Raw genomic sequence first — 462,625 nt, 5'->3', positions numbered from 1 at the left:
CATGGATTTATGAAGGGGAAATCATGCTTGACTAATTTTCTGGAATTTTGTGAGGATGTAAGAAGTAGAATGGATAAGGGAGAGCAAGTGGATGTGGTGTCAAGGTCCCACACAAGAGATTAGTGGAAGGTAAGACCTCCCTGGTGGAATAAAACTGGGTGAAAAGTAGGTCTTAATCTTCCACTACCTGCAACCTCTGGCAACCACCTTCAACTAGCATCACAACCGGCTTCGACTAAAAAATTACCGATTTTTAAAACGGCAACCTATTTTGAATTTTTTGAAATAGTCGCCGGAACATAAAAGAAGCGGAAACACCTTTCGACCATTAGGGAGACTGACAAAAACCTCCGGGAACCGCACGGAAACCTTGGGTGGGACGCAAAGTCTCCAGAGGTTTCCGTTCAGCTTTCCTATGTGGGACAGGGGCATAAGATTTAGCTTTTAGGGCAAACAGAATCAAGGGATCTGGGGAAAAAGCAGGAACGGGGTACTGATTGTAGACGATCAGCCATGATTACATTGAAACGCGGTGCTGGCTCGAAGGGCCGAATGGCTAACTCCAGCACCTATTTTTCCATGTTTCTATGGAAATGTCAAGAGTACAGGAAACCTGTAGCAAAGGCTGGAGTTACTCTCCAGGATAGGCATAGCTGATGAGAGAAAAACAAGATGAATATTTCAGTTTTAATATTAGAGATACAACGCGGTAACAGGCCCTTTGGCCCACAGAGTCCACGCCGACCAGCGACCCCTGCACATTAACACTGCACACACTAGGGACAATTTGCATTTAATCCAAGCCAATTAACCTGCATAACTGTACATCTTTGGAGTGTGGGAGGAAAGCGAAGATCTCGGAGGAAACCCACGCAGTCACGGGGAGAACATGCAAACACTGCACTGACAGCACCTGTAGTCGTGATCGAACCTGGCGCTGTTAGGGCTGTAAGGCAGCAACTCTACAGCTGCGCCAGCGTTCGTTGACATCTATTCATGGGATGCTGCCTCACCAGAGAATGCTTCCAACAAACTCTGTGTTGTCCTCTGATATCTTGTCATGAGGTTCAGAGTGAAATTCTGTCAGGCAATGTTCCTGTGAAATACTTGGGATGGTATATTATGCTGAAGGTGCAGCATACGTACTAAATGTGATTCTGGTGCATTGCACTCCATATTTTGACGACCTAGGAGATTGAAATTACAATCCTCATGCCAATATACATTTGTTCTTCATTCAGTGACAGTAATTCAAAATACTCCAGTAAAATCCCACTCCCAAAATGTATATTCTGTAATCAGGCACTTTATATTTTATTTATTTTATTTGAAACTGCATTTCATTTCAAGACAACTGAATAATGAATCAGCTCAATGCATTTTTCCACACTAAAAATTGATTTTAACTGCAGGAAAGAAGGCATCTTATTAATTTGTTTCTTCAGGCATAGCACCTTATTCATAAGCAATATGTCAGCGATTTGCGTTATGGTTAAAGGGATTTTTGCCAATCCAAGTAATTCTTTATGAAAATGACTGATTCACACTTAACTAATGAGGTTTTAGTTTTCAAAACCAAAATATAAAATCTGTCACATTTACTGATAAGAAAAATCTAAAATTCAATGAGTCTAATGCCCACACCTCGTGTTTGATTATTTTCACACAGGGAAAATAATTATCAGCATGAGATTGGGACAGGTTCATTCTCAGGAGATCAGTGCCAGGTATAGGTTCATCTCAGAGGCATAGAGCTATATTTCTATATCGTCCCAAAGTACATTGTAAACTTATTTGTTTGCCATTTCTTCCCCTATAATTCTTTGCTTCTCAGCCACATGTGAGGCTGCTAAAGAAGATGAGAGCCCATGGTATCAAAGAGGCAGATACTAGCATGGATATCAGGTTGGCTGGATGGCACAGGCAAAGAGTGGTAATAAAGGGTTTTTTGTCTGGTTGGCTGCCAGTGGAGTTCCACAGAGAAAGCAGGGACTCTGCAGATGGACTTGGATAGGTTGGGAGAGTGGGCAGGGAAGTGGCAAAGTGTAGCAAAGTGTAGAGTCATGCATTTTGGTAGTAGGAATAAAAGCATGGACTATTTTCTAAATGGGGAGAGAATTGGAGGAAATCGGAGGTGCAAAGGGACTTGGGAGTGCTGGTGCAGTATTCACAAAAAGTTCATCTGCAAGTTGAATCGGTAGTAAAGAAAGCAAACGCAATGCTAGCATTTATTTCGAGAGGGCTTGTCTACAAAAACAGGGATGTAATGTTGAGGCTCTATAAGGTGCTGGTCAGGCTGCATTTGGAATGTTCAATGGTTCAATGGTTCTAAGGGTTATTTTATTGTCACATACACCCAGGTGTAGTGAAATGCTTGTTGCCAATGCAGCACATAAAGAAAGAATACAGACATAACAGTAATAAAGACATTTAAACATAAAAACATCCCCCCACAATGGTTCCCATTATGAGGGAAGGCACAGATTCCAGTCCCCATCCCCATGTCCACCCATAGTCGGGCCTATTGAGGCCTCCGCAGTTCCCTCTACAGAGGCCCGATGTTCCAGGCCGTTCTCACCGGGTGATGTTGCCCCGGCATCGGGAGAGTCCTCTCAGCGGCTTGGGAACCCTGGAATGGCCGCTTCCGTACTGGAGGCCGCGGCTTCCGAAGCCGACAAGGCCGCGCCGTTTGGAGCTCCACTACTGGCAATCTCATCGCGAGATCCCAGGCTCCCGATGTACAGTTCAGCGCCGCCGCCCGCAGCTGGTCGCTCCTCAGACCCGCAGCTCCGCGATGTTTTTTCGCCAGTCCAGCTCACCGGAGCTCCAGCGCGGCGACCCGGGTAAGGCATCGCCCGCTCCGCGATAGCGCTCCAGCGCTGTGCCGCCGCCGAAGCCGTGGTTCTGGGCGGTCCCCGACAGGAAACGCGGCTCCAGGCCCGCTGGTAGGCCACGAGGACGGGTCGAAGCTGCAACCCGGAGAAAAGCTGCCTCTCCGACCAGGTATGGACCCTGAAAGGCAGTTTCCCCCTTCCCCCCCCCACACAAAAAAGTCTAGAACTCCAAACAAAACACTTTAACTAACTAAAAATAAAAATAAAACGGTGAAAAGACAGACAACTGCTGGCTGGGCAGCCGCGCACAGGTCAGCGCCCCCAAAAGGGTCCATTTCTGGTCAGGACCCTTCTTCAGAATATTGTGAGCAATATTGGGCACCATATCTGAGGAAGCATGTGCTGGCTGAGAGGGTCCAGAGGAGGTTACAAGAATGATCCCAGGAATTAGTAGGTTAACATATGATGAGCATTTGTCGGCACCGGGCCTGTACTCGCTGGAGTTTAGAAGAATGAGGGGGGACCTCATTGAAACATACAGAATAGTGAAAGGCTTGGATAGAGTGGCTGTGGAGAGGATGTTTCCACTAGTGGGAGAGTCTAGGACCAGAGGTGTTCTTTTAGGAAGGAGATGAGGAATAATTTATTTAGTCAGGGGGTGGCGACTTCTTCGCCACAGATGGCTGTGGAGGCAATGTCAGTGGATCGATGGGACGATGGTGGAGAGGGTCAATAACTTTAAATTCCTGGGCGTGCATATTTCCGAAGATCTTTCCTGGACCCAGCACACCGATGCAATTATAAAGAAGGCACATCAGCGACTCTACTTCCCGAGAAGCTTACGGAGATTCGGCATTCTCCTAAACTTCTACAGGTGCACGGTAGAGAGCATTCTGACTGGTTGCATCGTGGCCTGGTTCGGCAACTTGAACATCCAGGAGCGAAAAAGACTACAAAAAGTTGTGACCGCTGCCCAGTTCATCACCGACTTTGACCTCCGCACCGTCGAAGGGATCTATCGTAGTCGCTGCCTCAAAAAGGCAACCAAAGTCATCAAGGAACCACACCATCCTGACCACACACTTATCTCACCACTGCCATCAGGAAGAAAGTACAGGAGCTTGAAAACTGTAACGTCCAGGTTCAGGAACCTCTACTTCCCTACAGCCATCAGCCTATTAAACACAACAACGAATAAGCTCTGAGCTCTGAACTGCAAAAGACTTTCCTTCGCTCCATAGATGCTGCTGCACCCGCTGAGTTTCTCCAGCACTTTTGTCTACCTGCAAAAGACTATATTATTATTGAACTATATTTGTTATCCGTTCTAAATGGCTTACTCCTTATTCTTAAACTGTGGCCCCTGGTTCTGGACTCCCACAACATCGGGAACATGTTTCCTGCCTCTAGTGTGTCCAAGCCCTCAACAATCTTATATGTCTTTGAGTCATAGATTCATACAGTGTGGCCACAGGCCCTTCAGCCCAAGTTACCCACTCCAGCAAATGTTTCCCAGCTACATGCGTCCCACCTGCCTGCATTTGGCCCATATCCCTCCAAACCTGTCCTATCCATGTACCTGTCTAACAGTTTCTTAAATGTTGGGATAGTCCCTGCTTCAACTACCTCCTCTGGCAGCTTGTTCCATTCACCCACCACACGTTGTGTGAAAAAGATACCCCTCAAGATTCCTATTAAATCTTTTCCCCTTCACCTTAAACCTATGTCCTCCGGTCCTCGATTCTCTGGTCCTCATTGCCTCTCAAGAACTAGGAATGACGAAAACTCATGAGAACTCTGTTTGAGCAGAAATGTTGCTTCCATTAATTTCAGCCAAACTGCAGCAAGAACCTTAACTTCCAACCCACTAGGGACAGGGGGAGTGACAATTTGAATGGATAATCCATTACATGATAAAAAAATTATTCATTGTACACTGACTCGCATTTTCATTCTGATGAAGGAACCCATACCTGAAACATTAACTGTTATTTTTCCACAGTTTCTGCTCGACCTAATGAATGTTTCTTCTGTTATCGCTTTTCATCTCAGGTTTCCAACACCTGCAGTTATTTAAAACTGTTGTTCTGTTTCTTTGAGAGGACGGGTTCTCCTCCTGAACTCTTGTCCACGGTCAAAGGGGCATGCAATCACGGGCAATGAGCAGGGCTGCTAAATGAATGAGACTTAGTGTAACAGGTCATCTGTGCAGTGGAGTTGAAGAGGGATATGGGGAAAAACCAGGAACGGGGAACTGATTTTGGATGATCAGTCATATTGAATGGTGGTGCTGACTCGAAGGGCCGAATGGCCTACTGCTGCACCTGTTTTCAATGTTTCTCTGCTTCTGTGTTTCTAGTTTAAATTGAGTTGGATTTTGGGACAACTGAAAATTGCAGGATCATGGTTAAGTCAGGTTTAACAATTACTCTCGTGGAACTGGAGTATATGTGACAGACAGTAAAGTATATTCTGTGAGGGTAGGGTAATGTAAAAGTGTGCTCCACATTTTTGGATCAAGTGAAACAATTAGTGTTTAGTGGACGTAGATAATTTGAATTCGGCTGAATTGTTATGGAAACGCTCCAGGCCTCCACAACGTTGCAGATACGCCCATTGACTCTACTAACCTGAATGGGCAAGCCCAAATTAGAAGTTCAGCAAAATAATTCAATCTAGTTATTAACAATTTTTCTGATTAAATCTCCATCTCTTAAAAACTGCAGACATCTTCAAAACCTGCGGCAAGTTTGCGAATCATCTGTTTTCAATTCATAATTTAGAACATGTGCAAAAAGGAACTGCAGATGCTGGTTTAAACCAAAGATAGACGACAAAAGCTAGAGTAACTCAGCGGGACAGAAACATAGAAAACAGGTGCAGCAGTAGGCCATTCGGCCCTTCGAGTCAGCACCGCCATTCAATATGACTGATCATCCAAAATCAGTTCCCCGTTCCTGTTTTTTCCTGTTATTTACTGCATTTCGTTGTCTCTGTACTGTACACTGCACAATGACAATTAAAGTTGAATCTGAATCTGAATCTGAATCTGACAGGCAGCATCTCTGGAGAGAAGGAATGGGCGACGTTTCGGGTCGAGACCCTTCTACAGACTGGTTAGAGATAAGGGAAACAAGAGATATAGACGGTGATTTAGAACATGGTTGTTTCCTTCCATTTGCCAATATTTTCTTTATCATTGACATTCTGCATCCGAACCTCATGGGTTCATGTCCTCAACAACTGTGTGGTCAAAACTGAAATCAAAGCTGGAGTTTAGAAGAATGAGGGGGGACCTCATTGAATTTTACAGAATAGTGAAAGGCTTGGATAGAGTGGATGTGTAGAGGATGTTTCCACTAGTGGGAGAGTCTAGGACCAGAGCTCTCAGAATCTAAGGACATTCCTTTAGGAAGGATATGAGGAGGAATTTATTTACTCAGATGGTGGTGAATCTGTGGAATTCATTGCCACAGAAGGCTGTAGAGGTTGTCAATAGATATTTTTAAGGCAGAGATGGATAGATTCTTGATTATTAAGGGTGTCTGGGGCTATGGAAGGTGGGATAATGCGGTTAGGAGGGAGAGATAGATCTGCCATGATTGAATGGCGGAGTGGACTTGATGGGCCGAATGACCTATTTCTGCTCCTATCACTTATGATGTTATGACCTAATGACTATCATTTTGTTAATCCCTTGCAGATATAGAAACTGTATTATTAAATCTGGCAGACAATAAAGCACATCATAACTACATGATTGTAATGCAGATCAAAATTAAAATCCATGGGAACCTTAATGGACCATCAAGGAAATCTAGCAGAAGCATCAAATGATTTGGCGATCGAAAGTCTCCAGCAATCAAATGAGTACCTTTTACACTCACTGATTAATTTATCGAACATTTTTTAAACCAAATCTTATTTATATTGATAATAATCCAGGGCTGCACAGTGGTGTAGCCTTACGGTGCCAGAGATCACGGTTCAACCCCGACAACGGGCGTTTGTACGGAGTTTGTACATTCTCTCTGTAACCATGTGGATTTTCTTAGAGATCTTTGGTTTCCTCCCACACTCCAAAGACGTACAGGTTTGTAGGTTAAAAGGCTTGGTATAAGTGTAAATTGTCTCTAGTGTGTGAAGGATAGTGTTGGTGTTCGGGGATCGCTGGTCAGTGAGGACTCGGTGTGCCGAAAGGCCTGTTTCTGTGCTGTATCTCTAATCTAAACTGTTTGTTGCCGCAGAGGTATTGCACTGAATTATATTAAATCATTGCATTGGCTGTGCTTTGAATAATTCAGTACCTGTTTGGGTGTTGCTGTACATAAGTGCCTTGAGTATTAGAAAGGCGCTACATAAATCCCATCCATTATTATATTATGTGATTGCAGATATTCGCTGTAGGTCTTGCTGATTACTGTGATATTTCCTCTCTCAGCCACTATTGCAGATATTGCTAATTATTGCAAATATTACTGATTGCTGCAGTATTTCCTATGTCAACAGTTACTCTGAATATTACTGCTAATGGCATCAACTATTACTGCAAATATTACTGATCACTGTAATATTTTCTCTGTCACCAGTTTCTACAGATATTGCTGCGTATTATGCGTAGGAAAGAACTGCAGATGCTGGTTTACACTGCCGAAAGACACAAAATGCTTGAGTAACTCAGCGGGTCAGGCAACATCTCCGGAAAAAAGGAACAGGTGATGTTTCAGGTCGAGACCCTTCTTCAGAATGAGAGTCAGAGGAGAGGGAAACAAGAGATATGGAAGGTACATGAGAAAAAATGAATGCAAGTTATGCAAAAATAAATGATGATCAAGGAAAGGTGGAGCCCACAATGGTCTATTGTTGGCTGTGGGGTAGGTGACAGCGTTATACAGATCGTGAAACTCAATAGGATGACAGTGAAACTAGTACAATGGATAGGGTGGGGGAGGGAAGTAGAGAGAGGGATGCAAGGATTACTTGAGGTTAGAGAAAACAATATTCATACTGTTGGGTTGTCACCTACCCCATGACCAACAATGGACCATTGTGGGCTCCACCTTTCCTTGATCAGCATATCTTTTTGCATAATTTGCATTCATTTGTCATATGTACCTTCTATATCTCTTGTTTTCCATGTGCTTGAAGTCTGAAGAAGGGTTGTCGACCTGAAACGTCCAATCCTCCTTTTCTCCAGAGATGCTGCCTGACCCACTGAGTTACTCCAGCGCTTTGTGTCTGACTTGCTGCGTGTTAGGATGTTACCTGTATCATTATGGTTACTGGGGGAAATGACTGGGCGATCTTTTTCTACAAATGTTTGAACTTGTATTTGTGGTTAACTTTCAGTTACTTGCCGGATTACGACTGAACAAGTAGACCACAGGAAGTCCGATGGGTAAGTGGAGCCAATCTTTGTCAGATGTGCAGGTGACAAGCCTCAGGAAGATATGATTATCTCCAGATAGGAGAGGAAAACATTCTGCCTGGAATTTTAATCTGCCCGCACAGTAGCAGATTTTCCACATTTTCTTCCCTTTCATTTGTACATCGGTGATGCCTGTGGGTCTGCAACCCTGTAGCTAATTCTTCACCTACCATGCTTTCCGTTTGTGAATTCAGGTCAATTGTTCTTCTAGCTCATCGAGCTTCCGCAGTTGAGCCTGTTACTAGAAGCACTCTCATTTTCAGTGGCTGGATGTTAAGTACACCCTAGGGACCAATATCAAGGGAACTGAATCTTCAATATTCTAGTTTGCCAAAGGCTAGGTCAAGTTACACTAAATTATAGATGGAGTTGGACTGTAAGCTGACTCAGTAAGAATGAACTCCATGGTATGTTGGATATTATTTAGCCCTGGTATTTTGGGTGTATTGCTCCAATTTTGTAAACTAAAAAAATGTTTTATTTTTATACAAATGACCCTTGCAAGTGTCCTGTGCGGTTTAAACTCCCCACTTTCCTTAATTCAACCAGAATGGGTGCATCACATAGAAACATATAAAATAGGTGCAGGAGTAGGCCATTCGGCCCTTCGAGCCTCAATATGATCATGGCTGATCATCCAACTCAGTATCCTGTACCTGCCTTCTCTCCATACCTACTGATCCCTTTAGCCACAAGGGCCACATCTAACTCCCTCTTAAATATAGCCAATGAACTGGCCTCGACTACCTTCTGTGGCAGAGAATTCCACAGATTCACCACTCTCTGTGTAAAAAATGTTTTTCTCATCTCAGTCATAAAATATTTCCCCTTTATCCTTAAACTGTGACCCCTTGTTCTGGACTTCCCCAACATCGGGAACAATCTTCCTGCATCTAGCCTGTCCAACCCCTTAAGAATTTAGTATTTGTACTCACAAATGTATTTTAGTTCAGTTTAGTTTGGTTTAGAAATACAGCGCAGAAACAGGCGCTTCGGCCCACCGAGTTCGCGCTGACCAGTGATCCCCGCACATTAACATTATCCTACTACACTTATGCCAAGCCAATTAACCTACAAACCTGTACGTCTATGGAGTGTGGGAGGAAACTGAAAATCTTGGCAAAAACCCACGCGCCCTTGGGGAGAATGTATAAATACCGTACAGACAGCACCCGCAGTCGGGATCGAACCCGGGTTCCCAGTGCTGCAAGGTAGGGCAACTCTACCGCTGGGCCACTGTGCCACCCCATTTTCCCAATAGTCTTTAGCAAAGTATGTCATATGAATAAGAAATAATGTCCAATTTAAGAGCAGGGGATACTGAGGATAATATTTTTGAAGACGCTGTGTTTTGTTTGTAGTTTGTGTTTGCTAATCATTTTATTTTGCGGTTGGCTTGGTATTTGATGCCAAAAATGAGTTGAAAGGGTCTCCTTCTGCATTTATGCAAATGTGAGTGAAGAATAGTTAAGTATGAGTTAGGTCCAATCTGTCAACTATCAGGTGTTCAGACACTAACCTTGTTTGACAGGAACTAATCAACTATCTTCACTATGCCAGACTACAATGGTTTAATGTTGCTTCATTTGTTACATCTACAAATGCACAGTGAAATTATTTTTGCATATTTTGCGCGCGGTCGCCATCATGTTTTGGAGCCATGATCCAAAGTCCCGCGCGCTCTATGTACTGGATCAGTTCCCGTGAACCGACGTCCCACTCCTCTCCTCGCCTGGCCATCTTTGTGCCCGGGGGTTGCCTTCTGCAGCCCACCTTGAAGGCGCTGGAGGCATTACTCCGGTTCATCCTCCTACCGCCCCTTGCTCCTCGCGTCCGATGTCTCCAGCTCCCTTCCGGTTACACTGTGGGTGGGCCATTACACCTTGCGTGGGTCACTTCGGGTGGGTCTTGCCGACAGATGAGCCTTTGGGTGGGTTCGCGGTCCCGTTGATAAACTGTAACATCAAAACATAAGAAACCAGAGTAGAGTAAGGCCATTTAACTCCTTGAGATGATACTGATCTGATATTAGCCTCAGCTCCATAACTCTCGACTCCCTTGAAACTCTGTCAATCTCAGCTTTGAATATTTTCACTAATTCAGCTTCTGTAACTCTCGGGAGTAGAGAATTCAAAAGACACCCAAGGTAGAAGAAATCCCTCCTTTAACTCTGTTTTAAGTGATCATCAGGCTTTGTTGCAGATCCATCCTTCACCAACTACCTTTCCAACCTCATCAATATTCTAGATTACATTTCCTCCCAACTACAAATAACATTAACCCAAACTGTACACCATCAAGACGCTGCGTACGACGTCAACACGCTGTGTCCGCCGTCGAGACGCTGCGTACGCCCTCAATGCGCCTGCGGGCCGACAGGCCGTTGGCGCGCGAAGATTTCGGACAGTGCGGGATTTTCGGAGCCCCGCGCGATGTCGGGACCAGCCCCGCACAACTCCATACGCCTCCGCGCTTGGAAGTGGGCTCGGCCCCGCACGGCCGTACGCCTCAAGCGACCACGTTTGGTCGCGCTAGACGCATGCAATCGCATGCTGGTGGGACAGGCCCTTTACTATAAGTGCAGTTTAACTTTCTACGTCTCGTGTCGAATGGATCAACTGGGCTTATATTCACTAATTAAAGGATCGACTGGAGTTATATTCACTGGAATTTAGAAGGATGAGAGGTGATTTTATAGAATCATATAAAATTCTTAAGGGGTTGGGGCAGGCTAGATGCAGGAAAAAAAAAGAACCAGGGGTCACAGTTTGAGAATAAGGGGTCGGCCATTTAGGACTGAGATGAGGAAAAAGTTTTTTCAGCCAGAGAGTTGAGAATCTGTGGAATTCTCTGCCACAGAAGGCAGTGGAGGCCAATTCACTGGAAGTTTTCAAGAGCGAGTTAAATATAGCTCTTAGGGCTAATGGAATCAAGGGAAATGAGAAGAAAGCAGGAACGGGGTACTGATTCTGGATGGCCTACACCTGCACCTACTTTCTATGTTACTATATTTCTATGTCCCATGCATAGTCTTTTTGTTGACTGCATAGCACGCAAGGGGCCTTCCCGAGTAGCTCGCGGCAGAGGGCTTCCCGAGGTGCCTGCCCGGAAGGTTCATCGGTCGGCAGGACCTCACTCAAAGGTTCGGCAGTCGACGAGACTGGGAACCTGCCCGAAGTCTCGCCAGTCAACCGTACTGGTAACCCAACTGAAGGCTCATTGGTTGGCAGGAATGGGAACACACCCAAAGGCTCGTCGGGGCCTGCCGGAAAACTCGTATGTCGGCGGGACCGGGATCTCGCCTAAAGGCTCGTCGGACAGCGTAACCGGAGGGAGCTGCGGAGATCAGCTGTGGAGGCCAAGTCAGTGGATACTTTTAAGGCAGAGATGGATAGATTCTTGATCAGTGCAGGTGTCAGAGGTTATGGGGAGAAGGCAGGAGAATGGGGCCAGGAGGAAGAGATAGATCAGCCATGATCGAATGGCAGAGTAGACTTGATGGGCCGAATGGCCTAATTCTACTCCTATCCCTTATGACCATCTGACCTTTCAAAGAAGGAAATCTTTTTTTTTACTCAATCATCGAAGTTATTTGTAATCGTGTGCAAACTTGTTGCATCCTCCTCATCGTCCCACCACTGGCAGCGATGTTTGCAGATTTTTTGAAACATTATTCCATTGATCACGGGTTTCCAATCATATCAAGAACCCACCACCAGCCAATTGCCAGGTGTATTTTGGATCAGATTTGCCAACTTGCCCTGCAACCCATGGGATCAAAGGTTTTGGGGTAGCCATTGTTAAAGGCTTTAATGAACTCTGCATAGACTATATCAACTGCATCAACTTCACATTGTGTTACCTTGAGAAATTTCATCAAATTAGCTGGACAGCATCTCCCCGAACAAAACGATGTTGACAATCTTTCCTGCCTTTCCAAATGCAGATTTTGCACTGCTGTACCTTTCACCATTGTGTGAATGTTGACCCTGAACACTCATTGTTTCATTTTCGAATGACTCCCACTTGTCTGATGTAGATGCAGGAACACACAACACAGAAGCACAAACAGACTAACACAACCAGGCTTCAACCCCTTTTCTGTACCAGATCCCCATAAACCTCTCCATCCCCCCTTCCCTCCCTCCCTTCCTCCTTCCCTCTCACTTTGACTCCCACATAATATTCAGCCATTCTCTCATTCTCTCTCTTCAGAAGGGCGATACAGTGGTGTGCTGGTATAACTGCTACCTCTCAGCACCAGAGACCCAGGTGGGCCAAAGGGCCTGTTTCCACACTGTACCTCTGAACTCTAAACTAAACACTCTTCTAGAGCAACGTTTTGCACATTAAATGTCAGCATACAGAGTTCAGTGACTGAATAAAGATGCATGCATGTTAACAATGCATAATGCAGTTGTGTGATCACTCTGGAAGCCCCCAACATGGATGCAAGTGGAAAGATGAACACTATGAACATGATTCCCATATAAGATCTACAGCATTACTTTTTGTATTTTGATATGCAAAAATCAGCCTTTTTTCCAGGATATGTTTATTGGTATAATGCAAAGTTTCTAAACAAATGAGTTGTGATATATTTGTGAAATTGAGATAAAGAGGTGAACATTGTGTTTTTGATTTTCTGTTTTTGGATTGAATTCTGTTTTTAATTTGTGTCTCTGTGATGTCTTTATTACTTGTTATATTCCGATTATATGTTATTCCGATTACTATGTAAGGTGTCCTTGAGATGGCTGAAAGGCGCCCATTAAATAAAATTTATTATTATTATTATTAACAAGAGTGGTTAACCCTCAAAGGTTTTTTTTGTAAAATTAAAATGGTCTACCTATTCATTACCACTTTAAAATTGTGGAATAAATGTCAACTTATTCTTCTTTCTCACTAGGATGAGACAGCATAAGTTGTACAACCTGGTAAGGTGCAGAGATAAATATGTTGAAACAAAGAACAGCAGATGCTAGTTTGTACCAAAGATCGATACAAAATGCTGGAGTAACTCAGCAGTCAGGCAACATCTCTGGAGATGAAGGATGGGTGACGTTTCGGGTCGGGACCGTTCTTCAGACTCAGACTGAAGAAGGGTCCCAACCCGAAATGTCACCCAACCTTTTTCTCCAGAAATGCTGCCTCAGACATTAACACTCGCACAGTAAACACTATCCTACACACACTAGGGACAATTAATACATATATACCAAGCCAATTAACCTATAAACCTGTACGTCTTTGGAGTGTGGGAGGAAACCGAAGATCTCAGAGTAAACGAGCAGGGAGGTTCTACTGCAGTTGTACAGGGTCTTGGTGAGACCACACCTGAAGTATTGCGTACAGTTTTGGTCTCCAAATCTGAGGAAAGACATTCTTGCCATAGAGGGAGTACAGAGAAGGTTCACCAGACTGATTCCTGGGATGTCATGACTTCCATATGAAGAAAGACTGGATAGACTCGGCTTGAACTCGCTAGAATTTAGAAGTTTGAGGGGGGGATCTTATAGAAACTTACAAAATTCTTAAGGGGTTGGACAGGCTAGATGCAGGAAGATTGTTCCCGATGTTGGGGAAGTCCAGAACAAGGGGTCACAGTTTAACGATAAGGGGGAAATCTGTTGGGACCGAGATGAGAAAAACATTTTTCACACAGAGAGTGGTGAATCTCTGGAATTCTCTGCCACAGAAGGTAGTTGAGGCCAGTTCATTGGCTATATGTAAGATGGAGTTAGCTGTGGCCCTTGTGGCTAAAGGGATCAGGGGGTATGGAGAGAAGGCAGGTACAGGATACTGAGTTGGATGATCAGCCATGATCATATTGAATGGCGGTGCAGGCTTGAAGGGCCGAATGGCCTACTCCTGCACCTATTTTCTATGTTTCTATGTAACAGTCATAAAACACAACTAGGTACTGGAAAAATGAAATTAAAGTGAGGAGTGAATGTCCAGGATTGGGGATGTGCAGAGATTGTTTCTATGTTTTGAAACCCGTGCAGATCACGGTGAGAATGTACAAACTCTGTACAGACAAGCACCTGTAGTCAGGATCAGACCCGGGTCTCTGGCGTTGTAAGGCAGTAGCTCTACAGCCATGTCACCGTGCCACCCTGCTACGTAGTTTCAGGTAGAGTGGGAGTAGGAAATATAGCAAAGCAAAATAATATACCACAGAGCAAAAGGGAACAGGGTCACAACGGGTTCAGAGGTACAAACTGAACCAACAGCGATGCATTTCGACTGAGTTGAAAGTGTGCTTTGTTATAATTTTCTACTTGGATTTCCTTCAGAATGCATTCCATTGTAGCAGAAATCTGAACCTGAATGCGAATAGAGCAGAATGTTTGGACCTGTTTCAAGATTTAATTTGCATCACAAATTCTCGATAAAGGTTTCAGTGGAGGGAATCTGGATGTGAATTTGATGGATTTTGTGGCTGAGTAATTGGAACCAGCTGAATAGATGAACCAAGGTTATCCAAGCAATGCCTTGGATATTAGAAATACCCTGTAGGTGACGGGGGGAGCTGTGTGCAATTTCAATTTACTTTCAAGATTGTATTTCATGCTTTATCGTCCCTCCATATTTTCACACCTTTGTGGTTCCCATTATTCATGTAGGGGGGGTGCAATATTGGTGGCAAGTCGAGCATTGATTTCTGAAGCTTTAATGCCATTAAGAAGATGATAGTAGCTGCCTGCTTGAACTGTTTCACTCTCACAGTAATCTCGCAAAGCTGGTAGATAGAGACTTCTGTGATATGGATCCATTGATAATGAATAATGCATAAACAGACACATATTTACTCTTGGATGTTGTGTGCTTTGATGTGGAAATGGTGTTGGACATGGAACCTCCCCTCACCCTACAACCCTATGCTATCTCTATGTTCCTTCAGTACAAAATCCAGGGACATATTCCTTCATATTACTATCTAGACTGGCCACAAGCTTTTGAATTCCATTTGTGAAGCTCGGCAGCTCTTTCCCCCATCCTTTACTTATTTGACCAAGGCATTTGTTCACTTTGTCTTTGCTTTGCCGTTGTAAATAATGAATATTCCTATGAAGTACGTTAGTATGTGTTGGTGCATTTTTCATACGTTCATAAGTGACAGGAAAAGAATTAGACCATTCGGCCCATCAAGTCTACTCTGCCGATCATGGTCGATCTATTTTCCTCCTAACCCCATGCTCCTGCCTTCTCCCCATCAACCTTGACCCATATTAATCAGGAATGCATCTATCTCTGCATTAAAAATATCCATTGACTTGGCCTCCACAGCCTACTGTGGCAATGAATTCCGCAGATTCACCACACTCTGACTCATCTTCGAAAGGAACGTCCTTTAATTCTGAGGCTATGACCTCTGGTTCAATCTCCCACGAGTGGAAACGTCCTCTCCACGTCCACTCTATCCTTGCCTTGCACTATTTAGTAAGTTTCAATGAGGTTCCCACTCATCCTTCTGTGCATTGATGGAAATACGCATAAATAATACAAAAAACTGTGATTATGGATAATGAATTGTGATGCTTACTTAAGCCCCTGTCCCACGTAGGAAATCTGAACCGAAACCTCTGGAGACATTGTGCCCCACCCAAGGTTTCCGTGCGGTTCCCGGAGGTTGCAGGTGGTTGCCGGAGGTTGCAGGTAGTGGAAGCAGGTAGGGAGACTGACAAATACCTCCGGGAACCTCCGGGAACCGCACAGAAACCTTGGGTGGGGCGCAAAGTCTCCAGAGGTTTCCGTTCAGGTTTCCTAAGTGGGACAGGGGCTTTTAGATGTTTGTTTATGAGTGCTTATTGGTGCTAACATTTAAAGAAAATCTGTTCTTTCATTGCTTACTATCATCATTATGAAAGCAATGATGGAAGGGTATGGCTTTCTTTATCCAATGTACAATCATGTTGCAGTTAATGTCTAGTTTAGTTTAGAGATACAGCGGGGAAACAGGCCCTTTGTTCCACCGAGCCCGCGCCGACCAGCGATCCCCGCACACTAACACTATCCAACACACACTAGGGACAATTTACAATTTTACCAATTTTACGTCTTCGGACTGTGGGTGGAAGTCGGAGATCCCGGGGGAAACCCACGCAGGTCACAGGAAGAACGTACAAACGAAATGTTGAGGAGAGGATAGGTGGACTGTTTTGGCTCTGGTGCTGCTCAGTTAAGTCCACAAGATACAGAAGAAGTATGAAGGAAGCAGAGTGTGTCCTCTTTGCCTGGTGCAAAGCACTTTGCTCGGAGATCCTTTTCCTAGTTTCATTTGGTTCCTGTATGTTTGTGACAAAAATAAAAACTTGAGATTCTCAGTATTAGCCCAAATGCTCATTCTCCATTTTGACTAATCTCAGGTTGTGCTGGTGTTGGAGAGGGTCCAGAGGAAGTTTACGAGGATGGTCCCAGGATGATTGGGTCAACAAATGAGGAGCGTTTGATGCCTCTGGGCTTGTACTTGCTGGAGTTTAGGAGGGGGAATCTCATTCAAATATAGCAACTAATGAAAGGCCTAGATGGAGTGAATGTGGTGAGGATGTTTCCACTGGTGGTTCAGTAGAGGACCAGAGGGCATAGCCTCAGAATAAAAGGACGTACCTTTAGAATGGAGATGAGGAGGAATTACTTTAGCCAGAGGCTGGTAAATCTGTGGAGTTCTCTGCCACAGTAGGCTATGGAGGCTAAGTCAATAGGTATTTTTAACACGGAGATTGGTTGTCAAAGATTACAGGGAGAAGGCAGGAGAATGGGATTGAGAGGGTAAATAGATCAGCCCGATCTACTGGCGGAGCGGATGTGATGAGCTAAACGGCCTAATTCTGCACTTATGTCTTATGGTTCAGCAAATCCCATGGTATTGAGGATGTTTCATTTATTTCAAGGCTTTAAAGACATATGATACATTTCCTCCATCCTCTTTCCATCTCATACCAAGTCTGTGCTTGGAGTTGACTATCTGTTTTAGGAGTCCAGTGACTGGCATGCAAATATTGCTCTTCACCCATGGGAATAATTTGAGTTTAATTAGGGCTTCTGAGCAGGAGAAATTGGCTTGAGTGGGGACGCTGGTGATGTTTTCCTTGCTTATTCTACCAGTGGTTTTGAATGTAGAAACAAGGAACTGCAGATGTTTAAGAAGGAACTGCAGATGCTGGAAAATCGAAGGTAGACAAATGTGCTGGAGAAACTCAGCGGGTGCGGCAGCATCTATGGAGTGAAGGAAATAGGCAACGTTTCGGGCCGAAACGTTGCCTATTTCCTTCGCTCCATAGATGCTGCCGCACCCGCTGAGTTTCTCCAGCACTTTTGTCGGCCAAGGAACTGCAGATACTGGTTAATACACAAAAGGACAAAGTGCTGGAGTAACTCAGCGGGCCAGGCGGCATCTCTGGAGAACATGGATAGGTGACGTTTTGGATTAACAGCCTACGTCTGAAGAAGGTTGAACAAGTTAGGGCTTTATTCTTTGGAGCGCAGAAGGTTAAGGGGGGACTTGATAGAGGTTTTTAAAATGATGAGAGGGATAGACAGAGTTGACGTGGAAAAGCTTTTCCCACTGAGAGTAGGGAAGATTCAAACAAGGGGACATGACTTGAGAATTAAGGGACTGAAGTTTAGGGGTAACATGAGGGGGAACTTCTTTACTCAGAGAGTGGTAGCTGTGTGGAATGAGCTTCCAGTGAAGGTGGTGGAGGCAGGTTCGTTTTTATCATTTAAAAATAAATTGGATAGTTATATGGATGGGAAAGGAATGGAGGGTTATGGTCTGAGCGCAGGTATATGGGACTAGGGGAGATTATGTGTTCGGCACGGACTAGAAGGGTCGAGATGGCCTGTTTCCGTGCTGTAATTGTTATATGGTTATATGGTTATAAGGGTCTCGACCCGAAACGTCACCCATTCCTTCTCTCCAGAGATGCTGCCCGTCCAGCTGAGCTACTCCAGCATTTTGTTTCTATTCCCCAGAGATGCTCCTTGACCCGTTGAGTTACTCCAGTACTTTGTGTGTGTCCTATAGTAGACTTGGATGATTTTGTTGAGATAGCACACGCATTATCTCTCCAGTGTGAAGTGCCAGTTATAGATAACCCATAAAAATGCACAAGGATCACTACAGTCATGAAGACCACAAAATCAATTCTTGTTTGTGATTTTGATCGTCAAATGCACTTTTCTGCAGACAGCCAAAGGCTGTGCTAGATCATGAGAGGTATTGATTATCTGGATTCTCACTGTGGAGCGGTATTGTTGGTTGCTGGTGAACAATTGGACTTGTTGAGCGTGAGATCTGTTGGGTAAAGCAACAAAGGAAAATGGAGCAAAGGCTGAAAGTAAAATTAAGTTTCCGATCAGATGTGGTCTCATTGACAATAGAAACATGGAAACATAGAAACATAGAAAATAGGAGCAGGAGTAGGCCATTCGGCCCTTCGAGCCTGCACCGCCATTTAATATGATCATCCAACTCAGTATCCTGTACCTGCCTTCTCTCCATACCCCCTGATCCCTTTAGCCACAAGGGCCACATCTAACTCCCTCTTAAATATAGCCAATGAACTGGCCTCAACTACCTTCTGTGGCAGAGAATTCCACAGATTCACCACTCTCTGTGTGAAAAATGTTTTTCTCATCTCGGTCCAAAGATTTCCCTCTTATCCTTAAACTGTGACCCCTTGTTCTGGACTTCCCCAACATCGGGAACAATCTTCCTGCATCTAGCCTGTCCAATCCCTTAAGAATTTTGTAAGTTTCTATTAGATCCCCCTCAATCTTCTAAATTCTAGTGAGTACAAGCCGAGTCTATCCAGTCTTTCTTCATATGAAAGTCCTGACATCCCAGGAATCAGTCTGGGATGTCAGACAAGGAGCACAAGCATGTGGAGTTGAGTGAACTGTTTTTATTTACTCGTTTATAGTATGTGGATGCCGCCAGCAATACTGTATCTTTCCTTATTTGCACCCAAAATTGAGGTCACATTTAAGAGTCAACAAGAATGGGTACGGAATCACAAATAGGCCAGAAGAGGCTTATACGTTTCCTTCTTTAAAAATAAGAGGTCATGTTGCAGTTGTATAAGATGTTGGTGAGATGGCATTTGTAATATTGTGTTCAGTTCTGAGCACCATGTTATAGGAAAGATATTGTCAAATTTGAAAGGGTTCAGAGGAGATTTATGAGGATTGTGCCAGGACTAGAGGGTGCGAGCTATCGGGAGAGGATGAGTAGGCTGGGTCTCTATTCCATGGAGTGCAGGAGGATAAGGAGAGATCTTATAGAGGTGTATAAAATCATGAGAGGAATAGATCGGGTAGATGCACAGAATCTCTTGCCCAGAGTTGGGGAATCGAGGACCAGAGGGCATAGGTTCAAGGTAAAGGAAAAAAGATTTAATAGGAATCTGAGGAGTAACTTTTTCACACAAAGTGTGGTGGGTGTATGGGACAAGCTGCCAGAGGAGGTAGTTGCGGCTGGGACTATCCCAACATTTATGAAACAGTTAGACACGTTCATGGATAGGACAGGTTTGGAGGAATATAGACCGAGCGCAGGCAGGTGGGACTAGTGTAGCTGGGACATGTTGGCCAGTGTGGGCAAGTTGAGCCGAAGGGCCTTTTTCCACAGTGTATCACTCTAAGACTATATGACACGATAATTCAATAATACAGATGGGGTTTGTGATAATGTGGCAGTTTTATGGTCACCATTGCTGAGACTTACTGTTAAAAAATAATCTCATGATTTATTTTAATGACTTAAATTTGTCTTTAGTGTTGCACAAGTCATAGATTAAATATAGCACGGAACAGGCCCTTCATCCAAAGCTCTCCATGCTGACCAAAATGCCCTTCAGCTAATCTAATTTGCCTCTTTCCTTGCCAGTTGACACTTCCTTGTACCTGTCCAAATGTCTTTGAAATGTTTTTCTTGTACCTGCTTCGACCATTTCCTCTGGTACCCTTCTACCCAACAAATTGTTGCCGCTCAGGTTTTTATTAAATCTTTCCTCTCCATTATTAAACCTATGTCCTTCGGTCTGAAGAAGGGTCTGACCCGAAACGTCAACCATTCCTTCTCTCCAGAGATGCTGCCTGTCCCGCTGAGTTACTCCAGCATTTTGTGTCCATCTTCAGTTTAAACCAGCAACTGCAGTTCCTTCTTACACATTTCATCTGCTCCTTTAGTTCTTGATTCCCGTGGGGAAAAAACTCTGTGCATGCAACCATTCTATTCCCCAGATGATTCGATACATTTCCATAAGATCATCCCTTAGAAGTGGGTGAAGCTGCCAAAATCCACGGAGGCCCCTGCCATTTCCTATATTTTGGCCTCTCTTTATGAATGGTGTGTAACATACCAATAATGCTGTCGGCTTGGGATTAGCAAGAACATTGCTGAAATATTTTCCTGATTGCATCCTATCTGGAGCATACGGCATGGATGGTTCACTTTCTGTTCAGTTTAGATAATTGTCACGTGTACCGAGGTACAGTGAAAAGCTTTAAGGGCCTGTCCCACCAGCATGCAACAGCATGCGTCTAGCGCGACCAAACGTGGTCGCTTGAGACGTTTGGCCTCGCGGGGCCGGTCCCAATTCGATCGGTGGAGGCGTATGGAGTTGTGCGGGGCTGGTCCCGACATCGCGCGGGGCTCCAAAAATCTTGCACTGTCTGAAAATCCCGCGCGCCAACGGCCTATCGGCCCGTAGGCGCATTGAGGGCTTACGCAGTGTCTCAACGGGCGTACACAGCGTCTCAACGTCGTACACAGCTCTTGACGTTGGCGTTGCGCTATGACGTCACCGCCCAGCGTGCCGTTGCACAATGACGTCACCGCCCGACGCCGTGCGACGTCTAAATTCATTCGGCCCGCCTCCTGTCCAGCTGATTGGTGAGTTTGACGTAAATTGCGTCACGTGCGAACTTTGTGTGTACTTACCGTGCACTTAGCGCGTATCTAAGCGCGTGCACTTAGCGCGTATCTACAGTGAACTTATTTCCTTCCGAGGGATTCTTCAATATTTAGGCCCATTGGCATCCATGTAAATTCTGTAGCTCTTCCTGCAGAGCAGTGTGGGGATCAGCATTGGGTGCGTTTCCCTCTCTTCACAGTCAATTCACAATTCACAATCAGTTTGTGGAGCTGGGGTGCAGTGAGAGTGTGGTCAGTGTTAAGCAACGGAGAGATCCACATGCAATGCCATCTGCTGCACGCTATCAGTTTCAAAGGAATGCTGAAATGATTGGGAATGGAGCAGTGAACCTAAGCAAAGATGAAGGGGCTATTTGATCTGTGGAGGTTTACTACTGAGCAACTTGTGCGGATTCCAGCTGTTCTGCCACTCCATTCAAATTCGGAGATGGTCATTGATGAATTTTCTCTTAATCTTTATTGCAACAAGTTTCAGATTTCCTTCGAGTCATAGTCATAGTCGTACAAGATAGAAGCAGACCCCTTAGTCTCGTCCATGCTAGCCAAGATACCCCATCTCAACTAATGTGTGGGACGGAACTGTGGATGCTGGTTTATACCAAAGATCGATACAAAATGCTGGGGTAACTCAGTGGGACAGGCAGCACCTCTGGAGAGAAGGAATGGTTGATGTTTCAGGTCGAGACCCTTCTTCAGACCCACCGCGTTCGTGACGACCAGCGATCCCCATACATCAACAATATCCTACATGCACTTGGGACAATTTTACCAAGCCAATTAGCCTGTAAACGTATATGACTTTGGAGTGTGGGAGGAAACGAGAGCACCCGGAAAAAAACCCACGCAGGTCACAGGGAAAATGTACAAATTCCATACAGACAGCACCTGCAGTCAGAATCGAACCTGGGTCTCTGGCGCTGTTAGATGGCAACTCTACCATTGCACCACTGTGCCGTCCGTGTCGAGTTATTCAATAATTTCCATTCAACTGCACTTTCTCCAATGTCCTGACATTTTCTGAAAATTACTATTGCCTCTTTCCATGTAGGTTCCTGCCATTATCTATGGTTTAGCCTCACCTCTTATTACATTGTATTTCATTTCAGTGATACCGTAGGATCAAATGTTAACAGATACATTGCTAAAACCTAATTACTACAGAAACATAGAAACATAGAAAATAGGTGCAGGAGTAGGCCATTCAGCCCTTCGAGCCTGCACCGCCATTCAATATGATCATGGCTGATCATCCAACTTAGTATCCTGTACCTGCCTTCTCTCCATACCCCCTGATCCCTTTAGCCACAAGGGCCACATCTAATTCCCTCTTAAATATAGCCAATGAACTGGCCTCAACTACCTTCTGTGGCAGAGAGTTCCAGAGATTCACCACTCTCTGTGTGAAAAAAGTTTTTCTCATCTCGGTCCTAAAGGATTTCCCCTTTATCCTTAAACTGTGACCCCTTGTCCTGGACTTCCCCAACATCTAGCCTGTCCAACCCCTTAAGAATTTTGTACGTTTCTATAAGATCCCTCCTCAATCTCCTAAATTCTAGCGAGTACAAGCCGAGTCTATCCAGTCTTTCTTCATATGAAAGTCCTGACATCCCAGAAATCAGTCTGGTGAACCTTCTCTGCACTCCCTCTATGGCAATAATGTCCTTCCTCAGATTAGGAGACCAAAACTGTACGCAATACTCCAGGTGTGGTATCACCAAGACCCTGTACAACTGCAGTAGAACCTCCCTGCTCCTATACTCAAATCCTTTTGCTATGAATGCTAACATACCATTCGCTTTCTTCACTGCCTGCTGCACCTGCATGCCCACTTTCAATGACTGGTGTACCATGACACCCAGGTCTCGTTGCATCTCCCTTTTTTCTAATCGGCCACCTTATAACTTATGTGGAGCTCCCAGAGCATAGGTGGGTGAGTTCCATGCCTTGGTCCATGTATTCCATGTTATAATCATAGGTTAGTCACCGACTATTTAGTTGAACCAGTTTCTGTTTTCCACCAGAATTCCTCATGATTTTAACATGTGTATTAAAGTTGCCATTAAACCTGCTTTGTGGAAAGCATTGCAAGCTCTTCAGAAGTTGATAAACCTTCTGGAAATGTGGTGCTTTTGTTTTTTTCACTGTATTTCTGCTTAGGGTGTTAACGTTTATGGGGGGGGAAAGGCAGGAGAATTGGGTTGAGAGGGACAAATAGATCAACCATGATTGAATGGCGGAGTAGACTCGATGGGCCGAACAGCCTAATTCTGCTCCTTAGTCTTAGGTCTCAATGGTCTATGATGGCATTTTATTAAAGTATAGTTACACTTCAGGTGGTAACATTTTTCTGACTTGGCAATTTGTCAGAATGTCCTCCCTTACGGACATGAGCATAAACTCAGGACAGAGGAAGTGACAACGTTGATTGATAAAGATTAGGCAGTTGTCTACATGGACAAGTTCCTGCAGCCTCTACTATCTGATTGATTGATGAGACCGCTACCACTGAGCACATACTTCACCACATTTAGTTTCATTGACAACGCAACCTGCACGCATAGAGATTCCCACGGCTCCATATATCATACTTCCTGAAAAGGAACACAACAATCCATCAAAGGATAGACACAAAAAGCTGGAATAACTCGGGGACAGGCAGCATCTCTAGAGAGATGGAATTGGCGACGTTTCGGAACCATAGAAACATAGAAAATAGGTGCAGGAGTAGGCCATTCGGCCTTTCGAGCCTGCACCGCCGTTCAATATGATCATGGCTGATCATCCAACTCAGTAACCTGTACCTGCCTTCTCTCCCTACCTCCTGATCCCTTTAGCCACAAGGGCCACATCTAACTCCCTCTTAAATATAGCCAATGAACTTGCCTCAACTACCTTCTGTGGCAGAGAATTCCAGAGATTCACCACTCTCTGTGTAAAAAATGTTTTTCTCATCTCGGTACTAAAATATTTCCCCTTTATCCTTAAACTGTGACCCCTTGTCCTGGACTTCCCCAACATCGGGAACAATCTTCCTGCATCTAGCCTGTCCAACCCCTTAAGAATTTTGTAAGACATCTTCAGACATCTCGACCTGAAACATCACCCATTCCTTCGCTCCAAAGATGCTGCCTGTCCCGCTGAGTTATTCCAGCTTTTTGTAACGATCTTTGGTAAAAACCAGCATCTGCAGTTCCTTTTTTTTGCTCACATTTCCAGCATTTGAGATCTCTTGTGTCTCAATGTAGGCATAATGCATAATGTTGGTTGGCATGGAAAATGGGCGGAAAGGCCTGTTTCCATGCCATATGTCTCTCTCTGATAAAGACAATATCTCAATGATATAGAAAATTGTCTTCAGGTGCTCTTGTAACAATAACAATATTAGAAATGCATACTGCATCAAAGGAGGAGACATTAATTAGGCAACCCTCAAAGGAGGGTCATGGAAAGTAAGGAGAACCCCAAAGGAACAGGTTAGGAGGGGAATCCAGGGCATGAGGCATAGACAGCTGACATCGTCATAGTTTGAGTATAGGAGCAAGGAGATCCTACTGCAGTTGTACAGTGCCCTGGTGAGACCACACCTGGAGTATTGTGTGCAATTTCGGTCTTCTAATTTGAGGAAGGACATTCTTGCTATTGAGGAAGTGCAACGTAGGTTCACCAGGTTAATTCACGGGATGGCGGGACTGACATATGATGAAAGAATGGATCGACTGGGCTTATAGTCACTGGAATTTAGAAGGATGAGAGGGGTTCTGATAGAACCATCTACTATTATTAAGGGATTGGACAGGGTAGATGCAGGAACAAATATTTCCGGTGTTGCGGGAGTCCAGAACCAGGGGTCACAGTTTAAGAATAAGGGGTGGGCCATTTAGGACTGAGATGAGGAAAAACGTTTTCACCCAGAGAATTGTGAATTGTGGAATTCTCAGCCACAGAAGGCAGTGGAGGCCAATTCACCGGATGCTTTCAAAAGAGAGTTAGATATAGCTCTTGGGGCTAATGGAATCAAGGGATATGGGGAGAAAGCAGGAATGGGGTACTGAATTATGATGATCAGCCACAATCATATTGAATGCCGGTGCTGGCTCGAAGGGCCGAATGGCCTACTCCTGCACCTATTTTCTATGTTTCTATCAAAGCCGACAATAGTAAGGTAAAGGCAATGTGTGTTGTTTGCAAGGGTAGAAACAATGGAGTGCATAGATCACAATAGGTTTCTTGGCATTACAGATGGGCAGATACAGTATGTGCATGAAAGGATTTCAAATCAAGAATGGGAATAATAAATTGGAGGCATTGAAGGTCCAGGAAACCAGTAGGTCTGTGAGTGCAAAATCAATAGAAAAAGGGTCTCAATCAGAAACGTCACCCATTCCTTCTCTCCAGAGATGCTGCCTGTCCCGTTGAGTTACTCCAATGTTTTTCACCAGCATCTGCAGTTCCTTCCTACACAGAAGAACTCTCTTGCTGTGCTACGTGGCATGGGCAAGAGAATGAATGAATGAATGAATGAATAAGTTTATTGCCCAAGTATTCACATACAAGGAATTTGCCTTGGTGCTCCGCACGCAAGTGACAACATGAAATACAGTGACGGTTAGGAATGACACATAAAACATTAAGCATTAATGATAAAACATTATCGATTAAACATGTGAATTAAATAAAATACCAGAGCAAAAGGAGGCTACAGGTTTTTGGTTATTGAGTAGAGCTACTATTTGTGGAAAAAAGCTGTTTTTATGTCTGGCTGTGGCGGCTTTGACAGACCGGAGTCGCCTTCCAGAGGGAAGTGATTCAAAGAGTTTGTGTCCAGGGTGAGAGGGGTCAGAGATGATCTCCAACCCCACCCCACCATCCAGAGAAATCGTGTTGAGCTGGTTTGCATAGGGAAGAAGTTATGAATAAACTGCAGGCAAGCCCACGGATTTTACACTCTGCCCCAGTGTGTTATCTGCACGCATCAGTTTTGCAAAATTCCATTTGGTTTAATAATATAAAGGAGTAACTTCACAAAATCCCAAACCTTCAAAGAACACACACTGGCTTAGAGAGCCGGCTTGAATTCATTATGAACAGGTTTTATACCATCTGTTTCTTTGCATTCTATGTTTCTATGTAATCGTGCCTACCCTTTTAAAAAGCACTCTATTGCCTGTAACGTCTGATGGAATGGTCTTTCAGAGCTGCTTCATAATCATGTCTTTTTTCCTATGTTTCAGCATCCATCACTGCAGCAAGCCTCCTCAATTTAGGTGATCATAAAAGTTAATTATTTACTTATTCTGACACAGAAAGAGGCTATTCAGCCCATTAGGTCCATGCTGGCTCCCATTGTCCCTTGGTCACTTCAGTTCACCGGGAAATTTACCTGTATTGTTCAGGTGTAGCTAAATTTACCTTTACTTAACTGAAAAGCTAAAGAGTTTTGAAGATTCCCACTTTCAATAGTTCCTTAGAATTAAGGAATCCTGATACAAACTAAATGTCTTAAAATTATTAATTCCATTTTAGGATGTATTATCTGTCATAGAAACATAGAAAATAGATGCTGGAGTAGGCCATTCGGCCCTTCAAGCCAGCACCGCCATTCAATATGTTCATGACTGCTCATCCAAAATCAGTACCCCGTTCCTGCTGTCTCCCCATTACCCTTGATTCCTTTAGCCTTATGAGCTAAATCTAACTCTCTCTTGAAAACATCCAGTGAATTGGCCTCCACTGCCTTCTGTGTCAGAGAATTCCACAGATTGAACATTAATTTTCCTTCCTCCCCTAAAAACTTGTTATACATGTGAAATAACAGACTGTTCAGAAAAAAAGAACAATGTCGAACCATAGTAGAAAATAGCAGATGTTAAAACAAAACATGCCTAAAAACAATCTTGCATTTGGAGAATATTTTATCCATCTGTAATAGACAAACTCAAAGTTAGTTCAATCGCATTTTTTAAACCGGCTTAAATATATTTTTTAAAAATAAAGATTTTTCAGGGATCTTGGTCAAGAGGCATCACGAGTGCATCAGGCTTAATGGCCTTGAAAATGATAAGCTTCTAGAACTGGGCCATTCTGTTCATTCAGTAAACATGGTGTTGCCTGAAGATACATCTGCTCAGCTGGGGTGATAGTGGGAGCAGACACGATAGTGTCTTTAAGAGGGTTTCAGATAGGAACATGAATATACAGGGAATTATCTGTGGAATTCTCTGCCACAGAGGGTGGTTGAGGCCAGTTCATTGGCTATATTTAAGAGGGGGTTAGATGTGGCCCTTGTGGCTAAAGGGATCAGGGGGTATGGAGAGAAGGCAGGTACAGGATACTGAGTTGGATGATCAGCCATGATCATATTGAATGGCGGTGCAGGCTCGAAGGGCCGAATGGCCTACTCCTGCACCTATTTTCTATGTTTCTATGAATGGAGAGATTAGAAGGGATAGTTTAATTTGACACAATCTGATTGGCACAGGTATTGTGGGCCGCATGACATGTTCTAATGCTGTCGTTTTCTATGTTTTATGTCGAGGACAAGTAACCAAGAAACAGACATTTCTCTAAGATGCCGCCTTTCTGTCACGCTATTTTGCAAGCAACACAACAGCCTCTAGTCAAATAACAATTCTGAATTTATTTTGCCAAAAGAAGCACAACTTTTGTTGTTGTTTACAATGGGTTTTACAGAATATTATGTTTGCATATCTGTTGTGATGCTGTAGGTACAAATTTGATTTCTCCATTTCAGGACATATGACAATTGATCCTCTCTTGATCCTTGACTTTCAAAACCTCCATCTAATATAACTGATCACAAAAAAATCCTGGATTTCAAATTCAGTCATAGAGTCATAGAGTGATACAGTGTGGAAACAGGCCCTTCAGCCCAACTTGCCCACACTGGCCAATATGTCCCAGCTACATCAGTCCCACCTGCCAGCATTTGGTCCATATCCCACCAAACCTGTCCTATCTACCTGTCTAACTGCTTCTTAAATGTTGGGATAGCCCCAGCCTCAACTACCGCCTCTGGCTGCTTGTTCCATACACCCACCGCCCTTTGTGTGAAAAAGTTACCGCTGTGAGAAAAAAAAAAGTCTCTAAACTAATCAGCACAAAGTTGCAGCTGTTCAGCAAAATTTCAAAGCATTTTTATCGATTTTCTGAATCAAACTGAATCTTTGATGCCTTTAGATTCCGGTCAGAATGACAATGCTAATCACCAAGCAGAAGTAATGGCGTAAATGATGTTGAATTAAGTGGAGGAATTCCTCAAACTGTGCAACTTGCCTGAATGGTTTTCCCAAAGGACTAGGCTAACAGAATGGTAGATCAAAGAGCACAATGTCATTCTTTATCTCTGATACTGTACAAACGGACTTTCATGTCTCCCGAGTTTGGCTCTGCTCCAAGGCTTTGACCGGCAGTAGTCAGCTGACTTATCTAATGGATCTGAACATTATTTACAATCTGCCTGAATAAACTTGCTTCACTTGACCTTTCTTCATCCCAAGTGAAAAAAACATCTTGATGAATTCCTAGGACGGTCCCAAAGGAATTTTTGCTCTTGCCTGTGTTTTTGAAAACTTTTGCACATGTGAGGGGATAATATCAACATTCCTTTTAGCTCATTAAATGACCATAAAGGGTCAGGTCAATGGGCTGTTCAGACAGGTGCAACACACTGTGAAGTCTTAGCTTAAGCACTTACATTGACTCCCAACAACATCTGTGCTATGATTGAGGAATTGAAACACAACTGTGCTCCATCAGGTCACATATGCCCATGGGAAACATGGCAAGTGATCTGCGGCCCCCATTTTACACTGGGCATGACAGGTTAAACTTGTAATCCCCTTTCCTGTGTCTTACATGAGTCGCTTCCCATTGTAAGGAGGACTGTAGACACATGCGCTCGTTCAAAGCACGTTAAAAGGGCTGGAACTTTCAATCGTCATAAAATCAATCATGGTGCAATGGAAACAAGGATTTAATCCTTCCTTCTGGCAATGCAGGTGCATTAAGACAGTCAGACATAGACATAAAATGCTGGAGTAACTCAGCGGGACAGGCAGCATCTTTACAGAGATGGAATGGGTGACGTTATGGATCGAGACCCTTCTTCAGACTGCTCCACTGAGTTACTCCAGCATTTTGTGTCTATCTTCAGTGTAAACCAGCATCTGCAGTTCCATCCTATGCATTAAGAAAGTGATGCTCCTGAACTGCATTCTTTCTCTGCTGAAATCAATGTGTTGAGGGTGTGGTCTTAATGCCATCATGAATGCGATGTGATGGCACTGGGGTTGTTTGTCTCAATCAGGTTGTCAAGTGAATTAGAGGGGAAAGTGGAGGTGATTTCCAAGCACATAATCCAGAGCCTGGATGGAGTGCTACATAGTTGAAGGTGCTGTCTTTAGCCTGCAATCTGTAGGACTCAAGCTGTTTGCTCCCTTTCCCACATTACAACTGCAAATACACTTGCTTTGGAATATCCTATGGTTAGCAGGCAGTGAAGAAAGCGAATGGTGTGTTAGCATTCATAGTAAAAGGATTTGAGTATAGGAGCAGGGAGGTTCTACTGCAGTTGTACAGGGTCTTGGTGAGACCACACCTAGAGTATTACGTACAGTTTTGGTCTCCTAATCTGAGGAAAGACATTCTTGCCATAGAGGGAGTACAGAGAAGGTTCACCAGACTGATTCCTGGGATGTCAGGACTTTCATATGAAGAAAGACTGGATAGACTCGGCTTGTACTCGCTAGAATTTAGAAGATTGAGGGGGGATCTTATAGAAACTTACAAAATTCTTAAGGGGTTGGACAGGTTAGATGCAGGAAGATTGTTCCCGATGTTGGGGAAGTCCAGAACAAGGGGTCACAGTTTAAGGATAAACATTTTTCATACAGAGAGTGGTGAATCTCTGGAATTCTCTGCCACAGAAGGTAGTTGAGGCCAGTTCATTGGCTATATTTAAGAGGGAGTTAGATGTGGCCCTTGTGGCTAAAGGGATCAGGGGGTATGGCGAGAAGGCAGGTACGGGATACTGAGTTGGATGATCAGCCATGATCATATTGAATGGCGGTGCAGGCTTGAAGGGCTGAATGGCCTACTCCTGCACCTATTTTCTATGTTTCTATGTTTCTATGTTATAAAAGGCACAATGAAATGGCACAGTTTTCGTTTCGATCCACTGCACTAAGGTGAATGTCGCTCTTGTGAAAGAATTCATTAAAAGACTCAGTGTTGGAGTAATGTAGTGAGTCAGTCAGCATCTCTGGAGAGCATGGATAGGTGATTATCACGTATCCATGTGCTCCAGAGATATTGCCTGACCCGCTGAGATACTCCAACACTTTGTATCTTTTTTGTAAACCGGCATCTGCAGTTCCTTGTTTCCCCAAAGAAATAATGACTTCATTTTATCAACAATATAAACCTTGAGGGTCACTATTCAATGTTTAAAAATTGTCCTCCCTTCTTTCATTGTGGGCCAGACTTGAACAATACCATGAAGTGATCAGCATCATTTCCTAAGGGGATTTAAGGAAATAAAACAATTGAAGAGGTTTGTAGGTGGGGACGATTGCTTGCATGATCAGAGAACCTTAAGGGCCTGTCCCATGAGCATGTGACTCCATGCGGCAAGCGCGACCTAACGTGGTTGCTTGAGCCGTACGGCCTCGCGGGGCCGGTCCCACTTAGATCGGCGGAGCAGTATGGAGTTGTGCGGAGCTGGTCCCGACATCCGAAAAACTGACCGAGTTAAAAAATTCCGCGCAGCAACGGCCTGCCGGCCCGCAGCCGCCTCGATGCCATATGCATCGCCTCGACGGGCGTGTGCAGCATCTCGACGCCGTACGCAACGTCTTGACGCCATATGTCAAGCGCGAACTTCCTGCAGACTTCGCTCGAACTTCACGTCACTCACTCGACCTCCGCGCGGTTCCTGCTTCCGGTTTGGTCGCGCTCGCCGCATGCAGGCACCTGCTGGTGGGACCGGCCCTGTACGGGGATCACTCGACCTCCGCGCAGCCCCCGCTTCCGATTTGGTCGCGCTTGCCGCATGCAGGTCGCATGCTCGTTAGACTGGCCCTTTAACTCTCTGTGGCACAGCTGGTAGAGCCGCTTCCTCACAATGCTAGAGACCCAGGTTCAATCCTGACCTCCGGTGCTGTCTGTGTGGAGTTTGCACCTTCTACCTGTGACTGCGTGGGTTCCCTCCGTGTGCTCTGGTTTCCACCCACATCCCAGACATGCGGGTTTGTTTGTTAATTGGCTCTGTAAATTACTTGTAATGTGCAGGGAGTGAATGGGAAAATGGGATAATAAAACTAGTGATCAATGGTCGGAGTGGACACGTTGGGCCAAAGGGCCTGTTTCCATGCTGTATCCCTGAAACTCCCTGGATAGGATGATTTACAGTACGTTTTCTATCAGCACTCAGATACAATCTGGATTCAGTTGTGACTTTGAAGACCACAAACACACTAAAACAGTGAATACGTAAATCACCTCTCAAAGTCCGTGAAATTTTATCTGCACCAACATTACTTGTCCATAAATTGCTCAGATCCATTCAATGTGTCTGATGGATGTTTTCTTTGATTCTTCCCTCCACCACCCACAGAGCTATTCCTTCATTCTTGCAGAATGGTCTCTATCTAATGAGCATTCACAATTCTGACATGTTAAGTGACCTGTGAACACAGGTCATTGGATTTGGAAGGGACCAAAAGCTGTGGAGCCACATCTAAGGCTGGGAGGTTTGCAAAAGGATTCCTGTCACGTCAGATGCAAAGCACCTTGAAGGAATATAGCCATTAAGGACTCTTTTGACATTCTTTGTTTGAAAGGATGTTTAATGCAGTTTGATGTGAATTTGAATGATATCAATAGACTTTTGATTTTTATTTCCAAGTTGAGAGATTGCGACATGGAGGTATGGTGGATTAACTCAGCGGGTCAGGCAGCATCTCTGGAGCCTTCTATATTTCACATTAATAGAAATCAACTTCATCCCAACAGCCATTAGGCTATTAAACACTACAACCCCAAGTAAGCTCTGAACTACATAGACTACTATTATTATTATTGCACTATTATTGTTTGTTTGTTTTTTATGTATACAATAGACAATAGACAATAGGTGCAGGAGTAGGCCATTCGGCCCTTCGAGCCAGCACCACCATTCAATGTGATCATGGCTGATCATCCCCAATCAGTACCCCGTTCCTGCCTTCTCCCCATATCCCCTGACTCCGCTATTTTTAAGAGCCCTATCTAGCTCTCTCTTGAAAGCATCCAGAGAACCTGCCTCCACCGCCCTCTGAGGCAGAGAATTCCACAGACTTGTACAGAGGCAAACTTTTAATTTCTCATTTATTATATTACTTACAGTATACTATGTTTACATTTTCTGTTGTGCTGCTTCAAGTAAGAATTTCATTATTCTATCTGGGACACACAATAATAAAACACTCTTGACTCTTGAAGTCCGAAGAAGGGTCTTGACCCGAAACGTCACCCATTCCTACTCTCCAGAGATGCTGTAGCCTGTCCCACTGAGTTACTCCAGCTTTTTGTGTCTATCTTGACTCTCGAGGTTGTGGGTCGAGGAAGAAGCCTCTTAGAGGCACCACAGCATATGTGCCCGTGGCAGGGGGAGGGAAGGGTTAGACTTCTGAATGAGCTGGTGATCAATCAGTTATTTTTGTCCTGGATTATGTGGATGAATTTGAATGTTGTTGAAGCTGTCCTGGTCCAGGCAAGTGGGGGGCATTCCATCGCCATCCTGACTTTATGTTTTGTGGCTCTGGAAAAGAATCAACGATTCGCAACCTGATCCACTCACTGCCAAATACCTGCCTTCCATCATGTGCTTTTAGCTCTAGCTTTATACTGTACATCTATCTGTCTGAGATAACCCCAAGGTTTGGCGGTGGGTAATTTGACACCAGTAGTTACTGTACATTGAATGGAATGGAGAAATAGTTTGATTCCTTCATTCCAGGAGGTGGTCATTACTTGATGCTTGTATACTGTAGATGTTACTTGCACTTATGTAGCAGCCTGTGGTCCAGATCTCATTGCTTTTCAGGTCTGGGCTGGTTCATTACCTGAGGAAATAATAACAGAAACAGTCAGCAGGATAGGGAACAACTTCGGAAAAAAATATATTGTTTCGGATTGAGGAACCCTTATCAGAACTAGAAAAAATATATAATGACTACCTCCTGGAATGAAGGAATCAAACTATTTCTCCATTCCATTCAATGGACAGTAACTACTGTTGTAAACCCATTATCTGTTACTAACCCATTATCTGTTATTTGCACTTTATCAGTTTATTTATTCATGTGTGTATATATTTATACAATGGTATATGGACACACTGATCTGTTTTGTAGTAAATGCCTACTATGTTCTGTGTGCTGAAGCAAAGCAAGAATTTCATTGTCCTACACAGGGACACATGACAATAAACTCTCTTGAATCTTGAATCTTGAATTTAAATGGTGTAAAGTTGTAGGGAACATGGAGGGAAGGGTGGAGTGGACAAAGGGAATGTACGTGCGTGAAAGTGTGAAGGATTGGTTGCCATGGAGATCAGTCATCTGGGCAAGTGGCTCAATGGGGGCAGTTAGATGATTTCTATGCTTCTTTGTGTGTGTTATGTGTTCCCGATACATGGGCTGTGGGACATACCTTGCTGGTTAGACTGTGTTAATGAGAGAGAACATCTAAATTGGCTAATTTGCAGCAGAATAATAACCCACTAGCAATACTAATTGATGTTCTGATATGTAGAGAGAAAGTGAGTTACCAGAAGTAAAGAGAGTTTGATATTGAATCTGGAAAACTGCAGACATCAGATGAGGTTGCAAATACGTCTGTTAAGCCTTGTTGGATCAGTGGGGGAGCCATAAGCAGATAGGTCAGAGTGGGATTAGGATGGTGAATTAAAATAGCAGGTAGAATGGGGAGCTTTAACTAGAACACAACTGTGCAATCAACAGTGAAACATGGTGGTGAATCTGTGGAATTCATTGCCATGGACGGCTGTGGAGGCCATCAATGGATATTGTTAAGGTGGAGATTGACAGATTCTTGATTGGTAAGGGCATCAGGGGTTATGGGGCGAGGACAGGAGTATGGGGATGATAGGGAATGATAAATCAGCCATGATTGAATGACGGAGTAGACTTGATGGGCTGAATTACCTAATTCTGCTCCTCAAACCTATATACAATACAATACAATACAATACAATTTATTTGTTGTCATTTGAACTTCATTGAACTTTGTTTGAGGTTCAAACGAAATTTGGTTTCTGCAGTCATACACACAAGAAGATGAACCAAGACACAACACAATTTACACAAACATCCATCACAGTGAATCTCCTCCTCGCTGTGATGGAAGGCAAAGTCTTATCTCTCCCCTGCACTCCCCATTCTCCTCCCGATGTCAGAGTCAAAGCCCCCGGCGGGCGATGGTAAGTAAGTCCCGCGGCCATTAAAGCTGCGACGGGCGATGCAAGGCCGCGCTCCGGGTCTTGGTGTTGGAGCCCCCGGCGGGCGCTAGCAAGTCCCGCGGCCATTTAAAGCCGTGCCAGTCGATGTAAGGCCCCGCTCCAGGTAATTTTCAACCACACAACTCGGGCGGGAGAAGTCACCGTTGCGGAAGCCCTGAAAAGCGGTCTCCCAGCAGGGACCCACGGGCTCCCGGTGTCACTGTCCACCAGACCTGCGGTTGGAGCCTCCGAATCTCCAGGGTCGGGTCGCAGTCGCAGTCGCGCGCCACCACAGCTCCACCCGCTCCGAACTCGGCCAGCTCCACGATGGTAAGTAGGTCCGCAGCTCCGCGACTGGAGCCCCAGGTCATTCTGGTTGGAGGTCACTCCACGGTGCTAGGCCCCAATGACAACGGAGACCCGACAGAGAAAAGGTCAGGTTCTCCTTACAGGGAAGAGATTTTAAAAGTTTCCCCACCCCCCGCCCCCCACACTCATACCCAGTTAATATGGATGGATATATAATGGGAGAAGCTCTTTGTTAAAACCAGTAGCAGATAGTTGGGCCGAAGATACTGTCCCATCAGAGTGATGTCCTTGGATTGAGATGATCAGCCTTCAACAACAACAGCTGAGGGACGGCGGTAGGTGATAATCTAAACCTACATTTTCTAAACCTACCTGATCTCCCAGTTGCTAAACATTTCAACTCCCCCTCCCATTCCCACACTGACCTTTCTGTCCTGGGTCTCCTCCATTGTCAGAGCGAGGCCCAGCACAAATTGGAGGAACATCACCTCATATTTCGCTTGGGCAGCTTACAACCCAGCAGTATGAACATTGACCTCCCTATTTTCAAGTAACCCTTGCTTTCCCTCTCTCTCCATCCCTCCCCCTTCCCAGTTCTCCAACCAGTCTTCCTGTCCACGACTACATTTTATCTCTGTTTGCTTTGTTGTTACCTTCTCCCAGCTAACTATGATCTGTACAGTTTCCTTGAACTCCATTCCCTTTGTCCCGTTTTCACACCTTACACTTCCTTATCTATGTATCTCCCTCTCCCCTGACATCAGTCTGAAGAAGGGTCTCGATCCGAACCGTCACCCATTCCTCCTCTCCTGAGATGCTGCCTGTCCCGCTGAGTTACTCTGGCATTTTGAGCCTATCTTCGGTGATAATCACCCTTGAAGTTCACTGGCTTTTACAGTATATGCTTATCTGTTATCATTGCACAGTGTTAACCCTGGGATAATGAAGGTGGAATATGAAACACTGGCTGGAAAGTGTCTGAAGAAAGGTCTCAACCCAAAATGTCACATATTCACGCTCTCCAGTGACACTGCCTAACCTACTGAGTTAATCCAGCACTTTGTGTCCTTTTGCGTATTAACTAGCAACTGACTGCAGTTCTTTGTTTCTACACTTCTTTCACTTTCAGACTGTTCTGTGATTAGCTTCCGAGTCTACACTCCCAATTTAGTCTACACTCCGCACTGATAGTTTGGAATAGTTTAGTTTAGTTTAAAGACACAGCGTGGAAAAAGGCCCTTTGGCCCACTGAGTCCACACTGACGAGTGATCCCCGCATATCAACACTATCCTACACACACCGGGGACAATTTACACTTATACCGAGCCAATTAATCTACAAACCTGTACATCCTTAGAGAAAACCCACTCGGTCACAGGGAGAATGTACAAACTCCAAACAGACAAGCACCCGTGGTAGGGATTGAACCCGGGTCTCTGACGCTGCAAGCGCTGTGAGGCAGCAACTCTACCTCTGTGCCACCGTGTGCTGCCCTAGATTTGCATGGAATATGTTTGCATGGTTAATTGAATTGAGTGCAGCTTTGTTCATTATTATTATTATTATTATTATTATTATTATTATTATTATTTTTATTGGAACAGTTAATCACATTGTCATGAGACTGGAGTAACAAATAACCCTGACTAGGTGAAGGTGTCATTGTTTTTCAGGAAATAAATTAAGTAAACCAGAAGAATGTTGTGACATACTAGTAGTCTCCCTGTCACATTACTGATAGAAATAAAGGGCCTGTCCCACTTTCACGACCTTTACAGGCGACTGCTGGCACCCGTGATAAGTCGCTGAAATTTTCAGTGTGTTGAAAATTCAGCGGCGACCAGAAAAACTCTGGAGACCTCTCATGACCAATGGAGACCTCTCACGACCATACAGGCTGTCGCCAGGGGTCGCCTGTATGGTCGTGAGAGGTCTCCTATGGTTGTGAGAGGTCTCCAAAGTGTTGTAGCGTCTTTCTGGTCGCCGCTGATTTTTCAACATGTTGAAAATTTCGGTGACCTACCACGGGTGCCGGCAGTCGCTTGTAAAAGTTGCGTAAGTGCGACAGGCCCTTAACTATTCAAAACTTAGCTAAATAGCTGAATTGCCAGTTTTAATTCCCATTTTTTAGTTTAGTTTTGTTTAGTTTGGAGATACAGCGTGGAAATAGGCCCACTGTGTTCGCGTTGACCAGCGATCGCCCGTACACTAACACTATCCTACACACTAGGGACAGTTAAGGGCCTGTCCCACTTACGCGACCTTGGCTCACAAATTACGTGACCTCGTGGTCGCTTGAGGTGTACGGGCACCATATGGCCGCGCACCGCTGGTCCCACTAGAAGCGCGGAGTTGTGCGGGGCTGGTCCCAAGATCGCGCGGGGCTCCGAAATTCTGGCAGTGGCCGAACTCTTTGTGCACCAATCTGTCGGCACGCAGGCGCATTGCAGTCGTACGCAGCGTCTTGACAGCGTATGCAGTGACTTGACAGCATACGCCTGGCGCATGGCGTTGCGCCATGATGTCACCGCCCGGCGTGGCTTTGCGTGATGACGTCACCGCCCGACGCTGTGCGACGCCCAAATTTAGTCGGCCCGCCTCCTGCCCAGCTGATTGGTCAGCATGATGCAAATGACGTCACGCGCGAACTTAGCGCGTACTTAGCTCAAACTTCGCGCGAACTCCGCTTCCGTTTGGTCGCGCTAAACGCACGCAATCGCATGCAAGTGGGACAGGCCCTTTACGATAACCTATACCAAAGTTTTTTCCTGCACACAAGGGACAATTTATGGAAGCCAATTAACCTACAAACCTGTACAGTACGTCTTTGGGATGTGGGGGCGGAAACCGGAGCACGCAGAGAAAACCCATGTGGTCACAGGGATAATAGTAAGATTAAACGAGAACTTACCAGTTTGAAGTTTGATCTGTATTTTATGAGGAGTTACGATGAGGGATTACGTGAAGAACCCGCTCAGTGCGCAGGCGCGGCATACTTCCAAGCAGCGGTGTGGAATCACAGATAGACACAGTTATTTTGAAGTAAACATAGTAAAGATAAGGAGACATCAATTTATTAGTTTGATCCATATAATGAGGGTGGGAGCGGAGGGCACGTAATCCCTCATCGTAACTCCTCATAAAATACAGATCAAACTTCAAACTGGTAAGTTCTTGTTTAATCTTACTATTTTACTTCGGAGTCATGTGAGTGACTACGTGAAGATTTCAAAGCTCTGTGATTTCAAACCATGTAACAGTTTCATTTCACTCACTGCCGAAGTTCTTGAGGGAGGAAGTGTTATCGTAATGAACCAATGAGTCTATTTGTAGAAAAACACAATGGTATTTTTTAAACAATAACAACAAAGAATTAAGTTGCTCCCCTGGGCTTAAATTAAATATTTGCAGTTCGTAAATCTTTACTGTAAATAAACCAGGTTTTGCCAACGGCTTATTATAAAATTTCTGAACGGTCTTTTCCCTTCCCACCATCCTGCTGTAGCCAGGATGTGGTGTATAGGCATGTCCATTCTTTAGCCGTCGACATGGATGCTGCCCTGGTGGAATAAAATTTGTACATGTTAGTGTTTATCCCAGCAGTTTCTAGCACCTGCTTGAGCCATCTCGCAATGGTTTGGCTCGTACCCCACCATAAGGTTTTTGTGACTGACCCACAAGGCTTTTCATCTCCCTCGAATATTCTGGTTGTGTCTATGTAGGATAGTAGGTAGGTCATGGCACATAACCGTGGTTCTGGTGGGTAAGCCATGACTGGATTAGGTGTTCCTGGTCTGCTCTGTTTGACCAGTCGCTGGATAACGACAGATCTGGTCTGGAGCTGTGATCATGTTGTCCAGTCGCAATAGGTGTAGTGACTGGACCCTCTGACCGGATACAAGTGCCATCAACCTAAGCGTCTTTAGTGTAGCTTGCTCGAGGCCGGGGGATCTGGCTGGTGGCCATTCCCTGAGATATGTCAGGACCACACTGATATCCCAAATATGGGTATACCTGGGCTTAGGGCTTGATATTGTAAATGCCCTTCATCAGTTTTACCACCAGTGGATGGGATCCCATCGCCTGTTGTCCTGCCGCTGGTTTGAGATAAGCAGAAAGAGCACTCTGCGCTGTGTTGATGGCACTGTAGCTGATCCCTACATCGTGGTGTAGATAGGCCAGGAACTCCAGTATGTTGGTGGCTGTAGCTGTTGCGTATGTTGTCCATGTTTCCTGGCAGTACTTCTCCCTTTTTTGATGCTGGTTAAGTACTGCCTCTTGGTGGATGTTCGAAGGGATGCCGACATGGTGGTGATGGTTTGTTTGGACAATCCCAGTTCCAGGTAAGGTCTGTTCAAACTTGCAACCCAGACGTTTAATTTTCTCATGGCATGGGTGTTTAGCTTACCTGGTAGGTAAGTAGCTGATAGCCAAATATGTCTTTCGACATACCATTGCCAAATCATGTTGACCAATTTGTCGCATGATAATGATTTTATGCCACCCATATGGTTAATATAAGCCATCACCGTAGTATTTATCAATTTGTAACCGAACATGCAAGTGCTGCATATTAGATACATATGCTTTTAAACCATAAAAGGCGCCCAACATCTCTAGATAGTTAATGCCCAGTGTAAGTAGTAATGATGACTCTAGTTTAGTCCATCTACCACTTGTGCTGGATATGGAGTTAGTCGCTCCCCAGCCTTGAGCACTGGCATCTGTTTGAATAACTAAAGTAGGGTTAGTGATAAAGATAGGGCTGAAACTATGCCAAACGTTTTCTGCCCACCACTGTAGCTCTGATATTGCTTCAGTGGGTAAGTTCATGACACGATCATAGTGACCTGTATGTCGTTTTATTGCCCGTACCTTTGCTCTCTGTAAATCTTTTGATAGTGCAAAGGTCCGAATTGTGTAGCCGGAAATGCTGCTACCATTTCCCCAATTACTCTTGCTACTTGTCGAATAGTTGGTCGCTCGTTGACCATTAATTTGTTGCATGATTGTGCTAATTCAACCATTTTTGCCTTTGGCAAGGTAACAGTCATATGGACTGAGTTAATTGTGAAGCCCAGGTAGTCCATGATAGTGGATGGCTTCAACTTAGATTTATCTGGATGTAGGACGAACCCCAGAGTTTCGAGGAGCTGTTTTGTAGCTGATACTGCTGCCACAGCCAATTCCATCGTTTTCCCTACTATGAGAATATCCTCCAGATATGCCATGACAATATGTTTTTGTTTTCTTAGTATTGCCATGGCTGGGTTCAATATTTTGGTGAATAATCTTGGGCTGAAGTTCGCCCATAGGGCAATGCTTTGTACCATCCAGATAAATTTTAGGTATCTGCGATGATCCTTGTATATGGGTACTAGATAGTAAGCATCTTTAAGATAAATGCTTGCCATGAAGTGTCCTTTGGAATTCAGTTGTTTGGCAGTAACATATGTCTCCATTTTGAAATGTATATACTTAACAAATTTGTTTAGTGATGTTAAGTCAATGATGTTGCGACAGACACCATCTTTTTTGGTTTTAGTGAATATATTCGATACAATTTCCAAAGGTTCATGTTTGGTCTTTTCGATGACCCCCTTTGTGATAAGTCTCACCAGTTCAGCTTGTCCCTCACGTTTCTCTTTGACGGAGGGAGAAATAACCTTTGGGGCCATTGTTGAACTGGCGGCGTTTTTTCTGACATGAATTGTATTTTATATCCTGTAATGTTGTTGAGTATATACTTGTCACTCGTGACCATACCCCATGCTTCTTTAAACAAGTGTAATCTCCCCCTTGTTAATAAAGCACCCTTATTCTCTATATGCTGGTAGCGACCAGACCCACCTACCTCCATGGTTATTGGCGATTCTGTTTCTTCATTTTCCTGAAGATTTTGTTCTGACATGCTGGCGATGTTGGGGGGAGGCGCATTTTCCAGAGGGTCCGCTGCGGGCCCTGATCTGAAAGATCTTTGGGGATAATGTGCGGACCCCAAGCGTTCACCAGTCCCATATTGCGGACGTCGACTGGTGGATGCCGTGGGGTGCTGCCACTTGGGTATCGGAGGTCTTGGTTTGCTCGTCCCGGGGCCTGCCCTCATTAGGCCGAAGGTTTTTGATGCTTCCTGCATCTCCTTCAGTTTTTATTGAAATCTTTCCCAAATAGCAGCACGTCCGTCTCCGCAGCTGGGGCTTTACACAAGCCAGAAAATTTGGGATTGAGGGCAGGTCTTATGTTTCCCTCCGTAGATTGTTGATCTCAAATTGTGTGGTACACATTAATGCCAGCACATCCTGCTGGCAGGTATCCATCTCCGTGGTCTCCACGGAACGAGCAAAGGCTGTGATGGCTGACGTCAGGAGCCTTAAAGGGCCTTTTCACGGGGCGAGTTGACGCAAGATGTCACCAGAGTGAAGAGGTCGTGGTCCAGCACGAGTCTCGCACGATATAACGGCAGTAGATAAAGAGTTCCCACGGTACTCGGCATTTATGTTATTCGTGCGAGTGACTTCGCCGTTTCCCGAGCTGTCGCGTTAAATCTTGAATGAACATCGTGAACTACACGTGACACAAATGAATAATTTGGGACCTCTGCTGAAGAAGACTGACACTGTAATGAGAAAAGCACTGGAACCAGGGTTGCGCATAGCAATCACCCTCCGCTACTTGGCCTCAGGCGATTCTTATACTGCGACTTTTTTACTTTGCAGCTGCAGGGCAGACAGACAGACTTATAAGAGAAATTTAAGTTAACTGCAAACACAGCACTTTTACATCAATAGCAATGTATGTTTTTAAATCTTGGATAACATTAAATGGTTCTCCTCTTGATGAACTTATATATCGTTATATAAACTCACATGAGCACTCGGGAAACTCGGCAGCCTTCGTCTCCAGCAGGTTCCTTTTTCTCTCCCTGTTTCTATAATCCTCTCTGGATTTATCGTACAGAATCTCGTTAAATTGGAACCATTCTACAAGTTCCCCCTCTTGTTCCCTGGTGAAGTTATATGACTTTACCTTCTGCCATCTTCCCTTTACGTCTGTAGAGGCTATTCCTACAACGGCTACTGGGGAGGCAATCTGAATTGCACCTTGCTCACCCTCTCCCTGCTCCAAGGAGCCCACAGGCAGTGTTATCTGTGGCATCTCCTGTTGCATCTCCACCTGTCTCTCTTGCTGCGTCTCCTCCTCATTCTCCTGCATGGCAAAAACATCTCTGACCCGCTTTACCCCCTTCCTTTGAGATTTTCTGGGAGCCATCTCTGCAAGTGTTCCTGTCAAAAAGATTATCCAACAATGACAATTAGGTGGGACGTCCTCGAAGGACACATGTTCCCATGTGTCCTTTTGAGACCACCTTTTTTAGTCACCCTCTGTCCCCTCTGTCCAGCTTCCGGATTTACCGTTCGCAGGAGTTCCCACGCGCTATATCTCTAAAATCTGAAGTTATGTAATGTCTAAAGGAACTGCAGACGCTGGTTAATGCTGGTTAATATGCACAGAAGGACACAAAATGTTGGTGTAACTCAGCAGGTAAGTCAGATCTGGGAAGAAAAGCATAAAAAGCTGGAGTAAGTCAGCGGGTCAGGCATCATCTCTGGAGAAAAAGAATAGGTGACGATTCGAATCGGAGCCCTTCTTCAGACATCCTAATCGGAATTGAGTCTGAAGATGTGTCTCGTCCCGAAACATCAGCTTTTTTTCTCCAGAGATGCTGCTTGACTCGCTGAGTTACTCCAGCTTTTTGTGTCTGTCTTCGGTTTAAACCAGCATGTGCAGTTCACTCCTTACACGGGTCTCTGCACAACATTGATTGGTAGCGTTCCGGACCCCTGGACCCGAGGACTCCGACCTGTATCTCTCAAAGAAGTACATATGAAAAATATCTCACGGACCATAAAAATGCGTAACCTTTCAGTAAAGTCCCTTTTAAAGTCCCTTTTAAAGATTATAGTTATTTTCTTGAATCTCATTAACATAACTCATGAATAAGTTGATGTCCATATGCGGATGTAAATCTTTATTTTTATTTATTTTTTAAATTCAATCCCACTGAAGATAATTTGTAATCACCTTCTGTCCCCTCTGTCCAGCTTCCGGGTTCACCGTTCGCAGGAGTTCCCACGGTACCCGCAAGAGTTATTACGGATATCGCACGGATATCGCACTGGCCACTACGTTCATATAATGTTGCAATACTCAACCACAAGTGTACAAGTCACTCTTGGAGAAATTCAAATTTTCTTTAATTTTCTCCCGAGTGACCAAGTTACACGATGACCTGCCGTTAGCGCTACGGTGGTCCACGAATGCCGCACTGTTATCGCACGAGGTTCCCACGATGTTGAACTCTGGTTAACTCTTGCGTCAAGTCGCCCCGTGTAAAGGTGCCATTAGGATCCGCTGTAGCTTGAGTTCTTGGGTCTGGATGTGTGACCCACATGCCCCCAGATTTGGCTGTTGACACTTTTTACTTTGAGGGCCTCACCGTTTTCTGGTGCTGTGTTGTTTCAGCACCTCAGCGAGCACCTTTTCCAGTAATGGTTGATGCTGGCCGCCATTCTTGGTTCCAGCGATGCTCCAGCCCGTGAGGTTGCTACAAGCGGTCCATCACACCCAACAGCTCTTCATGTTCCTGCACCCCTGGCATACTCCCGAATTCGTCCGCCTGCCCCTGTTCCAGACCAGCCCAGCCCTGGTCACCAATGCTAGCCTCCAGTAATGAGGGAGCAGAGGGCAGTGCGTGAGGCACTGTGGAGGGGGTGCCTGACCTCCCTCCGCGAGAGCGCTCTTTCTGCGCATCTCGCTGGAGCTGCTCCAATTGCTGTTGGATGCAGCTCAGGCGGCTGTCTCTCCTCCATTTAGGTGGAGACATGTCCCCGTCCGACGAATCGGACGCCACCGGCCGGATGCCTGTTCGGATGGCTAGACATCCAGCCCGCAGTTCAGGCACTAGCGGGACTGGGCTCGGCGCGGTGATGGGGATAGCGGGGCGACCGGTTGTTCCTACCGCCTGTTGCTGCCCCCCCTGCAATGGAACGCTCCTCCGCTGGAGTCGAGTGGGGGACAGGTTCTTCTGGAGCTTTTGCCTTGTAGATGCGAGAGCGCCCCTCAAGCAGCGCGTCTCGCAGGCATCTGCTCCGTGAGCCGCTCCAGCGGCTCAGGCGGCTCTCTCTCCCCCCGTGCGGGTGGAGAGACGTCCCGTCCGACATCGGGAAACACCTGCCGGATGCCTCTCGAGTGGCTATGCGTCCAGCCCGCTGCTTCAGGTACTAGCGGGCTGGCCTCGGCACGGTGTCGGGGAATTACGGAACACCGGGTCGCTCCTACCGCCGTTGCTGCCCCCCTCCCCGACGGGAAAACGGGGGACAGTTTTGTTCCAGAGCCTTTTTCTCTGCCTGTAAAAAACACAAGCAGAAAAAGGCTCACCTGTAAAGAAAACCCGACCTCAGGGTACTCACCTGACGGTCCGGTTCATGCTGTAACGAGAGTGCCTAACTCCCGTTGCAAGCCGCTGTTGCACTGCTGGCGTAATGCCGCGCCTGCGCACTGAGCGGGTTCTTCACGTAGTCACTCACGTGACTCCGAAGTAAAATGTACAAACTCCGTACAGACAACACCTGTAGTTTGGATCGAGCCCCAGGCTCTGGTGCTGTAAGGCAGCAACTCTACCGCTGATTCACTGTGTCACCCTGGTTTTGAAATATTGGTGCAGTGACAATGCAGTTTTATTGTGCCCTTAATTTGCTGGTCAGAATTAATTAACAACAGATTAGTTTCCAGTCAGTAAGGCTGCCTCTGCCTGCCTTCCCAAGGTTCCAGGTAATTCCTCAGGGTCCAGTAACTGGATTGTATTTGAAGCTAAAAGCTGTCGAGAACCTTGCTGCAGAAGAAGGGGCTGGCAAACTTTGGATCTGGTTTTCTATCATCACACCTTCAGACTTTAGACTTTGGAGATACGGCATGAAAACAGCACCTTCAGCCCATCAGGCCCACTCAGACCTGTGTTCACCCAGTACACTAGCACTATCCTCCTACACACTAGGGACAATTTTACAATTTTATCGAAGCCAATGAACCTACAAACCTTCTCAGCTTTGGAGTGTGGGAGGAAAGCAGAGCACCCGGAGTCACAGGGAGAACGTACACACTCCGTACAGACAAACACCCATAGTGAGGATTGAACCTGGTTCTCTGGCACTGTAAGGCAGCATCTCCTGACTGATGAAGACCTTCTTGACCACCCTATCTACCTGTGACGCCACGTTCAAGGAAATATCATGAGAGCACGGACGGGGTTGTTAGGGAGGTCTGGCTGCCATGTGGATAGTGAGTTTGCTTGATGAAAGAAATTTACATTTGGCACTGTGAAATAGCCCCAACCTTTAGATGTCTTATCTTACACAAAGGGTAATAGGTTTATGGAACAAGCTGCCAGAGAAGGTTAAGGTATCTTAAGGGCGGCACAGTGGCGCAGCGGTATTGCTGCCTAATGCCCCTGTCCCACTTAGGAAACCTGAACGGAAACCTCTGGAGACTTTGCGCCCCACCCAAGGTTTCCGTGCGGTTTCCGGAGGTTGCAGGTGGTTGCCGGAGGTTGCAGGTAGTGGAAGCAGGTAGGTAGGGAGACTGACAAAAAACCCCCGGGAACCGCACGGAAACCTTGGGTGGGGCGCAAAGTCTCCAGAGGTTTCTGTTCAGGTTTCCTAAGTGGGACAGGGGCATTACAGCGCTTGAGATCCGGGTTCGATCCTGACTATGGGTGCTGCCCGTATGGAGTTTGCATGTTCTCCCAATGACCATATTGAGTTTTTTTCAGGTGCTCCGGTTTCCTCCCACATTCCAAAGACGTGCAGGTTGTCAGGTTAATTGGCCTCTGTAAATTGTCCCTAGTGTGTACGATCGAACTTGTCCGTGTATGGTGTAACAAAACTAGTGCTGTCGGCCTGAACTCGGTGGGATGAAGGGCTTGTTTCGACGCTGTATCTCTAAACTAAACTACACTGGACTTCTATTAAATGTTGCACAGCCTTCACAAATTGCGTACACTAGACATGAAGCTATGGGATTTAACCTTGCCGTTGTTTTTCTGTACAGGGGGTGGAGTTTTTTAGTCCAGTGTGTGGGAAATGAAAGATTAACACTTGCAGCTTTCACAAACAGTCTGAGAGAAGACTCAGCTTGTGTGTATGATGGCAAGATTTGAACGGAGGAGTACACCCTGCATCGTGACAGCACAGCAGGGTCTGTTTTGTTTTGATTATAACGAATAAATTGCAACAACTGTTTGCGATAAACCGAAGCACGCACTGCTGGAGAATTGTATTTTCCAATAAAGTAACATTGTTTTCATACAAATATTTCTTCTGTGATTATTGGCTCAGTCTTCTCATAACCACTGACTGAGGTCCCCACCTGCTATAAAATCACATTCCGAATACTGGCGCCCGACAAGAGCAAAATGAGATTCAAGATTCAAGATTCAAGAGAGTTTATTGTCATGTGTCCCTGATAGGACAATTAAATTCTTGCTTTGACATTCCTCAATGACTAGGAAATTGCTTTGAGAAGTTGGTTCTGACATATCAACTTCTGCCTTAGTTAGGATCTGGACCCAGTCCAATTCATCGACTGCCACAAAAGGTCGACAGTTGTCCATTCTGTGCTGGACAATGTGGACAACAAGAGGGCATACGTCAAGCTGCTGTTCATCAACAACACCATCATCGCCTCTCAATCTATCGTCAAATCTAGGAAATCAGGTCTCTGCTTGTGACTGGATCCTCGACTTCCTCCATAGCAGACCTCAATCAGTAAAAATTGGCAACAACACTTCCTCCTCGTGACTGACCATCAGCACAGGGGCCACCTAAAACCTCCGTACTCAGTCCCCTCTCTACGCTCTCTGCACCTATGACTGTGTGGCCAGATACAGCTCCAATAATTTTTAATTTGATGAAGATACCACCGCTGTTGGATGAAACGCACAAAATGATGAGTCACAGGGAGAATGATAACATTAAATGGTGCCAGAACAACAATCTTGATCGAAGCGTTAGCATGACTAATGAGCTGATTGTTAACTTAAGGTGCAGTTGTACAGGGTCTTGGTGAGACCACACCTGGAGTATTGCGTACAGTTTTGGTCTCCTAGTCTGAGGAAGGACATTCTTGCCATAGAGGGAGTACAGAGAAGGTTCACCAGACTGATTCCTGGGATGTCAGGACTTTCATATGAAGAAAGACTGGATAGACTCGGCTTGTACTCGCTAAGATTTAGAAGATTGAGGGGGGATCTTATAAAAACTTACAAAATTCTTAAGGGGTTGGACAGGCTAGATGCAGGAAGATTGTTCCCGATGTTGGGGGAGTCCTGAACAAGGGGTCACAGTTTAAGGATAAAGGGGAAGTCTTTTAGGACTGAGATGAGAAAAACATTTTTTACACAGAGAGTGGTGAATCTCTGGAATTCTCTGCCACAGAAGGTAGTTGAGGCCGGTTCATTGGCTTTCTTTAAGAGGGAGTTAGATGTGGCCCTTGCGGCTAAAGGGATCAGGGGGTATGGAGAGAAGGCAGGTACAGGATACTGAGTTGGATGATCAGCCATGATCATATTGAATGGCGGTGCAGGCTCGAAGGGCCGAATGGCTTACTCCTGCACCTATTTTCTATGTTTCTATGTTTCTATGTTAAGGAAGGGAAAGCCAAGGGACCATGGACCTGTCTTCATTGGCACAGCGGTGAGAAGGGTCAACAGCTTCAAGTTCAGAGGTGTGGAAATAACTGATCTGTCCGGGGCTCAGCATGTTGACTTTCCCACCATTGATGGGATCTCCCAGAGCTGCTGCCTGAAGTTAGCATCTAAAATCATCTAAGGCCCACAGCTTTTATCTTGATGCTACTATCGGGAAGAATGAAAAGGAACCTGAGAACCCTTACCTGTTGATTCAAGAATAGTTTTTTTTCTCTGTAACCAGCAGGTTCTTGCACACCCCAACCTCAGCACCAAACTGTTATGGGCTTTGTAAGAAATGTTGCGCTAAAAACGTCCACTCGCACTGTTATCGGCGGCTAACCTCGTATGTTGGGGGAGTCCAGAACCAGGGGTCACAGTTCAAGAATAAGGGGTAGGCCATTTAGGACTGAGATGAGGAAAAACCTCTTCACCCAGAGATTCAGATTCACATTTATTGTCACATGCGCCAATTAAGGTTCAGTGATATTTGAGTTACCATGCAGCCATGCAATTAAAAGCACACAACACAATTAAAGAATGATAGAATTTTACATAAACATCCACCACAGTACTCACAGTGATGGAAGACAATAATGTTCAGTCAGTCTTCCTCCTTTTGTTCACCCGTGTTTGGGGCCTTGACCCTCCGCAGTCATCGCTACGGACGGTCCAATTGCACAAGCCCTCTCGTCGGGATGATCGAAGCTCCAAAGTTGAGATGGATGAAACACACTTGGGGTGCCCGAATCGGCCACTTTCTTTCCGGAGAGTTGTGAATCTGTGGAATTCTCTGCCACACAAGGCCAATTCTCTGAATGTTTTCAAGAAAGAGTAAAGGGCCTGTCCCACTTGGGCGTCATTTGCGCAACACGCAGGTGGCGCACGAAGATTTCGTGAATCCCAAAATCCTGGGGCGCTGCGCGCGACCTCGCGTCACTGCCTACGTCACCACGCACCATGCACGCGTAACGCACGCCATGCGCGCATCATGTGCGCGTCGTGACATGTAAATGATGTCGCGTAAATGACGCGCAAATGGCGCCCAAGTGAGACAGGCCGTTTAGATGTACAGTAGCTCTTAGGGCTAAAATAATGAAGCGATATGGGGAATAGCAGGAACGGGGTACTGATTTTAGATGATCAGCCATGATCATATTGAATGGTGGTGCTGGCTCGAAGGGCCGAATGGCCTACTCCTGCACCTATTTTTCTATGTTTCTATGTAAGTATAACTGATAATTTCTGATAAGTAATTTCTGGTAAGTATACCTGATTGAATTTGTTGTTTATTATATATTTATTTGTTGTGTTGTAGCTTTAATGAGGCTGTGAAAGTTGCAGCTGGTAAGAATGTCCATGATAGAGTCATAGAGTGATCCAGCATGATAAACAGGCCCATCAGCCCAACTTGTCCACACTGGCCAACATGTCCCATCTACACTAGTCCCAACTGCCTGCATTTGGCCCATATCCCTCCAAACCTGTCCTATCCACGTACCTGTCGAACAGTATCTTAAACGTTGGGATAGTCCCTGTCATCTACCTCCTTGGCAGCCCCTTCCATACACCCAACACCCTTTGTGTGGAAAGTCACCCCTCAGGTTCGGTATTAAATCTTTCCACCCTCACCTTAAACCAATATCCTCCAGTTCTCGATTCCCCTAATCGGAGCAAGAGACTCTGTGCGTCTACCCGATCTATTCCTCTCATGCTTTTTTATAACAGATAATTTATTGAATTAAAGTTTATTGTATATCTAGTTTTTACGTAAATTGTGTTTTTTTTTAATGAGCCCATGAAAGTTGCAGCAAGTGTGAATGTAATTGTTCTGTTTCCAGGATTCATGAGAATGAAACCCTCTTCACTCTACACTAATAATCTAAGAGATTGATAAAGATAAGGCAAGCAGCTGTTAATTTCTCATTGAGTCTTTGTTTCTCAAATTCCTTTTTGTTTAGTTTTTTCTATTCCACAAATGGTTTACACCCACCCCATTCACTCTAATTCCTCTGATCCGCTGATTACCTGAGGCTGGAAGTAAGCATTAATGAGGGCTGAGACCTTTTCTTGTGGCTTATATGGAATTGCATAGCCCAAAGGATCATCACACAGGAACAATGAGAGAAGAGAGATCTAAAGGTGCCGCCAAGCTGTCTGACTTTTGCACAATCAAATAAGAAATTCTGGAGGAAGGAACTGCAGATGTGCAGGAAAGAACTGCAGATGCTGGTATAAATCAAAGGTAGACACAAAATGCTGGAGTAACTCAGCGGGACAGGCAGCATCTCTTGAGAGAAGGAATGGGTGACGTTTCAGATCTGAAAAAGGGTCTCGACCCGAATTGTCACCCATTCCTTCTCTCCAGAGATGCTGCCTGTCCTGCTGAGTTACTCCAGCATTTTGTGTCTACCAAGGAACTGCCGATGCTGGTTTAAACCGAAGGTAGACACAATATGCTGGAGTAACTCAACGGGTCAGACAGCATTACTGGGGACAAGGAATAGGTGACGTTTTCGGGACCAGACCTTTCACTCTACCCGAAACGTCACCCATTTCTTTTCTCCAGAGATGCTGTCTGACCCGTTGAGTTACTTAACGTATTGTGTCTATCTTTGGAAATTGTAGAGATTGCTTCAAAAAGATGATCGTAAAAGAAGAGGTATGGCAGAGGGGCCAACCAGGAGACTCTGCCATTGAGCAGAATGACACCCAATTGGTGGGTTGAAGGAGCCTGCGGAGTCCTGACAAAAGGGAGATAGAAAAAAAATAAGGGTGAAATGTTAAAGTTCCTGCGTGTTGTGCGATGGGAACTGTGGTGAGCACTGGTGACGTGGGCTTGTGGAGTAGGGTGCTCTTAGCAGTTTGCAATGTTTGAGGATGACTGAGGAGGGTATTATATGGGAGAGATGGCAGATGAAAGAGATTGTGTGAACACGCACACCTCCAGATTCTTCCCAGCTGTTATCAGGTAACTGATTCATCCTACTACAACCAGAGAGCAGTCCTGAACAACTATCTACCTCATCGGTGAATCTTGGACTATCCTTGATCAGACTTTGCTGGCTTTACCTAGCACTAAACGTTATTGCCAGATGGCCCTGTCCCACTGTTCATTCAAGTACTTTCCCCGAGTTTAAAAAAAATCAAACTCATGGTAAGCACATGGAATGAACGTAGCGGGTACGTCGGAGCTCGGGGACATAGAAACATGGAAACATAGAAAATAGGTGCAGGAGTAGGCTATTCGGCCCTTCGAGCCTGCACCACCATTCAGTATGATCATGGCTGATCATCCAACTCAGTATCCTGTACCTGCCTTCTCTCCATACCCCCTGATACCTTTAGCCACAAGGGCCACATCTAACTCCCTCTTAAATATAGCCAATGAACTGGCCTCAACTACCTTCTGTGGCAGAGAATTCCAGAGATTCACCACTCTCTGTGTGAAAAATGTTTTTCTCATCTCGGTCCAAATAGATTTCCCCCTTATCCTTAAACTGTGACCCCTTGTTCTGGACTTCCCCAACATCGGGAACAATCTTTCTGCATCTAGCCTGTCCAACCTTAAGAATTTTGTAGGTTTCTATAAAATCCCCCCTCAATCTTCTAAATTCTAGCGAGTACAAGCTGCGTCTATCCAGTCTTTCTTCATATGGAAGTCCTGACATCCCAGGGACGTCTCTTAGCGGCTCATAACGCTAACAGCAGGTACTCGGAAAGACTCGCTAACGACAGGTAAGCTCAGGAAGACTCGTGAAGATTTTTCAACATGCTGAAAAATGTTCACGAGAGCCCCGAGTACCTACGAGCGGCCATTACCGTAAATCTCCGAGTTCGAATCAGGGCAAACTCGGGGAGAACTTGTACAGTGACGCAGGGCTTTTAGTGTATATCTATAGGCTGTGAGTGGCTTGATTGTAATCATGTATGGTCTTGCCTCTGACTGGTTAACACGCAACAAAAGCTTTTCACTGTACGTCGGAACACGTGACAATAAACTAAACTAAACTTTGCTAATTGTTTATTTCCTGTTACTACCGCCAGACTGGGATCAGGGTGTTTGTCTCCAACACTGCGGATCACTGGAGCAAAGATGGATTTACCTGTCTGGCTCGTTTTGTTGCATTTGTCCTAATCTCTACATGTGCTGACTCGATTGTTGCTGGCTTCATCTGAAGACCAAACTACGATAAAGTGTGTAAATGAATTGGTGGGAAAATTAAACCTGAAGGCTACATTTCCCTAGATTACGTGAATCAACAAAAATCCCAAGGTTTCTCCTGAATGTTGTTTAGAACAGGTCAGACTGTTCGTATTTTGGAACAATTTAATTTTAGTTTCGTTGGCAATGTTTCTCCACATCAAACCATGAATTAGGCCATATCAAATCATCAAGGAAGCTTCGGAAAGTACAGTGCAGGAAGGAACTGCAGATGCTGGTTTAAACCGAAGATAGACATCAAATGCTGAAGTAAATCAGCGGGACAGGCAGCATCTCTGGGGAGAAGGAACGGGTGATGTTTTGCGTCCAGACTCTTCTTCGAGTATGAAGCCACTTCTTCAAGTCACCCATTCATAGAAACATAGAAACATAGAAAATAAGTAGGCCATTCGGCCCTTTGAGCCTGCACCGCCATTCAATATGATCATAGCTGATCATCCAACTCAGTATTCCGTACCTGCCTTCTCTCCATTACCCCTGATCCCCTTAGCCACAAGCGTAGATTTTAATGGCTGGCTCAGTGGTAGAGTGCTCGGCTCATATCCGCAAGGTCGCGAGTTTGCGCCTTGATCCTGGCAGTTACTCGGTCGCGAGTTTGAGTCTTCAATGTAGTTTTTTCTTGCAGAATAAATGTTTGTATGAAATGCAGTGTAGGAGAGGTGTACTGACTGTGTGGGCAGAACTTTGGAAGTGATTGCCCACCAGTATAAAAAGCCGCTGTGTCTCCCTGTCCCTGGGATAGCAGGGGGCGATCAAATAGCACAATACCCCCCTCCCCCTCCAACTCCAGAGGAATCCGCTCCCCGATGGGCCGCTACAGCGACAAGTGGCAGTTTGCCCACAGCCCGAGCTGCGCCCCCTCATCCGCCACCCCAAGAACAAGACGTACCTTGCACACCATCAGCTTCTGCCCCTACGTGTTCCTCTGGAGTTGGAGCGGGGCTGGGCTGGAGTTGCTGCTGGCTGTAGGTCTCTGGGATCTCCGTGCTTGCAGTGGGCCTGGGGGTCGGTGTCCCGTTGGTCCTGACGTCTCCGGCCACCCCCCTGGACAGGAGCTGAGACTGGGAACTGTACCACCCTTGCCCCCTCCCTCTGCAACTGCAAACAACCCCACTCTCCTGCAAGGGCGGTACAGTTCCCGGAGGATGGCAGGTGGCCGGAGACGTCAAGACCAACAGGAACCCGCTCCCCGATGGGCCCCTACGATGCACCGAGCTGCGCCCCGTCATCCGCAACCCAGGTTCCTCTGTAGTTGGAACCAAAGAGCTTTGGTTGGAACGGGGCTGGGCTGCTGCTGGCTGTGGGTCTCTGGGATCTCCGTGCTTGCAGTGGGCCTGGGGGTCGGTGTCCCGTTGGTCCTGACGTCTCCGGTGACTGGCACGGTCCTGCTGCAATCGCCGACGTGAAGACAGTGCAAAGCCCCCACGCCGGTGCAATGGGGGGGGAGCTGGAGAGGGGAGGGAAGGGGTCACACACATGGCCGGGAAGCAGAGGGGTGTAGGTGGGGTGAAACTGAAGGGAGCGAAAATCTGCTGCTGCCTGCCCCGCTGAGTTAAAAAGTTCCCACGCAAGACTCACGATACACTGTGTATCGTGAGTCTACCGTGGGAACTTTTTAACTCAGCGGGCAGGCAGCAGCATATTGTCAATTATTAACCCTCCCGCGCAATATAGCCTCACCTTCACTTTTATGAATGGGGATTTAGTTCCCCTTTCTTCGAGGACCGACCGGAGGTTCCGCTGTCACCTCTGCGGGCCGCCCTCGGTGAACGTCTTCAAGGACCTTTCTTCAAGGACCGAAAAAATGGCCGCTATTCGGAGGTTTTCGTTATTTGGATCTTCGGATAAAAGGTTGTGCACCTGTATAGCCAATGAACTGGCCTCAACTACCTTCTGTGGCAGAGAATTCCAGAGATTCACCACTCTCTGTGTGAAAAATGTTTTCCTCATCTCGGTCCTAAAAGACTTCCCCCTTATCCTTAAACTGTGACCCCTTGTTCTGGACTTCCCCAACATCGGGAACAATCTTCCTGCATCTAGCCTGTCCAACCCCTTAAGAATTTTGTAAGTTTCTATAAGATCCCCCCTCAATCTTCTAAATTCTCGCGAGTACAAACCGAGTCTATCCAGTCTTTCTTCATATGAAAGTCCTGACATCCCAGGAATCAGTCTGGTGAACCTTCTCTGTACTCCCTCTTTGGCAAGAATGTCTTTCCTCAGATTAGGAGACCAAAACTATACGCAATACTCCAGGTGTGGTCTCACCAAGACCCTGTACAACTGCAGTAGAACCTCCCTGCTCCTATACTCAAATCCTTTTGCTATGAATGCTAACATACCATTTGCTTTCTTCACTGCCTGCTGCACCTGCATGCCTACTTTCAATGACTGGTGTACCATGACACCCAGGTCTCGTTGCATCTCCCCTTTTCCTAATCGGCCTAATTACCTAATTACCTGATAATATTCCTTCTCTCCAGAGATGCTGCCTGTCCTGCTGAGTTACTCCAGTATTTTGTGTCTACAGTGAAGTACAGAACAGAACTAAAGTCTCCCTAATATCGTAAAGGGATCCTTGTCAGGTCAAAGACATGGCTGCTGTTTGACCTACTGCATTACCAGGATGAATGGAGCCACGATTTAGCATGAAACTCACATGATCTTTTGCCAATAGGTCATACAAACATTAAATTGGAGCAGGAGAAAGGTCATGTGGTTCCCAAAGTCTGTTGTAACATTTATTAAGATCAATGCCACTGAAGGATCATCAGATGCAATATGGTTATAGGTGGTTGCTATGACACGTGCCTAAAGGGAAAGCAACCAATTGCAAAACTGATCATTACCCTAATTCAGGATCAACTGCTCAGGCAGCAAAGTGGTGCAGTGGTAAAACTGCTGCTTCACTGCGCCGGAGGCACGGGTTCAATCCTGACTAAGGGTGCTGTCTTTACAGGGTTTGTACGCCCGCCCTGTGACTACGTGGGTTTTCTCTGGGTGCTTCGGCTTCCTCCCACATTCCACAGACGGGCAGGTTTCTATGTTAATTGGCTTCTGTAAATTGTTCCTAGTGTATAGGATGCAAAAGTGGGATAACAGAACTAGTGTACAGGTTATCGATGGTCATTGTGGACTTGGTGGGCCTAAGGGCCTGTTTCCATACTGTATTTTAAAAGTAAGCTAATCTAAACTATTACAGATATAATGGACCTCCTGTATTTCATCCTGAGTAACTTTTGTCTCCCTTCTTCAGCCTTCAGTGCTGGCCTGCTAAAATGTGGTTATCTGGTCGGCAGTTTGGACCAGGCTTCCATACCTGCACACTTTGTGGCCAGTTCAACAAATGTTCAGTTGCCACATAAACCTTTCCCTAGACTTTGATTCCATCTCTTTTCCTGGTCACTACATGAGGTGGGGCAAAAGCCTGGTTATCTGATTGAAACATTTGGCCTTCTATCTGCTGACATTAACTCTTCCCTTATTTGCCAATGTTACATCAACCTCAGTTTATTGGCTGTTATAAATTCATAGACTCATAGAGCATGGAAACAGGTCCTTCGGCCCAACTTGCCTGTGCTGATGAAGACTTCCCCATCTGATCAAAATACTGCTACAGATTTTGATGACCATTTTTGCTATCTGCAATAACATCCAATGTAGTGTAATCTGCAAACTTACTAATCATGCTTTGTACACTCTCATCCAAATTGTTGATATAAACCACAAACAGGCAGGGGCCGAACACCGATCCCTGAGGCACAACACAAGTCACAGGCCTCCAGTCTGAAAAATAACCATCCTCCATCTCCCTCTGCTTCCTTTCACAAAGCCAATTCTTTCCCCAGACACCTTAGCTCTCCCTGAATCCAATTTCCAGAGAAGCCTACCATGTGGAACCTTATCAAATGCCTTGCTGAAATCCATGTAGACAATGTCTACGGCACTGCCCTCATCAACTGATGACCATTGAAATCATCATTCACCCAGTCCTGATAATTCCAGTGCTTTTCTGTTTGTCTTTCACCACTTTGTGAACAAGCTCATTTCGAACTCTACTGACAGCATCCAAGGTCACACCAAGCCCCACCTACCCCATGCCAGGGTGTTCTCTGACCTACGCTGCATCCTGATTAAAAAACGCCTCACTGATGACATTCTCATGTTTGCATTCAGGTCAATCCATGGCCTCTCCCTCCCTGTGACCAGCAGACTGTGTGTGCTCTTCCACTTCTGGCCTCTGACACATCTTTCACTTCCATTGCTCCACATCGGTGTCTGTACTTTCAGCTCTTTAGCTCTAAGCTGTGGAATTTCCTCCCTGAACTCGTCCACCTCTTAACAAGCTTCTTAACCCCCCCCCCCCCCCCCCCCTCTCTCTCTCTCTCTCTCTCGTTTGATCAGTTTTGGTCACTTGTCCTATTGTCTACTTGTTCCGTTTGATGCCAAATTTTGCAAATTAAAATCTTGCAAAGAGCCTTGTGAGGTTTTGTTTTACAACCTTAAAGGCTGATCTAAATGCAAGTTACTGAATGTCTCCCTGTTTATTTTAAATACTGAGTAACGTGGGCTGCAGCCAAGTTTCCCTGCAAGCATCTCCACTTGTCTGGCTACGTAGACTACGATTCCTATTGTGTGGCAAGGATGAGACTTGCTTCCTGCTGGGCAAGGTTGCATGAAGTGCTTAGCATTTTTGAGAATAAGGGGAGGAAGTTACATCAGTATGCATAATGAGAGAGCCCAGGAGTGCTGGGGTTGGTTCAACAAACTCCCAGTCTCATATTTTCCTCTCAGCACCGTTCAACAGCAGCCTTGGTGGATTAGTTGTTGTTCTCTTTAAAGTAGGGAGTGTTTATGTTCTGCTGTGTGGGAAAACATTGTTTTGTTTTTAAAGAGAAGGACACCAGGGAAATGACAGGGGATTTTCTGCAAATGGAACTGAGAAGGACACTGGCGAAGAGCATGTTGTGGATTTTATGTTGTTTGGCATTAGGTGCTGAACCTGTTTAACATGACTCACAGATCGACAGCGGCAAAGACTAGAAGTGATAACCATTTGAGCATAAAGGTAGGTGAAATAATAATAGACGACAAAGGCAAGCAAAAGCAAACTTGAAAGTAAAACTGCAAGAGTTTGCTATTCTTATTATCATTCTCTCAACTGCAGGAGATAAAAAGTTTGTTAATTTTACAAAGTATTTATTCCCCTCAGTTGCTTTTGATAATGCGGTGGTAGCCTTTAGCAAAAGTAAAACATTTTTAATTACATTCTTGTGATCAATATTGTAGACCTCATAACTTCTCTGCCTCTTTCAAGCATTGGTTGGTTCACACTTGTACTGGCTCACAGTGTACAAACCCATCACAGTCCCGTAAGTAGATTGACTGGTTAGTTGCACAACTTGCTGATCTAATGAAACTTGTGTCAAGATGATGTTTGTTTCAAAGTTTTCAATTTTTTTTCTCTTTTGAAAGAGAAACGTTTTAAAGACTGGTGTTTCTCGTTTTTGTATGATTTGTTTCTGCTACTTTGGAATGAAATGCAGCAAGAGCTGAAGTAATTTGTGAATGTCTGGAGTAATTGGACGGTGTTAAGCGAGGGAATGGCTGTGTTTGTATTTGGCAGCGAGATGCCTTTCCCCAGTGAATTGTGTGTGACCAGGGAGCTGCACTGAAAGAATTCCTGGAGCACTCAAGCCCAACTCCTCCACACAAATTAACTTAAAGTAAAACAGGCCAAAGTTCACGTATCAGCCAGAGTAGGGCACTAATTATATTTCGTGCAGAAACGAACATAAATAAAGTGGGAGTTATGTCAAAGACAGAAATATGCTGTCTTGTAGATTTGTCTTCTCTGCAGATAGTTAACCTGCTCCTTGCTCCCTGTAAACTATGATCTGTGCATTCATTCTGATGCTGGCTGGAGTTTAATGCTGGTTCCACAGCTTTAGAATCAACAGCTGATCCACCCCCCCCTGCTGTTTTTGTAACAAGCACGGAACTATATAGTAATATGTTTTATATTTGAAAGTAGTAGAATGCTTTATTGTACTTCACGTGTGAATTATCAAACTAAAGCTCGTACCGACCGAGCCGCATAATAAGCCATAAAGGCAAAAGCGTACTCAACCTGGTTGATTTTAAGAAACTCCTTTAAAGTGAAATGAGATGCAGAGCTGCAGAGCACTTTAGAGGGGGGGGGGGTTCCAAAAGACAAGAGAATTTTATTGTTGTATGTCTCAGATAGAACAATTACATTCTCACACAACAGAATATGTAAACATGGTACAGTGTAAACAATTATAATAAACAAGAACATACGCGCGCACGCACACACACCCACACACGCGTACACATAAAAAACAATCAAATATGGTATTTCTTCCTGTGCCCATGTACATCTCACATGACAGGCTGCAGGAGGAAATAATCACTAAAAGCCCTGCCCCACGGTACGAGTTCATTCCAAGAGTTCTCCCGAGTTTGCCCTGATTCGAACTCGGAGATTTACGGTAATGGCCACTCGTCGGTACTCGGGGCTCTCGGGGGGGGGGGGGGGGGGGGGGGAACAAGGCTATGCCAGAATTTGAACATGAAGTTGAGAGTTTTAAGATCACGCATTTACAGTCTTGGCATTCAAAAGAGATAAGTGACCGTCTGTTGGATTGGTAAATGTGGCTTTTACAAGGAGGCAGATCTATGGAACAACCCAGTTGATAGAAGATGGAAGGTGGTACCTTGGCCATGAGTGGTACATGGGATATAGAACAGTACAGCACAGGAACAGGCCCCTCTGGCCCACAATGTCTGTGCCAACATGAAGCCTGATTAGACTAATCTCTGCCTGCAAGTGATCCATATCCCTCCATTCTCTGATATCCATGAAGCTATCTAAAGGCCTCTTGTATGTTATGGAAAAATCATGTTTTCAGGGAATGGCAACTATTTCATTGCTCTGGTGGAATAGCTGTTCATATATGTTCCAGTCCATCACAGAACTCAAATAGTCAAAACTAGACTTGTACATATAGACTTGAACATCCACATGGGTGTTACATAGGAACTGGAGGGGGTTATTTGATTTGTTACATATATACTGCATAAGGTCTAATCTTTCATAAATTCATAAATTATAAGAGAAGAATTAGGCTATTCGGCCCATTAAGTCTACTTTGCCATTCAATCGTGGCAGAGCTATCTTTCCCTCTCAACCCCATTACCCCTGACACCTCAAGTAATTACATAGAATATTCATTACGATGAACTTGTAATGTAGACAAATGGCAAAGCTATCCATTCCCAGGACTGTTGCAAATGTATCGTAATGGCCCTGTCCCACGGTACATGTTCATTCCAAGAGCTCTCCCGAGTTTAAAAAAATCAAACTCGTGGTAAGCACGGAGAATGAACGTAGTGGGTACATCGGAGCTCGGGGATGTCTCTTAGCGGCTTGTAACGCTAACGGCAGGTACTCGGTAACGGCAGGTAAGCACGGGAAGATTTGTGAAGATTTTTCAACATGTTGAAAAATGTCCACGAGAGCCCCGAGTACCGACGAGTGGCCATTACTGTAAATCTCCGAGTTCGAATCAGGGCAAACTCGGGAGAACTCTTGGAACGAACTCGTACCGTGGGACAGGGCCTTTAGTGATTATTTCCTCCTGCAGCCTGTCATGTGAGATGTACATGGGCACAGGAAGAAACTTTGTCCACTTGTCTTCTATAGGCACAATAGGAAAGGCTCAGACTTGATACATAGGAAGGGAAGTGGGGCATTCATCGACTTTTATTAAACATAGGGACATAAGAAAGATGTTTGGCTCGATTGTAGCTCGTGTTTAGTGATCCCCGCCTGTTGCACAGATATAGAAACATAGAAACATAGAAAATAGGTGCAGGAGTAGGCCATTCGGCCCTTCGAGCCTGCACCGCCATTCATTATGATCATGGCTGATAACCATATAACCATATAACAATTACAGCACGGAAACAGGCCATCTCGATCCTTCTAGTCCGTGCCGAACACGTATTCTCCCCAAGTCCCATATAGCTTCACGCAGACCATAACCCTCCATTCCTTTCCCGTCCATATAACTATCCAATTTATTTTTAAATGATAAAAACGAACCTGCCTCCACCACCTTCACTGGAAGCTCATTCCACACAGCCACCACTCTCTGAGTAAAGAAGTTCCCCCTCATGTTACCCCTAAACTTCTGTCCCTTAATTCTCAAGTCATGTCCCCTTGTTTGAATCTTCCCTACTCTCAGTGGGAAAAGCTTTTCCACGTCAACTCTGTCTATCCCTCTCATCATTTTAAAGACCTCTATCAAGTCCCCCCTTAACCTTCTGCGCTCCAAAGAATAAAGCCCTAACTTGTTCAACCTCTCTCTGTAACTTAGTTGCTGAAACCCAGGCAACATTCTAGTAAATCTCCTCTGTACTCTCTCTATTTTGATCATCCTGATCAACTGATCATCCTGATCAACTGATCATCCAACTCAGTATCCTGTACCTGCCTTCTCTCCATACCCCCTGATCCCTTTAGCCACAAGGGCCACATCTAACTCCCTCTTAAATATAGCCAATGAACTGGCCTCAACTACCTTCGGTGGCAGAGTTCCAGAGATTCACCACTCTCTGTGTGAATAATGTTTTTCTCATCTCGATCCTAAAGGATTTCCCCTTTATCCTTAAGCTGTGACCCCTTGTCCTGGACTTCCCCAATATGAAATGAACCATTCAGATGTACAAACATATGCATGTACTAGGAAAAAAGCGTCATGTCCTCGGGCTATTCCTTCTGAGGGGAACAATTTTGTCCCTCCACTTCATTACCTAGGGACTTAATTCCTCAGGTTTGGAACAATATAAAGGAGAAATTGGTCAACTCCTTAATCCAGATGCAGAGATCTCAGTAATCTCAATTAAACTGAATTAATCTGTACCGCCTGCTATTTCATAGTTTTTGTAATAAATTCGACTAAGGATACAATAAGTTCTGACCTAGACTGTAATGAAGGTTGCTTGCCTTTTCATTTATTTTACATTTTTTAATGGTTTTATTTTGGGATTTGTCTTTAGAGATTTTGGTTTAGGGCAGTGCAGCGGTAGCATTGCTGATCTACAGCACTTGCAGCGCCAGAGACCCGGGTTTGATCCCGACTACAGGTGCTGTCAGTGTGGAGTTTGTACCTTCTCACCATGACCATGTGGGTTTTCGCCAAGATCTTTGGTTTCCTCCCACACTCCAAAGACATACAGGTTTGTAGGTTAAACGGCTTGGTATAAGTGTAAATTGTAGGATAGTGTTAATGTGCGGGGATTGCTGGTCGGTGGGGATTTGGTGGGCCGAAGGGCCTGTTTCCGTGCTGTATATCTCTAAAGAACGGCCAAAACGTCACCTATTCCTTTTGCCTGACCCACCGAGTTACTCCCAGCTTTTTGTGTCTATTTTCAGTTTAAACCAGCATCTGCAGTTCCTTCCTGCACCACCTGAAATCTATCTGTGTGTACATGTTTAATCATTTTTAGTTGCAGTTAAATGTTTGTTTCTGGCGACTGAAAGCTGCTAGGATAAAATCCGTAAAGACGAGATACAAGGAACTGCGGATGCTGGTTTACAAGAAAAGATACAAAGTGCTGGAGAAACTCAATGGGTTGGGCAGCATCTGTGGAGAACATAGATAGATGACTTTTGGTGCTGTCACCCTTCTTCGGACTTTCCCTACAATCAGAAAGACACAAAATGTTGGGGTAACTCAGCAGGACAAGTCAGCAACTCTGGAGAGAAGGAATGCGTGACGTTTTGAGTCTTCAGACCACAATTCCTTCCAATCAGTCTGACCCGAAACGTCATCTATCCATGCGCTCCAGAGATGCTGCCTGACCCATTGTGTTACTTCAGTCTGAAGAAGGATCATGACCCGAAACATCACCCATTCCTTCTCTCCAGAGATGCTGCCTGACCCGTTGAGTTACTCCAGCACTTTGTGTCCTCTTCTGTATTGGACAGGTGTGTGAAATCTGAGGGAGAAAATGCTATGTGTTATTGTGGATACAGGTCTTGGCTCATTTAGTTCAGGTTGTTGTCATGTGTGGCAGAATGGCAAATGAACTTCTTCCCCAGCAAGAATGATCTCTTTACATAGACACCATGACCTTCGGTGTATGGCTAAGAGTTTGTAATCAAGGTTAAATGTTTGTACATTGCAAAGTTTTTCACCCTCTGACTTCCACGTCCTCTTTCTCAGATGTGTTCTACACATCGTGTTTACTGTGTTGAATCCAGTATGTTTGGATAAGGTTCAATTGGTGCCACAAACTGTAGCAGGCTCGATTTGATGTAAATGATCTCTTTGAAGTTTGTCTTCCCTGCTGACCAAATTTTCAACACAGGAATGCTGCGGCATTGTTCTGCATTCTTTGTCTAAACAGACTGAAGTTTCTTTCAATTTGCTGTTTGGTAAGGTGTTTTAAATTTAACACTTGTTCAATTCACATTCAGATTTGCGGTGTCTGTGGGTTCCTTTATGTTGCTGCTCACACAGACAAGCAAATAGACAGAGGTAAAGCTAGAAACCGAACAGCCTTATTGAAGGCAAGAACTCTCGTCTAAATATGAATGTCTGAACATAACAATGTATCAAAGTCAGTTCACACAAATGAGTTCTGAAAGGCACCCTACACATACATAAACAACAGCATCAATTTAAAAGCTTTTAACTCAATGTTGTCACTGGGATTTATGTGAACAGTGGATATGAGGGAAGTAGTTCCTTTGAGAATGACTTAATTAACAGCAATATTTTGCTGTGGCCTGTTGGGGAGATGGCGCCCGCATAGCGGACAAAAACAGACTGGACAAGCTAATCAGGAAGGCCGGCTCAGTGGTCGGGGCTGAGCAACGGACGGTCCAGCAGGTGGCAGAGGCCAGAACTCTGAACAAACTGGGTTCAATAATGACCAACCCCACTCACCCACTCCATGCCCTGAAGGTGATCAAGAGCAGCATCTTCAGTCAGAGGCTGATTGCACCAATGTGCAAAACTGAGAGACATAGGAAGTCCTGTTTACCAGCTGCTATAAGGTTATATAATGCGCATAAATAACTGCACTTTTTAAAAATTAATTGTATTTTAACTTGTATTTTAACTTGTATTTTAACTTGTTAAGTATGGAAGCCATTTGAGGAAATGTGTGGTGTTATGTCTGTCTTGAAGCTGTCGTGGCACTGTAATTTCCTGTAAAGGATTATTAAAGGTATAATCAATCAATCAATCAATCAATATATAAAATACCGAAAAAAAAATTGTCATTGTAATCTGATTATCCTGATTAAGGGGAAGGATATTACCAGTTTACTAGGTAGTCAATTAATATACATTGGACTTGGACCCAACCATCTAAACAGGTAGCAAGTTGTAAGACTGATATGCAATAACGTTTGATTTATCTGTGTGTGAGATTGCAAGGAAATTGTTTATGAAAGAGATGTGTGTTTTTTCATATCTCTTGTGGATGATAATAATCAGGAGAACAAGGCAACCACTTTCAGAACGATGGTGATTGCAAAATAGAGGGGAGCTTGGGGAAAGTTTGGGAATGGCATCATTGCTTCTGACTTAAGGCAAAGGAAGGAAAAAATAATCACTGATTCCAGTGGATGTGCAAAGGCTCACGTTCAGAAGACATTGTGGCTTAATTGTTCAGCATCCTGTGGCGGTGGATGTGTTCATACCATCTGCTCGCTTGCAACCAGGAAGCTGGAAATATCTTTCACAGCATTTGCTTCCTATTTCTTTATTTATTTATCCATCTATTTACCCATCTATATATTTATTTATTTATTTATTTATTTATTTATTAATCTGATAGAAACATATAAAATTCTTAAGGGATCGGATGCAGGAAAAATGTTCCCAATGTTGGAGGAGTCCAGAACCAGGGGTCTCAGTTTAAGAATAAGGGGTATTACTATGCCATTTAGGACTGAGATGAAGAAAATCTTTTTCACCCAGAGAGTTTTGAGTCTGTGGAATTCTCTGCAACAGAAGGCAGTGGAGGCTAATTCACTGGATGTTTTCAAGAGAGTTAGATATAGCTCTTAGAGCTAACGGAATCAAGTGATATGGGGAGAAAGTAGGAACGGGGTACTGATTTTGGATGATCAGCCATGATCATACAGAATGGCGGTGCTGGCTCAAAGGGGCCGAATGGCCTACTTCTGCAGCTATGTTCTAATGTTTATATATTTCTATGTTTCTCTTAATATGGAATTAGCTGCCAGAGGAGGTAATTGAGGGCAGCTACAATAACAACATTTAAAATAATTTTGCACAGGTACATGGATGGAGAAGATTGAGAGGGATTAGGAGCAGATCCAGGCTTGGATAGAGTGGATATGGAGAGGATGTTTCCTCGAGTGGGAGAGTCGAGGACTAGAGGTCATAGCCTCAGAATTAAAGGATGTTCATTTAGGAAGGAGATAAGGAGATATTTCTTTAGTCAGAGGGTGGTGAATCTGCGGAATTCTTTGCCACACAGGCTTCAGAGGCCAAGTCAGTGGATACTTTTAAGGCTGAGATAGATAGATTTTTGATTAGTACAAGTGACAGATGTTATGGGGAGAAGGCTGGAGAATGGGGTTAGGAGGGAGAGATAGATCAGCCATGATTGAATGGCGGAGTAGACTTGATGGACCAAATGGCCTAATTCTACTCCTATCACTTACGGCATTATGACCTGAAGTGGAATTTGCTGAAAGGATCAGCGGGGGAATATTCCACAAGAATATTTGATTGCGCCATGTTTTACTTCAGAAACAAATCAATAAAAATGTACTAATTGTGATTCGGCATGCAAACTGGCAGTCTGTTCCCAGATCAACCGAAGAATCTTAAACACCCCTACCTTCATTACCTTTGTGATGGCACTTCAAGTACAGAAGGTGTGATATTTGTTGCATTATTGTTTGAATCTAGACCATACTGAGTTCATGATTAAAACTCAGATGATGCAGGGTGAGGATAAGAAGCACTTTTCACAACAGGTAATGAAAACACTGAACTCTCCTTTCATCTCTGGCTTCCCACAAGTTCTGAGGATGCACTTTGTCATTTCCTGGGATTGTATCCACCTTAAAGAGCGTTAAAACCGCCAATACATCTTCTTCGGTAATTCATATATAGTCCAAGGTATCATGACAAATATGTCCCAATTTTTAAAAGTCCCCTTGGCACCAGCTGTTCCATGAAATGGACTGGAGGATTAGGGTGTGGGTTACGGAATATTGGGTCGTGAGAAATAAATGGTGTCACATCTAGTGAACAGAGGCTAGGGTTTGGGGAACAGCAGTGGCCGGAAGGTAGGTCAACAATATCCTGATCACGTTGAATGGCGGTGCTGATTTGAAGGGCCGAATGGCATACTTCTGTACCTATTGTCTATTGCCTATTGTCTATTGTCTGAAGTTGGGGAAAATTGTGGGCGTAGTGACAGAGAAATTGGGAGTTGTAGAACTTCCCTCTCTTTAACATGTTGAGTCTTGCCAGGCGAGGTTGATATTAAATCACGCTGGTATCGAAAACAATGGCAATGATATTTTATTATCGTTGAACACCCGGCACTCCTTCGAAAAATATGACTTGGTTGTCCCAACAAAGAACAAAGGAGGGTGAAATGGTTTCATCAGGTGCTCATCTGACGTAGAGACTACACCTACAGTATGAGAATGTTGAACATCCAGATGCTAGTTGGGATTCCAGAATGTTGTGATCTGTCAGGGAAGTTATTATGGTTACATACAATGAAAGTCGAAAAAGTGTACTGACTGATGCTGAAAATGTGAAGCAGGAACAGAAAATGTCAGAAACGCTAGGTAGATTAGGCAGCATCTGTAGAAGGATAACAAGTACATTAAAACCAAGTTATCAAGCCGTAATGTATGAATTTAGCATTAGCGAGACTAATGTACATTCGGTTTTAGATACAGTGAGGAAACAGGCCCTTCGGCCTACTGGATCTGCACAGACCAGCACATTAATACTATCCCACACACACTAGGGATAATTTTACATTTATACCAAGCTAACTAACCTACAAACCTGTACGTCTTTGGAGTGTGGGAGGAAACCGAAGATCTCGGAGAAAACCCACGCAGGTCACAGGGAGAACGTACCAACTCCGTACAGACAAGCACCTGTAGTCAGGATCAAACCCAGGTCTCTGGAGCTATCATATGAGGAAAGATTGAAAAGACTAGGCTTGTATTCACTGGAGTTTAGAAGCATGAGGGGGGATCTTATAGAAACATATACAATTATAAAAGGACTGGACAAGCTAGATGCAGGAAAATTGTTCCCAATGTTGGGCGAGTCCAGAACCAGGGGCCACAGTCTTATGCCCCTGTCACACTTAGGAAACCTGAACAGAAACCTCTGGAGACTTTGCGCCCCACCCAAGGTTTCCGTGCGGTTCCGGAGGTTGCCGGAGGTTGTAGGTGGTTGCCGGAGGTTGCAGGCAGTGGAAGCAGGTAGGGAGACTGACAAAAACCTCCGGGAACCTCCGGGAACCGCATGGAAACCTTGGGTGGGGCGCAAAATCTCCAGAGGTTTCCGTTCAGGTTTCCTAAGTGGGACAGGGACTTTAGAATAAAGGGGAGGGCATTTAAGGCTGAGGTGAGAAAATACTTTTTCACCCAGAGAGTCGTGAATTTGTGGAATTCCCTGCCACAGAGGGCAGTGGAGGCCAAATCACTGGATGGATTTAAGAGAGAGTTAGATAGAGCTCTAGGGGCTAGTGGAATCAGGGATATGGGGAGAAGGCAGGCACGGGTTATTGATTGGGGACGATCAGCCATGATCACAATGAATGGTGGTGCTGGCTCGAAGGGCCGAATGGCCTCCTCCTGCACCTATTTTCTATGTTTCTATTTTTCTATGTCACAGTGCCGCCCGCACTAACTCCCTCAATAAGCACCAGATCCAGCTGATTTCAGAAAGATGTTTTATCATTGCCACGACCCTGAGAAGTGAACACTGTTGCCGACAAGGGAGGAAGCCTCTACTGCCTGGGTGTGGGAATGTCAAATATTTAGACTGTTCTTGTTTACATTGGCCATTAGTGTGGCCTGTTAGAGATAACTGCTTCCACTACATCCCGACAAGTTGAAACTTGCGAAGAATTGAGCTGACTGCAAATAGTATAATATGTGCTCTCAGAAGCTATTGTGTTTTCTTTAAAAAGAGACTTGCAACTTCAATGCTCAAAACTTGATTGAGTACTCTGAGAGAAAACTGTCAGTATCTGTCAGAAAGCAAGATGGCGGCAAACTATTCAAGTCTTGCCTTATTTATTTATTTTATTTATTTATTTATTTATTCCGAACAAGTAAAGATATTAAAGACATTAATATTAACAAAATCGAAATTATCAAACAATTGGACATTACAATCAATATTTACAAAGCAATGAGAAGAACAAAATCAAAGTTCCAATGTCCAACTGTGTGTCTGTACAAGCTCGAAAAGGAGTGAGAAGAAGAATAACTTATTAAATCTCACCCCTTTTCCCCAACACTTCTACCATATTTAAAAATCAATTCATTACTAATAATAATTCTACCCTAGGCAATTTCCCATAATACCTACAGACATATATATACATACAACTATTATGTACATACAAACTTCATATCTGAAGTACCCAAACATAAGTAAACAATAGTAAAGCAATAGATAAACACTAACCCCCACTTGTCAACCATCCCCTCCATCCCTGTACCCCTTGAGAATTATTTTTTTATATATCATTTTAAAATGATTCATGTTTGTGCATTGCTTCAATTCCCCGTTCAATTTATTCCACACTCCTACTCCACAAACCGAAATACAAAAGGTTTTTCTAGTCGTACGGACTTTTTGTTTCTTAAAGTTAAATATTCCTCTTAAATTGTAACCCCCCACACGCTCGTTAAATAATTTTTGAATGTTTCCAGGTAAATTTTTATTTTTGGCCCTAAACATTATCTGAGCTGTTTTGAATGTAACCAAATCTTCTAATTTTAATAATTTTGACTCTAAAAATAATGGATTCGTATGACCCAGATACTTAGCATTATGGATAATACGAATTGCTCTTTTTTGCATCATGGTTAATGAGTGTATCGAATTTTTATAGTTATTACCCCAGACTTCTGCACAATAATTTAAGTAGGGTAAAATCAATGAACAATAAAGAATACGGAGTGATTTGTAATCCAGAGCTTGCTTGGCTTTGTATAATACAGAGATACTTTTTGACAATTTTAATTTTACATGTTTAATATGTGATTTCCAGCTTATTTTATCGTCAATTATAACCCCAAGAAATTTATTTTCATGCACTCTTTCAACTTCCACCCCATTTATCTTTATACTTACTAGTGTATTTATTCTACAATTACCAAATAACATTATTTTAGTTTTACTCAGATTTAATGAAATTTTATTCCTATCAAACCATATTTTCAATTTACCCATTTCTTTTATTATTTTATCCAATAGCTGTTTTAAATTTTCCCCAGAACAAAAAATATTTGTATCATCTGCAAACAAAACCAGCCTCAAGACAAGCCTTTAGAATAATTTGGTCTCTGTGCCCATGATAAAAAAAATGGAAATGCCCATTGATGTTCCCTGCTGGATTTCCAATCACCTGAGTTTAGATAGGCTGCTTCCCACTGAATGTAAGCAGCTCATACTATTCCATTTTACTGCTTCACTGTGAAATCTCCTCAAAGTATGACCACTTTGAAGAGGTTCTCCTCCTTTCCCGGGCAGGAGTTCTGTGAGACTTTCTCTCTCTCAAGGGCCTGTCCCACGAGCATGTGACTGCATGCGGAAAGCGCGACCTAACGTGGTCGCTTGAGCCTTACGGCCTCGCGGGGCCGGTCCCACTTTGATCGCCGGAGCTGTATGGAGTTGTGCGGAGCTGGTCCCGACATCGCACGGGGCTCCGTGTTCAAAAATTCCGCGCAGCAAAGGCCTGCCGGCCCGCAGCCACATTGAGGCCCTACGCACCGCCTCGACAGGCATACGCAGCGTCTCGACGCCATACGCAGCATCTTGACACCGTACGCAGCGTCTTGACGGCGTGCGCCTTCGCTCCAACTTCACGTCCACTCGTACGGGATCACTCAACCTCCGCGCGGCCCCCGCTTCCGGTTTGGTCGCGCTCGCCGCATGCAGTCGCATGCTCGTGGGACAGGCACTTCACTGCTCCCCCTCTGTGATTCCTGCTGCCTTCCTGCCCTTCCACCATGTTCCACCTATCACTCGCCAGACACTCGTCACCTGTTTTTCAGCTTTCTTCCGCCGCCCCCCCCCCCCACCGACTATAGCCTAAAACGTTGCTTATCCATTTCCTCTACAGATGCTGCCTGACTTGTTGAGCTTACACTCTGGCATTTTGTGCTTGGCTTGTAAAACTTTGGTTGCAATGAGGGCCAATCGAGTGCAAAAAATAGGTTAGTTGACGTTAATCACCAAAATAGCGAATCGTCTCTAAAGAGTGGTATGTTTGGCAGATCGTTACGGACCACTTTGCTAGTTTCGTAATACAAGAATTGGATGGGAGGAACAAAGGATCAGGATTAGACTTTGGTGAACATCGTGCACTTTTCACTGGACTTCCCGAAGGCTTTTCAGTGCCCCAGTCACCCTTAGCCACAGCGTCTATAGTGTACATTAAGCTATCAATGTCAGAATCCAATGATTTCCGCTTCTTGCCACTTTTTTAAAATGTCTGTTTATCAACTTTGGTAGATTCGAGTTTAACTTTCTTCTTTTTCTTCTTCTTCTTCTTCATTTTTTCCCCTTTGTTAAGACTCGTCACAGAATTGCCAGTTAGCAAAGACAAGGGTTTGTCATTGGTGATCCACTCCTTGGGCCCAGCTTCATCATCACTCTGTGTACCGAGGGCCGGATTGCCAGACGGGATCTCAGACTGACACTGCTCCTCCTCCATCTCTGTCCCAGGCTCATTCTTCACTCCCTCTGTAATCAGCCGATCCGAGCACATCTCTGCTAACTGAAACAATGCTGAATTCCCACACGGTCTTGTCGACTCCACAACCCCTGGCTGTACCGTGCCGGAGGAAATCTCCTTGGCCGTTAAGGCATGTTCTCCTGCTAAGAGCAGCATGCTGAGTCCTCCCATTTGAGTGGGATCTGCCATGGCAAAGTTGATTTGTGGCATTTCCTCAGTATTCACCACCCGCTTGATAATGGGAAAGTCCTTTGTGGGGTCTGTTGGAAAGGTCCACAGCTTCTTTCTCGTGGTGACGGTGGGCGAGTGTGGAATGAGCTTCCAGTGGAAGTGGTAGCGGCAGGTTCGTTGGTATCATTTAAAAATAAATTGGATAGGCATATGGATGAGAAGGGAATGGAGGGTTATGGTATGAGTGCAGGCAGGTGGGACTAAGGGAAAAAAGTTGTTCGGCACGGACTTGTAGGGCCGAGATGGCCTGTTTCCGTGCTGTAATTGTTATATGGTTATATGGTTATCATATAACTACATGAGGATGATAATTAGAGAAATCCAACAATTCCGGGTTATAGTTTTCGGACTGATAGTTTAGTTTGGAGATACAGTGCGGAAACAGGCCCTTCGTCCCACCGAGCCCGCACCGACCAGTGGTCCCCGCACACTAACACTATCCTACACACACTAGGGACAATTTACACTTATACCATTCCAATTAACCTACAAACCTGTACGTCTTTGGAATATCAGAGGAAATTGAAGATCGTGGAGAAAACCCACGCGGTCACGAGGGGAACGTAAAAAACTCTGAACATAAGGCAGCAACTCTACCGCTGCGCCACCGTGCCACCCCTGTTGTCATCACAATGCTATGATCAGGTAGCTCTTACTTTCTACATAGTCTATTGATAGTGAGTCGTAGTTGTCCTTCTCTCTGAGAAATTCCCTGTCTGTATTTACTGACAGGAACAACTCTTCATGCGCCTGTAAGCCTTCTTCAGCTGGTCTTGTCTGCAGTGACCAGAGCAGACCAGCTGGTGGGAACAGCTGTAGTTCAATGGTCTGCACAGGCACTGACAAATAGTGGTGTCCTCGGAAGTTGGATCGCACATCGCCCAGGAGAGAACAAAAGCCATATGGTGCAGTGTCACATTTATATCAAGGTCAGGGAGATGTGAGAAAAGCAGGAATCGTTGCAGATACTCAGTTGGCCAGGCAACGGCTCTGTAGAGAGAAAAACATTATTTTGGATCAGTGGCCTTTTCTCAGATTAAAGTTATCGATCTGAAATGTTGGTAGACAAAAAAGCTGGAGAAACTCAGCAGGTTAGGCAGCATATATGGAGCAAAGGAATAGGCGACGTTTCGGCTCGAGATCCTTCTTCAGACTGATGTCGGAGGGGGGGTGGCGGGAAAAAGAAAGGACGAGGCAGAGACAGTAGGCTGTTGGAGAGCTGGGAAGGGGGAGGGGAAAGAGGGAGAGAGTAAGGACTATCTGAAATTGGAGAAGTCAATGTTCATACCGCTGGGGTGTAAACTACCCAAGCGAAATATGAGGTGCTGCTCCTCCAATTTGCGGTGGGACTCACTCTGGTCATGGAGGAGGCCCTGGACAGAAAAGTTTGATTTGGAGTGGAAGTGGGAGGGGGAGTTGAAGTGCTGAGCCACCGGGAGATCAGGTTGGTTATTGGCATCAGAGCGAGGTCCTGCTGGCGCCAGAGTAGACCGCAGGGCACGGAAGAAGAACTGCCGTATAAAGAAGAAGGGTTTCGACCTGAAACGTCTGAAGAAGGGTCTCGACCCGAAACGTTGCCTATTTCCTTTGCTCCATAGATGCTGCCTCACCCGCTGAGTTTCTCCAGCATTTTTGTCTACCTGCAGCAGATAGCTTGTCGGAATCTATAGTCCGGGTTGGGACCGAACTGAGAGGTAGGGAACCGGAGCTGGAAACCACGAGGTACAAGATGGAGGTGCAGGCACGTCTCGAGAAAGCAAACGTGGCTGTGGTAACCGGTCTGGGTTAAGACGTGACCGTAGAGTTGGAGGGATGGAGGAATCACAGAGGGGGGTGGGGGGCAGAGAGAGGGGAAAAGTTAAGAGGAATCTGAAATGTTAACACTTTCACTCTCCACAGATACCGCCTGGCCTGCTGAGAATCTTTCATTTTTTTAATTTTCCGTTTCTAGCATATGCAGATTTTTTGGGAAAATTAGATGCTTTTCTGCTGGAAACTTTCCAAGTAGTTCGAATCTTACATCAGTTGGAATCTTATGTAGGAGGACATAGGTTTAAGGTGAAATGACAATATCTGAATGACAATAAAGTTTTCATTCATTCATTCATTCAATCATTCATTCATTCATTCATTCATTCATTCATTCATTCATTCATTCATTCATTCATTCATTCATTCAATCATTCATTTAAAGGGGAAATATTTTATTGGAACCTGTGGGGCAACTTTTTCACACACATGCTGGTGGGTATATGGAACGAGCTACCAGAGGAGATAGTTAAGGCAGATACCATAACGACATTTAAAAGATATTTGGACAGCTACATGGACGGGGAATGTTTAGAGGGATATGAGCAGGGCAGGTGGAACTAATGTAGTTGAGGCAGCTTGGTTGGCATGGGCAAGGTGGGCCGAAGGGATTTTTCTCCGTGATGTATGACTCTATGATTTACAACTTTATAAAGAGTCATTTCCAATGTAAATTTCACATTAATCCTGTAAAAATAAAATTATAGCACATCCAGGTAAAGGCCCTTTTAGTCAAATCAACTTTGCGTACCTGTAAGCCAGTTGTAAAAACATTTCTTTAGTTTAGTTTAGTTTAGTTTATTGTCACGTGTACCGAGATACAATGAAAAACTTTTGATGCGTGCCATCCAGTCAGCGGAAAGACTGTACGTGATTACAATCGAGCCATCTACAGTGTACAGATACATGATAAAGGGAATAACGTTTAGTGCAAGATACAGTCCAATCAAGATACAGTACAGTTCAATTACCTGATAACTGCTGGGAAGAAACTGTCCTGAACTGTACCATGTGGCAATTGAGGAAAATAAGTTGAATTTTTGTAGCATCTTTTGTGACCACAGAATGTCCCAATGAATTACAACCAATGAAGTGATGTAATGGAGAGATAATGTCAGCCAAATTGTGCCAAGTAAAGTCCTCAAAATTGCAAAGTGATAATAACTAGATCATTTGTTCTGGAGATGTTGATCGGGAGTCATCATTGTCATCGGTGAGTATGACTGTCCTCTCATGGAGGACGCCTGTGCGTGACTTTGTTTAACGTGGGGAGACTGGTGCACAGACAGCCACCACACGGTCCTTGACAGATCTGGGTCAGGATCCAGTGGCACGGAGTCCAAGACGACCGGAGACCCTTTCCTGCTGCAGCCTTCATCCGCCTTCCCAGCCGTTGTGACGCTCCACTAAAGTCAGCCATCATCCTCCCGCCTGTTCCACCGTTGAGGTCTTGGTTGGATTGCTCTTTGCCAGAGACCTCCCCCTCGACCTTACTGCCATGGGTGACTCTATCAGGAGCATAGCTCCAGACGGCATCGCTCTCAGGATCTCAGGACCACACAAGCTGCTCCACCATGACAACGTGGCAATCCACGGTGAATAATTGTGAAAAAATAAGATCATAAGACCATATGACATAGCAGCAGAATTAGGCCATTCGGCCCATCGGGCTATTCTGCCATTCAATCTTCACTGATCTATCTTTCCCTCACAACCCCATTCTCCTGCCTTCTCCCCACAACCTTTGACACCCTTGGTAGTCAACAACCTATCAATATCAACTTTAAACATACCCAATGTCTTGCCCTCCACACCCATCTGAGGCAATAAGTTCCAGAGATTCATCACCACTCCTTCTTCTCCCCTCTCCCATCGGGCAAAAGGTATAGCAGTTTGAAAACGCCCATGTCCAGATTCAGGAGCAGGTTCTTCATAGCTGTTATCAGGCAACAGAACAATCCCTCCCGACTGGACTACTGCAACTCACTTCTCCTTGGCATCAGCTCCACCTACATCAACCGACTCCAATTGGTCCAGAACGCAGCCACCTGACTCATCACCCACACCAAATCCTGGCATCACATCACTCCAGTCCTCAAACAACTTCACTGGCTTCCCATCTCCCACCGGATCAACTACAAAATCCTGATCCTCACCTACAAAGCCCTCCACCATCTGCCCCCCCCCATATCACACTGACCTCCTCTCCCCCTACCAACCCTCACGGTCCCTCAGATCCACATCAGCCGGTCTCCTCTCCATCCACAAGTCCAACCTCCGCAGTTTTGGGGACAGAGCCTTCTCCAGGGCAGCTCCCAGGCTCTGGAACTCCCTCCCCCAACTGATCCGCAATTCCGTGTCCCTCACCATCTTCCAGTCCCGCCTCAAGACCCATCTCTTCACCTCTGCCTATCCTTAGCCCCACGTCCCCCTCCCTTTTCATCTGTGCATTAATCGCCTCATATTGTGTTTTGTATTCAATTCTGTCTTTACTTTGTGTACTAGTCATGTCTCTACTATTTATTTCATTCCCCTTACATGTTTTTCCTCTACCTGCTAAATTTTTGTAATGTGTCCTTGAGACTCTTGAAAGTCGCCCATAAATAAAATTTATTATTATTATTATTAATTCTATCACAATGAGAGAGCAGTGATGAACTACAATCTACCTCATTGGTGACCCTTGCACTATTTCAGGAGAGAGTTAAGGGGCTGCCCCACTTGGGTGACCTAATTGGCGAGTTAGGAAGAGTTTAGGAGAGTTTAAAAAAATGACATGTTGAAGACTTCCTTCGACTATGTAGAAGACCTCCTTCGACCTCCTTCAACTTTGTTGAAGACTAGCTACGACTAACTTCGGGAAAATTGGATACTGAATAGTGGTGAGTGAAGGCAACCTCCTTCGATCTCCTTCGACCTCCCTTCGACTATGATGAAGACTATCTATGACTACCTTTAACTACCCTTGATTACCTACGACTAAAATGCCGATCTACTACGACCTACTACGACTAAACCTACGAGTAAAAAAAGTATCCATTTTTTCCATGGCGACTTTTTTTACTCTCGGGCATTTTTTAACATATTGAAAAAACGCCGCGACCTAGCTGAGGCCTCGAGTATGCGGAGACCACTCTCGAGCAAGAAGGAGAGTTACGAAGACCTCCTACGACGTTGTGTCGACCATGCTGCAAGTATGAATCAAGGGCAAACTCGCCAGAACTCGAGGATTAGGTCGCCCAAGTGGGACAGGCCCTTTAGATTTAACTCCTTGAGCTAACGGAATCAAGGTATATGAGAAAAAGGAGGAACGGGGTACTGATTTGGATGATCAGCCATGATCATATTGAATGGCGATGCTGGCTTGAAGGGCGGATTGGCCTACTCCTGCACCTATTTTTCTACGTTTCTATCCTTGATCGGAGTTTGCTGACTTTACCTTGCACAAAACATCATTCCCTTACTATGTGTCTAAGAACTGCAACTAGATCGATTGTAATCCTGTATTGTCTTTCTGCTGACCAGTTAGCACAAAACAAAAGCTTTATACCTCGGTACGAGTGACAATAAACTAAACTAAAGATAGACACAAAAAGCTGGAGTAACACAGTGGATCAGACAGCAGCTCTGGTGAAAACAAATAGGTGATTTTCAGGTCGAGACTCTTCTTTAGTCCGAACCGAAACGTCACCTATTCTTTTTCTCCAGAGATGCTGTCTGACCCGCTGAGCTACTCCAGCTTTTTGTGTCTATCTTCGCTATAAATCAACCAGAAAGGTCGGATTCGGATTGGGAGGGGGAGTTGAAGTGCTGAGTCACCGGGAGATCAGGTTGGTTATTGTGAACAGGTGTTGGCAGAGGTTCACCTACACCTCCTCCAACCTCATCTATTGCATCCGCTGCTCTAGATGTCAGATGCTCTTCATCGGTGAGACTAAGTGTAGGCTTGCCGATCTCTTCGCCCAACACCTCCGCTCAGTTCGCAATAACCTACCTGATCTCCCTGTGGCTCAGCACTTCAACTCCCCCTCCCATTCCAATTCCGACCTTTCTGTCCTGGGCCTCCTCCATGGCCAGAGTGAGGCCCACCGTAAATTGGAGGAGCAGCACCTCATATTTCGCTTGGGTAGTTTACACCCCAGCGGTATGAACATTGATTTCTCCAATTTCAGGTAACAGAAACATCGAAACATTGAAAATAGGTGCAGGAGGAGGGCATTCGGCCCTTCGAGCCAGCACCGCCATTCATTGTGATCATGGTTGATCGTCGCAAATCAATAACCCGTGCCTGCTTTCTCTTCCCCTTCCCAGCTCTCCCTCAGCCCATTGTCTCCGCCTTTTCCTTTCTTCTTCCTGCCCACCCCCCCCACCCACACATCAGTCTGAAGAAGGGTCTTGACCCGAAACGTCGCCTATTTCCTTCGCTCCATAGATGCTTCCTCACCTGCTGAGTTTCTCCAACACTTTTGTCTTCCTTTGATTTTCCAGCATCTGCAGTTCCTTCTTAAACATGTTTTCAAGAGAAAGTTAGATTTAGCTCTTCGGGCTAAAGGAATCGAGGGATATGGGGAAAAAGCAGGAATGGGGTACTGATTTTAGGTGATCAGCCATGATTATATTGAATGGCGGTGCAGGCTCGAAGGGCCAAATGTCCTACTCCTGCACCTATTTTCTATGTTTCTATGTTTCTGCATTGTACATTTGTGTACACTACATCATTCAGCAGTGGCTTCTAAGGATGTTAACTCAAGTTTCCTCCCCTCTCGTATGACTTGACGTGGAAAATGTTAGTTTAGTTTAGTTTAGAGATACAGCGCGGAAACAGGCCCTTCAGCCCACCGGGTCTACGCCAACCAACGATCCCCGCACATTAACACTGTCTTACAACCACTAGGGACAATTTTTACATTCACCAAGCCAATTAACCTACAAACCTGTACGTCTTTGGAGCGCGGGAGGAAACCGAAGATCTCAGCGAAAACCCACGCAGATCACCAGGAGAACGTGCAAACTCATTACAGACAGCACCCGTGGTCAGGATAAAACTGCCGCTGCATTCGCTGTAAGGCAGCAACACTACTGCTGCGCCACCGTGATCACCCAAAAATGAGATCAGTGTTTTGTTTTCACTTTTTCTGGTTGCCAATACCCTGCAGAATCATTGGTTTACTTTTTAGTTGCACAAGTCCGCTTGCACAAGACCTGTGCTCTTAGAACAATTACTGTATGATTAGCTTTTTAATCACCCTCCCTTCTCTGTACCTGTGGCTGTCTATGGCAAAACAATAGAACAATAACTGCATTTGTGCCGTAAGTAGCACTGACTGCTTGCAAAACCAATTAAATGACCACTTGGGAGAACAGCTTTTAGGTTCTATTGTCATTACAAAATAAAAGGCTGAACTGAAATGTATTAAATGAACACCAATTTAGAGGTTGAATTATCTTGCGTCATCATGAAGTCTCATTAACTAGGACTGATTCCTGGGATGTCAGGACTGTCTTATGAAGAAAGACTGGATAGACTTGGTTTATACTCTCTAGAATTTAGGAGATTGAGAGAGGATCTTATAGAAACTTACAAAATTCTTAAGGGGTTGGACAGGCTAGATGCAGGAAGATTGTTCCCGATGTTGGGGAAGTCCAGGACAAGGGGTCACAGCTTAAGGATAAGGGGGAAATCCTTTAAAACCGAGATGAGAAGAACTTTTTTCACACAGAGAGTGGTGAATCTCTGGAACTCTCTGCCACAGAGGGTAGTCGAGGCCAGTTCATTGGCTATATTTAAGAGGGAGTTAGATGTGGCCCTTGTGGCTAAAGGGATCAGGGGGTATGGTGAGAAGGCAGGTACGGGATACTGAGTTGGATGATCAGCCATGATCATATTGAATGGCGGTGCAGGCTCGAAGGGCCGAATGGCCTACTCCTGCACCTACTTTCTATGTTTCTATGTTTCTATGTTTCTAAAATCCATTCAAAGCCACGAGACTCCTCATTTTTGTCATTTGATGTTTTAATGTGCACAAAGGACACAACTCCATGTGGAGAGAAAAGCAATACTGCAGGTGTTGGAACACTCTGCAACAAAAGCAGAAGTTGCTGCAAATGCTCAGTGGATCAGGCAGCATTTGTGGGGTGAGAAACACAGTTAATGACTTAGGTCAGTGGTCTGTAGATACACCCTGAGCTGTTGTGTGGTACCAGCATTGTGCTTTTATATCACATTGGCTGGACCTTTGGAAATTGAGGTGTTTAATACCCCAAAAAATCGGCCAACAATAATATTGACGCAGAGAATTTTGAGAATTTTCAGCTGTAACATTGTGTCTTTTGACTGTTTGCAATAGACGTGCAAAAAAATACAAATTAAATACAGGTAGACAAAAATGCTGGAGAAACTCAGCGGGTGAGGCAGCATCTATGGAGCGAAGGAAATAGGCGATGTTACGGGTCGAGACCCTTCTTCAGACTGATGTGGGGGTGGGGGGGGGGAGGGCGGGAAGAAGAAAGTAAAAGGCGAAGACAGTGGGCCGTGGGAGATCTGGGAAGGGGAGGGGAAAGAAGGAGAAAGCAAGGACTACCTTGAAAAGACTAGGCTTGTATTCACTGGAGTTTAGAAGGATGAGGGGGAATCTTATAGAGACATATAAAATTATTAAAGGACTGGACAAGCTAGATGCAGGGCGAGTCCAGAACCAGGGGCCACAGTCTTAGAATAAAGGGGAGGTCATTTAAGACTGAGGTGAGAAAAAACTTTTTCACCCAGAGAGTGGTGAATTTGTGGAATTCCCTGTCACAATGGAGGCCAAATCACTGGATGGATTTAAGAGAGAGTTAGATAGAGCTCTAGGGGCTAGTGGAGTCAAGGGAGATGGGCAGAAGGCAGGCACAATGTTATTGATTTGGGATGATCAGCAATGATCACAATGAATGGCAGTGCTGGCTCGAAGGGCTGAATGACCTCCTCCTGCATCTATTTTCTATGTTTCTATGTTTCTGTTACCTGAAATTGGAGAAGTCAATGCTCATGTCACTGGGGTGTAAACTACCCAAGCAAATATGAGGTGCTGCTCCTCCAATTTACGGTGGGCCTCACTCTGGCCATGGATGAGGCTCAGGACAGAAAAGGTCGGATTCGGAATGGGAGGGAAAGTTGAAGTGCTGAGCCACCGGGAGATCAGGTTGGTTATTGCGAACCGAGCGGAGGTGTTGGGCGAATTGTTCGCCAAGCCTACGCTTGGTCTCACCGATGTAGATCAGCTGACATCTAGTGCCGCGGATGCAATAGATGAGGTTGGAGGAGGTGCAGGTGAACTTCTGTCGCACCTGGAAAGACTGTTTGGGTCCTTGGATGGAGTCAAGGGGGGAGGTAAAGCGACAAGTGTAGCATTTCCTGCGGTTGTAAGGGAAAGTACCAGGAGAGGGGGTGGTTTGGGTGGGATAGGACAAATTGACCAGGGAGTTACCGAGGGAGCGGTCCCTACGGAAAGCCGAAAGGGGAGTAGATGGGCAGATGTGGTCAGTGCAGGGATTCCGTTGGAGGTGGATTAAATTGGGGGGGGGGGGGGGGGGGCTGTTATTAAACTGAAGGTAGACAAAAATGCTGGAGAAATTCAGCGGGTGAGGCAGCATCTATGTATCTATACAACTGAAGGAACAGCTTTCAGGCTCATGTACCTTCTTCCCGACTGTAGTAGTGAGCGTGGTATGGGTCTTTGATATTAGGTGCCCCCTTGAGCCAGTGCTTCCCAAAGATATTTGGTGCTCTCTGTAGATTCATTTGATCTTGGAGAGGTCAATACTCACAATAGGCATTTCCTTGAATACAGACCAATCTATGTCTTCTCTCAACCTGGTCATGTCTCAGGCTCTTTAGCTCCATAGAAAATAAGTTTATCCAAACTCTCTTCATAACCTATTGCCTCAAACCTAGGCAATATCCTGGTGAAGGTACACAAAATTGCTGGAGGAACTCAGCGGGTGCAGCAGCATCTATGGAGCGAAGGAAATAGGCGACGTTTCGGGCCGAAACCCTTCTTCAGACTGATGGGGGGTGGGGAAAGAAAGAAGGAAAAAGGGAGGAGGAGGAGCCCGAGGGCGGGCGGATGGGAGGGTGGGAGGAGACAGCTAGAGGGTGAAGGAAGGGGAGGGGACAGCACAGACTAGCCAAATTGGGGGAATTCAATGTTGATGCCATAAGGGCGCAAGGACCCCAGACGGAATATGAGGTGCTGTTCCTCCAATTTCCGCTGTTGCTCACTCTGGCAATGGAGGAGACCCAGGACAGAGAGGTCGGATTGGGAATGGGAGGGGGAGTTGAAGTGCTGAGCCACCGGGAGGTCAGGTAGGTTAAGGCGGACTGAGCGGAGGTGTTCGGCGAAACGGTCGCCCAACCTGCGCTTGGTCTCACCGATGTAAATTAGCTGACATCTAGAGCAGCGGATGCAGTAGATGAGGTTGGAGGAGATACAGGTGAACCTTTGTCGCACCTGGAACGACTGCTTGGGACCTACTCTTTTGCACTCTCTCCAACACAATTGCACCCTTGGTTTTATTCCACTTAAAAAAAGCCGAGGTCCTTTTTTAACACTATCTGTCAGGGTTTGGACGTTTTACATTGAAAGCATTCTATAAATTAATTTATACCACATAGTAATGAATAGGTTACTATTGAAGGCTTCCCGATGGGCCACGGCTGTGGATCCGGGAGATGCGGCCGGAGGTGGTGTGGTCTCGATGCCTCCCAGATCGGGGGCCTCGCGGGTCGGAGTTTGGGTCGGCGGAGCGGCCGACAGAGCCTGTGGCTGGGGCCTGGATCGGCCTGGTGGGGCATCGACAGCGGCAGAGGTGAAGCCTCGCGACGGTGGGCCTCGGCGGTGGTGAAGCCTCGCGTCAGCAGCGATGCCTCGTGGGTCGACCCGCAGTCGACGGTCTGGGTGCGTGGATAACCTCCGTGAGGGAGATGGAGGAACAATGGACACGGGGGGGGGGGGGAACAAAGGACAATGGGGACCCGCCGTTGGGGGGTGTGAGGGACAAAGGGGGGAGTTGCCGTTTCTTTGTAACTTTGTCAGCACCGTAGGTGGCTGCTATTTGTATATATTGTGCGTGCAAGTAAAGAATCTCACAGTGCCTAGTCACATGTAACATTAAAGTATTCCTTCCTATTCCTAGACTGGGCAATGTTCACCATTATTTGAAGCCTCCTTTGTTCTTCAGCCATTGAATTATGGAACCAGATCCGTGATCCAACCAGTCAATGTCACCATGCACATTTAGAAGTTTGATAAAGTAGCAAGTGTTGGTGATCTTTCTTTATCATGGCATCAATGCGTTGGACCCAGGACAGATCATCAGAGATGTGTTTGCCCAGGATCTTGAAGCTATCGATTCTCTCCACTACCGTCCTGCCAATAAAGATCGGTGCATGGTCCCCCAGTTTTCCCTTTCCAACCTCCTAGTTCTTGATCACGCTGAGAACAAGATGCTGATGTGGATCTGACACCGTTCAAACCGATTATCTATCTCCCCCCTTTACTTTGACTCGTCATGAACCATTATTCGTCCAACGACAGTAGTTTAATTGGCAGATTTAAAGATGTCATTGAAGCTTCGCCTCAGTAGTTTCTTTATTTCAATGTTTCATTAGACTTAGCTCTTAGGTCTAACGGAATCAAGGGATATGGGGAAAAAGCAGGAACGGGGTGCTGTTTCTGGATGATCAGCCAGGATCATATTGAATGGCGGTACTGGCTCGAAGGGCCAAATGGCCCACTCCTGCACCTACTTTCCATGTTTCTATGTGTTATTGTCACGTGAACCAGGTACAGTGAAATACACGTTTTGCAAACAGCTCAGCAAGACTATCCCCGTACATAAACACAATCATCCCGGTCAGTACAGAATGCACAGAACAACCCACTGAGTCCATATGCAAGAGGTGCCACTTTGGTGCCATTTCACAGTCCCAGCTTAAGTTGGCCACGAAGGCCCGTTGCAGCCATTGCCTCCAGTATGGTCATCCCACGATACGATGTCCCTCTCCACGTCTGGCCCTCTTCAGCCCTTGCAGCTGACCTTCTAGTTGCCCTTGCTTTAACTAGTCACACTGCTGCATCCTAGTTGTCCCTGTTTTTCTCCCTGGCTACTAAACAGTTACAGGTATAGAGTAGAGCATGGGAATAAACACACAGGCTTGAGATGCTCCTGTGCTGATGGTCGGGAGGAGGAATTGTTAAAAGATTGTACTGATTACTATCTACGGATCCAGTTGCAACTCTGATCCAGTTACCTGTGTTTGATGTCGCACTTGGATGGGATGATTGTGATAAACAACTGCCTTGTGCACTTGTTCCTGTTGTCCAAGTGATCCAGCCAGTGAGATCGCATCGGCTGTTGACATGTTGTGGTAGTAGGTGAAATATAGTGGATCCAGATCATTACTAAGGCAGGAGTTGATTTGCATTCCAACCAGCCACTTGAAGCTTTCCATCACAATGGATGATAGTGGTTCACCTTCATGCTATGGCCAAGTGTCTCTTGAGAGAAGTAATGTGATCGAAGAAAGGTTTTGCCACTCCTTGAATTAGCCAATTCACTGAGGCTTAGCACAGCCACAGTGCAGAACAGCTCAGTAAATGAGAGATAATGGGCAGAGCTAGATACTTCAAACAAAAGGCGTATAAACAGGAGCTCTGACAAAAATTAGCTATTGTGGATACTGTGCCGCTGAGGTTAGAACTTGAAGCAGGCTATTGATGTAGAGGAGATGTTTTGGCTCCAGTCAGACACCAATCAGAATGGGGTGTATTTGGAAATGGATGTTACAAAAGATCTGAGGGGCAATGTTTTACACAGGGGGAGATGCACATATGGAACGAGGTGATCTGCCAGAGGATGTGGTAGTGGCAGGTGCTATTGCCAGAAGTTTAAATCCACTTGGGCAAATTCATGCATCGGAAAGGTTTGGTGGAATATGGGCCCAGGCACAAGCATTTGGGTCTAGCTCAGTTAGGCAACTTAGTCTGGTCAGCATAGAAACATCGAAAATAGGAGCAGGATTAGGCCATTCGGCCCTTTGAGCCTGCACCGCCATTCAATATGATCATGGCTGATCATCCAACTCAGTATCCTGTACCTGCCTTCTCTCCATACCCCCTGATACCTTTTAGCCACAAGGGCCACATCTAACTCCCTCTTAAATATAGCCAATGAACTGGCCTCAACTACCTTCTGTGGCAGAGAGTTCCAGAGATTCACCACTCTCTGTGTGAAAAATGTTTTTCTCATCTCGGTCCAAAAAGATTTCCCCCTTATCCTTAAACTGTGACCCCTTGTTCTGGACTTCCCCAACATCGGGAACAATCTTCCTGCATCTAGCCTCTCCAACCCTTTAAGAATTTTGTAAGTTTCTATAAGATCCCCCCTCAATCTTCTAAATTCTAGCGAGTACAAACCGAGTCTATCCAGTCTTTCTTCATATGAAAGTCCTGACATCCCAGCGATCAGCATGGATGAGTTGGGCTAAAAGACCCATTTCCCTTTTGTATTGTTCTTTGACTCTTAAGTTAGGATTGGGCATCTCAGGGGTGAAATTGCTGCAAACACTGAATTGGCATCTGTTTTCGTAGAATCTCAAGTAATGTAAAAAACAAATGAGACCTGTCGTAAGGGAATAATAATAATAATGGATGGGATTTATATAGCGCCTTTCTAATACTCAAGGCGCTTGACATTGCATTATTCATTCACTCCTCAGTCACACTCGGTGGTGGTAAGCTACTTCTGTAGCCACAGCTGCCCTGGGGCAGACTGATGGAAGCGTGGCTGCCAATCTGCGCCTACGGCCCCTCCGACCACCACCAATCACTCACACACATTCACACACATTCACACACAGGCAAAGGTGGGTGAAGTGTCTTGCCCAAGGACACAACGACAGTATGCACTCCAAGCGGGATTCGAACCGGCTACCTTCCGGTTGCCAGCCGAACACTTAGCCCATTGCGCCATATGTCGTCCCAAAGACCTCATAGCCATAGGAAATAGTATTACGATAATCTCAGAGAATATTTACTTCATTTTGTTTACCACGCAGTAACTCACAGACCTGTACATCTTTGGAGTGTGGGAGGAAACCGAAGATCACGGATAAAACCCAGGCAGTTCACGGGGAGTAGGTACAAACTCTGTACTGACAAGTACCCGTAGTCTGCATTGAACCCGGGTCTCTGGCGCTTGTACTGCAGTAACTCTACCGCTGCGCCACCGTGCCACACTGACAATTGACAATCTTAAACTTAAACGGTAAATCCAACATTTTCTCGGATGAAGTCATTCAAGTCATAATCCAATGCATTTCCATGGGGAAAATAGTCAGTGATTGGTGGTGTAATAAATAATAATAATGGATGGGATTTATATAGCGCCTTTCTAATACTCAAGGCGCTTTACATCGCATTATTCATTCACTCCTCAGTCACACTCGATGGTGGTAAGCTACTTCTGTAGCCACAGCTGCCCTGGGGCAGACTGACGGAAGCGTGGCTGCCAATCTGCGCCTACGGCCCCTCCGACCACCACCAATCACTCACACACATTCACACACATTCACACACAAGCAAAGGTGGGTGAAGTCTCTTGCCCAAGGACACAACGACAGTATGCACTCCAAGCGGGATTCGAACCGGCTACCTTCCGGTCGCCAGCCGAACACTTAGCCCATTGTGCCATCTGTCGTCCCAACGTAGCGGTGTAGCGGTAGGGTTGATGCCTTACAGTGCCAGAGACCCATGTTTGATCCTGACTATGGGTGCTGCTGTATGCGGTTTGTACATTCTCCCCGTGACCTGCATGGGTTTTCCCCGGGGGCTCCCACACCCCAAAGATGTACAGGTTTGCAGGCTAATTGGCTTAGTAAAATTGTAAATTGTCCCTAGTGTGTGTTGGATAGTGTTAATGTGCTGGGATCGCTGGTCGGTGCGGACCCGGTGGGCCGAATGGCCTGTTTCTGCCTTGTATCTCTAAACTAAATCGTTGGGTGTGATAATGGGAATACCGCAATCCACATCATCAGATATCACAACTTTGGGATCACCAAGTGAAACATCTAAATTGTCACAAGTGGAACAAGTAAATCGATACGTTGTTGTTCAGTGCGTGCGTGTGTAGTCCTGTTTCTTTTTGGTGTGACGTGTATACTCTGCAAAGTTCTTAGATGATTAGAGATTGCTTTGGGAGACCATAAGATCATTAAAGATGACTTCTAAATGCAAGTATTTTTAAAAGTTCTACTGTGTTGAGCTTAAATGTTTACACTTTAAATGCTGTTTGAACAAACAGTACATTGGGCTCTGTGCCTTCTTCAGTTGAATGTAGAGTGCAGAGTGTGTGCTGGATAGGTTAGAAATGTGCCGCTCCCTCTGGTTGCTGGCAGTTTCATGAATTCATGTGAAAATACCATGGTGATAAGAATTGCTTGTGCATTTTTCGGTCTGCTAAAGGTCTACTTAAAGATTGTAAAGTTCACTTCATTATGGCTCTGCTCGTACAAAAGGCCGTTCTGAAAGCGATGCACTGTCAAGCAATGGGTAGATAGATGCTTCTGATTTACATTTTTTCTGGCTGTATTGGAGTCGGGCCAAGCTGAAGCGTTTCGATCAGATTATATAGAGTTCTGGTGAAACCGGGCTTGAACCATTGTCAACAGATCTGGTGTACTTAGCTTTGAAAGCATACACATGTGATAGAGGGAATGTATCTAAACAACACATGGCTCCTTCCAGTGAGGAGCTACAAGGGACATCAAACGTAATTTCTAACTTCCGATTCCACTTCTATCCCGTCCAAACCTGTCGCCTATCCTCCTCTTTCATTTTAGCTCCCTGTTTCTAGTTATCCACAACTATTCCTGGGACAGGCTATGTTTTGTGCAGCAATTGCTATGTAATGCAACCCGAACCTTCAATTAGACAGCTGCTGATAAAACGCACTCTTGCAGTAATATGAGTTACAGATTTACTTGTACCTGAGTGCATGTTTTATTTAAGCATCTCCGTTTGACCCAGATTTTTTTACTTGTAGCATCAATAATAAAGCGCCAAAGGAGTCAACATTCACATTATTATTTTTTAAACCTTGTATTTAAATTTAGTTAATCTGTGGAACTCATTGTCACAAAGGGCTGTGGAGGCCAAGTCAGTGGAATATTTTTAAGGCAGAGATAGACAAATTCTTGATTAGAATGAGTGTCAAGGGTTATGGGGAGAAGGCAGGAAAATGGGATAGGAGGCAGAGATCAGCCATGATTGAATGGCAGAGTAGGCTAGATGGGCTGAATGGCCTAATTCTACTATAACCTGTGAACTTGTGAAGTTCCATTATAGTGTTGCCCTCTCTATCACTGCAAACTCCCACAGGCTTTTAAGATCACGGTGTTCCCCTAACTGGCCTTGTGTCTGATACTTTCACTATATCAAAGGCAATCTTACAACCCAACCCTGCTGCCTCTTTAACTTAGTCTCTTCTTTAAGCAACAGCTCAAGGCAGCTCTTTGAAGGACGACTCTACTGCCTGAAATGCTATCTCTACGACGAGACATGAAACCAAGGACTCGTCTATTCAAGAGATCCTACGGAATAAATGTACAGATGAATAGAACAGCTATCTCTGATCGTGATCTCATGATCTCAGCTGTTTTTGGGGATGTAAACAGAAAATGTTGGAAAACTCAGCAGGTCAGGCAGCATCTGTGGAAATAAACGTCGGAACTGAGCTTTTAGTTTTGTTTAGTTTAGTTTAGAGATACAGTGCGGAAACAGGCCCTTCATCCCACCGAGTCCGCGCTGACCAAAGATCCCCGCACATTAACGCTACCCTACACACTCTATACTACACACACATCAAGCCAATTAACCTACAAACCTGTACGTCTTCGGAGTGTGGGAAGTAACCGAAGATCTCGGAGAAAACCCACGTGGTCACGGGGAGAACATACAAACTCTGTACAGACAGACATCCCGTTGTCAGGATCATACCCGGGTCTCCGGTGCCGCAAGCGCTGTAAGGCAGCAACTCTACCGCTGCGCCACTGTGCCACTCTCCTGCTTTTCATCAGCTATGTTTTTGTGAGCTTGCTTTTCTGGAACTGCCTGCCATGTTTCATGCAGTACAATTGCAACCGTAGGCTTTGGGCTTGCTTACTCCATTCACTCTGGCATGTGGATAATAACCGGGCTACAATTGTGTTCTTTACTTTTCCTTAATCATAGGCAATCTCAGTCGCAGGTAACACAACATACAGCCTCCATGCGTCATCCAGAGGTATCTCTGCATTACACAAAGTAGGTTCTCAATACAATTGCCAGTAGGAACCAAAATTAATATAGGACAAGGCTGACTCACAAAAATCTTATACAAAAGCAACAGCAATACAATTATACAATGCATAGTTGTATAACAATAACTATAGCAACAACAATACAGTATAATAATCAAACAAAAATGCAATACAATGAAGCAAGAGTACACAATGATGACACTCGCCTGACTAAATAATTTGTGACATTATAAATGGAACATGAATAAATCAATGCAAGTCTTCATTATAAACGTTTGGTCAAACATCCTGAGATTTCCTTGTGGATTAAGGATACATTTTGTTGCATATCACTCCATTGCAGCATTTATATTAAAATGCGCTGTGAATGAATATCATATTGTATCTTCAAAACAATTGGAAGCCCCAGGCTTGCATGCCAAACATTGCTTGCAGATGCAATGGGTGTTTTCTCCTTGCTCAAATGTCATGTATATTCTTCTGAGGGGTCAGATGAACCGAGGATCAGCATCCCTCTGATGAGATGGCTGTGCGGGATTCCCACAATGCAGAACAGATGTTTGTGATTGAGGTTCTTGAAATGGGAGTAGAACCCACAACTACAGACCTGGGGCAGACTCATCCTTGTGTTGAGGTATTAAGTAGGTTATACAGATCAGTTCTCTGTTTTTTTTAAATCAATTTGAAGTGAGTCAATGTTTTCCCCAGAAAAGAGATGTGCAATTGAAGGGAACCTTGGATGACCAGTTTCAGGAATAGCTATTTCCCCACAGCAATCAGGCTATTAAACTTGGCTCGGACAAAACTCTGAACATTAATAACCCATTATCTGTTATTTGCACTTTATCAGTTTATTTATTTATGTGTGTATATATTTATATAATGGTATATGGACACACTGATCTGTTTTGTAGTCAATGCCTACTATGTTCTGTTGTGCTGAAGCAAAGCAAGAATTTCATTGTCCTATCAGGGACACATGACAATACACTCACTTGAACTTGGACTTGAACTTGAACTTGGACAGTATCTTCCAGAAAGGGTGGCACAGTGGCGCAGTGGTAGAGTTGCCTCCTTACAGTGCTGGGACGCAGATCTTGTCGATGGGTGCTGTCTGTACCTTCTCCCTGTGACCAGATGGGCTTTCTCCGGGTGCTCTGGTTTCCTCCCACACTACAAAGATGCACAGGTTTGTAGGTTAATTGGCTTCTGTAAATTGTAAATTGCCCCTAGTGTGTAAGATGCTGCTAGTGTACAGGGTGATTGCTGGTCAGTGCGGACTCGGTGAACTGAAGGGCCTGTTTGGACGCTGTATCTCAAAAGTCTTAAGTAAAATCAGAGGGAAGTGAATGTGCGGAATTCATTGGGACGACAGATGGCACAATGGGCTAAATGTTCGGCTGGCAACCGGAAGGTAGCCGGTTCGAATCCCGCTTGGAGTGCATACTGTCGTTGTGTCCTTGGGCAAGACACTTCACCCACCTTTGCCTGTGTGTGAATGTGTGTGAATGTGTGTGAGTGATTGGTGGTGGTCGGAGGGGCCGTAGGCGCAGATTGGCAGCCACGCTTCCGTCAGTCTGCCCCAGGGCAGCTGTGGCTACAGAAGTAGCTTACCACCACCGAGTGTGACTGAGGAGTGAATGAATAATGCGATGTAAAGCACCTTGAGTATTAGAAAGGCGCTATATAAATCCCATCCATTATTATTATTATTATTATTCCCACAGGATGCTGTGGAGGCCAAGTCAATGGATATCTTTATGGCAGAGATTGACAGATTCTTGATTAGTGCGAGTGTCAGGGGTTATGGGGAGAAGGCAGGAGAATGGGGTTGAGAGGGAAAGATAGATCAGCCACGATTGAATGGCGGAGTAGACTCAGTGGGCCGAATGGCCTAATTCTGCTCCTATAACTTATGAACTCATGAACTTCTAAAGTCTGAAGTCTACCGCTTCAATTTTGATTTAGTTGGCTTTTCAAAAATGACAGTGGAAATGGTTGAGCAGCTTTAATCATGAAGGAAACTTGCGTCTGTTAATGATCAAACATTTTAGAATGGATCAAGGAGCATGCATGGTCCATTGGTCAGAGTTGAGACCCGCCGGTGGGCATTCTATGTGAATGCACACTCAGTAAACAGCCCCTGAGGTCAGGTTGGCACATGTTGTTCCTAGAGCCATTTGATCTTGCAGGTGTGCTGCCAACTGATGCTTAAAACTGCTGTGTTTCAACTTGCAAATCACCATATCTGCATCTAGAAATTAAGATAGTTTCGGGTTGAGATAAGGTTGAGGCTAACACCTGGTTTTTCAGCTTCACCAAAATGGGTATGTTCGGAAACTGCAAGGATCTTGTTCCTTTCAAATTTTTAGTTGAAGACCCGGTTAACAAAATTGTCCTTAGCACAGTACTTCTCATCGTAATCAAATTGTCCCCAGTATGTGGGATAGAACTAGTGTATGGGCGATTAATGTTCAGCGCAGACTCTGTGGGCCGAAGGGGCTACTTCTACGCTGTATCTCAAAACTAAACTAAACTTTACCAAAAAAAATTCAGATGAAGCTTACAATTTTACCTTGCTGGAGATTAATGAACAAGGTATTGAGATTCTACATCAGTGTAAAGGGCCTGTCCCACGAGCATGCGACTGCATGCGGCAAGCGCGACCTAACGTGGCCGCTTGAGCCGTACGGCCTCGCGGGGCCGGTCCCACTTCGATCGCCGGAGCCGTATGGAGTTATGCGGAGCTGGTCCCGACATCGCACGGGGCTCCGAAAAACTAACCGGGTTCAAACATTCCGCGCGGCAACGGCCTGCTGGCCCGCAGACGCATTGAAGCCGTACGCACCGCCTCGACGGGCGTGCGCAGCATCTCGACGCCGTACGCAGTGTCTTGACGGCGTATGCCTTCGCTCGAACTTCACGTCAACTCGTACGGGATCACTCGACCTCCGCGCTGCCCCCGCTTCCGGTTTGGTCGCGCTTGCCGCATGCAGTCGCATGCTGGTGGTACAGGCCCTGTGCGGGGATCACTCGACCTCTGTGTGGCCCCCCGCTTCCGGTTTGGTCGCGCTTGCCGCATGCAGTCGCATGCTCGTGGGACAGGCCCTTAATGGGCACTGCATGGAATGCAAGTATCTAATGGAAAATTGCATGCAACAGTTAATGTAAATTTAATGAAATTGTTTGAGAGATAAATGCCGACCAGAAACCAGAGTGTGGGAGGAGGGAGGGATCTCCCTTGCTTTTCTTTAAATGTTGCGATGGGATCTTGCACATCGCTGGGGAGCGGAGATCAGGGCCGGCTTTAGGAGGTGTGGTGCCCAATTGGGAACAATTTTGGTGAGCCCCAGGTTCCCAGCCAAGGTCTGTAGAATCATAGAAATATAAATATATAATTATAAATGAGTCGTATTCAGGCACGTGCCGTGAGTAATTACTCAGGGTAGGCAGTCAGTCGACTTTTTAAAAATCTTAAACTGCGCATGCGCAGATTGTTCTCCTCTCCATAAAAATAAAAAATAAAAATAAAGAAAGTAGCAATTCAATTTGCCCAAGGCTTCCAAATCTTCTTCAGTCTGAATTGCCGAATGGGTGGGGGGTGGAGGGTGACGGCAGGTGGAGAGATGGTGGGAAAAACGGGAGCACACCGGGACAAGTTGAATCAGTTGTGATCTTATTGAACGACGATACTAGTTCAAGGAACCAATTTGGGGGAGAGTTTGTTTCACAGCGTGTGGGGAGTCTGGCCAGGGGTAAAGTTGCGGGGAGGGCAGGAGCGTTGAGAAGGATGATCATGCCAGTAACCCACTCACTCACAGCTGCCGCGGTGCCCCAGATGTGGAGCAACCACATTGTGGCTGGGGATGGAAGTAGCTCGCGTGGCTATGAGCGGAACCGACCGCCATCTCAGCACCGCGGCGCGGTGGAGCTTACTCCTGTGTCAGCGCGAACAAGGGACCAAATTGAGTTTACTCACACTGACACATGGAGTAAGCTCCACCTCCCGCTGTCCTGTTATCCATTGCCTGTGAATTTTATTCAAAGGAATGCGGCGTCATTAATACTGGGTCAAAACACAATTACATTTACTGATGAATGTGGATCGATGTATTGATGACACATTGTATACTATGTGTTAACAACTGGCTGTTAACAAGTGCTAAGAGTGGTAGTTAACAAATCGTTTATGTCTCATGGCCGGTGCAGTGGTGACTCATAATGATTATCCATGTTCGTTTAAAAAAAAATCCATATTTAACAACGCAAATTCGTATTTCTGTATTCGTATTGCATTTCCGTACGAAATACGGAAAATTAGCGCGGAGCCCCCTTAGGCGCGGGGCCCAATTGGGAGCAATTGTTCCAATTGGCTTAAGGCCGGCCCTGGTGGAGATGCAGCTTTGATGAAAGTATCAGTGAGATTACTTTCTCAGTACTGCACTGAACTGGCAGTTTGAGTTATGTGCTCACACACTAAAATGAAGCTTGTCTTTGGGCTTAGAGTGAGAATCCAGTTGTATGAGCCAAAACAATCTCAATATTTACTTTTTTTAGTATTTGCTGGATGTATGCAAACATTGCCGTTAAAAGTGGCTCTCCAGTTAGCATTCATGATTCCTTTACATTGAATAGCCTGCTAGATCATTTCAAAGCACCATTGAGAATCATACACATTGGTGGATTTGAGGTCAGATTCAGTGAGGCCAGACTTATTGCTTCAAAGATGGCGCCCAACACAGGCGACTATTTGTGCGCTAGCACCAGAAGCAGATCTACAATCACATATTACAATCGCTCCACACTTTTAAATCTCTACTCCCTACAGCAACATTTCTAAACGTTATTTCCTTATCATGCATCTATGCACTGTAAATGTGTCGATTGTAATCATGTATTGTCTTTCCGCTGACTGGTTAGCACGCAACTAAAGGTTTTCACTGTACCTCGGTACACGTGACAACAAACTAAACTGAACTGAGGTGAGAATGGCAGATTTATTTTCCTGAAGGACATTTGTGAACCAGAGAGGTTTGTATTTATAACACTCTAATGTCATGATCACCATTAACACCTTTATATTCCAGTGATGTAATTATTAAATTAAGTAATCTTATTCATTTGATGTAATCACGTCAATCATATTCTACAGCTACTGTGGTGAGTTTGAAACTGGGGTCTCTCGGGAAATAGTTCAAGCTTCAGTAACGTAACCACTGTGCTTCCACAGAAACACTCTAATAATCCACACTACCGAAACTCACCAGGATTCTGTACCCCCACTCACCTTAAACTCACAGGGGCCATGTTTAATGCACTATCTTTACCTGGCCAATGTATCATATTATTGTGTAATATTACAGAAGGTTGTGAACACAACCCAGCCCATAAGATCATGAGATATGGGAGCAGAATTAGGCCATTCAGCCCATTGAGTGTGCTCTGCCATTCGATCATGGCAGATCAATTTTTCCCTCTGAACTCCAATGCCCTGCCTACTCCCGTAACTTTGATGTCTTTAGTAATCAAGAACTTATCAATCTCCGCTTAAAAAATATCCAATGACTTGGCCTCCACAGTCATCTGTGGCAATGAATTACACAGATTCACCACTCTCTGGCTAAAGGAATTCTTCCTCAGCTATTGCAACATTTAAGAAACATTTAGACAGGTACGTGGATAGGACAGGTTTAAAGGGATATGGGCCAAACGCAGGCAGGTGGGACTAGTATAGATGGGACATGTTGGCTGGTACGTCCTTTTATTCTGAGCCTGTGCTCTTGGGTCCTAGACTCACCCGCTAGTGGAAACATCCTCTACACATCCTTGGGTTTCAATGAGAACCCCCACCCTCTCCCCATCCTTCTAAACAACAGAGAGTACAGGCCTGGTCATCAAACGCTCCTCATACGTTAATCCCTTGGGATCATTCTCATAAACCTCCTCTGGAACCTCTCCAACGCCAGCACATCTCCCCTCGGATATGAGGCCCAACATTTCTCGCAATATTCCAAATGTAGTCAGACCCGTCCTGCAAACGACCTTCTCCTCCAGCCCCCATTGACTCCCTCTCTGGTTCATGCTGCCTTGGGGAAGCAGCCAACATAATCAAGGACCACTCACACCCCGGTCATTCTCTCTTCTCCCTTTCCTGTCAGGCAGAAGTTACATAAGCTTGTAAGTACATATCGCCGGATTCAAGAACAGCTTCTTCCCCATTGTTATCAAATGCTTCAATGGATTTCAGACTCTAAAGATATATTCCCGATCTTCCATTGTACCTTGTTGCAACCCTGGTACATTTTCTCTGTAGCTGGAACACTATATTCTGTATTCCGTTACCTTGTGCTACCTTGATGTACATACGCATGGCATGATGTGCCTGAATAGCATGCAAAGCAAAGCTTTTCACTGTCTCTCCGTACAAGTGCCTATAATAAACCGATATATCGATAAAGGAAAGTGAATTAACTGTGCATTGGGATATTGAAGGAACAACATTCAATAGTTCTGAAAATCTGCCATTTTGGCCCACCAAAGTCCCAAGTCTTTTGCATGTAGCTTTTAAAGTAAAATGTTGTCATTTTAAGATTAGTTGTCTCAGTCCTGTGATGGTTATCATGGCTACAAATTGGTTGTATTTTTGATTATAATGTCCTAATTTGTATGAATATAATCATAGTCATAGAGTCTTACAGCATGGAAACAGGCCCTTTGGCCTAACTTACCCACACCAGCCAACATGTCCCATCTATACAAGTCCCATCTGCCTACATTTGGCCCATGTCCCTCTAAACCTGTCCTATCCACGTACCTGTCTAAATGTTTCTTAAAACGTTGCAATAGTGAATTTATATAAACCTCCCAGGACTTATCAGATATATCCAAGGACACTGTGGGAAGCCAGAGAATAAATTGGAAGTGCCCTGAGTGAGATATATGTATCCTTGTTAGACACAGGCGAGGTGCTGGAAGACTGGAGGGCGACTAATGTTGTGCCTCTATTTAAGTTGGACTTTCAAAAAAATGGGAACAAAAAAATCAGAAAGTCTCATGGTTTTTAGTATGGGAGTATTGTCATAGGAAGGAGCTGTGATGCTGGTTTAAACCAAAGATAGACACAAAATGCTGGAGTAACTCTTCGGACCAAGCAGCATCTCTGGATATAAGGAGGGTCTGAAGAAGGGTGTCGACCCAAAACATCACCCATTCCTTCTATCCAGAGATGCTTCATGTCCCGCTAAGTTACTCCAGCATTTTGTGCCTATTTTTAGTATGGGAGATTGTGTCTCACAAATCCGGTTGAGTTTTTTATGAAAGTTATCTATGAGATTGATGAGAGCATGACGTAGATATGGTCTATATGGACATCCTAATCTTAATCCCTTGAATTGAGATTTGCATGATGGACTCGGCTTCCCCTCAGTTGTGTTTTATACTAACCCTCTTTTGTAAAATTTTGGTCCACAAAGTTGCGTTTTGATACTGGATACTGAGTTGTGATACAAAGGATACTGAGTTGGATGATCAGCCATGAATGGCGGTGCAGGCTCGAAGGGCCGAATGGCCTACTCCTGCACCTATTTTCTATGTTTCTATGTTTCTATGAGAATGAAATGGTGGGAATGTCTGGAGCCAAAACAGCACAGTATCATGGTGTGAGTGTCAAAGTTTAAAGGAGATGTGTGGGACATGTTTTATTTACACTGGGGGTTGTCAGTGCTAGGAATACACTGCCGGAGGTGGTGGTGGAGGCAGATACGATAGGGGTCATAGTCATAGAGTCATAGAGTGATACAATGTGGAAACAGGCCCTTCGGCCCAACTTGCCAACACCGCCAACATGTCCCAGCTACACTAGTCCCACTTGCCTGAGCTTGGTCCATATCCCTCCAAACTTGTCCTATCCATGTATCTGTCTAACTGTCTAAACAACGGGATAGTCCCAGCTTCAACTATCTCCTCTGGCAGCTTGTTCCATACACCCACCACCCTTTGTGTGAAAAAGTTACCCCTCGGATTCCTATTAAATCTTTTCCCATGCATCTACCTGATCTATTCCTCTCATGATTTTGTATACCTGTCTAAGATCTCCCCTCATCATCCTGCGCTCCATGGAATAGAGATCCAGCCGACTCAACCTCTCCCTATAGCTCACACCCTCTAGTCCTGGCAACATCCTTGTACATCTTTTCTGAACCCTTTCAAGCTTGACAATATCTTTCCTATAACATGGTGCCCAGAACTGAACACAATATTCTAAATGCAGTCTCACCAACGTCTTATACAACTGCAACATGACCTCCCAACATCTATACTCAATGCTCTGACTGATGAAGGCCAATGTGCCAAAAGCCTTTTTGACCACCTTATCTACCTGTGACTCGACATTCAAGGAACCATGCACCTGTACTCCTAGATCCCTCTGCTCTACAACACTACCCAGAGGCCTACCATTTACTGTGTCGGTCCTGCCCTTGTTTGACGTCCCAAAATGCAACACCTTACACTTCTCTGTATTAAATTCCATCAAAAATTCCTCCGCCCACCTGGCCAATCGATCCAGATCCTGCTGCAATCTTTCACAACCATCTTCACTATCTGCAAAACCACTCACTTTTGTATTGTCAGCAAACTTGCTAATCTTGCCCTGTATGTTCTCATCCAAATACTTGATGTAGATGACAAACAGTAACGGGCCAGCACTGAACCCTGAGGCACACCGCTAGTCACAGGCCTCCAGTCCATGAAGCAACCTTCCACCATCACCCTCTGCTTCCTTCCATGGAGCCAATTTGCTATCCATTCAGCTATCTCTCCTTGGATCCCATGCGATCTAACCTTCCAGAGCAGCTTACCATGCGGAACCTTGTCGAATGCATTACTGAAGCCCAACTACACAACATCTACAACTCTGCCCCAATCAATCTTTTTGGTCACGCCTTCAAAAAAATCAATCAGATTTGTGAGACACGGCCTTCCACACACAAAAACCATGCTGACTGTCCCTAATCAGCCCTTGCCCATCCAAATGCCCGTACATCCTATCCCTCAGAATACTCTCCAGTAACTTACCAACCACAGATGCTAAGCTCACCGGCCTTTAGTTCCCAGCATTTTCCCTGCAGCCCTTTTTGAAAAGAGGCACAACATTTGCCATCCTCCAGTCTTCTGGCACCTCTCCTGTAATTAAGGACGACTCGTAAATTTCAACCAGGGCTCCCGCTATTTCCACTCTAGTTTCCCGCAATGTCCTCGGATATATCTGCCCAGGCCCTGGAGATTTGTCTACCTTCAAATTGTTGAAGAAACGTTTAAATGGGCACCGATGTTGGGGAAGTCCAGAACAAGGGGTCACAGTTTAAGGATAAGGGGGAAATCTTTTAGGACCGAGATGAGAAAAACATTTTCCACACAGGGAGTGGTGAATCTCTGGAATTCTTTGCCACAGAAGGTAGTTGAGGCCAGTTCATTGGCTATATTTAAGAGGGAGTTAGATGTGGCCCTTGTGGCTAAAGGGATCAGGGGGTATGGAGAGAAGGCAGGTACAGGATACTGAGTTGGATGATCAGCCATGATCATATTGAATGGCGGTGCAGGCTCTAAGGGCCGAATGGCCTACTCCTGCACCTGTTTTCTATGTTTCTATTTTACATGGATATGCAGGGAATGGAGGGATAAGGATCACATGCAGGCAGAGGAGATTTGTTTAACTTGGCATCATGTTCGGCACAGACATTGTGGGCTGAAGGACCCAGTCTTGTGTTGTACAGCTTTATGCTCTAAAGTGAGGTAAGGTGAAGGTACAATATACATTACTGTACATTTCATTTATTTGGTGCATTGCAGCACATTTGCACTTAATGCACATGGGACAAAAATTCAAACCTATATTAAGATTTTAAACAATTTGTTAAATTATATATTGGTTAATACATTTTGTGCCCTGGTTCGGGTATCATTAGGCTAAACTGATATAAAATAAATTGGAAGCTATAACCACAAGGGACATTCCCTAATGTTTTTAGTGTCACAGACAGATAGATACAATTAGTTTTATTTTTGTTTGAGAATTGTTAATAAAATGGTGACTTTGGATGTACAGCGAACAGCCTTTTATTTTGCAACGATCTGTGCAATTGATTTTGTGAATGACACGGTGAAATGTTGCGGTGGAAACAACAAACTAATAACCTTCACTTAAAGATTAGTTGGTAGCAAATTCCAAAGAGTTGATGAATGTGAAGTGTAGAGATTGTCACCAGTGCCATTACTGCAAAAGGTTTATGGCTTAATATTATAAGTGAAGCGTGTAAGAAAAATACCCGCAGCAAACGTTTGTTCAAAAGATCAATAACAAAGATTGATCATCTGTTTGAGGCTTCAGTTGCTACCTATTTTTTTTTTTAAATGTACAATTTCTACAGTGAATCTGAAGAAACACATAACAGGAAATACTGAGCGTAAAGCAAACTGCAGGAGGAACTCAGGCAGCATAGGGAATGGACAGATGACATTTCGGGTCGGGACCTTTCTTCAGACTGATGGATCGGAGAGAGGATAGCTTGGAGAAAGAAGTGAGAGCAGAATGATTGGCAAGTGATAGATGAATCGGGTAAGGAGGGGGTTGATTGGCAGATACGTCAGATGGGGGAAGGCGAGTGTGAGGCTAGGAACTAATGTTAAGAGGATAAACTGTGTAGGAAAGAACTGCAGGTGCTGGTTTGAACCGAAGATAGACACAAAATGCTGGAGTAACTCAGCGGGAGTGGCAGCATCCCTGGAGAGAAGGAATGGGTGACGTTTCGGGTCGAGACCCTTCTTCAGACTGAAGAACGTCACCCATTCCTTCTCTCCAGAGTTGCTGCCTGTCCGGCTGGGTTACTCCAGCTTTGAGAGGTTATACTGTCAGTTGTACTGTCCTTTCATAGAAACATAGAAACATAGAAAATAGGTGCAGGAGTAGGCCATTCGGCCCTTTAAACCTGCACCGCCATTCAATATGATCATGGCTGATCATCCAACTCAGTATCCATACCCCCTGATCCCTTAAGCCACAAGGGCCACATCTAACTCCCTCTTAAATATAGCCAATTAACTGGCCTCAACTACCTTCTGTGGCAGAGAATTCCAGAGATTCACCACTCTCTGTGTGAAAAATGTTTTTCTCATCTCGGTCCTAAAAGACTTCCCCCTTATCCTTAAACTGTGACCCTTTGTTCTGGACTTCCCCAACATCGGGAACAATCTTCCTGCATCTAGCCTGTCCAACCCCTTAAGAATTTTGTAAGTTTCTATAAGATCCCCCCTCAATCCTCTAAAATCTAGCGAGTACAAGCCGAGTCTATCCAGTCTTTCTTCATATGAAAGTCCTGACATCCCAGAATCAGTCTGATGAGCCTTCTTTGTACTCCCTCTATGGCAAGAATGTCTTTCCTCAGATTAGGAGACCAAAACTGTACGCAATACTCCAGGTGTGGTCTCACCAAGACCCTGTACAACTGCAGTAAAACCTTGCTGGTCCTATACTCAAATCATTCAGAAGAGTTGACACTATACTTTCATTCAGAAGAGTTGACACCAGCCAGGGGAATGTAATGTTTTGTGAAACAGCTTGTTAATTTTGCACCAATGTAGTGTCAGTTTACCCAGGGATAACAAGACTGGCAGTAGAGAGGCAGGGGAGGAGAGTATGCGTGGGAAGGCAATGGCTTGGTTTATGTTACATGATTTCAGAGAAAGAGACAAATGGAGAGAGGCGCTGACAAAGGACAGGAAATGGCAAGAAATTGTGGACTCTCAAACGGGATTGAGCAGGTGCAGGCAGAACCAGACAACAACATGCAGGTAAATAAAAATACCAAACACAGGTTGCAGACAGTTGGAAAGACTTGTCTTCCTGTTCCCACAACAAGCATACTTTTGTTCCTCAATTTGTGCAGATCCAGCAAAGGCTAATAAACTCCTGATGTGTGTTCCCACCTGCTTGCCTTGCCTCAGTCGCACGTGTCCACAGTGAAGGCCAAATAACAACAGAGGTTCTGAAATGTGGAAGCACATTGGCTGCCCAGCAATAGCTTTCTTATCAAGGGGAAATTGGGGTCTAGAAGGGAACCTCCCTCACCCACACAAAAGTAATCACCCAATACAAAAATCATATAACGTGAGTTTATGGATGCTTGCACGAGTTTGCCCCATTGCATTGGGATGTGTGTGTTCTTCCATAATCTGTCAAATTTAATTTCCTGCCTCTGCCCCCAAGGTGTCCAGAATATCAATGCAAATTTTCTTTTTAAACTGCAGATACTGAAAATGTGTTACTTTAGACTTTACTTAAGAATTTAGAGATACAGCGTGGGAACAGGCACTTCAGCTCGCCGAGTCTGTGCCGACCAGCGATCACCCTGTACACTGGCACTAATCCTACACATGCGGGACCATTTACAATTTACCGAAACCAATTAATCTACAAACCTGCATGTCCTTGGGGTGTGGGAGGAAACCGGAGCACCTGGAGAAAACCCACGCTGTCACAAGGGGAATATACAAACTCTGTATAGAAAGCACCCATAGTCAGCATTGAACCCGGCCGGGTCCATGGCGCTGTAAGGCAGCAACTCTACCGCTGCGCCACTGAGCAGCCCCATGTGCCACAGTGCCGCACCGTGTTGTCGAATACTAATCCCCTACTGTAGAGGGGATTACAATTTTGGATTATTCATAAGGAGATTCATAGCAAAAGGATTTGAGTATAGGAGCAGGGAGGCTCTACTGCAGTTGTACAGGGTCTTGGTGAGACCACACGTGGAGTATTGCGTACAGTTTTGGTCTCCTAATCTGAGGAAAGACATTCTTGCCATAGAGGGAGTACAGAGAAGGTTCATCAGACTGATTCCTGGGATGGCAGGACTTTCATATGAAGAAAGACTGGATAGACTCGGCTTGTACTCGCTAGAATTTAGAAGATTGAGGGGGGATCTTATAGAAACTTACAAAATTCTTAAGGGGTTGGGCAGGCTTGATGCAGGAAGATTGTTCCCGATGTTGGGGAAGTCCAGAACAAGGGGTCACAGTTTAAGGATAAGGGGGAAATCTTTCAGGACCGAGATGAGAAAAACATTTTTCACACAGAGAGTGGTGAATCTCTGGAATTTTACTTCGGAGTCACGTGAGTGACTACGTGAAGAACCCCGCCAGGACGCATGCGTGTCATATCGCTACACGCATTGCAACGAGTCACAGCAGGGGGAACGACGTTCCCCTTAGCGGCAGAATTTGAAAGCCGGGAACAGCAGGTGAGGAGACTCTGCGTTCCTTCCACTTACCTTACAGGTGGAGGCATAGACCAGATCCACGAAGGCTGCGAAAAAGCTGGCGGGGGAGAACCGCGGAGTTGCGGGCAGCCAGCAGCAGCAGCCAACGGCACGCCAATCTCCCGTAATGGGAACAGCTGTGCCCGACTTCGCTCCCCCACCGGCCACGGCCGGGCGGTAGAGCGAAGCAAAAAACTAACAGATTCGTTGACTCCGATGAGTCCGACTTTGAACAGCCGCGAGCGGCCAGTGCCCGTGAGCATTGGGGCCGGTTGGAGCGGCTTCAGGAGCAGCCGCGAGCGGCCAGTGCCCGTGAGCATTGGAGCCGGTTGGAGCGGCTGGGGGGGGGGAACAAGAGCAGCCGCGAGCGGCCAGTGCCCGTGACTAGTCACAGTGGGCAGCTAGTAAGTCCTACATCAGTACCTCTTGTAGGGCTGCACAGTGTTTCTCCCTCATCAGAGGGGAATACAGGGGGTCAATTCTGGGCTGACCCTGAAGAGGGGTGCAGAACATACCCCTAGTGCGCATGGGGTGCAAGGAAACCTATTGGATATGGTGTCCCAGTTTATTCAACCCGACCAAACTGGCCAAAACCTGGAACCTAAAATAGCTGTAACTACTTGTCATTCAACCAGCTATAAGGACAGGCATTATCGGACACCACAGCAAGACACTTACCACCAGGGAACTGCAAAACACTGAATGTTCCCAGTGTCAACCAGTGTATTTGAAAATATGTCGGAGCCTCAATCAGAGCCAGGGACTTGAAACTACAGAAAGTTCTGAAAGTCCTAACAGCGGGAATTACGGTTTTCGCCCGCACAATTAACGTAAAAGACATGACACAAGATCACCAGGATGCACTGGCTTTATTTTGCAACTACCAATATGAGTAAAACAGCATTAGGAAGAGTGCCATCCAACCAGCTTTAGACCCTAATTTGCAGGCCTGTGCAAACCTGGAACGTCCAAACCACCAATATTACTATTTGGAGGCAACTTATCAAAACAGGTAAAATAACTTGACGAAGAGGGTAAAACCCTGGGGCTCATTAAAGCAACGTCTAAAAACTACTTCGGCCAGAAACAGCACCCCTACGCACCACCAGTCGGCCAAGACAAACTGGTGAAAGCTCGAAGGCCAGGAACACTCAACATCGGTCTTTTTTAGGCCATGGCCCAGACCGGCCTTCCTGGGGAATGCGCTAACCCTCAACACCGACCCAACTACAGATCCAGACACCGGCGCCTCAACGTCCACGGAGGATGCCGAAAAAGTAACAAACCTACCAATAGTAACCATGGAGGTAGGTGGGTCTGGTTCCTTACGAATTAAAGGGAGCATGGAGGTTGGTGGGAGGTTACAATTCTATCTGGATGCATGGAATAAATTAACTACCGACACTTATATTTTCAGAAGTATAGGGTTATACCATAGAATTTATACAAAAACATAACCCTCCAGTTCAGCATGTATCGAACCGAATGTTCGTGCTTACAGGCAAAGAAAAATCAAAAGCGCATGCTGAACTACAGTGGCCTTATAAAAAAGGAGTAATTGAGAAAACCCAACATGAAGCACAGGAATTCGTGTCCAAAATCTTTATCATAAACAAGATGGTGGTTGCCACATCATCATGGATTTGACTAATTTGAATACTTTCGTACTATATATTCATTACTAGATAGAAACCTTTGTTACTGCTATGCAATTGATTTCCTAAGGTTACTACATGGCAAGCATCGATTTAAAAGATGCTTACTTTTGTAGGGGGCGCTGCTCTGGCAGCAGCCGTGTCTGCAGCGCGTCAGTTTTTTCAACTTTTTAATTTTTTTTTAGTATGTTTTAAAGTACGTGTTTAATGTTCCTTTGTGTGTTCTGTGTGGGGGTGGGTGTGGGGGAAACCGCTTCGATCACCTCCTCCATGGAGAGGCGACTTTTTCCAGGTCGCCTCCCCCGTGGCCTAACAACAAGGATCGGCGCGGCCATTCCCGGAGACGCGCTCGGGGCTCCAGCGGCGGGTGCAGCGTGGACTCTCGTTGTGGAGCGGGTGAGCCCTCGCTGGAGGGGAGCGCTCCATTTCGCTGGTCCGGAGCAGCTGGCAGCCTGAAGTCGCGGTCTGCAGAGCTCCAGATGGTGCGGCGTCTACAGCCCGGGATCCCTCGTGGGGGACCCGGGGGAAGAAGAAGCCATCACTGCCGGCCCGTGGCCAACTTCTACCGCGGGGCCGGCATGGACTTACCATCACCCCTGGAGGGGAGCTTCGACCGCCGGCCCTGCAGTCTACGGTGCTTCTGACTGCGGCGGAGACTTTAAATCTCGACCGCCGGCCTGCGGCCTACAACAACTTAAAGCCGCGGTCTCCGGTGAGAAAGAGCCGATCCTGGACTGACTCTGGACTCTCGTCCTGTCCACGGGGGGGAAATGGAGGAGGACTGGCCAAATTTTGTGCCTTCCACCACAGTAATGAATGCTGTGGTGGATGTTTGTGTTACATTTTGTGTGTTCCTTATTATTGTATCGCTGCTGACAACCCAAATTCCACCGACCCTGGTTGTGTGGTAATAAATTCTACTATTCTATTCTATACAGTACCCATTAGAGGTGACCACAGATGTTATTTAACACAATGGATCATCTGGGGTTCACCCTTAACTCAGTTCACATGTCAGTGACTTTGCCGAAAGAAAAGGTTACAGTCTTGATGGAGGCTTGCAGCAAAATCATTGACATCACAAAACCATCCATCAGACTGGTAGCAAGAATAATTGGCATTATAGTGGACCTTTACATTATCAAAAATTACAGAGGGCTAAAATACGAGCACTCAAAAATCATGGTGGTCATTTTGACAGACCAATAAAGCTACCAACAGAGGCCATAATGGAACTAAAATGGTGGAAAGATAACATTAGGCATTGTTCCAATCCAATCATTATCAGCAACCCGTCTATGATACTACAAACTGATGCCAGTGCACTTGGTTGGGGTGCTACCAATTCCATCTCCAGCTGTGGGGGAGATGGAATGCACAGGAGGCATCATTATTACAAACACTAGGCATAAACAACCTGGGAATGTTAAGTGCATTCCATGGCCTTAAGTCATATTGTTCTGGGTTATATCACCAGCATGTTAGACTACAAATTGACAACACCACCGTGGTAGCATATATCAACCATATGGGTGGAAACAAATCGACATCATGTGACAATCTGGCCAACACAATTTGGCAATAGTGTATCCAGAGAGATATTTGGATATCAGCTACCTACTTACCAGGTAAACTAAATTTAGTGGCAGACACCAGGTCACGCAAATTCAATGAAAACAAATGTATTTGCTGAAATTACAGCACAGTATGGAACACCAGATATCGACCTATTCGCATCCAGGCTCACACCAGTTATCGAATTATGTTCATGGGAACCAGAACCTGGGGCAGCGGCAACAGATGCATTTTCGCTGCATTGGGGGATATTGTTTATTTATGCATTCCCTCCTTTCTGCCTCATCAGTCGGGTATTAAGGAAAATACAGCAAGACTCCGCGTCTGGTATTTTGATAGTACCCGATTGGCCTACTCAACCATGGGTCCCGGTGATACTCGACATGGTGTTAGAACCATGCATCACCATCCATCATAGACCTAATTTACTGGTTCATCCCGCAACAAGGGGAAGTTACCCATGTCATAATTATATTAACCTATTAATTTGTAGAGTTTGAAAGCACCTCTACTACACCTGGGACTGACGGACCGAACAGTGGATATTATTTCAGCGGCCCACAGACAGTCCACCAAAAAACAGTACTGGGAAAAAAAAGAAATGGGAAAAGTACTGTCACAACAATAACATCACCCACAGATCTATGAACATCCAGTCTGTTCTGGAATTCCTGGCAAGCCTCCATTACGATGAGAGGCTCAGTCATAGTGCCATCAACTGCACCAGAAGTGCTCTGTCAACATACCTGTGGCAAGGAACAGAGCGGCATTCTGTTGGGACACACCCCCTGGTAACCAAACTCATGAGGGGCATTTTTAATGCTAATCCCCCAAGAACCAGGTACTCCCAAATATGGGATGTGAGCATTGTACTGACCATGTTAAGAAACTGGTCTCCAGCTACAGCTCTGTCCCTACAGAAACTGACTATGAAAACAGTCATGCTGATGGCCTTGGTCACGGCACAAAGGGTCCAGTCGCTACAGAAACTAAGGCTGGACAACATGACTATTTCATCTGGAAATTTAACTTTTCACATCAATGAATTAGTCAAACAGAACAGACAGGGGTCAGCAGGCCTAAAAACAGAATTCAGGGCCTACCCGACAGATGATCGTCTCTGTATTGTAACACACTTACTATTATATATGGAGTATACTAAGATCATCAGAGGGAAAGAAATGTCACTTTTAATCAGCTACAAACAGCCACTCAAAACAGTGACAGTCCAGACCATCTCTAGATGGCTAAAACAGGTCCTAATAAAGGCTGGAGTAGACACTAGCATTTTAAAATCTCACTCCACCAGGGCTGCAGCTACATCGGCAGCTATGAAGTTGGATGTTCCTATGGACCAAATCCTCAAGACAGCAGGATCGAGTAAAACGTACATGGTCGACGCCAGTTTGACATAGTCGAAGGAGGTCGAAGGAGGTCTTCTTCATAGTCGAGGGAGGTCTTCAACATAGTCGTAGGAGGCCATACACATAGTCGTGGAAGGTCGTAGGAGGTCATAGGTCACCGCGATCTTGATTTTAAAAAAAAAGGTTGCTTAAGGTCACCAGAGATCGCGGTGGAGGTCTCCTATGTGGTTCAGGGGCTTTAGGAAGGAGATGAGGAGGAATTTCTTTCGTCAGAGGGAGATGAATCTGTGGAATTAATTTTCACAGTAGGCTGTGGAATAGAAATCAGTGGATATTTTGAAGGCAGAGATAGATACATTCTTGCTTAGAATGGGTGTCAGAGGTTATGGGGGTGGGGGGGGGGGAGCAAGAGAATGGGGTTAAGAGATCTGGCGTGATTGAATATTGGAATAGACTTGATGGTCGAATGGCCTAATTCTGATCCAATCACTTATGAACCTGTGGTGAATCTGTGGAATTCTCTGCCACAGAAGGTAGTTGAGGCCAGTTCATTGGCTATATTTAAGAGGGAGTTAGATGTGGCCCTTGTGGCTAAAGGGATCAGAGGGTATGGAGAGAAGGCAGGGATGGGATACTGAGTTGGATGATCAGCCATGATCATATTGAATGGCGGTGCAGGCTCGAAGGGCCGAATGGCCTACTCCTGCACCTATTTTCTATTTTCTATGTCTCTATGAACTTATTCTCATTGGTTTTCATGGAGGTTTGCATAAAATGGGTGTTGTGTTAGTGACTCTGCAACTGTGACTCCAAACTGCCACGAAGAAGGGTCTCGGCACAAAATGTCACCCATTCGTTTCTCTCCAGAGATGCTGCCGGTCCCACTGAGTTACTCCAGCATTTTGTGTCTACCTTATGATGCGTTCAGCTTGGTGACTGCATTCCAGCATCAATCAGGGTGTGGATGATCTATGGCCTGTCTCTGTGCTTCTTTCCACAAAGAATATGCTTGGCCTGGTTTGACAGCAAAGACGTCATTATGTTGAGGATTAGATTTATTATTGTCACGTGTACAGTGAAAAGCTCTGTTTTACAGGCTATCTCAACAGACCAGATAATACTACATGTCCTTCCGCAGTTGTACAGAGCCCCAGTGAGACCACACCTGGAGTATGCGCAGATTTGGTCTCCAAATTTGAGAAAAGACATTCCTGCTATTGAGGGAGTGCAGCGTAGGTTTACAAGGTTAATTCCCGGGATGGCGGGACTGTCATATGCTGAGAGAATGGAGCAGCTGGGCTTGTACACTCTGGAGTTTAGAAGGATGAGAGGCAATCTCATTGAAACATATAAGATTGTTAAGGGCTTGGACACGCTAGAGGCAGGAAACATGTGCCCGATGTTGGGGGAGTCTAGAACCAGGGGCCACAGTTTAAGAATAAGGAGTATGCCATTTAGAACGGAGACGAGGAATCACTTTTTCAGAGGGCGGTGGAGGCAGGTTTTCTGGATGCTTTCAAGAGAGAGCTATATAGGGCTCTTAAAAATAGCGGAGTCAGGGGATATGGAGGAGAAGGCAGGAACGGGGTACTGATTGGGGATGATCAGCCATGATCACATTGAATGGCGGTGCTGGCTCGAAGGGCCAAATGGCCTACTCCTGCACCTATTGTCTATTGTCTATTGTCTATTGTAAATACGATCAAGTCAAACTCAAGCACAATAGAGCAAAGAGGAAGATCCAGAGTGCAGAACATAGTTCTCAGTATTGTAGCACTTGCGTTCCTTAGACACGAAGGCCAGTACCCTAGATTATGTAAGATCATCAGAAGCCTGACAACAGAGGGGAAGAAGCTGTTCCTGAATCTGGCATTATGTCTCTCTCTGCGTGATGCTGATTTAATAAAGATATTCTTTAAACTCACTGATGTGAGTTGCATTGTAGTATTAATCTGTCCTTTTCGATAGAGTGCAAGACTAAATATATTTCTGATTGCAGATCACAAAATACAGTTTCGTTTTGCCATATTTTTCTTGAGGGGTTAGGGTGAGGCACGTTATTAAAATAGTTTTGAGACACTTAAAAATAATTACCTCAAACATGGCGTTGAGAGCGCTGAGTGACATGGGATTACTTTACAGTTGGGAGTTGTTGGGAAGAAACGACAGAGAGAGAGAGAGAGAGAGAGCACCAATTAGCCCATTGATATGTCTGAAATTAAAACTGTCCCAGTTTCAGTTGGTTGAGCAGACCCTTGCCTACATGAATGAAACTCTTGTTTCCATCAATACTTGGTCTAAAACATTAAGCCTTTATCATTAACCTGTGTTGGACAATCTATCAGACATTCATGCATCCCCCTGGATTTAGATCAAATGGTTAAGGAAACAATACTGCTTTGTTTGCTTACAGGTTAGATATTAGGACAGAAACTATCTCTGTTTATCGTCCTGCATTGATTTTGGTACTGCTCCAATAAATAATTTTCGGGTATCAAATATATCTGGGAAATCTAAAAAACATGGAGGGTTGTCGTTAGCCAGAAGACACAATGTTACAGTAGTTGTGATCAAGGCAAAAATGGTACCATGTTTTGTATAAATGATGTAACCTTGGCCGTCAGAAACTGTGATATTTTGTTGATGCAAGCTAATTCTTAACCAACCAGGCAACCGGTTGTGTTTTAAACATATCACGGATTACTCATTTTGTATTATTTATCTGTTGAATGTGTCCATCGTTAATGGTTACTTCTGATAAACTCAGCAATCTTCGTTTAGGAACAACACTATTTCAATATTTCAATCAACCAAGGCGGTTACTATTATGGTGGCTGCTTTGTGGTTCAATGTCCCTATGCTGAAATTCAAGATGTGGGCTAAAAGGGCCTGTCCCACTTACGCGACTTTTTCGGCGACTGCCGGCACCCGTCATAGGTCGTTACAGGCCACCAAAAATGTTCAACATGTTGAAAATCCAACGGCGATCAGAACAAGGTACGACTCTTTGGGCGACTACTGCTGAATGGACCATACAACCTTCACCCCGCGACATGTCACCAGGGTGTCGCCTGTATGGTCGTGAGTCGTCTCCTCAGTCCTCCAAAGAGTCATAGCATCTTTCTGGTCACCGCTGAATTTTCAACATGCTGAAATTTTTTGCCGACCTGCAACGACCTATGACAGGTGCCGTCAGTCACCGAAAAAGTCGCGTAAGTGGGACAGTCCCATTAAGATGTCAAAGTCAAATGCTAGCTGGCCAGTCTAGACAACTTCAGAGAATGACAGTGGATATTTTCCATTCAGCAGTAGTCAAGGCTTGGCTCAATTTGAACTGCTATTTACACCAGTGACTGGATTTGATCCCTAAAAAATCAATGATTTGTAAAATTGAATAAATTCCAAGGAAATTTCCATTACCAAGACAGTCGATTTACTTTTCTCTCCAAAGCTTTGAGTGTTCCTGCGTCATAATATCTGCTAAATCTTTCATCCATATCTTCATTATTCCTAGACTATCCTGATGCTCTTTCCTCTCCTGTCCTTTGTAAACTTAAAACCTATCCAACCATTTGACTCCCATTCTGAATGGCAGCAAGTCTATTAATCTATTACCTCTGTGCTTGGTGACCTATGTACAGTAGGTCTTGGTGGAATAAATCCTTGGTTTTTAAAGTTCAATCATTGTTTTGCGGTTCCTACTGCTTCCTATCTTTTTAAAGTTCTTCCAGCTTGATACCCATTGAAGTTTTCCTCTTGGGATCATGCCATCCCAAGCCAGCAATCGGCTTATGTGAACCACCCTAGCTGGTGTCATCTATTGCCATTCGGGATTTGTTTAGTTTAGTTTACTTTAGAGATGCAGCGTGGAAACAGGCCCATCGACCCACCAAGGCCATGCCGATCAGTGATCCCCGTGCACTATTCAATTCAATTCAATCTCAATTCAATTCAATTCAATTCAACTTTAATGTCATTGCACAAATACTGAGTATGGGTACAACGAAATGCAGTTTTGCGTCAGTCCGTAGTAGTAGTGCATATAGAAATTAAAAAAAAAGAAGATACAGAATAATCAAAAATACAGAATAATTAAACAATGGGGACGGAGGGGCTGGAGAAATCTATCGGCGGGACTCCGAGTTCAGCAATGTGATGGTATAATTGTAGAAGCTGTTCCTCATCCTACTGGTACGAGACCTGAGGCTCCTGTACCGCCTCCCTGATGGGAGGAGGGCAAACAGTCCATGGTTGGTGTGGGAGGGGTCTTTAATGATCTTCCCAGCCCGTCTCAGACACCGTTTTCGGTGGAGGGCATCCATGGCAGGGAGCGGGGCACCGATGATGTGCTGCGCGGTTTTCACCACCCGTTGTAGTGCCTTCCTGTCCGCAACAGTGCAGCTGCTGTACCATACTGTGAAGCAGGTGGTCAGGATGCTCTCGATGGTACAGCGGTAGAAGTTGGTCAGGATCTGGGGGGACAGGTGGGCTTTCTTGAGCCTCCTCAGGAAGTAAAGGCGCTGCTGTGCCTTTTTGATCAGCTTGGAGGTGTTGAGGGACCAGGACAAATCCTCCGAGATATGTACCCCGAGGAATTTGTAGTTGGAGACGCGCTCCACCTCAGTCCCGTTTATATGGATGGGGGTATGTCTGCCTCCTCTGACCTTCCTGAAGTCGACAATAATTTCCTTCGTCTTCTTGGAGTTGAGGACGAGGTTATTGTTGGCACACCAGGTTGTCAGGTGCTGGACCTCATCCCTGTAGGCTGACTCATCGTTGTCACTGATCAGTCCTATCACCGTGGTGTCGTCAGCAAACTTAATGTCCTCGTAGTGTCCTAGTAGTGTCCTCCACACACTAGGGACAATTTACATTTATGCCAAGCTAATTAACCTACAAAACTGTACATCTTTGGAGTGTGGGAGTAAACCGGAGATCCCGTAGAAATCCCATGTAGGTGACAGGGAGAAAGTACAAATCCCGTACAGAAAAGCACTCATAGTTAGGATCGAACTCGGGTTTCTGGGATTGTAATGCCCCTGTCCCACTTAGGAAACCTGAACGGAAACCTCTGGAGACTGCGCCCCACCCAAGGTTTCCATGCGGTCCCGGAGGTTCCCGGAGGTTTTTGTCAGTCTCCCTACCTGCTTCCACTACCTGCAACCTCCGGCAACCTCCGGGAACCGCACGGAAACCTTGGGTGGGGTGCAAAGTCTCCAGAGGTTTCCGTTTCAGGTTTCCAAAGTGGGACAGGGGCATAAGGCAGCAATTTCTACTGCTGCGCCACTGTGCCGCCCCCAGTCTTTTCTTGCTTCCAGTTCCAACTCCTCCCCCCCCCCCCCACACACACACATTGTCTGAAGAAGGGTTCAGAACCAAAATATCACCTATCCATTTTATACATAGATGCTGCGGAACCCGCTGGTTACTCCAATATTAATGTCTACCCATTCAAGATATTGGCTTCAGGCTTCTTCCCCATCTCCAATATCAATTGCTCAATCCTTGGCAGATTTCCTTGGTCTTGAATTCTAGAATTTCCTTCTTAAGACTCTCTGGCCTGTATTCACTGGAATTTAGAAGGATGAGAGGCAATCTTATAGAAATATATAACATTTTTAAGGGATTGGACAACCTAGATGCAGGAAAAATGTTCCCGATGTTAGGGAAGTCTAGAACCAAGGGCCACAGTTTAAGAATAAAAGGTAGGCCATTTAGGACTGAGATGAGGAAAAACCTTTTTCACCCAGAGAGGTGTGAATCCCACAAAAGGCAGTTGAGGCTAATTCACTGGATGTTTTCAAGAGAGGCGAGTGTTCGAGATGAAATAGGATCACTCCGCAACGTCACAATGTTTTCAAGAGAGTTAGATTTAGCTCTTAGGGCTAACGGAATCAAGGGATATCAGGAGAAGGCAGGAACAGGGTACTGATTTTGGATGATCAGCCATGATCATATTGAATGGCTCATTCAATGGCTCATGGTAACATAGAAATCTAGGTGCAGGAGTAGGCTATTCGGCCTTCGAGCCAGCACCGCCATTCAATACGATGATGATTGATCGTCTCGAAGGGCTGAATGGCCTACTCCTGCACCTACTTTCTATGTTTCTATGTTTCTATGTCTCACTACCACATTTTCCCCTTCTTAAAATTAATCAATTTGAACAACCTTTCGGACTTCAACCGTAATATTTTCTTCTGTGGCTTGGTGTCAAAATGTATATGATAGTGTGATAACACTTCTGTGGAGCGTGAGGGAACATTTGATCATGTTCATGGTGCAGTATAAATCAATTTGTTACTTTCATTAAAATCTTTGTTTGCCGGGCTGCAACTCCAATTAACTGTTACAGCCAACTTTTTATGTCGAATCAAAGAGACTAAATATTTTTTCCCCTCCCCGCCCCCCCCCCCCACCTCCCCAAAAAAAATTGATATCTTTAAAAGCGAGTTAGAATCGAGGACAGATCTAATGAGTTGGAATTCGTTGGGAGGGGTTGGAAGTGCAGGTTACTCAATTTCATTCCGTGAAGTAGAAAACAAATGGAAAACGTATGTGAGTTCTCTTTGAAATGCCGTGACTTTTGAAGCTCCACTCTTTGATTTCACCAGCAAGCCACTCAGGGCAGCCAGCTCGATTCTGGCAGATGCGTGTCGACTATGAGCTGCAGTTGCTATGGCTGGCAAACTCGAGGATCTATATAGAAACCAGGTGGTAATTCCAATTGCTAGCTCCTGCCCGAGCAGGTGTGAGTGCAGACAGGAATCGACGCAGACAGTCGGCAGCAGGTAGGGTGGAGTGGTGGTGAGGAGAATTCCGAGCCAGACACGGCTTAGTCAATCTGATTTATCTTGTTGCAATGGGAAGTGAGCTGCCCTTCCAGAATGTCAGCATTATCTTGGCTAGGTTTGAAAGTGAAGCTGGTGGAAATGGTTGATGATTTGCTCTCTTTAGCTTCAATGGCTTGGATCTAGATCAGAACTCGCAGTACATTCCCATCTGTTCCGCACCTTTCAGGTGCATGCTGAAATGGCACGTTGTTGTTGAAGCCTGTAGCGTAATCTCTTGATATGTCCCATCTTCAAATGAACCCCTGCCTCTTTGATTTTGTTTCTGCCACCCTTGGTGTCCTTTGTGACATGACATTCTGCGTATGAGTGAGGCTTGGCTTTATACACGCCAAGCATGGAGTGGATCAAAGTGACCAAAAAGCTCCAGGCTTTACCTCTCTATCCCAATCCCCTGAATGGTAGTTTTGCAGATCTCAAGCTCCCTTTTGTCTTCCCTGCTTCCTTGGTGCAGTGACGTCGTCACGAGGACACTGTGTATACCATTGTTGTCATAGTGGTTATGCTTTCATATTTGGAACGACAAAATCTGGTGTGCGGTGGTCCATTTGAAACTATAGTGGCAGTGATTGCAACAGGTATCCTTCCTACACATTTCATCTGCTCGACTGTGAAATCTCGTCAAGGTGTGTTTACTTTGAAGAGGTTCTCCTCCTCGCTCCGACGAGAGTTCTGCAACACCCTCTCTCGCTGCTCCCCCTCTGTGATTCCTCCTGCTCTCTGACTCTCTACATCGTTGTCCATATCTCTTGTTTCCCTTTCCTCAGACTGAAGAAGAGTCTCGACCGGAAACGTTACCCATTCCTTCTCTCCAGAGATGATGCCTGTCCCGCTGAGTAAAGGGCCTGTCCCACGAGCATGCGACTGCATGCGGCAAGCGCAACCAAATCGGAAGCGGGGGCCGCGCGGGGGTCGCGCGGAGGTCGAGTGATCCCCGTACAGGGCCGGTCCCACCAGCATGCGCCTGCATGCGGCGAGCGCGACCAAACCGGAAGCGGGAGCCACGCGGACGTCGAGTGAGTGACGTGAATTTCGAGCGAAGTCCGCGGGAAGATCGCGCGTGCCGTACGCCAACAAGACGCTGCGTATGCCCGTCGAGGCGATGCGTACGGAATCGAGGCGGCTGCGGGCCAGCAGGCCGTTGCCGCGCGGACTTTTTGAACTGTCAGTTTTCCGGAGCCCGGCACGATGTCCGGACCAGCTCCGCACAACTTCATACGGCTCCGGCGATCGAAGTGGGACCGACCCCGCGAGGCCGTACGGCTCAAGCGACTACGTTAGTTCGCACTTGCCGCATGCAGCGCATGCTCGTGGGACAGGCCCCTTTACTCCAGCAATTTGTGTCTATACCTTTACACATGCTAGTCATATTCAGAGAATCATAAAGAGAGGAAACAGGCCCAACTTTGCAGACCAACATGTCCCATCTACGCTGGTTCCACCTGCCTGCATTTGGCCCATATCAATCTAAACCTATTCTATCCATGTACCAGTCTAAATATTTCTTAAATGCTGTGATAGTACCTGCCTCAATTACCTCCTCCAGCAGCTCATCCCATACACCCACCACCCTTTGCATAAAAAAGTTACACGTCAAGTTCCTATTAAATCTTTCACCCCCCCCCCCCCCTCTCCCCCTCACCTTAAAGCTATATCCTCTGGTTCTCAATTTCCCAACTCTGGGCAAAAGCCTTTGTGCATTTACCCGATCTATTCCTCTCATGATTTTGTACCACCTCTGTAAGATCACCTCATGCTGGATAGACACATGAGGTTTAGTTTAGTTTATTTTCAGTTTAGAGATACAGCGCAGAAACGGGCCGTTGGGCCCATCGGGTCCACACCGACCAGCGATCTCCGCTTATTAACACTATCTTACACCCGCTCGGGCCAACTTTTACACACACCAAGCCAAGTAATCTACAAACCTGTACGTCTTTGGAGTGTCGGAGGAAACCGAAGATCTCGGAGGAAACCCACGTAGGTCACGGGGAGAACGTACAAACTCCGTACAGACAGCACCCGTAGTCGGGATTGAACACAGGTCTCCCAGTGCTGCATTCGCTGTAAGGCAGCAACTCTACCACTGTGCCACTGTGCCATATAAGCTCTTTATCATTTTTAAATGGGTGTGTGGGTCAATAGAGTAGTGCCAGATGATACTTCCTTCCCCAATTCTTTTTTCTCTTAGTTCACTTGGTTTCATATTCACTGGTTCTTTTCAGTCCCCACCTTTTATCATTCCTTTCCTGATTCCCACTTCCTTTCCTGCCCCCCCGCCCCCCTCATTTAACTTTGTTCATTCCCTGCTTCCTCCCCTCACTCCACCTTTCCCAGCCCCACTTTTCTCCCTACCTCCTGCTTCCCTCCAAGTATGCCCCAGATTCCACCTCCGCTTCCTCTGCTCAGTATGATGTGAATCCAAAAAGTATGGACTAATATGTGTAGGAAGGAACTGCAGGTGATGGTTTAAGGGCCTGTCCCACTTGGCGATCTTTTCGGCGACAAAAAAATGTTGCGGCACTTGAAAAAACACCTCGCGTCATATGCCATCACACCGCATCTAGATGCAGGAAGATTATACCCGATGTTGGGGAGGTCCAGAACAAGGGGTCACAGTTTAAGGATAAGGGGGATGTTTTTTAGGACCGAGATGAGAAAATCATTTTTTACACAGAATTTGTTGAATTCTCTGCCACAGAAGGTAGTTGAGGCCAGTTCATTGGCTATATTTAAGAGGGAGTTAGATGTGGCCCTTGTGGCTAAAGGGATCAGGGGGTATGGAGTGAAGGCAGGTACAGGATACTGAGTTGGATGATCAGCCATGATCATATTGAATGGCGGTGCAGGCTCGAAGGGCCGAATGGCCTACTCCTGCACCTAATTTCTATGTTTCTATGTTTCTACGTCATCGCCGCATCACACCGTATATCTTTCGGTGACCTGATACGTCAGTCAATGATGCCGGCAGTCACCAAAAAAATCGCCAAGTGGGACAGGCCCTTTACGCCGAAGATAGACACAAAATGCCGGAGTAACTCAGCATCTCCGGAGAAAAGGAATAGGTGTTGTTTCGGGCCGAGACCCTTCTTCTGAATCCTTCATGTGACTAATAGTCTGGAGAATCCAAGTTCAATTTGTAACTTGGCAAAACAAAATCCCGAAATAATCTGGTGTCAGTGAAAGTGTCAATGAGCTGTTGGATTGTAACAAATACCCACAGTTAGTTCACTCATGTCCTCAGGGGAAGGATACGTCCTGTCTTTATTTGACGGAGCCAAGATATAGTTTCTGTCTCACACTGATGCAGTTGACTTTGAATTGCCCTCAGTTGTAGTTGCTCGCTTCTTTTACATGTCAATTTGGATTTCTGCACTTCAAAAACAGCAAGTCTTTGCAAGGTAAACAGAGGGATCTGGGCGTCTTTTTATTGCGCTGAAACTTACAGCCATCAGAGCACCGACTGCAGCCTCCTATTGCCACGTGTTTGCCTCCGTTCCTCCCAGACACGACGTATGCGATTGATTTTGGTCATCAAAAATTACCACAGGCTCTTTCTTGATCAGCTGGGCAAGTGGGCTGAGGAATGGCTAATGGAGTTTCATGCAGATAAGTGCGGGGTGTTACATTTTGGGAAGTCACACCAGAGCAGGACCCTCGCAGTGAATGGTAGGACCCTGGGGAGTTGGGCAAAGGGATCAAGGGGTGTAGGTACATAGTTCCATGAAAGATTAGTCAAGAAGGCCTGTGGTGCATTGGCCATCATCAGGCAGGATACTGAATACATAGGATGAATGCACTGTGCCCTATTCCCAGAATAGAGGTCGCAAAAACCAGAGGACATTGGTGAGAGGGGCAATAATTATTAGGAATCTGAGGGGCAACTTATTTAGTGTAAGAAGGAACTGCGGATGCTGGTTGAAACCGAAGATAGACACAAAAAGCTGGAGTAACTCAGCGGGACAGGCAGCATCTCTGGAGTGAAGGAATGGGTGACGTTTCGGGTCGAGAAAGAGTCACCCATTCCTTCTCTCCAGAGATGCTGCCTGTCCCGCTGAGTTACTCCTGCTATTTGTGTCTATCTTCAGGCAACTTATTCACTCAGACAGAGGGTGAGTCTGTTCCTGTGGAGGTGTGGTTGAGGCAGGTACTACAACATCATTTAAAATTCGTTCCAGGTGCAACAGAGGTTCACCTGTATCTCCTCCAACCTCATCTATTGCATCCGCTGCTCTAGATGTCAGCTGATCTACATCGGTGAGACCAAGCGGAGGCTGGGCGATCGCTTCGCCGAACACCTCCGCTCGGTCCGCAATAACCAACCTGACCTCCCGGTGGCTCAGCACTTCAACTCCTCCTCCCATTCCCAATCCGACCTCGCTGTCCTGGGCCTCCTCCATGGCCAGAGCGAGCAACACCAGAAATTGGAGGAACAGCACCTCATATTCCGCTTGGGGAGTCTGCATCCTGCGGGCATGAACATCGAATTCTCCCAATTTTGTTAGCCCTTGCTGTCTCCTCCCCTTCCTCAGCCCTCGGGCTGTCTCCTCCCATCCCTCAGCCCTCGGGCACCTCCTCCTTTTTCCTTTCTTCTCCCCGCCACCCTCCATCAGACTGAAGAAGGGTTTCGGCCCGAAACGTCGCCTATTTCCTTCGCTCCATAGATGCTGCTGCACCCGCTGAGTTTCTCCAGCATTTTTGTGTACCTATAATTTAAAAGACACCTGGACAGGTACGTGGATAGGGAAGGCTTGGAGTGATCTGGGCCAAATGTGGGCAAATGGGACTAGTTTAGATGGGTCATCTTGGTTGCCATTGATTAGTTGGGCCAAAGGGTCTGTTTCTGTGCTGTTTGGCTCCATAATTCTACGACTGTATGACCTATAGCATGGAATTTTGAGGTTGTTTTCTCCCCATTACATGCACACCATCTCCTCATCCTACCCTATGCTTTCTTAGCTGTGAGGTGCTACAATGCCAAAGTGTTTTCCTCCTGGTGCAACGTTCTGCTGACATTTCTTTAGGACTTTCTCCATGACTGTTGAGGTTGGCTGTGAAGTTAATGGTGTGGAGAATAGAGTTCAGCATTCTCCCTGTATTTCGCCTGCTCATTTCGCCTGTTGAATCCATTGTAGCCTTTTGCACTTTACACACTCTCATTTCATATCTGATATTGATATTGATTTGAAGCAAATGTTCATCAGAACTCCACAAGTGAATCCCATCATCACTTTCTTGGATTCTTGACATTCCCCATGGTCCACAGATTCTACTTTCATCCCCGACTGATTTCAATTATAACATAAAATACGTCTATTTAAAAAAAAAAACTCTCCTTGCCCCAGGCTGATGTTAGAGGATGTGTTTCACATTAATTACCAACGAAACAACTCAAAATATGCGCTCAAGTGGGACATTCTATTAAAAGCTAGAGATTGAGAAATATTTGACATTGGATCTGTAATACACTACCTTCCACCTTTTTCCCCAAAGGCCCAGTATTTGCCCCAAGATCACTGCTAATGTGTGAGATTAAAGTGTAGGGCACATCAGTCAGGCCTAATCTTGTCTCAACCCGTCATTCATTTGCACGTGCATTTTCAGGAGCGGTACTAACATTCGGGAGCATGAAGAAGACTTCCATTTACAGTATAAAGTACAATTTATATTCTCAAGTCACCCCACCAAGTATCTTTTGATTTGAAAGATTGATTGATACTTTATTATCACGTGTGACGTCAAAGGTCAAGGTTGTTTTTGCCAGCCTTAGTACACAAGGTATGCAAAGATTCGCCACGTATAGGGTTCCCACAAAGTATCCACTATTGTCCAAAATGGCCCCTCATTGTTTTCGGCGCCCCCCCTTCATGCCGGGTCCCTCTTTGTTCTAGGTGGCCCCCCCTTTCACGCCCGGTCTCTCTTTGTTCTCTCGGCAGCCGCTCCCAACCTGGCTCCTTGTACTCTCCGAGGCCTCCACCCCCCACAATGCCGGGTCCCTCTTTCTTCTTGATGCCCCCCCCCCTCTTTCTTCTTGATGCCCCCCCCATGCCAGGACCCTCATTGTTGTTGATGGTGCGTCCATGACCAATCTCCGGCACCCACCGCCGGCCCTTCCGACCATACTGCCCATGCAGTTCGCCGTTGCAAAGTGGGACAACGGCAGCAGTCACTTTTAATACAGCGAGATCGCAAACGGAATTGTGATAAGTCATCCAATTCAATAGTCAATAGTCAATAGTCAGATTTATTCGACACATACACAATGTAGTGCAGTGAAATTGAAAAGACTAGGCTTGTATTCACTGGAGTTTAGAAGGATGAGGGGGTATCTTATAGAAACATATACAATTATAAAAGGACTGGACAAGCTAGATGCAGGAAAAATGTTCCCAATGTTGGGCGAGCCCAGAACCAGGAGGCCACAGTCTTAGAATAAAGGGGAGGTCATTTAAGACTGAGGTGAGAAAAAATGTTTTCACCCAGAGAGTTGTGAATTTATGGAATTCCCTGCCACAGAGGGCAGTGGAGGCCAAGTCACTGGATGGATTTAAGAGAGAGTTAGATAGTGCTCTAGGGGCTAGTGGAGTCAAGGGATATGGGGAGAAGGCAGGCACGGGTTATTGATAGGGGACGATCAGCCATGATCACAATGAAGGGCCGAATGGCCTCCTCCTGCACCTAGTTTCTATGTTTCTATGTTTCTATGTTAAATTAATTGTCAGTGTTGAGGAGTCATTATTGATGGGGTAATCAGGAGTATCTTGCGCACTCTTTGAAAAATATTTGTCACAGGAGTCCTTCACTTATCGGGCCAAGGCTGCCTTCTTGTAGTTCCCTCTTTCACTAGATTCAGTGAAAGGTCGGTTCAGTGGATCGAGTATAAAGTGATGTTTTCTGCAGTAACAGCTGCCTTGCAGTTACAGCATTCTTCTCATTTTGTCTATTGCCATTTTCAAAGGTGACGGGAATCCTGAATCAGTGCCTTTGCTGCAGTTGGAGGGACTTCATACTGATGTTTGGACAGCTGCGATCATGATCGAGGGACTTCATACAGATGTTTGGACAGCTGCGATCATGATCGAGGGACTTCATTAATGTTCTGGAAATTTCTGGTCATTCATTACCCGTGGAGACATTTGTTATAAAGATATTCTTAAATAGAGCTAGAGACAATGGGTGTTGACATTTTGGCCCTGTGCTAATAGACAATAGATGCAGGAGTAGGCCATTCGGCCCCTCGATCCTGCACCGCCATTCAATGTGATCATGTCAGTTCATAATAGCCTCGGGTTTACATGACTGCTTTATCCCATTTATTTTTGTCTTAACAAAAGAAACAACTTTTGAATGTAGATTTCCCATTGACTCTCTGGGTGACGTGTCCGGTGGTGTCCAGGCACATTGACTGCGAGTTGCCAAGTCACGGACTTCAGAATTAAAGGGCGCTCTTTTAGAAAGGAGGTGAGGAGGAACTTCTTTAGTCAGGGCGCCTGCTTCCTACCGTGCTGTATAAACCCATGACTCTAAGCACCATCCAGCACACCACCACCTTCTTACTGTGGGTTGCGTAGGCACCAATTGGTGGCAATTGGTGGCAATTGGGACGACAGATGGCACAATGGGCTAAGTGTTCGGCTGGCTACCGGAAGGTAGCCGGTTCGAATCCCGCTTGGAGTGCATACTGTCGTTGTGTCCTTGGGCAAGACACTTCACCCACCTTTGCCTGTGTGTGAATGTGTGTGAATGTGTGTGAGTGATTGGTGGTGGTCGGAGGGGCCGTAGGCGCAGATTGGCAGCCACGCTTCCGTCAGTCTGCCCCAGGGCAGCTGTGGCTACAGAAGTAGCTTACCACCACCGAGTGTGACTGAGGAGTGAATGAATAATGCGATGTAAAGCGCCTTGAGTATTAGAAAGGCGCTATATAAATCCCATCCATCATTATTATTACTATTGGCAAGATTAAAAGACCGACCATTGTGGAATTGATTCAGGACCAACTGACCACAGCTGTTGGCTTATACCATGTAAAGGGACTGTCCCAATTAGGCGTCATTTGCACGTCATGCAGGTTGACTGAATCCCAAAATCCTGGGGCACTGCGCACGACTGCGCATCACTGCCTACGTCACCACGTACCATGCATGCGTAATGCACGCTATCGTGACGCGTAAATGATGTTCCGTAAATGACACGCAAATGCCGCCCAAGTGGGACAGGCCTTTAAGGCTTCTCTGGCATACACAAGGGTAAAGGGATTAATACTTCCTTGTATGCCCATGTTAAAGTCACCAAGAAAAAAGAATAGAGCTTACATTTAACATTAAAAAAAAAGAAACTGCTGGAAACGGCAATCAGGTCGGGGCAGCATCTGTGAAAAAAGAATGGTTAATGGTTCAGTTCTGGGATCCTTCGTCAGAGATGGGATAGTGAGAAAATAAGTTGGTTTTCAGTAGCAGGGAAATATAACAGGGAAGTAGCAGTAACAGTATGTGACTTATAAGATCATAAGTGATAGGAGTATAATTAGGCCAATCGGCACATCAAGTCTACTCTGCCATTCAATCATGGCTGATCAATGTCTCCATCCTAACCCCATTCTCCTGCCTTCTCCCCATAACCCCTGACACCCATACTAATCAAGAATATGGCCAAGTACAAAACAGTTCTCCCACCCAAGGCATTTGTTTCTCTCTTGTTTATCTTGTTGCTTCATTGCTTGTGGTTTTAGATTTGGAAAATCAGCTTCGATTTCTGCTTTTCTTCACAATCCAGTGACTTGTGTTGAGCTGAAAAAACTGCAGATGCTGGAGTCTTGAGCAAAAATAACTAAGTGCGAGAGTAACTCAGCGGGTCAGGGAGGGAAAGGACAGTCAACGATTCGAGGTGGGACCCTTTGTACGATTGGTGGAGAAGTGGGGGTGGGGAAGGGAGACAAAGCTGGAAAATAGAGATGGGCGTTGGGAAAAGCCTGGTGAGTGATAGGTGGATACAAGTGAAGGTGGAGGGGTGATTAGCAGATGGGTTGAGTTAGTGACAAAGGTTAGAGGTGATTGGTCTTGCTGATGTAGAGGAGTATGTTCAGCTGAAAGATTCAATTAAGTTATGTTCGATTAGTAAAGCAATTGGGGTAGGAGATTGGATCCTTCCCGTGGTCCGCCCTGTTTCGATGAATGCAATCAACCTGGCGTGCACAATCAAATAAGACCAAATGGAACAAGTTGTCCTACAACTTTAGACTGTGTGCGCCATACGTAGAAGTGAAAGTAGTAAATCAATAGTCGCAGTCTACTCTCACACTTGAGGCTATGAGCTAATCTGTAATCTAAGGTAATGCTTGTAATTATTATTTCCATAACACATTCACAGGTCAGGTCGGGGGTAGTTCCCCCCGCCACAGGTACCCGTGCTCCATGGTCCAATAGTTGGCGACTAAACCGTCTCCCCCACCTGGTTTGAGGAGAGGCTGTGGACCCCCAGCAGGACCAAAAACAAGACCTGTCAAAGGGCGGATGAGCTTCTAGCGAGCCAATGGCCATCCACACTTCAGTAGAAGTTGTGATCACTGTCATACATTGCATTGTAAGGAATGATGATAAAACACACACACCTAAATCCTATACTTCCAGTGGCGGAAGTCCGCAGGAACTGGAGGACAGAGATGTGTGGTGCGTCCGTCACCGTTCCCGTTGGAAACCAGCACCACTGCGTCGCTAATGTTTTCAACGATGATGAATGAATGAATGAATTAACACAGGACAGTTAACATATTAAATTGTCACACAGTACTTCATTCAACAACCTACGATGTAGAGGCAGGAGTCAGCTAGATGGTCAAGAGTCTACTCCCATCATGCACGATAGTCACAGCTGAAATAATATTGGCTTAAAAGCCAAGTTCCTGTTTCCTGAAAATGTGTCAATTTTCACCTGAATATATTCAGTGCTTCAGTTGTTCATAGGTTCATATGTGATGGGAGCAGAATCAGGCCTTTCGGCCCATCAAGTCTACTCCGCCATGCAATCATGGCTGGTCTATCTCTCCCTCCTAACCCCATTCTCCTGCCTTCTCTCCATAACCCCTAACACCCGTACATAGAAACATAGAAACATAGAAGGTAGGAGAATACCTTGCGGAAGACACCCATACTAATATTGACTTGGTCTCCACAGCGTTCTGTGGCAATGAATTCCACAGATTCGCCACCCTCTGACTAAAGAAATTCCTCCTCAGCTCATTCCTAAAGGAACGTCCTTTAATTCTGAGGTTATGACCTCTAGTCCTAGGCTCTGCCTCGAGTGGAAACATCCTCTCCACATCCACTCTATCCAGGCCTTTCACTATTTGTTGTTATGGCTCCATGGGAAAGCAAATTCCACCATCTTCCTGGAGAAGAGCTTGCTTCTTTTACCTAGTATTCATGGATAGGAACGGTTAGAGAGATAGGGGCAAAATATAAGCAGGTGGGATTAGCATAGATGGGTCATCTTGGTTGGCATGGGCAAATTGGGTCGAAGGGGCTGTTTCCATGCTTTTAAGATTCTAAATAGGTGATTGCTTTTTCTCAAACATCTAGGTTTTCCCTGAAGGGAACCAGGCTGTCAGGACCCCCTCCCAGAATCTTAAATGTTTAGAGGAGTACTATTAGTCAGAGTTTAATACTAACGTGAATGGCGGCACAGTGGTACAGCCTGAGACCTGGGTTCGATTCTGACCTTGGGTGCTGTCTGTGTGGAGTTTGCATGTTCTCCCTGTGACCATGTCGTTTCCTTCGGGTGCTCCGGTTTCTTCTCACACTCCCAAAACGTGAGGGCTTGTAACTCTATAATTACTCTCAGTGTGGAAGGAGTGGATGAAGAAGTGGGTTAACATAGAACTAGTGTGAACAAGTAATCGTCAGCTGATGGACTCTGTGGGCTGAAGGGCTTGCTTTCACGTTCTGACATTCAATTCATTGCAATCAAACCTTCTTGCGAATTAGGACAGGGAACTGAAAACTAGGTCAAAGGGAATGTTATGATGCATGCCATGAAAAAGAAAGCTTGAGGGTGAGATAAATGAAAGGTTTAAGGGCCTGTCCCACTTACGCGATTTTTTTCGGAGACTTGCCGGCTCCCGTCATAGTCGCAGCAGGTCGCCAAAAATGTTCAACATGTTCAAAATCCAGCGAAAAGGTACGACTCTTTGGGCGACTACTCTCAATGACGTAGGTCGTTTGGCCAATTGGCCTCTGTAAATTACCTCGAGTGCGTGGGTGAGTGGTGAGAAATATGATTGGTGGAAGGGGGTTGTTCATGGGATTGTGGAGACTATAAAATGGAATTCATCCAAAAGGGTGCTTGAAGATCTGTGTGGAATTGGTGGCTGAAGCAATGAATGTGCTGTATAGCCTTGTAACTCTATGACAGATGATGGAGGGGGGCTGAAGGTGAACAAAAAGGGGTGTAAAAAGAACCAATACAAATAAAAGCATGCTTGGGTCTGAAGAAGGGTCTCAACCCGAAACGTCACCCATTCCCGCGGAAAAGACTCCTGCTATCTAAAAGCATGCTTGGCCGCATCTTGTCTGCCTAGTGTCCGTGGAAACCAATTGTGTTCAGCTTGCTGAGGTGGAATGGAAAGGATTCAGTTATGGTAAATATAATATGCGACCAGAATGCAGCCGACAGCTATCAAAATAAGTTCCTATTATGTTTTCTTCAGTGCCAGCTGAAGAGATAGGTAGATAGGCAGGGAACCGCACCTGGTCTAGACATTGTTTTACAAAGGAATTTAGCCCAGTATGACAACAGGGTTTTTAAATTACAGGATATAGTTTAAAGCAAAAGTAACACAGTACAGTATTACGGAAGCAGCTGGCTGTATGACTGTTTATCAAGTGAATTTTACTGCATTTCCTTGACAAATAATTGGTTGTTTTGCTGATGGAAAATATAACACTTTTATGTTGCAGATTGTCTCAAAGGTTACAGCTCATGAACATGTTTATTGCACATTTTCTTTTATCCTGTAGCTCCAGTTTTACCAATCTCATCAAAATGTAGCAATTTCTAAGTAGGCCATGCAGCCCTTTCAATCTGCTCCATTCTAGTGAGCATACTATCTCTCTTTGGAGTTTACGATGAGGGGTGGGGGACGTGGGGGAGATCTCATTGAAACCTGCCGGATAATTAAAGGGCCTGTCCCACGAGCATGCGACCTGCATGCGGCAAGCGCGACCAAACCGGAAGCGGGGGCCGCGCGGAGGTCGAATGATCCCCGTACAGGGCCGGTCCCACCAGCATGCGCCTGCATGCGGCGAGCACGACCAAACCGGAAGCGGGGACCGCACATAGGTCGAGTGAGTGACGTGAAGTTTGAGCGAAGTCCGCGGGAAGTTCGCGCATGACGTACGGCGTCAAAACGCTGCGTATGCCCATCGAGGCGGTGCGTACGGCGTCGAGGCGGTGCGTACGGCGTCGAGGCAGCTGCGGGCCGGCAGGCCGTTGCCGCGTGGAATTTTTGAACACGGTCAGTTTTTCGGAGCCCTGCGTGATGTCGGGACCAACTCCGCACAACTCCATACGGCTCCGACGATCAGTGGGACCAGCCCCGCGAGGCCGTACAGCTCAAGTGACCACGTTAGGTCGCGCTTGCCGCATGCAGTCGCATGTTGGTGGGACAGGCCCTTAAAGGACTAGATAGAGTGGACTTGCACGGAGTGTTTCCAATAATGGGAGTCTAGTACCAGAGGGCACAGCCTCAGAATAAAAGGACATATTGGAGTGGAGATGAGGAGGAATTAATTTTGTTAGAGAGTGGGGAATCTGTGGAATTCATTGTCACAGACAGCTGTGGAGACCAGATCATTGGGTAATTTAAACCAGAGAACAATAGAGTCTTGATTCGGAAGGTTACGGGCAGAAGGCAGGAAAGGGGTTATGCTGGAAAAATAGATCGGCCATAATTAATGTTGGAGTAGACTCGATGGACTGATTGGCCTAATTCTGCTCTTATGTCTTATGGCCTCTTCTTTATCTCAATTCTTGGCCATTCCTTGATCAGCAGAACTGTGCTGGGGCCTCTGTTTGTGATATAGAATCATACTGCATGGAAACAGGCCTTCAGCCCAACTTGTCCATGTTGATGATGATGCCACACCTATGCTCATCCTACCAGCCTACATTTAGCCCATATATCTCTCTAAACCTTTCCTATCCATTTCCAAATATATTTGAAATGTTGTTCTAATACATGGCTACACAGTGGCGCATCGGTAGAGTTGCTGCCTTACATTGCTTGCAGCGCCGGAGACCCGGGTTCCATCCCGACTATGACCCCCGTGAGTCTTCTCCGAGATCTTCGGTTTCCTTCCACACTCCAAAGAAGTACAGGTATGTAGGTTAATTGGCTTTGTGTATGTGTAAATTGTTCCTAGTGTGTGTAGGATAGCGTTAATGTGCAGAGATCGCTGGTCAGTGCGGACTCGGTGGGCCGATGGGCCTGTTTCCATGCTGTATTTCTAAACTAAAAACTAAACCTGCCTCAACTACCTCACCTGGCAGCTCATTCCATTTATCCACTATCCACTGTGTGAAAAAGTAGCCCCTCAGATTCTTATTACATTTTTTCCTTCTCACATTATACTTATGTCCTCTGGTTCTTGAATCCCCTAATCTGGGTTGAATACTCTGTACATCTACCCTATCTATTCACCTCTTTTATTTATTTTTTAATTTATTTTATTTTATTTTTTAATCAAAAATATTTATTCAAATATTAAAATAATATTGACAATACAATAAAACAAAACACCACCATATTACAAGACAAACAAATATGCTAAGCAACTGCTAAACAACTATATTGCAATCCTTGTCCAGGATACATTCAACCCCCCTCGGTGCCCAGCGGTCCCGGAACTCCCTCAGGGTGCCCGTAGACAGGGCGTATTCCCTTTCCATCCGCACCCGGGCACGGACGTATCCCTGGAAAAGGGGCAGGCAGCCGGCTCGGGTAGAGCCCTCCAACGTCTGGTGCCTTGACTCACGGATGGCCAGCTTGGCCAGGCCCAGGAGCAACCCAACCAGCACATCTTCAGCCCTACCCTCTCCCCTACGCACAGGGTGTCCAAAGATGAGGATGGTGGGTGAAAAATGCAGCCAGAAGGCAAGGAGCAGCCCCTTTAGGTATTGAAACAGTGGCTGCAGCCTCACACACTCCATGTACACGTGGTACACAGACTCTTCCAGCCCGCAGCAGTGGCAGGCGGCTGGCGAGTCTGTGAACCGCGAGAGAAACAGGTTGCAGGGAACACCTCGATGCAGTACCCTCCACCCCAGGTCCCCAATGTAGAGGGGGAGAATCCCTGCGTAGAGGGACCCCCACCGGGGGCCCTCTATTCACCTCATGATTGTATACATATCTATAAGATCACCGCTCAGTCTATTCCACTCCAATGACTAAAATCCTAGCCTGCTCAACCTCTCCCGATGGCTCAGGGCCTGAAGTCATGGCAACATCCTCGTAAATATTCTCCGCACCCTTTCCAACTTAATGTCATCCTTTCCATAGCAGCGTGACCAAAGCCAAACACAATATAGGTGATAGAGTGGAGGTCTTTGAAATCATCAACGTAGGAACTAAGGGAGGGTGGGGTTAGTCGGTGATGAGAAGGGTGGAGGGAGGACACGATCATCTTTATTCTTAATGAGAGCTCATGTATCAAGAAATCCATGTTGCCAACAGGCCGGCTCAGTTCATGGCCCTCCCCAATTATGGACCTTGAATGTAGAAATAACTTTTTTCAGTTAACTTCAGAACATGCGTTGCTTGCCCTTGATGTCCCTCTACTGGATCTGCAACTTCCCTACTGCGTGAGAGGACTGGAAACCTATTTTAACAATAGTGCAACATTGCACTGTTGAGTTAAGGTATCAGATGAAATGCAAAAACAAACACAAACGCGGATCAGGCAGCACCCCTGGAAAACATGGATAGGTGACATTTTGGGTCGGGACCCTTCTGAAATGTCACCAATCTGTGCACTCCAGGGCTCCAGCACTTTGTGTCTTTTTTTTTATAAACCAGCATTTGCAGTTCCTTGTTTCTACTTCTTCAGATGAAATAAATTTGCTTTGCAATAATTACTTGTGTTTGGTGGAAGAATTTTCTCTCTGTTGCCTTTTGGGTTGGTCAAGAGTGTTGTATTGTCATATGTCCCAGATAGAACAATGAAATTCTTACTTGCAACAGCACAACAGACTATGTTAACATAGAATATTAATGCATTAATGCATAGCCACTCCGTTTTTTGCAGTGATCCTCCAGCCTTTTCACGTCTTTGAAGGAAATGTGTGCCCTTGTGAAAAGCTGTTGGCAGCTGGTGTGCAGGGCTGTGTCACGTCCATTATTGAGCTGAGTTATTCTGAGTGGGAGGAAGCATTGCAATGAGGAATTGGAAAGCCCCGTGGGAACTTTAACCTAGTGACAGCTCCTACTTTATAGTCTGGGAGTGAAGAGAGGCGAGTGCTCGAGATGAAATAGGATCACTCTGCAATGTCACAAAGTTTTCAAGAGAGAGATTTTGCTCTAGTTAGGTCTAGAGTTAGGGCTAACGGAATCAAGGGATATAGGGGAAGAAAGCAGGAACAGGATACTGATTTTGGATCATTCACGTCTTTGAAGGAAAGATGTGCATAATCAGCCATGATCATATTGAATGGTGGTGCTGGCTCAAAGCTGAACCTGCACCTATTCCTATGCACCTACCCCTGCACCTATTTTCTATGTTTTTATGTTTCTATGTTAACTAGTTCAGCAAAGTTTAGGGGTTGTGACCATCAGCAGAGATGCTTGGTCGCTGCTAGTTATTGAAGCTTCAGATGAGGCACACCAAGATGAATAAAGCCTGTACCAATTTCAGACTCAGACTTGTATGTGCAGTTGTTTTAGTCAGAACTTAGAAAAATAGAGAAACGTCCTTTAAATATTGTAATTGTACCTGCCTCAACAACTTAGTCAACAAATCATCCACCATAAAACAGGCCCTTCATCCCAACTAATCCATGCCAACCAATATTTTGCCATCTAAGTTAGTCCCATTTGCCCGCATATGGCCCATATTCTTCAAAACACCTGGCAGCTTGTTCCATCATACCCCTACGTTACCCCTCGAGTTCCTATTAAATCTTGCCCCCCCCACCCCCACACCTTAAACCTCCATCCTCTGGTTCTTGACTCCACTACTCTTAAGTCTCTAAGACTCTGTGCATTTACCCTATGGGCAGCAAGTCTTCAGAATGTGGGAGGAAACCAGAGCACCCCAGAGAAAACTCACGCGATCACAGGGAGAGTGTACAAACTCTGTACCGACAGCACTAGTAGTCCGGATCGAACCCAAGTCTCTGGTGCTGTAAGGCAGCAACTCTATCTCTGCACCACTGTGCTGCCATTTGTATTCCTGTCATGTTTCTGGGATGCAATTTCAATCCTATGCAAACCTACCAAACCCCACCCTTGCTGAAAGACCTGGAGGGATTGGGATTCACACTTTGAGAGTCATTGTGACTCCTCATTGAATGGCTGTTTGGAAGTACATTTTTTAAGGATGTATACATTTGTGTTATTAAACTGTTTTGCTTGAGAGAGTTTGGATTACATTAAAACATAAACTCATTTCCACTTTTAGGAAGCATCGCATTAAGCAAATTAATTATAATCTTTGCTTTAAAATGATTAAAAATATTTAACAAATCTTAAAAACTTGAAAAATTAAGTATGGAAATCATTTGGTAAGTAAAATGATGGAATTAATAACAGAAATGTTAAAAGAAAAAGCAGTTCAACCATGTAACAGCATTTTAACATTAACTAGATGTCCATTACACTCATAATCTGCGAAGGGTGAATTCCTGATCTTCCAATCTACCTCGTTGCGCCTCTTGCACTTGAATGTTCATAGTTTTACTTATTTTATCTTCCAAAGTCTTTGTAAACGCTTCTCTTTGCCAGGGATTAAATACTTCAAGGCGAATTTACAATAGTAAATTATATGCAGTCTAGAAGACCCTTATAAGCTTGAAATGTTGCTATGTTTATATGGGCAAGAGACAGCAGATGAGAGAAGTAAGTGAATTTTAAATAGCAGTGGAGCATGCCTTAGTTTAAGCTTTATAATCCAGGTAATCGTTGTTGATAGATGCTCTAACTTACAGTGCATGTTTGCTTCTAATATTACTGTGGGAGGATAATAAACGAGAACTCTGTCTTCAATAAAGCTTCAGAAATCCTTATTTTATGAGGTAATTGAAGAAACATAGCATGATATTAATATCTTCTTAAGTAGCAGATTTACAACTGTGCATTGCACTGAGGTTGAGCTAAAGATTACATTTGACATCTTCATCTAGTTAACATTGCTGAGATACTGGTGATCTGGTCAGACTGGTCTAAAGTCTTCAGGAATTACAATCTAATCTCAAGGATTCTGTTGCAGGCATCCAGGAGATAAATCATAGCAAGGAGAAGGATCATTAAAAATCATAAAATATCGGTTGAATAATTTTGTTTAGCTGTTGCAAAAATAATGCACTGTATGTTGGAAGGGGAGGGTAACCTTCTGATCGATGGAGGGTATTTTAGTTTGGTTAAGTGTAGTCTATTCACTCTCCTTTTGGCATGGGATAATGGTGCACCATGGTAGTGGGTATATTGGACAATCAATAGTAGACCCTAAGCATTGGACAGTTAGAAGCAGAAGGGATATCAGCGATCAATTTGAATGTTTGCAATATCTGTGTCATTAGATTCTCAAGGTAAGCTTTGGATCACAAAGTTATGTCAATCTTAAATTAATCTCCTGGTTGCCAAACAATTTAACTCCCCTTCCCATTCCCATACTGACTTTTCTGTCCTGGGCCTTGTCAGAGCGAGGCATAGGGAGAGGTTGAGCAAGCCAGGACTCTATTCCTTGGAGCACAAGAAGATGAGGGATGATCTTGAAGAGGTGTATATGAGAGGATTAGATCGGGTAGATGCACAGAGTCCCTTGCCCAGAGTATGGGGAATTGAGAACCAGAGGACATAGATTTAAGGTGAAGGGGGACAGATTTAATAAGGATCTGAGGGATAACTTTTTCACGCAGAGTGGTGGGTGTATGGAACGAACTGCTGGAGGAGGTAGTTGAGGCTGGTATTATTGCAACATTTAAGGAACATTTAGACAGGTACATGGATAGGGGAGGTTTAGAGGGATATGGGTCAACTGCAAGTAGATGGGACTACTGTAGATGGGGCATTGGCTGGTAAATTGGGCCAAAGAGCCTGTTTCATGCTGTAACACTCTATGACTCCATGACTCTATGAGTGGGTGCAAAAATGGAATAACATAGAACTAGTGTGATTGGTTGATTGATGATTGGTGTGGACTCGATGGGCTGAAGGGCCTGTTTCCGTGCTCTATCTCTAAACTAAAAGCTAAACTAAGTTTTTTGCCTCATGTTCAGAACAGCATTTAAAAAACATTTGAGCAGACACATGGATAGGAAAGGTTCAGAGGGATTTGGGACGAAGGTGGACAGGTGGGAGTCGCTTGGATTGGAGATGTTGGTCAGTGTGGACTAATTGAGCTGTGGAGTCTGTTTCTCGGCTGTATGACTCTATTAATAAATAACTAAACTGATCAAAGTGGGACTATGGAACGATCGGATGTTAATAATGCTGTGGAGGTCAAGAGGACAGTGGTAAACTTCTCCCAATCCTGTGTGACTATGGTGCAGAATTTACAAAGTATCCTTTGAAAGGACGAGGTGATGGGCTGAATGGCCTGCCTTGTTTGCTTTCATCAATCTCTTCTTTAAAGACGATTCCCTTAAGGCATAACCAGATTAAAATTGGTTTCATTTCATTTTCAGAATGACAGATGAAGTGAAAAGTGTTTAAATGTAATTATCAGACAAAACAAGCATTGCAGTAACTTATTGAGAATTCCAAGTGCACATCCTGCCATATGGATAATTCACATTTGGCAGGAAATAGTGTTGGATAGACTGATGGGACTGAAGGCTGATTAATCCCCAGGGCCTGATGGTCTGCATCCCAGGGTACTTAAGGAAGTGGCTCTAGAAATTGTGGATACATTGATGACCATTTTCCAATGTTCTATAGATTCAGGATCAGTTCCTGTGGATTGGAGGGTAGCTAATGTTATCCCACTTTTTAAGAAAGGCGGGAGAGAGAAAACAGGGAATGAAAGACCAATTAGCCTGACATCGGTGGTGGGGAAGATGCTGGAGTCAATTCTAAAAGATGAAATAGTGGCATATTTGGATAGCAGTAACAAGATCGGTCCGAGTCAGCATGGATTTACAAAGGGGGAATCATGCTTGACTAATAATCTTCTGGAATTTTTTGAGGATGTAACAAGGAAAATGGACATGGGAGAGCCAGTGGATGGAGTGTACCTGGACTTTCAGAAAGCATTTTATAAGGTCCCACATAAGAGATTAGTGGGCAAAATTAGAGCACATGGTATTAAGGGTAGGGTACTGACATGGATAGAGAAGTGGTTGGCAGACAGGAAACAGAGTAGGGATTAATGGGTCCCTTTCAGAATGGCAGGCAGTGACTAGTGGGGTGCCGCAAGGCTCGGTGCAGGGACCGCAGCTCTTTAAAATATACATTAATGATTCAGATGAAGGGATTAAAAGTAACATTAGCAAATTTGCAGATGGCACAAAGATGGGTGGCATTGTGAACTGTGAGGAGGATGTTACGAGGATGCTGGGTGACTTAGACAGGTTTGGTGAGTGGGCAGATACATGGCAGATGCAGTTTTATGTGGATAAATGTGAGGTTATCCACTTTGGTGGCAAAAACAGGAAGGCAGATTATAATCTGAATGGTGCCAAATTGGGAAAAGGGGAAGTACAACGGGATCTGGGAGTCCTTGTTCATCAGTCATTGAAAGTAAGCATGCAGGTACAGCAGGCAGTGAAGAAAGCGAATGGCATGTTGGCCTTCATAATAAGAGGAGTTGAGTATAGGAGCAAAGACATCCTTCTGCAGTTGTACCGGGCCCGAATGAGACCATAACTGGAGTATTGTGTGCAGTTTTGGTATCCAAATTTGAGAAAGGACATTTTTGCTATTGAGGGAGTGCAGCGTAGGTTCACAAGGTTAATTCCCGGCATGACAGGACTGTCATATGATGATAGAATGGAGCGGCTGGGCTTGTATACTCTGGAATCTAGAAGGATGAGCGGGAATCTTATTGAAACATAAGATTATTGAAGGTTTGGGCACGCTAGAGGCAGGAAATATGTTCCCGATGTTGGTGGAGTCCAGACCCAGGGGCCACAGTTTAACAATAAGGGGTAAGCCATTTAGAATGGAGATGAGGAAAACCTTTTTCACACAGAGGGTTGTGAATCTGTGGAATTCCCTGCCTCAGAAGGCTGTGGAGGCCAATCCTCTGGATGCTTTCAAGAGAGAGTTAGATATAGCTCTTAAGGATAGCGGAGTCAGGGGATATGAGGAGAAGGCAGGAACAGGGTACTGATTGTGGATGATCAGCCATGAACACTGGCTCGAAGGGCCGAATTGGCCTACTCCTGCAGCTATTGTCTATTGTCTATTAACTGTGCAGCACAAAAGGTTCACACGAATCATCGAGATAGAGAGATATTTAAAAGGAAGGAGATCAAATCTCTCCCACTAACAGCAACCATCCCACTTTCCACCCCCGCTCCCTGCTTCCATCACAAGTTTAGCCATTTATTAAGCGCATGGAGAGAATTTGGACTCTTGGGAGAATAAAGGTCAGAGTATTTGACAGATGCAAGCATTAAAACAGGGCTCTCCTTCCCAGCATACGTACTTGGTAGCACTGCAGGCCAGGGAAGTATCTAACAGAAACAAGCGGCATGGAATAGAATATCCTGTCAAATACAGGAAGAACGGATGGAGTTATGCTAGGATGCAAAGAAGCCAAGAATCTGATTTGGCTGAGTAATAGCCTTGCAAGAATGGCTAGTTTTCATTTTGTTTTCACATAAGATTGTTACTGGATAAATAGCGTAAAAATGGGGCTGAGCGTGGTCATCGTGGTCTTGGTGGGACAAAATGGCCTGTTTCTGTGATCCATGTTTCTATGATTTCTAAAAAAATTATATCATCTTGGTTTTTATATATACATTAGATATTAATCATTTATTGAGCAACATTTTCGGGCACATTGTAGGCACTCACCATAGTTTGTGTTTCAATAAAAGTTGCGGTCTCCTCTTAGAAACATAGTTCATAGAAAAATAGGTGCAGGAGTAGTCCATTCGGCCCTTTGAGCCAGCACCGCCATTCAATATGATCAGGGCTGATCATCTAATTCAGTACCCCGTTACTGCTTATTCCCCATATCCCTTGATTCCTTAAGCCCTAAGAGCTAAATCTAACTCTCTCTTGAAAACATCCAGTGAATTGGCCTCCACTGCCTTCTGTGGCAGAGAATTCCACAGATTCACAACTCTCTTGGTGAAAAGGTTTTTCCTCATCTCAGTCATAAATGGCCTGACCCTTATACTTAAACTGTGACATGGATAGAGAAGTGGTTGGCAGACAGGAAACAAAGAGTAGGGATTAATGGGTCCCTTTCAGAATGGCAGGCAGTGACTAGTGGGGTACCGCAAGGCTCGGTGCTGGGACCGCAGCTATTTACAATATGCATCAATGATTTAGATGAAGGGATTCAAAGTAACATTAGCACATTTGCAGATTGCACAAAGCTGGGTGGCAGTGTGAACTGTGAGGAGGATGCTATGAGAATGCAGGGTGACTTGGACAGGTTGGGGGAGTGGGCAGATGCATGGCAGATGCAGTTTAATGCGGATAAATGTGAGGTTATCTACTTTGGTAGCAAAAACAGGAAGGCAGATTATTATCTAAATGGTGTCAAGTTGGGAAAAGGGGAAGTACAACGGGATCTGGGAGTCCTTGTTCATCAGTCAATGAAAGTAAGCATGCAGTTACAGCAGGCAGTGAAGAATATGAATGGCATGTTGGCCTTTATAACAAGAGGAGTTGAGTATAGGGGCAAAGAGTTCCTTCTGCAGTTGTATAGGCCCCTAGTGAGACCACACCTGGAGTATTGTGTGCAGTTTTGGTCCCCTAATTTGAGGAATGACATTCTTGCTATTGAGGGAGTGCAGCATAGGTTCACAAGGTTGATTCCCGGGATGGCGGGACTATCAAATGCTGAGAGAATGGAACTGCTGGGCTTGTATACTCTGGAGTTTAGAAGGATAAGAGGGGATCTTATTGAAGATTATTAAGGATTTGGACACGCTAAAGACAGGAAACATGTTCCCGATGTTGGGGAATACAGAACCAGGGGCCACAGTTTAAGAATAAGGGGTAAGCCATTTAGAACAGAGACGAGGTAACACTTTTTCTCACAGAGAGGTGTGTAGGGCCTGTCCCACTGTACGAGGTAATTTGAGAGTTCTCCCGCGTTTACCCCTGATTCGAACTCGGAGAATGTCCGTAGCGGGTACGTAGGAGTTTGTGGATGTCTCATAGCGGCTCGTACGAGTAAAAAGTAACCATTTTTTTCATCACGAGTACTTTTCTACTCGTGGACATTTTTTCACAGTGTTGAGAAAATGTCACAAGTTTACCGGATTTCCCGAGTACCTACCGTTACTCGTACGAGCCGCTACGAGACATCCACAAACTCCTACGGACCCGCTATGGACATTCTCCGAGTTCGAATCAGAGGAAAGCTCGGGAGATCTCTTGAATTACCTCGTACAGTGAGACAGGCCTTTGAGTCTGTGGAATTCTCTGCCTCAGAGGGCGGTGGAGGCAGGTTCTCTGGATACTTTCAAGAGAGAGCTAGATAGGGCTATTAAAAATAGCAGAGTCAGGGGATATGGGGAGAAGGCAGGAACGGGGTACTGATTTGGGATGATCAGCCATGATCACATTGAATGGCGGTGCTGGCTCGAAGTGGCGAATGGCCTACTCCTGCAGCTGTTGTCTATTGTATATTGTATATTGCCTCCCGTGGCCCACCCTACTGCACAGGTGCATCCACTTGTCACGCCCAGCCTTTGTGAATATCTCTACCCTTCTCTCCCCAACCTGACTCATCTACCAATTGACTCCTTCCTGAATTGTATCCACCTATAACTTAGACATAATATGCTGGAGTAACCAGGCAGGACAAGCAGCATTTCTGGAGACAAGGAATGGGTGACGTTTCGGGTCAAGACCTCGGCGTGATATTTGACTTAGCATTGAAATTTGACAAACAAGTCAATGCCGTGGTAAAAGCTAGCTTCTTCCAGCTTCGGACGATAGCTAAGATAAAACAATTCCTCCAGTTTGATGACCTCGAAAAGATCATCCACACATTCATCTCGTCCCGCCTCGATTACTGCAACTCCCTTTACACTGGCATCAGCCAATCTTCCCTGTCCTGCCTGCAATTGGTCCAAAAAGCTGCAGCGAGACTTCTTACGGGCACCCGAAAAAGGGACCACATCACCCCGATCCTGGCCTCTATCCACTGGCTCCCTGTGCAGTTCCGAATAAATTTCAAGATCCTTCTTTATGTTTACAAAGCCCTCAATGGGCTTGCCCCCACCTATATTAAAAGTCTTCTCACCCACCACACTACCTCCAGGTCCCTCAGATCGGCCGACTTGGGGCTGCTGAATATCCCACGGTCTAGGCATAAGCTCAGGGCCGACCGCGCCTTTGCGGTTGCAGCTCCTAGACTGTGGAACAGCATCCCCCTTCCCATCAGAACTGCCCCCTCCATCGACTCCTTTAAGTCTCGACTTAAAACTCATCTTTACTCTCAAGCCTTTCTTGACGTCCTCTGAGGAAGGGCTACATGTATGTATTTATGTATGTACTTAATCTATGAACCAATGTTCTATAACATCAGTACCTCCACCAATGTAAAGCACTTTAGTCAACAAGAGTTGTTTTTTAAATGTGCTTTAGAAATAAAATTGACTTGACTTGACTTGACTTACCTCTTGTCAGCTCTTGCCCCCATTCCCCCTCACCTCTTTCTGCCAGTCTGAAAAGAGGTCCTGACCTGAAATGTCTCCTATCCATTCCCATCACAGATGCTGACTAACCCCGGAAGTGGCGGCGCTGTTAACAGCTGCGGCTCGCCTGCTGTCCGTCTGTCTTTACTTTTTTCTGTTGTTTTTTTTGTCTTGTTTTGGTTAAGTTTTAGTTTGTTGGGTTGTGTTAGAGGGGGTGAAACATGTTCTCTGTCTCTTCCTTCGGCGGAATGCGACTTTTTCGTGTTGTATCCCCCTTCTCTGCCTCCGTCTGCGCTGAGGCCTAATCGCGGAGCTGGCGGCCTCCAACCTGCGACCGACCCCAAGGCTCCAGAGGCAGAGCCAGCCAGGACTTACCAACGAGAGGCTGGCCGTCTTCGGGGCTAAGGCAGCGGTGGCCCGACTTGCTGGTGCGGCGTTCTGGCTTTCGGCGGCGGCCTGGAGCTGATGTAGCGGGGCTCGGAGCTGAGACTGCGGGACCCGGAGCTGGGGCAGCGGCCTGGAGCTGGGGCAGCGGCCTGGAGCTGGGGCGGCTGCCCGGAGCTGGGGCGGCGGCCCGGAGTGGAGACTGCGGGACCTGGAACGGTGACTGCGGGAACCGGAGCTGGGGCGGCGGCCCGGAGCTGGGGCAGCGGGGCTCAGAGCGGAGACTGCGGGACCCGGAGCTGGGGCAGCGGCCTGGAGCTGGGGCGGCGGCCTGGAGCTGGGGCAGTGGCCCGGAGCGGAGACTGCGGGACCCGGAGCTGGGGCAGCGGCCCGGAACGGAGACTGCGGGACCCGGAGCTGGGGCAGCGGCCCGGAGCGGAGACTGCGGGACCTGGAGCTGGGGCGGCTGCCCGGAGCTGATGCTGTGGCGGTCCGTCTCGGAGCGGAGACGGCGTTCCGGCTTTCGGCGGTGGCGACATCACCACGGAGGTCCGCTGGACTGGAGAGCAGCATCTTCGGCCTGGATCGATCGCCTCAGCACAGAGGGAGAACAAGGAGGGAAGAGACGGAGACGAAGACTTTGCCTCCATCACAGTGAGGATGTGCTTGGTGAACTCACTGTGGTGGATGTTTAATTTGTGTTTATTGTATGTTTTGTTATTATTGATTCTGTGTATGACTGCAGGCAACATAATTTCGTTCAGACCGAAAGGTCTGAATGACAATAAAGGATCTATCTATCTAGCACTGAGTTACCCCAGCATTTTGTGTTTTGCCTGAGAGTCCAGCATCTGCAGTTCCTTTTATCTCCTCTCTACTCCGGTTTTCATTTCAATTCACTTCAGTTTAGTTTATTGTCACGTGTACCGAAGTACAGTGAAAAGCTTGTTGCGTGCTAACCAGTTAGCAGAAAGACAATACATATTTACATCGAGCCATTTATCGATGCATGATAAAGGAATAACGTTTAGTGCAAGGTAAAGGCAGTAAAGTGGGACCAAAGATAGTCCAAGGATCACCAATGAGGTAGATAGTTCAGGACTGCTCTCTGGTTGTGGGAGGAGGATTCAGTTGCCTGATTTTCTTATCGAGTCTAAACACAAGATTAGAAGTTGTTCAGCCAGAGCTGAACACACTTCTCGACATCTGCATTCAATGGGGTCTGTGTTGTCGCTTCTTGTGCTTCTTGTGCTTCTTGTGCGTGGGGGTGGAAAGATTGGTGGAAACAGGGCTGCGACGTGAATGCTCTTTCCTTCACCCCTGTTGCCTGATAACAGCTGGGATGGAACTGTTCCTGAATCTGGATTTTCACACTTCTATACCTTTTGCCCAAAGGGAGAGGGGTGAAGAGGGAGTGGCCAGGGTGCGACTCGTCCTTGATTATGCTGCTGGCCTTGCCGAGGCAGCGTAAGGTATAAATGGTGTCAATGGAAGGGAGGTTGGTTTGTGCAATGGTCTGGGCTGCAGACCATGGGTTGGGGAAGTCCAGATCAAGGGGTCACAGTTTAAGGATAAGGGGGAAGTCTTTTAGGATCGAGATGAGAAAATCATTTTTTACACAGAGAGTGGTGAATCTGTGGAATTCTCTGCCACAGAAGGTAGTTGAGGCCAGTTCATTGGCTATATTTAAGGGGGAGTTATGTGTGGCCCTTGTGGCTAAAGGGATCAGGGGGTATGGAGAGAAGGCAGGTACAGGATACTGAGTTGGATGATCAGCCATGATCATATTGAATGGCGGTGCAGGCTCGAAGGGCCGAATGGCCTACTCCTGCACCTATTTTCTATGTTTCTGTGTTTCTATCCACAATATTGGTCTAGAGGAAGGACCCCAGCCTGAAATGCTATTCCCTCCACAAATGCTGCCTGACCCACTGAGCTCCCCTACAGTTAGTCCCCTACTCAAGAGTTAATATTAGGCTGGTCTGTAGATATTTACCAATATTTTTATGTTAATAGGCTTCAGTCAGTAGAATGCTTTTGTCGGCTATGGTTGATTGGGCATTCATCTCAGGCATAGCTACTGCCTCCTGGAATGGTATCGGATATCATCTGTTTGACATAAGGATTAAACAATGTGAGGCAACTAATACCTGACTTCACTAAACTGACGAAAGCACAACTGTTGAAAAAACACGCATTGTTTGCAATGTCTTAATGGTAAAAGACAATTTCCATGAACAGTAGTTCCTCCTGAGCTTGCCTTGAAAGGAAACAATTAAAATTGACCAGCACACCCTAAGCCAGCTGGCTTTGGCAGCACCCAGATTACCTGAACTAACAGATGTGTTGATCAATTTATGAAACGTAACCTCAGTCTCAAAAGCACTACCTGCGGGATGGGTTTAGCTGGTGGGCGGGTCATATGTGCAGCTGCGTTTTGTTTAGCCCACCCGCAAACTGGAGTTGGAGCAGGCGCTCAAGAAGATTCATGTTCTAACTTAGCTTTTAATGCTGGCTACTTTTCAAATTTCCTCCGTGGCTCCACATGTGGGTGATAGACCCACAGTGTACAAATGCCCGGTGGGCAAAGGATCAGGAAACTGCTGTAGTTGTTGGCACTGTACCAGTTCTTCGGTTCAAACCAAAGATAGACACAAAATGTTAACTCAGTAACTCAGCGGGACAGGCAGCATCTCAGGAGAGATGCGGTGCTGGCTCGAAGGGCCGAATGGCCTCCTCCTGCACCTAGTTTCTATGTTTCTTTGAGAGAAGGACTGGGTGATGTTTTGAGTTGAGACTGAGTTTGAAGAAGAGTCTCGATCCGAAACGTCACCCATTCCTTCTCTCCAGGGTAAACAGGTACGCAAACATGTCCTAGGCCCAGGTGTTACAATCACAATAGTTCTGCCAGCAAAGAAAGTTTGAATAGTACTTTATTAACACGTGAAATTGTGTATTTTGCATACCATATAGGAAGTATTGCAAAGTCGGCACATATAAAGTAGCAAAATGTTCAATGTAGTCTTAATGGTCCCTCTTTGTTTTCAGTGCCCCCCCCCCCCCACACTGGGTCCTCTTTGTTCTCTCCGCAGCTCCCACCAGGCCGGGTCCCCCTTTATTCTTGGCACCCATCCCCCCCACACTGGGTCCGTCCTTGTTCTCAGCCTCGCGTTCTCGACTGACCTCCGGCACCCACTGTGGGTCCGTCTGATCTCTGGCACGCACAGTCTGAAGAAGGGTCCCGACCCCAAACGTCGTCTGTCAATTTCCCTCCTCAGGTGCTGCCTTGCCTGCTGAGTTCCTCCCGCAGTCCTGTTCATTGGTGGGATACAGTCCACTTTTAAGAGATTGGCGCGTCCTCCAGCCCCGTTGATCACTTCACATTTTATGTGCTGTGCACTTTATCATTGACGGCTGGAGTGATCGTCTATTCGGGTCATTTGGCTGGACAACTGCATTCAGTGCAAGTCGCTTTCTTGTGTTGAGCTGAGTTATTGTCAGCCAAAGAAACGATGAATATCTTTCCTGCTACAGTGCAGATGTTTGGATTCACAAAATGTCCGTGAGCCAAGTTCATCGGAAGAAAATGAACTCATTTCTGGTTGAATGTAGAGAAGAAAAGGAGATTTTATATCGGATGAAAATGAAGTCAAATAGCAATGTGCATAATCAATGAAGGGCTTGCAACTGCTCATTGTGCATGGAGTTTGCTGCTGAACATTGTGATTCACCTGGGTTGTGTGCAATTAAATAAGCAAACAACTCTCCCTTTCTTTGTTGACACATTCAAGAGTCAAGAGTCAAGTGTCAAGAGAATTTTATTGTCGTATGTCCCAGATAGAACAATGAAATTCTTACTTGCTGCAGCACAACCGTATATTTAAACATAATGAAGAATATAACAAAAACGCAGGAAAAAAAGAACAAACAATAACAGTGCAATAATAATAATCCAGTGTAGTCCATAGCTTATGAGGTTGTAGTGTTTAATAGCCTGAAGGCTGTAGGGAAGTAGCTATTCCTGAACAACCGACTGGGAATATTTCCTCTGTTCATTGTTTCCTGTCGAACCAGTGACAATAGCAACTTGCACATCCCATGAGTGTACAAAGTTCAAGGCTGAAGAAAGCGCACTTTTCAAAGTGCAATAAATGATGGTCATTTGATGCAACCTTCCCATATTCATTCACAATCATGAATGGCAAAAATATCAGATTTATCAATTAATGAACTACAACGTTATGTCCAAGGGCAGCAAGGGATGTCCGAAGGCCAATGGGATGATCCAATGGGATGTCCAAGGGTGGCATGGTGGCATAGTGGTAGAGCTGGGTTCGATCCTGACTACGGGTGTTTAACGGACACTGGTGTGGCGGCGCCTAACGGCAGCGGCTCGACTGCATGAGCGTGCATGTGCCTGTCTTTTTAAAAATATATATTTTTGTCTGGTTAAATGTATGTTTGATTCTAGTTTTATTATTTTTTTAGCTGTGTATGTGGGGGGAGGGTGGGGGAAACCGTTTAAAATCTCTTCCCTGTTCAGGGACCTGACTTTTTCCCTGTCAGGTCCCCGATGTTGTTGGGCCTAACATCGCGGAGCCGGCGGTGGCCTCCAACCTGAGGGCTCCAGTCGCGGAGCCTGTGGACCTGCCATCGCGGAGCTGGCCGTCTTCGGAGTGGGAGGAGCTGTGATGGCGCGCAGCTGTGACCCGACTTCGGAGCTTCGGAGGCTCCAGCAACAGGCCCGGTGGATGGTAACATCGGGAGCTCGCAGGTCCCTGGTGGGAGACCGCTTTTTGGAGCTCCCGCAACGGCAACTTCCCCCGCTGGAATCGCGGGGTTTGAAGGACTCGGAGCGGGGCATAACATCGCCCGGTGCGGCTTTAACGGCCACAGGACTTACCATCGCCCACCGGGGGCTTTAACATCGGGAGCTCCAGTTCACCTCGACGTTGCAGTTCAACTGCTGGACCATGGGAGAAGAACAAGGGAAGAGATAAGACTTTTGCCTTCCATCACTGTGAGGAGGTGTTGGATATTCACTGTGATGGATGTTTGTGCAAAGTGTGTAAAGTGTGTTAAGTGTGTGTCTTGGTTTTTTTTGTAATTGTTAAGACTGTAGAAAATGCAATTTTGTTCAATCCAAGCTGTTTGAATGACAATAAAAGGCATTCTATTCCATTCTATTCTATTATCTGTACCGAGTTTGTACGTTCTCCCCATGATCTGTCTAGGTTTTCTGCGAGATCTTCGGTTTCCTCCCACACTCCAAAGGTTTGTAGGTTAATTGGCTTGGTATAAATGTACAAAATTGTACCGAGTGTGTGTAGTATAGTGTTAGTGTGCGGGGATCGCTGGTCGGTGCGGACTTGGTGGGCCAAAGGGCCTGTTGCTGCACAGTATCTCTAAACTCAACTCAACAAAACTAATGAGGGTTAAACCAGGAGTCAGTCACAATAAGGGAACATTGGCTAAGATGCCTGAAGATTGCTTATGTTTTGCAATGATTAACACTGAGAAACAGAGCAAGAAAATCATTTATCATCATAGTGCTTTTGCCAACAATATACCTAAATGCTATTATTTGGAAATTTAATCAAAAGACAATATTTTATTTAATGTTAAGCAATTGCAAATTCACTTCTTTATCCAGGATTAAACAAGATATTTATTATTTTGGACATTTTTTTAGAAAAGAAAACATAGAAAAATAGGTGCAAGTAGGCCATTCGGTCTGTCGAGCCAGCACCGCCATTCATAGAAACATAGAAACATAGAAATTAGGTGCAGGAGTAGGCCATTCGGCCCTTCGAGCCTGCACCGCCATTCAATATGATCATGGCTGATCATCCAACTCAGTATCCCGTACCTGCCTTCTCTCCATACCCTCTGATCCCCTTAGCCACAAGGGCCACATCTAACTCCCTCTTAAATATAGCCAATGAACTGGCCTCGACTACCCTCTGTGGCAGAGAGTTCCAGAGATGCACCACTCTCTGTGTGAAAAAAGTTCTTCTCATCTCGGTTTTAAAGGATTTCCCCCTTATCCTTAAGCTGTGACCCCTTGTCCTGGACACAGCTTCAATATGATCATGGCTGATCGTCTAAAATCAGTACCCCGTTACTGCTTTTTCCCCATATCCCTCGATTGCTTTAGACCAAAGAGCTAATTCGAACTCTCTCTTGAAACGAGTTGTGCCAAATCTGGCCACAACCAGCCGACAATCACTTCTGCACCTCTGTGATTAAATCTGGCCACTTCTAAACATCAGTCACCCTCGAACCTCCAGTGGGTTTTCAATGATGGGATTCACAAAATGATGTCCTTCTCCATTTAATGCTGCTTCTGGGGTACTGCAGGAAGCTTGAACTGGTTACTCCAGTGCAGTGCTGGACCCAGACCAATATCTGGTATGTAATTACTTTTGTTCATCCTTCAATCCACCCTTTTTTCATCAAACTGCCATTCTGTTGATCCCTGAGTACAATGATCCCTGACGTCCAAGGTTATTATGACCACGAGCAACTTCCTCTGTTCCTCTGATGCACGTGGCACTTTGTTGCTTGGGTCGCCCGAAGTGTCCTTTCAGCTTGGTTCTCTCAGCCTATAACTGCTCACCTTTCCATAACTTGGATCCGAAGAAAAGTGTTATTCATTAAATGCAAGGATTTCTCCTTGATTCTGTTACCATTGGTGAAAGCGGATACATTGAAGATGGACGTAACTGCGATCGGCTGCTGTAGACATGATATTACTAAGACAGCCAGCGGAGAATCTGTTGTTTAGGTCATGCTTTTAACATTAGGGTCGGCGCGGTGGAGCAGTTGTTAGAGTTGTTGCCTCACGGCACCAGAGACCTGGGTTCCATCCCGACCTTGGGAGCTCTCTGTGTGGGTTTCCTGTGGGCGCTCTGCTTTCCTTTCACATGCCAAAGACGTGCGGGTTTGTGGGTTAATTGGCCTCTGTCAATTGCCTCCACAGTTTGTAGGGAGTGGATGTGAATGTGGGATAACATATACCTAGTGTGAATGGGTGATCGATGGTCGGCATGGACTGGGTGGGCTGAAGGGTCTGTTTCCATGCTGTATTTTTCAATTAATTAATAGTTTTTGACCAGGCGTAATGTGTAGGAAAGAACTGCAGATGCTGGTTTAAATTGAAGGTAGACACAAAATGCTGGAGTAACTCAGCGGGTCAGGTAGCATCTTGACCAGGCTGCCATTTGGTGGTGCACCATAAAGAAATGAAAATGATACATGTACCTGACCACAGGCCTTGGATTCGGCTTCCATTGAGTAAATTGACTCAATTCCAGAGTAAATTCCTTAGAGGGTTAGGAAGTTCTGCATGTCCCCTACAACTCTCCCCAACGTCTACAGATGCACCATAGAAAGCATTTTATCAGGATGCATCACAGCTTGGTTTGGGAACAACTCCATCCAAGACGGCAAGAAATTGCAGCGAATTGTGGACGCAGCCCAGACCATCACACAAACCAACCTCCCTTCTAGTGAATCCATATATACTTCACGCTGGCTTGGCAAGGCCAACAGCATAATCAAGGATGAGTTGCACCCTGGCCACTTCCTCTCCTCCCCTCTCCCATCAGGCAAAAGGTATAGAAGTGTGAAAACGCACACCTCCAGATTCAGGGACTGTTTCTTCCCAGCTGTTATCAGGCAACTGAATCATCCTACCACAACCAGAGAGCAGTGCTGAACTGCTATCAACCTCTTTAGTGACCCTCGGACTATCCTTGATCGGACTTTGTTGACTTTACCTTGCACTAAACGTTATTCCCTTATCAGATCCGATTCAGATTCAACTTTAATTGTCATTGTCAGTGGACAGTACAGAGACAACGAAATGCAGTACATGTATCTATACACTGTAAATGGCTCGATTGTAATAATATATTGTCTTTCCACTGACTGGATAGCATGCAGCAAATGTTTTTCACTGTACCTCTGTACACATGACAATAAACTAAACTGAACTGAATCATTCCTTCTTGAACACTTAGTCAATTGTGTTTTTCTGCAAGGTCTTTTGCTGTAGTTTATACAACTTGCTCAGACGAAGAAAGCATTAATATCTGGCAATGTACATGGTTAAAGCATCATTGTTAAAATCAGGTAGAGGGTTTAGTTCTTTCTCTTTTGAATGCTTAAATGTATTTTGTTCCCATTGTGGGCGGAAATTAAGTATCAAGCTACAGGGGGGAGTGAATAAAAGCTGCTCCACCACCGTGCTTTGACTAGCCTGCAGCATTCATGCCGAACAATCCGTCTAGTTTGTAGAGTTCAGATCAAAGGAAGGTTTAGCCAAGTGTGTCAGTGTCATGTCTGCACAGATTCAGGTAACATCTGACATGAAAAGCCTGCGATCATTTGGAAATCTATTTCCCCTGTGTCTTTACAAAAGCTGAAGGTGTCTATTCCTGACCACGCCAGGTGGAGTCTTGTAAAGCGCAGACAGGTATTTTAATCTAATTGATTTTGTGGAGCATAAGTGATCGGTGAGGTGTGGAGATAAATTATGTGTGCTCTTGGCCGTTTTATACTTCCCTGTATATCATTCTAAGCGAAGCAGGTAATAAGTTCCCGATGCGATCCAACAGCCCCTGAGAAAATGTACCCGACTGTTCAATCTCATTTGAAGAGAAAAATACAAATGTCGGCTCTGTCGGATGGTAAAATATCCAAGAAACCTTGTTGGCCTTTCATTAAGCAGGTGGATGCGTTTCAATGAAGTTAATAACTAATCTTAGGAGTCAGTCATTTAAAATCATTCTCCAAGAGAATCAGGCATGATGAGAAGACGCTCACATGGTGAGGAGATCTTGTTTCTTTACATCATTTCGAGAGCTTTTGTCTTTCCAAACTGAAGTCGACAGAGTGGTAAAGAAGGCATTTGGTGTGCTTGTCTTCATCGGTGAGGACATTGAGTACAAGAAAACCTGTTGTAACCTGTTGCTAATGCTGCATTTGTAATATTGTGTGCTGTTCTGGTCACCCTATTACGGGGTGTACGTCGAGGCTTTGAAGAGGTTAACCAGCATGCTATCTGGATTTATTGTTTCACCATTGCATAAAGGTTCCTTGCAGCTGACTGTGTCTTTAGCACAGGCTATGTTACGTCACAGGTGGATAGTGTGGCAAAGGGAGGGAGGGGGGGAGGGTTGTTCAGCTAAAATTGGAGAATTCAACATTCATACCACTAGGTTGTAAGCTACCCCAGCAAAATATGAGGTACTGTTCCTCCAGATTGCATGTGGACTCACTCCTGACAGCGGAGGAGGCCCAGGGTCAGTATGGGAGTGGGAAGGCCATTAAAATGGGCAGCAACCAGGAGATCCATCAGGTCTTGGCGGACTGAGTGCAAGTGTTTGGTGAAACTGTCGCCTAATCGATGCTTGGTCTCACGGCTGTAAAAGAGGCCACATCCTGAGTACAGAATGCCATAGATGAGGTGATAGTTGGGGGTTGTTGGCAGCGTACGTTTGGTACAAGGACTGTTCGGCATAACCAACAAAAAGGCAGGCATAACTGGGGCCCACGAGTACCCATGGCTGCACATTTGACTTGAACAAAGTGAGAGGAATCAAAAGAGAAGTTGTTGATGGTGAAGAGACGTTCCACCAGGCAGAGGAAAATGTTAGGAGAGGGGAACCAATTGGGTTGTTGTTCAATGAATGGGCCTTGAGAGCTTCCTGGTGGGGAATGGAGGTGTAAAGGGACTAGATGTCCATGGTACTTGGGCAATGGGGGTTAGGAATTGTACAGAATTGAAGGCCATGTGAGGTGCCTATATTGCTGTTAGATCTCCTGAAGCAGAGCTTCACACTCCTGCTATGTAGTTCCTTCACAACATCCAGTAGAAGTTTGCCATAGTCCTGATTTGTGTACAAATTGTACCAAATGCTTAAGAATACACAATAGACAATAGGTGCAGGAGTAGGCCATTCGACCTTTCGAGCCAGCACCGCCATTCAATGTGATCATGGCTGATCATCCCCAATCAGTATCCCGTTCCGCCCTTCTCCCAATGTCCCATGACTCCGCTATTTTTAAGAGCCCTATCTAGCTCTCTCTTGAAAGCATCCAGAGAACGTCCTCACTGTCCTCTGAGGCAGAGAATTCCACAGACTCACAACTCTCTGTCTGAAAATATGTTTCCTCATCTCTTTCTAAATGGCTTACGCCTTATTCCTAAACAGTGGCCCCTGGTTCTGGACTCCCCCAACATCGGGAATATGTTTCCTGCCTCTAGTGTGTCCAAAAACCTTAATAATCTTAATACATTTGAGTTTTGAGTCAATTGTATTGTAATTGTGGACACAAAATGCTGGAGTAACTCAACGGATGACGTCTCGGTCTGACGTTTCAGCCAATCTGTACAAGGGTCTCAACCCGAAACATCACCCATTCCTTCTCTCCAGAGATGCTGCCTGTCCCGCTGAGTTACTCCAGAATTTTGTGTCTATCTATGGTGTAGCCCAGCATCTGCACTTTCTCCCTAGACAGTAATTGTGTGTTGACAGAAGGCTTCAGGTGAAGAGCAACATAACTATGACTCAAAAAGAAAGAAAGATGACCATTTGTAAAAACTCTTTGTGTGATCTCCAGTTGAGCCGAAGTGCTTTATAGAAAGCCACTCTGCAAAACCACTTGATTATGTTAGGTCTTAGGGCTAACGGAATCAAGAGACATGGGAAGAAGGCAGGAATGGGGTACTGATTTTGGATGATCAACCATGATCACATTGAATGGTGGCGCTGGCTCGAAGGGCTGAATGGCCTACTCCTGCACCTATTTTCTATGTTTCGATATGGCCTAAAGTAGGGAAGCAGCAGTCATTAGTGGATTGCAGCGTTCCAAAATTAGCAACGTGATAAAATAACAACTCGTCTGCCTGATAGTGATGATTACAGAATAAATGTTGGTTGCCATTCCTGAAGAATGGCCTTGACCTTTTTTGAAACAGTATCGTGGGATTGTTTATATCTTCATTTAATGTATCTTTTAAAAAGCGCACCACTGACTGAATAAACATTCTCTCAGCACGGGTGTCAGCTAAGATTATCTGCGGACATAGACAAAAATGCTGGAGAAACTCAGCGGGTGAGGCAGCATCTAGGGAGAGAAGGAATAGGCGACGTTTCGGGTTGAGACCCTTCTTCAGACTGATGTCGAGGAGGGGGCGGGAAAAATACAGGAAGAGACCGAGACAGTGGTCTTGTGGGAGAGCTGGGAAGAGGGAGGGGTAGGAGGGAAGAAGCAAGGACTATCTGAAATTAGAAAAGTCAATGTTCGTACCGCTGGGGTGTAAACTACCCAAGCAAAATATGAGGTGCTGTTCCTCCCATTTGCACTGGGCATCACTCTGACAATGGAGGAGGCCCAGGACAGAAAGGTCATATTTGGAATAGGTGGAGGGAGTTGAAGTGCTGAGCCACCAGGAGATCAGGTTAGTTAGTGCGGACTGTGCAGAGGTGTTCAGTGAAGCGATCGCCAAGCCTGTGCTTGGACTCGCCGATGTAGAGAAGCTGACACCTGGAGACACATGGGGGAGCCGTCCTGTATGGTATGGCTGCCCAGCCTGCAGCTGTCTGTTTTTTTTCTCTTTTTAAACATTTTTTAGTTAGTTTAGTTTTTTGTTCTGGAGTTCTAGCCTTTTTTATGTGGGGGGAGGGGGGGAGGAAGGGGGAAACTACCTTTCAGGGTTCCTACCTGGTCGGAGAGGTAGCTTTTCTCCGGGCTGCACCGTCGACCCGTCCTCCCAGCCTACCAGCGGGCCTGGAGCGGCGTTTCCTGTCGGGGACCGCCCAGTACCACGGCTTCGGCAGCGGCACAGCGCTGGAGCGCTATCGCGGAGCGGGCGATGCCTTGCCCGGGTCACCGCGCTGGAACTCCGGTGAGCTGAGACCGCAGATAAAAACATCGCGGAGCTGCGGGTCTGAGGAGCGGCCAGACGCGGGTGGCGGCGCTGACTTTAACATCGGGAGCCTGGGATCTCGCGACGAGATCGCCAGTTGTGGAGCTCCATCCGGCGCGGCCTTGTTGGCTTCGGAAGCCGCGGCCTCCAGTACGGAAGCGGCCGTTCCAGGTGTCCCAAGCCGCTGTGAGGATTCTCCCGACGCCGGAGCACCATCACCTGGCGAGAACGGCCACATCGAGCCTCCGTGGAGGTAACTGTGGAGGCCTCAATAGGCCCGACTATGGGTGAACTGGGGATGGGGACTGGACTTTGTGCCTTCCCCCATAATGGGAACCATTGTGGGGGGAAGTTTTTATGTTTAAATGTCTTTATTACTGTTATGTTTGTATTCTTTCTTTATGTGCTGCATTGGCAACAAGCATTTCACTACACCTAGGTGTATGTGACCAATAAAATAACCTTTGAACCTTTGAACCTTTGAGTGGATGCAATAGATGAGGTTGGAGGAGGTGCAGGTGAACCTCTTCCTCACCTGGAAAGACTATTTGGATCCTTGAATGGAGTCAAGAGGGGAGGTGAAGTGACAAGTGTAGCATTTCCTGCAGTTGCAAGGGAAAGCACCAGTGGAGGGGATGGTTTGGGTGGGAAGGGACGAATTGACCAGGGAGTTACAGAGGGAACGGTCTCTGCAGAAAGCAGGAGATGGGAAGATGTGGCTAGTCGTGCGATCCCGTTGGAGGTGGCGAAAATGCCAGATGATTATATGTTGTATGCAACGGCTGATGGGGTGGAAGGTGAGGACAAGGGGGACTTTGTCCTTGTTAGGGGGAGGGGGAGTGAGAGCGGAGCTGCGGGATATAGAGGAGACCCTGGTGAGAGCCTCATCTGTAATAACAGAGGGGAACCCCCATTCCCTAAAGAATGAGGACATCTCCGATGCCCTGGTCTGGAACACCTCATCCTGGGCGCAGATGCGGTGTAGATGGAGGAATTGGGAGGAGGGGATAGAGTCCTTATAGGAAGCAGGGTGCGAAGAAGTGTAGTCTAGATAGCCATGGGAGTCAGTGGGTTTGTAGTAGATGTCGGTCAGTAGTCTGTTACCTGCAATGGAGATAGTGAGGTCTGGAAACGGTAGGGAGATGTCGGAAATGGTCCAGGTGAATGTGAGTGTTGGATGGGAATTAGTGGTGAAATGGATGAAGTCAGTGAGTTCTGCATGGGCAGTTGTCAATGTAGCGGAGGTAGAGTTTGGGAATAGGGCCACGGTATGCCTCGAACAAGGATTGTTTGACGTACCCTACAAAGAGGCAGGCATAGCTGGGGCCCATGCGCATGTCCATGGCTACGCCTTGTATTTGGAGGAAATAGGAGGAAGCAAACGAAAAGTTGTTGAGGGTAAGGACCAGCTCTGCTAGGCGGAGGAGAGTATTAGTAGACGGGAATTGGTTGGTTCTGCGGTCGAGGAAGAAACAGAGGGCTTTAAGACCTTCCTGGTGGGGGATGGAGGTGAAGAGTGACTGGACATCCATTGGGGATGAGGGAATGGGGGCCTGGTAAACGGAAGTCATGGAGGAAACGAAGAGCGTGTGAGGTGTCTTGGGCTTAGATGGGGAGGGATTGGACCAGGGGGGATAGGATGGAGTCGAAGTATGTGGAAATAAGTTTGGTGGGACAAGAACAAGCAGAAACAATGGGTCTGCCAGGACAGTCAGGTTTGTGGATTTTGGGGAAAAGATAAAATCGGGACGTGCGGGGCTGGGGAACAATGAGGTTGGAGATTTGGGAGGGCAGGGAGCCGGAAGCGATGAAACCAGTAATGGTGTGTGATATTAAGGCCTGGAGCTTGTCTGTGGGGTCATGGTCCAAGGATAACTAGGAGGAGGTGTCTGAGAGCTGGTGCCTGGCCTCAGACCAGTAGAGATCAGCGCGCCAGACTACCACGGCACCTCCCTTGTTGGCAGGTTTGATTAGCCAGTCGGGGTTGTTGCAGAGTGAGCGGAGGGCTGTACGTTCAGGGGGGGGGCGGTTAGAGTGAGTAAGGGGAGTGGAAAAGGTTGATGTCCTGCCAGCAGCTTAAAATGAAAAGGTCTAAAGAAGGTATATGGCCATAAGGGGGAGTCCAAGAGGAAGGAAGGGGTTTGCAAAGTGAATCCTTGCTTTCTCCCTCCTTCCCCTCCCCCTTCCCAGCTCTCCCACAAGCCTACTGTCTCCGCCTCTTCCTTTCTCCCGCCACCCGACATCAGTCTGAAGAAGAGTCTCAGCCAGAAACGTCGCCTATTCCTTCTCTCCAATTGCGGCCATGACTTCATCTGCGGACATATAGCGCTTGAATCTATCACCTTCTAGTTCGGGTGCAAAGTGTAATAGAAAGCATTCCCTCATGGAAAAAATGGTCATCAGGTGTGAGGTACTCTCGGGGCTACTGTACTTGGCACAAGTGTGGCCTGTCCCTCCCTCCTACACCACAGGGATTACCTGGGCCGTCTTCCAGTTCATCTGGGGGTCGAGGATGGACCGGGTGCGACGGGCCACAATGCACAAGTCGGCAGACAATGGGGTAACAGCATGCCCAACGTCACCCTCACCTTGATGGCCACCTTCGTGTGTGGCTGCATCAGGTGGAGCGTAGAGCCAAGGCACGTGGGCACCAAGTGTTACTACCTGGTGAGGTTCTACCTGAGTTCCCTGGTGTTGCGAAGGATGGGCCTGGCGCAGATGTCACGCAATGTGTCAGTCAGTTGACATTGCCGCACCATCTGTCGTTCATGGAAAGGTTCTTCCGGACCAACACCTTTGACCGCAGGTCCATTGGGCAGTGGTCAACACGGAACGTCCTGCAGGCACTGCAGGGAAAGGACTCGATGGATCCGGTGGCGTGGTTCCCAGAGCAGACTGCCCAGCTTGCCTGGCGAAATGCCTCATCGCCAGAACTCACCAACAAGCACCAAGACCTGGCTTGGCTGGCGATGAGGGGAGCCGTCTCAGTCAGATCCTTACTGCACCGTTGGAACCTCACTACCAGCGCACGCTGCCCTCGGGACGACTGCTATGAAGAGGTGACGGTCGCCCACCTCTTTGCAGAGTGTGGATTTGCAAAGCGAGGCTGCAAAGGTCCTTGAAACGATTTATTCAGAACAGCTCCATCACAGAGGACTCTGTAATTTACGGACTGTTCCCAGGGACACATTCAGAGGCTGACATCGAGTGCTGCTGGAAGGTCATCAACTCGGTGAAAGACGCTCTTTGGTCTGCCCGAGCTTTGTTGACCGCCCAGATGTCCGTCGGGGAATGTTGCCGACTGGCCCGCTGCAGACTGCAGGAGTACGTGGTGGGGGACGCACTGAAGCTCGGTGCAGCCAATGCCAAGGCTCGGTGGGGGAGGACCACAGTCTAAGGTCCTTCCGCTGCTGGACATGGGGGGCAGGGTGTGATGGAGATGCCTCTCAAAATAAGGGAAGGGATTCCACGCCAGTGGGCCACATGAGTGGCAGGGGTGGAGGATAAATTTGTGAAATTTGAGCAATGTGTGTAAACAGTATTGAAAGTTTGTATAGCCTCCGAAAATGGCTGATGAATTTTTTGCACGGTTCATGTATTATATATATTTATTACCTGAATAAAGTCTATTTTGACATATAAAAAAAAGAAGCAGTGAGCCTTTCCATTACACTGCACCATGTCAGAATAGTGAATTGTACGTATTGGTACATTGTTTCTACCAGCTCAAGATTAAACATCTAATCAATGAATGGAATTGAATGTTATGGGATGTACAATGTGGGATCGGAAAATATTAAACAATCACGCAGTAGAATTTACCCTGCAGACATTTATTGTTGACACAAAGGAATCTTTAGATAGACAGAACATGCTGGAATAACTCAGCGGGCCAGGCAGCATCTCTGGAGAGAAGGAATGGGTATGCTTCAGAACCTTTAGGACTCTTCGTCTGAAGGTCACCCATTCCTTCTGATTATTCCCGATGTTGGGGAAGTCCAGAACAAGGGGTCACAGTTTAAGGATAAGAGGGAAGTCTTTTAGGATCAAGATGAGAAAATCATTTTTTACACAGAGAGTGGTGAATCTGTGAAATTCTCTGCCACAGAAGGTAGTTGAGGCCAGTTCATTGGCTAGATTTAAGAGGGAGTTAGATGTGGCCCTTGTGGCTAAAGGGATCAGGGGGTATGGAGAGAAGGCAGGATACTGAGTTGAATGATCAGCCATGATCATATTGAATGGCGGTGCAGGCTCTAAGGGCCGAATGGCCTACTCCTGCACCTATTTTCTATGTTTCTATGTTCTCTCCAGAGATGCTGCCTGTCCTGCTGAGTTACTCCAGCATTTTGTGTCTATCTTCGGTTTAAACTAGCATTTGCAGCTCCTTCCTCGAGAAAGGAATCTTTAATTGCTCTTGGAAGAAACAAATGAACTAAAGGGCAACCTCCACAATTTGAATTCAATTGCTTCTTTTCCTGCTGCCAATGGCGAGCCTTTCCCACCAGATTTTATCGGGACAATGCCAGGCTGCATGAATATTTTCATGCCACTGAATAGCAATGCTTTGTCACCGGCTCTCTCATGCCTTGCCAAGGGTCTTGGAGTCGAAGGTTCAACGACACTCATTTTCCATGCCCACTGGGAAATGCTGGAAAATAAATTGTTTCCTTTTGTTGCAAAATCATGAACCTTATGACTAAAAACATTGCTTAAAACTGTGTATCTTTGTTGCTTGTGGATCTGTACGGAAAGTGTATAGAAAAGTGTATAGAAAAATACCACTGAAGTGAAATATGCCCTTTGGCGCAACTGCCCTGTGTTTCAAAAGGCTTCTCCCTTCAGCACACCCTAATTCATCAGGGGAAGCTATTATTCCTTTTTCAATTCGTTACTTCCCAGCTTCCTCTCACTATACTATTAACTTCAACGGATCCTGGTGACTGGAAGTTACAGTAGGTAAAACAATATTCCCCAGTTTGCTTGCCAATGTCCTCCAATACTTTATCGTTTTATCTGTACTTGCATACTTTATCTTCTTTATCATTCATTAGCAAAAGTCCAATCCCGTAGTTTGGTTTATTATTGTCAAGTGTTTTGAGGAACAGTGAATAGCTTTTGTTGCGTGCTTCAAATTGTATTTCTTCCACAATGTTCGGGTATCAGGGGTTAGGGGGAGAAGGCGGGAGAATGGGGTTAAGAGGGCGAGATAGATCGGACATGATTGAATGGCGGAGTAGACTCTATGGGCCGAATGGCCTAATCACTTCCTATCACTTATGAACTTATGAACTTGTGTGTCTTCATATTTTATCTTTGGGACATCTTCATACTTTTAAAGATCTCTACGTTACTTTGTGAGGAAAGAAAATAGAATAACATAGAACATAACATAGCAGTTGTACAGGGTCTTGGTGAGACCACACCTGGAGTATTGCGGACAGTTTTGGTCTCCTAATCTGAGGAAAGACATTCTTGCCATAGAGGGAGTACAGAGAAGGTTCACCAGACTGATTCCTGGGATGTCAGGACTTTCATATGAAGAAAGACTGGATAGACTTGGCTTGTACTCGCTAGAATTTAGAAGATTGAGGGGGGATCTTATAGAAACTTACAAAATTCTTAAGGGGTTGGACAGGCTAGATGCAGGAAGATTGTTCCCGATGTTGGGGAAGTCCAGAACAAGGGGTCACAGTTTAAGGATAAGGGGGAAATCTTTTGAATCGAATTGAATTGAATTGAATCCTTTATTTGTCATTCAGACCTTTCGGTCTGAACGAAATGCTGTTGCCTGCAGCCATACATGTAATAATAACAAAACACAATAAACACAAATTAACATCCACCACAGTGAGTTCACCAAACACCTCCTCACTGTGATGGAGGCAAAAGTCTTAGAGTTACTGTCTCTTCCCTCCTCTTCTCCCTCTGCGCCGAGGCGATACCCCACCGGGCGATGGTAAGTCAGTCCCGCGGTTCAAGCTCCGCGGCCCGGGGGGTGGTCGAAGCTGCCCGCAGCTGTTGCAACGGGTGCTCCGGAAAACAGGCACCAGCCTGTGACCTGCGAGCTCCCGACATTGTCCTCCATTGGCCCGCGGCCGAGCCCCGGATCCAGGTTGCCGCCGCCAGAACGCCGCCTCAGCCGCCGTAGCACCGTCTCCGCTCCGCACCGGGCCGCCCACAAGGCAGCGTCTCAGCCCCGCACCGGGCTGCCCCCACGGAAGCACCTTCCAGCCGGGAGCCGGTCCGCCCACACGGCAGCGTCTCAGCCCCGCACCGGGCTGCTCACACGGGAGCGCCTTCCAGCCGGTAGCCGTGCCGGCCGCACAGGAGTGTCTCAGCCCCGCGCCGTCCGCCCTCACCGGAGCGCCGAGTCGTGCCGCTGCCCGGACGTCGCCACAGCTCGAAGACGGCCAGCCTCGCGTTGGTGAGTCCTGGCTGGCTCTACCTCCGGACCCTCGAGGTCGGTCGCAGGTTGGAGGCCGCCAGCTCCGCCATTAGGCCTCAGCGCAGATGGGGGAAGAGAAGGGGGATACGACAAAAAGTCGCATTCCCCCGAAGGGAGAGACAGAAAGCTCCGTTTCACCCTCCCCCCACACACATAACACCACCTAATAACCAAAAAAATTACTAAACTAGACAAAAAAAACCAACATAAAAAGTAAAAACAGACAGACTGCAGGCGAGCCGCAGCTGTATCACAGCGCCGCCACTTCCGGACCGAGATGAGAAAAACATTTTTCACACAGAGAGTGGTGAATCTGTGGAATTCTCTGCCACAGAAGGTAGTTGAGGCCAGTTCATTGGCTATATTTAAGAGGGAGTTAGATGTGGCCCTTGTGGCTAAAGGGATCAGGGGGAATGGAGAGAAGACAGGTACAGGATACTGAGTTGGATGATCAGCCATGATCATATTGAATGGCGGTGCAGGCTCGAAGGGCCGAATGGCCTACTCCTGCACCTAATTTCTATGTTTCTATGTTTCTATCCATGTGCTTATTCAAAGCCTCTTAAAATGTATCCAATGACTGCTAGTAGTTCAGAGATCTGTGGAGGGAATTGACAGGCAGTGTTTCAGGTTGGGATGCTTCTTCGGTTCCTCCAGTACTTTGTGTTTTTCACTAGATTACAGTATCTGCGGTTCCTTGTGTCTCCAGTAGTCCAGATCTTTTCAACTCTACTCCGCCATTAGTACTTGGGGAAGTCCAAACGAATCAAGGAAAATGCTGGAAATATTCAGCAGCTCAGGCTGTATCTGTGGGAAGGGAACATTTCAGATTGAAGATCATTTGTGAAGCAACATTGTCAGTTACTGTTCTGTTGAAAGATCTCTGGCATGAAACATTGGCTCTTTTTAGTTTTAGATTTCCAGCATTTGCTTTTCTTTTGGATTTTCACTTACTGTGAGGAAGTGTTAACATTCCCAAATGGGAGGTGAAACCGCCCATTTTTATCATTCTATCTTAATGAGCACTGATTTCATCCTGTTAAAGTCATAGTGATACAGTGTGGAAACAAGCCTTTCGGCCCTTCTTGCCAACACCGACCAATATGTCCCATCTACACTAATCCCACCTGCCTGCGTTTGGCCCATATCCCTCTAAATCCTCTCCATGTAGCTGTCTGATTATTTCTTAAATGTTGCAATAGTCCTTGCCTCAACTGTTACATAGAAACATAGAAACATAGAAAATAGGTGCAGGAGGAGGCCATTAGTCCCTTCGAGCCTGCACCGCCATTCATTGTGATCATGGCTGATCGTCCCCTATCAATAACTCGTGCCTGCCTTATCCCCATATCTCTTGATTCCACTAGCCCTTAGAGCTCTATCTAACTCTCTCTTAAATCCATCCAGTGACTTGGCCTCCACTGCCCTCTCTGGATGAAAAAGTTTGTTCTCACCTCAGTCTTAAATGACCTCCCCTTTATTCTAAGACTGTGGCCCCTGATCTGGACTCGCCCAACATTGGGAACATTTTTCCTGTAGCCCCAGTTAAATACTAATGAAAATGTTGGGATACAAGTTACTGCTGATGCGGGTTTATAAATAAAAACACAAAGTGCTGGAGTAATTCAACAGGCCAGGCAGCATCTCTGGAGAACATGTCCTCTCGAGATGCTACCTGAGCAACTGAGTTACACCAACACTTTGTATTTTTTTAATTACAAAGTTGTTCCTCATATTTGGAAGCTGCATGTGATCAAATTAGCTGCTTGACTTCACATCACAACAGTGTCAATGCATCCGACATTTCTGAGTGGCTGCAAAATGCTTCGGTGAGTTTGTGAAGTCCTCCATTCTATTTCCCGCAAATTAAGACACGGTGCAGGTGGTTTCACTTTGCCACAGAATATTGTAGAGACCAAGTCAGTGGATATTTTTGAGGCAGAGATTGATAGATTCCTGATTACTAAGGGTGTCAGAGGTTATGGGGAGAATGGGGTTGAGAGGGAAAGATAGATCAGCCATGATTGGATGACGGAGTAGACTCGATGGGCCGAATGGCCTAATTCTGTTCTTGTGACTTATGAACTTTTAGTTTTTTAGTTTAGTTTAGAGATACAGCACGGAAACAGGCCCTTCGTCCCACCGAGTCCGTGCCGACCAGCGATCGTCCCGTACATTAGCACCATCCTACACACTAGGGACAATTTACAATTATATCAAGCCAATTAACCTACAAAACTGTCGTCTTTTGGTGTGTGGGAGGAAAGGGGAGATCCCGGAGGGAACCCACGCAAGTCGCTGGATACAGACAAGCACCCGTAGACGGGATTGAATACGGGTCTCTGGCGTTGTAAAGCAGCAAATCTACCGTGCCGCACCTTATTAACTTATGAACTTTCAAATCCCTGTTTAAAAGCGGTAATGGAACGAGAAGAGAGGTTCACATGTGCTTTTGTTTGTTCCTCCTGTAGGATTCGGAATCCTTTGACACCTACATACAGAACACACTTTCAGCTCTTTACCCGCCATTCGAAGTCACTGCAGCCACTGTCCTGTGGCAGCTGTTCCACGTGGTGGAGAAGTCGTATCAAGGGGACGGACTCCGTTGCCTAATCGACTTCCTGGTTCCCGCCAAGAGGATCCTTCAGCGCATTCAGCAGGACACATGTGTAAGTAGAGGCTCACCGCTGGATACAACGGCCTTCATTGTTGGTGGCTTAAGGATCGGGGATTAGACAGCAAGAAGTCCTGGTCTGGCTCGAATAAAGTGGACTTAGGCTTGTTAAATATGGCCGCTCATGTGTGACGGTGAAAGTAATACTTAAGCAAGTCTTTGATTTCAAATGGCGATCTTCAAAATACAGTATAAACAAACAAATCGTTATGTTGCTAACAGAAAATAATCCTGAGGATTTTATGTGCTGGGGGAATGTGATGGTGGATCAGAAATGATGATTTTGAGAGGCATTTGCTAGAATGCAACAAAAAAGACGCCACAATGGATTACTTCTATATTTGGTCACGGATTTGAATCCCACTCCAAATCGCTAAAGCTAGACTGATTTTTTCACGCGTCAGTGAGGAAGAAGCAGTCTTTCAAATTAATTTTAAAAAGAGCATTGAAGTTCCACTGGGGTATCAGGCTGTACTAATAGAAAACATAGACAATAGGTGCAGGAGGAGGCCATTTGGCCCTTCGAGCCAGCACCGCCATTCATTGTGATCATGGCTGATCATCCACAATCAGTAACTCGTGCCTGTCATCTCCCCATATCCCTTGATCCGGCTAGTCCCTAGAGCTTTATCTAACTCTCTTTTAAATTCATCCAGTGAATTGGCCTCTGTGGCAGGGAATTCCATAAATTTACAACTCTCTGGGTGAAAAGTTTTCTCTCACCTCAGTCTTAAATGGCCTCCCCTTTATTCTTAGACTGTGGCCCCCTGGTTTTGGACTCCCCCAACATTGGGAACATTTTTCCTGCATCAGACCTTATACAATTGTGTACGTTTCTACAAGATCCTCTCTCATCCTTCTAAATTCCAGTGAACACAAGTCCAGTCTTTCCAATCTTTCCCCAAATAACAGTCCCGCCATCCCGGGGATTAATCTCATGAACCTACACTGCACCCCCTCAATAGCAAGGAAGTCCTTCCTCAAATTAGGAAACCAAAATTGCACACAATACTCCAGATGTGGTCTCACCAGGGCCCTGCAAAAGGACCTCTTTACACAAATCCTCTCATTATGAAGGCTGATATGCCATTAGCTTTCTTCACTGCCTGCTGTATCTGCATGTTTACTTTCATTGACTGGTGTACAAGGACACCCAGGTCTCGTTGCACTTCCCTTTTTCCTAATTTGACACCATTGAGATAATAATCTGCCTTCTTGTTCTTGCCGCCAAAGTGGTTATCCTCACATTTATTTACATTATACTGCATCTGCCATGCATCTGCCCACTCACTCAACCTGTCCATGTCACCCTGCAACCTCCTAGCATCCTCTTCGCAGTTCACACTGCCACCCAGCTTTGTGTCATCTGCAAATTTGCCAGTGTTACTTTTAATCCCATCATCTAAATCGGTGATTGGAGGAGGGAGACGTGCCAAAACACTCTCGGCAGCCCTGGACACAGACCTGCACCTCATCCGCAGCCAGGATCGATCCCGGCTCTCTGGCGCTGCAATCACTGCCGAACCGCCACTGGACCATCCCCGTCTCCACCCGAGTGCCCCTCACCCTCCCCCCCCCCCCACGCCCGGGGGTGGCCAGAGGCGTTGGGAGTCAGGCTGGACCGGTGCCCCCAGGCCCACAGCCAGCGCAGAGAAGCAGCGCTAAACCCTGCTCAACTCTGCCTGTCCCGCCAGGTTAACCTACAGCCCTGCCTGGACTTACGGGAACGACAGCCGAAGTTTACAGCCAGCGCGAAGAAGCTGCGCTAGCTCCACGACTCCAGGCTGGTATCCCGCCCGTCCAGGCAGGGCTGTAGGTTAACCTGGCAAGAGAGGCAGAGTTTAGCTGCATTTAGTGCTGGATTGAGATGTAATTACCTTTCACAGGGCCCACTGCTGAAGCCTCCTTAGCCTCGCGTGTGTGCGTGAGTGTTGGCATGCGCGCGCGGCCGCCAATAAATTGTGTCCCCCCCTGTCCCCCGGTCCCCCCCATATTTTGATAGCAATTTCCATGCCTGCGCTGTAAGGCAGCTTTAACACTGCACCACTGTGCAGCCCAAATTATCTGATATCCAATTAAATCAAGAGAATCCAATTAAATGAAGAAGGGTCTGTAGCCGAAACTTTGCCTATTTCCTTCGCTCCGTAGATGCTGCCTCACCCGCTGAGTTACTCCAGCTTTTTGTGTACTTCGATTTTCTAACATCTGCCGTTACTTTTTTAAAAACTTTTTTTTAAATTTAATTTATTTTTATTGGAGGAAAGAAATGTTTCCAGTACATCTGACGTATGGCATTACATTTCCCTCCATTTTGTTTTTTATAAATAATAGCAAAATTACCCTAACCCACCCTCCCTAAACACCCCTTGGCAGCTAATGTTTTCACAATTCAAATATATCACTAAATCAAATGCACATTTTAACAATAATAAAGTAACAAAACAGAATAAAGGCGACTCCCCACTTACTGTCAAGTGCCCTCAGTCAATAGGTAGAAACATAGAAATTAGGTGCAGGAGTAGGCCATTCGGCCCTTCGAGCCTGCACCGCCATTCAATATGATCATGGCTGATCATCCAACTCAGTATCCCGTACCTGCCTTCTCTCCATACCCTCTGATCCCCTTAGCCACAAGGGCCACATCTAACTCCCTCTTAAATATAGCCAATGAACTGGCCTCGACTACCCTCTGTGGCAGGGAGTTCCAGAGATTCACCACTCTCTGTGTGAAAAAAGTTCTTCTCATCTCGGTTTTAAAAGATTTCCCCCTTATCCTTAAGCTGTGACCCCTTGTCCTGGACTTCCCCAACATTGGGAGCATCTAGCCTGTCCAACCCCTTAAGAATTTTGTAAGTTTCTATAAGATCCCCTCTCAATCTCCTAAATTCTAGAGAGTATAAACCAAGTCTATCCAGTCTTTCTTCATAAGGCAGTCCTGACATCCCAGGAATCAGTCTGGTGAACCATCTCTGCACTCCCTCTATGGCAATAATGTCCTTCCTCAGATTTGGAGACCAAAACTGTACGCAATACTCCAGGTGTGGTCTCACCAAGACCCTTTACAACTGCAGTATAACCTCCCTGCTCCTATACTCAAATCCTTTTGCTATGAAAGCTAACATACCATTCGCTTTCTTCACTGCCTGCTGCACCTGCATGCCCACTTTCAATGACTGGTGTACCATGACACCCAGGTCTCGCTGCATCTCCCCTTTTCCTAGTCGGCCACCATTTAGATAATATGGTAGTTCCTTTAGACCCTCAAAGTATGATAAATAGGGTTCCCATTTCAAATAAATCTTTTTCACAGACCCCCTCAATGTGAATTTAATCTTTTCTAGCCTTAAAAAAAACGTGATGCAGTTCCTTCTTAAACATGAAGTTTCATTTAGTCATTTGGGGAATTAGCTTCAGTATCTCTGAGATTTTCTGCTGCTGATCATTATTCGTTTTTTGCTGCCAGTGAATGCAAATATGTGTATTTGAGGTGTGTTTTAATCTCCTCATGTATTGATGCATGTATTGTTGCATAGCCCATTTCCACATACTGCCTGGGGCAACACATAAACAATGGCCTCAAGATGCACAGAGATACACAGAGTCTCTTGCCCAGAGCAGGAGAATTGAGGAACAGAGGACACAGGTTTAAGGTGAAGGGGAAAAGATTTAATAGGATTCTGAGGGGTAGCTTTTTCACACAAATGGTGGTGGGTGTATGGATCAAGCTGCCAGAGGAGGTAGTTGATACAGGGATGATCACCACATTTAAGAAGCAGTTAGACAGGTACATGAATAGGACAGGTTTGGAGCGATATGGGCCAAATGCTGGTAGGTGGGACTAGTGTAGCTGGGACATGTTGGCCGGTGTGGGCAAGTTGGACCGAAGGGCCTGTTTCCACACTGATTCACTCTATGACTCTATGTTATTTGGATGTTTGGTATCTAAATCATCTTTGAGAATGAACAAAAGTGTGACAAGTATGACAAATGAGATTCGAATAGTCCTTCGCAATCTTGCCCCGTTCATATTCTTCTTCTTCTTCTTGCGTATGGCGTGCACAGCCTGAAGTTGTAGGACAACTTGTTCTGTTTGATCTTACTTGATTGTGCACGCCAGGTTGATTGCATTCGTCGAAACAGGGCGAACCACGTGAAGGTTGCCATCTCCTACCCCCCTTTCATAGTAACTTGGTAGAACCCCATACAATGGGCAAAAAACCTAAATTGAATTTCTGCTGAAAAACTATTTTTTTTTCAAGGGGAATTTGATGGTCTGCAGAATTTTACAAATAGCAGACAAGTCCAGGTCCAATGACTGATTCAAGGTGATAAAAAGAATGCAAACAAATAAAACGAGGTTTATTGAGAAATTGTGATCATCACTTCAAGCCAGCACCGCCATTCTATATGATCATGATTGATCATCCAAAATCAGTACCCCGTTCCTGCTTTTTCCACATACCTCTTAATTCCGTTAGCCCTAAGAACTAAGATCAATATCCCTCCTGTGATAAATAAAGTTATCTCGTATCGTACCGTATCGTAAAAGGCAAACAGACTGAACAAACTGTTGTCGGCATGAAACAGGAGCAACCATGGCTCTGAATTCTGTATCATACAAGCCATGCAATTACTCCCAGCTGCCAGCCAAACTTTATCCTGCGGAGATTGATAGCTACCAAAATGTTTCACTGGTTTGCTTTGCATGATTGATAAAAGATTTGTAACGGCTAAGTTATGTCTAACAGCTAATTGAATTGTTTGAGGAGTTAAGTAAAGGTTTAGTTAAAGGTGTGTCTGACATATACATGCACTCATGAATTAGTGCAGATGAGATCAGAACCGAGAAAATGTGTGTAAACTTAAGCCCCTGTCCCACTTAGGAAACCTGAACGGAAACCTCTGGAGACTTCATGCCCCACCCAAGGTTTCCGTGCGGTTCCCGGAGGTTTATGTCCTGCTTCCACTACCTGCAACCTCCGGCAACCACCTGCAACCTCCGGGAACGGCACGGAAACCTTGGGTGGGGCGCAAAGTCTCCAGAGGTTTCCGTTCAGGTTTACTAAGTGGGACAGGGGCATAAGACTGAGATGTGTGTGTGAGCAGCCAAAGCTGTGGAGTTCCGAATGAGGAAGTGTGGGGGTTCCTGCTTTGGGACCTATTGAAGGAAGATGCCAATCTATTCTAATGAGCAGGTATCAAGTAAATGTGGGGGAAAAAAAGAAATTTAGGGATCAAAGTATTGATATTACAAAGAATCATAGAAGCACAGAGCACAGAAAGAGGCACTTTGTAAGCTGGCTCTGAAGGCTGAGGGAGGGCGGGTTACAAGTATACAAAATTATGAGGGTCATAGACAGGTGAGAAACCTTCCCTTTAGCTGAGGGGAATATAATTATAGGTTATAGATAGGTTTAAGGTAAGGGTCAAATTTAGAAGTTTAGATTCATTGTCTCATTTGATAGGCTAGACAGTGAAAACCTTTTTCCCAGGATGGGAAAAAAAAATCAAATATTAGAGGGCGTAGCTTTAATGTTAGAGGGGCACAATTGAAGGTGACGTGCGGGGCAACCTTTTTACACAGAGAGTGGTGGGTGCCTGGAACTTGCTGCCGGGGGTAGTGGTTGAGGCAGATATGATAGTGGCATTTATGTTCATAAGTGATAGGAGCAGAATTAGGCCATTCGGCCCATCCAGTCTACTGCTGTCTAAAGAGGAGTGTCTAAAGAGGACTGTCTAAAGAATATTCTGAGGGATAGGTTATACAGGCATTTGCATGGGTAAGGGCTGATTAGGGATAGTCAGCATGGTTTTGTACATGGGAGGTCATGTCTCTCAAATCTGATAGAGTTTTTTGAAGAGGTGACCAAAAAGGTCGATGAGGGCAGAGCTGTAGATGTTGTGTACATGGATTTCAGTAAGCATTCAACAAGGTTCCACATGGTAGGCTGCGCAGGAAGGTTAGATCGCATGGGATCCAAGGAGAGATAGCTGAATGGATAGCAAATTGGCTCAATGGAAGGAAGCAGAGGGTGATGGTGGAAGGTTGCTTCTCAGACTGGATGCCTGTGACTAGTGGTGTGCCTCAGGGTTCGGTGCTGGGCCCGTTACTGTTTGTCATCTTCATCAATGATTTGGATGAGAACATACAGGGCAAGATTAGCAAGTTTGCTGATGATACAAAAGTGGGTGATTTTGCAGATAGTGAAGATAGTTGTGAAATACTGCAGCAGGATCTGCATCGATTGGCCAGTTGGATGGAGGAATGGTTGATGGAATTTAATATAGAGAAGTGTAAGATGTGGCATTTTGGGATGTCTAACAAGGGCAGGACATACACAGTGAATGGTAGGCCTCTGGGGAGTAGTGTGCAGCTGAGGGATCTAGGAGTACAGGTGCATGGTTCCTTGAAGGTCAAGTCGCAGGTGGATAAGGTGGTCAAAAAGGTGGCACATTGGCCTTCATCAGTCAGAATATAGAAGTTGGGAGGTCATGTTGCAGTTGTATTAGACGTTGGTGAGACTGCATTTAGAATATTGTATTCAGATCTGGGCACCATATTATAGGACAGATATTGTCAAGCTTGAAAGGGTTCAGAGAAGATTTTCCTGCATCTAGCCTGTCCAAACACTTAAGAATGATATATGTTTCTATAAGATGCTTCTAAATTCCAGTGAATATAGAAACATAGAAACATAGAAACATAGAAATTAGGTGCAGCAGTAGGCCATTCGGCCCTTCGAGCCTGCACCGCCATTCAATATGATCATGGCTGATCATCCAACTCAGTATCCCGTACCTGCCTTCTCTCCATACATATATATCAAATATAAGCCCAGTTGATCCATTCTTTCATCATATGACGGTCCCACCATCCCGGGAATTAACCTGGTGAACCGACATGGCACTCCCTTCAATAACAAGAAACATATAAAATTCTGAAGTGTTTGGACAGGCTAGATGCAGGAAAAATGGTCCCAATGTTGGGGGAGTCCGGAACCTGGGGCCACAGTTTAGGAATAAGTGGTAAGCAGGCCATTTAGGACTGAGATGAGGAAAATATTTTTCACCCAGAGCAGGCAGTGGAGGCCAATTCACTGAATGTATTCAAGAGAGAGGTAGAATATAGCTCTTTGGGCTAACGGAATCAAGGGATATGGGGAGAAAGCAGGAACGGGGCATTGATTTTGGATGATCAGCCACAATCATATTGAATGGCCGTGCTGGCTCTAGGGGCCGAATGGCCTACTCCTGCTCCTGTTTCCTATGTTTCTATCTTTCTATGTTCTAATGGCATGCAGATTGTGGGTTGATTGGCCTTTGTAAATTGAACCTAGTTGCCCTAGAGTGTAGGATGTGAAACTGGGGTACGATAGAACTAGTACATGGGTGATCGTTGGGTGGGAGCCAACTTGGTGGGCCTCAGGGCCTGTTACTCAAAAATAAATTTAAGAGCTAAAATGGATGGACTTTTTAAGCGAAATACTGGAATGGAGTTTGAAACACATTATAGCAATGATCTAAATGAATAGCAGAACAGGCGGAAAAGCCTTGAGAGCCATCTGCAAATGACCTGGGATGTTGGCCTTCAAACAAGTTATTTGAAACGATTTCCTATAGAACCGTGTCATATATTGAATTTCTGAAAACTAAGTCTGTAGTTACGTGGGCTCAAAGCACCTCGAGCTCTGAGGCTGCAGGATTGGCATTTAATCAATTTTAAAAGGACCAATAAAGGCCATGCTCAGGATTGATCAGAATCCCCAGTGGAAAAAAACAGATTACAGGGAGCTAAAATCGTTAGTACATACTCATGCTGTTCTTATCTTAGACTTCTGTCAAATGCTGATCTTGCTTCAGTTTTAGTTTTGGAGATATAGCACCGAGTCCACACCAATCATCGATCACCCGTACACTAGTTCTATCCTAGGGACCAGGGACAATTTACAGAAGCCAATTAACCTACAAACCTGCACTTTTGGAGAAAACCCACGTGGTCACATGGAGAATGTACAAACAGCACCCGTAGTCAGGATCAAATATGGGACTCTGGTGCTGTAAGGCACCAACTGTACTGCTGCGTTACTGTGAATTATGCTTTGAATGATGTTATAACATCTTGAGATCATACACTGAAATGTTACAAAAGGAGGCAGAATTGTATGGGAATATGTATGTTGAGGATTGATGACCTAATTGTCACATAATTTCATCTTTGTAAATCTGTTTCATTCCTTTTTAAAGAAAGACACAAAATGCTGGAGTAACTCAGCAGGTCAGGTATGATCCCTGGAAAAAAGGAATAGGTGATGTTTTGGGTCGAGACCCTTCTTCAGATCTTCAGATCACCTATTCCTTTTCTCCAGCGATGCTGCCTGACCCGCTGAGTTACTCCAGAATTTGGTGTCTATCTTCGGTGTAAACCAGCATCTGCAGTTCCTTCCTGCTCATTCCATCTGGCATTGATGAATGTAAATTTGATTAAAAGGCTGTTTTTTAGGTAGAAATAAGGAAATGCAGAAACTTGTCCACATAAAAAGCTACAAAGTGCTGGAGTAACTCAGTGGGTCAGACAGCATCTCTGGAGAAAACGGATAAGTTACTTTTTAAGTTGGGACTCTTCTTCAGACTCAACTTGTTTTAAGGTCACAGCCTGGGACAATAGTACTGACCAACTCAGGAAATAGATGACTGGATGGTTTTGACTAATCTGGCGTTGATAAGCACTGATTTAGGTGCCAGGTTGCTTTAAAGTATAATACATGTGTAATAATAGTTTAAGCCTAAGTGAAAGGCTGGGATAGAGTGGATGTGGAGAGGATGTTTTCACTAGTGGGAGAGTCTAGGACTCGATGTCATAGCCTCAGAATTAAAGAACATTCCTTTAATTTTAGAATTAGAATTAGATCCTTTATTTGTCAATCAGACCTTACGGTCTGAACGAAATGTCGTTACCTGCAGCCATACATATAATAATAAACAACAGAACAGACAGTAAACACAAATTACCATCCACCACAGTGAGTCCACCAAACACCTCCTCACTGTGATGGAGGCAAATATCTTAGGGCTGCTGTCTCTTCCTACCTCTTCTCTCTCTGCGCTGAGGCGATACCCCACCGGGCGATGGTAAGTCAGTCCCGCGGCTCACCGAGCTCCGCGAACGGGCCGATTCAAACACCGCGGCCCGGGGTGGTCGAAGCTGCCGCCCTCTAGTCCAGCGGACGCAGCTGTTGACAATGTCGTCCACTGGCCCGCGGCCGCCGCAGCCAGAACGCCGTCTCAGCCACCGGAGCACCATTCCAGCCCCGAGCCGGGTCGCCCTCACGTGAGCGCCGTTCCACCCTCGAGCCAGGCCGCCCTCACGGGAGCATCTCAGCCCCACGCCAGGCCGCCCTCACGGGAGCATCTCAGCCCCGCACCAGGCCGCCCTCACGGGAGCGCCGTTACCCTCGAGCTGGGCCACCCTCACGGGAGCGCCGTTACCCTCGAGCCAGGCCGCCCTCACGTGAGCGCCGTTCCACCCTCGAGCCAGGCCGCCCTCACGGGAGCGCCGTTACCCTCGAGCCAGGCCGCCCTCACGGGAGCGTCTCAGCCCATCACGGGAGCGCCGTTCCAACCCCAAGCCGGGCCGCCCTCATGGGAGCGAGCCCAGGGTGAGTCCTGACAGGCTCTGCCTCCAGAGCCTCGAGGTCGCCTGCTCCGCCATTAGGCCTCAGCGCAGATGGAGGCAGAGAAGGGATACGACAAGAAAGTCGCATTCCCCCGAAGGGAGAGACAGAAAGCCCTGTTTCAACCCCCCCCCCACACATAACACAAACCTAAAAACCAAAAACTTAACTAAACAAGACGAAAAAATAACACAAAAAAGTAAAAACAAACGGACTGCAGGCGAGCCGCAGCCGTTCACCAGCACCGCCACTTCCGCGATGAGGAGGAGGAATTTCTTTAGTCAGAGGGTGGTGAATCTGATGGAATTGATTGCCACAGAAGGCGGTGGTGCCTGTCAATGGATATGTTTAAGGCAGCGATAGATAGATTCTTGATTAGTATGGGGTTATGGGGAGAAGGCAGGAGAATGGGGTTTGAGGGAGAGATAGATCAGCCATGATTGAATAGCGGAGTAGACTTAATTCTTCCTCAGTCTGAAGAAGGGTTTCGGCCCGAAACGTCGCCTATTTCCTTCGCTCCATAGATGCTGCTGCACCCGCTGAGTTTCTCCAGCATTTTTGTGTACCAGCGGAGTAGACTTGATGGGCCGAATGGCCTTAATATCACTTATATCACGTGCCTGGAAGGTCATGTTTGACTAATCTTCTTGAATTTTTTGAAGAGGTTACTAGGGAAATTGACGAGGGTAAAGCAGTGGATGTTGTCTATATGGACTTTAGTAAGGCCTTTGACAAGGTTCCTCATGGAAGGTTGGTTAAGAAGGTTAAACTGTTGGGTATAAATGCAGGAATAGCAAGATGGATTCAGCAGTGGCTGAATGGGAGAGGCCAGAGGGTAATGGTGGATGGCTGTTTGTCGGGTTGGAGGCAGGTGACTAGTGGGGTGCCCCAGGGATCTGTGTTGGGTCCTTTGTTGTTTGTCATGTACATCAATGATCTGGATGAAGGGGTGGTAAATTGGATTAGTAAGTATGCAGATGATACCAAGATAGGGGGTGTTGTGGATAATGAAGAGGATTTCCAAAGTCTACAGAGTGATTTAGGCCATTTGGAAAAATGGGCTGAAAGATGGCAGATGGAGTTTAATGCTGATAAATGTGAGGTGTTACACCTTGGCAGGACAAATCAAAATAGGGCGTACATGATAAATGGTAGGGAATTGAAGAATACAGTTGAACAGAGGGATCTGGGAATAACCGTGCATAGTTCCTTGAAGGTGGAATCTCATATAGATAGGGTGGTAAAGAAAGCTTTTGGTATGCTAGCCTTTATAAATCAGAGCATTGAGTATAGAAGCTGGGATGTAATGTTAAAATTGTACAAGGCATTGGTGAGACCAAATCTGGAGTATGGTGTACAATTTTGGTCGTCCAATTATAGGTAGGATGTCAACAAAATAGAGAGAGTACAGAGGAGATTTACTAGAATGTTGCCTGGGTTTCAACAACTAAGTTACAGAGATAGGTTGAATAAGTTAGGTCTTTATTCTCTGGAGCGCAGAAGGTTAAGGGGGGACTTGATAGAGGTCTTTAAAATGATGAGAGGGATAGACAGAGTTGATGTGATCAAGCTTTTCCCTTTGAGAATAGGGAAGATTCAAACAAGAGGACATGACTTCAGAATTAAGGGACAGAAGTTTAGGGGTAACATGAGGGGGAACTTCTTTACTCAGAGAGTGGTAGCGGTGTGGAATGAGCTTCCAGGGGAAGTGGTGGCGGCAGGTTCGTTGGTATCATTTAAGAATAAATTGGATAGGCATATGGATGAGAAGGGAATGGAGGGTTATGGTATGAGTGCAGGCAGGTGGGACTAAGGGAAAAAAAATTGTTCGGCGCGGACTTGTAGGGCCGAGATGGCCTGTTTCCGTGCTGTAATTGTTATATGGTTATATGGTTATATGGTTATGACCTGATGATCTTATGATCTTATGACAAAGTGGGATATTTAATTGTCGAGAAATGATAGACTTGTTGACAAATAACATGGATCATAACATTTTTGAAAGGCAACTATGGATTGTGCTATAAATGCAGAAAGTGCAGGAAATATATGTAGGTCAGGCAGCATCTGTGAATAGAGAAACGTCTTGAATATTTTGCGTTGGTGGCCCCTAATCAGCATTGGGGACAGTTTGGTAAAGCAAGTTTTAGAATGCAGTTAAATATTGGGAGCAAGGTTCAGGGGAGTGGTTGTCGTGGAGAACAGAATGATGTGGTAGAATGGAGGGCAGTGGATTGCATGACTAATTGTACAGAGTGAGAGAAGGTGATATTAGGGAACAGAAGATCAGGGTGCATTGGAAGGGGTGCAAATGCATAGTGAACATGTGTAATGAGCAGTGTAACGTGGAGCGACTGGTGGATAACTGAAATAAAGTGCCAGAAATGCAGAACGTTGTTTCAGGAAGATCGCAGTACGCCCAGTTTCCTTCACCCCCCCCCCCCCCCCCCCCACCCTTCTTTGAGAACCTCCAGCGAGATTAACAATACATGTCAGCATCTACCCACTCAAAACTATATACTCTGCAGTGAGATATCCTTCTGTTTTACATTCCCGGAAAACTGCTGCCTTTCCTCCAGGGAAGTATATCCATTTTCAGCTGTGGAGATCGAGACGATGTACACTGCTCAAAATCTTTTTTTTAAAGTTGATGCTGGAAATTTAGAATATGAAACGGAAACTTGTCCACTGAGTATTTTAACACTTACAGTGAATATTATGCATGGTTGGGTTCACTATTGTTCTCCCAACATGCGGACATCCATGTAAAACCTACAGATTGGGGAGGCCTGCTCTATGAATTTACCAAAGGTACACAAAATTGCTGGGGAAACTCAGCGGGTGCAGCAGCATCTATGGAGCGAAGGAAATAGGCGACGTTTCGGGCCGAAACCCTTCTTCAGAATTTACCAGTTGTGTGCAAAACAAAGCCATTCACTGTACCCATGTACACGTGACAATAAAGTATTATTGAATCATTTATACAGTATATAAGAAACATGGAATATAGAAAAGCTGAGAATAAATACAGGCACTTTGTCTCAACATGTCTACGCCAAACATGATGCCAAGACCATTTCTTACCTCCCTGCACAAAACCCATATCCCTGTATTCCCTGCATATCCCTATGCTCATCTGAAAGTCTATTAAATGCAACATGTCTGCTTAAACCCCCCCCCCCCCCCCCCACAGCATTCTGTCAGTTTTCCTACTTAATTGCGCTTCCTGCATGATGTTGTGAATCACAAACTCGAACACTGGGATTCTTCTGCGTGTCAGAGTTCTGCAACGCTTCACTATCTTTATTGCTCTAAATGTGGTCTCGTCAAAGATCCCTACTTTTCCCCTTGCATTAAACAATAACAATTATATAACTGAAGTGAACTTCTAAACTGAACCAACTACTTATCTTTAAATCACATGTTGCACGTAAATATTTTTGATTGTATTCAAGTATTGATGTTTTAATATGGATAGAATGTGAAACAAAGTTTTGTTTTACTGCAGAATTAGTTAACCAATGCCAATCGTAGTGTTTTATATATGTTACCGGGATCATTCCAGAATCTAGGAAATTTGGAAGGCCTCATTATTGTATCCAGACTAAACTGCTTCCCCTTAGTGGTAGTTAGCAGATGGTGTTATGGCATACGTGCATGGATAAACAATAATGACCTTGTTTACGGAAGTGCATTGTCTAAACTGCTGCATGTATTCCATGTGGATAGGGGGTCAGCCACACTGTCTATGTCCTCAGGATTACACATTACCTTGAACTTAGTTATGTGTGCACTGCACATTTTCCAGATCAGAAGAGATATAAAGGGCAGAATGTGAGATGCATCTCAAGCCCTTAAGGGAAGACAATCAGCAACCACAACCTTTGACAGCATCTGCAGTTTTCCAGCATCTGCAGTTCTCTCTTAAACAACCTTTGACAATGTCTTTGTTTGTCGGAGATCGTGAAGCATTCTAAATTGCCATCAATTTTATCAGACTAATCTATTCAGGAGATCTTGGGGATGCTGAGATTAATAGTGCTGTCAAATAAGCAGATATTTTTTCTAATGTAGATGTGGAGTTGATGTTTCCCTGGCTATGGTGTGTGTAGAACCAGGAGTCCAAGTTTCAAAATAAAGGTTTGAAGCAGGGTTCCGACCCGAAACGTCACCTATTCCTTTCCCCAGAGATGTTGCCTGACCCTGCTGAGTTACGGCCGCATTTGGTTGCTATTATTAGAATAAGGGATTGTCCATTTAGGACAAAGATGAGAAGAAACTGGAATTTAGACTGATGACAGGGGATCTTACAGAAACATATTAAATGCTTAAGGGATTGAACAGGCTAGATGCAGGAAAATTGTTCCCCATGTTTGAGGAGTCCAAAACTAGGAATCGCAGTTAAAGGTATCTATTCCAGCATTATTATTAAGCATAATAATGGTTAGGCCATTTAGGATTGAGATGAGAAAATCGTTTTCACCCAGAGATGTGAATCTTTGGAATTTTCTGCCACAGAAGGCAGTGGAGGCCAATTCACTGGATATTTTCAAGATAGTTAGATATAGCTCTAAGGGCTTATAGGCTCAAGGGATTTGGGGAGAAAGCAGGAACGGGGTACTGATTTTGGATGATCAGCCGTGATCATATTGAATGGCCGAATGGCCTACGGCTTGAGGGGCCGAATGGCCTACTCCTGCACCTATTGTCTATGTTTCTATGTAAATGTCTTCACCCAGAGAATAGAGAATGTCTGGAATTCAGGTTTGTGGGATTCCCTCACTGAGTACACCCAATAAAATAAGATTGTAAGGCAATTAAGAAATATTTGGCTGGTGCACAATACTGGCTCAGAGGTAACAGACCAGCTGTGATCGAATTGGACCCTTGGTTAAATCCTGCTGATGTTTCTTACGTTCTTACATCTTTAACAAATTTTGGTCATCTGCCTAATTCCTTTTTATGTAGTTTAGGATCATTTTTTGTTTGATGACATTTGTATGAAGTAGTCATTGTGTCACACACCAAGTACTCGCTAGAATTTAGAAGATTGAGCAGGGACCTTATAGAAACTTACAAAATTCTTAAGGGGTTGGACAGGCTAGATGCAGGAAGATTGTTCCCGGTGTTGGGAAAGTCCAGAACAAGGGGTCACAGTTTAAGGATAAGGGGGAAATCTTTTAGGACCGAGATGAGGAAAACATTTTTCACACAGAGAGTGGTGAATCTGTGGAATTCTCTGCCACAGAAGGTAGTTGAGGCCAGTTCATTGGCTAGATTTAAGAGGGAGTTAGATGTGGCCCTTGTGGCTTAAGGGATCAGGGGGTATGGAGAGAAGGCAGGTACAGGATACTGAGTTGGATGATCAGCCATGATCATATTGAATGGCGGTGCAGGCTCGAAGGGCCGAATGGCCTACTCCTGCACCTATTTTCTATGTTTCTATGTTTCTATGTAAACCAGCCCTTCATGTTGACCAAAATGCCCCATCAAAGCAAGTCTCATTTACCCGCCCTCGGCCCACATCCCCCCAAACACCATCCGGAGATGCCGCCCTGTCAGATGCCAGGGCTGGAGCCTCGTGGGCCGGAGCTTCGCAAGTTGGAGGTGGAGCCTCGCCGGTCAATGAAGGCCCCTGGGCCTGCAGAGCCCATGGTTGGGGCCTGGGTCGACGCCACGGAGGTGTCCAGAGAGGTCCCTGCAGCGTTAGCGGAGAGGTCAGTGCGATAGGTGGCTGATAATGGCACCGACCGACGGACGAGGATGGACACGTGGAAGTGAGGACGCCGCTGCTGGGGGAAGGAACAAAGGAGGGCCTGACGTGGGGGGACTGCTGTGAGGGAGGGGGAGGAACAATGGGCAATAGAGGACCCAGCTTGGGTAGACCTCTGTGAAGGAGGGGTGGGGTGGGGGGGGGAGAAGATTCAAGAGTCAAGATTCAAGTGAGTTTATTGTCATGTGTCCCTGATAGGACAATGAAATTCTTGCTTTGCTTCAGCACACAGAATATAGTAGGCATTGACTACAGAACAGACCAGTGTGTCCATGTACCATTATCTAAATATATACACACACAACAAAGGGGGACCTGTAACTTTGTCAGCTCCCTTTATGGGCGACTATTTGCATACCTTGTGTATGCAAGCAAAGAATGTCACTGTGACTTGCCCCATGTGACAATAAAGTATGCAATTCAATTCATACCTTACGTATCCATGTACGTACATGTCCAAATGTTGTTCAGATGTTGTTATTGTACTTGCTGCAACTTCTTCCTCTGGTGGCTCGTTCCATTTACCCACCACCTTCTGTGTGGAAAAAGCTGCCCCTCAATTGTTCCTATTAAATCTTTCCCCTCTCGCCTTAAGTACATTGGGAGATTTTACGATGGGAAATCACTCTATAACTGGAATCTCCTGTTGACTGATGCTAGACCTGATGCATCCGCTATGCTAATAAGTTTGGGTTTATATTGACACTGTTGAGCAGCATTCATCCCAAACATTGAAATGCAGCTGCAACAAATACTTTGGGCCATCGGGGAGATAGTCCATAACCATATAACCATATAACCATATAACAATTACAGCACGGAAACAGGCCATCTCGGCCCTACAAGTCCGTGCCGAACATCTTTTTTCCCTTAGTCCCACCTGCCTGCACTCATACCATAACCCTCCATTCCCTTCTCATCCATATGCCTATCCAATTTATTTTTAAATGATACCAACGAACCTGCCGCCACCACTTCCACTGGAAGCTCATTCCACACCGCTACCACTCTCTGAGTAAAGAAGTTCCCCCTCATGTTACCCCTAAACTTCTGTCCCTTAATTCTGAAGTCATGTCCTTTTGTTTGAATCTTCCCTATTCTCAAAGGGAAAAGCTGATCCACATCAACTCTGTCTATCCCTCTCATCATTTTAAAGACCTCTATCAAGTCCCCCCTTAACCTTCTGCGCTCCAGAGAATAAAGACCTAATCCTTCCAGGGCTAAATATTAACTGGTGAAAATGGACAAGATTGATGAGCAATGATAACATTCCACCGGGTGCCCCCATTACCTTGTCGTCTCATCTCTGTAAGCAGCCAGCATGCCAGGTAAATGAGGTGGAAATCAATGGTAGAGGCAAGAGTAGTACCCGTGCCTTGTTGAAATATTTTAAACATCATAATGTTGGGGCAGCACGGTGGCGCAGCGGCAGAGTTGCTGCCTTACAGCGCCAGAGACCCGGGTTCGATCCTGACTGCGGGTGCTGTCTGTAAGGAGTTTGTACCTTCTCCCCGTGACCTGCGGGGGTTTTCTCTGGTTTCTTTCACACTCCAAAGCCGTAAACATAGAAACATAGAAACATAGAAAATAGGTGCAGCAGTAGGCCATTCGGCCCTTCGAGCCTGCACCGCCATTCATTATGATCATGGCTGATCATCCAACTCAGTATCCTGTACCTGCCTTCTCTCCATACCCCCTGATCCCTTTAGCCACAAGGGCCACATCTAACTCCCTCTTAAATATAGCCAATGAACTGGCCTCAACTACCTTCTGTGGCAGATAATTCCAGAGATTCACCACTCTCTGTGTGAAAAATGTTTTCCTCATCTCAGTCCTAAAAGATTTCCCCCTTATCCTTAATCTGTGACCTTAAAAGGTTTGTAGGTTAATTGTCTACGGTAAAAATTGTAAATTATCCGTGTAGGATACAGTCAGTGTTAGCGTTTGTGGGGATCGCTGGTCGGCGTGGACCCGTTGGGCCAAAGGTGCTGGTTCCGCGCTGTATCTCTAAAGTAAACTAAATGGTGTTTAACATCTGAGTGAAAGCAAAGGTTCTGTCAATTCCTGGCAGATCTATTTTCCAGCCGCTTCGAGGGGCAGAAAGCTGACGTGACTGAGGCCACAATGAAAGCTGTCAGTGAGTGATTGAACATTGAAACCGTGGCTTTCCATTCCCTCCTCTCTGCTTGCTGGAGTCACTGGGCTGGAACACTTCATTGTTCCACTCCAGTCTCTGGTGAGCTTGAAACTGCTGGAGCCTGACAGGTTGTTTTAACCCAGTTGTGATTAGTTTGGTTTCATGAGAACCCTTAATCACCCCAGTTATTCCCACTGGAGTTGATCCGTTTGCTAAACACTTCCCTGTGCTGGGTGCTCAGCCGAGGAAAGACCCACATTGGGTCATTTGTTTGCATTGACAAAGATGGCTGGGTAGTTTAGAAAGACAGTGTGGAAACAGGCCATTCGATCTAACGAGTCCACACTGATATTTAAACAGCCGTTCACACTAGTTCTATGTTATCCCACGAATGCATTCACTTCCTATGCACTGGGGGCAATTCACGGATAAGCCTGAACATCTTTGGATATGGTAGGAAACCGGAGTACAGGGAGGAAACGACATGGTCACAGGGAGTACATGCAAACTTCACTCAGACAGCACCCGAGGTCAGAATCGAACCTGGGGCTTAGGCGCTGTAAAGGGCCTGTCCCACTTTGGCGTCATTTGGGCGACATTTAGGCGACAGCCTAAAAAGAGGTTGTCGCATCGTGATGCGGGCGTGACGCATGGTGTGGCGTGGTGACGCATGCAGTGACGAGCGGTGGTTCCCATGTCACCCCAGGATTTTGAAATGTTCAAAATCCTGAGGCGACATTTGGGGGTTTCATCATCTCGTGCGCACTGTCACACGCTGACGTATGCTGTCCTGTGGGTGACGTCCGGTAAGGGTTAGGGTTAGGGTTGGGGTTAGGGACCACAGATGGGCTGTAAAATATTCTTCCTTCAATACATGGATTTTAAACATTGATATCTTAAATTTAATACAATAAAATAGTAAGATTAAACGAGAACTTACCAGTTTGAAGTTTGATCGTTATTTTATGAGGAGTAACGTTGAGGGAATACGTGAAGAACCCCGCCAGGACGCATGCGTGTCATTCTTCAAAGCAGCGGTGTGAAATCACAGATAACTGTAATGACTAAACACAGTAAGATTAGAGAAGAGATACCAGTTCAGGATATGATCAAGGGTGGGAGCGGCGGGCACGTATTCCCTCAACGTTACTCCTCATAAAATAACGATCAAACTTCAAACTGGTAAATTCTCGTTTAATCTTACTATTTTACTTCGGAGTCACGTGAGTGACTACGTGAAGATTTTAAAGCTCTGTGATTTCATGCCGTGGAAACGAGTCCATGCATCACATCTGCCTTGATTTATGGGGAGAATAGAGTTAACATCATTAGACATCAATACGATATTGAAACCCAACGATAAATATATTAACACCAATTATTGCCCCTATTTATGGGGTAAATTATATTGCAGAACTTAAATTTGTTTCTGCAAATGTTCCAGGTTCAATGACTGGTTTGTTATAAAGTCGTTGGAAAGTTTCCTCCGTTGACCATCCTGCTGTCTTGAGGATTTGGTCCATAGGAACGTCCAACTTCATAGCTGCCGATGTAGCTGCAGCCCTGGTGGAGTGAGATTTAAAATGCTAGTGTCTACTCCAGCCTTTATTAGGACCTGTTTTAGCCATCTAGAGATGGTCTGGACTGTCACTGTTTTGAGTGGCTGTTTGTAGCTGATTAAAGTGACATTTCTTTCCCTCTGATGATCTTAGTATACTCCATATATAATAGTAAGTGTGTTACAATACAGAGACGACCATCTGTCGGGTAGGCCCTGAATTCTGTTTTTAGGCCTGCTGACCCCTGTCTGTTCTGTTTGACTATTTCATTGATGTGAAAAGTTAAATTTCCAGATGAAATAATCATGTTGTCCAACCTTAGTTTCTGTAGTGACTGGACCATTTGTGCCGTGACCAAGGCCATCAGCATGACTGTTTTCATAGTCAGTTTCTGTAGGGACAGAGCTGTAGCTGGAGACCAGTTTCTTAACATGGTCAGTATAATGCTCACATCCCATATTTGGGAGTACCTGGTTCTTGGGGGATTAACATTAAAATACCCCTCATGAATTTGGTTACCAGGGTGTGTCCCAACAGAATGCCGCTCTGTTCCTTGCCACAAGTATGTTGACAGAGCACTTCTGGCGCAGTTGATGGCACTATGACTGAGCCTCTCATCGTAATGGAGGCTTGCCAGGAATTCTAGAACAGACGGGATGTTCATAGATCTGTGGGTGATGTTTATTGTTGTGACAGTACTTCCCATTTCTTCAAGACACCAAGTACTGTTTTTTGGTCGACTATCTGTGGGCCGCTGAAATAATATCCACTGTTCGGTCCGTCAGTCCCAGGTGTAGTAGAGGTGCTTTCAACTCTATAAATTAATAGGTTTTATATAATTATGACATGGGTAACTACCCCTTGTGTGGGAAGAACCAGTAAATTAGGTCTATGATGGATGGTGATGCATGGTTCTAAAACCATGTCGTGTATCACCGGGACCCATGGTTGAGTAGGCCAATCGGGTACTATCAAAATATCAGACGCGGAGTCTACTGTATATTCCTAAATACCCGACTGATGAGGCAGAAGGTGGGAATGCATAAATAAATAATCCCCCAATGCAGCGAAAATGCATCTGTAGCCGCTGCCCCAGGTTCTGGTTCCCATGAACATAATTCGATAACTGGTGAGAGCATGGATGCGAATAGGTCGATATCTGGTGTTCCATACCGTGCTGTAATTTCAGCAATACATTTTTTATCCAACATCCATTCAGTGTTTTTCATAGAATTAGCATGACCTGTTGTCTGCCACTAAATTCAGTTTACCTGGTAAGTAGGTAGCTGATATCCAAATATCTCTCTGGATACACTATTGCCAAATTGTGTTGGCCAGATTGTGTTGCCAAATTGTGTTGGCCAGATTGTCACATGATGTCGATTTGTTTCCACCCATATGGTTGATATATGCTACCACGGTGGTGTTGTCAATTTGTAGTCTAACATGCTGGTGATATAACCCAGAACAATATGACTTAAAGCCATGGAATGCACTCAACATTCCCTGGTAGTTTATGCCCAGTGTTTGTAATAATGATGCCTCCTGTGCATTCCATCTCCCCCACAGCTGGAGATGGAATTGGTAGCATCCCATCCAAGTGCACTGGCATCAGTATGTAGTTCCATAGACGGGTAGCTGATAATGTTTGGATCGGAACAATGCCTAATGTTATGTTTCCACCATTTTAGTTCCATTGTGGCCTCTGTTGGTAGCTTCATTGGTCTGTCAGAATGACCCCCATAATTTTTGAGTGCACGAATGTTTGCCCTCTGTAATTTTTGATAATGTAAAGGTCCGATTTGTGTGGCTGGAAACGCAGCCACTATAATGCCAATTATTCTTGATACCAGTCTGATGGATGGTTTTGTTTTGCTGCAAGCCTCCATTTAGGCTGTAACCTTTTCTTTCGGCAAGTCACTTACATGTGAACTGTGTTAAAGGTGAACCGCAGATGATCCATTGTGGTAAATAACATCTGTGGTCACCTCTAATGGGTACTGTATAATAAGCATTTTTTAATACGATGCTTGCCATGTAGTAACCTAGGAATCAATTGCTTAGCAGTAACAAAGGTTCCCATCTAGTAATGAATATAAAATACGAAAGTATTCAAATTAGTCAAATCCATGATGATGTGGCAACCACCATCTATTTTATGATAAAGATTTTGGACACGGATTCCTGTGATTCGTGTTGGATATCCTCCATTACTCCTTTTTTATATGGGCACTGTAGTTCAGTATGCGCTTTTGATTTTTTTTCTTTTTTTTTTTCTTTGCCTGTAAGCACGAACATTCGGTTCGGTACTTGCTGAACTGGAGGATTGTGTTTTGTATAAATTCTATGGTATAACCCTATACTTCTGAAATTATAAGTGTCGGTAGTTAATTTATTTCATGCATCCAGATAGAATTGTAATCTCCCACCAACCTCGTAAGGAACCAGACCCACCTTCCTGCATGGTTACTATTAGTAGGTTTGTTACTTTTTCGGCATCCTCCGTGGACGTTGAGGTGCCAGTGTCTGGATCTGTAGTTGGGTCGGTGTTGAGGATTAGCACATTCCCCAGGAAGTAGTTTTTAGACGTTGCTTTAATGAGCCCCAGGGTTTTACCCTCTTTGTCAAGTTCTTTTACCTGTTTTGATAAGTTGCCTCCAAATAGTAATATTGGTGGTTTGGAGGTTCCAGGTTTGCATAGGCCTGCAAATTAGGGTCTAAAGCCGGTTGGATGGCACTTCTTCCTAATGCTGTTTACTCGTATTGGTAGTTGCAAAATAAAGCCAGTGCATCCTGGTGATCTTGTGTCATGTCTTATTAGTTTATTGTGCGGGCGAAACCCGTAATTCCCGCTGTTAGGACTTTCAGAACTTTCTGTTGTTTCAAGTCCCTGGCCCTGCCATGTTTTCAAATACACTGGTTAATACTGGGAACATTCAGTGTTTTGCAGTTCCCTGATGGTAAGTGTCTTCCAATAGGTTTTCTTGCACCCCATGTGCACTAGGGGTATGCTCTGCACCCCTGTTCAGGTTCAGCCCAGAATTGACCCCCTATACTCCCCTCTGATGAGGGAGAAACACTGTGCAGCCCTACAAGATGTACTGCTGTAGGACTTACTAGCTGCCCCCTGTGACTAGTCTCCATCTCCCGGAGCCTGCCACTTACCTGCTCCAACAGCCGCTCCAGCTGGCTCCGATGCTCTCGGGCACTGGCCACCTCATGGTCACTGGCCGTCGCGGCTGCTCCTGAAGCCGCTACTCCTGAAGCCGCTCCTGCTCCAGTTCCTGCAGTCAGCCCAGGATTGACCCTCCGTGCTCCCCTCTGATGAGGGAGAACACTGTGCAGCCCCACAAGAGGTACTGCTGTGGGGCTTACTAACTGCCCACTGTGGCTAGCCTCCATCTCCCGGAGCCTGCCACTTTGGAGTATTTCCTCCAGCAGCCGCTCCAACCGGCTCCAATGCTCACGGGCACTGGCCGTCGTGGCTGCTTGAAGCTGTTCCTCCTGCAGCCGCTCCAACCGGCTCCAATGCTCATGGGCACTGGCCGTCGCGGCTGCTTTGTTCCCCGCTCCCAGCCGCTACAACCGGCCCCAATGCTCACGGGCACTGGCCGCTCGCGGCTATTCAGAGTCGGACTCATCGGAGTCAACGACTCTGTTAGTTTTTTGCTTCGCTTTACCGCCCGGCCGTGGCCGGTGCGGGATCGAAGTCGGGCACAGCTGTTCCCATTACGGGAGTTTGGCGTGCCGTTGGCTGCTGCTGCCGGCCGCCCGCAACTCCGCGATTCTCCCCCGCCAGCTTTTCCGCAGCCTTTGTGGATCTGGTCCATGTCTCCACCTGTAAGGTAAGTGGAAGGAACGCAGAGTCTCCTTACCTGCTGTTCCCGACTTTCAATTTTTGCCGCTAAGGGGAACGTCGTTCCCCCTGCTGTGACTTGTTGCAATGCGTGTAGCGATATGACACGCATGCGTCCTGGCGGGGTTCTTCACGTAGTCACTCACGTGACTCCGAAGTAAAATCAATTGTGCAAATGAAAAGATGTCTGAGTCGTTCAGTTTTATTTATAGATATATTGGTCCGCTTCCAGATCCGATCACCGTCTCTATAACTTTTCACAGGGATGGATTAAATGAGTGTAGACTGAACTCCCCTCTCCCCTCTTCCCCTCTCCTGTCTCCATCCCTCCTTCTCCACTCCCCCCTACCCCTCTCCCCTCCCCTCTCCCCCCACTTCCTCCCTTCCCCCCCCTCTTCCTCCCTTCTCCTTGCTCCACTCTTTTCCCCCTTATCCACTCCCCCCCTCCCCTCACATCCCCTTCTCCCCCTCTCCCTCCCTTCTCCCATTCTCCCCCCTCCCCCCTCCCCCCACTTTCCCCGATGCCCCCCCATTTGTGGACCCAGTCTGCGACCAGCGATCCCCCGCACACTATCCCACACACGCCACGGACAATTTATACAAACCTGTGCGCCTTTGGAGTGTGGGAGGAAACCCAAACCCTAACCATAACCCTAACCCTAATCCTAACCCTAACCCTAGTCCTGACCCAAGCTTCTGCCGGCTCCTCATGGGAACTAAACTGTTGGCCACGGGTTGTTAAGTGGGATTCAGCTGTCACAGGCTGGGTCCACAAATGGGGGGCGTTCCCCTCTCCTCCCTTCTTCATGCTCCACTCTTCTCCCCCTTATCCACTACCCCTCCCCTCACATCCCCTTCTCCCACTCTCCCTCCCTTCTCCCATTCTCCAACCCCCCCCCCCCCACTTTCCCCGACGCCCCCCATTTGTGTACCCAGCCTGCGACAGCTAGATCCCACCAATAGTACTGCACAAAGGCCACATCATCTGTTTTAGTAACATTGACTATGGGATAAATGCAGACTTTGGGAACAACCTCCCCATCTACCCCCCCCCGCCCCCTCGCCTTACTTCAACATGGGTGGTGGGCATTTAGACTCAGTGGCCGGAGCAGGTGGGTGGCACTGGTACATTGACAACATTGCCGTACGCTGTTGAAAAGTCCGCTGCCTCTGGGGGTTTGGAGAGACCATTGGGAGAGAGATCTGCCTCTGGGACAACTCGTGGCCAACAGTTTAGTTCCCATGAGGAGTAGGCAGAGCATTGGGGGTTCGAGTCCAACCCCTGGGGCCCCTATGTCACATTTAGTTCAGAGATACAGTGCCCTCCGGACCACCGAGTCCGCACCGACCAGCGATCCCACACACTATCCCACACATACTAGGGACAATTTATACTTATACCAAGCCTATCAACCTAGAGTTAGGGTTATGGTTAGGGTTAGGTTTAGGGCTAGGGTTAAGGTTGGGCTTAGGTTTAGGGTTAGGGCTAGGGCAAGGGTTAGGGTTAGGGTTTGAGTTTCCTCCCGCACTCTAAAGACGCACAGGTTTGTACAAATTGTCCCTAGAGTGTGTGGGATAGTGTGCGGGGGAACGCTAGTCACAGGCTGGGTCCACAAATGGGGGGGGGGGGTGGTTGGGGAAAGTGGGGGGGATTGGAGAATGGGAGAAGGGAGGGAGAGGGGGAGAAGGGAATGTGAGGGGAGGGTGTAGTGGATAAGGGGGAGAAGAGTGGAGCGGGAGAAGGGAGGAAGAGGGAGAAAGGGAAGAAGCGGGGTGGAGGGGAGGGGAGAAGGATAGGGAGAGTGGAGAAGGAGGGATGGGGGCTGGAGGGGGGAAGAGGGGAGAGGGGAGTTCAGTCCACACTCACTGAATCCATCCCTGTGAAAAGACGGTGATCGGATCTGGAAGCGGACCAATACATCTATAAATAAAACTGAACGACGCAGACATCTTTTCATTTGCACAATTGATTTTATTGTATTAAATTTAATTTATTAATGTTTAAAATCCATGCATTGAAGGAAGAATATTTTACAGCCTCACCCCTAACCGGGCATCACCCGCATGGCAGCATACGTCAGCGTGTATGTCACGCAACTTGACGGTTTTACGGGGAGTCAGTCACTGACGCTCTGCAGTCGCGCAAATGTCTCCCAAGTGGGACAGGCCCTACCAGCTGCACCACGTAAAATAAATATGGAATTGTCTTGAGGTAAAATGAACCTTGTCGTAGACTAGAGGTAATCGCCGCAGAATTAAAGCACGTTCTTTTAGGAAGGAGATGAGGAGAAATTTCTTTAGTCAGAGGGTGGTGAATCTTTGCCACGGAGAAGGCTGTGGAGGCCAAGTCAGTGGATATTTTTAAGACCGAGATAGATAGATTTTTGATTAGTACAGGTGTTGGAGGTTATGGAGAGAAGGCAGGATAATTTGGTTAGGAGGGAGAGATAGATCAGACATAATAGAATGGCAGAGTGGACTTGATGGGCCGAATGGCCTAATTCTACTCCTATCACTTATGAGTTTGTTGTTTTGGAAAAAAAAAGGAACTCTGTACTCCCTCTATGGCAAGAATGTCTTTAAGTAAATGTGTTTGTCACCACTTTTAACCACTCAAGCATGCTTTCACCCATCCAACTTGCTTCACAAGATGAAAGTAACAGCAATAGGTTTCAGGCGGAGTAAACCCACTATTGCTTGAGGGGAATATAAACTATCAAATTACCAAAATATCTGCAGGATTATCTGAATGGTTTTCTGAAATTGGAGTTTACAAAAAACAAATTGTTGGCTATGATTCATTGTTGGGTAGGCTGTCGTTGGGTTGGCAGAGTGGCACAGCTGGTAGCGTGCTGTCTCACAGTGCCAGAGACCCGGGTTCGATCCTGATCTCTGGTGCTGTCGGTACAGAAAATGATTTTTTTTTAAACTGGATATCTCTTTTTCTTGAGAGCGAGGAAGGTTTGATGTTATTTTTATTTTTGTTTATTTACCGATTCAACAGTGAACTGCTTGACACAATTTATTGCACTGTATAATTTCTGGTAAACATTATCCCCTCCCCCGCATTGTTGTATTTTCCCCGCACATTTCACAAACACAAAACCCATTTGAGAATCCTGCCTTTGTTTGCTCATGTTAGCTCGGTGACATTTCAAGCCACTTTGTGCCCTTATGGTTTTCTGGTCACTTCACAAAGTGGAATATTCCCTTGCTGCCTTGGAGATAGCCGAGAGAAAATGCATGGTGTCAGATGTAGGTGACCCCTCTCCTTTTTTCTCCTTCCCTGTGGAAATAAAGACTAACTATTCTGCTAACTGCAATGACCCAGCTGGCGCCTGGAGAATCACACAAATAGCTAGAGTGCAGTGAGTTTGCATGCAATGATTGTTATTCTCCATCTTTCTGTTGACATGTTAAACCAAACTTCCTTCATCCCCCCTCAGTCAAAGGGTCAATTGGCAATGCCCCCAGAACTGGAAAATTAATCTTTATACATCATTAAAAAGAAAGCAATGCATTTCTTTTCGCATAGCTCAACGCATATCTCTCATTTCCCTTATCCCTAACCAGTCTGAAGAACGGTCTCGACCCGAAACGTCATCCATTCCTTCTCTCCAGAGATGCTGCCTATCCCGCTGAGTTACTCCAGCTTTTTGTGTCTATCTAACTTATTTCCCCTTCTCGCTTCTTGATGTAGGTCATTTGGCTATTTTCTTTCCTACATGACATCAATGATTGCACCTTAAGAAGCATTAATGATCATAAGGTAATTTGAAGCATCCTGAAGTCATCGAATAAATAGACTTTCCTTTGGTTTGCGCTTTATTGTATTCCCCTACAAATATTTGCCATTTGCTCAGGACACCATGATATTATAGATAGACACTTTTTCAAGAATAATAAGCAACTTTTGTAGACTAAAGTTAAGGAAGGATAGACAATAATTAAAAAAACATAAAGTGTGGTGGGTCAGTCGGCATCTTAGGAGGGAATGCATAGATGACGTTTTAGTTTTCAGGTAGGCTGCTGGAGGTAAGGTTGCCAACTGTTCCCTAATAAGCCGAGACATCCCGTATATTGGGCTAAATTGGTTTGTCCCATACGGGACCGCCCTTGTCCCGTATTTGACTGCTAGTACTTGGGTCGAGGGGACTGTCGGGTCGGAGCGCCACATCCGACCCCGCCTCACCCGTCCCGAGCCGAAACATTACCGATTCCTTTCCTCCAGAGATGCTGCCTGACCCGCTGAGTTACTCCAGCATTTTGTGTCTATCTTCAGTGTAAAACAGCATCTGCAGTTCCTTGTTGCTCCTCTCCTAATGGTTCTTGATTCCTGGGAATCCAGCCTAGTCAGTGTTAGTTATAAGAACAATCTGCATTCAACTTGTTTCTGTGCCACAAACCAATCTCAAGTGCAGTTGAAATGTCTTATATATAATAATTTATCTTATGCTCAAGTTCATGTCTATTCCAGTTCCAATTCATTCATCTGCTATCGTTAAGAAAAGAGTTATGTTTTCATGACTTTAGGATATCACAAATCACTTTACTACTTGTGATGTTTGTCAGAATTGTAATGCAGGAATTATTGCATTAAATTTGTCACAGTCCCAATGCTCATTTAGATTATTCACATCAAAGCTATTCGACATTATGGATGAATATCTGAAATCTTGATCAGAATGGAAATGATTGGATAGTTCACTCATCAATCATCTGGGACTTTCATTTTGGGCACCATATCTGAGGAAGGATGTGCTGGCTCTGGAGAGAGTCCAGAGGAGGTTTACACCAATGATCCTAGGAATAAGTAGCTCAACCTATGATGAGCGTTTGTCAGCACTGGGCCTGTACTCGCTGGAGTTTAGAAGAATGAGGGGGGATCTCATTGAAGCATGCAGAATAGTGAAAGGCTTGGATAGAGTGGATGTGGAGAGGATGTTTCCACTAGTGGGAGAGTCTAGGACTAAAGGTCATAGTCTTAGAATTCAAGGGCATTCTTTTAGGAAGGAGATGAGGAGAAATTTCTTTAGTCAGAGGGTAGTGAATTTGTGGAATTCTTTGCCACAGAAGGCTGTAAAGGCCAAGTCAGTGGATATTTTTAAGGCAGAGATAGATCTGTCCTTGATTATTACAAGTGTCAGAGGTTATGGGGAGAAGGCAGGAGAATGGGGTTAGGAGGGAGCGATGGATCAGCCATGATTGAATGGTGGAGTAGACTTGATGGGCCGAGTGGCCTAATTCTATTCCTATCGCTTATGACCTTATGACCTTAAGTAATCACTTTTCAGTTCCTTCATTCTGTTGAAGTGATAATTCTACTGCACTGGGTAAATAAGAGGTGAAGGAACATTTTCTGGGATATAAAACGTGAAAGGCCTGGATAGACTGGATTTGGAGTGGATGTTTCCACGAGTGGGGGAGTCTAAGACCAGAGGTCATAACCTCAGAATTAAAGGACGTTGCTTTAGGAAGGAGATGAGGAGGAATTTAATTAGTTAGAGGATGGTGAATATGGGGAATTCCTTTGCACAGAAGGCTGTGGAGGCCAAGTCAGTGTATATTTTTAAGGCTGAGATAGATAGATTCTTGATTAGTATGGGTGTCAGGGATTATGGGGAGAAGGCAAGGGAATGGGGTTAAGAGCAAAAGGTAGCTCAACCATGATTGAATGGTGGAGTAGATTTGATGTGATGAATAAAGTAAGCATGCAGGTACTGCAGGCAATGAAGAAAGCCACTGGCATGTTGGCCTTCGTTGCAAGAGGATTTGAGTTTAGGACAGGGCCCTGGTGAGACTGCATGTGGAGTATTGAGTGCAATTTTGGTCTCCTAATTAGAGGAAGGACATTATTGTTATTGAGGGAGTGTAGCAGGTTCACCAGGTTAATTCCCGGGATGGTGGGACTGACATATGATGAAAGAATGGGTCAACTAGGCTTGTATTCTCTGGAATTTAGAAGGATGAGAGGGATTCTTATAAAAACATATAACATTTTTGGAGGATTGGACAGGGTAGATGCAGGAAAAAAGTCCCTGATGTTCGGGGAGTCCAGAAGCAGGGGCCTAATTTAAGAATAAGGGGTAGGCCATTTAGGACTGAGATGAGGAAAAACCTTTTCACCCAGAGAGTTGTGAATCTGTGGAATTCTCTGCCACAGAAGGCAGTGGAGGCCAATTCACTGGATGTGTTCAAGCGAGAGTTAGATTTAGCTCTTAGGGCTTAGGGAATCAAGGGATATGGGGAAAAAGCCAGAATGGGGTACTTATTTTAGATGATCAGCCATGATCATATTGAATGGCAGTGCTGGCTCGGGCCGAATGGCATACTCCTGCAACTATTTTCTATGTTTCTATGAATAGCCTCATTTTGCTTCTATCACTTTTGAATTTATGAGCTTATGAACAAATCGAAAGTATTTGGCTTTATGCCCATTAACATTGATTTCCTTTTGTTTGTAGGCCAGGTATGCAGGCGTCATCTTCCGTCATGAAGGCTGGCCATTGTGTGTCCATGAAAAGGTGGTGGTGCAGTTAACATCTCTCCATAAGGTCCCTCTCAAGGCTGGAGACTTTTACATTCAGGTAGCACCACAGGGGAACCAATCCGCAAAACTGGTGCTGAAATGCCTTTCCGCAAATGGGCAGTCAGTGGAAGAGGTCCTTGTTCCCGAGGATGTCTATGCAAAGCTCTTCACCGCGGAGTTTCTGGAGAATGTGAGCCGTGAGCGTGAGTTTTCCCTGCACAGCTGCCTTTTAACGAGCGGCACGCTTGTCCTCCGCGTGCGCTGGGAGAACGTCATTAACCCTGTGTTTGTCAACAGGCCCAAAACCGAGCCGGCCAACTCACATTCCGGCACAAACCGCCGCGACCAGATCGCGGCTGCCACGGAGAAGATGCCGCAAATGACAAAAAGCAACAACCTGCCGGATCACTGCAGTCCCACTGAAGCAGTGGTTCCAATGGAAAAAACAGCAATTTCGGAGGGTAACATGGACTGTGGGATCCACCTGTCCGAGAACATGCAACCTTTTGGAACTTGCATCAAACAGGAAGCTGCCAAGGGGTTGAATGAAGGAGACAACTCATTGTTTTGCCCAAGTTTTGACAGCACTGACATAATCCCTTTACTGAATTTAGCTCAACCCACTCCACTTCCTGATGAGGCCCCGACAGTTAACAATGAAGTGTTGGTGGTTCCCAGCCCTGAGACCAGGGTTACTACGAAAGTTTTAACCTTTGCCACAGACTTGAGCAGCCCTTGTCAAAAGAGGAAGCAGCGGCGAGATTCAATGTACCTCGAAACAAGACGCTTGTTTAGGAAATCGTACATGGAGGCTTTACAGAATCCGATGCAACTGGGCTTCAACTCCGAGGGGTCCATAGCTGAGGAGGTGTTGGAGCATAAAACTGAGGTGATCAGTAATGGAAACTTAAGGATATTTACCAAGAGACACAGTGAAAAGATGAACCAAAAGCAGGATCCACATGTCAGCGGCTCGGAAAGTAAAGTAGAGACCGAAGGGGATAAAAGCACCCAGATCTGCCAAGACCCATTTGGGCCTGTCACGTTGCAAGATCAATCCTCCACTCCCAGCAGTCGAATATGTCGCAGAAGATCCAAGTCTTTGGACATGGCATATAAGAGCTTTCAGGATAAAGCTTTAAAGACGCGATTCTCTTCCGGTGATTCCTCAAGAAAAAAGGTATCAAATGGCCATGCAGTAGAAATGGATAAGTTGTCTTCTGACTCGTATCTTACCGATGGTGGAAGCATCCCCAAGACTCCAGGTAAGGATAGAAATTCAGATCAGCTATTTGACTTCTGCTAATTTAAATCAACATTAAATCTTAATAGTGCAACAAGGAAAGAGAAGTTATTTTCCAAATGAGATCCTACATTTCTTTAATGTGAAGCCGGTAAATCTGTGGAATTCATTGCCGCAGATGACTGAGGTGACCAGTCAGTGAGTACTTTTAAAGTGGAGATTGCAGGTTATTGATTAGTAAGGGTGTCAAAGATTAGGGGGAGAAGGCAGGACAATGAAGTTGGGAGGGAAAGATAGATTAGCCATGACTGAATGGCAGAGTAGAGGCGATGGGCCGAATGGCCTAATTCTGTTCCTATGACTAATGAAGTTATGAATATGTCTGAATGTGTCAAAGTGCTACTGTACTTAGGACCTACTTGTGTGAGTTGAAATCCTACAATTGTTAGTGCAGCAATGAGCTGATGATCTGTTTATAGTTAATAGTTGATGGATAAATATTGATAATTTGGAAAAACTACTTCAGAACTTCAAACTTCAAAATATTGCAATCTTTCAAAATCTTTCACATTCCTTTGAGAGAACAGGCGGAACTTTGGTTCTCTCCATCAGTCTGAAAAAAATTCTTAAGGGGTTGGACAGCCTAGATGCAGGAAGATTGTTCCCGATGTTGGGGAAGTCCAGGACAAGGGGTCACAGTTTAAGGATAAAATGGGAAATCGTTTAGTACCGAGATGAGAAAACCATTTTTCACACAGAGAGTGGTGAATCTCTGGAACTCTCTGCCACAGAAGGTAGTTGAGGCCAGTTCATAGGCAATATTTAAGAGGGAGTTAGATGTGGCCCTTGTGGCTAAAGGGATCAGGGGGTATGGAGAGAAGGCAGGTACAGGATACTGAGTTGGATGATCAGCCATGATCATATTGAATGGTAGTGCAGGCTCGAAGGGCCGAATGCCCTACTCCTGCACCTATTTTCTATGTTTCTATGTTTCTATGAAGAAGAGTTTCGGGCCGAAACGTTGCCTGTTTCCTTCGCTCCATAGATGCTGCTGCACCCGCTGAGTTTCACCAGCACTTTTGTCTACCGTCGATTTCCCAGCATCTGCAGTTCCTTCTTAAGAACTTTGGTTAACTCTGACCTTAAATATTACATCTTCATCGATGTTGTCTATATTGCTTCTTGAGAATCATAGAGTCATAGAGTCATTGAGTGATACAGTGTGGAAACAGGTCCTTCAGCCCAACTTGCCCATACCGGCCAACATGTCCCAGCTACACTAGTCCCACCTGCCTGCGCTTGGTCCATAATCCTGTCTAACTGTTTCTTTAATGTTGGGATAGTCCCTGCCTCAACCACCGCCTCTGGCAGGTTGTTCCATACACTCACCACACTTTGTGTGAAAAAGCTACCCCTCAAAATCCTATTAAATATATTCCCCTTCACCTTAAACCTATGTCCTCTGGTCCTCGATTCACCTACTCTGGGCAAGCGACTCGGTGCATCTACCTGACCTATTCCTCTCATGAATTTGTGGGATTCTTTGCCACAGAAGGCTGAGGAGGCCAAGTCAGTGGATATTTTAAAGGCAGCGATAGATTAATTTTTTGATTAGTACAGGTGTCAGAGGTTATGGAGAGAAGGCAGGAGAATGGGGTTAACATAGAAACATAGAAATTAGGTGCAGGAGTAGGCCATTCGGCCCTTCGAGCCTGCACCGCCATTCAATATGATCATGGCTGATCATCCAACTCAGTATCCTGTACCTGCCTTCTCTCCATACCCTCTGATCCCCTTAGCCACAAGGGCCACATCTAACTCCCTCTTAAATATAGCCAATGAACTGGCCTCGACTACCCTCTGTGGCAGAGAGTTCCAGAGATTCACCACTCTCTGTGTGAAAAAAGTTCTTCTCATCTCGGTTTTAAAGGATTTCCCCCTTATCCTTAAGCTGTGACCCCTTGTCCTGGACTTCCCCAACATCGGGAGCAATCTTCCTGCATCTAGCCTGTCCAACCCCTTAAGAATTTTATAAGTTTCTATAAGATCCCCTCTCAATCTCCTAAATTCTAGAGAGTATAAACCAAGTCTATCCAGACTTTCTTCATAAGACAGTCCTGACATCCCAGGAATCAGTCTGGTGAACCTTCTCTGCACTCCCTCTAGGGTTAGGAGGGAGAGAATAGATCAGCCATGATTGAATGGTGGTGTCGGCTTGATGGGCCAAATGGTTTAATTCTACTCCTATCCCTTGACTTTATGACCTAATCGTGGCTTTGTCTTGGGTTGTAGAATGGACTAGGATCCGTGATCTTTTTGCCTCAGCAACTTAAGGGCCTGTCCCACTTGGGCGTCATTTGAGGGTCACGTAGGTGGCGCGCGAAGATTTTGCGAATCCTAAAATCCTGGGGCGCCGCACGCGACCGCGCATCACTGCCTACGCCACCACGCCTCACCACGTGCCATGCGCACGTAATACACGCCATGCGCACATCACCTGCGCGTCGTGCATCGTGACGCGTAGTTTATGTCACGTAAATGACGCGCAAATGATACCCAAGTGGGATAGGCGCGTTAAGCACTGCTAAGTGAGTGACGATTAGATTTGACAAGCCAAAGGACAAGCTTTTTGCCTGAGGATAGTGCAGCCAACCATGTGAAAGACCGCAGGCGGGCTGAGAATAACGAGATATCTTAGATTACTTTTTGTCACAATAATTACTTTGATTGGAGGCATTTTATTGCTTTGGCAAAGGAATATAATCAGATTAGAGGGATCTGTACAAAGTGTTCCGTGGAAAATGGGTACGAGTTTGGGAGGCTTCATTCAAACAGCAACATTTAATAATAGATCTTAAGGCAATATGTCTTTCCCATAAATTTACATCAGACAGATTGTGATCTGGGTAGTTTCCCCTGAACAAACAAAGTTCTCTCGTAGAGTGATGAATACTGATAGGCCTCTAGGCCTCCACATTAAATGAGTTCAACCACTAAACTTGTGTTCGCCTGGGTGGCTATTTGAAATTATCTGTCTTGATCCAAAGAAGAGCCGACAATTTCAACAAAGGAATCTTTTGAAAAAGAGAGAAAAGCATGCTATCTCAAAAACAACCTAACTGGAGTGAAGCATATAATCTTTTATTCCTTAAAAAGTTTAAAGGCTTCATCCATCAGTATACATTTTAAATATTGCCATTCATGCAAAAACAATCCCAAAACTGCTGGAAGGCTCTGAGGATTTGTGGCTAAATACCTGATGTGTAAAATTGGGTCAGGCATCTTAATCTGTGAAGACTGAGTGAAATCTCTTGATACGAAGAAACAGCATTAATCCGTGTTAAACAATAGCCATTGGTGAATCAACACAACTGGGAGAGTAACATGGAGGAATGTTTCTTCCTGTGTGTTCATTTTAGCAACGGGAAGTGTTTTTTGTACTTAGTGATAATGTTATTTTACCAAAAAAAGCTATATAGGTTCAAATGTTGCTCATAAATCGCAGCAGTTCTGTGACAAAATATAAACATTTCCCCCATTAAAAGACTTTGATGCATTTGCAACCCAATGTGCCATCCCAAATTTTCGGGTGGATTCCAGCACGCTGGTAACTTTGTGAAGAGTGTTTATGAATCCTGCATTACGCTCGGCTGTGGCACAGAGAGAGCTTGAGGCAGGAGATTGTGGATATGTAGCATAGTGTAGCTCAGAGAGTATCCTGGACATTATTGTCTAGGTTTAGGTGCATAATGGTCCAGATTCTGCAGATCCCAAACTGCTTGGAACAAACATTTTGGAATAATAATTAGGGTGTCAGGGTTGGAGGAGGGGGTGGAAGGGTGATGTTTCATTATGTTCCCAATGTATCCATATTTGCAGGTAGAACAAAAACAAGGAGATAGGCTGCCAAGCTGGGCTGCAGCTGGCTTCCATTGCAAATGTCCCTGTTATGACATTGGAATGACATGAGTAGGTCTTTTTTTTAGTTTAGTTCAAAGATACAGCATGGAAGCAGGTTTTCGGCCCACTGAGTCAGCACTGACCTGCGATCCCCGCACATCAACACTATCCTGCAACACTAGGGACAATTTACACTTATACCAAGCCAATTTTCCCGCGGGCAGTGAGGCCAGAAAGCTTCCAGACGGACCGTGGCTGTGGACAGGGATGCTTCCCGGATTACTTGATGCCTCCCGGATCACTGCATGGAAGTCCGGGTCGGGGACCGGTACAGTGGTGCAAGTAGGGATGCATAGGTAACATGATGCAACATCAGTCTGAGGAAGGGTCTCGACCCGAAACGTCACCTATTCCCTTTGTCCAGAGATGATGCCTGACCCTCCTCCCCCTTAGTTACTCCAGCATTTTAGACAATAGACAATAGACAATAGGTGCAGGAGTAGGCCATTTGGCCCTTCGAGCCAGCACCGCCATTCATTGTGATCATGGCTGATCATCCCCAATCAGTACCCCGTTCCTGCCTTCTCCCCATATCCCCTGACTCCGCTATTTTTAAGAGCCCTATCTAGCTCTCTCTTGAAAGCATCCAGAGAAACTGCCTCCACCGCCCTCTGAGGCAGAGAATTCCTCAGATTCACCACTCTCTGTGAGAAAAAGTGTTTCCTCGTCTCCGTTCTAAATGGCTTACTCCTTATTCTTAAACTGTGGCCCCTAGTTCTGGACTCCCCCAACATCGGGAACATGTTTCCTTCCTCTAGCGTGTCCAAGTCCTTAACAATCTTATATGTTTCAATGAGATAACCTCTCATCCTTCTAAACTCCAGAGTGTACAAGGCCCAGCTGCTCCTTTCTCTCAGCATATGACAGTCCTGCCATCCCGGGAATTAACCTTGTAAACCTACGCTGCACTCCCTCAATAGCAAGAATTTTGTGTTAATCTTTCTTTAATCTTGCTCAGTTGGCTGCATTATATATGGCAAAACTGTCTAACAGCTTTAAAGAAAGTGATTTAAAAGTGAGCCAGGGTTTTATAATTAGAAATACCATCCAAATGTCTGGAAAATCTACCTGTCCGGCAGCACCAAAATCCTGAGCACATTGGATTATCAGAGATTTATTGTACAATAATAAAAATGTCCAGTGCTGTCAGAGGTGCTGCATCTCTTAAAAGAAACCCATCAAGTTAAGGCCCCACCAGCTTCTAATGAACACAAGATATCTTACGGCATGCCCGGACAATGTTCATATTTCAGCTACCTCCACCTGAAAAGCAGAACTAGCACTTTTCCCATTGTTGTAGGGCAGTCATGTTTTCCAATAAGTGCAGACTAAGACTACAATCTAGAAACAATGTTTGACTATGAAGTGTATTAAGGTGTCCTGAGCACACACAATGGCATTTATGGAGGATCCAGCCGTTTGCTTTGTTAGCTCAGGCTTTAGCCATGATTCCTACATGTGACCTTACTATGAAGAGTTGCTGTACAACATATAGGCCAGCTTCCCTTCCTGAAATTATGTTTTATCATAATTTCTAAACGATATTTGTGCCAGAATTTACCATGAATGCCATGTAAGGGTGTTCATGGTAATGAGGAGAAAGCAGAAGAATGGGGTTGACAGGGAAAGGTAGATCAGCCACGATTGAATGGCGCACTAGACTTAGAAACATAGAAACATAGAAAATAGGTGCAGGAGGAGGTCATTCGGCCCTTCGAGCCAGCACCGCCATTCACTGTGATCATGGCTGATCGTCCCTTATCAATAACCCGTGCCTGCCTTCTCCCCATATCCCTTGACTACACTAGCCCCTAGAGCTCTATCTAACTCTCTTTTAAATCCATCCAGTGACTTGGCCTCCACTGCCCTCTGTGGCAGGGAATTCCATAAATTCACAACTCTCTGGGTGAAAAAGTTTTTTCTCACCTCAGTCTTAAATGACCTCCCCTTTATCCTAAGACTGTGGCCCCTGGTTCTGGACTCGCCCAACATTGGGAACATTTTTCCTGCATCTAGCTTGTCCAGTCCTTTTATAATTTTATATGTTTCTATAAGATATCCCCTTATCCTTCTAAACTCCAGTGAATACAAGCCTAGTCTTTTCAATCTTTCCTCATATGACAGTCCCGCCATCCCAGGGATCAATCTCGTGAACCTACGCTGCACTGCTTCAATCACAAGGATTTCCTTCCTCAAATTAGGAGACCAAAACTGTACACAATACTCCAGATGTGGTTTCGCCAGAGCCCTATACAAGGCTCTGGGCCATGTTGATGGGCCAAATGACCTAATTCTGCACCTAGAATTTATGAATGTGTGAACTTATGAATACTAACTAATGGTGAGATTAATTTTTGTGGTCATATTCTTGGCATATCCAATAATGGATAGAATGAATCAGTTTGTGGAATTGTATCTCATTAAAATAACAATAGATTAACAGTATAGACATGACCAAGAGATTATTAGGTGAATAGATATTCACAACCTGAAGGGGTTACAGTTTAGTGATCAACTTGAGTGGTAAGGAAATTGTATCTGACTGATATTTAAATTTATGATTGTAAAAATTTGGTTTGGGGAATAGCAAATTGTGATGTTTAGTTTAGAGATACAGTGCGGAAACAGGCCCTTCGGTTGAACAGGCCCTCCGCACCAACCAGCGATCCCAGCACATTAACATTATCCTACACACTAGGGACAATTTACACATACACCAAGCCAATTAACTTACATACCTGTACGTCTTTGGAGTGTGGGAGGAAACGGGAGATCTCGGAGAAAACCCACGCAGTCACGGGGAGAACGTTCAAGCTCCGTACAGACAGTACCCGTAGTCGGGATCGAACCCGGTTCTCCGGCGCTGCAAGCGCTGTAAAGCAGCAACTCTACTACTGCGCCACCGTGGCTGCCCAAAGTGGATGTGCATCCACTTTCAAATGATCCTAATTACGCACATGGACCAGAAATATCCGGAAGTGGCGGCGCTGTTAACAGCTGCGGCTCGCCTGCAGTCCGTCTGTCTTTATTTTTTTCTGTTGTTTTTTTTGTCTTGTTTTGGTTAAGTTTTAGTTTGTTGGGTTGTGTTAGAGGGGGGGTGAAACATGTTCTCTGTCTCTTCCTTCGGGGGAATGCGACTTTTTCGTGTCATATCCCCCTTCTCTGCCTCCGTCTGCGCTGAGGCCTAATGGCGGAGCTGGCGGCCTCCAACCTGCGACCGACCCCGAGGCTCCGGAGGCAGAGCCAGCCAGGACTTACCAACGAGAGGATGGCCATCTTCGGGGCTGAGGCAGCGGTGGCCCGACTTGCTGGTGCGGCGTTCTGGCTTTCGGCGGCGGCCTGGAGCTGATGCAGCGGGGCTCGGAGCTGAGACTGCGGGACCCGGAGCTGGGGCAGCGGCCTGGAGCTGGGGCGGCTGCCCGGAGCTGGGGCGGCGGTCCGGAGCGGAGACTGCGGGACCTGGAGCGGAGACTGCGGGACCCGGAGCTGGGGCAGCGGCCCGGAGCGGAGACTGCGGGACCCGGAGCTGAGGCAGCGGTCCGGAGCGGAGACTGCGGGACCTGGAGCTGGGGCGGCTGCCCGGAGCTGATGCAGAGACGGCGTTCCGGCTTTCGGCAGCGGCGACATCACCACGGAGGTCCGCTGGTCTGGAGGGCGGCATCTCCGGCCTGAATCGATCGCCTCAGCACAGAGGGAGAACAAGGAGGGAAGAGACAGAGACTAATACTTTGCCTCCATCACAGTGAGGATGTGTTTGGTGAACTCACTGTGGTGGATGTTTAATTTGTGTTTATTGTATGTTTTGTTATTATTGATTCTGTGTATGACTGCAGGCAACATAATTTCGTTCAGACCGAAAGGTCTGAATGACAATAAAGGATCTATCTATCTATCTATCTAACTGAGCCTGCCCTGTATTGTACAGATTTCAACTGGTTCTAGCTCCAGGCAGAATTTAACATAACAATAATAACAAGATTCTTACGAGCATATTTTGCAATTCAGCATTAGTGATAGGGAGAGGGAGAATCTGCTGGAGGAATTCAATGGTTACACTGACCCATTCAAGGTGGAATTCCTTTAGGACCGAGGTAAGGAAAACATTTTTCACACAGAGAGTGGTGAATCTGTGGAATTCTCTGCCACAGAAGGTAGTTGAGGCCAGTTCATTGGCTATATTTAAAAGGGAGTTAGATGTGGCCCTTGTGGCTAAAGGGATCAGGGGGTATGGAGAGAAGGCAGGTACAGGATACTGAGTTGAATGATCAGCTATGATCATATTGAATGGCGGTGCAGGCTCGAAGGGCCGAATGGCCTACTCCTACACCTATTTTCTATGTTTCTATGTTTCTGTGGAGGGATCGTCAGTCTGTATCCCTCCACAGATGCTGTCTGACTTTCTGAGCTCCACCAGCAGTCTGTTCTTTTTCTTAAAAGCCCCAATAATTGTTCAATGTAGTTGCCAGAAAATGTATGTGTAGGAAGGAACTGCAGATGCTGGTTTAAACCAAAGATAGACAAAAAATGATGGAGTAACTCAGCGGGACAGGCAGCATTTCTGGGGAGAAGGAATGGGTGATGTTTCAGACTGATGTCAGAGAAGACGGAGATACATAGATAAGTGTAAGGTGTGAAAACGGGTCAAAGGGAATGGAGTTCAAGGAAAATGTAGAATAGATAACTGTTAGCTGGGAGAAGGTAACAACAAAGCAAACAGAGATAAAATGTAGTCGGAGACAGTAAGACTAGTCGGAAAACTGGGAAGGGGGAGGGATGAAGAAAGCCAGAAAGTTTATGTTAAGTCAATCTTACAAAGTATGTTTTAATCTCACAATGCCTTCAAAAATACTTTCCAAATATGTGTTGTTGCTAAGGATTGTGTGCGTGGGCAGGGGAAATAGAGATCTCATGTAGAGAAATGAGAACTTTAACATCTTGGGCACTTTGCCCGGTGACTTATTTATCAGAGGACAAATTTTATAATTTTGTCATCTCGTAAAATGTGGAGAAGAATCATTCTGCATATAGCCCGTGATTTAATTCAGTGCAGTTTGTGAGTCCGTTCTTGTTGGAGTGTTTTAGGGCATGGTAGGATTACATAATGAGGGTGATGTTGGGCGAGTCCAGAACCAGGGGTCACAGTTTAAGAATAAGGGGGAGGCCATTTAGGACTGAGATGAGGAGAAACCTTTTCACCCAGAGAGTTGTGATTCTGTGGAATTCTCTGCCACAGAAGGCAGTGGAGTCAATTCACTGGATGTTTTCAAGAGAGAGTTATATTTAACTCCCAGGGTTAAAGGAGTTGTCACTAGAGAGGGAACATGCGGTGTCCACGGGGACTGTGGAGGCCTTCCATGAACGCTGGTCACCGCAAGAGGTCGAATGTATTATTGATAAAAATGTTAATATTTTAATTTGATAACTTCTTTGTAAAATGCCAATATAGGCATTCTTTGATCGTGTTACTACATTGTGTACTTTGATCGTGTTGTATTTTTGTTTTGTTCTGAATAAAAGCATTTTGTACGGAAAAAAAAGGCTAAAGGAGTCAAGGGATTTGGGGAGAAAGCAGGAACGGGGTACTGATTTTAGATGATCAGCCATGATCATATTAAATGGCGGTGCAGGCTCGAAGGTCTGAATGGCCTACTCCTGCACCTATTTTTCTATGTTTCTATGTTTCTACGATTTGCATTCAGCAGGTTGCTCTCAGAGCGGTGTGGCTGGGACAGACAGGAGGGGCAGCTGCCACACGGATTTAACCCAGACGCTGGAGTCCACAGAGACCACCCCCTCACCAGCGTGCCCTCAAACCACAGTGCAGTTCCAACGCAACGCCCAAGTCTGCAGCAGCCTCCCTGCCACGGCTGCAGAGGTGAACCTGGACCTGTTGCATTCGGGGATCGCTCAGTTACCAGGTTGGTGCCTTCGACTGACAGAAAATGGCTTCAGTGACTTACAGGTGAAAACGAGTTTCAGTCAAATTATCAGGTAGATCCTCAGCCGTGGCTGAGCAGGAAACATCGAAGGGGGTAATATTGTACACTCCGGGTAAATATACACTACTCAGAAATATATTAAAATAAAATCACTTTTGTTTCCATCTGAGCAGATGTCGTGCAATTAAGGACATAAGGAATAGGAGTAGAATTAGGCCATCAAGTCTACTCCGACATTCAATCATGACAATTGGAGGCTGCTTTGTCCTTATCATTCATTTGAAAGAATGGACTAGTGAACCGTCCTCTCTGCTCTTTGCTTGTTATTCTCTACAATTTTTCAGATTGAACAGTGGTCTTTAGAAAGACCTTTCCAGTGTTTTTCTGTTGTCATTTCCGATGCGCAGGTCCTGCAGTTGCTTGGTCTTTTTGCTCATGGAGAGAGTGGCTGCTTGGGTCTCATTTGTGGCAGATGGGGAAAATTACATTGATAATGTTCATGGCATAAATATGCAAGTACTGGAGGTCATGCACTCCTGAAGTTTAGCTGTTACTGATTTGATGGTATTTAATAGCAAAACATGATCAAGCTTGCAGAACTGAATGGATATGTCCACAAAATGAGCTCCAAATATTCAACTGGACTCCCCGGGGTTAAAGAGACTGGCCCATGAGGTCTGGCCATTTCTGTCCTCCTTCTCTGATCTTCATTCCACACATTTTCCATTGCAGCCATTGTTTGCCAGTTTGGCCATTGGTTTTACACCCAGTTAGGAGTTATAGACTCTCTCAACACTGAAACAGGCTCTTCAGCCCTCCAAATCCATTCCAACCCTAATTACAGTTATTCTACACTAATCCCATTTTATTCTTCCCACATTTCCAAAAATACCCCCAGAATTTTACCATGTTCATCAGTTCTAGGAGCAGAACTAGGCCATTCGGCCCATCAAGTCTACTCCGCCGTTCAATCATGGCTGATCTATCTTACCCTCTCAATCCCGTCCTCCTGCCTTGGCCCCATAACCCCTGACACCTATATCTGAGAGGCAATTTATATTGTCTAATTCAACTACAAACCTGCATGTCTTAGGGTATGCGAGGAAATCGAAATTCAAACCGTGCACTCTCAGAAACTCAACAAGTAACCCTTCATCGACAATGCCCGAGGTCAGGATTGAACCTGAGCTGCTGGATCTGTACGACAGCAGCTTTACTCTCTGCGCCTCTGTGCCATGTCCACCATTTTCATTGAAAATCAGTGTAAGCTCAAGAAATAACACTTAACTTTCCTGCTAGCCATAGAAACATAGAAAATAGGTGCAGGAGTAGGCCATTCGGCCCTTCGAGCCTGCACCGCCATTCAATATGATCATGGCTGATCATCCAACTCAGTATCCCGTACCTGCCTTCTCTCCATACCCCCTGATCCATCTAGCCACAAGGGCCACATCTAACTCCCTCTTAAATATAGCCAATGAACTGGCCTCAACTACCTTCTGTGGCAGAGAGTTCCAGAGATTCACCACTCTCTGCATGAAAAATGTTCTTCTCATCTCGGTTCTAAAGGATTTCCCCCTTATCCTTAAGCTGTGACCCCTTGTCCTGGACTTCCCCAACATCGGGACCAATCTTCCTGCATCTAGCCTGTCCAACCCCTTAAGAATTTTGTACGTTTCTATAAGATCCCCCCTCAATCTCCTATATTCTAGCGAGTACAATCCGAGTCTATCCAGTCTTTCTTCATAAGAAAGTCCTGACATCCCAGGAATCAGTCTGGTGAACCTTCTCTGCACTCCCTCTATTGCAATAATGTCCTTACTCAGATTTGGAGACCAAAACTGTATGCAATACTCCAGGTGTGGTCTCACCAAGACCCTGTACAACTGCAGCAGAACCTCCCTGCTCCTATACTCAAATCCTTTTGCTATGAATGCCATATTGCTATCTTCTGGACTCAAGACCAAATTCAACAACTTTGCTTAGTTTTTTGGTTTAGAGAGACAGCGCAAAAACCATGCGGCCACAGGGAGAACGTACATACTCCGTACAGACAGCACACGAGTCTCTCGTGCTATAAGGCAGCAACTCTACTGTTGTCCCACTGTGCCACTCTGCGCAAACACTTTATGCCTTTGCTTACTGATGTCAGTATGAGACAAATCAATCCGAAATGTCTGCTGAGTTCTACCTTTCAGATTTTTTTCTTCTTTTGCCAAACTCTTTTGGCCTAAGCAAATTAAATAAAGTAGGATACAAAGATAATGGTTTTACAAACCCAGTGAGAAGAAAGGAAGGGGGGGGGGCTTTGAAAGTATTTAGAAACTTCTTTAAAGATTGTTCAAAAACAAAACAAAATAGCAGCTGTGCAAGTTAGTGAAGAATTATTTCAGTACCACCTGGCTGACGCATGAGGTAATGATAGGAAACTATTTGGCCATATGTACATGTGTACATGGGTTTGTGACTTTACACTTCCGTTAGATTAGTAAACAAGTTAAATCAAGCTCCCAGACATGATTTATCAATCCAAGACTTATCTGTAGCAAGCAGACCAATGTTATAAATCTGTAGGAAGTCACTGATGTAAAGTTTTCGTTTTGATATTTCTCCACTGGCCCAAAAATAGCTAACTCTGTTAATAAATCCATCAGTCACAGTGAAAACTCAGTGATAAACACTGACTGCTTGACACACAATTACCTCATTTGCAATCCCATCTTTAGTGTAGTTTAGCGATACAGCATGAAAACAGGCCCCTTGGCTCCCAGATCCCGTGCTGACCAACAATCACCGGTACACTACTTCTATGTTATCCCAGTTTTTCGCATCCTACACAGTAGGGACAATTTACAGAAGCCAAGTAACCTACAAATCCACAAGTCTCTGGAGTGTGGGAGGAAACCGGAGCATTCGGGGGAAATCCATCCAGGGAGACAGCATAACCATATAACCATATACCCATATAACAATTACAGCACGGAAACAGGCCATCTCGACTCTTCTAGTCCGTGCCGAACACATAATCTCCCCTAGTCCCATATACCTGCGCTCAGACCATAACCCTCCATTCCTTTCCCGTCCATATAACTATCCAATTTATTTTTAAATGATAAAAACGAACCTGTCTCCACCACCTTCACTGGAAGCTCATTCCACACAGCCATCACTCTCTGAGTAAAGAAGTTCCCCCTCATGTTACCCCTAACCTTCTGTCCCTTAATTCTCAAGTCATGTCCCCTTGTTTGAATCTTCCCTACTCTCAGTGGGAAAAGCTTATCCACGTCAACTCTGTCTATCCCTCTCATCATTTTAAAGACCTCTATCAAGTCCCCCCTTAACCTTCTGCGCTCCAAAGAATAAAGCCCTAACTTGTTCAACCTTTCTCTGTAACTTAGTTGCTGAAACCCAGGCAACATTCCAGTAAATCTAAGCTCTGTAGAGACAGCACCCATAGTCAGTATCGAACCTGGGTCTTTGACATTGTAAGGCAGCAATGTCCTATTCTCTTTTCTCTCTATTATTGATGGCGGGAGTCTTTGATTGCCTTGATCCTATTCCTGAGAAACTCCTCCTCAGTTCCCTCTCCCTCTCTTCCTTGACTCTTGTTTCATAACTGAACCAAGCTTTAGTGATCATTCCTTGACAATCCCTGATATGTCTCGTCATTTACTTATTTACCTTGGCCCACTCTGCCCAACCTCTGTGGAGCATAGCCAAGCATTTTCTAACTTATCATTACGCTGGTCAACGTGATGCACATTTCCAATAGAAATGGGAATAGGTTTTTTTTTGTTTGAAAAAAAAAATAGATGGTGAAGAATGAGCTCTTGGCCTTATTATTTGTGATTCATCTTGCAGGGAACAGAGACAAAGTTGGCCGAGCTGTAATCCAGATCTGGACACACAACATAATCTGGTTGAATCAAAATTATCCCAGCATAGAACTGACCAATCTACTGGGGTATTACTTCACCATTCCCAGGTAAGGAAACTGTGGGGGATTTTATTTTTCACCCAGATTGTTTTTATTATGAGTAGAGCTCCTCAATTAGCCTCGAACTCAGTTGCTTGCTAGACCATTTCAGAAAGGAGGACTACCTTTCCTGAAGCATGGGTTTTGAATGAACCTGACAGAGACACAATAGATGGAATAGACTAGCACAAAACAGGACTGGCAACAGATTACCTAATTGTCGGCTGGGGAAGATGTGCTAACGACACGGATATGAGGATGTGAACAGTGGAACTAGTAGAAACATAGAAAATAGGTGCAGGAGTAGGCCATTCGACCCTTCGAGCCTGCACCGCCATTCAATAAGATCATGGCTGATCATCCAACTCAGTATCCTGTACCTGCCTTCTCTCCATACCCCCTGATCCCTTTAGCCACAAGGGCCACATCTAACTCCCTCTTCAATATATCCAATGAACTGGCCTCAACTACCTTCTGTGGCAGAGAATTCCAGAGATTCACCACTCTCTGTGTAAATTTTTTTTTCTTATCTCAGTCCTAAAAGATTTCCCCTTTATCCTTAAACTGTGACCTCTTGTTCTGGGCTTCCCCAACATCGGGAACAATCTTCCTGCATCTAGCCTGTCCAACCCCTTAAGAATTTTGTAAGTTTCTATAAGATCCCCCCTCAATCTTCTAAATTCTAGCGAGTACAAGCCGAGTCTATCCAGTCTTTCTTCATATGAAAGTCCTGACATCCCAGGAATCAGTCTGGTGAACCTTCTCTGTACTCCCTCTATGGCAAGAATGTCCTTCCTCAGATTAGTAGAACGACTAGGGTAGGGAGGGGAGGAAAGTAATGCAGGAGTTATTTGAAATTAGAGAAATCATCGTTCATAACATTGGGTTGTAAGCTGCCCAAGCAAAATATGTGGTGCTGTTCCTGCAATTTGCATTGGGCAGTGGAGGAGGCCCAGGACAGAAAGGTCAGTGTGGGATTGGGAAGGGGAGTTAAAATTGTTTGGCAACCGGGAGATCGCGTAGGCCAAGGCGTGCTTAGCGTAAGTGTTCAGCAGATGGAATTTTCTGACAGTGCAATCGTTTCTTAATCTTTTATTTCCACTGGCATCTCTCGTTGCATGAAAATGCACTTATGGTATATATAGAGTAGAGGGAAAAAATCGTTAATTTCTTCTCTCCTTTGCTTTTGAATTAATGACGATATAGAGCGGAGAAGAACTTCCATTATCGGAGTTTACAAAAAACGATAAAATGCGATAGGGAGTTCCATTGGCTTATTTCCTTAAAAATACAATCACACTAACAGTGCTGTTGTGCTTTAGATGAGACGTGCAGATGTGCTGGCTCAGTCAACCATTGACGTTAATTAGTTTTGTCCTAAGTGGCCACCTTGGAAACATCTGTGACTTTGAATCCTTTTTCAGCTTGGAAAACAAAGGGAGTAAATGAAACAAAAAGCACTTACGTGGAAATCAAGGGGGAGAAAGCAAGTAATATAATAGTGTATTGGGCAGCAAATGATTGAGGGGACAGTTGTTAACAAGTGGGAAGCATCAAAGTATGTTCACTGAATCAAAGCTGGGTCAGATCTGCCCGTATTTAACCAGGCCAGACTTGGAGACCCAATAATGGTGACCAGGCACGCGGGAGGTCTTAAACAGCTGTAAGCCCTCAAGTAGTGCGCTACAGAGCTACAATACTGGACTGTTGGGACTGGGTGTGACAGTAGCAAAACTGGGCAGAATCTCCAGCTGATGCTATCATTAGGATGTATAGATTTGATATTCATGGACATTTAAGAACTACTAGAATGATATCAAAAAGATTTAAAACATAATCAAAAACCTTTAATTAACCCAATGTTTCATAAGGAATAGGAGCAGAACTAGGGCATTTGGCCCATCAAGTCTACTCTGCCATTCAATCATGGCTGATCTATCCCTCCCTCCTAACCCCATTCCCCTGCCTTCTCCACATAACCTCTGACGCCCTAATTAAGAATCTATCTATCGATGCCTTGACCTCCACAGCCTTCTGTGGCAAAGAATTCCACAAATTCACCACCCTCTGACTAAATATATGTCTTCTCATTTCCTTCCTAAAAGAACGTCCTTTAATTCTGAGGCTATGACCTCTAGTCCTAGCCGCTCCAACTAGTGGAAACATCCTCTACACATCCACTCTATCCAATCCTTTCATTATTCTGCATGTTTCAATGAGGTCCCCCCTCATTCTCCAGCGAGCACAGGTCCAGTGCCGACAAACGCTCATCATAGGTAAACCTACTCATTCCTGGGGTCATTCTTGTAAACCTCCTCTGGACCCTCTCCGGAGCCAGTACATCCTTCCTCAGATATGGTTTCCTATGTTCCCCGCATGGGAAAACCTTAGACATTTCCATTGTAACAAATTAGTGCTCCGATCCTGTTCCATGCCAAGTTTTAGTGTATTAGAACGTAGAACAGTACTGCATAAGAACAGGCACTTCGGCCCACAATGTCTGTGCCAAACACGATGCCATGACTAACTCTTATCTCCTTGCACCTAAGCCATATCTCTCCATTCTGTGCATATCTATATGCCTATCCAAAATCTCTTAAGTGCCACCATCATATCTGCGTCAAACACCAACCCCTGCAGCATGTTCCAGGCACTTACCACCCTCTGTGTAAAAAAGTTGCCCCAAACAATTCCTTTACTCCTTGCCCCTCTCACCTTAAATCTATGGCCTCTAATATTTGATTTTTCCTTCTTGAAAAACTGTCAGAGGCAGAGTGCCAATTCAATGCATAAAGTCATCAAATTGACGACTTATCATCTGTGTCTCAGAATTCTTGTCGGACGGATAAATGTCGCATTTAGTGAAAAATAAAATCACCTCAGGTTCCCTTTGGTATCTTTTGCACTTTTAACTAGGACATACATCAGTGACAGTTCATCGTTGTGAGAACAAAAACATTAAATAAAAACTTTTCTTTTGAAGCAAATCAAATACAAAACAACCCCTGTGTTGACGTGAACTTTGTAAATCCGAAAAGAAGAATGTATTTCATATTTACTCTGACAAGGTATTTCAAGATTTTGGAATATATTTTCCGGAGGAATAATCTCTTTAAATTGGAGATGAAGGTGCTAAGACACACAAAGCAAAGTATACCCGAGAACAGCAAGTTCAAAGAATGAACAAATTATTTCCTCTGAACATATCAAAATGGATTTAGTTCCTTCAGCAGGCTCAAAACAAGAAGGATGTGTGTTTGTCCACAGCCCCTGCAAATGTTTTTTTGGCATGCACTAAACTTTTCCTATAAAACCTGGCACAGTCAGCTCAGGATGTGTGTCGATACATTATTATAGATTGTGAGGGGAAGGTGAACGATTTCTTTCCTATTCCTTTTCCCTCCTTTGCTAGCGTGTCCGCAGAGTGCAGGAGACTGCTTGGGCGTACCGAGGGCCAGCTACATCATCAGGATTACCTTCTTTGGTCTGAGATGTTAAATTGAATCTGTCTGCATTCCCGAACAGACATGAAAGATCTCCTGATATGTTGTCCATGATTTATTGTTCAGCCAACATCATTAAATAAGACAGGCCAACAGAACCGTTATCACATTTGCTGCTTTGCACCTTTGCTGGTGTGCACGTTGCCATGCTTTTAATTAGTTTAGTTTAGTTTAGACGTACAGCATGAAAACAGGCCCATTGGCCCACTGACGCAGCAACCAACCATCACCCGTACACCAGTTCTTTGCTATCCCACTTTTGCATCCTATATTCTTTGGAGCGCAGAAGGTTAAGGGGGGACTTGATAGAGGTCTTTAAAATGATGAGAGGGATAGACAGAGTTGACGTGGATAAGCTGTTTCCATTGAGAATAGGGAAGATTCAAACAAGAGGACATGATTTGAGAATTAAGGGACAAAAGTGTAAGGGTAACATGAGGGGGAACTTCTTTACTCAGAGAGTGGTAGCTGTGTGGAATGAGCTTCCAGTGGAAGTGGTGGAGGCAGGTTCGATTTTATCATTTAAAATAAATTGGATAGGTATATGGACGGGAAAGAAATGGAGGGTTATGGTCTGAGTGCAGGTAGATGGGACTAGGTGAGAGTAAGTGTTCGGCACGGACTAGAAGGGCCGAGATGGCCTGTTTCCGTGCAGTAATTGTTATATGGTTATATCCTGCAAACTATAGGCAATTTACAGAAGCCAATTAACCTACAAACCTGCACGTCTTTGGAATATGGTGCTGCGAATATATTACAATAATGAATAAAGCTCAGAAAGTAACTTGTTGGCCGTGATGAGTTTTTGGAGATTCGTGGTTTTGCACAGAAACCGGTCCTTCGGCCCAACGTCCCTCCCCACCACTTTGCCTAACTGAGTTAGTCCCATTTGCCTGCACTTGGCCCATATTCCTCCAATTCATTCTCATCCATGTATCTATCCAAATGTCTTTTAAATATTGTAGTTGTACATGCCTCCAGTTTCATCTGGCAGCTTGTTCTGTATACCCATCACCTTGTGCGTGAAAAGATTGTCCTTTGGGTCACATTTAAATCTTTTCCCTCTCACCTTAAACCTACGTCCTCTCTTTTTAGATTCCCCTACTCTGCGACATAGACGGTGACCATCTTCTCATGATTTACCTCTATAAGGTAATCAATAAGGTCATTAAATCTACTTCTACTTCCTAAGTGCAGGACAAAATGCCCCAATCTCTCCAGTCTCTCCTTTATAACTCAAGTCCCACTTTACCTAAGATCTTCTCTTTCCCATTTGGTTTTGGTATTTGTATTGTTGGTTTGGCTTGTTATTGGCATGCGGAGAAAAGCAGTGAAAGACGTTGTTTGCGGGCTAGCCAGTCAAATCCGACCATCCAGTACAATCAAGCCATACATAAGTACAGCAGGTTTCAAAGAGAAAACCAGAGTGGAAAACAAAGTGTTTCAGTATCACAGACACAGAGAAAATGCAGATTAATCAAAGTGCATGAGGTCGTTTGGGAGTTCGGGAACACATCCTTAGCTTGTGAGTGGTCCGATAAGGAATCTGATACTAGTGCTGAAGGAGTTGTTCCTGAATCTGATGGTATGTTTTAAATTTTATTTACTAATACTGCCCAATGGGAGAAGGGAGAAGAGAAAATAACTGGGGTGTGAGTGATGATTCTTGATTAAGTTGGTTGCTTTCCCGATGTAACATGAAGTGTAGATGGAATCAATGGCGTGGGGGAATGTTAATCCTTCACTCTTAAACCCCCAACATAATGCTGGACAGTGGCCAACATTGCCTTTGAAAGGGATCCGTCACACAAAGAATTCTCGTACACAATAGTTGGTTGGCTCCAATGGAGCAGAACGTGGGTGGGTGAAAGCCAAACCTGGCTAGGAGTCTTATCTGTCCACACATCATATTATTATCCTATTCTTTCTATTTGAGTCGAGGGAGGCCATCTGAGCCCAACTTCAAAGATGCAGTTCAGGCTCCCAACGGTGTTGTTGGGAGTTGACGGCACTATTAATCAATAAAGATGCCAGGAAGAAATGTCAGACGTTAAAGAGGGCCTAGCAAAGCAAGTCTTCACCCTTTTTACATGCCTCGGTGAGCCAGGAGGAGCATGAACATCTATTGAGCGTGTAGAGGTATATATTGTCAAGACCTTGCAGTTCTTTCTCTTTGCCAGGACCTGCCAACAACCCTTAATTGAGAATCACTTGATTACCAAGGACTTTAAGCTTACTTGATATATTTTGCCAGCATGGCCATTAAATTCATTTCTTACACACCGTTCCCCCCTTCCCGTATATTTTGGCACCTTCAGGCTGTATAAAATAAAGCCTTATGGGGGAATCAATAAAATCACAATATATGATTCCACAATGCAATGAGAACTGAATTGAATTATACAGCTTTTGATAGATGAATGACAAGGTTGCTGGACTGAGTATGAGGGTGCAACATGGTGATTTCAATCAATCTCATGGCCTTTGTTGCTTTAGTAAATTATGATCCTGAATCAAAACCCCATATATCAAAATATTGTTCAGCTTGACTGAAATCCTGTGGGAGGTTCAACTGCAACCTTACTTTAGTTTCCAAGTGATGTCATCATCGTACTGACCTTTATGCCAAACAGAGAATAAACAACAAAGTTCTTCCTTTATGAATGTTTTGCCTTTGGCTCTGGTTTTATTAGTCATCCCATGCCTAAACTGAAATGCAACAATAACCTTGCTGAGATCTATGAAGTGCAAGCATTTTGTCAGGATCTTTGTGTCTTCTCATCGCTGTCTTTAGCTTACAGATTCACGTTGCTTTACAACCATTTAAGGTGTAGACTGAGGGGATCGTAGGTGTTGGAAAATGCAACAAACAATCTGTTAGAGGATAGACACAAAAAGCTGGAGTAACTCAGTGGGACAGGCAGAATCTCTGGAGAGAAGGAATGGGTGACGTTTCGGGTCGAGACCCTTCTTCAGACTGAAGTCTGGGTCCCGATCTGAAATATCAGCCATTCCTTCTCTCCAGTGATGCTGCCTGTCCTGCTGAGTTACTCCAGCTTTTTAGTGGCTATCTTTGGTTTAAACCAGCATCTGCTGTTCCTTCTTACACATTTAATCTGCTGGAGGAACAGCAGGTTGGGCAGGGATGGGGTGGGGGTGAGAGTGTTGGATTTTTTGGATCGAAACTCAAAAGGACATTTCTACCACACCCGATAACAACCAATAAGGAAATAATAAAATGAAGGTGATTAACACAAAAAGCTGGAGCAACTCAGCGGGACAGGCAGCATCTCTGGAGAGAAGGAATGGGTGACGTTTCAGGTCCAGACCCTTCTGAGAGAGTCTGAAGAAGGGTCTTGACCCGACAGGCACCCATTCCTTCTCTCCAGAGATGCTGCCTGTCCCGTTGTGTTACTCTTGCTTTTTGTGTCTATCTTTGATTTCAACCAGCAACTGGATGGATTTAAGAGAGAGTTAGATAGAGCTCTAGGGCCTAGTGGAATCAAGGGATATGGGAGAAAGCAGGCACGGGTTATTGATTGGGGATGATCAGCCATGATCACAATGAAAGGCGGTGCTGGCTCAAAGGGCTGAATGGCCTCTTCCTGCACCTATTCTCTATGTTTCTATGTTTCTAACTGCAGTTCCTTCTTATACATGAAGGTGATTAAAATGGTCTTCCGTAATTGCCTGTAAATTATCCAGATATCAATCAACATAAACACTGTCTGAGGAGATGCAGTTGAAATGACTAAAGGTTACTTGACTGTGCATTGCTCCAACTTTGTATCTGGGATGTCACTGGGATGGTTCAAAAATAAAGTGGACAAACCACGAGTCTCAGAAACATCTTGAAATATACACTTGCGGGGACGAGCAAAATAAAAGTGTAGGTGGAAATCTGAAATCATAAGTGATTATAAGATCATAAGAGATAGGAGCAAAATTAAGGCCATTCGGCCCATCGTCTACTATGTTATTCAATTTTATCATCTCGGTCTTAAATGATTTCCCCCTTATCCTTAAACTGTGACCCCTTGTTCTGGATCCCCAGCATGGGAACAATCTTCCTGCATCTAGCCTGTCCAACCCCTTAAGAATTTTGTAAGTTTCTATAAGATCCCCCCTCAATCTTCTAAATTCCAGCGAGTACAAGCCGAGTCTATCCAGTCTTTCTTCATATGAAAGTCCTGACATCCCAGGAATCAGTCTGGTGAACCTTCTCTATACTCCCTCTATGGCAAGAATGTCTTTCCTCAGATTAGGAGACCGAAACTGTATGCAATACTCCAGGTGTGGTTTCACTAAGGCCCTGTACAACTGCAGTAGAACCTCCCTGCTCCTATACTCAAATCTGTTTGCTATTAACTTTATGAAGTTATGAATATATGGTTAGTTTAACCTCTTAATCATGTAGTCTGTTTGTTGCAGGAAGGATGTGCGGGAACTTGGACTGACCATATTAGTAGATGCTCGCAGATGTCCACCCGCACCCACCCTCTTCAAAGCTTTTACTGCACTCCAGGTGAGATGTTAGTGTCAAACTAACAAGAGCAGGAAGTGACTTTATGTTTATTGTTAACAATGCTTTTTATTTGGATCTGCAGAACAAAAATCATCGGCAGCGGGAGCCCGCGGGTCCCTGCTGGGTGACCGCTTTTCGGGGCTTCCGCAACGGCAACTTCTCCCACCCGAGTTGCGGGGTTGAAGAGCGCCTGGAGCGGCGCCTTACAGCACCGCCCCGCGCGGCTTGGAATGGCGGCGGGACTCTGCGAGCGCGCACCGGGGGCTCTAACACCAAGACCCGGTGCGCGAACTTGCATTACCCGGCGTGGTTTAATGGCCACGGGACAATTCGCCATCGCCCGCCGGGGGCTTTGACTTTGACTCTGACATCGAGGGGGAGAGTGCAGTGGAGAGAGAAGTTTTTTTGGCCTTCCATCACAGCAATGTGATGGATGTTTATGTAAAATATGTTGTGTCTTGGGTCTATTTGTTGTAATGTATGGCTGCAGAAACGGCATTTCGTTTGGACCTCACGGGGTCCAAATGACAATAAATTGAATTGTATTGTATTGTATTGTATTTTTCCCCCCCAAAATACTGCCGTATTTTGTGTTTTACAATTTTTGCATAATATTTCTATCTTCTCTCCTGTGGTTGTCCTTCTATTTATATTACAAGTTGTGATTTACAAGCCTCATATTTATATAATGGTATATGGACACACTGATCTGTTTTGTAGTCAATGCTTATGATGTTCTGTTGTGCTGATGCAAAGCAAGAATGTCATTGTCCTATCAGGGACACATGACAATAAACTCTCTTGAATCTCTTGAATCTTGAATCTTGAATCTCACCACACTCCCTGTTAGTCTGGACCACTACCACTGATGTCATTCAGCCTTTCTTGGTTTAGTTTAGTTTAGAGATGCAGTGTGGAAACAAGCCTTTCAGCCCACCAAGTTCTCTCCGACCAGCGATCACCCCGTACACGAACGCTAATCTACACACGCTAGGGACAATTTTACAATTATACCAAGCCAATCAACCTACAAACCTGTACGTCTTTGGAGAATGGGTGGAAACTGGAGTACCTGGAGAAAACCCACCCGGTCACAGGGAGAACGGACAAACTTCCGTACAGCACCCGTAGTCAGGATTGAACCTGGGTCTCCGGCGCTGTAAGGCAGCAACTCTACCCCTGCGCCAGTATGCCGCCCTATATCTAGCTTGGTCTTTGCCCAACCTCCACCCCTCCCCTTCTCAGCAACTGTGTGTGTGCTTGATTACTAACTTTTCACTGCCCTGATGAGAAATCCTTGACCTAAACCATCAACTCTGTATCACTCTCCACAGATACTGCTGGACCTCTAGAATATTTTAATCAATGTTTGTTTCTGTTTGTGAAGTTGAGTTTTCAGTGGGAATTCAGTGCAGAGGGTGGTGGGAGATCAATGAATACATTAAATTAGCTCAAAATTAACTATGGGAATTGATGATATGAGACACCGATTGAAAACAGGGTTAGACAGAGATGGTGACAAGGGAATGACGTGTCAGCAATAGATGGGAATTGTAGACAGCCATCAATGAACAGGCCCATGGCAACCACAGTATGTGCTTGTAACTGATGGGATTTAAGTTCCGTGTTTAGAGCTGAGGTTTTGAGTAAAATAATGTGATACATCAGGGAAATAGAGAATTAACTGGATAAATATTTGGACCCAAGAGGAATGGGTGAGATCTATACCCCTCAACTGGTGTAGTTATTAGTAGATAGATAGATAGATAGATAGATAGATAGATAGATAGATAGATAGATAGATAGATAGATAGATAGATAGATAGATAGATAGATAGATAGATAGATAGATAGATAGATAGATAGATAGATAGATAGATAGATAGATAGATAGATAGATAGATAGATAGATAGATAGATAGATAGATAGATAGATAGAAAGTGCTGAAGTAACTCTGCAGGTCAGGCAGCATCTCTGGAGAATAAAGATGGGTGATGTTTCGGGTTGGGACCCTTCTTCAGACTGAATGTAGAGGGGAGGGAACTGGAGGTAAGAAAAGGCCAGAACAAAGCAGGACCGGCAACAGATGACTACGGAAGGGCGAAGCCCATAATGTAAAACATGGTTGAAGAGCTAATGAGCAGTAGGAATTACAAAGGGGGGGCAGTAGTCAGGGTCAGTCATTGGAAATGCTGTGGAGAAAAAGCCACAGCCTTTGATATTGTCTAACAATGTGCCTCAGAATTTAAGGCAGATTCATTTACGCTTGCTTCCTTTCACCACTGTCTTGCAACCAAGCTTGCTCTACACATTAACCTCTTGTTCAGCAAAATAAAGTTTCCACAAATTATTTTCAGTTGAGCCCCCTCCTTATTGTCCTGTCACGACCTCAGGCTCTTCTGCATTGGATAAGATGCTATTGGATAAGATGGTTATTAAATAGCCTGCAAACCCTCATCAACACTTACGCGTATTTTCACAGTTATGCCCCTGTCCCACTTAGGAAACCTGAACGGAAACCACTGGAGACTTTGCACCCCACCTCCGCTTCTTCTATGTTCTGCCGATTATTTAAAAAAATTAAAAACAGGCCGCAACTAAAAATAGGTTGCCGTTTTAAAATTCGGTAATTTTTTAGTCGAAGCCGGTTGCGATGCTAGTTGAAGGTGGTTGCCGGAGGTTGCAGGTGGTTGCCGGAGGTTGCAGGTAGTGGAAGGTAAGACCTGCAACATTAATAACCCATTATCTGTTTATTTGCACTTTATCAGTTTATTTATTCATGTGTGTATATATTTATACAATGGTATATGGACACACTGATCTGTTCTGTATTTGTGCCGACTATGTTCTGGTGTGCTAAAGCAAAGCAAGAATTTCATTGTCCTATCTGGGATACATGACAATAAACTCTCTTGAACTATTTCACACAAAGGGTGGTGGGTTTATGGAACAAGCTGCCAGAGGAGGTAGTTGAGGCTGGGACTATCCCATCGTTTGAGAAACTGTTAGACAGGTACATGGATAGGACAGGTTTGGAGGGATATGGACCAAGCGCAGGCAAGTGGGACTAGGGTAGCTGGGACATTGTTGGCGGGTGTGGGCAAGTCGGGCCGAAGGGCCTGTTTCCACACTGTATCACTCTATGACTATAACTCTATGAGACAGAGGTCCAAGTTCACCTCTTCCGACTTTGGTTGCTGCATTTGGAGCTCCCCTTCCCCACCCCGCACCAACCTTTGTGTCCTTGGCTTCCACTGTTGACACACACCAGCTGAAGAACACCTCATGTTCTGTTTGGGCAGCCTTCATCGGAAACTGGGAACTGGGGCTCCCTCTAATGGCGGATTTGTGTAGTACTGACAAGGGCCAGCTTTGATTCCATGTTGCAAAACACAAAATGCTGGAGGAACTCAGCAGATCAGGCAGCATCTCTGATGGGAATGGACAGACCATTCTTCGGATTATTGGAGTCTGGAGGGAGAAAGCTGGAAAAGAACGGTTGCGGCGTAATGGGTGGCTACAGGTGAGGGGGAAGCTGGACTGGCAATCGGGTGGAGTAAGTGAATAGGACTAGATGTGAAAAGGGGACAAAAGGAGTGAAACTTTGCAAATAGATGGTGAAATGTAAAACCGGAGGGAGGGAGTAACGGGATGGAAATAAACAGGAAATGCATGGGACGCGGGAATGGGAGATGCGCGTACAAAGGAGGAGTAAGGAGCAGAGTGATCGGGGGGTTGTGAGATGGTAGAGGAAATTTGTGCATCACCATTCACATTAGTTCTATGTTATTGCACTTGCTCATCTAATTCTTGTACACAAGAGGTAACCTACAAAGGCCAATTAAACCTACAAAGCCAAGATTTGCTCCAGATTCCATCATCTGCAGTTTCTTGGTTGTATTTTTGTATGGTATAGTAAATCAGAAGCAACCTTCCCCCACCCTCACTTCACCATAGTCATAGAGTGATGCAGTGTGGAAACAGGCCATTCGGCCCATTTTGCCCACACCGGCCAACTGCCCACCTGCCTGCGTTTGGTCCATATCTCTCCAACCCTGTCATAGAAACATAGAAACATTGAAAATAGGTGCATTTCGAACCAACACCGCCACCTTCATTGTGATCATGGCTGATCATCCACAATTAGTAACCCATGCCTGCCTTCTCCCATGTCCATTGATTCCACTAGCCCCTAGAGCTCTATCTAACTCTCTTTTAAATTCATCCAGTGATAGGCCTCCACCGCCTTCTGTGGCAGAGAATTGCACAAATTCATAACTCTCTGGGTGAATTTTTTTTCCTCATCTCAGTTTTAAATGGCCTCCCCTTTATTCTGAGACTGTGGCCCCTGGTTCTGGATTCCCCCAACATTGGGACCACTTCTCCTGCATCTAGCTTGTTCAGTCATTTAATAACTTTATATGTCGCTATAAGATCTCCTCTCATCCTTCTAAATTCAAGTGAATACAAGCCCAGTCTTTTCAATCTTTCTTCATATGACAGTCCCGCCATCCCAGGGATCAATCTCGTGAACCTACACTGCACTGCTTCAAGAGCAAGGATGTCCTTCCTCAAATTAGGAGACTAAAACTGCACACAATACTCCAGATGTGGTCTCACCAGGGCCCTGTACAACTGCAGAAGGATCTGTTATGTTCAATATATCTTTTTTTACATATTAGAAAATCAGGAAGTTATTGTTTTCTTTGGCAATCCTATTTGTTTTTAGATAACAATTGTTGGAGCATTTTATTGCTCTCCAATAAATGTGCAGTAATGGTTATGATAAGGCTTTCGGTTGAAAACATTGAAAGAATTTATGCGGATGTTGAATTACATTCTGGTAACGATTTGCAAAAAGGAATGCACTGTATCAATGAGGTTGATCTTTACAGCCTAAATACCTTTGTGAGTAATTGTAACATTAGATCAAAGGCACCTAGATAACATAAATTGGGGAAAACCCGGATTCAGGGCGGCCATGGTGGCAGTAGAGCTACTGCCTTACAGCGCCAGAGACCCGGGTTCGATCCCGACTATGGGTGCTGCTGTACGGAGTTTGTACGTTCTCCCCGTGACCCCATTGATTTTCTCAGAGATCTTTGGTTTCTTCCCACAATGCAAAGACACACAGGTATGTAGGTTTATTGGCTTGGTGTATGTGTAAAATTGTCCCTAGTGCGTGTAGGATAGTGTTAATGTGCGAGGATCGCTGGTCAGTGCGGACTCTGTGGGCCGAAGGGCCTGTTTCCATGCTGTATCTCTAAATTAAACTAGACTTAATCTCCCCTCTCTCCAACATTGAAATGGGAGCAGTGTTTCTATGCTGCAGCGTGATTGAAAGCAACTTAGATTATCTGGGATTTCTGCTTTCCCTTCATTGGAATGGATTGGACACCTAGCAACACATTTAATGGGGAGTGTGATGAAATATTAGCACACTTGCACACCAGACTTACACATAGACTGAAGCCTCAGTAACAACCTTTGGGTTGCCCATTGATGTTGTAAGGAATGAAAATACCCCCTTTGCTCTGCCCAACCGCATTTACATTGACCACCAGGAAAGCTTCATTGAGTCTGGACATAAACATGGGGGAGGGAGCATGTTAATTTCCAATTCTCTGTGTTTAAAGCTGGGACAATGGACTTTCCCATCTGTAATTAGTAAGACCGTGAAAAACCTGAATATCTGGACTGTGCAGTAGAATTGCAGACATTTCATCTTGCCGGTTTCTCTTTTCTCCAATATTTGGGAATTCTGTATGTTCTAATGAGAACTGACATCTTTCCCAACTTTAAGTAATTCAAGAGTGCTTTACAACCAGTGGCACTAGTTTTGTGGTGAATCCTACCATTCAAGGCGGTTGTAGTGTCATTGACCACTGTAAATTGCCCTCGAGTGTGTGGGGGAGGGGATGATAAAGGTACACACGGGAGATCGATGGTTTGTGTGGACTCGGTGGACCGAAGGGCTTGTTTCCATGCTATACTTTTCAATGATTCACTGGTTCTCTTGGTCGATTAACCAGGATTCCAGGGAAATAATTCAGATATGTCCAAGGACCATGGCACTTGGTAAGTCAATTTGAGAAGAAGAGATGTTGCTAATAACTCAATGTTTTAAGCAAGAGATGGCAGTATAACGCTTTGTTTTTCCCTGCATTAGATTTCCACCTTCAATCTGCAGGTGAAGCAAGGAACATTAAGTTATGTGACGTTTAGGTTGAACAAACTAAACAATGTGATACCATCCACCTTTGGATTGAAATGTTTCTCACTTCTAATAATATATGTGACTCTGTCTCTAATTGTCCACAGATTGCCGTGCCAAATTCCATCAATTCAGTCTTGGTTTTAGTGGAACGAGAATCGACGTTCAGACCCGAAAGAGATCCACTTGTTCAGGTAAATCAGTGTGCCAGTGAAGAGAGTGCAAAGTGGGATCAAGTGGAGGGTGAGTTGAAGGAGGGGGAGAGAGACGTAAGCAATGGACTGGGACTTTGCTCCAGAGTGCAGCGTGTCTGCATGCATGGGTGTGTACGTTGACAGATATGCATGCATGGATCCAAGTGTGTATGAAAGTTAAGGGGCTGTCCCACTTGGGCGACCTAATCCGCGAGTTCTTGCGAGCTTGCCCTCGACTCATACTCGCAGCATGGTCAACACGAGGTCGTAGGAGGTCTTTGTAACTCTCCTTCATGCTCGAGAGTGGTCCCCGTGTACTCGAGGCCTCAGCTAGGTCGCCGCATATTTTTCAACATGTTGAAAAATGCCCGCGAGTAAAAAAAGGTCGCCATGGAAAAAATCGATACATTTTTTACTCGTAGGTTTAGTCGTAGTAGGTCGTAGTAGGTCGGCATGTTAGTCGTAGGTAATCGAGGGTAGTCGAAGATAATCGAAGGTAGTCGAAGGTAGTCGAAGATAGTCGTAGAGTCTTCTTCATAGTCGAAGAGAGGTCGAAGGAGGTCGTCTTCACTCTCCACTATTCGGTGTCCAATTCTCCCGAAGTTAGTCATAGCTAGTCGTAGCTCGTTGAAGCTGGTCTTCAACATAGTCAAAGGAGGTCGAAGGAGGTCTTCTACATGGTCGAAGGAGGTCTTCAACATGACATTTTTTCAAACTTTCCTAAACCCGCCATTTAGGTCACCCGTGGGACAGCCCCTTTACTTTCTATACCACAGAGTCTGGTATCCAGTCATACTAGACCTACTTGCTTCTCGATCATGACCTTGAGCAGTGTGGTAACTGGTGTGCAGTGGCTTTTCCCATGTTAAAAAAATACATAGGCACAGGTGAAATCCACTCCCTCCGTATGAACATTGCGATGTTACCGTCGCTTGTGAATTCAGATGGTAAGCCATTGACTTAGCCGTACCAACTGAAACATGACAGACTGTAGATGACCACCTCAATCAACAAGGTGTGTAGGAAGGAACTGCAGATGCTGGTTTAAACTGAAGATAGACTCAAAAAGCTGGAGTAACTCAGCGGGTCAGACAGCATCTTAGGAGAAAAGGAATAGGTGACCTGTCTGAAGAAGGGTTTCGGCCCAAAACGTTGCCTATTTCCTTCGCTCCATAGATGCTGCTGCACCCGCTGAGTTTCTCCAGCATTTTTGTGTACCTTCAATTTTCCAGCTTCTGCAGTTCCTTCTTAAACAACATGCTGACTGACCCGCTGAGTTACTCCAGCTTTTTTTGTCTACAATGAACAAGGCGATGGGGACACCACTAAAGGTAAACTGGAAGAGGAAAACCACCCTCATGGAGTGTATTTTGCTTTTAAGAATAAGATATAGCATCAACTCAGCCACTCTCGTTTGATCAGCGTGATCCTCGTCTCACTTCACCATGTGACGAGCATTCCAGTATCATCAACAAATTGCCAAATATTCAAAGGTGCAGATCCTTCTTCTTATTGAGTCCACACACAATATCAGAGGTTGTTCAGCCAGAGCTGAACACACTTGTCGGCATCTGCACACAATGGTGTCTGTCTTGTACTTCATGTGCGTGGTGGTGGAAAGATTGGTGGAAACAGGGTCGTGACGTGAACGCTCTTTCCTTGACCCCAAAGGTGCAGATGAGACTTCAACTCTTGACTCTGGATCACCCTTGCCCTGCTTCCCTTACTGAGATGATCTGATAGTAGTTGGTTACCACAATACCACAAACAGAAAGGGTGTGAGCCTTTGGAAAGGTGCAATTAAAAAAAAAAAAATCTCAGTACACACGAGAATACATTTTAATGCATAACATCTTTAAATCAACGGTCCTGATAGAAATGTGCTTTTTTGTGCAGTGATGTCTCCACGACAAAGGTTCATGACGAAATCCTGAAAAACATACATTCCATTCATGAAGGGATGCAGCTGAATAAAATTGAAAATAGATGATGAAATTCACCACCACCTTGAGTGTGCCAGTTCAACCTCACACCTTTTACTCTGTGCGGGAAAGAGAGTTCAATTATCAAGATTCTTTACACCTCTTAAAATGACCTAGCATGCCACTCAGTGCAAGGGAAATTAGCAATGGGTACTAGGTGCTGGCCTTGCCACGTCCCATGAAAGAATCCCATAGCATTCCGAGGTCTGTAAATTCCTCCAGTTTCCTTCGCTCCGGCATTGTTTTCTCCAGACAAATGCTTCCTTGTGCATTTTTCTAGATGAAGTTAGAAAAGTACAGCATTTCCCCCTTTTGCCCAGAACTTTGGGCCAAACATGAAGCCACGACCAGCACTATAGAAGATAGAACAGTACAGCACAGGAAGAAGTCCTTCAGCACACAACGCCTGTGCCGAACATGATGATTGAATGAATAAGTTTATTGGCCAAGTATGACGATGATCGCTTAATTGAGCACATGCTCTATCTGAATGAATGAATTAATTAATAAGTTTATTGGCCAAGTATGTTCACATACAAGGAATTTGCCTTGGTGCTCCGCTCGCAAGCAACAACATGACATACAGTAAATACAGCAAATACATACAGTAAATACTTACAGTAAATACATACAGTTGCCAAGAGCAACGCTTTCCAACATAGAACAATTCTCTGCCATTCTCTGGAAATCTCTGCCACAGAAGGTAGTTGAGGCCAGTTCATTGGCTATATTTAAGAGGGAGTTAGATGTGGCCCTTGTGGCTAAAGGGATCAGGGGGTATGGAGAGAAGGCAGGTACAGGATACTGAGTTGGATAATCAGCCATGATTATATTGAATGGAGGTGCAGGCTCGAAGGGCCGAATGGCCTACTCCTGCACCTATTTTCTATGTTTCTAATAGAGCACAGTATTCAGTTGCTCAATGTATCCAGTTTGTTGAGGGGCTACTTCTTCATCCTCTGAGTCCGTTTTTATATGTTGCCCTCTTGCCCCCACTCCTATATTTAATATTAGGTCCAGTATTCCGAGTTCATCGTTGTCACACCACTTTCTAGCTGATATAGCAGTCAGTGTACTTAATGTCGAATGACCCAGCCATACTCACGAACATGGTACAACAGTATTTATTGAAAAGCACATATATCACACTACAGCTTGTTGCTTCTGCTGTGTAGCAGCATGGATTGCCAACACAAGTTGGGTTGCAATAATATGAACAGTGTAGTTGGTGGAGCTTCTGATAATAAAGCACTACATTGGTTAGCTAGTGAAGTAAACGATCTACACTTAATAAATTTCAGTTTGAGTTACGAGACAGAAAAGTGTATCGCTTTTTGGAAAATATAACCATGCATAGAAAATGTATTGTGATTTAAATGTTAAAATGAAATTAAAGCACTGTTAATATTTAAATAATGTCGCACTGTTCAGTGTGAATTTCAACTTAATCCTGGCTTTTAATCACATGGATGACACAGGAGGTATCACATGTATTTGGCTCTCTTGCTGAGAAGCTTGTGTACAGGGTTCTTCAGACAGGGAAATAGAGTCATAGAGTGATACAGTGTGGAAATGGGCCTTTTGGCCCACCTTGCCTACACTGGCCAACATGTTCCATCTACACTAGTCCCACCTACCAGCGTTTGGCCCATATCCCTCTAAACACGTCCTATCCATGCACCTGTCTAAATGTTTCGATAGTAGCTGCCTCAACTACCTCCTCTGGCAGCTCATTCCATACACCTACCACCCTTTGTGTGAAAAAAGTTATCCCTATTAAAAGTTATCCTATTAACTCTTTCCCCCCTCACCTTAAACCTATGTCCTCTGGTTCTCGATTCCCCTACTCTGGGCAAGAGAATCTGTGTGTCTGCCCGATCTATTCCTCTCATGACATTATATACCTCTATAAAATCACCCGTCATCCTCCTGCACTCCAAGGAATAGAGTCCTTGTCTGATGCTGATAAATGTTGATAATGATCATGGCTCAGTTAACCTGCATCACCTTGCATTGGATTATTTGTAGGTGCATGTTGTGACTGTTTATTAAAATTTCTGTCTCATTCCTCATTCACAGCATGAAGTAGTGACGTCACTGAAGGCTCTACACAGACACATCGATGGCTGTCAACTGACACAGGAGTTTTCGGGCACCTTTCCTTACGATCACAATGACTGGATCCGTTTCCACATGGTTTGTATATTCTGCCTGAAGCAGTGAAATAGTCTCCTGTGTAAATGTTTGCTTTCAAATATATCCTTGCACTGCACTGTTTGGTAAGCACCTGCCAACATTACTTTGAAAAACTTTCAGTCAAATCCAACAGTAAGTGCCATTAAATTGAAATGTTCTTGGAGCTGAATATTTTGATAGCATTAAAGAAATGGTGGGTTGGTTTCATGTTGATTAATGGTGAACAAAAGGAATATCCAATTTTCAGCCCCTGACTTCAATGATAACAGGTAGGAGCTGGAATTGCATAGAACAAAGAATAGTGCGGCAGAGAGACAGAGCCTTTGTACCACAACACCGAACATGATAGCAAGCAAGTTCAACTCAAAATGCTGGAGTAACTCAGCGGGTCAGGCAGCATCTCTGGAGAGAAGGAATGGGTGGCATTTCGGGTCTAGACTCCTGAAACATCACCTATTCCTTCTCTCCAGAGATGCTCCCTATCCCGCTGAGTTAACATAGAAACATAGAAAGTAGGTGCAGGAGTAGGCCCTTCGAGCCTGCACCGCCATTCAATATGATCATGGCTGATCATCCAACTCAGTATCCTGTACCTGCCTTCTCTCCATACCCCCTGATCCCTTTAGCCACAAGGGCCACATCTAACTCCCTCTTAAAAATAGCCAATTAACTGGCCTCAACTACTTTCTGTGGCAGAGAATTCCACAGATTCACCACTCTCTGTGTGAATTTTTTTTTCTCATCTCAGTCCTAAAAGACTCCCCCCTTATACTTAAACTGTAACCCCTTGTTCTGGACTTCCCCAACATTGGGAACAACCTTCCTGCATCTAGCCTGTCCAACCCCTTAAGAATTTTGTGAGTTTCCATAAGATCCCCCCCAAATCTTCTAAATTCCAGCGAGTACAAGCCGAGTCTATCCAGTCTTTCATCATATCAAAGTCCTGCCATCCCAGGAATCTGTCTGGTGAACCTTCTCTGTACTCCCTCTATGGCAAGAATGCCTTTCCTCAGATTAGGAGACCAAAACTCTCCAGCATTTTGTATCCATCTTCGGTTTAAACCAGCATCTGCAGTTCCTTCCTACACAAGCAAGTTGAACTAATCTCTTCCGCTTGCATGTGGTCCATATTCCTTCATTTCCATGTGCCTATCTAAAAGCCACTTAAACGCCGCAATTGTTTCTTCCTCCACCACCTCCCCCAGCAACGTGTTCCAGGCACCCACCACTCAAGATAGAAGATACATTTATTTGTCACATGTGCCAGTTGGCACAGTGCAATGTGTATTCACCATATGGCCATACAATAAAATAAAGGTCACAACACACGATAGAGTCCAACATCCCCAGACAGCCGAATCAAGGTTTCCCACTGTGAGGGAAGACACCAAAGTCAGTCATCTTCCTCTGTTGTTCTTAATGTTCACCCATGATCGGGTGACCACCACTGTCTGTGTAAAAAAAATACTAGCCCCACACAACTCCTTTAAACTCTGCCCTTCTCACCTTGAACCTACGCTCTCCAGTCTTTGACATTTCCACCCTGGGGAAATGGTTCTGGCTCTCTACCCTCTCTACGTTTTTCATCACGTCTTCCCTCAGCCTCTGATACTGCAGAGAAAACAATCCAAGTTTGTCCAACCACAATAAAGACAGGCATAGCTGGGGCCCTCTTGCTTGTGAACTTCATCTGTATTCACAATTGAAATACATGAATCTTTAAAGGGGTTTTCCTGTTGTGGGCAGTGTTGGGCGTGGCTGATAGGACAGACGGATATTGGGTTCAATGTCCACTCTTTATCTAGTTAACTGAGTTCAAGCTTGCATGGTACTGGCATCTCATACCTTGGCTGATAAGTCAATGGTTCTTTATTGGAAAGTTGTGAATATCAGCAAACAAGACCACGCACACAAAATGCAAAATTGCTTAAGAATGCAGAATTGTACAAAATATTAGCATAGTCCATAGAAATTGTATCTGAATGAAATTGAATTCTATTGTGATTTATTCCAATTGTGCTTTCAACAATGTCCATTTGAAGCCATGCGACAAAGGAATGCACATCCCAAACCGTGGCGGACTGGGTCTAAAAATATTGGTTGCCAGGAGACAAAGGGGGCCCACCCACAACTACAATGCTATCATTTAACAGGGGCCCACTTGCCATCACTTGCTATCACTTCATCAGGGGCACACTTGCCATCGGGCAAGCTGACACCCTAGCCAGTCCGCCACTGATCCCAAAAGCAGGCTCCTTATTTGTGCATTCTCCCAATGATAATTGCATTCTGTTCTGCTCCCCATTTCATTCAATTTATTTCCCCCTTAAATTTAACAGTACTATCTGGACCTTTGTCATTCTTTACCCATTCTTTCCATTGTGCAAATACATTTTTCCTGAATTGTTTTGTTCATATTTTGTGAGCTAACGTACATTTAATCAACTTTATTCCAGACTCATAAACAAGACGACCGCTATTGCCATATCAATGAACCATTTTATAGACTTAGAGATATGAAAGTGCATGTATTTGTTTAAAGTTATAACACAAAATTGTTCTTTAATATACAATAAATGAAAGGAACAATAAAAATCCTTTTTCTGTTTACATGAGTGCTGTAAAGATTTATAATCTTGTTTAGATCTTCTCCTCTTTTCTGGCGAGAAGGGCCTCAAGCCCAGTTGCATCTAATATCTAATTGTCAATCATTTTAACTCTCCTTCCCATATCAATCTTTCAGTCCTTGGCCTCCTCCATTACCAAAATGATGCAACATGCAAACTGGAAGAACAGCACTTCTTATTCCACTTGGGTAACATAGTGTGAAAATCGAATTTTCAATTTTCAAATAATAACTCCACCACCCTTCCTCCCTTGCCCCAGTCTCTCCACCCAAGCATGCACACATTTCTCCAACTATCTTCCACCATTCCTCTCCTTCTTACACACATTTCTCAATCACTGAGTACTCCTTTAATCCTCCCTCTTTTCTGTCCCTGTCCACACATCACTAAGGGCGGCACAGTGGTAGTGTTGCTGCCTTATGCCCCTGTCCCACTTAGGAAACCTGGACGAAAACCTCTGGAGACTTTGCGCCCCACCCAAGGTTTCCGTGCGGTTCCCGGAGGTTTTTGTCAGTCTCCCTACCTGCTTCCACTACCTGCAACCTCCGGCAACCACCTGCAACCTCCGGGAACCGCATGGAAACCTTGGGTGGGGCGTAAAGTCTCCAGAGGTTTTGTTCAGGTTTTCTAAGTGGGACAGGGGCATTACAGAGCCAGAGCCCCGGGTCCCGGGTTCGATCCCGACTACGGTTGTTGTCTGTACGGAGTTTGTACATTCGCCCCATGACCTGCGTGGGTTTTCTCCGAGATCTTCGATTTCCGCCCACGTTTGTAGGTTAATTGGCTTGGTATAGATGTAAATTGTCCTTGGTGTGTGTAGGGTAGCGTTAATGTTTGGGGAATCGCTGGACTGTGCGGACTCGGTGGACAGAAGGACCTGTTTCCGCGCTGTATCTCTAAAAACTTTAAAACAAACTAATCACTCCCTTCTGCTTCACATCACACTCCTCTTCTTTCCTTACCTGCCACTCTGTTGATCTCCTTATCATCTCTAGCCACCACTTTAGCCCACTCATCTGCCAACTACCCCTCTCAACTGTATCCACATATCACTTGCCAGGTTTCGAGCTGCCTCCAGCTCTCTTGTTCTAATTTTCTCCCCCAACTCCAATCAGTCTGAAGAAGTGACCCAAGTCAACCCAAAACGCCGTCTGTCCATTCCCTCCGCAGATGCTATCTGACCTGCAGAGTTCCGCCGGCACTTTTTTCTTGTTCAAGGTTCCAGTATCTGCAGCTTCTTGATCTCCATGGTTATTGCTGCTGTGTACTCATAGTAATGGAGTGCGCAAGGTGAAAAGCCTGTCAGGAGAGCATTGAACTAATTACCTCTTCTCATGTTCAACTTTGAGAGGGCACTTATCTGTGGAGAGATAAATCTGAGTTTAACCATGCGTTTGTTGTTTTAGAAGTTGGAGCCATTCATGAAAAGTTGCCGCGGGGCGCTAATCTACTTGAAGAATTCCATCAACTCTCTGAACATCAGCAGAATGCCGACCACAGCACAGGTACGTTGAGAACACTAACTGCCTTACTTGATCAGTCATTTTCCAGCTCACCAATTTTTCTCACTCCCATTAGTCATACACTTATACCGCACAGTGACAGGCCTTTTTACACCCACGGGATTATGGGTTTTGATTTTGCTGGAGGCGCCAAAGTCAATGTGCTGAATTCAAATGCACAAGGTCTATTGTTGCGCGACTTTTTTCAATCCACAAAGCTTAGTCGTAGAGCCATGGAGTTGTGCAGCATGGATACAAGCCCTTTGGTCCAACTTACCCATGCCGACCGAGATGTTCTATCTTTTCTAGTCTCACTTGCCCGTGTTTGGTCCATTTTTCTATAAACCTTTCCTATCCATGTACCTGTTCAGATGCCCTTTAAAATGTTGTTGCAGTACCTGCCTCAACTACCTTCCCTGGCAGCGCGTTCCATATACCTATCACCTTCTGCGCATCTTTAGTGGATTTGGTGAATCATGGATATGGGCAAGTATCCAAAGACACTGCAGAGTCCATCTTGAAATTATTGTCTTTGTGTACACAGTATTCATCATTGATAAAAAAAAGGTTAAAAAGCTCATGTGATAGGAGCAGAATTAGGCCATTCGGCCCATCAAATCTACTCCGCCATTCAAACAAGGTTGATCTATCTCTTCTGCCTAACCCCATTCTCCTGACTTCTCCCCATAGCCTCTGACACCCGTACTAATCACTTACAAAACTTACCAGAGTTCTTTGAAGTTGAACCAAGTAAAGTCAAGAGAAAACTATCCAGTCTTTCATATGAAGAAAGACTGGATAGACTTGGTTTGTACTCGTTAGAATTTAGAAGATTGAGGGGGGATCTTATAGAAACTTACAAAATTCTTAAGGGGTTGGACAGCCTAGATGCAGGAAGATTGTTCCCGATGTTGGGGAAGTCCAGGACAAGGGGTCACAGTTTAAGGAAAAAGGGGAAATCCTTTAGGACCGAGATGAGAAAAAAAATTTTCACACAGAGAGTGGTGAATCTCTGGAATTCTCTGCCACAGAAGGTAGTTGAGGCCAGTTCATTGACTATATTTAAGAAGGAATTAGATGTGGCCCTTGTGGCTAAAGGGATCAAGGGGTATGGAGAGAAGGCAGGTACGGGATACTGAGTTGGGTGATCAGCCATGATCATATTGAATGGCGGTGCAGGCTCGAAGGGCCGAATGGCCTACTCCTGCACCTATTTTCAATGTTTCTATTTTCCAAGAAGGAAAACTATAGATCGGGTGTTTTTGGATTTCCAGAAGGCATCACATTGCTGCCACATAAGGTTAATGCACACATTTTTATAGCTCATGGTACTGAGGGAAGTGTGCTAATGAATATTGAAGACCATTTATCCTACAGAGGATTGGAATAGCTGGGCTGTTCTAAGACTGGGAATACAGAACTGGAGTGTTTCAAGGAACATTCTTTGACCTTCAACTAGCCTATCAATGACTTGGAGGAGGGGGACAGAGTGTAAGATATCCAACATTAGCTGATGAAATACTGAAATATAGGTGGGAGGATATGCTGAGGACATTTGTGCTCTGTGACACGATACTGACAGGTTGAATGAATGGACATAAACCTGGGAAAAAGAGTTTAATGCAGGAACGTGTGAGGCCATGGACTTTGGTAGGAGCCATCAAAAGATGGATGGGAAGAGACTGCTAATGACAATGGCATAGAAAAACTGAGATTTTTGTGCATGAAACACACAACATTAGTGTGCAGATGACACAAGTAATTAAGAAGGCTAATGGCATGTTGGTCTTTATTGTTGGTGGTTGGAGCTTCAAAATAGATATTATTGCAACTGTACAGGGACTGGGGTGAGGCCTCACCTGCGGTAATGTGGACAGTTTTGTTCTCCTTAATTAAGAAAGCATATATAAGCTTTAGAAGCAGTTCAAATGAGATTTATTGGGCTAATTTTCAGGATGAGAGGGCTATTATATCTAAAATGGCTAAAATGCACCTGCATTCTTTGAATTGGAGCTGATCTTATTGAAGGGGAGATTACGGGAAAGGGGCTGAGATATTTAGACTGAAAGCTACTCTACCGCTGCGCCACTGTGCCACACAACTTGTAAGGGTTTATTAGTCTGATTATAGTGAAATGATTGTCCATTAGATTCCAAGCAATCAATAACTTAGAGAAGTAGTTTTATTTTGTTGATCTTATCATGCTCCTTCATGACGATTAGGCAAAATATATCAGAGTGTTTGAATAAGTCATTGTTTATAACGTGATGAGAAGTGCAAGTAGAAATTGTTTGTAATATCACTCATCAAATACCTGGAAAGACCTAATTTGAGGAAGGACATCCTTGTGATTGAGGCAGTGCAGCATAGGTTCACGAGATTGATCCCTGGGATGGCGGGACTGTCATATGAGGAACGATTTAAAAGACTAGGCTTGTATTCACTGGAGTTTAGAAGGATGAGGGGGTTTCTTATAGAACATATAAAATTATAAAAGGACTGGACAAGCTAGATGCAGGAAAAATGTTCCCAATGTTGGGCGAGTCCAGAACCAGAGGCCACAGTCTTAGAATAAAGGGGAGGTCATTTAAGACTGAGGTGAGAAAAAACATTTTCACCCAGAGAGTTGTGAATTTGTGGAATTCCCTGCCACAGAGGGCAGTGGAGGCCAAGTCACTGGATGGATTTAAGAGAGAGTTAGATAGAGCTCTAGGGGCTAGTGGAGTCAAGGGATATGGGGAGAAGGCAGGCACGGGTTATTGATAGGGGACGATCAGCCATGATCACAATGAATGGCGGTGCTGGCTCGAAGGGCCGAATGTCCTCCTCCTGCACCGATTTTCTAAGTTTCTATGTTTCTATGTTTCTAAGTCCATCATGCCTGTTCTGGGCCTCTATACAATGAGTCCTTGTTCAGCTTTTATTACATGGATCTGTAAATACCATTCTGTTTTATGCTCATGCTCAATTACACTTTGAAGCCGATAACTAAAACTGCTTCTAGCACACCCTTACATAATCATAATGTTGTTAATACTGCATCAGGCTGCATCTATTGTTAAATCTCTTGGAAAAGTGATGCTTAATTGTGGATGGTGGCAAGAGGTTCTGCCGAAGATTGGAGTTATATAAAGAACTCAAATTAAATCCGGATTCTTCATTCCATAGGAAGTCATTGAGCTCCTCAACCAGCACACAAGGATAATGAAATGTGTGCTGGAAGACTCCCGGCTAGTAGGATTGCGCCTGGAAGGTGGGACCGTCCTTGCCAGGATTCGAAAAGATGAATTCTGTGACACTGATGATTACAGGTATGCTGATAAATAACTTCAGTGTTCAGTATAGACAAGCAATGTTACAAATACTATACTTGGCAAAGAGACTCTCTTTGCAGATCACAAGCCAAATAGTTAGCGTGACTGAGCATGCAAACCAGAACTGTCTCAACTCAATCCAACTAACCCTAACCCTAATTAATTAATGGCATATAAAGTGCATTTCAAAGTACGCTTCAAAAAATTGCAAAACCTTTCATGGACAAGGGTTGTGCAATCGTGTGAGAAAAGACTATGTATTGTACTTTTGTTATGCACATCTACTGATGCCATAACTTCTGTCAATCCTTGGTCCATGGATTCTGTTGAATGCATTTTGCTGTTCAAAGTAGATATTGCAAAAGTATTATATGACTATATACGGTGTCTACTGTGGCTGAGCAAGTATCTGATGGAGTTTAATGCAGATAAGTGTGAGGAGTTGTATTTTGGGAAGTTGAATGGTGGGGCCCTGGGTTGTGTAGTGGAGAGCAGAGGGACCTCGGTGTACAGGTTCATAGTTCTTTGAAAGTGGCATCAAAGGTAGATAGGATGGTATTGGAGACTATTTGTACATTGGCCTTCATCAGTCAGAATATTGAGAATAGGTGTTTAAGAAGAAACTGCAGATGTTGGAAAATCGAAGGTAGACAAAAGTGCTGGAGAAACTCAGCGGGTGCAGCAGCATCTATGGAGCGAAGGAAATAGGCAATGTTTCAGGCCTAAACCCTTCTTCAGACTGATGTAGGGGGGGGAGGGGGGGCGGGGAGAAGAAAGGAAAAAGGAAGAGGAGGAGCCCGAGGGCTGAGGGAGAGCTGAGAAGGGGAGAAGACACCGGAAATTGGGGAATTCAAAGTTTATGCCGCTAGGGTGCAGACTGCCCAAGCGGAATATGAGGTGCTGCTCCTCCAATTTCCGGTGGTGCTCACTCTGGCCATGGAGGAGGCCCAGGACAGAGAGGTCGGATTCGGAATGGGAGGGGGAGTTGAAGTGCTGAGCGCCTGGGAGATCAGGTTGGTTAATGCGGACCAAGCGGAGGTGTTCGGCGAAACGATCGCCAAGCCTACACTTGGTCTCACCGATGTAGATCAGCTGACATCTAGAGCAGCGGATGCAATATATGAGGTCGTAGGAGGTGCAGGTAAACCTCTGTTGCACCTGGAACGACCGCTTGGGTCCTTGAATGGAGTCGAGGGGGGAGGTAAAGTGACAAGTGTAGAATCTCTTGTGGTTGCAAGGGAAAGTGCCCGGGGAGGGGGTTGCGCGGGAGGGAAGGGAAGAATTGACCAGGGAGTTACGGAGGGAGCGGTCTTTGCGGAAAGCAGACATGGGGGGAGATGGGAAGATGTGGCCGGTGGTGGGGTCACGTTGGAGGTGGCGAAACTGACGGAGGACTATTTGTTGTATGTGACGGCTAGTGGGGTGAAAGGTGAGGACTAGGGGGACTCTGCCCTTGTTACGAGTGGGGGGATGGGGAGAGAAAGCAATGTTACGGGGTATGGAAGAGACCCTGGTGAGAGCCTCATCTATAGTAGCGGAGAATTCCACTATAAACCCACTGACACCCATGGCTATCTAGATTACTCTTCTTCCCACCCTGCTTCCTGTAAGGATTCCATCCCCTACTCCCAATTCCTCCGTCTACACCGCATCTGCTCCCAGGATGAGGTGTTCCACACCAGGGCATCGGAAATGTCCTCATTCTTCAGGGAACGGGGATTCCCCTCCCCTACTATAGGTGAGGCTCTCACCAGGGTCTCTTCCATACCCCGTAACACTGCTCTCTCACCCCATCCCCCCACTCGTAACAAGGGCAGAGTCTCCATAGACGCTGCCTCACCCACTGAGTTTCTCCAGCATTTTTGTCTACCTTCGATTTTGCAGCATCTGCAGTTCCTTCATAAACAGGTTAATATTTTCAATCATTAAGGTTTCATTAGAATCTCTCATTAATATCTTTGTTTCCTAAAATGTTCTGTTCTTCATTTTGCTGCTACCCTTTTCATGCTTCTTGCTCAGTGAACCAAAGATCTTATGCTCTAAGATCTTTGCTCTGAACCCAGCGGCTTGGCTGCTGCTTAAAGCTGACGCTACAGGGAACTTCAAGACAAAATAACAACTGCTGAAATTCATTGTTGGTAGCTTGCCATTGACAGTGGTATGGGACAGGAGGCTATCGAGTGGCCACAAATTAAGCACTCTGCACACTTTTCCATTAAATTGACTTCTGGCTATTCGGCTACCATCTTTTTTTATCATCTTGCCAAAGCTAAATTATCCCCTTAATGTGCTTTTGGGCAAGTTTCCAATGTTCAGATGTTGGCAGATCAATGCATTCCTCGTTCATTTTCTATTTTTCACATGCTGGTTAACAATTAGAAACAAGTGCCAGGTGTGTTTCCATGTTCATTGCTAACTAAACTCTCATCCCTAAGCTGAGGAATACAATCAATGTATATGCCATTAATTAATTAGGGTTAGGGTTAGTTGGATTGAGTTGAGACAGTTCTGGTTTGCATGCTCAGTCACGCTAACTATTTGGCTTGCGATCTGCAAAGAGAGTCTCTTTGCCAAGTATAGTATTTGTAACATTGCTTGTCTATAAGAAATCCCCCCCCCCCCCCCCCCCCCCCCCCCACTCCCCAAATTCATAGCTATTGTTCTTCATTCCCTTACCCACCTGTTTCCAGTTATAATTGTTAGAATATTTCCGAAAGCCAGTCACTTGAACTGCTAAATTGGGAGCAATACCCCAAAAAACAGTCATTTACATAAGGATTTTGTAAAACTTTCAAAGTAAAATTAAATCCTTGGTGGCGCAGTGGTAGAGGTGCTGACTTACAGTGCTTGCAGTGCTGGAGACCAAGGTTCACTCCCGACTACAGGTGCTGTATGGAGTTTGTACGTTCTCCCCGTGACCGCGTGGGTTTTCTCCAAGATCTTCGGTTAACTCCCACGTTCCAAAGACGTACAGGTTTGTAAGTTAATTGGCTTGGTGTATGTGTAAAATTGTCCCTAGTGTATGTAGGGTAGTGTTAATGTGCGGGGATCGCTGGTTAGTGCGGACTCAGTGGGCTGAAGGGCCTGTTTCCGCGCTGTATCTCTAAACTAAACAAAATAACCTGGCTTTCCTATAAAAATAGGTTTTATGTTCTGAAGATTGTGACTCACCTCATTGCAATTCAAGTGTTATATTTAGAGTCGCCAGTCCAAAACAGCCAGGTTGCTGAATATTAAATTAATTTTGAACGACTACATAAATCCTGTTGGTGAATATTGAAATTCATTCTCCTCTTGTTTGCAGGAATGCTATGGACACTGTCACAATGCTCTACAATCAGGTGGATGAAGAAGTCCATAGATTGGTCAAACTCTCCAATGAGTGCTTGCAGCACCTACAAATCCATTTGGGGCTGAAAAAGATAGAGGAAGGAAGTACGAAGGTAAAAGAAAAGTTATTGACATACGAAGATAAGAAGTAGCAGCAAAGTCAAGTCAAGTCAAGTCAAGTTTATTCGTCACATACACATACGAGATGTGCAATGAAATGAAAAGTGGCAATGCTCGCGGACTTTGTGCAAAAATACAAACAAACAAACAGAATGGAACAGAATCACATCATCTTTTACATATTAAATATTGTGGGCGGAAGGAAAAAGGGAAAAAAAACAGCAATTTAAAAAAAAAAGCAGTAGAGTGGTTCAGTAAAGTTAGTCCCTGGTGAGATAGGAGTTTACAGTCCTAATGGCCTCTGGGAAGAAACTCCTTCTCATCCTCTCCGTTCTCACAGCATGGCGGCATTTGTCTGACCGTAGCAGCTGGAACAGTCCGTTGCTGGGGTGGAAGGGGTCTCCCATGATTTTATTGGCTCTGGAGTTGCACCACCTGATGTATAGTTCCTGCAGGGGGGCGAGTGAAGTTCCCATAGTGCGTTCGGCCGAACGCACTACTCTCTGCAGAGCCTTCTTGTCCTGGGGAGAGCAATTCCCAAACCAGATTGTAATATTTCCGGACAAGATGCTTTCCACAGCCGCTGAGTAGAAGCACTGGAGGATCCTCGGAGACACTCTGAATTTCCTCAATTGCCTGAGGTGGTAAAGGCGCTGCCTTGCCTTACTTTTAGGTTACACAACATCTTGAGTTTGAGCCACAATTCAATGAAAAAGGGAGGGGCTCTCAAAATTCTTTCACAATCCTCATATCACTTGATTTTCTGTGTGGCCAAAATCCTTATCCATTTCACCCTTAGATTGGCTCAACAACAGCTCTTTGGGGAGAAACTTCCAACAATTTGCTATCCTTTGAATAAACACATTTCTCCACACCTTTAGTCAGGAATTGCTTATCATTTATGTTGAGTTGTTTGCTGCCTGGACTTTGGTCCTCCAGCCAGTGAAAAAAAGTGCATCTCAACATCAACATTGACAATCTCAATCAGAATCACCTCACAGAAATTACCTCGGAGTCTTCCAAATTTAAGTGGGGGGTTTGCAGATCCATTCTACTCGGTCTTTTAGTTTAGTTTAGTTTAGTTTATTGTCAAGTGTACTGAGGTACAGTGAAAAGCTTTTTGTTGCATGCAATCTATCCAGTCTATATAATTACCATAGAGCCGCCCAGTGTACAGATACAGTATAAAGGGAATAATGGTCCTTCCTCATAGAACAAGCCCTTGGTCCCAGGAGTCATCTTCACTGTAGAACACCCAAAGCATGTTCAGCCTGCTTATGGTACTGATTCTAAAACTTAACATAGAACGGCAGGTCTTACCAAAACCATATACGTTTTATCAGCATCAGCTTCACCTCCAATGATATAATCCTCCAAATGCTCTGCTCCGGCCATATAAACGTAAGTTGACTGATCTGAAAACGCACGGCATGTGGCGCAGCGGTAGAGTTGCTGCCTTACAGCACTTTCAGCTCCAGAGACCCGGGTTCGATCCCGACTACGGGTGCTGTCCGTAAGGAGTTTGTACATTCTCCTCGTGAATGCGTGGGTTTTCTCCGAATTCTTCAGATTCCTCCCACACACCAAAGCATTGCAGGTTTGTAGGCTAATTGGCTTTGTATAAATGTAAATTGTTCCTAGAGTGTGCGTGGGATGGTGTTAAAATGCGGGGATCGCTGGTCAGCGTGGGCTCGGTGGGCTGAACGGCCTGTTCCCGAGCTGTATCTCTAAACTCTAAACTAAAAAAATAGTTTTGGTATACGAATTAGGAAGACATTGGGCTACTGTGTTGTTGTTTTTTGCTGTTTCAATATAAATTCTGCTGACATCAGCAGAGCCAATTTGAGCAGCTTCAGAGTTCACTGCAGGAAAGGTTTCCACTCTCTCACTGCGCAGCTTGAGGTGGATGATGAGAAGTATTTTCTTACATCCTGACGAACAACACATTGTTGAACTTTTGCAACAGAAAGCATTGCCCAGAGGCACAAGTCCATGGATACCAAAGTCAATGCTGTAAGCTCTCCAACCACAGGTGCTGAATTCAATAGCAACAAGGGCCAGACATGAGGGAGGATATAAGTTGAAAGGGTTTCTTGGTGAGACTTTCTTGCCTGCATCAGTCCAGGCTGCCCTGCTGTCAATCACCAGGTAGATGTAGATACTTCATCATTGTCTGCTTCTGCTGGACTATCTGACAAACTGAACGCAATGGTGTCAGAGAAATCCCAGAGCCTTGAGGCAGAGTTTGTTGAGGAGTAGCAGCAACAAAGAAAGTAAGGCTTCCAGGCTGAATAATTCACAGCTCCATACGGGTCAGGCTCATGCAGCACAGAAACAGGCCCATCAGCCCAACTTGCCCATGCTGACCAAGATGCCCTATCTACACTAGTCCCACCTGCCCACATTTGTTTAGATCCTTCTAAACATTTCCTATCCATGTACTTGTCCAAATGCCTTTTAAATGTTGTTATAATAGATGCCTCAACTACCTCCTCCCACAGCTCGTTCCAGATAGCCACTATCAGCTGTGTGTAAAGGTTTCCCCTCAGGTTCCTATTATATCTTCCCCCTCTCATTTTAAACCTATGTCCTCTGGTACTTGATTCCTCTACTCTGGGTAAAGGACTCTGTGCATTCACCCTATCTATTCCCCTTATGATCTTGTACACCTCTTTGAGATCAATGCTCAAACTCCTGTACCCCAAGGAATAAAGTCTTAATGTCTTAAGGGCCTGTTCCACGAGCATGTGACTCCACGCGGCAAGCGCGACCTAACGTAGTCGCATGAGCCATACGGCCACGCGGGGCCGGTCCCACTTCGATGGCCGGACCCTTATGGAGTTGTGCGGAGCTAGTCGCAACATCGCGCGTGGGCTCTGAAAAACTGACCGTGTTCAAAAATTCCGCGCGGCAACGGCCTGCCGGCCCGCAGCCGCCTCTACGACGTACGCACCGCCTCGACGCCGTAAATCACGCGCGAACTTCCCGCTGACATCGCTCGAACTTCATGTCACCCACTCGACCTCCACGCGGCCCCCGCTTCTGGTTTGGTCGCGCTTGACGCATGCAGGCGCATGCTCGTGGGACGTGGCCCTTTTAGGTCGCGCTTGCCGCATGGAGTCGCATGCTCGTGGGACAGGCCCTTAACAACCTCTCCCTATAGCTCAGGCACTCAATTCCTGGCAGCATTATAGCTGGGAAAGTTTAAAGAAGATGCACATGCAAGTTTTTTACCCAAGGGGTGATGGGTGCCCGGAATGCACTGCCAGGGGCAATGATGGAGGCAGATATGACAGTGGCACTTACAAAGCTTTTGGAATGGGACATGGACATGCAGGGAATGGAAGGATATTGATCATGTGCAGGTAGATGACAGTAATTTACCTTGGCATTGTGTTCAGCACACACATTGTGGGCTGAAGGGCCTGTTCCTGTGCTGTACTGTTTTATGTTCTATGTCCCAGCTGAGTAGAGGAGGAGGATATTGTTGGTACTGGCATAAAGAGACTTGCTGACTGAGAGATAGCATCTCCTAGGTTGCCTGCACAGATATAGGCCTCAATGCAAACCAGGTAACCCTCTAGGCATACCAATCATTAAGACAAACATAATATAGGTGGGAAAATTTAGTCTAGTTTAGAGACACACTGCAGAAACAGGCCCTTCTGCCCACCGAGTCGACACCGACCAGCGATCCCCACACATTAACACACCCTACACACTAGGGACAATTTTACATTTATACCGCCAACTAACCTTCAAACCTGTGCATCTTTGGAGTGTGGGAGAAAACCGAAGATCTCGGAGAAAACCCACGCAGGTCATGGTGTGAATGTGCAAACTCCGTACAGACAGCACCCGTAGTCAGGATCGAACCCGGGTCTCTCGTGCTGTAAGACAGTAGCTCTCACGCTACGCCACCGTGCCGCCCAAAAATTCCGAGATAATAGACAATAGACATAAGACAATAGACAATAGGTGCAGGAGTAGGCCATTCGGCCCTTCGAGCCAGCACCGCCATACAATGTGATCATGGCTGATCATCCCCAATCAGTACCCCGTTTCTGCCTTCTCCCCATATTGCCTGACTCCACTATTTTTAAGAGCCCTATCTAGCTCTCTCTTGAAAGCATCCAGAGAACTGGCCTCCACCGCCCTCTGAGGCAGAGAATTCCACAGATTCACCATTCTCTGTGAGAAAAAGTGTTTCCTCGTCTCCGTTCTAAATGGCTTTCTCCTTATTCTTAAACTGTGGCCCCTGGACTCCCCCAACATCGGGAACATGTTTCCTGCCTCTAGCGTGTCCAAACCCTTAACAATCGTATATGTTTCAATGAGATCCCCTCTCATCATTCTAAACTCCAGAGTGTACAAGCCCAGCCGCTCCATTCTCTCAGCATATGACAGTCCCGCCATCCCGGGAATTAACCTTGTAAACCTACGCTGCACTCCCTCAATAGCAAGAATGTCCTTCCTCAAATAATATTCGCCATCTGCACTGATCATAAAATGAGTATGTATACTTGGTCCAATTACTTAAATTACTTGTATTTGTTGATGAGAGGGGCCTTAGTAAAAAAAAATCAGGTTGATGACTAAAATACATGTGTTATGAGCACCACCAAACTGCAGTCATAAACAATGACATGCAGTACAAGAGAGTCAACAGTGTATTATTGTCGTATGTCCCGAAACGGAACAATGCAATTCTTACTTGCAGCAGCACAACTGATATATAACCTGATATGAACATTGACTTCTCTAATTTTAGATATCCCTTGCTTTCCCCCTCCTTCCCCTCCCCTTCCCCTGTTCTCCCACTTCCCTCTGTCTATGCCTACTTTCTTTTTTTTTCTCGCCACATCAGTCTGAAGAAGGGTCTCGACGTGAAACGTCGCCTACACCTGCTGAGTTTCTCCAGCATTTTTTGTCTACGTACAACTGATATGTAAACCTAGTAATCTGTAAACACCATAATAAACAACAAAATAGTTCAGTATATAAGAATAGTGCAACGCCAAAACAAAGCCCCACGTCTGTGTAGTTTGGGGTTTAGTTGGAGATTGCTGTGATAGCCTGATGTTTGTTGGGAAGAAGCTGCTCCAGACGTCACAGACATGACACACTTTTGTAAGACATAGACTTTCTTTCAACATTTCTTCATTATGTGTGGATTCTCACTCCTGGGTGTGTCTGTTGTCAGTTTTCTGCTAGTTTATTAATATGGGGGATTTCTATTCACACCCACTCCCCACTCCCTCCCTCATGTATTGGATCTTGTGGTGTTTCCCTCATTAATCAAGACCTGCCAGTCCCCTTCGGTGAATGTGGGAGCTGCCTGTCTTTCCACTGCGTATGTCTCCTCATCAACTGACCTTTGTGTTGTTGTTGCTTGGATGTCATGGGGTGTGTGTCTTTGAGGGACTGTGCGAAAGTGGATGCGATCCCATTGAAAATAATGCAAGTTCTGCTTTAGACCTTGTTTCTGTGCGTAAGGGAGCATATTTGCCCATTCAAAAGTCTTTCTTAATTTTGTCATCTTTGTTTCTGCCCGGATTAATTTAACTTTAGCACTAAACACAACCATTCCATTTCCTGGCTGTTTTTAAGACTATGGTGGTGGCCTGTATGTCAATAGATTCATTTTTCCACGATGCAATGCGACTTGTCTGGATCTCGTGCCGAATTGTGACAGGAAAATAAATAATTATGAGAGATCTTTTGAAATCTTGCCTAATGCCCCTGTCCCACTTAGGAAACCTGAACGGAAACCACTGGAGACTTTGCGCCCCACCCAAGGTTTCCGTGCAGTTCCCGGAGGTTCCCGGAGGTTTTTGACAGTCTCCCTGCCTGCTTCCACTACCTGCAACCTCCGGCAACCACCTGCAACCTCCGGGAACTGCACGGAAACCTTGGGTGGGGCGCAAAGTCTCCAGAGGTTTCCGTTCAGGTTTCCTAAGTGGGACAGGGGCATTATTACAACCTAACACAACACAACTTTAAAAAAGGCCAATTCAATATAACAGATAGCATGTATCATGTAATATTTTATTCTGCATCCACTACGCTAATCACTCACTTTACAATCCTATTGTTTGGTGGTCACTGCACTGTGGACAGTTTGAGTTGCAATGAATGGATACTTAATGTGCATCCTAATGAACTTTTATTACCTGTAGATACAACATTGGGCTGAGAGTGAGGGAAAAAAGCATTTTGATCAAATAGATTGTTTGCCACATTCTCTGGAAGCATTGAAACAAAAGCAGGAGGAATATAATACCTTCTACATCCTGGCTGTGGTAAGTGTTGTACTTATTTACTATTCATAAAGTTGTAAGTGATAGGAGCCGAATTAGGCCATTCAACTCTGCCATTCAATCATGGCAGATCGATCTCTCCCTCCTAACCCCATTCTCCCGACTTCTCCCCATAACCCGTGACACCCGTACTAATCAAGAATCTATCCATCAATGCTTTAAAAATATTCAGTGAGTTGGCCTCCACAGCCCTCTCTGGCAAAGATTTCCACAGATTCACCACCCTCTGACTAAAGAAATTCCTCCTCATCTCCTTCTTAAAAGAACGTCCTTTAATTTTGGGTAGACAAAAGTGCTGGAGAAACTCAGCGGGTGCAGCAGCATCTATGGAGTAAAGGAAATAGGCAACGTTTCGGGCCGAAACCCTTCTTCAGAAGAAACATTGCCTATTTCCTTCGCTCCATAGATGCTGCTGCACCCGCTGAGTTCTCCAGCACTTTTGTCTACCTTCGATTTTCCAGCATCTGCAGTTCCTTCTTAAAGTCCTTTAATTTTGAGGCTATGATCTCTAGTCCTTGACTATCCTATTGATATTATAAATATCTTATGTGATATTAAGCAGACAGAATATATTTATTTAAAATTCAGGTCACTTGTCTCTGATGAAAGTACAGACAACTGTGCCCTTTTGTTCATTGTTCAGTGTTCAATGTATCTGATTCTGGATGGAATGATTATCTGCAACTTGCAATAGTTTCAGAAAACCATTTGTAGTGGAGCAGAGGGAACTTCAAGATACAATAGATAAACCTGATCTGTGGTGAAGTTGACAAGGAAGCACAAATAGCAAGTAAAAACAAGGAAGCACAAATAGTTCCCAAAACTGAAAAATCTTTATATTCAGTCAATTGGTACAATAATGTCATATTACACCACCAAAGTGTAAATATTTGAATGGGATTGAAGAATTGAATAATAAAACATCTCCTTATTTACCATTTTACCTATTCTAACCTTGTGATAGTTGAATGCACTTCAACAAAGAATTTTCAAATGATACATGGCATACATGATAAAAATGAGGAATAATATTATTGTATCTCCCAGTGTTATGCGCCTGTCCCACTTAGGCCATTTTTCAGGTGACTGCCGTTGACTGTCAACTTGCCGGCAGTCGCCTGAAAAACCGGCAACTGGAACGGCGACTGTCAGAGTGGAACATACACACACACACACACACACACACACACACACACACACACACACACACACACACACACACACACACACACACACACACACACACACACACACACACACACACATATCACTTCCTTCCCCAGCCCGTTATGCAGGCGGGGGACAGGGCAAGCGGGGGGAGCGCTGTCTGAGTGAAATTCACACGGTGCAAAGCCAATGTGATACAGACACACACCACGATGAACAGGAAGGTAATTAAGAAGCTAAAAAGCACAGTGTACGGTAGGTCCTTTATACGTAAGATGGGGGGGGGGGGGGGGGGGGGGGGAAGCCAGAAGCCAGAGATACACGGCTGTGAAGCTCGGCGGACATTAACATTCAAATAACATTCAACATTCGGTCGGTTATCCTTGGTTCTGAAAACTACTGCTTACGTGTTTTTTCCCCAATGAGCCATTGAAATTCCCCAGTCAGCACCCGCTACAACCTACAAGAATCTAAGAGAAGCTTCAACCTCCTGGCAACCCACTAGGACTTCCTGGCGACACACCTACGGCTCGAGAATTCTCGCTACTCTCCATGGCGGCTTCATTCTAGTCGCCGATTAGTTCCCAGAATGCGGGAGACTCATGAAGGAGACTCCCCGGCAACCACCCGCGAACATGTGGCGACTGCATAGTCTCCTGCAGTCGCCTAAAAAGTTGCCTAAGTGGGACAGGTCCATTACACTATCCAGCAGAGATCAAGAGGTTTTAAGTCTCCAGAATGACCCAGGAACTAAATGGCTCAGTGACAAGACTTACAGGTGCAGATTGTTTTAATGTTGCATTTCCTTATTTATCTGTAACACCTGTAAACGGCTACATTACAGCTTCAGATAGATAATCGGAGGCTTTACAAACGTGACGTGGGTTCAGCCATCTTTATTCAGGATCCATTTTGTGCGCTGCGCCACAGATGGCGTTATTCCCATAACACAGATCTGTCACCAGAATTTGATATCTTTTCCACTGTTTTCATGTAACTATGCTAGTAGTTCAGGGCTACTCGTGACAGAGTGGACCTTAATGCATTAGTGATGCATCAGATAGTGTGGAGCTAATGTTCTGCTCAGGAAAGCTGCAAAACTTCACCAACCAAATTTTCGATGCTCAACCAAACTGAGGAACACGCAGCCTTACTTCTTCCCACCTTTTGGCTACCCTGTTTTTTGGATTTACCTTAGTGAAGAATTACCTCTGGGGTGGAAATAATAAGTAAACGTTGACTTGACCCGAGTGTAATTTTTAGACATTTTGTCAGGCAAAGTGGATCTTGGTCTGACGATCACAAGTGGTGTGAGTTGGCAAACGTTGAATCTAACTTTGTTGTTTATAGCAACATTACAAAAGAGGAATGCAGCTGATTAAAGATGCTGGCCATCTGAACAATCAGTCACACAACGAGTTGCTGCATTTGGAAGAAATAATTAAGGAATTCAAGCAATTTCTGAGTAACTTCATCAGCAAACTAGAAAGGCAGAGAACGGATATGGACAACATAGTTAATTTGTATGAATTTTATGAGACGGTAAGTGGCTTACGATGTTCCTCCTACTTGATGTCGATTTCCATTATGCACGCTGGTTTCCTCTATTTTATTGGCAATTAGTTCTAGTATATTGGTGGTTTCCACTATTTACTTCATGCCATATATTTTGTTGCTGCTTTGCTAAAAATGTGTCCCAGAGCCACTCTGGATAAAAATATTTTTCCTCAAATTTCCTCTAAATCTCCTATTTAATAAAGATCTATGCCATGGGGAAAAGGGGAAAAGATTCTTGCACTCTCACTTGTCCATTTCTCCCATAATTCCAGATATCAATCTGGTTCCCCTTCAGCCTTCTCTGCTCAGAGAAAATAAACCCAGACCATCCAGTCTCTCTTCATAACTGGCATACTCCATCCAAGGCAATAACTTGGTAAATCTTCTTTGCACTCTATTTTGAAAAAAACAAACTTCCTTTAGCATGATGACCAGAACCAGGCACAGAACTCTAGCTGTGCCCTAACTGGTGATTTATTAGCTTCTCGACCCGAAACGTCACCCATTCATTCTCTCTAGAGATGCTGCCTATTCCGCTGACTTACTCTAGCATTTTGTGTCTATCTTCGGTTTAAACCAGCACCTGCAGTTTTTTTCCTGCACATAATGGTTTATATAGCTGTGCTATGATCTTCCTGCTCGTTTATTCTGTTCTCCATTAAATGAAGGTAACTATCCCACCTCTCTCTAAATTACCTTATCTACCAATCTTGGGATATATGTGCCAAGATTATGCACTTCATACATGAGTTCAGTTTAGTTTATTGTCACGTGTACCAAAAGGATTTGAGTATAGGAGCAGGGAGGTTCTACTGCAGTTGTACAGGGTCTTGGTGAGACCACACCTGGAGTATTGCGTACAGTTTTGGTCTCCTAATCTGACGAAAGACATTCTTGCCATAGAGGGAGTGCAGAGAAGGTTCACCAGACTGATTCCTGGGATGTCAGGACTTTCATATGAAGAAAGACTGGATAGACTCGACTTATACACGCTAGAATTTAGAAGATTGAGGGGGGATTAAGGGACAGAAGTTTAGGGGTAACATGAGGGGGAACTTCTTTACTCAGAGAGTGGTAGCGGTGTGGAATGAGCTTCCAGTGGAAGTGGTGGCGGCAGGTTCGTTGGTATCATTTAAGAATAAATTGGATAGGCATATGGATGAGAAGGGAATGGAGGGTTATGGTATGAGTGCAGGCAGGTGGGACTAAGGGAAAAAAATTGTTCGGCGCGGACTTGTAGGGCCGAGATGGCCTGTTTCCGTGCTGTAATTGTTATATGGTTATATGGTTATATGGGGATCTTATAGAAACTTACACAATTCTTAAGGGGTTGGACAGGCTAGATGCAGGAAGATTGTTCCCGATGTTGGGGAAGTCCAGAACAAGGGATCACAGTTTAAGAATAAGGGGGAAGTCTTTTAGGACCGAGATGAGAAAATCATTTTTTTACACAGAGAGTGGTGAATCTGTGGAATTCTCTGCCACAGAATGTAGTTGAGGCCAGTTCATTGGCTATATTTAAGAGGGAGTTAGATGTGGCCCTTGTGGCTAAAGGGATCAGGGGGTATGGAAAGAAGGCAGGTACAGGATACTGAGTTGGATGATCAGCCATGATCATATTGAATGGCGGTGCAGGCTCGAAGAGCCGAATGGCCTACTCCTGCACCTATTTTCTATGTTTCTATGATTACAATCGAGCCATCCACAGTGTACAGATACATGATTAAGGGAATAACGTGAGAAACATTTAGTGCAAGGAAAAGTTCAGTCAAGTCCAATTAAAGATGGTCCCAGGGTCTCCAACGAGGATGTGATTTGATGATTGTTACTAAAATCCGTTTTAATCCTGATGTTTTCAACTTTCTCTTCAGGCTGATCAGTGGATCTTGCACTGCAGTGATTATCTAAGGCAACTGAAAGTAAGTGAGCAAAGCACTTTGTTGGACACCACCACTATGGTCCAAAATCTGGAAAGATATCACCAAGAGGCCACCAAATTCAATGCAGAAAACTTTGAGACATTGAATGAGATGGTTCATGCCCTTGGTAGTGCTCGGGAGCTGAAGCAGTGGAACGTGCAGTGGATGAAGTGCCAACAGACCAGGCACCTTTTAGAGGAGGTGCTGGCTGCAGCACTCAGAGTCCAGGAGAGCCAGAGCAGCAACCTAGGCCCCACAGTACACTCGGAGGATGAAGGGCCCAGGACAAGTGGTGAATTTGACACGGAAGGATCAGATGAACTCGGAGATTCTCCAAGCCAGAAAAGCACCGAGACTTTACAGAACGGGGTTTGGCCTGATGGCACGATGCAACTGCAAAAAGAGGGTCAGGATTTAATGGCAGTGAACGGCTCCATAACATCAGGCTATAAAGAGCTCGGCCAAAATGGTGACCCTCCGTATACGTGCAGCACGTCCCCTCCCTCCTCGGCCCCGGCTTGCAGTCGGACCCAAGGGAGTGAGTTCTACTTCAAAGACATTGACAGCTGTACGGAGACCTCCTCTGCCATGTCCTGTCACTCTGAGCCCCCTAGCTCACCGGGGCCCCGACACAAAAAGCATCCGTTGAAAAAGATCATGAGGAAGACTCAAAGCACTGAGCTGTGGCAGCGAGAGATTAGCCCGAGCGAGGCGGGCCGGCACGGCAACACCGGCGTTTACATCAAGGGGCTGGAGGTGGTCAGCAGCGTGGTCGCTGACAAAAATCGAATTCCCAGGTCAGAGCTGAAAAGCCCGGCGTTGATCAGGAGGCACAGCTTATCAGAATCTTCCAGGATCCATCATTCCCAGACGCAGGATTCCAAGAACACGACCAGGTAATGATTGCAACAGCCATCATAAGTCTGAATTTCTGTCCTGATGAAAACAATTATGATTCATGTATTGATGCAGGAATAGTACCGTCATCCTGGAGTAGATGGTTGAATGTCTTCCATAATGCAACTCGATATTTGCTGTTCCCGCTCGCAATTCCGCATAATCTCATTTGCGAGCAATGAGAAAGGGTTTAACTAAAAATCTTGTGGTTTTGGTAGGTTTAAGGAAGGGTGGTAGGAGTTTAGCTTAAAGACAAGCATGGAAACAGACTCTTCAGCTGACCATTCATCACCCGCGCACACCAGTTCTATGTTATCTCACGTTCTCATCCGCTCCCTACACCTGAGGGTCAATTTAACAGATGCCAAATTAGACATTGACATAGAAAATAGATGCAGGAGTAGGCCATTCGGCCCTTCGAGCCTGCACCGCCATTCAATATGATCATGGCTGATCATCCAACTCCGTATCCTGTACCTACCTTCTCTCCATACCCCCTGATCCTTTTAGCCACAAGGGCCACATCTAACTCCCTCTTAAATATAGCCAATGAACTGGCCTCAACCACCTTCTGTGGCAGAGAATTCCAGAGATTCACCACTCTCTGTGTGAAAAATGTTTTTCTCATCTCGGTCCTAAAAGATTTCCCCCTTATCCTTAAACTGTGACCCCTTGTCCTGGACTTCCCCAACATCGGGAACAATCTTCCTGCATCTAGCCTGTTCAACCCTTTAAGAATTTTGTAAGTTTCTATAAGATCCGCCCTCAATCTTCTAAATTCTAGCGAGTACAAGCCAAGTATATCCAGTCTTTCTTCATATGAAAGTCCTGACATCCCAGGAGTCAGTCTGGTGAACCTTCTCTGTACTCCCTCTATGGCAAGAATGTCTTTCCTCAGATTAGGAGACCAAAACTGTACGCAATACTCCAGGTGTGGTCTCACCAAGACCCAGTACAACTGCAGTAGAACCTCCCTGCTCCTATACTCAAATCCTTTTGCTATGAATGCTAACATACCATTCGCTTTCTTCATTGTCTGCTGCACCTGCATGCCTACTTTCAATGACAAGTTTACCATGATGCCCACGTCTCGTTGCATCTCCCCTTTTCCTAATCGGCAACCATTCAGATAATAGTCTACTTTCCTGTTTTTGCCACCAAAGTGGATAACCTCACATTTATCCACATTATACTGCATCTGCCATGCATTTGCCCACTCACCCATCCTATCCAAGTCACCTTGCAGCCGACAAATGACATCCTCCATGGATGCTGGACAGTGTCTTCCTGCCCAGAGTAATCCGTTTGGACATTTCTTGCCGATTTTGCCTTGGCCTTGCCTGAACTCGGGGTTGCCAAGCTGCTCCCTCTCGGAGCTGAAGCGGAGGTTGCTGTGCAGGCAGTGCTGGCCAGCGTCTCCGAGATAGAAACGGAAGGCCGTCGGCTTTTCCCATTGCCGCGGCTTCTGCCGCTGATGATTCAGCAGCCCATTGCCCATTTCCCTTTTGCTTTAGGTTTCTCCATCCTGAAACCTAATCCAACGTCGAAATTCGTTCTTTTCCCCTGTACTTACCTCCTCGGCTTTTAAACCCTTACCGCTGGGAAGACCGAGGTTCATCCCCAACCGAACCTCGCGCCATGCGTCGACGTATTGACGCGCCTGCGGGCTGGCGGCTTCTTCACGTAGTCTCATCACGAGACTTCGATATAAAATTAGATAATATCTCGCCATTTACAAAAAATTGCAGTGAAATTTGGAAGCAACATGAGTTTAGGCCGTGGATGTACAAATATACATGTACTTCAATCTCTAATCGATGTTGAAATGGCTCTGCCTAAAGCACAGACTGATACGAATGAACAGATCATGCATTAGTACCCCAGCACTCTTTGGTAAAAGGTCAAAGTTGCATGGTGAGTGTAAACAGTGCTTTATTTGTGACAGTACAAATTGCTACTGCATACCTGCATCTCTAATATGTTAAACATCGTTAATTCATCTCTGGCCACCTGGGAAGTATGTTTGTTAATCGTGCATCTTTTTGTCAATAAAGCACGTGGTAAGATTTGAAATCAGGAACGCCTAACTATTATTATTTTTGATGAGTGAAACTATCTATTCAGGAATTTGTTAGATGTTTCTCTTCATAATCTCTGCATCGAGGGATTTTAATGTTGGGGCACAATTTCAATTACTTCATCTGGCAGATCGTTCCATATATCCATATATATGTGAAAAGAGTTAGGAGGAACTGCAGATGCTGGATTAAACTGAAGATAGACACAAAAAACTGGAATAACTCAGCGGGACAGGCAGCATCTCTGGAGAGAAGGAATGGGTGACGTTTCAGACTGAAGGTGGGTCTCGACCCGAAACATTACCCATTCCTTCTCTCCAGAGATGCTGCCTGTCCCGCTGAGTTACTCCAGCTTTTTGTGTCTAACTGTATGTGAAAAGATGCTCCTCAGGTTCCCGTTAAATCTTTACCCTCCCATCTTAAACCTATGGCATCTTGTACTTGACATCCCTTCCCAGTGGAAAAGACACTGTGCATTTACCCTCTCTATTTCCTTCATGATTTTATACATCTCTTTTCAAATCACCCCTCAGCCTCCTGCATTCCAAGGAATAGCCCTAGCCTGTCCAATTTCTCCATACAGCTCATGCACTATGGCATCTTTCCTCTAGCGGGGTAGCCAAAACTGAACACAACACTCCTCCAAGTGCAGCCTCACCAATGTCTTGAATAACTAAATATAGGGTACCAACTACTGTACTCAATTCCATAAATGATGAAGGCCAGCATGCTAAAAGCCTTCTTGATCACTCTATCTACCTGTGGCACCACTCCGCACTTTAAAAAAAAACTCTCCAGGGCCCTACTGTTCACTCTGAAGGTCTTGCCCTGGTGTGACTTCCCAAAATGCAAAACCTCACATTATCTGAATTTAACTTCAGCTGATCAAGAGTCTGCTGTAATTCTAGATAAACAACTTCACTATCACAAAACCTACTGTAGTGCCATCTGCAATCTTACTAATCATGCCTTGTACATTGTCATCTGAATCCCAAAGCGTAGGGCATGTTCTAGACAATAGACAATAGACAATAGACACTAGGTGCAGGAGTAGGCCATTCGGCCCTTCGAGTTTGCTCCGCCATTCAATGTGATCATGGCTGATCATCCCCAATCAGTACCCCGTTCCTGCCTACTCCCCATATCCCCTGACTCTGCTATTTTTAAGAGCCCTATCTAGCTCTCTCTTGAAAGAATCCAGAGAACCTGCCTCCACCGCCCTCTGAGGCAGAGAATTCCACAGACTCACCACTCTCTGTGAGAAAAAGTGTTTCCTCGTCTCCGTTCTAAATGGCTTACTCCTTATTCTTAAACTGTGGACCCTGGTTCTGGACTCCCCCAACATCGGGACCATGTTTCCTGCCTCTAGCGTGTCCAAACCCTTAACAATCTTATATGTTTCAATGAGATACCCTCTCATCCTTCTAAACTCCAGAGTGTACAAGCCCAGCCGCTCCATTCTCTCAGCATATGACAGTCCCGCCATCCCGGGAATTAACCTTGTAAACCTACGCTGCACTCCCTCAATAGCAAGAATGTCCTTCCTCAAATTAGGGGACCAAAACTGCACACAATACTCCAGGTGTGGTCTCACTAGGGCTCTGTACAACTGTAGAAGGAATCTTTGCTCCTATATTCGATTCCTCTTGTTATAAAGGCCAACATGCCATTCGCTTTCTTCACTGCCTGCTGTACCTGCATGCTTACTTTCATAAACTGATGTGCAAGGACACCCAGATCCCATTGTACTTCCCCTTTTCCCAACTTGACGCCATTTAGATTCTGCCCTCCCCCTTTTCAGGCCCTCTACATATTGCCTGAGGAAACTTTGCTGAACACAATTGACAAATTCTACTCCGTCCAAATTTTAGGATATGCACTGGTTGAGTTGCAGTATGTCCGTGTCTCCTGTATATTCTGCACTGTGTAATCGGGAGCACAGGGGAAAGGTACGATTGGTATGAAACGTAGTAAATGTGTCCGCATCCTATTTTGAGGTCAAATAGCATAAATCTAGCAATTCACCAGTGCATTCATCTAAGCAAGTTTGCAATAGTTTGTCCTGGAATTGCTGACGCTAAGAAATGTTGCAAATGGTTGTCCTTTACTTACCTGTAGCAAGTTGCAACACATCATGGAAGAAATGATTGGCACAGAGAGGGAGTACGCCAAGTCCCTTGGATACATCATAGATCAATACTTCCCGGAGATGGAGAGAATCGACCTGCCTCAAGATCTGCGCGGAAAGCGTAACACCATATTTGGGAATTTGGAAAAGCTGTATGATTTTCACTGTCAGCACTTTCTGAAGGAACTCGAACACTGTACAAACAGTCCTCTTCGAGTCAGCCACTGTTTCCTCAGACACGTAAGTTCTGTTATTTTCACCTTATCACAAATGTAATTAGTTTTGCTTAAGGTAAATCACGAAGCATACATAGACAATCAGTTGGCAAGTGCTATTGAGCATATTGCAAAAAGGAACATTGCTTTGTTGACCACAGTGTTCTGGGAATTTTTAGATTAGATTAGATTAGATAGCCTTTATTGTCATTCAGACCGAAGTCTGAACGAAATTGCAGCAGTCATACATAGAATACAATACAATAAAAAAAAACAATAAACACATATCAACATCCACCACAGTGAGTCCACCCAGCATCTCCTCACTGTGATGGAGGCAAAAGTCTTAGGTCTGCAGAATGGCAAATAAATTAGTCTTTAATCTGTTGCACCGGGCCAGGCATCACCACGGCAAGGCAATAGAATTGTAATCATATCACCACAATAGATTCTATTGGAAGCAAACAGGAGATACAAATTTCAGATGTAGATATAAGGGACTGCAAATGCTGGTTTACAAAACCAAAGGACACAAAGTGCTGCAATAACTCAGCAGGTCAGGCAGCATCTCTGGAGGAGTGGGGAGGCAATGCTTCCGATCAGGACCTTCTTCAGTCTCAAGTCTGAAGAAAGGCCCCAACCCGAAACGTCGCCTGTTCATGTTTAGTTCAGTTTGGTTTAGAGATACAGTGCGTAAACAGGCCCTTTGGCCTACAGAGTCCACAACGACCAGCGATCCCTGCACACTTACACTATCCTTCACACTTTAGGGGCAATTTACAATTATACCAAGCCAATTAGCTGACAAACCTCCACGTCTTTGGAGTGTGGGAGGAAACCGGAGATCCCGGAGAAAACGCACGCAGGTCAGAGGGAGAACGTACAAACTCTGTCCAGACAAGCACCCATAGTCAGGATCAAACCTAGGTCTCTGATGCTGTGAGGCAGCAACTGTACCACTGCGCCACCACAGTAAGCCATGTCACCATGTCCTCCAGAGTTGCAGCCTGACTCGCTGAGGAACAAATTTAACTTGGTCCAGGATTTGGGTGCTTATATTAAAGTAATGACCAGTCAAAAACAACCGCGCCCATGAAGTATTTGTGCCAGGATCTTTTAACAAGTATTATTCTTGCATCTGATTCTAGCAGTTGGGAATACCCAACATTCCTGTCCTCCTCCACTCACAGACAAAAGCAAAATCCATGGCCTAAAGCCTTGACAAGATTCCAGCACTATGACTAGGCCCTAACATAAAATTGTCAGAGGCCCATTTAACACCAATGCTGCCAGTGGCAATTGCCTGAAGCAATTTTATAGTTGGAAGATGGCATATTATAGAAAATTCCTAAGGGAAGATCCTTACACAGTGGATGATTAGGTGTTTGTGATTGTGGACCAGAAATGGCTGGATGTTGGAAATGTTAATGTTCTGCCTTTTTTTCTAATTCACCTCTGTATCTGCTGTTAGGAAAAATGGAGGAGTGGGAAAGAACATGCAGCCTTTCTACTCTTAGGAGATTAGTTCAATATGTTCTCGAAGCTTTTTGATTTAACCTAAGGAATTTACAGTGAATAGCTTATTTTTCCAGGTCTGAGCAAACCTGTCAGCTGAAGTGAAGGAAAGCCAAAAGGGAGAAGGTAACTTCATGTGTTGAGTCACTTACAGGTCAGGAGGTAAAAGGAACTGCAGATACTGGAATCTTGAGCAAAACACAAACTGCTGGAGTAACTCAACAGGTCAGGCATTCAATCTAAAAACGATGCTGCCTGATGCTGCCTGACCTGCTGAATTACTGCAGCACTTTATGCTTTGTTATTGGTCAGCAGGAATGTTTCCCACTAACCTTTTTCAAACTGCCCACTGTTTGAGCCTGCCATTTAAAACTATACTGCCAGTGGGATTGTGGTTTAGCACGTGCCTATGGGATCAGATCATACCCACTGGTGTCAGGGATTGAATTTTCACTCCAGCTCCTGACCTGCAACCTACCTAAGTGAAAGACAATCACGCAGAATCACATGGGGCGGCAAGGTGGTGCAGCGGTAGAGTTGCTGTCTTAAGCCCCTGTCCCACTTAGGCAACCTGAACGGAAACCTCTGGTGACCTTGCGCCCCACCTAAGGTTTCCGTGAGGTTTCCGTGAGGTTCCCGGAGGTTTTGGTCACTCTCCCTAATGGTCGAAAGTGGTTTCCACATAGTTGAGGCTTTTTCTATGTTCCTGCGATTATTTCAACAAATTCAAAACCGGCCTCGACTAAAAATAGGTTGCCGTTTGGTCGAAGCCTGTGGAGTGGGGTTGTTATTCACTTGCAGGCAGTCGAAGGCCATCTCCTTCGCTGACCGGCCATTTTGATTGGCATTGGAATTTTCAACAAAGATCCTGTACGATCTTTGGTTTTCAGGACCTAGAAGATCCGCCGGAAGGTAAAATGCCCGCTAACTTTATTAAACTTCTTAAAACTGTCTCCACTCCTTCTCCCCCCCCCCCTTCTCTTCCCCTTCTCTTCCCCTTCTCTTCCTCTTCTCTCTCCCCTTCCCTGTCCTTCTCTCCCCTTCTTTCCCCTTCTCTCCCTTTCTAAAGAACATCGTGCTCTATGGCAGCCGTTTACCTTCCTCTTCATCACGCAGACAGCGCTCCTCCGCTGTCCCTGGCCCCCACCTTGTGTTTGTGTGTGTGTGTGTGTGTGTGTGTGTGTGTGTGTGTGTGTGTGTGTGTGTGTGTGTGTGTGTGTGTGTGTGCGCGTGCGCGTGTGCGTGTGCGTGTGCGTGTGCGTGTGCGTGGGCGTGGGCGTGGGCGTGGGCGTGGGCGTGTGTGTGTTAGCAAAGATCCTTTTTGGATCTTTGATCAGTAGATGCAGCTCACGCTTCGGTCGAGGCTTTCCAGGCAAGTGACCAAAACCTCTGGCGACTCATGGAAACCTTGGGTGGGGCGCAAGGTCACCAGAGGGTTCCGTTCAGGTTTCCTAAGTCGGACAGGGGCATAACAGCACCAGAGACCCGGGTTCGATCCTGACCAGGGGTGCTGTCTGTATGAAGTTTGTATGATCTTCCCGTGAACTGCGTGGGTTTTCTCCGGGTGTTCTGGCTTCCTTCCACAATCCAAAGACGTACAGTTTGTAGGTTAATTGGCTTGGTAAAATTGTGAATTGTCACTCGTGTGTGTAGGATAGTGTTAGTGTGCGTGGATTACTGGTCGGCGCGGACTCGGTGGGTCGAAGGACCTGTTTCCGCGCTGTGCCTTCAAACTAAGCTAAACTAAGAAGGGAGAGGAGATGAGTAGGTATCCCAGAGTGGGAAAGCCGGTCGATGATCGGAGCCACCTCCCGCCCATGGAACCTTCTCTTGTCACCAAAGCCCAGCTTGATCTCTCCACCCAATTTTAAGCCAGTAAAAACCTTGCCGTTTTACTCTGGCCTTGTCCCCTTAGCCATACGGCTTCCACATGGGGAACCATCAGAGTCTAAAGCTAAATGTACAGGAACACTGGATTTCAGACTTTTAGACTTTAGAGATGCAGCACGGAAACGGACTCTTCGACCCAGCGAGTCCGCACAGACCATCAATATCTAGCACGGGCGCTATCGTCCACACTGGGGACAATTTATAATATTACCGAAGCCAAATAACCTACCAACTTGAACGCCATTGGAGTGTGGAAGGAAACCAGAGTACCTGGAGAAAACCCATGCAGTCACATGGAGAACGTACAAACTCCCTACAGATAGGATTGAACCCGGGTCTTTGACACTATAAGGCAGGAACACTACCACCGTCCCAAATGTGCCGCCCTGCCCTCTGAAATTCCTTACAGAATTTAACAAGTTACTTCCACATCACCTCCCTCCCTCCCTCCCTCCCTCCCTCCCTTCTTTTTACAACTTATTCCTACTAAATATCAAGTTGATGATTTGAAAAAGGAGTCCTACCCTGCTGAGAGGAGCAGATGTGGCCCTTGTGACCACCAAGGGTGCCAAACGATTGGCAGCCCTGCCAACAGTCTGTTTGTTTTTTTGGCATTTTTTAAATTCTTAGTGCATTTTATAAGTTTGTGTAAATGTTCTCTGGCTTGTTTTATGTGGGGTGGGGGGAGGGGGAAACTTTTTTCCCGTTTCTTTCCTTGCCGGAGACGCGATGTTTCCGGGCCGCGTCTCCGGTCACTCTGCGGCCTAACATCGATGGAGCTCTTCCTTGGGCCCCACCGCGGGGTGCGCGGACTTAATATCAGAGCCGATCCCTTGCCCGGGATCGCTCGAAACGTGGCCTGCGGACTTACCATCAAGAGTTCGCAGTCGGGAGAGGCTAATCGCGAGCTCAGACGAACGCAGAGGCTGGACCAGCCCCGACGCGGGGGTTCGATCGCCCGGCACGGGGGAGCTGACATCCCCCTGATGCAGGAGCTGCGTCGCCCCGACACGGAGGGCCCAAAATGCCACCGGCTACGGGAGCCAAGATCGTCCGGTCAATGGATGTCTCGAGGTCCCCGAACGCGGGAGACCAAAAGGAAGGGATTGAACTTTTTTTTGCCTTTCATCACAGTGAGGAATGTGGAGGAGTCACTGTGCTGGATGTTTATGTTAAAGTGTGTTTTGTGTGTTCTGTTGTTTATTTGCATGACTGACTTGGCAAATGAAATTCCTCTTATGTTGCAAAACATATTTGGCTAAATAAAGTATTATTGTGATTTTGATTGTGATCGTGATTGTGTGGTGATTTTCATATCCTGTTGATGGTCTGGAGAGGGCAAACAGCAGGCTCTGTCAGTATTAAATCTAAGACTCTAAGATTAGGAACTTGTGGTATTGGCATTGTTCCTGGCATTGTGATTTTGACTGCACCATGCAGTCTCGATCTTCAGATGTAAAAAGTTTTCATTCAGTGGAAAAATCTCTTTGAACTCCAGGCAGTACTTTTTAAATACAAATATAACAACCGTTGATTAAATACAATGTCAATCGGTACAATTGGATAGTAAAAGATGGCCTGAAGAAGGGTTCCAATGTGAAGCATCACATATTCACATTCTCCCGGGATGCTGCCTGACCCGCTGAGTTACTCCAATATTTTGTGTCTTTCATTTGGATAGTTCACTTTGATTATTTAGGCATGGACAAGTTCCATGGAATTACACGTTTAAAATGGGAACACATCTTAATTGACACAGCCAACTCTGTCTATTTAAACATCTTTGCTTTAGCGTGTCAATGATAGTCTAAAGGCTTCAGTCCAAAACGTCCTTTCCTTTCCATGGTACTGTGTGGGATGGGTCTCTAGATACATAAACATCTTTGTCTGGCAGAAGCAATATGATCATGACAACGTTTGATGACCTTCTTGATCTCTTTCTGGGGGTTCACATGTAGTCCGTTTAACATATGCCTGTTGTTTGTACATTTGGCCAATGTCTCACCATCCTGTCAGTTGCCAGAGCATATTTATTAAATGGCTTCATGCTGTGAGCTGGTAGCTTGCTGTCTTCATAGACAGCGATATACCATTATGCAGCTGATCTTGTCATTTCAACACCAATTACCGCTTGTAGGTTTCGTCCGAACAGTTTGAGGCCTGGTTCTCTTTTGTATCGGTGATTACTGCACCATGACCTCTGATTATTGCTGTTGCTTCTTGTGTATGCAAGCAAAGAATTTCACTGTGCCTTGTCACATGTGACAATAAAGTACTCCATCCATTCCATTCTCCTCATCACCTGGTAAATGGTGGAAAATGATAATGCAAACCTTGCATTGTCAGATCACTGAACGAGAACAAGAGATGAAATTGCCGGAGACCTGGCTGAGATACCTGAATCATCATTAGACAGGATATTCGACAGTGGGTAATGTTGCGCCTCTTTTTAAAGGGAGCTGCAAAGAAAAACCTGGGAATGAGAAACCATTAAGCCTAACATCTGTGGTAGGAAAGTTACTGGAGAGCAATTTGAGGGATACAACAGACAGGCATTTGGAAAGACAGGGGTTCATTAGGCATAGTCAGCATGGTTTTGAACAAGGAAGATTTAAATGAATTTTTTGAAGAAGTAATCAATAAAGTTGACAATAAGACAGTAGAAGCAGACTGTATGGACCATAGAAGCAGTCCATATGGACTTCAGGAAGGTCTTTAAGGTTCTGCCTGGTACGCTGCTCTGGAGGGTTAAAATTGCATGGGATCCAGATACAGCGAGTTAACTAGATACAGAATTGGCTTCATGGTAGGGAGCAGAGGTTGGTGAGGGAAGTTTGTTTGCTAGACTTCTTCTTCTTGCGTAGACTTCTTCTACTTGCACAGCCTAAAGTTGTAAGTCAACTTGTCCTATTTGATGGTACACAAAAAAGCTGGAGAAACTCAGCGGGTGCAGCAGCATCTATGGAGCGAAGGAAATAGGCAACGTTTCAGGCCGAAACCCAATGTCCTATTTGATATTGTTTGTGCACGTCGGGTTGATTGCATTAGTTGAAACGGGGTGGACCACGTGAAGGTTGCAATCTCCCACCCTTTTGCTCGGCTGAAGTTGTGAAACTTGTGTTTCTCGGAGATTGGTGCTGGGCTCATTGCTTCTTGTCAATTCACTCAAAGATTTGGATGATAAAGCACAATGCATTATCTGTAAGTTTGAAACTAAAATTACCATATATAATGAAGATACTGGAATAATCAAGAATTACAGCAGGTTCTTGATCAGCTAGACAAGTGGGTTGAGGAATGAAGAACAGAGTTTCATTCAGATATAGATAGAAACATAGAAAATAGGTATAGGTGTAGGCTATTCGGACCTTCGAGCCAGCACCGCTATTCATTTTGATCATGGCTGATCGTTCATAGCAAAAGGATTTGAGTATAGGAGCAGGGAGGTTCTACTGCAGTTGTACAGGGTCTTGGTGAGACCACACCTGGAGTATTGCGTACAGTTTTGGTCTCCTAATCTGAGGAAGGACATTCTTGCCATAGAGGGAGTACAGAGAAGGTTCACCAGACTGATTCCTGGGATGTCAGGACTTTCATATGAAGAAAGACTGGATAGACTTGGTTTGTACTCGCTAGAATTTAGAAGTTTGAGGGGGGATCTTATAGGAATTTACAAAATTCTTAAGGGGTTGGACAGGCTAGATGCAGGAAGTTTGTTCCCGATGTTGGGGAAGTCCAGAACAAGGGGTCACATTTTAAGTATAAGGGGGAAATCTTTTAGGACCGAGATGAGTAAAACATTTTTCACACAGAGAGTGGTGAATCTCTGGAATTCTCTGCCACAGAAGGTAGTTGAGACCAGTTCATTGGCTATATTTAAGAGGGAGTTAGATGTGGCCCTTGTGGCTAAAGGGATCATGGGGTATGGAGAGAAGGCAGGTACAGGATACTGAGTTGGATGATCAGCCATGATCATATTGGATGGCGGTGCAGGCTCGAAGGGCCGAATGGCCTACTCCTGCACCTATTTTCTATGTTTCTATGTTTCTATGTCCCCTATCAATAACCCGTGCCTGCCTTCTCCCCATATCCCTTGACTCCACTAGCCCCTAGAGCTCTATCTAACTCTCTCTTAAATCCAACCAGTGACTTGGCCTCCACTGCCCTCTGTGGCAGGGAATTCCATAAATTCACAACTATCTGGGTTAAAAAGTTTTTTCTCACCTCAGTCTTAAATGACCTCCCCTTTATTCTAAGACTGTGGACCCTGGTCCTGGACTCGCCCAACATTGGGAACATTTTTCCTGCATCTAGCTTGTCCAGTCCTTTTATAATTGTAGATGTTTCTATAAGAGCCCCCTCATCCTTCTAAACTCCAGTGAATACAAGCCTAGTTTTTTCAATCTTTCCTCATATGACAGTCCCACCATCCCAGTTGTGATAAATGACTATATGTAGATAAATGAGAGATATTGCATTTTTGGAAGTTAAACCAGGCAGGACCTTCACAACGAACAGTCGGTCCCTGCAGAGAGTTGTGGAGCAGAGGGATCAAGGCTTACAACTTTATAGTTCTTTGAAAGTGGCGTTGCAGGTAGATGGTGAGGTGAAGAAGAGTTTTGGCACATTAGCATTCATTTGTCAATTAAGTGAGTATTATGCTTGGAGTATTATGTTCAGCTTTCGTCAGCCTGCTGTAGGAAAGATGCCATTAAGCTCGAAGGGGTGTAGAGAAGATTTATGATGATGTTACTAGTAATTGAGGGTCTGAGATATAGGGAGAGATTGGGCAGGGTATGATGTTATTCCTTGGAATGCAGGAGGCTAAGGGATAAGGGAGGCTAAGCGATGATCTTATAGAGGTGTATATTATCATGAGGGGAATAGATAGGGAGAAGGCACAAGCCATTTTCCCAGGGTTAGGGAATCTGGAACTAGAACAGCTTTTTCCCTTCTGTTAGCTCAGGAACAGCTTCTTCCCCTCTGTTATCAGGCTTCTGATCAGTCCTTGCATAAGGATAGTGTCCGATACACCTCTACCCCATTGTGGACATGGCCTTTGTCTATGAAAATGATGTGCTACAATGCTGAGAACCGTATACTGCTCAGTATATCTTCCCTTTTAAGTCTATCTATTTGTCCTTAAGTTTGACGATCGTATTTATATATAATAATAATAATAATAATAATATTAATATAATAATAATAATAATAATAATATAATAATAAAAAACTTTATTACGGACTCGAGGTCCAGACAAGGGGAAACATTTAGAATTATAGAATTATCAGATCAGATTAGGTTGCATTCAAAATAAAGCTTTTCGCTCTACCTCGGTACATGTGACAACTATAAACCTAAACCCAGAGGGCAGGTTTAATGGAAGTGGGAAAAGATTTAAAAGGAACTCGAGAGGTGATCTTTACATACAGAGGGTGCTGGGTATGTGGAATGAGCAGCCAGAGGAAATAGTTGAGGCAGGTAGTATTACAATATTTAAAATACATTTGGACATGGATAGGAAAGGTTCAGCGGCAGATGGGTCAAACACAGCCAGATAATAGTTTGGATAGGGCATATTGGTTGGTATGGATGAGTTGGGCCAAAGGGCCTGTTTCCATGCTGAATGATTCCATGACTATAACTACCATTTAAAAATATAAAAGTCCTAACATTTATCTAAGGTAGTACCTATGGAAGTCTGAACCAAGTTCCAGCAATTGGTGTTCATTATATATTCTTAGAGTGATACAGTGTGGAAACAGGCCCTTCGGCCCAACTTGCCCACACCGGCCAACAATGTCCCAGCTACACTAGTCCCACCTGCCTGCATTTGGAACATATCCCTCCAAACCTGTCCTATCCATGTACAACCTGTATAACTGGTTCTTAAACGTTGGGATAGTCCCAGCCTCAACTACCTCAACTTGTGAAAAAGTTACCCCTCAGATTCCTATTACATCTTTTCCCCTTCACCTTAAACCTGTGTCCTCTGGTCCTCAATTCACCTACACTTGGCAAGAGATTCTGTGCATCTACCTGATCTATTCCTCTCATGATTTTATACACCGCTATAAGATCACCCGTCCTCCTCCTGCGCTCCAGGTGATATATTAATCACCCGTGTATTCTGTGACTTTTGTCAATTTAGTTCCTGTTTTTTTTACCTGGAAAACAGGAGTTACGGAATTGCATTAACCCCGTATCTCACTTAAATCCTGTGAGTACAAGCAGATGGTCCCACTCATCAGCAATCTCTGCTACGCTACTTGCCTACGTTCTGCCTCCTGGCTTCCCAATGGCAGAGTGAGCAGCAGACACAGGGCAGGTCCTTTGGGAGATTGCTCGCATAAGCCTGCAGCCAGCAGAACCATAGCGGAAGGGCAGCAGGACGTAAACATGGCACGTACTTCCTCAAGCTTGCCAGAATTGCAGTGTCCTCTGTGAGTTTACAGTCCTGTCACACCCGCTGCTTGGGGTGATCAAGCTCTCAGCGCTCCCTTGGGCTCCAATCTCTGCATCCCGGGAGCTGAGCATACTACATAGTCTGATTCAAATTGTGCTGGGACAGGAGTGAGACAGGTCAAGCCTAACTTGCCTGTTTTTTCTGTCTATCCTAGCACACGTGCACTTCCATCCCCAAGGGTTAGAAGGGGTGAAAGCTAATGGACTTTCTCCTGCCTTGTCTTGCTGATGCTGCAGCTGGGATATTTATCTTTCTCCGTCAGACACTTTAGATGAAGACTTTCAGCTTAGTTTTAATTTTCCGCCTTTGCAATTCTCAAGTTTCCAGGGAGATTCCAACCGTCTCCTACACCACTGTCAGAGATTTAGCTGTGTTTGACCCATCTGCCTCTGAACCTTTCCTATCCATGTCCAAATGTCTTTTAAATATTGTAATTCTACCTGCCTCAACTATTTCCTCTGGCTGCTCATTCCACATACCCAGCACCCTCTGCATGTAAAGATCACCTCTCGAGTTCCTATTAAATCTTTTCCCATTTCCATTAAACCTCTGCCCTCTGGGTTTAGGTTTATTTTTGTCACATGACTACTGTAGATGGGGTGTCTTGGTCAGCATGGGCAAGTTGTCCACAAAAGAACTTGTCGTTGACTTCAGGAGGAAGAGGAGAGAGGAACCTGCTCCCTTATACATCAAAGGAGACATGGTGGAGAGAGTCAACGACTTTAGGTTCCTGGAATAAACATCTCTCAGGACCTCAAATGGCAAATGAACACCGTCACTCTCTTGAAGAAGCCTCATCAGCGGCTGTATTTCCTGAGGTCTCTACGGAGAGCTAACGTCTCACAGCCGCTGCTGCTGTCCTTCTATCGATGCGCCGTGGAAGGTATCCTCACCTACGGAATCCTGGTGTGGTTTGCCAGTTGTACTGTGGCTGAGAGGAGGGCGCTGCAGGGAGTTATAAAAACTGCGCAGCGCATTACAAACGCTAACCTGCCCTCCTTGGATGACATATACAAGGCCCGATGCTTGCGCAGGGCCATAAATATCAAGAAGGACACATCCCACCCTGCCAACCACCTTTTTACTCTGCTACCCTCGGGGAGGCGACTCAGGTCTCTGCAGGCTCGCACCGGTAGACTAAAAAATAGTTTCTACCCATGTGCGGTAAAAGAGCTTAACTCCAATAGTGAACACTGGGAAGCAAGAAGTAACTTCGAGGAATACCGCTAAATTCTTTTAAACTTTTTAAAAAATGTATCTATTATTTTACTATTAACTGTACATATGTGTATTGGTTGGTACACAAAATTGCTGGGGAAACTCAGCGGGTGCAGCAGCATCTATGGAGCGAAGGAAATAGGCGACGTTTCGGGCCGAAACCCTTCTTCAGACTGATGGGGGGTGGGGAAAGAAAGAAGGAAAAAGGGAGGAGGAGGAGGAGCCCGAGGGCGGGCAGATGGGAGGGTGGGAGGAGACAGCTAGAGGGTGAAGGAAGGGGAGGAGACAGCACGGGCTAGCCAAATTGGGAGAATTCAATGTTGATGCCATAAGGACGCAAGGACCCCAGACGGAATATGAGGTGCTGTTCCTCCAATTTCCGCTGTTGCTCACTCTGGCAATGGAGGAGACCCAGGACAGAGAGGTCGGATTGGGAATGGGAGGGGGAGTTGAAGTGCTGAGCCACCGGGAGGTCAGGTAGGTTATTGCGGACTGAGCGGAGGTGTTCGGCGAAACGGTCGCCCAACCTACGCTTGGTCTCACCGATGTAAATCAGCTGACATCTAGAGCAGCGGATGCAGTAGATGAGGTTGGAGGAGATACAGGTGAACCTTTGTCGCACCTGGAACGACTGCTTGGGACCTTGAATGGAGTCGAGGGGGGAGGTGAAGGGACAGGTGTTGCATTTCTTGCGGTTGCAACAGAAAGTGCCCGGGGAGGGGGTGGTGCGGGAGGGAAGGGAAGAATTGACGAGGGAGTTGCGGAGGGAGCGGTCTTTGCGGAAGGCAGACATGGGGGGAGATGGGAAGATGTGGCGAGTGGTGGGGTCACGTTGGAGGTGGCGGAAATGGCGGTGGATTATGTGTTGTATTTGCCGGCTGGTGGGGTGAAAGGTGAGGACCAGAGGGACTCTACCCTTGTTGCGTGTGCGGGGATGGGGAGAGAGAGCAGTGTTACGGGGTATGGATGAGACCCTGGTGTGAGCCTCATCTATGGTGGCGGAGGGGAATCCCCGTTCCCTGAAGAACGAGGACATTTCCGATGCCCTGGTATGAAATGTCTCATCCTGGGAACAGATGCGGCGTAGGCGGAGGAATTGGGAGTAGGGGATGGAGTCTTTACAGGGGGCAGGGTGGGAAGACGTGTAGTCCAGATAGCCATGTGAGTCAGTGGGTTTGTAATGTATGTCGGTCAGGAGTCTGTCCCCTGCGATGGAGATGGTGAGGTCAAGGAATGGTAGGGAAGTGTCGGAAATCGTCCAGGTGTATTGGAGTGCCGGATGGAAGTTGGTGGTGAAGTGGATGAAGTCAGTCAGTTGTGTGTGGGTGCAGGAGGTGGCACCAAAGCAGTCGTCAATGTAGCGGAGGTAGAGGTCGGGGATGGGGCCCTGGTACGCATCGAACAAGGATTGTTCAACGTACCCGACAAAGAGGCAGGCGTAGCTGGGGCCCATGCGTGTGCCCATAGCTACGCCTTGTGTTTGGAGGAAATGGGAGGAGTCAAATGTAAAGTTATTGAGGGTGAGGACCAACTCCGCTAAGCGGAGGAGAGTGTCAGTGGCTGGGTATAGGTTGCTCCTCTGGTCGAGGAAGAACCGGAGGGCTCTGAGGCCATCCTGGTGGGGGATGGAGGTGTAGAGTGACCGGACATCCATGGTGAAGATGAGGGGGTGAGGGCCCAGAGAGTGGAATGCGTGGAGGCGGCGGAGAGTGTCTGAGGTGTCTAGAACATAGGTGGGGAGGGATTTGACCAAGGGGGATAGGATGGAGTCAAGGTATGTGGAGATGAGTTCGGTGGGGCACGAACACGCAGAGACAATGGGTCTGCCGGGAGAGCCGGGTTTGTGGATTTTGGGGAGAAGGTAAAAACGGGCCGTGCGGGGCTGGGGAACGATGAGTTTGGAGGCTTGGTCAGGTAGGGCGTGGGAATTGATGAAGTCGGTGATGGTGTTAGAAATGGTGGCCTGGTGCTCGTCAGTGGGGTCATGGTCCAAGGGTAAGTAGGAGGAGGTGTCCGAGAGTTGGCGCGTGGCCTCAGCTTTGTAGAGATCGACGCGCCAGACTACCACGGCACCTCCCTTGTCGGCTGGTTTGATGACCCAATCTGGGTTTTTGCGGAGTGATTCGATGGCAGTGCGTTCAGAGGGGGAAAGATTGGAGTGAGACAGGGGAGTGGAGAAGTTGAGGCGGTTGACGTCGCGGCGGCAGTTCTGAATGAAGAGTTCCAGAGCCGGGACTTTCTGAGGGGGGTTCCACGAGGAGGGGGTGCGTTGGAGACGGGAAAAGGGGTCATAATTAGGGGGCGAGGACTCCTTCCCATGGAAGTGCGCTGTGTATTGGTTGTTGTGTTGTATTTCTTTTAATGGAGGAGAAGCAAATGGAATTTCGTTGCTCAGTTTTCTGCAATGACAATAAACATATTCTATTCTATTCTATTCTATTGGGCCGAAGGGCCTATTTCTATGCTGTATGACTCTATGATTCTCTATGCTTTATGGATCACTAAAATCACACTAATGGGCCTTGTGTACATGAATTCAGCCTTGTATATATGACTTTAGCACCTCAAGCAGTATCAATAGCCATAATCTTGTAGGTGTAAAAATAAATGTCTGCATGATCATTAACTGTCGTTAAATAAAATTGGGAATATTGATGAGCAGAAATCAAAGCACTCTCTTCTCTATTTAGCACAATAAATGTTGTGAGTTGTTGGTCATTGAAACGGAACATATAATAAAGATGACCACACAATGCTGGAGCAACACTTGTAGGAAGGAACTGCAGATGCTGGTTTAAATCGAAGATAGACGCAAAAAGATGGAGTAACTCAGCGGGACAGGCAACATCTCTGAAGAGAAGGAATGGGTGACGTTTCGGGTCGAGACAGGTCTGAAGAAGGCTCTCTACTCGAAACGCCACCCATTACATCTCTTCAGAGATGCTGCCTGGCCCAGCTTTTTGTGTCAATGCTAGAGTAACTCAGCAGGTCAGGCAGCATCTATGGAGGATGTCATTTCAGGTCGGGGTCCTTCTTCATATCACGACATATAATGGTTTTGAATCTTTATTTAGAAGATTTGGTTCAATTCCTGAGTTTGATGAGTAGGTAGCATGTCTGTGAATGTGCTTTGACCATGGGTTTGTTCAATATGCTTGGAGCCATGTAGCAATAACTGTTTATGTTAACTAACATTAACATTAACAACATTTTACTTGTTTACTCCTCTAGGAAGAGCAATTTCGGATGTATGCACTATACAGCATGAACAAACCACGGTCTGACAGTCTGCTCGCGAGTCACGGAAACACTTTCTTTAAAGTAGGTAGTTCGCATATTTTGAAAATAACAAATTATTTTTGTTTCAATCTGTGGAGAATTAAATCGACAAAAGTGTTTTTACATGTCCTTACGTATGATCGCTTTGGAATAAAATGTGGGATTGGCATCAGATGCTGTATGAAACACGTCAGCTTTTATAACACTCTTGTCTCTGAGGTAAAATATTGTAGATGCAGGATTGATCGATACTTTATTGGTCGATTGATACTTTATTGTCACATGTTTAGGCAGAGGGTGTGGAATCTGTGGAATTCTTTGCCACTGAAGGCTGCGGAGGCCAAGTCAATTGATATTTTTAAGGCAGAGATTGATAGACTCTTGATTAGTACGGGTGTCAGGGGTTATGGGGAGAAGGCAGGAGAATGGGGTTAGGAGGGAGAGATAGATCAGCCATGATTGAATGGCAGAGTAGACTTGATGGGTCAAACGGCCTAATTCTACTCCTAGTTTAAATTCCATTTGGAATATTTTGGAGGACCAAGAAACCAAGAACCAACCAAGAACTATAACCCATAATACCTTATGTACTTGGTACAGTGAAATTAATTGTTTTGCATACAATAGACAAGTATGCAAAGAACCGGCATGTATTGGGTGTCGACCAAGTTAGAAAAGTACTTAGAACTTAGAAAAGTACTTAATTAGAACCCTACACCTGGAAAGAATCAGACTTGTCTTAATGGACAAACAAGAACTTTTTGTTAGAATATGGTCTCCATTTATTGACTATTTCAAGGGGTAGATCGGTTCAGCACGGGAACCTAACTGAAGCTTGAACTCAGGATTAGATGAAAAGTGATACTTTATAATCTATGAACCTATCTCCAATGATGTATTATTAGTAAATCATTCCATTCTTTTTTTTATCTTGACATTTGTGGGGTTTTTTTTCTCTTTCTTTCTTAAAACATTAAAAAATTAAAAAAAATTAAAAAAGTACACAATATAATTCTGATGGCCCCTCTTGCTACTCGCCGCCACCACCCCCCCCCCCCCCCCCCCCCCCCCCTCCCCCGTCATGTCACTCTTTGTTCTCAGCGATGTACTTCAAGGAGTTGGACGCATATTCCAGATTGATATTCTAATGCATTACCGGGTGAATGCTGAATCTTTGGAGCCGCTGTGTTGTCAATCCAATACAAATCCCAACTGCCCTCTCAGATGGTTAGCAAATGAAGCCATGACTATATTTTGCAAAGTAGACCAAAGTAGACCATACAATGTATACTTCCCAGCACCATGGCTGCTTGCTTGAGTATTGCTAGGCACAATAAATAAATAGAAAGATAGATAGATAGATAGATAGATAGATATAATTTATTGCCACACAGCCAGGCTGGTGGAAATTTGGGTTGTCTGCAGCGATACAATAATAAAGAACACACAATAAAACTGTAACACAAACATCCACCATAGCATTCATTACTGTGGTGGAAGGCACAAAAATTTGGCCAGTCCTCCTCCATTTCCCCCCCCTTGGTCAGGACCAGAGTCCAGAGTCAGTCCAGGATCGGCTCTTCCTCACCGGAGACCGCGGCTTTAAGTTGTTGTAGGCCGCAGGCCGGCGGTCAAGATTTAAAGTCCCCGCGGCAGCCAGAAGCACCGTAGACTGCAGGGCCGGCGGTCGAAGCTCCCCTCCAGGGGTGATGGTAAGTCCATGCCGGACCCGCGGTAGAAGTCGGCCGCGGGCCGGCAGTGATGGCTTCTTCTTCCCCCGGGTCCCCAACGTGAGATCCCGGGCTGTAGACGCCGCACCAGCTGGAGCTCTGCAGACCGCGGCTTCAGGCTGCGACTTCAGGCTGCCGGCTGCCCCGGGCCAGCGAAACGGAGCGCTCCCCTCCAGCGAGCCCCAGCGAGGGCTCACCTGCTCCACGCCGAGAGTCCACGCTGCGCCCGCCGCTGAAGCCCCGGGCACGTCTCCGGGAAAGGCCGTGCCGATCCTTGATGTTAGGCCACGGGGGAGGCGACCTGGAAAAACTCGCCTCTCCGTGGAGGAGGCGACCGAAGCGGTTTCCCCCTTACCCCCCCCACACCACCCCCCACACAAAACACACAAAGAAACATTAAATACAGACTTTAAAACATACTAAAAAAATAAAAAAAAGTTGAAAAACTGACGAGCTGCATGACATGGCTGCTGCCAGAGCAGCGCCCCCTCAAGACAAAGTGTGAGGCATAGATAGGTAGATAGTCAGAACCATTTTTTCAGGGTGGAAATGTCAAAGACTAGATGGCATAGGTGAGCGAGTTTAAAGGAGATGTGCGGGGTAAGATTTTTTTACTGAGAATGGTGTGTACCTGGGATACACTACCTGCGAGGGGTAGTGGTGGAGGCAGATATAACAGTTACGTTTAAGAATCATAGATCTGCAGGGAATGGAAGGTTATAAATCAGGTGCAGGTGGACGAGATTAGATTGGTACTGGAACAACATTCGAAATATATTTGGACAGTTATATGGAGAGGAAAGGATAAATGGGGGATGGGCCAAATGCTGGCAAATGGGGCTAATTTAGATGGGATTACCTTAGATGGGACATCTTTGTTGACATGGACAAGTTGGACTGATGGGCTTGTTTCCATACACTGATTCTAGGACTCTATGAGTTGACCTTGGTATCTTGTTAGGCATGGACATTGTGGGGCCGAAGGGTCTGTTTCTGTGCTGTACTGTTCTATGTTCTACTGTATGTGCTTTAAGTTGCCTCTCCTTTCTCAGGCAGAGTACTCATGTGCAAGTTTCCATAGGGATGTTCTGGGGTTGTGAAGGTTTTAAATTTTTCAAATAAACTCTTATATGAGAAACACTAAGAAGTTAGCAGAAACAAATAGTAGGAACAGAGGGTGAGAGGGGTCATTTGTTCCCGATGGCCTGTTATACAATGTATTAAGATCAAAGGGCTCTGAGTCCTAACTCCACTTGCCTACCTTCCCCTCTTATTTCTGTTTGTACAGTAAAAACCCTTCAATTTTCAAATTAGTAATTGATCTAGCATCAGTTTCCGAAGTGAAATCCGAGACTCTGCTGAAAATCAAATTATTTTTTGAAGTGGTGAGGGAAGATGAAAGAATATAAGAAATAAGAACAGGTACAATTTATCCATGAGCCTGCTGCACTATCCACTACTGTAATGATTGAGATGTCCTAAAACCCAGCAGTATCAGTCTCAAATACACTTAATTACTTTGTCCCTCTGAAGAGATCATTTCAAAGATTCATAACCTTTATGAAAAAAAAAAATCCTTCCCTGAGACCATGTGTCCAATTTTTAGCATTTCTTCCCAGAGAAACATTCTCACAACTTGGACATGTTGTTCCATAAGATCTGGGTTACTCATGCAAATCACACTTTACATTAGTACAACCAAACCGTACACATGTACAGCAGATGTTGGAGAGAGAAAAATACCAGAGAGCGGAATATACTGTTCGAGGGTTACAGTTACAGTTACATTTACAGAGAAAATGCAGATTTTTAAAAGTGCATGGGTCACAATGAAGGGAGACAAAAATGCTGGAGAAACTCAGCGGGTGAGGCAGCATCTATGGAGCGAAGGAAATAGGCAAAGTTTCGGGTCAAGATCCTTCGTCACAATGAGAGAGGTTTGGAGATTTGGACTACACCCGAAATTTATGAGAGGCCTGTTCAGGAGTCTAATTACAGCAGGGGTTATGCTGTTCTTGAGTCTGATGGTACATGCCTTTAAGCGTTTGTATCTTCTGCCCAATAAGGAAAGGAGCGACTGGGGTATAAATGATCCTTGAATATGCTGACTGTTTTCGCAAAGCAGCATGAAATGTAGATGGAGTCTGTTCAGTAAAATTGACTGGGCAAAATCCACAACCATCTGTAATTTCTTACCATCTTGGGCAGAGATGTTGCAAAACCAAGCCATGATACGTCACCAAAGGATGCTTTCTACAATGCTTCTGTGGAAGTTGGTTAGTCGTCGGTGACATGCTGAACTTCCTTGGTCTTCTGAGGAAGTAGAGATGGTGGTGTGCTTTCTTGGATGTAGCTTTAATGTGGTTGGTCCTGGATTGGCCCGCAGTGCCCTTAAACCAATGACAATGCACTGCAACACCCTGGAAGTGGTGACCAGGCACATATGGTCAACTGTTATCGAGTCATAGAGTGATACAGTGTGGAAACAGGGCCCACGGCCCAACTTGCCCACACATGTCCCAGTCACACTAGTCCCATCTGCCTGCGTTTGGTCCATATCCCTCCAAACGTGTCCTACCCATACACCCTTCTAACTGTCGCTTAAACGTTGGGATAGTCCCAGCCTCAACTACCTCCTCTGGCAGCTTGTTCCATACACCCACCAACCTTTGTGTGAAAAAGTTACCCCTCAGAATCCTGTTAAATCTTTTCCCTTCACCTTGAACCTATGTCATCTGGTCCTCAAATCCCCTACTCTGGGCAAGAGATTCTGTGCATCTACCCAATTTATACCTCTCATGATTTTATACACCTCTATAAGATCACCCCTCATCCTCCTGTGCTCCAAGGAATAGAGACCCAACCTACTCAATCCCTCCCTATAGCTCAGACCCTCTAGTCCTGTCAACAACCTTGTAAATCTCCACTGAACCCTTTCAAGCTTGACAATATCTTTCCTATAACATGGTGCCCAGAACTGCACACAATACTGGTCTCACCAACGTCTTATACAATTGCAAAACGACCTCCCAACTTCTATTCTCAATATTCTGACTGATGAAGGCCAATGTGCCAAAAGTCTTTTTGACCAAACCTTGGTCTTTCCATGCATGAGTATGGCATATGTCCTGTGGATCCAGCAAGAATACTGGAAGCTTTGTTAATAATTCAGCAATTAATGTGATAGAATTTTACTTGAAAACCAATCATGCAGCAAGCATAAATGATAAGCTCGGTGATTGAAATTCCAGGATTGAGAGTTTTTGGAATCCTTTACTCTTTTATTTCAGAGAACTGTAGATGCTCGCTTGTTGATCATGGTCTAATTGACCATGAAGAGGTTTTTGGAAATGAGGGGACTCAATGCATATAGTGAATATCAGTTCAGTTTCACTTCAGTTTAGTTTATAACTGAATATAGATGTGTTATATCTGGACTTTCAGAAGGCTTTCGACAAGGTCCCACATAAGAGATTAGTATACAAACTTAAAGTACACGGAATTGGGGGTTTAGTATTGATGTGGATAGAGAACTGGCTGGCAAACAGGAAGCAAAGAGTAGGAGTAAACGGGACCTTTTCACAATATATATTAATGATTTGGATGAGGGAATTGAATGCAACATCTCCAAGTTTGCGGATGACACTAAGCTGGGGGGCAGTGTTAGCTGTGAGGAGGATGCTAGGAGGCTGCAAGGTGACTTGGATAGGCTTGGTGAGTGGGCAAATGTATGGCAGATGCAGTATAATGTGGATAAATGTGAGGTTATCCACTTTGGTGGCAAAAACAGGAAAGCAGACTATTATCTAAATGGTGGCCGATTAGGTAAAGGGGAGATGCAACGAGACCTGGGCATCATGGTACACCAGTCATTGAAAGTAGGCATGCAGGTGCAGCAGGCAGTGAAGAAAGCAAATGGAATGTTAGCATTCATAGCAAAAGGATTTGAGTATAGGAGCAGGGAGGTTCTACTGCAGGTACACAAAATTGCTGGAGGAACTCAGCGGGTGCAGCAGCATCTATGGAGCGAAGGAAATAGGCGACGTTTCGGGCCGAAACCCTTCTTCAGACTGATAGGGGGTGGGGAAAGAAAGAAGGACAAAGGGAGGAGGAGGAGGAGCCCGAGGGCGGGCGGATGGGAGGAGACAGCTAGAGGGTGAAGGAAGGGGAGGGGGGAGGGGACAGCACGGGCTAGCCAAATTGGGAGAATTCAATGTTGATGCCAAGGGACTGCAGTTGTACAGGGTCATGGCGAGACCACACCTGGAGTATTGCGTAGAGTTTTGGTCTCCAAATCTGAGGAAGGACATTATTGCCATAGAGGGAGTACAGAGAAGGTTCACCAGACTGATTCCTGGGATGTCAGGACCTTCATATGAAGAAAGACTGGATAGACTCGGCGTGTACTCGCTAGAATTTTGGAGATTGAGGGGGGATCTTATAAAGACTTACAAAATTCTTAAGGGGTTGGACAGGCTAGATGCAGGAAGATTGTTCCCGATGTTGGGGAAGTCCAGAACAAGGGGTGACAGTTTAAGGATAAGGGGGAAATCTTTTAGGACTGAGATGAGAAAATCATCTTTTACACAGAGAGTGGTGAATATGTGGAATTCTCTGCCACAGAAGGTAGTTGAGGCCAGTTCATTGGCTATATTTAAGAGGGAGTTAGATGTGACCCTTGTGGCTAAAGGGATCAGGGAGTATGGAGAGAAGGCTGGGATGGGATACTGAGTTGGATGATCAGCCATGATCATATTGAATGGCGGTGCAGGCTCGAAGGGCCGAATGACCTACTCCTGCACCTATTTTCTATGTTTCTATGTTTCTATCCATCTTTAGAACATAATATAGATAGATGATTTGGGGTGATCAGACATGATTTTATTAAATGCCTAGAACATAGAACACTACACTAAGTATTGAACATGATGCCAAGTCTATCACTTATCTACCTGCAGATCATCCATATCAACCATTCTCGGCATGTCCATATGCCCATCCAAAAGACTTTTAAATGTCATTAACATAGTTGCTTCAACTATCATCCCTGGCAGCACATTCCAGGCATTCATCACCCTCTGTGTAAAAATAAACTTGCCCCATACCTCTCCTTTAAACTTTGCCCCTCTCACCTTAATTCTAATACTTAAATTTCCCATCCTGGGATAAAGATTCTGTCTTTCTACCCTATCCACTCCTCTCGTGATTTTATATACTTCTATGAGGTCCCTCCACAACCTCTGTCATGCCAGAGAAAATGATCCAAGGCTGTACAACCTCCCCCTGTGGCTAATGCACCTTAATTTAGGCATCATTTGGGTAAATCTGCTCTGCATCCTTTCCAAAGCCCCCACATCCCTTCTCTAAAGAAAGACAAAGTGCTGGAGTAACTCGGTGGGTCGTGCATCGTCCCCGGAGAACATGGATAGGCAACGTTTCATGTTGGAATCCTTCTTCAGACTTTTTCAGTCTGATGAAGGGTTCTGACCTGAAATATCGCCGATCCATGTTCTCCAGGGATGCTGCCTGGCCCGATGAGTTACTCTAGCATTTTGTGTATTTATTTGGTATAAACCAGTATCTGCTCATTACACCCTTCTGCTAATAGGGTGACTAAACCTGCACACAATACTCCAAATGCGACATAACTAAACTCCTATAAAGTTGCAGCATCACAATGGTGGAGACTGCAGTAGGCTGAAAAGCCTGCGGCCTTTCTTAAGGTCATAAGGTCATAAGTGATAGGAGCGGAATTGGGTCATTCGGTTCATCATGTCTACTCTGGGGTGGGAGATTGCAACCTTCATGTGGTCCGCCCTGTTTCGGCAAATGCAATCAACCCAGCATGCTCAATCAAATAAGATCAAATAGAACAAGTTGTCCGACAACTTTAGGCTGTGCATGCCATAGGCAAGAAGAAGAAGAAGAAGTAGTCTACTCTACGATTCAATCATGGCTGATCCATCGCTCCCTCCTAACCCCATTCTCCTGCCTTCTCCCCATAACCCCTGATGCCTTTATTGTTGTTTCTAACAGTATGTTAATAGTATGTTGACTTGTTTATGACACCCGTCTTCTTGTTTTTGTTGACTGTTCATATATTTGCTGAGCTTTTTTCTGTGCGATATATTTCTGCAGAATAAGCAGCTGGCACTTGGCGACAAGATGGACCTGGCCTCCTACCTACTGAAGCCCGTCCAGCGGATGAGCAAGTACGCACTGCTGCTGAAAGACATGATCAAACACTGCAGCAAAACACAGGAGCAGGAGTTCAACGATCTCCAAGCAGCTGAGGAGATGGTGAAGTTTCAGCTCCGTCATGGGAATGACCTGCTGGCGATGGATGCCATTCGTGGATGCGATGTAAGGGAAACCATAAGCTAAACATATACCGGAAATAATACCGTCAGCTTTTCAGAGCCACCCTGAGGATCAGAGTTGATAATTTTTCCGCAGTGCATCCCCTTGTTTTTTTCCTCTCTCTATGCTTAGCTCTATGGGGAGTGTAGTCAGTGCTGGGACCTCTGCCTTTGCTGTTCTTTGAGTGGTCGTCAGGTGGGTTAAGGTAGCTGTCTTCCCCGTAAATATATTTCCCTGCTTCTACACCGCCCCATTTATCTTTCAGCCAGCCTCACGAGGAGTGATTATAAGCTTGCACATCTTGTTGCTGAGTCTGTGCCATTTAGCTGCACACAAGCTGACTGCTCACAGAGTGGACTTCAAACAGTACCATGGAGCATAAGGCTGTGGAAGGTGCTCGCAAATTGCAGGCTCATTGCCATCACTTTTAATAATTGCTATTATGATCAAAGCTACCTGAACTTGGGGTCTGAAAGCTAGAAAGACACTAAGCACAGGGTCCTTTGATTTACTCTCAATGGGTGAATAGGACTCCACTCATCAACTGGATGGAGTCCAATTACCAGTCTGCCGCACATGGCCTAAATATCACAATAAAAAAGAACAAGGACCTGGATTATTCGCCTTATCCAGGTCAACAAAACTTTGCAGAACAAGGCAATTTTATTGCCCTGATTATTTTGATCCGGAGAAAGAATAGAAGGTTCAAAAGATTTGCATTCGGGAAGTGATCCGAGCTGTAGCCTGAAAATAGAGAGGTCTTATCCTGTCCCCTTATTCAATTCCCACAATACATGGTGCAAAAATGTCCTTAAGACATTAACGAGATTTCAAGAAGGCACAAAGAACTGCAGATGCTAGTTTAACAAAAAAAGACCCAAAGTGCTGGAGTAACTCAGTTAAGTCAATGCAACATCTAGAGGACTTGTGGGAATGGATAGGTGACAAAAGGCCATGAAATGGTTCGGAATTGGTTTAACCATTGTAACTCTCCCTCCCATTGCCATACTGACCTTTCTGTCCTGGTACTCCTCCATTGCCAGAGTAAGGCCACACACTGGAGGAACAGCACCTCATATTCCACCTGGGTAGCATACAACCCAATGTTGCGAACATTGAATGCTCCAACTATAGGTAATAAACCACCCCCACTTTCCTCTTCCCTTCCCTGTGCTCCACCCAGAAGCATATTCCTTTCTCCCACTATTCCGCCCTCCCTTCCCGCCCCCCTCCCATTCTCTTCCACCTATATCCTTTCCTCTGGCTTCACAATTTGCTCCTCATCCCCCCTTATCTCACAGCCTTTGGTCTTATTTTCATCTCTCACATGTGTCCACTGTTAAAGGAAACTTTAAAACACAACACAGAGATCGGATTAGACAATCAAGACTTTATTCAAGAGCGCCAAATACAGTGATCACTGGGAGAAATCTAGGAGATTGCTCAACGAACAAAGATTCATCTGCTCTTCATTTACAGAGTTTCCCTTTGTTTATCGCAGGGCACTTTAGCACTTTTCCTTCTTCCAAATGGTCTTATAACAAATATACAGCGTGCACCTCTGAAATACACAGCAGCGTCAACACAGCCCAATTCCACACCATTACAGATTAGCAAATGGCCTGTTACACTTTCAACCTTATTTTATTGTTTTGCGATTGCCATTTGTCCTTTGATTAAAAGTTAGATAGAGCTCTTAAATAGTTAGATAGAGCTCTTAGAAACATAGAAACTTAGAAAATAGGTGCAGGAGTAGGCCATTCGGCCCTACGAGCCTGCACCACCATTCAATATGATCATGGCTGATCGTCCAACTCAGTATCCTGTACCTGCCTTCTCTCCATACCCCATGATCCCTTTAGCCCCAAGGGCCACATTTAACTTCCTCTTAAATATAGCCAAAGTACTGGCCTCAACTACCTTCTGTGACAGAGAATTTCAGAGATTCACCACTCTCTGTGTGAAAAATGTTTTCCTCGTCTCGGTCCTAAAAGATTTCCCCCTTATCCTTAAACTGTGACCCCTTGTTCTGGACTTCCCCAACCTCGGGAACAATCTTCCTGCATCTAGCTCTTAAGATAGCGGAGTCAAGGGATATGCGGAGAATGCAGGAACGGAGGAGTACTGATTGTGGATGATCAGCCATGATCACAGTGAATGGTGGTGCTGGCTCGGAGGGCCATATGGCCTACTCCTGCACTTATTGTCTATTGTCTGTTACAGAGAACAGAATCTGACTAAAGTAGACTGCAGTGAGTGCCAGCTACGCATGCTCAGTGTCAACCTTCTTTAAAGCACAGATTTGTTATAACACATGAAGAGGACTTTAAACTATTCTTAAACACTCTACCTATCCCTATCCCTTGCAATTCTTGAAGCGTTACAATTTATCTTTCATACCACCCACCTGCCAATAAAACAGCCACCCTCGTCTGTATCCACCCATCACTTGCCAGGCCTCGTCCTCCCCTCTCCCCAACACCTCATCTAGCTTTCTTTCCCCCCCACCCACCCCCTCACTACTAGTCTGAAGAAAGATTCTGATGCCAAAACATCGCCTATCCATATCTTCCAGAGATGCTGCCTGCACGTTGAGTTACTCCAGCTCTTTTTTTTTTTAAATTCAAGAAGCCGCAGGGAGAGGTCTGTAGCCAAAATAAGGGAATGAAATATGTGATGTTCCCAATGTTAACTGGAGGGAGATTTCAACTCATCCTATTCTATGATAATGTAGAGACTATGGAGAGGCTGAGAGAGGTGTTGGTGAGTGGGGCTGGATTTCTTCAGTGTTGATGTTAGTAATGACACTCAGGTTTTTGATGATGTTACCATGGGACTTCTAAGCTGATTATAATTCGAATTGTTTCAAAGGTACATCCTTTGGGAATATCAAAGACACAATATTGGGAAAATGACTTATTGTAGATGATTTTCTGATTCCGGCTGAATAAAATAGCAGAGCAGATGTGGTGGTGAGCCATGTCGAACGTTCCATGGAGGCCTTGAACAACGAGAGGCCAAATAATTCCCTTTGTCCCAGTCACCTAAACTATCGTGTGTAACTTTGGTAAGTTTTGCTTCATGATTGTGCTGGAATGGAAGCCTGAATGGTGGGTATCAAGCATGAAGCTCCAATAAAGATAGGCAAAGACCACAAGCATCTATCAACATTCAAGCAAAGATGGACAATGAAGAGAAATCTTCTCATTGGCAAAGGTCAAGAACAAAGTGGTGTTGCATGAAGCTGATTAAAACAAAATACACTAAAGCATCTCAAATGTTATAATGGTGGCAGATTCAATTGTAGTATCCAGAGGAGAACTGAATAATTGAAAGGGAAGCATTTCTGGAGTTACAAAGTGAGTGTAGGTGAGTAGCTGAATTGTTCCTACATAGAGCCAGTGGGCTCTTAAGAGTACTTAATGGGCTGAATGCCCCCTTCAATTGTATAACTATTCAGCAACTCTTCTAAATAGTGTCACAGATCAATAATTACCAATCATAGAGTCTTAGCAGGCCCTTTAGCGTAACTTGCCTTCATCGACCAGCGTTTCCCATCTACACTTGCCTGCATTTAGCCCATATCCCTCTAAACCTGTCCTATCCATGTACCTGTCTAATTGTTTATTAAACGTTGTCATAGTCCTTGCGTCAACTACCTCCCCTGGCCGCTCGCTTCATATTGCACACTACCCATTGAGCGAAAATGTTAGCCTTCAGATTCCTATCAGAGGGATATGGGCCAAATGCAGGCAAGTGTAGATGGGACGTTGGCCGATGAAGGCAAGTTAGGCTAAAGGGCCTGCTAAGACACTTATTATTGGAAATTATTGATCTGTGACTACAGGCCTGTCGCACTGACCTCTGTAGTCATGAAGACACTCGAAAGGCTTGTGATGGCCAAGCTGAAAAAAATCCCCCTGCTGGATCCTATGCAGTTTGCATATCGGGCCAATAGATCTGTGGATGATGCAGTCAACCTGGGCCTGCACTTTATCCTACAGCACCTAGACTGCCAGGGGACCTATGCGAGGATCCTGTTTGTTGATTTTAGCTCTGCATTCAACACCATTGTGCCAGAGCTACTACACTCCAAACTTTCCGAGTGCCTGAACATACGCTCAGCATAGGAGCACCGCAAGGCTGCATACTCTCTCCTCTCCTCTACTCTCTCTACACCAACAACTGCACCTCCACAGACACTTCTGTCAAGCTTCTCAAGTCTGCGGATGACACAACCCTGATTGGACTGATCCAGGATGGGGAGGAATCGGCCTACAGACAGGAATTGTCACAGCTGGTGTCCTGGTCCCATCGCAACAACCTGGAGCTCAATGCTCTTAAGACAGTGGAATTGATTGTAGACTTTAGGAGAGCTCCCCCTCCCCTCACCCCACTCACCATCAACAACACCACAGTCACATCTGTGGAGTCTTTTAAGTTCCTGGGAACTATCATGTCCAAGGGCCTTAAGTGGGGGACCACCATCGACTCCACAGTCAAAAAGGCACAACAGAGGATGTACTTTCTACGGCAGCTGAGGAAGCACAATCTGCCACAGGCAATGATGGTCCAATTCTACACGGCCATCGTAGAGTCTGTTCTCACCTTCTCCATCATGGTCTGGTTTGGCTCAGCCACCAAGCACGACACCTGGAGGCTGCAGCGAATCGTCCGATCAGCAGAGAAGATTATTGGCTGCAACCTTCCCTCCATTGATGAACTGTACACTGCAAGGGCCAGGAAGCGAGCGGGCAAGATCATCTCTGACCCCTCTCAACCCTCTCACCCTGGCCACAAACTCTTTGAATCACTTCCCTCTGGAAGGCGACTCTGGACAGTTAAAGCTGCCACAGCCAGACATAACAACAGATTTTATCCACGAGTAGTTGCTCTACTCAACAGCCAAAAATCTGTAGCCTCCCTTTGATCTGGTGTTTTGGTGGTTCACATGCTTGATCAATGGTGTTTTATCATTAATGTTTTATTATTATTTCTGAGTCAATCGTACCTGTCACTGTATGTCATGTTGTTACTTGCGGGCGGAGCACCAAGGCAAATTCCTTGTATGTGAATACTTGGCCAATAAACTTACTTACTTACTATAAAATCTTTTCCCCTTCATCTTAAACCAATGTCCACTGGTTCTCAATCCCCTTACTCTTGAGCAAGAGATTCTGTGCGTCCACCCGATATATTCATCTCATGATTTTATACAAGAGAGTGAGGGTGGCCTTAGATTAATGTTAGCTTGAAAGATGGATATTTTTATTTTATCCCGGTTTGGTTTCCCTTCAGGTGAATCTTAAAGAGCAAGGACAGCTTATGTGTCAGGAAGAATTCGTCATATGGTGCGGGCGCAAAAAATATCTGCGGCACATCTTCCTCTTTGAGGACCTTATTCTCTTCAGTAAAACAAAAAAGATCGAAGGAGGATACGACGTCTATGTTTACAAACTGTCATTTAAGGTAATTGATAAATTATTCATTTTGAAATGTTTTGACTTATACAGCAAAGACATGCTTCCATACAATATTGTTTGCCTAATAAATCCGGCAGAAACACTTTCAAACAAAATGATTTGTTTCTAAGGCACAGATATTAGCACATCTTGCTGTGAAATACACATCTGAAGAAATATTTTAAACAGGAGCGAGAAGTTGATTAATATTAATCTGAAAGATGGATATTATTATTAACAGTTTGCTTTCCCTGTATAAAAGATCAGGGAAAGCTTACGTTAGGAGGAATTTGTCAATTGGTATGAACGTAAAAAAAAAAAACTGAGACACATCTTCCTCTTTGAGGATGTCTTCTATTTTGTTCTTTAAAAAAAAAAGTTTAGTTTATTCTCATGTGTGTCAAGGTACAGTGAAAAGCTTTTAGTGCGTGTGCTAACCAGTCAGCAGAAAGACAATACATAATTACAATCAAGCCGTCCACAGTGTACAGGTATATGGTAAAGGGTTATTGTATGGTAAAGTCTGATTAAAGATGATAAAAAGGATTGCAGATTGCTGGAAAGAGTACAGAGAAGATTTATGAAGATGTTGCCAGGACGTGAGGGCCTGAGCTACAGGGAGAGGTTGGGCAGGCTAGGACTTTATTCCCTGGAGCGCAGGAGGCTAAAGGGTGATCCTATAACAGCATTTAAAAGACTGGTACATGGATCGGAAAGGTATAGAGGGGTAAGCAAATAGGTCTAGCATAGATGGGGTATCTTGTTAGGCATGGACAAGTTAGGCCGAAGGGTCTGTTTTAGATGCAATGTAATTCTTTGACTGAAGATGGGCAAGGTAATCTTTGAGAAAAATTGCAGTACCTGAGCTCAGCAGATGAAAGCATGATTGCCAGTACTAGTATGTTGAAAAGTGGGGATGCGAGGCAGGCTCAGGTGGCCAGAACATTGGATTTGTTATAGAGCTGGAGGTTACCACTGGGCAGAAGAAGATGCCTAGAAGAATTTTAAAACTAAGGTGGTGCAGCGGTAGATTTGCTGCCTTGCAGCACTTGCAGTGGCTGATACCCGGGTTCAATCTCGACTAGAGGTGCTGTCTGTACGGAGTTTGTACGTTCTTCCCATAACCGCACGAGTTTTCTCCGAGATCTTTGGTATCCTCCCACACTCCAAAGACGTGTAGGTCAATTGGCTCGGTATAATTGTAAATTGTCCTTTATGTGTGTTTGAATAGTGTTAATGCGTGGGGATCACTAGTCGGGGCGGACTTGATGGGCCGAAGGGCTTGTATCAGCCCTGTTTCTCTAAACTAAAGAAAACCGAGACTAAATATTGAAGCATTGCTCAACAAAAGTTCAACCATGAGAAGGCACAAAGCAAGATTTGAGTATAGGAGCAGGGAGGTTCTACTGCAGTTGTACAGGGTCTTGGTGAGACCACACCTGGAGTATTGCGTACAGTTTTGGTCTCCTAATCTGAGGAAAGACATTATTGCCATAGAGGGAGTGCAGAGAAGGTTCACCAGACTGATTCCTGGGATGTCAGGACTTTCATATGAAGAAAGACTGGATAGACTTGGCTTGTACTCGCTAGAATTTAGGAGATTGAGGGGGGATCTTGTAGAAACGTACAAAATTCTTAAGGGGTTGGACAGGCTAGATGCAGGAAGATTGTTCCCGATGTTGGGGAAGTCCAGGACAAGGGGTCACAGCTTAAGGATAGAGGGGAAATCCTTTAGGACCGAGATGAGAAAAACATTTTTCACACAGAGAGTGGTGAATCTCTGGAACACTCTGCCACAAAAGGTAGTTGAGGCCAGTTCATTGGCTATATTTAAGAGGGAGTTAGATGTGGTCCTTGTGGCTAAAGGGATCAGGGGGTATGGAGAGAAGGCAGGTACAGGATACTGAGTTGGATGATCAGCCATGATCATATTGGATGGCGGTGCAGTCTCGAAGGGCCGAATGGCCTACTCCTGCACCTAGTTTCTATGTTTCTATGTTTCTAAGATGAGATTTTACTGCAAATCTAATCACAAGATTGTATCTTGCATTTCAAAAAAGACTTCCTCAGCTATACTTTAAGTGATGCATGGTAACAATTGGCAAGAGTTTTTCTGCACTCACTGGGTTATTGGCTTATTTCAGACGGCCGAGATTGGAATGACCGAGAACGTTGGAGAAAGTGGGCTGCGTTTTGAGATCTGGTTCAGGAGAAGGAAATCTCAGGACCTTTATATCTTTCAGGCCAGCTCTGCTGAGGTTAAGTTAACCTGGACGAATGTCATAGGAAAAATCCTGTGGCGCCAAGCCCTCAGAAACCGAGGTACGTCAGTAAAATTCAAGTCTTTTTTTTAGTTTAGTTTAGAAATACAGCGAGGAAACAGGCCCTTCGGCCCACCGGGTCCATGTCGACCAGCGATCCCCACACATTAACACAATCCTACACGCACTAGGGACAATTTGTACATTTACTGGGAATGTTACAATAATTTTGAGATTTTAAATATCAAGCCTGTTATTTATCCCATCAGATAAAGCATAAAAATAACTTTAATTTGATATCTAATTCATTTTCATATCTTCAGTATTAAAAAACGTTATGGCCATTTTCATACTCTGAAATTAGCATCTTGTTCCCTATTGCTTTTCCATTGACAACACTAAAGCTGTGATCGCGTACCGTCAAAAGCCCATAACTTTCTTAAAGATTAAGAGAACTGAATGAAATTTTCAGTTATTATAGATTGAAGCATTCTGAAACAAATATAAAACAATGTAGCGTGTGTCTTGGAATAAAGCACGGAGTCGTGTTTAGAGAGAGACACCTTTTATTCTGATCCTCCCGGTTGTAGGGAAGACCAAACGAGAGAAAGATGGCACCCAAACCCCACCCTTTAAAGCCTCCGGCTAAGGGCCGCCTCCGGACTGAACCACTCCTGTGCCGAGGGGTTCGACACTAAGGTGGCACGACCCTTGGGAGCCGCCACAGGACCCCCCCCCAGAACCAGAGGCACGAAACGCACCGGCGGGCGAACGACCCGGCCGGCCCGTGTGCGGAAGTTAGCCGCTCGTGGGGCTTGCGGAGGCATAGGTGGAGGGACAGGACGAGGGACCGGCGGGAGGACAGGTGGAGTGACAGGCGGAGGGAGCCGTGAAGGGGGGCGCCCTCGGGGCCGAGGTTGGGCAACCAGCACCGGCTGGTCAATGTCCAGGTGTGCCGGCTTCAACCGGTCGATCGACACTGCCTCCGGCCGGCCCCCCATGTCCAGGACAAAAGTCGACTGCCCGTGTTCCAGCACTCGGAACGGACCCTCGTACGGCCTCTGGAGTGGAGTCCGGTGGGCATCACGGCGCAGGAAGACGTACGGGCAGTCCCTGAGGGCTGATGGCACGTGTGGGCGAAATGTCCCATGGCGGGACGTCGGGACGGGTGCGAGCCTGCCAACTTGCTCGCGAAGGCGCTGTAGGGTGGATGAGGGCGTTCCCTGCTGCCCCGGCGCCGACGGCACGAACTCCCCGGGCACCGTGAGTGGCGACCCGTAAACGAGCTCCGCCGATGATGAGCCCAAGTCCTCTTTGGGAGCAGTCCGGATGCCCAGCATGACCCACGGCAACTCGTCCATCCAGTCCGGGCCGGAGAGTCGTGCCTTCAGTGCTGCCTTCAGCTGCCGGTGGAATCTCTCCACCAGACCGTTAGCTTGCGGGTGGTAAGCCGTGGTGTGGTGTAGCCGCACCCCCAGCAAGTGAGCCATGGCTGACCACAGCTCGGAGGTGAACTGTGGCCCCCGGTCTGAGGAGATGTGCGCCGGCACCCCGAAGCGAGCAATCCAGTGCGCGGACAACGCACGAGCACACGTAGCCGTTGAGGTATCGGTCAACGGAATGGCCTCCGGCCACCGCGTGAAGCGGTCCACCATTGTAAGCAGGTGGGTGATGCCCCGGGACGGCGGGAGAGGCCCTACAATGTCTATGTGGATATGGTCGAACCGCCGGTGAGGTAGACCAAACTCCTGGAGCGGCGCACGGACATGGCGCTGGATTTTTGCCGTCTGGCACGGAATGCAGGTGCGAGCCCAATGGCCAACCTGCTTGCGCAGACCGTGCCACATGAAACGAGCAGCCACTAGTGCCGTTGTCGCCCGGATTGATGGGTGAGCCAGTCCGTGGATCACCTCGAACACCCTCCGGCGCCAGGTGGCAGGGACGATGGGGCGCGGCTGACCGGACGACACATCGCACAGGATTGTTTCTCCCCCAGGACCGAGAGGGACATCCTCAAGGCGGAGGCCGGAGATGGTAGTCCGGTAGGCGGGCACCTCATCGTCCGCGAGCTGTGCCGCCGCCAGAGCAGAATAGTCCATTCCGGGCGCCACCTCGAACACGGCGTTGATAGCGGGCCGGAACAATGCGTCGGCCACCCGGTTGTCTTTCCCCTTGATGTAGCAGATAGATGTAGTGTACTCCGATATATAGGCCAATTGCCGCTGCTGACGTGCGGACCAGGGATCGGAAACTTTCTGCAGGGCGAAAGTGAGCGGCTTATGGTCGGTGTAGGCGGTGAACGGGCGGCCCTCCAGGAAGTAACGAAAATGGCGCACAGCCAGGTACAGAGCCAGGAGCTCACGATCGAACGCGCTGTACTTGGTCTGCGCACGGTTGAGGTGCCGACTGAAGAAGGCCAGGGGCCGCCAACCTCCGCCCGTCAGCTGCTCCAGCACAGCACCAACCGCCGACTCCGAGGCGTCCACCGTGAGAGCAGTCTGGGCATCTCCCCGCGGGTGTACCAGCAGTACGGCCCGAGCAAGGGCCTCCTTCGCGCCGTCGAAAGCTGCCTCCGCCTCGTGGGTCCACTCAACGCTTTTGTGCTGCCCACCCGCCAGAAGTTGATACAGGGGCCGCATGATGTGGGCCGCGGATGGCACGAACCGATGATAAAACGCCACCATGCCGACAAATTCCTGCAGGCCACGCACCGTGCGTGGGCGGGGAAACCGGCGGATGGCGTCGACCCTGTCAGGCAGGGGAACCGCGCCTTGCGCAGTCACGCGGTGGCCGAGGAAGTCAATTTCATTCACCCCAAAACGGCACTTGTCCAGGTTGATGGCCAAACCATGCTCGCTGAGCCGCTGACAGAGCTGTCGAAGGTGAGCACAGTGTTCCTGTTGCGAGCGGCTGGCCACCAGGATGTCGTCCAGGTACACGAACACGAAATCGAGGCCGCGACAAACCCCGTCCATGAGGCGCTGAAAGGCCTGTGCTGCGTTTTTGAGGCCGAACGGCATCCGAGTAAACTCGAAAAGCCCGAATGGCGTGATGATCGCCGTCTTCGGCACGTCATCCGGGTGAACTGGGATCTGATTATAACCCCGTACCAAATCCACTTTGGAAAAAATCGTGGCCCCAGCCAAATGGGCCGTGAAGTCCTGGATGTGGGGTACGGGGTATCGATCCGCTGTTGTTGTCGCGTTCAACCGTCGGTAATCCCCACATGGCCGCCAGCCCCCGCTTGACTTGGGGACCATGTGGAGTGGGGACGCCCAAGGGCTGCTTGAAGGGCGGACGATGCCCAAGGCCTCCATCGTGCGGAATTCCCGCCGTGCCAGACGCAGTTTATCTGGCGGCAGTCGCCGTGCTCGTGCATGGAGTGGTGGGCCGGTAGTCGGGATATAATGCAACACTCCGTGGCTGGGGGTTGCTGATTGAAACTGCGGAGTGAGAATGTCCGGGAACGCAGCCAAGATACGTGCAAATCGGGAGTCCACGGACGCCAGTGGCCGTCCCACCGGTTGATCCACACGCAACGTGATCGGCTCCATCGTGGTGGCGTTGATCAAACGCTGACGTCCGACGTCCACCATGAGGGAATGCGCCCGGAGGAAATCGGCCCCGAGCAATGGTTGGGAGACGTCGGCAATGGTGAAGCTCCATGAGAAATGGCAGGAGCCGAGCACGATGGGAACCATCCGCAGTCCATATGTGCAGATGGGGCTGCCGTTCGCCGCGGTGAGGACGGGCCCCCGCTTACCGGAACGAATGTCGGCCAGCGAAGGGGGCAGGACGCTGAGCTCCGCTCCTGTATCCACGAGGAAGCGGGTCCCGGAGCGCCGATCCCAGGCAAAAAGGCGATGAATTTGGCCGGCCGCCGCGGGGACTATTGGCAGCCGGCCCAGGCGTTTCCCGGGAATGTGCATGGCTGGCGGCATTGTTGTGCTGCAGCACCCCAGCGTTGATGGTAGTAGCACCAACGTCTCCTGTTGGAGTCACTTGGAGCTTGCCTGCTCCTGCTGGTGGTGCCTGCAGCTTGCTGGCGCTGGGCTGCAGGTGCAGTACCCCTCACTGCCGCTGGGGGCGATCGTACGGGCCGTCGGGCTGGAGCTGTCACTCCTTCCACATCTCCCCCGCCCCACCGGGGGAATTCGGGAGCTGCTGGGGTGACATCATCGGCGTACCTGCTGACGGCGAGCGCGTTGACGTCATCAGGGCGCGTCGACCTCAGCGCGACCCCGTCTCTGCTGACGCCCAGCGCGCTGACGTCATCAGGGCGCGCCATCCACAGGGCGTCGGCGCGCCTTCCGAGGGCCCGAAGGTCGGCAAACGAGACGTCGGTGAGCTGCAGACGAATGTAGGCCGGCAGCAGATGCAGGTAGGTGTACTCAAACATCAGGCACGGCGTGTGCCCGTCTAGTAGAGCCACCATCTCCTTTAGGAGGCTAGATGGCCGTCTGTCGCCTAGGCACTGCATATGCACGAGTCTTCCTGCCCGCTCCATTCTACTCAGTCCGTAAATCTGGAGCAGGAGCTCCTTAAGGCCGAGGTATTTATCATTGTCCGGGGGGTCTGCGAGGAAGTCCGTGACCTCTTCAGCCGCATCCTGGTCGAGGGCCCCCACCAGGTAGTAGAAACGGGTGGCATCGACCGTGATGCCCCGCAGGTTGAACTGGGCCTCCGCCTGCTGGAACCAGATGAGCGGCCGGGTGGTCCAGAACTTGGGCAGTTTAACGGAGACCGCGTCCAGAGACAGGGCCAGGCCGGCCTGTGAGGAGGTAGGGCTTTCTCTTCTCTCCATCATGACGCCAATGGAGCGTCGGGGTCACCAATGTAGCGTGTGTCTTGGAATAAAGCACGGAGTCGTGTTTAGAGAGAGACACCTTTTATTCTGATCCTCCCGGTTGTAGGGAAGACCAAACGAGAGAAAGATGGCACCCAAACCCCACCCTTTAAAGCCTCCGGCTAAGGGCCGCCTCCGGACTGAACCACTCCTGTGCCGAGGGGTTCGACACTAAGGTGGCACGACCCTTGGGAGCCGCCACAACAACTTACTTAGATAACCTGAAATTAAAGCATATAATTAGTTAGTTGCCTAATTGTAGCTAATTACAAAATTGGCTGTTGTGACGGAAATAGTAATAAACACCCAGACTGCCTTGAAAATTCAAAAATGTGATATTCTCAAGATCAGAACTTTAATATTATTGTATTATATGCTGTAAGTCCATAACAGATAGGTAAATGAATTACAATTTCTAGCAATAGACCAAGTCTTTATGGAGAAGATCAGTTGCTAGCTGGTACATTGGCATATCATAATCAGTAGCATCATCATATTCCTCAGATTGTAACCAATAAGCAACTCTGTACACCTTGTTTTTCCTCAACCTTTCAATTTTGGCATTGTAAACTACAGGTTTTTGCTCTTCAAACCACGCATGACATGCCTTTCTGCCCACTACTTCCCCATTACGAATGTCATGTAGATCATCACATTTGGAGTAGTCCAAATTCGGCTAATCTCTGCGAATGCTGTCTTAATCAGTTTCTTTTGCAGGGCATTTGGATTGACAATTTTGCATTTATTCTACGGAGACTGTTTAAAATGTAAAGAAAAAAAACCACTCACCATCATTTACAGAAACAAGTTCTTATTTGCAGTTTTAGAAAAAAGGTAGAAATTATAAAGTTAAATGCTAAACCAAATAGTAAATACCCAACAAAAAATTCATATTTATCATTCATCAAATCAATTAAATTCATCTAAATTCAATTATTAGATATAAACATCTATCCATTTCTTAAGAAAAGGCTAACATTTTTAAATAGCCTAAGTATCCAAATAACAAATAACAAACTGATCCCATTCACACAAGAATTCACAATATAACATGATTTTTAAATCTCACTGTCATGAACTTATATGCCAAATGGAAGGAATTTAATGTTTAATTCCCATAAATTAATCCACAAACATCCACAATTTAATCAAAATTATTATTTTTTGTGCAATCCATGTGACTAAAACTGTTGTGGATATTTAGTATGAAAATATTAATCATGGATAGACAATAACACAAAATATAGATGATTTAGATGTTCTTATGACATGATTGTGCAAAAAAATAATGAATTTATTTATCTTGAGAGAGGGTGCTTCTGGATTGTGATCGATTGGAACGTTGCCGCTGCCGTAAATTTTAAGCCCATATCGGCAGGCAAGACACGGCCGATTCGTATGTGGGCCTAAATAACATTTTCGCATCATAAGATTAGACTAAAGCCACCCCAAGAAGCAAGAGTATTGGTGAAATAAATGACATATCTTTTGTTTTGTCCTGATATTGCGATCCATGTTGTTGAAGGCGTTAGAAGTCGCTTTTTACCTTAATCAAGCGATTAAATGGTCCAGCAATTTAAAAAATAAATAAACTGGGAACAGAAGTCTGATCGATTTTTCTTCATCAGCTAGCAGCCCGAGAAAATCCCTCTCCGACAAGCAATACAAACCTGCATTTTAATCCCGCCTCCCCCGCAATCCAAGCCCCCCCCCCTCCCCCAAAGGCTCCAGAGTCGTGCACACAGCCAGTGGCAGATCTGGAGCGCCGCTGATGGTAGGTCTTGTAACATCGCTACATTTACCAAGCCAATTTATCTAAATACCTGTATGTCTTTGGAGTGTGGGAGGAAACCGAAGATCTTGGAGAAAACCCACACAGGTCACAGGGCGAAAGTACAGACAAGCACCCGTTGTCAGGAACGAACCGGGTTCTCCGGCGCTGCAAACGCTGTAAGGCAGCAACTCTACTGCTGCGCCACCATGCCATCTTCTGATTTATTGTGGTGTGAATTGAGAAGAAGGGGTGTGTTTCTTGTCAATGCTGTTAGATTGTTTACTACATGGGGGGCAATGATTCACATTCCCAGTGTCACTGTTTAGGATTGTCCCCTCTAAGGAGCTGGATTGAGTTGATGGTATTGCTTGTTTCAAATGCATGAATGCTGAACTTTTCTTACAAAGCTCGAACGAGGATTATTGCTCTGTCTGGGCTGTGGTTCTAAGCTGGTTAATGTTTGGAGACTTTGGATCACAATCCTTTTATATTCTTGCATCAGTCTGACAGCAGAAGTGCAGCAACTTCCCCACTCAGGTCTGAATTAAAATACTCAGGTGGTCAAATCATGGAATGGTCACAGCAGTATGAAGAAGGCTATCCCAGCTCCACTCAAGAACAATACAAACCATTCACCTTTTCTGCTGGAGGACCTCTGTGGGCCAGGCAGCATCTGTGAAGGGAAATGGACAGATAAAGACTGAAAGATTGTCCGCCCTTTTCCCACTGCGGATGCTGCTCGCCCCATTGTGTTACTCCAGCACTTCATCAACCTAGCTACCTGCCACGCTTAGTCCTGCCTCTCCCCCATTCCAGCTTTCTCCCCCCCTACAATCAGTCAGAAGAAGGGTTTCAACCCTAATCGTCACCTAGCTATGTTCTCCAGAGATGCTACATGACCTGCTGAGTTACTCTGGCCCTTTGTGCCCTTTCTCTTCACTATCTTCTCGCAATGTGCAGATCCTCCAATGAGCGTTGCCTCAGGGGACAATTGGCACCAGGGATTCAAAGATTCACCTGTCAAATAAGAATTGAAGTATTGACGGTTCGAGGGATAGAGGGGAAATCCTTTAGGACCGAGATGAGATAAACATTTTTCACACAGAGAGTGGTGAATCTCTGGAACTCTCTGCCACAGAAGGTAGTTGAGGCCAGTTCATTGGCTATATTTAAGAGGGAGTTAGATGTGGCCCTTGTGGTTAACGGGATCAGGGGGTATGGAGAGAAGGCAGGTACGGGATACTGAGTTGGATGATCAGCCATGATCACATTGAATGGCGGTGCAGGCTCGAAGGGCTGAATGGCCTACTCCTGCACCTATTTTCTACGTTTCTATGTTTCTATGCTTCTATCTGATAATGTATAGTTTAGTAATCCTTCAGAGATTAACCAGCACATGATTTGTTACAGAGTTGAGGATGCAAGAGATGGTATCCATGGGGATCGGTAATAAACCATTTATGGACATCAAGCCCAGTGAGGCTGCCATCAGCGATCATGCAATTGATTACATCATGAAGGGTACAGGTATGTCAAACTAAATAATCAGCGAAAACATTTCAACATTTAATTGTCTGGCACTTTGAAACTTCTGCATCTAGATTCTTTTTGAATGCACAATAAATGGGGAAGGGACATTCACAAATTAAGAAGAATATTCAGGGACTCAATTTACTTCCTGGACATCACCTTTCAAATCTACTCATTCACAAATGTTCTATTCCCTCCTGATGTTATTTTTCAATACTGTAATATTTGGACCCATTGCTCTTGTTATAGTCAATGTTACTATAGACCCTTATTACTAATTTCTACTACAAAAAATAGTAAACACTGCCCAGTCCATCATCTGCAACAACCAGGAATAGCTACTTCCCCACAGCCATCAGGCTATTAAACCTGGCTCGGCCAAAACTCTGATTATTATGAACCCATTTTCTGTTATTTGCACTTTATCAGTTTATTTATTCATGTGTGTATATATTTATATCATGGTATATGGACACACTTATCTGTTTTGTAGTAAATGCCTACTATGTTCTGTGTGCTGAAGCAAAGCAAGAATTTCATTGTCCTATACAGGGACACATGACAATAAACTCACTTGAACTTGAACTTGAACTATAGACCCGATAGACTAAAAAATAGTTTCTACCCATGTGCGGTAAAATAACTTAATTCTAACAGAGAAAACTGGGGAAGCACAATATAATTTGGGGTGCAAGATAATACGCAATTTTCTTTTAAAATATTTTTAATATCTATTTATTTATTTTTTTTTACTGATTTGTGTATATGTGAGTCAAAATGGCTGTTGTGTTTTGTTCTTTTTAAACCAAAGGAGATGCAATGGAATTTCGTTGCACTGTGTTGTGCAATGACAATAAACGTATTCTATTTTACTTCGGAGTCACGTGAGTGACTACGTGAAGAACCCGCTTACGACGCATGCGTGCCATATCGCTACACGCATTCGAACTCGTCATCGCTGGAGGAAGGACGTTCCTCCAAATCGGCAGGGGTTGAACCTGCAACAGGAACGTAAGGGAACTTCGTTTTTCTTTACTTACCCTTTTTTATCTAGAAGGCTGATGAAGCTGGCTGGGGAGAGTCTGCAGATTTGCAGGCAGCCAGCAGCGGCCGGGGCCCGTTAATTGCTTTTAAACAGGAACGGAGCCGACTTTAGCGCTAGGACAACGGTCGCTGGAGCAGGGGTTCCGCAGGTCTAAAAATAGCGGCGAGCGGTCAGTGCCTGAGTACACGTTGGACCCGCTGGACCGCGCTGGAGCACCGCAGAGGCAGGGGGGGGGGACAGACAGCAGCAACAGGCTGAACTCCCGTAATGGGAATAGCTGTGCCAGACTTACCCCCCCCCCCCGACTTTTGCTCCCGTTTTTTCGCGCCCGACTTTTGCTCCCGACTTTCCCTCCCGATTTTTGCTCCCAACTTCGCTCCCGCGCCGGCCCCGGCTGGTCGGGAGAGGTAGGCATAATCAGAGTCGTTGACTTCGAGGAGTCCGACTCTGAATAGCCGCGAGCGACCAGTGCCCGTGCGCACTGGGGGTCGGTTGGAGGGGTTTTAGGAGCAGCCACGAGCGGACAGAGCAGCAGGGAGCGAGAGGCACAGTCTCCCAATAAGGGAGCGAGTGCAAATCACACCAAAACGGGTGGAAGAAAGAAAGAATCAGCACCACCATCTCCCGAAAGGGGAGTGAGTGCAAATCACACCAAAACGGGTGGAAGAAAGAAAGAATCAGCACCACCATCTCCCGAAAGGGAGCGAGTGCAAATCACACCAAAACGGCTGGAGGAGCTCCTCCATGGTGGCAGTCCCAGAAATATGGAGGCTAGCCACGGTGGGCAAAAGATAAGTCCCACAGCGGTACCCCGTGTGGGGCCGCAAGATATCTCTTACTCCTCGGAGGAGAGTGGGCAGGACCAAATTTGGTCAGACCCTGACCAAGGCACAGGTTTACATAACCCTGAAGGAGGGGAGAAAGTGGACTCTGCATTTCACCCTGTGTAGGAAATGGACAGAGCAACGCGTAGAAAGGCTGTAAAGAAGCTGCAGGACGTCAGTGGCGAAGGTGCCGGGGACCTGCAGCAGCAGCCGCCGGCACAGGCAACTTGTATGGAGACATCAGCTGTGCCGGATTTAAACCCCGCTCCGGGAAAATCAAATCCTAGACTGGGCGGGAAGGCAAAGCGCAAAGTACATCACTGCGAAAGTGATGTGGAGAAACAGCCTCCGGATAATACTTACCGATACCGAAGTAAGGATGAGCAGCTGCAGGATATAGCGCAGCCAGCAGTGGCCACTTTCGCGGAGCTGGGAAAACGGTACGAGTGGCTGCAGCATGTTCGGCCGTCAGCGACAGGTGCCGGGGAGTACCGGGACTGCGAGCAACGGCACAATTATATGGGGCGGCCGGGAGCGACCAGTGCCCGTAGGCATGGGGACCGGCTGCGGCAAAAAACGCGTGCAACTAGTGCCCGAGAGCACGAAGGTCGGCAGGAGCGGTTGGATAAAAGTACATGTCTACACATCACCTGCAAGCCAATACCTTTGCTGAGGTGTTGGCAAGACATTTACCTCCAGGAAATTGTGGGGCTCTGAATGTGGCCAGTGTTAACTGAAGTATTTGGAGACACGTTGGTCAGGATGCTGGCTTCAAATCTGACCAGTTAGCCTTACTCACAGGTGTGCTTTTGTTCCCCTGAAACAGACATTATTGGAACAGACATTACTGTGTAATCCTGAGATGGGAATGCTATCTATCAGGAATTGTATTGGACTGCTGGATCCTTTAGTCTTAGCAGTAACCAAAAACATAACAGGACAAGGTATTGAACCGAAAGAAAGTTCTAAAGTCCTATCAGCGGGATATTAACGGCCGCACTATTAGAAATAAACATGACACTACTTCACCAGGATGCACTGGCCTTATATGCAAACCTGGAACCTCCCAAACCACTGATATAGAATGTGGAGGTATTCATTACTTGCTCCTTAGTTCAGCATGTACTGAACTGAACGTCATTCAGACAAAGAAGCAACAAATTGAAGCATATAATATCAGACATTATCTAATTCTGAACGCAGGCACGCGTCATTCAAACAATTTATGGGTCATTCTGACAGGCTAATGAAGTAACCGACTGACGCCACTATGGCGCTAGAGGTGGGTACATTTGTTAGGCATGGTCATAACCTAACATTAACAGTGACCAGTTTTATGGACACCGGGAGTAGTATGTCAACTATGGGTAGAAACTTACCGACACCACGTGACTATCTGGCCAACTCTATTTGTAACTTGAATTGAATTCTTATTTTATTCAGACATTTAGGTCTGAACGAAATGATATTGCCTGCAGCCATATAAGATTATAAACAACGGTGGTAGAAGGCAGAACCATTCATCACCATCCATCATAGACCTAACTTACTGGTTCTTTCTAGCAACATGGAGAGTTACCCATGTTACTATCTATATTAACCTATTTATTGTACAATTGAAAGCACCTCTTGTACACCTAGGACTGACGGACCATAGGCGGAATCTTTTCAGCGGGTCGCAGACAGTCCACTCATTCAACAATACTTGGTATTCTCTAGAAATAGGAAGTACGTTCATAACCATTATCACCCACAGATCTATAAACAGCCATCTGTTCTGGAATTCCTGGCAAGCCTCCATTACGATGAGAGGCTTAGTCATAGTACCATAATTGTGCCAGGAGTGCTCTGTCTACATACCTGTCGAAGGTACAGAGCGACATTCTGTGGGGACACACACACTGGTAACAAAACTCATTAAGGGCATGTTAAAATTAATCCCCAAGAACTAGGTACATTCATATATGGGATGTGAGTTTTGTTCTGACCAAGTTAAGAAACTGGTCTCCAGCTACAGCTCTGTCATTACAGAAACTGACTATGTAAACAGTCATGCTGATGGCCTTGGTCACGGCGCAAAGAGTCCAGTCACTACAGAAACTAAGGCTGGACAACATGATGATTTCATCAGGGAATTAAACCTGTCACATCAATCAAAAGGGTCAAACCGAACAGACAGGGGTCAGCAGGCCTAAAAACAAAGCACAGAGCCTATACGACAGATGGTCATTGCTGTATTATAACTCATTTACTATCATACATGAAGTATGCTAGATCATCAGAGGGAAGAAATGTCACGTTTATCAGCTACTAATAGCCACTCAAAACAGTGACAGTCCAGATCATCTCTAAATGGCTAAGCTAGTCCTGACAAAGGCTGGAGTGGACTCTAAGGAGAAATTAAATCTTACTCCATCAGGGCTGCAGCTACATTGGCAGCTATGAAGCTGGACGTACCAATGGACAAAACCCTCAAGACAGTAGAATGGTCAACGGAGGAAACTATCCAACGACTTTATAACAAACCAGTTATTGAACCTGGAAGAATTGCAGAAACAATTTTAAGTTCTGCATATAATTCACCGCATAAATAGGGGCAATAATTGGAATTAATATTTTACAGTTGGGTTTCAATATCGTATTATGTTTAATGATGTTAACATCATTCTCCCCACAACCAAGGCAGTTGTGAAGCATGGACTCGTTCCACGGCATGAGGTCACAGAGCTTTGAAGTCTTCACGTAGTCACTCACGTGACTCCGAAGTAAAATAGTAAGATTAAACGAGAACTTACCAGTTTGAAGTTTGATCTGTATTTTATGAGGAGGAACGTTGAGGGAATACGTGCCCTCCGCTCCCACCCTCGATTAGTCATATCTTAAACTGGTATCTCTTTGATAATCTTACTATATTAGGTCATTATAGTGTTTCTGTGACCTCACACCGTTGCTTTGAAGGATGACACGCATGCGTCGTAAGCGGGTTCTTCACGTATTCCCTCAACGTTCCTCCTCATAAAATACAGATCAAACTTCAAACTGGTAAGTTCTCGTTTAATCTTACTATTCTATTCTATTCTGTTTGGCCTGTGTGCTGAGCATAGAATTTGTTGTCTTTATGTCCCATTGATCTGAATGAGATGGTGGCCACCTAGGATAAAATAATTGTTCTTGTCCATCTCCCTTCTACATTGTGCCAGCGACCATGTACACACGTGTCATGTTGATGCCTTGTGGCATCACACTGACACCAATATCTTGTTTATGTTTGTGGTATTGCCGTGGGAAATTGCTGAGTGCATTTCGAGAAGGGTGGAGAGTGAGCTCATGTACACAGCCCCCTTTCTTCAAGGCCTGACGCAGAGTGACAGGAGGCTAAAGCAGCTTTGGATGAGATGATCACGAGTGTGAGCCACCTCAAAGAAAATACATAAGCACCCTTTAGCTGGTCATGGTCAACAGAAAATGAGTTTCTTCTGCTCATAAAGGATATGAAGCATGAAAGCAAGGAAAGAAAATCTCTGTTAGATGAATCTTTTGGTGCGGAAAAACATTTGATTCATCGTCAGACTCTTTGCTGGAGAGCCTGTTGCCCCAATTTTCCAATATATTTCCCTGAAAATATATTTTTGCCTCAGGTATTCTGTTAGGACTTTGCCCCCTGCCAAAGTATCGCGCACCAACCACCAACCTGGACAGAGCCACTGTCGTGCCGCTGCCGATCGGAACGCCTGTTGATGTTTAGTTGAGAGTAGTGTTAAACTTGTTCATGATATATGTATTTTTATTTCTATTTATTTTTTACTGCACACTGAATGGACACTGGTTTGAGTAACGTTTTTTTGTTTCCTCTGGGTATGTGAGTACTCAGGAAAATAACAATAAAGATATACAATACAATACAATACAATACAATAGATACCATTGCGAATGGTATGTTAGTATTCATAGCAAAAGGATTTGAGTATAGGAGCAGGGAGGTTCTACTGCTTCACATGTACAGGGTCTTGGTGAGACCACACCTGGAGTATTGCGTACAGTTTCCTAATCTGAAGAAAGACATTCTTGCCATAGAGGGAGTACAGAGAAAGTTCGCCAGACTGATTCCTGGGATGGCAGGACTTTTATATGAAGAAAGACTGGATAGACTCGGCTTGTACTCGCTAGAATTTAGAAGATTGAGGGGGGATCTTATAGAAACTTACAAAATTCTTAAGGGGTTGGACAGGCTAGATGCAGGAAGATTGTTCCCGATGTTGGGGAAGTCCAGAACAAGGGGTCACAGTTTAAGGATAAGGGGGAAATCTTTTAGGACCGAGATGAGAAAAACATTTTTCACACAGAGAATGGTGAATCTCTGGAACTCTCTGCCACAGAGGGTAGTTGAGGCCAGTTCATTGGCTATATTTAAGAGGGAGTTAGATGTGGCCCTTGTGGCTAAAGGTATCAGGGGGTATGGAGAGAAGGCAGGTACAGGATACTGAGTTGGATGATCAGCCATGATCATATTGAATTGCGGTGCAGGCTTGAAGGGCTGAATGGCCTACTCCTGCACCTAATTTCTATGTTTCTATGTTAGTGGCAAAACATTCCACACTTGACCAACCCTATGTATGATGAACTATCTTTCAGCTATTCTCCTCATTTACTGTGGCTATTTTAAAATTAAATTATACACAGATTTCCAATTGAGAGTGTGGTCCTTCCTTATTTTCTTTGTCAAACTAACAACATGTGAAGCGTGTTTTAGGTCAGCTCATAGCGTTGAGATCGAGCGAAGAGGAGGGGAATGGTGAATCTTATGCTGGTCGCCTACGAGCAGTTTTGCTTGTAATGATCCAAGAGAAAGTGTCCTTGTTCCCCATAAAACTGAAAATGTTATGGACCTTGTTTTGATCTCCATAAAACTACTTATCAGGCTAATCAGTGCCTGAACCAACCTGATAGAATCTCTATTGCAAATTGCTTCCAATTTGTGCCTGAGCTTCTATGATTCCCTGACTAAAATCCCCTTGAAATGCGATTATACAATTCAAAGATCTTCTCTAATGTATCCTAAGTATTTTCTTTCTAACATTTTTCAATTTGATTGTGTCTCATTAGAAACTAGAACAAGAGCATCTATTGCTGTGACTCCATTCGACCACTCCATTTCCTTCAAGAGGCCTCATTCCACCATATCCAATAGCAGCACCTCATCTTCGAGCAGCCAGTCATCCTCCTCCATTCTAGGGACTCTCAATCTTCATGTGTACTCGAGCCCGATGCATGCTGGTCTGCATTTGACACCTTTCAACCAGTGGTCCTCTGATATTGGCACGTGCATCGAAGAAGATGAATTGGAGCAAGATGCAGGGAGCCAACCCTCTATAAGTGAGTTCACAATAAAATTAACATTGTTCTTCGTTAAGTTTCTGAAACCTTATCAAACCTCGTTTGCGGGGTGGCACAGTGGCGCAGCGGTAGAGTTGTTGCCTTACAGCAAAATCAGCGCCGGAGACCCGGGTTTGATTCCGACTATGGGTGCTGACGGTACGGAGTTTGTACGTTCTCCCTGTGAACTGCGTGGGTTTTCTCCGAGATCTTCGGTTTCCTCCCACACTCCAAAGACGTACAGGTTTGTAAGTCAATTGCCTTGGTAGATGTAAAACTTGTCCCTGGTGTGTGCAGGATAGTGTTAATATGTAGGGGTCGCTGGATGGCGTGGACCCGGTGGGCAGCAAGACTTGTTTCCTCACTTTGTCTCTAAGCTAAACCCATTTTGTTTATTCTCATTTGTAAAAGGATTTGAGTATAAGAGCAAGAGCAAAAGGATTTGAGTATAGGAGCAGGGAGGATCTACTGCAGTTGTACAGGGTCTTGGTGAGACCACACCTGGAGTATTGCGTACAGTTTTGGTCTCCTAATCAGAGGAAAGACATTCTTGCCATAGAGGGAGTACAGAGAAGGTTCACCAGACTGATTCCTGGGATGTCAGGACTTTCATATGAAGAAAGATTGGATAGACTCGGCTTGTACTCGCTAGAATTTAGAAGATTGAGGGGGGATCTTATAGAAACTTACAAAATTCTTAAGGGATTGGACAGGCTAGATGCAGGAAGATTGTTCCCGATGTTGGGGAAGTCCAGAACAAGGGGTCACAGTTTAAGGATAAGGGGGAAGTCTTTTAGGACCGAGATGAGAAAAACATTTTTCACACAGAGAGTGGTGAATCTGTGGAATTCTCTGCCACAGAAGGAAGTTGAGGCCAGATCATTGGCTATATTTAAGAGGGAGTTAGATGTGGCCCTTGTGGCTAAAGGGATCAGGGGGTATGGAGAGAAGGCAGGTACAGGATACTGAGTTGGATGATCAGCCATGATCATATTGAATGGCGGTGCAGGCTCGAATGGCCGAATGGCCTACTCCTGCACCTATTTTCCATATTTCTATGTCTATGTAACGTTATGAGGAACTGCCGTAATTTACTTTGCCAGATTTATACTTGCTTCATCCAGTGATGTTTCTTCCTATATGCCCTGTTGTTTTACTTAATATTTGAACATTTTGCCAATAAGCACAAAAATTGAATCGTATGTTCATGAATATCAGATAAGTCTTAATCAAAATGATTTAGGTAATATTGATTTTCCCAACTGCATGACATTCTCCAACTCTTACACCAGGGTAGAAATGTCAAATATGATCGCTTCTGCATTACTTGATGCAGATGTCTGAAATAAACAAAAAAATAACAAGGTTTATATGTGTGTGCAAGAAATAAACTGCTGGAGGAACTCGGTAATACTTATATTTACAGCACGGCAGCCAACAAAAATCTGTTGAAATGAAATCACTATTATATTTGGTTTAAGAAAGAACTGCAGATCCTGGAAAAATTGAAGGTAGACAAAAAAGCTGGAGAAACTCAGCGGGTGAGGCACCATCTATGGAGCGAAGGAATAGGTGATGATTCGGGTCAAGACCGTTCTTCAGACTGATGTCGGAGGGGGGGGGGGCGGGAAAAAGAAAGGAAGAGGCAGAGACAGTAGGCTGTGGGAGAGCTGGGAAGGGGAAGGGAAATGATATTTATAGTTAGTTAATCTGTTATGTATTTCAAACCAAATCCGAACAATTACATTGTGAATTGATGTTACAAAATCTTAAGAAACTAAAAATAAATATTTTCTTTGGCCGTTTCCAAAACTGCAAGATAAAAATAAAATCAGTCAACTCATCTCAAGACCTACATGCATTCTGGACCAATACAGTTTGTTGTTTTGTTTAGTCTTGTTTTTTGGGGAGTTTTTGTTTGGTTCCTGTCCCTGTGTTGTGCACAAGGCAGCCAGCCAACAGTCAATCATCTTTTCCTTTTTTCTTTTATCATTTAATTCCTATTTATTTTGGGGGCTTTTTGGCTAGTTAGTTCATATTTAGACTTTCCACTTGTCACTTTAATTTATGTTTCTTGTATCTTGTTGTGTTTTATGACTATTGACAGACTAATTTCCCTCCTGGGTAGACAAAAATGCTGGAGAAACTCAGCGGGTGAGGCAGCATCTATGGAGCGAAGGAATAGGTGATGTTTTGGGTCGAGACCCTTCTTCATTTCTCCAGCATCTTTATCTACCTTCAATTTTTCCAGCATCTGCAGTTCCTTCTTAAAAATTTCCCTCCTAGTATAACTAAAGTTCTATTGTATTCTATCGTATTTGGCTTGTACTCGCTAGAATTACAAAATTGTTAAGGGGTTGGACAGGCTAGATGCAGGAAGATTGTTCCCGATGTTGGGGAAGTCCAGAACAAGGGGTCACAGTTTAAGGATAAGGGGGAAATCTTTTAGGGCCAAGATGAGAAAAACATTTTTCACACAGAGAGTGGTGAATCTGCGGAATTCTCTGCCACAGAAGGTAGTTGAGGCCAGTTCATTGGCTATATTTAAGATGGAGTTAGATGTGGCCCTTGTGGCTAAATGGGATCAGGGGGTATGGAGAGAAGGCAGGTACAGGATACTGAGTTGGATGATCAGCCATGATCATATTGAATGGCGGTGCAGGCTCGAAGGGCCGAATGGCCTACTCCTGCACCTATTTTCCTTGTTTCTATGTCTATGTAACGTTATGAGGAACTGCCGTAATTTACTTTGCCAGATTTATCCTTGTTTCATCCAGTGATATTTCTTCCTATATGCCTTGTTGTTTTACTTAATATTTGAACATTTTGCCAATAAGCACAAAAATTGAATCGTATGTTCATGAATATCAGATAAGTCTTAATCAAAATGATTTAGGTAATATTGATTTTCCCAACTGCATGACGTTCTCCAACTCTTACACCAGGGTAGAAATGTCAAATATGATCGCTTCTGCATTACTTGATGCAGATGTCTGAAATAAACAAAAAAATAACAAGGTTTATTTGTGTGTGCAAGAAATAAACTGCTGGAGGAACTCGGTAATACTTATATTTACAGTACGGCAGCCAACAAAGATCTGTTGAAATGAAATCACTATTATATTTGGTTTAAGAAAGAACTGCAGATGCTGGAAAAATTGAAGGTAGACAAAAAAGCTGGAGAAACTCAGCGGGTGAGGCACCATCTATGGAGCGAAGGAATAGGCGACGTTTCGGGTCAAGACCGTTCTTCAGACTGATGTCGGGGGGGGGGGGGGGGGCGGGAAAAAGAAAGGAAGAGGCAGAGACAGTAGTGTGTGGGAGAGCTGGGAAGGGGAAGGGAAATGATATTTATAGTCAGTTAATCTGTTATGTATTTCAAACCAAATCCGAACAATTACATTGTGAATTGATGTTACAAAATCTTAAGAAACTAAAAATAAATATTTTCTTTGGCCGTTTCCAAAACTGCAAGATAAAAATAAAATCAGTCAACTCATCTCAAGACCTACATGCATTCTGGACCAATACAGCTTGTTGTTTTGTTTAGTCTTGTTTTTTGGGGAGTTTTTGTTTGGTTCCTGTCCCTGTGTTATGCACTAGGCAGCCAGCCAACAGTCAATCATCTTTTCCTTTTTTCTTTTATCATTTAATTCCTATTTATTTTGGGGGCTTTTTGGCTAGTTAGTTCATATTTAGACTTTCCACTTGTCACTTTAATTTATGTTTCTTGTATCTTGTTGTGTTTTATGACTATTGGCAGACTAATTTCCCTTCTGGGTAGACAAAAATGCTGGAGAAACTCAGCGGGTGAGGCAGCATCTATGGAGCGAAGGAATAGGTGATGTTTCGGGTCGAGACCCTTCTTTATTTCTCCAGCATCTTTATATACCTTCAATTTTTCCAGCATCTGCAGTTCCTTCTTAAAAATTTCCCTCCTAGTATAACTAAAGTTCTATTGTATTCTATCGTATTTGGCTTGTACTCGCTAGAATTACAAAATTGTTAAGGGGTTGGACAGGCTAGATGCAGGAAGATTGTTCCCGATGTTGGGGAAGTCCAGAACATGGGGTCACAGTTTAAGGATAAGGGGGAAATCTTTTAGGGCCAAGATGAGAAAAAAAAGATTCACACACAGAGGGGTGAATCTGTGGAATTCTCTGCCACAGAAGGTAGTTGAAGCCAGTTCATTGGCTATATTTAAGAGGGAGTTAGATGTGGCCCTTGTGGCTAAAGGGATCAGGGGGTATGGAGAGAAGGCAGGTACAGGATACTGAGTTGGATGATCAGCCATGATCATATTGAATGGCGGTGCAGGCTCGAAGGGCCGAATGGCCTACTCCTGCACCTATTTTCTATGTTTCTATGTTTCTATGTATCACATCGTACAAAGATTATACTGTTTTAAAGGTAGTCACTGTCATCAGATGGATACTGAGCCTTCCTGTGATTCTTTCTCTTTTGTCCTAGTCACAGAGAGCTCGGAGACCTCTTCACTATGCACTTCGGCAGAAAGCATCAGTGGCTCAACTCTCAGCTATGTGCACCAGCTTTCCACAGAGACATTTTCTGATGAGGCACCTAATCCCGACTCGAACAAGGCTTGCCATTATTCATCTCCAAATCTTTCTCCGAAGATGCAGAGGGCCAAGCAGGCAAAGAACCAATATATAACTGCGGTAAGCATCTGAGTTTTTGTTGATTGTTGCTTATTAGCTAGTAATCTAGTGTATTGTCATTCTGCTGATTGGTTAAGTATGCAACAAAAGCTTTTCGCTGTACCTCGGTACACGTGACAATTAACTGAACTGAACTGTCACAACTTACCTACCACTCCCGTGATTTCTAAAGCATTTAACTCTCAACCATTAAGCAAAGGTTTATACATCCTTCAATTTTGAGGATGAAAGACTTTTAAAGATGTTTATGCAAGAAGGAAAGTTCTTGGGAGAATCAGGAATTGTTAGCAGTCCAAAAGGAAAAGGTTTACCAAAGCAAATAAAGCATATTATCTGGCAAAAATTAAATTAAATACATTTGAATCTCTTTAGACGTTAGAGATACAAAGCAGAAACAGGCCCTTCGGCCCACCGGGTCCATGCCAACCAGTTCACTAGCACTATCCTTACACTTGGGACAACATACAAGTTTTTTATCCTTAAGCAAATTAACCTACAAACATGTACGTCTTTGGAATGTGGGAGGAAACCAGAGCACCTGGTGAAAACCCATACAGTCACGGGGAGAATTTACAAACTCAGTACAGACAGCACATGTAGTCAGGATCGAACCCGGGTCTCAGGCGCTGTAAGGCAGCAACTCTACTGCTGCGCCACCGTGCCTCTCTGCTAGATGCTATCAAATTTAAACCGTAATCTTGAAAACTTCAAAATTTCAAACAGTTTACTTTTGGACTGAACTGTCTATTTTTTCCACACATTAGAATCATATCGTCCTGCAGCACAGACACAGGACCATTTTTACCAATCGACATTAACCTTGTTTACCAGTGCTTAGTCCATATCCTTCTATGCTTTCGACAATTCAAGTTGTCACAAGTTGCCTGTCCCACCAGCATGCGATTGCATGCGTCTAGCGCGACCAAACGTGGTCGCTTGAGGCATATGGCCTCGCGGGGCCGGTCCCACTTCGAACCGCGGATGCGTCTGGAGTTGTGCGGGGCTGGTCCCGACATCATACTCACCAATCAGCTGGGCAGGAGGCGGGCCGACTGAATTTGGACATCGCATGGCATCGGGCGGTGACGTCATCGCGCAACGCCACCGCTAGGCGTAGGCCGTCAAGATGCTGCGTATGACATCAAGACGCTGCGTACACCCTCAATGTACCTGCGGGCCGACAGGTCATTGGCGTGCGGAATTTTCGGACAGTGCATAATTTTCGGAGCAACGCGCGATGTCGGAACCAGCCCCGCACAACTCCATACGCCTCCGCGCTTCGAAGTGGGACCGGCCCCGCGCGATGTCGGGACCAGCCCCGCACAACTCCATACGCCTCCACGCTTCGAAGTGGGACCGGCCCCGCGCGGCCGTACGCCTCAAGCGACCACGTTTGGTCGCGCTAGACGCATGCAATCGCATGCTGGTGGGACCGGCCCTTCAGATACTACTTAAACATTGTGATACTATCTGCCTCCATCACCCACAGGAAGAGCATTCTTCCAACCTTCCAGCTTCGAACCACCCTCTAGGTGAAAAAATAATATTCCTTAGATCCTTTTAAACTTGTTATCACTTAACGTAAACCTGTCCACTTTCTTTTGCTGCCTCAGTCTTGTGGAAATGTTCCCTGCATTGTATGCTCTTCATAATTTTACATAGCTCAATCAGGATGCCACTCGGTCTCTGTTTCAAGGAAAACAAAGCCAGCCTCTCCAGTCTCTCCATCCCAGACGACATCCTCTGCACCCCTTCCAGTGCAATCACATCCTGTCCACAGTGTGGTGACCACCACTGTAAACTGTTATCTAGCATTAGAAACATAGAAATATAGAAAATAGGTGCAGGAGGAGGCCATTTGGCCCTTCGAACCTGCACCGCCATTTATTGTGATCATGGCTGATCGTCCCCTATCAATAACCCGTGCCTGCCTTCTCCCCTTATCCCTTGACTCCACTAGCCCCTAGAGCTCTATCTAACTCTCTCTTAAATCCATCCAGTGACTTGCCCTCCACTGCCCTCTATGGCAGGGAATTCCATAAATTCACAACTCTCTGGGTGAAAAAGTTTTTTCTCACCTCAGTCTTAAATTACCTCCCCTTTATTCTAAGACTGTGGCCCCTGGTTCTGGACTCGCCCAACATTGGGAACATTTTTCCTGCATCTAGCTTGTCCAGTCCTTTTATAATTTTATATGTTTCTATAAGATCGCCCTCATCCTTCTAAACTCCAGTGAATACAAGCCTAGTCTTTTCAATCTTTCCTCATATGACAGTCCCGCCATCCCAGGGATCAATCTCGTGAACCTACGCTGCACTGCCTCAATCACATTGTGAGATTTTGAAGTAGGGACAAATAACACAAAACAAATGCTTTCTTTTCTGCATGTCTTTCTCTGTGGATGTGAATAAATTATGTTTTTAACTGATTGATTGTATTCAGTTCCCCTTTAATTGAACAATAATGTTCTAATATTATTTGAGTATGATCAATAATTCCAACTCTTTGTAAACGATTATTGGATTTGGCAATATGTGCTGATCTTGGATGAGAAATTATGTCAATTTTGTGAAATGATTTTTGCTGCTGCCGTTCCATTTTTAAAATCATTAAAATGCAGCTTATCTTCTGCTATTCACCCTTTTTCTTTCATTCTGCATTATTCTCCTACTCATTCCTTTTTTTATGTCTTTCTTTATCCTTCTCTCTTTACCCCTTCTCTGTGTCTTCACCCCATTATTTTTTTTATTCACCTTAACTCCCGTTTGCATTAATAACTGGATGTGTTAGCCAATTTACGGAGAATGGGCGGTTTGGTTATGAAATAAATAGAAGGAATTATACTCAACTTGAACCTTCCTTCCTTGGCCACGGTCTATGTTTCAGATATAGCATCAAATCAAGCTCAAGTACAATAGACAGAGCAAAGAGGAAGATACAGAGAACAGAATACATTTCTTAGCATTGCAGTGCATCAATTCCACAGACAAAGTCCAATGTCCACAATGGTATAGAGGTGAATCGAACAGTACCCTAAATTATGGAAGGACCGTTCAGAAGCCTGGTCACGTGTTCCTGAATCTGGTGGTGCGTGCTTGCAAGCATCTGTATCTTCTGCCGGACAGGAGCAGGGAGAAGAAGGAGTGACCGGGTTGGGGCACATCTTTTATTATGTATAGGGAGGAACTGCAGATGCTGGTTTAAATCGAAGACAGACACAAAAAGCTGGAGTAACTCAGCGGGTCAGGCAGCATCTCTGGAGAAAAGGAATAGGTGACGTTTTCGGGTCACCTTTTGTGTCTCTTATTCTTTTATTATGTACACTGTCACTTGGATTCTAAGATATTTCATTTTTCACAAGTCATTTTTCACACAGAGAGTGGTGAATCTCTGGAACTCTCTGCCACAGAAGGTAGTTGAGGCCAGTTCATTGGCTATATTTAAGAGGGAGTTAGATGTGGCCCTTGTGGCTAAAGGGATCAGGTGGTATGGAGAGAAGGCAGGTACAGGATACTGAGTTGGATGATCAGCCATGATCATATTGAATGGCGGTGCAGGTTCGAAGGGCTGAATGGCCTACTCCTGCACCTATATTCTATAATTCTATGATTCTATATGATGAAGAAAGTGACATGTGCTTAAATTGTAGTAATCAATGATGAATGGATGTTGCTCTATATTCTACACCTTGCCCAACAATTGGACAAGTCACTGTTCTGAGCATCCACCAGCTAGTAATGTTAATTTGGTGCCTTTCCTTCACTCTTTTGGCAGTGTAAAGTCTCCCATGTATCAATAGGCTTCTCAACACTGGTTTAACTTGCAAGTGTTTCCAAAGATAGTTCAGTAAGTAACTGGATTTTATAAGTTAAAATATCCTGGAGAATTAATCAGACTAATCATTTCAAACAGGGATAGGTGGTGATTTACTAAACAATAACCCCTAAATGGGAAGATAACAAAGGTGATTAGCATGTTTCAAATGGTGCTTTATTTGAGCTATTATTTATTAACTTTAACTGTGTTTCTTATGTAGAAGTGAGCAGATTCCCTGTCTTAACTTGCAATTACTTTCCTTTCCACAACAATCCTAAAGTGTACAACAGGTACATAATTTTAATTTTGTGGGTGTAAATCTATTTAGAACCACTGTAACAATTTAGATAATAAATTAAGAGCAGATAACATCTGAATGTTTAAGATTCTGAGGCAGATAAAAACATTAGGACAGTTATTCGAAGCCTTTATAAATCAAAGCATAGTAGCAACTCTAAGCTAAGGCAAAACACAAAGTATTGGTGTAACTCAATGGATCAGGCAGTATCACTGGGGGACACATGGATAGGTGAATATTTTGGGTCGAGCCCTTCTTCAGATAGTGGGTGGAAGGAAGCTGGAAATGAGGTGGGGCCAGGATAAAGCCTGGAGCCGAAAAAGGACACAAAAAGGAAACAAATGGATGTCAGATAAGGAGAGAAGAGGACTTCCCCAACACGGGAACATTTTTCCTGTCCTCTCTTTCTTCCCCTCCTCCCCCGTCCCAGAGAAGAGGAGTGATATTTAAAGCCAGAGGATGGGATATAGTTGGGAGGGGACAGGGGGAGGGGGGATAAAGAGAGGGCAGGAAAAATGTACCCGATGTTGGGGAAGTCCAGAACCAGGGGTCACATTTTAAGAATAAGGGGTAGGCCATTTAGGACTGAGATGAGAAAAAGCTTTTTCACCCAGAGAGTTGTGAATCTGTGGAATTCTCTGCCACAGAAGACAGTGGAGGCCAATTCACTGGATGTTTTCAAGAAAGAGTTAGATTTAGTTCTTGGGGCTCAAGGAATATCGGGAAAAAACAGGAACGGAGGGTACTGATTTTGGATGATCAGCCATGATCATATTGAATGGCGGTGCTGGGTCGAGGGGCTGAATGGCCTACTCCTGCACCTATTTTGTATGTTTCTATGATAGTGAGAGAGATGGGGTGGCTGGGCCGAGAAAAAAGAAGGTCAAAGGAAGGAACATGTTAATCAAATATCGAGAATTCCATTTTCATTCGATCGGTTTGTAAGCTACCCAAGTGAACTCATTTTTAATGAACTTATGGTCTAAAGAACATCAATTAAGTCCCCAGTGGTGATTTAAGACTTTGAATTCAATTGCTTTTAATTGAGGAATCATGTTTAGTTAAAGGAAAACACAATTATTAGCAATAAGAGGCAATAATGAATTGGTCTGATTGTCCATTGGGAAAAGAAGCCTATTGTCCCAACCCAATGTAGTGTATAATAATAACAATAAACTTTATTACAGACTCGAGGTCCAGACAAGGGGCAACATTACATTAAAAAATGCATTGCATATTAAAAAATATATCATAAAGTACATATAAAATCTTATACATTACTCCTATCCCACATTAAAATGGGTGAATCTTAATGCCCTCTAAAGTGAGGTGGTAAACTATACAACTATGTACCAGATCTACCAGCATTTTCAGGCAACACAGGATTGATACCACATTCCAGGATGGCCTTATCCAAGGATGAATTAAAGAAAAATAGGTTCAAAGCTTTTGATCACAGTGTGTCAGGTGACATCTGTGGAGAACATGGATGGGCGTTGTTTAGGATCTGGCACTTGATGCAATTCTCCATTCCCCCCCCCCACCGATGCTGCCTGACCCTCCAACATTTCAATTTTTGTTTGGGATTTTAGCATCTGCAGGCTCTTGGGTCTCCATTTTTTCCCTTTGTTGTCAATTCCCCTTTGTTTGTCAGTCCCAGTTTCTCCATTTATTTCTTGCCCAGTATTTAATACATTTTGCCGTTACGATTTCCTACTGTTGCATCAGGCTTTCACTTGTAGGTGAGCAAATACCTTGAATCATCGATATTTTATGTAACCACTCAGTGAAGGATATGCTCTTACAATGACGTTTGTGTAAGATGATCCAATGAAATTAATGCATCTAAACTGTGGCGCATGGACTGAATACTGGGTATTGCCAGCCAGTGTTTTTTCCTCTGTTTATTGTTATATTAATAATAATAATAATAATAATATATTTTATTGTCATTGCACATATGTGCAACGAGATTTGGTATGCAGCTTCCATCTGATGTCATAACTTAAACAACTAATAAAATTTAGATTTAGATTTACCCCGAGAAACATGATTTGTAAAAAGAACAGTAAAACAGTAAAACAGTCTAAAGTGCAGATGTGTCTGTGAGATGTGACCATCCGAGGGAGACAGTTCATGGGGGTGGGGGGCATTCAGCAGGGCCGGTTCAGAGCAGCTATAGCTCTGGGGATGAAGCTGTTCCTGAGTCTGGAGGTGCGGGCGTAGAAGGCCTTGTAACGTCTGCTGGAAGGTAAGAGTTCGAACAGACTATTACAAGGGTGTGAGGAGTCTTTATGGATGCTGACGGCCTTCCTGAGGCACCGTGTGTAGTAGATGCCCTCCAAGGCTGGTAGCGGTGTCCCAATAATCTTCTGCGCTCTGTGGACGAAACGCTGAAGAGCTCTCCTCTCCGCCTCCGTGCAGCTGAGATACCACACAGAGATGCCATACGTTAATATGCTCTCTGTGGTACAGCGGTAGAAACATTCCACTCCACTCCAGGCTGTGTTCAGTGGTTGTTCCAGACTTCACTGCGGTAGTCTGGAACAACCACCCCTATGAAGCCATAAAGTGCTGGAGTAACTCAACGGGTCAGGCAGCATCTCTCGAGAACATGGATAAGCAATGTTTCTGATCATGAACCTTCTTCAGACTGATTATAGTAAGGGGAGAAAGCTGAAAGAAAGATGGGGGATAGATCGACATAGGTGAGGGGCACTTTTATTGGCGGATGGTTGGACAAAGGTTGGCCAGAGATGAAAAGCCAAAAGGTAGCGAGATAAGGAGAGAAGAGTCATGTAATATGAAGCCAGAGGAAGGAATGTATCTGGACGGATCGGGGGAGAAGGGGGAAGGGAGAAATGGGTGCACATCCAGGTGGGGCACAGGTAAGGCGGGCGGGATGGTGTTGTTTGTAGGTTAGTTACATACAATTGGAGACTACATTGTTCATGCCATTGGGTTGTAAGCCATCTTGTTTCTGGGGCATCAGTAGGAAAACGTTAACACTTAAATGAATAGATTTTCATCAGGGTATTTAATGATAAGTACGCAGGATGAATAAATGTAGTCCAGATATCTGTCAGTTATGATCTAATATCAATTGTAGAATACTGCTGAACATGGCCATGGTCAGATCATCATGTATCTAATCTTTAGGTTGTCCAACTCTGAGGTCTATGAATGCTACGGGTGAATTGATCAAGGCGTGCTTATTCTTGTCATCATGTTTTTGTTTTAACAGCTCTGAATGGACAATTCCACAAACTATCTTACATGCCCAGTGAAGAAGTCTTTTTCACATTTGAGGCAGTAGACTGCTTGTTGTAAGTTGTTGCTGCAATGGACGTTAAGTACCCCACAAAGGAGCCGCTATGTATTTCTCAAAATGCAAAACAGAACGAATGATTGAGATAATGTGCATGAGTATTTGGATGTCTGAAAAGGACAATTACTCATGGGATATCCCTCCTTGCATTAATAAAGGACATTAAAAATGTGCCCAAATGATAAATGGGAAGTAACTAGAGTATATGTATATATAAGTATAGCTATGGTTAGTTTTTTATAGCTTATTTTTAAACTTTTATATTTCATTCTGTAAATAATGAGGTGCCTTTGCTGCCTGACCTATATTCTTGTGCAATTTATTGTGGCTGTACCTTTGAAACTGCAACATTGTAGATATAGATGAATCCTTTACCATAGCTGGTGTATAAATCAAATTGTCTAGCAGTGCTATATTTGTGTAAATATTTATTTCTTATGTTTGGCATTATCTTTTTCACCAAAAAAACATCTCTATCCCTCTCGGTTTTCCAGATATTCCACACGATTTGATATCTGTACTGCAAAATTTGCTTTGTTTCTTTCACTTCCCAGCAAGAGGTCTGTGTGGTGGTGTCGGAACCTGAGCCACTGATGATTTGGACACATTTGACTGGTGCACTGAACAATGTGTGAAAAGCAGTTGCTTCCCATGCAATGGCAGGCAATTATAATCAAGTGATCTGAATGTCCGAGGGATCAAACGCTGGTGTGTTTTTATTGAGCCAGCAGGTCAGAAACTGAGGCAAACACAAGCCTGAGTTACAATTGCTTCTTGGTTCTGCTTGCTTTTATTCCACTTGTTAATGTCTTACAGTAAATATTCTAGTACATGCTGTAAATATTCTTCATGCCAGATGTCCATTGCCATTAAAATCCCAAACTACTTTTCTTCATTAATATTCTGGAAATAATCCTACCCGTTCATATTCTTTTGATCTTGTACATTTGCAGCAATATAAACAAATGGGTAAGCTTTGCTATGTGACGATTGATGGACCTACTGCATACGATTGCTTGCCTATTCTATGGACTAAAACTGGCAGCAAATAAAACGACCTGCTTCCTTTATTCTTTTTTATATGCTGTGATTTTGTTTCTGGCGACCAAGGCATATATTTTCGCTGCCGAACAGTAAAGGGCCTGTCCCATGAGTATGCGACTCCATGCAGCAAGCGCAACCTAACGTGGTCGCTTGAGTCGTACGGCCTCGCGGGGCCAGTCCCACTTTGATCGCCGGAGCCGTATGAAGTTGTGCGGAGCTGGTCCCGACATCGCGCGGGGCTCCGAAAAACTGACAGTGTTCAAAAATTCCGCGCGGCAACGGCCTGCCGGCCCGTAGCCGCCTCGACGCCGTACGCACCGCCTCGACGGGCGTGCACAACATCTCGACGCCGGACGCAGTGTCTTGACGCCGGACGTCACGCGCGAACTTCCCGCGGACTTCGTTCGAACTTCACGTCACTCACTCGACCTCCGCGCGGCCTCTGCTTCCGGTTTGGTCGCGCTCACCGCATGCAGTCGCATGCTGGTGGGACCGGCCCTGTACGGGGATCACCCGACCTCCGCGCGACCTCCGCGCGGCCCCCGCATCTGGTTTGGTCGTGTTTGCCGCATGCAGTCGCATGCTCGTGGGACAGGCCCTTAACAATTGCAACATACATTTACATAGCCCTGTCAGCCTCTTCCAAAGATGCTCCACATGCATAATCAGATGGGGAAAAAAACCCACTGGAGATGCAAGAACTGTACCTGCTGGAACCTTGCATAGAAGAAAATAACTGGAGTTTCTCAGCGGATCAGGCAGCATCTCTGGAGAGCATGGATACGGGATACCTCGGGTCAGGGCCCTTCTTCAGTCTGAAGAAGGATCCTGATCTGAAACATTGCCTATCCATGTTCTCCGGAGATGCTGCCTGACCTGCTGAATTATTCCAACACTGCGTTCTATGTAAATAAAATAAAAAATACTGGGTCAAAGACGAAGATATTCTTTGCCGTTTGCAGTGGATTGCCAAATACTCAGTCATAGAGAAGGGTTTAAGGAAGTGAGTTGTTGAGGCAGGGAGGTAAAGAGAGAGAATTCAAGAGCATGAAAATGAGATGCCTATAATTGTGGGCATTAATAATTGACAGGATGTAATGGAGGAGATGTGAAAGATACAGCTGGGAGGACACACTGATCCAAGTTGACTGTAAAATTAGCATGCAGCAGACTCAATTATTATTTTGTGGTGGTAATGAACAGCGAACTGTTCCATTATATTAACCTCTTTCGACACAAAAGTAGATAAGTGTGAGGTGTTGGATTTCGGGAAGTCAAACTAGGGCAGAACATACACCATGAATGGCACGGCCCTGGTGAGTGTTGTAGAACAGAGAGTATTGGTACACTGCTCCCTAAAAACATGTCACAGAAGGGTTGATAAAGAAGGCTTTTGGTATATTGACCTTTATCAGTGATTGTGGAAGTTGGGATGGTCACAAGGTCACAAGTTATAGGAGCAGAATTAGTCTACTCCGCCATTCAATCATGGCTGATGTCTATAATAATAATAATACATTTTATTTATGGGCGCCTTTCAAGAGTCTCAAGGACACCTTACAAAAATTTAGCAGGTAGAGGAAAAACATGTAAGGGGAATGAAATAAATAGTAGGGACATGACTAGTACACAAAGTAAAGACAGAATTCAATTCAAAACACAATATGAGGCAATTAATGCACAGATGAAAAGGGAGGGGGACGTGGGGCTAAGGATAGGCAGAGGTGAAGAGATGGGTCTTGAGGCGGGACTGGAAGATGGTGAGGGACACGGAATTGCGGATCAGTTGGGGGAGGGAGTTCCAGAGCCTGGGAGCTGCCCTAGAGAAAGCTCTGTCCCCAAAACTGCGGAGGTTGGACTTGTGGATGGAGAGGAGACCGGCTGATGTGGATCTGAGGGACGTGAGGGTTGGTAGGGGGAGAGGAGGTCAGTGAGATATGGGGGGGCCAGATGGTGGAGGGCTTTGTAGGTGAGGATCAGGATTTTGTATGTGATCCGGTGGGAGATGGGAAGCCAGTGAAGTTGTTTGAGGACTGGAGTGATGTGATGCCAGGATTTGGTGTGGGTGATGTGTCGGGCGGCTGCGTTCTGGACCAGTTGGAGTCGGTTGATGTAGGTGGAGCTGATGCCAAGGAGAAGTGAGTTGCAGTAGTCCAGTCAGGAGGAGATGAAGGCATGGATGAGTCTTTCAGCAGCGGGAGGTGTGAGAGAGGGTCTGAGTTTGGCGATGTTGCGGAGATGAAAGAAGGAGGTTTTAATGACATGGCGGATGTGAGGCTCAAGGGAGAGGGTGGAATCAAAGATCACGCCAAGGTTGCGGGCCTGGGGAGATGGGGAGACAGTGGTGCCGTCGATGGTGAGAGTGGGGTTATTGATTTTGCTGAGTGTGGCTTTGGGGCCTATGAGGAGGAATTCTGTCTTATCGCTGTTGAGTTTGAGGAAGTTATGTTGCATCCAAGGTTTTATAGCTGACAAACAGGAGTTGATATGGGAGAGATGTCTGCCTCCGAATCCCATTTTCCTGCCTTCTCCCCATAACCCTTGACACCCGTTCTAATCAACAATTTGTCTATCTCTGCCTTAACAAATATTCACTGACCTGGCCTCCACAGCCCTCTGTGGCAATGAGTTCCACAGATTAACTACCCTCTGACTAATGAAGTTCCTCCTCATCTTTCTAAAAGAGTGCCTTTTAATTATGAGGCTATGACCTCTGGTCCTAGACTCTCCCACCAGTGGAAACATCCTTTCCACAACCCTCTATGCCTTTTATTATTCTGTAAGTTTTAATGAGGTCCTCCCTCAACCTTCTAAACTCCAGAGAGCAGAGGCCCAGTGCTGTCAAACGCTCATCATATGCTAACCCACTCATTCCTGGAATCTTTCTTGTAAACCTGCTCTGGACCCTCTCCAGAGACAGCACATCCTTCCTCAGATATGGGGCACAAATTTGCTCACAGATGTTATGTTACTGGGGTACAAGATGTAGCCGAGGTCACACTTAGAGGACTGTGTTCAGTTTTGGTTATCCTGCTATAGGACAGGTTGGGGGAGTTCGCCCCTCTATGGGTACTATGTAATCCCGTGCTACCTGCTCCATGGTTGGATAGTCAGCGACTAAACCGTCTCCCCCACCTGGTTTGCCAGGTGAGGAGGGGGCTGTGGACCCCCAGCAGGACCAAAAACAAGACCTGTCAAACGGCGGATGAGCTTCTAGCGAGCCAATGGCCATCCGCACCTCAGTAGAAGTTGCGATCACTGTCGTACATAGCATTGTAAGGAATGATGATAAAACACACACACCAAAATCCTATACTACCAGTGGCGGAAGTCCGCAGGAACTGGAGGACAGAGATGTGTGGTGCGTCCGTCACCGTTCCCGTTGGAAATCAGCACCACTGCGTCACTAATGTTTTCAACGATGATGAATGAATGCTATAGGAAGGAGGTCATTTAGCTGAAAAGTGCAGAGCAGATTTATGAGGATGTTGCCATGACTTGACTTGAGGGCCTGAGCAATAGATCATGATAGAAATTGATCTATGAATGCACTGTCTTTCACCCAGGGTAGGGGAATCAAGAACCAGAGGAGATAGGTCTACTAAGGTGAGAGTGGAAAGATTTAATTGGAACCTGAGGAGCAACCTTTTCATGGGTATATGGAATGAGCAACCAGAGGACTTAGTTGAGGCAGGTACAATAACATTGTTTAATAGGGCACTTGGAATGGTTCATGGATAGGAAAGGTTTAGAGGGATATTGGGTAAATGCAGGCAAATGGGACTAGCTTAGATGAGACATCTTGGTTGCGGTGTAGAGGGCCTATTTCCATGCTATATGACTATGACAATGGGTTGAAGTATCTTGCCGCACATATCCACACCCCAGGTTAATTGCATTATGCAGCAGGTGCTAAGCATTAAACCTGAAGACGGTTCTGATGAAGAGTCTTTGACCTGAAACATTAATTCTATTTCTCTTTCCAGAGATGCCACCTGATATCTACCCTGTTTGGATAGCATGCAAAACATAGCTCTTCACTGTACCTCGCTACACATGACAATAATAAACCTAAACCTGAGTGTCTCTAGCGTTCTCTGTTTGGGTTTTGGATTTACAACACCCATAGTTAATTTTAATTGTCTCTGAATTGGCTGAGCTCCACAATCACAGTGCTAATTAAAACATGTATTTTGCGGTCTGAAGAAGGGTTTCGGCCCGAAACGTTGCCTATTTCCTTCGCTCCATAGATGCTGCCGCACCAGCTGAGTTTCTCCAGCACTTTTGTCTACCTTCGATTTTCCAGCATCTGCAGTTCCTTCTTAAACATTTATGTTGCAAGAATGTTTTGCCATCTATTAGAGAGTAGAATGGAATAACACCCACAAATTGGGTCTTAAAGGGGCATGACATTGCAAATTTTGTTTCTTGCAACTGTTTTGAACGAATAAATGCTCAGAGATTGCACTTTCCATAAGCAGATGGTCAGTTTATTTTTGATTTAATGTCTCCTGTAGGGTCATTCAACGTATCCTCAATTCCTTCACATCAGTCTCTGAAACTTTTCTTCATCACTTTGCCAAACTCCCTTCCATAATTCTCTCGGAACTCATTCCACCTTTAGAAACATAGAAACATAGAAAATAGGTGCAGGAGTAGGCCATTCGTCCCTTCGAGCCTGCACCGCCATTCAATATAATCATGGCTGATCACCCAACTCAGTATCCTGTACCTGCCTTCTCTCCATACCCCCTGATCCCTTTAGCCACAAGGGCCACATCTAACTCCCTCTTAAATACATCTTTATGATCCTTCAGAATAGACTATCCCTATTTGTGCTTATGGCCTGGAAGCCATTAACAGACCAGATTGCTTACTGTGCATGTTTCTGATACTTTAGGGCCAGGTACCACTTTGGGGTCATGTCCCATCTGCAAGTAAACGTGAGAAAGAGCAGAGAATTAGCATCAATAATTTTATACTATTGCTTTGACATCCTTGTCAGACACGGTCCTCAACATCACAGCATGAAAGAAAATGAATGATAATTAAAAGTAGCTGCAAAATCCGAACATTAAGCTATAACATATTACATGGAAAACAAGGATATGTATTTTAAGATTAAAGTGACAAGGATGGGTGTTGATCTAAATCACTGAGCTGAGCAGCAGAAATAACAAGAGATCATATTATCACCAGGAAAGAATAAGGTTCCAATTAATCCATCAAGAGTCTGTGTGGAGGGATGCAGCTCCTACCGGACCCTCTGTTCTCCATCCCTACGGACAACACCTATCTACTGGCAGTCGCTGCCTCTGACAATGGCCGCATCTTCCTTGCGGGCAAGGACGGATGTTTGTACGAGGTTGCCTATCAGGCAGAAGCAGGTTGGTTCAGCCAGCGATGCAGGAAAATAAATCTGCATCTGTGATTTGGGTCCCTATGATGATAAGGGAGAAGGCTCTTCCAAATAAGAAATGAATAGCGAGGAAGATGTCAATGCAGACAATGATGAGGTGACACAGTGGTAGAGCTGCTGCCTTACAGCACCAGGTTCGATCCTAACTACGGGTGCTGTCTGTACGGAGTTTGTACGTTCTCCCCGTGACCGCATGGGTTTTTTTTTCCGAGATCTTCGGTTTCCTCCCACATTCCAAAGATGCACAGGTCTGTAGGTTAATTGGCTTGGTAAAAGTGTATAAATGTAAATTGTCCCTAGTGTGTGCAGGGTATAGGACAGTGTTGATGTGCGGGGGTCGCTGGTGGGTGCGGACACGGTGGGCCGAAGAGCCTGTTTCTGCGCTGTATCTCTAAACTAAACTAAAGATAATAGAGACAACAGTTCTCACCATTGGCAAGTAACTGCAGAAGTTAAGAAATTTGCATTATCCCCATCAACTTAATGAAGAAAGGGACCGGGTGTGGGAGTGGAGGAGTGTGTAGGAAGTATCTTATTAGTGATGCACTTATTAGGAGATGTTCTCCCATTTTTGCTTTGACATCTGAACCTTCATATTCTAGAGATCCTTCCAAAGCTCTTCATCTCTGCCACCATTTGCACCACATTTCTGATGATATCAAGACCAAGGGTTGGGTTCTAAAGAGGACCTTTGATGATGTGGTAAGGTTGAGGAAGTGAACTTCCCAGTTTCCGGCCAAACAGCGGACCATGAGCAAGGGCCAAAAGTCAGGACGAAACAAATGGGTGGATATGGAAAAATGTGGAACATTTCTGGAGCTGGATATGCTTACAGGCAATGAAAGGATTGAAAACTAGGAAGAGAATTTTAAGATAAAAATAAGATTGCCCAATATAGATCAGCAGGCTTTGGGAGGGGGGGGGGGGGTGAATGAATCTTGGAACAAGCTATATGCTGGTATGAGCATGAGTTTACAAAGGATGGAAGGTGAGAGAGTGGTCAGAAAAGCATTGGACTCGTTACATCGAAAGATGTTGTGGGAGTGGCGGCGCCTAACGGCAGCGGCTCGACTACAGTCGTCTGTCTTTTTTTATTTTTTGTCTTGTTAAATGTATGTCTTTGAGTCAGTTTTTATTTATTTTTTTTAGCTGTGTATATGTGGGGAGTGGTGGGGGGGCTGTGGGGGAAACCGTTAATCTCTTCCCTGTGCGGGGACCCGACTATTCCCTGTCGGGTCTCGGATGTCGTTGGGCCTAACATCGTGGAGCCGGCGGCGACCTCCGGCCGGGACTAACCTGAGGGCTCCAGTTGCAGAGCCTGCGGAACAGACATCGCGGAGCTGGCCAACTTCGGAGCGGGGAGAGCTGTAGTGGCGCGCGGCTGCGACCCGACTTTTGGAGTTCGGAGGCACCGGCCGCAGACCCGGTGGACGGGAACATCGGGAGCTCACAGGTCCCTGGTGGGAGACCGCTTTTCCGAGCTCCGCAACGGCGACTTCTCCCGCTGGAATCGCGGGTTTAAGGACATGGAGCCGGGGCCTAACATCGCCCGGCGTGGCTTAAACGGCCTCAGGACTTACCATCGCCCGCCGGGGGCTTTAACATCGGAGTCCCAGTTCGCCTCGACACTGCAGTTGGACTGCTGGACCACGGGAGAAGGAACAAAGGGAAGAGATAAAGACTTTGCCTTCCATCACAGTGAGGAGATGTTGGAGACTCACTGTGATGGATGTTTATGTAAATTATGTTAAGTGTGGGTCTTGGATTGTGTTTGTAATGTAAAAAAGTATAGAAATGGAATTTCGTTCAAACCCAGGTTTGAATGACAATAAATAGCATTCTATTCTATTCTATTCTATTCTATTCTATTCTAAATGTGGCTTGGATGAGGATAGCAACAGCTGGGAACCTGAGGCAGGGTCAATGCTATGCAATGCAATAGAGGTGAAATTAGACAGCTTCAATGGCATGATAGATTGGAGATAGGAAACTCATTTCTGAGCCAAACAGGAAAGCAAGGTTGCAGTCTGCCTCAGCTTTAGGCAGATGCCAGAAATGCAAACATCAACCAGGAAATGAATTTTATATTGGAAAACAACAAACTGGAGAAATTGCTGTTCCTCCAATAATGGATGTGGCAGAAGCAATGAGTCAAATGAGAGAAATCAATTGGGTTTAGAGAGGTGGCAGCTAGATAAAGCCTCATCTATTTTAGCATCATTTGTCAGATCTATTGTTTTTTGTCCAAGCCATTTGTTAATTTTCCAAACTACTCATGTGACTTTGTGCTAATTGTTTTAATTAGAGTCATGGTCATAGAGTCAAACAGCTAGGATTAATTCCCGTCAGTCCAGCTTATCCATGCAAACCAAGATGTCCCATCCATTTGCCTGTGTTTGCCCAATATCCCGCTAAACCTGTTGCAAGTATCTTGGATGGACTACTTTATTGTCACAGGTGACAGTGGAATTCTTTGCTTGCGTCCTCCATTGTTCTTCCCCTCCCCCCCTCACAGCAGTTCCCCCACCCTCTCATAGACACATAGAAACATAGAAAATAGGTGCAGGAGTAGGCAATTCGGCCCTTCGAGCCTGCACCGCCATTCAATATGATCATGGCTGATCATCCAACTCAGTATCCTGTACCTGCCTTCTCTCCATACTCCCTGATCCCTTTAGCCACAAGGGCCACATCTAACCCCCTCTTAAATATAGCCAATGAACTGGCCTCAACTACCTTCTGTGGCAGAGAGTTCCAGAGATTCACCCCTCTCTGTGTGAAAAATGTGTTTCTCATCTCGGTCCTAAAGGATTTCCCCTTTATCCCTAAACTGTGACCCCTAGTCCTGGACTTCCCCAACATCGGGAACAATCTTCCTGCATCTAGCCTGTCCAACCCCTTAAGAATTGTTCTATAAGATCTCCCCTCAATCTTCTAAATTCTAGCGAGTACAAGCTGAGTCTTTCTTCATATGAAAGTCCTTACATCCCAGGAATCAGTCTGGTGAACCTTCTCGGTACTCCCTCTATGGCAAGAATGTATTTCCTCAGTTTTGGAGACCAAAACTGTACGCAATACTCCAGGTGTGGTCTCACCAAGACCCCGTACAACTGCAGTAGAACCTCCCTGCTCCTATACTCAAATCCTTTTGCTATGAAAGCTAACATACCATTCACTTTCTTCACTGCCTGCTGCACCTGCATGCCTACTTTCAATGACTGGTGTACCATGACACCCAGGTCTCGTTGCATCTCCCCTTTTCCTAATCGGCCACCATTTAGATAATAACCATCAACCGCCGACCGCAGATCGACCCGCGAGGCTTCTTTTAAATGCTGTTACATTCCACCTGCCTCAACTACCTCCTCTGGCAGCTTGTTCCATATATGCACTATCACTCAGATTTCTATTAAATCTTGTCCCCCTCAACTGAAACCTAAGACCTCTGGTTTTTGATTCCGCTATCATGGGTAAAAGACTTCATGCATTGATCCTAACTATCGCCCCTTATCCTCCTGCGCTCCAAGGAATATAGTCTTAGTTGTCCAAACTCTCCTTATAGCTCAGCCCCTCAAGTCCTGGCAACAACCTCGTAAATCCTCTCTGCTCTCTTTCCAGCTTAATTTCCAGCCTATAACTGACTGATCAAAACTGGACACAGTACTCTAAATGTGGCCTCACCAATGTCTTGTACAATTGGTGCCAATGGTCTTGAACAAATTACACCATGAAAGAATACAGTTGAAATGCAAGTTGCTGTTATTGTTCCATGTATTTCTTACCAGCTCTAATGCAACCTGTTGATGTCTATGAATGAACAATAGATGGAAAAATATGTGGTGCTCATGTTGAGGAAGAATTGCGGTAGAATGGAAACACAAACAACTGCAGATGCTGGAATCTAGAGTCAGTTCTTTTCTACTAATTCATGAATCACTGTGGCTTGTTCTGGCAACATGCTTGCTTTTGAAGTGTAGAGGGTCAAAGTAACTTGGCAGGTCAAGCAGAATCTCTGGAGGATATGGATAAGCAATGTCTGGGGTCTGGAGCCTTCTCCATACTGTTATAGCTGTGGTTTCAGGAAGGCTGGCTCCATCCCGGGGCAGAGTTGGATTCAAGGGGGGTGGTCTTGGAGAGGAGGATGCTCCTCAAACTGCGGGCATCGTGGACAGCAGAGCTCACCTCCTCCATGACACACTGGTCAACCTGAGGAGTATCTTCAGCAACAGACTAGTTTCACCAAGATCCAGAGTAGAGATCCGGTGCAGAGGGGGGAAGGATGGGAGGGAGGAGTGGGTCTCCCTGTTGGTCTGCTCCTGGGCCTGGCCAAGATGGCCATTCGCGGGTCCAGGCAGCGGGCAGTCGATGGCCGCACACCGGTCGCCTGCCTGCCCCTTTTCCGGGGTTACGTCCGAGCTCGCGTGTCCCTAGAAAAGGAACACGCGGTGTCCATGGGGACTGTGGAGGCCTTCTGTGAACGCTGGTCACCACAGGAGGTTGAATACATTATCGATAAGAATGTTAATATTTTAATTTGATAATTTTGTTTAAGTGTTAAGAGGGAACACGTGGTGTCCATCGGGACTTTGGAGGCTTTCCATGGATACTGGTCGCCGTTGAAGGTCGAGTGTTTTGTTGATAAATGGAACACCCGACCTTCAACGGCCATTTCGTGGGTCCAGTTGACGTTGATGTTATTAATTTGACGATCATTTGCTTGTAAACTGTCAGCATAGGCAGTCTTTGATTGTGTTAATACTCTATGTTTATGTTTATTTTTTGAATAAAAGTAGTTTCATAATAAAAAAAAAAAAAAAAAAAAAAAAAAAAAAAAGATCCAGAGTATAGAAGTTGGGAGGTCATGTTGCAGTTGTATAAGATGTTGGTGAGACTGCATTTAGAATATTGTGTTCAGTTCTGGGCACCATGTTATAGGAAAGATATTGTCAAGTTTGAAAGGGTTCAGAAAAGATTTATGATGATGTTGCCAGGACTAGAAGGTGTGAACTATAGGGAGAGGTTGAGTAGGCTGGGTTTCTATTTCATGGAGCGCAGGAGGATGAGAGAAGATCTTATAGAGGAATACAAAATCATGAGAGGAATGGATCGGGCAGATGCACAGGGTCTTTTGCCCATGTTAATGGAATTGCGGACCAAAGGACATAGGTTCAAGGTGAAGGGGAAGAGATTTAATAGGAATCCGAGAGGTAACTTTTCCACACAAATGGTGGTGGGAGTACGGAACAAGCTGCCAGACGAGGTAGTTGAGGCTGGGACTATCTCATCAATTAAGAACCAATTAGACAGGTACATGGATAGGACAGGTTTGGAGGGATAAGGAGCAAGCACAGTCAAATGGGACTAGTGTAGCTGGGACATTGTTGGCCGGTGAGGGCGAGTTGGGCCGAAGGGCCTGTTTCCACACTGTATCACTCAATGACACTATGACAGAACGCCACAGGATATTCTTTTCCTGTGGCTATGAAACTGTACCACCCCTCCCCCTTCTGTCATCGGATAACCTGAGACTGACTCCACCCCCCCCCCCCCCCCCACCCCCACCCCAAAATCTTTGCACATCCCCAATCCTTTCCACATGTCACATTAATTTCATGTTTCATGTATTTTGTATTTTTGTGTTTACATGACTGTTGGCAGACCAAAGTTCAATCGGATGGTTTTGTATTGACTAGATCATTTAGATCTCAGGGAAACAGTTCCCAGGCAAATGCAGTCTCAGCCTTGGCCTGCCTAGCTGTTTGCTTTTAAAATAGCCGTTGGCTTGAACACATGACTGCGATGTCTCCTGTTCAGGAGAGAGCAGCTGACACTGTAGTGCCGCTGCTAAAAATACATGACACCGAATGTGAGTGAGATCCTGGGTCACTCAAAGTCACGCATCACAGGGGCGTGAACACAGGAAGCTGCAAGCCCAACAGAGCCGAGGCAGAATGAAGACCTTGCGGTTCATGTGTGCCCAAGCCCTGGTATCCAATGCCCAGATCGCGAAGAGAAGTATCGCCTCGGCTGCGCACAACCTGTACCCTTTGCTCTTCAAAGCGAGCTACATGCTGGAGCAAGCCGCGCTCATTCACGACTTAGTGGAAAGGTGGCCGTTGGCAGAATTCAGCATCAGGAAACTCCTGGGGAAGACCCCAGACTGCGAGGAAGATCTGTGCAGCAGGACCTGCCTGCTCTGCCTGCAAGCGTGTGTGTCAGGGCTGAAGAGCTATGTGTTGCACACCTCAGACACATATCTCAAGAGGCTGAAAGTGTTTGATCTGACGGGCCTTGTAGACAGGGAATCTCAGCCCTGCAAGTGTGGCAAAACCTTAGGGAGGTGGGGAAGAACGGAGTTGATGGCACGGACCTGCTTTGACCTGCAGGTCGAGGTAGAGGCATGTCAGCTCGGAAGCCTGGTGTCAGATATTTCAGTTGAGGTTTTGCTCAGCCTGTTTGTGACACAGCGGAACTATGAAACAGTGGTTGAGGCCTTGCTGTTGAGAAAGCAGTGCCCACTGAAGATCCATTGCGTGGAGTTCAGGGCTGACAGTTTGTCCCTGAGGAACTTCTTCTACATCATCAATCTGGTCAGGCCTGAGACACTGCAGAAGTTGGAATTAGTCCACAACGTACACCTGGAAATGGAGCATTTTGAACTCCTCTTGACCCAAGTTGCATTCCCGCAGCTCAGATCGCTGACACTCCCGACAAGAACCTTTGACGTACGTGGAATCACACAAGAGGGCGAACTTATGTTGGTGAGAATCGGCGAAATGTTAAGTGGGATGAAATTTCTTACAGAACTGAGCCTGTCTTTTTCCATTCTAACTGGACGAATACGCAAGATACTCAGGTAGGCTTGCATGACCATTACATTTGTGACACAAGCAAATCACTAGTTTAGATGGAGTGAATAGGGTGAAGCTGTTCTCGTTAGCACTTGGTTCAAGGAGTGTGGGATACAGATTTAAAATGTTGGGTAAAAAGGTATAAATGGAATATAATGAGAAATGTTTTCTTTTCGATAGATCAGCCATGATTGAATGGCGGAGTAGACTTGAATGGCCTAATTCTGCTCCTATCACGAACAAACTTTATGCAGAGATCATTTATGGCAGAGTGTTCACTACCTGTGAAGTGGTGGAAAAACAGAATCAATTAGTGACTTCAGGAATAAGATGGATGCTGGAGAGGGAATCATTTGTAAAGCTATGAGGAAGACGTCATTGAATGATACTAATGGGATTTCTCTGCATGGAGATATGGTCGGCATGGCCAAGCTGGGCTGAAGGGCCTGTTTCTGTGCTATACGACTTTATGACTCCAGATCAGCCACGATTGAATGGTGGAGTAGACTTGATGGGCTACTTGATGGACAAAATAGAGAGAGTACAGAGGAGATTTACTAGAATGTTGCCTGGGTTTCAGCAACTAAGTTACAGAGAAAGGTTGAACAAGTTAGGTCTTTATTCTTTGGAGCACAGAATGTTAAGGGGGGACTTGATAGAGGTCTTTAAAATGATGAGAGGGATAGACAGAGTTGACGTGGATAAGCTTTTCCAATTGAGAGTAGGGAAGTTTCAAACAAGGGGACATGACTTGAGAATTAAGGGACAGAAGTTTAGGGGTAACATGAGGGGGAACTTCTTTACTCAGAGAGTGGTAGCTGTGTGGAATGAGCTTTCAGTGGAAGTGGTGGAGGCAGGTTCGATTTTATCATTTAAAAATAAATTGGATAGGTATATGGATGGGAAAGGAATGGAGGGTTATGGTCTGAGCGCAGGTAGATGGGACTAGTGGAGAATAAGTGTTCGGCACGGACTTGTAGGACCGAGATGGCCTGTTTCCGTGCTGTAATTGTTATATGGTTATATGGCTGAATAGCTTAATTCTGTTCCAAGAATTTATGAACATATGAGACAGAATAGGGTCAATAATGGAATGGCTTTCTGTGCCTCTTCATGTTCTGTGATCACTTCTTTGAACATTTGAGGAGACTGCAGAGAATATTTCTGGCCATTATTTCCCTTAAATTTCCCTTTGGTTTAGAATTGCCTGCGTCATTTTTTCATGGAAACCCTACAATTCCTAGCAATCCTTTTACCTATTATTGCAATAAATTCATCTGTAATGTAAGCTTGGCAGTTGTCTGTTCATGTAATTTTGTAATTAGTCTAGCTTTAGTTTAGTTCCGAGATACAGCAGCTTAGAGAAACAGTGCCTTCAGCCCATGGAATCCACGTTGACCATGTTCACACTTGTTCTGTGTTATTTTACTTTCTCCTCCACACCCTACACACTAGGGGTCATTTACAGAGGCCAATTAATCTGCAAACCTGCACATATTTGGGATGTGGGAGAAAACCAGAGCACCAATGGAAATGCACGTGGTCACAGGGAGAACGTGCAAACTCGACACAGACAGTACCTGAGGTCAGAATCGAACCCGGGTCTCTGGCACTAAGGCAGCAGCTCGAATAGCTGCGGCATTGTGCCACCTGAATTATGCCCTTCTGCTACATTGGTGCTATGGACTAGGATTAGGACATAATTTCTGACTTTAAAACAGTAAGGTTCACATGGTTGAATGGTCATGCAACCCCGTGGGTTGTCTTTCCCAACATCAGACCAGTGGCTTAGTGGCTGAAGTTCAGACTGAAGCTTTAGACTTTAGAGATACAGCATGGAAACAGCTCCTTTGGCCCACCGAGTCCACGCCGACCAGCGATCCACGTACACGAGCACTATCCAACACACACTCGGGACAATTTACAATCTTGCCAAAGCCAGTTAACCTACAAACCTGTAAGTCTTTGGAGTGTGGGAGGAAACCAGAGCACCTGGAGAAAATCCACAAGGTCCCAGAGAGAACGTACAAACTCAGTACATACAACACCTGTAGTCGGGATGGAACCTGGGAGTCTGGCGGTGTAAGGCAATATCTTTACCGCTGCACCACTGTGCTGCCGGTGAGACTCTGAGGAAGTTGTGCACTGTCAAAGGCACCTCCTTTTGCATGAAATGGATAGATCTAAAAGAGACCACGGTTTTTACAGAGTGTGGGGGGGGGGGGGGGGGTCTGGAACGCATTGCCAGGGGTGGTGGTGGAGGCAGTTACAACAGTGGTGTTGAATAGGCTTTTGGTTAGGCACATGGAGGTGCGGGGAATAGAGGGATATGGAAGTAGACAAAAATGCTGAAGAAACTCAGCGGGTGAGACTGAAGACTGGAAAAGGGTTTCAGACTGAAGAAGGGTTTCGACCCGAAACGTTGCCTATTTCCTTCGCTCCATAGATGCTGTCTCACCCGCTGAGTTTCTCCAGCATTTTTGTCTACCTTCGATTTTGCAGCATCTGCATTTCCTTCTTTAACAGAGGGATATGAATCATGTACCAGCAGATGAAATCGGTTTAACTTGGCATCGTGTCTGGCACAAATATTTTGGGCTGAAGGGCCCGTTCCTGTGCTATTGTTCTATGTTCCATCACTAAAGGGCCTGTCCCATGAGCATGCGCCGGCATGCGGCAAGCGTGAACTAAAGGGCCTGTCCCACCAGCATGCGCCTGCATGCGGCAAGCGCGACCTAACGTGGTCGCTTGAGCCGTACGGCCTCACGGGGCTGATCCCATTTCGATCGCCGGAGCCGTATGGAGTTGTGCGGAGCTGGTCCCGAAATCGCGCGGGGCTCCGAAAAACTGACCGTGTTTAAACATTCCGCGCAGCAACGGCCTGCCGGCCCGCAGCCGCCTCGACGACGTGTCACTCACTCGACCTCCGCGCGGCTCCCGCTTCTGGTTTGGTCACGCTTGCCACATGCAGGCGCATGCTAGTGGGACCCGCCCTTTAGGTCGCGCTTGCCGCATGCAGGTCGCATGCTCATGGGACAGGCCCTTAAGAAAGGCCTGGAAGCAGGTCTTCATATATGAAACAAGAAAGATTCTCTCAAGGAGACACAAGGAACTGCAGATGGTGGAGTTGTGAGCAAAACACAAAATGCTGGAGGAACTCAACGGGTCAGGCAACATCTGTGGGAGAAAGAGGCAGATTTTGGGTTGGGACACTTCTTCAGAGGATCCTATCCAATATTTATCCTTAGCCAAGCTCAAATTGGATTATCTGATCACTATCACAGGATGCTGAACTTCCAGGCTTACAGCACTGACAGCACTTCAAAATACTGCGATTGGCTCGATCACAAAGGCTTCTCACCATATAAGTATAAGTTCCAGTCCTCTGGGACATTGATCTGTGGAGATAATTTTAGACATTACAGAACATCTCTGTAGTTGAAGCATTACTTAATCATTCACTCCAAACTATTCATCAATTTCAAAAGACAATGCTTAATTCCTGGTCGAGGCTAATATTAGGCTCCACATTTTATTATATACTCTGATACCTATGTTCTTTGTGAAACTTCAGCAAGGCCTTGGCCAAATTGAGAACTGCCATTCACAGTTTCCTCAAACTCCTTCAGTCGAGGTGGCAATCAAAGATGTCAATTCTAACCTTAAACAGTATATTCTGTTCGTATTTGGTTTACATATTTCCTTTAAAATACTATTCCTCCATGCTCATGCCCCCATTAGCAATTGGTCAATGGTTCGTTATTGTCATTTATGCACAGTATAGTGAAAATCTTCTGTGCAACTCACAAATGCACAGTCGCCATATTTTGACATTGTTTACAAAGAAAAAACAAGTCCAAAGTCTTAACAAATTGAGGCATTGTTCTCCTTGTGATGCTCTGGAGAGGTAAAATTTTCAGTTATATTTTGAGAAAATTAATAGACAATAGACAATAGGTGCAGGAGTAGGCCATTCAGCCCTTCGAGCCAGCACCGCCATTCAATGTGATCATGGCTGATCATCCCCAATCAGTGCCCCGTTCATGCCTTCTCCCCATATCCCCTGACTCCGCTATCTTTAAGAGCACTATCTAGCTCTCTCTTGAAAGTATCCAGAGAACCAGCCTCCACCGCAGAGAATTCCACAGACTCACAACTCTTTGTGTGAAAAAGTGTTTCCTCATCTCCGTTCTAAATGGCTTACCTCTTATAAGGGTGGCGGGTGTATGGATTGAGCTTCCAGAGGAAGTAGTTGCAGGGACTATCCCAATGATTAAGAAACAGACCGGTACATGGATAGGACAGGTTTGGAGGGATTTTGGCCAAACACAGGCAGGTTGGACTAGTGTAGCTGGGACATGTTGGCCGGTGTGGGCAAGTTGGGCCATAGGGCCTGTTTCCATACTGTATGACTAAAGTAATTCTTATTTAAAAGCCTTCTGTCTATCTAAGATAGACCCAAAATGTTGTAGTAACAGCAGTGCAGGCAGCATCTCTGGAGAGAAGGAATGGGCGACATTTCGGGTCGAGATCCTTCTTCAGATTGATCAGGCTAATGTTGGAATAACTCAGCGGGACAGGCAGCATCTCAGGAGAGAAGGAATAGGTCGAGACCCTTCAGATATGAAGAGGGGTCTCGACCGGAAACGTCACGCATTCCTTCTCTCCAGAGATGCTGCCTGTCCCGCTGAGTTACTCCAACATTTTGGGTCGATCTTCGATTTAAACCAGCATCTGTAGTTCCTTCCTGCCAAAGGATCTATTTTATTTAACACCTAGATACCCATGCCACCTTCTACATGGGCAGAAACTTGGGATCGACCTTGACTTGCCTCTTCTCCACTTTTGTGGGTTCTGAGGTGGCTAATGAGACCAGCATGGGAACTGTGGACTCTTTCATGGAGGGGGCTGCAGGTGGCTGTTGCGACAGGCGGGAGGATACTCTGTGCGGTGCTGTGCTCCTTCCACCACTTACGCTGGGCCTCTATGCATGGCTTTGATCGCAAACTCCCCTCCTCCAATTTGGGCAGCCTTATCGTGTAGTATGTGTTAGGAAGCAAGTGAACAACATTCAGACAAAAAGGAGTAACATTTGAAAGCATAACACAGTTTATTTCAGCTACATGATTGAAAAAGCACCTTGGACAGACCACAATCATTCCTGGGTAATTTCCTTCCCTTGGAATTAAACAGTGTAGACACATAGAAACATAGAAAATAGGTGCTGGAGGAGGCCATTCGGCCGTTCGAGCCAGCACCGCCATTCAATGTGATCATGGCTGATCGTCCCTTATCAATAACCCGTGCCTGCCTTCTCCCCATATCCCTTGACTCCACTAGCCCCTAGAGCTCTATCTAACTCACTCTTAAATCCATCCAGTGACTTGGCCTCCACTGCCCTCTGTGGCAGGGAATTCCATAAATTCACAACTCTCTGGGTGAAAAAGTATTTTCTCACCTCAGTCTTAAATGACCTCCCCGTTATTCTAAGACTGTGGCCCCTAGTTCTGGACTCGCCCAACATTGGGAACATTTTTCCTGCATCTAGCTTGTCCGGTCCTTTTATAATTTTATATGTTTCTATAAGATATCCCCTCATTCTTCTAAACTCCAGTGAATACAAGCCTAGTCTTTTCAATCTTTCCTCATATGACAGTGTACTTATTGATATGTTTTTCAAGATTTCAACTTATAATCCGTATGAAGTGACACCATTCCACCTGCCGTGTGTTTGAAAACCAGCCCATCTTGTGCGGGGAATGCTCCCATGTTGTGTTTACATTGTGCAGCGCTGGACTTGAACCTTAACTAGAGAGCTTTTTGCATGAGCATTCCATCTTTTGTCTGGCACAGTCAAAACCATAATACAGGTCACGTGTGTGGGAAGGAACTGCAGATGCTGGTTTAAACTGAAGATTGACACAAAAAGCTGGAGTAACTCAGCAGGACGGGCAGCATCTCTGTAGAGTAGGAATGGGGCCCACTCACTGACTGGACTCAAACTCCTTGATTGGCTACAGTTTTGAAAATAACTTGCGGCCATCCAAGTTGGCCCCTGATCACTCGACACTCTGCTATACCTGTGGGCCCTGATCCCCTGTAAGCTTTCATGGCCCTTTTCTCTTCCCACTTTCTTACCTCAAACCTCTGATCACTGACTGCACTCTCCTACTGGACATAATACTCAAGTTCAAGTTCAAGTGAGTTTATTGTCATGTGTCCCTGATAGGACAATGAAAATTTTGCTTTGCTTCAGCACAACAGAACATAGTAGGCATTTAATACAAAACAGATCAGTGTGTCCATATACCATAATATAAATATATACACACATGAATAAATAAACTGATAAAGCGCAAATAACAGATAATGGGTTATTAATGATTAAAGTTTTGTCCGAGCCAGGTTTAATAGCCTGATGGCTGTGGGGAAGTAGCTATTCCTGAACCTGGTTGTTGCAGTCTTCAGGCTCCTGTACCTTCTACCTGAAGGTAGCAGGGAGATGAGTGTGTGGCCAGGATGGTGTGGGTCTTTGCTGATACTGCCAGCCTTTTTGAGGCAGTGACTGCGATAAATCCCCTCGATGGAAGGAAGGTCTGAGTCGATGATGGACTGGGCAGTGTTTACTACTTTTTGTAGTCTTTTCCTCTCCAGGGCGCTCAAGTTGCCGAACCTAGCCATGATGCAACCGGTCAGCATGCTCTCTACTGTGCACCTGGAGAGGTTAGAGAGGGTCCTCCTTGACAAACCAACTCTCCGTAATCTTCTCTGCTACCCAACCCCTTATCTCAGTCACTATTCTGTTTGCCATTACTTCTGACCACTCATACTCAACTCATACTCATACTCAACACCTCTGCCATTCCCTCTCTCAGACCCTCTCTTACACCTCCCGCTGCTGAAAGACTCATCCATGCCTTCATCTCCTCACGACTGGACTATTGCAACTCACTTCTCCTTGGCATCAGCTCCACCTACATCAACCGACTCCAACTGGTCCAGAACGCAGCTGCCCGACTCATCACCCACACCAAATCCTGGCATCACATCACTCCAGTCCTCAAACAACTTCACTGGCTTCCCATCTCCCACCGGATCACCTACAAAATCCTGGTCCTCACCTACAAAGCCCTCCACCATCGGGCCCCCCCATATCTCACTGGCCTCCTCTCCCCCTACCAACCCTCACGGTCCCTCAGATCCACATCAGCCAGTCTCCTCTCCAACCACAAGTCCAACCTCCGCAGTTTTGGGGACAGAGCCTTCTCCAGGGCAGCTCCCAGGCTCTGGAACTCCCTCCCCCAACTGATCCGCAATTCCGTGTCCCTCACCATCTTCCAGTCCCGCCTCAAGACCCATCTCTTCACCTCTGCCTATCCTTAGCCCCACGTCCCCCTCCCTTTTCATCTGTGCTTGAATTGCCTCATATTGTGTTTTGAATTGAATTCTGTCTTTAATTTGTGTACTAGTCATGTCTCTACTATTTATTTCATTCCGCTTACATGTTTTTCCTCTACTTGCTAAATTTTTGTAAGGTGTCCTTGAGACTCTTGAAAGGCGCCCATAAATAAAATGTATTATTATTATTATTATTATTATTCCCCTCTTCCAGCTTCTGTTCTGATTACCACAGTGGTCCATTCTCACCCACAGGCCTCGACCTGGTCTTCAGCCTTTGAATGTCCCATTCCCCTGGCCATCCCACCAATACCTCTACAATTTAGGTTCCATCCTGGATCAGGCCTGGATGGAGTGAATGTGGAGAGGATATTCCCACTAGTGGGAGAGTCAAGGTCCAGAGGTCATAGACTCAGAATGAAAGGATGTTCCTTTGAAAAGGAGATGAGGAGGAATTTCTTTTGACAGAGGGTGGTGAATCTGTGGAATTCATTGCCACAGCTGGCTGTATGGAGGCCAAGTCAAGGGATATTTTTCAGGCATATCTTGACAGATTCTTGATTAGTATGGGTATCAGGGGTTACGGGGAAAAGGTAGGAGAATGGAGTTGAGAGGGAAAGATAGATCAGCCACGATTGAGTGGAGGAGTAGATTTGATGGGCCGATTGTATACTCTGAAATTTAGGATGAGAGGGAATCTTATTGAAACATATAAGATTATTAAGGGTTCGGAAACATGATCCCGATGTTGGGGGAGTCCGGAACCAGGGGCCACAGTTTAAGAATAAGGGGTAAGCCGTTTAGAATGGAGATGAGGAAACACTTTTTCACACAGAGAGTTGTGAGTCTGTGGAATTCTCTGCCTCAGAGGACGGTGGAGGCCGGTTCTCTGGAAACTTTCAAGAGAGAGCTAGATAGGGCTCTTGAAGATAGCGGAGTCAGGGGATATGTGGAGAATGCAGGAACGGGGTACTGATTGGGGATGATCAGATATGATCACATTAAATGGCAGTGCTGGCTTGAAGGGCCGTATGGCCTACTCCTGCACCTATTGTCTATTGTCTATTGAATGGCCTAATTCTGCTCCGAGAACCTATAAACTTACGATCATCCTTCAACCCAGAAAATACACTAGCAATTGCTCTGCAACATGCCGTGTTAATCCGCAATTTCAGAACAAGATTGTACCATGTAGCACCACAAGTTTTGATCCATTGATTTAATCACACGGACATTTAGTGACACGCATCATGGTTCCTCAATCACCCATTCTCTGGATTCCCTGCATTGCAAATCAGGTATCATTATCCAGAGGCAGGTCCATAGCTGACCTCTCATGCGGGACACAATCACAGACACTAGTTCTGGGGGATGTGGGGGCATGAAGACAGCTGATTATCAGCAGCAAACAATGCAACACATCATTGAAGCATGCCCTCATCAAAGACTCAAAGGAGGACTTGTGCCCCTTCATACAGCAGATCAAGAGGCAACTGCTTGACTAAAGGACTTTGCATTCGCTAAATAAAAATAAATAAATCAGTTATTAGCTTTATATTTGACTCCCAGACTGAGTCAGGGGAGAAGCCCTTGGCGTTGCATTTGTCTATGAAGGCCTCTCTTAATTAGACAACCTTTGTCCTGATCGTTCTCTCCAGCAGTCAGCACTGGGGTTAAAATGAATGGGGAAAAACAACAGCACAAACATTGTAGTAACATGGTGAAACTCTTCAAGTTCTTTCATAAGGGAATAACCAGGCAGATTCTGATGTGAAGCCAATGAAAGAGCTACAGGTATGAGACAGACATCTTGAAATCACAGCAAATATCTGCAGGTTTCATCCATGTTAAAATAACGTTAAATTGAAGATAGACACAAAAAGTTGGAGTAACTCAGCGGGTCAGGCAGCATCTCTGGAGAGAAGGAATGGGCGACGTTTCAGGTCAAGAATCTTCTTCAAACTGAGAGTCAGGGGAGAGGGAGTCAAGAGATATAGAAGGGTACGGTATGAAAACGACAGATCAAAGCAGACGATGATAAGAAAATGTGGAATGGTTCAGTGTTAGCTGAGGGGAAGGTGACAACGTGGCATACAATGAGTAATATTTAATCAGGACTAGAACCAGTCAGAGAACAGGGATGGTTGGAGAGAGGGAAAGCAAGGGTTACTTGAAGTTAGAGAAATCAATATTCATACCGCTGGATTGTAAGCTGAAGTCTCATCTGATTCTCAGGTATATATTAATAAAGTACTTAGCGCTACTTCAAGAAAGACTGGGTTTTCATTCTGTTCTGATAAATATCTATCTTGCAACAACATCACTGAAAATAACAGATTGCCTGGTCATTTATCATATTGGCAGATCTTGTTGTGTCAAAATGATTGCAATGGTAACTCTACTTCAATGGCGGGAGCGCTGTTCTGGCAGCAGCCATGTCAGCAGTGCGTCCGTTTTTTCAACTTTTTTAAATTTTTTAGTATGTTTTAAAGTGTGTAATTAATGTTTTTTGTGTGTCTTGTGTGGGGGGTGGTGTGGGGGGGTGAGGGGGAAACCGCTTCGGTCGCCTCCTCCATGGAGAGGCGACTTTTTCCAGGTCGCCTCCCCCGTGGCCTAACATCAAGGATCGGCGCGGCCTTTCCCGGAGACGCGCCCGGGGCTTCAGCGGCGGGCGCAGCGTGGACTCTCGGCGTGGAGCGGGTGAGCCCTCGCTGGGGCTCGCTGGAGGGGAGCGCTCCGTTTCGCTGGCCCGGGGCAGCCGGCAGCCTGAAGTCGCAGCCTGAAGCCGCGGTCTGCAGAGTTCCAGCTGGTGCGGCGTCTACAGCCCGGGATCCCTCGTGGGGGACCCGGGGGAAGAAGAAGTCATCACTGCCGGCCCGCGGCCAACTTATACCGCGGGGCCGGCATGGACTTACCATCACCCCTGGAGGGGAGCTTCGACCGCCGGCTCTGCAGTCTACGGTGCTTCTGGCTGCGGCGGGGACTTTAAATCTCGACCACCGGCCTGCGGCCTACAACAACTTAAAGCCGCGGTCTCCGGTGAGGAAGAGCCGATCCTGGACTGACTCTGGACTCTGGTCCTGTACACGGGGGGGAAATGGAGGAGGACTGGCCAAATGTTTGTGCCTTCCACCACAGTGATGAATGCTGTGGTGGATGTTTGTGTTACATTTTGTGTGTTCTTTATTATTGTATCGCTGCTGACAACCCAATCCTTGCCGGGTCACTGCTCGTGCGGTCGACCGGTTGGTGCAGAGAGTAGCTTTGAATGTTTGTCTCTTCGTTGATTGTGTCCCTTTCTTTTTTTTTTAAAAGCTACTGTAATGCGCCCTTTAAATTGCCCCTTGGGGATGAATAAAGTGCTGGATTGATTGATTGATTGATTGAAATAACAGATTGCCTGGTCATTTATCATATTAACAGATCTTGTTGTGTCAAAATTATTGCAATGGTATCTCTACTTGAATGGTGGAGACATAATGCCCCTGTCCCACTTAGGAAACTTGAACGGAAACCTCTGGAGACTTTGCGCCCCACCCAAGGTTTCCGTGCGGTTCCCGGAGGTTTTTGTCAGTCTCCCTACCTGCTTCCACTACCTGCAACCTCCGGCAACCACCTGCAACCTCCGGGTGGGGCGCAAAGTCTCCAGAGGTTTCCGTTCAGGTTTCCTAAGTGGGACGGGGCATAAGGAACTGCAGATGCTGACATCTTGAACATACAAAGTGCTGGGATAACTCAACGGGTCAGGCAGCATCTGTGGAGGACATGGACAGACAACGTTTGGGGTTGGAAGCCTTCTTCAGACCGATTCAATCATGGTTCTGTCTGATTCAATCAGTCTGAAGAAGAGGCCCCACCCAAAAGATTGCCTATCCATTCCCTCCACAGATGCTGCCTGAACCACTGAGTTACTCCACCACTTTGTGTTTTGCAGCATTTCAACGATAATTTACTAACAGTGAAGCACTGAGGGACATCTTGAAATCGTGGAACGTGCATCAAAAATGTCGATGTTATTTAAAAAAAAACATGTCGCAATTATTTTAACTTTATGTTTCCGCAGTCCTTTAAAAACTCCTCTGCAGGTCCTGGATGTGTCCAGTTGCTGTCTAAATCATGCAGACATGGCTTACCTGGCCAACAGCCTGCATGCTGACCACCTGGAACAGCTGGACCTGAGTGGCCATGACGTGGCTGACCTTTTCCCATCGACCTTCTTCAAGCTGCTGACCCGAGCATCCGGCACTCTCAGGAGCCTAACCCTGGAGGAGTGTAACATCGGTGACGAGCACATCAACCTGTTGATGCTGGCCGTGGAGCCATGTAAACGGTTAACGGAGTTCAGCTTCCTGGGGAACCCCCTCACGTCAGGGTGCCTTCGTCGCATGTTTGAAGTGTTCACAGAACTCCCTGCGCTTTGCAAAGTCGAGCTTCCAGTCCCCCGGGACTGCTATCCCGCATCCTGCACTTACCCACTCACGGATGAGAACCTGGTGAAATATGACCAGGTGAAATTCGAGGAGATGAATCAGGAGTGGATGGCGATACTGGTAGAGGCCGACCGAAGTGATATCGTTGTATCAACTCCAATCTTTGGCAGTTTCGATGCCAACATTCAAGAAACCAGCAATGAAATTGGTGTGGTAATGCTTCAGTCATTCAAAGATGCTATTTCCAACATTTTAACTGCTTTGAATGATGTGGATTAATACAAAAGAGGTTCGGAGAGAGTAAAATATGTTTTTTTTGTTGTCATTTTTTAACCGAGGGGAGAAGAGATTTTTTCTTTTATGAAACAAGTTAAAAACTGAAGTACAGTGGCTGAAATGTTGTTGAACATACTTGCAGTGATTACTCCCAGAAAGGTATGGATATATTTGAACAGGGAAAAAAAATACTGGAATATAAAAGCAGAGTGTAGTTCACTGTATGATCAATAATCTTCTCTCTACTCTGGTCCCTCACTAACAGCACTGAAACTGAAAACCACACAGAAGTAAAGATAGCAGTCGCTACCTTCTTGGGTGGTCTCTCATTCACTAATGAAAGAATAAATCAGTCAAACCTTTATCCTTACTTGTCATTGTTATTGTCTGTTGGAGATAATGGTCTCTGTCAGTGCTTAACTAGAATGCATTATTTCTCTTTTTATCCTTTCTGGTGCAATACTAGGATACTGGAGATGAAATGAAAGACTGATTGGGCAACTGAATTGCTGGAATTGGGTCAGATAACCTCTATGCAGCCAACAAACCTAAGTAGGTCACCTGATCTACAGTATACCAGTGATGTAAAATATTAGGCTGAAAAAATGATCGTGCAACAATTTATAAAATAATGGCCAACCCATGGCCTTCCTGTGTCTTGCATGATTTTCTAATACTAATCCCAAAACACTTTATGTTAACCAACATCCATTTGAATACCACATGAAGTCCAAGGTGACTAGGAATTACTGTATTCCTAGGACTCCCAGGACTGTACCTTGCACTAAGTATTGTTCCCTTTATCATGTATCTGTACACTGTGGATGGCTCGATTGTAATCATGTATAGTCTTTCCACTGATTGGTTAGCATGCAACAAAAGCTTTTCACTGTACATCAGTACACGTGACAATAAACTCAACTCAACGTTGTGTGAACAGGACACCATAGAAAATGTTAACTCATCAATCGTTGTATCGAATACACAAGATATGTGTGGTATGGAAACACCACACAGATAGAGAGGAAGGCTCTGCAAAGAGTCATAAAGACTGCTGAGAGGATCATCAGAACTGAACTCCCCTCCATGGACACAATCTACACACAGCGCTGTCAAAAAAGAGCAGGGAGAATCATTAGAGACACACTACATCCAGCTCACTCCCTGCTCAAACACAAAAACTGCACATACAACCTCAGGCACAGACGAGCGGACAGTATCGCCACAAAAAGAACACGCTTTTTTAAGAGCTTCTTCCCTGCAACAGTGAGACTCTTGGCCAAAACACAACAAAATGAACTGATGTCCTGATATAGTGTGTGTGCAAGCTACAATGCTCTATGTGTCTTCTGTGTGTCTTTTTAAATTTTTTTTAAATTAAAAAAATTTTAATTTTAATTTTTTTAACGTAACTTGACTCTCTGAATAGCCGCACAAGAGTTCCTATGTGTGTAAGCACAAATGGTAAATAAAGTTTTTGACCTTTGACCTTGATATTAAAAACCTTGCTGCTGTTTTCCATCGTTTTCACGTGCTATTACTTTTAGTGTTCAATGTTTTCATAGCTTTTCTTCCTTTCTGATTATAGAGATAAATGATGGTAAAATATTCATCCAGCACATGTAAGGAATTGTTTTCCCTATAGCCAGTCATGTAGGCTGAGATCGTGAACAATACAGAGACGCAACGATCAGCCTGAGCTCAGGTGCTGTCTGGGTCGAGTTTGAAGGATGTAAATGATGTATCGGGCAGCATGGTGGCGTAGTGGTCGAGTTACTGTCTTAGAGCGCCATAGACACGGGTTCGATCCCAACTACGGGTGCTGTTTGTGCGAAGTTTGTGACCGTGTGGGTTTTCTCCGAGATATTCCATTTCGTCCCATGCTCCAAAGAGGTACAGGTTTGTAGGTTAATCTGCTCGGTATAAATGTAAATTGTCCCTAGTGTTTGTAGGATAGTGTCAGTGTGCGGGGTTCACTGGGCCGAAGGGCCTGTTTCCACACTGTATCTCTAAACTAAACTAATACCAAGGAACTGTAGATAGAAACATAGAAACATAGAAAATAGGTGCAGGAGTAGGCCATTCGGCCCTTCGAGCCTGCACCGCCATTCAATATGATCATGGCTGATCATCCAACTCAGTATCCCGTACCTGCCTTCTCTCCATATCCCCTGATCCCTTTAGCCACAAGGGCCACATCTAATTCCCTCTTAAATATAGCCAATGAACTGGCCTCATCTACCTTCTGTGGCAGAGAATTCCAGAGATTCACCACTCTCTGTGTGAAAAATGTTTTTCTCATCTCGGTCCTAAAAGATTTCCCCCTTATCCTTAAACTGTGACCCCTTGTTCTGGACTTCCCCAACATCGGGAACAATCTTCCTGCATCTAGCCTGTCCAACCCCTTAAGAATTTGGTAAGTTTCTATAAGATCCCCTCTCAATCTTCTAAATTCTAGCGAGTACCAGCTGGTTTATACCAAAGATAGTCACAAAAGTAACTCAGCGGGTCAGGCAGCATCCCTGGAGAACATGGATATGTGGAAGGTATTCAGAAAGAGGGAGAGGAAAGCTGAATGAAATGAATGAACCAAAGGAATGAAGGTGATGAGGAAATCAGGGTGGAGATAGAGGCAACATGATGTGGGGATCAGGGGGTAAAGGGAACTGTTGAGAAGGGAAAGATGAACATTTGAAGGAAAGTTTAGACAAAATGGTAGATGGGGATTTCTGAGGCAGAAGAGATGGAATTGAAACCTGAGGAGAGATTGCTTGGGGGAGAGGCAAACAATTGGTGGAGAGAGGATGAGTTTAGAGGAGGAAAGTAGAGAAAGTGTATTGGAGATCAGAGGGGGTGTGAGGGCAGTGAATTAAAAGAAGAAGAACAAATATGGACAGATTATAAAGAGAAGAGGACAGGTGTTTGAAGGAGGAGGGAGTATTTGAGGGACAGGATATCCAAAGGCTGACTGAGCTTCAGAGTTAGAATAAGGCATTGCTTCTCAGGGGGTTAAAATAAATCAGCAAGAATAGGTGTTGAGAGTGAATGGACCTGGGTGCAATTAGCAATGATTAGCACATGGGCATCAGAATTTTAAGACCTCAAGTTTATCAAGTGTGAACATAAAGAGACTATCCATCAATGTGTATGAATGGCTAAGTCTAGAGACTTGCAATTGCAAGCTTGAGCCTTTTACCAGCAAAGAATGAACTCAGGGGTGAATGTTGTGAAGCTTTGGAGGTGGGTGTAGCTGATATTGGTGACAGTATGGACCTTAGTCTCAAATCTCTATCCCATGTCAGATATGGCACCGAGATCGCTGATTATCTAATTGAATTTCAGTTAGTAGCCATGGCAATGAATTGAATTATTGGTTGGGGAATGGGGATTGTGAAGGTTATGGAGATGATGGCTTCCAATGTCCCAACGTTTAGTTGGAACAGATTTCTGCTCACCCTCCACTGGATCTCAGACAAACAGATTGACTTCACTGAGGCAGTGGAATGGTTGTGGGAGGTGGCGATGAAGTGTAGCTGCATATCATCTCTGTCTTTGTGCAACTGATGCCACATTTGGCACAGAGTCAATAGGGGAATGGCATGGACGTGGGAAGTACGAGTGGAATTGGCCAGAATTTTGGGGACAATGGATGTGAAGAGAAAGTGTTACCAGCGATTCTCCTGCTACACCTTGGCTTCAGCCGATTCAGCCGTGTGACTGTGGAAGAGATTTGGGGGAAGACGTGTGGGCAATGATGTCAATGGGTGCTAAAAGCTGGGTAAGGTCAGGAAGGAGAGACAACTTGCATCACGATCACAAAGCCTGCTTGACGGGTCTTGATCCGAGTTCTTCCTGGACTGTGGCAGAGACAAAACCCAAATTGTATGGATTCACGCGGGGAATTCATCTAGGCTTCTCTCCTTTTCATTTTCAATGAAGATTGTCGAGAGCATGTCTGATGCAATTTTCACATTAAATTTTCCTTTAATTAACTGTCGGACAGAATCTCTTTCACACATGAAATGCCACAGTCTATATTTGTATAGCTTGAAATTAATAAGATTTCATCATCTTGTGCAATGGGATAATTAAACATGTCAGAATCCAAGCTCGAATGGCAGCTGGTAAGTTTGGGCCTTGACTACTCTGGCTTTGAATGCCTCTGATTTGGTATTTTATTTCATATTGTCTTTCATTAACAGTTCACACATTTCTTTTTGACATCATTTTCCCACATTTGATTTTTGACAATAACATCTGATTGCAAACTAATTCTATCTTAATATAGCCACCTTCATTACCGCATCATGTCCGTTATTAAAGGAAGTCAAGGGAATGCTGATTGGCAATGGATTGCAATCACTAGCAAATCATTGGTAATCACTGAGTAGGAAGGGCATTGTTCAGCAAAATGCCTTGGACTAATTAAGGCACTCTTCACTTCAAGTTTGCCTGGTACTTTTAATATATCCAGGGACTTCAATTTGTCCTTTTCTTCCTCTCTTCTCATTTTCTCTTTTCTTCTGAAGTTGATAGCACATGCTTGTATTCTGCACAATTACCCAAAGGGTGCAAGTTTCAGGAGTAAGGTACTCATCCACATGTTTTTGCTTTCATGCAAATGTCAAAGCCCCCAAAAAATCTTATTGTATCATGTCAAATCTCAAAGTAGTTCTCCAAAACGAAGCAACTAAAATGAATTGCTTGTGAAGTGGGGAAACTATTACAAACATGGCAATCTGCTCTTGTGCACCACAGGCAGATAGAGTGGTCCCCAAGGCTTTTGATCCATTGGCCTTCATCAATCAGAAAAAGGAGTATAGAAGTTGGAATGTTATGTTACAGTTGTACAAGACGTAGGTGAGGGCGCATCTGGAGTATTGCATTCAATTTTGGTCACCCTGCTATAGGAAGGGTTTTGTTAAGATGGAAAGAGTGCAGCTAAGATTCACTATAAGATTGTAGAGGGGATGGTATCAAGACCTGAAGGTGCTGAGCTGGAGGGAAAAGTAGAGCAGGCTAGGACTATATTCCTTGGAGTGCAGGAGGATGAGGGGTGATCTTACAGGTGGTGTATAAGATCACGAGGGCAATAGATAGGGTGAATGCACAAAGTATTGTACCCAGAGTAGGGGAATAGAGTAGGGGAATCCTAAATCAGAGGACATAGGTTTAAGATGAAAGGGGTAACATTTAATAGGAACCCGATGGGCAACTTTTTCATGCAGAGGGTGGTGGGTATATGGAACGAGTCGTTGAGGCAGATACAAAAATGTAATTTACAGGACATTTCGACAGATTCAATGATTCAATGATACATTTTTCACGCAGAGAGTGGTGAATCTCTGGAATTCTCTGCCATAGAAGGTAGTCGAGGCCAGTTAATTGGCTATATTTAAGAGGGAGTTAGATGTGGCCCTTGTGGCTAAAGGGATCAGGGGGTATGGAGATACTGAGAGAGGATACTGAGTTGGATGATCAGCCATGATCATATTGAATGGCTGTGCAGGCTTGAAGGGCCAAATGGCCTACTCCTGCACTATTTTCTATGTTTCTATGTTTATTGTCATGTGTTCCTAGGTACGGTAAAATGCTTTGAGTTTGCATACAACCTGTTAAAATCATATAGCAGACCTCACTTAGGCAGCACACAAGAGTCGCCACATTTCTGGCGTCGACAAAGTTACAAAACATTCATTGAACAGATTTATCTTCTGCTCGCAGCAGTGAACCAGGCCTGCCACAGGACGTGGCCACATGCGGGCCCACCACCGGGCCCCCCCCCCCTTTGTTCTCAGCTCCTCCCCCCCCCCCCCCCGCCAGGTAGCTCTCTGCGACGTGGCTCCTCCACCGCTCTCGATGGCGCAACATGGATAGAAACGGTTTAGAGCAAAATTGCCCAAAGGGGAACAATGAACTACACATATTTTATTTTAGTAATGAGATATACAGTAAATTACATTCTCATGGTAAAGACATTTGCTTGAATCCCCTAATGGTTATGTTGGTGATACTATTGCATTTATGACCCTTTATCTTTGATCACTATGTGGAAGCATTGCTGCACAAAGTAAAAATACTGGTATTGGTGGAAATTAATAAGAAAACAGAAAATTCTGCAAATACTCTGCAGGGCAAGCGGCATCTGTGGAAAATGAAACCGACCTTTTTAAATCTGGAATGGAAAAAGTTATAGATAAAAGTTTTTTCAGAGTTACAATGCATGGACAATAGACAATAGATGCAGGAGTAGGCCATTTGGCCCTTTGAGCCAGCACCGCCATTCACTGTGATCATGGCTGATCATCCACAATCAGTACCCCCCGTTCCTGCCTTCTCCCCATATCCCTTCACTCCTCTATCTTTAAGAGATCTATCTAAATCTCTCTTGAAAGCCCCCAGAGACTTGGCCTCCACTGCCTTCTGAGGCAGAAGCATAGAAATATAGAAAATAGGCGCAGGAGTAGGCCATTCGGCCCTTTGAGCCTGCACCGCCTTTCAATATGATCATGGCTGATCATCCAGCTCAGTATCCCATACCTGCCTTCTCTCCATACCCCCTGATCCCTTTAGCCACAAGGGCCACATCTAACTCCCTCTTAAATATAGCCAATGAACTGGCCTCAACTACCTTCTGTGGCAGAGAATTCCACAGATTCACCACTCTCTGTGTAAAAAATGATTTTCTCATCTCTGGCGGAGAATTCCACAGATTCACAAATAGAAACAGGGAGAGGGAAGGACGGAAGAGATGTCACAGTGACAGGGCTAGTTAGGACTGCTTCCTCACAGCACCTGTGACCCAGGTTCATTCCTGACCTCTGGTGCTATCTAGGTGGATCTACCATGTCCTCCTGCGTTGGTAGGCTAATTGGCTGCTATAAATTTGTCTCTTGTGTGGTGAGTGGTAAAATCTGGGGGAAGTTGATGGGAATATGGGGAGAATAAAATTGTATTAAAATGAGTGCTTGAACATCAGTGGACTGAAGGACCTTTTTCCATGCTATATAATTTCAAGACTGTCATTAAAGGGCCTCGCCATTTTATCGTTTCACGGTAAGTAAATGGTCTTATTACCTTTTTCTTCTCTCTCCTCCACCGATATTTTCGGTTTCTCTTTATAATACTGACATTCAGAATCAAACACAGCACCTTCACCTTTTGAATAAATACGTATCCCTCGTAAGGTCTGAATAATTTGTTGCAAACATATAGATTTAGAGTCAATATTTCTCAGAGATGGGCTGATTTCATGAAAGTACACTGCATGCTATAAAGGATTAGAAGAAATGACTTGCATCTCTAAAAATCTCTAGCTGAATTCAGCCCGGACCAAATGAATGAAAATCTCTTGTCTGATCATATACGAAATGAAATTGAAATTGGCCTGCTCTCAATCTCGTGGGCTTACACTTATGACATTGATTGGTACTTGACTTATCAGTGGCTGTCTCTATTTGTTTTGCTCTCTCTGCTGGAGCATTTGCAGATGTTGGATAATGAAAGCTGAAAACACCGCTGCAACATATTCTGTTCTGAATGTGAATTTGAGACTCATTTCGGGGAGGGAAGAATATTTCGCTTCCACCTACCCACCATTCACCCCAGAAGTAAGTATAAATCTAACACTAAAATGCTGGAGTAACTCAGCAGGACAGGCAGCATCTCTGCAGAGAATGAAGGGTGACGTTTCGGGTCGAGACCCTTCTTCATTCTTTCTTGCCAGAGATGCAGCCTGTCCCGCTGAGTTACTCCAGCATTCTGTGTCTATCTTAAATCTAACATTAGTTAGACAACCAAGTAACATTAGTTTAGGAAAGAAATGGAGGGTTATGGTCTGAGTGTAGGTAGATGGGACTAGGTGAGAATAAGTGTTCGGCACGGACTAGAAGGACCGAGATGACCTGTTTCCGTGCTGTAATTGTTATATAATAATAATAATGGATGGGATTTATATAGCGCCTTTCTAATACTCAAGGCGCTTTACATCGCATTATTCATTCACTCCTCAGTCACACTCGGTGGTGGTAAGCTACTTCTGTAGCCACAGCTGCCCTGGGGCAGACTGACGGAAGCGTGGCTGCCAACCTGCGCCTACGGCCCCTCCGACCACCACCAATCACTCACACACATTCACACACATTCACACACAGGCAAAGGTGGGTGAAGTGTCTTGCCCAAGGACACAACGACAGTATGCACTCCAAGCGGGATTCGAACCGGCTACCTTCCGGTTGCCAGCCGAACACTTATATGGTTATTATATTTTAATATCACATGTACCGTGATAGGTACAGTGAAAAGCTTTTGCTGCATGCTATCCAGTCGGTGCAAAGACAATACATGATTACAATTGAGCCATTTATGGTGTAATGATACACGATAAGGGAATAATTAGCCATTATTAGCCTTGATTGACTGTGTGGCAAATTCAAAGACTGTGAGGAGCTCATGGTGAACCACACCCTGGCAACTAATCAAAGCAAAATAGACACAAAAAGCTGGAGTAACTCAGTGGGTCAGGCTGCATCTCTGGAGCAAAGGAATGGGTGACGTTTCGGGTTGAGACCCTTCTTCAGACTGAGAGTCAGGGGAGCGGGAATCTAGAGGTATGAAAAGGTACACAGATCAAATGAATAAAAGGACAAATCAAAGCCAGCAATGATAATAATAATAATAATGGATGGGATTTATATAGCGCCTTTCTAATACTCAAGGCGCTTTACATCGCATTATTCATTCACTCCTCAGTCACACTTGGTGGTGGTAAGCTACTTCTGTAGCCACAGCTGCCCTCGGGCAGACTGACGGAAGCGTGGCTGCCAATCTGCGCCTACGGCCCCTCCGACCACCACCAATCACTCACACACAGTCACACACATTCACACACAGGCAAAGGTGGGTGAAGTGTCTTGCCCAAGGACACAACGACAGTATGCACTCCAAGCGGGATTCAAACCGGCTACCTTCCGGTTGCCAGTATGATGACTGTAATAGTGAACTATTATAACTTTAAGCATCTGGGTTTCAGATTTGCCCAACACCTCGCTGGGCTACTTACATCAGTAGTTAACCTGTACTGGATAACAAGGCCAGATGAATGACACCTCCTCCCCAGCCAACTCCATGGTGATCTGGACCCACACCGACATGTAGGCTGTAGGTTTGATTCTTGAGTTAGCAGAGTTATTAATTGATTTTAAATTCCTTGCTGTTTGAGAAGGGGAACTCTACGGGAGTTACATTTTCTGATCTTGCTCAATGGTTGCAGCTTAGTGAACAGTTCTATTAATGTCAAGTGGCAAAAACAAAATGAGCTTCCAAAAACAACTGTGTGAAATAAGAAGTGATGTGAAAATCAAAGTAAATCCAAGTTATTTTATTACTCTTTTATTTTGAAAGGCCCATTATTTGTTACTTTTCCCATTATAGTTGTCAAAACAATGTGGACCATGTCCCCAAATCAGATTGCAGTTTGAAGAAGGGTCCCTACCCAAAACATCACCTATCCATGTTTTCCAGAGATGCTGCCTGATCCGCTGAGTTACTCCAGCATGTTGTGTCTTTTTTTTTTAAACCAGCATCTGCAGTTCCTTGTGTATGCAGAAATGGCTACATGGGTCATGTTATTTTATCTTTTTGCTTGTTGCTTTATTTTTCATATATCAAAAGTCTCACCAAATTCATAAAAGCCCTGTCCCACGGTACAAGTTCATTCCAAGAGCTCTCCCGAGTTTAAAAAAATCAAACTCGTGGTAGGCACAGAGAATAAATGTAGCGGGTACGTCGGAGCTCGGGGACGTTCCTTAGCGACTCGTTACGCGAACGGCAGGTACTCGGGAAGACTCGTGAAGATTTTAAACACGTTGATAAATGTCCACGAGAGCCCCGAGTACCGACGAGTGGCCATTACCTACTGCACCTAGTTTCTATGTTTCTAACTTGCTGTTACTCCAGCAGTTTATGGTTTTGTATTTTAAGTATTACATTAGCTCCATCTATGATTTCAGAATCTGGAAACAAAGTTCTTACTTTTGGTAGCCATTTGATGAATAAGGATCACATCTTGTTTTAGAGATGCAGCATAGAAACAGGCCGTTTGGCCCACCGAGTCCATGCCGACCTACGACCACCACCTGTACACTAGTGTTATGGTGCCCCAGTTTCGCATTCTACACACAAGGACAATTTACAGAAGCTAATTAACAAACCTGTACGTCTTTGGGAGTCACAGGTAGAGACCTGTAAAATGCGGAGCTCTGGTATTTAGAACATGGGGCAGCTTTATCTCCATGCTAGCTCTCTGCATTCACAGTGACAAAAGCAGCACATTTGTTTAGTTTTAATTTAGTTTAGAGATACAGTGTGGAAACAGACCCTTCCGCCCACCGAGTCCGCGCTGACCAGCGATCCCCGCACATTAACGCTATCCCACACACACTAGGAACAATATTTACATTTACCAAGCCAATTAACCTAAAAACCTGTATGTCTCTGGAGCGTGGAAGGAAACCAAAGATATCGGGGAAAACCCACGCTGGTCACGGGGAGAACGTACAAACTCCGTACAGACAGCGCCCGTAGTCGGGATCGAAGCCGGGTCTCTGGCGCTGCAAGAGCTGCAAACGCTGTAAGACAGAAACTCTACCGCTGCGCCACCATGCCGCCCTAGCAGTTTAATCAATGATTCACTGAGTGAAACAATCCCGAGGAGAATCCAGGCAGGTGGGACTAGTGTAGATGAGGTATGATGGATGGCATGGGCACGTTGGGCAAAAGGGCCCGTTTCCAAGCTGTATGACTATGATTCTATGACCGTAAGGCAGTCAGCTTTAGCAGTGCAAACTGAAAGTGGTGCTGCATTGCAGCTGCTCTCCTGTGGTACGAATGACGAGGAGTTAGTAATGAAATTGGCTTTACATCTGCTGAAAAGAAATGGGATTGTTTGCCAAATCTTTGCAGTCATTTTCCAATTTATTTTTTAGTGACATACTATTCTTTGCAATGTTTACGCTCCTGTATGGTCAGTAACTGGACCAACAAATTGAAATGAATCTGTGTGATATTGAGAATACTGATACTGATTTCTGTTTGCTGATGTAGATTAAGAGGCTTACTTAAGAGAGAAGTGAATCCCTGCTCTTCATCCTAAGGGACCAAGGTTTTCTTGCATTCATCTGAACATTAGATGGATACTTTATTGACGTGACTGAAGGGTGCTGTTTGAGTCGGTATTCTCTTACTTTGGAGTCAGGCCATGAGTTCATGTCCCACTCTGGGACAGTGTTGAAAGTGTGGTGCATGTCCAAAACAGCTGGCCTGGATAGAGTCATACAGCAGGGAAACAGGCCCTTCAGTCCGACGTATCCATGCTGACTAAGATGCCCCATCTACGCTAGACCCACCTGCCCCTGCTTGGCTCATATCTCTCATATCTCTCTAAACCTTTCTTGTCCATGTACCTATCCACATATCTTTTAAATATTGTTATAGTACCTGCCTCAACTACCTCATCTGTCAGCTTGTTCCATATACCATCACCCTCTGTGTGGGAAAAAAAGTTGCCCCTTAGGTCCTATTAAATCTTTCCCCTCTCACCTTAAACCTATGCCCTCTGGTTCTTGATTCCCGTACTCAGGGTAAAAGACTCCTTGCGTTCACCCTATCTTTTCCCCTCATGATTTTATACACTTGGATGTTACTGTCCATGACATTTCGGAAATATTTAGGAACTATTATTTTCTTTATTCCATTCAATTAATTGATGTGAATACCAATAACAACTATGCATTTATCATCCACTTATTGCCCCTCAGTGGAGGAGAGTGAAGAATTTTGGCCCGAAACGTTGCCTATTTCCTTCGCTCCATAGATGCTGCTGCACCCGCTGTGTTTCTCATGCACTTTTGTCTACCGAGGAGATGGTGAAGACTGGATCATGTTTAGTCTAGTCATAGGATGGCAGATTCTCTTCCCTGAAGCACATTTGTGATCCAGATGGGAATGTGATCATTTCAGGTCACCATTACTTATATGAGCTTGTACTTCAAGATTTATTTAATTACTTGCATTTAAATTACACGGCAGCTGTGCTGGAGTTTGAACTTGTCTATCTGGATCAATTGCCCAGCCCTATGGATACATGTTTATTAACAACCATGGTGCTACTATAACACCTACCCCACCCCACCCCACCCCAATAATTTAAATAAACCATTTCAAAAATTAAAATTTTAACTTTAAGATCAATTCCTCTGTACTTCCCTTGTGCATCTTTTCAACTCTTCCAACGTCTACTCCCTTCCTTGTGTTACCTGCCCACAGGATAAGCAACCTCTTCCCTTCACACTATCCAGGCACTCAAACATTCCTTCTGGATGATGGAGAAATTCACTTAAAATCCATCTAATTTAGCTGAATGCTGCATTCAGTTCCCATGAAGTGGCCTCCTTTACATTGGAGAAAGAAAACACAGGTTCTGGAGCCACTTTGCAGAATATCCTCCATTTAGTCCTCTTCCAGTTGCATTCTCCATTCCAAATCCCGTTCTGACCTTTGCGGTTTTGGTTTCTCCCTCTGTTCAACGTAAGCATGAGCTGCAGCAACTCATCTTCCAGCCAAGCGTGGCAGTTAGTTTAACTGTTCCAGTCCCCATTGTACCTTGCCCATACTGATCGAAGGCCATCACACTGTAATGTTGATTTTTTCTTTCCCCATAGAAGCTGGCATGCTAGAGAATTTCCAGCAACTGCAATATTTCCATCTCACAGCTCCAGTGTTGTTCTTTTTCTCTCTCATTTGAGGGTGGCACAGTGGCGCAGCGGTATAGTTGCTGCCTTACAGTGCTTGCAGCACCGGAGACCTGAGTTTGATCCAGACTATGGGTGCTGTTTGTACGGAATTTGTACATTCCCTCGTGACCTCGTCAGTTTTCTCCAAGATTTTTGGTTTCCTCCCACACACCAGAGACTGACAGGTATGTAGGTTAATTGGCTTGGTATTAGTGTAAATTGTCCCTAGTGTGTAGTGTGTAGTGGGTAGTGTTAATGTGCGGGGATCGCACGTCGGTGCGGACTTGATGGGCTGAAGGGTGCTGCGTCTCTAAACTAAACTAAATTCTGTGATCTCATTGATCTCCTACTTTCACCTCTCCACACAATTCAACTGGAATCAATTACCTTATTTTCCGGACATCAGGTCAACTTGTGTCACAGCTGGCAGGGGTTCAAACAAGATTCAAGGGAAGATTCAAACAAGAGGACATGACTTCAGAATTAAGGGACAGAAGTTTAGGGGCAACATGAGGGGGAACTTCTTTACTCAGAGAGTGGTAGCTGTGTGGAATGAGCTTCCAGTGGAAGTGGTGGAGGCAGGTTCGATTTTATCATTTAAAAATAAATTGGATAGGTATATGGATGGGAAAGGAATGGAGGGTTATGGTCTGAGTGCAGGTAGATGGGACTAGAGGAAAATAATTGTTCAGCACGGACTTGTAGGGCCGAGATGGCCTGTTTCCGCGCTGTAATTGTTATATGGTTATATGTTATATAGGGGTTGAGGCAGATAAGATAGTGGCATGTAAAAAGCTTTTTATAGGCATATGGATACGCAGGGATTGGAAGGATATGGATTATGTGCAAGTAAATAATACATGATCTTGGCATCATATTCGGCACAGGTGTCGAATAGGTGTTGTTTCGGGTCGAGACCTTTCTTCAGTCTGAGATGCCGTCTGACCCGCTGAGTATTCCAGCCTTTTGTGTCTCTGTTTAGTTTTAGTGCCTGTAATATAGGCAGAATAAGGAACAGTTTACTACCAGTGTTGAGACCTCAAACCTGTTTCTCCAATTGAGTCCCTCAGAGAATTTAACCTGCTTAGGTATGGCCTGGAATCTCTCAATGATAAGGGGTGCAAATTTACACTGACTGCTGTACAGAGTAACAGAGTTGTGTACATTTTCACAAAACAGGGAATAGGTTTTATTTTAATTAAGAGAGGAAATCCACATATTGGAAAACGGCCTTGACTTTCCGCTAGGGGGCTCCCTCTGCCTATTAATTGGCCATTGAACAGCTCTGCAGAGACTTGAATGTTTGTATCTCACATTGTGGATAATGGGACCAAACACAAAACTATATTCAGATTGAAAACAGAAAATCACCAGCACATCAAAAAAAACTCCAAGCCAAGATTTTGTAGTGAATTATCACGAAGAGTACCGGTTATACACATATTCAGCTCACAATTTAAAATAAATGATGCATTAAACATTAAAGATAGACATCGGGGTCTGAAGATGGGTTCTGACCCAAAACGTGAATCTGACGAAGAGTTCCGACCTAAAATATCACTCGCCCTTTTAAAACAGTGATGCTGTCTGACCCGCTGAGTTACTCCAGCAGTTTGTGTCTATATTTGGCAAAAAACAGCATCTGCAGTAAAAACTGAAGGTGGCCAAGGTGAATATTGAATAATTTTGTTCTTGTGTCCAGGTGGAATGTTCAGACTTTGGGGTGAAAACTAAAAATTGAACCCATTAAAATGTAATTTGAGGAGAGGTGTATGTGAAGTGTAATGGGGATCGGCAGTGGGCCCCCACTTATTTCCCTCATCCTTACTGATGGTTGTCAAAAATCATAAGTTCATAAGAGATAGGAGCAGAATTAGGCCACTCGGCCCATCGTCTAATTCACCATTCAATCATGGCTAATCTATCTCTCTCCTAACCACATTATCCTGCCTTCTTCTCATAACCCCCCCCCCCCCCCACACTAATCAAGAATCTATCTATTTCTGCCTTAAATATATTCACTGATTTTGCCTCCACAGCCTTCTGTGGCAAATAATTCCATTGATTCACCACCCTCTGACTAAAGAAATTCCTTCTCATCATTTCCTAATCAGGGAGTTTGATTTCCTAACTGGATATCCACAGGCAAATGTTCACTGCATCATGCTGTTGGCATGGACAACAGAAGACCCTGGTGCACTTAGGAACTTCAAGCTATAGAAACATAGAAACATAGAAAATAGGTGCAGGAGTAGGCCATTCGGCCCTTCGAGCCTGCACCGCCATTCAATATGATCATGGCTGATCATCCAACTCAGTATCCCGTACCTGCCTTCTCTCCATACCCCCTGATCCCTTTAACCACAAGGGCCACATCTAACTCCCTCTTAAATATAGCCAATGAACTGGCCTCAACTACCTTCTGTGGCAGAGAATTCCAGAGATTCACCACTCTCTGCGTGAAAAATGTTATTCTCATCTCGGTCCTAAAGGATTTCCCCTTTATCCTTAAACTATGACCCCTTGTTCTGGACTTCCCCAACATCGGGAACAATCTTCCTGCATCTAGCCTGTCCAATCCCAGGCTAGATGGACAGGCTAGATGCAGGAAGATTGTTCCCGATGTTGAGGAACACCTTGTTCCATCCTGGGTTTGATAGGGGAGGCGCTGAGCGCAGCACTGACACTGGTAAAAAAGCTGAAAATCCTCCTTTAAGACACTGGTTCTGGAAACACTGAAAATAAACGATTGAGTCATTAAAAAAATGTTTAACTGTGAACCTTTTCATTTAATGATTACAAAGCAATGAAAATAGGAAAATAATGACAGTCAAGTATTTTGGCCTTTGTTGGCAAGGCTGATCTTAGAAGAGGGCTTGAGAATTGACCTTGCATTAGAAACAAATATGGCTCATTTACTTTGTTACATGATAAAGTCTGAACTTTAAGACTAAAGGAAGACAGTTGGAGCCAAGATGGGGGTGTGGAGGTGAAGGGGAGTTGAAATGGCATTCAACCAGGAGCTCGGGAAGTCTACTGCAAGTGCTCTGCAAATTAGTCCCTGGTGTTTGCTTTGGCTCGCCTGTGTAGAGGAGAAAACATCAACAGCACCAAATGTAGGTGACTGGGTAGGAGGAGGTGCACGTGAACCTTTGCCTATTTGGGCCCCTGTGTGTGGGTGAGGGCGGAGATAGATATACAAGTGTTGCATGCTGCCTATGAGCATAATCAACATAATCAAAGACTTATCTCATCCCAGTCATTCTGCATTCTCCCCGCTCACATTGGGCAGAAGATACAGAAGCTTGAAAGCATGCACCACCGGACTCAGGAATAGCTTCCTCCCTTTTCCTCCTCAGGCTTCTAAGTGGTCCTTCGATAAACTAGGGTACTGTTCCCCTCTACCTTATTGCAAGCATTGACTCTGCGACTTGTGCTGAGAACTATATTCTGCCGTCTGTACAATTCCCTTCACTTTACCTATTGTACTTCAGTATTGTTTGATTGTACCGATGTATAGTATTATCTGATGTGATTGGACAAAGCTTTTCACTGTACCTTGAGACATAAGGTCACAAGTGATAGGAGTAGAATCAGACTGTTCGACCCATCAATTCGTCCAGATCTGTGACAATAATTAACCTAAATCTTCAATTGTTGAGGAAAGGACCAGGGGTCAGGGAGAGAGGCTGTGGAGGGATGGGTAGGTCAGGGAAGGGTGGGTGGGGAGTAATGGGTAGGTCAGGGAACCACAGAGAGAGAGGTCCATGTGAAAAGTGGAAAGAGTTTGTGAGGAAAAGATCTGAAGGGGGAGTAGATTTGATTGGACAAATTGCCTTATTCTGCTCCTGGAACATATTAACATATGAACTTATGTGGTTAGTGGTGTGTATTCATTATAGTTTGTGGTAACGTTGAAGGATTATGTGCTTGATGTGGAGAGAGGTAGGGTGACAGATGAAGACGAATGGAATTCTGCAAATAATCCCTCGTTTAAACCGTCTATTTTAGATGTGGTGTTTGTTCAATGGAAGAACCTGGGAATCAATACTGTGGGAGACCTCTATAAGAAGGGGACGCTCTCTTCTTTTCAAGAACTACAGTAGAAATATGACGCATGCCAATAATTTTTTTAGATACCTTCAAATCCGAGATTACGTGAAAACATATACACAAAAATTATGGGTCCAGATATATTAGACGATTGTTTGAAAAGACATGCCGATACAAGTAAGTTGCTCTTACATTTAGAACATTCTTCTAAACATTGACACCACCTTCTGAGATTTATAGGCGAGCATGGGAGGACGAGCTGGGTTTACCCATTTCGAAAGATATATGGGAGGAAAGCCTACTATACATACACTACTGTTCTTTAAATGCCTGGCACTGCCTGATACAATTTAAAGTATTACATAGGTTATACTACTCAAACATAGAAACATAGAAAATGGGTGCAGGAGTAGGCCATTTGGCCCCTCGAACCTGCACCACCATTCAATATGATCATGGCTGATCATCCAACTCAGTATCCTGTACCTGCCTTCTCTCCATACCTCCTAACTCCCTCTTAAATATAGCCAATGAACTGGTCTCAACTACCTTCTGTGGCAGAGAATTCCAGAGATTCACCACTCTCTGTGTGAAAAATGTTTTTCTAATCGCGGTCCTAAATGATTTCCCCCTTATCCTTAAACTGTGACCCCTTGTTCTGGACTTCCCCAACATCGGGAACAATCTTCCTGCATCTAGCCTGTCCAACCCCTTAACAATTTTGTAAGTTTCTATAAGATCCCCCCTCAATCTTCTAAAATCTAGCGAGTACAAGCCGAGTCTATCCAGTCTTTCTTCATATGAAAGTCCTGACATCCCAGGAATCAGTCTGAAGAACAAATTGAACAAGATATTCCTAACTGTCTCTCCACTTTGTGATAAATGGCACTTTCAAGAAGCCACCCTAACTCATACTTTTGTATCCTGTATAAAAATACAAAACTTCTGGATGGAAATATTCAATATAATTTCGAAAACACTTAAAGCTCAATTGGAGCCAGATTCAAAACTAATAATATTAGGAATGTCAAAGGGCTGCCCTAATCTAACGATATTTCAAAGACGCTTCCTTGACTACGGTTTAATAACTGTGAAAAAACTTATACTTAAATTCTGGAAAAAGATAACAGTCCCCACAGTGAAGATGTGGATCACAGAAATAACCGAGACACTATATTTAGAAAGAATAAGGTTTGTCTTGACTGACAAATCAGATCAATTTTCCAAAATATGGTCTCCTTTTATTGAATTTCTTCAACAACGTAATGGTTGAACACAAACTCAAAATCGATGCTAGGGTCGGGTGAGCGGGCGTAAGGAAGGGGAGTGGGATATATCTCCGCCTCTTTCACTTCTTCGTTAGTTCTAAGGTTTTTCTTTTTTTTTTTTTCGTGCCTTTCTCGAAATTCTTTTTTTTTTTTCTTTTCTTCTTACTTTCCCTTTTTTCCTTCTTTTTTCCCCGATTTAGTTACTAGGTCATAAAATGTTAAAATTGAAGCAGTACGAAAATTGTATAACTGTTATGTCGATTACTTTCTCTTTGTACAATTGCTTCTAATAAAATATATATTAAAAAAATAAATTAAAAAAAGACTCATGGAATTCTACAGCTGGGTTATTCAGGTTATTGCTCAACCCACTGAATTCCTCCATCAGATTATTTGTTGTTCCACATTCCAGCATTTACAGTCTCTTGTCTAAAAGATCTCTGAAGGTTGAACTTTGTACCACAGAGGGATGGAGAAAGAGGAGATAGCCATCATCAACAATACGTCAACATTTTAGTTTAGCTTCGTTTAGTTTAGAGATACAGTGTGGAAACAGGCCCTTCGGCCCACTGAGTCCCCACCAATCAGTGATCCCCGCACATCAACACTACCCAACACACGCTAGGGACAATTTTTACATTTTTATACCTAGCCAATTAGCCTACAAACATGAACGTCTGGAGTGTGGGAGGAAACCGAAGATCTCGGAAAAAACTCACTCAGGTCACGGGAAGAACATACCACCTCTGTACAGACAAGCATCCATAGTCTGGATCGAACTTGGGTCTCTGGCATTGTAATGTGGAAGCTCTACCGCTACGCCACCGTGCCACTCTAATTTTCAATCGTTTTAAACTGAACCCCACATACAGTAGCTTAAGCACCATCGATCCATTTCAGGTGCTAGAAATACACATCAAAATTGGTTTTTAAGATTCCTAGAGTGTTTAAAAAAAAATTCCCCTACCTCTTGAGGTCCTTGGGACCTGAGCTCAGGCCACAGTTGCTCTGGACCCAATTGAAACAAGTAGTGTTTTTGTAAGTTTTGTATTGCAAAGTATATCCATGCTGTTCTGGGCTTTAAGTTCGGCATCTTATCAGGCAGGTGCCACTGTGAGCCACATGAAATGTCCACTAGAATGAACTTGAAAACTAACAGCGGCAGATGGGGTGTATGTGGGGAGAGCAACAGCGTTGGGTAATAGTATTCATTCACCTAATCACTAACTGCCCTGTGTGTTCCTGCAACGGACGAACAGCAGGAGACCTATTCCCAGTCTGAAGAAGGGTCTCAACCTGAAACATCACCCATTCCTTCTCTCCAGAGGTGCTGCCTGTCCTGCTGAGTTACTCCAGGTTTTCATGTCTATCTTTGGATTAAACCAGCATCTGCAGTTCCTTCTTACACATTTCACAGCCACGGTTATTTTGCAATGGTAATCCATTAAAATAATGGTGGTTTGTGCCAGAAAGTGACAATTGTGCCCAGGAATCTTAAGGTCCCGAAACGTCACCCATTCCTTCTCACCAGAGGTCCTGCCTGTCCTGCTGAGTTACTCCAGCTTTTTGTGTCTATCTTCGGTTTAAACCAGCGTTCTCAGTTCCTTAGGTACACAAAATTGCTGGGGAAACTCAGCGGGCGCAGCAGCATCTATGGAGCGAAGGAAATAGGCGACGTTTCGGGCCGAAACCCTTCTTCAGACCCTTCTCAGTTCCTTCCTACTCTTTATGTTGTAAATTTGACCAATGACTCCTTCCGTCAGCACCCTGTTTTCAATCTTTAGACTTTAGACATTGGAGATGTAGCGTGGAATCGGGCCCTTTGGCCCACCGAGTTCGCTCCGATCAGCGATCACCCCGCATTGTCAAGAGCACTCTACATGCTCGGGACAATTTACAATTTACAGAAGCCAAATAACCCACATACCTGTACGTCTTTGGATTGTGGGAGGAAACCAGAGCATCCGGAGAAAACGCAAGCAGTCACAAGGAGAAAACACAAACTCCATATGGAATTTGTGTTTTCGTAGTCAGGATCGAACCTGGGTCTCTGGCGCCGTAAGGCAGCGACTCTACCGCTACACCACTGTTCCGCCCCTGCCCAAAATGCCTGGTAGATTTTTGCCAATTTTGTGACCGTGCAGGCACTTATTTTTGATTTTTTTCCAATCTTTTGTTTCACAGGGGATTTCTAGTTAATTATTTAACGGCAGACATCTAGAGCCGCAGGCTTTGTCAAGCTGGTAATTACAAACAGCGCACAGAAATTGGATGGCGCACTGCCTCTGTGAAATGAAACCCAGGAGCAGAGGGTTGAGTGAAAGTTACACAGGAACGGGGAGAATAAATCAGTGAATGAGGCTCCTTGTCAACAGAAAGTTGCAGGACATGTGTTAGCAAATCCATATGTCCAGTTGGAAAGAGCAACTAGAGCATTCTACACTGTAACACAACGCCAGCTACGTTTAATTCTCAATGGCACACTTCCAGATGCAGAGATGATTAGTTAGAACGATACTGGCTTCAAGTAAGTGGCAAAGTGTGAAAAGATGGGGACACCAGGAAGTGCAAATACACAACAAAAACACACAATGTGCTGGAGTTAACCCATGAGTCAGTCAGCATCTCTGGAGAACATGGATACACAACGTTTCAGTCGGGACCCTTCTTCAGACTAATTGTTTTTAGTTTTAGCTTCAGAGATACAGCATGAAAACAGGTCCTTTGGCTCCGAGTCCACGCCGACCATTGATCACCACATGGTTCTATGTTATCTCACTTTGGCATTCTACATATTAGCGGCAATTTACAGCTGGCAATTAACCTACAAATTGTATTAGGGAGAGAAAGCTGAAAGAGAGGTGGGGGGCAGGACAAATCCTGTCAAGTGATAGGTGAATACAAGTGAGGGGGGAATCCCCCCCCCCCATTCTACAATCAGTTTGAAGAAGGGTCTCAACCCAAATTTTCGCTCATCCATGTGTTCTGGAGATGCTGCCTGACCCATTGAGTTACTACAGTCTGAAGAAGGGTCTCAACCCAAAACGTCACCCTTTCCTTCTCTCCAGAGGTGCTGCCTGTCCCGCTGAGGTACTTCCGATGAGTTCCTCCATCACTTTGTGTTTTTTTTGGGAGAAAATGGGTATTGCTTCCTATATAAAGGGGTTTGCAAAGTTGAGATTTAATTCTGATCTTCAATATTATGAATACATTTGTTGGAGTGAATGTGTCACTAGTCCAAGATCATGGACACAAGCCCTTGTACGGCCAAGTAAATGTTTTATGGACTATCTGTGTTATCCTTGTGGATTCCTTTCATCCTAATGCATATTCATGTTTCTAGCTTTGCATTATTTTGCACATAGCTTAGAGATACAGCGTGGAAACAGGCCCTTCAGCCCATCGAGTCCATGCCGACCATTGATCACTAGTTCTATGTGCTACACACTACGGGAAATTTACAGAAGCCAATTAACTTACCAACCTGTTTAAGAAGGAACTGCTGATGCTGGAAAATCGAAGGTAGACAAAAGTGCTGGAGAAACTCAGCGGGTGCAGCAGCATCTATGGAGCGAAGGAACATTTCGGGCTGAAACCTGAAGAATGGTTTCTGCCCGAAACGTTGCCTATTTCCTTCGCTCCATAGATGCTGCCTCACCCGCTGAGTTTCTCCAGCATTTTTGTCTAACTTACAAACCTGCATGTCTTTAGAATGTGGGAGGAAATCAGAGAAAAACAAAACAGGTCACAGGGAGAATGTAAAACTGCACATTAGTCATTGATGGAACCTTAGTCATGATCGAACCCGAGTCTTTGGCGCTGTGAGGCAGCAGTTCTACCGCTGCACCACTGTGCTGTCTACAACTTCCTATTGACGCATAGAAAATCAACACTGACATTCCATTGCAATTTCATCTTTTGTGCAATATTTAGTTTCATTTCCCTCCACGACTCCTGCCACAGTCATGTGATTTGAACTTGAGTAAAAATTAATTGGTGTTCCATTTCACTCAAAGTATGCTAATAATAAAGGTCAACTTGAATAAGAAAATAAAACATGGTTAAAGTTCACATAAAAAGAGATCAAGAAATAACTGGAGGAGATATTGGAAACACTGATCTGCTTCATCTTCTGCTTTGCACATCTTCTGCTTTGAAGCCGCTTTCATGAATTCCTGGCATAACAAATAGCCTTCCTTGGCTCCGGGTCACCACTGAGTCAAATTTAAACTTCTCATACTTTGCTTATGCCCCTGTCCCACTTTAGGAAACCTGAACGGAAAACTCTGGAGGCCTTGCGCCCCACCCGAGGTTCCCGGAGGTTCCCGGTCACTTGCCTGGAAAGCCTCGACCGAAGCGTGAGCTGCATCTACTGATCAAAGATCCCACATGATCTTTGCTACTGACCGCACACACACACACGCACACACACACACACACACATACACACACACACACACACACACACACACACACACACACACACACACACGCGCACACACACACACACACACACACACACACACACACACACACACACACACACACACACACACACACACACGCATCGTGAAGGTGGGGGCCAGGGACAGCGGAGGAGCGCTGTCTGCGCGATGAAGACAAAGGTAAACGGCTGCCACAGAGAACGGTAAGTCCTTTAGAGAGCGCGGGAGGGAGGGAGAGAAGGGGAAAGAAGGGGAGAGAAGGACAGAGAAAGGGAGAGAGAAGGGGAGAGAAGGGGAGAGAAGGGGAGAGAGAAGGGGGGAGAAGGGGAGAGAAGGGGAGAGAACGGGGGGGGGGAGGGGTGAGAAGGAGTGGAGACAGTTTTAAGAAGTTTAATAAAGTTAGCGGGCATTTTACCTTCCGGCAGATCTTCTAGGTCCTGAAAACCAAACATCCAACAGGATCTTTACTGAAAACTCCAATGAGCCAATCAAAATGGGTGGTCAGCGAAGGAGATGGCCTTCGACTGCCTGTAAGTAAATAGCGACCCCATTCCACTGGCTTTGACCAAACGGCAACCTATTTTTAGTCGAGGCAGGTTTTTTTTTTTTTTAAATAATCGCAGGAACATAGAAGAAGCCTCGACTACGCAGAAAACACTTTGCACCATTAGGGAGAGTGACCGGAACCTCCGGGAACCTCACGGAAACCTTGGGTGGGGCGCAAGGTCTCCAGAGGTTTCCGTTCAGGTTTCCTAAGTGGGACAGGGGCTTAACACATTGTACTTATGTGCTTTTTTTTGGTATACCGAAGCACGGTGTAAATGGATAATGTTTCCTTTTTGTTTCCCACCCTTCCCTCCTCCAGCAAAAAATTGTGATATTGCTTGAAATGAAAGTCCAAAATGGCATGAAGGTAGCTTACAACCAGATAGGCACTGCAGCAGGATCTGCATGATTCCTGACAGGACTTTGATGAAATACATTTATTGACATCAGGCCTAAAGTGCTCACTCCTCGCAGCAGCCACAGAGCCTCAATGCACAATGACTTCCAATGATGAGAGAGAGAGAGAGAGAGAGAGAGAGAGAGCATGCAGTGGAGAAGAAAGGAGCCTCTTCAGGGCTAATGCAGGACAACAATCATCAACCATCCCAGTTTTCAGTTTAGTTGTCACCAGTCCAGTGAAAAGCTTATGTTGCATGCTAACCAACCAGCGGAAAGACAATAGTTGATTACAATCGAGCCATTCGCAGTGCACAGATTTAAAAGAGTGTAATATGTGATTGTAGATCAGCTACCGTGGCTAGCAAGCAAATAGATGCCTGGTTTGTGCGCCATCTTGGAAACAGCCGTTAGTCGCGATAAATGCTGCTCAACTTGCTGAGTTTTCCAGCAATTACATAGAAACATAGAAATTAGGTGCAGGAGTAGGCCATTCGGCCCTTCGAGCCTGCACCGCCATTCAATATGATCATGGCTGATCATCCAACTCAGTATCCCGTACCTGCCTTCTCTCCATACCCTCTGATCCCCTTAGCCACAAGGGCCACATCTAACTCCCTCTTAAATATAGCCAATGAACTGGCCTCGACTACCCTCTGTGGCAGGGAGTTCCAGAGATTCACCACTCTCTGTGTGAAAAAAGTTCTTCTCATCTCGGTTTAAAAGGATTTCCCCCTTATCCTTAAGCTGTGACCCCTTGTCCTGGACTTCCCCAACATCGGGAGCAATCTTCCTGCATCTAGCCTGTCCAACCCCTTAAGAATTTTGTAAGTTTCTATAAGATCCCCTCTCAATCTCCTAAATTCTAGAGAGTATAAACCAAGTCTATCCAGTCTTTCTTCATAAGACAGCCCTGACATCCCAGGAATCAGTCTGGTGAACCTTCTCTGCACTCCCTCTATGGCAATAATGTCCTTCCTCAGATTTGGAGACCAAAACTGTACATAATACTCCAGGTGTGGTCTCACCAAGACCCTGTACAACTGCAGTAGAACCTCCCTGCTCCTATACTCAAATCCTTTTGCTATGAAAGCTAACATACCATTCGCTTTCTATTGAACTTTAACTCCAGATTCCAACATCTGCATTTGTCTGTGTTCCAATCAACATTTTCTGCAACATGGAGGAAACTAGAGCACATTGGAGAAATACCTGTGGTTAAATGGTGCTTGCACAAGCACCACATATATGGCACTGAATATTACGATCAAACAAAGACTGCTGGAGTTCTGGAGCAGCAGCTACTCGCTGAAGTTTAGAAGGATGATGGGGTACATCAATGAAACCTACTTTTTAGTGAATGGCTTGGATAGAGTGGATGTATAGAGGATGTTTTCACTCGTGGAAGAGTCTAGGACATAACCTCAGAAATAAGGGACAATCCTTTAGGAAGTTGAGGAATTTCTATAGTCAGAGGATGGTGAATCTGTGGAATTCATTGCCACAGAAATCTGTGGAGGCCATCAATTGATATTTTTAAGGCAGAGATAGATAGATTCTTGATTAATATGGATGTCAGAGGTTATGGGGGGAAGGCAGGAGTATGGAATTAGGAGAGAAAGATAGATCAGCCATGATTGAATGGCGGAGTAGACCTGATGGGCCAAATGGCCTAATGACGACAGATGGCGCAATACATAGATACATAGAAAATAGGTGCAGGAGTAGGCCATTCGGCCCTTCGAGCCTGCACCGCCATTCAATATGATCATGGCTGATCATCCAACTCAGTATCCCGTACCTGCCTTCTCTCCATACCCCCTGATCCCTTTAGCCACAAATGGGCTAAGTGTTCGGCTGGCGACCGGAAGGTAGCTGGTTCGAATCCCGCTTGGAGTGCATACTGTCGTTGTGTCCTTGGGCAAGACACTTCACCCACCTTTGCCTGTGTGTGAATGTGTGTGAGTGATTGGTGGTGGTCGGAGGGGCCGTAGGCGCAGATTAGCAGCCACGCTTCCGTCAGTCTGCCCCAGGGCAGCTGTGGCTACAGAAGTAGCTTACCACCACCGAGTGTGACTGAGGAGTGAATGAATAATGTGATGTAAAGCGCCTTGAGTATTCTAGAAAGGCGCTATATAAATCCCATCCATTATTATTATTATTAATTATGCTCCTATCATTTATGAACCTAAACTTAAACCGATTGTTAGGAAGGCTTCCTCCGAGGGCGGGATTCCCAATAGGCAAAGAAACACGAGGGATGCAGCTTGCTGAGATGACACATAGCATCCAATACAGGGAGTTTAGTTTAGGGAAACAGTAGGGAAACAGGCCCTTCAGCCTACCGAGTCCGCACCAACCAGTGATCCCGTCACATTAACACCATCCAACCAAGCCAATTAACCTATAAACCTGTACATCTCTGGAGTGTGGGAGAAAACTGGAGCACCTGGAGAAAACCCACACGGTCATGGGGAGAACATACAAACTCTGTACAGGCAGCACCCGTAGTCAGGATCGAACCCGGGTCTCTGGCGTTGCAAGGCAGCAACTCTACCGCCAGTGGCGGACTGGGTCTAAAAATATTGGTCGCCAGGAGACAAAGGGATCCCACCCACAACTACAATGCTATCATTTAACAGGGGCCCACTTGCCATCACTTGCTATCACTTCATCAGGGGCACACTTGCAACTGACACCCTGGCCAGTCCGCCACTGTCTACCGCTGCGCCACCGTGCCGCCTATTGGAAAGAAATAATGGCTAGTTCAGGAAAGTGACAGTATGTCAGATCCAACTGTCAACAGATGCTGCCTAACCTGCTGTATATTTCTGGGCATTGTCTGTTTTTATGTCTCAATGTATCTCTCTTTGGCTTGGATGCAATTTGTATTTGATTAGGTTCCCATAAAATGCTTTAAGGCATGCTACTATGTTAAAGACTTCATGTAAATGCAAATTATGTATTAACAGATGGATTGACCCATTTGAACTCAATGATTGGAATGCCGTTCAAAAAAAAGTTAAATTAAATATTTCTAACCTTGAGATACTCTGGCAATGAAACGCCTCCTTTATTGATGGAACCAGTGAACTGAAATTGCCCTCTGCCAGTTTGTGCTTAATTTAGACAAATTAACTCAAGAAGAACAAATCAGGAATTCCAACCAAATGTTTTTACTCGGTGCTGACTGAAACATAGAAACATAGAAACATAGAAAATAGGTGCAGGAGTAGGCCATTCGGCCCTTCGAGCCTGCACCGCCATTCAATATGATCATGGCTGATCCCTTTAGCCACAAGGGCCACATCTAACTCCCTCTTAAATATAGCCAATGAACTGGCCTCATCTACATTCTGTGGCAGAGAATTCCAGAGATTCACCACTCTCTGTGTAAAAAATGTTTTTCTCATCTCGGTCCTAAAAGATTTCCCCCTTATCCTTAAACTGTGACCCCTTGTTCTGGACTGCCCCAACATCGGGAACAATCTTCCTGCATCTAGCCTGTCCAACCCCTTAAGAATTTTGTAAGTTTCTATAAGATCCCCCCTCAATCTTCTAAATTCTAGCGAGTACAAACCGAGTCTATCCAGTCTTTCGTCATATGAAAGTCCTGACATCCCAGGAATCAGTCTGGTGAACCTTCTCTGTACTCCCTCTATGGCAATAATGTATTTCCTCAGATTAGGAGACCAAAACTGTACGCAATACTCCAGGTGTGGTCTCACCAAGACCCTGTACAACTGCAGTAGAACCTCCCTGCTCCTATACTCAAATCCTTTTGCTATGAATGCTAACATACCATTCGCCTTCTTCACTGCCTGCTGCACCTGCATGCCTACTTTTAATGGCTGGTGTACCATGACACCCAGGTCTCGCTGCATCCCCCCCTTTCCTAATCGGCCACCATTCAGATAATAATCTACTTTCCTGTTTTTGCCTCCAAAGTGAAAATGTGTTTATTTCTGCGAATCCCAAAGAGAAACAAGGAACTCCCAGAGGTTTAATTAAATCAACATTTCACCATATTTTGCACTGCAGCGAGTTTCTTTACACAGAATGCAGACGTGAAATAAGCATCTGGCAGGCATCTGTCTTGGTAATCTTTATTGTTCTTCGAACAAGTGCAACAAGTATCTGGATAATGTCACATTTGTGAGCTTGAATATAATGTTGGTCAGCTGGAAAATGTGACCTGGCCAAATTTCTTTCACACTTCAGGTGAGCGGGAGAAATTGGGAGTTCAGGGGAGCTTTTAAACAAAAGTAGCTGCTCGACAATGAACATTATAAACGGAGCAAAAGCTGAAAATGCTGGAGGTTTGAATCAAAAACAAAGATTGGAAGCATTAAGTAGGTCCAGGAGCATTAGTGGGGAACAATAAAACGTTGATGTTATGAGTCAAATGGGGCCTTACCATAACCAAAAACGGAGAGAATGAAAAAACATGCTAAGTCAAGGAAAGAATGGAAAAACCAATGTCATGGGGTACATACCAGATTAAAAATTACTGCATCAGTGTGGCACAGCCATATCCAAACGCCGTAAAAGAAAAGTGAAAGTTTAAAAAAAAAGACTATGAGTGCTGGAGATAACGCTGGAAGCATTTATTAGGTCATGCAATATCTGTGGAATCATCTGTAGATAACTTTCATAAACCGAAGCTCTGAATGCACATTTTACAAGGGAGTGTTCAATGCTTCTGTCCAATATTGGAAATCATTTTGTAGCTTTTGGATGCTTTGAGAAAGCCGTCTCAGAACAGGACCTCTGATTTCAGATCTTGGTAAAGGATCTATCATGAAGCATCACTGCACGAGGAGGTAGCTAACATGGTCAACACCCTAAAGTGAACTGACCTGAATGATGTACTGGGAATAAAAAATAATGACCTATCATCCATAGCCAAGTAGAAACAATGCCAAGAACAAGCCCCTTGTCTTTCAAAGTGGAACAAAGTTTTTCACTGTATCTTGGTACACGTGACAATAATAAACCTGAACCTAACCCTAGCTGGAACTCAGCCTGTGGCTTATTGTGGATCTCAGTGACTCACTACCTAGGAAACCTTAGTGTGTGGATATGGGCTGGGGTGGGAGTGGTGTAGGATATGGTGCAATACTTTCCATTTTAATGTATCAAATTTAGATTTAGATTTAGATTCCTTTATTGTCATTCAGACCTTTCGGTCTGGACGAAATTATGTTGTAGAGGTGTACAAATTCATGTGAGGAATAGATCGGGTCGTAAGGAATAGGAGTACAGGGTAGATCTCTAGCCCAGAGTAGGGGAATTGAGAACCACAGGACATAGGTTTAAGGTGAGGATGCAAAGATTTAATAGGAACCTGAAGGGTAACTTTTTCACGCAAAGGGCTGTAGGTATGTGGAACGAGCTGCCAGAGGAGGTAGTTGAGGCTGGGGCTATTGCAACGTTTAAGAACTATTTAGACAGGCACATTGTTAGGACAAGTTTAGCGGGATATGGACATATGCAGGCAGGTGGGACTAGTGTAGATGGGACATATTGGCTGGTGTGGGCAAGTTGGGCCGAAGGGCCTGTTTCCACACTGTATGACTATGACCAGACTGATTCCTGGGATGGCAGGACTTTCATATGAAGAAAGACTGGATAGACTCGGCTTGTACTCGCTAGAATTTAGAAGATTGAGGGGGGATCTTATAGAAACGTACAAAATTCTTAAGGGGTTGGACAGGCTAGATGCAGGAAGATTATTCCCGATGTTGGGGAAGTCCAGAACAAGGGGTCACAGTTTAAGGATAAGGGGGAAATCTTTTAGGACCGAGATGAGAAAATCATTTTTTACACAGAGAGTGGTGAATCTGTGGAATTCTCTGCCACAGAAGGTAGTTGAGGCCAGTTCATTGGCAATATTTAAGAGGGAGTTAGATGTGGCCCTTGTGGCTAAAGGGATCAGGGGGTATGGAGAGAAGGCAGGTACGGGATACTGAGTTGGATGATCAGCCATGATCATATTGAATGGCGGTGCAGGCTCGAAGGGCCGAATGGCCTACTCCTGCACCTATTTTTCTATGTTTCTGTTTCTATGACTCTAAATGCTTTTCTCCCACCTTCTTCAACAAAAACTGTTTGTTTGCATTTTTTTTCTCCCACACGTAGTTAGTTAGCTTTCTCCCTCATACATCTTTTTTTTTACCTCAGCAGTTTTATATGGAACACTTCACATGCTGACCACTCAGTAAATATCTTCCTGAACTCATTGTTAGTAATTTGCAGTTCGTTCTTATGACCCATATGGATCTTCCACCTGCTGTTCACCGTTTAAAACTTCAGAAGCGCTGCTGAAGGAGAGGTTTGTAAAGGTTTCTTTAATTCTGAACACAAATTTACAGATAACCAAAAGCTTTGAAAAGAACATTTATGAAAATAAAATCTGTCCATCGGATGGTAAAAGCTTGCTTTCCATTTTGTACTCATTTGCTCTGCTTTCAGTCAAATGAACCTGGACGAGGAAGCTGTGGATAAGCATTTATTATATCTCCTGAGGCAGCATTGTGAGGAGAATAAAGTCTGACATATTGTGCGATAGATGTCTCTAATGTTTGGAAATATCTTGGGGAATGGAGCATTAAGATTCAATGTCTTTCCAAATTTGGGAGCTTTTTCTCACAGAGAGTTGTGAGTCTGTGGAATTCTCTGTCTCCGAGGGCGATGGAGGCCGGTTCTCTGGATACTTTCAAGAGAGAGAGAGAGATAGGGCTCTTAAAGTTAGCGGAGTCAGGGGATATAGGGAGAAGGCAGGAATGGGGTACTAATTGGGGATGATCAGCCATGATCATGTTGAATGGCGGTGCTGGCTCAAAGGACAGAATGGCCTACTCCTGCACCTATTGTCTATTGTCTATTGTCTATTGTCTAATGACTATGAAGCTGCCAGATTGGTATAGATTGCCATTTAGTTTGCCTGTGCTGTGTAAAGAAGCCTACTGCCTGATCCAATCTGGTTTATAGACACAAAAAGCTGGAGTAACTCAGCGAGACAGGCAGCACCTCCTGAGAAAAGGAATGGCATCCATTCCCTCTCTCCAGAGAAGCTGCCTGTCCCACTGAGTAACTCCAGCTTTTTGTGTCTATCTTCGGTTTAAACCAGCATCTGCAGTTCCTTCCAACCCAATCTCTTTATTTTAATTTACTTTATTAATGTCATGTGTACAGAGAAGCAATTGTTTGCGCGCTATCCAGTTAAAGAAAATGCTGCACAGTACCTCATTACAATCAAGCCGACTGCATTGCACAGATAACTGATAAAGGCTACAACACTTAATGCAAGATAAAGTCTCATTACAGATAGCTTAAAGGTCTCCAATGAGATAGATGGGAAGTCAAAACTGCGCTCTAGCTGATGAGACCATTCAGTTGCCAGATAACAGCTACAAAGAAACTGGAGGTATGCTTTCCCAAACTTCTGTACTTCTTGTGAGATGGGATATGGGAGAGGTGAGGCTGGTCCGAGATTATGCTGGTGGCCTTGCCGAGGCAGCATGAAGTGTAGATGGAGTCAATGGAAGCGACGTTGGTTTTGGTGATGGCATGGGCTACATCCATAACCTCTCTGCAATCTCATGCTCTTGAATGGAGATGTTCCCAAACCCAAGTTGTGATGCATCCCGATAAAACGCTTTCTACTGTGCATTTGTAGAAGTTGGTGAGGGTTGTAATGGACATGCCGAACTTCCTAAGCCTTCTAAGGGACTAGAGACCAACGTTGGTGTGCTTTCTTGGTCGTAGCTTCAATGTGCCTGGTCCAGATCCAGGACATGGCTGTTCTAGTCTTTCATAAATCAAACACAAACAGCTGGAGTGAGTCAAGCAGCATCTGTGGCGAGATAGAAATCATCCCGATGCAGAGTTTTGATCTGACACTTAAAAAATTCCTTCCGATCACAGAGGCTGCTTGATCTACTGACTTCCTCCGGCAGTTTGATATTTGCCCCAAATTCCAGTATCTTTTGTCTCTCGTCCTTTACGATCTTTGGTGCTTTCTCAAGTGGCTGAACTAGATTTTCAATTGAATCAGCTTTGATGACCACTGCAATTAGTTGTGTACCTCAAGAATGACTATTCGGATGGGTTCGTCAGTGCCGGCCTAAAGCTGGATGATCCTGGGAATACAAAGCCTTTTTGTTTTTATGTTCTTCAGTCCAGCAATGGATCATAAGTATCTTAGGAACAGAACTGGACATTTCTGCCTTTGTAAACAATCCTGCCATTCTGTTAGCCCCCCCCCATCAGATTTTCACAAATATTTATTTACCTGCCTTTGGCTCTCTATTCAATGCTGTTAAAAATTCCAAAACTTATCAACGTTGTAGATCGGTTATTGCATGTGAACCAATCATAGTAGAAATAGCATCACTAACCCCACCTTACTGTATGATTCACACTAACACACACTTCCTACACTGGTCAGTCGTGGAAGCTGTAATGATGAACTAACAACTAACAACCTGCTGTACCGCTATACTATGTGTACCGATTAAAGACGATCTTGAACTCCAGGTTGTACAGTTTGCTTATTTACAAACGTCAATCTGGAAATTTTAAACTCTCATGGGATTCACAGTCCCTGTTCCAATATTTTCTACATTTGTTCCATAATTGTATGACTTCTATTAGGTCAAATGTGGTGAAATGGGACAACCTTAGATGGAGCATCTTGTACAAAAAGAACGAATTGGGCCGCAAGTCTGTTTCTGGGATATATGAAGGGGCTGTCCCACAGCGGCTACATAATCTGCGAGTTCAGAAGAGTTTACCCTCGACTCATACTCACAGCATGGTCGGCACGAGGTCTCAGGAGGTTTCAGGTCAAGACCCTTCCTGTAGGGAGAGTTATTCCAGCATTTTGTGTTTACCTTCGATTTAAACCAGCATTTGCAGTTCTTTCCTACACATATCAATCTGGCCCGCTTTGGCCTTTAGACTAAAGCCTTTTAGATTTTAGAGATGCAGTGTGGCAACAGGCCCATCGGCCCACTGAGTCTGCACTGACCAGCAATCACCCCGTACAGCAGCCAAAAAAGTGTGGGGGGGGGCAGTAGCCCCCCCAGCCCCCTCCTGGTTCTGCGGCCCATGGATGGCAAGGCATGTGACATTGCTACTTGTGTTTAAATGTTGTGTAGAAGGTTAGAATCACACTCGAACGTGATCATTGCCCGGTGCTTCTGTGACATAAATGTTACTTAACAATTCAAAGACAAATGCTATCCAGATCTTGGCTGGCATAGACTGCTTCATTTTCTGTGGAGTTGTAAATGGAATGTCCACCATTGACACATGATCGAGGAAATGTTAGAGTCATACAGTGTGGAAACAGGCCCTTTGGCCCAACCTGTCCACACTGACCAACATGTCCCATCTACCCTAATACCACCTGCCTGTGTTTGGCCCATGTCCTATTCAGGTCCCTGTCCAAATGTTTCTTAAACATTGCGATACTACCCGTCTCAACTACCTCCATACGCCCACCACCCTCTGTGTGAAATAGATACCCCCCTCACCTGTTGATGTTGTTGTTGAAACAGTTGAGTATATTTGGGCCTGGGACACAGTCCTGTAGAGCTACTATGGTTTAAAGGACACAAAGTGCTGGAGTAACCCAGCTGGTCAGGTAGTATCTCTGGAGAACATGGATAACCATATATACCATATAACCATATAACAATTACAGCACGGAAACAGGCCATCTCGACCCTTCTAGTCCGTGCCGAACACATAATCTCCCCTAGTCCCATATACCTGCGCTCAGACCATAACCCTCCATTCCTTTCCCATCCATATAACTATCCAATTTTCCATATAAACAAACAATTACCGCACGGAAGCAGGCCATCTCGGCCTTTCTAGTCCGTGTCAAACACTTATTTCCCCCTAGTCCCATCTACCTGCACTCAGACCATAACCCTCCATTCCTTTCCTGTCCATATACCTATACAATTTATTTTTAAACGATAAAATTGAACCTGCCTCCACCACTTCCACTGGAAGCTCATTCCACACAGCTACCACTCTCTGAGTAAAGAAGTTCCCCCTCATGTTACCCCTAAACTTCTGTCCCTTAATTCTCAAGTCATGTCCTCTTGTTTGAATCTTCCCTACTCGCAGTGGGAAAAGCTTATCCACGTCAACTCTGTCTATCCCTCTCATCATTTTAAAGACCTCTATCAAGTCTCTCCTTAACCTTCTGCGCTCCAGAGAATAAAGACCTAACTTGTTTAACCTTTCTCTGTAACTTCGTTGCTGAAACCCAGGCAACATTCTAGTAAATCTCCTCTGTACTCTCTCTATTTTGTTGACATCTTTCCTATAATTTGGCGACCAGAATTGTACACCATATTCCAGAATTGGCCTCACCAATGCCTTGTACAATTTTAACATTACATCCCAAATTCTATACTCAATGCTCTGATTTATAAAGGCCAGCACACCAAAAGCTTTCTTTACCACCCTATCTACATGCGATTCCACCTTCAGGGAACTATGCACAGTTATTCCTAGATCCCTCTGTTCAACTGCATTCCACAATTGGCTACCGTTTACCATGTACATCCTATTTTGATTTGTCCTGCCAAGATGTAGCACCTCACACTTATCAGCATTAAACTCCATCTGCCAGCTTTCAGCCCACTCTTCCAAATGGACTAAATCTCTCTGTAGACTTTGAAAATCTCCTTCATTATCCACAACCCCACCTATCTTAGTATCATCTGCATACTTACTAATCCAATTTACCACACCATCATCCAGATCATTGATGTACATGACAAACAACAGTGGACCCAACACAGATCCCTGTGGCACCCCACTAGTCACTGGCGTCCAACCTGACAAACAACCATCCACCATTACTCTCTGGCATCTCCCATTCAGCCACTGTTGAATCCATCTTGCTACTCCACCATTATTACCCAGCAATTGAACCTTCTTAACCAACCTTCCATGAGGAACCTTGTCAAAGACCTTACTGAAGTCCATATAGACAACATCCACATAGTCTATGTGGACAAGATAAGTGATGTTGAAGAAGTGAAGAATAGTCTTGACCTGATTCATCACTTATCTATGTTCTCCAGAGATGCTGCCTGACCTGCTGAATTACTCCAGCACTTTTGTCCTTTTGTGTATTAACCAGCACCTGCAGTTCCTTGCTTCTACATTGGAGTTGCTACGGTGATGTTTTTAAAGCTGAGATAATCAGAATAAAACGAAAGCTATTTTTTTATTTGGCTCAGGATGGTGCAATGAGAACTTTGGATTCCTATTGATTCTAATTACAGTAGATCTTTTTGATTTCCATATTCAGCTAAATGTTCCATTCTTGCTAAGCACAGTCATTTCACGTCAAGATGAACTTATTATTTTATGTACAAGTAAGGTAAGGTAAAGATACAATTAAAATGCTGTTTGCAACACTATCACAGTCACAAAGACTCAGACAACATAAAACAAAACATAGAAACATAGAAACATAGAAATTAGGTGCAGGAGGAGGCCATTCGGCCCCTCGAGCCAGCGGTCAGTGGAGGAGGTGCCGCTGAGAACAAGGGGGCACCCGGTGAGTAGGAACTGCCAAGAACAAACAGAAGCCGGTGTGGGGGGGGGGGGGGCGCCAAGAAAAAAGACGGACTGGAGCGGGGGTGGGGGGGGGGGGGGGGGGGGGGGGGGGGGGGGGGTGGGTGGAGGTGTGGGGTAAAAGGAAGAGGGACTATATTAAATAGAAACATGGAAACATAGAAACATAGCCAGAACCGCCATTCATTGTGATCATGGCTGATCATCCCATATCAATAACCCGTGCCTGCCTTCTCCCCATATCCCTTGACTCCACTAGCCCCTAGAGCTCTATCTAACTCTCTCTTAAATCCATCCAGTGACTTGGCCTCCACTGCCCTCTGTGGCAGGGAATTCCATAAATTCACAACTCTCTGGGTGAAAACTTTTTTTCTCACCTCAGTCTTAAATGATCACCCCTTTATTCATGAATTAAACATAAATTAGACATAGATTCTACAAGGCAGTGAAGAGAAAGTGACTGTGCTTAAAGGAAGACATTTATGCAAAACATAATTAGAAAAATATTCCTGGTAATAATAATAATAATAATAATAATAATAATAATAATAATAATAATAATAATAATAATAATAATAATAATAATAATAATAATAATAATAATAATAATAATAATAATAATAATAAATACTTTATTGATCCCCCCAGGGAAATTCAGATGTCCAGAAGCCCCCAACCAACAAACCCAAACATTCAAAACGAACGCAGACATAAAATACATAAAATACAAGGTGGACACTACCTGAGAGCAATAAATACTTAAAAAGACCAATAATTAACAATTTAATAAAAAACAATGCAAAAAATGCAAAAACACATCCCCCTACAGCCTAGCGGTCCATATTATAAAATCTAGTGGCTGCAGGGGTGAAGGATCTCCTGAACCGCTCCGTAGTGGAAGAGGTGGTCCGTACTTCCATTGCTGAGGTAGGATTAGGGATGTGCAGCCAATTCAACAACTTGATGGTTGTCGGAAAGTAGCTGTTGCTGAACCTGGTGGTGTGGGTCTTCAGGCTTCTGTCCCTCCTGCTTAACAGTAGCAGCAAGGAGGGGGAATGGCTTGGATAACAGTGGACGTTTATGATAGATGTTGTCTTCTTGAGGTAGCACCTCACATAGACACCTTCAATGATGGGAAGGGCTGTATCCACCTCTCTCTGCAGCATTATGTGTTCCCATGTGTTGGGGACACCATACCAGGACATGATGCAACCAATCATGATATTTTCTATTGTGCATCTGAACAAGTTTCTTCATGTAATCAGTGACCTGTTTATCCTCTTAAAACGTCTAATAAAGTAGAGGTGCTGGCATGACGTTTTCATGATTACATCTCTGTGCTGGGCCTAGGACATATCATCCATGAGATTAAGTTGAAGTTGCTAACTCTCTCCACTGCCAACACAATGAAAACTGGCCTGTGGTCTTCTGACCACCTCTTTGAATTCACCAATTAGTTCCTTGGTTTTGTTGAGAATGAGCAAGGGATTATTATTGTATCTCCACTCAACCAGTGTCTCTCTTCTGCCCCAGTTTTAGGCGAGTATGATTAAGCACGACTACATAATTACTGGATTGTTGTAAAAACTATCTAGTTCACTGACATTAATTTGGAAGGAAACCTATTATCTTCATGTGCATTGCAAAGAGTCAGGTCTTAACTGACCTCTGAAGTAGTTTAGGATGCCGCTTTGACTGCTATGGTGTTAGCCTGGCTAAATTGGAGCAGCCATGGCACTAAAATTGAGTAAGGGCTTGTGTACTGCTAGGCCATTTTGGTCAAGTTAAATGTGCCTCTGCAGAACTGAGACAAGCTGCTGAATGGTGCCAGCATGTCTGTGGCCCAGATAAGTGCTGCAGAGAATGGGACATCTGCAGAAGTCTGACAATGAAGTGTGAAATGCATAGAGCTCATTAGATCAATGCAAACCAGATATACATGGTGTAAATAATGTTGTGAAGCCTTACTTTATTAGTTGTTGATTGGTTGAAATATTAAACTTTGTCTGGGTTGTCTGAATCCCAAGGCACATGTTGCATTATTCATCTATGTTAGCTTCCTTCTCGAAGCCTTACCAGATACAATGTATTAGTTACTATGTTATTAGGTTAGGGAACTGTCAATCATATACTGTGGTAATTGATATGTGTTATAGGACTGTGTGTTCAAAAGGGAACTGCAGATGCTGGAATATTGAAGGTACACAAAATTGCTGGGGAAACTCAGCGGGTGCAGCAGCATCTATAGAGCGAAGGAAATAGGCGACGTTTCGGGCCGAAACCCTTCTTCAGACTGATGGGGGGTGGGGGGGGGGAAAGAAAGAAGGAAAAGGGGAGGAGGAGGGGGAGCCCGAGGGCGGGCGGAGGGGAGGGGGGGAGGAGACAGCTAGAGGGTTAAGGAAGGGGAGGAGACAGCAAGGGCTAGCCAAATTGGGAGAATTCAATGTTAATGCCATAAGGACGCAAGGTCCCTAGACGGAATATGAGGTGCTGTTCCTCCAATTTCCGCTGTTGCTCACTCTGGCAATGGAGGAGACCCAGGACAGAGAGGTCGGATTGGGAATGGGAGGGGGAGTTGAAGTGCTGAGCCACCGGGAGGTCAGGTAGGTTATTGCGGACTGAGCGGAGGTGTTCGGCGAAACGATCGCCCAACCTACGCTTGGTCTCACCGATGTAAATCAGCTGACATCTAGAGCAGCGGATGCAGTAGAAGAGGTTGGAGGAGATACAGGTGAACCTTTGTCGCACCTGGAACGACTGCTTGGGACCTTGAATGGAGTCGAGGGGGGAGGTGAAGGGACAGGTGTTGCATTTCTTGCGGTTGCAACGGAAAGTGCCCGTGGAGGGGGTGGTGCGGGAGGGAAGGGAAGAATTGACGAGGGAGTTGCGGAGGGAGCGGTCTTTGCGGAAGGCAGACATGGGGGGAGATGGGAAGATGTGGCGAGTGGTGGGGTCACGTTGGAGGTGGCGGAAATGGCGGAGGATTATGTGTTGTATTTGCCGGCTGGTGGGGTGAAAGGTGAGGACCAGAGGGACTCTGCCCTTGTTGCGTGTGCGGGGATGGGGAGAGAGAGCAGTGTTACGGGGTATGGATGAGACCCTGGTGTGAGCCTCATCTATGGTGGCGGAGGGGAATCCCCGTTCCCTGAAGAACGAGGACATTTCCGATGCCCTGGTATGAAATGTCTCATCCTGGGAACAGATGCGGCGTAGGCGGAGGAATTGGGAGTAGGGGATGGAGTAGCTTCCTCGGGGCCTGCCTGCGCCACCATCTCATACCCCACGGTTTCCAGCTCCAGTTCCCTACCTCCCAGTTCGGACCCCAACCGGACCATCGGTACCGACTGGCTATCCACCGGCATACCCAGCAATTCTCCAACCGGGCACTGGGATCCACCCTGGTCGCGATGCGCCGGCACCAACAGGACCTCACATCGACACTCCCTGTACTTCAGGCCTCACTAACCCAGACCTGCAACGGACCCCAGCTGTATTTCATCTGCCGGAAGATCCACCTCTTTAATAAAAAATTCCTGGCCCACTTTAATTCCACCAAGGACCTTAAATTATCCCGACTCCAGGCCGCTCCCGACGCCTACACTCCGCGACTCGACCGCCCGCAGACTCCGGGCCCCAACTCTGGCCCGCATCGCCTGCGACGCCATCTTGGCCACTAGGAGCGACTCCAATACTCACCGGGACGCCGCCTTCACCGACCTACAAATCGATGCCGCCGACGACCCTCACCTGCCGATCGATGACGCCCAGCCTCGCAGCCTCTACGGTAACTTGGACTCCCTCCCCATCGCCGATTCCTCCGACATCGCCGCCCGACCCGACGTCGCCGCCGAACCGGGGCTCTCTCAACATGGCCGCCGCAACGCACCCGATTCATCTCGCCGCCGACCCGCCGACCATCCGCCCACCGGGACGACCCTCGCATTGCCCGCGGACCCCGACTCAACCACCACTGGACTCCGACCATCGGGTCCGGTGACCCGCGCCACTCGACTCCGACCATCGGGTCCGTTGACCCGCGCCATTGGACTCCGACCATCGGGTCCGGTGACCCGCGCCACTCCACCCCCCTCCAGCAACCCACAGCCGTCGCCTTACCTGGAGCCTGGACTCTGCACTGGGCCTGCAGCCTCCACGCTGCTTACTCCCACTCTCCTGGACTTAACTCCACTGGGTCCTAGCGCCCGTCTGCCCAGCCGTGCTAACCTCAGTGGCTGCTCCACTGACCCTCCCCCATCCCCCCCCAACCATGTCACACCCGCTCTTCCCCACCCACATTACAGCCCTCTCTCCCCCCCACCCCCTGACCACCCACCACTCCTCCAACACCCACAACCCCCCCCCCACACATCGCCCCGTCCCCAGTCTACCCACCTGCCTTCCTCTGGCCCCAACTCCCACCCCTGCCGGGTGGTCACCATCCCCCCCGACCTCCCCCTCTCCCCCACCCAACGGTCTGTCCTCAGCAGAGGTCTCACCTTTGTCCCCCTCCGTCCCCATCTCAATGAGTTCCGCGCCCACCATGACTTGGAGCGCTTCTACCGTCGTCTCCGCCTCACAGCGCACTTCCATGGGAAGGAGTCCTCGCCCCCCAATGATGACCCCTTTTCCCGTCTCCAACGCACCCCCTCCTCGTGGAACCCCCCTCATAAAGTCCCGGCTCTGGAACTCTTCATTCAGAACTGCCGCCGCGACGTCAACCGCCTCAACTTCTCCACTCCCCTGTCTCACTCTAATCTTTCCCCCTCTGAACGCACTGCCATCGAATCACTCCGCAAAAACCCAGATTGGGTCATCAAACCAGCCGACAAGGGAGGTGCCGTGGTAGTCTGGCGCGTCGATCTCTACAAAGCTGAGGCCACGCGCCAACTATCGGACACCTCCTCCTACTTACCCTTGGACCATGACCCCACTGACGAGCACCAGGCCACCATTTCTAGCACCATCACCGACTTCATCAATTCCCACGCCCTACCTGACCAAGCCTCCAACCTCATCGTTCCCCAGCCCCGCACGGCCCGTTTTTACCTTCTCCCCAAAATCCACAAACCCGGCTCTCCCGGCAGACCCATTGTTTCTGCGTGTTCGTGCCCCACCGAACTCATCTCCACATACCTTGACTCCATCCTATCCCCCTTGGTCAAATCCCTCCCCACCTATGTTCTAGACACCTCAGACACTCTCCGCCGCCTCCACGCATTCCACTCTCTGGGCCCTCACCACCTCATCTTCACCATGGATGTCCGGTCACTCTACACCTCCATCCCCCACCAGGATGGCCTCGAAGCCCTCCGCTTCTTCCTCGACCAGAGGAGCAACCTATACCCAGCCACTGACACTCTCCTCCGCTTAGCGGAGTTGGTCCTCACCCTCAACAACTTTACATTTGACTCCTCCCATTTCCTCCAAACACAAGGCGTAGCTATGGGCACACGCATGGGCCCCAGCTACGCCTGCCTCTTTGTCGGGTACGTTGAACAATCCTTGTTCAATACGTACCAGGGCCCCATCCCCGACCTCTACCTCCGTTACATTGATGACTGCTTTGGTGCCACCTCCTGCACCCACACACAACTGACTGACTTCATCCACTTCACCACCAACTTCCATCCGGCACTCCAATACACCTGGACGATTTCCGACACTTCCCTACCATTCCTTGACCTCACCATCTCCATCGCAGGGGACAGACTCCTGACCGAGATACATTACAAACCCACTGACTCACATGGCTATCTGGACTACACATCTTCCCACCCTGCCCCCTGTAAAGACTCCATCCCCTACTCCCAATTCCTCCGCCTACGCCGCATCTGTTCCCAGGATGAGACATTTCATACCAGGGCATCGGAAATGTCCTCGTTCTTCAGGGAACGGGGATTCCCCTCCGCCACCATAGATGAGGCTCACACCAGGGTCTCATCCATACCCCGTAACACTGCTCTCTCTCCCCATCCCCGCATACGCAACAAGGGCAGAGTCCCTCTGGTCCTCACCTTTCACCCCACCAGCCGGCAAATACAACACATAATCCTCCGCCATTTCCGCCACCTCCAACGTGACCCCACCACTCGCCACATCTTCCCATCTCCCCCCATGTCTGCCTTCCGCAAAGACCGCTCCCTCCGCAACTCCCTCGTCAATTCTTCCCTTCCCTCCCGCACCACCCCCTCCCCGGGCACTTTCCGTTGCAACCGCAAGAAATGCAACACCTGTCCCTTCACCTCCCCCCTCGACTCCATTCAAGGTCCCAAGCAGTCGTTCCAGGTGCGACAAAGGTTCACCTGTATCTCCTCCAACCTCATCTACTGCATCCGCTGCTCTAGATGTCACCTGATTTACATCGGTGAGACCAAGCGTAGGTTGGGTGATCGTTTCGCCGAACACCTCCGCTCAGTCCGCAATAACCTACCTGACCTCCCGGTGGCTCAGCACTTCAACTCCCCCTCCCATTCCCAATCCGACCTCTCTGTCCTGGGTCTCCTCCATTGCCAGAGTGAGCAACAGCGGAAATTGGAGGAACAGCACCTCATATTCCGTCTAGGGACCTTGCGTCCTTATGGCATTAACATTGAATTCTCCCAATTTGGCTAGCCCTTGCTGTCTCCTCCCCTTCCTTAACCCTCTAGCTGTCTCCTCCCACCCTCCCATCCGCCCGCCCTCGGGCTCCTCCTCCTCCTCCCCTTTTCCTTCTTTCTTTCCCCCCGCCCACCCCCCATCAGTCTGAAGAAGGGTTTCGGCCCGAAACGTCGCCTATTTCCTTCGCTCTATAGATGCTGCTGCACCCGCTGAGTTTCCCCAGCAATTTTGTGTACCTGTGTTATAGGACTGTTCAGAGACCACCTCCATGTTGTTCAGCCCCTCAAGGTTCGGGGACCTATAAAAGGCAGCACCCTCGATGTCCTTTGTCGATATTCTGGAAGATGCTTGGGACTGCGTGACCTTTTGCAGTGTCTCTGCTTGCATGAGGCTAGAAGGGCTTGGCCAAGCAGGTACAAGGATCGAACCCGCGGTGGTTATGTATTGTATAGGGGAATTTGTATTGTGCTATCCAAAATAAAGTTTAGCTGCTCAAGTGCTTGATTCAGTATTTTATTGACTGAACCTAGACTGGGGGGAGCTTGGAACAAGCTATTTACATTGGGGGCTCGTCCGGGATCTCAACGAATCCCCAAACACAAGTTTGTGTTTAAGGGTGTTGAGCTGTTTCCGATTGCGAGTGCGTAAATCGGCGCCACGGTGCGGTTATCGCATTGATTTTCGGCACTTCACTAGTCGGAGCAGATCGATCATTTGCGGACTTGGGAGAGGGTCCCAACGAGATCGTAGAACAGGGTCTAGCAAGAATGGGGGGGGGGGGTGACAGCGCTCCTTTGAGTTAGAAGCCCATAAAACCAGGGTGGGGTTAGAGGCCCTGCTGGGGTTGGGTTAGAGCCACTTTCCTGGGTTAGAGGCCTGAAACTTGGTCGTAGTTGGCAGCTGCAGCTGCTGGAAAAAGCCATAATTCCGTATCAGATTTGGGTTAAAAGCCCTACCCAGAATTGGTATCCAATTGACGGGATATTGAAAAACAAGCCTGGTTTACATGTTAAGCTGTGAAGCATTTGACCCGTCTTTGCTGGGAGCGCTGATTGAAAAGGTGCGTTCTGAAAATCAGCATCGATTGCCAGCGTGAAGAGGCTAGGCGCTGACACCTGATGCCAAGCAGGTGATAAGGAATAGGCCCTTTTGACATGGTGAGCCTAGATTGGTTAGAGGCCACGCCTGTGTGTGATATCCGAATCTCTGAAAGGATGGGAGAAGACTCTCTTAAAGGCACCGGGCTCGGTGGCTAGAGTATAGATTAGCTGGGAATACTCTAGATCATTCGATATTTCATTGTTCGAGTAAATTTGAATTTGAACTGCGTACGTTGAGTGGTATGCACCAACGCTAATTGGTCCAATCAGAGCGAACCTAAATTTGTTGAATTAAAGTTCCTAAATACTGAATTTCATATTGAAGTTCTGACCTGTACAGCAGAATTCAAATTCTGTGTATATAGAACTTCAAAGTTTGTATAGCGGGTTTGAGATCGATTCCGAATAGCGGCTGATCAACCGTGAGTAGTAACCCTCTGATCGATTATTGATTAGTACCTGATAGCGAAGAGTAACTGAGAGAAGGGAACCTGATTTTGTGGTGAAAAGTGACCGAATGTGAAAGAGCACCCAGGGGAGGAAACGTAGTCAATTAAGAAGTAGTGCCCCTCAGCAAAGAGTACCCTAGGAAGGGGAAAATCTTCAGTATCAGAGGGAGAGGTTCACTGGTTGTTAACAGTGCCACACAGAATTGAAATCAAGTGTTTGTGAATTGTGCGTTAGCGTGTTGTGACTATAGTGTATTGTAAATTTCCAGTGTATGTCTTTTTTGGATCCGAACTGTATAATAATAATAATAATGGATGGGATTTATATAACGCCTTTCTAATACTCAAGGCGCTTTACATCGCATTATTCATTCACTCCTCAGTCACACTCGGTGGTGGTAAGCTACTTCTGTAGCCACAGCTGCTCTGGGGCAGACTGACGGAAGCGTGGCTGCCAATCTGCGCCTACGGCCCCTCCGACCACCACCAATCACTCACACACATTCACACACAGGCAAAGGTGGGTGAAGTGTCTTGCCCAAGGACACAACGACAGTATGCACTCCAAGCGGGATTCGAACCGACTACCTTCCGGTTGCCAGACGAACACTTAGCCCATTGTGCCATCTGTCGTCCCAAAAAAATATATTTTGTTGTGTGTAAAACATATTGGGAGTGTGTTAAGATCGCGAACCGCTACTTGTACTGACTGTGTGTGCTTAAGGATTTTTGATGTTGGATAATTGGGGTAAAAGTGTGTTTAAATTGGATATATGGGATTTGATTAAATCAGAATTGTTAGTACTGTTAGAGTCCGATTCGTGGTGGTTTGATCAGGGTTTTGATCGCTGTATCGGGAAGGGATCGTTAAGTACACCACAAGGAGGATTTATTAGGGTGTGTGATTAATCGTCATAATAAGTGGATGCTTGTTGTTTATATTGGGGTATGTTTTTGTCTACTTATAATTGGGGGAATAGTTTCTTGTTTGAGTATAGTTTTGCTTGCGTGGTTTGGGTTTATTTGTCTTTGTTCATTCTTGTTAAGTATTTTTTAGTGGGAGAGATTGCTGCTAGAAGATTTGAATATTAAGCACCTTAATTTGGGAGACTGGAGATTCTTTGTTTACAGGCTGGAAGTTGAATGGGTGATTGTGAATAATATCAAATTGATAAGAAAGTGAGTGCACGATTGTAGGGTAATTGAGTAGAACAATTGAAAAGAGCGATTGAGTCGTGATCAAACTGAGCGATTGAATAGAACGATTGTCTAGTGGTTGAATAAAATTGAATGTACGATTGTGCGAAAGAGGTGAATCTGTTAAACATTGGCCATTTTGGGGAACCGATCTCAGTGGCCTTCGAGGCTGAAAGGGAGGAGCGAGTATAGAGGAGGTGTGAGTGCTTCGAAACTTATCTGTATTGTGTCTATTGTATAGGAACATGGGAAATATTCTAAAGAAGGACCTAACAAACATTTCCGGAAGCCCATTGAAAATAATCTGCGATAAAATTCCTCAGTAGGCAGAAAGATTAAGGAAATTTTCGGGGAAATTAAAAAAAGAATTAGGAGGCGAATTATAGCTGTTGGGTGGGTTGAAGTCCATAACAGGATTAACTTATGAAGAGCGAATTATTAGACAATACGGGGATAGTGAAGAAGGGAACAAACTCATTAAATTATGGAAGTTTTATACCGAAAGGAAGGTGAATAAAGAAGTCGTTCCGCTCTCTGCTTTAAGGATGGCAGCCTCAAAGCTAGGGACAGGAGGAAGAGATAGCTGGTCCTTCTCTAGGTATTTTGGAAGAGAGGGAGAGAGAGAGAGACATTGAAAGTCAGCCACAGGAGCAGGAATGAGCACCGACTTTTAAAGGGGAGATGACTACGATGGCTCTTAAAGGGGACTAATATTAAACTGACCAAATTTAGTAAAAACGCAGTGGATATCGAGGGGAGAGAAGCCTAATATTTAAAAGGATGGGCAAACATTTTTGGAAGAGAATCGCAGCATTCCTCTCAGTCCTCACACATTTCTTGTTCTAAAATACCTTGCACAGCCTGTGAACAGGGCACTCGGGTGGAGTCAGTGGCATCTTCGACTCCACCCACTGAATTTAAATCCATAGCAGGGAAATCAAAAGAGGACTCTCTGGCTCCAACGAGGGTATCTCGTTGGAGCCAGTTGAAATCTGAGGGTATCCTCATGACATTAAGATGGCCCAAGGTAAATAATAATAAATATTAACTAAGTCAGAACAAGATAGAACACAGCCCCTTTCGAATCCCAGGAAGAAGGTTACAAAGAAGCTGAATGAGAAACTTCACTAAAAGAGAGGAATATGAAAATAGAGACAAAGTAGTTGGTGTCAAAAAGGAAAAGAACAAAAGGAAACTAAAACTGGCACTAGGGGAAGAAGAAATGGATTTATTGCGCAGGAGGTACAGAAGTAGGGATAGGTGCCATTGTAAGCTTGTTTAAAAACTTGTGCAAAGTTGTTGTGCCTGCAGGACAGTATCACCTACAACATGCCACTATCTGGGGAGTGAGGTAAAAGAGTATGTGGACCCTTAAGAACGGGCAGAAGACAGAGCTCAGGTAGGATGTGTAGTCGTTATTTCCATCCAGGTAGCTCCCCAGAGGCAAGATCAACAACAAAGAAGAAGTGATATTGTCCTGTCCCTATAATATATACTATCTGGGGACGGCCAACAAACAAAGAAGGCTGAGGAGGACACAAACAATCTTCCTGATATAGTAGTGGCCAGAGGATCTGGGGTGATGGAGGAACTGAAGGAAATCAACATTAGGCAGGAAATGGTGTTGGATAGATTGATGGGACTGAAGGCTGATAAATCCCCAGGGCCGGATGGTCTGCATCCCAGGGTACTTAGGGAAGTGGCTCTAGAAATCGTGGATGCATTGGTGATAATTTTCCAATGTTCTATAGACTCATGATCCGTTCCTGTGGATTGGAGGGTAGCTAATGTTATCCCACTTTTTAAGAAAGGCGGGAGAGAGAAAACAGGGAATTATAGACCAGTTAGCCTGACATCGGTGGTGGGGAAGATGCTGGAGTCAATTATAAAAGATAAGATAGCCGAACATTTGGATAGCAGTAACAGAATCTGTCCGAGTCAGCGCGGATTTACAAAGGGGAAATCATGCTTGACTAAACTTCTGGAATTTTTTGAAGATGTAACTAGGAAAATGGACAAGGGAGAGCCAGTGGATGTAGTGTACCTGGACTTTCAGAAACCATTTGATACAATACAATACAATACAATTCAATTTATTGTCATTTGGACCCCTTGAGGTCCAAACGAAATGCCGTTTCTGCAGCCATACATTACAAACAAATAGACCAAAGACACAACATAATTTACATAAACATCCATCACATCGCTGTGATGGAAGGCCAAAAAAAACTTATCTCTCCACTGCACTCTCCCCCCCGATGTCAGAGTCAAAGTCTAAGCCCCCGGCGGGCGATGGCGAATTGTCCCGTGGCCATTAAAGCCACGCCGGGTGATGCAAGGTCGCACACCGGGTCTTGATGTTAGAGCCCCCGGCGTGCGCTCGCAAACTCCCGCGGCCATTCCAAGCCGCGCGGGGCGGTGATGTAGGCCCCGCTCCAGGAGCTCTTCAACCCCGCAACTCGGGCGGGAGAAGTCGCCGTTGCGGGAGCCCTGAAAAGCGGACTCCCTCCAGGGACCCGCGGGCTCCCGGTGCCGCCGCCCGCCAGACCCGCAGTTGCAGCCACCGAATCTCCGGAGGTCGGGCCGCAGCAGCGTCCACCACAGCTCCACCCGCTCTGGACTCGGCCAGCTCCGCGACGGTGAGGTGAGTAGTCGGCACCACAGCCCCCGGTCTTCCTGTTGGAGGCCGCTCCTCGTTGCAGCCCCAACAACAACGGAGACCCGACAAAGAAAAGGTCGGGTCTCCCGTGCAGGGAGAGATTAAAAGTTACCCCCAACCCCCCCCCCCCCCACACCACCCTTCCCCCCACCCACATACCCCAACAAAAAAAACATAAACTACATAAAAACATAGACATAAAATAATAAAAAACGCAGACGGACTGCAGAGGCCGCTGCTGACGAGAGTCGCGCCGCCCACCGATAAGGTCCCACATAGGAGATTAGTGGGCAAAATTAAGGCAAATGGTATTGGGGGTAGAGTACTGACATGGATAGAGAAGTGGTTGGCAGACAGGAAACAAAGAGTAGGGATTAACGGGTCCCTTTCAGAATGGCAGGCAGTGACTAGTGGGGTACCACAAGGCTCGGTGCTGGGACCGCAGCTATTTACAATATACATCAATGATTTGGATGAAGGGATTCAAAGTAACATTAGCAAATTTGCAGATGACACAAAGCTGGGTGGCAGTGTGAACAGTGAGGATGATGCTATGAGAATGCAGTGTGACTGGACAGGTTGGGGGAGTGGGCAGATGCATGGCAGATGAATTTTAATGCGGATAAATGTGAGGTTATCCGCTTTGGTAGCAAAAACAGGAAGGCAGATTACTATCTAAATGGCGGCATCTGGGGGGGTCCTTGTACATCTGTATATGAAAGTAAGCATGCAGGTACAGCAGGCAGTGAAGAAAGCGAATGGTATGTTGGCCTTTATAACAAGAGGAATCGAATATAGGAGCCAAGAGGTCCTTCTCCAGTTGTACAGAGCCCTAGTGAGACCACACCTGGAGTATTGTGTGCAGTTTTGGTCCCCTAATTTGAGGAAGGACATTCTTGCTATTGAGGGAGTGCAGCGTAGGTTTGCAAGGTTAATTCCCGGGATGGCGGGACTGTCATATGCTGAGAGAATGGAGCAGCTGGGCTTATAAATTCTGGAGTTTAGAAGGATGAGAGGGTATCTCATTGAAACATATAAGATTGTTAAGGGTTTGGACACGCTAGAGGCAGAAAACATGTTCCCGATGTTGAGGGAGTCCAGAACCAGGGGCCACAATTTAAGAATAAGGGGTAAGCCATTTAGAACGGAGACGAGGAAACATTTTTTCTCACAGAGAATGGCGAGTCTGTGGAATTCTCTGCCTCAGAGGGCGGTGGAGGCAGGTTCTCTGGATGCTTTCAAGAGAGAGCTAGATATGGCTCTTAAAAATGGCGGAGTCAGGGAATATGGGGAGAAGGCAGGAACAGAGTACTGATTGGGGATGATCAGCCATGATCACATTGAATGGCGGTGCTGGCTCGAAGGGTCGAATGGCCTACTCCTGCACCTGTTGTCTATTGTCTATTGTCTATTTCTGCTCCATTGTATTCCTACTCCTTCAGAATTAATATCAAAAAGGAAGAAAAGGATACATACCCTAGTGCCCAACTATAACATAATATCTGATACCAGTGAAGGGAAAAGAAGAGAATAACATCTGATACTCTGAAAAAAAAATACGAACAGATTCAGAAGACCATTGAGGCAAGCACCAGTTAGAACAAATTAAATTTGGATGTGAATACTCCTCTGTGGTTCGGGGACACCTACTTTGCGTCTAAATTCTAGTCATTAGAAATAAATTGTCAAAATTCTGAATTCGATCTCTAAATTGTATAGTGATGAATTGGAAGGACATTAAAGCTTGGGATTTGGAACTGACTAATGAGATCTATATTAGGAGTATTTACAATTTGATAATTAACTTGGTATTTTAATTGTCTCACCCCCAGACAGGCAGCCAAAACGGAAGGATTGTTTAAAGAACATCAGGGAAGGATGGAACTTGGAAAGGACTAATGTTTAAATTTTGAAAAAATCAGGAGTGACATTGTTGAACCCTTGGTTAAATTTGATTATTTATTGAACACTTTCACACAACATAAATTGCTCCCTCTTTAACCGTTATAAAAATTATTTTACCTCTATAGGGTGGAACGGACTTGACGACAAACAGACTTAAATTGTTGAAATTCTCAGTTCAGATTCGGTTTTGCTTTGCTTTGTTTTTTAATTTAATTTATTTTTATTCTTATTTTATTATTATCAATTTTTCTTTTTTTTCTTCTTTAATTTAGGGGGGTTTGTTTTTTCCTTTTTTCTTTTTCTTTTTGTCTTTTTGTCTTTGTGTTTTTTTTTGCATTTATAAGTTTCCTTTTAAAGATTTAACTATATTTACATAGAGACCGCGAGGTCTATATTCATTGTGTATTTTGAGACTGGTCTCATATTAGGTTATACCTGTTATTAATGTAATCCTGATCCCTATGTATCAATACCATTGTTATGTTTATCATTATTCTTTTTTGCTCTGTTTTTTATGTTTTATTTTGGGGGGTTTTGGAAAAAAAACAATATAAAGATTTTAAAAGAAAGAAAGGAAAGGACAAGTAAAATGAAGGAATATCCAGGGAACATGAGAGGTGGCATTGAAATAGTAAGAAAGAGGAAATGTGAATAGCAGAACTCCCCTTCGAGAAACCAAAGTTAACTGCCTAGAAATAGTTACTGGAGGAGAAGTCTTAATGAATTAGAAGGAGTACTAGGGAAATGGGTACTTGTGTCAGAGTCGATGTATTTGGCCGGTGAATTAAAATTTGTCTAACCCTTGATAGTAAAGCGACTCCTATTATCAAGGTGTAAAGAAATTGTCCTTAGATTCTTAATAGGCATTATAATAATCTACAATATATGGAAATTAATTGATTAAATTTCAACAGCTGGGAATTCCACAGCAATTGAATGGAACTATGTTATCGACCACAAGCTGTGGAATGAAAAGGGTGAGGGATCCTAAAACTCAAAATCTTAAATTGAAGGCTGAGACTGAATTTGGTTGTATTGAAACATTCCTCAAGGTTTTCCTTGAATAAGAGTCATGCCTGTAGGGAAATATGGACTGAACCCAGCTGAAATTGATAGGAGAAACCATCATCAGAAATACATTGAAGAACATCATATGAATAAGGAGATAAATTGACTGAGCTCCGGAAGTGGTGGCGCTGTTGAACAGCTGCGGCTCGCCTGCAGTCCATTTGTTTTTACTTTTTGTTGTTGTTTTTTTTGTCTTGTTTTAGCTAAATTTTAGTTTATTAGGTTGTGTTATGGGGGGAGGGGGGAGGGGGGGGGGTGAAACATGTTTTTTTGTCTCTTCCTTTAGGGGAATGCGACTTTCTTGTCGTATCCCCCTTCTCTGCCTCCGTCTGCGCTGAGGCCTAATGGCGGAGCTGGCGGTCTCCAACCTGCGACCGACCTCGAGGCTCCGGAGGCAGAGCCAGCCAGGACCTACAACGCGAGGCTGACCGACTTCGGGGCTGAGGCAGCGGTGGCCCGACTCGCTGATGCGGCGTTCCAGCTTTCGGCAGCGGCCCGGAGCTGAGACTGCGGGACTCGGAGCTGAGGCAGCGGGACTCGGAGCTGATGCAGCGGTGGCCCGACTCGCTGAGGCAGCGGGACTCAGAGCTGAGGCAGCGGGACTTGGAGCTGAGGCAGCGGGACTTGGAGCTGAGGCAGCGGGACTCGGAGCTGATGCAGCGGGGACTCGGAGCTAATGCAGCGGGACTCGGAGCTAACGCAGCGGGGAATCGGAGCTGATGCACGCGGGACCTCGGAGCTGAGGCAGCGGGACTCGGAAGCTGATGCAGCGGTGGCCCCGGACTCGCTGAGTCAGGTGGGACTCGGAGCTGAGGCAGGTGGGACTCGGAGCTGAGGCAGCGGGACTCGGTAGCTGATGACAGCGGGACTCGGGAGCTGATGCAGCGGGACTCGGAGCTGATGCAGCGGTGGCCCGACTTGCCTGAGGCAGGCGGGACTCGGAGCTGAGGCAACGGGGACTTGGACCTGATGCAGCGGTGGCCCGACTCGCTGAGGCAGCGGGACTCGGAGCTGAGGCTGTGACGGGCCGACTCGGAGCGGAGACAGCGTTCCGGCTTTTGGCAGCGGCGACATCACCACGGAGGTCCGCTGGACTGGAGGGCGGCATCTTCGGCCTGGATCGATCGCCTCAGCGCAGAGGGAAAACAAGGAGGGAAGAGACAGAGACTAAGACTTTGCCTCCATCACAGTGAGGAGGTGCTTGGTGAACTCACTGTGGTGGATGTTAATTTGTGTTTATTGTATGCTTTGTTATTTATTATTATTGTGTATGACTGCAGGCAACGAAATTTCGTTCAGACCGAAAGGTCAGAATGACAATAAAGGAATCAAATTCAAATCAAATTCAAATTAAAAAAAATAGCTATATATTAGTGTTGATCCCTGTATGGGAAAGATTAAATAGAAAATGGGCTTGTGACTGACAGAATAGTAATGGTACAGTGGATTAATGTATGGGAAAGCATCCGTGCATGAATGGTAACTTACTTCATCCCAAGTTCTCTTAGGAATTATAGGTTCAGCTATGGATAGAGTACAGAGGGATTGACAACAGAGATGGAGGGGATCCACGTCCACGAAAACTCGGGAGGTGAAGACCCATCAGACGGAAATTGTGAAGCTACGCCCACGAAAACTCAGGAAGCTTGATGAGATTCTGTGAAGACACATCATCATCTGGTTGCCAATATGATTAATAATGTAAGAGTCACCCATGTATATCTGAGTATCGTAAATGATGGTTTATCATATATGATAAAAGGGAGGAATGTTAATCCTGGCTAAATTGGAGCAGCCATGGCATTAAAATTGAGTAATTGCTTATGTACTGCTAGGCCACTTGGGTCAAGTTAAATGTGCCTCTGCAGAACTGAGACAAGCTGCTGAATGGTGCCAGCATGTCTGTGGCCCAGATAAGAGCTGCAGAGAAAGAATGAGACATCTGCAGAAGTCTTACAATGAAGTGTGAAATGCATAGAGCTAATTGGATCAATGCAAACCAGATATACATAGTGTAAATAATGTTGTGAAAGCTTCCTTTGTTAGTTGTTGATTGGTTGAAATGTTAAGCTGTGTCTGGGTTGTCTGAATCTCAAGGCATATGTTGCATTATTCATCTATGTTAGCTTCCTTCTTGAAGCCTCATCAGATACAATGTATTAGTTACTATGTTATTGGGTTAGGGAACTGTCAATCATGTACTGCTGTAATCGATATGTGTTATTGGACTGTCTCGAGACCACCTCCATGTAGTTCAGAACCCTGAAGGTTCGGGGACCTATTAAAGGCAGCCCCCACGAGGTTCTTTGTAATTCTGGAAGAGCGCTTGGGACGGCATGACCTTTTGGAGTGTCCCTGCTTGCACAAGGCTAGGAGGGATTTAACCCGCGGTGGTTAGTTATTGTATTGGGGAATTTGTGTTGTGTTATCCAAAATAAAGTTTAGTTGCTCAAGTGCTTGATTCAATATTTTATTGACTGAACCTAGACTGGGGGGAGCTTAGAACAAGCTATTATTAATGGCTTCAATTAATTTTGCAGACCCACTGTCTTCTATATAATAGTTGTTCACTTTGTTAGTTAACACACTTTAATTGATAGACCATAGCTTGAAAAGGAGGTCCCTTCTTGTTGCTTCCAAGTGCATACTGTCGTTGTGTCCTTGGGCAAGACACTTCACCCACCTTTGCCTGTGTGTGAATGTGTGTGATTGTGTGTGAGTGATTGGTGGTGGTCGGAGGGGCTGTAGGCGCAGATTGGCAGCCACACTTCCGTCAGTCTGCCCCAGGGCAGTTGTGGCTACAGAAGTAGCTTACCACCACCGAGTGTGACTGAGGAGTGAATGAATAATGCGATGTAAAGCGCCTTAATTATTAGAAAGGCGCTATATAAATCCCATCCATTATCATTATTATTATTATTTCTTAAGCAACAGCAGTCTCTGATATCAATTGATGCATCTTGATGAGTCTTAATGTCAGTTACATGCAGAAATTTCATGTAATAAGCAGAATTAATTTTCTTTCTGAATTCTTTCTGATACATTAGTTTCTTCCTTCATTATTTCCACTAACCTCATCATCAATTTTATGCTCCAGTCATCCAGGTTCAATATCAATGCAGCTTACATCTGATCATTTTCTTCCACACGTACTCCTATTTATCGTGCGATTACTTTCCATTGACATTGTTTGTTCTACTTATATTCTGTCGTAATTCACCAAAACTGTGGGCTATGGTTGACATTATACTCATTATGACTCATCACAGTGCTTCGAGAACTTTCTGCCTAAAATCTTCCGTTTTATACAGAACAGTCTGTCTCTAAAAAGTAGAGAAAGTTAGTATGTGACTATCTAAGTCCCACATAGAGTCATACAGCATGGAAATAGGCAATTTGACCTAACTCATCCATGTCGACCAAATTGCCTAACCCAGCTAATCCCACTTGCCTGCACTGGCCGATATTGCTCCAAACCTTTCCTACCCCAAGTGCTGCTTAAATTTTGCATTAGTACCCACCTCTACCATTTCCTCTAGCTGCTCGTTCCACGTACTCACCACCCTCTCTGTGAAAAAGTTGTCCCTCAGTTCCCTTTTAATTTTTTTCCCCTTCTCGCTTTCAACCTAGACTCCCCCAAATTAGGGGAGTGTGGCCATTCACCTTATCTATGCCCCTCATGAATTTTACAAGATCATCTTTATAAGATCATCCTTCAGCTTCCCATGCCCCATGGAAAAGATCACAGTTGTCTTTAATTTCCTCATTATTGAATTGAATTGGATTGAATTGAATACTTTATTGTCACCTGTGACTACTCACAGTGAAATTCTTTGCTTGCATACCCAAGGTATGCAAATAGTCGCCACGTAAAGGGCGTTGACAAAGTTATAAAGTATCCCACGCCAGGTGCTCCTTAGTTCTTCCCCCTCTTTTGTGCACACTTTCCAGTTCAAAGTCAAAGTATCCTTTATTGTTTAATGACATCCTTCCTCGAGCAGGGCAACCAGTACTCCAAATGTGGCCTTACCATCTTCTTGTGCAGCTGTAGCATGATGCCAAAATGTTGCTTGTTCCACGTCCTGTTGAGTCCATCTCAACCAACTGGCACTGTGAGAGCATGTTTTCCACAGGGACAGCAGCACTTGTGGAAGGCAGGCCATAGGAATGGTACCACTTCCCTCCAGCAAAGGGTGGAGCCCCACATACTGCTGAAGAATAATCACCATGGGTGGAGCACCTCTGCCCCCTTTGGATTACACCGTTTAAGGATGACGTGTGACATTTTCCAGTATGCTCCCTATCAATAGATCAGGTAACCAGGTCATAGAGTCATTACAACATGGAAACGGGGCCTTCAGCATAACTTGCACATTCTGACCAAATGCCCCATCTACACTAGTCCCAACTCACTCGCATTTAGCCCATATACCTCTAAACCTTTCCTATCTTTCTATCTTCCCAGCAAGAGGGCCTGAAAACATCGAACTGGCTGCGGAGGCCACAAGTGGGCCCCGACCTCGGGTGATCACAGAGGAAGAGGACTGATCTTTCTGATGCCTTTCCCCATAGTGGAAAATGTTGATTCTGTTGTGGGGGGCTGTTCATGTTCAATTCTATAATGTGTTGTGTCATTTTAATTTTTTTAATTTTTCTATGGATGTACGGAAATTATTTCTTCCATGTAAAGCATTTTGGTTTCAGTTGATTTAAATGTGCTATATAAATAAAATATAACCATATAACCATATAACAATTACAGCACGGAAACAGGCCATCTCGGCCCTTCAAGTCCGTGCCGAACACTTATTTTCCCCTAGTCCCATCTACCTGCACTCAGACCATAACCCTCCATTCATTTCCCGTCCATATACCTATCAAAATGTACTTACTTACTTACTATCCATGTATCTGTCCCGATGCCTCTTAAATGTTGTTATAGTGCCTGCCTCATTGGCATCTTGTTCCATATTTCCTCTTTATGAAAAGGTTGCCCCTCAGGTTCCTATTAAATCCTTCCCCTCTCACCTTATATCATCTCAGAACAGTGTTCCTGAGGTTTAGGTCCAACCAGGGCACAACAATGGCACAGCTAGTCAACCCTTTGCCTCAGTGCCAGTGCTCTGGGGTGAATCCTGACCTTGGACGCTATTTGCATGGAGTTTACACATTCTCCCAGTCTCCTTGTGGGTTTTTCATGGGTCCTCCAGCTACCTCATACATTTCAAATGCATGCAGGTTGTTAGTTAATTAGTTTCCCCAAGTGGTTAAATGTGGGAGTGGCGGCGCCTAACGGCAGCGGCTCGACTACAGTCGTCTGTCTTTTTTTATTTTTGTCTTGTTAAATGTATGTCTTGAGTTAGTTTTTATTATTTTTTTATAGTTGTGTATATGTGGGGGGTGGTGGGGGGGCTGTGGGGGAAACCGTTTTAAATCTCTTCCCTGTGCGGGGACCCGACTATTCCCTGTCGGGTCTCGGATGTCGTTGGGCCTAACATCGTGGAGCCGGCGGCGACCTCCGGCCGGGACTAACCTGAGGGCTCCAGTTGCAGAGCCTGCAGAACAGACATCGCGGAGCTGGCCAACTTCGGAGCGGGAAGAGCTGTGGTGGCGTGCGGCTGCGACCCGACTTTGGAGTTCGGAGGCACCGGCCGCAGACCCGGTGGACGGGAACATCGGGAGCTCGCAGGTCCCTGGTGGGAGACCGCTTTTCCGAGCTCCGCAACGGTGACTTCTCCCGCTGGAACCGCGGGTTTAAGGACATGGAGCCGGGGCCTAACATCGCCCGGCGTGGCTTAAACGGCCTCAGGACTTACCATCGCCCGCCGGGGGCTTTAACATCGGAGCCCCAGTTCGCCTCGACACTGCAGTTGGACTGCTGGACCACGGGAGAAGGAACAAAGGGAAGAGATAAAGACTTTGCCTTCCATCACAGTGAGGAGATGTTGGAGATTCACTGTGATGGATGTTTATGTAAACTATGTTAAGTGTGGGTCTTGGATTGTTTTGTAATGTAAAAAACTGTAGAAATTATATTTCGTTCAAACCTAGGTTTGAATGACAATAAATGCATTCTATTCTATTCTAAATCTGGGAGGATTTGGTAAGGTGGGAAGAATAATAAGTGAAATTGAATTGAATTGAATTGAATGCCTTTATTGTATTAATGTATTGAATTGAATTGGAAGATGCAGCATAGAAACAGGCATTCTGAGTCCTTGCTGATCATTGATCACCCTATTCACAATAGTGCCTGTTATCCTACATCTCTATGTCACTGTAGGTTGAGGGGAGACCTAATAGAAGTATATAAAATAATGAGAGGCTTAGATTGATTTTACTTCGGAGTCACGTGAGTGACTACGTGAAGAAGGGCCGTCCGTCTGCATGCGCGTCATTACGTCTGAACGCAACACGCACGACGGACTGGCAGGCATTGAGCCTCCCAGGCCGTCGGGATGAGCAGGTAAGGAAAGTTGAACTAACTTACCTGCGTTCTTTCGGGCTTGAAGTTTTTTTCAGAGCCCAGATGTCGAGGAGACGGCCCGCGGGGATGTCGGCTGCCGAAGACCGCAGCTTTCCAAATAGCGGGCGACGGTCTTGTTCCCGACATTAGCGCCGACAGCAGAATCGGCAGGAGACTTTGCGCGGGAGCAGGAGCTCCGTGGTTGTCCTGCGGGACGTAATGCCACCCGCAAGTCTAAACTAACCCGTTGACTCAGATGAGTCCGGGGAAGAGGGATACCCTCCCTCAACGGAGAGCGTCTGAGGACGACTTCTCCCACATGGAGCAACTTATGGAGAAGTTGCTCCAACAATAATCTGCTCCAAAGGAAGGAGCAGTATCAGCACGGCCTACAGCAGTGCCGGTGCCAGGAGCCTCGCACATGGGGCAGCCCAATGTCTTCCCCATTGAAGGGGGAACTACATGTGGAAGAAACCACTCTGAATCAGAGTACAAAGAGAGGGGGGGAAACCTTCCCAGGGACAAGCAGAAGAAAGGAAGTAAGTAAGTAAGTTTTACTTATATTGCACTGTTTAAGTCAACACCAAAATGCTTTACATAAAGGGAATAATAAGCTTCCATACAAACAAACAGAAAGTAAGTGCTTCTGCAATCATCCAGGTTCCACTGGGTGCTTCTCTGGATGGAATCTAGCTCTTGACAGCCCGAGTATTATGGAGAACCCGCAGGCAGCAGCACCTGTTTTCAGGGCTGCACAAATGTCTCCTGCTCTAAGGAGAGGAGCATTCATGGTCCTTTTCAGTCTGACCAAAGCTAGAATCTCATTTAGGTCCACTGGAAGGGCCATGTCAGCACAGGTATCCTCAGGGGCCTGCGGCAGCACCTGTTTTCAGGGCTGCCTACGAACCTCACTCTCAGTGGAGCGGTTCACTGAATCCGGTGGTAGCTTGAAAGCTGGGCACGGAAATACGATCAGAGTCATCTTTCAAGGCAGACTCAAAATAATGGCCAGAATTGTCCTACAAGGCAGGCTCAGTATGATGAGGTTTCAGACCAGACCCAAGCAGAGGTCGGGAAAACATGGAATCCACACTCCTTACCAGTCCTACTCCCAATCAAGGAGAGGAAAGGAATCCGCATCAGGGGCCTTTGGGCTTACCACAAGACCACTGGTAGCCATGGAGGTAGGTGGGTCTGGGTTTACTGAAACAAGGGATTGTGGAGCAGTTACATGTTGGTAATTTACTCTTGTGTTCTTGTTCAAAATGACAATAACAAGAAATTTCAGAACGGGGTTTTTAAAAACAGATAATAACGTGATAATTTTACTGCACAACATACACAGGTTCCAAGCAGACTTGGAACTCGGACTGGAATTGTCTTCGAGGCAGGCCCAGTATTTTTGGGCAGGATTGCCATTCAGGACATGTGACAGATGGAGGATGTCACTTCATCCAGGTGTAACTCATTTGTGCAGTATAGACTTTTAGAAACAGTAATTTTGTTACGGTTTAACTACTGTTTTATAGGAGCTTCCTATAGAATGGTCACATGGCATGCATCGACCTCAAAGATGCATACTATTCGGTGTCTATTCACTAAAAACAGGAGATATTTGAAGTTTAAAATGGATGGTATGGATCTGCCAAATGGGTTGACATCAGCTCCTAGACTATTGACAAAACTACGGAAACCAATTCTGAGTCTACAAAGGTCTCAGAACCACATAGTAATGGCATATTTGGACAATTTCATTTTGGAGGCACCAAGAATTGGCAGAAGCATCAGTCAAAGCAAACCAAAACCCTGTTTGATAGAATTGGTTACCTCATCCATCCAGTTAAATCAAAATTGACACCTACAAGGGTAATTGATTACCTAGGATTTACTATCAAAAACAGTAAATACGTTGGTGACTTTGCCTAGGGGCAAACGACAATATTAATTAAGCCTGCAATGACCTGATAGTCAAATTCTAGCCATCTATCAGGCAACCAGCGAGTGTAATTGGCAAATAGTAGCTGCATTCCCAGCAGTACGGGCCTTTGCATTACCAAAACTTACAGCAAGCAAAGGAATGAACACTCAAATTATATGCAGGCCGAATTGGCAAACTATGGATTGCCAGCAGAGGCCATTGTTGAATAACTATGGTGGATAACGAATGGGAGACAGCTCAGGGAAATTTTGCTCGAAAGCCATCGAGGGTTCTTGAGACCTATGCAAGCGGCTAAGGATGGGGAGAAACCAACACAGTCTAAAGCTGTGGGGGCAGATGGAATGAGCAGGAGTCTGTAATTCCCCAACACATGGAATCAATTACCCAGAATTGTTGGGGGCACAATATGGACTCAAGGTTCTCTGTAGCGATATGCAACTGGTGCTTGTTCAAATTCAGATTGATAACACCACTGCGGTGGCATATATCCATTAACAAGGGTGGTGTAAAATCTGTATCTTACGACAGATTGTCGAACATCATTTGGCACTGGTGTATCAAGAGGAATATTTGGGAAATCTACGAGGTAGATATAACACGGTGACAGATGCTGGATCACGAATGTTTAATAACAACACAGAATGGATGTTGAATCAGACAGTATTTAACAAAATAACTACACGATTTGGTATACCAGATGTTGATCCGTTTGATCTAGACTAACCATAAGTTACCCAGATATGTGTCCTGCGAGCTGGATCCAGGAGCAAGGCAGTGGATGCTTTCTCCCTCAATTGGGGAGGAATGTTTATGTATGCTTTCCGCCAATTTGTCTCACAAACCGATGCTTGACATAAATCAAGCAAGATTAAGCCACAGGCATATTGGTAGTGCCAGATTGGCCTACTCAAGCCTGGTCCCCAAAAATGTTGGGAATTATAGTCCAGCCAGTAATGGCTGTACCCAAGAGCAGGGACCTCCTAGTGAACCCAGTTACAGGGTGCAATCATCCACTACATGAACGTATAACTTGTTGGTCTGCAGATTCTGAGGAGGCCATTTCAAGGCATAGGACTGTCCGAACAAATACAACACAGTTCGGATAACGGATGTCTTGGAGTTCCTATCAACTGTACTATAACTATAAACTAAGTTATAGTGCATCTTTAGTGCCAGAGGCGCACTCTCCTCCAATCTGATGCCGGAAGCAGGGCACAGTTCGATAGGAACGCACCCCTTTACAACAAAATTTATGAAGGGAATTTACAATTTAAGACCTCCAAGGCCAAGTTACACTGACACATGGGATGTGAGCATGGTACAAGCCCCACTTTGACAGTGGGGACCGCCTATAACTAACCCTGAAGGTGGTATGCTGACAAAGAGTCCAGACACTGCAAAAGCTACGGTTGGACTACATGACCACCAATATGAACAACATAACATTCCTAATCAGGAACCTGATAAACAGAGCAGGCCAGGAATGCCAGAGATGGAGATCCAGTTCTTGGCATATCCAGAGGACCAACGGTTGTGTGGGTGGTAACATACTAACACCACTATCTGAGAGTTACGGAGAATCTCAGAGGCACAGAACAATCGGTCCTCATCAGCCATAAAAAAAATAAAAAATAAAAAAAATTAAAAAATTAAAAAAAAACCACACCAAAAGCTGTCAACTCAAACCATCTCCAGATGGTCAAAAGAGGTAATGGCGGTAGCAGGAGTAAACATTTATATGGTTAAATCTCACTCCACCAGGGCTGCATCTACGTCGGCAGCAAGAGCTATGGATGTGCACCTTGACGACATCCTAGTGGCTGCAGGATGGACGAATGAAATAACGGTCCATCGGTTTTATAACAAACCTATAACCGGACTGGGGGTGTTTGCATGTACCATTTTAAGTTCTGTCCCTTAGTTTCCCCCCCAAGGTTGGGAGGGGTAACTTTAAAAAAAACTTTTCTTTCATTTAAAGCATCAGTTTCTTTACTTAACTACGTAATGTCTGAATGCTTTAATGATTACACGCATCCATGGTCAATCCATTCAGTGTGTGACGCCTGGATTCGTAACCGGCGTAAAATCACAGAGCTTTGAAATCTTCACGTAGTCACTCACGTGACTCCGAAGTAAAATAGTAAGTTTAAACGAGAACTTACCAGTTTGAAGTTTGATCTTGATTTTATGAGGAGTTACGATGAGCGATTACGTGAAGATTATCAAGGTCATATGGAAGTTCAAGTTTTTCACAATCTTACTATTCTCAGGTCTTCTTTTTTATCTGTGATTTAACACCGCTGCTTTGAAGATTGACGGCACGCAGACGGACGGCCCTTCTTCACGTAATCGCTCATCGTAACCTCATAAAATCAAGATCAAACTTCAAACTGGTAAGTTCTCGTTTAATCTTACTATTTTTCAGTGTTGAAATGGAAATGCACAGTGCGGTGCAGCGGTAGAGTTGCCACCTTACAGCACCAGAGTTCCGGGTTCAATCCTGACTACAGGTGCTGTCCGTATGGAGTTTGTACCTGTGAGGGTTTTCTCCAAGATCTTTGGTTTCCTCCCACAGTCCAAAGACGTACAAGTTTGTGGGTTAATTGGCTTGGTATAAATGTAAAATTGTCCCGAATGTATGTAGGGTTGTGTTAGTGTGCGGGGATCGGTGGTTGGTGGGGACTTGGTGGGGCGTAGGGCCTATTTTAGTTCTGTATCTCTAAACTAAACTAAAATATTAAAGATTAGTCGGTATAGCTTTAAGGTGAGAGGGGCAAAGTTTAAATGAGATGTGCGGGGTGATTTTTGACCCGGACGGTGGTGAGTGTCTGGAAAGTGCTGCCATCAGTGGTGGTGGAAGCAGATGCAATAGTGGTATTTAATAGTCTTTAAAATAGGCACCAGAGAATAACCAGAAAATACAATTCTCTATTTCAAGCAAACTTTCCTCCTTTAATTACTAAATTAAATGCCCTTACTCAATTTTGGAAAACACTTCCGATGTCTCTCTTAGGCAGAATAAATGCCATAAAGATGATCTCTTCCCACAAATCCTGTACTTATTTCAATCAATACCGATTTACCTTCCTAAAATTTTTTTTTTTAAACTTGATTCTCTGATCACAAACTTTATTTGGGATTATAAAACACATAGAATCCATAAACAGCATAATCCTTCGTTCAAGCCATCTATTTAAACAAAACGTTCACACATTGGGAAAGATTAGGATTAAAAAACTGGGAGATCTTTACGAGATGGGAACTCTTCTCTCACTTCAAGAATTACAGTCGAAACATCATCTGAAAGGTAGTCAATAGTTTAGATGCCTTCAAATTCGAGACTATCTGAAATCATATACCCAAGACTATCAATCTTTGTTGCCAGACACACTAGACAAATGTATGAATAGAAACTTAGAGTCAAACAAGTTAATTTCATATCTCTATAACAACCTTTTAAATATAGAAATCCCATCGTCTGAAGTAATTAGAAGAGCTTGGGAAGATGAACTTGGCCTAAGAATTTTAAAGGTAGATGGGAGGAAAACCTTCTATATATACATAATTGTTCGATCAACGTTAGGCATTCGTTAATTCAATTTAAAATACTGCACAGACTCTATTATTCAAAGTCTAAACTGAATAAGATCTTTCCAAATGTATCTCCTATTTGTGATAAATGTCTTCTTCAGGAAGCAACTATAACCCATTCCTTTGTCTCTTGTATAAAGTTACATAATTTCTGAAGAGGAATTTTTTCAAAAACACTAAAAATAAAATTGGACCCTGACACTGAACTGATCACTCTAGGTACTTCAGAAGCCTGCTCTGAGCTATCACTATTTCAAAGACGTTTCCTTAATTATGACCTGATAACTGTGCTGGCTCCGTTCCTGTTTACCATCTACACAGCGGATCTCCAATATAACACCAACAGCTGCTTTTTACAGAAGTTTTCGGATGATACAGCTGTTGTCGGCCTCATTAAAGGGGGCAATGAGGAGGAGTATAGAGACATAATAAGTAACTTTGTGGAGTGGAGTGCACACAATAACCTCCATCTTAACACCAAAAAAAACAAGGAGATAGTTGTGGACTTCAGGAGGGGGAGGAGGAGGACTCAACCAACACCAATCACCATTAAGGGCACTGAGGTGGAGGTGGTCGCTAACCACAGGTACCTTGGGGTGCAGCTTGACAGTGAGCTGAACTGGAAGTGTCATATGGAGGCGGTGTACAGGAAGGGACAAAGCCGACTGTATTTTTTAAGGAGGCTGAGGTTATTTAACATCTGCCAACCCCTACTGTGCAGTGTCTACCATTCAGTGGTGGCCAGTGCTCTGTTTTTTGCTGTGGCCTGTTGGGGAGATGGCGCCCGCATAGCGGACAAAAACAGACTGGACAAGCTAATCAGGAAGGCCGGCTCAGTGGTCGGGGCTGAGCAACGAACGGTCCAGCAGGTGGCAGAGGCCAGAACTCTGAACAAACTGGGTTCAATAATGACCAACCCCACTCACCCACTCCATGCCCTGAAGGTGATCAAGAGCAGCATCTTCAGTCAGAGGCTGATTGCACCAATGTGCAAAACTGAGAGACATAGGAAGTCCTGTTTACCAGCTGCTATAAGGTTATATAATGCGCATAAATAACTGCACCTTTTTAAAATTAATTGTATTTTAACTGTATTTTAACTTGTATTTTAACATGTTAAGTATGGAAGCCATTTGAGGAAATGTGTGGTGTTATGTCTGTCTTGAAGCTGTCGTGGCACTGTAATTTCCTGTAAAGGATTATTAAAGGTATAATCAATCAATAATCAATCAATCAATAACGGCGAAAAAACTAATACTCAAACTTTGGAAACATACATCAGTCCCTACTCTTAAGATGTGGATTATAAACATGTCCGAGACATGAAATTATTAGACTTGTCATGGCAGAAAAAACAGATCATTTTTCGAAGACATGGACACCATTCATTGATTTATTACAAGGATAGTGTGGTGCAACACAAATGTGGATTTAAATCTAATTATGGGTTGGGTGATGGGTGGAGAGGGATGTGAGGCAGGCATATCACCACTTTTTTCTTTCTTTCTCTTTTTGTCCTTTTTTTTTCTATTCCTCTCTTCTTTCTTTCATTTATTCAACCTTTGGCTACACCACTTTGGTAGTCTAGGGGTTCTATCTTTGTACATCAGTGGAGCTGCACACTAAATCTCGTTGCACTGACGTGCAATGACAATAAAAGATATATTATTATTATTATTATTATCTTTGCACATCTCACTTTCTCTCTTTCTTGCTTTTTTCCCTTTCTTTTTTTCAAATCCAAGCTAAAAAGTTAAAATTGAAGCTGTACAATAATTGTATTATTTCATATGCCATTGGTTCTATTTTTGTACATTTGCTTCTAATAAATAAATATTTTAAAATAAATTATAAAAATAAAATAGGCACAAGGATATGCAGGGGATGGAGGGATATGGATCATGTGCAGGCAGATGATTTTAATTCATCTTGGCATTATGTTCAGAACAAACATTGTGGGCTGAAGAGCCTGTTCCTCTGCTGTGCGTTTCTATGTTTATGTACTGTCTGTGATGATGGCCCCAGCTTTGACCTCCACTCTTGTTCTCTTTAACTTGTCAAGATTTACATACAGTGCAGAATAAAGCACTTCCTGTTGCTATTTATAAATAAAAGAGCAAACGCTGGAGCTACTCAGCACAAGGAGGCATCAATTGAGAGACAGTCAGACTTAACATTTCAAGTTAGTGGCCTCTCATCAGATGTGTCATTTTTATTTCCCTTTGTGCCCAGCTCTGCATGTTAGATTTGCTGCTATTAATCATGAGTTCCTCAGGCTCGCCCAGAATACAATCGTTTTTGTTCTCAACGGCATTGTCACTTTTAATGGGTTTGGTCCTTTGCTTCATTTGTGGGTATTACTACAGGCCTTTTGAAACATGCAGAGTCTAGAGCTGGATGCAGTCTCCTAAACTTAATATTCTTTTCTTTGTATTTTGATAATTTCACAAGTTCTAGGAGCAGAATTAGGTCATTCGGCCCATCCAGTCTACTCCGCCATTCAATCATGGCTGATCTACCTTTCCCTCTCAACCCCATTCCCCTGCCTCTCCCAATAACCTCTGAGTTTGAGTTTAGTTAATTGTCATATGTACCAAGACACATTGGAAAGCTTTTGTTGCATGCTAACCAGTCAGCAGATAGACAGTACATGATTACAATGGAGCCATTCGCAGTGTACAGATACTTTATAAAGGGAATAACATGAATAACTTTTACCGCAAGCTAAAGTCAGTAAAGTCCAATCAAAGATAGTCCAAGGGTCTCCAATGACACCCTTACTAATCAAGATAAAGATCAGATTTTATCCCTTTTAATTATGCTTTGTAGCTGTCCACTAGCTTTTTATGATTGATATACACAGACTCCAGAATCAGTCTTCATTACATAATTCATACTTTGTCGCCATTCAGAAATTGTTCTGAACCTTTCTCCTTCAGGCCAAACCAGACAAAAATGGATGTGGTGGCATTAAGGCAGGGGTCGGCAACCTTGTTCTGCATCGGGGCCGGGGCCATATGTCTGTGAGTGGATGGGGGGTCACATCTATCGCCATAGTTAATAAATGGAGATAATAATAATACATACTAGCTAAACTTTGACATATTTATATATTTAAGCAATATTATGTCTACTGAACACAGCAGTTAGTTTGAGATACTGGTATTGAAACTACCCTCACCCCTCTCTGTCCTAAACATCATGCAGACTCTTTGTTACACTCTCTTCCCTCTCCCCCATTCACTCTCTCTCCCCCTCTCTCCTCCCCTCTCCTCCCCCTCTCCTTCCCCTCTTTCTCCTTCCCCCCCTCTTCTCCCATTCTCTCCTCCCCCTCTCCTTCCCCTCTTTCTCCTTCCCCCCCTCTTCTCCCATTCTCTCCTCCCCCTCTCTCCCCTTCCTACCCCTTTTCTCCCCCCCTCTCTCTCCTCCCCCTCTCTCCTTCCCCCACCTCTCTTTCCTCCTCCTCTCTCCTTCCCCCTCCTCTCTCCTTGCCTTTCCCCCATTCCCTCTCCACCTCTCCCTCTCCTCCCCTCTCTCCCCATCCCCTCCCTTCCTACCTCCGTTTCCCTCCTCTCCAAGGTCCATTCCCGTCCATTCCTGTCCGTCGCGTCCACACGAACCAATTGCTAGCATGGCCGCCATCTTTGAGGAGGGCCACCCTGGCCCTGACCCTCCCCCGGGTAAAGCGCGGGGACGGATGGATCCGGGGCGCGCTGAGCATCAAGCACCGCAGCCGCTGCAACTGCACTTTTACATCTGTGGAACCGCGCCCACCAATCTAAAGAGGGGTTTCGACCCGAAACGTTGCCTATTTCCTTTGCTCCATAGATGCTGCCTCACCCGCTGAGTTTCCCCAGCATTTTTGTCTAACATTTTGCACTGTTTGTGGGATTATATCAGTTCCGATTTTTTGTCAGCAAACAGGATTGCAAGGAGCATTAAAACAAGTCTTTATGTCGCTGGCCAACAGTATTAAACAGCCGAGAGAAGTCTAGATGACGGAAAAAAGATATGCCTGCGGGCCGGATGATTTCGGGTTACGGGCAGGATCCAGCCCATTGGCCTTAGGTTGCCGACCCCTGCATTAAAGTGTTAGTGGTGGACGTTAGGAGGAGAGGAACAACCCTGTCCCCTGTCTCCAGTCTCCATCTATGGTGTGGATGTGGCATCTTATGATTTATATGACTGTTGGCAGATTAATTTCCCTCCTGGGATAAATAAAGTTCTATCGTATTGTAACTCCATTTGCCACAGTCGTGTTCACTCATTCTCCCACTACTCCTCTGCAACTCCTGTCTCTCGTCTGCACGGTTCGCAATACAGCTATTTCAGCGTAGACAGAAATATTAATGGGAGAGATTTCCAAGTGGGGAAGCAGTAATGGAAGTGTTCTGGTTGCCCCCTGCCTCTCCACCTACTACGAAACACTGGGATTTTAGCCCTAGAATGCAACTTTCCTGCACTGAAACTAGCCCTGGTTCACCATCATGGAATGAAAACATCGGAGTAGAGGTCAGATAGACACAATAACTCAGCGAGTTAGGCAGCATGTCTGGAGAAAAAAGATGGGTGACGTTTCGGGTCGGAACCCCCCTCTACAGACTGAAAAGTAGAGAGCTGGGGGAAACCAGAGTTGGGAAAAGGCCAGAACAAACAAAGGCCGACACCCTTCCTTGGTTGTTTGTTGCTGGCAATTATTTGGTCTGGCCTTTATCGACCTCTAATCGTCCCCCCCTCACTACTCTCAGTCTGAAGAAAGGTTGCGACCCAAGATGTCACCCATCCTTTTTCTCCAGAGATGCTGCCTGACCCATTAAGTTACTCCAGCACTCGGTGACTATCTTCAGTGTAAACCAGCATCTGCAGTTCCTTCCACCACACAAAGTAGATCGCAGGACAGGAACAGAATGCACTCCACATAATAATACAACAGGTATTGAGCGTGTGATGGGCAGAGTATGTGATGTCCATTTTGGATCAGTTTGACATATGCAGGATTAAATAAAAATGAAATATGTGGCATTGAGGTGAGCAACAAATGTGTCTATAAACCATAGCTTTATAATGAGTGAAGAAGCCAACATCTCTATTTGATCTCTATGAACAAAAGCCGAAATTACCTAAATCAGCGGAATGACAAATAGAACAAAAACGGAATCATGATCCTGCCAGTCATGGTATTTCCCACTGGTAAATTCTTTAAGCAGTTAATTCTGTAACAGTTCACCTTGTTGAACAGGTATAACATCTGTAAGATTACTCAGTGTTCAACTAATGGGTCTTTAATTGATGTTGAAATCCCTTTACAGCTAATATTATTGCCAAATAATTAACTATGGATTTGTTGTTAGGACTGATAAATTGTCGTAAAAGGAAAAGGAACACTAACAAGTGTGTTATGTTTAGGAGCAGGGCTCATTCGGGAGCAGAGTTGTCCTCACTTTACTATTTGGTTTCCTCCTTGCAATCCACGGAGGGTCGGAGGCAATGCTATTCCTGTTGACAAACAGCTGCCCAGGGTTTCCACATTCCCCTCAGGACAAGGAACAGCCAGCTGGCTGATCCGATTGTATAAAAAACCTCACGAGCAATGGCATTTGGGATTATCCCAAGAAATCTATTAGGCTTTGGACAGCTGAAAAAAAATTATGGAACCATCTGTTGGCTATTTCAAAAAGTTTATTTGTTTGAAATAAGCATTTTTTTTTTTGCCATGAAATACTGCAGCAATTTGTTAATTAAATGCGTACTGGTTGATCCATTTACTTTTTCACCTCTAGGTGGACCTGATATTATTCATGTCTTATATCTTTTGGCCTCGATCCATGTAGACTTTATTGATTACATAATGTCTGCAATTTATATTGGTGAATTTGTTTGTAGATGGGATATTTGTAGGATGTTGAGAGAAAATAGCCTGGCATGATGTTAATCCTCCACATTAGTCTTCATTCTTTTCTCTGCAATGTTAAATCTTCCTCTTAAATGGTATTCACCATAACTCATAAGGGCCTGTCCCACCAGCTTAATAATAATAATACATTTTATTTTCGGGCGCCTTTCAAAGTCTCAAGGACACCTTACAGAAATTAACAGAAGAGAAAAAAAACATATAGTCGGAGAAAAATAAATAATAAGGACATCACCAATACACAAATTAAAGATAGAAATCGCTCCAAAGACAAAAAATCAAAAAACACAATGTGAAGAGAGAGCAGCGGCAGCTAAAGCGCGCCAGCGTCCACTCTCCCTTCCGACAGCCATCTTGGACACAGACTAACATATTAACTTACACACAGAAAAATCATCCCCCCACAGTGGATACCAATGTGGGGGAAGGCACAATGTCCAGTCCCCATCCCCAGTTCACCCAAAGTCAGGCCTATTCAGGCCACCGCTATTGCCTCTACAGAGGCCCGATGTTCCTGGCCGTTCTGGCCGGGTGGTGTTGCCCCGGCGTCGGGAGAGTCCTCACAGCGGTTGGGCCGCCTGGAACGGCTGCTTCCTAGCTGGGGATTGTCGGCTTCCGAAGCCGACTAGGCCGCGGCGGGTTGGAGCTCCCAGGCTCCCGATGTTAGAGTCGGCGCCGCCCGCTCCGCTCCGCAGACCCGCAGCCCGGAGGTGTTGATCTCGGCGGTCACAGCTCACCGGAGCTCCAGCGCGTCGATCCAGCGCGGCGACCCAGGCAAGGCACGCCCGCTCCGCTCCGCGATAGCGCTCCAGCGCTGTGCCGCCAACGAAGCCGAGGTGCTGGGCGGTCCCCGCCAGGAAACGGCGCTCCACGCCCGCTGGTAGGCCACGAGGACGGGTCGACGGGGCAGCCCGGAGAAAAAGCTGCCTCACCGACCAGGTAGGAACCTAGAAGTATAATTACCTGCGGTTTGGTCGCGACCTGCATGCGGCAAGCGCGACCAAACCGGAAGCGGGGGCCGCGCCGAGGTCAAGTGATCCCCGTACAGGGCCGGTCCCACTAGCATGCGCCTGCATGCGGCGAGCGTGACCAAACCGGAAGCGGGGGCCGCACGGATTTCGAGTGAGTGACGTGAAGTTTGAGCGAAGTCCGCGGGAAGTTCGCGCGTGATGTATGGCGTCAAGACGTGCGTACGGCGTCGAGACGCTGCGTACGCCCGTCGAGGTTGGTGCGTAGGCCTCAATGCGGCTGCGGGCCGGCAGGCCTTTGCCGCGCGAAATTTTTGAACACGATCAGTTTTTCGGAGCCCCGCGCGATGTCGGGACCAGCTCCGCACAACTCCATACGGCTCCGGCGATCGAAGTGGGACCGGCCCTGCGAGGCCATACGGCTCAAGCGACCACATTAGGTCGCACTTGCCGCATGCAGTCACATGCTCGTGGGACAGGCCCTTTAGTCATAGAGTAATATAGCATGAACCAGGCCCTTCAGCCCTACTTGCCCATGCTGACCAAAATGACCCATCTACACTAGCCCCATCTGCCCGCGTTTTGCCCATATCTCTCTAAACCTTTCCTATACATGTACCTGTTGAAATGTCCCTTAAATGTTGTTATAGTACCCATTTCAACTACCTCCTCTGGCAGCTCGTTCCACACCCTCCACAAAAAGTTTCCCCTCAGGTTTCTATTAAATCTTTCCCTTAACTCTCACCTTCCTCTGGGACTTGATTCTCCAACTCTGGATAAAATACTCTATGCCTTCACCCTAACTATTCCCCTCATGCTCTTATATGCCTTTGTAAGATCGCCCCTCAGCCCCCATGTGTCATCTCCCACTATATCATGTCCAAGGAAAGTGCTAACAGGTTTCACTGTATTCTGAATGGAGCGGTTTCTCTAGCTTTCTTTATTTGTGTTTATTTTGTATTTATAACCTCTCGTTTTTAATCATTTTTGTCAGTTTTATTACCAGACGTATCTCATTTGAAATAGTATTAGCAACAATAATCTCTTGACTGCCTTTTGATATATCCTGTTATTCTAGCCGTCAATGTGTTTCATTTGGTGCTAGGCTCTCCATTTCTTTTATTGCCTTTTGATCCTTAGCCACAAACGATACAGTGGAAGCTTAGGCAGGACATGAATCAAAGGGAAGATGTCCTCTATCAACAGGCGACACATGCCATCGAGACATTCTAAAGGGCCTGTCCCACTTACGTGACTTTTCAGCAAACTGTCTGCGACCATCAAACTTGGGGGCACTTGCCTGAAAAACCTCGAGCTGGATCGACCGTCGGTGATGAACACACACAAACACATCACAAAGGCGGGGGCCAGGGAAAGCGGGGGAATGCTGTCTGAAATTCACACGGTGCAAAGCCAAGGTGATACTCGCGTTGAACAGGAAGGTTAAAGACGGCCAGCACAGTGCACGGTAAGTCTTTTAAAAGAGTGGGGAAGGGTGGGGGAGAAGGGGGGGGGGGGGGGGGGGGGGAGAAGAAGGAGTGGAGACACCTTTAAGAAGTCAGACAACTTTTTAACAAGCCTGAGATACACAGCTGTGAAGATTAGCGGGCATTTAACATTACCGGTTGGTTTTCCTTGGTGCTGAAAACACGTGTTTACGTTTCTTTTCACGAATGAGTAAAATAAAATGCCCGGTCAGCAAAGGAGATTACTTACGGCTACCTCGACTACCTACAATGACATGGCGATGCCACTACCACTGCACTACGAGTTCAAAAGTATCGATTTTCTTCATGCCGACCAATTTTTACTCGCAGAAAATGTTTCAGCTTGTTGAAAAATGTTCCTCCACCAAACTTAGGCCGCGAGTAGGAACCACTATGCGGGAACTCCTCTCGACCATGAAGGAGACTTACCAGTGACCACCTACCACCATGTGTCGACCATGCTGCGAGCTTGTGGTGAGCGCAAGCTCTGCAAAACTCGCAAATAAGGTCGCCATAGTGGGACAGGCCCTTTAGAAGGTAGCGTGAAGAGCTGGCGATGAAGACCCACAGCAGGTTTTGTTGTCCATTGAACATGATGGAGCATGGGAAGGTGTTTCATGATCTTTCTGTCGGGTTGCCATCTCACAAACAACTGCTCAGCCATGAGTGTCACATTACCCAAATAGATCACTTGACAACCACTGACATGTTTTCCTCTTTACCCCAAGAGAGAATGACATGCTAGAAAAGGAAGCCAAGATAAACACAAATGCCTGTTTTTTAACGCCATAGCGGTGATATTGCCAACAGATATGGGAAGGAACATTACAAAGTCTGAGCGTTTGACAGCACTGGGCCTCCACTCGCTGGGGTTTAGAAGGTTGAGGGGGGACCCGATTGAAACTTACAGAATAATGAAAGGCATAGATAGAGGGGATGTGGAAAGGATGTTTCCTATGGTGGGACCATCCTAGGACCAGAGGTCATATCCTCATAATTAAAGGGCGCTCTTTTAGAAAGGAGGTGAGGAGCAACTTTTTTAATCAGACGGTAGTTAATCTGTGGAACTCATTGCCACAGAAGGCAGTGGAGGCCATGTCAGTGGATATTTTAAAGGCAGAGATAGACAAATTCTTGATTAGAACAGGTGTCAAGGGTTATGGGGAGAAGGCAGGAAAATGGGATTAGGAGGCAGAGAACCATCATAATTGAATTGTGGAGTGGTCAATGGGCTGAATGGCCTAATTCTACTCGTATCACTTATGGCATTATGACCATACGTACTTGGTACAGTGACATTGTTTGTTTTGCATACAATACACCAAATGGCCCAATTCTACTCCTATAACTTGTTAACTTGCGAACTTGTCTGTTGCCATTTGTGCCACTTGGGTGATCAAAGTATCCATGACTTTAATCAACCTCTACCCTCATTCCTCAATCTCTCCTGACTGTGAGGTGGTGGAAGATGTAAGTGTCCACATCTTGCTCTCCTTCATTCATTGCAAGAGAATTTCTGTCTGTTTTAGTAATTTGGTTTATTGGCATTGGCACATTATTACATGAGTAGGGAGGTACGGTGGAAAACTGCTATCAAGTCTAGTCTTATTATAAATGAACACATACACAACTACAACAGATAATGCAAAAAGGAAAGGAAACAGAGTGCAGAATATTAGTGTTACAGCTGCAGAAAAAGTGCAGGTTGAAAAAGGGCACAAAAAGTTTGATTGAGCGATTGGAAATACATCCTGAGCATATAAGAGGGAAGTCATGTTAGGGTGGCAATATGGTGCAGCAATAGAATTTCTGCCTTACAGCGCCAAAGACCTGGTTTCAATCCTGACGACAAACAGAGGTTGTACGTTCTCTCTGTGACAGTGTGTGTTTTTCTCCGGGTGCTCAGTTTCCTCCCATATTCCAAAGACGTGCAAGTTTATAGGTTAATTGGCTTCTGTAAAATTGCCCCTAGCGTGTATGAAAGGACTAGTGTACAGGTGGGTCAAAGAGCTTGTGTCTATGCTGTGTCTCTAATCGAAACTAAACTAAAGATGTCTGTTCAAGTATCTGATAACAGCGGGGAAGAAGTTATTCAAAAGGTTGACGTTGTTCAAAAGTGATAGCTGCTCAAATAAAATTTGTCTGTCTTACCCACATTATTCTACGCACGACGATCACGGAGAAACAGTTGAAGTTTGCTTATTTTTACATATGTTATTTCAAGAATTAAGTTTAAATGTGGGTTATAATGTGCATTTCCTGGAAATAATTGCTAACACTGTTGCTACTGAAAGGATGATATGACAGCAACAGAAAAAGGTGTCCAATGATGGTTTGCAGATGGATTTTGAGTTGTGATTCATAACACTCATCAATTCTTTTAACATGTGCAGCTTAAGCAGTGACCAAGTTGTTTCCTCTCCTGGAAGACACAAAATACTGGAGTAACTCGGCGTGTTAGGCAGCATCTCGGGAGGAAATGAATAGGCAACGTTTCGGTTCGGGACCATTCTTCAGATTACAGTAAGTGTTAGCCTCATAGGTCTGAAGAAGGGTCCCCACCTGAAACGTCATCTGTCCATTTTCCCCAGAGATGCTGCCTGACCCGCTAAGTTACTCCTACATTTTGTGTCTATCTTTGGTGGCTGACCATATGTAGCCAGCACAACAACCTGGCTCTTAATATATCAGCAAAACCAAAGAACTGATTGTGGACTTTGGAAGAGGAAGGTTGAGGACCCACAATCCTGCATACATCAATGGGACGATGGTGGAGAGAGTCAAAAACTTCAAATTCCTGGGCGTGCATATTTCCAATGATTTTTCCTGAACCCAGCATACTGGTGCAATCATGAAGAAAGCACATCAGCGCCTCTACTTCCAAAGAACATTGCAGAGATTCGGTATGTCAAAGAGGATTCTCTTGAACTTCTACAGGTGCACAGTAGAGAGCACACTGACTGCTTGCATCGTGGCCTGGTTCGGCAACTTGAACATCCAGGAGCGGAAAAGACTGCAAAAAGTTGAAAACACTGCCCAGTCCCTCACTGGTTCTGACCTCCCCACCATCGAAGAGGTTTATCGTGGTCACTGCCTCAAAAAGGCAGCCAACATCATCAAAGACCCACTCCATCCTGGCCACGCACTCATCTCACCACTGCCATCGGGAAGAAGGTACAGGAGCTTGAGAACTGTAATGTCCAGGTTCAGGAACAGCTTCTTCCCTACAGCTATTAAACATTACAACCTCATAGGCTATGAACTACAATAGACTATTATTATTATTGCACTGTTATTATTTGTTCTTTTTTTTTCTGAGTTTTTGTTATATTATTTATCATGTTTACATATTCTGTTGTGCTGCAGCAAGTAAGAATTTCATTGTTCAATCTGGGACATATGACAATAAAACACTCTTGACTTGACTATAAATCAGCATCTGCAGTTCCTTTTTATTACATCTACTCCTGGTATCTTTACATCCTTGACACTAGTTCCTCTGTTTATTTATTGCAGTGACTCCCTATTTTGGCCAGGGTGTGTTGCATGAAGCACTCTATCACAATATTTGCACCTTCACGCATGGTTTCTGTAGAGGTCCAGGCAATAGAAATGCTATTTCCAAGCACCATTGGTGCATGCTCTAAAACTTTATTTGTGGTAACATAACTTTTATTGTAGGCCTGTAAGTACAGATTGTTGATTATCATTGCTGTAGTGGAGCATACATAGGCCCTCACTAGAGTGTCTGTTTGCTAGTTAATAAGGATATAGAGGACATAACAGAGGGCGATTTACCAATAAAATACCTTTTACTGACCTCCATAGACTACTGACTGACATCCACTATAAACCCACTGCCTCCCATGGCTATCTGGACTACACTTCTTCCCACCCTGCTTCCTGTAAGGACTCCATCCCCTACTCCCAATTCCTCCATCTATGCCGCATCTGCACCCAGGATGAGGTGTTCCACACCAGGGCATCGAAGATGTACTCATTCTTCAGGGAACGGGGGTTCCCCTCTTCGACTATAGATGAGGCTCTCACCAGAGTCTCTTCTATACCCTGTAACTCTGCTCTCACTCCCCATCCCCACACTCGTAACAAGGGCAGAGTCCCCCTTCTCCTCACCTTCCACCTTACCAGGCGTCACATGCTCTCTGACGTCAAATAATCCTCTGACATTTTTGCCACCTCTAGTGGGATCCAACCACTGGCCACATCTTCCTATCTCCTCCCCTGTCTGCTTTCCGCAGAGACCGCTCCCTCCGTAACTCCCTGGTCAATTCATCCTTTCCCACCCAAACCACCCCCTCTCCTGGCACTTTCCCCTGCAACCGCAAGAGATGCTACACTTGTCGCTTTACCTCCCCCCTCGACTCCATTCAAGGATCCATGCAGTTTTTCCAGGTGAGGTAGAGGTTTACCTGCACCTCCTCCAACCTCATCTATTGCATCCGCTGCTCTAGGTGTCAGCTGCTCTACATCGGTGAGACCAAGCGTAGGCTTGGTGATCGTTTCGCCGAACATCTCCGCTCGGTTCACATTAACCTACCTGATCTCCCTGTGGCTCAGCACTTCAACTCCCCCTCCCGTTCCGAATCCGACCTTTCTGTCCTGGGCCTCCTCCATGGCCATAGTGAGGACCACCGTAAATTGGAGGAGCAGCACCTCATATTTCACTTGGGCATTTTACACGCCAGTGGTATGAACATTGACTTCTTTAATTTCAGGTAGTCCCTGCGTCCTCCTCCCCTTCTCAGCTCTCCCTCAGCCCACTGTCTCTGCCTCTTCCTTTCTTCGAAACGTTCTATCTAAATGCCTCTTAAATGCCACTGTCATGCCACCACCACCCCTGGCATTGTATTCAGGGAACAGATTACTCTTTGTGTAAAAACTTGCCCTGCATATCTCCATTAAACTTTTTCTCTCTCACTTTATAGCTTTGCCCTCTAGTGTTGGACATTTCCACCCTGGGAAAAAGGTTACGTCTGTCTATCCTATCTATGCCTCTCTTAATTTCAATATACTTCTATCAAGACCTCTGATGCTTCAGAGAACACAATCAAAGTCTATTCAAACTCTCCCTGTAGCTGGAGCCCTCTAATCCAGGCAGCATTCTGGTAAATTTCCTTTGCACCCTCTACAAAGCATCATCATCTTTCCTGTAATGGGACGGCCAGAACTGCACACGATACTCTAAATGCAGCCTAACCAAGTTCCTAACCAAAAACCAAAGATATACAGAACAATGTTCAAGGTACACAAAATTGCTGGAGGAACTCAGCGGGTGCAGCAGCATCTATGGAGCGAAGGAAATAGGCGACGTTTCGGGCCGAAACCCTTCTTCAGACGCTTCAGAGAACGTTGTTCAAGGCATGGCTACCACTATGGATTGGCCTTTTGAAAATGTCTGCTCAAGGCACCATTGCAAGGTGCAAGCAGCATACAATGCACAGAAATGGCAATGATGATATGGCACGTGGATGCTTTAAGTGGGTATAGTGGGAAACTAGCAGCATACAAGTGTGTGAAAGGTGAGACAGCTGAAATTCATGTGGACTGTGAGAGCAATCTGGGCATAAAATGTTTTTTAAAATGGGGCAGTGATACTGTTGACAATATGACGATACTTCAGAGATTTTAAGTACAGCTAGCAAGTTAAGGATTTTGGATAGGAGGGAACTGCAGATGCTGGTTTACGCTGAAGATAGACACACAAAGCTGGAGCAACTCAGCAGGACAGGCAAAATCTCTGGAGAGAAAGAATGGGTGACGTTTCAGGTCGAGACCCTTCTTCAGACTGATGTCAGGGGAGTGGGAGGTACAGTACATAGATAAGGAAGTGTAAAGTGCAAAAATTGGACAAAGGGAATGGAGATCAAGGAAAATGTGGAATTGCTAGTTGGGAGAAGTAACAACAAAGTAAACAGAGATAAAATGTAGTCGGAGACAGTAAGACTGTTCGGAGAGCTGGGAACAGGGAGGGGATGGAGAGAGGGGGAAACCAAGGGTTACTTGAAGTTAGAGAAGTCAATGTTAATTCCACTGATATCCATTCCCTTTGTCCTGTTTTCACATCTTATCTATCTTACACTTCTTTATCTATGCTCTTCCTTAACTAGCTGTAAAGCCGAATAACCGAAAGGGCAGATCGCCGAAAAGCCAACTAACTATTAGATAGACATATGGAAGTGCTAGGAATGGAGGGATATGGACCATGTACAGCATAAGAGATCAGTTTAACCTGGCATCATGTAGAAACAAGGGACTGAAGATACTGGTTTACACCAAAGACTGATACAAAGTGCTGGAATAACTCAGTGGGTCAGGCAGCAAATCTGGAGAAAAATCTCCAGAAATGGTTGCCTGACCCATTGAGTTATTCCAGTACCTTGTATCTAAGCTGGCATCATATACAGCCCAAGCATTGTGGGCTGAAGGGCCTGCTCCTGTGCTTTACTGAAGGCTCTATGTTCTATGCCAAATAGATTCATCTCAGTTGTCTCAACCATCAGGTAGTAAACAAAATAAAGCTGCAGTTAACATTTAAAAGAGATCTAAACTATTTCTTGTGCCACAATATTCTTTGGTCCGAGATTGCGTGTGTCGAGTTTATAACTTTAAAATCTCTGGAAGTGTTCGATTATAATGACCCGTCAGAATTTTACAAAATCCTTGTAAGAGACCTCAGCCATGGTTTGTGAGGCGGGTATACCCAATGTTTCAAACCTTTAGCTCAGCTGCCAGCATGAATATGCCTTTGCTACACAAAAATGCTGGAGAAACTCAGCGGTGCAGCAGCATCTATGGAGCGAAGGAAATAGGCAACGTTTCGGGCCGAAACCCTTCTTCACACTGATGGGGGGTGGGGGGGGGGGGGGGGGGGGGGGCGGGGAGAAGAAAGGAAAAAGGAGGAGGAGGAGCCCGAGGGCTGAGGGAGAGATAGGAAGTGGAGGAGACCGCAAGGGCTAACAGAATTGGGAGAATTCAATGTTCATGCCTCCAGGATGCAGACTCCCCAAGCGGAATATGAGGTGCTGTTCCTCCAATTTCCGATGGAAAGAATTTACAGCATCTGCAGTTCCTTCTTAAACACATGAATATGCCTTTCCCTTTTCTCATATATCTGTGATTCACTGTTCCTCGGAACATTGATGATATAATTTATCCACAAGAACAACCCACATGTTCCGTTGTAGGGCAAATAACTGAAACCGGTTGCGTTTCTCAGCGTACCAAAATATCCTTCACTGGCTGTTCTACTCAGAGGAAGCTGTTCTTGAGTCCTCGCGTATTGTTCTTGAGTCCACGCATACTATTCTCGTGCCCTCGAGCGCTGTGGTCGTGTACTCACGTACTGCTCTCGTGTCAACTACGTGAGTAGCAGCTTCATATCCTTATTGTCAATGTAGAGTCTGTAGGTCATTTGGGTCTGTTGCTTATTGACAGAAATTGAGTTAACAAACTCTTATCCTTTAATGTGTCTGAATTTAATGAGTTTAATCAGTCTGAAGAAGGTTCTCGATCCAAAAAGTCACCTATTCCTCTCCAGAGATGCTGCCTGCCCCGCTGAGTTACTCCAGGATTTTGTGTCTCCTGGAAGTGGCCGACTCCCAATTAACTTATTGCTTAATAATCCCTTGAGCATCTGATCACATGATGCATAGTGTCATTGAATCGCACAATGTGGAAACAGGCCCTACGTCCCAACATGCCCATGCTGACCAACATGCCCCGTCTACATTAGTCCCACCTGCTGCGTTTGGGCCATACACCTCTAAACCTATCCTTTCCATGTACCTGTCTGAATGTTTCTTAACCATTGTAAAGGGCCTGTCCCACGAGCATGCGACCTGCATGCGGCAAGCGCGACCAAACTGGAAGCGGGGGCCGCACGGAGGTCGAGTGATCCCCGTACAGGGACGGTCCCACCAGCATGCGACCTGCATGCGGCAAGCGCGACCAAACCGGAAGCGGGGGCCGCGCGGAGGTCGAGTGAGTGACATGAAGTTCGAGCGAAGTCCGCGGGAAGTTCGCTCGTGACGTACGGCGTCGAGACCCTGCATACGGTGTCGAGACGCTGCGCACGCCCATCGAGGCGGTGCATATGGCGTCAAGGCGGCTGCGGGCCGGCAGGCCGTTGCCGCGTGGAATTTTTGAACATGGTCAGTTTTTCGGAGCCCCACGCGATGTCGGGACCAGCTCCGCACAACTCCATACGGCTTTGGCGATCAAAGCGGGACCGGCCCCGCGAGGCTGTACGGTTCAAGCGAAGACGTTAGGTCATGCTTGCCACATGGAGTTGCATGCTCGTGGGACCGGCTCTTTATAGTACCTGCCTTGACTACCTCCTCCAACAGCTCATTCCATACACCTACCACCCTTTGTGTAAATAAAAAAAATGCCCCTTGGTTACTCTTGGTTCTTTAAGGTACACTAACCATCATGTACATTGTATAACATTAAAGAACATTGGGCAGTATGTAAAACAAGCTGTTTCTCACTGTAGATCCTTTCATGGTACAGAAGTAAATCTATTTCACCCACTTCAATTCAGCTGCAGTTCCAGCTGGGTACTTACTGAAATGCATCAAGTTGGATTACTGTGTCAAATGAATGATGATGATATTCTTCACTGAAGGTCAATGCAATTGGTAGCCCTTAATGACTGGTGTTGGTAAGTATGTTATAATTACTGTTACAAATGCTAAACTATATTAGATGTTAATGGAGCACATTTAGCACATGCTCCAGCATAACTATTTATAACTGAGCTATATAATATTTGCATCAGCCATTGTATTTTGAATCGCACAAAACAATATGAGAAGTCGTGTTCCGTGGATAATAACGTGCCATTTGGATCATAATTAATAAAAGCAATATTCAACTTTTTTTTATAATGCAGTACTTCTTTATATGCTCCAGTTTCTAGAAATATATGATGACATTTCTGCAAACGTTTGTTTGGTGTAAAATTCTTCTCTTTGACTTGCTGCTTACAGCATCCATTGAGATGACAGATCCATTGGAGGAGGGAGGTTCAGGAAATGGAGCCAAAGCAGCTAAATCATTGGTAATGTTTAGTATCATAGCAACCATGTTGGTATTTAGTTTGATGCCACTGAATTTTAGTTGCTGAAGGGAAGGCGTGCGATAAATGGTTCTTTCTTTCAAGTTGCATCAAATTTCTCGTTATCTGAACCTGCATTTGAGAAATTAATTGAAAAAATAAAGGGGTTGGGATGCTTTTGGGTCACTTGCAGGATAAAAAGTGAGGCCTTAGGGCACAGTCAGATCTGGGTCTCAGATCATGTCGCTATTCATTAAGTGGTGAGGCAACCGTTATCACGCCTCCGAAAATTGTTTGCTGTTTGCAGGAGAAAAATTAAACAGCTTGCCAAGACAGGAGAAGCCCACAAGTAAATCCCGAGGGTGTTGATTGATACTTTATTGCCACGCATAGTTGGTACAGTGAGATTTGTTTTGCATACGTACGAGTACGCAAGAGTCACCATGTAAAGGGCGCTGACAAAGTTACAAAAGTATTCGATATAGTCCCTCTTCCTTCTACCTCACACCTCCCCCCCCCCCCCCCCCCCTACTCCTGTCCGTCTTTGTTCTCGGCGGCCCGCCATGCCGGGTGCCCCCTTGTTCTCGGCGGCGCCTCCTCCACCGATCGCCGGGGCTCACGTGGACCAGTCCTCGGCTGAACGCAGCGCAAAAACGTGGGAATGGAGAGGGAATATCAGGAGTGGAGAGGCAGTATTTGCCCCAGAGTGGGTTCAGCTTCTGGATTCTCATATTTTATCAGAAAATACATTAAGAGCTTTGTGTGAGGCTGCATATTGCAGATAATATCAAAACAAACAGTCAGTGTTTGTGTGGATATATAAGTAGGAAGAAGGTGGCTCTTACTGTGGGAAATAGACAATAGAAAATATGCGCAAGAGGAGGCCATTCGGTCCTTCAAGCCAGCACCGCCATTCAATGTGATCATGGCTGATCATCCACAATCAGTACCCCGTTCCTGCCTTCTCCCCATATCCCCTGACTCCGCTATCTTCAAGAGCCCTATCTAGCTCTCGCTTGAAAGTATCCAGAGAACCTGCTTTCACTGCCCTCTGTGGCAGAGAATTCCACAGACTCACAACTCTCTGTGTGAAAAAGTGTTTCTTCCTCTCCGTTCTAAATGGCTTACCCCTTATTCTTAAACTGTGGCCCCTGGTTCTGGACTCCCCCAACATCGGGAACATGTTTCCTGCCTCTAGCGTGTCAAAACCCTTAATAACCTTACATGTTTCAATAAGATCGCCTCTCATCCTTCTAAATTCCAGAGAATACAAGCCCAGCCGCTCCATTCTCTCAGCATATGATAGTCCCGCCATCCCGGGAATTAACCTTGCTGCACTCCCTCAATAGCAAGAATGTCCTTCCACAAATTTAGAGACCAAAACTGTACACAATACTCCAGGGGCGGTCTGACTGGGGGTCTGTACAACTGCAGAAGGACCTCTTTGCTGCTAATCTGGAGAACAAAGCTCGCAAATTAATAACGTGAAACAAAGAAATTGCATTTCATGTTAAATTATTATTTTGCAATAGCGTTCACCATGATGGGCCCTGCAAATGTCCCTTAGATAACACATTCAATATTTTTGAATAATAGGGAGCAACTAGTAAAATTTCCAGTCACAAGGGATATAGTATTTGAGAAACTGACGGCATTAGTGGCAGATAAATCACATGGACTTTATCCCAGGGGTTATAAAGTCATAGAGTGATACAGCGTGGAGCAGGTCCTTTGGCCCAACCTGCCCACACTGACCTACATGTCACATCTACCCTAGTCCCACCTGCGTTTGGCCCAGATCTCTCTAAATCTGTCCAATCATGATGTATGTCTAAATCTAAAACTAAAACTAAAACTGAAACCCGGGTATCGCTCCTCCTGCAGGTGCTGCCTGTGCGGAGTTTGTACAATCTCCCCGTGACCGCGTGGGTTTTCCTCGGGTGCTCTGGTAAAAAGCAAAACTGGGATAACTGGGGTAGAACTAGTCTTTTGGTGATTGTTGGTTGGCAAGGACTCGGTGGGCTGAAGGGCCCGTTTCCAGGCCATATCTCTAAATTACATAGAATCAAACCTAGTCAATATTGATTGAAATAAGGTGAGTTATGTTTGACAAACTTGTTTGGATTCTTTGAAGAAGCGACAGGAAGCTCTGACAAAGGGAAACTTGTACATGGTCTGCATGGAGATTTTCTAAAGGCATTTGATACACGTTTGGATTATGGGAGGAAACTGGAGCCCCTGGAGAAATCTCACACGGTCACAGGGAAAACATGCAAACTCCATACCGGCAGCACCCATAGTCAGGATCAAACCTGGGTCTGAGGCGCTGTAAAGGGCCTGTCCCACTTGGATGACCTAATCAACGAGTTTAGAAGACCCTAGACGAGTTGAAAAAATGTCACGGTCGTATTGACTCGCCGAAGTAAAAGACATCCTACGACCTCCTACGACTATGTCCACGACCTCCTACGACTATGACCTCCTACGACTATGTCTACGACCTCCAACGACCCCCCTCGACCTCAGTCTTCCACACCTAAGACCAACTACGACTAGCTACAAGTGGAAAGTGATCACATGACGAAATCATGTCATGTTTGCATTTTGTTTCTCGGGCCAGATACCGACCTACGACTACCTACAACTACCCACGACTATCTATGACCCACCTATGACTACCATCACAACCTACTACGACCTACCTGTGACCTACCTACGAGGAAAAAGTATCCATTTTTTCCATGCCAACCTTTTTTTTACTCGTGGACATTTTTTATCAGGCCGGAAAAAATGCCGCGACCTACTTGAGGCCACGAGTACGCGGAGACCACTCATGAGCATGAGGAAGAGTTACGAAGACCTCCTACGACCTCGGGGCGACCATGCTGTGAGTATGAGCCAAGGGCAAACTCGGCAGAGGTCGCCAATTAGGTTGTGAAAGTTGGACAGGGGCTTAAGGCAGCAACTTTACTGCTGCTCCACTGTGCCATATCTTAGGAGCAGATGCTGTGGAGACAGCAACATTTAGAATAGGGGATGGCGTCTTTGTAAGAGTTGGCGTGGGAAAAGGTGTAATCAAACTAACGGTGGGAGTCAGGGTTTTTTCAGTAGTCATCAGTCGATAGTCTATCCCTTGTGATGGAAACAAAGGGGTTAGACTATTGACTGAACATCCTCGTGTTTTGCTCAATATCCAAAGGGAATTTGACAGGGAAGATGTTGAAATGCAGACACAAGGAACCGCAAATGCTGGAATCTTGGAGTTTATTACTTAGCCCTGGCTGTTCTGAAACATGGTAAGGCAAGGTGGGTGAAGGGCAAGGACTCTGTACTGCCACCACCTACCACATGATAATCAGAAAAGAGAAACAGTAGAGGGCATTGTGATGTGAAAAGAACATTTGGAAAAGAATATGCCGTTATCTTTTTATCATTTTGGTCTCATCTCTGGCCAGTCTCAGGAGTGGCTCAAAGTAGTTACGTCTCCACCTTGGTGATAAGGATATGCAACTGTACCATGTTAACTGTTAACGGTTGTCCACTCTAATTAGGCACTGTCCGCTCCTGCAAGAGAGAGGGAGCAAGAGTGGCTTATACAATGTTTATACAGGGTGATGGCCCTGCCTTGTCGCTGGCATGCACCTTGTGTGAGGTATGCACGTATGCATCTTGTATGAGCTTTGTTCGTATGCATCTTGTATAAGCTATGATCATATGCATCTCGTATGCTTTGCTCGTATGCATCTTGTATAAGCTTTGCTCGTATGCATCTTGTATGAGGTAGGTGTAAGGCTTTCAGCAACTCTAAGGGTGAAGTGAAGCTGCAAATGGTGACCTACGAATGTTATGGAAAGGTTGTGACTGGTAGAGAACTTTGATAGTATCATGGTTTAGGAACTGGTGCTCAAAGCTAGAGGTGTATTTAATAGGATATGGCATTTGAAGATGCAGTTTCTGATCTTGACCACACTTGTCAAATTATTGAAATTTTTTTTGTGTGATGATACGATCAGGTCTTCTGGGCTTGCAGCGAGCAATGACTGGCATAGCATTCAGATTCAGATTCAGATTCAGAAAACTTTATTGTCTGTCGTAACAGAAAATCTTCTTTGACGTGGCTCAACATACAACCAGGACAATGTACTGATAAGCAGTCATACAACACAGATTTCTACGAGCACACAGTGTGTATAGATCTTAAAAGCAAGTATAAAGATTAGAAACTATAAAAATAGACAAGATAAAAGTTGTGGATACGTGTAAAGTGACAGTGCATCAGGGTTAATTTGTCCCTTGTTCATTTTTTATTTAAGCTGTTTATGGCAATGGGTATGGATGAGTTTTTGTGGATGTTTTTCTTGGATAGGGGGACTTTATATCGGCGGCCTGATGGCAGAAGCATGCCGCTGCCTCTGCCCTAGGAGAGTGTGTCGGAGGGCCTAGAAACATAGAAACATAAAAAATAGGTGCAGGAGTAGGGCATTCGGTCCTTCGAGCCAGCACAGCCGTTCAATTTGATCATGGCTGATCATCCAAAATCAGTACCCCGTTCCTGCTTTCTCCCCGTATCCCTTGATTCCATTAGCCCAAAGAGCTATATCTAATGGTCTTTTGAAAACATCCAGTGAATCGGCCTCCACTGACTTCTGTGGCAGAGAATTCCACAGATTCACAACTCTCTGGGTGAAAAAGGTTTTCCTCATCTCAGTCCAAAATAGTAGTGGCCAGAGGATCTGAGGTGACGGAGGAACTGAAGGAAATCCACATAAGGCAGGAAATGGTGTTGGATAGACTGATGGGACTGAAGGCTGATAAATCTCCAGGGCCTGATGGTCTGCATCCCAGGGTACTTAAGGAAGTGGTTCTAGAAATCGTGGATGCATTTGTGATAATTTTCCAATGTTCAATAGACTCAGGATCAGTTCCTGTGGATTGGGGGGTAGCTAATGTTATCCCACTTTATAAGAAAGGCGGGAGAGAGAAAACAGGGAATTATAGACCAGTTAGCCTGACATCGGTGGTGGGGAAGATGCTGGAGTCTATTATATAAGATGAGATAGCCGAACATTTAGATAGCAGTAACAGGGTCGGTCCGAGTCAGCATGTATTTACAAAGGGGAAATCATGCTTGACTAATCTTCTGGAATCTTTTGAAGAAGTAACCAGGAAAATGGACAAGGGAGAGCCAGTGAGCCAGAGGGTAGAGTGCTGACATGGATAGAAAATTGGTTGGCAGTCAGGAAACAAAGAGTAGGGATTAACGGGTCCCTTTCAGAATGGCAGGCACTCACTAGTGGGGTGCCGCAAGGCTCGGTGCTGGGACCGCAGCTATTTACAATATACATCAATGATTTGGAAGAAAGGATTCAAAGTAACATCAGCAAATTTGCAGATGACGCAAAGCTGGGTGGCAGTGTGAACTGTGAGGAGGATGCTTTGAGAATCCAGGGTGACTTGGACATGTTGGGGGAGTGGGCAGATGCATGGCAGATGAAGTTTAATGCGGATAAATGTGAGGTTATCCACTTTGGTAGCAAAAACAGGAAGGCAGATTCCTATCTAAATGGCGTCAAGTTGGGAAAAGGGGAAGTACAACGGGATCTGGGGGTCCTTGTACATCAGTCTATGAAAGTAAGCATGCAGGTACAGCAGGCAGTGAAGAAAGTGAATGGCATGTTGGCCTTTATAACAAGAGGAATCAAATACAGGAGCAAAGAGGTCCTTCTGCAGTTGTACAGAGCCCTAGTGAGACCACACCTGGAGTATTGTGTGCAGTTTTGATCCCCCAATTTAAGGAAGGACATTTGTGCTATTGAGGGAGTGCAGCGTAGGTTTACAATGTTAATTCCCAAGATGGCGGGACTGTCATATGCTGAGAGAATGGAGCAGCTGAGCTTGTTTAGAAGGATGAGAAGGGATCTCATTGAAACATATAAGATTGTTAAGGGTTTGGACAAGCTAGAGGCAGGAAACATGTTCCCGATGTTGGGGGAGTCCAGAATCAGGGGCCACAGTTTAAGAATAAGGAGTAAGCCATTTCGAACGGAGACGAGGAAACACTTTTTCTCACAGAGAGTGGTGAGTCTGTGGAATTCTCTGCCTCAGACGGCGGTGGAGGCAGGTTCTCTGGATGCTTTCAAAGAGCTAGATAGGGCTCTTAAAAATAGCGGCGTCGGGGATATGGGGAGAAGGCAGGAACAGGGTACTGATTGGGGATGATCAGCCATGATCACATTGAATGGCGGTGCTAGCTCGAAGGGCGAATGGCCTACTCCGTCTATTGCCTTTTGTCTAAATGGCCTACCTACCCCTTATTCTTAAACTGTGACCCTTGGTCTATTGTACCCTGGACCCTATTGTCTATTGGTTCTGGTCTCCCCCAACAGGGCATCTGAAATGTCCTCATTCTTCAGGGAACGGAGATTCCCCTCCACCACCATAGATGAGGCTCGCACCAGGGTCTCTTCCATACCCCGCAACACTGCTCTCTCTCCCCATCCCCGCACTCGTAACAAGGGCAGAGTCCCCCTAGTCCTCACCTTTCACCCCACCAGCCGTCACATACAACAAATAATCCTACATCATTTCCGCCACATCCAACGTGACCCCACCACTCACCACATCTTCCCATCTCCCCCAATGTCTGCCTTCCGCAAAGACCGCTCCCTCCGCAACTCCCTTGTCAATTCTTCCCTTCCCTCCTGTACCACCCCTTCCCCGGGCACTTTCCGTTGCAACCGCAAGAAATGCAACACCTGTCCCTTCACCTCCCCCCTCGACTCCATTCAAGGATCCAAGCAGTCGTTCCAGGTGCGACAGAGGTTCACCTGTATCTCCTCCAACCTCATCTACTGCATCCGCTGCTCTAGATGTCAGCTGATCTACATCGGTGAGACTAAGCGGAGGTTGGGCGATCGTTTCGCCGAACACCTCCGCTCAGTCCGCAATAACCTACCTGACCTCCCGGTGGCTCAGCACTTCAACTCCCCCTCCCATTCCCAATCCGACCTCTCTGTCCTGGGTCTCCTCCATTGCCAGAGTGAGCAACACCGGAAATTGGAGGAACAGCACCTCATATTCCGCTTGGGGAGCCTGCATCCGGCGGGCATGAACATTGAATTCTCCCAATTTTGTTAGCCCTTGCTGTCTCCTCCCATCCCTCAGGCCTCGGGCTCCTCCTCCTCCTTTTTCCTTCCTTCTCCCCGCCACTCCCTATCAGTCTGAAGAAGGGTTTCGGCCCGAAACGTTACCTATTTCCTTCGCTCCATAGATGCTGCTGCACCCGCTGAGTTTCTCCAGCATTTTTGTGTACCTGGGAACATTTTTCCTGCATCTGGCCTGTCCAATCCCTTAATAATTTTATATGTTTCAATAAGTATTATATATGAATGCGTGTATAAGTATAAGAAGTAAAGTGGATGAGCTTGAGGCTCAGTTAGAGATTGGTACATATGACATTGTGGGGATTCCAGAGACAAGACTGCAGGAAGTGGCGGCGCTGCCTTGGCAGCTGCGGCTCGCCTGCAGTCCGTCTGTTCTTTCTTTTCGTGTTGTTTTCTTGTCCTGTTTAACTAGTTAATTTGAGTTATTAGGTTGTGTATGTGTGGAGGGGATGGGAGAAACTTGTTTTAGTCTCTTCCTTTGGGGGGATGCGACTTTTCTTGTTGTATCCCCCATCTCCGTCCCCGTCTGCGCTGAGGCCTAATGGCGGAGCTGGCGGCCTCCAACTGCAACCGACCTCGAGGCTCCGGAGGCAGAGCCAGCCAGGACTTACCAGCGCGAGGCTGGCCGTCTTCGGGGCTGTGGCGGGTTCTGGCGTTCCGGCAGCGGCCCGACTCGGAGCTGTGGCGGCGTTCCGGCAGCGGCGACCCGACTTCGGAGGTTCGGCCGTGAGCCAGTGGACGACATCGTCGGGAGCTCGCAGGTCACAGGTTGGTGACCTGTTTTTCCAGAGCTACCGCGGCAACAGCTTCGTCCGCTGAACTGGAGGGCGGCAGCTTCGACCACCCGGGGCCGTGGAGATTGAACCGGCCCGTTCATAGAAACATAGAAAATAGGTGCAGGAGTAGGCCATTCGACCCTTCGAGCCTGCACCGCCATTCAATATGATCATGGCTGATCATCCAACTCAGTATCCTGTACTGGCCTTTTCTCCATACCCCCTGATCCCTTTAGCCACAAGGGCCACATCTAACTCCCTCTTAAATATAGCCAATGAACTGGCCTCAACTACCTTATGTGGCAGAAAATTCCACAGATTCACCACTCTCTGTGTAAAAAATTATTTTCTCATCTCGGTCCTAAAAGACTTCTCCCTTATCCTTAAACTGTGACCCTTTGTTCTGGACTTCCCCAACATTGGGAATAATCTTCCTGCATCTAGCCTGTCCAACCCCTTATGAATTTTGTAAGTTTCTATAAGATAACCCCTCAATCGTCTAAATTCTAGCGAGTACAAGCCGAGTCTATCCAGTCTTTCTTCATATGAAAGTCCTGCCATCCCAGGAATCAGTCTGGTGAACCTTCTCTGTACTTCCTCTATGGCAAGACTGTCTTTCCTCAGATTAGGAGAGCAAAGCTGTACGCAATACTCCAGGTGTGGTCTCACCAAGACCTTGTACAACTGTAGTAGAACCTCCCTGCTCCTATACTCAAATTATTTTGCTATGAATGCTAATTGTGGATGATCAGCCATAATCTCAATGAATGGCGTTGCTGGCTCGAAGTGCCGAATGGCCTCCTCCTGCACCTCTTTTCTATGATTCTATGTTTCTAAGACTCCCTCTCATCCCTCTAGATGATAATGAATATAAGCCCAGTGGATCCATTCTTTTGGATCCATTCCTCATGGACCCTTGTGGACAGAGCACACATCTCCATCTCCTGACCAAGCTCTCCAGTACAGCTTGTTTCCTCTCATGTGTTGTCCCATTGCAGGGAGACTCGTCAGCAGTGTACAAAATTATATGAGGTGTAGATAAAGTAGACACTCAGAATCTTTTTCCCAGGGTGGAAAATTCCAATACTAAAAGGCCACAGCTTTGAGATGAGAGGGGTAAAGTTTAAAGAAGTACAGGGCAAGTGTTTTGTTTACACAGAGGGTGCTGAGTGTCTGTAATGAGGCAGATACAATGGTAGCGTTTGAAATACCTTATATAGACCCAAGGAATGGAGGGATATGGATTATGTGCAGGTGGATAAGAGTTGGTCTTGTCATCATGTGCAGCACAGACATTGTGGGCCGAAGAACCTATTCTTCAGCTGATCTGTTCAATGTTCCATTGCATATATTTCCTTACCTGACCAGGTGGCACATTGACTTTCACAAGCCACCTGTGGAAGCACACCAAATATGTACAGGTTTGTAGGTTAATTGGCTTGGTATAAATGTAAAATAAATTGTCCCTAGTGTGTGTAGGGTGGTGTAAATGTGTGGGGATTGCTGGTAGGTACAGACTCAGTGGGCCGAAGTGCCTGTTTCCGTGCTATATCTCTAAACTGAACTGAATAGATAGATATAGAGATACAGCATGAAAACAGGCCCATCGTCCCACCGAGTCCACGCTGACCATCAATTACCCATTTACACAAGTCTAATCCAACAAAATTATCTCCATATTGTTATCAAATCCCCCAGATGTTTCCACTCATAGCAGAGGTGATTTACATCTTTGGGATCTGGGGGTAAATCATTGCACCTGGGGGAAACCCTGGTGGTCACAGAGAGAATGCGCAAACTCCACACAGACACCACCCGAGGTCAGGATCGAACCCAGGCCTCTGGCGCTGTGAGGCAGCAGGACTACAAGCTGCGCCACTCTGCTGTGCAGTGTTGCAGTGTTTTCTGTTTCCACTAACTACTCCTTTTGGTTTCTCACATTGTTTGCATGTGTGGAACGAGAAATACATACAGTATCAAAGCAATGAAGCAGCATTTACATTTCCGCTCTATGTAGTGCAGCGGTAGATGTACACCGGGTTTGATCCCTACTACAGGCTTTGTCTGTACGGAGTTTGTACATTCTCCCCGTGACCAGTGTGGGTTTCTCCAAGATCTTTGGTTTCCTGCCACACTACAAAGACAAACAGGTATGTAGGTTAATTGGCTTGGTTATAAGTGTAAATTGTCCTGAGTGTGTGTAGGATAGCGTTAAGGGCCTGTCCCACTTGGCGATTTTTTCAGCGACTGCCAGCATCATTGACTGAAGTGTCAGGTCACTGAAAAATTTGCAGCGTGATGCTGCAAGATGATGTAATGACGTGCGGTGTTTATTCAAGTGTCGCAACTTTATTTTTGTCGCCGCTGGATTTAGAAATGTTTCAAAATCTTTTGATGACACTGATATGATGCTGGCAGTCGCTGAAAACATCGGCAAGTGGGACAGGCCCTTAAATGTGTGGGGATCGCTGGCCGGCGTGGACTCGGTGGGCCAAATGGCCTGTTACCGCGCTGTAGCTCTAAACTAAACTACAGTAAACAAAGCTCAGAAATAAAATTATCACCAGATTCCTGAGGTCCTGACAAGTCCTGTAAAGGTTGGGTTCATTTTAAAGTGTTCTTCATCCTACATGAATTAAAAAGCGGCATACAGGATAGACTCAGCACTTGGATTCTGAAGGCAGATGGGCTTTAAATGAGCTTGGCAAATAACATTGGCAGAACATAATTTTATTTCAGCCTTCTGGCAACCAATCTGCCTCAGCTCAGCCTGTACATTCCTTTCACTTTATTTCAACGTTGCCTCTTTGAAAGAGATTTTTTGAATGTCAAGCCAAAGGTAAAATCTGAATCCTTATTCCCTCTGCGCATTCACATTATTTTTTTATAACAAGAGGAATGAAGGCGAGAGGACCCTGAGAGACGATGCATCATTAAAGATGATTTAGTATTGATTCTAGGCATGTATTGAAGAGTAGACAAGCTGCTTTAATACATTAACCTTTTGCAGCATACCAACATACAGATTCTTCTTAATGTTTGAAGCAAACTTAAATACCAGTCTTCATCACAGCAAACACGAATTTCAGAAGTTAACAATTTAATGTCTTTAATCATAGAACTAGGTTTGCTTTATCTTGAAATAGTTGAGTCTGACTGGTGACATTAGGATTTTTACCATGTGCGAGCAAGTCAAATTCATTGTATGTATACTTACGGCTAATAAATGTATTCTTTATTCTTTATCTTTGGTCTCCTAATCTGAGGAAAGACATTCTTGCCATAGAGGGAGTACAGAGAAGGTTCACCAGACTGATCTCTGGGATGTCAGGACTTTCATATGAAGAAAGACTGGATAGACTCGGCTTGTAATCGCTAGAATTTAGAAGATTGAGGGGGGATCTTATAGAAACTTACAAAATTCTTAAGGGGTTGGACAGGCTAGATGCAGGAAGATTATTCCCGATGTTGGGGAAGTCCAGAACAAGGGGTCACAGTTTAAGGATAAGGGGGAAATCATTTAGGACCGAGATGAGAAAATCATTTTTTACACTGAGAGTGGTGAATCTCTGGAATTCTCTGCCACAGAAGGTAGTTGAGGCCAGTTCATTGGCTATATTTAAGAGTCAAGTCAAGTCAAGTCAAGTCAAGTCAAGTTTATTTGTCACATACACATACGAGATGTGCAGTAGTTAGATGTGGCCCTTGTGGCTAAAGGGATCAGGGGGTATGGAGAGAAGGCAGGTACAGGATACTGAGTTGGATGATCAGCCATGATCATATTGAATAGCGGTGCAGGCTCGAAGGGCCGAATGGCCTACTCCTGCACCTATTTTCTATGTTTCTATGTATTCTTTATTCTTAAAGCAAGAATGACAACATTGGGTGCTTGCTCTTGTACTCTTTCATCATCTCTTTCAATTAATAATTTTGCACATAGTGCAGAGATAAACTCATCATTTTCATCCTTGTCATCTAGCTCTGTAGTTTAGTTTAGTTTCGAGATGCAGCACGGACACAGGCCCTTCGACCCACCGAGTCTGCACCGGCCAGCAATCCCCGCACATTAACACTCTCCTCCACACACTAGGGACAATTAAAAAAAACATTTATACCAAATGTAAAAAGCCCATCGAGACAACTCTACCATTCAACCACCGAGTCCGCGCCGACTGGCGATCCCCGCACATTAACACTATACTACACACACTAGAGACAATTTATATTTATACCAAGCCAATTAACCTACAAACCCATACGCCTTTGGAGTGTGCGAGGAAACCGATGATCTCGGAGAAAACCCACACGGTCACGGGGAGTATGTACAAACTCTGTACAGACAGCACCCGCAGTCAGGATCGAACCTGGGTCTCTGGCGCAACAAGGCAGCTACTCTACTGCTGCGCCACTTGTTTAATCTCAAATCCTCCATTTGATCTCTATCTCTGTCTCCGTGCATTCCTAACCCCCCATCACTTATCTGAGGCCCCTGACACCAATGCTTTGCATAGCCTAGACCATAACATGACCATAACATGTCCATCCGGGATGGCAGATGGCGCAATGGGACGGCAGATGGCGCAATGGGACGGCAGATGGCGCAATTGGGACGGCAGATGGCGCAACGGGATGGCAGATGGCACAATGGGCTAAGTGTTCGGCTGGCAACCGGAAGGTAGCTGGTTCGAATCCCGCTTGGAGTGCATAGTGTCGTTGTGTCCTTGGGCAAGACACTTCACCCACCTTTGACTGTGTGTGAATGTGTGTGAATGTGTGTGAGTGATTGGTGGTGGTCGGAGGGGCCGTAGGCGCAGATTGGCAGCCACGCTTCCGTCAGTCTGCCCCAGGGCAGCTGTGGCTACAGAAGTAGCTTACCACCACCGAGTGTGACTGAGGAGTGAATGAATAATGCGATGTAAAGCGCCTTGAGTATTAGAAAGGCGCTATATAAATCCCATCCATTATTATTATCTCTTATCACCTCACCTTTAAATAATGCCCATCTCTTTTGCTCACCAAAATAGACACTTTTTACTTGGCTCATTGCTCATTGCTATCTGATAACATTCCTGTGAATTAGACATTTTCCTAAATTAAAATATGTCATAAATGGTACTGATAATAAATGGGTGTATGATGTATGTCACTTTAGCGTTGGGAATGGGAATTTCTGCACAAATGGCAAATTATTGGGCGGCACGGTGGCACAGTAGTAGAGTTGCTGCCTTACAGCTGTTACAGTGCCAGAGACCTGGGTTCGATCCCATCGACAGATGCTGTCTGTACCTGGAGTTTGTACGTTCTCCCCGTGACCACGTGGGTTTTCTCAGAGATCTTCGGTTTCCTCCCACAATCCAAAGACGTACAGGTTTGTAGGTTAATCGGCTTGGTATAAACGTAAATTGTCTCTGGCGTGTGTAGTATAGTGTTAATGCGCAGGGATCGCTGGTTGGTGCGGACTCAGTGGGCCGAAGGGTCTGTTCCCGCACTGTATCTCTAAACTAAACTAAACATGCTTATCTCCTTGAGCACAAGCATTTCTGATGCCCTAAAATATTATTCAACCCTCTTTCTCCCCCTCCTTCACTGTTATTCCCCAGGTTTTTACCATTCCCACTCCCCCCTCTCTCTCTGTTTCTCACTCTTCCTCCTTTCACTTTCTCTCTCTTATGCATCTGTTTTGCAAATTGTTACACCATCAACACATCCTACCCCATCCCCTCCCTCTCCCTCTCCCGCTCTCTCTCCTACTCTCTCTCATGCTCCCACTCCCCCCTCAGCTTTCTCAGCCTTCCCCCTTTCACTTTCTGTCTCTCTCACTCATGCTGTTGTTACTCCATTAAAATATCCGACCCCATTCTCTCCTCATCTCTCTCCTACTCCATTACCCGCTCCCCCTCCCGCCACCCCCCCCCCCCCCCCCCCCGCACTCTTATAACCATATAACCACATAACAATCACAGCACGGAAACAGGCCATCTCGGTCCTTCTAGTCCGTTACTCTCACCTAGTCCCATCTACCTGCACTCAGACCATAACCCTCCATTCCTTTCCCATCCATATATCCAATCCATATATCCTATCCAATTTATTTTTAAATGATAAAATCGAACCTGCCTCCACCACTTCCACTGGAAGCTCATTCCACACAGCTACCACTCTCTGAGTAAAGAAGTTCCCCCTCATGTTACCCCTAAACTTTGGTACCTTAATTCTCAAATCATGTCCTCTTGTTAGAATCTTCCCTACTCTCAATGGAAAAAGCTTATCCACGTCAACTCTGTCTATCCCTCTCATCATTTTAAAGACCTCTATCAAGTCCCCCCTTAACCTTCTGCGCTCCAAAGAATAAAGACCTAACTTGTTCAACCTAAACACACTCTGCACCTCTCCCCCTTGCACTTTCTCTCTCTGTCACCCACACACTTATTAATCACACACGTTGTTGCCACATTAACACGTCACATTTATACAACCTACTCCACCTCTCGACCTCCGACCTATCCACGCCAAGCCCACGTCACCTCACTGTTGTCACCTTACCTCACTATTCCCACCCACTGACCCAATAACGTTAAAATAAATACACCTCCCAATATATAAAGTGAAATCACATTGGTGTGGCAGCTACTGACCTTGCAGTGTACCTGCACTGCCTCCTCTATTCAGGTTGCTAATATCATTAATTTTATGTTGCCTGAGTCAAGATTAACCTTAATTACCAGCAGCCGGTGATGGGAGGTGCTTTTCAAATAAACATTACTCTGCATTACAGCAGAGCACATGGTGATGAACTGATGCCATGCTATTCTGCCGATGGATATGACCTCTGATATAAATCTGACTTCTGCCATAGGTATTTCTAGCCAAGCAGTGCTTGCTCTTATAACGTGTAGGAAGGAACTGCAGCTGCTGTTTTCCACCGAAGATAGACACAAAATGTTGGAGTAACTCAGTGGAACAGGCAGCAGCATCTCTGGAGAGAATGAATGGGTAACATTTTGGGTCGAGACCCTTCTTCAGACCAGACTTCAGAGGAATTTAAAATCATGAAGAGTGTAGTTAGGGGAGGATATCAACCAGCAACCATCAACCTTGCCACAGAAGGCTGTGGAGGCCAAGTCAATTGATATTTTTAAGGCCGAGATAGATAGATTCTTGATTAGCATGGATGTCAGAGGCTATGGGGAGAAGGCAGGAGAATGGGGTTAGGAGGGGAAGATATATCAGCCATGATTGAATGGCAGAGTAGACTTGATAGGTCGAATGGGCTAATTCTGCTCCTATCACCTATGAACTTATGAACCTTCTAAACACAACACAACACTAACCTCAACAACTATGAATTTCTGTTGAATATGTTTTTGATTGTACTGTGGACTTCGGTTTTTGACTAATTATGGCTGCCATGTATTACGGTTATTCAGTTATTGAATTTTTTGAGTATTATATTTTTCTATCATAGGTTTAGGTTCAAGGCTTCATAGGACATATGTTTAAGGTGAGTCAGGAAAGGTTTAATAGGAACCTGAGGGGCAACTTTTTTACATAAAGGGTGATAGGTATATGGAACAAGCTGCCAGAGGTGGCAGTTGAGGCAGGTACTATCACAACATTTAAGAAACATTTGGACAGGTACATAGATAGGACAGGTTAGTGGGATACGGGCCAAATGCAGGTAGGTGGGACCAGTGTCGATGGGGCATGTTTGTGTTTGGGAGGGACAATGGGGAATGAATGGGCATGGAGAAAGTAATAAGTACCTATTGAGAACGTAAGAACACAAGAAAACCAGTGCAGAAGTAGGCCACCAGACTCCTGATGCCAGTCCCTCCATTCTGTATTATCCTGGTTGATCTCTGCTGGCCTTACCTCCAATTTTGCTAATTTCCCATCATGGAGAATTATTTGACCTTTCAAACGATAATTTATCTCCACCCTAAATATATCTAATGATATGAGGGCAGCACAATGGTGCAGTTGGTAGAGCTGCTGCCTCACAGCGCCAGTAGCCGGGGTTTGATCCTGACCTCGGGTGCTGTCTGCGCGGAGTTTGCATGTTCTCCCTGTAACTGCATGGGTTTCCTGCAGAGTGCAGAGAAGGTTCACCAGACTGATTCCTGCGATGGCAGGACTGTCTTATGAAGAAAGACTGGATAGACTTGGTTTATACTCTCTAGAATTTAGGAGATTGAGAGGGGATCTTATAGAAACTTACAGAATTCTTAAGGGGTTGGACAGGCTAGATGCAGGAAGATTGCTCCCGATGTTGGGGAAGTCCAGGACAAGGGGTCACAGCTTAAGGATAAGGGGGAAATCCTTTAAAACCGAGATGAGAAGAACTTTTTTCACACAGAGAGTGGTGAATCTCTGGAACTCTCTGCCACAGAGGGTAATCGAGGCCAGTTCGTTGGCTATATTTAAGAGGGAGTTAGATGTGGCCCTTGTGGCTAAAGGGATCAGGGGGTATGGAGAGAAGGCAGGTACGGGATATTGAGTTGGATGATCAGCCATGATCATATTGAATGGCGGTGCAGGCTCGAAGGGCCGAATGGCCTACTCCTGCACCTAATTTCTATGTTTCCTCTGGGTGCTCAGATTTCCTCCCACATCCCAAAGGCGTATAGATTTGCAGGTTAAATTACCTCTATAAAGTTGCTCCTAGTATGTAGAGAATGGATGAGAAGGTGGGATAGCATAGAACTGGTAAACGACGATTGCGGTGGGCCTGGTGGGCTGAAGGGCTGGTTTCTAAGCTGTATCTTTCAATCAAAATTCAAACTAGCCTCTACCACCCCCAGGGGCAGAGAATTCCAGAAATTCCAGAGAGCAGAAATTCCCATGCACCTCATTCGTAACTGACTGCCGCCCTTTTCCTTGTTTGCAACTCTCCCACCAGTAAAAATTATTTCAAAATTACACTGTCAAGTCTCCTTAGGACCTTACATGTTTGAATAAAGCCACCACTCATTCATTTATACTACGAGAAATATAGGCTGAAACTGTCTTGTCTCTTTTACAGGATAACCCTCTCATGGAAACATAGAAACATAGAAAATAGGTGAAGGAGAAGGCCATTCGGCCCTTCGAGCCTGCACCCCCTGATCCCTTTAGCCACAAGGGCCACATCTAACTCCCTCTTAAATACAGCCAATGAACTGGCCTCAACTACCCTCTGTGGCAGAAAATTCCACAGATTCATCACACTCTGTGAAAAATATGATTTTCTCATCTCTGCCCTAAAAGGCTTCCCTCTTATCCTTAAACTGTGACCCCTTGTTCTGGACTTCCCCAACATCGGGAATAATCTTCCTGCATCTAGCCTGTCCAACCCCTTAAGAACCTCTCATCCCAGGGATTAGCCTGGTGAATCACTTCTGCTATGCCTTCAGTGTTGCTATATCCTTTCTTAGTTGCTGGGTTCAAATGGTGTGCAATACTTCAGATCTGGTCTCAGCAACACCCTGTGCAATTGGAAAAAAAAAAATTCACACCTTTGCAATAAAGGGCAACATGTTGTTCGCTACTTGTTGAACTTGTCAGCCAACATTTTGTGATCATGTTGGTGCACCGAGATCCTTCTGAACTTCACTCATTTGCAGTCTCTCAGAAGCTTTCAGGCTCTCAGGCAGTGTGATGTTCACTGTGTGACACGTTAACAAATGCTTTTCGGAGGTTCATACGTACCATATCAACCACTTTAAATCTTCAAGAGAGTCTGAGCTATAGGCAGAGATTGAGTAGGCAGGGACTCTATTCCTTGGAGCGCAGGAGAATGAGGGGTGATCTTATTGAGGTGTATAAATCACGAAAGGAATAGATCAGATAGATGCACAGTCACTTGCCCAATGTAGGTGAATCGAGGACCAGAGGACATAAGCTTAAGGTGAAGGGGAAAATATTTCATAGGAATCGTTTTCACACAAGGGGTGGTGGATGTATGGAACAAGGTGCCAGAGGAGGTAGCTGAGGCAGGGATTATCCTAACATTTCAGAAGCAGTTGGACAAGTACATGGATAGGACAGGTTTGGAGTGATATGGACCAAATTCTGGCAGGTGAGACTGTTGTAGATGGGACACGTTGACCGGTGTGGGCAAGTTGGACTGAAGGGCATGTTTCCACACTGTATCACTCTATGACTCTATGACATTAAAAGCTGCGATTCAATGCGTAACCCTGACTTTAACGACAACATTTTTCATATCTCTGCTCAGTCTCAGATCTCTTCTTATCTTGTCAAGTGTCCATAGAAGATTTTTAGATCCCAGTCTATATCCCAGACGACAAGTGTGTGGGAAGGAACTGAAGATGCTGGTTAAGAACGGTCTCTACCCGAAATGTCACATATTCCTTTTCTCCAGAGATGCTGCCTGACCCGCTGTGTTATTCCAGCATTTTGTGTCTATCTCAGACTACAAAATGGGGTGTTAATGTGATGCAGTAGATAGAGCTGCTGCCTTAAGGGCCTGTCCCACTTGGCCGTCATTTGCGCGTCACGCAGATGGCGCACGAAGATTTTGTACATCACAAAATCCTAGGACGGCGCGCGCGACCGCGCATCACCAGGCACCATGCACGCGTAATGCGCACCATGCGCGCATCACCTGCATGTCACCACGCGCATGTCGTGTGTTGTGACGCGTTAATGATGTCGCATAAATTACGCGCAAATGACGGCCTAGTGGGACAGGCCCTTTACACCTCAAGCGAGCTTGTTTCAATTCTGACCACAATTACTATCTGTGACAAATTTGCACATAGGAAAAGGATTTGAGGATTTGAGTATAGGAGCAGGGAGGTTCTACTGTATTTGTACAGGGTCTGAGTGAGACCACACCTGGAGTATTGTGTACAGTTTTGGTCTCCTAATCTGAGGAAAGACATTCTTGCCATAGAGGGAGTACAGAGAAGGTTCACCAGACTGATTCCAAGGATAGACTCGGCTTGCACTCGCTAGAATTTAGAAGATTGAGGGGGGATCTTATAGAAACTTACAAAATTCTCAAGGGGTTGGACAGGCTAGATGCAGGAAGATTGGTCCCGATGTTGGGGAAGTCCAGAACAAGGTTTCACAGTTTAAGGATAAGGGGGAAATCATTTAGGACCGCGATTAGAAAAACATTTTTCACACAGAGAGTGGTGAATCTCTGGAATTCTCTGCCACAGAAGGTAGTTGAGGCCAGTTCATTGGCTATATTTAAGAGGGAGTTAGATGTGGCCCTTGTGGCTAAAGGGATCAGGGGGTATGGAGAGGAGGCAGGTACAGGATACTGAGTTGGATGATCAGCCATGATCATATTGAATGGCGGCGCAGGCTCGAAGGGCTGAATGGCCTACTCCTGCACCTATTTTCTATGTGTCTATGTTTCTATGTTTCTCCCTGGGACCTCTGGGTGCTTTAGTTTCCTCCTGTAGTGCAAATATGTGTTATTAAGTTAATTGCCCCAGTATTTGGTAGGTTCCAGGTTGTAGGAGAACTCAGCGGGTATGGGGTTGTTAATGCACATCTGACAGTGAAAAGATTCACAGGGAAAGAAGTGGGAGAATGAGATTACTCCACGATCCGGCATAGACTTAAGGGCAGTGGCCTCATCTTATGTCATCAGGTAAGTATAAACAAAACGGATGGCAACATCACAGAGTTTCCAAACAAATAGCCTATTTAAGAATGGAACATTGCAGAAAAAAATAATGATTAAGCTGTGAAGCAAGATAAACAAGAGAGGGTGAAAATAAAGATGGTGTTAAAACTGATTTGCTTTGCGAATAGAGAATTGTACCAAATCATAAAGCCCTGCAATGAACTCCTGGGGAATGCAATAAATTCATTACAAGCACACTGCAGTTGGCCATCATTGCAGTTAAGAGTATGCAGAATCTCAGTTCTACCTTTAACGGAGCTAAGATTGACTGCAGATAAATACACTATACCTTGTTTGAACAACTCTCTATTAGAGATTAGATTGTATGTGATGTTCCAGAGTTCAGCCAGGGGAATGGCTACCATATGAGATAGAATTAGTCAACTATTCTTGCATGCAATCATTGCACTTTTATGCTTATTTATGGCTCTGCTTATGTACAGTATGAATTTACTGAATTGTACGCAGTACAGAAAACGTATCTGTATTTAATGACATGTGACAATAAAGTACCGCTATATACCAGAATTAATTGTGTAAAAGTGCTTAGGGTGTGTGGAGCAATAGGATTTTCTTAGAAATGTGGGATGGGCAACGTGGGAGTGAATGAATACTTTATTGTCACATGTGACAAACCACAATGAAATTCTTTGTTTTGCATACCCAAGTTATGAAAAGAATCGCCACATAAAGGGTGCTGACAAAGTTACAAAGTATCCCACGCCAGTTCCTCCATTCCTCACGCCCCTCCGCCCCTTATAGCGGTCAACCCATGCTGTGTCCTCCTTTCTCCCCCCCCCCCCCCCCTCACGCTGGTGGTTCCCGCATGCTGGAAGGAGATAGATGTCAAAAGGTGAAATTGGAAACATGCAATTGAGAAAATTTTATTGAGCAAGCACTGGGTGATATGCACTGGAAAATCTATTCCACAAATAGTACATAATGGACAGGGCATTAAAACACCATCATGAGGAATAGATCGGGTAAATGCACAGAGTCTCTTGCCAAGTGTAGGGGAATCAAGGACCAGAGGACGTAGGTTCAAGGTGAAGGGGAAAGGATTTAATAGGAATCTGAGAGGTAACGTTTTCACACAAAGGGTGGTGGGTGTATGGAACAAGCTGCCAGAGGAGGTAGTTGAGGCTGGGACGATCCCACCGTTTAAGGAACAGTTAGATAGGTACACAGATAGGACAGGTTTGGAGGGATATGGATCCAGCGCAGCCAAGTGGGACCAGTGTAGCTGGGACATTGTTGTCCAGTGTGGGCAAGTTGGGCTGAAGGGCCTGTTTCCACACAGTATCACTCTATGACTCTAGTACATGAGATGAGCCATACAGCGACAGGCACAGAATCAGATTCCGAGTTCCAGCTGAACAGGTCACAAATTATGCAAAACAAGGTAGATTCCAATGGATGGAACTCATGCTGAATGTATCCATAGCAAGATGTCAGTGTACGGACCATTAGGGACATTCCAGCTTGACTCTGGAGTATTAGGTAATGTCAAGCTGGACCAAGACAATAATCTTGAGTTAAAAATAAAAACCGATGAGTTACTGTACGCACAAACAGTGTAAAGTGAGACTGCATTGAAGCAGAGTGGGAGATGTTGTTGGAGGATGTTGTATCTAAATAATCACGAGATCAATGATCTGGATCTGATCAGAGTAGACCCGAAGGATATAACTTCCATAATTGGAAATGGTGCATTCTAGCAGATGGAATTAATAACAGCACAAGCGGACAGCAACCTGAACGAGCCAAAAGAAGACAGGCATACCTCTACCACAAAGATCTCTCAGCACAAAGACACAATGAGCAAAGATCAGTCAGCTCATAGACACAATGAGCAGGAAGCTCATACTAGAGGTCCATTTGTCAGTGTGGGAATGGGAGGGGGAGTTAAAGTGATTCTAGATCCTATCTATCGGCGAGACCAAGCACTGGCTCGGCGATCATTTCACTGAACACCTCTGCTCAGTCCACCTAGTCCTCCATGATCTCCCAGTTACGATATGATGATACGATAAAATTTTATTTATCCCAGGAGGGAGATTGATCTGCCAACAGTCATAAAACACAAAATACAAGAATTTGAAATTAAAGTGATGAGGGGAAAGGATTGGGGGGGGGGGGGGGGGGGGGAGTCAGTCTACCCCAGGACCGAAGGGAGGAGTTGTACAGTTTGATAGGAAGAAGGATCTTCCGTGGCATTCTGTACTGCATCTTGGTGGAACCAGTCTGTTGCTGAAAGTAATCCTGTTGATCACCGTGACTCATGTTATGAGTAATACTTTGTAGCTCCGCCCACTAGTTAACAGAAAGCTTCTCTTCCCTTTCTTCCTCAGTCTTGAGTTGTGTGTTAAGATGAAGTTACCTATGCTGTAATGCTAATAAAGATCTTAATCACTGTGCGTGACTTGAGATTCCAACAACAGAGCTCAACATGGTGTCAGAGTTGCACGGACTCACTCCTTGCCTAATTACATTGCTTTTATTTTAGTTTTATTGTTTTCTCCGGTATATGTTATACTATGGCTTCTGCTCTCAGAAACCCTGAGATCCTGGTGTTTGATGAAGACCTCGCAGAACGGTGGCGCATATTTGAAGATTTGAGGGGGGTTCTTATAGAAACTTACAAAATTCTTAAGGGGTTGGACAGGCTAAATGCAAGAAGATTGTTCCCGATGTTGGGGAAGTTCAGGACAAGGGGTCACAGTTTAAGGATAAAGGGGAAATCTTTTAGGACCGAGATGAGAAAAACATTTTTCACACAGAGAGTGGTGAATCTCTGGAATTCTCTGCCACGGAATGTAGTTGAGGCCAGTTCATTGGCTATATTTAAGAGGGAGTTAGATGTGGCCCTTGTGGCTAAAGGGATCAGGGGGTATGGAGAGAAGGCAGGTACAGGATACTGAGTTGGATGATCAGCCATGATCATATTGAATGGCGGTGCAGGCTCGAAGGGCCGAATGGCCTACTCCTGCACCTATTTTCTATGTTTCCATGTTTTTATGTTTCTATTTCTCAATTTACATAGAAGCGGCTCATCCTGCTGCTGTTCCGGGTGTTCGTGCCTCAATTTTTCTTAATCTAGCAGGCACAGAAGCTGCTCGGCCTGCCAGAAGATTTCATTATGAACCGACTAGGTTTGACCTGGCTGGTGTCCAGATCGCTCCAGCTGAATCTATCCAGGACCCTGACTGCCAATTCCAACAGTTATGTGAGTTAAGAGCTAACTTGGTCATGGAGGGGCATTTGTTCTTTTCTCAAAGCCAGAGACAGGGTGAACCTGTAGAAATGTATGTCCGTGCTTTGAAGCACATTGCCAGTCAATGCGATTTCAGGGATATATGTGACAGCCTATTCCATGGCCATCTGGTTTATGGTGTCCGCAATGATAAATTATGCAATGAGTTACTGCTAGATGCTGAGTTCACTATAGACACTGCTAAAAACCGCTGCCACATTGCTGAAATGGCTGATGCTCATACTAAAGTTTTAGGACATGGCCCCCACTCTGCTCAAGCCATTAATGTTGCTGTCATGTCTTATCAAATCTCTTGCCATTCTCCTCAAGTGCCCGACAGCTCTATCGTTAGACTAATAGACAATTGTTTTAACTGTGGGGGTCCGCATGTTGCAGTTCATGACCGTTGCCCTCTGTATGAATAATTATGTAATTTCTGTAACAAAAAGAACCATTTCTTCAGATGCTGCTGCTCGCGTAGCAACAGAGTTCAAACAAGACTACCTGTTAATTCACTCGGCCATGAGAACCTGCTCTCGGAACGCTCTCAACCAGCTCTCACGGATTTGCAGGCTGCTAACGAAGATTTTGACTTGGGATGTTCACTGCTTGTCTGATTTACTGCACAAACAACTAGATCCCAAGGTTGCTTTGCTAGTTAATGGCAAGAAAGTTTATCTGAAAGTTGACACAGGGGCCAGGTGTAATGTCATGTGTCTAGCTGAGTTGAAAAAGATATGAAAAACAGAGACTGTCACTCGTACTGCTGCCTCCCTTCTCCCATTTGCAGGAGGTCCAGTGTACTCTATCAGTCAAGTCAAGTTACGCTGCTGTCTTAACTCACCTGTCCACATCCTGAGTTTCTATGTTGTTCAGAAGGATGTGCCATCCCTGCTGGGTGTCACCGTTTGTCACAACCTGGGATTTGTCTCTTTCAGCCCTTCTGTTTGTCATCTGACTGCAACCTGTGACTTTACTCAACAAATCCTGACACAATACAAAACTTTGTTTGACAACAAGATGGGCAGGTTGTCCGTTAAGTACACAATTACCATTAGCCCTGAGGTACTTCCAGTTGTCCGTCCAGCACACAGGATTCCCCATGCCATGCGGGACCGTGTTCTCAAGTAAACTCAACAGAATGGTGTCTCTAGGTGTAATTGCTCCCGTCGCTGACCCCTCGGATTGGGTCTCCACAATGGTTGTGGCAACGAAGAAGAATAAAGACGATTTTGTATCAATCCCAAGGACTTGAACACAGCCATCAAACTACCTCACTATCCCATGCGCACTGTGGATGAGATTGCAGCGCAGCTTGCTGAAGCAACTACATACACAATACTAGATGCCAAGAGTTCATTCTGGCAGATTTCATTGGAACGCAACTCCTCTAAGTTAACTACATTCAGCACACCATTTGGGCGATACAGATTTCTTCACATGGTATGGCTGAATCGTTGCAGGTAGATGGGACTAGGAGAAAATAAGTGTTCGGCACGGAATTGAAGGGCCGAGATGGCCTGTTTCCGTGCTGTAATTGTTATATGGTTATATGGTTATATATAAATACATCAGCGAGAATGTGGCATCCTGTGCAGTATGTAACAGTTTGGCACCTCATCAACAAAAGCAACCATTTCTCTCACATCCGGCGCCTGCCCTCCCGTGGTCTATGGTGGCAGCTGACATATTTGAATGGCATGAAGTACCTGGCAAGCTTGTCGTCTCATATGGTTTGACATTGATTTTCTTAACAGCCCCACTTCTCGCAGGGTAGTTTTAAAGCTTGCTTGCCATTTTGCAGATCACGGAGCTCCTTGCATACTGTTACCTGATAACGGCAGTCAATTTACCAGCCAACACTTCAAGCAGTTTGCTGCACGCTGGGGTTTTCGCCACATCACCAGCAGCCCTGAATATCCACAGTCGAATGGAATAGCTGAGCGGGCTGACAGGAGTGCCAAACAGCTCATAGAATGGTCACATGGATCTATTTCCGACGTGTACCTGGACCTGCTCAACTGAGGTAACATCTCCCAGGTTCACCTGCTCAACGTTTATCGTCAAGGCAGACCCGAGCCACGGTGCCTGTGGCAGATCAGACATTGATCCCGCAGGTGGTTCCACCATCAGAAGTCCAGTCAAGGTTGCAACAAAAATGTGACATTCAAAAACAGTGGTATGACAAAACAAGCAGGCCGCTGCCACCATTAACCAAGGGACATGACCATATCGGTATAATTTCTGGAACTGCCCCCGAGCCACGCTCATATCTGGTCAGTGATGATGGCAGCACCTACAGACGTAACAGACAATATACCCTGCCTGTGAATGACATGGCTCCACCTCCGTATTTTTCAGACCGTACAAGTGTACTTCCATCCACGTCCAGCGGCATCAGCCCATCTGTACCAGCACAGGGAATATTGTTTCAATCTCCATCACCAGTCGCCACCGACTCTGTCCCCGGTGGAGAAAAACGGAGATGGTTTATATCACACACGTGCTGGTCATGTTTGCAAGCCGGTTGTGAAGTACCCGGGCTATGTTTGACTTTCCACCAGCTTGTTATCAATTCCTATACATGCCTTATTTAGTCAATGGTTTTGTACTGACATTTAATTCTTTAAGAGGGAGGATGTAGATCAGTGTCACTCATGTTATGTCATACTTTGAAGCTCTGCCCACTCGTTAACAGAAAGCTTCTCTTCACTTTCTTCCTCAGTCTTGAGTTATGTGTTTAGATGAAGTTACCTATGCTGTAATGCTAATAAAGTCTTTGGATCTTAATCACTGTGCATGACGAGTTATTCCAACAGCAGAGCTAACAAATCCTTAGGTTGATCAGTGTGTCATGGAGGGGGTGAGCTGTGTTGTCCAGGATGTTCCGCAGTTTGAGGAACATCCTCCCCTCCAAGACCATCTCCCATGAATCCAACTCCGCCCCCAGGACGGAACCAGCCTTCCTGATGAGTTTGTTAATCCAACAGGGTAATCCTGTTGCTAAACACTTTAATTCCCCCTTCCTTTCCCTTTCTGTCCTGGGCCTCCTCCACTGTCAGAGTGAGGCCCAATGCAAATTGGAGGAACAATATCTCATATTTCACTTGGGCAGCTTACAACAATGGTATGCTTCACGTAATCCTTAATTTCCCTATCTCTCCATCTCTACCCCATTCTAGTTCTCCGACCAGTCTGACTGTCCTCCAGATTAAAATTTACTCTGTATGCCTCGTTGTCACCTACCCCCAGCTAACATTCTACATTTTCCTTGATCTTCATCCCCTTTGATCTCTCATTTTCACACTTTACCCTTCCACATCTCGTTTTCCTCTCCCCTGACTCTCAGTCTGAAGAAGGGCCTCAACCCGAAACATCAACCATCCCTTCTCTCCAGAGATGCTGCCTGTCCCTGCTGAGTTACTCCAGTATTCAGTGTCTATCTGAGATAGGGATCAGTGTGAGTTCGACGAAAACCATGTCCCTGAGTAAATGAGAATGTGACAGAAAAATATGTCCTAGATCAGAGGAACAGACATAAGGCAGTTGGGAGGTCATGTTGCAATTGTATAAGGCGTTGGCGATGCCGCATTTAGAGTATTATGTTCAGTTCTGGCCATCATGTTATAGGAAAGATATTATCAAGCTTGAAATGAAACGGTTCAGAGAAGATTTACGAGGATGTTGCCAGGACTAGAGGGTCTGGGCTACAGGGTGAGTTGAGTTCAAGGTGAAGGGGAAAAGATTTAATAGGAATCTGAGGGGTAACTTTTTCACTCAAAGGGTGGTGGGTGTATGGAACAAGCTTCCAGTTGAGGCTGGACTATCCCAACGTTTAAGAAACAGTTAGACAGGTACATGGATGGGACAAATGTAGGTGGGACTAGTATAGTTGGGACATTGTTGGTCAGTGTGGGCAAGTTGGACCGAAGGGCCTGTTTCTACACTGTATCACTCTATGTCTCTATTACTCTATGGCAGGTGAGTAAGGATAGTCTGCCAACCTGACTATCTAGAGCATTTTATTTCAAACCAAACCACTGGTCTGGTCTTTTAATTAACTTAGGTTGGTTTCCAGTTTTGTTCTTCATTATTAAAGAAGACATATGATATGAAAACATAAGAAACTGATGAGATCTTCTCGCACTTTCTGTCTTTTTTTAAGAAGTCTGAAGAAGAGTTCCGACATACAATTCCATTTCTTGCTACAGATGCTGCATGACCCGTTCAGTTCTTCCAGCAGCTTGAGTTTCACACTCAAGATTCAATCCTCTGCAGTTTCTTGTGTCACCAGAATAAGATAACTGTGGGGTGTATTTTATGTAGAAGTCTATGTTCTTTAACATAGAAACATAGAAGCATAGACAATAGGTGCAGGAGTAGGCCATTCGGCCCTTCGAGCCTGCACCGCCATTCAATATGATCATGGCTGATCATCCAACTCAGTATCCCGTACCTGCCTTCTCTCCATACCCCCTGATCCCTTTAGCCACAAGGGCCACAGCTAACTCCCTCTTAAATATAGCCAAATGAACTGGCCTCAACTACCTTCTGTGGCAGAGAGTTCCAGAGATTCACCACTCTCTGTGTGAAAAATGTTTTCCTCATCTCGGTCCTAAAGGATTTCCCCTCTATTCTTAATCTGTGACCCCTTTTTCTGGACTTCCCCAACATCGGGAACAATCTTCCTGCATCTAGCCTGTCCAACCCCTTAAGAATTTTGTACGTTTCTATAAGATCCCCCCTCAATCTATTAAATTCTAGCGAGTACAAGCCGAGTCTATCCAGTCTTTCTTCATATGAAAGTCCTGACATCCCAGGAATCAGTCTGGCGAACTTTCTCTGCACTCCCTCTATGGCAATAATGTGCTTCCTCACATTTGGAGACTAAAACTGTACGCAATACTCCAGGTGTGGTCTCACCAGGACCCTGTACAACTGCAGTAGAACCTCCCTGCTCCTATACTCAAATCCTTTTGCTATGAATGCTAACATACCATTCGCTTTCTTCACTGCCTGCTGCACCTGCATGCCTACTTTCAATGACTGGTGTACCATGACACCCAGGTCTCGTTGCATCTCCCCTTTTCCTAATCGGCCACCATTTAGATAATAGTCCACTTTCCTGTTTTTGCCACCAAAGTGGATAACCTCACATTTATCCACATTACACTGCATCTGCCATGCATTTGCCCACTCACCTAGCCTATTCAAGTCACCTTGCAGCCTCCTAGCATCCTCCTCACAGCTAACACTGCCCCCCCAGCTTAGTGTCGTCCGCTAACTTGGAGATGTTGCATTCAATTCCCTCGTCCAAATCATTAATATATATTGTAAATAGCTGGGATCCCAGCACTGAGCCTTGCGGTACTGGAGGAGGAGCCATCTTGGTGAACGGCTGCTAGCCAGCAGCCGTCCGTTTTAAATCCGTTTTTTTAATAGTTTTTAGTGAGTCCTGTTTTTTGTTTGTAGGGGATATGGTCTTTTTAATGTGGGGGGTAGGTGTAAACTTTATTTCTAGGTCCCTACCTGGTCGGTGTGGCAGCCTTTTCTCCGGGCTGCCCGTCGACCTGTCCTCGTGGCCTACCAGCGGGCTTGGAGCGACGTTTCCTGGCGGGGACCACCCAGCACCTCGGCCTCGGCGGCAGCACAGCGTTGGAGCACTGGAGCGGAGCGGGCGATGCCTTGCCTGGGTCGCCGCGCTGGAGCTCTGGCGAGCTGGACTGCCGAGAGCAACATCTCCGGGCTGCGGGTCTGCGGAGCGGAGAGGCGGCAGTGCGGAGAGGCGGCAGTGTGGAGAGGCGGCGCCGACTTTTTCATCGGGAGCCTGGGAGCGCCAAACCGGCGTGGCCTTGTCGGCTTCGGCAGCTGCGGGATCCAACCAGGAAGCGGCCGTTCCAGGTGGCCCAGCCGCCGAAAGGACTCTCCCGACGCCGGGGCAAGACCACCCGGTGAGAACGGCCAGAGACATCGGGCCTCCGTAGAGGCAATTGCGGTGGCCTCAATAGGCCTGACTTTGGGGTGACCATGGGGTGGGGACTGGACATTGTGCCTTCCTCCACAGTGCTATCCACTGTGGGGGGATGATTTTTTTTGTCTAATTGTAGTCCTGTGTCCAAGATGGCTGCCGTGAAGAGAGAGTGGACGCTGGCGCGCTTTGGCTGCCGCTGCTCTCTCTTCACACTGTGTTTTTGATTTTCTGTTTTTGGATTGAATTCTGTTTTTAATTTGTGTCTCTGTGATGTCTTTATTACTTGTTATATTCCGATTATATGTTATTCCGATTATTATGTAAGGTGTCCTTGAGATGTCTGAAAGGCGCCCATTAAATAAAATTTATTATTATTATAATTACCCCACTAGTCACTGCCTGCCATTCTGAAAAGGACCCGTTTACTCCTACTCTTTGCTTCCTGTTTGCCAGCCAGTTCTCTATCCACATCAATACTGAACCCCCAATACCTTGTGCTTTAAGTTTGTGTACTAATCTGTGTACTAATTGTGTTTTTAGCGTTTTAGTGTGTTTTGTTTAGTGTTTTATTTAGTTTTGTTTAGTTTTTGTGAAGGACAAGGACAAGGACTTGGATACAAGTCCTTGTAGCTCAGTGTTTTGTTTAGTGCTTTAGTGCGTTAGTGTGTTTTGTGCGTTGGCTGTTGCTGCTGCTGCTGTGCAGTAAATTTTACACAGCATGTGTAGAGTCGCGTATAGGAGGGATGAACTCCTTATGTGGCGACGGACAGCTTACGGAATAAAACACCATATTCCGTCTGAGCTGAAGAAGCCGTTCCATGGTTGCCGTGCAGGTGCCAGGCTAAGGGCCAGGCTAAGGGCCTGGAGGTGGAGATACAAGCCGTTTCTGCCATCGATCCTTATGGGGAACGTCAACTCATTCCCTAACCAGTGTGAGGAGTTGGAGGCCCTTATGAAGAACCAACGGGTCTACCGTGAGTGCAGTCTCATGTGTTTTACTGAGACGTGGCTGATGGACATCATCCCGGATTCCTGTGTGGATCTCCCAGGCTTCACTACGGTACGAGCAGATAGAGACCCGAAGGCGAGTGGGAAGATCAAAGGTGGGGGACTTGCTCTGCTTGTGAACAATAGATGGTGTAATCCAGGTCACATAACTGTGAAAGATAAGATCTGTTGTCGGGATATTGAGCTCCTGGCGGTTGGACTGAGACCTTATTATGTACCGAGGGAGTTCTCCCACATCGTCGCCATTATTGTTTACATTCCTCCTCGAGCGGAGCCTGTAGTCGCATGTGACGTCATCCAAGAGACTGTCGCGAGATTACAGACCCGACACCCGGACGTACTCATTGCCTTATCAGGGGACTTCAATCATGTGAACATCAGCCCCCACTTGTCAGGCTTCTCACAGTATGTTGACTGTCCCACAAGGCACAATAAGACACTGGACTTGTGCTATGTCAATGTCAAGGAGGCCTATTGTGTCTTAGCCTTTCCACCGCTTGGCAAATCAGATCACAACCTGGTTTATCTAAGGCCTTCTTACAAACCCTGTGTACTAAGACAGCCTACAACCACCCGGTCTTTCAGAAAGTGGACACCAGAGGCCAGTGAATCACTGAGGGACTGCTTTCAATGCACAGACTGGGACATACTGATGGAGCCACAGGAATTAAACAGCTGTATGGACATCGACAGGATGGCTGGATGCATAACGGACTACATCAACTTCTGTAGGGATGTTGTTGTGCCAGTAAGAACTGTTTGTCGCTTTCCCAATAATAAACCTTGGATTACAAGCAACATCAAGAGCCTTCTAAACGAGAAAAAGGAGGCTTTCAAGGTTGGTGATCGGGAAAAAATCAAGAGCGTACAGCACCACTTGAAAAGGAGTATGAAGCAGGCAAAAGGGGACTATAAAAGGAAGCTGGAGAAGAAACTGCAGTACAACAACATCAAAGAGGTGTGGAGAGGAATGAAGACTATCACTGGCTTCAAGGAGAAGAGAAGCCAGCCGTCAGGAGACGTGGACAAGGCCAATGAGTTTAACCTGTTCTATAACAGGTTTGATCTGGTATCCCCTCCCACCTCTACAGGTGCAGCCTCTCCCCCACCATCACCTCCACCAGGCAGCCCCCCCAACACCACAGCTGCAGCACCTCCTATGCCGGCATCTCCTCAACTGTTCTTCACGGCGGACGAGGTGAGAGCTGAGCTGAGGAGGTTGCGCCCTGGTAAAGCAGCTGGCCCTGATGGTGTATGTCCCAGGCTACTAAAAGACTGTGCGGCTCAGCTGGCGGAGCCGCTGCAGACCTTTTTCAACCTGAGCCTCCAGTCAGGGAGCGTACCAGGTCTGTGGAAAACATCATGTCTCGTGCCGGTTCCCAAAGCAGGGCGGCCGACCGAGATCAACGACTACAGACCGGTGGTCCTTACATCCCATATCATGAAAACAATGGAGCGGCTACTCATTCGTCTCCTGAGACCACAAGTCCAGCACGCACTCGACCCACTACAGTTTGCATACCAGGAGAACATTGGGGTGGATGACGCAGTCCTCTACATGCTGCACCGGATCTACTCCTTTTTGGACAAACCAGGTGGCTATGTGAGGATTATGTTCTTCGACTTCTCAAGTGCGTTCAACACCATCCAACCCCTTATTCTGAATGACAAGCTTAAGAAGATGGGGGTGGATTCCACATTTATCTCCTGGATATACGACTACCTGACGGGTCGACCACAGTTTGTCAAGCTGGGGGACAGTGTGTCTGGCACAGTGTAGCAATGTTACAAAATTTTGAGATTTTAAAAATCAAGTCTGTAATTTATCCCATCAGATAAAGCATAAAAATAAGTTTAATTTGACACCTAATTCACTTTCATATCTCAAGTATTTAAAAAGTTATGGCCATTTTCATACTCGGAAATGAGCATCTTGTTCCCTATTGATTTTCTATGGACATAACAAAAAAGTTGTGATCGTGAACAGTCAAAAGCCCATAACTTTCTTAAAAATTAAGAGAACTGAATGAAATTTTCAGTTATCATAGATTGAAGCATTCTGAAACAAATATAAAATAATCTTACTTGGATGACCTGAAATTAAAGCATATAATTAGTTAGTTACCTAATTGTAGCTAATTTCAGACTTCAATTACTAGATCTAAACATCTATCCATTTCTTAATAAATTATTAACATTTTTAAATAGCCTAAATGTCCAAATAATATTCACAAATAATTCACAATAAAACATGATTTTAAATCTCATTTACATTAATTTATAGACCAAATGGAAGGAATTCAGTGTTCAATTGCTGTAAATAAATGCCCATTTAAATCAGCTTTCCAGTGGGTCCCTGTGGAACGCGCTGGTTTAGAACGTTCACATTGCGGTAGATTTGTGCCCCAAATGCCCAGAAAAATACTGCGCGATATAATGGGCCCAAATAGAGCTACTCGCAATATTAAATTTTGTATAAAGGGATCTTTAGAAGCCCTTTTTAATGTAAAAATATACAACCTAACTTCTGCTATTTGCTTTATGAGACTCTGCGGTTGCTGGCGGTCGCGGGTTTAGAGATTGATTTTTAAACTACTATAACTATTATACGAGGCCTTTAAACCTAATAATAGCCTTTGCGACGGGGTCTTCCAGCGATTTTTCGTTAATAATTAACTAGGCTGAACATCTTCGATTTGAACAGCCTAGAGAAAATCGCGTTTTAAACCCGCCCCCTCTAAACGGCGCCAAAATCGCGCACACGGGCAGCGGCAGATTTTCAAAGACGCTTCAGGTAGGCTTTGCAACATACCTACACAGTGGTGTGCAATGTTGGAGCCCCACAGGGAACGGTTCTGGCCCCGTTCCTCTTCACCCTGTACACAGCAGACTTTAACTATAAGTCTGACACATGCCACGTACAGAAATATTCAGATGATACAGCGATTGTGGCATGTGTAAGGAACGGGCAGGAGGAGGAATACAGGAATTTGACCAGTTCCTTTTGTGCCTGGAGTGAAGAGAACTGTCTCATCCTGAACACAACTAAGACTAAAGAGATGGTGGTTAACTTTGGCAGGTCCAAGCTCCCCCTTCAGCCGGTCAACGCTGCAGGGGCTGATATTGAGGTGGTGCAGACATATAAATACCTTGGAGTGCACCTTGATAACAAACTGGACTGGTCTGTCAACTCTGACTCCCTCTACAAAAAAGGGCAGAGCAGACTCTTTTTCCTCAGAAGGCTCAAATCCTTCAATGTGTGTAATGATATGCTGCACATGTTTTACAACACTGTGGTTGTAAGTGTTATTTTCTACGCTGTTGTCTGCTGGGGCAACAGCATTAGTGCAAAAAACAACAAGAAGCTGGTCAAACTGGTTAAACGAGCTAGCTCAGTGCTGGAGGGGAGAGTAGACTCTGGGATGGATGTGCTTGAGAGGCGTATGAGGCACAAGGTGCAGGTCATCCTGAAAAACCCCGGGCATCCCCTCCATGTAATTCTGGAGAGTCAAAAGAGCACTCGGAACAACAACCGGCTCCTCTCCCTGCCCTGTAGAACGGAGCAGTTCAGCAGATCCTTCACCCCTGCAGCCATTAGATTTTATAATTCGGACCACTAGGCTGTAGGGGAATGCATTTTGCAATTTTTAATTTTTAACTGTTAATTATTGGTCTTTTTAAGTATTTATTGCTCTCAGGTATTGTCCACATTGTATTCTATGTATTTTCTGTCTGCGTTCGTTTTGAATCTGTGGGTTTGTTGGTTGGGGGCTTCTGGACATCTGAATTTCACTGAGGGGATCAATAAAGTATTTATTATTATTATTATTATTATTATTATTATTATTATTATTAATCTCTTATGTGGGGCCTTGTCGAAAGCCTTCTGAAAGTCCAGATATAACACATCCACTGGTTCTCCCCTATCCACTCTACTAGTTACATCCTCGAAAAATTATTTAAGATTCGTCAGACATGATTTACCCTTCATAAATCCATGCTGACTTTGTCCAATAATTTCACCACTTTCCAAATGTGCTGCTATCCCATCTTTAATAACTGATTCTAGCAGTTTCCCCACTACCGATGTTAGACTAACTGGTCTGTAATTCCCCGTTTTCTCTCTCCCTCCCTTTTTAAAAAGTGGGGTTACATTAGCTACCCTCCAATCCTCAAGAACTACTCCAGAATCTAAAGAGTTTTGAATAATCATCACTAATGCATCCACTATTTCTGGGGCTACTTCCTTCAGTACTCTGGGATGCAGCCTATCTGGCCCTGGGGATTTATCGGCCTTTAATCCATTCAATTTACCTAACACCACTTCCTGGCTAACTTGGATTTCACTCAGTTCCTCCATTTCATTTGACCCCCGGTCCCCTGCTATTTCCGGCAGATTATTTATGTCTTCCTTAGTGAAGACGGAACCAAAGTAGTTATTCAATTAAGCAAGGTGCTGTTAACCAACTGATCATTTGGTGCCACAAAGATCAGTTTCCTTATCTGACACCCTTTTCATCTCGAGCCTTTGTCCACCCAGTCAAATCCCCTCATCTGTATCCACCTATCACTTGTTAAACTTTGTCCTGCCCCCTCTCCCCCCACCTCTTTTCCAGCATTCTCCCTCCTACAAGGTCTCAACAAGGTCCAGAGCTGAAAAATCGTCTATCCATTCCTCCATAGATGCTGCCTGACCAAGTTAAGCTCTTTGTGTTTTGCTCAAGAATTCAGCGTCTGCTGTTCCTTGTGTCTTCATCCATGTACTTTGATAGTTCCTGTTGTAACTATACTTACCTGAATACCAGTATTGCCAGGGAACATCAGAGATAGATAGATAGATAGATAGATAGATAGATAGATAGATAGATAGATAGATAGATAGATAGATAGATAGATAGATAGATAGATAGATAGATAGATAGATAGATAGATAGATAGATAGATAGATAGATAGATAGATCCTTTAATAATCCTTTACAGGAAATTACAGTGCCACGACAGCTTCAAGACAGACATAACACCACACATTTCCTCAGATAGCTTCCATACTTAATAAGTTAAAATACAATGAATGAATACTAAAAAAGTGCAAAGTTATTTTTGTGCATTGTAAAACCTTATAGCAACTGGTATACAAGACTTCCTATATCTCTCAGTTTTGCACAATGGTGCATCAGTCTCTGACTGAAGGTGCTGCTCTTGATCACCTTCAGAGCGTGGAGTGGGTGAGTGGGGTTGGTCATTATTGAACCCAGTTTGTTCAGAGTTCTGGCCTCTGCCACCTGCTGGACCATTAGTTGCTCAGCCCCGACCACTGAGCCGGCTTTCCTGATCAGCTTGTCCAGTCTGTTTTTGTCCGCTATGCGGGCGCCATCTCCCCAACAGGCCACAGCAAAAAACAGAGCACTGGCCACCACTGAATGGTAGACACTGCACAGCAGGGGCTGGCAGATGTTGAATGACCTTAGCCTCCTTAAAAAATACAGTCGGCTTTGTCCCTTCCTGTACACCGCCTCCATATGACACTTCCCGTCCAGCTCACTGTCAAGCTGCACACCAAGGTACCTGTGGTTGGCGACCACCTCCACCTCAGTGCCCCTGATGGTGATTGGTGTTGGTTGAGTCCTCCTCCTCCCCCTCCTGAAATCCACAACTATCTCCTTGGTTTTTGTGGTGTTGAGATGGAGGTTATTGTGTGCATTCCACAAAGTTGTTTATTGTATCTCTATACTCCTCCTCATTGCCCCCTTTGATGAGGCCGACAACAGCTGTGTCATCTGTAAATTTCTGCAAAAAGCAGCTGTTGGTGTTGTATTGGAAATCCGCTGTGTAGATGGTAAACAGGAATGGAGCCAGCACAGTTCCTTGTGGAGCCCCTGTGCTGCTCAGGATGGTGCTTGAGACATTGTTCTGTAGGCGCACGTACTGTGGTCTGAGGAAAAGGTAATCCAAACACCACAGTACCAGTAATGGATCCACCTTCATCTTCTCCATCTTACTTGTTTTACCAGCACGCTGCCTGGATTAGAGGGGTTCAACTCCTGGGAGAGGTTGGATAACCTTGGACTGTCTAAATGGCGTCAAGTTACTATATTTTTGGTGTCAAGTTGGTACTATCTAAATTGCGTTGTTGGGAAAAGGGGAAGTACAACGGGATCTGGGGGTCCTTGTACATCAGTTTATGAAAGTAAGCAGGCAGTGAAGAAAGCGAACGGCATGTTGGCCTTTATAACAAGAGGAATCGAATATAGGAGCAAAGAGGTCCTTCTGCAGTTGTACAGAGCCCTAGTGAGACCACACCTTGAGTATTGTGTGCAGTTTTGGTCCCCTAATTTGAGGAAGGACATTCTTGCTATTGAGGTAGTGCAGCGTAGGTTTACAAGGTTAATTCCTGGGATGGCGGGACTGTCATATGCTGAGAGAACGGAGCGGCTGGGCTTGTACACTCTGGAGTTTAGAAGGATGAGAGGGAATCTCATTGAAACATATAAGATTGTTAAGGGTTTGGACACGCTGGAGGCAGGAAACATGTACCCGATGTTGGGGGAGTACAGAACCAGGGGCCATAGTTTAAGAATAAGGAGTAAGCCATTTAGAATGGAGACGAGGAAACACTTTTTCTCACAGAGAGTGGTGAGTGTGGAATTCTCTGCCTCAGAGGGCGGTGGGGGAAGGTTCTCTGGATGCATTCAAGAGAGAGCTAGATAGGGCTCTTAAAAATAGCGGAGTCAGGGGATATGGGGAGAAGGCAGGAACGGGGTGCTGATTGGGGATGATCATCCATGATCACATTGAATGGCAGTGCTGGCATACTCCTGCACCTATTGTCTATTGTCGGTTGTCTATTGACTTGTTTTTGGAATGTCAGAGGTTAAGGGAAGACTTGCGAGAAGTATATGAAATTATGAGAGGCGGTCAGAATCTTTTTCACTAGAGGGCATAGCTGTTGGGTGAGAGGGTGAAAGTGTAATGGAGGTATGCGGGGCAAGTTCTTTACCCAGAGAGTGGTGGGGGCCTGAAACACATTGCCTGAGGTGGTGGTGGAGGCAAATACAATAGTGGCATTTAAGAGACTTTTGGATAGGCACATGGATGTGTAGTGAATAGAGGGATGTGGATTGTGTACAGGCAAATGAGATCAGTTTAACGTGGCATCATGTTCGGCGTAAACATTGTGGGCCGAAGGGACTATTCCTATGCTGTACTGTTCTATGTTGTTACCTGCTGTGACTGAATAAGAAACTGGTTTCAGCAGCTCCTGAAGTTAAAGTATTTGTATGTCCCCCAGGATTCATGCCCCAGAGCAATGTGGTCCACTGAAATTATTCAGCAGGGATATTCTTCCGCAGTTTGAAGGAATCGTGAGCTTCTTCAATAAATTCTTCCCTTGATCCATAACACCTGGTGAGGGTAAAGGTGTCAAAACATATTCTGCTCATGTAAAGGTCTGATTTATTAAAAGGACCTTGCTCTCCTGGGAAGCCGGCAATACTGGCAGATCTTAACATCTGAAATGCCAGCTGTTCGTCGCTGAAATCAAAACAAATGAAATCATTTGTCCTCTTGAATATTGTGCCCAGGTGACTTCTTTGAGGCGGCAGCCAACAGCAGCCTCAAGACGTGACGGAGATTAAGGATTATCCTCCTTAATCATTCAAGTTGACATCTTCACAACTGCTTTTGTGCTGACTGTGAGACATCCCCAGATCAGTGCAAGCAATAATATGACCTGGGCCTCGATCAGAGAGCAAGGGTACGAAGGTCTTTGTGAAGGATGCCACCTGTCTCAGTGATGATAACCATGGAGAAACTGTGCCTCCATCTATGTTGAAGATAGACTTCAGCGGGGAAACTTTTTTTTCAATCTCTTACCTTGCCGGAGATGTGATTGTTTTCCCGATTGTACCTACAGTCGCTCTGCGGCCCAACATCATGGAGCTTGTGGCGGCCTTGCCCGAGACTGACTTTGAGCCCCACCGCCATGGACTTACCATCGGAGCCTGTGATCCCTTGCCTGGGATCGACGCTCCAATCGCGGCCTGCGGATTTCACCATCGAGGAGCTCGCAATCTCGGGTGGAGACTGATGTCGGGAAGCTCCAAAGTCGCAGGAGGTTTGACCGGCCCTCACCTGGGGTCCGATCACCCATCGCGGAGGAACTGAGATCCCCCACGATGCGGGAGCTTGATCGCCCCGATGCGGAAGGCTCGACCGCTCGCTACGGGAACCAAGATCATCCTGTCAACGGAAAGCTCGAGGCCCCCGACCTTGGGAGGACAAAGAAGGGACGAGATTTAACTTTTTTTTGCCTTCCATCAAAGTGAGGAATGTGGAGGAGTCACTGTGGTGGATGTTTATGTTAAAATGTATGTTGTGTGTTTTGTTGCTTTTTATTGGTATGACTGTATGGCAAATCAAATTCCTTGCATGTTGCAAAACATACTTGGCTAATAAAGTATGATTACGATTATAATTATTATACATATTTGTACTTGCTGCAGCTTTAGAAGTACATTAACACATGCCCGTTATGACATCTCTAGTTATGTCACAATGAAGGTGGGGTTGCCATTAAAACACCCAAGGAATACATATCTCAGCAGGTAACATCATTCTGTTTTATTGCACTCTGTCAACTTTGGAAGATATTTGATTAGTTCTATAGCGGCCCAATCAACTCTCTTAATGTCAGCGGAGTTTATAAATAGAGATTAAAGCAATCTAATTTCTGGGCTCAGATCAAAAGGTCTGCAGGGCATAGCCTGGTTAATCCTTCATTATAGCTAGGAACTTCATTTTGTGATTGAATTCACCAGTACTATAATTTGTTAATTAAAACCTTTTGTTGGGTGTGTTGGTCTCAGATGTCTTGCCTTAATAATTAAATGCTCACTTGTATTAACACAATCCTAGATTCCCATCATCCAATTACAGTCTGGTGCTACAATATCCTGTGGGTTAATTTACTTACTACCACTATTTGTTTCTTCATCAATCAGAAAGGTAAGTGCTGAACTTCTGGTTTTAATGGGTACAACTGTTTGGAAGTTAAGTTTGTGCCTGTTTTTATGGCATGCAGAACAATGGATGTTCAGTGCCAATGGCAATTGTTGGGGCTATTTTACAAGTTTAGTTTAGTTTAGTTTTAGAGATACAATGTGGAAACAGGACCTTCGGCCCACCAAGCCCACACCCTCCAGCGATCCCTGCATATTAACACCATTCGACACACACGAAGGACAATTTACACTTATACCAAGCAAATTAACCTACAAACCTGTACATCGTTGGAGTGTGGGAGGAAACCGAAGATCTCGGAGAAAACCCACACAGGTCACGGGGAGAACGTACAAACTCCGTAGAGACAGCACCTGTAGTCAGGATAGAACCCGGGTCTCTGGCGCGACAAGCGCTGTAAGGCAGTAATTCTAACCGCTGCGCCACCGTGCCGCTTCCATGATTAGACCTGAGTTGAATCGAAACCGAGCATCTTCTCAGGATCCTTTGAAGAATTACTTTGTGTCTGCCACTGTGTGTGCTATCTCCACTTTGTTTTGGCCAAGTTGGAGTCAAATGAGTTCTTCTTAAAGAGACCACAGACGTTAACACACATAGAAGAGAGTGAGTGTTTCTTGCCACTTGATGTTGGTCAGTTGCTTTCCTATATCATCCCCCCCCCCCCAATTATCTGTTCCCCCAATCAGCCCTTTCCTCGTCCTGACCTACGCCCTGCTTCTATGACTTGTTGATCCTGTTGCCCTCCATCACATGTCAGCTACCTTTGGACCCTTGAAAGACAGATGTAGATCATCAGCCATATCTTCAGGTAAACCAACAGCTCAATGTGGCCTAGTGCTACAATCAGCTGCATTAGTTGCATGGGCTGGTACACGACCACTCTTTACTCCATTTCTGATCTGGTTCAGTACACGAAGAGACTGAGCCGGCTGTACTTTTTGAGATGGCTCCGCTCCTTCAACGTCTGCTGTAAGATGCTGCCGATGTTCTACCAATTAGTTGTAGCCAGTGCCATCTTCTTCATTGTTGTGTGCTGGGGCAGCAGGGCAAAGGCTGCAGACACCAATAGGATCAACAGACTCATCAGGAAGGCTGGCTCCATCCTGAGGGCAGAGGTGGATTCATGGGAGGTGATCTTGGAGGGGAGGATGATCCTCAAACTGGGAAGCATCTTGGACAATACAGCTCACCCCCTCCATGACACACTGGTCAACCTGAGGAGCACCTTCAGCAACAGACTGGTTCCACCAAGATGCAGGACAGAATGCCACAGGAGATCTTTCTTCCCTGTGGCTATCAAATTATACAACTCCTCCCCCTTCTGTCGTGGGGTAGACTGAGACTGGCTCCCCTTCCCCTCCCCCCTCGCTCACGAATCTTTGCACATTCCCAATCCTTTCCACTTGTCACTTTCTTTTCATGTTTCATGGATATTGTGTTATATGATGTAGGCAGATCAATTTCCCTCCTGGGATAAATAAAGTTCTATCGTATCGTATGGTATTGTTACATTTTTCGTTCCTTTTTTCCTGGCAAATGTTTATCTCTGGAAGTCTGGTTGAGTTTGCACGTGGAGCAAAAGCTGGTTAATCACTTCAGTTCAGTGTAGTTTATTGTCACCTGTACTGAGGTACAGTGACAAGCTTTTGTTGCATGTTATCCACTCAGCGGAAAGACAATACATTACAATCGAGCCATTTACAGTGTATAGAAGAAATGTTGCTGTAGCAATAGAGATTTCAGTGGGTGGAGCGATTGTAATATGTGATTGGAGATCTGCTTCTGTGGTTAGCACACAAATAGTCGCCGGGGTTGGGCGCCATCTTGGAAGCACTTGTTATTCTGCTTACATCATTTTGCTGCTCCATAATTTGCATAATTCTGCTTACTCCAGCATTTTTGTGTACCTCCAGCATTTTTGTGTACCTTCGATTTTCCAGCATCTGCAGCTCCTTCTTAAATACATAATTTGAAGTTTGTCTTTCTCATGGTGGATTATATGACTGGTGCCCGATCTTGCAAAATAAATTTACTTCACTACTGAGTCAAATTTGTAGCACACTTAGAATGAAAAGCAATATTGGATTTAAGTCCTGCAAAGATCCAAGTCTGGATGCCTTTCTTGTGTTGTGCTGTTATCAGCTGTTATCAGGCAACTGAATCATCTTACCACAACCAGAGAGCCGTCCCGAACTACTATCTACCTCATTGGTGATCCTTGCACTATCCTTGAGTGGACTTTGCTGGCTTTACCTTGCACTAAATATTATTCCCTTGTCATGTAACTATACAATGAAAATAGCTCGATTGTAATCATGTATTGTCTTTCCGCTGACTGGATATCATGCTACGAAAGCTTTTCACTGTACTTCGGTACACATAATGCCCCTGCCCCACTTAGGAAACCTGAACGGAAACCTCTGGAGACTTTGTGCCCCACCCAAGGTTTCCGTGCGGTTCCCAGAGTTTGCAGGTGGTTGCCGGAAGTTGCAGGTAGTGGAAGCAGGTAGGGAGACTGACAAAAACCTCTGGGAACCTCCAGGAACCGCACGGAAACCGTGGTTGGGGCGCAAAGTCTCCAAAGGTTTCCGTTCAGGTTTCCTAAGTGGGGCAGGGGCATTACAATAAACTAAAGTGAATTGAATTGAATTGCCTGATTCTGCTGTTGCCTAGTTTATAAAGATTGATTGTAATGTTATTATATCAAGTTCAAGTTCAAGTTCAAGTGAGTTTATTGTCATGTGTCCCTGTATAGGACAATGAAATTCTTGCTTTGCTTCAGCACACAGAACATAGTAGGCATTTACTACAAAACAGATAAGTGTGTCCATATACCATAATATAAATATATACACACATGAATAAATAAACTGATAAAGTGCAAATAACAGAAAATGGGTTATTAATGTTCAGAGTTTTGTCCGAGCCAGGTTTAATAGCCTGATGGCTGTGGGGAAGTAGCTATTCCTGAACCTGGTTGTTGCAGTCTTCAGGCTCCTGTACCTTCTACCTGAAGATAGCAGGGAGATGAGTGTGTGGCCAGGATGGTGTGGGTCTTTGATGATGCTGCCAGCCTTTTTGAGGCAGCGACTGTGATAAATCCCCTCGATGGAAGGAAGATCAGAGCCGATGATGGACTGGGCAGTGTTTACTACTTTTTGTAGTCTTTTCCTCTCCAGGGCGCTCAAATTGCCGAACCAAGCCATGATGCAACTCTCTACTGTGCACCTGTAGAAGTTAGAGAGAGTCTTCCTTGACAATCCGACTCTCCGTAATCTTCTCAGGAAGTAGAGGCGCTGATGAGCTTTCTTGATAATTGCATTAGTGTTCTCGGACCAGGAAAGATCTTCAGAGATGTGCACGCCCAGGAATTTGAAGCTCTTGACCCTTTCAACCATCGACCCGTTGATATACATGGGGCTGTGGGTCCCCCTCCTACTCCTTCCAAAGTCCACAATCAGTTCCTTGGTTTTGCTGGTGTTGAGGGCCAGGTTATTGCGCTGGCACCATATGGACAATTGCTCGATCTCTCTTCTGTACTCTGACTCATTCCCATCAGTGATACGTCCCACAACAGTGGTGTCGTCAGCGAACTTGATGATGGAGTTCGCACTGTGACCGGCTACGCTGTCATGGGTATAGAGTGAGTACAGCAGGGGGCTGAGCACGCAGCCTTGAGGTGCTCCCGTGCTGATTGTTATCGAGGCTGACACATTTCCACCAATACGAACAGACTGTGGTCTGTGAATGAGGAAGTCGAGGATCCAATTGCAGAGGGATGCGCAGAGACCCAGTTCTGCGAGTTTGGTAACCAGCTTGGAGGGGATGATTGTGTTAAATGCCGAGCTGTAATCGATGAATAACAGCCTGACATATGAGTTTTTGTTGTCCAAGTGGTCCAGAGCGGAGTGGAGGGCCAGCGAGATCGCATCCACCGTTGATCTGTTGTGGCGGTAGGCGAACTGCAGTGGGTCCAGGTTTTTGTCGATGTAGGAGTTGATTTGCTCCATGATCAACCTCTCAAAGCGCTTCATCACCACCGGCGTTAGTGCCACTGGTCGATAGTCATTGAGGCACGTCACCTTACTCTTCTTGGGCACTGGTATAATTGATGCCCTTTTAAAGCTGGTGGGGACCTCAGACCTCAGAAGTGAGAGGTTGAAAATGTCCGTAAAAACTCCAGCCAATTGGTCCGCACAGGTTTTTAGAACACGACCGGGTATACCATCAGGACCAGGAGCTTTTCGGGGGTTCACCCATCTGAAGGATTTCCTGACGTCGGCCTCTGCGACTGAGACTGAAATGCCATCACAGCGAATGGGGGATCGGGAAGGCACATCAGTATTCTCCCTGTCAAAACGTGCGTAAAACACACTGAGCTCGTCAAGGAGTGATGTTTCACCGACATTCGAGCTGCCTCCTGGTTTTGCCTTGTAGGAGGTGATTGCATTCAGGCCCTGCCACAGCTGCTGAACATCTGTCTCATTCTCCAGTTTGAAGCAGAAGTCCCTTTTGTCCTTTTTGATGGCCTTACCAAGGTCGTATCTGGACTTCATGTAGGCCACTGTATCATCGGAAGTGAATGCCCTGTGTCTGGACTTCAGAAGAGTGCGGATCTCAAAGTTCATCCAAGGTTTCTGATTGGGAAACACTCGGAAGGTTTTTGTACGGATGCAGTCCTCCACACATTTCAAAGGTCAAAAAAAGGTCAAAAGCTTTATTTGCCATTTGTGCTTACACACATAGGAACTCTTGTGCGGCTATTCAGAGAGTCAAGTCAAGTCAAGTTAAAAATTAAAATTAAAAATTAAAAAATTTAAAAAATTTAAAAAGACACACAGAAGACACATAATCCATTAAAAAAAAACACATACCACTCCAGAAAAAAAAAGAAAAGAAAATGCCTAAAACCCTGTACAAAGGGGAAAGTGAGAGCATTGTAACTTGCACAAACCCTATATCAGGACATCAGTTCATTTTGTTTTGTTTTGGCCAAGAGTCTCACTGTTGCAGGGAAGAAGCTCTTAAAAAAGCGTGTTCTATTTGTGGCGATACTGTCCGCTCGTCTATGCCTGAGGTTGTATGTGCAGTTTTTGTGTTTGAGCAGGGAGTGAGCTGGATGTAGTGTGTCTCTAATGATTCTCCCTGCTCTTTTTTGACAGCGCTGTGTGTAGATTGTGTCCATGGAGGGGAGTTCAGTTCTGATGATCCTCTCTGCAGTCTTTATGACTCTTTGCAGAGCCTTCCTCTCTGTCTGTGTGGTGTTTCCATACCACACCGTGATGCCTGTGGTGAGGATGCTCTCTACCAGTCCTTTGTAGACCTGGGTGAGAGGGCGACAGTGCAGACCAGCTTTTCTGAGCAGCCTGATGAAGTACAGTCTCTGCTGGGCTTTTTTCACTGTGGCTGCAGTGTTCAAAGTCCAGTTCAGATCTGATGTTACTTGTAGTCCCAGGTATCTGTAACTGTCAGCCCTCTCCACCACAGTCCCCTTGATGATGAGGGGCTGCAGGGGGGGTGGATTTTTTCTGAAGTCCATTATTATTTCTCTTGTCTTGTCTGTGTTGAGGCTTAGGTCGTTCACCTCACCATAGGCAAGAATGTCGTTCACCAGACTCCTGTAGCCCGACTCGTCCCCCCCCCCTTGATGAGGCCCAGGATGGTGGTATCATCCGCATACTTAATAATGATGGTATTTTCCTGGGTGGAGACACAGTCGTGTGTGTACAGGGTGAAAAGTTTGGGACTGAGACAGCAGCCTTGTGGTGATCCTGTGCTGACGGTGAGCTCTGCAGACACCCTCCTTCCCATCCTCACCACCTGTGGTCTTTCAGTCAGGAAATCAAAGATCCAGTTGCAGGTGGGAGTCGGGACGCCGAGGTCTGTCAGCTTCTCAGTCAGCCTGCCCGGGCGAATGGTGTTAAAGGCCGAGCTGTAATCCAGGAACAGCGTTCTGACGTATGTTCCTCTGCTGTCCAGGTGTTGCAGGATATGGTGTAAAGCAATGGCCACTGCGTCGTCCACTGAGCGGTTGGGGCGGTAGGCGAACTGGAGGGGGTTGTTCGTGCCCGGGACCATGTGATTGATATGTGTGAGAACCAGTTTTTCTAGACACTTCATGGCAACTGGCGTGAGTGCCACTGGCCTGAAGTCATTCAGGGTGGATGGGTTTGTTTTTTTTGGAACTGGTACAATGGTGGAATATTTAAAAATACGGGGGACCACTGCTTGGTTTAAAGACAGATTGAAGATGTCTACATACACTCCCGTGAGTTGTTCTGCACAGGCCTTCAGAACTTTAGGAGGGACGCCATCTGGTCCCACAGCCTTGTGGGGGTTCACCTGCCTCAGAGCTTTCAGGACCTGTATGGATGTCACCTGAAAAACAGTGTCCGTGGGGTTGCATGGGGCTTTTGAGGGGGTGTCTGTGTTCAGTCTGTCAAACCTGGTGTAGAAGGTATTAAGGCTGTCTGGGAGGGTGACATCCTGGGGGGTCTGTGGTTGGTACTGTTTTCTTGTAGTTTGTGACTGCTTGGATTCCCTGCCACATACTGCGTGTGTTGTTACTTAGGTAAAAGCTTTCAAGTTTTTGGGAATAACCCCTCTTTGCAGCTCTGATGGACTTCTGTAGCTCGTACCGGGCTTTCTTGTACTCCCTTTGATCTCCTGACTTAAAAGCTTCCTGCTTTTTCCTGATCTTCTGTTTTATGTTTCCATTGAACCAAGGTTTCTGGTTTGGAAACACACGCACAGTTCTGGGAGGGGCACATATAGATGTGCACCAGCTGATGTAGTCACTCACAGCCTCTGTGTATTCATGAATGTCATCTGTGGCCACCTTAAAGATGTTCCAGTCTGTAGCCTCTAAACATCCCTGCAGGCTAGCCTGTGCACTGTCCGTCCAGGTGTTAACAGTTCTGACTGTGACTGGCTGTGCCTTAAGCCTCTTGGGTGTAGGTGGGCTTGAGCCGAATTGCCAGGTGGTCAGACTTGCCGAAGTGGGGTATTGGTTCAGCTATAAAAGCATTTCTTTACGAAGTCTGTAACGACTGTGGCGTATTCGTTCAAGTCCATTGCCGAGTCCTTGAACATTGCCCAGTCTACAGACTCCAAACAGTCCTGGAGTTGTTCCTCTGCCCCCCCCCCCCCCAGACCAGCTCTGTACTGTCCTCACTTCTGGGGGTGCGCTCTTCAATTGCTGCCTGTAAGCAGAAAGATGCAGCACCGCGGTATGGTCGGATTTACCGAAGTGAGGGCGAGGGATAGAACGATAGGCATTCTTGATGGTGGTGTAGCAGTGGTCGAGGGTGTTTGGTCCTCTGGTGCAGCAGGAGACATGTTGGTGGAAGTTAGGGAGTGATTTCTTTAGGTTTGCCTTATTGAAGTCCCCAGCAATGGTGGTAAATGCCTCGGGGTAAGACGTCTGGTGTTTGTTGACCACGGCGTGCAGCTCCTCCAGTGCCAGACGGACGTCTGCTTGGGGTGGGATGTAGACCGCAGTCAGGATAATGGAGGTGAATTCCCTTGGGAGGTAGAAGGGACGGCACTTCACCGCCAGATGTTCAAGGTGTGGAGAGCAGGAGTTGGACAGGACTGCCACGTCTGAGCACCACGCAGAGTTGACCATGAGGCAGACGCCCCCTCCTCTCCCTTTCCCAGATGCCAAGGTACGGTCCATACGGTGGATGGAGAACCCTTCAGGCTGGACCGCTGAGTTTGGGGAGCTGGGGGTGAGCCATGTCTCTGTGAAACAGAACACAGAGCATTCCCTCAGCTCCCTTTGATAAAGCAGCCTTGCCCTTAAGTCTTCCACTTTGTTTTCAAGGGACTGTACGTTGGCCAGTAGGATAGTAGGGAGAGGGGGCCGAAGTCCCCTGCGCTTCATTCTGACCTGAAGTCCAGCCCATCGGCCACGTTTCCGGACACAATGGAGGCTTCCCCTTTGTTTCCAGGTACTGGAAAATCAAACAACTTTTGGGATGATAGGATATGAATTAGATTGATTTTGGTCTTTTTTACATCAGCAATTTCCATGTTCCTTTGCGCAGGGCTGCTAGATTTTTGTTCTTTGCTTTTAATCCACTTGTACATACAGCTGTTCAAATGCGCTGCTTTCAATTCGGTGGATAAATTAACCTGCTGAGATGGATGAGAGTTGTTAAAGTCTGGCCAATTTTCAAATTCCCATGCTGGGTCATTATTAGATTCACCCTGGCTACAATTACTTGAAAATAACAAGCTTCATCTGAAACATGACCTCTCAACACTGAGCAGGTAATTAGAAAAGCTATGATTTACATGGAAGCACACAGAGGGAAATTCTTTCATTCAAATATAATTATCTTCTCTAAGTTGACTCGGTGATGAGATGACAAGAATCAAATTAAGGTGAAGTTTTTTTTCCCCTACCTTTATCAGTTCAAATGAAAAAATCTCACGGCATAATGAAATAAACACTTTCTATTGTTGATAGGGTTTGAAGGTAATGATTTGTAATGGAAAGACTTTCAATTACATAGCAAATTTCTATTCTTCAGGACTTTGCAGAGCACGGCAGAGGGAATAGAACACTTCTGAAATTATAATGTAGATCCCACACATCTTTTTTATGTGCTGCCCAGTCTAATCACATGAGTGCAATCAAGCCATGCAAACCAACCTCCTCCATATTTATTTTAATTCACAAGGGTATCAATTATTTGATGATTAAAATATTTGAAAAAAAGTGTACTTTAATAGAAATCCAGAAAACAAACGAGAACCAGTTCTTCTTTGCACGGTGGTGCAGCTGGTAGTGTTGCTGCCTCACAGCGCCAGAGGCCTATGTTCGATCCTGACCTTGGCTCGAGTGTTATCTGTGTGGAGTTTGCACTTCTCCCTGTGCATAGGTTTCCTTCAGGTGCTCCAGTTTTCTCCCACATCCCAACAATGTGCAGGTTCCTAGGTTAAGGGTGGACACAAAGTTCTGGAGTAACTCAGTGGGTCAGGTTAAATAGCCTCTGTAAATTGCCTATGCAGCAGTGTGTAGGGAGTTGATGAGAAAGTGGGATTAGTATGAACATGTGATCGATGGTTGGTGTGGCATCGGTGGGGCAAAGGGCTTGTTTCCATTCTGGAACTTTAATCTTAAACTAATGGTTTTCTTTCTGTGATGTTGGCTGAGGGATTCATGTTGCCCAGGTCACTAGAGACAATGCCTATGTTTCTCTTTGAAATGTTGCACAGGGATCTTTCATGTCATTTGAGAAATTACACAAGCCTCCGTTTATTGCCAACCTAACCTTCCCTCAGTGTTGGCAATAAATGATTACAATTTGCCTTTGTTTGTTTGGGATGGGTTTTGAATCTATAAGTTTCTGCCTAAAAGATGAGAATGTGACACCATGGCTAGCAAAACTGTAACCCCACTGGGAAATATGTTCCAATGAAATTTCAACAGGGCTGCATGGTGGCGCAGCAGTAGAGTTGCTGCCTTACAGCACCAGAGATCCGGGTTCGATCCCAACCACGGGTGCTGTCCGTATGGAGTTTGTACATTCTCCCCGTGGGTTTTGACCGAGATCTTCGGTTTCCTCCCACACTCCAAATTGTACATGTGTGTAGGTTAATTGGCTTGGCATAAATGTAAATTGTCCCTTGTGTGTGTAGGATTGTGTTAATGTGCGGGGATCACTGGTCTGTGCAGACTCAGTGGGCCGAAGGGCCTGTTTCTGCGCTGTATCTCTGAACTAAACTAAACTAAACTAAAATGGCCTACAGGGTATTGAAATGGCTCAGGTGGTTGCATTGCATATCCTAGCATCAGACTGGTGGTTTAAAACTGCATTCAAAGTATGCACTAGATGACAGTAATGTACACTTGTACTTGTACACTTGGGGGATGAAGGAAGAGATTGTGAGGTGAAACTGGCCAAATGAAACAGTCTTTACATTTGGATGGGAACAATGACGTTGAACTACATCTGAACAATATCTCCTCCTAATCCATAAAGACTGTGCCTTATCATACATTGTAAACTGGCAAAGTGCTGCTTTTCTTTGAATTCCACCTTTAACTTTCCACTCTTAACTTTCTAAATGTTAACGTCTTAAATTAATGTTTTCTATTACAGTACATCTTTCTAAATAATTTTAATCCTCAAATATTTGGTGCGCATGTGGATTAAGATAAATATGGAGGATGTAGGTGTGAATGGCTTGATTGCACTCGTGTGGTTCGACTGGGCAGCACATTAAATAAGTAGTTTTCCACTGTATCTCGCAATACGTGACAATAGTACACCGATGCCAATAGCAAAAGTGCTGCTTTACTTTCAATTCCACCTTTAACTTTCCACTCTTAACCGCACAGAACCTCGGCTTCGGAGGCAGCACAGCGCTGGAGCGCTATCGATGCCTTGCCCGGGTCGCCGCACTGGAACTCCGGTGAGCTGAGACCGCCGATAAAAACATCGCGGAGCTGCGGGTCTGAGGAGCGGGCGGCGGCGCTGACTTTAACATCGGGAGCCTGGGATCTCTCGCCGAGATTGCCAGTGGTGGAGCTCCATCCGGCGCGGCCTTGTTGGCTTCGGAAGCCGCGGCCTCCAGTACGGAAGCGGCCGTTCCAGGTGTCCCATGTCGCTGAGAGGATTCTCCCGACGCCGGAGCACCATCACCCGGCGAGAACGGCCTGGAACATCGGTCCTCCGTAGAGGCAACTGTGGAGACCTCAATAGGCCCGACTATGGGTGAACTGGGGATGGGGACTGGACTTTGTGCCTTCCCTCATAATGGGAACCATTGTGGGGGGATGTCTTTATGTTTAAATGTCTTTATTACTGTTATGTTTGTATTCTTTCTTTATGTGCTGCATTGGCAACAAGCATTTCACTACACCTGGGTGTATGTGACCAATAAAATAATCTTTGAACCTTTGAACCTTCTAAATGTTAACGTCTTAAATGGATGTTTTCTATTACAGTACACCTTTCCAAATAATTTTAATCCTCAAATATTTGGTGCGCATGTGGATTAAGATAAATATGGAGGCAAGAGATTAATTTGCAATATTCTTCAGGTCAATATTTTAGAGTGGTTCCGGAATTGAGGAGTGGGTAATATTAAACTCAAAGCATGATCGATCTGAGTCAATCTTCATTTTTATAGGAAACAGGATAGCTCTACTCATTAACCAAAAGTCTGTAGCCTCATTTGGCTCTGGTATTTTATTTAATTCACATGTTTAAACGGTAAAGTTTTCTTATTAATGTTTAATGTTTTATGTGTCATTCTTAATTGTTGCTGTATGTCGTGTTGTTACTTGCTAGCGGAGCACCAATGCAAATTCCTGGTATGTGTACATACTTGGCCGATAAACTTGTTCATTCATTCATTCATTCATTCATTTATTCATTAAGATAGATAGATAGATAGATAGATAGATATAATGTATTGCCACACAACCAGGGTCGGTGGAAATTTGGGTTGTCAGCAGCAGTACAATAATAAAGAACACACAATAAAACTGTAACACAAACATCCACCACAGCATTCATCACTGTGGTGGAAGGCACAAACATTTGGCCAGTCCTCCTCCATTTCCCCCCCCGTGTACAGGACCAGAGTTCAGAGTCAGTCCAGGATCGGCTCTTCCTCACCGGAGACCGCGGCTTTAAGATGGTGTAGGCCGCAGGCCGGCGGTCGAGATTTAAAGTCCCCACCGCAGCCAGAAGCACCGTAGACTGCAGGGCCGGCGGTCGAAGCTCCCCTCCAGGGGTGATGGTAAGTCCATGCCAGCCCCGCGGTAGAAGTTGGCCATGGGCCGGCAGTGATGGCTTCTTCTTCCCCCGGGTCCCCCACGAGGGATCCCGGGCTGTAGACGCCGCACCAGCTGGAGCTGTGCAGACAGCGGCTTCAGGCTGCGACTTCAGGCTGCCGGCTGCCCCGGGCCAGCGAAACGGAGCGTTCCCCTCCAGCGAGGGCTCGCCCGCTCCAAGCCGAGAGTCCACGCTGTGCCCGCCGCTGAAGCCCCGGGCGCGTCTCTGGGAAAGGCCGCGCCGATCCTTGATGTTAGGCCACGGGGGAGGCGACCTGGAAAAAGTCGCCTCTCCATGGAGGAGACGACCGAAGCGGTTTCCCCCTCACCCCCCCCCACACCACCCCCACACAAAACACACCGAGAAACACAAAATACATACTTTAAAACATACTAAAAAATAAGAAAATGTTGAAAAAACTGACGCGCTGCTGACATGGCTGCACACAGAGGAGCGCCCCCTAAGAGGTCAAGCAATCAGTACACCTCTAACAGACTCATCATTGAGTAAAAGGTTTCAAGGGAGGCGCATGTCTCCATTTGAACTGATTATTTTATTCTCTACTTTTGAAGTGGGTTGCTCAAGCCTGGGATATATAACAGTGACAGGAGAGGGAGAGGAATGGGTCTGTGGGGTTAGGCCTCTCCGTTATTGTTGCTGGCAAGGAGGAGTAAAACATAGAACATAGAAAGGTACAGTTCAGGGACAGGCCCTTCACCCTAAATGTCTGTGCCGAACATTATGCCGAGACAAACTAATCTCCTCTGACAATAGACAATAGACAATAGGTGCAGGGGTAGGCCATTTGGCCCTTCAAGCCAGCACCACCATTCAATGTGATCATGGCTAATCATCCCCAATCAGTACCCCGTTTCTGCCTACTCCCCATATCCCCTGGCTCCGCTATTTTTAAGAGCCCTATCTAGCTCTCTCTTGAAAGCATCCAGAGAACCTGCCTCCACCGCCCTCTGAGGCAGAGAATTCCACAGACTCACCACTCTCTGTGAGAAAAAGTGTTTCCTCGTCTCCGTTCTAAATGGCTTCTCATTATTCTTAAACTGTGGCCCCTGGTTCTGGACTCCCCCAACATCGGGAACATGTTTCCTGCCTCTAGTGTGTCCAAGCCCTTAACAATCTTATATGTTTCAATGAGATTCCCTCTCATCCATTTAAACTCCAGAGTGTACAAGCCCAGCTGCTCCATTCTCTCAGCATATGACAGTCTCGCCATCCCGGGAATTAACCTTGTAAACCTACGCTGCACTCCCTCAATAGCAAGAATGT

At 45.4% G+C, this 462,625-nt stretch overlaps 2 protein-coding genes and 1 long non-coding RNA gene across 6 annotated transcripts; 2 read left to right on the top strand and 1 right to left on the bottom strand.

Annotated features, from left to right (window-relative positions):
* The first annotated feature begins 56,727 nt into the window (after positions 1-56,727).
* Positions 56,728-306,837, top strand: plekhg4b (pleckstrin homology and RhoGEF domain containing G4B). 4 transcript variants are annotated; one of them, XM_033016498.1, is made up of 24 exons: positions 56,751-57,072; positions 157,438-157,635; positions 187,101-188,430; positions 198,068-198,286; positions 202,169-202,292; positions 210,218-210,311; positions 216,634-216,720; positions 220,782-220,898; positions 224,932-225,030; positions 228,196-228,338; positions 231,646-231,784; positions 237,971-238,093; positions 240,629-240,820; positions 242,707-243,650; positions 247,848-248,097; positions 262,394-262,483; positions 270,310-270,534; positions 275,830-276,000; positions 278,138-278,315; positions 286,285-286,401; positions 293,377-293,646; positions 298,117-298,325; positions 302,100-302,171; positions 305,684-306,837. In XM_033016498.1, exons 1-23 carry the CDS (start codon positions 57,016-57,018, stop codon positions 302,142-302,144), a joined length of 5,421 nt encoding a protein of 1,806 aa, XP_032872389.1. In that variant the 5' UTR covers positions 56,751-57,015; the 3' UTR covers positions 302,145-302,171; positions 305,684-306,837. The 4 variants fall into 4 exon arrangements, with proteins under 4 accessions (XP_032872395.1, XP_032872389.1, XP_032872384.1 ...); XM_033016509.1 differs by lacking the exon at positions 302,100-302,171 and having other exon boundaries at positions 56,752-57,072; positions 187,101-187,368; positions 187,463-188,430; XM_033016504.1 differs by lacking the exon at positions 302,100-302,171 and having other exon boundaries at positions 56,728-57,072.
* An 11,344-nt stretch (positions 306,838-318,181) lies between these two features.
* lrrc14b (leucine rich repeat containing 14B) lies at positions 318,182-331,547 on the top strand. The gene is made up of 2 exons (XM_033016519.1): positions 318,182-319,086; positions 330,543-331,547. The coding sequence occupies exons 1-2, from the start codon at positions 318,182-318,184 to the stop codon at positions 331,186-331,188; spliced, it is 1,551 nt and encodes a 516-aa protein (XP_032872410.1). The 3' UTR covers positions 331,189-331,547.
* A 53,521-nt stretch (positions 331,548-385,068) lies between these two features.
* LOC116984759 lies at positions 385,069-402,950 on the bottom strand. The gene is made up of 3 exons (XR_004415118.1): positions 402,915-402,950; positions 391,739-391,740; positions 385,069-385,080 (listed from the first exon to the last, which is right to left on the bottom strand). It is a non-coding gene; the product is annotated as an uncharacterized LOC116984759 (long non-coding RNA).
* Positions 402,951-462,625: the final 59,675 nt, after the last annotated feature.

This window comes from Amblyraja radiata, chromosome 2 (assembly GCF_010909765.2).
Source record: "Amblyraja radiata isolate CabotCenter1 chromosome 2, sAmbRad1.1.pri, whole genome shotgun sequence".
In the NCBI taxonomy this organism is placed as follows: Eukaryota; Metazoa; Chordata; class Chondrichthyes; order Rajiformes; family Rajidae; genus Amblyraja; species Amblyraja radiata.
The sequence above is the reverse complement of the archived record's forward strand: the minus strand, read 5'-3'. Positions and strand labels throughout refer to the sequence as shown.

What these genes read in the sequence shown, in the direction of transcription:
- plekhg4b (XM_033016493.1), top strand. Translation starts at nt 57,016, where the DNA reads ATGACTCACAGATCGACAGCGGCAAAGACTAGAAGTGATAACCATTTG. An exon ending in GCATTCAGCAGGACACATGT is followed by an intron (nt 157,636 to 187,100) that starts GTAAGTAGAGGC and finishes TTTTGTTTGTAG; the next exon opens with GCCAGGTATGCAGGCGTCAT. An exon ending in CCTTCTACATCCTGGCTGTG is followed by an intron (nt 238,094 to 240,628) that starts GTAAGTGTTGTA and finishes TGTTGTTTATAG; the next exon opens with CAACATTACAAAAGAGGAAT.
- lrrc14b (XM_033016519.1), top strand. Translation starts at nt 318,182, where the DNA reads ATGAAGACCTTGCGGTTCATGTGTGCCCAAGCCCTGGTATCCAATGCC. An exon ending in CGAATACGCAAGATACTCAG is followed by an intron (nt 319,087 to 330,542) that starts GTAGGCTTGCAT and finishes ATGTTTCCGCAG; the next exon opens with TCCTTTAAAAACTCCTCTGC.